The sequence below is a fragment of the Stegostoma tigrinum genome, chromosome 7 (assembly GCF_030684315.1).
Source record: "Stegostoma tigrinum isolate sSteTig4 chromosome 7, sSteTig4.hap1, whole genome shotgun sequence".
NCBI lineage: Eukaryota > Metazoa > Chordata > Chondrichthyes > Orectolobiformes > Stegostomatidae > Stegostoma > Stegostoma tigrinum.
In genome coordinates, this window is record NC_081360.1 from 32,582,776 (window position 1) to 33,159,491 (window position 576,716).

The 576,716-nt window shown below is 41.4% G+C and overlaps 3 protein-coding genes across 7 annotated transcripts; 2 read left to right on the plus strand and 1 right to left on the minus strand.

Moving 5' to 3' along the window:
- Nucleotides 1–548: 548 nt before the first annotated feature.
- On the plus strand, nucleotides 549–31,382 carry LOC125454427 (serine/threonine-protein kinase 17B-like). Its single transcript, XM_048535163.2, has 7 exons — nucleotides 549–916; nucleotides 5,227–5,439; nucleotides 6,751–6,895; nucleotides 11,567–11,693; nucleotides 14,462–14,510; nucleotides 22,637–22,816; nucleotides 29,463–31,382. The coding sequence occupies exons 1-7, from the start codon at nucleotides 786–788 to the stop codon at nucleotides 29,737–29,739; spliced, it is 1,122 nt and encodes a 373-aa protein (XP_048391120.1). The 5' UTR covers nucleotides 549–785; the 3' UTR covers nucleotides 29,740–31,382.
- A 37,858-nt stretch (nucleotides 31,383–69,240) lies between these two features.
- On the plus strand, nucleotides 69,241–374,226 carry dnah7 (dynein, axonemal, heavy chain 7). Its single transcript, XM_059647155.1, has 64 exons — nucleotides 69,241–69,549; nucleotides 76,329–76,388; nucleotides 77,695–77,779; nucleotides 79,163–79,319; nucleotides 80,466–80,559; nucleotides 96,779–96,959; nucleotides 101,545–101,614; nucleotides 110,242–110,367; nucleotides 111,954–112,073; nucleotides 112,321–112,504; nucleotides 116,276–116,455; nucleotides 121,529–121,795; nucleotides 122,094–122,221; nucleotides 125,439–125,517; nucleotides 129,911–130,135; nucleotides 130,603–130,749; nucleotides 135,381–136,066; nucleotides 139,662–139,848; nucleotides 152,720–152,913; nucleotides 153,970–154,168; nucleotides 157,445–157,585; nucleotides 158,527–158,739; nucleotides 165,394–165,503; nucleotides 168,475–168,643; nucleotides 168,739–168,841; nucleotides 169,395–169,522; nucleotides 170,424–170,636; nucleotides 170,755–170,853; nucleotides 174,895–175,143; nucleotides 177,259–177,408; nucleotides 190,031–190,213; nucleotides 191,003–191,179; nucleotides 193,982–194,113; nucleotides 198,453–198,674; nucleotides 207,062–207,259; nucleotides 211,257–211,412; nucleotides 213,940–214,108; nucleotides 218,156–218,282; nucleotides 222,998–223,217; nucleotides 224,597–225,469; nucleotides 233,126–233,355; nucleotides 239,315–239,645; nucleotides 240,339–240,685; nucleotides 240,802–240,982; nucleotides 253,375–253,560; nucleotides 254,799–254,962; nucleotides 261,372–261,526; nucleotides 264,834–265,024; nucleotides 273,473–273,606; nucleotides 277,627–277,962; nucleotides 289,352–289,478; nucleotides 291,105–291,299; nucleotides 304,175–304,267; nucleotides 311,568–311,744; nucleotides 314,267–314,428; nucleotides 321,293–321,493; nucleotides 322,550–322,711; nucleotides 323,290–323,475; nucleotides 324,282–324,419; nucleotides 339,911–340,141; nucleotides 352,119–352,271; nucleotides 359,997–360,174; nucleotides 370,053–370,156; nucleotides 372,719–374,226. The coding sequence occupies exons 1-64, from the start codon at nucleotides 69,487–69,489 to the stop codon at nucleotides 372,923–372,925; spliced, it is 12,033 nt and encodes a 4,010-aa protein (XP_059503138.1). The 5' UTR covers nucleotides 69,241–69,486; the 3' UTR covers nucleotides 372,926–374,226.
- Nucleotides 373,235–441,253, minus strand: slc39a10 (solute carrier family 39 member 10). Of its 5 annotated transcripts, none has more exons than XM_048533931.2 (11): nucleotides 441,051–441,122; nucleotides 430,944–430,990; nucleotides 417,525–418,449; nucleotides 414,319–414,499; nucleotides 410,576–410,760; nucleotides 408,888–409,103; nucleotides 401,057–401,180; nucleotides 394,186–394,512; nucleotides 388,808–388,888; nucleotides 379,071–379,261; nucleotides 373,235–374,343 (listed from the first exon to the last, which is right to left on the minus strand). In XM_048533931.2, the coding sequence occupies exons 3-11, from the start codon at nucleotides 418,431–418,433 to the stop codon at nucleotides 374,197–374,199; spliced, it is 2,361 nt and encodes a 786-aa protein (XP_048389888.1). In that variant the 5' UTR covers nucleotides 418,434–418,449; nucleotides 430,944–430,990; nucleotides 441,051–441,122; the 3' UTR covers nucleotides 373,235–374,196. The 5 variants fall into 5 exon arrangements, with proteins under 5 accessions (XP_048389888.1, XP_059503139.1, XP_048389890.1 ...); XM_059647156.1 differs by having other exon boundaries at nucleotides 410,576–410,745; nucleotides 441,051–441,121; XM_048533933.2 differs by lacking the exons at nucleotides 430,944–430,990; nucleotides 441,051–441,122 and adding an exon at nucleotides 441,178–441,253.
- Between the last annotated feature and the right edge of the window lie 135,463 nt (nucleotides 441,254–576,716).

Genomic DNA, 576,716 nt, shown 5'->3' on the forward strand with positions numbered 1-576,716 from the left:
ACATGTCATCTAAAGAATCCCCCTCTCTGATGAAGGGTCTAGGCCCAAAACGTCAGCTTTTGTGCTCCTGAAATGCTTCTTGGTCTGCTGTGTTCATCCAGCCTCATATTAACTCTTTGCATCTGAATTGTTAAAGGTGGATGGTAGTATACAATCTTCAAAATACTAAAGCCCGACTGAGCATACCCGTAACTATCCCGGCGCTTAATAAGCTGCACAGTAATGCTATATATCTGTATTTTTGAACTTTTACATATTACAAACGATAACAATTCCATTCCCACAGTTCGGCCGTTCACACGGAGTATTTTTAAATCTGGTGACGTTCTCTATCCGTTCATTGGCTGCCTGATGGGTTGGGTCAGTTTTTTAAAAAAGGACGCGCGTCCCCAGGCGGTTAAGCTTGCCCCGGTTTGGGAGCGCGCTCGCACACTCCAACCCGTCTCCACGTGGAAGGCTTCCTCGCTACGCACATCGCTGTGTGGGCGCGCACGCACAGTTCCACCCCGCTGTAGGGGCGCGCACGCAGTATCGTGGCCTTGCTCCAATCAATGGGCGCGATCCGCTGCCGACTAACTGACTTCGGTGGGGGAAAGAAAGGTGTGGAAACCAGTGGAGGGTTCTGCGTTGTGCCTGTTTAGGAAGGGGGTGGATCATTTCCAGGGATTGGACCGGGGTAGCCTGGAAGACGTGATCGGTGCTGCGCGCTCACGTGTCCTTGTTTCCAGCTCGAAGGAGGAGCCGGTGTCCACCCGTTTAGCGGCGAGGTGTGGGACCAAGCAGGAATGTGCGAGAGCCGTTGCAGGAGGATGGCGGACAAGGGCAAGCGGCCCGTCCTGTTCACACACATCCAGACCTCTTTCAAGACGGACTCTTTCTACAACAACTACACGGTGGCACAGAGGGAACTGGGCAGGTAACTGTAGTGTTTTAAAAACTTGCACGCTAACTTAGTCTTGAGTTTGCGAATCTTTTGGTGAAGTTTTCGTCAGCTTTCGAGCGGTAACTGTAAGGTTGAAGTTTGTACGATGTGTCTCATTGAACTTGTGTGACGTCATGTACATTTACTTTGTCTGCATTCAGTTCTTTTCGTTATATTATGTACTTATAGAATACCTTTTTAACGTACTAAAATGCGCCGTACTTTATAACATAGCAGCACAACAACACCAGAGAAGCTTGAACTCTCTTTGACAGTGTAGTGTTATACTAATAATTGTGCTTTGGAATGATACATCTGCCCTGTCAGGTGAGCATCAAGTGTTTGGCACTTCTTCAAAAGAAGATCAGAGGATTATTTCTAGTTTACTGAGTTTAAGTATTAGGCCAGTTTAAGCAAAACTCAACAGAAGTGGGTTGATAGAGATCCCAGTATAGCTGTGTTGTATATTTCTTGGAGTCCACCTGAACCCCATTACTGCATGTAAATGGGAATGTTTTGTAAGTAGAACATGGAGGTTGTTTAGAAGGGCAAGAAAGTTGTGAATATCAAAAGTTGTTGGCCTGTTTCTTGAGCATAGTGTTGATTACAAAAGGAATTAAAGACTATCTGGTTAGGGTTAAAGACCATAGGGTTTGTTTGGGAAAATAGAGTTGAGGTAAAAGATGAGCCATACTTTGTTGAAATGCAGATTTGAATGGTCAAATAATCTATCTCATTACTAATTATTATGTTCTTAAATGCTAAATTTCTTATTGTTTGTTATTGCATTATCTCCAATGATTTTTGATTTTTTTTTAAACTAATGGACATATGTAAGTGGAGAAAATCTAAATTGGCATGCAAATTTGAAATAGTGAACTTATGGGAATGGAACAGTTCAGTATTTTTACCATTTGAGAACATGTATTCTGGGAAGTAGGTATGTGGTTATCATGTTTTTGCATTTCACATTGAATCAGTAGTTTCAGTAACTTCATCTTTTTTGAAATGGCTTTGCTACAATAGTGGAGAAATTTCAAGTAACTGCTGTTACTGGAGTGCAGAGCTTGAACTTGTGGCTGCAGAATCCTGAGGGATGCAGTGCAAGGTTGTGATAATCAACATAGAACATAGAATATTACAGCACAGTACAGGCCCTTCGGCCCTCGATGTTGTGCTGACCTGTCATACCGATCTCAAGCCCATCTAACCTACACTATTCCACGTACATCCATATGCTTATCCAATGACGACTTAAATGTACCTAAAGTTGGCGAAGTTGTGGGTGTGGGAATTCAATCATCTCTGTTCCAGGATATCTCGTCAGGAGTTCCTAAAGGTAGCATCCTCGGCCCAACCATCTTCAGCTGTTTCATCACTGGCCTTCCCTCCATTATAAGATCAGAGGTGGGGATGTGCAATCATTGGTGTACAATGTTCAGACACTGAAGCAGTCCATGTTCACATGCAATAATATCTGAATGATATCCAGTATTGGGCTGACAAGTGGCAAGTGACATTCATGCCACACAAATGCCAGGCTATGACCATCACCAATAAGAGATAATCTAACTACTGCCCATTGACATTCAATGGTGTTGCCATCACTGAATTCCCCACTATCAACTTCCTGGGGGTTACCATTGACCAGAAACTCAACTAGACTCCATGCATTAACACAGTGGCTATAAGAGCAGGCCAGAAGCTGGGGCCTGGCTTCTCAAAGCCTGTCCACCATCTACAAGGCACAAGTCAGGTGTGTGATGGAATACACCCACTTTCCTGGATGAGTGCAGCCCCAACAACACTAGAAGCTTGACACTATCCAGGACAAAGCAGCCGGTTGATTGGCACTACATCCACAAACATTCACTCCCTCTCCACTGACGCTCAGTAGCAGCAGTGTGTATTATCTACAAGATCCACTGCAGAAATTCACCAAAGATCCTCAGACAGCACCTTCCAAAACCCCAACCACTTCCATCTAGAAAGACATGGGGAGCAGATATATGGGAACACCACCAACTCCAAGATCCCCTCCAAGCCACTCACCATCCGGACTTGTAAATATATCCTGGATACGCGCGCCCCCCCCCCCCCCCCCCCCCCCACCCCCCACCCCTCATTGCATAGTGGGCCAACCCACAGCAGCAGGAATGCAATGGTTCAAGAAGGCAGCTCACCACCACCTTCTCAAGGGCAACTAGGGCTGGGCAAGAAATGCTGGCCCATGTTTAAGAAGTGTTTTTTTAAACTATATGGTCAAGGGCAGGTTTATAAAATTTTGAAAGTGAGTAGAATTATTACTTTATTGCCAGTTGAGATGCAGTGCAGAGAGGGTCAATTTTTGGAATAGTTTGAAATTGGGATGTAGATGTTGACACCCATTGGTGGGTTGAGAGAGGAGTGGCTTTGTGGCAAAAAGCTTTGTCTGTGTGAGAAGGTTCTGCACAATTAAATTTTCAAGTATATTTTTAGTAAGCTGCTTTTTCATTCTGCTGGTATATCTTGTTTTACAATGATTTGGGCTAAATTTCCCTCAACACTAGGAAAAGTTTGGCTTCAAGTTGAAATTTAAATTAAAAGCTAATGCTGTTATCCACTCACTATGCCAATGCGCTACAGTATGCAGCAAAAGTTTAACTTCTGACATTTGTTTTTACAATAACACTTCACACGTCACCTTTATCCTAGGCCCCATTGAAATGATTACTATCTTTCTCTGATACCCCACCCCTTATTTTTGACCCTGAGGTCCAAGGATGTAGATTTGAACACATGAACACCACCGCATCAAAATGTCTGTGTTTAAAGTGGCCTGTTTTGCAATTGGATGATAAGACTGATTTGTTTGATTTTGGTTCCCCATATTATCGCAATGTTATTTCTAATTTTTGTTCTTTCCTCACATAAACAGTGGAAGATCAAAATCTTGGTATCCTTTGCTCCTAAGAATAATTTTGAAATTAAATAGTTTCGCCTGGTTGAGATCCAAAAGACAATTGATAGTTCTTTCTGCTACTTTTTATGAAATAATTTGTTGATTTACCAGTACAAGTTTGCAATCTTTCATAGTTTTCTATAGGCATAGAACCTGTGCTGTGATTCATAATGGAACAGTTCAGATTTTCAAACAGTTGATGGTATAAATTTGAGTGTTACTGGAAAAGAATACATTTTTGAAGCTTTTTGTCTTGCACACCAGGATGCTTCAAGGAGTAAACCAAAATTTGTACTGCCTGAGAGAAGGCGGCTGACTAAAAAGTGAACTTTGGTAGAGGTGTTGCCATGAGAATGTAAATTAATGATTGACACTTAATCGGCAGGTTTTGTTTACATTTTAAATCCAACAGCTTGATTCTGGTTAGGGCATGCCACTAAGAAATGAGTTAGCCAGTGGCTGTCGTTTATTTTGAAGAGTTGAAATAGATGCAGGGCATGTACGTTTTCTTTCTTCCAAGAACAGGGCTCTGTGCATTAAAGTATGCAGCTTCCTGTACGTGCACACTGTGATACTGACCAAAAATCCTAAATTGATTGGTGTAATTTTTCACACACTCAGGATTACATTGCAGATGTTGCCCAGTTGCTGAATTCCATCTAATGGTGTACATTGTTGAAAGTTCCCAGGCATGAGTTCATGTTGTATGGCCTGTACCTTGTTGCAAACAGACAAAGGGATATGTAGTTTGATACAGTCCACCAGTCTATGCAATACATAGCCTACATACCTGGCAGTACGCTGGCGCTGAACTTCATTTACCATATCATCATTTTGGGTGATGTGTAAGCCTGATGTCGGCATCCTGTTTGTGATGAGCACTTTTTTGTGATATTATTTGGAGTATCATCTTGAAACATTTAGCTTCACCTGTTGTTCAAACGTGGGGATAACTTGTCCTTCCAGGGTAATTTCTTGTAGACTGAATACTTTTTTGGTCTAAGCCCTTGGGTTTTTCATGAGTTTGTGCAGTGTAAAGCACAAAATGATCTGATCAGATGTTTTTGAAACTGAGCATAAACCCAAATTTGTCGAGTGACCAAGTGGCTTGAACCATATTTGAGGGTGCCAGTGAGATTGATCTTGTGTGTCAAGCTGTAACAATCACAATATGCTGACCACCAAAGATAGGTTTTTTAACAGCAGTCCTTGTATAGTTTTGTTCCAAGCATGACACACCAAAGCAAGTTTAATAATTACTGGAGGTATCTGTTTCAAAAATGGGAAGTTTAAAGCTCAATGTCAAAGATTAAATTGCAGGATTATTCTTGATTCTTTTGTTAATCTTTCTATCACATTGCAGAGGCAAGTTTGCTGTTGTTAGAAAATGCATAGAAATGGCTACTGGGAAAGAATATGCAGCTAAGTTTATGAAGAAGAGACGGCGGGGACTGGAATGTAAAGCTGATATCATACATGAAATTGCTGTACTTGAAATGGCAAAATCAAATCCACGTGTGGTAGACCTGTATGAGGTGTATGAAACTACACACGAAATTATTCTCATCTTAGAATAGTAAGTACTCTCTTCCTCTTGCTGAAATGCATACCAACGTACTTTTCCTAGTATATTTTCCACAATTTTATCCTTTCATCTCAATGTTGGACAGCTTTGAGAGCATAGTTGAAGCCAGTTGCATGTTGATTCTTGAAACATGATTGATAGTGACACTTGACGTTAGCAAAATTTTGAAGCCTGTGGGAGTAAAGCAGCAGTGCCAATCTGGATATGAATTTGACCGTTCTTCAGACCAGATGGCAGTGGTTAGCTGGGGCTTGGTATTAAGGCCATTGCTCTTTTTGATTTATATATGTTTATGTCCTGCATTTTAATGGAGGGGACCTATTTTTAAACTTCAGGGATGACAAAGTTTGAAAAAATATTGTTGTCCTCACTACACTATCAGATATCTGAAATGAACAGGCATATATTACAGATTAAACTTAATGAAAAGAAGAGTGAAGTGTTGCATTTTGTAAAGAATAATGAGGGTGAGGCAAAATGGATGAAATTATGCAATATTAATAATATAATGAGGAACATACTTGGGAGTTTACTTCAAGCACGTAACTTGAGGTGGCAGGGCTGATTAACTAAAACTATGCATGGAGTCTTTGTTTTTGTTAATATAGGCATATAATACAAAAGCAAGGAATTTATGCTGAAACTTCTCAGAATTTGGGGCAGCATGGTGGCTTAGTGCTCAACACTGCTGTCTCTCAGCGCCAGGGGCCCAGATTTGATTCCATCCTTGGACTGTGTGGACTTTGCACATTCTCCATGTCTTCGTGGGTTTCTGCTGGGTGCTGAGGTTTCCTCCCAAAGTCCAAAGATGTGCAGGCTAGGTGGATTGCCCACAGTGTTCAGAGATGTGTAGATTGGGTGTGTTAGCTGTGGGGAAATGCAGGGTTACAAGGAAAGGGTAGGGTCTCTTGGGAGAGTCGGTATGGACATGTTGGGCCGATTTTAGCCTTTTTCCACGCTGTAAAGATTCTATGATTCTGTGAATTGCTGGTTAGATCTTGGCTAGAACATTCTGGATGAGGGCTTCTGGGAAGATGCATGAGAGATCTATTAGAATAGTACCAAGGATCTAGAACTCAAATTATGCGCACAGTCTTAAGAACCTGGGAATCTCCTTTACTATGATTTCGTCTCCGTCTAAGTCTCTGGTTTAAACAAAGTTGAGTGTTTTAGTAGAATAAAGAGAAACTGTTACTATTAACAGGATAATCACCAGAGGATGTAAATAATTAGTATAAAAAGTCAGGAGGAGATAAGATTTAGAACAAATTTTGTTTTTAATAATTTAACATTTCTTTCCAGTGCTGCTGGAGGAGAAGTCTTTAATCTGTGTGTGGCTGATCGTGATGAAGCCCTCTCAGAAAGGGATGTAATCAGACTTCTTCGACAGACACTTGAAGGAGTAGTTTTTCTACACCAAAACAATATTGTACACCTAGATTTAAAGGTAAAATTTCTTTTGAAGTAAGACCTTATTTTGAGAAAGTACTTCGAGTGAGTCATTGACAAGTCAATTTGAAAGTAAGATCTTAGTTTGAAACATTTTTGAATACTCTTGAAGACTGTTAAGTAACTGTTTGTTTTTGTTTAAAAAAAAATTAAAGAACTCTTAAATTCCTGTCCTGATCTGGAAAGGATCACAGAAAACACAATTTCTCTACATCCACAAGATACCACCCCATGCCACCACCAGACACACTTCCCAGACTCATGCAGGACTTGTTCCTTCTAGGGCACCTTTATCCATTCCTCCTCCATTCCCAGCACCCCTCACTCCTTGGCACCATCTCAACAAATTATAGTTGGAACACTTGCCTGTTGACCACCTTTCTCCTTGCCATCCAAGATTCCTGTCTCAATTTTTAGATGAAGCAGCAACTAACCTGTACTTTGTTGCTATATTCACTGCACACTGCAGCCTCTTTTACACGAGTGAGACAAAACGCGCGCTGGCTGACTGCTTTGCTAAGCCCCTATGCTCTGTCTGTAAAAATGACTCTGAGCTTCCAGTTGCCTGCACTTCAACACCCCCACCTTGTTCCTATGCCAACACTTCTATCTCAGGCCTGCTGTACTACTCAGCAAGATTCAATGCAAGCTGGAGGGATAGTGCCTCATCTTCAACAACAAAAGTGGAAATTGCTGGCAAAACTCATCAGGTCTGGTAGCATCTGTGGGGAGAAAGCAGAGTTCACGTTTTGAGCCCAGTCACACTACTTCAGAACTGATAGCAAAACTGGTATTTACACTGAAGACAAGGTTTTGAAGGGTGACAGTGAGCTGATAGATGGAGCTTAGAGAGAGTGAGCAAGAAATAGAAGGATATAAAAGTGATAGGCAGGCATGGAAATTATTGATAGTTGATCGAATGGAAGAGAAGTTGAATAAATGGTGAGAGCTGGGAGTTAGAATGGTTAGGCTGTGCTGAAAGCAACCCATGTCATGATTAGACAGTGTAAGGGTGGTGAAAAAACATGCAAGGATAAAACCAGGCTCTTAAAGGAATTGAATGTGTTGGTGAGTCTTAGAGATGCTTTAAGCTTGTGCTGCAACAGGAATGTTGGCATAGGAGCAAGGTGGTACAGCGAAGTGACAGGCAACTAAAAGCTTAGGGTCATTTTTACTGATAATGTGGGTGACTACTTTGCAGAGCACCTAGTGTGTTTTGTCTCCCCAAGGTAAAGGAGATTGCATTGTGAACAAACACAGAAGACTAGATTGAATGAAGTACAGGGAAATCGCTACTTCACCGTGAAGCTATACCTGGGGCCTATGATAGGAGGGAGGTAAACGGATTGGTGTTAGACCTGTCACAGCATGGGAAGGTGCTATGGGGATGTGAGGTGGTGTTAGTTCAGCTCTCCATTTCCAACATATCCTGTGGAATGCTGACGAAAGAGATGTCTGGTCGTGACATCCTACTGGAGGTGATAAATGGCAGGTTTAGGCTCTTTGCATTGGGAGGATCTTGGGGTGGTAAGTGAGGACCAGGGAACCATATTGTGGAAGGGGTGGGGGCAGAAGTACAGGAGATGGGTCAGATATGGCTCAGGAGCCTGTCAACAACAGTAGTGGGGAATCCTTGTAAGGAAAAAGGGGTGGGCATTTGGGGTGTCCCTATTGACAATGGCATTCCCCAGAAATAGCAACAGATGTCAAGAAAGGGAGGAGTCAGGAATGAAGTTGGAAGCAAGATTGATAAATTTTTCCAATACCACGTGAGAAAGGGACAGCATCAAAGATGCCATCAAAACACTGAAGAATTTCGGTTGGGGGCCTGAGTAGAACTGGAACAAGGCATGTTCCACGTACCCCACAAAGAGACAGGCATAACAGGAGGCATATGGATACCAAGATAGTTGGAACTGCTAATGCGAGAGAATCTGAAACAAGGTGTAGAGCTGGATGAACACAGCAGGCCAAACGGCATCAGAGGAGCAGGAAAGCTGATGTTTCAGGTCTCGACCCTTCAGAAATGGGGGAGGGGGAAAGAGGGTTCTGAAATTAACGGAGAAAGGGGGAGGTGGATAGAAGGTGGATAAAGGAGAAGATAGGTGGAGAGGATTCAGACAGGTCAAGGAGGCAGGGTTGGAGCCAGTAAAGGTGAGTGTAGGTGGGGGATAGGTCAGTCCAGGGAGGACGGATCGGTCAAGGGGGTGAGATGAGGCCCATCTCCTGACTACTAGCCTTATCCTACCCCCTTGACCGATCTGTCCTCCCTGGACCGACCTATCCCCCACCTACACTCACCTTTGCTGGCTTCAACCCCACCTCCTTGACCTGTCTGAATCCTCTCCACCTATCTTCTCCTTTATCCACCTTCTATCCCCAACTTTGTCCCTATTTATTTCAGAATCCATTTCCCCCTCCCCCATTTCTGAAGAAGGGTCGAGACCTGAAACGTCACCTTTCCAGCTCCTCTGCTGTTTAGCTGACATATGGGTACCCATGCGTACATCTGTCCTCCAAAGAAAGTGAGGAAGTTTAACCAGAGTGAGGGGGGTAGTAGTGGATGGGGATTGCTCGGGCAGTCTTTTCATGAGGAAGCAGAGAGACCTAAAACCATTTGGTGTGGCGGGCATGTAAGGTGATTTGTGCATCTTTGGTGAATAGAGGGTGGCTCATACCAGCGAAATAAACTTTGAAACTGATGTAAAGCATCACTAGATTCGTGGATGTAAGTGAGGAGCCACTGGACGAGGGGAGAAAAGATTGTCAGTAGGAAGTAGTAAGTTCCTTGGGACAGGAGCAGGCAGAAACAATGAGTCAGCCTGGGCAGTCCAGTTTCTGGATTTTTGGGAAGAAGTGGACTGTACAAGGTTGCGGGATTCTGAGCTGTGAGGTTGTCGGGGAGATGGGATGAGGTTGCTGACAGTAATGGACACAGTGGCCTGAAGTTCGATGGTAGAATCATGGTCCAGGTGGAGAAAGGTATCAGAGCTCGCACTCTGCCACTGCATTGTCAGGATCAGTATGCTGGACAAGAACAGCAACACCTGTCTACCTATGATGTAACTTTGAAATAACTATACACCTGAACCCCTAGGTGTCTCTGTTCAACAAAACTACCCAGGGCCCTGTCAGTAATTGTATAAATCCTGCCCTTGCTCATTTTACCAAAATGCAATACCTCGCACTTATCCAAATAAAACTCCATTTGCACTCATCAGCCAATTAGCCCAATTAATCAAGGTCATGTTGAGCTTTTAGATAACCTTTTCACTGACTACTATACCACCAATTTTGGTGTCATCTACAAACTTACTAACCATGCCTCTTAAATTCTCCTCCAAATTCATTATATAAATGACAAACAACAATGGACCCAGGACTGATCCCTGTGGAACGCCACTGGTTATAGGCCTACAGTCTGAAAAACACCCTCTTCCACCACTCTGTCTTGTACCGTTGAGGTAATTTTGTTTCCAGTTGCGAAGCGCTTCCTGAATCCCATGTGATTAACTTTACTAACCAATCTATCACGTGAAACCTTGTCGAGGCTTTTATAAAGTCTGTATAGGTAACGTCTACTGCTCTTTTTCATCACATCCTCAAAAAAAAACTCAAGTTTGTGAGACATGCTAACTATCCCTAATCAGTCCTTTCCCCTCAAAATGCATGTAAATCCTATCTCTCCGAATCCCCTCCAACATGACAGTGGAATTGGAGGGTTGGAGCAGGGAGGAAGAATATGGGTGTCCGAGTTGTCGTATCTTGTACTCCTTAGTGCCTGAATGGAAAAGAGTATTTTCTTGTTAGATCGAATGAGGTAGAACTTCTGGGCAGGGCAGCTCTAAGATAGTATGAGGTGTTGCTGATGAGAGCAAAGTCATCTTTCGTCCAGGTACCATGAGTCCTGTAAATGTTGAGTTTAACTATTTTGGAGCACGAACACCTCCCACCACATCTCTCTCGCCCCCAAAAAAGCCCATCTTGTCCTGTCCTGTATGGAACAAAAAGTAACTTTCTGGAGAAACATAGCAGGTCTGGTAGCCTCTGTGGAGAGACAACATAGTTTAATATTTTGTGTCCAGTGATTTGTCTTAAAGTTTTTTATTGTGGAAGTTTAACACAATATTGCTGTAACAGATAAATAACATGAATTCAAACACTATTTTTTTGAAGACCAGTCTAAATGCTGTATTCTGGAAAAGGTAGAAAATTTAAAAGCTAGAAAAACCAAGCATAAAATATTTTAAATTTATGCCAATTTCATCTAAAGCAAATTAACATTTTTTTTTTTGATTCTTTTTAAAATGGAAAACAACCTGCCATATTCTTTTCACTACTTTTTTCCCTCGGGCACAGGTTCTTTTACTTTTCTGTTTTAGGCGTAACCAATTGCTACAGATTGTGCAAATGACTTTCCAAGCCATGGGCTATATAACTCTTTTATTATTGACACCATTTGAATGTGGCCTAGTGATACTATATGACTCATGTAAATTTATTCTTGGGGAGTTTACCCAACATTCCACAAATATTGTTTAAAAACTTGCATAGTGTGGTTACATATTTTTAAATTAGGTTGGTGATATCATAAAACTTGCTCACGTTTTGTTTGCTAATTTTTTTTCTTATTAACTATTATTGTGATTTTTTTTTTCCCCCTTTTAAGCCGCAGAATATTTTACTAACCAGCTCATCACCATTGGGTGATATAAAGATTGTTGATTTTGGCTTGTCCAGGAGAGTTGACAATGTTGGTGAATTAAGAGAAATCACTGGAACACCTGAGTACATTGGTAAGATCATTTTCCTTTTTAAAAGAACACTTAAAGAATTGGTTTAGAATATACTGATTGTGTGCTAAGAGTGAAGTACACATCTAGACAGTGCAAGCAACCAATTTTGTACTGTTAAATAGTCCAATCCAACCCAAACTTGCAGGATAGTTCTTGTTTTTGGAATATTTTTGTCTGCATGGATGTTTATTTGTTGAATGACTTCCTCCTTTTGATATTGAATGAAATAGATGTAGTTTTATGGTGGTTGAACTTGTGATGGTCAGAGTATTGAACATTTGTGTTGCTTTCCTCAAATCATTAGTTTTCTGGACGCCTCATTCCCCTGCTGTGTGACCATCCTTTAACAGGCATCTCTGCTCAGCTTTTGAACCCAACTGCTCCTTTATTTAAAAAGTTTTGCTTCTATTCCCTTTAGTGAGTGATAAATTAATGACAAGAATGGCTTACTCCTGATTTGTGTATATGTTTAAGAGGACATTGACAGGCTGATGGAATAGGTGTCTGTGGCAGATAAATTTTAAGTTTGAAGTACACATTTTGGAAGGAAGATTTGAGGCAAAAAAACATAAAGCAGTGTCATTTGAAATAGGACATGAAAGTAGAGACACTTGGGAGTATATGTGCACAGATGGTTGGTAATGCACATTGAGAAAGTTGCATGGTATTACAGGTAATGTATTGGCATGGCTAGAGGGTTGGTTGACCACCATTAGAAAGCAAAGAATAGGGGTAAATGGGTGTTTTTCTGGTTGGCGGTCAGTGGCTAGTGGTGTGCCTCAGGGATCCGGATCAGTGTTGGGACTGCAATTGTTTATAATTTACACAGATGGTTTGGAGTTGGGGACTAGGTGTGGTGTGTCAAAGTTTGCAGACAACACTAAGGGGAGTGGTAGAGCAAAGTGTGTGGAAGATAAAGTCTGCTGAGGGATATAAATAGTCTGCGTGGGCAAAGGTCTGGCAGATGGAGTACAATGTTGATAAGTGTGAGGTCATCCATTTTGGTAGTAATAACAAAATGGACTATGTTTTAAATGGTAAAACTTTGCAGCACACTACTGTGCAAAGGGATTTGGATGTCCTTGTGCATGAATCGTTAAAGTAGGATTGTAGGTGCAGCAGGTAATTAAAAAGGCAAATGGTATTTTGTCTGTCAATGCTTGAGGGATGGAGTTTCAAAACAGGGAGGCTATGCTGCAGCTGTATAGGGTCCTGGTGAGGCCACACCTGGAGTACTGTGTGCCGTTTTGGCCTCTTGAAAAGAGATATACTAACACTGGAGGGGGTATAGAGAAGATTCACTCAGTTGATTCCAGTGTTGAGAGGGTTGGATTATGAGGAGGCACTCTATATACTGGGATTATACTCACTGGAATTCAGAAGAATGAGGAGAGATCTTATAGAAATATATAAGATTATGAAGGGATTATAAGATTGAGGTGGAGGTAGGGAAGTTGTTTCCGCTAGCAGATGAAACTAGGACTAGCGGACACTGCAAAGCAGATGTAGGACTGAGATCACCCAAAGGGTTGTGAATCTGTGGAATTCCTTGCTTAGTGAAGCAGTTGAAGCTACATTGCTGAATGGGATTTTTTTTAAGGCAAGGTGAGAAATTTTTGAACAGTAAAGGAATTAAGGGTTATGGTGAATGGGCGAGTAAGTGGAGCTGAGTCTTAAAAGATCAGCCATGATCTTATTAAATGGTGGGGCAGACTCGAAGGGCCAGATGGCCTATTCCTGCTCCTAGTTCTTATGTAGGTAAATAGGCATACCAGATCTTTCATTTTGTGGCTGTTTATAAAACACAAAAACAAGGAAACTATGAACACGTTTTAAAGAACACTGTTTTTCCCTACACTGGCGCCATGTCCAGTCCTTGCAGCAAACTCAGAATATGAAAGCTTCGGACAGGATGCAGGGGCCGAAAATAAAGTAGAAGAATCACTCCAGAGATGACATTCAGTTTTGAAGATTCAATAAGCTAGAGTTTCTCTCATTAGAGAACAAATTTGTTAGTTGTCATACTTGAAATCATGAGGCGTCTAGAAAGATTAGATCAAGATAAATTGTTCCTGTTTTTAGAAGGGTAACAAACCAGAGTACTATTTTTAATACTCCACCTCCTTTCATAATAAAGACAATCAACCATACTATTTGCCTTCCTAGTTGCTTACTGTAGCTATTGTCATTTTATTGTATCAAGGCATGATAATCTCTCTGAATTCATTTAATTGTCATTTAATTAATATTCTGTTCTCTAATTAACAATGGGAACTCTCTCCATTTTTCTATATTATGCTCCATCTACCTCTTTGCGCACTTATTTATCTATTGTGTATGCTTCCACATCTGTCCTTTGTGTGCTGTCCAATTTACCTTGTTATCACTAAACTTGGTCTAAATTTGTTCATCTCTAAATTAGTTTTGATTGTAAATAGCTGAGGCCCTCACTAATCCTTGTGAAGCCCCACTGTTCATAACCTACCAACTTTAAAGCGTCCAGTTTATTCCTACTCTCTGCTTTCCATCCGCTAACAATTCTGTCCATGTGAATGTATAACCCCAACCATGACCCTTCATAGAATCTTTCTATATAGCACCTTACTGAATGCTTTTTGGAAAACCAAATGTTCTGCAGCCACATTCTTCTTTTTTACCTACTTTTTTTCTCATTGAAGCATTTTTAAGATGTAAATTAAAGACGATTTGCACTTAGAAGTTTTATTCTTAAGAATATTTCAACTTGTGTCTTTATTTTCCTTTTGCAGCTCCTGAAATCTTGAACTATGATCCAATTTCCCCAGAAACAGACATGTGGTACGTTAAAATTGCATGGCAATAGTAGTGTGTCATTCATACCTCCAGAGTGCTTTCAACAAAGTGAGCAAAATTTTGCGGTGGGTGTATCTTCAGGCCAGTACATGGCAAGAAAGTATACTGCAGGCTCCACATAGTCACCCTATGGTGCAGATTCACCTGATATTGGTTATCTTTGTCAATAGTAGCAGTGTGTACCATCTACAAGGGTGCACTGCAGCACTTTACCAAGTCTCCTTAGACAAGAACATCACCAATTGCAAGCTCCCCTCCAAGCCACACTTAATTTTAACTTGGAAATATGTTGTCATTACTTCAGTGTCATTTGTTTGAGGTCCTGGAATCACCCCTCTAACAGCACTATGGATCTACCTAGAGCACGTGGACAGTTCAAAAAAGCAGCTCACCGTCACCGTCCAGTCCATTGGAACTATTTGTGATCTTCTGCACTGCTAGCTAACTTAATTCTTTGTTTTTATTTACTTGTTCATTCGTGGGCTATGGGTGCCTTCAGCTGGACTATCAACTAAATCCTGGAGAAAGTTAAGTTTAACTGCTTTGAATTGTTGCTGTCTATTGTATAGTTAGACTCTTAAAACTATTTGGAAGGAGTTCCAGAATTTTGGGGCAGTGTCCATTAGGGAACAACAGTCTAGTCAGATGATAGGGGGCTTGCAGGATATCTTGAAAGTGGTGGTGTATCTGCTGTCCTTCGTTTTCTAGGTTGTGGGTTGGAAGGTGCTGTCTAAGGACACTTGGAAAGTTGTTGCAGTGTAGAAAGTATGTACTGCTACACTGGAGGAAGAGAATGGTGAAGGAGGTAGGTGAACTGTCAATCAAATGGCCTGTTTTGCCTTGGATAGTGTTGGGTATCTTGAGTATAATTAGATCTGCACTCATTCAGGCAAGTATATAGCATGCCATTACACTCCTCACTTGTGTCTTAAATGGTTGACAGACTGAAGACTCGGGATGCAAGTTGCTACAGAATTCCCAGTCTCTGACTTGCTCTTGTTGCCATAGTATTTATGCAGCTAATCCAGTTCAGTTTCTGTTCACTGGTAACGTTATTGAATGTCAAGCAGCTATGGTTGGATTGACCGTTGAAGAAGATAGTCATTGCTCACCATGTGGTGCAAATCTTGCTTGCCATGTGAGTCCAGGGAGTGTAGCCCAAATCTTGCTGCAGTCTGATCCTCAATGGCCTCTGAGGAGGTGCAGCAGATTTTTGAAAGCTGTCAACATAATCAATGCTAGTTAACCGTTAGCAGGCAGTAATGATCATAATATGACTCTAAGACATAGCAGAAGTAGGCTCTTCATTCCAGTCAGTCTGCTGTACAATTCAGTGAGCTCATGGCAGCTCTAATCATCTTCTAATCCACTTTCCAATTTTTTTCTCTATAAACCCTTGATTCCCTTACTGATTTTAAAAATGAGTTTATCTCTGCCTTGAATATACTTAATAGCCTTGTCAGCCCTCTGCAGTAAAGAATGTCAGATATATTACCCTCAGTAGAAATTCCTCGTTATCTCTGTCTTAAATGTGCGACCTTTTATTCTGAGACTTGTTCCCATTAGAGAGTCTAGGATCAACCTTTCTGCACTGTTGAGTCCTGTAAGAAACTCGTATGTTTCAATAAGAGAATGAAATGTGAGGCTGGATGAACACAGCAGGCCCAGCAGCATCTCAGGAGCACAAAAGCTGACATTTCGGGCCTAGGCCCTTCATCAGAGAGGGGGATGGGGTGAGGGTTCTGGAATAAACAGGGAGAGAGGGGGAGGCGGACTGAAGATGGAGAGAAAAGAAGATTGGTGGAGAGGAGAGTATAGGTGGGGAGGTAGGGAGGGGATAGGTCAATCCAGGGAAGATGGACAGGTCAAGGAGGTGGGATGAGGTTAGTAGGCCGGAGATGGAGGTGCGGCTTGGGGTGGGAGGAAGGGATAGGTGAGAGGAAGAACAGGTTGGGGAGGCAGAGACAGGTTGGACTGGTTTTGGGATGCAGTGGGTGGAGGGGAAGAGCTGGGGTGGTTTGTGGTGCAGTGGGGGGAGGTCCCTTTAACATTCCTGGTATCAGCCTTGTGAGCCTTTTTTGAGTTGTGTCCAATGCCAGTACCCCTTTAAATAAGGGCCACAAGTTTGTGCCTTGTATTGTTTTTGCAAATCCTCCCTACTTTTATACTTCAGCCTTTATTTAAAAAGGGAACAATATTCCTTTGGCTTCCAAATCACGTGTTAAACTTTGCTAGCTTTTCCTGATTCGTGGAGGACTTCGAAATCCCTTTGTTCTGAAGCTTCTTGCAATCAGTCTTCATGTTTAAAATGTTCAGTTTCTGTATTCATCCTGCCAAAGTGCATGACCTCATCTTTTCCCACATTATATTCCATCTGCCAAGTTTTTTTGCCCATTTGCTTAATCTGTCTATATATTCCTTTCTGGACTCTGTTTTAACCTCACCACTTGCCGCCTTGCCTATCTGTCACCATCAAAGTTGGCTATAATACATTAACTTTCATTATCAAGTCATTTTATATTGGAAATAATTCATTTTAGCCCTAGCACTGATCCCTGTGGCCTTTTCACTAGTTACAGATTGCTATTCCTGAAGATGTCTTTTTTTTTTCTTGATTTGTATTATGTCAATTAGTTAGCCAAATCTTTCTCCATGCTAATATACTACCTAAAAATTACAGCCCATGTTATTTCAATAGCCTAATGGTGTCATATCTTCTGAAAATCCAAATGCATTATGTCTCCTGCTTGTCACCTTAGAATTTCGGTAATTTTGTGAGGCATGATTTCTCCAAGAACTGATGCCGAATTTGCTTGATCATCATGTATTTCTAAATGCTCCGCTGTTATATCCTTTATAATGGACACTATCATTTTCCAAATGAAATACGTTAAGCTATCTGGCCAATAATTGCCTTTTGGACTCCTTTCTTAAACAATTGTCACAGTGGCAGTTTTTCAAACCTTTTGGGATTCTTCCAAAACCTAACAATTTTAAATATTCTTTTGCTTTAACAATCTCCTTAGTGTTGATTAGTTACTAAACATATCTATCTAGACCATCAGTATATTTTTGAATAAAAGAGCATTTGTTTGTTACGTGTAGAAAATGAATCAAAGCCATATAAGAAAGATAGTTTGGAAAGATCTCATTATGAAAAGCAAAGAGCGATTTTTAGCCCGTTTTCCCCAGCAATTTTTTTCCCCAGACATTCAAACTCAGTGAATCCACTCCCCTATCTCCACTTTAATTTATTTAATTGATATTGCAAGCATTTCCTTTCGGGAACTTGTGCATTTATCAGATGTGATTCTGTCTTCAATCTCTCCTAAGACAAGACACATCATCCAGGATAACTCAGAGATAATGGGAACTGTAGATGCTGGAGATTCCAAGATAATAAAATGTGAGGCTGGATGAACACAGAAGGCCAAGCAGCATCTCAGGAGCACAAAAGCTGACGTTTCGGGCCTAGACCCTTCATCAGAGAGCTCTCTGATGAAGGGTCTAGGCCCGAAACGTCAGCTTTTGTGCTCCTGAGATGCTGCTTGGCCTTCTGTGTTCATCCAGCCTCACATTTTATTATCCAGGATAACTCAGCTTTTTTCACTGAAGCCTATGAATAAAATATAAGGGCTGCCAAAACAGCTTAAGACTTTGTTCCAGCTCTAATTATGGAGACTGCCGCAACTTAAACTCTTTTTGTTGCTATGGATGAACTCGCTTTCAGAACAGCAACCTGCTTCTGGCCCCTAAGCTACCATTTTGTAGGTCATAAAACATTCAACCTGGTAAACATTTTAAGTAATTATCTTATCAGGTAGCTTGAATCATTTTAGAATTGTTAAAGAGTTCTCCAATTATACAGCATTGCAGCAGATCTTGGTTCGACTTGTCCAAGTCAGCCAGATATGCAGCATTTGGCCCATATGCCTCTCAACCCTTCCTACTCGTGTACTCACCCAGATGCCTTTTAAGTGATATAATTGTGCCCACCTCCATCACTTCCTCTGGCAGCTCATTCCATATGCGTGTCATCCGGTGTGAAAACATTGCCCCCTCAGGTCAGTTTAAATCTTTTCCCCTCTCTCCATAAACCATGCTGTCTAGCTGTGGACTCCCCAACTCTTTTGGGGGGGGGTGAGGGAGGAGGAGGAGGAGGAGAAGAGAGAAGAAAGACCTTGGCTATTCACCCTATCCATGTCCCTCATGATTTTAAACCTCCAAATGGTCACTCCTCAGCCTCTGATGCCCCTGGGAAAATAGCCCATGCCTATTCAGCCGGACCCTATAACTCAAATTCTCCAATCCTGGCAACATCCTTGTAAATCTTTTCTGAACCTTTTCAAGTTTAACAACATGCTTTCAATAGCAAGGATGCTGGAATTGAATGTCGTATTCTAAAAGTGGCTTCACCGTGCTGTACAACTGCAACATGACATTCCAACTCCTGTACTCGATTGATAAAGGACAGTGTGTCAAATGCCGCCTTCACCGCCCAGTCTACCTGCAACTCCACTTTTAAGGAATTGTGCGCCTGCACCCTGAGATCTCTTTTTGCCAACAGTTCCCAGGACATCGACATTACATGTATAAGTCCTTCCCTGATTTGCCTTGAGACTATTTAACACTTCAGATTTATCGAAGTTTATCTGATCGAGGTACTGCTGTGCTTGGAGTAATTTGGTTCATCATACCACCAATTTTGGTGTCATCTGCAAACTTCCTTATCATACCTCCTGTATTTGCATCCAAATCACTTAGGTAAATGACGAAAAACAGTGGACCAACATGACTAGCCACGGTCTTCAGTTCAAAAAGCACCCCTCCACCACCCGATTCTGTCTCCGACCTTCAAGCCAATTGAGGCCATACCCAACTAAGCTTGAAACCTAGACTAACCACATGGATACCTGTTGTGTATAGCGAGGCTTACGTGACATTATGGGTTACAAAGTGAAGTTGAACAGAATCCCAGGCAGTAGTGCATCCCTACCCGATGAGCTCAATGCATTCTACACTCGCTTTGAATAGAGCAACAGGGAAATGATATCACTTGTCCCATCAGTCTCAGATGCACCTGTACCATTGGTCACTGCCACAGATCTTAGATCAGTGTTCTTAAGAATGAGCCCATGGAAAGTGACCAACCCAGATAGAGTACCCAGCCATGCATTTAGATCCTGTGCAGACCAGCTGGCACGAGTATTTACAGGCATCTTCAACCTCTCTCTTCTACAATCTGAAGTCCCCACCTGCTTTTGAGAACACCACTGTCATCCCAGTGTTAAGGAAGAATCAGGTAGCATGCTCAATGATTGCCATCGGTTGTTCTGACCTCCATAATTGTGAAGTGCTTTGAGCCATGTAGTCACAGCTCACGTCAGCTCCAAACTCCCAGGTCGCTTTGCAATTCCACCTACTGGTTTAACAAGTCAATGGCAGAAACATTCTCCTTGACCCAACACTCATCCCTGGAAGATCTGGACAACAAGGGTACCCACGTCAGGCTCTGCCTATTGACTACAATTTTGTCTTAACACCATAATTCCAAACAAACTCCTCTTCAAGCTCCAGGACCTAGGTATGTGTTGACATTGTAATTGGATTCTGAACTTCCTGACCAGGAGGCTGCAGTCTTAACGATGAACGACAACACTTGCTCCACGATAATCCTCAACACTGGCGCCCTGCAAGGCTATGTACTCACTCACTCACTATACTCCTGAGATGCACACAATTGTGGCCAGCAGCAAGTTCCTGGGAGTGACTATCACCAACAAGTCTGTCTTGGTTCACCCATCTTGATTCTGCAGTCAAGAAAGCACAGCAATACCTCTACTTCTTCAGGAAGATAAGAAAATTTGACATGTCCATAAAGTCTCTTAGGTTTTTTAATTTTATAGGATGCTTTCTGCAATATATCTGGATGCGCTACAGCAGCATAAGGGAACTGTTGTTCCCAAAACTTAAAGAAACTGGAGTTGTGAACAAGGCTCGGTCATCATGCAAACCAGCACTCATCCGTTCACTTCATTCATATTTCCCACCGCATCAGGAAAGCAATCAACATAACATAATTAAAGACCCCTCCCACCCTCTTCTGGTCAGGAATTCAGTTGGAACAGTGAATTAATGGTATAAAAGTTCATATACATGTACAAACGGATTCAAGAACAGCTTCTCCGCTGTTATCAGGTGTTTGAATGGACCTCTTTAATATTAATGTTGCTCTCTCACGTGTTGTAACATTGTATCCTGCACTTTGCCCTGCTACCCTAATGCACACGTGTACGATTTGCCTCTACAGCATGTAAGACAATATTTTTCACTATACCTTGGTACACGTGACAGCAAATCAAATCAAATTAAAGATAGTAGACTGCAGATGCTGGAGAATCCAAGATAACAAGGTGTAGAGCTGGATGAACACAGCAGGCTAGACAGCAGCAGGAAAGCTGATGTTTTGGGCCTAGACCCTTCAGAAATGGGGGAGGGGAAGGGGGTTCTGAAACAAACAAGGAGTGGCAGATAGAAGATGGAGAAAGGAAAAGATAGGTGGAAAGGGGAGAGGTCAGTCCAAGAGGCAGGGATGGAGTCAGTAAAGGTGAGTGTAGGTGGGGAGGAGATGGGTCAGTCCAGGGAGGATGAACAGCTCAAGGGGGTGGGATGAGATTAGTAGGTTGGAGATGGGTGTGGGGTTTGAGGTGGGAGGAGGGGATAGGTGGGAGGAAGGACAGGTTAGGGAGGCAGGGACAAGCTGGGCTGGTTTTGGGATTCAGTAGGGGTGGGGCCAAAACCAGCCCAGCCCATTCCCGCTTCCCTAATCTGTCCTTTCTCCTACCTACTAACCTCATTCCGTCCCCTTGACCTGTCTGTCCTCCCTACACTCACCTTTACTGGCTCCATCCCAGGCTCTTTGATCAGTCTGTCTCCCCTCCACCTATCTTCTCCTCTACCCATCTTCTATCTGTCTCTCCCTATCTATTTCAGAAACCCCTTTCCTTGCCCCATTTCTGAAGAAGGGTCTTGGCCTGAAACGTCAGCTTTCCTGCTCCTCTGCTGCTGTTCATCCAGCTCTACACCTTGTTATCAAAGAAAATTATAACCTTGTCAGAATCCTTGCAGAAGTCCACGTAGACAATGTCAATCATCTTTGTCACTTCAAAAAAACTCATCAAGTTAGTTTGTTATATGATTTATTGGAAATACTGTATTTAGTTCACTGTTCTAACTGAATTTCTGACCCTTTTGAAATAAAATCTTCACAGCACTGAAAGGTAAAAGGTGTTTACTTCTATTTTAGAATCTAAGTTCCCAAATTATAATATCCCGTAAACTTTTGTCGCGAGAAGCTGTTTGAGTCATGAACCGTCTGGATCTTCTGTGGACGAAGGGCACCTCAACTCTGTTCTGTTCTGCTTCAGTTTTGTGGCACCTTAATAGCTCACCAGTCCTGAATATGCTTGGAAATTCATGTTTCTTCTTTCAGTAATACAGACCAGCATTTCCTTTTATTGATTCTTGTAAATAATTGCAACCTTTCCAAAATGAGTGTTCTCACTAGTTTCAATTTTGTCAGTGATGATCTCCCAAGGTTTCTGAGAAGATGTTAATTTGTTACTCAAATCTTCGGATTAATAGTAAATCTGCATTTACTAGGCGAAGCTGCAAATCTATTCATCTCAGCTGACTGCCCCACTTTAGAATATGTTAAAAAGCATGTGTTGCAGAGCATACAAATGTATTTGTGTAACTGGTTTGGGATGACCTTTTGAAGCTCTCAACACTGATCAACTTTACAATTTCTACCTTAAGATCTGTTCTTGTGACATCTGGCATAACAACATGAGATTGATATTAAAGTAGGGGCTGGCACATTGTTGTTTTAAACTGTTTCTACCTGGGGCAATTTGAACAGAAAATAGTATTGTTATCTTCACATTTTCATAATTGCACATCTCTCAAATTTTAGAGCCATCCTTATCAAGCACTATTCACTATGCTGTCTCAAATGTTGTCATTATATAATGCGTGTAATGGGGATACTTTGTATAAAATTGGCAAACATTTATAGATTCTGCTTTACAGTTTTTTCATCTTATTCACAGGAGCATTGGCGTATTGGTGTACATGCTGCTGACAGGAAAGTCTCCATTTCAGGGTGAAGATAAGCAAGAGACTTTTCTCAATATCTCGCAAGTTAATGTTGATTATTCAGAGGAAACATTTGAAGGTGTCTCTCAGACTGCTGTTGAACTTATTCAGCAACTTCTAGTTAAAAAGCCTGAGTGAGTACACATTTGGGAAAATGTTATGTACCCATAAAACACTTTAAACTGGTGCACAGGTCCTGCAGTAAATTCAATGTTTTCAAGTTTGTAGCATATTTTGATAGCTTCTGTGTTTTGTAACTTATCACCAAACCACAACTGCAGTTTGGCTTGCCCTAATTTAAAAATTAACCTTAATGAAATGAAGCTTAAAGAAAAATGAGGTGGATTATGGAGTCCTAGTCATATGGCTTGGAAACAGACCCTTTTGGTCTATCTGATGCTCACAGACCCAATCCCATTTGGCTCATCTTACAACCCTTCCTGTTCATACACCCATCCAGATGCCTCTTAAATGTTGCCATTGTACCTGCTTCCATCAATTCCCCTGGCAGCTCATTCCAAACACGCATCACCCTCTGCATGAAGTTGTTGTCCCTTCAGTCCCTTTTAAATCTTGACCCTCTCACCTTAAACCTATGCCCTCTTATTTTGGACTCCACCATCCTAAGAAAATCATCTTGGCTATTCACCATATCCACGTTCCTCATGATTGTGTAAACCTCTGTGGCACCCCTTAGCTTCTGACACTCTAGGGAGAAAAGTTCCACCTGTTCAGCCTCTCCCTTTGCCTGGTCTGAAGGGTTTGAGTTAATGTCCTTTGTCAATCTTCTCTGCACCCTCTTCAATTAGGTGACGACTGTCTTATAGAAGGGCAACCAGAATTTGTATACGGTATTAGAAAAGTGGCTTAGCAGTGTCCTGAGACAGTAGGAACTGCAGATGCTGGAGAATCTGAGATAAGGTGGTGTAGAACTGGATGAACACAGCAGGCCAAGCAGCATCAGAGGAGCAGGAAGGCTGATGTCTCGGGCCTAGACCCTTATTCAGAAATGGGGGAGGGGAAGGGCATTCTGAAATAAATAGGGAGAGAAGGGGAAGCGGATAGAAGATGGATAGAGGAGAAAATAGGTGGAGAGGAGATAGACCAGTCAAAGAGGCAGAGTTGGAGCCAGTAAAGGTGAGTGTAGGTAGGGAAGACAGGTCAAGGGAGCGGGATGAGGTTAGTAGGTAGGAGATGGGAGTGGGGCTTGAGGTGGGAGGAAGGACAGGTTAGGGAGGCGGGGGTGAGCTAGGCTGGTTTTGGGGTGCGGTAGGGGGTGTGGGCTTCAAAATCTCCCCTCCCCCTACCGCATCCCAAAACCAGCCCAGCTCGTCCCCGTCTCCCTAACCTGTCCTTCCTACCTGCTAACCTCATCCTGACCCCTTGACCTGTCTGTCCTCCCTGGACTGTCTTATCCCCTCCCTAACTCCCCACCTACACTCTCCTTTTATTGGGTCCATCCCCACCTCTTTGACCTGTCTGTCTCCTCTCCACCTATCTTCTCCTCTATCCATCTTCTATCCGTCGCTGCCTCCTCCTCTCCCTATTTATTTCAGAATCCCCTTCCCCTCCCCCATTTCTAAAGAAGGGTCTAGGCCCAAAACATCAGCCTTCTTGCTCCTCTGCTGCTCGACCTGCTGTGTTCATCCAGCTCCACATCTTATTACCTTAGCAGTGTCCTGTACAGCTTCAATGTGACATCCCAGCTTCTACATTCAATGTTTTGACCAATGAAGGCAAGAGTACCAAACACTGTCTTCACAACCCTGTCCACCTGCAACTCCGCGTTCTATGAATTATGCACCAGCAACCCTACATCTTTGTTCAGCAACACTTCCCAGGGCCTTACTATTAAGTGTGTAAGTCCTGCCCTGGTTTGATTTACCAAAATATATCAGCTCACATTTGTTTAAATTAACATCCAGCTATCACTCCTTGGCCAATTGGCCCATCTGATCAAGATTTTGTTGTACTCTGAGGTAATCTTCACTGCCCACAACATCACCTATTTTGGTGTTGTCCACATATTTATAAACCATGCGTCCTGTATTCGCATCCAAATAACTTGTACAAATGACCAAAGCAGTGGTCCCAGCACCAATTCTTGTGGCACACTGCTGGTCACAGGCCTCCAGTCTGAAAGGTAAACTTTGACCACCACCCCCTCTGTCTCCTACCTTTGAGCCAACTTTGTATCCAATTGACTAGCTCCTCTTCCGATCCCACATGATCTAACCAGTCTACCCTCAGAACTTTAACAAACGCTTTGCTGAAGTCCACGTGGACAATATCTTCTGCTATGCCTTCATCATTCTTCTTTGTTACCTCTTCAAAAAAAAATTCAGTCCAGTTGGTGAGATGCAATTTCCCATGCACTAATTCATGCTGGCTATCCTTAATCAGTCCTTGCCTGTTCAAATACATGTAAGTCGTGTCCCTCCAAATCCCCTCCATCAACTTGCCCAACACTGATGTGAAGCTCACCAGTCTGTAGTTCCTTGGCTTTTCCTTACAGCCTATTTATTATGAAATTTGATAAACGGCTGTTTGTATTTGGAAGGAACTCCAACTTCTCTGGAGACTTAACAGCCATGATATTCCATCAATGCATGGTCCTTTTGCTTTTCCTAATGTTTTGCCAGTTGTTATGAATGGCATTTTCAGTCAACATGGTAGTTTTCAAGATTGCAGTTCAGTAAATTGATTTTGAAATGAATTATTCATGTAAAATATCTGTTGCAGAAGCAGTGGTGCAAAATGACAAATAAGTGGGACAGTGATTCAAATGAGACCTGTTGATTATAGAAACACTAAATAGGAACAGTAGGCCAGTCAGGCCTTTGCTTGCTTTGCAATTCAATATGATCATTACTGATCATCAAACTCTATACCTAGTGTTTTCTCCTCATACCCTTTGATCCCATCCTAAGAACTGTATTGAACTCTTTCTTGCAAACTTTCAATGTGTTTTGTCCTCAACTGCCATCTCTAATGTAAATTTCACAGGCTTTAATCTCAGTCCTATGTGATATCCCCCATATACTTTAAACTGTTACCCCAGTTGTGGACTCACCAGTCATTGGGAACATCTTTCCTGCATTTACCGTCTAGTCCTGTTAGACCTTCATAGGTTTCTACAAGATCCCCTTGGTCTTCTAAACTCCAGTGACTATTGTCCTAACATTGAGGGTGTCTCCATACTTCTGACAACTTCAACTTCTATTTTTACAAGTACTTTATATTCGCCAAAAGAATCCTGACTGTCTGTCTTTTGTGGATCGTAAGTATGTTTTATGCTGAATCATAGATCCGACTAGATTGAGAACCTCATGATATAGTAGATTGCTACTCTTCAGCAAAAGTGAAAATGTTCTGAGTGTAACTGAGTCAAGACCTTGTTTTTAAATGCAGAGTCTGGACAATCAAATTTAGTCTACTTGCAATCAGGACACCATAACTAAGACAATGAAATGGGTCAGGATTCAATATTGTTAACTTAGAGTTTGAGTGAATCCCGGGTCCTTCAATTGTTCAGCTTTCACAGGAAGTTAAGCATGGTGGACATCATGATTCATAAATGTTTGTTGAAAGTGATAAGATGAATCACTTCACAAATACCTTACCGGTGTCCTAAGGAGAACATTAGTTAAAATTGAGGTGAAAGTGCACATTCCAGAACACAGCATGTACTGGGTCATAACTGTGACACTGATCCTAATCTAAATAGCCATACTATGTTTATTGCATGGCTACGATTTGATGTTAATGAAATAGAAATGGTCAATTCGTAAGTTTTTTTTTAAACTCACCAACTTATTTTGGTGTGTGGGAGGAAAGATTGGCAATCAAATAATTGTGTTCAATAGTGCTTTGATCAGTGACTACCATTGGAAACGTACTCAATTTGTGAGTGATTAATTGTATTATTCACACTGCAGACCACTTAATATTACAACTTTCTTGTCCATGTCACTTAGCAGAATTCATTTTTGGGTCTTAGGTTGGAGTAGGGCATAACATCTTGTAAGATTTGGAATATAATAGGGAAAATATTTAGTTTTGTGTTGGCTACTTCTGAACTCTGAAACTTTAATGTAAGCTGGTGCAAGCATTTTAGAATACAAAAGTAATATCTTGCAGTAACCAAGGCAAAACTCAAGAATTTAGTCTTATAGCACTTTAGTGTTTACACGATAAATATTTAGTGTTCTAAGAAAAGAAAGAAATAAGGTTCATGAAAGGAATTTTCTTTTATACTGTAATGGACAAGAATTAAACCCTGGGAGTACCGGAAACTTGTGTGAAAATTTTAATTGAATTTAGCTTCCTGGGACATGGCAACACAAAGCAAGGCCCCAGGATCTTGAAGGGCTGCAATTATTTCTGACGACATTTACATTATGCCCTTGGAAATGAATAGATTTGGAATGATCCTATGTTACTCCGAACTGCAGTGGATGTGCTGAACAGTGGTATCACTGAAAGAGTGGGAATTTGTCAAGGTGAAAGAAGTGTGGATTAAGGAGTACATGAGTGTGAGCACTGTAGGTTAAGCATTCCTCATGCCTGCCACATAGAACATAAAACATAGAATATTACAGCACAGTACAGGCCCTTCGGCCCTTGATGTTGTGCCGACCTGTCATACCGATCTTAAGCCCATCTAACCTACGCTATTCCATGTACGTCCATATGCTTGTCCAATGACGACTTAAATGTACCTAAAGTTGGCGAATCTACTACCGTTGCAGGCAAAGCGTTCCATTCCCTTATTACTCTGAGTAAAGAAACTACCTCTGACGTCTGTCCTATATCTTTCACCCCTCAATTTAAAGCTATGCCCCCTCGTGCTCGCCGTCACCATCCTAGGAAAAAGGCTCTCCTTATCCACCCTATCTAACCCTCTGATTATTTTATATGTTTCAATTAAGTCACCTCTCAACCACCTTCCCTCTAATGAAAACAGCCTCAAGTCCCTCAGCCTTTCCTCGTAAGACCTTCCCTCCATACCAGGCAACATCCTGGTAAATCTCCTCTGCACCCTTTCCAAAGCTTCCACATCCTTCTTATAATGCGGTGACCAGAACTGTACACAATACTCCCAAGTGCGGCCGCACCAGAGTTTTGTACAGCTTCACCATAACCTCTTGGTTCCGGAACTTGATCCCTCTATTAATAAAAGCTAAAACACGTCTTGTGAAGTGTCAAAGAACTTCTGGGTATGAGCATTGGTAAGAGGTTACAGGGCCCATCAGTTGGAGAATGGAAATCTTGAAATATAATAGCACTGTAGCATCTTGTAATGAGGACTGCTGGAAGAGTGTCCATTGCTGAGAGGAAAGGGTCCCAATGGCAACAAAAGGTTAATGGGATCAGGAAGACTGGGAAGAAGGGAATAGGACTTTAGATTTGTTGAGGTCTTCTAGTGTGCATGTATTGTGAAGATGGGAGGTTGCAGAGTGTAGTGCTTGGGCCTTTAAGAATTGGAATGAGGAGTTCTAGGATGTAGTAGGAGTTATCGGATCTTTAATATTTAGTGGTTTCACGATTCTATTCATAAGTAATTTCTGCTCACTTTGCCTGATTCCTGCATGAATTAAAGTGAGAATGTAGATTATAATTATTAGATGGTTGTGCAGCTTTTCCCTTCCTGCAGAAAAGGTCAGGATATAACCTATTCATCAAAATTTATATATCTGTTGATGGAACATTTCTAAACAGATGAATTCTGTTGCCATTTTGCCATTTTTAAAAATTTGCTTTGCTTGAGGATTTGTAAATGAGTCAACTTTGTCTCCTTGAGCTGATCTTCAGAAGATTCGCTGTACAATTTGCATTGTAATTTCCCCAAAAGAATTGACACATTATTCCTAAGTGTTAATTTGGAGTTGCCACTTAAGTTGATACTTCCAAACTGCCAAATCTACCTTATTTTATTTGTGCGAGATGTTTGTGTCACTGACAATAATAGGATTTGCTACCCATCCCTAAAATGCTCATCAGAGCAGTTATGGATCAAGCACATTGATGCGGATCTGGACTTGCGAGTAGTTCACACCAGAGGGATGGCACAATTCCTTCCCAAACTGAGATCAGTGAACACTGTTTTTACAGCAGTTGATAGTATCATGATCACCATTACTGAGACTAGCTTCGTACAAAATAGAGGCTCCAAATGGAAACTGGATTTCTCCTTTCTAAGGTATCATCCACTTTTTTCCCTACTAGCCAATCCATGTAGGCTTAGAATGTTTTTGTTTCTTTTGACTGACTCTTCAGTATTAATCCATGAAGAAAAAATCAATGGTTCTGACTCAATTTCACTTGTATAACGGCGTGAAAATTATCGGAATGTGTCCCAGTTTTCACCAATGTAAAAATGTTCTATGTTCTAAAACAAAATCTTCTGCACTGTTTTCAATTGACCCTAATTCTGCTATCTTTTGCTGATGTTTCAATTTGAAAAAGGAAAAAAAAATGCTCTTCTGTACCCTTGTGCGTATCAGTCTTGAATTTGATTATTACGTTTAAAAAGTAATAAAGGTTTAATTGAAATGCTATATAATTTACTCATGAATCTTTGCATGATTGAACCAATTAAGAGGGTTCTTAGACTACCATAACAGGTCTTAAACTTTTTAAATCACTGGCAGATTTCATTTTATTTTGTTATCAATTAATTTTGTTTTAATGTAACTAAGCAACTATTTTCACTTCTAATTTGTCTAACCTTTGTCTTAAGTTATTTGACAAGTTATAACTATTCTCTTTACTCTGAAGGGACCGATTAAATGCAGAAGCATGTCTTTTTCATCCATGGCTGCAAACAGAAAAACTGACGGGTAACCCTGTACCTGAAATCATGTTGTGTTCTCCACAGTCGGAAGAGTACATTAAGCCCTTAGAGGAAAATTCCACACGAGCTCTCACATTTGGCCTCTGCAGACATTTGGATGAAGAAAATGGCCCTGAAGAATCGGCTATTGAACCCAAACGATTTCGATATGATGATTCGTACAGAAGTTGTCATGAGGTCACAGGGGAATGGGTGTTTTAAAATTGGAGTATGTTGGTTGCAAGAGAACAGCACTTTGGGAAATCTTCCCCTTCTATTGGGCTCAATCACTTTTTAAAAATTGTTTTCTTGGTAAACGTAAGCCGTGACTCAGTGGAGCGCTGATGTGTTAGCACTTTCAAACTTTTAAAAAAGTTGCGTGAAAGCACATCAACCTTTTTTGCACTTATCTCAATAAGAAATACTCTTAAATGTTTAGAATTATGGTTTGTTTTAAGATAATGAGCAAAATGAAATATCAACTTTGTACCCAGGAATCAATCTCCTTTTTAGGCAGCTAGCATCTACTGGAGACTCGTAACTAGGATCAGTAATTATACTCCACAATTTTTTATGTAAGTTATTCATGTTGCAACAGCTCCAAAGGTTAATTTTGATTGTAACTATCTGAACACCTGGATGGTTTGTTATATGCAGGTTGTTCAAACTTGCTTGAATGCAATGTTGCAATTTAATTACAGGTTGATAAATTTTCTTCCAAGCAATCAAATTTGCATACAATACAAAGATTCCCTGTAATGAAACTTGCTTTCTGTTGCATGCTTTTTTAAAAAAAGCTTGCATCCTTTTTAACTATTGTACCAGCATTTATTGGTTATTAGTTTGGCAAAGATGTAGGTTTTTTTCAGTTTTTAGCATAGATGTATTCAAATCTCAAAACAAATAAACTGAACAAACCACTACAAATTCATAACTGCTTCCATGTATCATGCTAGGGTTTTTTCCTACTGTGACCGTCTTTATGGCTTGTATTATAATAGCCAATAGCAAAAAGATTTATGGGCTGCCAAAACCAAGATGGAAAACCCTAGCTTGTAATTATTGAAATTTTAAATTTGATGCAAATGAGCTAATTATCAGATTTCAAAAGGAAATCCTGAAATTCATTGGAGATTTAACTGTGTTCCTGATTATTTGCGTATTATATTTGAAGAACTGGTGGAACTTTTGAATTTGGAGCATTTATTATGCACTTTTTCTATTGCATACATATCAGTTGCCTTATTTTAGACAAGTTAAGGCAATCGTTTTTAGTCTTTGACATGGAAGTGGGAATATGTTGTCTGCATCTAAAATATTTTAACTTCACGGAGATTAAATTATTTTATGCTTTTAGATATCTAGTCAACCATAATTATGCAGGGAGCCTGAATCTTAAGCTTTACATGTAGCAGGCCCTAGATCATAGCTATTATTGAAGCCATGTTAATTTTAGCTCAATGAAGATGATATTTGTGAAAATTTTAAACTAAGGTAACTTATCTAATTTCGAAACATTCACATTAATGTTTTGTAATTTCAAAATTAAATCTGAAATATAGCTTTCCATATTTGGAAATATTTATTTTTGACATTGTGTAAATTATAACTTTGAAGTTCTCAGGAAACATTCAGTTTGTTTCATTCAAGCTCAAACTGAGGTCTTCGTAATTTTGAAGCAAATGTTTATATGCGAATAAACTTTAATTATTGGACAAACTTTCATTTTAAAACTATTTCCAAAGTTAAGTGCTGTCTGCCTTTTGACTCTTTGCTTAAGCCTTTTTAAAACACACAACATTGCATTTAAGGTAAAATATATTGTTTTGTCCTTGTATAAGTCTGGTCAAGCTTCACTTAGAATCCTGGTGTTTTGATCAGCACACAGTAAACACAACTGAGATCTGCAAATTAGATTGATTTCACAGTTTGGAGTACCTTGGTTAACAAGACAGGATAAAAGATTGTGCACTTCAGTGAATAACTTTTGAGATAACTTTATCAATAAGATAAAGGGAATATGTTGCATTATTCTAACTAAATTGGTTAAGGGAGACCAGGAAGTCAAATTTAAAACTTGTGCCACGTCATATCTGCCAGGGTGGAGGGAAGTGGTTTGTGGGGGAGGGCTAGTATTGACAGGCTGTCAACTTATGGTATGCACAGATTTTTCTGGATTTTTTTCACCATTCAGTAACACCACCTCCACAGCCTTCTGTAGTAGAGAATTCCACAGGTTTGTCTCCGGGAGTGGAGAAATCCTTTCTTCTGTCCAAAATGGCCGCCTGTGTACCCTGAGATTGTGATCCTTGTTTGGCACCCAGATGTCTGAGAAACATAACTTTTTTCTCAAAATTCTAAATGTTACAAGGAGACTTGCGCTCATTCTTTTTAATCTCCAGTGAATACATGCCCAGTTGACACAATCTCTTCATACAATAAACCTGCCATCCCAGGAATCAGCCAGGTAAACTTACTCTGCAGTCTCTCTAGCAATTATATCCTTTGTTGGATAAGGAGACCAATACTGCACCTATTATTCTAGAGGTTGGTCTCACCAAAGCAGGACCTGGGTTTCCTTGTGTACCAGTCGCTGAAGGTATGCATGCAGGTACAGCAGGTGGTAAAGAAGGCAAAGGGTTATGGTGAGAAGTTTCAAGTACAGGAGCAGGGATGTGGTGTTGCAGTTTCCAGGGCCTTGGTGAGTAATAGTGTGTGCGGTTTTGGTCTCCTTTTTTCTGAGAAAGGATGCTGTTGCTGTTGAGGGAGTACAGGGAAGGTTAACCAGGCTGATTCCGGGGATGACTGGACTGATGTATGAGGAGAGATGATTGACTGGGATAGGATTGTTTTTGCTGGAGTGCAGATGAAAAAGGTGGGGGGGTCTTAGAGGCTTATAAAATTCTAACAGGGCTGCACAGGGTAGATGCAATGAGAATGTTCCTGATGGTATTTCCAAAACCAGGGATCACAGTATGAGGATTCGGGGTAGACCATTTAGACTGAAGAAGATATTTCTTCACTTGTGAGCTTGTGGAATTCATTAGCACAGTAGTACTTGAATCCACTTAATATTTTTGCTTCAGGAGGCGACTTGGGGTGAATGGGATCGAATATTAGAGGGAGAAGGCAGGATTAGGTTATTGAGTTGCCCAATCAGCCATTCTCTCAATGAATCGTGGAGCAGACTTGAGGGGCTGAATAGCTGCCTCCTGTTCCTATCATCTGTTTCTATGTTGTGTAATACAGTTGATGATTTTTCTGTCCTGTTACAGAATCAATTATGATACTGTTAGGGAAGCTGCTAGAATCTGATATCATGCTGATCACCCTGCAATTCCCAGTTTTCTCCCTTTTTTTTAAACTAGTGCCGTTAAGTTTGTCCTCCAGTCTCCCATTCCAGAGCTTATGGAGTGTTGAAGAATAGCATTCAACATTCACAGTTTGTGGCTACCACCTTTAGTAACATTGGGATGTAGATTACCAGACTCTGGATGTATCAGCTTTCAGCCTCATTTACTCCAGTTTTTTTTAAACTAATTTGTTTCCTTTTTGTGTTGAGTTGTGAATCATCAGAACTATTGAGATCATCACTGCAGCGTGATTGGACTTCGGAGGGCCGTTGGTTGACCTAACCAGTTATTGGTAGATCTTTATGCTGGCTTTGGTCTAACACCAATCTTGGGGTGTGGGGGAAGCCAACCTACAGCTATGGCCTTAGCAAGCACTTGCACCCCAGGTCAGGGTGTTCAGAACGCAGTCAGGGTGACTGAAGAAGGTGCACCGGTTCAGAACTTTATTTTTGTGAAGAGGATTCGGCTGGACTGTTGTGAGGTCCAAGCAGCAGACATCTACTGCCTGCATGGTTTCCCGAGCTGTGGCTATTTTGATTCCACCTTCAGGAGCGTGAAACAATGTGAGCACCTCCCTGAAAGTTTTTGAGGATAAAGGTGGTGAGTGTCCCCTGTCTTTCTTGAATGCAGTGCTACTGTTCGTGTTACCTGTACAGAGGAGTCAGAAGGTTACCATTTGTGTGTATAACCCCACATATCAGCTGCAGATGTCCTGACCTCCCTGGAAATGTATATGAAAATGGAGAGTGGCAGCAGTGATGTGATGGACCCAAAAAAGACAGGTCAAGGAATCTCTTAAGGCAAATGCAGATAGGAACTTCCATCCACTGTTCAGCTTTGTGATTGGTGAGAGCTGAGGCTACCTGATGTATGCAAGGCAACACCAAGGTATGCTGTACCTGCAGGATGACAGGGCACATAGTGGCAGAGTGCAAGATGACTGGTCTGTATGGAGGAGGGAGCACCTTTACAAAGGGCTGCCTAAAGACACAGAACTATAAACTTGTTGTAGAGAAGTGGGCCACCTCTATAAGACATGCCCAAGATGGACGTGGGGGGACATTTTTGTTCAAATGCTGAGCAGTGGCAATGTGAGCCAACCCCCCCCCCCCCCAAAACCAAGGACAGTAAGATGCCACCCTCCAGCAAGGAAAAGGAAGAGAGGGGCACAGGAGGAACAAGCTGAAGAGAGAGTCATAAGCCATGTGCAGACACAGACACAACAGACAGATCCTCCCGAGAATCCAGAATCAATGAAGGAGCCGGAGAATGGAAAATGGTTGAGCAAAAACCAGAAAAGAGAACCTTGCCACATCAACAGAATGGGAAGAGGCAGCTACAGGAGGGTCACAGAAGCTCATCTTTATCAGATGACCTACATTGGGAGGGCCATCAACAAAACAGGAGGATCAAGATTGCCAGGGAGAAGGAGAGGAGCACTGCCCTACCCAAAAATGGCATATCAGAAGACCTCTGGCAAAACCTAGCTCTTCACTGTTGAGCAGGGGATGACAATCTCCCCGTCAGACTTTGAAACTGATGTTCTTGGCTTTGTCCTTGCCTCTGACAGCAGACCAGAGAAATGGCCCGAGAGGCAAACTGGACAGGTCCCTCAGTCCTGTGAGGGTCCAACTGTTCACCCACACAATGGGGATGCAGGGACTGCCTCAGTGATAAGACCTTGGGTAAACTGACTGAGTTCTAACCATAGTATCAGTCTAAAAAGGCTTTAAAAGCTGTAAGTATTAATGTGCATAGCATTTAAATCTACCATGCAATATGTTTCTACATTGGCTTACCTAGCCAACGTTAGAGCAGACCTCCTGTTTCCGCATGAGTGTGGGGTATCACACCTCCAGCAGCTACAGGAAATGGTTGAACTGGTGGGCCCATGGACCTTTGATTTGGTTAGCAGGGCAATGATTGTCGCTCCTCTGGCCTGGGTACTCGACTGCGAGTAGGCACCTTCACGTTATGTTATTTCTAAGAATGATTCCCTGGGAGTGATTAACATAGTTGCCCTGAATAGTTGGCTGTCCAGCAGCTTTTGCTGGTGGTGGCTGTGTCCAGGCTGAAGACTTCAACTGCATCAGTGATGCCGTTGGGTGATCTGGCGGTGTGGGGGGGACGGCAGGCGACAGTAAACTGGTCGCTACTACCACCTCTGTTAAAGGCACCAAGCTGCACAACAACTTTAGCACCCTTGCAGCTGGAGCACAGTGCAGATAGCCCTGCCTGGCTGCAACCAGGTCTATCTGCTTAAGCATAGATTTCCTGTTTGTGTCCCAGTTGTACTCTCAGATGCACTGACGCCAAGACGGTGTTCTTCTCTGACCACTGCCTCCTGCTGGCTGCTTGCCACTGCCAGATTGACCAGCAGGTTGGCAAGGGGACTTGGAAGCTAAATGTGAAACTATTGACCCCAGAAGACGCAGAGATTACATGGGTTGGAGAGCCATGAAACTCCTCTGAGTTGCTGGGCACCCGGTGGATAACAGTCAAGGGAATGTCAAGTGTCTCTTCAACCTTTAAAGGTGTTCAGAACGTGAGGGAGGCAGCAAAACTGTAAAACTCCAGAAAAGTGTGCAGAAGCTGCTCCTACTGGAGACAATGTCACTGAGGATCTCAATGAGGTGACGAGCCAGCAAGGCCTGCACTTTGCCTTGGAGGCCTCCAAGATAATCTTCTGGCCCAGGATCCATACTGCATATCTTTTTATGCCAAACTGTATAACATGAAGCCCCCAGAGACAATGGCCTCCTAGTTGTTCCTGTTCTCTCTCTGAGGTCTTAGTCTACAGCACGCAGGACAGGCTGGACCAATCGTTATCTTTGGATGAGCTAACCAAGGCCGTCGAGTCCTTTGAAAAGTATAAAACTTCTGGACGTGATGCTTACCGGCTGACTTGTATTCAGCTCTGTGGCGTTTTGATAGGCCAGGACCGGATGATGGTGTACGACAGTATGCTTCTGGCAGGTACCATGAGTGAATCCATGAGGAACGGCATCATCACCCTCATCTACAAGTAGAAGGGGATGGGGGAAGAAATTAGAAATGGCTGACCAATTTTGCTGTTGAAAATAGATTACGCAAACCTGTCTCAGGTCATTGCCAACTGAGTCAGGTCTGCGCTGGAATTGGTCATTCACCCGGACAAAGCCTGTAACATACCGGGCAGCAAGGTCGCTGAGAGCCTCGTGCTCCTCAGGGATACAATCACCTACATGCAGGACAAGGGAGATAGATGCCCGCCTTACCAGCCTAGACCTAGAGAAGGCCTTCAACAGAATATCACACACGTACATGAGAGAGATTCTCTCCAAAATGGACTTTGGGTATGGAATCTGCAATTGCATCCGACTGCTCTCCACCAACATCGTTAGTGCTGTCACAATCAATGGGTGGGAATCAGAAAGCTTCCCGATCAAACCAGAGTCAGCCAGGGCTGCCCACTCTTTCCTGCCTTGTTTGTGTGTTGTATTGAGCTCCATGCTGAGTTCATCAGGCAGGATATGAGCCTGAGAGCGGTGACTATTCCAGGCAGCAGAGGCCTGCAGGTTAATGTCTCCCTATATGTGGATGATGTCACCATTTTCTGTTCAGACCCACTGTCAGTGAGCAGACTCGTAAGCATCTGTGACCAGTTTGAATGTGCCTCGGGGGTGCCAAGGTTAATAGGGGCAAGAGCGAGGCTATGTTCTTTGGGAACTGGGCTGACTGATCCCTCATTCCCTTCACTCAGGACCGATTACCTGAACGTGCTGGGTACTTGGCTTGGAGCAGCTGGGGCATGTACCAAACCTTGGGAAGAGTGTGTCACTGAAGTGAGACAGAAACTAGGCAGATGGGAGTACTGCTCCCCCTCCATTGTGGTTAAAAACCTGGTCGTCGGGTTTAGGGTACTCTGTCATTGTGCTTGTCGCAGGTCTGGCCTGTTCCCTGAGCCTGCACCACTGCATTTACCCAGGCCATCTCCCACTTCATTTGGAGGTCGAAGCTGGACCGAATTTGAAGGGATGTTATGCATAAAGGTCTGGACTAAGGTGGGATAAATGTACCCAATGGTACTCTCACCCTGATGGCCACGTTTATGTGTGGTTGCAGCGAGCTGTGTGTAGATCCTCAGTACACAAACACCAAATGTCACTATGTACTGAGGTGCTACCTGTCCCCAGTGTTGTGAAGGATAGGCCAGCCCTCATTGCTGCGGAATGCTCCATGTAGTTGGACCATCCTGCATCACTTATCCTTCATGGAGAAATTTGTGAAGAACAACATCTTTGACCACAAGTCCATCGGGAAATCGTCAGCACATAGTGCCCTTGAGACCCTGTGGGAAAAGGTCGAGTGGTTCCCTGTGCAGACTGCCAAAGTCATTTGACAATGTCTCATCACCGGAACTTTCCGACTAGCACCAGGGCATTGCTTGGTTGGTGGTAAGAAGAGCTCTGCCTGTGAGGTCCTTTATGCATGCCCGGACTCTCTGCAGCGCCGAATGCTGCCCCGAAGCAGCTGCAGAAGGCGCAGGACTGCCTCTCACCACCTCCTGGAATGTATCCCTGCAAAGGAAGTCTGGAGAGAAATAGTTTTTGTTGGGGTTTGTCCCAAGCAGCTCTGCGACATGGAACTCTGTGCTCAACAGTGTGTTCTCTGGGACACACACTGAGACAAACATCAGCTGTGCCTGGAAGACCATCAACGCAGTGAAAGATGGTCTTTAGTCTGTGCAACATTTGCTGGTCTTCCAGTTGGAAGAGTTGACCCCGCCTGAGTGTTGCAGACTGACACGTTCCAAGGTCCAGGACCACATTCTGGGGACACAATAAAGCTTGGGGTAGTGGGGAAAGGCCACCATTTAAGGTCTTTCTGCTTTGTGCAACGGGCTGGGGTTGGGGGTATCCATTAAGGAAATGGACCCTGCTGATGCCTCAGCAAACTGCCAAGAGGATAATTGTAAATATGGAGAAAGGTGAATGATTAGATTAGATTCCCTACAGTGTGGAAACAGGCCCTTCAGCCCAACAAGTCCACATTGCCCCTTGAAGCATCCCACCCAGACCTATCCCTCAATAACCCACAAACACTACGGGTAATTTAGCATAGCTGATCCACCTAGCCTGCACATCTTTGGACTGTGGGAGGAAACACACGCAGACACGGGGAGAATGTGCAAACTCCACACAGACAGTCGCCTGAGGCTGGAATCGAACCCGGGTCCCTGGCACTGTGAGGCTGCAGTGCTAACCACTGAGCCATCATGCTGCCCTTGATTGAATGCCAATGTTGATTTTATTCCGTGTAAGTAATGACAGAATAGATTGGAATGGCTTCATTAACTGTGTATGTACATAGAAGGAAATCTTTATGAATAAAGTATATTTTTGAAATAAAAAAATTCTGGGATTTTTGTTGTTGTCTTCTATGATGATAGTTTGTGAGCAGTTGTTTAATTGTTTTGCCTTTACTTCCCGCTATCATGCAAGGTTTCATTGTGCATGTTTGTATTGATTCAACAGAATTTAAGTAATTATGTGTAATTAATCATGGGAGTTTTCAAAAAGCAAGCTGAAAAATCCCCAAAGCAACTTGCTGTTCAACTTTGGTCTGGAAGAAAACCTGATTGGTGGTGGGCAGGTTGTTGGAGGGAATCCCGAGGGACTGGATTTACATGTATTTGGAGAAGCAAGGACTGGTTAGGGTTAGTCAGCATAGCTTTGTGTGTGGGAAATCATATCTCACTAACTTGACTGAGTTTTTTGAAGAAACAACGAAGAGCATTGATGAGAGCAGAGCAGTGGACGTGATCTGTATGGACTTCAGTAAGACATTCAACAAGGTTCTTCGTGGTAGACTGGTTATCAAAGTTAGATCACACAGAATACAGAGAGAACTAGCCATTTGAATACAGAACACACTCGAAGGTAGGAGATAGAGGGTGGTGGTGGAGGATTGCTTTTCAGATTGGAGGCCTGTGACTGGTGGTGTGCTGGTGGACATGGATCAGTACTGGGTTCACAGCTTTTTTTGTCATTTATCTAAATGATTTGGATGTGAACATAGGAGATATGAATAGTAAGTTTGCAGGTGACACCAACATTAGAGATGTAGTGGGCAGTGAAGAATTTTGTCTCAGAATACAACGGGATCTTGATCAGATGGGTCAATTGGCTGAGGAGTGGCTGATGGAGGTTAATTTAGACAAATGCGATGTGCTGCATTTTGGAAAGGCATATCAGGACAGAGACTATACACTTAATGGTAAGGTCCTGGGGATGTTCCTGAAGAAAGAGACCCGGGAGTGCAGATTCATAGTTCCTTGAAAGTGGAGTCACAGGTAGATAGGATAGTGAAGAAGGTGTTTGGCACACTTACCTTTATTGTTCAGTACATTGAGTATAGGAGTGGGAGGTAATGTTGCAGGTGTATGGAACATTGGTTTGGCAACTTTTGGAGTGCAATTTTGGCCTCCCTGCTACAGGAAGGATGTTGCGAAACTCGAAAGGTTTCAGAAAAGATTTTGCCAGAGAAGGATGTTGCCAGGTTTGGGGTTTTAAGGTACAGAGAGTGGCTTAATAGCCTTGGGGGGTGGGGGGGAGCTGGGAGGTGACCTTATAGAAGTTTATTAAGTAATGAGGGACCTGGATAAGGTAAATAGGCAAGATCTTTTCCCCATGGTGGGGGAGTTCAAAGCTAGAGGCATAGGTTTAAGGTGAGAGGGGAAAGACATAAAAGGCACCTAAGGGGCAACTTTTTCATGCAGAGCGTGGTGCGTGTATGGAATGAATTGCCAGACAAAGTGGTGGAGGCTGGGTACATGATAAGGCATCTGGATGGGTAAATAATAAGAAAGGGTTTGAGGGATATGGGCCAAATGCTGTCAAACGGGACTAGATTTATACAGGATAGCTGATCAACATGGACATGTTGGACTAAAGGGTTTATTTCCACTCTGTATATCCAAATGACTCTCAAACCTCATTAACTTGTCTAAATGCGCTACATGACTTGTTTCGATCTGCTTTTGCTGAAAATCCTGACTTGTTTTTCTCTCTCTGAAACAATGTTGCAACCCAATTACAATGACCCTACTACCACTTCAAGGAGTGTGCCTGTGATGCACTGGTAGTGTCCCTGCTTCGGCCTGAAGGCCTAGGTTCATGTCCTATCTACTCCAGAAGTGCCATAGCATGTTTAAACAGGTTGATTACAAACATCCACTACCACAAACTGAGAGCAGTAAGCAAGAATTCAATTTGGGAGTATGATGACTGCATACTGCATTTAATTGCTTTTTCTAGTTCAAATCACATTGGCCCACTTCATTCTGAGATTCTAGTCTGATGTGAATTTTTGGCTGAGCTGTTGAGCTGTGCCCCTTTATACCTACCTCGATGGATATGAAAGATCCCATGTGTACTGTTTGCCCTGACTAATTTTCTTACCTCAACCAGCCCTTTCGAATCCTGATTAATTGAGTTAATTACCAAGTACTACTGGTGGAAATTGTCTGCCTTGCTAGCCCTTTCTAATGGGCAATGTAAACGCATGTTCTCCCTTTGGCTGTTCCAAGTACCTAAGTGCAGACTTGTTACAAGCATTCACAGACAAAGCTTCAGTATTTGGCAGCTCTGGAAATTCCCATTGCCAATATCATAAATGACTCACGAGAACGCTGCACTATTGCCAGCTGCTGACTTTTCCAAAGTTAAAATAGTTGGGGAATGACAGCTTGTGATCTAAATACACCTCAGTTGATTTAAATCCTTGTGTGGTGTTCTGAACACTTGCTTTCGCAATAATAGTTGTTTACTCAGTAATATGCAAATTCCTTTCCCATGCATTAGTTACTTGACGCATTTCCTCATTTCAGATTGGAATGACTCATGAAACGAAGGATTTATAATAGATGGATTTCTATGGAGCCTCTTAAAAGGATTTCCTTTTGTTTGTTTTCAAGCATTTTATTGTGGTATGGGCAAGCAGACTCCAAAAGAAAGGCATTAGGTGGAATTTCTGGCTCATCCAAGAAGGACTGATGACTCAACATTTTCTCAATCCACTTTGTCCTCCAGCCATTTCAAAGGCTCAATAAACTGGATTGAAGAATGGAAGCATCCACCAACATTATCAGTAGACTGCTGATTTTGGCATTTGTGCATCTAGTTGTCTCTGTGGGCAGGTTGATGACCGTTGTCGATATGCACAGTGACTCCCATTGCTTCAGCTATAAATGCTCAGCATCGGGGGCATGGTGAGATGGATGAGGGACATGATCTCACTGCAGATACCCCTTCTTCATTAAGACAATTGGGACCACCTAGACATTTCTAAACAGAAGGAGTCACATCACTCGCAGAAGCATTCCTTCAGGATAATTTATTAATGTACTCCATGCTCACCCCTATCTGTGATCACAAAGCCTAGAGAGTCTCCAGCAAAGAAAGGTGAACCTGAATCTGGGCATGATTCTCTAAATGAGCCTACTCTATGCCAAATATACACAGGGGCAACAGCCCCAGATGTGCGTGTCAACAGGGCCAACTGCATTGCAGGCTTCCATCACCACAGCTGCAGATATTGGGACTGTACATAGAAATAGTGGGAGAGGAGAAAAAATCTTACACAATAGGTGGCATGGGTGATAGTTCACTGCATTTACATGTATTTTTATAAATCTATATATAATGCACTTGCACTGTTAAAATGCCTACTCTGGTGTCAATATCATACTCATTGAAGTGAAGAACAGCTTCTTCAGACATTCCAAGGATGAAAGAAATTGTAATGGCCAAGCATTGCTCATGTCTAACAAGCAACCAATTCCTTGACTGCAGATAGCCTCGGACTTCAGGGATCCTTGAACCATAACATTGACAACTGCAGCCCGACTATTGCACTTCATTGACAACACTGAAACTAAAATCTATGCACAAGGCTTGTGCTAGGGACTGACACACATTATTCCATATTTACTCCCATGTTGTGAGTGAGAGCACAGCATCATTGATTTGCCACATCTCTGGAAGGAAATGCCCATTCAAAGTGGCACCTTCTCAAGGAATTTCCCTGTTATTCAAGGCTGAAAGATGACAGAATTGTTAAGCGTAATGATGGAAGTAATTTAGCCCCTCGTGTCTGCACTGGCTGAGCATTTTAACTTTGTGCCAATCTCCTGCCTTATCACCATAACTCTAAACCTTGTTTCTATGCAAATAATCAACTAATGCCTCTTGAAAGCCTCAATTGAACTTGTCTCCACCCCATTTCCAAACAGTGCACTCCAGACCCTAACTCCGCACTTTGAGAAAAGTTTCTTTTTCATCTTACATTAAGCAAATGACCCTAGAAATAATACAGGCATTGGTGGTCATCTTTCATGATTCTACAGGCTCTGGAACAGTTTTTATGGATTGGAGCATAGCTAATGTAACCCTACTGTTTTAAAAAATGAGGTAGAGAGAAAACAAGAAATTATAGACTGATTAGCCTGACATTGGTGGTATGGAAAATGCTAGAGTCCATGATAAAAGATTTGATAGCTAAGTATTTGGAAAACAGTGACAGGATTGGACATGGCATGGATTTATGAAAGGGAAATCATGTTTTTACAAATCTGTTTGGATTTTTAAGGATGTTACTAGTAGAGTTGATAAGGGATGCCAGTAGATATGGTTTACTCAGGCTTTCAGAAGATATTTAATAAAATCTGACATACAAGAATAGAATTTAAGATGAAAATACATCAGAATGGAGATAGTGTACTGACATGGTAGAGAATTGGCTGGCAGCTAGGAAGCAAAGAATATGAATAACTAGACCATTCTCTGAGTGAGAGCCAGTGACTACTGGGTACCACAGGGATCAGTGCTTTGATCGCAGAAATTCACAATATATAGTAACAATTTAGACGAGGGAACCAAATATAATGTACAGTCAGTCTACTATAACGTGGTAGTTGTGTTCCTGCACAACATTGTGTTATTAAAAGAATTGTGCTTTAGAAATAACAGACCCAATGGGAAAAGTAGATTTAGGGGCAGACTACCAAAATTTAACACCTTATCTTGAAAAAATGTCAAGAATACTTGATGGGGAGTAAGTTTTGATGTTGCTGTGTCATTTATGCGGGGACTGAGGGTCGTCCTCCTCCTCCTCCTCATCATGATCACCATCATCGTCACCACCACCTTCTGGTGTAACTGCAAAGTTAGGGTGAAAAATAATTAATCCAGAAGTGGATGGCTGTGGTTCATTGTCTTCTGACTGTTCAGAGCCCTCTCCCCATGCCCCTCTTTGATGAAGGGTCTAGGCCCGAAACATCAGCTTTTGTGCTCCTGAGATGCTGTTTGGCCTGCTGTGTTCATCCAGCTTCACACTTTGTTATCTTGGCTTAAAAAAGACGCTCAGTTTTTACTGCTTTGCCCTTTCTCTTCTTTCATGAAGAAGCTGTTCATAGGGCACCAATAAGATCTTATTCCACAAACTGCTACCTTGCTGTGCTCTGCATTGTAGTCGTTGTCCTCTAACAGCTGCAACCACTTTTCAATTTCCCTCAGGATAGATGAAAAAACAGAAATAGAAATGTCTTGTGGTGCTGCATCCTGGGCTTCATCTCCAGCTTCTAAAGGAGATAGCTGAAGAGATAGTGGAAGCATTTGTGGAGATCTTTCAGGAATCACTAGAGTCAGGCAGGATTCCAGAGGAATGTAAATTTGCTAATGTGACACCTGTGTTTAAAAAGGGAGTGAGGCAAAAGGCTGAAAATTACAGGCCAATTAGCCTAACCTCGATGGTGAGCAAGATTTTGGAGTCCATTATGAAGGCTGAGATTTCTGAATACTTGGAAGTACATGGTAAATCAGGACAAAGTCAGCATGGTTTCATCAAGGGGAGGTCATACCTGACAAATCTGTTAGAATTCTTTGAGGAAGTAACGAACAAGTTAGACAAGGGGGGGCCAATGGAAGTTATTCTGTCCTTGAACTCTCTGAAACCTCCCCTTCCTCTCGCATTGCAATGCCCTCCTTAGCCAATATTGCTACCCTTGTCTTTCTTTCCCTCGCTTTTCTCTTTTCCAAACACACTGTACCCAGGAATATTTAATGCTTAGTTCTGACCTTCCTTAAATCAGGTCTCAGTTAATCATCACATTATCATAATCCCACAAGATAATCTGTGCCTGTAACTCCCCAATTTTATAAACTATACTCTGCACATTCATGTACATTCAATGTAACCCTGATTTAGACTAAATTACTCAACCCCTCACTCTGACTCTACCTATTAGCTTACTACTCCCTATTCTTCCAGCATTTCATTTACTGTGATATTACTTTCTAATATTCTCTGCTGGTTTGAACACCTCTATTTAATTTAAACCCTTCCTAAAGCCACTTACAACACCCTGCAAGGAAATTATTGACTGCCTACAGTGCAGATCAAGGCCATTCAGCCCATTGAGTTTGCAATGAACTACAGAACAGCATTCCACCCAGATCCAATCCCCATGTCCCTGCATTTACCATGGCTAATCTACCTAGCCTGCACATTCTTGGACACCATTGGGCAATTGAGCTCGGCCAGTACACCTAACCTTTGGACTGTGTGAGGAAACCAGGGCATTCGGCAGAAACCCACACAGATACTGGGATTATGTGCAAACTCCAGACAGTTACCCAAGGCTGGAATTGAACCTTAGCCCCACTGCTGTGAGATAGCAATGTTAACCACTAAGTCACTGTACCACCCTAATTGTCTGGAATGGTCAAACAAAGTCCTGACCCTGAGGTAACCCATTTCCTAACAGCTCCAAAGTATCTCTTTTCTTCAGAGAGAAACTCTAACAAGAATCTCTGTAAATGAAAAATACAAATTTTCTGAGCTATGGGTTTTTTCCATAAGCAAGAAATCACAAAAAATTCCTGATCCTTCCAAACAGAAAGCAAGTAAATACTTCTCAAAGTTTACTCTTGTCCATTCTTAAAACTTCTATAATGCAAACAAGTTTGCATTATCAACCCAGGGACTCCCTTTGTCAAACTGCTTTAAAAACAAATCATGGCTCCAGAAATACTGACAAGTGAATAATTAAACCCCCTCTTTCACGTAGACCAAAATTCACATGCCACTCGGTCAAAATCCAAATTCTAAGATAAGTGGTATCAATATAAACACAAGCTCTATGCTACAGTGGACATCATGTTTTTATGTAGTAAGTGAGTAGGGTCCAGAAAGTACTATAGGTGGGTCTGCTGTAATGCTGTTCCATCAAAGTGAATTGGCTATAATGTGATTGATGGATTAGGAAATGCTATTTCTGAAATTTGAACCAGTGTGGCTGTAATGCGATTCCACTGGCGCATGGAGTAGTATGCGTTGACATCATATGATTGTCTCACAGGCTTAGTTGTGAATATATACAATGTTAGCGCCAAAATAGTCTCTGTGCCCATATAACATGATCATTTTGTGAGTTTTGTTGTGAAGTGCTTTCTGTGAGAGGTACAGTACAGCCTCACCCGCATCAAGTCATCTTGACATTTTTTTCAAGGTAAACTGTTAAATTTACCTTTATTTCGTTACTAGATATGAATTAAACATTTATTCAAATTGTGCTTTCCTTTGTGTTAGGTTTTTCAGTGATTTTATTTTGATGGTCTGCCCCAACCCCATTTTTCCCATAGGCCCTGTTGTTTCTATAGTGCAATTTTCTACAATGCAATGTTGCACAGGAACACAACTATTGCATTTTAGCAGAACTGACTGTATGTAAGAGCCATGTAGAAGTAGATTCAATCAAGGCTTTGAAAAGAAAATTAAATAATAAGCTGCAGAGAAAAATATTGCAGGTATACAGGGAAACATTTAGGGCATGGAATTAAGTGTTTCAGAGAACCAGCATAATACAACAGCTGAATGGTCACTGCAAGTGTTAACATAATTGGCCAACATAACAGAATCATACGTGATTATCTTATGTACAGTGCCCCCTCTTACACACAGATGAAAATTCACATGCTAATACTTAAAAGATCAACAGGACAGGTCAACAAGTAATTCCAGGGATTAAGAGAGTGGTAGGGGCATGGAATGCACTGCCGGAGAGGGTAGAGGAGTTCGGTCTCATTGGGGTGATTTAGGCAGCAATTAGATAGGCTTATGAATGATAGTATAAGGTAGGGGTGGAGCTTAGATAGACCTTATGTTTGGGGTAAAATTTCGGCGCAACATTGTGGGCTGAAGGGCCTGTACTGTGCTATACTGTTCTATGTTCTATGTTTTAAGAGTGTCAACAGACTCTGCAGAGATGCAAGAAAACAGAGAAGTTACTGGAAGGACTATAGATCATGAACCTACTCAAGTCGACCTACAATACAGACTATGCTGAGAGACTCTGCCATCAAACCTCTTGTGCATTCTTCAATCATCTCATACACCATCTCTACAGCTACTGTGACTGCATATCTGACACTAGCCTGTCTAATACAGCAATTTTCTGAAGAAGCGTCTAGGCCCAAAATGTCAGCCTTCCTGCTCCTCTGATGCTGCTTGGCCTGCTGTGTTCATCCAGCTCTACACCTTGTTATCTCAATACAGCACACAATTTTGTTGAAGCAGTTTTGACGATCCCATCAAACCCTGAGCTCAAACACCATAATTTAATCACACCCAATGGATGGAATGGCCAATCTAGTTTATTTAGAAAGGTAATTTAGAAAGGAAGATCCACACACCCTGACCTTCCTTGCCAGTAAGCTCATTTCTGTTTTTTTGGAGACCAGTACTCTGTATCAAACTGGATAAGTTGGAATTCAAATTTAAAGTCACTACAAGGGTTCAATCTTCTTGAAATGATTGGCTTTGTAAAGGGTGCCCTGCAAATCCAATTACGAAATCCTGAACTGGCAGAGATCTGACGTAGCCAGGTCTCTGTCTTTTCCGATGCATGCTATCAACAATGTAACAGACTTTCAGTAAAATACTTGAGGAAATCTCTGGAAGGATCTGCTGCAATTTGTGGACTTGTTCCAGACTGAAAGTTACAGCAAAGAGTAAACTTCCTCTTGAGCAATGGTATGATGCATATTTGCCTTTTGATATAGTATTCCTGATATAGTGCTGCCTCTAGTAACAGGTACAAGATTTAATTGTTCAATATTATTGACCTTTTATTATTAATACAAGTAAACTATATTCAGCATGCAAACTTCAAATGACTTTCTTCAGATACTGGTTCTGAAGCACACCCAAATAATTGCAAAGATTACGTAGGAATTTAATTTAATTGTTTTGCATGATCTGAGCCTCACTGGCACGGCCAGAATTCATTGTCCATCCTAAATGCGCCTCAGAAGGTGGTGGAGTCACCTTCTTGAACAACTGCAGACGTTTTTCAAATTTTCTGTAGCAGATTGTTTTAACTAACTGACCTGGGGGGCATCATTTCAGAGCACTATTAAGAGTTGACCATATTGTCAAAGGGTCTGCATTCTCAGTACATACGAAAATTAAAATACCTCATTAAAATCACATTGCATTTGCTGTGATTGCACTCGACTATCAAGGGAAAGGTCCATTAGCATACATACTCTGGAGCGCCATAGATACAGACATATTGAGAGCATAGATTTTAAAGTCACCGCTGAAACAAGACATAATCTTTAGATGGTGATGCAATGGTTTAGATTTGGCTCATTGAATTTAAGTTTAAGAACAATGCAACTTTACATACTGTTGCACACCAATACCAGACATTCACATCCAATTGCATAGCATGATTGCACAACTTCAAACCGTCACCTTGATATTGATTTTTAAATTTACCTCCATGCATGCCATAAAAATTGGTATGGAAAACATTTTATGTAATTATTTTCCAAAATAATTTTAGAACAAACAGAACCATACATTTTAGGAATTAAGCTGTCTATTTTCAACCGGTACTTTTAACTTTAAATAGAAACAAGTAGTTGATAGAGAAGTGAGTGGGAGAATGACGGACATGAATCCTCATGTTTCACTTTATCCCTACTCAGAGGTACATATTCTATGAAGTTGCTTTACCTCATTGAAATTGAGTAAATATTTCCTGAACTTAAAACATAGTCATCAATTTATTTCGATCTCAAATAATTTGAAAGAATATCGAAGATAGTTTTTTGGAAGACTTTTCTGTCGAAGCACGGCAATTTTCAAATGCTTAGCTTTTTTACTTTCAAAAGAGAAACTAACTAATCAAATCTTCTAATGTTCTACCTTCACTGAAGAATTATTGTACATCAAACGAGATAAAAATAAACAGTTGTGTCTCCTTAATGTCAATCTTTTCTCATTCCAATTCTTTTCATTGATTATCTTACAATACTTGATTAGCCACATAACACTCAATGTGTGGATTATCTTCAGTATATCCATTGTACAGAATCTCAATTAAGTGGTCAAACCTTCATCTCATAAAATGGACAGGAATGAGATCATGAACCATGCCATATACATTTTAACTCCCGTCCTGACACTGTGCATTTGTCATGTAGCCTTTTCGCAATTTGGATTACAAATCCACGCGCACCACTTTTGAAGGCAGAGTTATCATTCTGAGCTCTTTTGAATATTTGAATTTGCTCCCACCCCCACTGCCACACACGGTACTTTCATGGGCTGGCTTGGCATTTGGAAGCCTTAAAAAAACTGCTTGGGTGGAGATAATAAGAACTGCCTCTGCTGGAGTCAGGGAAACATTGTGTGGAGCTGGAGGAACACAGCAGGTCAGGCAGCATCAAAGGAGCAGGAAAGTTGAGTAAGAAGGGTCCCGATCCGAAACATCAACTTTCCTGCTCCTCTGATGCTGTCAGGTCTGCTATGTTCCTCCAGAGCCACGCTGTGTTATCTCTGCTTTGTTGGAGAGTTTGTGAGTGACCACTGTCCAGCAATGGGAATATTCCATTAGGCATATATCAAATGTTTTAGCAGCTTTAAATGTCACAAGTGAATACTGTATTGTGGTCTAAATATGCTTTACCAGCAGCGAATCATCATAGGCTTTGGTTCCGAAAAGGTAAGTTGACCATTATATTGTTGGAATTTGTTAGATTACATAATGCATTGCATCATTAGTGTGATAATCAGAAGTAAGTTGTGTCCAGAGTCCTTTTAAATTGACAACGTCCTTCAGTTCATACAAGTTTAAGAAATAAAATCTGCTATCCATTCTGGGACAGCTTTGATTGACAGTGTATGTGGAAAAAGAACATAGAAGATAGAAGATAGAACATTACAGCACAGTATAGGCCCTTCAGCCCTCAATGTTGTGCCAATCTGTGAAATCAATCTGAAGGCCATCTAACCTACACTGTTCCATTATCATCCATATGTTTATCCAATGGATCAAAAAAAGGATGACTCACTTTGCACAGACTGAATGCTAATTCTAATACTTTCGACAATCTCTCCGTGAATCATCACTCTACTGCCAATCATCAGTCCACTGTTTCCAGAACAATATCCTTTGGTGTTCTTCCCTCCATGGCTTCCCACTCTACTGTTTCTCATTCTCACACAACTCACTTATACCTCTTCATTAATAGGAATAATCTGGTTGATATCATTTTCAGCCTACTCCTGACCCACTGAACTAATTTTTTCCTTCCTTGATTATTTTTTCTCTCCCCTTTTTGCAATCTCTTCTGACCTATGTCTGTGACTCTTCCATTACTTTTTGTGATTTTAAAAGTTTCCAATTTCCTGGCTCGAACCACCTCATTACCAAAGACATTCTCTCTGCATCACCTAGCATCACCAGATGGTCTGGAGGCTTTTTGTTGGCTCAAACAGAAGCCCAAGCATTTGCATTCAACATCACCTTCTTCTGCCTGGCCGAGCCTATTCTCACTCTGATCAACTTAGAGTCATAGAGATGACTCATAGACAACAGAAACTGACACTTCAGTCCAAATTGTCCATGCTAACCAGGTATCCCAAACTGATTGAGCCACATTTGCCAGTATTTGACCCATATCCCTCCAAACCCCTCCTATTCATGTACCCATCCAGATGACATTTAAATGTTTGTATTATTCCAGCCTCTGCCACTTCCACTAGCAGCACGTTCCATACATGAAACATTGCCCCTAAGGTCCCTCTTAAATCTTTCCCCTCTGACCTTGAAACTATGCCCTCTAGTTTTGGTTCCCCTACCCTGAGGAAAAGAACTCAGTTACTCACCCTATCCATGCCCCTCATGATTTTGTAAACCTCTATAAGGTCACCCCCTCAGCCTTTGATACTCCAGGGAAAATAGTCCCAGCCTCATACAATATGGATTTTTTTTCGTTAAATTACAGCCACTAAAATATAGATGTTATTAAACCTATGGAGCAGATGGGACTTGTGCATTCTGGTCCAGAGGTAGGAATGCCATCATTATGCTACAAAAGTTGTTAAACTTGGATTGTATTCAACTCTTTATAGTCTGGGGAGTGCAGGCTTATGATTTAGTAAGGGTGATTTAGACAGCTAAGGGATTCAGCATGGTAAACAACAATAATTTATATTCACTGGTGGAGGATCTGAAACAAGAAGGTGGTTGTCATTGCTTTCGCGTATGAATTTAATGCTTCTTCCAGGAATGGACAGAAAGAGGGGTGTGGGTATCTTATAATACAAAGCAGGAAGGCTCAGGTTGTAAAGCCCAATACCTTCCTTATTTCCCCCTAGATATGCCTGGAGCAGGAATTATTGAGAACTGCCTTCCTTACCTGAGGTCAACTGAGGCCACTTATGGGCCTTATCCAAACAGTGCTAGCATTCAACCAGGAATAGGCAAGGACAATGCTATGGGAGCAAACCATCAGTTAAGTCCTGGCAGCCTTGCTTGTGACATGCTGTGGCTAGGCTTCCTGTCATTTGGACAACCTGCCCCCAATAGAAAAACTGACCAGTTTCCAGGGAGTGGCCTGCAGAATGATACTCTACTGCCTTTGACACCAATCCCCCTTCCTGTGTCACTTGGGCCTGTCTAATCGGTCCCATTTACCTCTCTTACTGACATCCTCCTTTAGCCCAATTGCAGTACCGGCAGTGACCATTGCCTCCCGATGGCACTAACTGTACTGGAGTGCTGCTGGCCGTTTGCTGGGAATACTGAGACATCCAGCAGATTGCCTGATAGGAATTGTGTTGGCTGAAATTGGCTGCACTTAGTTTACACTGGTGCCACAGCCATGGTGAGCATTAAATGCTGCCCAAGATAATAAAATGTGAGGCTGGATGAACACTCGCTGTGTTCAGCATCTGCAGTTCCCATTATCTCAAATGCTGCCCAATTTGTTTGCTATAACGTTTGCAGTTTCATCTAATAATATCGGTGAGGAGAATGTGGTGGACACTTCATTGGCCACAGTTACATGTTAATCGTTCAACTTGGATACATTATCTAATTCACACTGGCAGAGGTGGAAACAGGTTTTGATCCAGGGTCACTATCTGCATATGGAAACTGCAGTCATCCTGTGAGTGTGAGAAGTGGTATTGAGTAGTAACAAGCTTACAGCTGTTAATGCTGTGGAGATTAATTTCCACTCGGGTGTTGTCACTCAACCATTTTAACTTAAGTAAAGCAATAGCAGAAACAAATGAAAAATAAATTTACTCAATTTTTCCAGAGTTTTTAGGGTCTCTCCTGCAGAAATGGCAGGGAAGGCACAGAGTCACCTCAAAGAAATTCCCTTCCTTTTGTCACCTGGTTAATCTTCTCAGAATTGTCCCACCAATTGATGTTCATCATCTACAACACTGCACATAATAAGTTAAATTTTAAATCAAATGAGTAGTAATATAAGCAGGTGATAAAAAGATTTGAATTTTATAATTTAGCAATTGCTAAAGGAGTATGCTTGGAGCTTTCACATAATCCCATCAAGTATCGATATAAGCTGGGTGGTATCAAATAAAATAGTGCCAAAGGTCTAAGCACATTAAACAAAAGTACCTACGGCACAAGGTTCGCAATAATTAAAGAAGTGACTCATTGACAGCTTTTCAAGAAGAAATAGCTGTGGTCTGACAAGTTCCGAATCCTTACTGATTTCATCCTAACTTCACAGAATAAATGGCTAGTGAGATAATTAATGCAGTGGTTTGAATTTTCAAAAATTTGCTAGATTTGGGGAAGTCTCATTGAACTAAAAGATCGTAGAATCATCGAATCGTACATTACAGAAGAGGCCTTCAGCCCATTGAGTCTGTACCACCAAAAATATACTACCACTTGTACTAGTTCCACTTTCCCACACTAGGCCCATATCTTTGAATGACATGGCACTTCCAGAACTCATCCAAATATCTTATAAAGGCTGGGAGTTTTCCCTATCAGGCACTGCATTCCAAACTCCCACTACCCTCTGGGTGAAAATGTTTTTCTTCAAATTCCCTCTAAATCTCCTGTGTTTCACTCTAAAATTGTACCCACTTGACCCTTCAACTAAAAGGAACAGCTGCTTTCTATTTGCCCTGACCATGGCCCTCACAATTTTTTACACCTCAATCAGGTCCCCTTTCAACTCTCAATGTCTCAAAAATCATGTCTCAAAAGAACACATGCCTCCAAAAATCCAACCTCTCTTCATAGCTGAAATACTCTATCCCAGGCAACATCCATTTGTGGTCCATCTCCATTGCATCCCTTCCAGCGCAATCGCATCTGTAAGATAGTAAATGTAACTCTTTTATTCAAAAAGGAGGGGTGGCAAAAAGCAAGAAACTGTGGAAGGAATCTTATAGGGGCCTGAATGATGTGATCCTAGGTGATAACTGCAGCAGAACTGCATGGGAATTCCTGCGAGTTCTATTTCGATGTCAGGAGCAACTCACTGTATCTTTTAACTAAGTTTTGTACTCCGAGGTGAGTTTCTCACCTGCCAGTAGTGAACTACCTGTTAAGGGGGATAATTGCTTGTTAACAGCCTTATGAACAACAGATCTTCCCTTATTAATATGTAACTTTCCATATTACCAACTGCTGTGAGCAAGCTAGATGTGGAGAGTTTTCATCATAGAATTCAGAGCACATAACTGGAAACTTCTGTTCACTGTGTGGGACTCCCATGTTGGACGTCTAAATCTCAGAACACTCCATGGGCAATGGCCACACAGACCCCATACACATATTGAGACATTGACATTCAACATATGTTGGTGTCTTAGAACCCTCCTGGCATATTTCTGATCCACTTGCAGGACACTTTTGCACTTCAATGCTGCACCTCAAGCCTCAGCGGCAACTATTGTTGCAATGCTGCAGTAAGAACTCTCTGCGCTCAGGGACATGCACCCAGCTCCTGGACTAGACCAGGAAGCATCGCCAGGGTATTCAGTTGCTTTCTTAGTTCTTGCTTACTAAGCTTTTGCATAAAATATCTCATTATGAAACCCTGTGTGAAATTTTACTTTATAGTGCTCTTGTGGATGGCTTTTGGAGCTGTATTCCATTTAAGGTGCTATTTAATGCAAATCTTCGTGGTGGGTGATTTGTGGCTGAAGTAATCACCAACTTGATAAAGAGGAGTTGGAATCCAAGAAATTAAACATTCTTCAATTGACTGATATAGTGTTTTATTTGACTTCAATAGTTATCAAGATTACTTTGGATGTTTGGCAGCTTGTGACAGACTCTTCCTCTGTTCTGAGGAAAAGGGTCACCGGACCAAAAACTTTCACTCTGATTTTTTTCTTCACAGATGCTGCCAGGCCTGCTGAGTTTACCCAGCAACTTCTGTTTTTGTTTGTGACAGTGAGCACTGAGGGCCCAACCTAATGAGTCAGACAGTGGGCGGACACGTAACTGTAAGGCACCAGATGCAGCATGTGCCAGCAGCTCAGGCCGCTAACACCCTGCACGGGCTGCAAGCAAGTGCCAATATGTAAAATTCAAAGAGGAAGCATCCTCGGTGGAGTGCAGGGGGACCACAATGAGTCAGAGGATACCATCACACTCAGTCAAGGAAGTTATTCAATTGCACAACAGGGTGAGCTAAACCAGTGCTGTAAGTCTCGTACAAGCAGGCTGAGAATTACTGACTTCCCAGTTGGTTTGCTGTTGAGACATCTATTTGGGCTATGGGATGAGCTATGTTTTTCCTGCAACAAGACAAAAAGCATGATTAAGTATTATAGAGCTTGGTGTAAGTGTAGTCATAAGTGAGCAAGAGAGTCGATGAGGTATCCCCAGTTCAGGGGTGGTAAATGCAGAGGGCAGGAAGGATTAGAATCCTGTGAGGTCCCAACGAGTACTTCCGCTTGCAGTGAGTGGGAGAATACAATGAGCATTGTATTGGCATGTGGTGCATAGAGAATGAGGTAACTTTATTACAATGAGAATTGGAATTAGAATTAGTTTTTCTCTCACGTGCACTCACACGAATACAGTGAAAAGTCTCTAAGTCACTATTAATGGCACCATTTAAGGTACAGTTGTACCTAGGTACAGATTCTTAAGTACAAATTCTCAGGAAAAAATTAGAAAAATAAAGAAATAAGAAGTTCTGAATAACGGACCTTCGGCTAGTGTTTAGCTTCCAGACCGCGGCAGGCCTTGCCTTCAGTCCGCGACACACCTTGCCTTCAGTCCGCAACAGGCCTTGCCTTTAGTCTGCACCAGGTTGCCTTCAGTCCGCGCCACACCTTGCCTTCAATCCGCACCGGGCCTTGCCTCCAGACCACGCCGGGCCTTGCCTTTAGTCTGCGCCGAGCCTTGCGTCCAGACCAACTAGGCCTTGCCTTCAGTCTGCACTGAAAGATTGTACGGAAAATCTCGCTGGCTCTCAAGGAGAGAAGCCCTCCATAAAGCCATTGGGATAATTCAGCCAAGTTATTGATCATGGCAAAAAAAAGGGGTGGGAACAACATGGATACAAAATTGGCTGAATGGCTAAAAGTTAGTGGTTAATTGTTGCTTATTTGTCCTGTGAGGGTTGGTGTGGACTTGTTGGGCCAAAGGGCCTGTTTCCACACTGTAGGGATTCTATGAACAGTGTAAGAGGATTATAATGTTTAATTATGTTAATTCATGACAGATTTTACATTTATGATTGTGCTGCTGAGTTTCCCAGAAACTTGACGGTATAACTTCAATTGAATAAAATCAACTCAGTATCTAATTCATTATGGATATAATTTGATAATTATGTTCCAGCAAAAACTTCTTTCGTGATGCTTATTTTGTGGAATGAATCTTTTTCCACTACAAACAGATTAAATATAATGGAGGGATTTCTGTGTTTAAACGGTGTACCAACTGTTAATGGTGTGTTAACTGTAGTCTAGAATTTGATTAGTGCAAAGGAGTATATGCAATTATTACTTAAATATATGCAAATTGAAAGTGGCTGTTAAATATTGCTTTTGTTCCATATGTTTAATTTATAAATGCAGCTGCAGCATTAATGTAGTTTTCCCTTCTCTTCTGAGACCAGAAGGTATCAGAGAAGAATTAGGCCATTCAGCCCATCAATTGTTCTCTGTCATTCAATGAGATCATAGCAGATCTGACAGGCCTCAATTCCATTTTCCTGCCTTTCCCCATAATCCTTAATTCTCTTGATGATTAAAAATCTGTCTATCTCAGCCTTGAATATGCCAATCAGTTCAGTGTTCTAAGCCCTGTGGTGAAAAAATTTCCACAGATTCACGACCCTCTGAGAGAAGAAATTCCTCCTCAACTCCATCTTATATCTGTTATCCTTATTCTGAGATTATACTCTCTGGCCTTGAAATCTCGCACAAAGGGAAACAACATTTCCACTTCTACCCCGCCAAGGCCTTTAAAAAATCTTACACATTTCAATAAGTTTGCCTCTCATTCTTCTAATTTACAAAAGGGTACAGGCCCAATCTACTAAACCACACCTCACTTTTTCATATCCATTCTCAGCCTAGTGAAATTTCTATGGATTACTTTTGAAGCCAGTATATCTTTTGAGTGGATTTCTGAAACAAAATGTGATAGATTTCGTACCTATTTGTTTGCTGACGTATTTTAAGGCATGAATGCAATGCTGTTGTGTTAAGAGGATAATATAAAAAGCAAACTATAGAGTAAAGAAATAATTTGGTTGGTGAGGAAAGTGTAAAGCTCTCACCAAAAGAACTGCAGATGCTGGAAGTCTGAAACAAAAACAGAAAGTCCTGGAGAAACTCGGCAAGCCTGGCAGCATTTGTAGAGAGGGAAATAGAGTTAATAGAGAACAGGTCTGATGAAGGGTTACAGAAATGTTGTTATTTCTCTCTCTGAAGACGCTGCCAGACCTGTAGAGTTTCTTCAGCACTTTCTGTTTTTGCTAAAGATCTCGCTCCTGGACTAATTCTGAGTAATCTATTGAAATATATCAATTAAACTGCACTTTTTGAACAAAATTAAAACAGCTAGTTTGATCTGCCTTTTAGATGGTGTATCACAATCTTTGAAATTATTTTAATGTACTTTATTCAATTGTATATAACTGACATTTTCAAAATTCCGGAGTGATAAAGAATTGAATTTACAGGCTTAGTTTATAATAATGTTGTTTTCAAAGTTTTGGAATTTGAAAAATTATTTTACCTCTGTGACACAATGTAAAAAGAACAAATTAGTTTTAGACTCTGAAGTTTGGCTGCCCTGCTGACTGGTATAATTTAGTTTTGCAGAACCGATGTTCAAAGACACGTAACATTTTTTTTGAGTGAGGTGGCAATCTGATTCCAACTTTGGAAATAGAGGGCAAACTCTCATCAAAAAGAAATAAGCTGTTCCTCCTCAATGATTCACTAAATAAATTTATTGCGTGGTATATTAATTAGCTGTTTGTGTCCCAAAGGTCTCATATCTCATTTTAAGCTGAGATGATTAATTCCATCCAGGACAGCAGGTCTCCGTGTGCCAACTATAGTTGGAATAAATAGCTATAGCTCTGAGAATAGAGATCAGCCTCTGATTGTGATGCCCTGCTCAGTTAAATAGTCAATGTAATCCATGAAATCTGCTCACTTGAATTAAGGTATTAGAGATTAACAGGTCCCTGGAAAATTTTATTTTAGCATAAGCTCTCTCTTAAGAGGGAAGGTGAAAATAGAAGGAAAACATTTCTCAAGTTGGGTAGTAAAAATAGCTTTCATGAACAAAATTATTGCAGCCTTCAGCCAACCTGATGGTGCTCCAGTGGGAACTGAAGCTACCCTTCGCATTAGTAGAAAATGAATCTGTGCCAGTGGCAAAAGCAAAGCCGCATATAACACAAACACTGTAAGATGGTTGGGGGTTGAACTTTTTAGGTAACTGCAAATAATTGGCTGTTATAGTCAACAATGAGTAGTTGTAGCTTTCAGAATTAAATGATGATTCTTGCAACAGCTTTTAAAATGAGAAATTAATCCCAAATAATCAAAATGAAGGCAAAATCCACAACCATCAGTACTATGTTCAAAAAAATAAAACATTAGTTGTGATTGGACTGTGTTTTTGCATTTGTGGTATCATTGTGAATAGACATAATTATTGTGAATTGAACTGCGATGGCACTTTGTTCCAGGACAGGCACTGAACAGGATTTGTGGATCAATTAGGGAGTGAAAGCGAAAAGATGACTGTTAAATGCTGAGGATGGAGAGAGAGAGAAGTGTTTGCAATGACCAGAGCAAATCAATTACAAGTGCTGTACTTTGGTGAAACAGAGGGGGACCTCTACTGGTAATACAAGGTTTGAAGACACCAGCTAAAATGTGATTGAGTTCGACTGTACAGTACTCAGAATTCCTGTGATTTTCGAAGGCTTAAAAGAATTTGACTAGAGGTATAGAGATATTGTGCCCACTAAGAAACACAAAGTTTAACATGTGCAAAACATTTCTTGCTGAAACTATTCTTACCTAGTTACAGAGCAGTTTGTATGCTCTAACTGCACTGCATTGTGCTTGAATTGCCTGGCAAGTAGCCAGACTGTTTTTATCGTGGTGTTTTCACTCAGTGTTCCAGCTGAGCAGATTAATACATCAAAGACTGTCTTGTTGGCAAGAAATAAAAAGATAGGGATAGGGAGAATTCTTTGTTCCAGTCTTGCTGCTGGTACTATAAGACCAGAAAAATAGGTTTAAGGAAAGGAACAAGAAGTCCGAGCTCTGTGATTGGGTGGAGGGCAGGGTGACAAAAGTCAAAAGTGATGATGAGCAAGCCAAAATGATGTGCTAATGAGGCAAATATAGGAACAAAAGATTTATCTCGAAGAGATAGTAAGAACTGCCGATGCTGGAATCAGAGATAATACAGTATGGAACTGGAGGAACATGGCAGGCCAAGCAGCATCAGAGGAACAGGAAAGCTGACGTTTCAGGTCAGGACCCTTCTTCAGAAGGGATGTACCGAAGCAAAATGGATCATTAATTTTTTGCGGCAGCTTTTTGCTGATGGCAGGGAAACCTCTCACTGCTTGTGGAAGCTGCCAGCTAAATGGAGGTTAGCCTCCAGGTAGCAGTGTAACAGGAAAACTCTCAAGGGCTAAAGAAGGGGCTATGCACAGATAAGATGGTGTCCCAGTGATATCCCCATTGACTTTGACCCTGTGATTTGAAAATAAATCCTCTTCTCTGCCGCAGGCCTCAAAGTTTCTTCCAGTCCACAGCAATGACAACCTCACTCCTATGTTGCTGAAGGTTCTGAGATAACAGCCCTATGATTGAGGAGGCAGCACAAGGAGCTTGCATGCCATTCTTCATTAGACAGAGGACCTACTGGAGACCAATTGAAAGGCTGCCTGCAGTAAAATTGCCAAGTAAGTGTGTCCTAGGAACTTGCTTTGACCCTGTCATTGGCATCCTGATGTCCCTCATTGAATTCAGCCCAGGGAAAGAGGGGAGGGGAGCTACTGGGACCAAAATATGACATTTCAAGAGGTCTTCTTAAGATTTTCTCAGGGGCAACCTTTTGATTTTCAATGGCTTCTTTTTCATTCACATTAACACACTTATTATTCGATGTATTAGCATAGCTATAATACCTTCTGTAGTTGTATTGCCTCAGAGGTATTTGGACTCACAAAGAAACAGAATTTGAAGAATTCATCAATGTCCTCAATCTTTGCCATTGCATTAAATGTAGAACAAAGTATGTGTGATAAAACATGAACATACCAGGTACAAAATTTGAATCGGCACAAGAAAACAACTGACATAAGCTGGTGTCAAAAGTTGGGTTAAGGGAACTTGTTTTCTGTTTTAAAGAGCTGGATGCTTCTTCATTGAGTGGTGAAGGCTCATTGATGGTGTGGTTAAAGTTCTCAGCTCATCGTTCTGGTATTTAGGCCTTTCCTGTGAGCATCTTTGATCAGTTAGTACCAAGGATTCGTGATGCAACTTTTGACTAGATCCTCTGGACACATTTCAGAATATCTAGTCTTCATGGTCTGCTCTGACTGAAGTTCATTTGTTTTCTAAGCCAGCCAAGCGTCTTCTTTTAGCATGCTTTGGGCCATCCTCCAGATGTTTTGGTAGGCATTATGGCTAGATAATGATGACTAGTAATTGAGGTAAATCCTTTTGTCCTCAAGTCAGTTCTGGATTATCTCATTGCTTATTACATTATTGTTTTCATTGAATTGATCTTGATGATTACAAGAAGCAGGGCCATGTATTTTTGGAGCAGTGGAGTTTGCTATATCTCTGATGTGACCCGACCATCCTCAATGCAATGATTGTCCACTTCTGCTATACAGGTCGGATGGTCCCTTGAGCCACTGAGACACTTAAAGCCCTGAAATGATACGCTGGTGGTCAGCTCTGCAGCTATCGCCACACATGGCTTTTGGTACATACACATCCTGCCTGTGCCTGTGCCAGGCAGTGACATACAGTAATTGATTAGATACCAATGCATACAGTGGGATGGAGGTAGGGTTGTGTGCATCCATGACAATTTGTTGTGATTCGTGAGGATGTATAAAGTCTTGGCAATGAAGAGCTTATGCTCAACACATCTCTGCAGCAAGTCAGAAGGTGGAAGTGCAATAGTATTGTCACTGGGCTATAAAACTAGAGGCTCAGGTTAGAACTCTGGGGCCTTGGGTTTAAATTCCATCATGGCAGCTGGTGGGATTTCAATTCATTTAAAATTCAGTATAAAACTTAGATCTCCTTAATGGCAACAAACATTGATTGTTGTAAGAAAACATCTGATTCAATCATGTCCTGAAGGAAAACTGATAGCTTTACCTGGTCCGGCCTACGTGTGACCCAGAGTAACATGTTGACCCTGAGCTGTCCAATGAGCAACAATTTCTGGCTTTGCCATAAACACCCACATCCCATTAAATAAAAAAGGATAAGAGAAAAGAAAGACCAAATCTGTTACAACTGCCAATCCAAGGTAATAAAGTGTGAAGCTGGATGAACACAGCAGGCCAAGCAGCATCTCAGGAGCACAAAAGCTGACGTTTCGGGCATAGACCCTTCATCAGAGAGGGGGATGGGGAGAGGGTTCTGGAATAAATAGGGAGAGAGGGGGAGGCGGACCGAAGATGGAGAGAAAAGAAGATAGGTAGAGAGGAGAGTATAGGTGAGGAGGTAGGGAGAAGATAGGTCAGTCCAGGGAAGACGGACAGGTCAAGGAGGCGGGATGAGGTGGTAGGTAGGAAATGGAGGTGATGCTTGAGGTGGGAGGAAGGGATGGGTGAGAGGAAGAACAGGTTAGGGAAGCAGAGACGGGCTGGGCTAGTTTTGTGATGCAGTGGGGGGAGGGGAGATTTTGAAGCTAGTGAAGACCACATTGATACCATTCGGCTGCAGGGTTCCCAAGCGGAATATGAGTTGCTGTTCCTGCAACCTTCGGGTGGCATCATTGTGGCACTGCAGGAGGCCCATGATGGACATGTCGTCTGAGGAATGGGAGGGGGAGTGGAAATGGTTTGCGACTGGGAGGTGCAGTTGTTTGTTGCAAACCAAGTGGAGGTGTTCTGCAAAGCTGTCACCAAGCCTCCGCTAGGTTTCCCTAATGTAGAGGAAGCCGCACCCGGTACAATGGATACAGTATACCACATTGGCAGATGTGCAGGTGAACATCTGCTTGATATGGAAGGTCATCTTGAGGCCTGGGATGGGGGTGAGGGAAGGAGGTGTGAGGGCAAGTGTAGCACTTCCTGCGGTTGCAGGGGAAGGTGCCGGGTGTGGTGGGGTTGGAGGGGAGTGTGGAGCGGACAAGGGAGTCATGGAGAGAGTGGTCTCTCCAGAAAGCAGACAAGGGTGGGGATGGAAAAATAGCTTGGGTGGTGGGGTCGGATTGTAGATGGCGGAAGTGTCGGAGGATGATACGTTGCATCCGAAGGTTGGAGGGATGGTATGTGAGAACGAGGGGGATGCTCTGGGGGTGGTCATGGCGGAGGCGCAGGGTGTGAGGGATGTGTTGCGGGAAATGCGGGAGACGCGGTCAAGGGCGTTCTCGACCACTGCGGGCGGAAAGTTGTGGTCCTTAAAGAACGTGTACATCTGGGATGTGCAGGAGTGGAATGCCTCATCCTGGGAACAGATGCGGCAGACGCAGAGGAATTGGGAATAGGGGATGGAATTTTTGCAGGACGGTGGGTGGGAGGATGTGTACTCTAGGTAGCTGTGGGAGTCATTGTGCTTGAAATGGACATCAGTTTTTAGCTGGTTACCTGAGATGGAGACTGAGAACCCGCTTGTGAACCCTGCAGCTCAATGGTATCAATGTGGATTTCATAAGCTTCAAAATCTCCCCTTCCCCCACTGCGTCCCAAAACCAGCCCAGTTCTTTCCCTCCCCCCACTGCATCCCAAAACCAGCCCAGCCTGTCTCCGCTTCCCTAACCTGTTCTTCCTCTCACTCATCCCTTCCTCCCACCTCAATTTCCTACCTACCACCTCATCCCACCTCCTTGACCTGTCCATCTTCCCTGGAATGACCTATCCCCTCCCTACCTCCTCACCTACACTCTCCTCTCTACCTATCTTCTTTTCTCTCCATCTTCGGTCCACCTCCCCCTCTCTCCCTATTTATTCCACAACCCTCACCCCGTCCCCCTCTCTGATGAAGGGTGTAGGCCCGAAATGTCAGCTTTTGTGCTCCTGAGATGCTGCTTGGCCTGCTGTGTTCATCCAGCTCCACACTTTGTTATCTTGGATTCTCCAGCATCTGCAGTTCCCATTATCACTGATACAACTACCAATCCCATTTTTTTCCTGATTACCCCTTCCCAAGGTTGGTCTTTGCACTAACTTCTATGTTAAAGTCACCAAGATTTATAAGCTTGTCTGACATTAGTATCAAAGTATCAAGGAGTGAAGATCGTCGTGGAATTATCATCAGGATTGGTCATGGGAGGGGTGTATCTGCTTTCTTGTTGCTGTGCGGGGAGGGTTTAAGTCCCATCTGAAGATCATTGGAGTAGGCATGTCAGCTTACTGATGAAATGGTTCATGAGAGTAAAATCTAAATCAAATTGCTGTCACTTCTCTTTTCCCCAATCATCCTAAAAGAATGTAAATGCTGCACTGATTGCCTTGTGTTGACTGTCCTCAGTAAATGGGTATCACTGAGTGCTATGATCTTGGCTGGTTGGAGGTTGTACCTGGCCAATGAGTAGTTCCGCTTTCATGTCTGTTTCCTGTGGCATTTTCCATGACAGTGCACACATTGCATACACAGATGGTGACTGTTCCTTTTTTTGAGACTGACTTCATAACCACTTTGATAGGATCCCTGCCAGCTCTACCCAACAGAGCATTGGTGTGAGTCAGACAATGTTTAGGGCAGTTTTTGTAGCTTTTCCCTCAAACTAGGAAGGTGAATAGTGTGGTCTCATAAAAATCTAGTGAGTTGTCCAAAGGGCTGCTGATCTCCATGTCTACTTTCTTCAAGTAATAAGCACCCTTACAACCTGTGCAGTTTCACATCCCAGACTGACAACTAACCCCACCTTCATTGGTCCAATTGTCAAAGCAGTTTACTAGACTATAGTTACTGTCAAATGTTAACAAGTACTTGGAACCACAGGGAGATCTAGATGAGGATGAAGATCAACATAAGATGAGCCACTCCAAAGAGTATCGTAAGCCCATCTGAGAGAGTTGCTAGCTCTTCCTTATTGCGGTACTCCTCAGAAGTGTGTCCAGAGATGGGGAGGACAAGACTGTGGACTAATTTGAAAGTAAGGAGGAGAATATTAAAATTGTGGCAGGAGTCAATCTAGCACAAGGGTCACGAGCAAATGGGATGCTGCAAGTTTGGAATTTGGACCGCAGCGCTTTGGGAGAGCTCAGCTTTGTAGAGAGTTCATAATGAAAGGCTGGCCAGCTGAACTTTGGAATTGTTGAGTCTTAAAGTACCTGGAGGTAACGATATATATTTTATCAGCAGTTGCCTGAAGAAAGGGTCAAGTTGGGCAATGTTGTACAGCTGGAAGTATGTGGCCCTGGAGATGATGTGGATATGTGGTGGCAAGCTTACCTCAGTGTTACATAGGATTTCAAGGCTATGAATTGTCTGTGCCTATTCAGACAGTGCTCAGTGAGAGGATTGGAGTAATGGCTAGCAAGGGAATTTTTTAGTGGGACCAAAGACAAGAGCTTTGGTTCTCCCAGAAGAGATTAGTGCAGCACTCAGTGTTATGAGCAGTAACAATTCAGAGAAAGTAGAGGGATCGTTGGGGGGTGGAGGGGGCTGGTGGTGATGGTGATGTCTCTGTACATACAGAGTCCATCATGTTAACCCACAATATTCAATTTTTTCTGTAATGGTAGATAAAAAATAATGTAATTTCTTGCCTGTATAACTCGCTATTCAACAACATGTCAGAAGCTGGATAATTGAGGGCTGGCATTTCATTCATGATTTGGACAGAGGGGCACCCTCCAAAAAAAGCTGATTTAACAATAATGGGTACAAATATCAAAGGATATAATTTTTTTGTGTTATTTAATCTTGTTGGAGGCCAGGAAGAAGCTGCCTTGAAGAAAGTCGCCAAAGTAAGACTGCATGCAATATTTTCTAAATCCTCGTGTGCTCTATATATTCAGTACTGCAAAGAAAATCTTAATCACCTGCAATTAATTTTCTGTTGACTCACCCTCAGACTTCTTAGAAGCTTAAACAATACATGCGTACGACACAAACAATTTCATTGTGTTGTTGCTAGCCAGGAGTTACCAAACAGACTTTGATGAGTACAACTCCCCCGAGACAGAGACATGGCTGTCTGCTTGCTGCATATGCAATGTGGTTGCTGTGTAAGCTGTTGGCACGTGGTGCAATTGTGAGATCATGTAGCAGACTGCCAAACAACCCTCGTCTGAAGACTGCTGACCAGCAAAGCAACTTAATTGGCACAGCATAGTAACGCATGGCATGGATGGTGTGAACACAGAACTAAGTGCTAAGACCCAGGATGGACATGCCACCCAGGGAGTGGGAGGGGGAGTTAAAATGGTTCGTGACTAGAAGATGTTGTTGTTTATCCAACTTATCATTCTCCGCCACTTCTGCCACTGACAATCCGACCTCACAACCAAAGATATATTTCCCTCCCCACTCCTATCTGCCTTCCGTCGGGACCGCATTCTCTACAGCTCCCTTGTCCACTCCACTCTCCCTACTAACCCCACTGCCCCCAGCATCTTTCCCTGAAACCGCAGGAAGTGCTGCACCTGCCTCTACACCTTCCCCCTCACCTCCATTCAAGGCACCAAACAAACCTTCCACATCGGACAGATGTTCACCTGTACATCTGTCAACATGGTCGACTGCATCTGCTGCTCCCGATGTGGTCTCCTCTACATCGATGAGACCAAGTGGAGACTCGGAGACTGTTTTGTAGAGCACCTGCACTCTGTACGTGACAAACGACAACACCTTCTTGTCGCCAACCATTTTACCAACCCCTCCCACTCCTTGGGTGACATGTCCATCCTCCTCCAGCGCCTCTTCCAGTGTCACAATGTTGCTGCCTGCAAACTGGAGGAGCAGCACCTCATATTCTACCTTGGGAGCCTACAGCTCGATGGCCTAAACATAGAAATCACCAGTTTTAAAATCCCCCCACACCCCAACCTCATCCCATATCCAACCCTCCCTTTCAACCCCGGCTCCTTGACTTGACATAACTTGCCCATCTTCGCTCCCACCTATCTGTCCCTCCCACCTCACTGATCAATCCCCACCACTCCCTACATGCACTCACCTATCACCATTCCACCTGCCTTCTCCAGCCCCACCCTTCCTTCCTCCCTCTATTTATTTCTGAGCTCCCTTCTCCCTGCTCATTCCTGAAGAAGAGTCCTTACCTGAAACGTCAACATTCCTGCTCCTCTGATGCTACCTGATCTGCTGTGTTCCTCCAGTTCCATATTGTGTTATCTCTGATTCCAGCATCTGCAGGTCTTGCTATCTCTAAATGCTAAGACAGCAAGCAAGCAGCTCGGAGATGCAGAGATAATGGGAACTGCAGATGCTGGAGAATCTGACATAACAAAGTGTGAAGCTGGATGAACACAGCAGGCCAAGCAGTATCTTAGAAGCACAAAAGCTGACATTTCAGGCCTAGACTAGGCCCGAAACGTCAGCTTTTGTGCTCCTGAGATGCTGCTTGGCCTGCTGTGTTCATCCAGCTTCACACTTTGTTAGCTCTGAGATGCAGCCTGGTCCAATCTATGAACAGCCTCTGTTTTGCTGCAGCAAGTGTCCCTGCAGCAATCTTTCCAATTTTACTTGCCAGTGCACCCTGCAATGGAAGTCCAAGCTTCATGCAAGTGGATTACAGAGGTTCCATGATAATCATGAGTGCTTGGCAAATGCCAATGTCCATGCACGAAGGGTGTGTGTAGTTGGGTTTGTGGATCTTTCCATGATATGCTACTTGGTCCTAAGCAGCTTGGAGGTCCTTCAGAGCAAGCAGTGAGTTGAAGTTTCCAGGTACCCCACCAATTTCTATGTCAAGATATCTTCACATCTAGCTTGTTTGCAGTTTTGGGAGGATAGGAATTTAATAAGGTGAGTTAACCCAGTAATAAGGCACTTAACAAAGTAGAAACCCTCTCAATTTGCAACTGACCACTGTCTGTTGAGAACCTCAAATTGCCACTTAACAAAATCATAAGAGCTGTGCGAGATACTCCTAATGCTGAGATAGGCCTCGCTGGATTCCTTGTCCAATTCTGTCACAGATGTCACCGGAGCCCATGTCATTCAGGACCCTATAAAATTTCACTACTTGAAGAGATTTGATAGGTCAAATATAGAGAAGATGTTTCCACTCATAGGGAGGTCTAAGCTAGAAGCCATCAATATAAGATAATTACTAATGAATCCTGTAAGGAATTCAGGATAAATTGATTTATTTATAAAGTGGTTGGAACGCAGTATTTGCTGTCACAGGGAGGAGAATAGCATAGATTCAATGAAAGCAAAGTTAGATAGATATATGAAGGAGACAATAGTAGAGATTATATTATTCGAGTTGGAAGAAGCAAGCAGGGAGGAAAGTTGTATGAAGCATAAGCATCACTGTTGTACATTTTGGCAAATGGTTTTGCTATGTTATACGTTTCACGTGTAAAACACCTGGTGCAACCTTTCCATTTCTATGTGCAAGGTGTAATGAATTTACAGAAAAAAATCATCTTCTACATTATTTAATGATCAATACAAACTTAGAACATTGTCTTAGTTGGGGGCGGGGAGTCCTCCTTCAAGCTAGTGCTTGTGAAAATAAACTCAGGTTTGAAAAATTAACTTCAAATAACTCAGTCTCTGAAACTAAAGAATAATAACTCCAGCACGGACTCAATATAATGCTTTTTGTTCATTTTCAAAGTGCTCTGCTTCTTTGGTAGAGGATTACCATTTCAAATAGTGAATTCCTCTTAGAAGATCACTATTCGGTGGTATTAATATATTTCCTTCAAAAGGCTGCTGAACAAAAGCATTTTAAATAGGGTGTAAATATGCATCAGTAATTATAAAAGGAATAGAATTGCCTGGTTTAAAAAACAGTCTTCAGTAAGATTTAACACAGTGTGGAACTGGAGGCGCACAGCAGACCAGGCAGCATCAGAGGAGTAGGAAAGTTGGCGTTTTGGGTCAGGAACCTTCTGCAGAATTGCAGTGGGGTTATAACTCATTCAGAGATGGTAAGAACTGTTAATGCTGGCATCAGAGATAACACAGTGGAGGAACACAGCAGGCCAGGCAGTATCAGAGGAGCAGGAATTTTTGAAGAAGGGTCCTGATCTGAAACGACAACTTTCCTACTTCTCTGATGTGTTCATCCAGCTCCACGGTGTGTTACCTCTGACTCCAGCATCTGCAGTTCTTACTACTTCAGTAAGAATATTATCAAGCAAATCATCCTGCTTTTTCTATAATTTATGGTGCTGTTACAATTTTAGCTGCTAAAATTCCAAGCCTTCCCACTGGGGGAAATGTTAATATAGATTTATGATCAAAGGAATGAGGCAGATTTAGTGAAACATCACAGACGTGATTCCACAATATATTAAAAATCAACAGGCAGATTTTAATCATCCCAGGATCCTAGTGGAAATGGGGAAACTTGCCACCACAGTGAGAGTGGCTGCACTGCCATAGTTACATGGTGAATAACCAGTAAATGTGATACTGGTGCAGGGCACTGTCAATTATGCAACAGGAAAGGGCATGAAGTAGCTGAATGAAGTTGCAGAGGTATGGGCCCCATTTTTAAGTGGCTTGTAGACATACTTCCAGGGTCTACATACCCACAGCATCTGTTTTGTAGCTTCTGCAACAGAATCACTACCATTGCCTCCACACTCCGAGGAAAGACAATTCATAGCCCTTGGTTCAATGGTACCTCCCCACCAGGCTACCCAGGAATGTTGGGAGGCACGTTTCCTTAACGATGTTCTAGACACCATTCATCTTGACCAAAGAGGCCCGGATGGAGGTTACAGTGGAGGTTAGCAGCCATGGGGTCCATAGACGCACCTTGGTCCCATGCTGAAGGAAAGAAAGCATTGATTTCTGTACCACCAGGTAGTACTGTGGTGTTAGATCAATGTGGATCTTGTGAGAGCAGTAAACAGTGAGGGGCTGGTACAAGCTGGTGGGAGAATAAAGTTTAAGACATAGCAACAGGTGTGTCCATGTGCTGTACACAGTGATTCCCAGGTGAAAGAGGGATGAGGCACCTGCAACGTCTTCCTGGTGTTCCTCCTCATCAAGTAGTTCAGCAGATTCCATTGTGCACCACATGGGGGAGAAGCACGAAGCTCCCTTTCCTAAGGCTTTTTGCTGTATCCATTGTGTCATTTGTTTTCGTGGTATTACTCCAGGTTGCAAGACGGCACTTACAATTTTGTACCAGTCCTCAAAAGTTAGTGAGAAGAAATTTTCTGGTTGTGCCTTTGTCATTTCTGGTGCCTTGATCAATGCCAAATGTTTGGTTCTCTTATTTGATTTTTTGGAGTGGTTTGATACAACTGGTGATTTACTTGGCTATTTCAGAGGACAATCAAGTGCTAAGCACATTTCTGTGGGTCTGGAGCAAAAAGGTTACATTTGGATGACAGGTTTCCTACCCTACAACTCTGCAATGATTAAAAAAAGAACTTGAAACTGACAGAATTCGTCCAAACTTGTCTTGGATACCTGAAAATGGAAATCCAGTTTGGACCATATCCATCAGGATATGGAACCAGAAGGGTTCTAATTATAATCTGATGGTTACCTTGGCAATGCTAAATTAATTATTTGTGTAATGTTTAATTCTACCTACCACCGCCCTCCTCACTACCATGGTGGAATTGGACTCCTACCTCTGTAGCATTAGATGTTATCTGGAGAACTAGTTCAGTAATATTACCAGTGTGCTATCATTCCTGTATAAATAAAACCTACTGATGTGCAGAGACAAAAATAGAAATTGCTGGAAAAGTTCAGGGATAACATGTCGGGTCGCCAGACTCTTCCTCAGAACTGATTGCTGCATTGAGTCACTCGACCCAAAATGTTAACTCTGATTCCTCTCCACAGATGCTGCCAGACCTGCTGAGCTTTTCCAGCAACTTTGTTTTTATTTCTATTTTTTGTCTTTGATTCACAGCATCCGGGCAGTTCTTTCCGTTAAAAACCAATGGTGTGCTTTCGGCATTTTAACAATAGGTTATGGATAACCTTGAAACTGAAACAAAAAAGCCTCACGAAAAGGGCAATCAACAGTTTCTGGAGCTCTTTGAAGGGAACGATGAACTTCCACCTGGTGCCTTTTGAGGCAGCGAAGAGCAGCAGCACCCTTAGAGGGGCGGGACACCCAGCTGGTTTACTCTTGTTTCTCCGGGACGTTCCGGACAATCGTTACCTTGGAAACGGCGCTGCCATTTTCAAACAGGAGCGGACAGACCGGCAAGTGGCTTTGGGTCCGTTTCCAACGGCGGAGGGACATTACCCCTGGGTTATGTCAGCGCCGGATCTGTTCCTTTCCTTGTAAACCTCGAGGTGCGGGGCGGCAGTTTGTCGTGCCAAGCACAGAGTAGTGGGCGTTTTGTGTTGCTAAGCAACGCCCCTCTTGCCAACGCACAACATTGGAGGCGTTTGTCTCGGCGGATGAAGGATGGAGGAATCCCCGCTCTGTCAGTGCCTCAAAGAGGGAGCAGACCTAGAGGCAGAGAGACAGGTAACATGACAGCACAGGAAGCCTTGTGGTGCACTCATCAGATCCCCGCCGGGGATTGGGCGACTCGGGATCTCTTTACCCGCATTCTCCAAGTAGTAGTGACAATGTCCCCGGTTTCAAGAGACCTTTTGCAGTCATAGATCTGTACAGCACGGAAACGGACCCTTCGGTCCAACTCGTCCATGCCGGCCAGATATCCTAAATAAATCTAATCCCACTTGCCAGCATTTGGCCCGTATCCCTCTAAAAAGTATATGTAGCCATCCAGATGTTGCAATCATACCAGCCTTCACCACCTCACCTGGAAGCTCATTGCATACATGTACCACCCTCTGCGTGAAAAAATGTTGTCCTGAGGTCCCTTTTAAATCTTTCCCCTCTCACCTTAAACCTATGCTGTCTAATTTTGGACTCCTCCACCCTGGCGAAAAGACCTTGTGTATTTACCCAATCCACAACCCTCATGATTTTTATAAACCTCCTAAAGGTCACCCCTCAGCCACTGATGCTCCAGGGAAAATAGCCCCAGCCTAATCAGCCTCTCCCTGGAGCTCAAACCTTCCGATCCTGCCAACATCCTTGTGAATCTTTTCTGAACACTTTCAGAAATGTTATCACCAACCTCTGGATCAGGTGAGATTTGAACTTTGGTCTCCTGGCTCGGAGGGTAGCTACAAGAGCCCTATAGACTCGAACTGAAATTGCTGGAGAAACTCAGCAGTTTTGGGTATAGTGAGTTTTGCCCTATAGACATCACTTATTTGGAGACAGTGAATGTATTCTACCTGAAATATAAATGTGCCCATTAAAAAAAGTCAGTGTGAAAACATGTTTTCTGTTATCATTTGTAGTACAATTAGGAAGATTTTCCCTCAATTTAACTGGAGTTTCAATGTTGATATGACATTGTATTTGTTACCAAATGTGTTTATAGAATGAAACTAATAACCTGGTTTTGAAGAGCAGTCTTGGCGGACTCGAAACATTAACTCTGTCTTTCTTTCCACAGATGCTGTCAGAATTTCTCCAGCAATTTCTGTGTTTGTTTCAGATTTCCAGCATCTGTGTACTTTAATTTTAATCAAGTGTATTTTTATAATAAATGTTACATATTATTTACATGTATTATTTGCATGAGATGACAGCTAGGTGTGAGCAATGGCTTTATTTGTGTACAGCCAACTTGTTAACAGATACTGACTTGATTTATTTGCTATATTGTTATGAACAACTTTATTGCGGGCTGCCTCACTATCAATTCGTTGAAGGATGCTGTGGCCTGAGGAGTGCCGATGCCTGAACTGTTTGAGAATAGGCTCGACACAGTCAGTATTTATCTGGTGAAGATTATTTGTCAAATACTCATACGAGCATAATGCTGCAAGATACGCTGCAATTAAGGCTTTTTTAAAAAAAGAACTGCCATTGCAATTTATTTGGAAATATCCCAGAATGTTTTTGGAGTTGCTGTTGTGGGTTCTGGATTCGCCAGAGTGTTGCTCATTGAGTAGGTGGCCTGCCATCACTAAACTGCAACAGGTATATAAACAACAATGACAGTCCCTCTGGATTGGCAGTATTACCAGGGATTGTGTGAGATCATGGCACGGGAAAGCTCTGCACAGTGCTTTCTGACCACTTAGAGTCATGGACTGTTAAGCATGGAAAGGCCCTTTGGACGATTACATCCTGCCATTCGTCAAGCATCTATCTACTTGAATCTCTTTTCCCCAGACTTCGCCCATAGCCTTGTGTACTGTAGCATTTCAAGTGTTTATTTAAATATTTCCTAAATGTTGCAACGATTTCACCCTTTTTCAGGTAATGAATTTGAAATAGCCACCACTCTAGGTGAGAACAGTTCTCCTTAAATCTCCTTAAAATTCATTTTATTTTAATTTTTACCCCTTCTCACAATACCATTTTCTTTGATTTAAATGGATGGATGATGTGTCAGTGCCATATCATTTAGGCTTTAGCCAGACCACAATAAAATTCTGTCATGTAGGTTTACATGTCTGAGATCCATTCTCCAATGTCTCTACACCATGCGCTTCCTCATGTTAGTTACTTTGGATCTAACAAATACTTCTCCACACTTACACCAGTGTCCCAAAATCTTGCCATGCATTCTTGATTAGATGATTTCTTTTCATAAGATCCAAAGTTGGGGTGGGACGCATGTGCCTCCTCCCTACTTGGACCGAAAGTCACAGGTGGTGGTCAAATCATCCCAATTTTGTTATGTTAAAAAGAAGCTCAAAGGCAAGGTAAATCTTCAAGAAAAAGCTGTCAATTATTTAATTTCATCTCTATTTGCCTTTGTCTTTATGTAGTAAATTTAACTACACCTAAAATGAGTCAGTTCCATTCCTGTTTAATGCTTTGTCATTTTTTCTCTGTCACTATTCTTTTATTCTAAATAGGGCCATCCTATTAATTACCATTCTGTCTGATCCAGGAGCTCTGAGAAAATTTACTGTCTGCTTTTTTTAAAAAAAAGTTTGCATAATACATTTAAGGAAAACAAACATTTACTATGTGATTTCAGGCATTACCAAATTCTGCTTCCTTTTGTGCTCAAAATACAAACAATTTTTTCAAAAGTTACTTCTAGCTTATACTTAACTTTTCTTTCTTTTATAATTATCTCAAATTAAAACATGGCAACAACACACTTTTATGTACAGCCTCAGCAGTGTCAAGGAGTAACATATTTCTTTAGTGGTCATGTAATTTCTTCCCAAATTATCTTTAGCATGTTTTTGAAACAAAATTAAAGCACCTAGGCTGCTTCTATTGACTCTTATTTTAAAATTAAATTTTAAAATTTACATTTATTAGTCCCCTTATACTTCAATTAAATTTCATTTGCTTGCTTGAACTAATGACTTGTATCGAGTTATTTTGTCAATCCCAATTTCAGAAACAATTATTTCTGGGTTTGGTGGTTTTAAACTGTGCTTTTATAATGAAGAAGTAAGTGAATGCAGTCAGTTCAAGGTTTTCCTGTTTGCAATGACTTTGAGTAAGACATCCAGAACTTTTGCTGTGTTCTTGAAACCTATTTTAAAACAATATCCACTGTGGCTGCGGAAGAGACTCAGAAGGTTAATATTGTCCAAACATCTGTAAATTTAGAAATTCAACATGTAGTCATGTTCAAAATCACACCTCACCACACAGAAAGCATGTGATAAGATTTGAGAACCTTCAGCAGAAGTAAACTCTCTTCTTTCTGAAAATGGGCAGGGCGCAAGTCCGCTGGTAACATAATGTTGCACTTTCATGTATTCTGTTTAAAAAAACAGTTGAAATCTTTTGGTAATTTCAAACTGGCTTTTTAAGGATTGTCTTATGAAAATATTTAAGACTTTTTTAAGACCATAATTATAAAACACAAGACCAGAAATTGCTGGTGAAATTTAGTAGGCCTGGTAGCATCTGCAGGAAGAAAGCAGGGTTAACATTTTGAGTCCAGTGAGGTCCTCCAGTTCGCAACACTACCTATGAGCTAGAAGAACTGGTTTGAAGTCCCACCTGCTCCAGAAGTTTATCAAACCATTTCTGAACAGGTTGATTTAGAAAAGGAGACATGCAGCGATATTCTTCATTTCGATGATTGATCTCAAATAGCTACAACATCTTCCTTTGTACCAACAAGAGAGAGTTTTACCCCTGATTCCCAATGACTTCAATTTTCCTAGGACTTCTTAATGTCAAAGACAGTATCTCTCACTGACCTGACCTCTGAGTGTAAGCTCTTAATATGGTTTAGAGTCAACTAGCTCTGTCAAACTGAATATTGGTGATCAGTTTATGGCACATAAATGCTGCTTGATAGATTTTTATCAACACCTCTTTCACTTTGCTGATGATTAAGAGTAGACTGTTCAGATGGTAACTGGATGGATTTGATTTATTGAAGATTGGAATCATCTGTTGCCTGCTCTGTTCCTCTGCCTTGCAGAAAACCAATTTTGCAGCAAGGTTTTCAAACTATATTAGGCTGTTAAGTTGCATATTCAACTTGTTAGCCATAAATGTTGTTTTCTTGTCTAAACCAATATAGCAATCACTTCCAATTTGTAATGAGTGAATGCTTCCTGTTTGTTATATAGCAAGCATAGGCAATTATTTGTGATTTTAAAAATGGACATGGTGCCAGTCAATTTTTAAGTAATTGAACTGGATTTATGGTGGGAATAGTGATAATTTCTCTCAGGCCAGCCTTCTGTCCCCCCTACCTGGGAGAGCTGCCAGCAAGTGCAGTGCTACAGTAGCCAATGCCAATAGCACCTTTCAGGACTTCAGGCACTCCTACTATCCAGAGGAGCCCAGGTAAGAACAGAGTTCGGTATCTCTGCACAAATAGGAGTTGGGATTCAAGATTCTAAGGGTAATGTTAGAGGGCGGATAGCATTCAGCAGACATGCCTCTGATTGGTCTGGGTGGTCTGAAAAAGACATTTCTCCCCTGTCTGACACCAGCGTACACACTTAAATCTGCTGGACTTTCACACGACCCACTATGGATAAAATACCAGCTACGGAGGGATGCCCTTAATCAGCGCATTAATTGGCTGCCTGACGGCTGCAATAGACACAAGGGCAGCCAGGCAGTCTGGTGACTGTCCTAGCTCCCACAAAATTTCAGATAGGCTAGGGCAGACAGTCAAGCAGTGGAATTACGCTTTGCTCGATTTTTTACGCCCCTTTAAGGTCTTCACAATCACTGGCAGAAATTGTAAATCCCAGCCCATTATTTCAAGTCAAACATTAAATGGAGACTCCTTATATTTGAGATAATGGGAACTGCAGATGCTAGAGAATGCAAGACAACAAAATGTGAGGCTGGATGAACACAGCAGGCCAAGCAGCATCAGGAGCACAAAAGCTGACGTTTCGGGCCTAGACCCTTCATCAGAGAGGGGGAGGGGGTGAGGGTTCTGGAATAAATAGGGAGAGAGGGGGAGGCGGACCGAAGATGGAGAGAAAAGAAGATAGGTGGAGAGAGTATAGGTGGGGAGGTAGGGAGGGGATAGGTCAGTCCAGGGAAGACGGACAGGTCAAGGAGGTGGGATGAGGTTAGTAGGTAGATGGGGGTGCGGCTTGGGGTGGGAGGAAGGGATGGGTGAGAGGAAGAACAGGTTAGGGAGGCGGAGACAGGTTGGACTGGTTTTAGGATGCAGTGGGTGGAGGGGAAGAGCTGGGGTGGTTGTGTGGTGCAGTGGGGGGAGGGGACAAACTGGGCTGGTTTAGGGATGCAGTAGGGGAAGGGGAGATTTTGAAACTGGGGAAGTCCACATTGATACCATTAGGCTGCAGGGTTCCCAGGCGGAATATGAGTTGCTGTTCCTGCAACCTTCGGGTGGCATCATTGTGGCACTGCAGGAGGTCCATGATGGACATGTCATCTAGAGAATGGGAGGGGGAGTGGAAATGGTTTGCGACTGGGAGGTGCAGTAGTTTGTTGCGAACTGAGCGGAGGTGTTCTGCAAAGCGGTCCCCAAGCCTCCGCTTGGTTTCCCCAATGTAGAGGAAGCCACACCAGGTACAGTGGATGCAGTATACCACATTGGCAGATGTGCAGGTGAACCTCTGCTTAATGTGGAAAGTCATCTTGGGGCCTGGGATAGGGGTGAGGGAGGAGGTGTGGGGCAAGTGTAGCATTTCCTGCGGTTGCAGGGGAAGGTGCCGGGTGTGGTGGGGTTGGAGGGCAGTGATGACATGTCCATCATGGGCCTCCTGCAGTGCCACAATTATGCCACCCGAAGGTTGCAGGAACAGCAACTCATATTCCGCCTGGGAACCCTGCAGCCTAATGGTATCAATGTGGACTTTCCCAGTTTCAAAATCTCCCCTTCCCCAACTGCATCCCTAAACCAGCCCAGTTCGTCCCCTCCCCCCACTGCATCCCAAAACCAGTCCAACCTGTCTCCGCCTCCCTAACCTGTTCTTCCTCTCACCCATCCCTTCCTCCCACCCCAAGCCGCACCCCCATCTACCTACTAACCTCATCCCCTGCTTGACCTGTCCGTCTTCCCTGGACTGACCTATCCCCTCCCTATCTCCCCACCTATACTCTCTCCACCTATCTTCTTTTCTCTCCATCTTTGGTCCGCCTCCCCCTCTCTCCCTACTTATTCCAGAACCCTCACCCCATCCCCCTCTCTGATGAAGGGTCTAGGCCCGAAACGTCAGCTTTTGTGCTCCTGAGATGCTGCTTGGCCTGCTGTGTTCATCCAGCCTCACATTTTGTTGTCTTGGACTCCTTATATTTGCCTGTTTACTGGATGTGTCAAATGCAGAGGCACTTTTTGAAGAAGTGTGAGATTAACTTTTGCCTCATTTGACTTTTTGAGGTCTTGCTGTGTCGAGGTTTTTGATGCACTTCCTACAACAGGAATCATGCTTGAAAATAATGATTAGCTATGAAGCATGTCAGGATATTCTTGGGATGCAAAAGGTTCAAGTGAAGCTTGTTCTCTCTCTCATTTGTTTCTTTATTCTTTGTGTCATTAGTATTGAATTTTCATAAACTGAGATAGCCCGTTGAAAACTGAACATGACCTCCCTGTAAATCAGTAGAATCAGTTCTCAGGTTTCCAGATATTGAGGTGGTTTTATGGTCTTGTCTCTTTCATTTTTTTCTCATACCTCAAAATTTCTTGTATATCAAACGTACATGAAAACAAATTCGCTGATTTTTAGTTGGTATGGCACATAAAATTCAACCATTTCATCTTTGTAATTTGAAATTTTTGTTGCATTTTACAGACACAGAATAAAGGAAAGCTGCCGAGGAGTGCAGTCTCATTTTTACCTCAGTTACCTGCGGTAATATATTTTTGTCTTTATTGTGTCTATAGACGTCTAGGACAATGTTCTATATTCTGTTCTGCATTATGGCAAATTATTTGAATAAACTGGAATCACAGGGTCACATTTCTAATCCTTCAATCGAGTGTTGTGCTTCAATATCCAGTGACAATCAAACAATATAACCATATAGTTGGCTATTGGCAGCAGAGCATATAACAAACCAGAATAAATTTATCACCCAAATAAGAAAAGATATTATATATGGAGTCATTTCAAGGAAGCTGTTTAAATTTGGGCTTCTGATGATCATGATGACATATTGTAGGAGTTTATCACACTATTGCTTAATCTTTTGCAATGATTGCAGTTCAAAAGCAACTATAAACCTAATTGAAGTCTAGTATTTATAGTGAGGGAACTTTTTTGATGAAAGTCTTAGCCCTTAGAAACTTAGCCCTGTTTCCCACTACATTGATACCACCTGATATTTCTATGGTATTCTCAGTGTCTGTATCCCTTTGTGCCTGCTATTTCTGTGCTGATTCTCAGTACCCCATTGCATCTGTGATACATGTTCTGTTCTGATATCAAAGATGGAGGGTCACCTCTATCCCAGTAAGGCATATTAATCTTTTTCTCGCAGAAATTGAAAGATGTAAATTCAACATATATTTTGAAACCGTAATGGTAGTTCAATGCTAAATTTGCTAAAATATTTCAATGTTGAAATCTGTGTGTATCTAGTTTATTCACAGAAGGCATGAACATATATTCTTATTTTACAGTGGTAGACACATGATTCAATTTATCCGGCTATTTCATACTGTTATAGATCACTAATGTGCATAATAGCTGCTAAATGTAGAAATGGAAGATAGTGCTAACTTTCTAAGTAATACTTATAAACATTGTATATTTGTTAAATGTAACACAGCTTTTGAAGGTTGGTTAGCTGAGCTGGTTGGATGGATGTTTGGTTTACAATGTAGAGTGACATCAACAGTAGAGGTTCAATTCCCATGCCAGCTGAAGTTACCATGATCTTCCTTTTCAAACTCTACTTGCTGGAGGTTTGGTTAAATGTCAGCCCATGTCTGTCTGATGAGAGACTAGCCTATGGTCGGGAGGACTATGGTGACTTTACCTTTGATTAAGATATTACTAAAATGAAATTATTGTGGAAGCAATCTTTGGAGAATTTTAGCAGCTTTGTGTTTAGCAGAGATCTAATAACAACTTCCCACACACAACACATAATGAAAAGTCATCTCTGAAAGAAAGCAAGCACTGTTTTTATCAATATGTTTGTACAACATTTTAGAGTCGGTCGAAGCCATTGTGGCAATCAGCCTCGCCTTCTTTCTTCCTTCAAGCAGAAGATGAGAATGAGCAAAATGATTTAACAAGTAAGTTTGAAGTCTTGGAAGTGTTGCAATAATATTTTATTATAATTTATTGAGAATCATGCTTATAAGACATTCTTGAGTATTAGATTTTAATGTTGTTCTTTCTATCAATTCTTTTGTGAATGACTTTTAGCTAGATAATTTTCCAAATTTTCATGAAATTGATAAATATTTGACACCTTCACGCTAAGAGGCACTAACATTAATACTGGGCCATGAAGGAATTGTACCATTAGATTGGATGCATCTAAACCACAATGTATCCATGGGTCTTCTGGAATTGGGTTTAAACTCATCAGTCTTGCGGTGGGAGGCAGCCACAAGAAACAAGACACAATTAAATATAATGGATTGGAAATTTTATACTCATTAGTAAACTTTCCCATTTCTGACTTTATACTGAAATGAGAGTTAATGATGAGGCAACTGAAGATGATGAGCCACTGCCTTCTCTTATGTAATTTGAATTTGGCCATTTTTGCTTGGAATCTCCGAACACACAAATATTGTTTCTAGTGGGAGAATTTTAATAATGTTGATGAATGATTGCCCCCTGCCTATAAAACTAGTGGCACCTCTTTTCCTTGACTATTTCTGGGAAGCCCAATGGGATTAAATCTCAATCAGACACCTAACTGGATAATGCCAGACTCCCAGTTGAAGGGTGTTGGAATCTCCCCCCAGAAATCCTGCTGGAGGTTGGGTGTCCAACCTGCTTGATGGCCTCTATCCCCTGAGTACCTGCAGCATCATTGTGTGCAATATCCACAGCTGATCTTGCAGTGTGGTTTATACCATAAATCATCACTAAAGTTGAAGCACAAAGGTGAGTTGGGCAGGTTTGTTGGTACCAGACAGAATGATTTGGGGGAAGGGCTAAGTGGGGTCTTGATCCTAGTTTCTCTGTTCCTACCAGCCGTGCTTCCACGGGCCATAGACTCCCACTCTAGGCCCACCTTCTAGAGGTTTTCTGGCAGAAAGCCTGTGTAACATGGCCCCCATGTGCTGCTGGTTAATTGATCTGTAAACAGGAAGACTGTTCTTGACTTTTCCTGTTCTGGTCTAAATTGGAGGGAAGTTTGAAGGCAGTAACATCATCACGCATTCCTTTGCTCTCGGTCACACTTTTACACGAATGCCTGCCACCAAATCCTCCTACAACAGAGGCATTCAATTTTACCCTGTGCCCTTCATTTGTAACAGTTCTAACATATGATACACAGTTGGGTTGCTGAAGAGTAATTTGAAAAAAAAATGAAATAAGGCAAATTGATGTACTACATTTCATTGTAATTTTAATCTCTTAATGGGAATGATCAAATACAAAATGTTTATCTCTGCTTGAAAATAAAAACAATATTCTCAACAATTTCTTGATTGCAGAAGGTTCACCTCCCCAAAAACGCAAACGAAAGAAAGCTTGGGAGCCTGGGGTTTCTGGTGTCAGCTCACATGGAGGAACTCGGCCAAGCTCTGATGGATTTGCCAATTCAAAGAAGGAACGTGAGCAGTTTAGAAGTACTCTTGTTAATATTATAATGTAAGTACATGTTCTGTTCATAACATGTTTATTCTTTTTGTAAAATGAGTTTTTAATGTTGCATAGCATGATAGTGTGCAGTAGGTTAATATTTGAGCAGACTATATAATTTTCGGACACAATTCAAACAAACTATTACAAAAATTCAGTAATACCTGGAACTGAATATATTGGTCAAACTGAAGCTGTCATTCCCACATTTTACTGGTTTTTCCTTCTGTTGCCTGGACTTCTCCTCCTTGGAGGTTTCTTGACTTGCAGACATTCAGTCCAAAAAGAAAATTCTCAATAGGCAATGTGCTTTCCTAGCAAAAGAGAAATGTGTTAGAAATATATTTTATTTCAGGACACTGTTCCGAAGTTCTCTCAGATTTCACAACTTCAGGACACAAAAATTGGAATGAAATGTCTCCTGCTGTAATGTTTTTCCCCACCTTGAAAATAACAAGGTGGCACTGTGGCTTAATGGTTAGCACTGCTGCCTCACAGCACCAGGGACCTGCGTTCAATTCCACCCTTGGGGCAATTGTCTGTTCTCCCCGTGTCTGCATGGGTTTCCCCCGGATGCTCTGGTTTCTCCCCACAGTCCAAAGTTGTGCAGAATAGGTGGTTTGGCCCAGCTAAATTGCCCGTAGTGTCCAAGGATATTTAGGTTAGGTGGTTTAGACATCGGAAATGCAGGGGTAGGGGAATGGGTCTGGGTGGGATGCTCTTCAGAGGGGCAGTGTGGTCTTGTTGGGCGGAATGAACTGTTCCTACACTGTAAGGATTCTAAGATGAACAACATGTGAAATCTAATATAATTGGGAGTGTAAATTAAGGGATATGGTTAACCTTTTCAGTAAAACAAGTTAGAGGGAATTCTGAGAGATGAAGCACATTACTCTCAAGCCGAAATTTGTAAGAACTGCAAAATTAGCGCTGAGATTGATCCTTCTTGTAATTTTACTTGTGAGGCAGGTAGGCCTATGTCTCCTCAGGACTTATGAGTTTCTTTTTAGTGCACATCTTTTTACTAAATATTTAAATGTATGCATTTTTTAAATATAATTCCACTGATATGTATATTTTAAAGATGTAAATGTCTCCCATATTTATTTGCAATATCTTAATTTACCTATGTTTTGACGATCTGAAATAACACAGGCAACAAGATTGTGCAGCTAGACAGCCCCCTTCTTTGGAAGATACTGAACTTTCAACATCTGGAGGCCCTTCAGCAGTGGAGAAGGATATTCTTGTGAGAAAAAACAATTTCTACTTAAAATACTTGTCAGTTTTCATGCTGACTTGATATTTTTGTACTCCTGTTTAACAAACATTATTGAAAAGAAGGCAGAAGTGTCAATTCATTAAATTCATAGTAGTGGACACAAAAATTATAGGTTTAAAATCACATCATACTTTAACATTATTTTAAATTACCTTTCAAAAATATTTCATGTAGTATTTTTCCAGCCTAATAGAGGCAGTTTGAGAGGAAGAGGGGTGGGAAAATACCAGAAATGAATGTTGTCTTGGAATCCTGAAACTGTGCTGCCCATTTTCCCCTTCCCCTGAGATGACTCGAGTCCCTCTTTGTCTGGCAGAAGGCCACTTGAGGTATTTTAAAAGGCAGTAAAGGTTCTTTTAAGCATGGAATCCCTGTTTCGCAAAACACGCTGGTCTTGTGTAGCATCAGCAATTTGCCATGGTTAGGGAAGGCGAATGCACTTTTGGAAGTAATTGTTGTGTGAAACTGATCTGATATTAGCAATATAAAGGATGAATCTGCAAAAGTGAAAAGCATGTTCTGCCAGGAGCAGTTCCTCTAACTGGTTTTATTGGGTCAGCAATGTTGAGCAATTAAAATCCACACGCCTTTGATATCTTTTGGTGTAATTTGACCTTATTGTCTGAAAGATGTCTTTTAACCTGGAGCCAACATATACAAGAGTTGATTGGACTTTAGGTGAGGAGTGGCAGCTGCCACCTAGAATGAATGGAGCAGGTATTCTAGAGATAATGGGAACTGCAGATGCTGGAGATTCCAAGATAATAAAATGTGAGGCTGGATGAACACAGCAGGCCAAGCAGCATCTCAGGAGCACAAAAGCTGACGTTTCGGGCCTAGACCCTTCATCAGAGAGGGGGATGGGGGGAGGGAACTGGAATAAATAGGGAGAGAGGGGGAGGCGGACCGAAGATGGAGAGTAAAGAAGAGAGGTGGAGAGAGTGTAGGTGGGGAGGTAGGGAGGGGATAGGTCAGTCCAGGGAAGACGGACAGGTCAAGGAGGTGGGATGAGGTTAGTAGGTAGCGGGGGGTGCGGCTTGGGGTGGGAGGAAGGGATGGGTGAGAGGAAGAACCGGTTAGGGAGGCAGAGACAGGTTGGACTGGTTTTGGGATGCAGTGGGTGGGGGGGAAGAGCTGGGCTGGTTGTGTGGTGCAGTGGGGGGAGGGGACGAACTGGGCTGGTTGAGGGATGCAGTAGGGGAAGGGGAGATTTTGAAACTGGTGAAGTCCACATTGATACCATATGGCTGCAGGGTTCCCAGGCGGAATATGAGTTGCTGTTCCTGCAACCTTCGGGTGGCATCATTGTGGCAGTGCAGGAGGCCCATGATGGACATGTCATCAAGAGAATGGGACGGGGAGTGGAAATGGTTTGCGACTGGGAGGTGCAGTTGTTTTTTGCGTGCAGGGGAATTCCCAATTCCTCCGCCTCCACCCTATTCCCAATTCCTCCGCCTCCGCCCCTATTCCCAATTCCTCCGCCTCCGCCGCATCTGCTCCCACGACAAGACATTCCACTCCCGCACATCCCAGATGTCCAAGTTCTTTAAGGACCGCAACTTTCCCCCCACGGTGATCGAGACCGCCCTTGACCGCGTCTCCCGCATCTCCCGCGACACATCCCTCACACCCCGCCCCCGCCACAACCGCCCCAAGAGGATCCCCCTCGTTCTCACACACCACCCTACCAACCTCCGGATACAACGCATTATCCTCCGACACTTCCGCCATTTACAATCCGACCCCACCACCCAAGACATTTTTCCATCCCCTCCCCTGTCTGCTTTCCGGAGAGACCACTCTCTCCGTGACTCCCTTGTTCGCTCCACACTGCCCTCCAACCCCACCACACCCGGCACCTTCCCCTGCAACCGCAGGAAATGCTACACTTGTCCCCACACCTCCTCCCTCACCCCCATCCCAGGCCCCAAGATGACATTCCACATCAAGCAGAGGTTCACCTGCACATCTGCCAATGTGGTATACTGCATCCACTGTACCCGGTGCGGCTTCCTCTACATTGGGGAAACCAAGCGGAGGCTTGGGGACCGCTTTGCAGAACACCTCCGCTCAGTTCGCAAAAAACAACTGCACCTCCCAGTCGCAAACCATTTCCACTCCCCCTCCCATTCTCTTGATGACATGTCCATCATGGGCCTCCTGCACTGCCACAATGATGCCACCCGAAGGTTGCAGGAACAGCAACTCATATTCCGCCTGGGAACCCTGCAGCCATATGGTATCAATGTGGACTTCACCAGTTTCAAAATCTCCCCTTCCCCTACTGCATCCCTCAACCAGCCCAGTTCGTCCCCTCCCCCCACTGCACCACACAACCAGCCCAGCTCTTCCCCCCCACCCACTGCATCCCAAAACCAGTCCAACCTGTCTCTGCCTCCCTAACCGGTTCTTCCTCTCACCCATCCCTTCCTCCCACCCCAAGCCGCACCCCCAGCTACCTACTAACCTCATCCCACCTCCTTGACCTGTCCGTCTTCCCTGGATTGGCCTATCCCCTCCCTACCTCCCCACCTACACTCTCTCCACCTATCTTCTTTACTCTCCATCTTCGGTCCGCCTCCCCCTCGCTCCCTATTTATTCCAGAACCCTCCCCCCATCCCCCTCTCTGATGAAGGGTCTCGGCCCGAAACGTCAGCTTTTGTGCTCCTGAGATGCTGCTTGGCCTGCTGTGTTCATCCAGCCTCACATTTTATTACCCAGGTATTCTAACAGTGCAACTGCCATTTCCAATGTAATATGAACTAAACACAGGGCTGTACCTTAAAGATAGCACTTTCTGTGTGGATGGATTTCTTCATTTCTGAACAGCGCTAGAAAAATGGTTCAGGGCCTTGCCACAGGTGCTAATAGACCTCTGCAATATCTTGGAATAGCGATTCCCAAGAAGAGTAGATAGCCACTGTTTCCAAGACTGCCAAAATTACTGTAGCCCTCAATTTCTTTCTGTATGTGTTGTCATGGGGCTCAGATACTGACACACGTAATCTTGCAAATTGCAGCCCACGTCTGTGTCATCCAGGTCACCGATGCCTTATGTGCAAAGTCTTGCAATGATATCAATAATGAGATAGATTGGCCAGTCACACTTAGCAGGTAACAAAGTATGGAGCTGGATGAACACAGCAGGCCAAGCAGCATCTCAGGAGCACAAAAGCTGACGTTTCAGGCCTAGACCCTTCATCAGAGAGGGGGATGGGGAGAGGGAACTGGAATAAATAGGGAGAGAGGGGGAGGCGGACCGATGATGGAGAGAAAAGAAGATAGGTAGAGAGGAGAGTTTAGGTGAGGAGGTAGGGAGGGGATAGGTCAGTCGAAGGAAGATGGACAGATCAAGGAGGGGAGATGAGGTGGTAGGTAGGAAATGAAGGTGCGGTTTGAGGTGGGAGGAAGGGATGAGTGAGAGGAAGAACAGGTTAGGGAAGTGGAGACAGGCTGGGCTGGTTTTGTGATGCAGTGGGGGGAGGGGACGAGCTGGGCTGGTTTTGTGATGCAGTGGGGGGAGGGGAGATTTTGAAGCTTGTGAAGTCCACATTGATACCATTGGGCTGCAGGGTTCCCAAGCTGTTCTTGCAACCTTTGGGTGGCATCATTGTGGCACTGCAGGAGGCCCATGATGGACATGTTGCCTGAAGAATGGGAGGGGGAGTTAAAATGGTTTGTGACTGGGAGGTGCAGTTGTTTGTTGCGAACCGAGTGGAGGTGTTCTGCAAAGCGGTCCCCAAGCCTCCGCTTGGTTTCCCCAATGTAGAGGAAGCCACACTGGGTACGATGGATACAATATACCACATTGGCAAATGTGCAGGTGAACATCTGCTTGATATGGAAGGTCATCTTGGGGTCTGGGATAGAGGTGAGGGAGGAGGTGTGGAGGCAAGTGTAGCACTTCCTGCGGTTGCAGGGGAAGGTGGTGGGGTTGGAGGGGAGTGTGGAGCGGACAAGGGAGTCGCACAGAGAGTGGTCTCTCCGGAAGGCAGACAAGGGTGGGGATGGAAAAATAGCTTGGGTGGTGGGGTCGGATTGTAGATAGCGGAAGTGTCGGAGGATGATACGTTGTATCCGGAGGTTAGTGGGGTGGTATGTGAGAACGAGGGGGATTCTCTGGGGGTGGTTGTGGCGGGGCGGAGTGTGAGGGATGTGTTGCGGGAAATGCGAGAGACGCGGTCAAGGGCGTTCTTGACCACTGCGGGAGGAAAGTTGCGATCCTTGAAGAACATGGACATCTGGGATGTGCGGGAGTGGAATGCCTCATCCTGGGAGCAGATGCGGCGGAGGCGAAGGAATTGGGAATAGGGGATGGAATTTTTGCAGGAGGGTGGGTGGGAGGAGGTGTATTCTAGGTAGCCGTGGGAGTCAGTGGGCTTGAAATGGACATCAGTTTCCCAGGCCCCAAGATGACTTTCCATATCAAGCAGATGTTCACCTGCACATCTGCCAATGTGGTATATTGTATCCATTGTACCCGGTGTGGCTTTCTCTACATTGGGGAAACCAAGCGGAGGCTTGGGGACCGCTTTGCAGAACACCTCCGCTCGGTTTGCAACAAACAACTGCACCTCCCAGTCGCGAACCATTTTAACTCCCTCTCCCGTTCCTCAGACGACATATCCATCATGGGCCTCCTGCAGTGCCACAATGATGCCACCCGAAGGTTGCAAGAACAGCAACTCATATTCCGCTTGGGAACCCTGCAGCCCAATGATATCAATGTGGACTTCACAAGCTTCAAAATCTCCCCTTCCCCAACTGCATCCCAAAACCAGCCCAATTCTTCCCCTCCCCCCACTGCATCCCAAAACCAGCCCAGTTCTTCCCCTCCCCCCACTGCATCACAAAACCAGCCCAGCTCGTCCCCTCCCCCCACTGCATCCCAAAACCAGCCCAGCCTGTCTCCGCTTCCCTAACCTGTTCTTCCTCTCACCCATCCCTTCCTCCCACCCCAAGCCACACCTCCATTTCCTACCTACCACCTCATCCTGCCTCCTTGACCTGTCCATCTTCCCTGGACTGACCTATCCCCTCCCTACCTCCTCACCTATACTCTCGTCTCTACCTATCTTCTTTTTTCTCCATCTTTGGTCCGCTTCCCCCTCTCTCCCTATTTATTCCAGTTCCCTCTCCCCATCCCCCTCTCTGATGAAGGGTCTCGTCCCGAAACGTCAGCTTTTGTGCTCCCGAGATGCTGCTTGGCCTGCTGTGTTCATCCAGCTCCACACTTTGTTATCTTGGATTCTCCAGCACCTGCAGTTCCCATTATCACTCACACTTAGCAGGTAATTGTGTTTGCTTCATTCATGGAGTTACTACAGGGCCAGAGTATAGTAGATTGTGCTTGTATCTATAAAGGCAACATTAGAATTTTGAGCTTATTTCTCAGTTGGAATATTTTCCACTCTTGACTTGCAGCTGGCTTGTGATCTTTACAGAGGATAAGGCAAGTAAGTACACAGTATTGTTATGATTTCTGTACACCCAGTAACGTTTGAAAAGAGACAAATTACCGAACAACAAGCAGGAAAAATTTGAAGGACAAGATTTCATGTTTTATGACTTTGCTGTATTGAGCAAACTAAAATCAATGCAGATCAAATGTTAAGCTAACAAATAGAGAAAAAGTCCTTTTGTATTTACTACTTATTGCAATAGAGAAAACCTGACAAAATCCTTTTACTATACATCATCCTTTTGACAAAAATGTAACATTCAGATCCCAAATCTACTCTCAGATCTCTAGAGGAGGCTAACTTTCCTCTGCAATACTGAGTTGAATCTTCTAGGGTCCTCTGACTGAGTTTCCCTGATACAGTTTATCACCAACAAGGCACACCTCAAAGAGTCCCCAATCCTCTGTTCAGTTCCCTTTCTTCTAAACTGATCTGAAAAGACTGTTGAAAATAGAGATGTCGTTGAAGCAATTCCTGCAGTCATCAAAACAGATTTGCAAGTATACCAAATCTCAAAGAGAACAACAAATTTTACTGCATGAGAATAGGATGCTGATTCATTGGCAAGTTAATTCTGTTAGAAGTGTTACCATGGAGAAAGCATTGGGGAATAGTGAACAGGCAAGCTTTTGTTTGTTTAAGTTCAAACCAGGCAAACTGACTGCTCAAAGGATTGCAGATGAATGCACCAGAGAACTGGTATCCCCCAAGTTTTTGTTTAGTTGACATAAGATTGTGCATGGCCATATTACTTCTGTTTGCGTAGGACTGAGCCAAACGTGCAAAAAGACACAGCTTCAAGTCCATGTGAGTGAGCCACCCTAAGCCTAACTAATTTTAAATTGGTTGAGGTTCAATTGCATAGCACAATCCAGATTATAGAATCACAGAATCCCTACAGTGAAAGCAGGCCATTCAGCCCATCGTGTTCACAGTCTCTCCAAAGAGCATCCCACTCAGACCCCACCTCCCCCGCCCTGCCCTATCACTGCACTTCACATTGATTAATCCACTTAGCCTACACATCCCTGGACACTGAGCAATATAGCATGGCCAATCTAGTTAACCTGAGAGGAAACCAAAGTGCTCGGAAGACACCCATGCAAACATGGGGAGAATGTGTAAACTCCACACAGACAATCGCCTGAGGTGGAATTAAACCCAGGTCCCTGGCACTGTGAGGCAGCAGTGCTAACCACTGAGCCACCATGCTGCCCTAATTGTGTTGCGAGTGCTGATAAGGTGTGGAAACAGATCCATTGTTGGACATTTTGTTCTGATGTTTTCAAGCATGGGCTGTTTGAATATGGTCAGAACTCTGCCTGTTATAAATTATACCCTCTTCCTGGACCAATGATAGAATTTGAAGGTGGGCTGACAAATTCCAGCCCAGTGTTTTTGTGGACATAGGGTGAGAGACTGTAAATATTCAATTGGCATAAATTTTAAATCCAATTTATTTTCTTATTTGGGCCTGATGCTCTGTTTGTGTCCTATATTTCTAGTCCTTTACTTCTGCATGGTATTCATAACTTTGCTTTGCTCTAGGTATAGCTTCAGTTCAATCATCCAAAGCTCTGAAATTCCTTCTGCAAACCTCTTCACTAATTCGTCTTTTAGATGCTCCTTTTAACCTAATGCTCCACCCGATCTTTTAACCAACATCTTGAATATTTCTGAATCTTAATGAATACTGAACTTCAGACTAAATATGCAGCTTTGAATTGCCATCATTAACAATAACAGCAAGGGCATATAATTATAGAACACCTTTAAAGTCATAAAATGCAGCTTCCAGCAAATGTAAATGAGCCATATTGCAAACCCATCTTATATTTTTAAATTGATTGTAAGTGTAGTTCTCCTCAGAATTGTAATTGTTCTGTAAGTCCTTCCAATTTCAGAATCACAGCTAATATTGGATACGATGTCTGATTTTTGCAAGCACTGGCTGTTTGAGCACAGTAATAGGAATGATAAAGGCTGTCTTGAATAGAGCATTGCTAACTGTATCACATTCAAACTCAGGAACAGGCTGGGATCATAACTTTGAGTGCTGAAAAGTGCCCAGTCTATTTCAAATTACCCTGGAAAGTCAAAGTTTATTAATAATTTGAGCAAGAGATAAAGCTAGCCATTTCATGCTGAACATTGCAGTAGCAACACGAGTGGTATTCTTCACCAGGCTGCTTATCAAGCCAAGAAGACATTCTGCCTATCACAAAATGAGTAATATCCTGTATGAAATTCAGTACTGTTGTGAGAATGGGTAGAAGGCCATAGGTCCCAATGATTGGTGGATAGTATCAAAAGTTCATCAGTCACCATGCAATTTGATTCACTCAATGTGATATCAAGAAATAGTTGGAGGCATTCGATACTACAAAGGCTATGGGTCCCAACAGCTTTCTGACAGTAGTATTGAAGATTTGTACTCCAGAACTTTCCACTCACTTAGCCAAGCTGTTCCAGTACAATTAAAACACTGGCATCTACCCAATGATGTGGAAAATTGCCCAGGTATGTCCTGTACACAAAAGTGGGACAACTCCAACCTACCCATTACTGCCCCATCAGATCATCAGTAAAGTGATGGAAGGAGTCATCAGGGGTGCTACCAAGCAGAACCTGCTGAGTGATGCCCAGTTTGGGTTCCAACAGGGTGACTCAGCTCCTGACCTCATTACAGCCTTGATTGAAACATGAACAAAAGTCCGAAATCAAGAGGTGAGGTGAGAGTGAAACTCTAGACATCAAGATCATATTTGACTGGGTGTGGCGTCAGGACCCCTAGCAAAACTGGAATAAATGAGAATTAAGGAGCCAGTTCTTTGTTGGTTGGCATCATACCTGGCACATCGCAAGATAGTTGTGACTGTTGGAGGGCATTCATCTCAGCTCCAGGATATCTCTGCAGCTAACAGGCTACTTTGTGTGCAGACATAGGTACCCACCTTTTTCGTTGGAGCAAGGTACGTCTTGGAGCTCTTTGCTTGCTGTCTTATTGCTCACTGTCTTTGTGTGTTGGATTCTCACAGGATCTCTGCCTTGTCTTGCCTTTTGTACATTATTGCATTATTCAGAACTTACAGGCTCACAGGAACTATGATTTATCTTGCTTTTTAGCACAGATACAAATTCAGGCAGCCTGCCATTTTGCCAGGATCAATTAAGCATGTGGTATGTTGCTGTACCACACCATGCTATATCAATGTTATATGCGGCAGCAGCTTGCATGGCGAACAAACTGCTGTGATGCAACAAAGTCTCAGGGAAGTAGCCTTCCATCAAGGATTGCTGTGAATTGAGGGTACCAGCACAATAAACCAAGGGCATAATCTGATCTTGGTCTCAGGGTTTTGATACTGTCAGTTGGCCAGACACCTGACACCTATTGGTAGGGGTCAGGTCAGTCATCAGCTGAGGCTGTCTTTTCAAGTCATTTGGAGAGTGAGCCATGGTCAATTCTTGGGGGTCCACAGAAATGAAGGGTGTGATCAGGGGCCACTGCTGTGGTTGGCAAATTGCAGCAGTTGTAATTGGATTGGAGGCAGTAACTTAGTGCAGAGGGACAACAGTTGAGAAGGGGGGTACAGTAGAGTAATGAAGGGCACATATTACTGCAGGATGGGGAGTTATCAACAGCCACTATTAGGTAGGCCAAAGTGCATCGTGATGTTTGGTATAACTAAGCTGTAGGCCTGAGGCTTAGGATTACATAGGGAGACAAAGGCTTGAAAGAAGAAATAGGCCGGGAACTGGTGGAAACCCAGAACTGATGGGATTGACGTGGTGTGCAAGGAAGATAGTAGTGTTAAGGTTTATTGGGTGAAGAGGTTGATTGATAGCCTGATCCTGCAACATATTTTGCAAACTGCAACTTGTTGCTAACCTGCAATGGAACTTAAAAAATGGCTGCTATCACACTTGGAATGGGTGGAGTGCTCTCTTTCTACCTGTTAGAATGGGCTATACTTGAGAGATGTGAGGCCGTTCAAGTGGCAATTGCATTAATCAGACACTTACACAGTTCAGATTAAAGACATCCATAATCAGGAAATTCTTGATGTGAACAGTATGCAGTGTCCAACTGAAATGTGTAAGTCAAACCCTGGCCACAATCAGTCTTCACCATGTCATTGCAATTTGCTTATGTTCATCTCTGTGCAGTGGAGGTAATCATAGGCGACATTTAAACTGTCATCTGTGGGCCACAATTCATAAGAAAATTTGAAACTCTCCAAAGGCATGAAGCTGACTTCCTCTTACCTTGAACTATAAGTACATTCCAGCAAGCTGTTATATGCAATCATACCTTTTTTTGGTGATGTGGAGTAGAGGGGTGGGTATTTAGTTTCAATAACCCTACCATATGTACAATTTCTTGCCGTATTTTTATGACATGCTGCATGCATCTGAATAAAGTCCATATAAGGGATCCCATGGTCCTCCTTGTTGGAGTCCTTTTTTTGCTGTTTGGGAAACTGTCATTTTGTGTTGTGCAAATGCTGACTGTGCATTTTGCTATGGCTCTATTTCTGGTATTCCTCACATAGACTCAATAGAACCATTCCCAATGGATCCAGCCACAGCAAGGGTTATCATTGCTGTGGCTGCTGGACAAAGAAGATGCAGAGAAAATGAGGAGGCAGAAATACTTAAATAGGCTAAATATCATCAACGATCTCCAGTGGCTACCAAAAAGCCTCTATATGAAGAAGAATTTTCAAAAATGACAACCAATGCATCCACTATTTCTAGACCACTTCCTTAAGTACTTTAGGTATAGATTATCAAGTCCTGGGGATTCGTTAGCCTTCAATCCCATCAGTTTCTCCAACATTATTTCTCTACCAATACAGATTTGCTTCAGCTTCCACCTCTCATTAAAACCTGTAATCCCCTTCATTTCTGTTACATTGTTCATGTCCTACTTTGTGAAGATAGAAGTGAAGTATAAATTTAGTTTACCAGCCATTCCTTTGCCCCCTATTATAAATTCACCCATTTCTGATTATAACAGACCTACATCAGTTCTTGCCAGTCTTTTTTTCTTTACATACCTATAGAAGCTTTTACAGTCAGCTCTTGTGTTCCTTGCAGCTTACACTTAAACATGATTTTCCCCTTCTTAATCAAATGCTTGGTCCTCTTTTGCTGACTTCTAAAATTCCCAATCATCAGGTCTATTGTTTTCTTCTTTCTAATTTGTATGCCTCGATTTTGCATATCATACTATCTCTAATTTTCCTCTTAACCCATTGTTTGGCCACAGTTCCCTTTGCAGTCTTATGTCTGACAGGAATAAACAATTTTTCTAGTTCACCCATTCCCTATTTGAATGTTTCCATTGCCTGTCCATTGTTATTCCTTTCAGTGACATGTCCCAATCCATATAGCCAATCATCTCGCAGACCATCATAATTTCCCTATTTAAGATTTAGGACCCCAGTCTGTGAATCAGTGACCTCACTCTTCATCTTGATCAAGAATTCTATCATATGGTTGCCCATGACCAAGGGATCTCTGACAACGACATTATTAATTATTCGTTTCTCATTGCATAATACTCCGTCTAAGATAGCTTGTTCTCTAGCTGGTTCCTTAATATGTCATTGTTACCACTCTGTCTACATTTCAGGAGTTCCTCCTTTATAGTATTGTGACTAATTTGATTTGCCCAATCTATAGCAAATAAAGTCACCCATATTTACCAATGTCCTTTACTGCACGCATTTCTGATTTCCTGTTCAATGTCACTCTCAACATTAAGCTTTATGTTCTATTAAACACCCCCACTAACATTTCTTGATCCTTGATATTTCTCAATTCTACCCATGTAAATGCTAAATTGTCTGGGCTAATATCTTTTCTCAATACTGTGTTTATAGAGTCATACAGCAAGGAAACATACCCTTTGGTTCAACTTGTCCATGCCGACCAGGTTTCTCAAGCTAAAGGATTCCATTTGCCTGTGTTTTTGCCATATCCTTCTAAATATTTCCTATTCGTGTACTTGTCCAAATATTTTATATCCACTTTAACCAGTAACGCAACTCCACTTACTTTACTTTTTTGTTTGTCCTTCCTAAATACTGAATTTCCTATCCTAGGTCATCCTGTAACTATGTCTCTGTACTCCCAAATATATCATTACATCGATTTGCATGCCGAATTCATTCACTTTAGTTTCAATGCTCTGTGCATTCTGGCTTGACTTTTTAAAAATCTAGATCATTCTCACTATTTTTTACTGTGGCCTCGTTTGATTCTGGGCTTTGATTTCTCTTCCAATCACTTCTCTTATTTGCCTTCTGTCATTTGTTCATGCCCTTGATTCCCTCTCCTCTGACCTCCTGGAAAGGTTCCCATCTATATTAGTGAAGAAATGGTATTGGAGAAATCGATGGGATTGAAGGCTGATAAATCCCCAGAGCCCAATAATCTACATCCCAGAACATTTAAGGAAGTGGCCTTAGAAATGGTGGATGCATTGATAGTCATCTTCTGAAATTCTTTAGACGCTGGAACAGTTCCTACGGATTAGAGGGTAACTAATGCAACCCCATTATTTAAAAAGGAAGGTAGACAGAAATTAAGGGCGGCATGGTGGCTCAGTGGTTAGCACTGCAGCCTCACAGCGCCAGGGATCCAGGTTCGATTCCAGCCTTGGGTAACTGTCTGTGTGGAGTTTGCACATTCTCCCCGTGTCTGTGTGGGTTTCCTCCGGGTGTTCCGGTTTCTTCCCACAGTCCAAAGATGTGCAGGCTAGGTGGATCGGCCATGCTAAATTTCCCGTAGTTTTCAGGAGTGTGCGGGTTGTAGGCGGATGGGTCTGGGTGGGATGCTCTAAGGGGCGGTGTGGACTTGTTGGGCTGAAGGGCCTGTTTCCACACTGTAGGGAATCTAATCTAATTGACCAGTGAGTCTAATATCATTTGGTCGGGAAGTTTCTAGAGTCCATTATGAAGAAGTTTATAATAGAGCACTTTAGGAAAAAAATGATAGAATCAGATACAGTCAATATGGATTTTAAAAAAGGAAATCATGTTGACAAATCTATTGGAATTCTTTGAGGGTATGACTAGTAGAATTGATGTGTTTTACTTGGACTTTTCAGAAGGCTTTTGACATAGTCTCACGTCCGAGATTAATATGTAAAATTAAAGTGCATGGGATTGGGCATAGTGTATTTCGATAGATAGAAAACTGAATAGCAGAAAGGAAATAAAGAGATCTTTGTTTGCCATTCAGGGAAAAACATAAACAATGAGAGATGACTATGATGGATTGGGAAGTGTTACTGAAAGGAATTGCAGACATTCAAAAAGCAAATGATGATGAACTACAAAATGTTTAATTGCTGTTTGGTGCAAGAGTACAAAGGGAACAGTGGCTAAACCAATGCTGAGAGCTCTATATCATAACATCGCTGACTTCTTCAACAGAAAAGTTCTATCAATGTACAAGTCATCTGTGATCATTGGTACCACATCTGCACCTGGTTCCCTGGAAGGTGCCATAAATGCCTATATCCTTGAGAATGTTCCTGCTGCACTTCAGGAGCTGAATGCTTTCCAAAGATATCTACCGGCAGACAAAGGCTACCCTGTGCAGTCATGCTGACAACTGTCTCACAATTCCTCAACTGGTGCCATGTGTAGAAACTATGCAGCCCAATCTTCTAACAGTGTCATCATGGAGCAGAAATTCGGCCTCCAAATGATGAGGTTTTGACTCTTGGATTAGTCTTAGGGAGGCTTTGTAGTCCACTCTAGACTGTGTTCAGCATGACTGAAGCAGATAGAGAGGAGATGTGGTGGCTGCTGAAGAGCTGGGAGAACAGTAGCAGTCTTCCAAAAAGGAAGATGAGGATATTGAACAGGGGGAGTATCGCCTTCTGCACGATGTAGTATTGGTGCAATGAGCCATACAGACCTAATTACCAACCAATTCCAATAGATGTGAATTGGATAAGTGATCATTCTTTGACTGCGCCCCTATTTAGACCTAGAAACAAATTGTTTTGTTTGTTTGTTTTATCTTCATTCAGGGTTGTTAATTAATAGTTAACATTCTCAAATATTAGAAGGCTTTGCAACATGTGGTGTACCCCTCATTGAACAATCGCAAAACTTTATGTTATGCTGGACATTAGGAAAATGGTAGTCTTTCAGACAATTTTCTAACATGGTATGACATGAGGGACTGATTGCCTCTGTAGCTTAATTTTAGGTGGCTGTTGAGCATATGACATTGTGAACATGGTACCATAGAGGCATGCTGCATACATAATGAATCAAGCAGCAAAGAATTATATAAGATAACTCACTAGAACTTATGGAGAGTAGTGCTGCGTGAAAACTACCTGAATTTGACACAGATGATCTTGGTAAAAGACAACTGTAGGCCTAAGGCTGCAAAATTAATTGTCACAATGTTAAACATTCTGCCCATATGTTGCAGCAACAACATTATTCCTGGACAGTCTGGGACTGACATGTACCCCATATACAGGGGCCTCCAAATTTGTTCACATTTTTAAATGGTTGGCATCATTTATAGAAGGTGTTTGTGCTCATGCAATTCAGATCATTTACCAAGTTAATTCCTAGACTGGGAGTGTTGTCTTATGAGGAAATGTTGGGCAGACTGGAATTTAGAAGACAAAGAGATGAGTTGATTGAAACATCTCAGATCCTGAAGCATCTGGGCAGGGTAGGTGTGGAAAGAATGCTTCCTCATGTGGGAATAACCAGAACTTGGAGATACTGTTTAAAAGTCATTGTTTGCCCATTTAAAACAGAGTGGAAAGGTATTTCTTTCTGAAGGTTGTGCAACTTTGAAACCACCACTTTTTCAGGAAGAGACGTAGAATATTTGAAGACTGCTGTAGATAGGTTCTTAATAAGGAAGGGAATGAAAGGTTTTGAGGATAGGTGGAAATGACAGATTTGAAATTACTATCGGATCAGCCATGATTTTATGGAATGGTGGAATAAGCTCAAGGGACTGAATGGCCTACTCCTGCTCCTAATTCATATGGTTTTGTCATCTATATGTGATTAATGGTGAGGCCTGCTGTGATGTACTTTGTGCAGTTCTAGTTGCCCTGTTATAGAAAGTATATTATAAAACTGGGGAGCGCTCAGAAAAGGTTTATCAGGATGTTGCTAGGGATGGAGGGTTTCAGATATAAAAATAGACTGGAAAAGCTTGACTTTTTTCACTGGAGCATAAGAGGTTGAGGGGTGACCTGATTGAGGTTTACAAAATCACAAGGGGCATAGATACGCTGGATGACAGGGTCTTTTCCTTAGGGTGGTGGAGTTCAAAACTGGGAAGGTTTAAAAAGGACAACGAGGGACAACTTTTGTACACAGAGAATTGTTGATGTTTGGAATGAACTTCCAGAGGAAGTGGTGGATACAGGCACAGTGGCAGCATTTAAAAGCTATTTGGGTAAGCTCATGAATAGGAAAGATTTGGAGGGATTTGGCCAAATGCAGGCAGGTTGGACTAGTTTAGTTTGGAAGCATGGTCAGCATGGACTGTTTCCATGACCCAATGATGGTTTGTGGTGGAGGGAAAAAGAGAGATGGTAAATGACAGAATTTGATGGGAGTGGTGGTGCAACGAGTAAAGAGACTAAATGATACATGAATGAACAGGTACCCTCTGAAAGCAAAGATAAGAAAAGCTGGTTAAGGTCTAAAATTGGCAAAGAAAATAAAACACAATTGATAGTTGGAGAGGATAGAAGGGAATTGGTGAGGATGGTAGATTTGTTCAAAAGAGCCCAGAGTTTCAGTATCTTCCTTTCGTAGTGGTATATGACAGTTGTTGGGACATGAATCAACTATGCCATGTAAAATAATGTTTACGTAATAGTTTCACTGCATTTACTTATTCCTTAAATGGTTCAGACCTCTGTAACATCAGCAACAGTTCAAGAACTCTGAAATTGATGAACTCCCATAGTATAAGCAGCGATTGCAGCATTGGCAGCTTCAACATTGTCTTGGAAATTTCATATGATAAGGACCCCTGTTCTTAGAGTAGATTATTCCTTTCAACCAATAATTTTTACCATCAGAACCATGAAATGGCAAGCGCAGTTGAGCAAATAATTCTGGTAATTGTATTTTATGAGGTGTGAAGAGTTTATGAATGCCCAATCTAATGCACTGCAGTTGATTTCTATTGTAACTTCTCAGTATAGTTAGTTGCCTGCTGTAACCGTGAGATGTGTGCATAGTGAACATCATGGCAAATAAATGCAAAATATAGGTTATCTTACATTGTAGTGTTTTTAAAGACTTTACACGTAGGAGGTAACCTATCATTGTTTACTCAACTGAATGAATAAAAGGGATTAAGTGGAACAAGTTGAATAAAACTCAAGTGCTGAATTTTTTTAAAACAAAATTATTTGGCCTTGATTTTGTGATTCTTGCCTATTATTTTATCACTCCAGATTTTAAAGGACAAACCAAATATTGGTGTATTAATCTGCATTTTCCATATTTTAATAGATTAGTTCACAAGTCAGGTATTGATACACTTGAAAGATTGTTTAAGCTTGTTTTGCAGTTATCCAATTGTTAAGGAAGTATGATGTGCATCGTTTCAGTTACGGTAACACAGTTAATTTATAACCAGTGTCATTTTATTCTAATGTTGCCAGCTGTTAATTCTATGTTCCTGGTTTCTAAATTTGCAGCGGTATTACTATTATATTAACCACGGAATAGACACAGAACACGTGGCTCCGATGGAAGACAGCTGGTTAGAAGATGTATTGTCCTTGGTGCCACACCATCTCAAAACACATGCTGTTACTATTGAATCACTTTCAGATGAAATGAAAGAAGATTATCTCCTTAGTGTGAAGAAAGCAATAGGTACGGCATTATTTTTACTAATCTTGGAAATGCCTAATCAAAGTTTAGTGATTCCCTTGTTCCTTAGAAAGTTTGATTTGATCAAGATTTTAGATCCATTGCTGTATAGAGTAGATTTCAATGGTGTGGAGTTAAGGGTTAAATTTCTGGCATGTATTATCTGAATTTAACTCCACTGAGATTTCATGATGTTTGCACACCACTGGTATGTTTAATTTTCGCATGAAAAGTGGCATGAAAAATAAAGAGGACATATGCTGCTTAGATAATGATAAGACATGAAAAATAGTAACACTGGTTAATAAGGCCATTTAAAAAAAAGTAAACCAAACACCAGAACAATAAAGCTTAAATGCAGGAATGTTAAGTTTTTGCAGAAACTTAGTTGTTTCACATAGGGAGTACATAGGAACACACAAACAGAAGTAGGCCATTCAGCTCCTCCAGCCTATTTCACCATTCATTGAGATCATCGTTGTTCTGTGGCCTAACTTCATTAACCTGCCTTTAATGCTTGTTGCTTAGCAAAAAATTATCCATTTCAAATTTAAAATTAACAAGAGATTCTGCATCCATTGCCATTTGTGGAAGAGAGTTCCAAACTTTGTGTGTAGGAGTGTTTCCTAGCATCTCTCCTGAATGGTTTGATCCTAATTCTGAGCCTATGCCCCCTATTCTGGAATTCCCAAGCAGAGGAAATAGTTTGTCTTTATCTACCCTGTCTTTTCCTGTTAATATCTTGAAGACTTCGATCAGATCACCCCTTAAACTTTGAAATTGTAGAGAAGATAAGCCTAATGTTTATTCTGTCCCCTCATAATTTAACTTCTGGAGTCCTCATTGTATATTCTTCCTCAGATGTGGTGTCCATATCTGCTCATAGTACTCAAAATAGGGTCGAACCACTGCATACTCATAACTGCAACATAAATTCTGCATCTTTATACTCCTGTCCTTTGGATATAAAGGCCAGCATTCCATTAGCTTACTTGATTAATTTCTGCACACGCCTGTGACATTTTAAGGATCTATGCATCTGAACTCCCAAGTCTCTTTGGACATTCACTGTACTTAACATCAAAACATCAAGAAGGTACCCTGATCGAACCTTTTTTGGTTCAAGTTTGATAACCTAACGGTTGTTTACATTGAATCCCATCTGCCACAGTTTTGCCCATTACTTAGTCTATCAATATCCCTTTGTAATTTTATAATATCATCTATATTGTCTACAGTGCCACCTAACTTTGCATCATCAGTAATTTTGGATATATGACTTTCTGTGCTATTATCCAAGTTATTAATAAATAATGGGAATAACTTGAGATGCTGACACATTATTATAGGACACCACTGGTGACATCCTGCCAGTTTGAGTACCTATATATCATCTCTACTTTTTAATCATCTGCCACTCAAACAATCTCTCAGTCATATCAGTAATTTCCCCTCAATTCTCTGGGCTTCTACCTAAGTTGACAGTCTTGTTTGTACAACTTTGTCAAATGCCATCTGGAGGTCTATACAAACAGCATTCATAGACATTCCCCTATCCACTACCTTAGTTACCTCCTCAAAAAATAAATGAGGTTTGCCAGGCTTGACCTGCCAGTCATGGATCCATGTTGGTTCTCCCTGATTAGCTGAAAATTTTCAATATGGTCAATTACTCCTCTCCTTGATTATAACCACATCAAAGTTCCCTACCACAGATGTTAGCCTATCTATCAATTCCCTGATTTTCCTATTTCACCCTTCTTAAAAAATAGAGTGACATGCACTTTTCCAATCCAGAGGGATGACCCCTGTATCTAGAGAACTCTGAAAAGTTATAGCTAGGGCATCTACAATATCCTCCCCTACTTTCTTTAACACCCTTGGATAGAAACTGTCAGGTCCCAATGATTTTTTACTCTTTAATTCCATTCATTTCCACATTACTGACGTTTTACTTATGTTCATTTTATTCAGTCCCTGTTTCTGACCACTGTTAATTTGCTTGGTACTTCCGGCAATGATCCTCCTTTTTGACTGTAAATACTGAGGCGACATAATTGTTTAACACATCAGCCATTCCCCTATGTGTAGTGTGCACCTTAGTTCTGCAGTTTATATATAAAATTAGAAGCTTTGACAAAGGTGCAAAAAAGGATCCACAACAAATGCTAGAATTGAGCACATACATAGGTATCAGAAAGTAGCTAAATGTGTTCTGGCTTGTTAATATAGAAGAAAGAAAGGTGAGGGGTGACCTGACTGAAGTTTGGTCATGGAGATATAGTTAAGTTGTTTCCATTACAGTGAAGCCCAAAAAGTTATAAACATTAGATCACTGTTATCAGTGTCACTGTCTTAATAACAAATGTTTGACTAGCTCAGTGGTTAGCACTCTTGCTCCTGAGTCAGAAATTTGTGTTCTGAATTTGACTCCAGGACTGGAGCAAAAAAAATCTAAACTAATATTCCAGTGCAGAATGCATCACTGTCAGAGATTGTATCTTTTGGATCCCCTCTTGCGTGCATATAAAAATTCTGATGGCATTTTTTCAGTCAGGAGCAGGGAAATTATTCCTGTCTCTTGGCTGGTATTTATCTCTCAACCAGCATAACAAAAACAGACTCTTTGGTCATTAAAACATTGCTATTTGTGGGAGCTTGCAGTTGGACAAACTGACTGGTGCACTTACTTACATTTACACTAATTTTCCACACTTTTTCTGTCTAGTGCTATTTTACAGTGTGGCCAGAATGTTATAAACTTGTTGGGAGATTAGAATAGGAACTGTATAAGTAAAGGTTTGTGTTTTGTAAAACAAATAAATCCAAAAGAGAATTCAGGCGAAAATTCTTTAGCCGAAGGGTGGTAAGACTTTGGGACATTCCACAAAAACAGTAATTGTGGCAGGTAGCACAACTGCATTTAAAAGAATGTAAAGTTGCCATGGTCCCAGAGCAGTATATGCTGCTCTCTCTTTAGGAAGATGTGACAAGTAAGTTTTTAATCTGAGGATCATCACACTTCGCGCAAGAGGCGAGGTTGAGAAGGTGGGACCTTTATGGTATCCTTTTCCAGTACAGGAATGAATCCACCTTGTTGCTGTGACTCTGCGTTACAAACCAGCCGTCCAGCCATCTGAGCTAGCCAACTCAAGATATGCCTGTGACTTTATTGAAAGTTTGTCGCATGACCAAGTGTAAAAAAAGCTATGAAGGATAATGGTAATAATTTGTTTAAAAAGGAGGGACATTGATGATGTGAAAATACCCATAAATTTGTGTTAAATGTGACTACATGTCTGGAAGGTCTCAGCATAAAGCTATCAAGCCTTAAGTAGCTGTTAATTTAAGTATACATTGTTTTCTGAACATCACATACCAACTGTAGGAATAGATGCTTAAAAAATGTGAGGCTGGGAGATATGAGGATTTGTAAGAAGGCATTTCTTGTGGACCCTGATATCTCGCTGTTGCTATGGCGAACTAGCAAAGGTGGGAGCCAAAGTGGCATGGCTGCGATCAGTTGCCTAATTGTCAATGAAGAGCAACCTGGCCTCCCTACTCGCCATTATTTTGCTTGCGTCGGGATGGGTTTCAGTTATGTGGGTTTCCAGGGTGTGGCTGCTCCAGGACTCATGCAGCATTATGACTTAGGCACCATTGTTTGGACAGGCAACTCTGGGAGGTGGGTGACATTTCTCAATTGGAAAGCAGTTGAGTCTTTGGCTTCTTAATTGATTGCCTCTGGTAAGATGCTGTCCAGGTCTTGCTGCCTGCCAGTGTGAAGGCAAGTCCCACTTTTGGTTCCAGTGATATGATACTTTACCTTCTAGAAAAACTCAGCATGTGGTTTCTTTAAAAAAGTAGGTGATAATTATCTAGTTCTGAAATGAAATTTATGAAGATAACTATTGACATCTATGTCAAAAACGTGTGATTTCTGCCAAGAATCCATGGGAAATTTTGGAATATCATCTGTGGAATGGATGCTGTTTTGATGAATGAAATAGAATGCAATGTCAAATGAATATCCTGAAGTTGTTGATCTGTTATCTTTTTTTGCAACTAGGAAAAACCTACTCTTTGCATTTTTTCCACATCTATTCAATAGTTGTTTGGTACTATAGGACCTGAATATTGTTGAATAAAGCGACAAAATCTTCAACGAAGTGTCTTTCTTGGCAATATTCATGTCAGTGCACCTTGATTAAGAAATTAGCTAAATGTAGAGTCTGAGACCATAAATCTCTATATCAGCAGATGCTGCAAATCTGAAATTAAAGAAATATTGAAAAGATACAGTATTTATGCTGAGATTCATGTCCAAAATATTTCATTTCATATTGTATGCTATACTTTTGAAGAAGTCGATCCTTTCCCTCTTTAAATTTTCTTGCAAATGATGTACTTTATTAGTACTGCTTAGAATGATTTCTGACTTCTAGCAACAATATTTTGGCTAACTCAGGAATAACACAGAAATATTTCATTGTATACCATGCAGTAGTTGGCCTGTATTTGTGAGCGCATTGATATGGAAATAAGAATTTGGATACTTGCATATAACTTATATATTTCTCATTTTCAGTTGACTTTGTTTTAAGAGATCCTAGAGAGAAAGAAGAAGTCAAGAAAGATATTCCTGTTCATCGTGCAGAGTAAGAAGAATTATACAAAGTGAAATTATTAAAGAGTTATTTTGTTTACATAAGGCTATAGGAAAGATTAGTTGAACTTTAGTAGGAATATGTGATTTTACATTTCTAAGTACGCATTATGGCATCTCAACTTGCAAATCTGTGTGCAAAATAACATATAGCAAAGGTTATTATTTGAATGTTTCTGCATTTATAATGAAAATAAATTAATATAAAAATTAAGTTCCTTTTCTCATGTATTTCTTTTACTCCTCAGTTCACCCTATATTTTTCAGCTTATTTCCCACACTTTTTCTCTCTCTAGCATTTTTAGAAGCTATGGCTAGAATATTATAATCTTAGTAAGGACCCAGATAATGAAAATGGGGCAACTCTGACTTGGCATTTTGTTGGATAGATGGCCAGTTTATGGGAATTGGGAAACTGACTGCATCAGGAGTACTATCCCTTTCAAGGAGGCCACCTGCCTCAAGGAACTGCCAGCCATCAGAGGATTGGCAGCTCAGTAGTGCCACTGGAAGTGATGGCCACTGCTTGATCTGCGCCCAGAAAAAGAGGAAGGCATAGAAAGATGTCCCCATGCTGTCAAGCAGGTGAGTGGAGACACCAGGCCAATCAGGCAAGCCCCGTTGAGGTATGACGGTCGTTCGGTGGAAGTAATGTGACTTGCCTTTGGTGAATTTGTGGTGAGCTACTGCATAGATTCAGGAAAACCAGACAATCTAGAGTCCTGCCCGAAGTACAGAGGCTTTGATTGCTAGAATTTATTCTATCATGAGATTTGGGTGGGTCTGCATTTGTTGCCCATCCCAAATTGATCAGTGGTTAACAGCCAACCTTTACTGTGGATCTGGAGTCATATGTGGGACAGATCAAGTAAGGATGGCAAATGGGTTGTTACAATAATTGATAGTTTATTGACACCATTACTGACATTAGAAGAAACCGGACTGGTCAATGGTAACTCCCATGATGTTGATAGTGGGCGTTACAGTGATGACCATGCCATTGATTTCTGAGGCAACATGGTTAGATTCTCTTTTGTTGACAGTAGCCTTTGCCTAATTCTTGTCTGGGGTGAATGTTACTTGCCACACATGAGCCCAAGCCTTGATGTCGCAAATGGGTTGACCATCAGTGAACAAATTAACTAAACAATTAACAAATCGAATAAACCCCTTCTGACTACCATTTCCGAATGAAGTAAGATTCTAATGGTATGCTGTTCCAAAAAATACAAGTGCCGTTTATATAAGATAAAATAGAATTTAGTCTGTCGAAATTACAGCCAGGTTTATTTGTCTTCCAGAATGCTCTGGGCCTTCTCCTTCGAATCTTTTTTCAGGAATGTTAACTAGTTGCGCTGTGGCTGCCATTGTTATTTATGTTGTGCTTTCTCTAAGTCTTAGAGGAGCCTGTGTGAGTGAGCAATTCTCTCTTGCAAGCCGAAACCTGTTAGCTGTGGTGGATGGCAGTTAGTTCTAGGGTTTTGTCCAACTGTCCCTTTCTTTTACACCCTTGATAACATACAATTTTTTTACAGTAGGATTTGTCCTATGTTGTCAAAACCATCAGTTTATATTTAATTGGCTTTTGGTATTTAAGCTCCTGGTTCAAATTGATTGGATAAATTCAGAAGCTTGTTACCTTGCTTACAAAAACTGCTGCTTGGCCTGCTAACTGGTCTTTTGATAACAAGTGTTTCAATTCGGGCACTCTGTGCACTTGAAAACTTTCAAGCTGCTGATCACAAACATCCATTTTCAATCTCTAAGTGCAGAAAAAGCGCTTGATCTTTTAAAGGGATCTCATAATGCTTTCCCCCTTAGCACTTTACAAACTCCAAATTCTAACTTCGGCTTCCCAATCCACAACTCAACTTCGCAACACCTCCCCCCTTAAAAAAAACCCATCATTGTGAAAAGATGGCTTTTTTTTCTTTTAAAACCTAACTCCATTACATTTCTAGATCGAAAGGTAGTGTTAATGTAGTGTTACACATTTTATATTAATTCTATATAAATATATACAATATTGAACACTACTGTTTCCGTCTCATATAAAAAAAATTCTTTTAAACTTGCAATAAAGCATCCGCAATAATATTTTCAAAACATGTACGCTACATGTACAATGTGTAAATTAAATGCTTGTAACATGAGACTCCATTGAAATGGTGTTCTTGTCCCTAAATCTTTACAGAAATGTCAAAGGATTGTGATCGGCATACACAATCGTCTCTGATGCATTGTTTGCAACGTAAACATTAAAGTGTTTTAAGGCCAGTGCCAGACTCCTTTTTGATGGTTGAAGATCTTTTCTGGTGGGTGTTGATTCTTTTTGAAAAGTAACCGATTGTCCTTTCAAGGCCACAATTATCCTCCTGTAACAACACAGTTTAAGGACATTGTTCAATTTATTGTGAGGGACATCAAAATCCAAATCATCTGGATTTGATTTCTCACTCTGAATGGCAGTTACTAATACCTGTTTCTCCAGTTCCTTTTCCCGTCATAGTACGGTTTCAGCATGTTCACATGACATACCCGATAATTTTTTCTCTATCTGGCATCTTTATCAGATAATTCACTTGATTTAACTTCTCAATCTGCTAGGGACCAATAATCTTGCTTTGAAGGGATCTCCTACCACTGTTAACAGCACCAATACTTCATCCCCATGGGCAAACGCACAAATTTTAGATTTCTTATCTGCTTTTTACTTCATCATCAGCTGTGACACCTGCAAATGTTGTCTAGCTAATTGACCTACTCTGTTTAATCTTTCTCTCACCTTAGATACATAGTCCAACTGTGCAATCTCTGACTTCAGATCTGTCCACTTTTCCTTAACTAATTTTAAAGGTACTTTTACTTCATTTCAATTCAAATGGAGTAAACTGAGTCGATTCATTTGGAGCATCTCTAACAGCAAATAACATAAATGGGATGCCTTTATTCCAATCATTTGGGTAATCCTGGCAATAAGCCCTCAACATGGTCTTTAGCATCTGACGCCACCTTTCCAATGTTCCCTGGGATTCAGGATGGTATGCACTTGATTTGAAGTGTTTGATGCCTAAAGTATTCATGACCTCCTTAAATAATTTGGTGGTAAATTTGGACCCTTGGCCTGAGTGCATCTCCCAGACCAGAACAGGCAAAGAAAGCAAGAAACTCCTCTACAACCTTTTTGCCGTGACATTCTGTAATGGAATTGCCTCCAGAAACTTGGAGACACATCTATTATGATTAGCAAATGCTGGTTCCCACTTTTGGTTTTACGGAGGGGACCTACACAATCAGTTATAACCCGCGTAAAAGGTTCTTCAAATGCAGGAATTGGCATCAAAGGCGTTGGTTTCATCACAGCCTGTGGCTTTCCTACCATCTGACATGTACGACAGGTAATTTGTGTGCTACCCACAATACTTCCTGTTTGTACTCTACCAGCAACACAGTATGGTGAACTTCTGTCCATTTCTCATCTGCACTAAACTGTCAAGGTCTCCGTTTCCTCCTTAAAGTAATAACATTCTGGAATATATCCTGAATCCTTTTCAAGCAGGCTTTATGATATATATCCTTTATCATCTCATCTTTTTGTTATAGCTCCATTAATCTTTCAGAACTAACATCTCTGCCTGATCCGCTACCTGCTTAATTTTTCTGTGAATCATCTCATCAAACAGAGTGTCAGCTAACTGGGCCTGAACTCCTTCATCTTTTTATTTTGTTTTCCCTTCTGGTTTTAACTTATGGCTGTGGGATCTTGTCACTGCGCAGTCTGGAAACATTCCAGGATATTTTTCTTTTAACCCCTCAGTTCCTTGGTTTTCTTTTGCTTTTTCCACTACAATGGGCATCACTCCCACCTGTGATCCAGTTATATTGTTTCCAAGAATAAACTGTGTTCCTGGAATAGACAATTTTTCCATCACTCCCACTATCATGACCCCAGTCTTGACTGGACTTTCGAGCCTTATCTTGCATGGGAACACTACACCTCTCTCCATTTATTCCACAGATTACCACTCTCACAGGCAATATTTCAGAAGGAGTGCAAATATTTTCATCTCTTACTATCAGAGACTTACCAGCTCCTGTATCTGTTAATATTTTAACTTCTTTACCTACTCTCCCTGCTCTATCTGAGTAAATCTTACCCACAGAGATGAAGTCTTTGAAAAGATTGGGCGCTATCTTACTATCCAAACCACGACTAGGCTGTGCATTCTCCTGCAGCTCCTTGACTTCTCTTGGGATTTCTTTCATTACCTTAAATTGATCTCACTGGTTTAGCCTCTTTTGCCACATCCTTTTTCCTAGGGCTTTTCTTAAATCACCAGCACTATGACTTTGTGTGTCCCATCTTATTGTAGTGAAAACACCTGAGGTCTTTCACCTCTTTTCCACCCTCTTGGGTTTCTTTTTTCACACGTGGTAAACTGTTCCCAGTGTGATCTACTTGTTGTTTTTTATTGAAGGATCTCTCTCTTTCCCAATGTCTATCTCTTACAGAATGAAATTGCTGTCGGAAGTTGGATTTCGATCTCTGCACTAATGCCATCTCTGCAGCTCTTACTGTTTTAACTTTGTGTTCCTCAACACGAGTGCTTATCATTTCTGATAGTGAGTCTTTAAACTCCTGCAGCAGAATAATATCTCTAAAATCTTCATATGTCTTTTCTATCTTTAATGTTGTCACCTATCTAACGAAGTTGCTCTATTTAATTCTTTCAAATTCGATATAAGTTTGATCCATTTCCTTTCTTATATTTCTGAATCATTGTCCATGTGCTTCTGATACCAATTCATAGGCATTCAAAATAGCCTGTTTTACTTCTTCATATTTTCCTGACCCCATAGCACTGCAAACATTTCACTCACCCTGCCTACCAACCTGGTCTGAATTAACATTACCCACAAAGTCTCTGGCCAGTTCATCTGTTTAGTTGATTTCTCAAAGGAAATGAAAAAGGCTTCTTCATTTTTTTCATCAAATTTTGGTAATGTTGGGACATATTTGTATATATCCCTACCAGGCCTTTGTCTACAATGGATTTGCTCATCATCAATTCCCCCTCACTAAGCCTACCTTCTATCTTCATCTCCATCATTTTAAATTGACGTTCCTGTCTAATTGCCAGGTTCTGAAATTTGAACTTGGTCTCTCTTTCTCCTTCTGCCAGTGCAAATCTTTCCTTTGCTCTTTGACCTTCCAGGGCAGTTCTTTCCTTTTCTCGTTCCTCTGCTCATTATTCTAATTCAAACTGTTTCAATTCCCTTTCCCTTTCCCTTTCCTTGTCCTGTAACTCCAGTTGTCTCATTTGCAGTTTAATTTTTTTCTAACTCCTCTGCACTTGACTGTTCCCCTGATGTACCTAAATGCTGACTAACTTCATTACAGTTTCAATTTTCCTATTATCTGTGGTTAAACCCAATTTTAGCTTTTGTGATAATTCTAAAACTGTCATCTTTTTCAGTCTTACTAAACGTTTTTGGCAAATTTGGGAAATACCTTAGACTCCCAGAAACTCTTTGGCAATGTTAAGAGTCATTTCTCCACTTTTCATTTAACCTACAAAAAGCAACTGAAATTAAACAGATGTTCAATTCTCACTTAAATTTTAGTTAAAAATCTAGGACACTAGTCCCCAAATCTGTTTAAATTTTCCGGGACCTTTTGTATCCAAAATCTATTCAAATCTGTCCAAATCTGTACAGATCCATTCAAATTCATCCAAAAAGCCCCCAGTCTGGTATAAAGTCCCTGGTTGAAACCCCTCTGAGAACTAAAACTAACATACTCAAAGAGGAACACCTTGCCCTATAATCTATAAAAGGAGTGCGAAAAGTGGTGTAACCTGCCTTTCAGCAACTTCTGGTGGTTAAATAAAAATAAATTCCTGACACTCATTTTAAAATCAACAAGTAACTATTTATCTTACTGTAATAGTGAACAAATTAACTAAACAATTAATAAATCGAATAAACTGTGTCTAATACTAACTATTCCTGAACAAAGCAAGATTCTAATGTTATGCCATTCCAATAAATAAAAGCCCACTTACATAAAATAAAAGTGGAATTTAGTCTCTCAAAATTACACCCCAGTTACGTGTCTTCCAGAATGCTGTGTGCCTTTTCTGTCAATTCTTCTGTCAGGAATGCTAACTAGTTGTGCCGTGGGTGTCATTGTTATTTAGATGGTGCTTTCCCTAAGACTTACAGGAGGTTGTGAAAGCCAGTGATTCTCTCTTGCGAGCTGAGGGCTGTTAGCTCTGGCGAATGACAGTTAGCTCTAGGGTTTTATTCAACTGCTCCCTTCTTTTATACTCTTGATGACATATAATTTTTTATACAAAAGGACTTGTCCTATGTCGTCAAAACCATCAGATTTAAATTTAATTGTTTTTTTTATATTTAAGTGCCTGGTTCAAATTGATTGGTTAAATTCAAAAGCTTGTTGCCTTGGTTAAAATAATTGCTGCTTGGCCTGCTAACTGCATGGTGTTTTGATACAAGTGTTTCAATTTGGGCACTCTCTATATACTTGTAAACATTCAAGCTGCTGCTCAGAGACATCTATTTTAAATTTCTAAGCACTGAAAAAGCACCTGATCTTTTAAAGGGACCATGCAACGCTTTCTCTCCTAGCATTTTGCAAATATCAAATTCTAATTTCCTGCCTCCCAATCCACAAGTATTCCACCCAACTTTGCGACACTCTTTCCTGAATGATATATTCTGTTTGATGTGTGGATGATGTTCAAAAAAAGAAGTGAGAATTAATTTCTGTTGTAGCGTTTTCATTGAGAGAATATGCATTCTTCATGTACTGTAATCACACCAATCCAACTTTTCTACCCCTTAGTTGATGCAGTTTTTTTTTGAGGCGGGCTGTTAGTATGTAGTCAGTTCCAGTTCACCGTCTGGACAAAATAGATTAATGTACTTCCTAAAAATTTATACTCTCTTAGAACAAAAGATCACATAGACATTGAATCATATGTACTGCTGTGACAAATTGTCAAGTCCTTGTAAAATGCAGGAATTAGCTCTCCAGGAAACATTGTTTTCTCAGAGGCAATCAATGTAGTCTTATTCTCACTAAATGTAGAAGCACTATATTGTTTAAAGAATGAAGAGTCTATACAAGATAGGTGATTTGTCCTTTAATCCCTTTAAGTGCAGTAATCAGTTGTATAGATAATCAGGTTCAGGATATTTTGGTCTCACATGTAGATGTGATATTTTCATTAAATTTTTCTACCTTTGTTTTTCTTAGAAAACTCTTGAAAGCCCATCTGTTCTTTTGGTCCTTGCTGAATTTTTACTCTGTTATTGTTAAGCATCTGTTTCTGTTTGTTTGAATCATTTTGGGATTTTACTGAATCAAAGCTGCTCAATGAATACTAGTTCCTTTGAAATTCCATTCCACACATGCAGTTTTGTTGAAACATAAGGACGGCACGGTGGCACAGTGATTGGCAGTGCTGCCTCACAGCGCTGGGGACCTGGGTTCAATTCCAGCCTTGGACAACTGTCTGAGTGGAGTTTGCACATTCTCCCTGTGTCTGTGTGGGTTTCCTCTAAGTGCTCCGGTTTCCTCCCACTGAGTTCAAAGATGTGCAGGCTAGGTAGATTGGTCATACTAAATTGCCCGTTGTGTTCAGGGATTTGTACATTAGGTGGGTGCTGTGAGGGTCAGTGTGGATTTGTTGGGTCAAAGGGCCTGTTTCCACACTGTAGAGATTCTATGATCTAAACATGCATCTTTGCAACAGAATGTCTTTGTCAGTTTTATGATGGTTGGTACCTATATGAAAATCTCTGTCAAATCTGTTTGATAAAATAATGATGCTTATGAATGTGTTGATGCTAAGAAGTCTTACTCATGAAATTCAACATTTTTCACATTCCTGAGCTTATTTTCATGTTGATTTTCATATTTTCGTCTTACTGCATCTGTACAAGATGCTGGTGAGACCACATCTGGAGCACTGTGAACAGTTTAGGCATCTTATTTAAGGAAAAATACCATTTCATTGGAGGTAGTTCAGAGAATGTTCATTGGAAATGATCCCTTGTATGGATGGATTGTCATATGAGCAAAGGCTAAATAAGTTGGGACTCCACTCACTAGAGTTTAAAAGAATGAGAGGTGATCTCATTGAAGCATATAACATTCTTAAGGGGTGTGACTAGGTAAATACTGAGAGGATGTTTCCCCTCATGGGAAAGCTTTGGACCAGATGGCATAGTCGCAGAATAAAGATAAATTTAAGGCTGAGATGAGGAGGAATTTCTTCTCTCATAGTATTACGAGTCTTTTGAATTCCTTGTCACAGAGAGATGGGTGGGCAATATTCTTGCATATATTTGAAGCTGCAATAGATGAGTTCTTGATTGGTAGGGGAATCAAGAGTTACAAGGAATTGGCAGGAATGTGAATGTGAAGAGTGTTGAACTAGCCATCATCCTGTTGAATGATAGAACAGACTTGAGTGGCTGAATGGTCTATTCCTATTCCTATTTCTTATGGTCTTATGGTTTGCATTTATGAAATTGTATCTTATAACATAACACAAAATGTTATATGACTTATTTCTTCACATTTTGAAGGTTGGAAGTTGTACCAAAACCATGGAACAAGTCATTTTTGGTAGCACGCAACTTAATAAAGGCGAACCTTAATTCAGTGAATCCCACTATGTTGGCTGTCCTAGATCTCTGGCAAAATTCTTTTCAGTAAGTTCTTATACTAAGATTAAGCAGTGTAACTAAAATTGAAGTCAAAAATCTCCCATCCTGGAGGTTGTTTTTCTTTAGTGGGTAGGAGAAACAATCAGCAATAGATTATTGAGTGTTTAATTATGGAAATAAAAGTATGTGGAGATTTTAAATATGAAAAACCAAGTTATAACTGTATCTGCTGGTGAACCTTTGTGGTGGTCACGTAATTTCACTCTGTATCGTTTGCAGCATCCTAATTAGCAATCAAGTGTTGATGAACAGATCCTGGCATTTGTCTCCACTTTCTTTACAATAACAAAGAATGGCACTGATCACTGGATGACGTTGCTCAGAGTTATTTCCAACTCTGGACAATTGAATAACAAGTGTTGATACACTGTTCAGTTTTGATTTCATTTCATTCTTAGGAAAAGAAAATAATAAAAATAGGTAAAAGTAGGTAAATAGGTACAATGAGAAAAAAAGATTAGCTGGGCATGAAGAGAGTGTTTGTGTATTTAACCTGACCTTTAATTATGTTGTGGAATGGGCAAAGATTAAGGCATTCATAGCATAACTACGAGAAATAATGGCCCCAGTGAAATATCAAATGTTGATTCTGCAATGTAAAACAGATCAGTATTTCTTTGTGAATTATCTCATATTTAGTGACGTTAATACTTTTACTCACTATTGATGTGATAATGCCATGTAATTAAAAAATATTTATTCATTAACTAGATGGTAGGTTGGACCTCTGTCTTTCAAAAATATTAGTTGACCTCTGATACAACTGGGTGATGTGACATTTAACAATGGTGCAATGAATTTAACTGCTAAGGCAAAATCCACACAGCATCAGATTCTTCATCTGCTTTTGGTCTTCAGCTGCTCCCTTCTGCCTCCCCACGAGTCATTCACTGCTGACTGCTGTCCCATTTTAGTGGGTTAGTTTTATTAACATTCTTCCTTTTCGTTTCACTCATTTGCTCAGAAGAATTAGTTTAAGCTCTATGAACTTTCATCTCCAATTGTGTGGTTAAGAACTTCAAAATAATTTTCCCAGAGGCATTAATTTCCATTTTATGTGTGCATATATATCTAGTTTACCATATTAGGTTTGTATTTGTTTTTGGCACATCTGGTTTATGTATTTAAGGAATGGGATCAATTAATCATTTTTATTTTAGCATTGAATACATCCAAATAGAGTGGGCAAAACGTGTTTGGTCTTTAGCAGCAGTCTGTCTCTGTCTCTGTAAATTTCTTTCTGCCTAATGCATTGCACTACCTATTGCACTGGTATTGCTACATGTTGTTATCTGCACTACCATCTACATTCCATAAGTTATGCCTGTTTAAAACATTCTTTAAAAACCTTAAGATCCTAAAGGAATCCATATATTAACAAAGATACGTTTATGTACGTAACAAAAGGATTTTTTTCTCTTGCCTTCTGTGACAATTTGAAATTAGACAGTACAATGCTTTTCAGTTTAGTTGCAATAAATTATAAATTTGTTATGAGTTTTTGTGATGTTTTCTTTATCTTTGGAAATGGAATAAAATGGTGCATGAAAATAATCATTTTCGTTTTGCAGGCAACTGCGGTTTATTGATGTTGATGAATTTCGTAATCGTAAAGATTCAATGGAGCTAACTACATTCCAGGTTTTGTTTATGAGGCAAATTGAATCTGTGAAAGATAAACTCCTTAAAAAGTATGATCATTCAAAAAAAAGTCAGAATTAATAGTTAATTGTACCCTCTTTCTGTTTGGATTGAGCCTTTATGATTTAATTATGATGCATATTTATCTAGTAAATAGAAGTTCTCACAAGTGTTATATATATAAGAACATATGTCATCAATGAAGTAAATATTCAAATTTTTGTAACTTTTATTTCTAGTGAAAAATAAGCTTTCGTTATTATTTTATAACGGATGTTTTTATGTAATGTGTTTTAGATGGTTTCCTGAAGTCCAAAATATTTATTACTTAGGAAATAAAAGGAAGCAGGTTCCCAGTATTGCAAATCGTGCCAAACTAATGTCTTTCTTTAATTGTGCTGCTACTCTGATGACTTCACAACTTCAAAGCTTAACCCTAAAATCAATTCAGGACTATACGGATCTGATTGTACAGCGACCGGTATGTACGTCGACAATGTGCAAAGTCATGCTAAATATATTTCTTCATTAATTAACATTGTGCAGATATGTACCCTAGTTGATATATCCAAGATGTTGCTTTGTCGATGATCTAGGAAAAGTAGATTTAAGTTTTGGCTATGAAACTATTCCCTTGAAAATCTAACGTGTAAGCCACACCTGCACATGACTCACTTGCTGAACATTTTGGATGCAGTTCTAGTTGAAACAACAAAAAGTGGCACAATTCACATTCAGCAATTTCAGAAATGGTTTCACCATTTTCTAGTATATGTTGTTGGAAAGCATGATAGTCCCAATTTTGCTATATTGAATATGATGTGTGCCCATGACTGTTGTGTGAGTGCACTGCCATCCAAAACATGGCAATGCTTGCATCAAAACTTGTAATACAAAGCACTGATCCCCATTTTTTGTATATATTACAGGGTCCACAAATGTTTAGCCAGGAAGATTGCTTAGTACTACACACAGCGGGGGTTTGCAAAATTCAACAAGGATTCAACCTGTTTTTCTGCTCCAGCTAATTAGATTATTTTACCAATATTCTCTAAAAAATACACGCTGGCTTTTGCTCCATTCAGTTTATTTTGTCTTGTTTTTTACATTGGAAAAAAAGTGTGGTAACTCTGTGAGAAAACAAGGTAGTTATCATCAATAAAGAAAATAATGTCGCTTTTTGATAGCACCCATTGGCTCATTGATAAAAATTAGGGAATACTGTGAACAAGAATTTAAATATGCAAAAAAAATCATATAACTGTTTTAAGATTCTTCTACAAAATTCATGAGATGAGAAATGTGTGCACATTATTTTAGAAAAATTCGTACCTACTTTGTTCCCTTGTCCTTACAGACCATCGAAATTTGCATGGAACAATGCAGCAATATGCGATATAATGAGATTCATATAAATCATGATAAGCACATGACTTTGACATCAGTAAAAAAGAGATGAGGCAATAGTGAGCATGTGGGATAGAGGTCTTGGATATTACACTAAAGAGCTGTATTTGATAATCTGATATGTAAAGATGTAAATAAAGGAGTGTTACAAAGCAGAAGGAGTTGGAGAGCCGTATGTTCGAGATAAAGAACAAGTAGCCTCAGGGACAGTGGATATGTGAAGATATCTGCAGCTGGAGATATTCCAGGGTAGTATCTCAATGTACAGATAGTAGTATTGGCTTAAAACATGAAATAAAGCATGGTTCCAAATAGTGGGAGAAACCTTCAAAGCTAGGATCTGAAGTTAAAACAGAGTCCAAAGGTGACAGCTGCAAAAGGGTGTTCTCTGAAGGTAGTAGACAACTTTGAAGAGTTAGAAGATGCAGCTGAGTAAAAAAGTGGGAGAATACTCTGAAAGCAGACCAAGGCCTCAGAAGATTTTGAGCACTCCGGCAGGGAAGAGATGGTGGAAAATTACAGGGCTAGACAGCTGAAGACTAAAGGCCAAGACAAAAAAACCTCTGAAGTCTTTGAAGCCTAGCCACAAAGTGGCAATATTCTGGAAAGAAAAAGTACAGAATCAGAACATTTTGACAGTAAGATAGAAAAATCCAAGTACTCACCGAGGTCTTTCAGGTGCACTTGTCTGTAGGGTGGCAGACCCAATTGAGATCTTGCTATTAACTTATCCATTTGATAGTGTGGAAGGCCCACAAGGCCAGAAGTGAGAGACTGGCTTCAGGCTTACATGTAACGAAGCAGTGAATCAAGTTAGCACTTTTTGAAATAGTGTAGGTGTAATATTTGATGTTGTGGTAAAAGGTGTGGGAAGAATTGCCACGGAGAATGATACAATGCCTTCAATGTATAATTTATGCCCAAAAGATAGAATGGGTGAGATTTAATCACCGATACCAGTTGTGATTGGTTCACTTTTTGTATATTACATTAGTTCTGTCTAAAAAAAACAAAATTCCTTGCAAGGACTGCAACAAACATTACATTGGAGAGACAGGAAGAAAATTAGCCACACAGTACATGTACACCAACTAGCACAAAAAGACATGACCAGTACTCACTCATTTCCATTCACATGGATAAGGAGAACCACCAGTTTGATTAGGACAACACCAGGATCCCAGGACAGATCAAACAGGGACATGCACGGGAATTCTTAGAGGCCTGGTTCTCCACCAAGAAGGCCATCAACAAACACATAGAACTAGACCCTATGTATACACCACTGTGAAGGAAAACCAGAAATGAGGTAATCAAATCCAACGGACCCCAGAGTTTAAAAATTAGGTGGGAAAACACAACAGCGCTTCATTGGAGGCTGCACTGATGATGTTACCCAGCAGGGTATTGAACCGTCTGTGAACTAACAGACCAGCTTGGCAAGCAAACCAACCACAGCATCCACAACCCGAGCTACAAAGCTACTCAAGAACTTACTGATACTAGTGTGTGGGACATTTATTGAAAGCCTTTGTAATGTATTTAAACCATCCATTGGGATGTTGTGGGTACGGAGCTTTGATAGATAATTAATTAGAGACCATATAAAAGCCAGTATAGGGACAGAAACGATGGTTATCAGCAAGAAAGAATAAGCTCTTACATTTTTAGAATCCATGAGGGATAGTCAGGAGGAGTAAGAAAGCATTGATTTGCACTAGAGCCAAGAAGTGAGACTCAGAATGGTAATCATAGAATAAGGGACAGCTATCCCTCACCTACTGACAGGTACAACTATTTCAGACACAGTATGACACCATCACCCTTGTATTGAACTCAATGTCAGGGCCACCCACTTGTTCCAAATTGTCTTGATCAGTGAGATTTGGACTTTGAATGGGAGGATACAAAGGTCATAGTAATGGCGATAAACATTGATAATGGTAATAATGATGCTAATGATTATAAAGGTTGTATAGGTAATTAAAAATAAATTAGTGGAATGCTGCAGGCTAGGTAAAGAGAAATGTGGGGGTTTGAGGGGTGGTGGTGGATATGTGGAATAATGAGGTTCATTTAAATCATGATATAGAATATAGAACATAGAACAATACAGCGCAGAACAGGCCCTTAGGCTCTCGCTGTTGCGCCGACCTGTGAACTAATCTAAGCCCATCCCCCTACACTATTCCATCATTGTCCATATGCTTATCCAAGGACTGTCCCTAATGTTGTGTTGGGGCAGCTTTGAGTTTCTTGGCAAACATCAGAAATGCCATGTACCACAAGGGAAATAAAACTGATCACGTGACTCTGACATTGCTAAAAATGTAGAAATCAGCTTTAAACACTACACTAGAGAGATGTATTTAAGAACCAACAATGTGTTGTAATGTAAATAAAGAAGCATTACAGCACGTAAGGAGTTGAATAACCTTTCTTAGTGATACAGAGCAAACAGCTTCAGAGAGCGTACATACAGACATCCACAACCAGAGATATTCCAGACCTCAGTGTGCAGATAGCTGCATTGACTTAAAGCACAAGATGAAACATAATGCACAAAATGTCAAATTACATCACTTAATAGTCTGCATATAGTCTGATTAATTCCTCAGTCTCATATTCTGCCACATTATTGTGTGTAATGGACTGCATAGATTCAGCAAATTTCTCATTGGAAAATTTTTTTTGGATGTAATTATTGAGTGCTTAAAGAAAATCTGCATTTTACACATGCACTTCATTCAAATTTTATTAACACAGGAGACACTGATGAAATAGAATTGAAACCTATTGAAATTTGTTTTCATTTCATTGTATATTTCTGGAATTTTATATCTAGGATTCAATACGTGTTTATGAACATCCAGGATTCATTTTGCGCCTGATTTTGAAAAACAACAATGTTCAATTTGAACCAGAATTTAAAGATTTTGAACTAATATTCTTGAGTGTTTATGATGTCATGCTGGCAACTGCAAATAAGGTGCCAAGAGTTGAGACAAAACTGTACACTGAGTGGGTGAGTGAAGTTCATAGTTTGATCTTTATGAAAAGTTAATACCCTTGCAGTTATACTTTCATCTTGGTTATTAAGTCCCTTTTACTGGTAATGTACACTTCATAATAATTTTGAATGTCAGAAAATCAGTTTTTTTCCAGAGGTTGAAAAAGACAAAATACTAGAAATCTGAAGCAATAAATGCTGGAGGAACTGAGCATCTGTGGGCAGAGAACAGAGTTAAAGTTCAGTATGCCTTCATCAGTTCTGAGAAAGAGTCTTACCTGACTTGAAACATTTGTTTTGTTTCAGGATGTTAATAATGGGGGATTCAGCAATGACACCACTGTCATGTCAAGGGGTGGTGATTAGATTGCTTCATATTGGACATGGTCATTGCCTGGCATTTGTGTGGCGTGAATATTACTTGCCACTTGTCAGCCCAAGCCTGGATATAGGGCTTGTAGCATTTGAACATTGCCTGTGTCATTTTTTGTGGAGTCGTGAATGGTGCTGAACGTTATGCAATCATCAGTGAACATCTCACATTTTACTTTATGATGGGGGGAAGGTCATTGATGAAGCAGCTAAATATGGTTAGCCCTAGGACACTCCCCTGAAAAACTCCTGCTGAGATGTCCTGGAGCTGAGACAACTGACCCCCTAGAACCACAATCATCTTTCTATGTACCAGATATGACTCCAACCAGCGGAGCATTTGCTCCCTGATTTCCATTGATTCCAATTTTGCCAGGGCTCCTTGATGCCATCCTTGCTTACATATGGCCTTGATCACAAAGGCGGTCACTCTTGCCTCCCCTCTGGAACTCAACTCTTTTGTCCATGTTTGAACCAAAGCTATGTTGAGCTCAGGCGCTGAGTGGCCCTGGCAGAAACCAAACTAGGCAGCAGTGAGCAGGTTATTGATAGCATTGTTAATGACACCTTCCATCACTTTACTGATGATCGAGAGTAGATTGATTAGATTAGATTAGACTAGATTCCCTGCAGTGTGGAAACAGGGCCCTTCGGCCCATCAAGTCCACACCGCCCCTTAGATCATCCCACCCAGACCCAACCCCCTACAACCCACACACTCCTGAACACTACGGGCAATTTAGCATGGCCGATCCACCTAGTCTGCACATCTTTGGACTGTGGGAAGAAACTGGAGCACCCGGAGGAAACCCGTACAGACACGGGGAGAATGTGCAAACTCCACACAGACAGTTACCCAAGGCTGGAATAAAACGTGGGTTGATTGATTGATGGGGCAGTAATTGGCCAGGTTGGACATTGATAAGCCTCATCTATTCAAGTGAGGCCTTGAAAAGAAACTGATGCCAGTGCCTCATTTATTGCTGCAATACAATCTAGAATTGGTTCTTATAGTCATCAGCAAGTTTCACACTTAAACCCACATAATACCACAAACAAGTAACAATGCCCTATAATTCTTAATTTAGGATTCTGTGTGCTAACATTGGTTAAATTAGACAATTTGATTCTGATATAATGTATTATAGGTATCTTCTATCCTGATCTTCTGCCAGTTTGAAAACTCCTAATGGGGAAGGATACCAGTCTACAGCTAGTAAAGATGGCTAAGTTCTTTTAATAATTTAAATTTCTCTTATTTGAGGTGTTAGGCTGACAGTGGATAAGTTATGTGTATAGTTCTGGAGAAAATGGGTAATGGGATTTATTGGACAACTCTTTCAAAGAACTGGCATAAGTATGATGAGGTAAACAGATCAATCCTGTGTTTTATAATTCTGTGTGCAGAAATTGTATTTAAAGCAGCAGGGTAGGGTAGCAACAGTTACGAGTAGGAGTGTTCAGCATGAATGAAAGAATAGTATACACATGATACATTTCATTGGTCAAATGATAGTTAAAGTAATTCTGATTGTTGCACATTTGAAAAGTTTCAGAGGAGAGCCACAAAAATGATACCTAACTTAAAAATAAGACTTCAGCATACTTATTTTAGAGTGAAAAAGGTTTAATGACCCAATAGTATTCAAAACAAGTAAAGGGTTAGATCGCACTCAGTTGATAAATTATTACAGTTTAAGACATTAGAAAGAACCAGAGATAAAGGATTCCAACTAAACCAGGGTCTGAATGGACGGGTCATTGTGTATATCTTATTTCCCTAGAGAACTGTAAGGCTCTGAACTATATCACCAGTTAGTCTGGTAGGTTTTCACTTTCTGATTGCTTTCAAAAGAAAACTGATCTAATTTCTGACTGGTGTAGTGAACACATGACATGGAAGGTGAGTGGTTTTATAAGTGCTACTTGGTTCAAATAGTCTCCTGATGTGGCGTTTGCTCACCTGAGAGGTTCAGATAATGTAGCTACAGAGATGGGTGAGAATGGTGGTGAGGTGGCTTTTAGAAGAAGTGTTTAGCCATGATGGTGTAGTCAGCATTACACGGGACGGGCTTGAAGGGCTCGTTGGTCATTTACATACTATTAGTTTGGAAATATGAAGACTGGTAAGTGAGTGACTTTGTTGTTTGATTAAAGTGCAACAACACAGGTAACCAATCACTTGGCAATTAGGAAAATTTAATCTTGATAAAAGCATTGGAGACAGAGCAAACCTGTCTGAAATGATAATGTCTGACACTATGTAAAAATTGATGCTTCTAGGTTGACTAAATATGAAGCCACTGTCTGCTCACTGAGGATTTTTAGGCCCATCCAGGTTCAGACACCTGCTCTGAAATTTTTACTCACATTTTGGCTGCTGTGACAAATTCCACTGGAGCGTCTGAGACAATCCACAACATTCTCCATGAAAGAGCCCACCGACTCTTTTAAAACAGGGCAAAATTGCGCTATCCTATTGATGCTGATCCAGATCTGTAATCTTACTGAAATCTAACCAGTTCTTTCTTGGGCCATACTCCAGGTTGCAGCAAATTTTATTGAAATCTGTCCATTAGTTTTTGACTTGCAATGTTTATAAACAGATAAGTAGACTAACAAACCAGGTTTGAAACCATTACATTTGCCTAATTTCAATGATGGAGGTAACTAATGGCTGTTTAAACTTTAAGGAACCTGCTACTTGGTAAAATTGCAGAATTTAGATGTATTGATGAGGGTGTTGATGAAACGGTTCCAAAGCAGAGAAGGCACCTGTAACATGCTTGGTCCATCTGTGTACATTTAATTAATGCTCTAGATGTAACTCAAGAACCCCGGAACGACTGATTGGGTAGACATTCACTGTTGACCTTTGCATCCATTGGCAAAGTAGTGCCTGCCATAAAGATAAGCTATAGGTTAGATTGCAGCATGTAGTAAACCTTATTGACAACTACCTTTTTCCAATACATGACTTCAATCAGCACTGATGCTGTTCGATTTTGGAATACTTTGCTTTATATATTCTGTAGTTAGGATACTTGTGGGTAAGAATCACAGGCCTCACTGACTTGGCCTGTTCCTTGTATCTTTTCTTTTTGCAACGTACAGAACCATTATAATAACCATAAAATGATATTAACCTTTTTAGGATGGTCAAATTCTTAACGTTGGAAGATTTGCAGGCTGTAGACTATATAGGAAAGCACCAAACAGAATATTGGGTAAAAAAAAACTAACAAAGACTTTATGGAATTTTTTTAATACTTCTGTTATAGCCTTTAAACTAGCTTCACTTAGTGCAGTAATGCTGGATGTTTGATTTGTACAAGTCAGAGTTTATGTCATTTGCAGACAATAATGATGGAAAATGGTATGTGGATATCATTGACTTGGAAATTCATGGAACAGATCCTAATCTACTAGAGTAACATTGTTGGAAGTGTAGCAGAAAACCCATTTGTACACGTAAATCTGAAATTCCATCAAAACCTAAGGAGTGGGACTAGTTCAAAGGAACTTCCTGACCTTAATTTTTCCTCATTTAGCTATGCTCATATTTATATAATAAGTGGATTGGAACATCCAGTATCTTGCTAAGGTGATGACTGCGTCAGTAGAAATCTTGTGTACCTGCTCAAATTTCTTTCCAATTCATCTGAAATCAGACAGTATAACAGGGCAAAATTAAGGCTGAAAGGACCCAAACCATTCAACTTATTATGAATTTCTATTAAGTCTCATTTGATGGGAGGACAGATTAGCCAGTTTTCTTTGATGGTTGGCTGGGTGGCAGGGTGAGCATGTAATTAATAAATATGATGATGTACCTGATCCCTGATGACTTGCTGCCTTAAATTCTGGGCAGAAATTCCATTCTGAGAAAAAAAATTATTAAAATTCCATTCATACTTGGAAATGAACATACTGGTCAAACCCGACCTCATTTTGATGTATGCAAGAGGAGTCAGATAACGGTCTGATCACAAACTTAAACTTTTAAGTCGCCACTTATCGACTGTTTCTGAATCTCATAATGCTACTGCTGTTAACCCAACTGCGTTCAGGTCTGTGGCTGTTGTGAGCTGTCTCTCTGCTTGTGTTACTGAGCCCACTGAACATCTCTCTCTCCCCACTTGACTCACCTGTGGTCTGCAACCCTCTGTGATCCCTTTGTAACAGGACTCAGTCTGTATCTTTTCAGCAGCAACCATAGCCTCTCCAATGAAACTTGAACATGAGAGCTACTGTACGCTAGAATTGCTTAACGTAAGAAGTGCAGGCTTCTGATTGACAAGCCTTGGAACGTGAGTCCATCCCTGGAATTGTAATTCCAGAGAGAAGGCTCCCAAGTGGTTTTGGCACTGAACTGACTTGTGGATTGAGAGGTCATCTTGAGAAGAGAGCTCAGGAATTTATTGGCTCTCCCTTTGGCAGGCGAAGCTCTCAAAGCTCCAATAACGTATTGTCCATTGTATCACTGGGAAAAGATTTAGACTCACTGCTTTGTGATTCCCAGCTTGTCATTTATTAAAATTATCATCCAGAAAATGGGAATCTGGTTTGGTGACCTCTGCCCCTCATTTGATCAACGTTCTGCTATGCTACTGACTAAGATTTCCTCTAGGGGCATGTATCTCACAAAATATAGTTCACTTTTGGAGTTGTTTGTTGTGCATTGTAAAAACACTTCTTCCTTTTTCTTTCTTATAGTCTGGTGTTAAGACTGTTCTGAAACCAATAATTTTGGAAGAAATCCTTGAGGAAAACAAAATGAAAGTAAAAGATATTATTGCCAAAGAAAGTTTGGGACCACAAGAGCATACCAAACTGTATGATAAATATACCATGCTCATTAATAGACAAGCTGACTTGGATGTGGAGCAATTCCTGAATGAAGAACATACATTTGACGAGAATGTACAGGAAATTATGAAGTATCTGAACCTGAAAGTGGAAATTAAGTATCAGTCTCAAAAGGTACCTATTAGCTCAAGTTTAAATCATAAATTGTAAATTATGTAGTTTATATAAGAATGATTTATTATAAATAAATTTGAATTGTTACAGCTACACTTATTAATTACTCCATTTATGAAGCATTTTAATCTACATTTGATAACTAATTATTGGAGGGTAGTGTTAATGCTACTGTATTAACTAGCTAGCTAGCAGATCATATAATGAAAGAATCTCTTTCTTGCACTCATCTATTTTTCACATGGCTATACTAATGTACACTTTTTATTTTGTGTAATTGCCTTTAACATTGCTGTAGGTTGTTCGTCTGGGGATGTTTGAGGTGCACTGTGATGAACTCATAAGAGCTCTTGTGAAACGTGCGGAAACTCTATATGAGAAACTTCTGAACAAGTTAAACAAATATCATCAGGATGCAAATAAAGCGTTAGTACTATTCCAAATTCTGCTTCTGAAAAAGTATCTTTTTTTTACAAATCCTTGTCTAATTTCACAACCTTTTAAACACAACAAAATTGGAGATGTTTTCTAATTAGCTTTTCCACACCTTCCCTATGCTGTCAAACTGCACGGCACTTCTTCCCATCTCTGCTAGACCCTACCTACTAAATTCAAGCATAGTAAATGGGATGCAGTCTACCTGCTGCCAGAGTGAGGGTTGTTTCAAACTCTCTTGAACAGGTGAATGTCTTTGTGATTAGGGCTCACATATCTGTGACCATCTCCCTGGAGAGTTGCAGTCTCCTGCAGCACTGGCTGTTGGTCATTTCAAGTTTTTTTTTGATGGAACATCTTGTACCAAGGATACAGTTTCGATTAAATTTCTGCCTCTCATTCTTCTTCTCTCCCCTCCTAATACCCAGCGCTCTGCACTTACTGCAAAAGGTTTTGCTCTTCATTGCCATTGTACCCAAATTGGAGAGGTGTGTCTCCATTGCAAGTCGCTGCTGTCATTATATTTAAGATGTCTCCAAGTTTGGCCACCTTGTCCTCATTTCTCATACCCACCCATAATGCCAGGAAATTGATGATCTCTAGTATTTACCTGGACAGTATCCAGTGCCTTCAGTTGTTTCTCAGTGGTATGTGAGGTGAATCAATTTGTCTGAAGACTGGCATTTTTAATGCTAAGGATCTCAGTAGGAGATGGCAATAGGCCATTCATGCAGCCATTGCAAATGTTTCATGAATGTTTTGGGTTCTCCCACTATTGAAGAAAGGAGTATTTGTCTCCTCTTTCTACTGTGTAATGTTTAATTGTCCACAGCTGACTGTGGCTGTATATACTACATAGCTTAGCTCTGATATATTGGTTGTGCATCACTTAGCTCTGCCTGTTGCAGACTGCTTCTGCTGTTTGGCATATAAGTTGTCCTGTGTTGTAGCTTCATAAGCTTGACACTTCATTTTTAGGTGTCCCTGGTGCTCCTTCTGACATACACTCTTGCAGTCTGCATTAGACAAAGGTTGGTTCCCTGACCTGATGGTAATGGTACATTTGGAAGGTATGCCAAGCCAAGAGGTTGCAGATTATGATTTACTGCAATTCTGCTCCTGCGGCATATGGCTCATAGATCCTCATGAATGCCCAATTTTGTATGGCTGGATCTCTTTGAAATCTATTCCATTTAACACGGTAGTAGCTTTATACAGCACAGTGAAGGGTAGACAGATAACTTCAACATCATCAAACTATGTCAGGTTTGTTGATTCTCTCACAATCTACAGCAGACCAAGCAACTATGTCTGAGCTCAGTCAGTACTGGTGCTACTTAGCAACTCTTGGTGAAGGACACTGAAATGTCCCACCCACAGTAAATTCTGCGTGCTTGACGTGGAACATTGCTAACTGATTTGTAAGCTGAGGTGGTGTTTGTGGTGACGTGGCAGTGATAACCAGGAGGAGGTTTCTCTGCTTCTGTTTGATCTGATCACATGACACATCTTGGGGACAGGTTTCAATGGTTGAGGACTCCCAACATAACTCCCAGTCAACCTTACACCACTGTGTTGATACCTCTCATGGGTTTATCCAATTGGTAGGCCGGGAATACCCAGTGTGAGAGATTTTGGTGTCAGACATTGTCTGCCTGAGAGACAATTCTGTAAGATTGACTAACTATTGCTTGTCTAATCTGCAGACAGCTTCCCCAGGCATCCAGTTGTTGGGAAGAAGGACTTCAGAGCTGGGCTTGCCAGTATTGTTTCTGTTGTGTATGTTCAATCCTTACTTTTGACATTGTAGCTGTTTGATACAGCTAAACGGTTTGCAAAGCCATTTCAGAGAGCTAGCGAGTTTTGAGAAGATTTGTAGCTCCGGTTAAGGTTCTGGATGTGAGTTTGCTCGCTCAGCTGGAAGGTTCGTTTTCAGACGTTTCGTCACCATACTAGGTAACATCATCAGTGAGCCTCCGACGAAGTGCTGGTGTTATGTCCCGCTTTCTATTTATCTGGTTAGGTTTCCTTGGGTTGGTGATGTCATTTCCTGTGTCAGTGATGTCATTTCCTGTTCTTTTTCTCAGGGGATGGTAGATTGGCTCCAAATCAAAGTGTTTGTTGATGGAGTTCCAGTTGGAGTGCCATGCTTCTAGGAATTCTCATGCGTGTCTCTGCTTGGCATGTCCTAGGATGGATATGTTGTCCCAATCAACTTAAAAGACCCTATACAGACAACAAATAAAATGAACGTCATCTACAAAATACCTTGCAAGAACTGCGAAAAACACTACATTGGACAAACTGGTAGAAAGCTAGCCACCAGGATACATGAACATCAACTAGCCACAAAACGACATGACCCACTATCACTCGTATCCTTACATACAGATGAGGAAGGACACCACTTTGATTGGGACAACACATCCATCCTAGGACAAGCCAAACAGAGACATGCACAAGAATTCCTAGAAGCATGGCATTCTAACCGGAACTCCATCAACAAACACATTGATTTGGAGCCAATCTACCATCCCCTGAGAAAAAGAACAGGAAATGACATCACCAACACAGGAAATGACATCACCAACCCAAGGAAACCTAACCAGATAAATAGAAAGCGGGACATAACACCAGCACTTCGTCGGAGGCTCACTGATGATGTTACCTAGTATGGTGACGAAACGTCTGAAAACGAACCTTCCAGCTGAGCGAGCAAACTCACATCCAGAATTTCAGAGAGCATTTAAGGGTTGTCCATATTGTGTATGCCTGCAGTCACATGTAACAAAGTCCAGGTGAGGATAACAGATTGTCCACCCTTATTGTCAGGTCACACATCCACCTGTCGTAAGTGCAATCAGCTCTCTTTTCTGATACGAATGACACACCAACCCGCTCATTGGTTCATTTATCTGAGTGGATTTTGTTGAACATGACCACTTCATAGCAGTCTCACAACTTACCTGTTATTGTCACAGAGATTTTTACAACCTGTACAACTAACTCCATATCCCGTGATGTGCTCTATGGAATCTCATGATCAACATCTCTATATTAGCTGTCCAGTTGTCTTTCTGAACTATCTCCCACTGCTGCATAACATCTTACAGCTGATAATTTTTCACACAGAACATTTTCTCCGTTATATTTCTCTGAGCTCTATGGTTTAACTTTTCGTTAATTAGTACTGTTTTATTGATGACAGGTTATGTCTTGAATTTGAGAAAATAGCAGAGAAAGCCCTGATGACACCTCCAAATACACAAGCACTAATGGAGTTGAAGGTAATTTTTTGCAATACAGATAAGATGGTGTAAGAAATAGATACAAATGAAAGTGGTTACTGTTAGGAGCATGCAAAACAAATTATAGTGGGCTAACATTATAGGATTATAAGACTTTTCCAAATTTTCTTTGTTCACTGGATGTCAATGTCGCTGGCCAGACGAGCACTTATTATCTATTCTTAATTGCTGTTAAAGAAGCGGTGGGGAATTGTCTTTGTGAACTGCCGTAATTCACATTAACCCAGGAGTTTGGGGAATTAGGTGGTCACATGGTATGGTCGATGGAACAAAAGAAAGCTTGACCATTGACATGTACTTAGCTGTGGAAGTGGGTTCAAGGCTGTTAAACATAACTGAAGAGGATTTGAACACTGGAGAGGTGACAGCTTACAATAGTGTCCGATTTTATGATTTTTGGTCCAGTGATGAAGAGGGGAATATTGCAAGCAAGGCAGAGTTTAGGCTGCGAAGATAGAGGAGATCCATAAAAGGCAGAAGTGAAATGGAAACTGTGCCCTCAGTTCAGGATCTACCATTGAAAAAAAAAGAGCTACGTTTGGAATATTGAGAACTAGTGTTGGAGGAGACTGTGATTCTACATGGAAATTATCACAGGCATCTGAACCCTCGTCTCTGAAGAGGTCACTCTTTGCAGCTCGATATTCAATACCCAGAAACACTATAAGTCTTTTTGTTGTTGAGCCTGTTCTGTTCTGATTCCGTCCAAAAATCAGCTGCAGACCATTGTGTCATCTCACAAACAGCTGAACACTGCATTTTTCAGATTGCTAATGTTTTATTGCAAGATCTGTTCAGTGCATTTAACCCCATAAAGATATGGCCTCCAAGGTATCTAGGCCAGTGGGTTTTGTTTCCAATGCAAGATTTTCTCAGCTACAGGGAATCCGCAATTGCATACACATGGCCATCAAGCCACCATGGAATGATGGACAGTCCTCAACATTCAGCTTGTCTGTGACTTCAAGATGATCTTCCTCCATGCATGCTGCTGTTTTCCTGGCAGCCACAATTGTTCCTTTATCCTCTGGCAGTTCAGGCAACTTCATCCCTTCACTCTACCTCAAAAACTTCATGGATGGATTTCTGAGGTAAGGAATATCCTTTGAAGTGAGGGTTACTTACCTTACTATAAGAGCCAGAGACTGCCACAGTTCAGTACTCTGTCCAGCAAGGTTGCCTCCATGTTTGCCCACTTCTACACAGTGAGTCAGATAGGAGCTCACAATCTTAATGTAATAGCATGGGATTGAGGATTGGTTAACATTCAGAAAAGACAGTCAGGTCTTTTTCAGGTTGGATAGATGTAACTAGTGGAGCACCCTGAGGATCAGTCCTAGGGTTTAAATTCATTACTTTATGTTAGAGACAATAAAAACTGCAGATTCTGGAATCCAAGGTAAATAAACAGGAGGCTGAAAGAACGCAACAGGGTAGTGCCCGAAATGTTGATTTCTCCTTTCATCCAGATGCTGCCTGGCCTGCTGTGTTCTTCCAGCCCCCTCTTCATCTATCTTTACATTCTACTCCCTTTCCAATTTTATTAATACAATGTATCCAAATTTAGTGACAATACAAAAGAAAGGTGGGAGGCAGGTTGTCATGTTTTCTTAAGGAATCAGGAAGGGGATGTAAGATAATGAAATGTGAGGCTGGATGAACACAGCAGGCCCAGCAGCATCTCAGGAGCACAAAAGCTGACGTTTCGGGCCTAGACCCTTCATCAGAGAGGGGGATGGGGTGAGGGTTCTGGAATAAATAGGGAGAGAGGAGGAGGCGGACCGAAGATGGAGAGAAAAGAAGATAGGTGGAGAGGAGAGTATAGGTGGGGAGGTAGGGAGGGGATAGGTCAGTCCAGGGAAGACGGACAGGTCAAGGAGGTGGGATGAGGTTAGTAGGTAGGAGATGGAGGTGCGGCTTGGGGTGGGAGGAAGGGATGGGTGAGAGGAAGAACAGGTTAGGGAGGCAGAGACAGGTTGGACTGGTTTTGGGATGCAGTGGGTGGAGGGGAAGAGCTGGGGTGGTTGTGTGGTGCAGTGGGGGGAGGGGATGAACTGGGCTGGTTTTGGGATGCGGTGGGGGAAGGGGAGATTTTGAAGCTGGTGAAGTCCACATTGATACCATTGGGCTGCAGGGTTCCCAAGCGGAATATGAGTTGCTGTTCCTGCAACCTTCGGGTGGCATCATTGTGGCACTGCAGGAGACCCATGATGGACATGTCATCTAAAGAATGGGAGGGGGAGTGGAAATGGTTTGCGACTGGGAGGTGCAGTTGTTTATTGCGAACCAAGCGGACGTGTTCTGCAAAGCGGCCCCCAAGCCTCCACTTAGTTTCCCCAATGCAGAGGAAGCCACACCGGGTACAGTGGATGCAGTATACCACATTGGCAGATGTGCAGGTGAACCTCTGCTTAATGTGGAAAGTCATCTTGGGGCCTGGGATAGGGGTGAGGGAGGAGGTGTGGGGGTAAGTGTAGCATTTCCTGCGGTTGCAGGGGAAGGTGCAGGGTGTGGTGGGGTTGGAGGGCAGTGTGGAGCGAACAAGGGAGTCACGGAGAGAGTGGTCTCTCCGGAAAGCAGACAAGGGTGGGGATGGAAAAATGTCTTGGGTGGTGGGGTCGGATTGTAGATGGTGGAAGTGTCGGAGGATGTAGTTGGGCCGAATGACTAGGCCAAGCTAAATAGATGGATTTAGTGTAGGAAAGTGAGAGGCCATGCACCTTGGTAGAAAGAATCAAAAGTCAGAATATTATTTAAATAGAGAGAAATTCCAATAAAGTGCATTGTAGAGGAATCTAGAGACTCTTGTGCATGAAACACAAAAGTTAGCATCCAAATGCAGCAAGTAATTAAGACAAGTGGAATGTTGGCATATATTAATTAGAATTTGGAGTTTAAAAATAAATTGAAGCCTGAGAGGCATAGATAGAGTTGATAGCCAGAGACTATTTCCCAGGGCAGAAATGGCTAACACGAGGGGTCATAGTTTTAAGCTGGTTGGAGGAAAGTATAGAGGGGATGTCAGAGGCGGGTTCTTTACACAGAGAGTTGTGAGAGCATGGAATGCGTTGCCAGCAGCAGTTGTGGAAGCAAGGCCATTGGGGTCATTTAAGAGACTGCTGGACATGCATATGGTCACAGAAATTTGAGGGTGCATACATGAGGATCAATGGTCAGCACAACATCGTAGGCTGAAGGGCCTGTTCTGTGCTGTACTGTTCTATGTTCTATGTTAATACAACTGTACAGGATGTTGGTGAGGCTACATCTAGAGCACTGTGTACAGTTTTGATTCTATATGTAAAAAAGGTATACTGGTATTGGAGGTTGTTCAAAAGAGATTCATGAGGCTGATTCCAGGGATGAAAGGTTTGACTTATCAAGAATGGCTAAATAAGTTAGACTTATAGTGATTAGAATTTGGTAAATAGAGGGTGATCTTATTGTAGCTTACAAGATTCTAAAGGAGCCTGACAGGGTTGATGTTGAGAAGATGTTTCCAATAGTAGGAGAAGCTCACATGAAATTTGAAGCCTAGGTCAGATCAAAGTCAGTGATGATGAGAGTGCCATATTGAGTTCTCACTAACTAACAACTTTGAGTGAAAAATCTACAAATCCTCACCCCTTCCAAATCCAGAATGGCAAAATGGACATAGAAAATTTTATGTCTGATAATTTTATGAATTTTATGTGACTTCGTAAAACTTGTGCACCATGAGTTTATAGAAGAGGAGTGATGTAAATGCATAAGTGCATGATGATGATGACTCCAAAAATGGATATCTTAAAAAGTGCCATGTTACAATATTGGTGTAGTGTTGTATTGTATGACATCCAACATAGTCTATAATGTGAACTGACTAACATCGATGATTGTAGGATTATTTAATGATTATTTTGATTACAATTAGCACATAGTTCATTAAAAATATATGTAATCCATATTATAATAGCTATTGCAGAATTAGTAGAGAGATAACAAGAACTACAGATGCTGGAGTCAGAGATAACGAAGTATGGAGCTGTAAAAAGACTTTCTGAAGAAGGGTCCCCACCCACAATGTCAGCTTTCCTGTTCCTCTGATGCTGTCTGGCCTGCTTTTTCCCTCCAGCTGCACACTTTGTTGTTATCGTAGAATTAATAGACTTGCTATTGGTCGTCTTATTGTTGAAATGCTGCCTATTGGAGGTAGCCACAGATTTGGAAGGGTTGAAATTACTGCTGATAATGAATTATATGACTCTGTATCAAGAAAAGGGAATTTGAGATTTTCGGCAATTTGTGAGTTTAAATTTGGATGTGCAAGTATTATCATACACTTTGTAGATTTAAGTGCAGAGTTATTTTTAAATCAATGTTTTCTTTGCAGGCCTACATAAAACAAGTTGAAGTGAAGGATATGGCTGAACTTGAGCTGAAGCTGGTTGAAGCCAAAAACCGTTTGACTTTTCTTGTGGATTATGTCACACTTTCCCCAAGTGACATGCGACTGAACAACAATACATTTCACTGGAGTGGGCGAATGGCAGAGATTTTTGAGGAACATAAGAGGATGATTGCAGAGAAAGAAGAGCAGTACCAACAAGGTCTCAGGGTGAGAGAGTTACAAGCTTTAACACTGATGCAGTTTTGCTTTGCTTTGCACAGACTTGTCATCTGCATTGTCAGTATGGGCACATTGGTACTTTAAAAGTTGTCTGAGATTAGCATCTGCATTGACATGCCACAGACAATGAGTAAGGTTGGATATTTTCCTGCAACAATTACTTTGATGCCCTGTATGATCCCCCTTCCCATGGCAGATTCTCTACTTCCTTTAGATAATCTACTTTGCTACTTATCGTGTTTCCATCAGAAAATTTATTTAATGCCCCTTGGTTCCTATATACAGGTCTGTTCAGAATATACCTTCCTGCCCTTTAGACTTCATTGGAATTTTGTCTCAATGTTTTTATGACAGTTGGTAAAAAATGAGATTGAACCTATTATACATATTACCAAAAGATGTATATTATCTGAGCACATTTATTATGCATCTTTTTCATGATTTTTCAATTTCAGCTCCGTACTGAAAGGTTTGTGGAGGAACTGGAAAGTTACGCTAAGCAAGTGGAGGAATTCCACAGTTTTGGAGAACTGTCAGAAGTCAGTCGGTATTTACGAAAGGCTCAAGCGTTAAATACAAAGCTGAATCAAGCAATGGAGAAGGTACGTTACAACTTGGATAAAATACAAATGCGTATAAATTAATATAAATTTTTTCATGTGTATGGGTTGTATAAACTTGTTCGTGGGAATTGTGAAGCTAGTTATGTCTCTTCCATGGAAGATAGCTAATATTTTGTTACAAGAATTATACCATACATGTCACGGCTGTTTAAAAGCCTTAGATAATTTTATGACTGTGACATTGACATCAAGTGAAGTGAAGTATGTGGCTGTGATATTCCACTATCGAAAAGCTCACAGTTATTCGCTGTCAAGGCTCGCACTTTATAATTGCCAATGGAGTAGCATGCTAATATAACATGTTTGGGTACCATCCCCTCCCAGGGGGGAAAAAATTACAAATAAGTGAATGATGAAATTCTCAGCTTTTAAGCAGAAAGTGCCAAATGAAACAAGTGCCTTAGTGAACAAATAAAAATAACTATCATGTGAAATAATAGACTTGTGAGAATCTGGATACTAGTGCAAAATGTTCCCCTGGCAAAAATTTGAGATCAACATTATTTGTCAGCCCATGTGCTTGAAGCAGAAGCTGGGACAGAAATAAATGGCCATGGTGTTACTGTTCCTGGCCTAAGACCCCTGACCAGAGCACAGTGGCCTTTCCCCTGACTTTAATACAGCTAGTCCCCTAAAACCCGAGGCCCTAGTTGGGTCCTGATCTTTCTCCTGTCCTGACCCTTGGCTAGAAGTAGGAAGGTAGCAGTAGTTAGACTTGTGAAAAACAAATTAGGAGGCCTTCTGTCATGAATGCGTGTGTGCAGAAGAGGGTTCCCAGAGACCCTGAGGTGGTTCTCGGGAGAAGAGGTGAGAAATGGTTAGTAGATAAATTTCTATATTGCAAATCTGCTCCTGATGGGACCCTGAAAGCAATCATAATTTTGGCCTAGGTGAGAGCCTAAACGTTGGGAAGACAGGCCCATTGGCTAAGGGCAGGGAAATAGAGGTGACTTGTCCCTGGAGAAGACAAAATTTAATCGAGCTTCATCAGCTATTATAGCTGTTGTTTGAAAGTGAGGAAGGAGTGTTGACATGTGGCAGAAAGGAATGTGAGAATTAATGTGAGTTGCTACTCATTTTCCAGAGAACTAATTTCATAGACCCTCATTTCTTACTGAGAAACCAAATATAAGAAAAGAGTCCTGTGTTGCTTATATTCTATTTTACATTTACTTGGTCAATGCTATCCATAAATATTTTTTTCATAATGATTTGGAAAAATGTTGGATTGCTGTCCATTGTCTTTGTTCTTTGTTTGTGTGAAGAACAAAGTTATTACAAGTGAAGGCTAAGTAGGGAAAAAAGAAGTCACGAATATTGGAACTTTACAAAATATGTTTTATATGCATCTTTTAACTGTAGGTAATCAGGTAAATATCTCCTGTAATTTAAGGAGAAACCAAATATCCTGGATAGAAGGATAGCAGTTGTTCTTAACCCTTGCCCTGAAGCAAGCTTATATGAGTTGATTGTTTCGAAAAAGAAACCCTATTGAAAACCAAGTGACAGTTTTCAGCAGTGACACACAGAAAAGGCAGCTGGTAGATGGTGACAAGGCTATGGCAGTCAGGAGATGAGTTACACGCCTCAGGGCTCCCTGCATCTGACCAGCTTTTATAGCCAGGTTCAAGTTCTGTTCAGCTTCTGGATAATAAAAGTGGGAGATACACTGATGATAGTACCGTTGAATGTTGAGGGGGGATGGTTAGATTTTCTCTTGTTGGAGATGGTCTTAGCCTGATACTTGTTTGACAACAAGGTTACTTGTGATTTCTCAGCCCAAAACTGAACGTTGTTCAGGTCTTACTGCACATAGACATGGACTGCTTTGTTATCTGTAGCATCATACATAGTGCTAAATGCTTTGTGATCATTAATGAACATCCTCACTTCTGATTTTATGATGGAGGGAATGTTATTCATGTAGCAGTTGAGGATGATTGGACCTAGGACATTACCTTGAGTGGCTCCTGCCGCAATTCCTTGGAATAAGATGAATGTCTCCAACAACCTTAGTCATCTGCCACAGTATTAGATATAACTCCAGCCAAGGAAGAGATTTGCCTGGATTCCCACTGTCTTCTGTTTTGCTTGGACTCTTTGATGCCACATTCAGTTAAATGCTATCTTGATGTTAAAGACAGTCACCCTTGCTTATCCTTAAATTCAGCTCTTTTATCCATGTTTGGACTAGACTGCATGAGGTCAGGAGCTGACTGGTCCTAGTGGAAATCCAAACTGGGTATCAGCACAGCAGTTCAGTGCTGAGAAATTAACAATTTACAGGGCTGTCAGCAATTTCTTCCATCACTTTGATAAAAGACTGGGGTGGTAATTGGCTGGGCCAGATTTTCCCTTTTTTTATGTATAGGACATATAAGGGCAATTTTCCATAATGACTGATAATTGCTAGTATTGCCAGATTCCTTCTCCCAGAAAACACAGTCCAAAGCCCAATGCAAACTCTGATCACTGCCTGACAGACTGACCATCTTGTCCAGGAGGTACCAGTTACCTTTCAACATCTGTTGTCTGCTTGAGTATTAGGTCTCTTCCAGACTTGCTGGAACTGGGTACTGACCTCCTTAATAGCCAATGTTTGCCATCTATTTAAATATAATGCTCTTCCCTTGTGATGAAGCTTCTGCAGAACCAACCTGCAATTAACTTCCAAGCCTGGCTTCATGAATAAACAAAAACTTGTTTGATCCACTTTTATTTTACCACAAGGTATTACCCAAAGTTCAAAAATCATTTTTAACTCGCAGTTCCCAGTTCAGGTTACAAACCAAAACTGATAAAAGTATAAGACAAAAATAATGAAATAAGAGCAAGGGTTCCAAGAAGACTGAGAGATGTGATGCCACCTCAGGAAGAGGCTGAGATGAATCAGCCACTCAGCACTTCTGGTCTAAGCTGGTTGAAATGCTTGTCTTTTTGCAGTGGTATTGTGGGTTTCCCATCACCGAGGATGCAATATTGTAGAATTTCTTTCTCCAGTTGGGTGTTTAATTGTCTACCACTATTCACTATTGAATGTGGCAGCCTTGCAGAACCTAGATTTGATCCACTGGTTGTGGGATCACTTAGCACGATCACTTGCTGCTTCTGCTATTTGTCATGCAACTGTTGCTGTGTTGTAGCTTCACGAGGTTGACCTCATTTTATATATATCCAGTGGTGCTACTGGCATGCCCTTCTGCACTTTTTATTAAATTAGGGTTGATTCTCTAGCTGGGTGGTAGGAGTAGAGTGGTGAATGTGGCATTTCATGAGGTTGCAGATTGTGATTGAATACGATTTTGCTGTTGCCTGGAGTTGCTGGCTCCTTCAGTTCTCAGTCATATTCACGTAGCTTCACCCCTGTCAGTAGATCCAGTGTCGGATATCTTCTAAGTAGTAGTATGTGTAGTGTGTCCTCTATACAAAGACGTTGGACTGAAATGAGAAGTTTTTTTCTGCATATTGTGAATCTTTGCTGTGTTCAACCTTAGGGGACTATGCATAATTGTTGTTTAAGTGTGTTGATATTGAGTTTTGGACTGCTAAAGATTTTTCAACACCTATTCCAAACAAAATGGTGGGATGTCATGGCTAATGATTGCCTTTTCTTATGGCAAAGCAGGCTATGACAGCCATTTCACTTATATCTGCTTCTATTTCTCGTGTTCCTAAGTTTGCCATCAATTAGTTGCTCGTCGTTCTTCCTTGAGCTGATTTATCATACATTCTGGATCATTTTTGAGACAAACTTTTTGAATTTGGTGCCCGCAATTCCATGCTGAACAACGATGTGTGAAAGTTCTGTGGTAATACTCAATCATTATTTATACCATTAAATAGCAGTTTATTTGTTAAAAAAGTATCAAAAATGTGATATAATTGACTTTGCTTTTTGTTTCTACTCACCAAATTGAATCCCTAGAACATGTTTGAAAGTTGAATGTTCTCCCAGTTTTGTCAGGTATCATAAATTGTAATTAAAAAATTCTTGTTTTTTTTGCAAACAGAATATTAAGATCTAAAATTGTTCAGTAAGAAATTATGTTTGAAAGGTGTTATCTTTTTCTTTACTTTTTATAAAACTCGCATCTTTTGAAACTAATTTTATATTATGCTCTATGAATGGTTGTTTCTCTGTCTTTTGGGATACAATCAACTATATATTGATCATTTTATTTTAGAGCAGAGAAATTGTTGATTTCAGAAGTAACTCATGATAGCTAGCTCATTGTAAATTATCGCTTTTGGATCAGTGTTTTGTTAAACCATGCATGGAGCATGAAAGGACGGAATATTGGGCTAACGTGTTATTTTGAAAGTCATGCATATTCACAAGCAAAAGTTGAAATTGAAAAGCTGATTGCGTAAAACTTAACCTAATAGTTTTACTAATGTGGAAATAATATAATAACAAGAATGTTCAGTTTTCAAACAAACATATTCTGAGAATTTGATTCAATTATTGGAATCAAAAGGTAAAGTCAACAATATCACAACTTTGATACTTTTAAAACAAATAAACGGCTATTTAAATGGTAGAAATAATAATTCATAATTGTCAATAATAATTCAGTTACTTAATAGTATTCACTTTCTAATTGTGCTAGATTGATCAGATTAATGAGGAGGAACAAGCATTTGGATGGAGTGAATCTCAGTATCCTCAGCGTAAACAGACCAGCGATATCCTGCAACCATATCTGCGACTGTATGACTTGACAGTAGAGTTCAATGGCAAGTATAAAGGTTGGATGGAAGGACCATTTACTGAGGCTAACCCAGATCAAGTTGAGGCAGATGTAGGAAACTACTGGCGAGCTTTGTACAAATTGGAAAAGACATTAACAGACTCGCCAAATGCATACAAGATTGCCAATACTGTTAGGAAAAAAGTTGAAGAATTTAAAGAGCACATTCCTCTTATTCAGGTTGTGTGCAATCCTGGTTTACGCGATCGACATTGGGATGCCTTATCTGATATTGTGGGATACCCACTCGAGCCTACTGAAGACACAACCATCACCAAGTTTCTTGCTATGAATCTTGAGCCTTACTTAGGACAGTTTGAGAGTATTAGTGAGGCTGCTAGCAAAGAGTACTCACTGGAGAAAGCCCTGGAAAAAATGATCAAGGAGTGGGAAGGAATGGAATTTGTTCTCCATCCATATCGAGAAACAGGAACTTACATACTTGCAGCTGTTGATGATATCCAAATGTTACTTGATGATCACATTGTAAAGACCCAAACAATGCGTGGATCTCCTTTTATACAACCATTTGAGAAAGAAATCAGGTAGTTCTTTTTTACACTATCTTTATGAAATTTTAATAGAGAAATTCAAGAATTGTTGAGAAAAATAAGCTCTTTGCGAAATGTTAACAATTTGAGCAAACACATATAACATTACACAAAAATGAAAAAAAAAACTGGAAATACACAGCAGGTCAGGCAGTACCTGTAAATAAATTTAATAGTTCAGCCTGTTAGTCTTTCATCAGTTTGGGGGTTGTGTGAATTGTAGCATAAATGTTTAGTGCTGCGGTGTGACTCCGTGCATGTTGCTACTTTTGGTGAAGTGTATGAGGAAGTTACCTTGAGGAATTCCTGCAATATTGATCTGGGGCTTAGAAGATTGACTTCCAACAACCACAGTTTACTAGGTATGACTTCATCCAGTGGAGACATTTTTTTCAGATTCCCACTGAGTGCAGTTTTGAGAGGGCTACTTGAAGCAATGCTCAGTCAGGTGCTGACTTGATATCAGGGGGTGTCACTCCCATTTCACATCCACAGTTTAACTCCCTGGTCTATGTTTGGACCAGGGATCTAATGAGGTGAAGTGGCCCTGAGCATCAGTGAGCAGGTTATTCCTTTGTAAGTGCACTTCATAGTACAGCTAGCGATGTCTTCCATCAATTTGATGATAATTGGTAGCAGACTGAAAGGGTGATAATTGGCTGGTGGATTTGGCCCACTTTTTCCACACAAATTACTCAAGTGGGTTGAAGACTTAAATATTTGATGGCGGAGACCTTAGGAGGAGGTTGTGATGGATCATCCACTCCGTACTTCTGGCCAATAATAGATGCAGATACTTTAGCCTCGTCTTTTGCACAGCTATGCTGGGCTCTGCAGTCAATAAAGTTGGAGTTTTTGAGGAGGCTGCATCACCGCTTAGGTGTTTAATTATCCACTACCATTCATAACTGGATGTGACAGGACTGCATTACTTATATCGTATCAGCTAGTTGTAGGATCACTTAGCCTCATGTATTGCATGTTATTTATACTTTTTGAGATGTAGGTAGTCCTGTAATGTAGGTTCACTGGACTGACACCTTGTTTTTAGATATATCAGGTACTGCTCTTGGCATACCCTCCTGCATTCTTCTTTGAACCCAGGATGGATCTTGTTATTTGGTATCAGTGGTAGAGTGAGTGGTATGCCAAGCTATGAAGTTGCAGATTGTTGTCAAATGCGGTTCTTTTGCTGTTGGTCACATTTCCATGTTGATGCAGTTTTAAGCTGCTTGATCTGTTTGGTCTGTTCCATTTAACATGCTGGTAGTGCCACATGGTTGCCACAGTCCAAGTCTAACAACCATGTCCTTTAGGACTCTGCCAGCTCAGTCAATAGTGGTGCTACTGAGCTGTTCTTCATGGTGGACACTGAAGTTCCCCACCCAGAACCATGCTACCTCTGTGCTTTCGCCAAGTCGTGATCGTGTCTGTGTGCGTGTTTCTGAGTGTGTACACATAGTTATACATCACTCAACTCTCCTTACAATACAGGTCAATACTCTGTTTGCTTTCTTAATTATTTGCATGCCAACAGTCTGTGATTCAGTATCTGTAGTGTCTTTTTACTTAAGTAATATATTTATATTTTTCCTAGTTTGTATTTTGCCATTTTTTTACTCCATTTACCAATTTTTTTGCAAGCACTTTACCTATCTACATCCCTTGTGCAGATTACTTTGTCCTAACTCATAACTTCCTTTCTCACCAATGCTTATATCAGAGCAAACATCATGCAATGTGCTTGGTTCCTTCATCCAAGTCATCAGTTGAGGCTCTACCACTGATCCCTGTGCATCTCATAAGTTAACTTGTCAGCATGCAAATAAACCAGTTATCCTGATGCCTGTTTTCTGGCAATTTTCTATCTGTGTTCGTATGTCATCCCCAAAATCTTAAGCTCTTACCTTATGCAGTTATCTCTTGTGACACAATTTATTGAACACCTTTTGGAATTCCTCCTGTACTACATTTCCTCGTTCCTTTATCTACGCTTGATGTATCTTCAATGAATTCTACTGAATTTGTCAACCATGATTTCCATTTCCTAAAACCATGTTGAAAAAGAGTCTAATGGTGTTCTAAATGCCCTTGATAATGGATTCCAAAATTTCCTCAACATCGATGCTGGCAAACATATCAGATTCTTGCTACAAAAATGGAAAATGCTACAGAACCCTGACGTGTTAACTTTATTTCTCTGCCAACAGGTGCTGCATGTCCTGCTGAGCTTCTCTAGAATTTTCTGATTTTGTTTCAAATTTCCATCATTTGTAGTATTTTGCTTTTGTTACAGATTCCTGCTGTTTGTTTCCCTCCTTTCTTAATGTGCATGTTATTTTTGTGATTTTATAATCACAAAATCTGCAGAGTTTTGGAAGAAGAGAACCAATTTATTCATTATCCATGTTGACACTTCTTTTAACACCTTAGGGTGCAGCTCATCTAGTCAAGGGCACTTGTGAATGTTCAGTCCCATTAATTTTCTGAATATGTTTTCTCCAGTAATTGTGATTGTTACCCCCTCCTTTTTTGCCCTGATTTTCTGGTATTTTGGAACACTTATGTTGTCTTTTATCAGAGGTCAGGCGGAGACTTGTCTCAAATACAAGGCATATTTACTCTGCGAAATTTTATAGTTTGATACCAGGTCTGACTTGATATTAGCCAGTGTAAATGAATTGAGCGTCACAACTGACAACTCCCACTATTCACTAGTTCCAAGTACCTGTTGACTGCCTCCTGTTCTGACCTGACTCCTTATCCTCCAACCTTCATCATTAGTCTATTGTCTGGCACTTCTTTGAAGGTCTTTTGGAAATCCAGATATATTGCATCTCCTGCATTATCCTCTCATTGCCTTTGTTACAACAGCAAAGGATTCAATGATATTGCTCAAACAAGTCTTCCCTTTTGAAATCCAAACTGATTATTCAATGTTATGGCTTTGGTATCTAAATGTTCTATTTTCTTCTTTAGCAATGGTTTGATCACTTTCCCTGCCACTGATGTTAAGCTGACTCCTCTGTTATTCTCTGGACATGCTCTATTGTCCGCTGTATATACATTAATAATCTTAATATTCTATTAGAGGCCTGGCACACCCACCAAGTTATTAAATATGTACAATGTTACTTCTGCTATTGCTTTCCTAGATTCTTTCAATATGTTCAGATGTAGCCCATTTGGATCAAAAAATTTATCTTCTTTGAATTTGGTTTGCTTATTTAATATTTCTCCATGTTTTATATTGAACATGTTTATATCATTTCTAATATCATCTTCTTGAGTAATATCTACTCTGTTTTGTTCCCTTATAAAGTTTAAACCAATGTAATGATTTAATTTAATGATCTGCTATTTCATTGTCATTTGATAGGATTTTATTCTCTGAAGCCATTCGAGCCCTTTTCACAACTTGGCGTTTTTAAAATATGTGTGCCTGTAGAATTTTTTTTACTGATTTTTGTCTTTTCGTTTGTGCTGGAAATACTACTCAAAAAAATCACAGAAGAAAAGTAAGACTGCAGTTTGAAAACAATAAAGTCAAAATAAATGTAAGTTCAAATCTCTGTTTTGTATAATACAGAGTATGGGAAGGCAAACTGTTGCTGCTTCAGGAGATCATGGATGAATGTTTAAAAGTTCAAGCAACCTGGTTATACCTAGAACCTATTTTTAGCTCCCCTGATATCATGGCACAGATGCCTGAAGAGGGAAGACGGTTTACAGCTGTGGATAAAACTTGGAAAGAACTTATGAAGTTAGTTATAATGGTAAGTTACAATTGGTTATAATAATACCCAGGTAACTTGTAACTAATTGCTGTCAAAGCCTACATTTATTGACCTGCATTATATGATAATTTTAAGTTACATATAAACACATTGGTCTGTTACAAATGTTCCTTCACCAATGCAAACAATCTAATTGAACTATTCAAAACTGCAAGAGTTCTGACTTTGAGATTTGTTACAATTATTTAATGTCAAATAACTGAATATTTCCAATATGTTCTTGGCTTTCTCTCACATATAGTCTTACACCTCTAATTGTCTAATTAGGAAACCCCTTCATGGACATAGGTTACTTTGACCTCTTGCCTAAGCAGCCATAATTAACATTTAAACCTCTTATTAACTGTTCCTGAATTTCATGATTTTTACAATTGACTTTATTGTACGTTTATCTGACATCCACATACAGTGGGTTGATGGATAACAACCAAAAGTTGAAATGTTGCTTATTTTCCTTATCTGCGCACAGAGCTGCTGAAGCCTGTAGTAGCATTCCTATTATGGCCTTAACTGAGACAACTAATGCAACAAAGATTGTATATCGTGTACAGACTCAATTTATCACTAAAAATTCCTTGAAAAGTTAGGTGAACAATTACATTTTTATTGTTTTTTTTGTTGTCAGTGAATGCCAGCTATCATGGTTGCAACCACAGTGGCCACAAATTCTGATGATCCCACCAACTTTGTGTCACAGAGAAGACGCAAAGAATGGCTGTTTTGAGACAAAGGTCACCCCAACTACACTTGATTTAGAGACTTACCTCTACTACTTGACTGTGCTGCTACCAGTAACACAGTGAGGCAGGCATTCTCTCTACTGAAGCAGCAGTTTCACAAGCTTAGACCATTGTGGGGAGCTCTGCTGTACTTTTTGGAGTGCACATCAAGTTTGCAGTGGTCCTCCAAGTATTCCATGGCATTGTTATAATGTGACTCTAGTGATATGTAGGCTGTTTCTAGAGGAGAAGAAATTATGGAGGATCCATTCGGAGCTTCCTTCTCTTTGAATTGGCTCTTCAGGAGTGCCTTCCTCTAGATATCATCCCTTCACCACCCTGGTTTCCACCCTGGTCTCTAGTTTCTAGTCTCCAAATTCCCATACATCTGCAAAACCTCATCACAATGTCCTCTGTGCAGATCCTGCAATGGAAGACATTTACAAAAACCATTTCATGTGGCCTTCTTCCAGCATCTCCTATAATTAACAAAATGAACTGTTTATCCTTGTGCATCCCTTTGTGAACTAGTAGCCTATGCTACTTTAGAGTTCCCAAGCAAGACTAATCATGATGGAAAGCTGCTGACTTTCAGTAGGGGAGACTGGGGTGATCTGGAAAAACACGTGCAAGCATTCCTGTGCATTGAGGCTTCAGATTGCTCCAATTTAGCATGTCTGGCAGCAGCATTAGCTGACTGGTAGAGAAGAAACAGCAAAGACACTAGTGGAGTTGCTGTGTTGGAAGCACTAATACAAGTCATTTAACTTTGCTGCTGCCACTCCTCTGTGAACGTGCCTCAACAATCCTTGTGTTTTGTAGGCAGCAGAAATGAAAAAAATGGTTCTTATAACCTATGTCTGAGCTTGCACAACAACATTGATCGGATACCATCAGATGCTGCACTCTCCTGAGTCCACAATTGTATTGATGGAGTTTTTCATGTGTTCACTTGTGAGATGTGAGTCGCTGCCTGGCCAGCTTTCATTGCCCAAACCTAGGTGACAGTTCTTTGGTGTACGAAAGAAAGAAATCAGAAGTAGAATGGTGAGTAGGGTGGAAAGCAACATGTTTTTGGGCCATCAATAATAGATTATACTTCATTCCAAATAACAAGATAAGGTTGAGGTAGAATATGAGGAAGGCCATAAGGAAGTGACATAAAATCACCCTCAGTCTTTTTGATGCCAGATGCAATGGTTTTTTCGTAGTTGAATCCAGCAATCACTCCCACCATAAAGCTATAGAATACAGGTAGGCCTGTGTTTGATCTGTTCTGCCATGTTCTTTTCTATGACGTGAGATGTCCTGCTAATGAGAGGAATGAATGTCAGTGATTCTATAACTATGTGTTTGGGTGATATGCTGGAGGTATGTAGAGGTAGTGAGAATTGGACATGATGATTGGTATTGTTACATGATGTTTGAGGATGAGGATCTGAATTTTAGACTCAAGTCCTGACTGTTCTAGACTACATTTGGATGGATAACAATGCATTGGGAAGGATGAGAGATTGTTGGGTGTTGGGTGTTGGATATGAGAGATTGTGAAGATACATAAATTTTAATCATTTGCCAGAAATCATTGATTTTATTCTGACTGTATCCATAACTTCGGGGCCAAACTCTTTCTGTAATGCTTTCTGGCCAACTGCTCCATTTCCTGCAGAGCACATTATTTAAGGCCTCTTTAAGCCTCAGGAAACATGACTTTCTCTTCCTCTTGAGCAACGTTTCAAGGCCTCTAGCACTTATTTTATGAACCTGAACCGAATCTCCTCCTTGTGCTTCATTTGTTTATTCTTGTAGCTGGTTGCAGTACCGGCAGTCGGCAGCAGCTTCCTTTTTGTCATTGCTGTTCTTTTAAGAGATGCAAATTGGAGACTAGATATTTGCTAGTTTCGACATTGTTAATCTCTTGTTGAGCAACCAAAAGAGAAGGCCATGCTTTGGTGCAGGGTTGCAATTAGGCAAATCACGAGGCAGCATAAAGACACATCCTCGATCATGAATTGTATCAGTGATAATGGGAACTGAGGGGTCTAGGCCCGAAACATCAGCTTTTGTGCTCCTGAGATGCTTGGCCTGCTGTGTTCATCCAGCTTCACACTTTATTATCCTCGATCATGAGCCCTGTACTGGAAACAGTGCCGACAATTTTTTAGCACCTTAGCTTCTTTGTTATGAATCACCCAATCTGATAACAATATTGTACTTGTGATGTACAGTAAATGACTGAGATCACAATTTTTTTTAATCACAGCATAACTTTTACTTCAGTTTAGTTGGTTATAAAAGTGGAGAAAAGCAAATTCTTAAGTAAAGTCCAGTAGAAATTTGAAAAGCTTTGGTAAACTCCTTTCCCAGTCCATTCAAGCCAGTGCTGGCCTCATTCGCAAGTAATAACCATTATTTAAGTTTAGCATAGTTAATTTTTTCTTTATTCATTCAGGGGATGAGGGCATCACTGGCTAGGCAGGATTTCTTGCCCATCCCTAATTACTCAGAGGACAGTCAAAAGTCAACCACATTACTGTGGGTCTGCAGTTACATGTCAGCCAGACCAGGTAAGAATGGCCAATTTCCGTCCCTAAAGGACGGTAGTGGAACAGATGGGATTTTCCTCACAATCATCAATGGCTTCGTGGTCATCATTAAACTCTTAATTCCAGATTATTATTTGATTCAAATTCCACAATCTGCCATGGTGGGATTCAAACCCAGGTCCCCAGAACATCTGGGGTCTGGTTCTCAGGATTAACAGTCCAGCGATAATACCACTAGGCCCATTGCCTTCCGACCCAAGTCTCTCACTCTCAGATTCTAATTTCTGCCACGTAATTGTCACTATTCCCTGGGGATCTTTTATGCTAGGATTCTTTATTAAAGCTGCCTGATTGCACATTATCAGAAATAAAATAACCTGATCTGTAGTTGGATCCATGACGTTTTGTTCAAGGAAACTTTTCCAAATATACAGAATGAAATATTCCTCACGGCTATCTCTGCCAATTTGATTTTCCCAATCTATATGAAAATTAACGTCACCCATGATTAACATACTGCCTTTTCTCATGCCCTCATTACTTTCTGATTTATTCTCAGTCCTAAAGAATAGCTACTGTTAGGGTACTTATACCATTCCTCCACCAATGTCTTTTGCCTCTTGTTATTTCTCAGCTCTATCCATATAGATTTTACATCATAAAATGCAAAATAATTTCTTACTAATATATTGATTCCATTGCTTACTAACAAATCTACACCACCATCCCTCTTTTCATTACTGATCTTTTTAAGATTGTTTTAGGTCAGTGGCTTTAGATGGAGTGGGAAAATGGAAAATGGGGGCATTTCTAATTCTGGTGATACAAGTCACTGGTGCAACTTAAGTAAATCTTACATCACTTGTTAGTATGGGCATCCTTAGCATGCTATTCAATAATATGAACATCTTCCTTCTTTTCTTCCACTTCTCACTTCAAACCTTCTGAGTGAGGACCGAATTTTGCATCTTATTCCTCTGTAAAGTGAAAGCATTGTTGCTGTACAAAATCGTGCAGAGCAAATGACATCCATTCTGTGAAGTCCTGAAGGTCGCCACCAGACCTGTCTGGGAACCTGAAATGCATATTCAAATTGGTGATGCCCTGTCCAAACACCCAGGCAGTTCCACCAGCTCAGTCACATGTGTTCTGATGATGCAACTTTCCATACAAACGTTTCTGAGAGGCTTCCTTTTTATTTCAACTGACAGCATTTCCTCTTTGCCAGTAAACCAAGGTTTACAGGGTCCTCTAACATACCTGCCACATTTCCTACTTCTTCCTAGAACAACAATAGGGTTTCCATTCTTCTCACCTTCCGCCTCATGAGCATTTGTATTCAATGGTAATTTTGTGGCACTTCTATCACCTTCCGGGTGATGCTATTACCAAATATATATTTCATGCCTCAATTTCAGCTTTCTGAAAGGACACTTCCCTCTGTGGTAGGTCCATTTCTCAATCACCCCAACATATTGACCCTAACCCACAAGCATCTTACCATGCAAATGTAGCAGATGTTGCACCTGCTCCTTTACCTCGCTCTTGTCACTGTTAGAGGCCCCAAACACTCCTTCCAGGTGAAGCAGCAATTTTCTTTCAGTATACTATATTCACTGCTTATCACTTGCTTTCCTCAGCAAGAGTGAAACCAAACACAGATTAGGTCAGGGCTTCACGGAACACCATTATTTCAATATGTAATCATGATGGCCGAATCTTTGATGGCCTGTCATTTTAATTTTCCAACTCGTTGTCCTGCTGACATCTGTTTTTGGCATACTGCACTCTTCCACTGCAGTTCAATGTAAACTTGAGGAACAGCACCTCATTTTTTGATTAAACAGTTTACAACCTTCTGAAGTCAACATTAAGTTCAACAATTCCAGACTTTAAACTCTGTCTCCCCATTTACAACAGGATTGCAACATTAATTCCAGCCTTTCTCCAGTTGTCTGCTATTCATTTCCCATTTCCTTTAAGAGTTTTATGTATCCTAAGTGTTGCTTTGTAACTTGAGTATTTGTTTTATTTTTCAATATGTGCGTTTAGATCCCCTATCAAATAGTGCCTGTAACTACTTTTTCCACTTTTTAATCTTTTTTTAAGCTTTACTTTTGGTTCTTTCCGAGACCACTCTTTTAAATCATAATTCTTGTTTTACTTATCTGGTTTTGGCTACCCTGATTTCACTCCCAAATCCTTACCTCAACTCTTACCTTTCCAGGTTCGTCTCCCTCAGTGCCCCTTGAGGCATTCTCTGCAAGGCTTGATGAACACTTTGCATTATTACAAGCAGAAATCATAATTATCCCATCCTACTCTCTTGCTGATTTTCCTGTTCCATGCACTTGTGAGGATAATCCTGCCCATCTCCACCCAATCCAAGAAAACCTTCCTACTGGAGATTAGATAAAATAAAGGTTAGCTAATGGACAACAGAAGGATATTTCAGTGATTAGTGGCATAAACTTCAATGCTTGAACTCTGTCAAATAAGGCCGATGAGCTGAGTGTATAGATAAACACTTGGAAGAATGCTGTCATAGCTGTTTTGGAAACAATGCTTAAGAGACAGAAGTAGCAAAGAAAAGAAAAAGAAAAGAAAAGAACAAAGAAAATTACAGCACAGGAACAGGCCCTTCGGCCCTCCAAGCCTGCGCCGATTGAGATCCTCTGTTTAACCTGTCGTCTATTTTCTAAGGGTCTGTGTCCATTTGCTCCCTGCCCATCCATGTACCTGTCCAAATATATCTTAAAAGACGCTAACGTGTCTGCGTCTACCACCTCCGCTGGCAACGCGTTCCAGGCACCCACCACCCTCTGTATAAAGAACTTTCCACGCATATCTCCCTTAAACTTTCCTCCTCTCACTTTGAACTCATGACCCCTAGTAATTGGGTCCACCACTCTGGGGGAAAAGCTTCTTGCTATCCACCCTGTCTATACCCCTCATGATTTTGTAGACCTCAATCGGGTCCCCCCTCAATCTCCGTCTTTCTAATGAAAATAATCCTAATGTACTCAATCTCTCTTCATAGCTAGCACCCTCCATACCAGGCAAAATCCTGGTGAACCTCCTCTGCACCCTCTCCAAAGCATCCACATGCTTTTGGTGATGTGGCGACCAGAACTGTACACAGTACTCCAAATGTGGCCAAACCAAAGTCCTATACAACTGCAACATGACCTGCCAACTCTTGTACTCAATGTCCCGTCCAATGAAGGAAAGCATGCTGTATGCCTTCTTGACCACCCTATTGACCTGCATTGTCACCTTCAGAGAACAATGGACCTGAACACGCAGATCTCTCTGTTCATCAATTTTCCCTAGGACTTTTCCATTTACTGTATAGTTCACCCTTGAATTTGATCTTCCAAAATGCATCACCTCGCATTTGCCCGGATTGAACTCCATCTGCCATTTATCTGCCCAACTCTCCAATCTATCTACATTCTGCTGTAATCTCTGACAGCCCCCTTCACTATCTGCTACTCCACCAATCTTAGTGTCATCTGCAAACTTGCTGATCAGACCACCTACACCTTCCTCCAGATCATTTACATATATCACAAACAACAGTGATCCCAGCACAGATCCCTGTGGAACACCACTGGTCACAGGTCTCTAATTTGAGAAATTTCCTTCTACTACTACTCTCTGTCTCCTGTTGTCTAGCCAGTTTTTTATCCATTTAGCCAGCACATCCTGGACCCCATGTGACTTCACTTTCTCCATCAGCCTGCCATGGGGAACCTTATCAAACGCCTTACTGAAGTCCATGTATATGACATCGACAGCCTTTCCCTCATCAATCAACTTTGTCACGTCCTCAAAGAATTCTATCAAGTTGGTAAGACATGACCTTCCCTGCACAAAACCATGTTGCCTATCGCTGATAAGCCCATTTTCTTCCAAATGGGAATAGATCCTGCCCCTCAGTATCTTCTCCAGTAGCTTCCCTACCACTGACGTCAGGCTCACTGGTCGATAATTACCTGGATTATCCTTGCCACCCTTCTTAAACAAGAGGACAACATTAGCAAGTCTCCAGTACTCCGGGACCTCACCTGTGCCTAAGGATGCTGCAAAGATATCTGTTAAGGCCCCGGCTATTTCCTCTCTCGCTTCCCTCAGTAACCTGGGATAGATCCCATCCGGACCTGGGGACTTGTCCACCTTAATGTCTTTTAGGATACCCAACACTTCCCCCTTCCTTATGTCAACTTGACCGAGAGTAAGCAAACATCTATCCCTAACCTCAAAATCTGTCATGTCCCTCCCCTTGGTGAATACCAATGCAAAGTACTCGTTAAGAATGTCACCCGTTTTCTCTGACTCAGTGCATAACTTTCCTTCTTTGTCCTTAAGTGGGCCAATCCTTTCTCTAGTTACCCTCTTGCTCTTTATATAAGAATAAAAGACCTTGGGATTTTCCTTAACCATGTTTGCCAGCAATATCTCATGCCCTCTCTTAACCCTCTTAATGCCTCGTTTCAGATTTGCTCTACATTCCCGATATTCTTGCGAAGCTTCTTCTGTCTTCAGTCGCCTAGACCTCGTGTACGCTTCCTTTTTTCTCTTGGCTAGTCTCACAATTTCACCTGTCATCCATGGTTCCTTAATCTTGCCATTTCTATTCCTCATTTTCACAGGAACATGTCTCTCGTGCATGCTAATCAACCTCTCCTTAAAAGCCTCCCACATATCAAATGTGGATTTACCTTCAAACAGTTTCTCCCAATCTACATTCCTCAGATCCTGCTGAATGTTGGTATAGTCGGCCTTCCCCCAGTTTAGAACTCTTCCTTTAGGACCACTCCCATCCTTGTTGGTATAGTCGGCCTTCCCCCAGTTTAGAACTCTTCCTTTAGGACCACTCCCATCCTTGTTGGTATAGTCGGCCTTCCCCCAGTTTAGAACTCTTCCTTTAGGACCACTCCCGTCCTTGTCCATGAGTATTGTAAAACTTAGGGAATTGTGGTCACTATTTCCAAAGTAGTTCCCTACTGTAATATCAACCACCTGGCCAGGTTCATTCCCCAACACCAGGTCCAGTATGACCCCTTCCCGAGTTGGATTACATACATACTGCTCTAGAAAACCCTCCTGGACACACCTTACAAATTCTGCTCCGTCTTGACCCCTAACACTGAGTGAATCCCAGTCAATGTTGGGAAAATTAAAATCTCCCATCACCACCACCCTGTTTCTCCTAAACCTTTCCATTGTCTGTTTACATATTTGTACCTCTATCTCACGCTCGCTGTTGGGAGGCCTGTAGTACAGCCCCAACATTGTTACTGCATCCTTCCTATTTCTGAGTTCTACCCATATTGCCTCACTGCTTGAGTCCTCCATGGGGCCTTCCTTCAGTATGGCTGTGATATCGTCTTTGACCATTATTGCAACTCCTCCACCCCTTTTACCTCCCTCTCTATCCCGCCTGAAGCATCGATATTCTGGGACAACTAGTTGCCAATCATGTCCTTCCCTCAACCAAGTCTCAGTAATAGCAATAACATCATACTTCCAGGTATCGCTCCGAGCCCTAAGCTCATCTGCCTTATCTACTACACTTCTTGCATTAAAACAAATGCACTTCAGACCACCTGTTCCTTTGCGTTCATCATCTGCTCCCCGACTACTATTCCCTTTATTCACACTGACCATTATCTAGTTCCCTACAGGCTTTCGTTTCTACCTCTTTTCTGTCCAATATTTGGTTCCCATCCCCCTGCCACATTAGTTTAAACCCTCCCCCACAGCATTAACAAAAGCACCCCCAAGGACATTGGTTCCAGTCCGGCTCAGGTGTAGACCATCCAATTTGTAACAGTCCCACCTTCCCCAGAACCAGTTCCAATGTCCCAAAAATCTGAACCCCTCCCTCCTACACCATCTCTCAAGCCACGCATTCATCCTGGCTATTCTTTCATCTCTGCACTGACTAGCACGTGGCACTGGTAGCAATCCTGAGATTACTACCTTTGAGGTCCTACTTTTTAACTTGGCTCCTAACTCCCTAAATTCTACTTGTAGGACCTCATCCTGTTTTCTGCCTATATCGTTGGTGCCTATATGCACCATGACAACTGGCTGTTCGCCTTCCCCTTTCAGAATGTTCTGCAGCCGATCGGAGACATCCCTGACCGTGCACCTGGGAGGCAACATACCATTCGGGAGTCTCGTTTTCAACCGCAGAACCACCTATTTACTCCCCTTACAATTGAATCCCCAATGACTATCACCCTTCCACTCTTTTTCCCGCCCTTCTGTACAGCAGAGCCAGCCACGGTGCCATGAACCTGGCTACTGCTGCCTTCCCCTGGGAAGCCATCTCCCCCAACAGTATCCAAAACGGAATACCTGTTTTGGAGGGAGATGACCGCAGGCGACACCTGCACTGCCTTCCTGCTCTTCCTCTGCCTTTTGGTCACCCATTCGCTTTCTCCCTCAGCAATCCTCATCTGTGGTGTGGCCAACTTGCTAAACGTGCTATCCACGACCCCCTCAGCATCGCGTATGCTCCAAAGTGAGTCCAACCGCAGTTCTATATTTTGACTTGTCGTTGTTTGATATCTGTCCTACTCTGGTGGTGTCATCAGTAACCTTGTAGATGGCATTCATTTGGAATTTGGCAACACAGTCATGGGTGTACAGGGAGTACAGTAGGGTGCTAAGGATGTATCCTTGGGGGGGCTGCAGTATTGAGTGTTATTGTGGAGGAGGTGCGGTTACCTACCTTCACTGATTGCAGTCTGTGGTTCAGAAAGCTGAGGATCCAGTTGCAGTGGGCAGAGCTGAGACCAAGGTCTCACGATAATAAAGTGTGAAGCTAGATGAACACAACAGGCCAGGCAGCATCTCAAGAGCACAAAAGCTGACGTTTCGGGCCTAGACCCTTCATCAGAGAGGGGGATGGGGTGAGGGTTCTGGAATAAATAGGGAGAGAGGGGGAGGCGGACCGAAGATGGAGAGGAAAGAAGATAGGTGGAGAGGAGAGTATCGGTGGGGAGGTAGGGAGGGGATAGGTCAGTCCAGGGAAGACGGACAGGTCAAGGAGGTGGGATGAGGTTAGTAGGTAGGAAATGGAGGTGCGGCTTGGGGTGGGAGGAAGGGATGGGTGAGAGGAAGAACAGATTAGGGAAGCGGAGACAGGCTGGGCTGGTTTTGGGATGCAGTGGGGGGAGGGGACGAACTGGGCTGGTTTTGGGATGCGATGGGGGAAGGGGAGATTTTGAAGCTGGCGAAGTCCACATTCATACCATTGGGCTGCAGGGTTCCCAAGCGGAATATGAATTGTTGTTCCTGCAACCTTCGGGTGGCATCATTGTGGCACCTCTGCTCAATGTGGAAAGTCATCTTGGGGCCTGGGATGGGGGTGAGGGAGGCGGTGTGGGGGCAAGTGTAGCACTTCCTGCGGTTGCAGGGGAAGGTGCCGGGTGTGGTGGGGTTGGAGGGCAGTGTGGAGCGAACAAGGGAGTCACGGAGAGAGTGGTCTCTCCGGAAGGCAGACAAGGGTGGGGATGGAAAAATGTCTTGGGCAGTGGGGTCGGATTATAGATGGCGGAAGTGTCGGAGGATGATGCGTTGTATCCGGAGGTTGGTGGGGTGGTATGTGAGAATGAGAGGAATCCTCTTGGGGCGGTTGTGGCGGGGACGGGGTGTGAGGAATATGTCGTGGGAAATGTGGGAGACGTGGTCAAGGGCGTTCTCGACCACTGTGGGGGGAAAGTTGCGGTCCTTGAAGAACTTGGACATCTGGGATGTGCGGGAGTGGAATGCCTCATCGTGGGAGCAGATGCGGTGGAGGCAGAGGAATTGGGAATAGGGGATGGAATTTTTGCAGGAGGGTGGGTGGGAGGTAGTGTATTCTAGGTAGCTGTGGGAGTTGGTGTATTCTAGGTAGCTGTGAGAGTCCCCTGCAACTGCAGGAAGTGCTACACTTGCCCCCACACCTCCTCCCTCACCCCTATCCCAGGCCCCAAGATGACTTTCCATATTTAGCAGAGGTTCACCTACACATCTGCCAATGTGGTATACTGCATCCACTGTACCCGGTGTGGCTTCCTCTACATTGGGGAAACCAAGCGGAGGCTTGGGGACCGCTTTGCAGAACACCTCTGCTTTGTTCGCCTCCCAGTCGCGAACCATTTCAACTCCCCCTCCTATTCTTTAGATGGCATGTCCATCATGGGCCTCCTGCAGTGCCACAATGATGCCACCCGAAGGTTGCAGGAACAGCAACTCATATTCCGCTTGGGAACCCTGCAGCCCAATGGTATGAATGTGGACTTCACCAGCTTCAAAATCTCCCCTTCCCCCACCGCATCCCAAAACCAGCCCAGTTCTTCCCCTCCCCCTACTGCATCCCAAAACCAGCCCAGCCTGTCTCTGCCTCCCTGACCTGTTCTTCCTCTCACCCATCCCTTCCTCCCACCCCAAGCCGTACCTCCATTTCCTACCTACTAACCTCATCCCACCTCCTTGACCTGTCCGTCTTCCCTGGACTGACCTATCCCCTCCCTACCTCCCCACCTATACTCTCCTCTCCACCTATCTTCTTTTCTCTCTATCTTCGGTCCGCCTCCCCCTCTCTCCCTATTTATTCCAGAACCCTCACCCCATCCCCCTCTCTGATGAAGGGTCTAGGCCCGAAACGTCAGCTTTTGTGCTCCTGAGATGCTGCTTGGCCTGTTGTGTTCATCCAGCTTCACACTTTATTATCTTGGATTCTCCAGCGTCTGCAGTTCCCATTATCTCTGATACCAAGGTCACACGGTTTGGATCAGTCTGGAGGAGGTGTTCAAAGCAGAACTGCATTCAATGAGCAGGAGTCTGATGTATATGTTCTTGTTGACTGCATGTTCCAGGATGAGTGCAGGGCTAGGGATATGGCATCGGCTGTGAACCTATTATGTTGGCAGGCAAATAGTAGGGGATTGAGGCAAGCTGGGAGACTGGAATTGATGTGGGCATGACCAGCCTTGTGAACCAAATCATGATTATTGAGGTCAGAGCGATTAGCTGCTAGCCATGAAGGCACTTTGCAGGTGCTTCTTGGATATGGGGATGATGGTGGTCTTCTTGAAGTAGGTGGGAACTTTGGCATGTAGTATGGAGAGGCTGAAGATGTTGGTGAATACCTCTGCCAGTTGGCCTGCACAGGATCAGAGGGCTTGACAGGGGATGCCATCTGGGACCGTTGCTGTCCTTGGGTTGAGTTGGGTTAATTGGGCTGTTGCTCTGCTTGATATCGTACAGTCTCCTGTTGTCTATCAGTTGCTAACACTTTTGACCATTACCTTACAACATAAGTGGATGTTGTTATCATACAAGAGGCACAACCAAAGGTCCAGGTTTCTGCTAGTAAGGCAAATGAAATGTTGTAGATTTGGGAACAAACTGAACCAACTGGCATTTTCATTTGTTACTTTTTAACTAAGAAATGGTAGATTGCCACTTCAATTTCTACAAGCAGAATATTTTGCCCCATTTTATTTACTTTCATGTATGTCTTGACTTTTTAATGACTGATTCCCTCTTGGACCAGCTTTATTAAATAATATGTTACCTCTCCAGGATACGCATGTTCTAGCAGTGGTATCCATAGACAAAATGATTGAAAAACTAAAGAAATCAAATGCTTTGCTGGATTTGATCTTGAAAGGACTTAATAATTATTTGGAAAAGAAGCGTTTGTTCTTCCCTAGATTTTTCTTCCTGTCTAATGATGAGTTACTGGAGATCCTATCGGAGACCAAAGATCCTACTAGGTATGATATTTTGATGCATAGTCAACTTCAAATTGTTTGGTACTGTTATGAGATTTTCGGTAGCTACTTCTGTATAAATTCTTAAAAGATTGCATTCTACTTCTAAGACTTTTTGACTGGATCCTGTTCATTAGATGACCGTTTCTGAAATTAAGAACATTGTTGATGAGCTAACGTAAGCAAATTGTGTGATACGTTCCAACAGATTGCATATAATTTAAATAACTAGGGTTTAGATATTGGGCCTCTGACCTAATTTTGGGGGGTTTGGGGTTTGGGGATTGCTGACCAGGTATTGTGCGATATGCTGGTATTAAAATGGCTCTTAGCGAATGGATCTGTGGTTTGGCCCTGGCCTCCGGTTTGGGTTTGACTTATTAGTTGTTTACTAGGTTAGCCCGGGGTCTGACATTGGGCTGAGTAGGGGTACAGGTTGAAGTCTGGAAACAAGAAATTGGGAAAAGAGACTGTGTGGGGATAGTGGCTACTGTGAGGATGGGCAATAGCAGAAATCGTGTCTCTAGGCCAAGAATTAGAGGGGAGTCACAGAGATTGTGAGGGATTGATCATTTGTTGGATACTGGTTTAATCAGATTTGGGTGTTAATTGCTTTTCTTGTATGGCGGGTGATTTCCTACTTTGTGACTGCCTGGGCAATGAATCTTGGTGAGCTGGCCTTAAACAGCATTTAGCCCCTTTATTTGCCTATGCAAAGAACCCAACATCTAACTCACGGTTTTTACAATGCAGCACTCCGTCCATTGGGTTGTATGTGCATCCTGTTGCTGTTGAATTAGTAAATCAGGTAATCCCCAGAAAACCAGATACTGCGTGTTCACTTATGTGGACTGCCTAGGAGCCAAGTTTTAGAATGGTGCCGGAAATGGAAACCTATCCATAAACAGTTTCTACATGGTATTGGATTAACTATTTCATAGAATTTTCAGAAAATATGAAGAAAATAAGCTGAGTTATAAAGTAATATATTCTAATAGAAATCATGGAAGTTGTCAAGCTATGCATTTTAAATTCTTAAGATTTTGATCCTTTCTACAGGGTACAGCCTCACTTAAAGAAGTGCTTTGAGGGAATTGCAAAAGTTCAATTCACTGATATCTTGGAAATAACCCATATGAAAAGTAGTGAAGATGAAATAGTGGAACTTATTGATATCATTTCCACTGCAAAGGCTAGAGGTCAGGTGGAAAAGTGGTTGCTGGAACTTGAGTCAGCTATGGTGAAATCCATTCACAAGGTAGCGTGTTTTTTTTCAACTATGGCTATATGCATTAATCAATTTTGGGGAAAACACAGCTATTTCTTTACTTTGGTCAGAATTGTTTTTATTTTATGGATGTTATGTATAACTTCACCAAATCAGGAGACAAAAATATGACACATACAAGTTTTAAAACCCATCCAATCCAGGGTGTGATATTAAAATTGCAATGGAATATAGTCTTACCCACTGACCATCTTCTTAATCATGCAGTTTTTAGACAAACACCAAAAAGTGTTGGGTACATAATTATGGGATGCAACTGGGAGACCTTTAAGGTTATTTGGACCCCAGTTTTAATAATGTGAAATTGTGCAAGCCCTGACCAAAACTTAATTTCCTGGTTATACCTAGTTGGATTAGACTCTTAGGGAAACATAGATATTTTCTAATCAACCTGTTCAGAAATGTTATTACATACCTCTGGAGCAGGTCTAATTGAACTCAGGCCTTCTGACCCAGAGATAGAGGCACGATCACTGCACCACAGGATTTAGGATAACATAGATGTCATTAATCAACCTATTCAGATGTGCTATTACACATCTCTGGAACAGGTAGGCTTTGAACCTTGATCTTCTGGCTCAGAGGTGGAGATAGTATCACTGTACCATAAGCATCTCCTTAGGTCAACATGAATATTTTCTAATCAACCTGTTAAGAGATGATATTACACATTGCTGGAGCAAGTGGGGCTTGAACTTGGAATTCCTGGCTTAGAAGTAGGGACGGTACCTTCAGAAAGCATAAAACACTACTTAAAGCTCTACACATCTGCTTCTGGTTGGGTCGTGGTGACCAGTCTGCTGTTGTATTATTATATTACTTGGAAAAGATCAATTGTCCATCGAAACATGGGAGTAGAAGTGGGCTATTCAGCTCCTGTAGTTTGCTGCAGCATTCTGGATCACGGCTGATCATCTATCTCAATGTCTTCTTCTACAGTATCCCCATAACATTTGATTTCATTAGTATTTAGAAAGCTGTTGATATTGACCTTGAACACAGTATAGGAATGAATTTCCATAGCCTCCTAGGATAGAGAGTTCCAAAGATTCACCACTGACTGAGTGAAGAAATTCTTGTTCATCTCAGTCTAAGTGGCCAACCCCTTATTCTGAGACTGTGTCCCTGGTTCTAGAACTTAACTGGGGAATCATCCTATATGCATCTACCCTGTTGAGCTTTTATGAGTATTGTAAGTTTCAGTGTGATTTTCCCTCATTCCTCGAAGTATTGAAAATAAGAGCAGGTATAGGTCATTTAGCCTTTTGAGCCTGCTCTGCCAATCAATTTGATCATGGCTGATCCTCTGATTCAATGCCATATTCCTTCTTTCTCCCCTTGCCACTTTATGCCTTTAAAATCTGAAACTTTATCTTTTTCTTTCTTGAATATGTTTAGTGACTTGGTCTCCGGAGCCTTTTGTGGCAGAGAATTTCACAGGTTCGCTATCCTTTGAGTAACAAAATGTTTTATCCTGTCAGTTTTAAGTGGGTTACCCCATGTCCTCAGACTGTGACCTGGTTCTAGATACACCATCAGGAAAAACATTCTCCCTGCATCTAGCCTTTCCAGCCCTGTTAAAATATTTCACCTTTTCAATCAGATCCTCTCTCATCCTTCTAAACTCTAGTGAATTTAAGTCCAGTTGAAGAAATCTCTCCTCATAGGATAGTACTGCCATCCCGATGTCTGCCTAGTGAACCTTGGCTGCACTCCCTCTATGGCAAGTATGTCTTTTCTTGGGTAGGAGACCAAAACTGCATGCAAAACTCCAGGTAAGGTCTCACCAAGGCCTCGTTTAACTATAGAAAGACATATCTACTTAGGATCTGAAATCGCCTTGCAAGGAAGACCAATACACAATATGCCTTCCTATTTGCTTGCTGCATCTGCTTGCCTACTTTTAATGCCTTTCAGGAAATCTTCATCCAACCTAACATTTGATCTGTCCAATCCAAGTGTGAATCAAAGTCATTCCTGATTACAGTTGTACCATTATTACATGCATTTCTGATTTCTTGCTTTATGCCTTCCCCTGCATCTCCATTACGATTTGGGGCCTTTTAGACGTTTTCTGCTTCACCCATCATATCCTTCCACACTATTATATTGATTTGATCTTTACTGACAATGCTACCCCACTTCTTCCTTTCCTTTGTTGTTTCAAAGTAATGAATACCTTGGATGTTCACTTCCTGTCCTTGGTCATCCTAAAGCCTTGTTTGTCTATTTGCAACTGTATCATAAAAATGTATATCTATTCATGTTGCTAATCCATCTACCTTATTGTGACTACTCTATGCACTAAGGCACAAAGCCATTAAACTTGTCTTTTTAATCTTGTTGGTCATTTTAGGTTTATGTTGCACTATAGCTCCACTTATTTTTCTCCCGTGTTATTTCTACCTTCTACTTTTGCTTCTCGCCTTTCTGATTTTTTTGTTTCAGTCCTAATTTCTATCTCCTCTGTTTTCCTGCTCAGGTTGCCATCTCCCAGCCATTCATTTTAAACCTACCCTTACAGCACGAGCTAAACATAAGAGAATACAGGTTCAGTCTCCTCAATTTACCTTTATAAGACAATCCTACCTTCCCAGGAATTAGTGTGGTGAAGCTTTGCTGCCCTCTGTGGAAAGTATATTTTTCCTTATGCAAGAGGGTGAAAACTACAATCACATATCTCATTATTTAATAGTTGATTATGTTACTTTTCTGTAATGAGCCTCTTTATTGTTCATTAAGATTGTGCTTATCTTTTGCCCAAGAGTTCATGTGAGCATCTTTCCTCATATAGTATCAGTAGATAATTCTGTTGCCAGAAAGATGGATTCATAGCAGTGAATCTACCCAAAGCTTTTCGGCACACTGTTGCAGAATGGTGATTAGTAGTGAGGATTGTCCTTTGTAACAATTTCTGTCCAAAATAGTTTATCACAATGGAAGTGAGACTAATTTCTTGAACTTCCTGGTTTATTCCCTTCTCCTTTCTGAAATAGATCATCCAACTCATGATAAAATATGATTATGTCAGAATGTTGCACTGTTAATGTAAGTTGATTACTAGTTATTATTACCTTTTTGATTAATGGATTAAGTCAACAGTTGTATTGATTTTAGTTTCATTTTACCTGGACCAACAGAATAACTAAACCTGCAATTAAAATTACAGTAATAAAAAAGACTTAAAATCAACACGAACTGCACAAAACCTGTTTTACAAATTTTACTTTGTGACTTAATGCAAAGGTTATTGGCCAAGCGATCGAAGCCTATCCAAAGACTCCACGTATAGATTGGGTGAGGAACTGGCCTGGTCAAACAGTGTTATGTGTCTCACAGATGTTTTGGACACAGAAGGTTCAAGATTCGATTAAAGCTGGTCAAGAGGTAAGCAAAATTAGGAGAATAGGTAGAAAAGAGTCAACTTACAAAACTCAAATAGTTTACTGTAAGTTCTTGTGTTTTGAAACTGCTATATGTTAGTTGAAATAAATAGTTAAATTGTTGTAATCTTGAAGTGATGTGTTTTACATTTCATTGATCCAAATATTTTTTAACAAAGTCAAGTAAGGCTGCAGAACATTGTGTTTGATCTACTCTGTTCAATTAATGCAATGCTACACTGAGCAAAGAAACCTCAATTATGATGAAGAATGCAACGCTGTTTTTCAATATTACAATTTTGGCATGTGATGCATTATAAGCAGGTGATTTAAATTGACAAAGTTATGTTAAATGATTTAAATTATCAAGATAAAGTGTTCTCTGTCAGCGGTAGTGTAAATCTAAATTATAATGGACTTAAGCTTGCAAATAGCATCTCTTCCTTCAAATGCATTTGTAACCTTCTGCTTGCAATGTTTAGTTTAATAATTTCAGGTAATAACTCCTGCCCCTATTTTTAGTTAGCAGATATTGGTGATGATTCTGCTTTTCTAAATTACACCTGCTTTGAACACAATTTTGTTTCTTATTTACTTAGCATTACCATCATGTTTGGCCTTGCACCAACATTCTTTTTGACCATTTTTACCTTGCACCTAAAGACAGGCCTTGCTCTTTCCTCCACTTCCCTTTTCTGTGACTAGCTTAAATATAGGTATGTCTGTGAGCACTTGCGCTTCTGACAATGGGTCCACAATTGCTGTCAGATCCGCTGAATATTTTCAGCATTATTTTACTTTCAGATCTTCAAAGTCCATGGAAGTTTGATCTTACAATGAATTTGTTTTCTCTCTGATATATTGATAATGTCTGTTGTGTATGTAGTAAATTGAGCTTAATTCTGATAATTTGAAGTTGAATTGTCTGCTTAATTTCCTTCTTAGGTCCTTGAGCAGTTCCTGGACACAAATAACAAGCAAATTGATGACATTGTTACTTTAGTACGTGGAAAACTGTCCAAGCAAAATCGTGTGACTCTTGGGGCATTGGTTGTGCTGGATGTTCATGCCAGAGATGTTTTGGCAGTTCTCGTAAAGAAAAAAATCAGTGATGAGAATGATTTTGAATGGTTGAGCCAGCTGAGATACTACTGGGAGGTGAGTGGAAGCTTATAATGTTCTGAGGCCTCTAAGAATATTTAAATCAAAGTAATTCATAATAAGAACCATTGAACAAATTTTTGGTTGTCAGCTCAAATAACAAGTCAAACCAGAACTCATTCTTATATTTGCTTATGATAATTAATGATAATGCTTTAAAACCACACACTTTGCTTTCACAGTGAAATCACACTTGGCAAATGATTTAAAAAAAAATCACTAATCCCAATTTACTCCTATTTTTAATCTAAGCCCCAGAAATGGTCTTGGAGACATTTCACATGTAATATTAGCTAGCATGACACTTAAGGGCTGTTGCCACTGGATGGAGAGAGGCAGGGGCACACCATGCGGTAAGGAATCCTGACAAGCTGTGGGGCCTGTGTGGTCCCACCAGTTTTGGCACGCTGTGCTCAATGGACCCTTCTCCTGACCCTAATCACTGCAGTTTTCCCTGTTCTTATTTGCTCCCCACACTTTGTATCCCAATCCCAGCCTTTCCCTGCACACCTCTCCTCTTTCTCAGAATGAATTTCTGAGCGAAGTGCATGGAATTGTGTTTGTGAAACCAGGAAGTCTTGGTTTCTTTTCTCTTTATCCAAACAAATTCCCCACTCAGGTTAACTGCCTATCAGGTGAGGGTTGCTTCAAAAGAGGTCTCAAGCCAGGAGCATTCAGTTTTCTGCTGGGAGAGTGCTAATGTGGCCGGGATTTGCATTAAAAGGCATGGATGGAAATTGACCAAATCCCAAAGGTCAATTTGAATTTTGGGCATGGTTGATCCTGTTGCAGGGAGAGGGAATACTATTCTTTGGATGGGTGCTTTCTGAGCTTGGAGATGTCTTAGATCCTAGATTTGAAGCCCATGATGCTGTTCTAGTGTTGACAAGGGAGGCAACAGGAGTAAACAGCAAGGGAAGAAGCAGCAAACCTGGCTCACAAACATTCCTGGAAAGATATTTACCTCATTAATACATCAGTCCTTAACTATTTGGGATTACCGAAACCTGGGAAATTCAAAAAGAGAAAGAAACAAAAGATAGAACACATGTGCAAGTGATTACTATGTTTGGTTGATGATGCTGATAGGCAACATACGGATGAGAAATGGGTGGGGATCAAAGATTGATCCTTGGGGGTTAAAAGAAGTAGAAATTTTGGGAGGAGAAGAGCAGCCATTACAATTGGTATCTGAATGCAATTCGTTTTGTCTTCCTGTGCCTAGTGCTTAAAAACATGTGCTTAAATCTGTATCCATAGCTGTCTTTTGCCAGAACAGATCGCTGACCCAACATTGTCAGAGGCTGTAACACGAAAACAATCTTGTAGTTTCAAATGTTGTGATTATTTGAAATTTGGCATTCTTATGTTTTTCCTGTTACAGAAAGATTGTGACTTTTAAAACGAATCCCTCTCCATACTCTCACCATCTGTAGGCTGGTAGTGACTTCAATTTTCCCACATTTTGAAATAGCGGTAATGTATTTCTCTGTTTGCTCAGTTTTGTGGACTCTGGCATTGAAAGGATCGCAACAACATTGAAGTAGGATTTACTTCACTCGCTGTTTGATCCGGTGGGTCGGAGGTGGGGTTGATTTGCAACATAGACATGTTTGCAAACATACAAGGAGAATAATGAGTAGCAATAGATAAGTAGATAATACAATTAGCAACAATTTAAGTACAAAACAACTAAGGAATACCAGTTTATGAACGTCTTTGCTTTTGGAATGGAGTAAGAAGGCATTGTAAGGAGGTTTTCTTTGAAGCAGCTTTGACTGTTTAATTGACTGCTGTTTCAAAAGTGGACAGTTAAAAGCAATTGAGGTCAGCACTGTAAGAGTCATGTGACCAATCCTCCTTGTGGTGTAGGTAAACAGTTACCATCGAAACAAAAACTTGCATTGCATTATATTAAAAAAACGCCTTTGGCCGAACTCAGAAAGCCATTAACACATCTTAGAGGATATGGGTAACTTGCATTTCTTTGTGTTTCCTTGGGGACCATCCAATATTTAAAAAGGGAGGTTGAGAGAAAACAGGGAATTATAGGCCAGTAAGCCTAACGTTGGTAGTAGGGAAAATTGTCAAATCCATTATCAACGACTTTATAGTGAAGCATTTAGAAAACAGTGGCAGGATCAGACAGAGTCAGTATGGATTTATGAAGGGGAAATCATGCTTGACAAATTTGTTGGCCTTCTATGAAGGTGTAACTAGTAGAGTTGACAAAGGGGAATCAGTTGATTTGGTATATTTGGACTTTCCAAAAGTGTTGGATGAAGTCCCATATAAGAGATTATTGTGTAAGATTAAAGCATATGAGATTGGGGGAAGTGTATTGAGATGGATAGAAAACTGGGGCAGAGAGGAAACAAAGAATAGGAATTGGCAGGCAGTAACTAGTGGGGTGCCACAGGGGTATTGATGCTGAGACCCCAGCTATTTGCAATATATATTAATGATCTGGATGAGGGAACAAAATGTAACCTCTCAAAGTTTGCAAGTTGGGTGGGAGGATAGACAAGGATGCAGAGATTCTTCAGCATGCTTTGGATAGTTGAGGTTGGTTGGCTCACTGAGCTGGTTTGTTGTTTTGCAGACATTTTGTTACCATGCTGGGTAACATCATCAGTGCAGCCTCCGATGAAGTGTCAGTGTGTTTTCCCGCCTGGTTTTTAAACTCTGGAGTCCATTGAGCTGGATTGCTTCACTTCTGGTTTTCCTTCATAGTGGAGTGTATATGGGGTCGAGGTCTATGTGTTTATTAATGGCTTTCTTTATGGAGCGCCAGGCTTCTAGGAATTCCTGTGCCTGTCTCTGCTTAGCTTGTCCCAGGATTTTGGTGTTGTCCCAATTGTAACACTATATCAGACAAAAAGGAAGGAAACTAACAACAACAGTACATGAACATCAACTGGCTACAAAAAGACACGACCAATACTCACTCATCTCAATCCACATGGATAATGAGAACCACCAATTTGACTGGGACAACACTAAAATCCTGGGACAAGCTAAGCAGAGGCAGGCACAGGAATTCCTAGAAGCTTGGCACTCCACGAAGAAAGCCATTAGTAAATACATAGAAGTCGAGCCCATGTACACTCCACTATGAAGGAAAACCAGAAGTGAAGCAATCCAGCTCAATGGACCCCAGAGTTTAAAAACCAGGCGGGAAAACACACTGATGCTTCATCGGAGGCTGCACTGATGATGTTACCCAGCATGGTAAAGAAACGTCTGCAGAGCAACAAACCAGTTCAGTGAGCCAACCAACCTCAACACCCACAACCCGAGCTGGAAATCTACTCCAAAACCTTAATGCTCTGGACAGGTTGGGCAAATCAATGACAGACGCAGTACAGTTTGAATAAATATTATTCATTTTGGAAGCATGAGCAAGAAGGCAGATTGCTATCTGAATGGTTGCAAATTGGGAAAGGGGAGTGTGCATGGGACCTTCAGTGACCTTTACCAGAAGCTGAAGATAATTTTGCAGGTGCAGCAGGCGGTAAAGAAGGCAAATGGTACATTGGCCTTCGTTGTGAGAGGTTTCGAGTACACAAACAGGGATGCGTTGTTGCATTTGTACTGGGTCTTGATGAGGCCGCACCTCGAGTATTGTGTGCAGTTTTGGTCGTTTTTTTTTGAAGAAGGATGCTCTTGTTCTCGTGGGAGTACAGCAAAAGTTTATCAGGCTGATTCTGGGGATGGAGGGACTAACATATAAGGAGAAATTGACTAGGCTAGGAACATTTTTGCTGGAGTTCAGATGAATGGGGGGCTGGGGGTGGGGGGTGGGGTCTCATAGAGACTTTTAAAATTTCAGCAGAACTACACAGGGTAGATGCAGGGAGGATGTTCCCGATGGTGGATGTGTCCAGAGTCAGAGGTTACAGTCTGAGGATTTGGGGTAGACCATTTTGATTGGAGATGAAGAGACATTTCTTCACCCAAAGAGTGGTGAGCCTTTGGAATTCATTACCACAAGAAATAATTGATGCCAAAGCATCAAATGTATTTAAGAGGCAGCTAGATACAGCACTTGGGGTGAATGGGATCAAAGATTATGGGGAGAAAGCAGGATTAAGCTATTGCGTTAGATGATCAGCCATGATCATTATGAATGTTGGAGCATGCTCGAAGAGTCGAATGGCTTCCTCCTGATCCTGTCTTCAATTCTACATCTATGTTACGTCATCTGTCACTGTGACACCTTAGAACAGTTGGTATAGTTGGTACCCCAGTCCCATCACAAGTTGTGAAGGGTTGATTGCCTGGATGACGTGACTTCAAAAGAAGCTCCTGGAAGTCTGCTGTTAAGTCCAGTCATATGATTATAACAGCCAACTTTGTTGAGCTGTTTAATGTATTTTTATACCAATCACTGAATTTATGTAGGAATATGTTACATTTGTTTTCTTTAAACCATTTGTGACTGTCCTGATGATTCCAAAATGAACATGCGCTTCCCTTCAGTTATATTCATGTTCTCTACTACTAAGCAACTGATTAATATATACCCACCTGCTGCAGTGAGTTCCTGTTTCTCAGTGACAATTCATCCTCGACTCATTTGGCTTCCCTTCCAGAATCGCTGTCAAAGTCCATCTGAGCTGCTACTCCAGGGTTGCATTCTAAAATCCCCAGAGCTAACATGAGATTGGGATCTGACCTTACATGTCCAGTCTATATCACTGCTGCAATGAGAAGAATCTGTGAATTTCTGGTGTGTACAATGCCAGAGCAAATATTTGGACTAAAGCCCTATGCTAGTTTTCTTCTGGCTGTGTAACCATAACAACAAATTTCTAGTCACAGCATCTGTGGATTCTTGGTGAAAGATGATAATCTGTAGCTATTTTATTGTTCATTAAAAAGGAAACAATGCCTTTGATTTGAACAAAAATTATAACAATTTGACTATATAATAAAAAGGGATGGTAGTTGATATTGCCTATCCCTAACTGAGCTGTCTAATTGAATCACTACTTGAAGAAGTAACAAAGAGCATTGATGAGGGTACAGTGATAGACCTGATCTATATGGACTTCAGTAAGGCATTCAACAAGGTTCCACATGATAGACTGGTTAGCAAGGTTAGATCACATAGGATACAGGGTGAACTAGCCATTTGGATACAGAACAGGCTTGAAGGCAAGAGACAGTGTGGTTGTGGAGGGTTGCTTTTCAGACTGGAGGCCTTTGACCGGCTACAAGGATCGGTGCTGGGTCCACGGCTTTTCATCATTTACATAAATGATTTGGTTGTGAACATAGGAGGTATGGTTAGCAAGTTTGTACATGACACCAAAATTGGAGGTGTAGTAAACAGCAAAGAAAGTTAACTCAAGTACAGTGGGACCTTGATCAAATGGGCCAATAGGCTGAGGAGTGACAGAAAGAGTTTAACTTCGATAAACTTGAGGTGCTGCATTTTGGAAAGGCAAATCAGGGCAGGACTTATACACATAATGTAAGGTCTGAGGGAGTGATGCTTAACAAAGAGACCTTGGAGTGCAGGTTCATAATTCCTTGAAAATGGATAGTAAAGAAGGCATTTGATATGCTTGCCTTTATTGGTCAGTGCATTAACTATAGGAGTTGGGAGGTAATGTTGCAGCTGTACAGGACATTGGTTAGGCCAGTTTTGGAATGCTGCATTCAGTTCTGTTCTCTCTGCTACAGGAAGGATGTTGTTAAACTTGAAAGAGTTCAGATAAGATTTACGAGGATGTTGCCAGAATTAGTGGGTTTGAGCTGTAGGAAGAGGCTGAATAGGCTGGGGCTATTTTCCCTGGAGTGTTGGAGACTGAGGGGTGACCTTATAGAGGGTTATAAAATCATGAGGGGCGTGGATAGTGTAAATAGCCAAGATTTTTCCCCTGGACTGGGTGAGTTCAGAACTAGAGGGTATTGATTTAAGGTGAGAGGAAAAAGGTTTAAAAGGAACCTAAGGGGCAACTTTTTCACGCAGAGGGTGGTATGTATATGGAATGAGCTGCCAGAGGAAGTGGTGGAAGCTGATACTATTACAACTTTAAAAGGCGTCTGGATGGGCATACGAATGGGAAGGTTTAGAGGGATATGGGTCAAATGCTGGCAAATATGGGACAAGATTAATTTAGGATATCTGGTCGGCATGGACAAGTTGAACAAGTTGGAAGGGTCTGTTTCAAAATTGTATCGTGCTATTAAACAGGGACAAAGAGCAATGATGAGGGCAGAGCGACGGATGTGATCTGTATCGACTTCAATAAGGCATTCAACAAGGTTCCACACGGTAGATCACAAGGTTAGATCACATGGGTGAACTAGCCATTTGGATATAGAACAGACTTGAAGGCAGAGGACAGTGTGGTTGTGGAAGGTTGCTTTAAAGACTGGAGGGCTTTGACCAGCCACATGGATCAGTGGCATGACAGAATTCCCAGCATCTAACATAATATTGTAGTTACTGTATTTCTCTGGCTGGATCAGTCAAGCTTTTTGTCAATGGTAAAGTCCAAATTATTGATAGTGGGGCATTCAGTGATGAAAACATTCTTAAATGTTGAAGCCAGTTAGTTAAACTCCCTCCTGTTGGAGATGAACCTTTTGTTGAGTGAATGTCACTTCTTGCAGCTCCTTGTACTCTTCATTTCACAGGAAAATGAACTTCAGACAAAAATGATCAATGCAGGTTTACCCTACGGTTATGAATACCTTGGAAACACTGACCGACTTGTTATTACTCCTCTTACAGACAGGTGTTACAGGTGAGGATTTTGACATTTAACTGTTGAATAAACAAAATAGGAATCAGTGCAATGATATATTACTCAGTTGTCAATAAGTAAGAACACAAAATGCATTATGATAAACCTGTATTAATCAATGAACTAACAAGCAAAGTCAAAAAATAGAAAATGCTGTCTAAGTACAGCAATTCCTCAGATATGTATTGGGCTGAGAAGTGGCAGATGGAATTTAATTTGGATAAATGTGAAGTGTTGCATTTTGGTAAGATGAACAGAAGGGCAGGAAATACACAGTGAATGGTAGGGCCCTGGGGAGTGTTGTCGAACAGAGACACCTATGGGTTCAGGTACATAGTTCTTTGTAAATTGAGTCACAGGTAAACAGAGTGGTAAAGAAGGCTGTTTGACATGCTTGCCTTCATTGCTCAGACATTGGGCATAGGAGTTGGGACGTCATGTTGAGGCTGTAGAGGATATCATGAGGCCATTTGTACTGTGTACAATCCTGGTTCCCCTGCTGTAGGGAGGATTTTATTAAATTGGAGATGGTGCAGAAAAGATTTACGAGAATGTTACTGAGATTAGAAGGTTTGAGTTATAAGGAGAGGTTGGATAGGCTGGGACCTTTTTTGCTAGAGTGTATGATGTTGAGGGGTGACCTTATAGAGGTTTATAAAATCCTGATGGGCATAGATAAGGTGAATAGCAAAGGTCTTTTCCCTAGGATAGGGGAGTTCAAAAACTACAGGACATAACTTTAGGGTGAGTGGAGAAAGATTTAAAAGGAACCAGAGGGGCAATTTTTACACACAGAGAATAGTTCATATATTGAATGAACTCCCAGAGGAGGTGGTAGATGCAGGTACAGTTACAATGTTTCATTTTTAAAAGACATTTGGACAGGTACATCAATAGGAAAAGTTTAGAGGGATATAGGCCACACGCAGGCAAATAGGACTAGTTTTAGTTCGGAAAAAGTGGTTGGCATGGACGAGTTATTTATTGATTGATTGATTTGATTTGTTTATTGTCACATGCATTTTGTTACAAAATAAAATGAAAAGTGTTGTATAGTGTTGTCATTCTCTGCCGCCATGTTAAACGAGAAAAATAAACCAATATGTAGAATATAAAGGTAGAAAACAAAGAAAAAGAAAATGTGTTTAACTTTACAGCCCTTAAGAGTTGGACCAAAGGATCTGTTTATGATGTATGACTCTATGACTCTGGCATAGAGATCATAGTATCTTCTCTTCCTCCCCCTACACTTTCCGACATGACCATTTGGTTGAAGCGCATGCAATGTGTTTGCTGCAAAAGCTGCTGGCTCATGCTGCAGGTGTGACATTGATACGGCATGGTGCTATACAGAAATATATTTCCCGCTTTTAGGTTCTGTGCCAGCAGACATATCAGTTGCCTGGCTTTGTGTCTGTGCTAAAAGGCAAGGCAAGACAGTAGTAATGTGAAGCTGCAAGTTCTGAAGTACATGGTATTGCATTAAAGGGCAAGATAGAGATGCCTTAAACACTATAATAAATGCAAAGTGAGTGAACAGTAAGAAAATAAACTAAGATAAACTAAATAATCTGTTCTGATGCTTATGATGGGTCCCTGTCACTGCATGTGGAGTGCCTTGGCTGCAGAATTGCAATACAAGGTGTTTATGAACTCCAAGGTGCAATATCAAAGTGCTGAACGGTTTTATAACTGAATCCGAGATGTCCATGATGTTGTGGTGAAGCTTGTTCTTTACATCGACATGGACAGAAACTATGACAGATGGTGCAGGCAGATGGTGCTCATAGAATGTGCCCTAAGATGTTAAGAATGATGACCAGGCTGGTTTCCCAGACAAGATGGTGCAAGGTGCAGCTTCCAGTTAACTGCTCTGACTTTTTTGTCAGGAATTGGCACCATCTAGTTTCCCACTGATACCTTGGAAAATAGAAACCTTGGTATTAATGAAGAAAGATTAGGTAATAGTGAAGTGTTGATGCATGCAAATAGGAGCCTCAACACTTAATGAGATTCTCATCTAGCTGTTAAAACTCAAGGAGAAACTTGAATCTTTTTGATGGCGAGAATCTCGTTTTTTTCTTCCTTGCTGTATTTTGCTTCCTTTTTCATCATTGCCCATGCTCGGAGGCTGGGAAAATTCCATGCCATATGTTTCTCGGACTTGCCTTTGTGTTGTCAGTAAATTTAGCACCCATACTTTCGGTCCCTTCATTCAAATAACTGATTGAGATTGTCAATAGTTGAGGGTCTGACACTGCTGCATGTCACACTCCACTAGTTTCAGTTTACCAATCTGAAACTGACCAATTAACTCTTCTCTGTTTCCTGTTAACTAAACAATCCTAACATCAGTTTTCTAAACACTGACTCCTTAAATAATTCTGTAAGGCTTAGCAAGCACAATTATTCATATTGAAATCTGTATTTCCTTTTTATCTGCATATGTGATATGACTAGTCTTAAAGGTAGGGTATAAGTTTCCCTCCTACAGATTTTTCAGGAACTTGCCTATTACTATTTATATTAGCTTTTATTTAATAAAGAGTTTGACATTGGCTTCTGGCAAAATTTTGTGTGAGGTGGGATTGGAATGATAGTTCCAACAGAACATTTCAACTACTCCAGTTTGCCCATAAATTGTCTTTATAGCAAGTGCTCTGGGTGTATGTGCATAGAGTTAGAATTAACAAAGCATTATAGTAGCTGCAGAGAAGTAAACTGAGACCGGGAGAAAACAAAATCTCTATCATCTGTCATGTTGGCAACAATAAGATGCTACTCTGTCACAACATTTCTACTTGCATGGTACTTTTATGCCTCAGAAAAGTTTAAAGTTATAAAAATGTACACAAATACAGGAAGTTTGCTTTTGAATATAACTAAATTGAAACTGTAGTTATTGGCATTTCTATTTACAAGTTTTGATAAGCTATGATATATGTCCTTTTGGCCTTGAATGAATATCTAGAACCTTATTTGGTGCTTTAAATCTCCACCTTGGAGGAGCACCTGAAGGACCTGCTGGCACTGGCAAGACTGAAACGACTAAAGACTTGGCAAAGGCTGTAGCCAAACAATGTGTGGTATTTAACTGCTCTGATGGACTGGACTACATTGCTTTGGGAAAATTTTTTAAGGTGTGTATGATAGCAGAGTATAAATTTCTTGTAACTTAATTTTCATGTAGTAAATATCAGTGAATGTTTAATTGCAAATTTGCTTCCACTTTCAGGGATTGCTCTCCTGTGGTGCTTGGGCATGCTTTGATGAATTCAACAGAATTGATCTGGAAGTACTTTCTGTTGTTGCCCAGCAAATTCTAACTATCCAAAGAGGTTTGATAATTTAAGATTTTTAATGTATGGAATATCAATAAACTTAGTCCATTCTTTCACATAGTAAAAATGATGCAATATAAGTTAGGTTGCTGTTGGTGTTTGTCAATGGACAGCTGTTTTGTTACTTCAATATTTTGAACACTATTTTGTTGAATCCACTTCAACTTTCTATTTAATAGGCAAGTTATTAATGTGGCCCAAAAAATTCTGATCTTCAATTTGCTTGCATCTTTTCCAATAATTTATTTTCCAATTGCTAAATAAGAAATGGGTCTGTTACATTTATTCTCAGCATGAAGAATGAAACAATGCATCTCTGATAGCAAGCTTAAAACTGCTATGCCCAATCCATAATTAACCTCAACTAAACTTGCAGTGACATTTAAACATGAATAACTGCAAATACTATTAACCTCTGTTGTTTTGACAGTAGTGATTGTGAAGTAAATTAATATGAATTTTTTTATAAAGCTTATTTCAGGCAGCCTTATGTTCATCAGTGACATTTTTTTGTATTGTAGTAGCTTTCTATTCTCTTTCTGTGCTACAGGTATTGCAGCTGGATCAGTTACCTTGATCTTTGAAGGAACTGAACTGAAACTTAACCCGACCTGTGCTGTTTTTATTACTATGAATCCAGGTTATGCTGGTCGATCTGAGTTACCAGACAATTTAAAGGTATTTTTTATGTATTCCCTATTGTGATTTGAGTCAGTTAACAATGAGTTGAGTATATGTTATATATGTTGAATTGCTATCCCTTCCATGGTCATCCATGATGCTCAAAAATGCTCTAGATTTAACTTGGATGTATAATTTAAATATTGATATAGCTGCCAAAAAATTTTCAGAAGTTTGATGATGCTTCCTAAATACATTTGAGGTATGAACAAAATATTTCTGATTTTTGAAGAAGAGACAAAATTTGGTTGATAAATTTGCAATAAAGTTTTTAAACTCAGTTGTAACCCTCTCTGCCTGCTGAATTGACATTGTCACTTACATGTTGATGTGCCTCCCTGAAATTAATCTGTTGTTCTAAGAAGGTAGCAAATGCTGCCTCTTCAAGAAATTGGGGCAATTGTTTACAAAGAAAGAAGGAATTCTGATGATGCTCAATAGACCTGTGATTTTAGCTTTAATCTGAGAGGGAACCATTTGTGGATTTTCTAGATCAGAGTCAAATGAGAAGAACTTTACCGCCAAGCTTCTTTTTAACTTTCCTTTGTGGAGGAGCAAGAGTGCTCCTTCATATCTCAGAAAAACTCTTTCTCAGACTTAGACCTCAGACTTTCCTCCCTCTCCTCTCAGCTTTCTATACCACAAGTTCCTCAGCTCCCTCTCAGAAGTTGGTTTCCACTCACTTCCCACCAGTTCTGCATGTGTGGTTGTCTGGATACACGTGAATGCCAGACTCAGCTGGGAATCCAACTGGAGTTTAAGGATTCCTTCTGAAAAGGCTGCTGGCAGTTAAATTAACTTCAATCTCTCTGTAAATTTGAAATTCTTGCATCATATTTGCCAGAAATGAAATGCCCTACTTTAACATTTCAATTATCTCATTATGATTATACTGTAGGCACTGTTCAGAACAGTAGCTATGATGGTACCAGACTATGCAATGATTGCAGAGATCGTACTTTATTCTTGTGGCTTTGTCAGTGCTCGACCTCTATCGGTTAAGATTGTAGCTACCTACCGGCTTTGTTCAGAACAACTGTCTTCACAGCCCCATTATGATTATGGAATGCGTGCAGTGAAATCTGTCTTAACTGCTGCAGGGAATATAAAGGTAATGCATTATTGTAGTTTTCCTAATGTCGGAGATTTGATGATAACCTATTATGCCACATACATGATAACATCTTTATGGCAAATGAATTACATTATAAATTCTTTGTTGTATTTAGCTGAAATATCCAACGGAAAATGAAGAGGTTTTACTTCTGAGATCGATTATTGATGTTAATCTGCCCAAGTTCTTGTCTCATGATTTGCCACTTTTTGAGGTAAAACCTTTTTCCTTTTTATTTATTTTAATGTGGCTTAAATATTTATAACAAATCAGATCATTTTTAGTGCTTTAAGTTATGGCAACAATAAATAAGGTAACTAGATGATAGAGTGTTTCAACATTAAGATAAAACATAAGTCCTAGAGCAATAGTGAGACTTAGGGGACTGGTTTGCCTGTAGCTGAAGAACTTGCATAATTTTTGTCACTGTACTATAGTGGGGCCAGTTTGATTGCATAAATAAAGGTTAAGTATATACAGATGGATGGTGCCATCTTAAGAAATTTACATTCTTGTTAACACTAAAACTAAACATTTGCTACTACCCATAGATGCATGTGGCTGGTGGCCTGCGTAATCTGAAAAATGGAGGATTTTAAAGCTAGCAGGCTCAGGCTTAGTTAATACTTGAATGGGAGACTGTCTGGCACTACCAAGTACCCCTGTAGCGTACATTCTTTAAAGTACTGTTTAATGGTTATTTAGTTGTTTTGGTTCATTAGCAACTCAAAAAATATAAAGAACATGCACATGCAATTTGTAAGGGGCTTTTGTGAAGTTGTAGGCTTGAGTCTCACTTGCCGCAAAGGTATGTCATAATATTTCTGAACAGATTGATTAAAAAATTGCTTTACCCCCAGTTTTTCCTGAAAATTAATATGGGAATATGGGAATATGGACAGACTAAGCTAGCTAAGAATATCTACTTCGGGGAAAAGTAGATTTAAAGAGAATATTTTGAATTGTTTGAGATGCTGCTATGTGTCTGGATAAATGGTAATGTGGTTAAAGTGTTTGACATGGCTTTCTTAAAAAAAAAAATCCTTTTATACAATAAAATCCTTTTATTTGTCATATAATTATCAGAAGCACAATAGTAAGTTACTTTTGCAGCATTTATTTATGACTGTTCTTAAGAACCCACCACCATTTAATCCTTTGTATTCTGCTGGAGTTCCAATATTTTCAGCTCAGGTTTTCTCCATGTCTGTTTATTGGACTGTATTTCTTACATGCAGTATCATACAGTTCACTTTTTGTGACTTATCCTTCTTCAACAGGGCATTCACTCTTTAAAGAACAGTGACCACATGTTCTATATTTTTGATGAGTTTTTTTCGCTATGGCCAGTTTAACATCACCTTACTGAGTTTACAGACAAACAATTGAGTCTGCCTGATTTGCAGATGTATTTTTACAATTCTTCTAATATTCCTTTGGATTCTTTAAAATAATAATGGTTTAGTTTTTGAAATGTTTAAATAATTCTGGAAGAATTGCCTCAAATAAATTACATGATACTGAGGAGGCTGTCAACCCCCCTATCATGATATATATAATCTAACCTTTCACCTCAAAGGATTTTGGAAGGACTGTTTCGGCACAAGTCTGTTCTCATTGCTCTCACATGTTCTCTTCAAATGTTTCTTGCCCAATTTTCAAACAGTAGGTGAGGGAAGGTGGTGGGTTGGTGCTGTTGTTAGTCATTTATGTAAAAGTTTGCAGATGACACAAAATTGGTGGTATAGTGGATGGTGAAGAAGGTTATCTAAGAGTACAATGGGATTTTGATCAACTGGACCAGTGGACAGGGGAATAAGAGCTGGAATTTAATTCAGATAAATGCAAGGTAGGACAAACCTGGGGCAGGATTTATACAGGATAATAAAATGTGAGGCTGGATGAACACAGCAGGCCAAGCAGCATCTCAGGAGCACAAAAGCTGACGTTTCGGGCCTAGACCCTTCATCCGGAGGATGAAGGGTCTAGGCCCGAAACGTCAGCTTTTGTGCTCCTGAGATGCTGCTTGGCCTGCTGTGTTCATCCAGCCTCACATTTTATTATCTTGGAATCTCCAGCATCTGCAGTTCCCATTATCTCTCGCAGGATTTATACAGTTGAGAATAGGGCTTTGGGAAGTGTTATCAAACAGGGAGAGGTGTAGGTACATAGTTTCTTGAAAGTAGTGTGTCACAGGTACTTAGGGCGAAACAGAAAATGTTTAGCATGTTTGCCTTCATTGGTCAGAGGATTAAGCACAGGCGTTTGGGACATCATGTTACGACTATATAAGACAATGCAAAGGCCACATTTGTACTGTGTACAATTCTGGTTGCACTACTTTAGGACAAATGTTATTCAACTGGAAATGGTGCAGAAAAGGTTTACTGAGACTGAAAGGTTTATGTTAAGGAGAGGCTGGTTAGGCTGGACTTTTATCCCCATGCATAACAGGCTGGGGGATGATCTTATAGAAGTTTCATAAATCGTGAGTGGCATAGATAAGGTGAATAACCAAGATCTTTAGCCCAGGGTAGGGGAGTCCAAAACTAGAGGACATAGATTTAGTTGAGAGAGGAAGATTTAAAAGGGATGTGAAGGATATCTTTTCCACACAGAAGATAGTGCATTCCATACATGCACCATCAGATGAATTGCTAGAGGCAGGTACAGTTGCAGCACTTAAAATACATTTGGACAGGTACATGGATGGGAAAGGTTTAGAGGGCTATGGGCCAAATGCGGGCAAATGGGACTTGTTCAGTTTAGGAAACCTGGTCAGTATGAAAGATTTGGACTGAAGGCTCTGTTTCTGTGCTGAATGTCACTATGACTTTGTGATAAGGTCATCACTTGTCACTCTGGTTTCACCAATCAAATTATTTTTTTAGTGTCTGCTGCATATTCTACTCATTGGTTTCTTTAACCTCATCACAATTTTTAAATGTTCCATTTTCACACATGTATCCTTTTCCTTAGTTTACGCTTGTTCACCGTAATTCATTGACCCGGATCTTCTAATGATAACAATAATGAATATTAAGATGTTCACTGCTATTGCACATCAGGACTTTGAAGTCCCAACAGATGCACAAGTGTAGTATTTACCCAGAAGGTATTAAGAACCAATGTGCAGAATTATGCTGCCTGGCCCGTTATAAAATGTTTCTAAAACTAATTTTAGTGTCAGAGACTTTTGACTATAAAAGCTATGCAAGATCAATCCTTCTGTTAATTACAAAGATTGGACCTAGATGATTAAGTAAGAACTGTTTTGGAAGGTCCAAAGAAATTAAAGCTAAACAATTGGAACTGCCCTCCTTGATCCCCCAAAGAACATTTCCTCTAATGCTTTCCTCAACAATCGATCCTTCACAAACTTTGGGTGATCATCAACACTGTTCTGAATCTTCTGGTCTTTCAGTTTCTGCCTCACATATCCATTGGACATCCTCACTAGGTTACACATGTTCTCTGGACCACAGTAAATTTATTTTAGAATCCTCTTCTTCCATCTTTAATGCACCCATAGTCACACCCTGCGCTTTCTTCCTTCTCCAGCTTTTTTGCTAAGCACATGCCTTAGACTTTTCTGACTCTTAATAACTACTTTTTTGCTTATTAAGCTCTTCTGTCCCATCATTAAAGTCTTGGACTTTCATGATTCCCCTGCTATAAACCATTCCACCATGTTACCTTTTCTTCAACTTTTTAAACATTTCTGTGAAGTTATCTTATTTTATCTTCAGTCCCTCCAGCTAAAGGTCTTCATTTACTCCTAATTGTTACGTAGATGGCACTGTATAAATATTAATTACAGCTACAGAATCATGTGCCTATGTATTTGCACCTTTTAGGGCCCTTCCAAGAATGGCATTTTACTGTGTGGTTTCCTTTTTGAATAAGCCTACCAATATAATATTTCCTAGATGCAGATTCCAAAAAAATGCACTATCGTCTAATGATCTTCTGCAGATGTTGATAAAATCACATTTGAACTAAATCACAGATAAGTCATTTATTGTCAAAAATTCAAATTAAAGTTAGCTTTGAACTTGTGCAGATAAATGTTCTGTCTCACATAGCACAGTCACTCTGAAAGAAAGTTAATAGACTTACTATAGCACATAATACACTGATAGTTTACTGGTTCTTTGAGCAACAGAACAGCATAGATCTGTTGAAAAAGAAGTAATCAGGCAGAAATTTAACACCTATTATGCTAGAATAAATCATTTTTGTTTTATATTGCTAGGGAATCACATCAGATTTGTTTCCTGGAATAAAACTACCCAAACCCGACTACCGTGTCTTGCTGGAAGCAATCAGAGAGAATTGTGAGCACATGAATTTGCAAATGACAGACTTCTTCTCGCAGAAGATACTACAAATTTATGAAATGATGATTGTACGTCATGGATTTATGATTGTTGGAGAACCGTTTGGTGGAAAAACGTCTGCTTATAGAGTACTGGCTGGTGCTTTACATGATGTTTGTGAAAAGGTAGAAATGAAAATTGGCCTATTGACTAGTATGTCTTTTATTTTATTCACATCTGTCAGTTGCATTTTATAATTAATATTGTTTTGAGGAATCATGTAAACAAAATGAACATTTTAATAACAAGTATTATTAATGAATGAGACTGAAAACAACCAGTGCGGTGATCACAGCGGGTTTCCATGTGATCTCCAGCATTGGTTGTTTTCAGTACAAATCCTACCTGCATTAATAAACGTGCATTGACATAGACAGAGAACCAGTTGACAGATGGGAATCAGACAGTTGGAATAAATGGATCCTTTTCAGAGTGGCGGACAGCGATGAGTAGGGTACCACAGGGCTCAGTGCTGGCGACCCCAGCTGGTCGCAATATACATTCATGATTTAGTAAAAGGAATTAAATGCAATCTCTCCAAATTTGCAGATGACATTAAGCTGGGTGGCAGTGTGTGCCGTGAGGAGGATGCTAAGAGGCTAGCTGAGTGAGCAAATACTTGGCAAATGCAATGTAATGTGGATAAATGTCAAGTTATCCACTTTGGTTGCAAAAAGAAAAAGGCAGATTATTATCGGAATGGTGTGGAGCTTGAGGAACACAGCAGGCCAGGCAGCACCAGACGAGCAGGAAAGTTGAGAAGGGTCCTAACCCAAAATGTCAACTTTCATGCTCCTCTGATGCTCCCTGGCCGGCTGTGTTGCTCACGCTCCACACTGTGTTATGCCTCTGATTCCAGCATTTGCAGTTCCTACTATCTCCAATTATCTGAATGGTACCAACTTTGGAAGGGGTAAGATACAATGAGACCTGGGTATCATGGTGGAACAGTTGCTGAAGGTTGGCATACAGGTGTAGCAGGTGGTGACAAAAGCTAATGGCATACTGGCTTTCATAGTGAGAGGATTTAAGCATAGGAGTAGGGACATCTTGCTGAAGTTATACAGAGCCTTGGTGAGGCCACACCTTGAGAATTGTGTGCAGCTTTGGTTTCCTAGTCTCAGGTAGGACATTCTAGCTATTGAGGGAGTGCAGCGAAGGTTCATTAGACTGATTCCTGGAATGACAGGACTGACGTATGAAGAAAAGACTGGTTTGGCTAGGTTTGTACTCATTGAAATTTAGAAGAATGACGGGCATCTCATAGAAATATATAAAATACCAATAGGACTGGACAGGCTAGATGAGGGAAGGATATTCTTGATCATGGGGAAGTCCAGAACACGGGGTCACAGTCTAAGAATAAGGGGTAAGCCATTCTGGACTGAGATCAGGAAGAATTTCTTCACTGATAGAGTTGTGAACTTGTGGAATTCTCTCCCACAGAAAGCTGTTGGAGACAGTTTGTTAGATATGTTCGAGAGGGAGCTGGATGTGGTCCTCGCGGCTAAAAGGATCAATGAGGTTGGAGGGAAGGCGGGAGTGGGATCCTGAGATTGCATGATCAGCCATGATCACTTTGAATAGTGGTGGAGATTTGAAGGGCTGAATGGTCTACTCCTGCAACCATTTTCTATGTTTCTCTGTCAACTTCAAAATAGACCAATAGAATTGTTTACCTTAATTTTATCTTACCAAATGTATTTACAATATAATACAATATGATGGAAACTAAATCGAATGGCCAGTATGCATCTTTTAATTCTTTTTTCATTTGTTCTTGTAATACGGACTTCGCTGGAAAGGCGGTATTTAGTGCCCGAACTTAATGACCAGTGAGAAGGTGATGGTGAGCCACCTTCTTGAATGGCTGCAGTTTGTGTGGTGTGGGCCTGTAAAAGTCCTGTTAGGCAGTTAATGCCAGGATATTAAAAGTAGCAGTGAAGGAATGATGACATAGTTGCATGTTAAGATGGTCTGTGACTCGTAGGTGATGTTCATTCCGCTGCCCTAATGAGAAAATGAACTTTTCTAATTTCATTGTCTGTTATTGTGCATCAGGTGCTGCTGTCTTGACTTAAAATAAATATGTATTTTATCAAATACTGGTAGACAATGCTGTGGGGTTGAGATTTTTCTATTTTGTACCATAAGAACACCACACATGCCAATAATTGTCAAACACCGTGGCTTTTAGCTACTCTTATTGCAAAATGCTGTACTTTTTTTCTTTTGTCTAGGGGCTTTTGGAGGAAAACAAAGTTCAGTTTACAGTTATTAATCCCAAGGCTATCACTATGGGTCAGTTATATGGACAGTTTGATAAGGTGTCACATGAATGGTCCGATGGCATTCTGGCAGTTAGCTACCGAGCATTTGCTGTTTCTTCTGTAAGTATTTGTGAATTGTGTTAATATTTGGTGGCTCAAACCAATGTTAAAGTACAGCAATATGTGACATTATGAAATTCTTGTACAAACAAAATTTGAAGTGTTTAAGGATCTGCATTTTCAGAATACAGTAGTGCTTATGAATGGAGATAAAAGTATTAAAAATGAGGCTGGCATTTTTCTACAGCAACTTTAATGACCTTAAGATATCAGAGGGCATGTTTGCTGTCCAATTCACGTTGGCAGATAGGCTGTTGTTGCACTGAAGAAGCAACAGGCTACCTTTTCACACGTGAAAGAGAGAGAGTGCCTCAAGTTGGGGGTTTGTGGAATTATGTACCCAATTTTATGCTCTTAACTGTCATTGTGGTGAGTGACCCCTGCACAGAGAAGCCTGCCACTCTAGGTAAAGCCAGGAAATCTGGGAAGTACTCAAAGCCTTCCTGAAGCAGTGGCCTGATAGTATGCCCATGCAAAACTGCTTCTGCATAGTTGGGGTAGCCCTGTTGCATCGTGGGATCTGAAGCCAATTGAAGACTCAGAAAAATGGCTCAGGGGCTGGATGACGCCAACATGCTGACCTATGGGATGAATTTTGTGCTTACCTCAGTATTCTCCCCATTCCCTGTATTTCATCCATTGTATATTTTGGTTATTTCTTAAATGCTTCCAGGGCTTTTAAATTTGTGCTGTTGTTGGGGGCGAAGGAGTGATGTTGTGGGATTGTTGGGGGAGGTGCTTAAAGCAAGTTTAGACCTGTGCAGGGATTTAATTTTCCTGAAAGTAATGTTATGTCAGGATTATGATATCGGCTAGCACGCTTCCACATTTCACCAGGCAGGTTTGAAGGCAAATGATGAACTGCTGGGAATGCCATTTATATATTCCAATAGGCATCGCTATATACTGTTTAAAGAAAGCATCAACAGCCCAAATATCTATTTCTGGATGTGAGCAACGCATCAGCGTTGAGCAAGTGACAAGAAAGGTTTTGATCTGTAAAACTGAAAAGCTCTAACCCTTGCCAGATGATGGTGCGGTGCTGAAAGCACTCCTTCTCAGATTGTGCATCTCTGCTCAATAGATGGTTGTTTATGTCTTGGAATTCAGTTCACCTGTCTCGCAGTTCACTCACTTCCAATTGATTTTCCTTCTGCTATTCTTTACAATGGCATGGGAGTAACATGCGACTCTATCTTGCATTTCCGGTGAACATCAACGCCAACGTCAGGAGTTGCTGCTTCCTTCATGTCAATCAAATATTGAGTATCCACAGGGCACATTAAAAAGATCAGAGAGATAGAGTTAAAAGGAAGTGAGAATCCAAACAGGGGATCTATAGGCAGAATATTAGCTTTCTTGGATATATCTGATTCACAGAAAACTTAGCCTTTCATGATAATTTATTGATATCAGCTTTCTGGAAAAAGATTATCTTTCTAGTGTCTGTGTGTGCATGGTTAACTGCTTGAGCCCTTTACTGGAGCACTACCCCTCTCTCCCTGCCTCCCAATACCACTACTTCAGGTCTTTGCTGAAATAACACCACAGAGGTTGGTATTCATCACAAAGTCACCCAGTATTTACAGATGGGAAGCCCTTCACACTGATTGAGCTCCCTCAGAGCCAGCTCTGAGAAGGAACAGAACCTCTGACACTTATGTTTTTATCTGTCAGCCGGGGCTCCCTGATTGCACCAGTTTAGTAGACTCAATCAGGGAACTCATTCTATGAGATCCACCTGGCTGAGCTCATTACCAACACTACATCCCTTGAGTCTGATGATATAGGCTTCTTTCTTTTGTAACTCCTCCTGGGACTTATTGGTACCAGGTCAAGTTCCTTCAACTCTGCATCTGATATGGACATCATGTAACAGCATCTGCAGTTCTTACTGTCTCTGGCTTGATTCCTTTATTTTCCAGCCTTCTGATTTCTGTTTCTACTTTTGCATGTAAGGCAAATGGCACTGGATGGACATTGCAGAACCTTGGTATTGCTTCTTGGTCAACATGTAAAGTGGCCTTGACACCTTTGACAGTTCCTAGACCTTCCTGAAAATGTCTGGGTATTTAATTAGCGCTTTATTCAGACAGCCAATTTCTAATCGAAAAATGTTGAGCCAATCTAGGTGAATCTTTCTCAACCAATTTTGCCCCACGAAGCATGGGCCTGAACCCTTTACTACAATTAGCACTAATTGAAACAATTGCTTCTTGTAGTAGACTGGAACCAAAATTAGCCTTAGTTGGTAAAAGTTCCTTGGTATAAGTTCTCAATCAATTCCAAATCTGGCGCAAACTTATGGGTTGTAGACAAGAATGAGTTTTGTCAAAGATTGATTCTGCGATCACTGAAACAGCTGCTCCAGTATCAACCTCCATTAGAGTCAGAGTCCTAGAGTTTTATAACACAGAAACAGACCCTTCAGTCCAACTGGTCCGTGCTGAGCAGATATCCTAAATTAATCTAGTCGCATTTACCAACATTTGCCCCACATCCTTCTAAACCCTTCCTATTCATATACCCAACCAGATGACTTTTAAATGTTGTAATTGAACCAGCCTCCACCACTTCTTCTGGTAGCTCACACCATACACGCACGACCTCTGAGTGAAAATGTTGTCCTGTGGGTCCTTTTTAAATTTTCCCCCCCTCACCTTAAACCGATGCTGTCTAGTTTTGGACTCCCCTACCCAGGGAAAAGAGCTTGTCTTTTCACCCTATCCATGCCCCTCATGATTTTATAAACTTCTAAGGCTACCCCTCCACCTCTACCTCAAGGGAAAATAGTTCCAGCCTATTCAGCCTCTCCTTGTAGCTCAAAGCGTCCAACCCTGGTAATATCCTTGTAAATCTGTTCTGAATTCTTTTCAAGTTTCACAACATCCTTCCTACAGCAGGGACAACAGAATGGAGCACAGTATTCCAAAAGTGACCTGATCAATGTCCTGTCTAGCCGCAACATGATGTCCAACTCCCATAGTCAATGTACTGACCAATAAAGGCAAGCATACCAAATGCCTTCTTCACTATCCACTTTCAAGGAACTATGAATCACAATTTAACCAGATGTTTATTTTGATTGGATCTGATTTGGGTATTGCCAAGAAATTTACCTGTCCCAAGCAGACGTAGATTGACTTTCCAGGCTAGTAACAGTCTGTGAGTTCTCTTTCTCAGTTTAGATCTAGTGGGATTCTTTTGCTGCCTCAAGTCCACATGATGGCAGCAACTGCAATGATTTGCCGGCCTGGATACTGAAGAAAATTTTGCCCGTCTGGCTGAGGCTTGGCTTTGTTTTGCAGTTTTGTTGTGGGCTGACCTAGAGTCCCTTTGTTCAGTATAAGTCCTGAGTACAGATATGCGATTGTCTTCACCCAAGTGCTGTTCCTCAAGCTCAGTTGGGCTGGCAAGCGTGTCCACTTTGAATGGAATACCTTGCAACTCATTGCTCCACTTGCTATATTTTCCAATGACAAAGCTAGTTGTAGTGCCTGTTTGAGGTCCAGGTGGACTTTGGTTAGTGGGATCTTTTGCATGCATACCACATACCTAATGGACTCTCAGCGTCTCATTCAGGGTTAACCCAAGGTTAAATGCCTCTGCCAGTCATCTAAACCTGGTCAAAAATCCTGATACAAATTCTCCTGGTTTTTGAATTGAGTAAAACAGACAGCATCTCAGAATTAGAGGATGCTTGAGGCCATAATATGCCATAACCAAATTCGTCAACTCTTGAAAGGTTTAGTATCTGGTGGCTCGGGGAAGTTAGGCTCCTAATAACTGAAAAAGCTGCAGGTCCTCAAGCTTCAGGAGAACTACTCATTGTTTTTCATCTGCCCCAATGTCATTTTCCTGGAAAAGTAGCAATTCTTTCCAGATCCTTCGCCCAGTCTTGATGGTAGGATTGAAGGAATCAAGGTTCCCAAATAACGGCATAATGCCAGAACTGCTTACCCCAAAACAGTCTGTGGATAGTCCAACTGGAGGAGGAGGCATTATTGGACTTGTGCTGGCTAATGAGCCTGGCCAGGTGACTGACCTTTCGTTGGGAGTGCATTTTGGAAATAGTGATCACAACTCCTTAAGATAGCTATGAATAGGGTAAGTCAGGGCCTTATGACAAGCCACTAAATTGGGGGAGGGGAAATAATATCTATATTAGGCACGAACCAGGGCGTGTTAATTGGGAGGAGCTGTCATCAGGCAAGTCCACATTTGACATGTGGAAGTTGTTTAAAGACCTGCTGTGAGTTCAGGACCGGCATGTTCCAGAAGGAGGAAGGACAAGCTTGGCAAAGTAAGGGACACATGGATAATGATGGAGGTGATGAATTTAGTCAAAAGGCCGAAAATAAAACCATATGTAAGGTTTAGGAAGCTAAAATTGGACAGGGCCTGTGAGGAATATAAAGAAAGTAGGAAGAACACAAGTAGGCAATTGGGAGAGCAGAAAGGGGCCATGAAATAACCTTGGAAAGTCGAGTTAAGGAGAATCTCAAGGCATGCTATACATTAAAAACAAGCGGATAACATGGGAGAAGGTAGGACCGCCCAAGAATGAAGGAGGGAACGTGCTTGGAGGCAGAGGATATAGGTGAGATTCTAAATGAGTACTTTGCGTCAGTATTCACCAGGAGGAGGATAAGGAGGTTAGTGAGGTTTGAGTGAAACATGCTAATATGCTAACACAATTTGAGATCAAGAAAAAAGTGGTGTTGGTCTCTTGAAGAGCATTACGGTGGATAAGTGCCCAGGGCTTGATGGTGTATGCACCAGGTAATTGAGGAAGACAAAAGAGGCAATTGCTTGGGTCTTGACCAAGATCTTTGTATCCTCAATAGCCCTTGGACAGGTCCCAGAGAACTGGCGAGTAACTAATGTTATTCCTCTATTCAAGAAGGGAAATAGGGATAATTCAGGAAACTATAGACCGATGAGTCTCACATAAGTTGTTGAGAAGCTATTGGAGAGAATTCTTAGGGATAGGATTTACATGCATTTGGAAAAGCAGGGCCTAATTATGGACAGTCAGCATGGCTCTGTGTGGGGCAAGTCACATCATAATAACTTGATTGAATTTTTTGAGGAGGTGAGAAAAGGTGATCAATGAAGGTAGAGCAGTGGATTTCGTCTACATGGATTTTAATAAGGCTTTTGACAAGGTTCCTCGTGGTAGGCTCATCCAGAAGATTAAGATGTGTAGGATCCATGGAGACTTGGCCGTGTGGATTCAGAATGAGCTTGCCTGCAGAAGGCAGAGGTTAGTTGTGGAGGATTGCTTCTCAGGCTGGAGGTCTGTGACTAATGGTGTTCCGCAGGGATCCTTACTGGGGATCCTTACTTCTCCTGTTTATGGTATGTATAAATGACCTGGATGATAATGTAGATGGTTGGGTTAGTCAGTTTGCAGATGATACAAAGATCGGTGGAGTTGTGGATAATCTAGAAGGTTGTCAGAAGATTCAGTGGGATATAGATCAGTTGCAGATATGGGTGGAGAAATGTTAGGTGGAGTTTAATCTGAGTAAATGTGAGGTGTTGCACTTTGGGAGATCAAATGTTAAGGAAAAGTATGCAGTTAATGGCAGGTCCCTGAACAGCATTGATGTGCACAGGGTTCTTGGGGTTCCAGTTCATAGCTCCCTGAAAGTAGCCACACAAATAGATGGTAAAGAAGGTGTATGACATACTTGCCTTTAATGGTCAGGGAATTGAGTACAAGTATCAGGATGTCATGTTACAGCTGTATAAGACTTTGGTTAGGCCACACTTGAGTACGGCGTTCAATTCTGGTCGCCTCTTTGCAGGAAAGATATGTCGGCTTTGGAAAGAGTGTAGAAGAGGTTTACCAGGATGCTGCTGGATTAGAGGGTCAAGTACAAGGAGAGGCTAGAAAAACTTGAGTTATTTTCTCTGGAACAGCAGAGGCTAAAGGGAGACTTGACAGAAGTCCATAAAATTATGAGATGCTTAGATAAGGTTGACAGTCAGAATCTTTTACCCTGAGTTGAAATGTCTAATACTAGGTGGCATGCTTTTAAGGTGAGGGGGGAAAGTTCAAGGAGATGAGAGGGGCAATTTTTTTTATGCAGAGAGTGATATGAGTGTCAAACGCGCTGCTAGGGGTGGTGATAGATCCAGATGTGATAGGAGCATTTAAGAAACCTTTAGACAAGTACATAAATATGCAGGGATATGGACCAAGGGCAGGCAGAAGGGATTGGTTCAATTTGGCATCATGTTTGGCTCAACACTGTGGGCTTAAGGACCCTTTCCTGTGCCATACATTTCCATGTTCTATGTTCTATGCGGTAACTCAAAGATAATCGTTGTGAGTGAATTTCTTCAGCAGTATGCTTTTCTATCATTGCCACTGAAATAACTCCTCAGCCGTTGTTACCCTGTCACCAGGTCACCCTTTATTTAGATGTGGACAGTCCTTGGCACTGAGCCATCGCCCTCAGAGCCAGGTCTCTGAGTGAACAGAATGTGAGACACTCCTGTTTATGTCTGTCAGCCAGGGTTCCCTAATTGGATCAGACCAACAGTCCCAATCAGGGAACTCATATTCTCTGAGGTCCACCTGGCTGACCTTGTTACAGTCAATACATTTGCTTTGTGTCAAAACTGTGCTTCTTCTGCAAGGAGGGAAAGGGGTGTGAGAAGGTAATAGAATGATGGAGAGGGTGAATGGATGTTCAAGGTATCTTGTTCCAAACAGGGTTATGCAGGAAAGTCAGAATGTAGAGTTTGGTCCCTGAAAATATTTTGCCTTTGAACTGCCATGGACTCTTGATGTCCTTGGTCCTTTTCAGTATCCTTTCTCCAGTCTGAAGGGATCTTACAGCTGCTGACTTCCTTGGCCATTTCAATCCAGCCTGGTTGGTTGTAAAACCTGTCCTCTTCCTCCAATTCTAAGCAAACATCATCTCACTGCAGTTCCCTCATTTTTTAGCAAGACCTCCACGAAACAGTGAGAACCCTGGAAACAGCCCTCATAATTTGTTTGCACATTCCTGTTACTGCTGTAGCCTCAAAAATTGCATTTGCAATTGAGTTTTTGTGACTCAGGACTCCTTTTAATTATAACTCTTTCAATTTGACAGAGCTTATATGTGGTCACCACCACCTTCTCTGATTGATCATGAAACAAGGAAACAAAATAATGTGGCTTAATTAAGAGTCACGGTAAAGTCTGCTGAAGGTTTCCGTTAAGACTATTCAAAATATTCCAGCTCGACCATGCTGTTTCTTCCTTCCTTTTCTAACTTAACCTCAAACATATTTTCCCCCAAGGTTACTTAGCCCATTCTCACCTGACCTCATTTGCAGCTTGCCTAATTCACACTTGCATATTAAATTCACATTTTGGGAGATACAAGAGTGCCTGCAGAATATTCAGCTTGGAAAGGCATTAGAACAAACTCATGAATTTACAACTGTGCTAGTTCAACAGCTGCTTTGAGCAGCAGAGTTAAAGCAATGGATAAACTGATACCTGAAAGAGGTTTGGATTCTCCATTTGGGATCTCTCTCAATCTCTCAGTCAGTGTCCAATGTATGACAACTGTTCACTGAAAATTCAAAATCTACAAACTTCGCCACTGGGGCACAAAATGTCAATGATTAAATAGCTGGCCTCAGATTAAAAATCTAATACCTCGAGGACTCTAAGAACTTCAAAATGCAATTGCTTTTACCTTTCTGCCTGTACTGGACATATTCCCTCCCCTTTTTAAACTTATTACCTTGGTTTAAGTGCTTGTTTGATGTCATATCTTTATTATGTTTTTGGTATTAGTAGGGAATAAAACTCTTCTTTCGTATGCTTAAGAAGACTTGTAATTTATAATAATAAGAAGAATTATAATTTGTCCCCTTCATTTTGACATGGTTAATTACAGTTTCATTGTAACGTGATAGCTGCATTCCAAAAAAATGTTGCACCAACCAAGATGCGGTTAAGAACGAGCTGATTTTTCCTCCTTGTCTAGTCGTAACACTTGCTTTGATCTTTTGAATTTTGAGTGTAAGCGTCATCTTCATATTCCTCAGTAACTATGTTGACAGTTCTCTGTATATTTTACTGCAGCATCATCAGCCTGTTGGTGCTCAATGATTGAAGTCTAGACAGGCATAGGTTTTGATCGATGTTGTCTGAGATAAAATAGCTTACTGCCTATTTGATGAATAAGCTGCATTGTAGCAGGGAGTTTGTCTCTAGTTAGGTGTAGCATGGCATCAAGGAAGATCAAAAGAGAAATTGTGGAGCCTCACTTTGTTTGACACCTGCCCTAACCCTCAAGTATCAATAATAGATCTTTTGCTAAGGATCACCACTTCCACATCACCATGAAGTAGGCAAAAAATCGTGACACATTTCACACTTCTACATAATCTTCCAGAGTCCCTCATGATGTAAGAGTTGAAAGCATTTTTTCAAGGAACAATGCTATGTAAGAAATCTAATGTTGTTCACAACTTTTGTTTTTAGTTGTCAAGCATTGAAAATCATGTCAGCAATCCTGCTAGATGGCTAAATCCACATTGAAATTCAAGGAGTGTGTGTTCAGCCTTACTAATGTATTGTTTCAAATGTGATCTTGGAAAGATCTTCCCTGAGGTTGACAGCAGGAGCATGCCTCATTTCTATTGTTGGACTTGTTCCCTTTTTGGAAAATGTCACAACACTTGATTTTGAAGTCCTTCATCATTTTGGGTTTCCTCTTCATTCGAGATCTACAGGTTGAGTACATGAAGCTATAATATTAATTCCTCTCTTCTGTGCTTAAAAATTTTAGTGAGAATTTTGTCATCTCCTGCTACTATGTTGCTTTTCATATGTTTGATGGCTTTCACCACCTCCACAAGCATTAGCACAGTTCAAAGTTCATCAACATTAGAATTGTGGGATAGAGTTAAAAACACTTATCAACATTGGGTTTTTGATTGAAAAGTTCTTCTAAATGTTTACTCCATTGAATGTTGACAGCTTTTCTTTGCAAGGGCTGCATTTCAGACTGTACATAAACATTCTGATATTGGGTACCTCAGTTGGTCACTGTTTGTGACAGTAGGCTGCTCACAAACCAGACAGGGTTGAGACTTGAGTTCCATTAAACATTTCAGCCATCATTAAATCCCAGTAGGCTTAGCAATAATTAATTTGAAGTGGCTCTTTAATGAGTCTAATTAGGTACATTTCACAGCAATTTTCCTGTTGTTGAGAATTAGGCATATGCCAACCTCCATAATTCTTCAGGCCTGTCTGCTGTAGCTTTATAATTGTCTTTATTTGAATTGAATAGACTTATATCAAAACTAAGTTTTTCACTCTCAAACTGAATGTCAATTCCCAACATGTTATGATTATTCTTCCCTAGCGTATCCTTTAGAATGAGGACCATTAATCTTGCCAGACCTAAAATAGTCAATTTCATATTGGTTCTAGGTGTTTGTTCGAATAAACTGTTCCAGTCATTCTATGAGTTCAACCTCAAGTCTACGTTTGCCAATTTATGTGAAGATTGAAATCACCAGAATGATTGCAAAATTGTTTTTACAAGCTCCCTGCTCACCATTATTTCTTGTTTTATTTCTCTTTGTTCTACTTTGTGGCTAAAATTTGATGATCTATATATTACTTCTACCAATAACTGCTTTCTCTCACTATTTCTTATCACCGCCCCGAACTGTTTGTCCATCTTAACCATCTGCACCAAGATCATTTTGCACATTGTATCCATCTCATCTTTTATTAACAGAGCTAACTGGTCTCCTTTCAATTTCTGCCTATCCTTCTGAAATGTTGCTACACCCCTGAATTTTCATTCCCCGGTCTTGGTCAACTTGCAATCATATCTTTGGTAATAGTTGGTAGGCCATACCCTTTTATTGCTGTCTGAGCAATCTGTTGCTCTCTTTTTCTATTGTCTGTACATTCAGATAAAGAACCTTTAAATTTGCTGTTTTATGATTTTTCACAGCTTAATCCTATTGACTGATGTATATTATTTTTGTATGATATGGCCCTTCCTATCTGATTGCATATTAATCCCTGGACTAATGTATGAGGAGGGACTAAATCATTTAGGACTATATTAACTGGTTTTTAAAAGAATGGGAGATATCTCATAGACTAGACAAGGTAAACATAAGATGGATGTTCCCTATGACCAGGGAGTCCAGAATCGGTGGTCACAATCTACGGATATGGAGTGGGGCATTAGGATTGAGATGAGAAGAATGTTTATCACCCAGACAGTGGTGAGCCTGAGGAATGCTCTCCTATAGAAAGCGGCTGAGGCCAAAACATTGTTTTCAAAAAGGAGATAGCTATAGTTCTTAGGTGCTAGTGAGTTTTGAGAAGATTTGTAGCTCAAGTTGAGGTTCTGGATGTAAGTTTGCTCGCTGAGCTGGAAGGTTCATTTTCACCGGTGGCTCACTGATGATGTTACCTAGAATGGTGACAAAACGTCTGAAAACGAACCTTCCAGCTCACTGAGCAAACTTACATCCATAGTTCTTAGGGTTAAAGATATGGGGCAAAAGCAGGAAAGAGGATTTCAATTGAGGGATCAGCTACGATCATATTGAATAGCAGAGGGGGCCTGAAGGGCCAAATGGTTTACTTCTGTTTCTATTTTCTATGTTTCAATTACAGTTTTATCATGATTATCTATATGATCACTCTGAACAATTGCCTTGTGCTTTCTCTATAATTTTCTAAATGTCCCCTCACTTGAACGTTCACCTCAATTTGCATACAATATCCTCAAGTTTATTTTTAGGGGCATAGAGTACAAGAGCAATGAGGTAATATTGATCTGATATGCGACACTTATTAGACCGCAGCTGGAGTATTGTGTACGGTTCTGGGTAAAATGCAAAAGTGATTTACAAGAATTGATCCAGTGATGAGGAACGTATGCTAGATTTAAGAAGCTGGGACTGTTCTCCTTGGGGGAAAAAAAAGCCTAAGTGAAGAGTTGATACAGTTTTCAGAATCATGAACAGGCTGATTAGAGTGGATGGGGAGAAAGTGTTCCCACTCATGAAATGAATAAGAGCAAGAGGGTATATATTTCAAGTGATCTGCAAAAGAAACAAGGACGAAGTGAGGAAAACTTTTTTCATTCAGCTAGTAATTGCAGGTTTAATTGAAGCACTCTAAAGGGCATTGTGTGATTATTTGGATAAAATAATATGCAAGTTATGGGAAAATGCAGGAATTTGGTGTCAGGGAAAGATGCTCATTTAATGACCCAGTACAGACACGTTGGTTCAAAAGGCTGCCTTCTGCACCATAGCAGTCTTGTGATTATTTGTTATTTGATTTGCCAGCTCGCTATCCCATCATTGTTCAAATGAAGCTTATTCCAAAGGAACAACTGTCTCTTTGCCCACTATCAGTTTTAGTGTTCTTATTTGAAACCATTTCTTACACACCAAACTTTTAAACATATGTTCAACCAATATTATTGACACCACCAATTAGCTGATGGCTCAGAAACCACTATTTCATTTCATGATGCCACCGGATTTACAAAATTGTCGTTTCACACAACAAAATATTCAGAACATCTCCATTTGACTTCTCTATAGTATATAGAGAACATAAGTTAGAGTAACTGAGAATTATGGATAAATATGCGGACAGCTTCTTCATAAAGCTTTTTTCTTTTAGATTTTCTTGCCCTTATAATAGATCTTGATCTTCTTGAGTGTTGATCTCTTTCTTGTTGCCCAGAATGCATTCACAGGGAGGTGCAGTGGCACTGTGGCAATGTCGCTGGACTAGTAATCCTGAACTCCCAGGCTAACATTCTGGGGATATGGGCTCGCATCCCACCATAGTGGATGCTGAAATTTGAACTCAGTAAAACTGAGATAAAATATGAACTTAATGGTGGCCATGTAACCACTCTTAATCATCTTAAAAGCATACTAATGTCCCTGAGGGAAGGAGGTCCAGTATTCTTTCCTGGCCTACATGTGACTCCAGAACCATAGAATATGGTTGACTCTAAACCACCCTCTGAGCAATTAAGGAGAAGCAATAAAAGTTGGCCTATTCAGAGTTATCTGCATCCCATGAATGAATAAAAAGATTCAAGAAACTCCTCCATGTACACTTTTACTATTGGATTCAACAAACTAATTTCTTGACAAAGTAAACCACAGAGGCAATTTTTTGAATTAGAATCTGAAATTTCTTTCCTAGAACAATTAAATTGTAATATTCAAATCTTTATTTAACATTGCTGAAGTTTTTTATATACATGGTTTTTCAAAGTCTGCATTTATATCCTTATCAATTTTAAACTTCGTCTCAATGAGATGTTTATCTCCTTCCTTTATAGATAACAGACATAGTTAACCTAATATTAACACTTGCACAATTTCCAAATCTTTATTGTGCAGCTTTTCATTTTTTTTGTGTTTCTAGATTGACTTGAAAATTGGATTATATACTTTAGCACTCCAATAGTTGCAGGAAAAGATTTATTCTAAGTCTATCTGATTTAAAGTATAGTGGAATGTGATTTGCTATCTAGATGGAATCTAAAGATTTAGAGCTTTGTTTAAATGTAATGGAGATCTTTTTTAAAAACAGACGCCAGACAGGAAATGGTTAATTTTTGATGGACCAGTTGATGCCGTCTGGATTGAGAACATGAACACAGTCCTCGATGATAACAAGAAATTGTGTCTGATGAGTGGAGAGATCATTCAGATGTCTCCTCAAATGAGTCTTATATTTGAACCAATGGATCTGGAAGTTGCTTCTCCTGCTACTGTAAGTGGTCATGTAATAGTTTTGATCAAAACAAAAGACTGATTCTATGACATTGATTCCAGTGAGGAATAAAGTTCACAGCAAATGCAGTCAGGCTACAGGCTGTGACTGTCTATTCATTGAAATAACTTGAAGGAAAATCATTTTTATGTGGCAAGAATTTCTCCACACTTGGCCTCTGCGGGTTTTCCACCTTGCTGGACCTGTCCGTCCTCCCCGGACTAAACTATCCTCTCCTTACCTCCCCACCCATACTCTCCTCTCCACCTATCTTCTCCTCTATCCATCTTCAGTCCACCTCCCCGCCTCTTCCTATTTATTTCAGAATCCTCTCCCCATCCCCCTTTTCTGATGAAGGGTCTAGGCCCGAAATCTCAGCTTTTGTGCTCCTAAGATGCTGCTTGGCCTGCTGTGTTCATCCAGCCCCACTCTTTGTTATCATAGAATCATCTACAGTTGTAATGACATTTATAAAAATGAAACTTAACACTTGTTTTTACTATGAAGGGAAGGTAACAGAGGAAGGTTTGACGATATTTTGTATTTTGCATTGTTTTACAGCTTTAAAAAATGTTTTCTATATGAACAACTTGTTGATAAGCTGACAGCAGGAGTTTCCTCAGAGCTGTCCACTGTGATAGGTTTGCTGTATACGTAGTTTAAACCTTGTACAGATAAGGTTGTAGCAAGAGTGAGAGCCATTTCTGGCCAATGTATTTTTAAAAACTGGAATTGTTGTTAGATTGTACGATATATTTCTAGTGAGAATATCTATTCGTTACATTTTAGGTTTCAAGGTGTGGAATGGTTTATATGGAACCTCTTATGATGGGATGGAAGCCTGTGATGGTGTCTTGGATGAATAAGATGCCTCCTGGTGTTCGTCCAATGCACAAGGAATTAATTGAAGGGTTATTTGACAGAATGGTGCCAGTGTGTCTTCAATTTGTTCGAAAATCAGCTAAGGTAACAAACTGATCACTAGTTTCTTATGTTTGAATGGAATGCGCTTCCTGAACATTAATGATTTTTTTAGGATACATACTACATTATATTGACTTTATCAGCCTATCATAATCTAACACATTTCTTACAGGAATTCGGGGAACCTAAACTGAAAATATCATTCTAACCCTAATAAAATTCCATGGTCTAGTTCAGGGGTCAGCATTCTTAATGAAAAGCTGTTTTTTCAAAACAAGTCAAAGATATAATATCTTAAGAGCGGTGATGTTGTTGTTCAAGTGCCAATAATAATGAAAAACAAGACAAATAAGTTAGTATGTTTCTATGAAATGCCATTCTATTGATGTTTGTAAACATACATGAATATAAATATTTCAATAAAATATTACAAATTGAATGCTCCTACAATCTTAATAAAAGCCTAAAATGACAAAAAACAAACTATTTAATAACAACAATAATAAAATAAATTAACAGCAATAATTAATTAGATAAATAAAATTTAATGTGATTGCTACTGAATTTCTTTAAAGGGATATTCAATATCCAGACAGCTGTTATTTCTATTTTCAAGCAGGACTGTAAATTTTCATTTTTTTTGGTTGCTTTCTCAACTTGCTTTATGTGACATCCTTACTTGAAGGCATTTGGCTACACTGGAGGTGAATCTTTACACTTAACTACTGGTTGGTGGTGCCATTTTTATTATCTGGCCCTCATGGTCTTCACAGATACAGGCATGTCTCAGTTTTCTTGAACAATTTCGTTTTCATTTTTAACATCACTGAGGTTTTAATAAAGCACAGTTTCAAACTTTCACCAACTGTAAATAGTTATGTCCACAGTCTCTTGAGCCATCACAGTGCTATTTGAGCGACCTGATGTTTCCATCTACATGGCTAACGCATTCCTGAATTTTTCTACCTTGTTCTTCAACTCCACTTTGCTTTGCACTTTGCCAGTAGAATAATTTTTGGCTATTGAAATGCCTTTCAAGATTTTACTTCTTACTATTGATGAGTTTTCATTTCAAATGAGATATAGGCAAACCAGGAGAATTTGGCTAACAAGTCAGCCTCTGGTGAACAGGATTAGGGGCCTCACCTGTCTCTAGATTTTTTTTTAATCAAAATGGCAAAAATTGGTTTTACTAGTTAGTTTAGTTGCTTGGCACTTTTAATGGTTTTTGAAAATAATCCATTTATTTAAATTATTGAATTATCGCTTTGGAGTTTAATATTGTGACAAACCTTATCTTCATGAAATAATCTTACAGCTAACCCCAACAAATGGGAAGAAAATTCAAATATGCCACCCCACTCCATGCTTGTACCACCCTGCTGTAGTCCATCCCATTGGATTCTTTATTTGAATTTCTTACAAGCAGAATTCATTTTTGACCATTTTCTGTGAGAGGTTTTCACATTTTCCCTGATCTTGCTGCCATTCACTCATTCCTTGTGTCTCAATATATGCTGATCCTGACTTGCCCTTTTGTTGTTTGTATCTCAGTTGATGCCAGAAGTTGTAAAGTTAAATCATGATGCTCACCCCCACCACTTTATTCTCTTCGTGTTGTTCTTCTTCCTTCTTGGATTCTTTGGAGGCTAAAGAGATCTTGAATATCTGAAAGCACAAACGGATAAGAGTCGAGCAAGGATGAGCAAAGGTGCCAGGGGAGTGAAGCAGAATTTCCAGTCACGATATATTTATGAGCATCTTTCGGGAAAGATGCATGCCATCATAGTTGATGCTTTGATAGCATTAGATATAATGGCTCAGATGACCCTGATAATTCTACACACCGTCTTCTCAAAATACTGATGGTGTGCAGATATACTTTTCCTCAGTTTGTCTTGGTGCCTTTGTGTCTATTTTACGTTACCTACTACAAGAGAGAAGACGGAATGCCAGTTATTGTGTGTCAGTGTTTATGGCTGATACATCTGCCAAACCTGTATAGCTGTTCATTGCAGATACATGAGAAATGGACTTGTTTTGTTCTCCTGCTCGTTTTTGAGGGTACCTAAGAGAGTCCCTGCTGCACTCTCTGTTTTCCCACTTTGTTCATTATCTTATTTCACACCTCTAGCTGACATAATTGGAGGCTATCAATGGGTGATGTATCATTTAAGAAGATTAGCAATGGGTTAGGGATGGGGTATGAAGCATTATTCGGTGTAAAAAAAATGGCACTTAGCCAAAAAAAGCTCAAGATTCAGCTTAGTGTTTCAAGACCACTTGAGACTCTTTTTTGGATCCCTGAAGTTCTGACAAAGAATCATTTTGGACTGACAGCATTAATTCTGTTTCTTTCTCCACAGATGCTGCCAGATCTGCTGAGTTTCTTCAGCGTTTTCTGAATGTTTTTTCAAATCTCCTGCATTCATGACACTTTGATTTTATCTGTATGAAATTTCTACAAGCCAGTCATGTATCTCAAACCTATTCTAAAAATGTGGGACTGTCCAAATTATCTGTCTTTGATGCATTGGTATACACATCTATATTTTCTACACAATTTTAACTGAAATGTTGCACTGTTACTTTTTTCTATGGCTACATAATTATGATCTTGAGATAAAAAATAAGGCAGAAATAATAATTTTACATAATGATGTAAGTACTTTTGGATGACTTTTTTATGGTAGATCTTCCACTTCAGTCATAGCTTCAGCATGTATGACATTTTTACAGGCTTTCTACATCTTGCTTTTTAATAAAGTCGGTCTATTTATTTCTGTTTTTTGCTAAATCCTAACCATGAATAACAAGGTTATCAAATTTATTTTCAACCTGCAGGAGTTAGCCCCTACAAGTGACACAGGCTTGGTTCAGTCACTCATGAACCTTATGGACTGTCTAATGGAGGAATTTATGGATGCTGCCAAAATTAAGCAAATGAATGAGCGTGACATCTGTTCTTGGTTTGAGGTAGCTATTGCTTTTCCTGTGGTTAAGTTTCAAAATTTTCAATTTTCTGAGGCAGCATGAAAATGTTTTTGTTTTTTAAAAAATCTGTGATATTTTATACATTGGAAAAGCACCCAGTATAAAAAGTGAAATTTCCAATGTAAACTACCACTCTATTATAGTTCAAATGCAGGCCTACCTAATTGTACTTTGATGCCTCCCAAATTCTGTTAGTTACCCGACAATTTGATCACCTCACCTTCTGAACTCATTTATTGCCTTGGCTTTTCTGGTCTCATTTGAGACTCCCTGCTGCATTCCTGTCTGTTTCGGTCTTTTGTCATACCTCGCTCTTGCTATAAATGAAAAAAAAGGCTCAGTTTTGAAGGATTGGGTGACATCTGGCATCGTAAATGCCTGGACATTTCTGACCCAGACCTAATTCTTCTCATTCTCCCAAAGGCTGTTTTTCCGAAAGTGCCATGCATGTCTGTTGGAGCCAAAGATCAATGCTACATGAGGGCCACTTGGATTTGTAATGTTCTTCATAACTGAAGAATTCTGATCATTTCTGCTTTAGCAATCATCTCATCATACGCACCTTCACCTGTGCATTGTCCTGGTTTTAAAACTTTGTGTCCCATGTCAAGAGGAAATGAATAAAAAGCTTAGTACATTTCATGTACAAGTTTTGTTTTCCACAGAGGGAAGCAAACAGGTTTTCAGGGATTGTTTGTGAAGTTTGTTACATTTTTCTTGATGAGAAACAGTGGTAACGCTCCATTTTATTTGCCTTACAAAAACAATAGTGCTGAAGTTTCACCTGTTATTTATGTGTTAATTTGATAAGAAGTATTGTAGGTGATGTCTTAAAAGTAATATGCTTTACATGGATAAGTTTTTTGTTCATTTGCATATTGACTTTATGAACAATAAGGAGAACTTGGTAAATTAGAAGATGAACTGTGTCCTGGCAATAGGAGTGGACACATTAACAGAAACTAGATCCTAATGTAGAGCTACTTCTTCAGCTTGGCACTTGGATGGTGTTTTGACATCAGCTGCCAGTAACAGTTTGTATGTTTTTAATTAAAAGTACATAAAAATATAAGACCAACATGTAAAGGAGTAGGTCATTGGCCCTTGAGCCTGCTCCACAATTCAAGGTCATGGCAAATATTTGGCTTCAATTCTACCTTCTCATGTTACTACCATGGTAAGAGGTAGAAGTTGTTGGCCAAATGTTGCTTCCAATTGTGACTGGAAACCTGTATACAATGGTTTAGTGCTGGGTCCCTTGCTGTTTGTTGTGCATGTTAATGTTACAGGTATAATCTATAAGTTCACAGATGACACGAAAATTGCTGGTGTGATAAATAATGAGGGGGAAAACCTTAGACTACAGGATGAGAGAGACAGGCTGGTCAGATGGACAGAACAATGACAAATGGAATTTACTACTGAAAAGTGTTAGATGATGCATTTTGCGAGGTCTAACAAAGCAAAGGAATACATAAAGATCCTACAAAGTAGACAGGATCAAAGAGACTATTACAATATTTAAGAAGTATTTAGATTATCACCTAAAGTGTCATTGCATACAAGGCTACAGGCCAAGTGCTGGAAAATGGGACAAAAGTAGATAGGTGTTTGATAACCAATGCAGACACAATAGGCCAAAGGGCTTTCTGTGCTGTAAAACCAGACTCTATCCAATATTTCTTAATTCCCTTCATATTCTAAAGTCTACTGATTTCGGCGTACTCAACAGTACTCAATAGTTGAGTATTTGCTTCTCTCTGGTGCAAATAATTCCTAGGATTTTTGACAGTTTGAATGAAGAAATTTCTCTTCCACTCTATCCTGAATATCTGAGCCTTTGTTGTAAGATTGTGACCCAACATTCAAGTTTCTGCAGCCAGGTGAAACATTTTCTCAGCAGATACCCTGTTAAGCTGCTTAATAATTTCATATTGCAAACACAAGAATTAGGAGCAAGAGAGAACCATTCAGCCCCTCAAGTTTGCTCTGCCATTCAATAAGATCATGGCTGATCTGTTTGCATTCTGAATTTCACGTTTCCTTTGATTCCCTTGCCTAACAAAAAATCTATCTGCCTCAGTCTTTAAAAATAGTCTGTGATATTGCCTCGTCCAACTGTTGAAACAGGGAGTTACAAAGCTGCTCAACCCTTTTAGAGAGAAAAACAAATCCCTTAATCTCCTTCGCAAAAGGCAACCTAATTTTTTTGACTGTGCCCCCTAGTTCTAGGCTCATCATACAAGTGGAAGCGTTTTTCGGACACTAATTGGCTGGCAGAACCCATTGCTGTCCAATTAACCACATTTCTGCAAACCAGAGATCTGGTTACCCTTGAGATCAGATTTGAACACAAATTCAAAACTACCTCCTCTGCCAAAATCTAGTCTATGAATTATAAATAACTGAGGGTCAAGCATTTATTCAAATAGTATCTTGCTAGTTACTGCAAACCTACCCAAAAATATTTTATTTATTTAATACTCAAGCCCCACCTGTATATAGTACCCCCAAGCCCAATAAGTCTTGTGCAATAATTGCTTGTTTGGCACCAAATCAAAAACATTTTGAAACTTCAAATATACTAGTCACTGGTTCACCCTTCTCCATTTCACGATAACCTCAAAAACACTCTAGCAGATCTGTCATACCAGACTTGCCCTTCATAAACAAACACACAGACGATGCTGGAAAGTCTGAGTAGGTGTGACAGTATCTGTTGAGAGAGAAAATCGCAACACTTTGAGTCCAATGTCACTCTTCTTTGCAATTATAATTGGTGTCAGATATGCTGACTACTTTTTCAGGGGCCTGGTCAAGTTGTTGCAGCATATCTTTTAGTTGAAAGTGGTGGATGAGGTTACAATCAAGAGGGCTACCATGTCCTGGATGGTGTTGAGCATCTTAAATTTTGTTGGAGTTGCCTTCATCCAAGCAGCTGGTGTGTATTTGACTACACTCCTGACCTCTGCCTTGTTGACTGGGGACAGACATTGGGGAGATAGAAGATGCATTTCTCACTTGGAATTCTGAGTCTCTTAACTGTTATTATAGCTGTAGTATTTATATAGATGGTTTGGTTCCGTTTCTGCATAATAGTAATCTCTAAGATGCTGATGGTAGAAGTTACAGAGATGGTAATGCCTTTGAATGTCAAGGGGAGATGTTTACATTCTTATTTGAGATGGTCAGTGCCTGGCACTTGTGTGGTGGAAATGGACTTGCCACTTGTTGGCCAAAGACTGAATGTTGTCTGGATCTTGCTTCATATGCGCACAAACTGCTTCAGCATCTAAGAAATACAGAACGCCGCTGAACATTGTGCAATTGTCAAACAACATCCCACTCTTGACCTTATGTTGATGGGAAGGTCATTGATGAAAGAGCGAGTGGTAGTTAGGTTTTGAATATTACCATGAGGAATACTTGTCCAGATGTCCTGCAATTGAGGTGATTGATCTCCAACAATCACAGCCATCTTCATTTGTGTTAGACATGGCTCCATCCACTGGGTGGTTTTCACCCTAATTCCCATTGACTCTACTTTTGTTAGGCGTCTACAATGCCACACTTGGCCACACACTAACTTGATGTTACATTCACTTCACTCCGGAGTTTACCTCCTTTGTTCACGTTTTGATCAAGGCTGTAATGAGGTCAAGAGCTGAGTGGTCCTGGCAGAACCCAAAAACTGACCTCTAGTCAGTTCAGTGTTTCTTGATAAACACTATTATAACACCTTGCATCAATTTGCTGATGATTGACCATAACCATCCTGATTCTCCACCTCAACATCACAGCCCATTCACCCACCATTTCATCCACCTGCCCATCCTATGCATTTGCCCACCTCATGCAGTTCATCCATTTACTAACTCTACCCACTTACCCACCTATTAATTCATCCACCTGTTCATCTCACTCATATCCTCCCTCTCAATCATTCATTCATTCACTAATGTTCATCTACTTATCCATTCATTAATATTTAAAGACGGAACCTTTAAGTTTCCCATACTGCAGCTCACACAATGAAAAGGAGGCATGTCCTGTCTTTCCCAATTCTATTCTGCTGTGATGGAGTTCCACGAGAAACCGCACACTGAACATTTCTCTGAATGGTAGAATGATAGAATGTGTAACTGTATTGAATCAGGGCAGTTTTTGATAACAATTACAATACACATTTTATAGTCACTGATCAGAAGGTTCAAGGCAATATACGTTGTCTGACTGTGATTCGTTTAGTGCATAGCCTGTGGTCTTTATGAAATGATTTCATGTGGATTCTTCTGCTCAATATTGCTTTTATTCTTCATAGGGAATTTTTATATTTTCCCTAATTTGGTCAGTTGGCGCCACCTCCAGAGAGGATGATCGACTGAAGTTTAATAAGCTTGTGCGAGAGATAACCAATGGACCTCTTACTGAGGAGACAAGAACACTCTTCAATTTATTTCTGCAAGTTGATCCTCCAGCAAAACTCCCTACTGTCCCAATTCCCGAGGAGGGCCTTATCTATGATTATGTGTTCATTAAAGATGTATGTATTAAAATACATTGATTCCTTTGACTCTTCTTGTATGAGGGAAATGTCAAGCATTTATCTATTACAGTCAGATTAAGAATTCAGATGTTTGAAAGATCAAATCTAAATTCATCATTCTGAAGCTTTACGTTGGTGAACCGGTACATTGTACTGCCCACATGCAAATACTGAGATCAAAATTCTATTTTATTAATTCAGGTTTACTATTTATAAAATTAATTGAGTTAGAAACTAAAAATATAGAAGTTTGAGGAATGAGTTTAGATCAAGATCTTGAACATTATGTTTAATATAAAAAGTTCTGTTATATTTAGAAGTACTCTCAGTATTCTCAATTAGGAAGAAAGTTAGAACTCGACAGAATATAATTAGTGATGATGTTCAAGTAGAAGATGAATTAGCTTGAATAGATGAATAGTCTATAAATCATTAGAAATGGTATGACTAACTTGATATTGAATTGCTGGAATATGCATAATTCTAGATAATTTTGCAATTAGACTTACACAATAAACATGGGGTAGAGGAGGAACATGTTATAGGTTCGCAAATTCTCTGTTGAGTTTTGCTGCTTGTAATATATATGATGGTTCTAAAGGACATAAGCAAGACATTTTGACATGAGCTGACATTAGTAGTGGAAGACCTGGTAAGTGATTTCAAGGCTCTACATGACTGACCTAAAACAAAACTTAAAGTGGTTGAGAGAACTGACACAGCGAGCTATTAGGCTATTACTGATAAATCAAAAAATAGAGGATACTTTCAAATTACAGTAAATTTATTTTGATAAAAGAAATTTAAAGTTGAAATTGTGAAAATTTCTTCATTCAAAAAGCATTACACACTTGAGAAAAACGTTGATAAGCACTGTAGTGAAAGCAAATGAAATGTTAATGACATTCAAATTGCAACTAATTATTAACAAGGGAGGGTTCTGAAGAACAGTCATGCTTTCCTGAATTGGCATTTTTTTATTCATTCACAGGATGTGGGTGTGACTGGCTAGGCCAGCGTTAATTGGCTATCCCTAATTACTCAGAGTGCCTGTGAGTTAACCACATTCCTGTGGGTCTGGAGCCAATGTAGACCAGACCAGACTAGGATAGATTTCCTTTCCTGAAGAATATTAGTGAGCCAGATGGATTTTTATGTCAGTCAACAATAGTTTCATGGTCGTCAGCAGATTCTTAATTCCACATATTTTTTATTGAATTGAAATTCCACCATCTTCCATGATGAGATTTGAGCCTGGGTTCCCAGAATGTTAGCTGAGTTTTTGGATTAATAGTCTATAGTTAATAGTCTGATAATACCACTGGGCAAATGCCTCTCCTAAAACTGTTTTCTAATCAGTCTGTTCAGAGATATTATTATATACCTTTGGAACAGATGGGACTTGAACCCAGGTCTCCTGGTTCAGAGGTAAGAATGCTGCCACTGAGCCACAAATTCCCTATTTTGCCACTGCCTCACAAGAATCTTGTCATGCCATTTATGAGAAGCAGAAAAGATGGAGCGAGCTGATCATGGTATGAGATAGGCCTCTGCACTTGATGTCTGATTCTGGCACACACTTCATCATAAGCCATGTTGCTCTGACCCCTAAAAAATTCCAACTTTTGGTTTATATGGTGAAAGTTCTGCCTTGTAAACCTACTTGACTTTTTCGGGGATATTAGTGGTGAGGTGGATAATGGCACTTCATGTGAGTTTATTCAGACTTCCAACTAGAATTTGAAAATTTAATTAATAAATTATTATTTGAACTAAAAGACACAGAAGTCTTGGAAAGAAAACTTGTGAAAACTGACAAAAAAATAGGAATGTTAAAAAAAATCAAGACCTGGGGTAGTACTGATTTGCTTGCCATCGTTTTGGGGAATAGGTTTATATTGTTTATAATGTACAAAAATTACCTGATTACCAGAAATCATTGAAAAGTTGGTCAGACGAACTCCTATGTAACTGCTTGGAGTCAATGGACAGGTCCATCTTCAAGAATTCAGTGGCTAAACTAAACGAGTATGCCATCACTGTCACAAACTTCATCAGTATGTGTGAAGAGGACTGTGTGCTGAAGAAGTTAATCTGAGTGTTCCCAAGAGATCCACTCCCTACTGAAGTCTAGGCCTGAGGCATTCAAATCGGGTGACCCTGACTGGTGCAAGAAATCTAGGTATGATCTTTGCAAAACCATCAGGGATGCCAAGAGACAATACCAGACTAAACTACACTCCCAGACTAAAGACATGAACACACATTGACTATGGTAAGGCTTACGCGATAAAATGGGCTACAAAGTGAAGGTGAGTGGAATCGCTGACAACAATGCATCCCTCCCAGATGAGTTCAATGCATTCTATGCTTATTTTGAACAGAAGGCCAGTGAAATGGTATCACCTGTCCCAACAGCATTGGATCCATCTGTACCCACGGTCAGCATCACAGACATTAGATTGGCTTTCTTAAGAATGAACCCATGGAAAACAATTGGCCTGGATGGAGGCCCCGGCTGTGGACTCAGATCCTGTGCAGACCAGCTGGCGGGAGTGTTTGCAGATATCTTTAACTTCTTCTTACTATGATGTGAGGTTTATACCTATCATCTCGGTGACAAAGAAAAATCAGGCAATGTGCCTTAATGACTACCATTAGCTCTGACATCCATTATCCAGTGCTTTGAGATGTTAGTAATAGCACCCATCAACTCCTGCCTCCCAAATTGCCTTGATCCACTATAATTCGCCTAATGTCACAATAGGTCCACAGCAGATGCCATCTCTGTCTGACCCTACAGTCACCCCTGGAATATCTGGATTACAAGGACACCTACATCAGACTCCAATTTATTGACTTTAGCTCCACCTTCAACACCATAATTCCAACCAAGCATATTTCCAAACTCCAAGGCCTAAGGCTCAGCTTCCTGTTCTGCAGTTGGATCTTTGACTTCCTCACCCATAGACTATATTCAGTAAGAATAGGCAACAACACCTCCTCCACAATAATCCTCAACACTGGTGCCCTGCAAGACTACATACTCAGCCCCTTACTATACTGCTTATACACTCATGACCGTGTGGCCAAATTCAGCTCTAACTCCATTTACAAATTTGCTGATGACACTGCTGCAGTGGGTCAGAATTCAAGCAATGACAAGATAGAGTCTAGGATAGAGATAGAAGGTTTAATGGCATGGTGTAAAGACAGCAATCTCTCCCAAAATGTCAGCCAAACGAAGGAATTGATCATAGACTTCACCAGGAAACATGCCCCTCTCTGTACCAATTGTGCTGAGGTGGAGTGGTCAAGAGCTTCAAGTTCCTATGAGTAAATATCACCAACAATCTGTTCTGGTCCATCCATGTTGGTGCATCTTTCAGGAAAACGCACCAATGCCTCGACTTCCTCAGAAGGCTAAGGAAAGTCAACATGTTCGCAATGACACCACAGAAAGCACCTTATCTGGATACATCACAGCTTGGTATAGCAACTGCCCTGCCCAAAATTGCAAGAAAAATTACAGAGAGTTGTGGATGCTGTCCAGTCTATCATGAAAACCAGCCTTCCTTCTATTGACTCTGTCTGTACTTCCTGCTGCCTTGGGAAAGCAGCCAGCATAATTAAAGTCACCTCCCAGCCTGGTTACACCCGCTTTCACCCTCTTCCAATGGACAGAGGATACAAAGGTTTGAAAACACATACCAACAGATTTAAGAAAGCTTCTTCCCTGCTGTTATCAGGCTTATAAATGGACCTCTAATATATTAGAGTTGATCTTTCTCTGCACCGTTTCTGTAGCTGTAACACAATATTCTGTCAATATATTCTATATTCTGTTCTATTATCTTGATTATTTATGTAGAGTATTATTTATCTAGTTAACATGCAGAACAATATTTTTCACTGTATCTTGGTTGTGATCATAATAAATCAAATCAGATATGCCATGACACTAAAATTTGGGCTGCTGCAGAAGTATAGACGGCTAACAATTAACAGTTCTATCATAGACAGATAAGTGCAAACTGAGATCCAACACTGATAATTGTAAATAGTCAAAAATGCAACAGTAAAATGTACACAGAAGTAATTTAAATTGCATTAGTCTAATGTTCTCCACCTTCGGGAGTGGGCATTTATAGCAAAAGTGTGCAGTCTCTGATTTTCCATCAATAATTTTCAATGTGCTTTGAACTATGCATCCTCAGTTGATCAATAAGCATTGTTGAGCAGGGCTGTTTGCTAGAGGCATGCAAATTTAAATTTTTATTGGAGATTTACAAAAGAACAAGTGGAAGCAGTAGACTTACCACTTCTAATGGATAGACAATATGCTCAGAAGTTTAAACAAAATATTGGAAACAGGTGGATTTTTCCCCGCAACACCAGAGAGAACTTGAATGCAACAGTTTACTTGTAATCTTGGCCAAATTGTTTGTGAATTTACTTTTATTAACAAGCAATGGATTGGAATCGATGATTGAATTAGAGATTTTTTTGATATTTAAGACAGGCATGTGGTTGGAAGAAAGGTATCTGGGAACTATTGTGCTATGAAATTAGGGCCTGTGCTCCTGTTGAGTTTAACAACCAACATGAACTGTTTGGATTAAATGGCCTATTTATGTGTTTTATACTGTACCAAAAGCTATTCCTTTTGCAGAAAACTAAGGCTGCAGGGTTTTGAGATGGTTCTATTAATTAAAAGGTCAACCTTATATTAAATAAATGTAACTTTTTTTTAACATGTCTTGACACTGGAAATAGATTAAACTTAAAAAATGTTTATTTCATTTGTAATAATCACCGAAGGGCTATTTCTTTTTAAAAATTGTTCTTCTATCTTGTTTTGTTATTATTCTTTTCAATTTTCCTTTCAGTAAATAAAACACATTGGACAGAAATTTCCCCTCCTTAATGTGGCATAAATGATAGTGTGAAAAGTGGAAAAATACAGTGTGAATGAAAAAAAGTCTAATTCATGTTAGTAAGAAAAGAAATCCTTTCTGATTTTACCCTCAGACTGTAAATGGTGACTTCACAATTTTACAGATGAAGGAGAATTAGCTTAATTGCATGTATCTGCAACTACTAAAGCCCCAACTTGCCTTATTTGTAAGCCATTTCTAATTCTCTCCTTCACCAAGAAACTAGTTGGTGCAAACTCCAGAGTGTGAGTCAGAGCTGGTACCTGTTGGCTGTAGTTTGCTGAATGATTGTCCTTGGTATCATGCAACTGCTTCTTCACAATAATAGCCCTGCGTATTCCGTGACCACCATTTGTCTCGACCCTTTGTCTATGGAATTCAGTATTGGCAAACTACGTGCCTCACCATATCATCATGCCTGCTAACTTACTGACTCAGAGACTATCAATGTTTTGCTTTCGAGCTCAGAGATGACTATGACTTGCATGCATCTGTCAGGTTGCTTTGCTTGTTGTACTTTTTATGCATTTGCATAGGGTGCATCTTTACTTGCTTTCCTAGTGCTCACACTGCCTAGCCTGCTGTGTTCTCCAGCCCCACACTCTGTTATCTCTGACTTCAGCAGTGACTTGCATTACTGTTTTAACATACACGATTTTGGTGCTCAGTTACGGCTGCAAGCCTCTGTGGCTTGCACTGTTTAATAGTGGGGAGCACTGAACAGTCAATCTGTCATTCAGATAGTGGATGTCACTGCATGGCACTGTGCTACATCAGCATCAGACCTGCAGCATGTGCCAACAGTTTATGTAGCAAACACACTCACGTGTGTCCAGCAAATGAGCATGTATGAAAGTCAGAGGGGAGCAATCCTTAGTGAGATAAAGAGAGACTGTAATCAGTCAGGGGAAAACATCACTGTTATCGAGGGTCTCATCTGTTTACAGTGTAAAGTGTTGGCCAAGCAGGTTCTTGGTCCTGGCCGAGGCCGGGAATCAGGCTTTAGGATCTCCAGGTCAACCGCAAACGGTCTGAACATTACAGAGAGATCAGTCAGATTCTGTTGAGTCAGTCTGTGGGTGGGCCTCATTTTCCTGCAGTGAGGCAAAGGAAAGGAATGAATATGATGGTACTGCATGGAAGATCACTGAGTGGTGACATATGAACAGAAGAGGCAGTGGGATGTCAAAGGAGTGAGCAGGAATTGCAGAGGGCAAGAAGCCTTAGTAGCTTGGTGAGTGTAATGTGTGAGAGCCGTTAAATAGGCATGGTGCGTACTGAAGAGTTATGATCTGTGGGCCTTTTGAGATAGACGTGCAGTGACAGAGTTACTGTGAGTTTGAGGTAGCAGAGAGAATATTGTGGCATTTACCCTTGTACTGTGCAGAAGGTCATTTACCTTCTTTACTCACCACTGGGCATTCCTTTTCACCCAAGATATAGCACTGACCCAGGCTGCATATGTGTCCTGGCTGGCTGTGCGTGCTGACCCCGCCTTTTGTAATGGTCTGCCAGAAAGAGGACTTTCCTCCTTTTTGTCACCACACCTCCAGGTGTCTCTCTGCAAGGCAGGGAGAGAGTTTTCTTCCTCTCTGAGCCATGTGTTCAGTAATAATAGTTGAGCAGTGTGCAGGCCTGTTCCTAGGTTGCAGTGTCTGAGCTAGTGTGAAACTGGACTTTAAATATGGCCTCATAGGTGTAAAAGCCAGAAGATGACAAGCGATTCTGTTTCTCCTGCCAGATGATTCCCGGAGAACCAATGGCTTGGTTGAAGAAATAACAAAATTAGCAGTGAAAGACTGTGGGAGAAAAATGGCTCCAAGCCATGTCAGTCCATGAATCTCACTAAACAAAACATTTTAACTGCAAATGAGAAAATTCTACCAATAACCAGGTTGTGCCAACATAGAGTTGAAGAATGTACTTTTTATCATTTCTTGACTATGTTACAGAACATTTTTAAAGGTCACTAAGAAGTAATGTAAACCTGCTTTTATACTATGTGAGGTCTCTTCCAGCGTTGGTACTGTATAGTTGTTTACAAATAAAAGATAAATACGTAAGATCTGGTGTTTAGGAAGATTTGTTCTTCCTTAGTCTTTCTGGTGGCCAGCCTTGATAAATTTAGCAGGTTTCAGGCAGTAGACAGATACGTCAGGCCTATATACTAGGACCATAACACAAGCTTTGACATGTGGAAAAGCCATTTTATTTAATTGCTCTAACAGCAGAATTCAGTAATCATCAGCCTAGGATCAGAATGTAGTGCAGAGGTTACAATTTTTGTGGTATTGTTAGATTAATGTAAAGTACTAATGATTCTGTAGAGGCACAAGAAGCAGGAACTTTACTGGAAGGTATCTTACTTGCCTGGCAACATCTTCCACAAGGATTTATGAGAAACCAAATCATGTGATGCTGCATCTGTTTTTGTGATGATCTACACACTGTAAGAGTAGCATATTAAATGTTTAGAATTAACTTATGGAAAATCCAATATCCAATATAACACAATACACTACACCAGTAACAGACCTAGGGTGTGCATTTTAAGTGCAACTTTTAAATGAAATATCATTTTGTATTTTTTTGATCAATAAGGGCAAATGAGTATGGAGCCCTCACTTAAGTCAGTGAGAAGCCAATTAACAAATAACTATGATAACAAGATGCAGAGGTGGATGAACACAGTAGGCCAAGCAGCATCAGAGGAGCAGGAAAGCTGACGTTTTGGGTCCAGACCCTTCTTCAGAAATGACTATATTATTTCTACATAATAGCTGCTCAGGTTCTCTGAAATTCACCATATTGATGAGTGCAGAGAATGAATGTATGGTAGAAACTGAAGAGAGAGCAGTGAATCTCAATTTTGGGTGCAGCCTGTTTCTGCCATTGTTTCTTCATTACTTGTCTTCTCCCTTAATTTTCTGCAGAAACCTGTGCTCTCCTTGGGAATTCATTTGTTTAATCCCTTGGTAGTCACAATGGAAATATTATCAAGTGATGGATTGTAAGAATCCAGGATAGCTGAAAATCAGACTAGATGGATTAAGTTGAAATTAACACTGTATTTTTGTAGGACCATTTTTATAATGTAAAAGATCTTCCTCATCTACCCTTCTCAGACCTCAGTTCCATATTTAGAATAGTAAGTTTCAATTTTATTGACTGCTATTTGACTAATTCCTCTGCTGCTTGGACAGATGATGATGCTTGTGGCAGTGCCTGTCTCCATAATTTTATGTCCAAAGGCAGGTAGCCATATTTCCATCAGCAAATCAGGATTCCTGGATTTTGGCCCCACTTTTAATAACCATAACACTGAATTACTGAGAAATCCAAAAGAAATTTTTGATTCATATTTGCCTTCATATTGCTGACGTTTTGTAAATTGATATAAGTTTCTTTTGCCTAATTTTAAAAAATCTTCTCATCTTTCATTCTTAGGGATCAGGAAGGTGGGAATTATGGACTGAAAGATTGAACTCTGTTCCCCCCATTCCAAAGGATGCAGAGTTCAATCAAATTATTGTACCAACTAAAGATACCATTCGTTATATGGAACTTATGAAACTTATGACAACAAATCAAAAACCTTCTATGTTTGTGGGTCCAACTGGAACAGGGAAAAGTGTTTACATTATTGTAAGTGTTCTCTCAGGATTGAAACATTGGCTTAATAAAATAAAGTTAATCAATTACATCATTTGACACAACATCTGTAACACTTAGTAGTGTTTTAAAAATTAAAATATTAATTAGTTAGTAATACTAGATTACAATAATATTGAATTATTTTTGAAACACATGAAATTTCTGTCACTCTATTAAAGAAGAAGGGTGGATTGTTTGGGGCAACAGTGTTAATAGTTATATCATTATTGGAGAAACAGGCCTGAAACTGATTGGTGATACGTACTACATAATATGTCTGTGAACAAAAACTTCTAAGGGTACAAAGACTAGTGTCTAGCTATCTAAGTTCTGGTGTAGAAATCTAAATTACCAAATTACATTACATTGGTTGAGTATATCCAAGTTGGAAATGTCGTTCATAGTTACTTTTAAACTGAAGGAAAAGATAGTCCAAAGGGCGCAGTAGAAACTTTGCAGTTTGCAGTTGGGGCAGGCAATGATCAGCATCTGATGTGAGAAAAACTGGCTAGGATTAAATCATTGCAGTTTGAAAACTAGCTGTGTAAGCATATTTTGCAGAGTATAATTAACATTTTATCCCTATATGTGAATAGTAAGGCCATAAAATACCACCTATGTGCAGTTTTGTAGATGGTTTCTAAATCTAGCATTATAAACTGATCCATAGTGTTAAAATCCACCCCTGCCCTCCGCCGCAGGATTCTTATTTTGCAATAGGAACTCTTGTATTCATAGAATGATGGAATTTTAATGCTTGGAGGGAGACCATTCAGTCTATTGTACACATTGTGGCTCTTCAAAAGAACTATCCAAATCCCCTCCCCAGCTTTGTTTCCCACAATTCTGCTAACTTGCTTTCTCCTCAATTTATCGAAACCCTTTCGTAGTTACTAGTTAGTCTGCTCCCACCAGCCTTTCATGCAGCGTGTTTCAGATTATAACAGCATGCTGGATATTTTATTTTCCTTTTGTCACTTTTGGTTTAATTGTCAAAAAATTCCAAACATGTCTATGCCTTTTATTTACCAATCCTATCATAGGAAACAATTTATTCTCAGTTATTCCATCAAAAACCTAAATAATTTTAATAGGTCCATCCAATCTCTGATTAACCTTCTCTGCTGTAAGCACTATCTCATTTTTTTTCCAGTCCATCCACCTCACTTAGGTTTCTCATTCCTGCAGGGAACCATTCGACAAAATCTCTTCCTCACCCTGTGTAGTGATATCTTTGATGTCCTTTTTAAATTGTGGCCCCCAAAATTGATCATAGTTCACCAGTTGGAACCTTATCATTGTTTTATAAAGATTTAGAATAACTTTTTAGTAACCAGAAGCTTGCTGTATAAAGACAAAGCCAAGTCTCCCCCTTGCCTTTTCAACAGCTTGCTCAGATTGTATCACTGCCTTTAAATACTTATGCACATGCCCAGGTTGCTGAACTCCCCACTTTAACACTGAACTGCAGCAAACCTTTTATTAATCAGCACCAAATTTAGATTATGTTGGTTCTCTTTATTCTCTCTTCCAAAACGAATCACATCATACTTCTCTGTGCTAAATTTCATCTGCAACATTTTTGCCCATTTCATCAGTGTGTGACCTTCTGAAGCTTAAACTATTTCAAACCAGTAAATTTTCAATCTAATGTTATCGGCAAACTTTGAAATTATTCTCCATATATCCACATTTAGGCTATTAATATGGTATGCATTATATAAAAAGATACAGTGAACCTTAGGGAACACCATCCTGTTCTGGTGGCTGCCAGCATTTGTAGTGTGGAAACAAAGTTATTAGTTGTGTACATGTTCAGTTTTTTATGAAACAAATGCCTGACACCGATCACTGTAGAACAACTGGCCACAGGCCTTTTCACTGGATTTTTGAGACATTGCTGTCTCTCCACTGGCATGGGATTGGCATGCTCCTTTTCTGCCAGGTCAGCTGTCTGCTTCTCAGTAGGGTTGAGGATTAAAACAGCTACAGTCGCGGCCCAGTCCCTTGTGTTTTGAGTGATCTTGTTGTGCAAACAGAGACAGAGGGTGATTGAATTTAATTGTAATGGTTATTTGAATATTTTATGAGCATACACAATCATGATAGGTCTTGGGACTCTCTTAGAAGTGAATATGAAGTGCATTGCCCAGGAACTGTCAGGAATTGACAGCTTTAAGTGGTGATAAGCTCTTCAGAACATATTATCCATGTGGTGCAGCTGACTGTTCTCTATTGTCATGCCTGTGTGGTGGCAGTGTTAGACTGAGCGATGCTACAATGGGTAACATTTTGCAGTGACAAGATCATACCACTTAACCTTGCCATTGAGCTGGAGATAGTTTATCCTTTCCTGCCTTGGATTTGGGTTATTTCGTGTGGTTCACTGGTACAGACCTGCATTGTCATCTTTCTTCATGCCACTTGTGTCTGACGGGGGAGCTTTGCACTGCCATTCTTTTTTCTGTAGTTAGGACTAGAACCACTTTGAGGCATTAATGGCAGTTTCAGTACATTCCAAGCCATCTCACAGACAGGTGGGCGAAGCAAAAAAAACTTCCAGTGATGCTAGGGGCTTGCTGTGAATGATGGTCTGTCTAGGTAGACTTTAATGATGATGCCAAGGCTTCCAGCCCTGTAAGGTTACAGTGGGGCAAGACCTTCCGACCTATTTGTCCCATAAGATTCACCGAAAACATGCAAAATTACTCACATGATTCCATGGCGTTCAGCTCAGTACTTAAGCAATAAAACTTGTCTCAAGTCTGAGCTGTGGTGATGTCCTTTAACGTACTTGATGCCAAACTAGAATTCATAATGGAGATTTCTGCCCTCTGGATTCTTAGTCAAACCACATGTCAATTTGCATAAGGGCATGCAGATTAAAGACACATTGCCGATGTATCACAGGCACTAGTACTTGCGAAAGAGCTGTTTTATTGGGGTGGGCTGCATTGAAACCCAAGCTGTTATCCTGGCAGTAGGTTGGATTTTAAAGAAATAAAATGTTGCAGGAGTGGAAATTGTCTTTGGCTGATGGTAGGAAAGTTCAAAAAGTAGCAATAGACATATCAAGTCTTTGAAACTGAACAGCATTTTTGATAAAATTAAACACAGTGGGTCAGGAAAGAACAGTACATGGTGGAAATAAATGAATAGTTGATCCATTTATTATACAGACAAAGGGTGAAATCTTATTCACTTTCCAGGACCGAGAAGCCAGATGGCTGGGGGATCTTGCATGAGCTGGAAGTAATGACTTAGATTTCCAATGATATGTTTGATAAAAGGGTATCATGCCAGAATTCAGTTCTCCTTCCCAATTAAGTTATATGCTAGTGAGTGATACTTATCTTTAGATTTAGGACTGCCTAGCAGTTGAATGCAGCAGGTGAGGTAGCCAGTTTACTGTAGTTGGAGTGAGTAACCACGGTTATTTCCTTTTTGTGGAGTGATCTTTACTGATGCAGCAATTAAGGTTGGCTGGAGGACTTTTTTTTAACCTAGAGTTAGGCCAAAAACTCCCTTCCTTCTTTTGTTCAGCTTAGACATGATGATATTTTGCCAGTAGTACTGCTAGCCCAATGAAGTAGACACGAGCAAATGAAGGACCTATTGTCCTTAGGAGTCAAATTCATAAAGATGGCTGGCAGTTTTTAAACGCCTTCAGTGAATGACCATAAACATTGTAATAGCTAATCACATTGAAGGGTTACTCCCGGCATGAAAAGAACGGAATGTATAATTGAAATTTTGCAGGCATTATATTTTGCTATCAATCTCGTTAATACTCTACTTTAGGATTATGGTAAAAAATATATTGAATTCAGTGGAATATAAAATTTCATATTTTTGATGTTATTAGAAAAAATAATTACATGTCACCAACATAATAGACCATTAATTTTAGCTGTGTAGTTTTAGCTGTGTTTTGAGAATTGAAATGTATGTTCTGTACATTAATAAACTTTTTAATGTTTTCTTTTAGGACTTCCTATTAAATCATCTGAACAAAGACATTTATAAGCCATTGCTGATTAACTTTTCAGCCCAAACTACTGCTGCTCAGACTCAAAATATCATCATGTCGAAACTGGACAAAAGAAGGAAGGGTGTTTTTGGCCCACCTTTAGGCAAAAAAATGGTAGGAAATTAAGACTTGAAAATAATAACCAAATAACTTGTAACATTAGAAAAATAGTGAATGTGTATTACAGCTGAGAATCATTTGAAGCTTTTTGACAACCTGTATTCTGCTTAGACTTGAGGGCTTCCCCTTTCCATGACCATGGTTCTTGAAATGAGTTTGTGAATACCTGCTGACAAAAGATGGCTGAGTGAGTGATAGATATAGTAATTTCAGATGAAGACTGTAGGTTTCCTATGCCAGTAAGTCAAAAATGCATAAGGCCATAAGATTATAAAACTGAAGCTGAAATAGCGTGTTCGGTCCCCTGGGTCCACTCTGCCATTCAGTGAGATCACGGTTGTTCTGATAATCCTCCATTCTACCTTCCTGCCTTATCCTAATAATCCTTACTTATTAAAAATCTGTCTATCCAGCCTTGAATATGCTTAATGACCCACCCTCAACAGCCCTATGTGATGAAGAAGTCCACAGATTTACCACCTTCTAGGAGAAAAATAATCCTCCTCATCTCTGTCTTAAGTGGGTGACTCCTTACTCTAAGAATATGCCTTCTGGGCCTATACTCTTCAACAAAAGGGGACAACTTCTTCTACTCTACTCTGTCAAGCCCCTAAAAATCTAATGTTTTGATTATATCTCTTCTTATTTTCTAAACTCCAATTGATACAAGCCCTACACACTCAACTTCCCCTCATAAGAGCATCCCTCCATACCCAGAATCAATTTCATGACCCTTGTCTGGACTGCCTCCATTATCTTTCATTAGATGAATGGACCAAAACTATTCGAGCTGTGATCTGACCAATGCCTAGTTTTAACAAGTTCTCCCTATTTATAGACTACATTTCTTTTGAGTCTGTAAGAAAGGATGCAATAACAAAATGTTTAGAAACCTGAAATATAACCAAGCAGAGTCGTCATGGCTTCATAAAAGGAAAATCATGTCTGGCAAATAAAGCCAATACTTCATTTGCCTTCCCTGTTTCCACTGAGTTTTTTTTTGTAATTCATGCACTAGGAACCCCAGATTCCTCTGTGCCATAGCTTCCCATTGTCTTTCCACATTTAAGTAATATCCTACTCTTCCATTCTTCCTGCCAAGTGTTTAAGCTATTATTTTCTCACATTATACTCCATCTGCTATTTTTTGCCTATTCAGTGCACCTTCCTATATCTCTCTATAGACTCATTGTGTCATCCTCATTACTATCCTCCCACATATTTTTGTCATTCACAAATGGATAATGTATTGCTAACAATACATTGATCTGTCACCCAGGTTATTAATATATGTTGCAATTAATCATAGCCACAGCGCTGGTCTGTGTGGTACTCCACTAGTTACAGATTGCCATCCTGAAAATGCCTTCTTTATCTCAACTCTATTTTTTATTGGTTGCCTACTCCTGTATTCATGTTAATCTACTACCCTCAACATCCCAGGATTCTTATCTTATTAAGTAGCCTAATGAATGTTTCCTTATCAAATATCTTTTAGAAATCCAAACATAATACATCTACTGCCTCCTCTTTACCTGCCTCAAAGAACTGTAATAAATTTGCCAGGTAAAATTTTCCTTTCATTCAGCCATGATAACTCTGCTTGGTTATACTTAGAGTTTCTAAAAGCTCTGATTTTACATCCGTAATTATGGATACTAACATTTTGCCAACAACTGATGTTAAGCTAACTTGCCCAAGATTAACTATTCTTTTGTTTCTCTCTCTTTTTCAATAAGGGTCCTACATTGATGGTTTTCTGATCTTTTGGAGTTTTTTTACAATCTAAGGATTCTTGGATGATTAATATCAATGATCCCTGTTGCAACTTCCTTTAAAATCCTAGGATGCATTAGTCTTCCAGATATATTTTCTCTAGTAATTGTTGTTGCTGTTCATCTCCTCCGCCACAGCCCCCCCCCCGCCCCGACTCCACCTCCACCCTAGCTCCTTCATTATTTTGTATTTTTAGAATATCATTAGTGGCCTCTACGGTGAAGAGTGATGCAAAGTATTTATTGAACTCCTCTGTCATTTCCTAGCTCCCCATTATTATTTCCCCAGCTCCATTCTCCAATGGCTCAGTGTTCACTGTTGTCTTGTTCTTCCTTTCTGTATATTTGAACAAGCTCTTATTGTTAATTTTTATGTTATTTGCTAGTTACCCTCATAGCTGCTTTCTTCCTTTTTTGATGATCTTTTATTGGCTTTTAAAACTTTTCACATCCTTTGCCACGTTATATGTTTTCTTTTCAATTTGATACTGTCCTTAATTTCTGTGGTTAACCAGGTTAGATTCTGTTCAGAGTGCCAGATCAGAATATTTACCCTTAGGCATTTTTATTTTGTTTGTATCATTATAAGCTACAATTCCAAATTATGTTGGCATCACATGCATAATGCCTGATTTAAAATTTTGCAGATTTTCTAAATGCCAAACATGATTAGAAATAATTAGTAAAAATCTGGTTCTGAAATGCAACATTTTTCAGTGTTAACTCTGTGTTATTACTTTTTCCAGGTTGTGTTTGTGGATGATGTGAACATGCCACAAAGAGAAGTCTATGGTGCTCAGCCACCCGTTGAGCTTCTACGTCAGTGGTTAGACCATTGGAATTGGTATGACCTAAAGGACTGCAGTACAATTAAATTAGTGGACATACAAATCATGTGTGCAATGGGACCACCAGGTGAGTTCTTAAGGGACATGTGTGTTTCAGTGCTATTATAAAACAAATTATAAATATTTATGAAGATGGCAAAAATAATAATAGAAACAAACAGTCTTAAAAGTATTGAAACAACTGTGGTGTTTATGATACTTGTTTCATCCAAAGAATAACAGCAATAACTATTTACATGTATAGTGGTTTTAACATAATGCCATGTTCCAAGTTGCTTCACAGTGGTATTATAAAGCAAACTAGGACGTAGGACACTGGACTACATAAGCAAATAATGGTTCAGATAACCAAAACGTGGTCAAAGATTTAGGTTAATGGAGTGATTTAAAGGAAGAAAGCAAAGTAGGGAGGCAGAGAGGTGCAAGGCAAGTCCAGAATTTGAAGCCAAGGTGGTGGCGTATTGTTAATCTCATTGGATTAATAATCCAGATCCACAGGCTAATGTTAGGACAGGGGTGCGAATCCCACAGTGGCAGATGATGGAGTTTAAATTTAGTAAAGCCTGGAATTAAAAGCTCATTTCACAGTAGCCATTGTCAGTTGTTATAAAGTTCCACCTGGTTCACTAAAGTCCCCACCTGGTCTGGCCAACATGTCATTTGAGGTCACAATAATATGTTGACTCTTAATTGCCCTCTGAAATGGCCTAGCAAGCCACTCAGTTCTAACAAACTGCTATGAAGTCTAAACAAAGTAATGAAACCTCATGATCATCTGACTTCAAACTGGGCACCAGAAGTGACAACACCATAAACAGCCCTGTTATGTCACTCATAGCACGTTCCATCGCTTGTGGCTTCAGAAACCTACATTGGCTCCAATTCACAAGCAACATCTTGACATTAGATTTCTCATGCGTGTTTTCTGATCTATCACTGAACTTGCCTGATCCTTAACTCCATCATCATATTGAGTACCATAGCCCTCTAAGTTACCTGTGCTTCTCTAATTATGGTCTCTTGTAAATTCCCAATCCAATGTAATTACTCCATCATAATTTTCCGTGCTTTTTTTAATTGTTTGTTGGATGTGGGTGTCTGGCTGTACAGGACAACAGTGAGGCCACTTTTAGAGGTTAGAGGGATATGGGTCAAATCCTGGAAAATGGGATTAGATCAGTTTGGTATAGCTCAAACTGTCCAATCCCAGAAACAAAGTGTGGAGCTGGATGAACACAGCAGGCCAAGCAGCATCTCAGGAGCACAAAAGCTGACATTTCGGGCCTAGACACTTCATCAGAGAGGGGGATGGGGAGGGGGAACTGGAATAAATAGGGAGAGAGGGGGAGGCAGACCGAAGATGGAGAGAAAAGAAGATAGGTAGAGAGGAGAATATAGGTGAGGAGGTAGGGAGGGGATAGGTCAGTCCAGGGAAGACGGACAGGTCAAGGAGGCAGGATGAGGTGGTAGGGAGGAAATGGAGGTGCGGTTTGAGGTGGGAGGAAGGGATGAGTGAGAGGAAGAACAGGTTAGGGAAACGGAGACAGGCTGGGCTGGTTTTGGGATGCAGTGGGGGGAGGGGATGAGTTGGGCTGGTTTTGTGATGCAGTGGGGGGAGGGGAAGAACTGGGCTGGTTTTGGGATGCAAAAGGGTCTAGGCCCGAAACGTCAGCTTTTGTGCTCCTGAGATGCTGCTAGGCCTGCTGTGTTCATCCAGGTCCACACTTTGTTATCTTGGATTCTCCAGCATCTGCAGTTCCCATTATCACCAATCCCAGAAACATCCTTGTTAATATTTTCTGAACCCTTTCAATTTCAACAACATCTTTCCTATAGCAGGCAGGTGACAATTGAATGCAGTATTCCATAAGTGGCCCCTCCAATTTCCTCTGCAGCCATAACATGATGTCCTAACTCCTATACTATTCAGAACGGTGAGCATGGTGGCTCATTGGTTAGCACTGCTGCCTCACAGTGCCAGGGACATGAGTTTGATTCCAGCCTTGAGTGACTGTTGGTGTAGAGTATGCCAATTTTCCCTGTGTCTGTGTGGGTTTCCTCCGTGTGCTCCGGTTTCCTCACTTAGTCGAAAGATGTGCATGTTAGGTGGTTTGGCTATGCTAAATTGCCCAGAGTGTTCAGGGATGTGCAGGCTTAGGTGGGTTAGCCTGATCCTTAACTCCGTCATCTTGGAAAATACAGTGTTACAGGGATAGAGAGAATGGTGGGTCTGGGTGGGATGCTTTTTGGAGAGTTGGTGTGGACTTGATTGGCTGAATGGCATGCTTTCATACAGAAGGGATTCTATAAATATCTACTCAATGCTCTGATGAATGAAAGCAAGCGTAACAAGTGACTTATTCACCACTCTGTCTAACTGCAGCTCCACTTTCAAGAAACTATGTACCTGTATCCCTAGGTCTCTTTGCTCGGCAACACTTCCCAGGGCCCTACTATAAACTCTGTAAGCCCTGCCCCAGTCTGCCTTACCAAAATGAGACATCTCATATTTATCGAAATTAAACTCCATCTGCCACCCCTTAGCCCATTGGGCCTTCTGATAAAGGGTCTCATTGTACTGTGAGATAACCTTCTTCACTGTCCGCTACATCACCAATTTTGATGTCATCTGTAAACTTACTAACCACACCTCTTATATTCACATCCAATTCATTTATATAAATGATGAAAAGCAGTGGACCCAGCAGTGATTCTTGCTGTACATTGCTGGTCACAGGTCTCCAGTCCAAACCAAACTCTTCCTTCTCTCTCCCAATTTGCTTCTCTTATTTTTTTCCGCTTCATATTTAATTTGATTCTCAATTATGTTATTACCTGATATCTGTCATATGCAATCTTTCTTTTAGCTTCATCGCACTCTGTATCTCTTCCTTCATCTAGGGATTGCTAAAATGTTTTGCCTTCCTTCCCCCCTTAGGGCAATGTTTTGTTCTCACTTTTCTGCAACTATGAACACTAAGCCAAATCCAGAAGAGAAAGCCAAATTTTTCCAACATCTTGATTCTACTTATGTACATCAGTTAACAGAAATAATTGACGTTGACTGATAAGAAAATCCCTAGTGTCTGTCTTTTTAAAAATTTGTTGTAGGGACGTGGGACATCTCTGGCTAGACCAGCATCCAGTGCCATTCACTAATCCATTGCCTTTGAGAAAATTGTGGTGAGCTACCTTTTTGGAGCACTGCGATCCAGGAGGATGTTAGTTCTTTTATTTAGTATTTTCAAGTGTTCCCATAAAGTGTTTCTTCTATGCTTCAAAACTGCAGAGCTACCAGAAAATATATTTCGGATGACGTTGAATTCTCTTTTGTGAGTGTGACTGAGAATAGTTTGAAGAACGGGAAGGTCCTGTCAGCAGTCAATTGCACTGCGAGAATGTCAGGTTTCTGGGCACAGAACTCTCAGCAGAGCCCCTGTCACCTTTGTTGTATTCTTAGAGCTGACCACTTGGTCCATGTTCGATAAATTTGCTTTGTGTTCTCTGTTCAGAGCCCTGACACAAATTCAAGCTGGGTTCCATCTGAACTCCTGCATAGAAGCTCAATGGTGCACTCTGCAATATTCCTGGTATTTATCGTAAGCCTTCTTTGTTAAACCATGCACAACATCAGGAAAATTCTCATTTTTTCTGATTTATAAATGCATTGATTGTAGTTTTCAGCAGAAATAAGTAGATTAACTATTTAGTGTATGTGATGAGCTGACCAGTTCTAATGAATGGCCACTGGAATCGAAACGTTAAACCAGTTTTTCTGTCCACAGATGCTGCCAGACCTTCTCCAGCACACTTTTTTGGAGTTTTGCTTTGGTGAGCTCCAGACACCTGGTAATTGGTCACCCAAAGTGTAAATTTCACAGGCAATTAACCTGCTGTTATTGCACCGGGACTTCCAAGGGATCTGGTTGCACATCTTTCAGTGTATATCCTGTCTCTGACTATCTGGAGGCCAAACATTCTGTGCCTATATATCCATAATAATTAATGTAAATTTTGTGGCGATTTGGCTTCCATTCTGTTTGTGAATAATGCGTCTGATTTTTCTGAATGGCAATGATGTCCTCTGTTAATAACAAAATTATGTTGGTCTTAGGTGGTGGTCGAAACCCAGTTACACCTCGATTTATGAGGCACTTTAATATTGTGACTATTAACGAGTTTCAAGACCAAACTATGCACATCATTTTTTCTCGAATACTTACCTGGCAGTTTACTCTAAGGTATATTACTCTACTTAAAGAATTAAATGTTCGAATGAACTGGCAGAAGCTTCAGTTAAATTTCAAAAACTTAGTGTTCTTTAAAAATGTCTGCATAGACAAAAGCTTAGAGTGTTCTGTTAAGATGTTCCTAAAAATTATGTTCTCACTTTTTTGTTTTTAGTTTCTTGGTTTTATACTTTAGTCTGGAATTTTCTTGAAATGACCATTTGTTGTTCAGCATTTTGAACAGGTAGCATCCACTTAATGTTTCTTGAGGAAACTACACATGCTTCCTGAATGTTTTCAGCTGCACAGCCCATTGCACAGGTCTTTTTGAAAAGTGATTTAAAAAGATCTGTGTATTAGCTAGCCAGAAAGAAACTTCTGTGCAGCAGTCTGCATACTTTATCATCATGTTTGTGGACAAATATGCAGATGAGGAACTATTGTTGGCTGTTCTTTTTGTCTCTGTGAAATTGCTTCACAGACATTTTTATTATGCTTGGATAGAATTATGAATATAGTGTAAAAGTGCCACCTGTGACTATTGGCCATCAGAACAAACCACCAACCTAAAAGCGATATTAGCACGACTTCAGCATTTGAAGCCAGAATATTGAAAGCAGGATGTGTAATCTTCAAAGTGGGTGTCGCCAAGTCTCATATGAAGTTCCCTCATGCCACATAGAGGGAGGTGGTACTGGCACTGCCTACCAGCACACTTTCACTGCATAGGACTGTGGAACAATAGAACAAAGAACTGTATAGCATAGTACAAGCCCTTCAGCCCAAGATGCTGTGCTGAACGTTTACCCTAAACCTAAGGTCTATCCAACTTCCACCCTACCTTATATTATCATCCATATGCCTATCTAATAGCCGCTTAAATGCCCCTAATGAGGCCAACTCCATTACCCACTCCGGCAATGCATTCCATGCTCCTACCATTCTCTGAGTAAAGAACCTACCCCAGACATCTCCCCTATATCTACCTCCACTCACTTTAAAACTATGCTCTCTCGTAATAGCTACCACCACCCTAAGAAAAAGTCTCTGGCTATCCACTATATCTATATCTCTGATCATTTTGTACACCTCTATCAAGGCACTTCTCATCCTTTGTCGTTGTAGAGGGAATAGCCCTAGCTCTCTCAACCTTTCCTCGTAAGACCTTCCCTCCATTCCAGGCAACATCCTGGTAAATCTCCTCTACCTTTTCCAACGCTTCCACATCTTTTCTTTAATGAGGTGACCAGAACTGGACACACAATAATAAACAGATTTTCTCTGAATAATAAACAGATTTTCTCTGAATGGCAGACAGTGACTAATGACATAACACAGTGATCCGCACTTGCATCAATATATAGTAATGATTTGAATGAGGGAACGAAATATAACATTTCAAAATTTGAACATGACTAGGTGGGAGGCTGAGCTGTGATGAGTATGCAGAGATGCTTCAGTATGATTTAGCTTCCTTGGATAAGCATATGGATGACGAAGGGATAGTGTAGGGGGATGGGCTTAGATTAGTTCACAGGCCGGCGCAACATCGAGGGCCGAAGGGCCTGTTCTGCGCTGTATTGTTCTATGTTCTATGTTCTATGTTCAATACTCCAGATGTGGCCGAACCAGGGTTTCGTATAGCTGCAGCATAACTTCACGGCTCTTGAACTCAATCCCTCTATTAATGAAAGCTAACACACCATACGCCTCTTAACTACGCTATCCACCTGAGTGGCAGCTTTCAGGGAACTGTGGACATGAACCCCAAGATCCCTCTGCTCTTCCACACTGCCAAGAATCTTTCTGTTAATCCTGTATTCTGCTTTCAAATTTGTCCTTCCAAAATGAATCACTTCACACTTTTCAAGGTTAAATTCCATCTGCCACTTCTCAGCCCAGCTCTGTTTCTTATCAATGTCCCTTTTTAACCTAGAATAGCTCTCTGCACTATCCACAACTCAACCCACCTTCATATCGCCCACAAACTTACTAATCCACCCTTCCACTCCTACATCCAAATCAATGTTATAAGAAACAATGTTATATGAAATTGCACATGTTCAAAAGTCCAGGCAATATAAAAACGATGACCTTATCTGTTTTTTTTCCCTGCACAGTTGCGTCAACAGCACCACTTTCACTCTCTTAAAGCAGCATGTTAAAATCTGCTCCTTCTCAACATGTTTTGGCTGAGGAAGTGTTACAGTTACGCATCTTATGCTATGCTACGCAGCTTAGCAATTACTACCACATTTGACTTTCAACCACTTTCTCTACTTTAGCAATTTCCTCCACACATACTTACTTCATCTCTCCTATAATGCTAATTGACTGTCATTCCAAAATTGGCTAGATTCCCATTTTAATTCCACGATCTTGCAATGCCTAACATCGTGGGACTTTAACTGAGGGTCCAGAAAAGCAAGGGGTAAGACATGGACGTGCTTTTAACAGAGTCTCACTTCCTTGTGATCTTTTTAATCTTCCCTCAGATAGCCCCCTAACATTTCTCTTTGAGCCATGAGCTGAAGAGCACTTTGCTGTAATTAAGTGAAATTTGGACAAGCATATGGACGTACATGGAATAGTGTAGGTTAGATGGGCTTCAGATTGGTATGACAGGTCGGCACAACATCGAGGGCCGAAGGGCATGTACTGTGCTGTAATGTTCTATGTTCTATGTTCTATGAAATACTGAATGGGGAAGCCTCCATCCTATCTATAATGACAAACTGCAGCTGTACAGGACATTGGTGAAAATCTTGTTGCATCAGATGTTCCATGCAGACAGCCATTTTTTCATGGATTTATGGCATCTGAACAAATGTTTGAGATATCATGACACACGTGTTGGAAACTAACACCTCCAGTCTCTAACTGTATGCAGTGCCTCTGGAAATGAACCTCATATTTCTCTGCTGCTACTCAAGAACAATGCTTCAAATGGATGACTTGTTCCCTGCTCAATTGACACTTAACAGTTGTGCTTAGCTAAACAATGCTAGGAGGATCTTGTGACCTCAGGTGGGGAACTCTGCTGTTCTTATTACTGAAACCTCCTTCTGCTCACATGATTTATGGGATTCACCAAGCGAGATCCTGACGATATCCCATTGACCTTCCATCATGATATATGTGTTGGGCTGGTGGAAGTCTTGCCTGAGTAGAATGATTGTGCTTTTTAAGATTGTTCAACCTTTTCTATGGGCTTATCACCTTCCTCTAGCAAAATTTCCTCTCCCATGTTTCAAAGAACTTTGGGAATATGTAAAGACAGGACCTAAGAACAGGAGTAAGCCATTTGACTATTTGATCATACTCTGTCATTCGATAAGATTATGGCTATCCAACTTTGTCTCAACCTCACTTTTCTATCTGTTCCCATAACCTTTGGCTCCCTTGTCTACAAAATGTTTTCCATTGAGAGACACAAATTGGAACTCACTAGTGGAAACTGTTCAAAGTCATCATTGTGCTAATGGGCACATTAATGTCAGTAATTTCAATTCAACTTGAGAGTACTCTGTGCCATAACCTTTGTGAAATCCAATTCCTTCTCCTGCTGTCTGGAAGATCTCATTCTGCAACCCTGTTGTTTGTTGTAGCCTCTTCCTCCTTAGTGGCCAAGATGGCAATGAGTGGGTGACTACAATGGAAGCTCTGTCCTCTCTCCTAGCTGCAAGGAGAATTAAGTGTGTGAGAAATTGAATACTTAGAGAAGATGGAAGTTCATTTGTAGATGGTTAATGTTAGTGATGGATGTGAGAATGATGATAAGTGCCAGTGTCAGTTCTTCAGATGGTATTTGATTAAGTTTCTTGAGGGAGAGATGATTGGGTGGAACCATAAAATTTCTTGGTCTCAGAAGTATTGTTTAGCAGAATGTTATGGCAGTAATCACCTGCAGTTGAATCTTGAATATGGGATACCATTCAACTTTTATAGCTGTGATGGGGCCACTGTATTTCTTTAGGCACTTAATCTAATTTTGAGGCATTACTCTTCTGCTGCTGGCATCCTGAGCTGATTATGGTATGCTTGTTTTGCTTCTGAAGCTGATTTCTTATTCCTGTCTGCTGGGAACAGCTGAGATAACAAGGTGTGAAGCTGGATGAACACAGTAGGCCAAACAGCATTAGAGGAGCAGAAAAGCTGATGTTTCAGGCCTAGGCCCTTGTTCAGAAACGCTGGAACAGCTGTTTGCTTTCGGACCTTTCAACCTTTTGATTTCTGAACTAATTCTAGAAATGAAGAAGGAGTGGGGACATTATTGAGACTTCATCATTGAAGTTTCTGTTTCATCTTGTTCTGCTAGTTGTAGCATCCTTTCTTCTGCCCCTACATCCTTCTAAGTAAAGAGTGTTAATTAGTCAGGATTGGGCCATGATCCTGCCTGCCTGCCCTGATTGTTTGAGAAATCCAGAAATGAGATGCTAATGTGGCTGAGTTAAAAAGCCAAGTCCATTCCACAGACTTGCAGGTTCCTGATCTACTGTCAATCTTCCTTGCTGTTTGGTGTTACAATTCTGCCATGCGTTATCGCTTGTTTATAATCTAATAGCATAGTTGAAAATATCTGCAATAACATTGAGACTGAGAGTCATAGTAATGATTTGATGGATCTTCTGGTCAATTAATCGTGTAATTTGTCTTTTTATGAATAATAAAATCTACATTTTTACTATTACTAAAATCTTGATTGCATTTATCATATTCTCATTTAGATTCACTTTCCCACCAGAATTTGGACCTCTGACTTCACAGATTGTTAATGCCACTTTGGTTGTTTACAAGGAAGCAATGAAAAATCTCCTCCCGACACCAGCTAAGTCTCACTATCTGTTCAACCTGCGGGACTTTTCCCGAGTTATTCAAGGGGTGTGTCTTTCCAGTCCAGAGACATCAGAATCTCCAGCTGTAATCAAGCGTCTCTGGGTTCATGAGGTGAAATCTCTGCATACATACCTTACTGGGGCTGGGCCAGTTTTAATACTGATCTAATCTTCAACAAAAGTAAGAAATGCTTGTTGGTAGGTTACTAGTATTTAAAGAAAACAATCCCATAATTCCCATGAGGAATCATGTTTTTTTCTTAAATCAAGACACCAACAGGAGTAGGCCATTCAGCCTCTTGTGCCCACTCACTTATTTAACTAGATCATGACTGTGTTACAATCTACACTGAGACCTATAATCTTTAAGAGATTTTTTACTTCCAGTTGATAGCTGAAATATATGAAAAGGGTTCACGCTTTATAAATTTTACAGTAAATGACTAAAAGAACAGTTGATACAACATTAGTTTCTTTTTATAGGCCAGCTGCATTATAACTTACAAAAATGGTGGCTCCGATTTTATACTTATACATTGCAGTCACCATAGAATTACAATCCTCAGGCCCAAACTGTGTCTCCTTCTCACCTACACCAGATTTGAGTTATGGGCAGAGAGGCCAGGCTAGAATTTGCAAGACATAATCCCATTCAATGGTATTTAGTATTTGCAACAAATACTTGCAAAAGCCAATTATAGACCTCATAAGGAGCCCAACGCACTGTTGCAGGGATTAAAAAAAGTTGCATGTAGGCTTTCACCATGCAGCATATCTAACCAGTTAACCTAAGCAGATGGCTTACTATGTCTGTGATTGGGGCGGGGCTGTGATGGGTGTGGACCCGTAAATCAAATGTGGTCAGTGCATGATCGAGGAATGACAGAATGCCCAGTGGGAGCCACCCCATTTCCTCACTTCCAACCCCTCCTTATCCCCCAACTCTAGAAACACTAGCCCCAACTGTCTATGCCACATCATGTTGTCTTGGCTCCTCCATAATTTTCGAACTACAGGAGTGCTGTTCTGCCACCATGGCTACATCGTGGTGCTGCACTCAGCAACAGCTGCTGGCCACTAACTGACCAGAACCGGGTGGGACTTACACCCCCAACATCTTGATTGCAGACAAACGTCCACCAGTTGCTGTGTTGTTCCCTTGCTGATCGTCTAGCTGGCGGATGGGACCTTCCAGTACGTCAATAAGATTCTGATTTTAGCGTCTTCCCAGTGCAAACACAGATACTGCTGCTATTGTATCCAAGCGTATTTATTTCATATTTTCTTCCCAGTAAAACCGTCCAAACCTGTCTTTACTCATTTCTTTAAGGCAGACCTGAGAGCAGATCACATGATGCTCTTCATTTTACCATGAAAATGAATGAAACAGTCTCAGAATATTTATAATCTTATGAACATCGTAATTTTGACAACTGATGTGTTTTTTAAAAATTATTTTCTGTGATATCAACATCGCTGGCTGAACTGCAGGTTTTACGAGTCTATTATGATCGTTTGGTGGATGATGGAGATCGAGCATGGCTTGTTGACTGTCTCCGAGAAGTGACGGATAATCAACTGGAAGATAACTTCGATGAGCTCTTCATCCACCTTGATGCTGATGGTGATGGCACAGTGAAGGAAAATGATCTCCGTAGCCTAATGTTCTGTGATTTCAGTGATCCCAAAGGTGAAGACAAAGGCTACAGAGAAATCTTTGATAGTAGAAAGCTACGAAAAGTAGTTGAGGGTCATTTGGATGAGTTTAATAATCTCAGTAAGAAGCCAATGAATCTGGTTGTATTCAGATTTGCAATTGAGCATGTCTGTCGAATTTCCCGTATTTTAAAGCAGCCCCATAGCCATGCACTTTTGGTAGGGGTTGGAGGAAGTGGTCGTCAGTCACTAACTCGGCTTGCATCGCATATGGCTGACTACATTCTATTTCAAGTGGAAATTTCCAAGAGTTATGGTTCTACTGAATGGCGAGAAGATTTAAAACTAATATTTCGAAAAGCTACCGAAGGTGAGATGCAAGGCGTTTTTTTATTTACTGACACTCAGATTAAACAAGAGTCATTTCTAGAGGATATCAACAATTTATTGAATGCGGGAGAAGTGCCAAATCTCTTTGCAGTGGATGAGAAACAAGAGGTTTGTGAACGTATGCGTCTAATTGATCGTCAAAGAGACAAATCAAAACAGACTGATGGAAGTCCACTGGCACTTTTCAACATGTTTATTGAACGTTGTCGTAATCAGTTACATGTTGTTTTAGCAATGAGTCCAATTGGAGATGCTTTCCGTAACAGGCTGAGGAAGTTCCCAGCACTTGTCAACTGTTGCACCATAAATTGGTTTCAGGTAGGTGGATAACTTACTTGTTTTTTAGGAATGAAAATGTAATTACACTTGATTACCTCTGTGTTCATAAGTTTTCGAATCAGACAGAAAAAGGAGTAGGGGGTTTAAATTTCTCAAACTCGTTCCACCTGTTTTTCAATAAAATCATGGCTGATCTGTGACGTAGTGTCATATATCACAGAAGGATCAAACTTACATTGCGATAACAAGGTGTAGAGCTGGACGAACACAGCTGTTCGCCCAGCTCTGCTCCTTGTTATCTCGGATTCTCTAGCATCTGCAGTTCCTATTCTCTCTGACACAAACTTACATTGAAATTTCTGCAGTCACTTTTGATGAACTTGGTTTTTCAATTTTCTTCAAGATGGAGCTGTCAAGGGTTTCGGACCTGCAATTAGTCATCGGGCAAAAATTAAAGACATTTTAAATAAGCAATTGCGCCCAGAAGTGGCTTACACACAAAAGGAACATTGAAATATTAAGGCTGAAATCCATAAGACCATACGATTTGGGGCAGAATTGGGCCATTTGGCCTATTGAGTCTGCTCTGCCATTCCATTCTGGCTGTGATGTTTCTCAAGCCCACTTGCCAGCCTTCTTCTGGAACCCTTGATCCTCTTACTAATCAAGGACCCATCTATCTCTATCTTAAATAGACCTAATGACTTGGCCTCTATGGCCTCCTGCAGTATTTTCTACAAATTAGCCACGCTCTGACGGAAGAAATTCTTGTCTTAGTTCTAAAGGTTGGTCTCTTTGCTCAACGACTGTGCCTGCATGTCCTAATCTCTCCAATGTGTGAAACATCTTCTCCATTCCATGTGCAATCTTTCCAGGCCTCTGTGTTCTGTGAGTTTCAGTGAGATTCCCTCCCATCCTGTACAGAACCAAAATCCTCAACCAATCCTCATATGACAAGCCCTTCACAAGTTTTCAAGTCCTTATCAGCTGGATTTGTTAAACAGGTATTATTTCTGATGTATGTAACAACAAGAGATTATGATTTCTCTTTCGCTCCAAGCTTTAACAGGTGGTTTGCAAGTGATAGCAGTTGAGTCTGGCAGAGGGTCTGGGGGACCTGCAAGGAAGAAGTAATTTCAACTTTCACAGAAGTTTGCAGGACGCCATGGTCTGTATGTTTTTTGGGCGATGAGTGGAGATAGGGCATGTAGTAATATTGGAAAGCAAAGAGTTAGTCAATTTCTGAGGGTGGGGGGAGCTATTACGAGGGGGCATAGTTTTAAAGTAAGTGGAGGTAGATATAGGGGAGATGTCAGAGGTAATTTCTTTACTCAGAGTGGTCAGGGCATGGAATGCATTGCCGGAGTCAGCCTCATTAGGGGCATTTAAGCAGCTATTAGATAGTCATATGAATGATATAGTATAAGGTAGGGGTGGAGGTTAGATAGAATTTAGGATTAGGGTAAAAGTTCAGCACAACAGAGTGGGCCAAAGGGCCTGTACTGTGCTGTCCTGTTCTATATTCGATATCTGCCTTTGTGTTATGTCTCTTGGTATCTTTTTAGTTAGCATGGATCTATTCAATGTAATAGTTTTAAAATAGCTTTAAAATTAACAGTTGATCTAGTATCAATTACTGATTGTGGAAGATTGTTCCAAATTTTTATCACCATTTCTGTGTATGCATTTTCCTAATTACTCATGTAAATAGGCCAGCCTCCTCTTTTTTGGATTTTGCCCCTAGTCCCACAATCCCTAAACAGAATAATTTTCTCTCAATCTAATCAATCATTTTTCTTTATATCTTAAAATTTAATCAAAGCCCCCTTTAATCTTCTAAATTCCAGGAAATATAATCATAGCTTGTGTAATTTCTCCTCATGTATTATAACTTCTGGAGTTTGGATACCATTCTGGTAAATCTATGCAGCACTCCCTTTGGATAGGGTTACCCTTTTCCTCACATTTCACCCCAGCAGTCTTCACATTTCAAAGGATCATCCTTTGTAATTTTTGCCACATTCAATATGATGACACCATCAAATACATCTTTCCTTCTTTTCCATTGTGATCATTCCAAAGGAAACCTGTCCCTCTGTGACACTCTGGTTCACTCCTCTTTGTCTCCTACAGCATTTCCCCATTGAATTGCAGGAGGTATAATACTTGTTCTTTTATCCCCTTGCTCTTTACAGTTGAAAGCTCCAAGCACACCTTCCAGGTGAATCAGTAATTTAATTGTATTTCTCTCAATCTTGTATATTCACTGCTCATAATTTCTTCTCTGGAAGACCAAACATAGACTTGATGAACACTATGTGAACACTCTGTTCATTCTGCAAGCATGACCCTAACCTTCTGGTCACTTGCCATTTTAATACTTCACCTTCCTTTCATACTTAGATTGCTTGTCACTCAGGTTAACCTCATAGAATATGAGTTCTCTGATTTGGGGTTTCCAATCGGGGAGCCCTGGCTGACAGATATAAACAGGAGTGTCAGACATCCTATTCGGTCTGAGGGAGCTGCATTAGTGTCAAAGATTTTCCATGTATAAATAATGGCTGATGGAATACTGGCCTCAGTGGAGTTACTTCAGTTGCGCATGAGAGAAAACCACACTACTGAAGAAATTCATTTGTAACAGTCGTCTTTGGGTTGGGGTAAGCATTTCTGGCATCATTCTATTATTTGAAAAGCTTGACTTGTTTGATCCTGTCATCGAGGACTGAGCCCATTCAGGCTGCTGCTATTGTTCCAACTTTTTAAAAGAAGAAACACCCAAACTTCACAAGTTGTTTATCTTCTCATAGACTGGTTGACACCTGTTCCCCCAATCTCTCTCAAAGAAACCAGGACAAAACAACCCCTTAAAGCCACAGTATTGTCACATGAGGCAAATGGAGCATATGAGTTCGAGTTTTCAGATGAAAGTGGACACCCTCACCAGTCTGACTGAGCTTGATGGAACACCGCTTGAGAACAGGCAATGTGTAGCCTTCCACAGGACATATCCTAAATGGAGGGACTCTAGGTCAGCCCATAGTAAAACCCTAAAACAAAGCCAAGCCTTGGCCAAATGGTTAAAATTTTCTTCAGGATCCGGGCCGACAAGCCATTGTAGTTGCTGCCAGTATGCGGACTCAATGGAGGTAAAGAGTCCCACGAGGCTTAAACTTAGAAAGAGAACTCATAGACCGGTACCCAGGAGTCCACGCCCTGGAAAGGTAGCAACATCCAAATCAAAATAAATGTCAGGTTAAATGGTCACCCATTTTTAATGGAGGGCGACACTAGTGCAGCTGTTTCAGTGATTGCTTAACCAGTCTTTACCAAAATTCACGCTGGACTCCAACCCTTAAGTCTACACAAGACCTTGGCTAGACTGAGAACTTATACTGGGGAACCTTTGCAGATTAAGAGTACAACTTTGGCTTTGGTTTCTTATGAGAAGCAGCTGGTTCATTTACCACTGATTGTAGTAAAAGGCTCGAGCCCAAGCTTCATGGAGCAAAATTGGTTGAGAAAGATTCACCTAGATTGGCTCCACTTTCTTCGATTAGAAAAGAGCTGTCTGAGTGAAGTCTGAATTAAATACCAAGTGGTTTTTCAGGAAGGTCTAGAGACTATTAAAGGAGCCAAGACCACCCTGCATGTTGATCAGGAAGCAATTCTGTGATGCTGCAAAGAATGTCCAGGGCCGTTTGCCTCAAGGGCAAAAGTAGAGGCAGAAACCAGAAGGTTCGAAAGCGAAGGAATCATCAAACCAGTCCAATTTGCAGAATGGGCAGCACTGGTTGTACTGATTTTGAAGCCTGTAGGATCAGCTTGGCTTTGTGGGGATTTTAAATGATGTGGACTATAACCTGGTGTTATGTGACATGACTTTATGGATTTTACACAAATAGTAAACAGTTTTTTGCAGTTGGATAAATACCCAATCCCTTGCATAGAAACATTTATATGCGAAGTTAGCATTGGGGCTGTCTTTCATGAAGTTGGACAGGAGCCATGCATGCTTGCAATTATGGTTAGATGAGGATTCCCAGAAGTATATTGATGTCCATAAGGGTTTGTATCAATATTCAAGACTGCCATTTGGGGTCTTGTCAGCCTGTGTAATTTTTCAGCGGACAATGAGGAACATTTTACAAGGTCTACCTCAAGTTGCCTATTCTTTAAATGATGTGCCAATAACAAGACCTATAATGAGCACTTAGAGAACTTGGACAAATCCTTAAACATTTTTGCTAGGTAGGCATATGTTAAACGGGAAAACCTTGTGTTCCAAGTGGCCTACTTTGGCTACCAAGTCGATATAACTGGGCTACACCTGCAGGAAGAAAAAGTCGGGGGGATCAAAGGTCTTTGACTCTGATGTCCACAGAGCTTAGAGCCTTCTTTGGGCTGGTGAATTATTGTGGAAAGTGCATACATAAAATGGCCTCTATCCTGGCACCTTTACATCAACTCTTAAAAAAGGGACAACCTTAGAAAAAGTCGTACAGCCAAGCCATAGCTTTCAGGCAAGTGAAGGAACAGCTACCATGCTCTAAGATGTTGACACACTTTGATCCTTAGCGAAATCTGGTATGGACATGCAATGCCTTCCCATACGTTTTTTTCAGTATTAGCTCATAGGTGACCCAATAGAGAGGAACGGCTAATAGTGTGCGCATCAGGACTTCAGCTAATGCTGAGCATAAATGCCTAGCTGGAGAAGGAAGGATTGGTCATCATACTTGGAGTCAAGAATACCTTTATAGACATTGATTTTTTTTTAACAATACTGGACCACAAACTCCTGCTAGGTCTACTTAAAGAGGATAAGGCAGAACTGCCCATAGCTTCAGGCTGAATTCATCAATGGGTTCTAATACTAAGTGTATACATTTACAAGTTGGAACACCAATATCTGGGAAGCCAAGTAGCAAATGTAGATGCATTGAGTTGCCTCCCGCTGGAAGATGCACCACTGGTGATACCACCACTTGAAGAGTCCGTAATGGTTCAAAATTTTGTTGACACACTTCCAGGCACAGCTGACAATATCTGACTTTGGATGCCCGAAGACCTGGTCCAGGCAAAACTGAAACAGCTGGTGGTGATGAGAAAATCAAAGCACCTTCTCAAACAGTTTTAAAATCTTTTTGGAACTGGAGAGAACAGATCACAGTAGAGGATAGCATATTATTATGGTGAACAAGAGTGATTGTCCCAAGCAAAGGTGACCACAAGATACTGGCTGACCTCCTCCAGGTCATTCAGGGATTTCCAAAATGAAGATAGAAGTTATATCTGGTAGCTAGGATTGGATGAAGGCATTGCTGCATTGGTGGAGTTGTGCCCAGAGTGCCAACAAGGACAAAAATTAATGCCAGCAATCCTTCCACATTTATGGGAATGGCCAGGTAAAGCCTGGACTCAGTTGCACATCGACTATGTAGGTCCTTTCACGGGCTCAATGTTCTTTAATCATTCTGGGCATCCACTTAAAGCGGCTGCACATACGTAGAATTCATTCTAAAAACATGGGAATCATGATAGAAAAACTGCATGCATCTTTTGCAATACATGAGCTCCCAGATGTTTTGGTCGCAGACAACAGGCCATTGTTTACCAGCAGGGCATTTGACTATTTCTGAAGGTTGATTGGTATTTAATATGTAAGGACAGTTCCATGCCATCCATCATCCAGTGGTCTGGCAGAAAGAGGAATCGAAACTTTGAAGGCAGGCTTAAAGAAATACCCTTCAGGTTTACTTGATGCCAAATTGTACCAGTTCTATTTGATTCTGGGACCATGCCTCATGCAACAACAGAGACAGCTCCAGCAGAGTTGCCAATGGGGGGAAGACTCTGCACCAGGTTAAATCTGAGCTTTCTGCAACGGGAGGTTGATCAATGGCATCAGGAATGTCAATGCTGGACAGAAGCAGGAGATAAATTTGTCTCCTGACGTAATCTTTGGTGTAGGAGCCACAGAATTGCCCTGCATAGGTAAGACGCATTGTCAGGTGCAGTAACTCGGGCAGTAACATGAAGTCAGGTCCAGAAACATATGGTGTTCAGTTAGGTGCGACAGTCCTGAACAGCCACATGCACCGTATGAAAGCTGCAAACTCCCAAATGGTGTGGGAGCAAAATGCACCCGACTACTTGACAGGCTGTCCTTCTCTTTCAGAACCTTTTTGTGTTCTTCCTCTCTCTCATGGATGTTGCCGTCTCGACATCTTTGCCACCAGAAGAAAATTAATTTTTTTCCAAGATGATCTGGGTGCAAGATGCGATCTACCATACATTACAAGCTGCCTGTATCAGAGGCAGAGTTGGAGAAACCTGACACGGTGCTAAAACAACCCAGGGGAAGCTGCCAAAAAAAAATGAACTAGCCTATGTCCTTTTCAGAGGGACATAATTGTATCCAGTTCAGTTAGGTGGACCTCTAGGATATGAGTTCCCTGATTGGGACTGTTAGTCCAGTCCAATTAGAGACACTGGCTGACAAATAAAAATGTGAGTGTCAGAGGTTCTTTTCACTGAGAGGTTGCTCTGAGGGAGTTGGATCGGTGTCAAGGACTTTCCACATGTAAATAAAGGGTGACTTGGTGACGCACCATCAGCCTCTGTGGAGTTATTTCATTGTTCAAGTGTTTTGATTACGCTCACAATGCAAGCTGAAGGAATAACAGCTAATTTTTCACTAATGTGCTTTACAGTTTTCTGGATTCAACATTCATTTCTTCAACTACAGACAATGAATACATTCTCCACTTTGATTACCGTCTCATTTCACTCCAGTGTTATTTTTGCCTGGATTTGCTTTCAGAAGGGGTAACATCATCTTCTGCTTTTAACAACTGCTCTGTTCCATTTCCCACCTTTTTTCCTCCAGCCTGAAGTCCATCATTTTTTCATACCCTTCAGTTTCAAAGAAGTTTCATATTGGACTGAAAGCTTTGTTTGTCTCACAACTGATGCTGCCACACCTGGTGAGTTTCTCCAGCACTTTGTTTTACGTTTCAATTTAATGGGAACGGTGGATCTCCAGTATGGGCCAGAACCCTGCAATATTTGACAAGTAGTTGCCTTTTCTGTACTCTGCACAATCTGTTTTTTTTTTCTGGAATTTAACCAGCTGTTCCACAGCAGTAAATATGTTAGATCAACAAAATTTTAGTAATGTAGTGACTCCAATGCACAGTACCAAAATCTTGAGGAAAATCAACTTTGAGAAGGAATTAAGTTTTCACTTCATTGTGCATCCACTTTGTCTTATTTGGTAACGTTCTCCCATTTGGATCTCTGGATTCACTAAGATTTGAACATACATTAAGGCTGACATACCAATGCTGTAGTGAGAGATTGCTGCAGTGTCAGAGGTGATGTCTTTCATGTGAGGTTTTAAATCAGATGAATTATCTCACAGCACCACTCTGAAGAAGATGAATGAGGTTATCCTTGGTGATCTGACCAATAGTTACCCTGCAAGCAATTTTGCCAGAAAAAAGCACATTATCTTGTTGTTATCGCTGCTGCCAGAAGTATTTTATTAGCTTTAGAGCACTTTAAGATGTCTGGAGATTATGGTAAGCTTGCTATAAGTAAAAGTTTTTTTTTTACCCTTTTTTGTCTCAGCATGATTTTAATCTTATTTTGCATTTGCTACTTTTGTTACTGTTTCATTTAATTTAGTCTTGGCCTGAAGACGCTTTGCAAGCTGTAGCAACACGCGCTTTGGGAGACATTGAAATGGCACATGATATACGTCTGGGCTGCATCGATATGTGCAAGAGTTTTCATACCTCCACTATTGAATTGTCTGAAACATTCCATACAGAGCTTCAGAGACACAACTACGTGACTCCTACATCTTACTTGGAACTGATTTCCACATTCCAAACATTACTTGAAATAAAAAGAACGTAAGCACAAATTAAGTGGAGCATTTTTTAGTTTCAGGATTTCCTTGTCTGACATTTGATAATGCAGCCAAGGCCTTAACTGTTCAAACAGCTTGAAAATGTGTTATTTTGCCACAAATTCAGTAATGAGTGTTGATGATATTTTCAAATATAAATGCCTGCTAATTCTTGTGTCTGCTTAAAATTAAACTTGACACCTACAAAGGAACATAAGATACATTATTCCCCCCAATGATCTTATTGAAAGTGAGGCGATAAATTTTGAAAGTTCAATTGATTGTGAATGAAATACATGTTCAATATTCAACAAAAAGGAATATAGCGTAATTAGTTGGTCTTCATGATATTATTCTGTAGCAAGAGTTTTCAACAAGCTTTTGAGCAAAATTCTCCCCCGTTGACCGAACATATATTGAGGTTTTCAATAACACCTTGTACAGAATTATGTGCTGAGGATTGGCTTCCACAGCCCAATGTAAATGCCAAGAGTCAGACTGGCTCCATTATTATGTTTCACTAGACAAGCATCATCAACTTGATGGTTATAAAGTGAGACTTCCAAACCATTCTGGGAGGAAGGCTTGCCACATCCATTTGGTCACAGCTCAGTAGTCTTGGCAGCATCGCCAGGAATGCTGGCCACTGCTGGAATTGCAGCTAGGCCAAAGAGAAGGCATTCAATAATGGATATAGACCTGCAGATACTTCTGGGATCCAGCTCAGTAGGGTATATGCTCATTTAGGTACAAGTTTAGGGTAATTACTCATTTATAGGGCTTCGACTGGGACACAGGCAGGAGGCTAGAACTAGTGTCTTTTCTAAATCACGCGCCAGTACCAATGACATTGCAACTAACTATGCAGGTCCAGCTGTCTGCTTCCTCCCATGTTGATGGCCATAATATCCAGCCCTTTTTTTGGCAGTGTGCAGTAGTGACTAGACTTCAATAGTATTTAATTGGCTTTCAGGTTCAGAGGCATAAGTTTGGGAACATTTGGAAATAGACCATTTGGCACCTCAAGCCTGCTCCGTCATTCAAGTAGGTCATGACTGATTTTCTACCTCAGTGCTATTTTCTTGCATTATTTCCCCATTCATTGATATCTTAATAATATCTAGAAGTCTATCAATCTCTGTCTTGAATGTATTCCATGACCAAGACTCCCAATTCTGTAGGATAGAGAATTCTAAAGATTCACCAACCTCTGAAAGGAGACACTCATTCACATTTAACTCTAAATTGGCCTACTTCTTATTTTGAGACTGCATCCCTTGGGTCTAGCCCCCCAAAACTAGGGTACTAGTCTTCCTGCATCTACTTGTCGAGCCCTGTAAAAAATGTTGTGTAGTTAATTGTGACCACTATTCATTCTTCTAAGCCCTAGAGAATGCAGACTTAAGTTTTCTTAATTTGTTTTCATGGAACAATCTGACATTCCTAGACTTCAGTCTGATGAGCCTTAATTGCCTCCCTCTTTGGCAGGAACATCCTTTCTGAAGTAAGATTATTAAAACTACACAGATACTCCAAGCAAAACTCCTACAGAAACTCAGCAGGTCAGACAGCATCTGTGGGCAGAGAAATCAGAGTTAATGTTTGAGTTCAGGGATCTTTGTCAGAACTACAAGCAGTTAGGAAATGGTGATTATATATGCTAATAGCAGAAGCAGGGATTGCAGGGGACGGAGTGATGAGGTGATACAGATGGATGGAGATAGTGCCCGGGATGGGTGGGAAGAAGAGCTGACATTAGGAATTGAGAGTACTTTAAAATAGTTTGCCTGTGCTGAGATCAGCCTATCCAGGACAGAACCGGGGGTTTTGGGAAGAGTAATGGACATGGAAGGAGGTGTTCATGTTCTGAAATTTTAAACTCAATGTTGTGTCATAGAGACATACAGATGTACAGCACAGAAGCAGACCCTACGGTCCAACTCGTCCATCTTCACCAGATATATTAATCTAGTCCCATTTTCCAGAATTTGGCCCATATCCCTCTAAACCCTTCCCATCCACGTATCTATTCAGATGCCTTTTAAATGTTATAATTGTACCAGCCTCCACCACTTCCTCTGGCAATTCATTCCACACATGCACGCACCACCTGTGTGAAAATGTTGTCCCTTAGGTCCCTTTTAAATCTTTCCCCTCCCACCTTAAATCTATGTCCTCTAGGTTTGGACTCCCCTACCCTGGGCAAAAATCCTTGGCTATTAACCCTATTAAGGCCCCTCATGATTTTATAGACCACCATGAGGTGACTCCTCAGCCTGTGACAGTCCAGGGAAAATAGCCCCAATCTAATCAGCCTCTCCGTACAGCTCATAGCCTCCAACACTGGCAGCATCCTTACAAATCTTTTCTGCACTCTTTCAAGTTTAACAACATTTTTCCTGTAGCAGGGAGACCAGAATTGAGCACAGTATTCCAATGGTGGCCGAACCAATGCCCTGTTCTGCTGCAACATGTCATCCTAATTCCTTTACTCAGTGCACGAATCAATAAAGGCAAGTGCAGCGAACATCTTCTTCACTACTCTCTCAACCTGCAACTTCACTTTCAAGGAATTATGAACCTCAAGGTCTCTTTATTTGGCCAAGCTGTACAGGACCCTGCTTTGATTTGTCTCACCAAAATGCAACATCTCATATTTATCTAAATTAAATTCCATCTGTCACTCACAGCCCACCAGCCCTTCTGATCAAGGTCCCATTGTACACTGAGGTAACCTTCTTCAGTGTTCACTACACCATGAATTTTGGTGTCATCTGCAAACTTACTAACCATTCCTCCTATATGCACATCGAAATCATTTTTATAAGTAACGCAAAGCTTTGGGCCCAGCACCAATCCCTGATGCACAGCACTAGTCACAGGCCTCTAGTCTGAAAAGTAACCCTTCACTACTACCCTCTGTCTCCTATCTTCCAGCCAGTTTTGTACCCAAATGTCTAGCTCTCCCTGGATTCCATGTGATCTAGCTTTGCTAACTAGTCCACCATGCAGAACCTTGTCGATCGCCTTGCTGAACTGGATATAAACAATGCCCACTGCTCTGCCTTCATCAATCTTTTTGTCACCTCTTCAAAAAATTCAATCAAGTTAGTGAGACATGATTTACCACAACACAGACCTATTGACTATCCCTAATCCATCTTGAATGTAAATGCTGTCTGTCAGAATCCCTTTCAACAACGTACCCACCTCTGACCTCAGGCTCACTGATCTATAGTTCTCTGGCTCTTCCTTACCATCTTTCTTTCAATAATGACACCATGTTAGCTACTCACCAGTCTTCTGGCACCTTGCCTGTGGCCATTGATGAGATGAATACCTCAACAAGGGGCCCAGTAATCGCTTCCCTGGCTTCTCACAAAGATTGGTGATACACCTGATCAGGTCCCAGTGATTTATCCACTTTTGTATGTTTTATGATATCCAGCATCACCTCCTCTGTAATATGGACACTTTTCAAGATATCACTATTTATTTTTCCAAGTTCCCTAGCTTTAATATCGTTCTCTACAGTAGCACTGATTTGCAGTACTCATTTAGTATCTCACCTATCTCCTGCGGTTCCACAATAGATAGCTTTGTTGATCTTTTGAGGAGCCTTATTCTCTCGCTAGTTACTCTTTTGCCCTTAATGTATTCGTAGAATTTCTTTGGATCTCCTTAACCTTATTTGCCAAAACCATTTCATGCCCCTTTTTGCCCTTCTGATTTCCTCTTAAGTATACTCCTTCTGCCATTATACACCTTGAGGGATTCATCTGACCCCAGCTGCCAATCCTTGCCGTTTGCCTCCATTTTCTTTTTCTCTTGCTCTGAAGGCTGTAATATGCCTATGTGGAAGATGAAATATTGCTCTTCCAGGTTGCGTTGAGCTTTGATGGAATACTACAACAGGCCTGAGACAAAAATATTGGCATGGAAACACAATGATGTGCTGAAATAGCAGTCATTGTTATGGGCAGTCAGGCAGTCTACATATTTTTTCTCCCCAGTCCAGAGAACACTCTTTGTCTCTTTCTTCTCTGTCTATCTCTCTCTGGGCACTGTGTCCATCTATCTGGTTCATTTTCCTCTCCACCCAACTGTCCTGTCATTAGTATAGATATCACCATTTCTTTTCCTTCTGAAAAAGGATCACTGGACTTGAAATGTTAACTCTGTCCTTTCTCTCCAAACATGTTGCCAGACCTGCTAAGTTTCGTCAGCACTTTCTGAATTTGTTTATTTCAGATCTCTGGCTTCCTTTTGCTTTATTTTATTGCAGATACTGCAGATACTGTCTTACCAACAGTTTACAATTGCAGCAAGATTGCTTTATTGCTGTGCTCAAATCCCCTTACACCAAAGGCCATCATACCATTTGGTTTTAGGTGAACTAATGACTAATGCATGGAAAACAATTTTCTTGTACCTCCTTTTGTGGTGTGTTAGTTTCTGATCCGTTTGAATATGAAGAATGAGAAAATATGTTGAAATATACACAAAACTCTAATTTCTCCTTCAATCTACTGCCAGAAATTTACATATTTCCCATCTTCATGATCCAAAATGAAGTGGAAAATCTTATGGATCCAGGTGGTCAGTGGTTGTTCACAGCATCTACTTGTAATAAGCACAGAAATAATTTCAATATTATAGTTAAATCTTCTTGTGGGGTATACCTTGAGATGTACCTTGTTTGAGTTTTTCTAGCACCCTGCAACTTGAATAAATCACGTTAAAATTTGTGAACTATAGCAGCACAATAAGTGCAGGAGGCCAGCTGCAACCTGAGTGAATGATAAGTTCCAATGATATACTTCATTTAATTTAACTAAGTGGTGAGAAAAAAGTTCGGGAGCAATGGAAGAGGGTAAGTTGAAATGAAACCAAATACAAATAAATAAAGGGAGGGAGCTGTCAAATTGAGAGACCGTGAAAACGCAGAGATAATGAAACAGTTAAGAAATAATTTAAAAATTAAAATGTGACTTTTCGAAACCCTCCCAGTCACAGTTTTTGTACATGCAGGCATGAGACTGAACAGTTTTGCTCCTTTTCTGGCACAAAGATAGGTGGTACAGAATGGTCAATTAACAAATTGTTAGGAGTTTCCTGACTCTTGTTGAATATCACCTGTCGCTTCCTGTGGCAAGTAATTTCAGTTTAATGTGTGAGCTCAGCAAGTTCTTAAAATAATGAGGTCGCGAAGAAATGGATCCCATCTGTGTGAAAATAACAGCATAAAACAGCCAGCAATTTCTGGGATTTTACAATCTTTTCCCTTGAAGATAATTACCAGTTTATGCATTCATGACAGTGTGTATCATAAACTTTTCACATTTATCCAGGAAGGTTTGGCAGTTTTAACGAGTACAGATTTTCTTTAAGTCCTCTATCTGGATCAGGGACTCCTTGTTCAAATAATTTCTTTGCCCACCTGAAATGGTGTGTCATTAAGTTGAGGAAACCATGGGGGAAACAGTGGCTAAAGAGATTTTAGATGCCGTATTTGAAGAGATCCTCATCTAGATCAAGTTAACTCAGATTTGTCATTTATGCAGTTGCGTCAGTGCCTGATATCTGGCACTTTGACAGGTGTTTCTCTATACTACTTTTGAACATGGATTACTTGGAGTTGAAAACTATTTTTCAAATTTTCTTTGGTGTGAAATGCTGTATATTGGAATGATTGCTGAGTTTTGAAATATCTCAAATCCAGTGGAAAGCGCCAAAAAGAGAATGAAGGAGGCATGGGCCCAGCAGCCATGACATTATGCAGGCATTCGGGAGCAGGGCATGATAGGTCAACCTCCCAGGGGAGCAGTGAATGAGATGGATGTGTCTTAGAGGGAGCTGATCGCGTGTGCTGTTTCTTGGAACCTATCACTGTGGCTTTAACTTTCATTCTGCACAATAACAATTCTCTAAGATGTTGGTAATGTTTTATGTTTTGTCTTTAGTGAAGTAGTGAAGATGAAAAGAAGATATGAAGTTGGCCTAGAAAAACTGGAATCTGCTGCATCTCAGGTAGCAACCATGCAGGCAGAGCTGGAAGCCCTGCAGCCTGAACTGATAGTCGCTAGTTCAGCAGTAGACGAAATGATGATAATCATTGAAAAAGAGTCTATTGAGGTCTCACGAACAGAGGAGATTGTAAAAGCTGATGAAATCATAGCAAATGATCAAGCCATGGCTGCAAAAGCAATTAAGGATGAATGTGATGCTGATCTGGCACAGGCCTTACCAGTTCTGGAATCTGCACTTGCTGCCCTTGATACGCTCACCACACAAGTAAGGACCAAGCTGTTGATTTTACTGCTCTGTCTGTGTAAAAGACAAGTAATTAAGAGTTTTCACCTTGTTAGATTGTAATATTCTTTTTCAGTGTAGCAGGGTCGACATATTTCACAATTTTGCAACTATCTGTCCTAGAAGTGATTTTTGGGTGTAATGCATAACAAATTAAACATATCCCGTGTGGATTAATCCCAACTAGAATCCTATTTCTTTTCTTAGGATACCAGTCTTCTTTTGAGACAAGAGAATTGAATAATGCTTTCTAAAGATGTGATGAATGAAATGTCAAAACGTTTTCAGCCATTAGCCTTCAAATTCACCTGTTTAGCCAGAGACTATGTAGGTCCTATCAGGGTGGAATGATTCTTCCAGAAAGAGCATAATAGGGTTGGTTAGCTCAGTTACCTGGATGGCTAGTTTGTGATGCAAAGTGATTCTGACAGTATGGGTTCAATTCCTCCACTGGCTGAGGTTACTATGAATGTACCTACCACCTTTTCAACTCCATCCTTCACCTGAAGCTTGTTGACCCTCAGGTCAAACTCACTATCAGTCGGCTGTCATTACTGAGACAGTAGATCTATGGTTGCCTCTGGCAACTTTACTCATATGTCTGTGGCAAACCTGAATTCTATAATAATTACATGTACGTTAAGATACAATGCTAAATAGTCACTTTTCTTTTAGGATATTACTGTGATGAAGTCTATGAAGAGCCCCCCAGCTGGAGTAAAGCTAGTTATGGAGGCAATTTGTATTTTGAAAGGAATAAAACCAGATAGAATTCCAGATCCTACTGGATCAGGTAAAAAGATTGAAGATTTCTGGGGCCCTGCCAAAAAAGTACTGGGTGACATGAAACTTTTACAGTCTCTCCATGAATATGACAAGGACAATATTCCTTCAGCATACATAAATGTCATTAGAAATAAATACATAACAAACCCAGAATTTGTTCCAGAAAAGATTCGTAATGCTTCCACGGCAGCTGAGGGTCTCTGCAAATGGGTTATTGCAATCGACTCCTATGATAAGTAAGTTGTTATATTTGGTTCATAGAATATTTTAAATCTCTTTCTGTTCACCAGTTTGAATTTTGTATTACACGAGATACAATAAGTCTTTTTGTTTCTCGCCTGCCTTTTAATAGAGTAGCTAAAGTTGTAGCTCCCAAGAAAGAGAAACTAGCACTGGCTGAAGGTGAATTGAAGATAGCAATGGATGGTCTAAGAAAGAAGCAAGCTGCGCTTAAAGAAGTGCAAGATAAACTGGAAAAACTGCAGGAGCAATTGGAAACTAATAAGCAAAAGAAAGCAGACCTCGAAAACCAGGTAATTTAAATACCATTTATTGTACAACTGATATTTGAGTTTTAAGAAAATGCAGTCTATAATTTTAGCTTTAGCACATGTTAGTCAAACTCTAGACATTAGCCACTAAGTATGGTGCTATATTATAGATGTAAAACAGCCTTAAGGAAAGTAAAAGCCATTCATTTTAGAGTCATATAGTTGGACAGCATGGAAACAGACCATTCAGTCCAACTGGTCCATGCTGACCAAGTTTCCCAAACTAGACTAGACACACTGGCATGTGTTTGGTCCAGATCCCTCTAAATCTTTCCTATTCATGTACCTGTCCAATTGTCTTTTAAACTGTACTTGCATCTGTCACCTCCTCTGACAGCTCATTCCACGTATGAACCACCCTCTGTGTGAAAATCTTGCTGCTGAGGTCTGTTTTAAATCTTTTCCCTCCCATCTGAAAAATTGCCCTCTAGTTTTGAACTCTGTCACCCTAGGGAAAAGATCTTTGTTATTAACCTTATTTTGCCCCTCATGATTTTATAAATCGTTATAAGGTCACCCCTTGACCTCCTACGCTCCAGTGATTAAAAATCCCAGCCCAACCAACTTCTTCATGCAACTCAAGCCCTTCAGTCCCAGCAACATCCTGGTAAATGTCTTCTGAACCATCTCTAATTTAATAATATCCTTCCTATAGTAGGGTGACCAAAACTGTGCGTAGTGTTCCAAAGTGATCTTGCTAATGTCCCATATAACCTCAACACAATGTCCCAACTCCTATATTCGATGGTTTGAGTAATGAAGGAAAGTGTGCTAAATTCTCTACCTGTGACACAACTTCCAAAGAACTAGGTACCTGAACCCCAGGCCTCTCTGTTTGACAACAGTACCCAGGCCCCTATCATTGACTGGAAATGTCTCGCTCTTGTTTGTCTTACCAAAATGCAATCCTTCAGGTTTATCTGGATTGACGTTCATCTGCTACTCCTCAACCCACTGGGTCAATAGATCAAGATCCATTTGTAATCCTGGATAATCTTTTTCACCGTCCACTATACCATCAATTTTGGTGTCATCTGCAAACTTATGAACAATATATCGTAAGTTCTCCTCCAAATTGTTTGTATAAATAACAAACAACAGCGGACCCAGCACTGATCCCTGCGGTGCATCACTGGTCTCAGGTCTCCAGTCCAAAAAAAACCAGACACCATGCTCTGTCCCCTACCATCAAGCCAATTTTATATCCTACCCTATTCCGTATCAAGTTCTGCACCATTCATTCAAACAGCTAGTTAAACTTTTCTTAAATGCTAACATGGCATGGAGCCATACTGTGGGAATGGGATTTTTGACTGCCTGCTGGAGAGCTGATGGGAGTTTCATGTTGCCACAGCATCTTGTGCTTCTTGGACATTTGACAGGCCAATGGTCCTCTTGAATCAAAGACACTGAGGAAGGATGTCCTGCAATCCAATGTTGTCCTGCCAATTCTTGGCCTGCCCTCTATTGAATTGCAGCACTACCAGGATGGTGGTGACCACTATTGGGTAGATAATCATCAAAAGTCCAGGATAATACCTGGATTCCAAGCCTTGATGTCAGGACCAGAGTTCCCTGGTGGGGTCATGGGCAGAGTGTTCAGCAGCAAGGACAGGAAAGGACTTTCAATTGGGCCCCTGAACCAGGTGGCAGTGCTTTTGAAAAAGGGAGCCTCCTGGGAAAATGCAAGTAACCATGCACACAGGTGTACTTGTTATACAGCCAAACTGATGAGTGCCCTCCCACCAAAATGAAAAGCAGGTTAAACTAGTGCGAGTGGACTGAGGTCCCTCTGTGGACATTAACTGCCTATTTAAAAGTCTCATATTGGTTACAGGGTGGGAAGGTTGTTCAGATACCTTCCCAGTATGGACTTTTTTGGGATAGAATCAGATGTCTCATGCATTAATCTTCCACTTGATTGAATACTATTCACCACCAAACCCATGATAGCCCAAGATTCCATCCATGCTTCATTTAACAACTTTGAAAGTGCATTCCACAGCTTCAACCACTCTTGCAAGTGTCTTAATCCATTTCATCTTTATTATCTTAGCTTTAGCCCTATTTATGTTCTCTCTTTCTAGATTATTCAATTATTGGAAACAGTCTCTTTTGATCTACTTTGACTAGTCACTTTGTAGTTACTAATACACTAAGGAAGGCAGAACATTTTTTTTTGCAGTAGTTTATGGAGGTTCCCGGATTCCACTGTGATTCAGGACAAGGATATCTGCAGTAGGTGTTTGCAGTTTGAACACCTTTAGCTCAGATTTTATGAGCTGGAAGCTGAACATCATACATGGTTACAAGTGATAATGGGGTCTGCAGATGCTGGAGAATCCAAGATAACAAAGTGTGGAGCTGGATGAACACAGCAGGCCAAGCAGAGCATAAAAGCTGATGTTTTGGCCCTAGACCCTTCATCAGAGACCCTCTCTGATGAAGGGTCTAGGCCCAAAACATCAGCTTTTGTGCACCTGAGTTGCTGTTTGGCCTGCTGTGTTCATCCAGCTCCACACTTGGTTATCATACATAGTGACAAATTAGGGCATGAGAAAGTTACTGGAAACTTTATCCCAGGAGATAATCACATTCCTTAGAATAGGGACTTCTGATTTAGGGGCTGGTCAGGGTTTGACTCTGAGTGAGGCAGGCTAAGTACCCAGTAGGAAAAGTGCCTTTGCAATAGCCCAACATATTTGAAATGCTTTCAACTTGTTTGGATGAAAGTGAGAGCTCCAGGGTGGATGAGCTAACTGAGACTGTGGCAGTGGAGACCATTCAGGTGGCGGGAGAGAACTGAAACAAATGTAATGGGTGGCGGGGGGGCGTCATTTTAGTGAGTAGATTGACTCTATTCCCTACAGAAAACAGCTGGCATTAAGAAGACTGTGTTGCCTGCCTGGTTATCAGAGTTCAAACCATCTGATCAGGGCTGCAGAGGAAATTACAGTGGGAGAGAGAGGATCCAGTCATAGTGGTCCATGTGGATACCAATGACATTGGGAGGACAAGGAAAGAAGTTCTTCATAGTCAGAATGAGGAGCTAGGTACTGAACTGAAAAGTAGAAGGTCAAAGGGCATTATCTCTGGATTATTACTGGAGTCACATATAAATTGACACAGGAGAAGTAAAATTAGAGAAATGAATGTGTGGGTCAAAGAATGTTGCAGTAGGAGTGTGTTCAGATTTGTTTGGCACTGGCACTGAGGATTTGAAGGCGGTACCTGTGGGATGGTCTGCACCCGAATCTTGCTGAGGGTGATGATGTAACTAGGGAAGTAGAGAAGATTTTAAACTAAATAGTTGGGGCAAGGAATCAAATTTGGGAATGACTGGAATCGATAGAGAGTAAATGAACAGATAGGGCTAGAAGTCACAAAAATAGTAAAAGGACACAAAGACTCTATCTTGTTATGAGTAAGAAGGGTGGACTTATGTTAGGATGAGATGTGAAGGCTCAGTTAGGGCGCTTTAGGGCTACGAGGTAGCCAGGAAAGACTTAAAGAGAGAGCTCAGAAGAGCCAGGAGGAGACATGAGAAGTTGTTGGCGGATAGGATCAGGGTAAACCCTAAGGCTTTCTATAGGTATTTAAGGAATAAAAGAACGATGAAAGTAAGATTAGGTCCAATCAAGGATAGTCGTGGTAAGTTGTGTGTGGAGTCAGATGAGATAGCGGAAGCGCTAAATGAATATTTTTCAACAGTATTCATTCTAGAAAACGACAATGTTGTCGAGGAGAATACTGAGATACAGGCTACTAGACTAGGTGGGATTGAAGTTCGCAAGGAAGAGGTATTAGAAATCCTACAGAGGGTGAAGATAGATAAGTCCCCTGGGCTGGATGGGATTTATCCTAGGATCCTCTGGCAAGCCAGGGAGGAGATTGCTGAGCCTTTGGCATTGATCTTTAACTCATCATTGTCTACAGGAATAGTGCCAGACGACTGGAGGATAGCAAATGTGGTTTCCCTGTTCAAGAAGGGGAGTAGAGACAATCCTGGTAATTATAGACCAGTGAGCCTTACCTCAGTTGTTGGTAAAGTGTTGGAGAAGGTTATAAGGGATAGGATTTATAATCATCTAGAAAAGAATAAATTGATTAGGGATAGTCAGCACGGTTTTGTGAAGGGAAGATCGTGCCTCTCAAACCTTATTGAGTTCTTTAAGAAGCTGACCAAACACAGGTAGATGAGAGTAAACCGGTTGATGTGGTGTATATGGATTTCAGCAAGGCGTTCGATAAGGTTCCCCACAATACAACATGCGGAGGAATGGAATTGTGGGAGGCATAGCAGTTTGGATCGGAAATTGGCTTGCTGAAAGAAGACAGAGGGTGGTAGTTGGTGGGAAATGTTCATCCTGGAGACCAGTTACTAGTGGTGTACCGCCAGGGTCGATGTTGGGTCCACTGCTGTTTGTCATTTTTATAAAAGACCTGGATGAGGGCGTAGAAGGATGGGTTAGTAAATTTGCAGACGACACTAAGGTGGAGTTGTGGATAGTGACGAAGAATGCTGTAGGTTGCAGAGAGACATAGATAAGCTGCAGAGCTGGGCTGAGAGGTGGCAAATGGAGTTTAATGCAGACATGTGTGAGATGATGCACTTTGGTAGGAGTAACTGGAAGGTAAAGTACTGGGCTAATGGTAAGATTCTTAGTAGTGTAGATGAGCAGAGAGATCTCAGTGTCCATGTACACAGATCCTTGAAAGTTGCCACCCAGGTTGACAGGGCTGTTGAGAAGGCATACAGTTTTTTAGCTTTTATTAATAGAGGGATCGAGTTCCGGAACCAAGAGGTTATGGTGAAGCTGTACAAAACTCTGGTGCGGCCGCACTTGGAGTATTGCATACAGTTCTGGTCACCGCATTATAAGAAGAATGTGGAAGCTTTGGAAAGGGTGCAGAGGAGATTTACTAGGATGTTGCCTGGTATGGAGGGAAGGTCTTACGAAGAAAGGCTGAGGGGCTTGAGGCTGTTTTCATTAGAGAGAAGAAGTTTGAGAGGTGACTTAATTGAAACATATAAAGTAATGAGAGGGTTAGATAGGGTGGATAGTTAGAGCCTTTTTCATAGGATGGTGACGGCGAGCACGAGGGGGCATAGCTTTAAATTGAGGGGTGAAAGATATAGGACAGATGTCAGAGGTAGTTTCTTTACTCAGAGTAGTAAGGGAATGGAATGCTTTGCCTGCAACGGTAGTAGATTTGCCACCTTTAGATACATTTAAGTCGTCATTGGATAAGCATATGGACGTACATGGAATAGTGTAGGTTAGATGGGCTTGAGATCGGTATGACAGGTCGGCACAACATCAAGGGCCGTAGGGCCTGTACTGTGCTGTAATGTTCTATCTTGTATGTTCTATGACTGCACTGGTCTGTCTGTCTGTCTGTCTGTCTGTGTCTCTCTCTCTCTCTCTTTCTCTCTCTCCCTCTCTCCAGTCTAACAACTTGTTGGTAACGACAATTTATTTAAATGTTTAATCCAGTTACTGACATAGCAATTTAAGCACCCTTTCAAACAGAATTAAATGATCCAGCACCAGGTTTCTTTCATAAACAAGAAAGCTATTGATTATTTTATGGAAACAAGACTTGTTCAGCAAAATATAGAGCTGGTTTACACAGTTTGCAATCTGAAAATATAAATATCAACCCTTCTGAATAACCCAATTCACACACATGCAAGCCAGATAACAAAAAATACTCTGCAGAGATTAACTTTGGAGGAGAAATCACTTTGGTCAATATGCTTTAGTTTTTGGAGGGTGAAAAGGATAAGACATAAATATTCAACACAGCTTTCATTTGACATCCTGACACATTAGGTGCGCATCACTAAACATACGCAGAGATAACAAGGTGTAGAGCTGAATGAACACACCAGGCCAAGCAGCATCAGAGGAGCAGGAAGGCCTGCTGTGTTCAACCAGCTCTATACCTTGTTATCTTAGATTCTCCAGCATCTGCAGTTCCTGCTATCACTAAACATAGGGAGTTGTGACTGGAATGTTTGCAGATGCAGCTTTTTCAGGAAACATCAAAAGAACTCTTAAAAGTTTTTCAAGAGTATAGCTAGATCAGTGTTTTGCTTTTCACATTGCCATTCTGAGAAATACTTCTGAAGGTGCAGAGGGTATGTTGGGTGGATTCACACAGCAGAAATAATGCCGTTTGATGTTCTACTTTTCAGTTTGGCACCTAGTTCCGCATTCTGACTAAAAAAAAGCAAAGAAAATTACAGCACAGGAACAGGCCCTTCGGCCCTCCAAGCCTATGCCGATCCAGATCCTCTGTCTAAACCTGTCGCCTATTTTCCAAGCATCTGTATCCTTCTGCTCCCTGCCCATTCATGTATTTGTCTAGATATATCATTAATGATGCTATCGTGCCTGCCTCTACCACCTCCGCTGGCAACGCGTTCCAGGCATCCGCCACCCTCTGCGTAAAGAACTTTCCATGCATATTTCCCTTAAATTTTTCCCCTCTCACCTTGAAATCATGACCCCTAGTAATTGAGTCCCCCTCTCTGAGAAAAAGCTTCTTGCTATCCACCCTGTCTATACCTCTCATGATTTTGTAGACCTCAATCAGGTCCCACCTCAACCTCCGTTTTTCTAATTTAAATAATCCTAATCTACTCAACCTCTGTTCATAGCTAACACCCTCCATACCAGGCAACAGCTGGGCGAACCTCCTCTCCACCCTCTCCGAAGCATCCACATCCTTTTGGTAATGTGGCATCCAGAACTGTAAGCCATCTTCCAAATGTGGTCGAACCAAAGTCCTATACAACTGTAACATGACCTGCCAAATCTTGTACTCAATATGCCGTTGACCATTGTCATCCAAACACTGGGATATGGAGACCTTCAAAAAGGGGAGCATTGGAATGTCGTTTCATACATTAGAGCTGATTCAGATGTATGCTGCACAAGTCATAAGGACACATGCAGTAGGAGATTCTAAGTGTCATAGAAAAAAATGAGAATCTTTTCCTCATTGTCCCAAACCCACATATTATGCATGCAGGCAAAATTGCACATAAGATAATAATATAGACATTTTATTCAAATTGAGATAGATAGATAGATCTTAGACATTATTGCTGGTTGTGAAAACTTGGAATATCTTTGTAAATTGTGGAACATAGCTGAACATTTACATTACTGACATTACTTCTGCTTCTCAGCCATTACAACAATTAATTTGTAATGATCAATGACGTGGTCAAGATTACGTACAGCTAGAATTTTCAGTTGACATAGTTGATCATTGCCACAAATCTTTGCTTACAGATACTTTTACCTGTGCAGTGTAAATGACAGTGCATTTTCCCTTGACCAGTCCCCCATATTTCTCTCAAAAAAACCTGGCTCCCTCAAAAAATGTTTTACTCTGCACACTTCATATGATGGCAGCCATTTTTAATTTCCAGTGTGCATTTGTGCTTCGGATGAGGATGGAATACAACATGGATCATGCTTCACAGGGTGAATTGCAGGTTCAGCCTATCAAAGTAGTTGACCCTAAACCACCTACCCTTTGTGCCCACCAAAAGTCTTCATGTTCCTCTCTACCTTGCACTCCCTATCAAATTTAAGTCTTCATTACAACATTTTACTCCCAGCCCTTAGCCTACAGCTTAGTTATGTTACATAGAGGCTGGAACCCGGAAGTCAAATACAAAGTTGTGGACATAGCCCTGCCCATCATGAAAACTAGCCTTTCTTCCACTGATTCTGTCTACACTTTCTGCCGCCTTGGGAAAGCAGCCATCATAATCAAAATTGCCTCCCACCCTGGTTATACTCTATTTTACCCTCTTTCAGTAGGCAGAAGATACAAAAGTCTGAAAACATGTGCCAGCAGATTCAAGAACAGCAGTTACCAGATTAACAAACAGGCCTCTCGCATAATAGATAATAAAATGTGAGGCTGGATGAACACAGCAGGCCAAGCAGCATCTCAGGAGCACAAAAGCTGACGTTTCGGGCCTAGACCCTTCATCAGAGAGGGGGATGGGGGGAGGGAACTGGAATAAATAGGGAGAGAGGGGGAGGCGGACCGAAGATGGAGAGTAAAGAAGATAGGTGGAGAAGGTGTGGGTGGGGAGGTAGGGAGGGGATAGGTCAGTCCAGGGAAGACGGACAGGTCAAGGAGGTGGGATGAGGTTAGTAGGTAGCTGGGGGTGCGGCTTGGGGTGGGAGGAAGGGATGGGTGAGAGGAAGAACCGGTTAGGGAGGCAGAGACAGGTTGGACTGGTTTTGGGATGCAGTGGGTGGGGGCGAAGAGCTGGGCTGGTTGTGTGGTGCAGTGGGGGGAGGGGATGAACTGGGCTGGTTTAGGGATGCAGTGGGGGAAGGGGAGATTTTGAAACTGGTGAAGTCCACATTGATACCATATGGCTGCAGGGTTCCCAGGCGGAATATGAGTTGCTGTTCCTGCAACCTTCGGGTGGCATCATTGTGGCAGTGCAGCTCTCTTGTAGGGAACTCTTGTAGGGAACATTGCAACTCTCTTGTAGGGAATCTCTCTCGCATAATAGAGTTGATCTTTCTCTGCACTTTCTCTATATCTGTGACATTATGTTCTGCATTCTGTTCTGTCAGCCTCATGTACTTATGTAAGGTATGATTTGCCTGGACAGCAAAACAGTATTTTTCACTATCTTCGTACATGTAACAATAATAAATAAGATCAAATGCTGAAGTCAGTGAGTATGCACAAAGAAAGTAATGTGAAGTATACAGAGACTAAGAATTTACAAGATAATGCAGTGAGTGAGTGATAACTGCCATGAGGGTCATGCTGTGCAGATACATGAGATGCCTGTGTGCAAAGCAATCTAACAGAAACATGAGAGTCATAGGTGTCCCTGAACTTCAACATGAAGTGTTGAAACGATTTGTGAGTTGGACAGTGAGCAGGTATAATGATCTGGTAAGAGTAGTCGTTTGCTCATGCTGACTTGAATGAATGAAAAGTCAAGGAGGAAAGGTTACCATGGAGCATGCAGGGATTTTGTTATGATGAAGCAGTGTAATATCGGCTTAGGTTAGCTGCATCAACCACGAATCTATTTTAATTCACATGTCAGAATATTGCACTGTCCGGTTTCTTGGAAGAAGAGGAGAACTGGATATAACATTGAAAACACAGTGAGTTGAGGCTTTAATGGCTGCAAACGCATGGAAATGAAAGTAGTCATGTTTCAATGGCAAGCTTTTGAAGGCAGTATTTAAGGCATGAGTGGGAAAGTTTTTCTTAAAGCTGAAATTCATTTTTGTTCATTCTCCTTATCTTTTCCCCTTTTATTTTTGCCGTTGCTCATGTCAAGCCAGGAGAGAAAGATTCCTCTCCATTGTTTGTGATCCAGAACCAGGACTGATCACTTTAATGTAGAAGAGCTTCTACAGGTACCCAACTCCTTTCCAGAGGTATTGGAGAGCCAAGATAATGGCAGAACCAATTTATCACTTTTCTTTATGACCAAATATCGAACTAGTATATTTGTTCACTCTAAAGAAAATTCCTCATTTTTGCAGATGGTGTAGCAAGAAATTGAATTGATACTACATAAAGGAATTATCTGACCTGTGTCTGACCTGTAACAAAACCTACAAGTTGTTATTCTGATTTGGTTCCAGTATTGAAGCCAAATGTAATCTATATAGATCTCTCACAGTTGAACAAAGCTGTTGGAAGGGAGTACGTACAGAGGAAAAACAGACTGCAAAAGACTCATTATCATGTACTCCTGCAGCAAATTGTGAACAAGAAGACATAAATTTTGAGATGACCTATGCTTCACTGACTCCTAATTATCTGCCAGCAAAACCACTTGAAAGTGTAAATTCACAAAACACAAAAATGGATGCAGAATGTCCACAAATCTGTGAGTACTGCATCAAAGGATAGCCAAAGCATGTTCTGTGTCACTCAATTCAAAGGAAAGATTTCAATCAAATAAGACATCTCAGTGTCATGGATAACTTGCTGATTCATGATAAGACTCAGACTTGACATAATGTGATCCCAGACAGAGTTTTACCTGGGTCCCTTTGGTATCACTGAACTGAGAACCACTTGGTTTTCCCTCCTGGTCTGTGATCTCGTGTTCAGGCTTTGTCCCTTTGTTGCTCCATTCTCCTTTTAAATATGTCTTTATAAACCTTCTCTTCGAATTAAAAATTAACCTCATCATTTTTGTAAGGCACTGCTTCAAATCCATCCTTTTCCCTCCTAAGTTCTTGAAAAGATTTTTGCCTCACATCCAAGCCCATCTTTTTGGAATTCCAAGGCTGAATTAATCCAATCAGGGTTTCACTTTCATGTCAATTTGGAAAATGTCTCTCATTTAGGTCACAGGGACATCCTTTGTGATTTTGATAAACTATCCCTCCTTGACCTCTTGACATGTCTGCAATATTTGATATGGTTGGCAAAACTGTTTTCCTCCAATGCATATCCATGGTTTATCAACTTAGTCCTGTTCTTACTTTTCATAGCAAGTGTATCATTTGTAATATTGTCTTCTGTCTTCTGTCATGCCTGCACTGTTACCTTTGGTGTACCCTAAGGGTATATTCTGGGTACCTCCTATTTCTCATCCACATTCCAGTCCTTGACAACATCCATTCAAAAGCACAGTTAGTTTTTTTTTCAATCTTCAATTATGACAGCCATCTCTACCTTACTAAAACTTTTCTCATTTACTCCACCCGTCAATTATTTGTCTACTTATCCAGTATCCAGAATTGGATGAGTAGAAACTTCCTCCAGTTGAATTTAGCGGAAAGATTTTCAGTCGTTTTCAGCTTCTGCTTCAATCTCCCATTTCTTAACTGCCAACTCTGTTCCTGCTTTTGGCATCTGTCTGAGAATAAACTGGAAAGTTTGCAACTAGATGGTGTATTTGACTAAGAGATAAGTTTTATACATCCTTACCATCACTTAAACCGCTTATTTCCATTGCTGCTCCTGTTTAATGGCTGCTGAAACTTTCATCCATGCCTTTGTTATCTCTGGAGTTGATTATTCCCACGCAACCTAATTGGTTTCCCACACTCTATCCAGGATATTGGTATTATCCAAAACTTTTCGATATTGTCTCCTTGCGTGTGATAAGTCCCAATCTTCTATCACTCTTGGGCTCCCTCAGCCAGGTTCTTGGTCAGCCAATATTGTTATTTTAAAATTCTCACCTTGATGTCAAATCCCTTCATAACTTTAAAATCTCCTTTAATCCAGCATTCAGCTAATTCTCACAATTTGAGCATTTGCAATTTTAAATGCTCCGTCATTGGTAGCCTGGCTTTCAATTGCAAAGACCCTAAATTCTGGAGTTCCCTACCAACTCCTCACTCCCTTGTTTTCCTGCAGTTAAGTAGTAATTATTTTGTAATGATATCCCCTTAAATTTATGTCAACAAAAACTTGATGAAACCACAAAGACCCATTTGGAGACATAGGTGGTTGTATTTTTTTAAAACATTTAAAGGGCAGGGATGTATATAACATGCTAGCTTTATAGTTCCATTGACCTCATCCACTGGTTACATGCATGCTAGTCCACTCTGAAAAATCGTAAGTCACATACCATTGTAAACAGACCACTCCAACCTAAATGGTACCTATTCAAATGGCCTTGCTGGTATCTGGTTTCTTATGTATGAAAGACATCATTCTCCCCTATCCATAAGGGCAAAAATAGGATATCTCAGAAATTGCAGTTGGATCTCTGGATCTCCGGTTTGATGCTATTTTGATAAGGTGTGAGGTCTCCATGATTTCATGAAAATCTGGACATCAGTTGTAAAATTGCATTTTGAAAATTCAATGTCTGTCTTAGCTGTGAGTTAACTTAAATCTCACCCTCAGCACCTTTACTTATTTCTGTATCTATGATTGTTTCATTAACAATCTTTAGTGTTTTTCCCTCATGCGCTTAGTGATTTTATTGACGCCATTGCGCATTCTAGTCGAAATTTCGTTCTCTTGGTTTAAATCTTATTTTAGGAGGTCTTATGGCTCAATAGGTAATACCTTTGTCTCTGAGCCAGAAGCTTCAGGTTCAAGTTCCACTCCATGAATTGTTGATAATGGAGAGTGCTCATGATGTGGTTCCCTGGGTTGATAATCAGTCTGCTAATCCTTCCATCACATCCCCGTATTCTTCAAAGAGTTTAATTATGTATGATGATATGAAGTAAACATTGTTTCAATTTAAGATTGTTTTTGAGTCATTTTGTCACCTCATTAAGTTGAAGAGATTAATAAGTATTGCCTTTTTAACAAATCAGAAAAAAAACAAGTTCACAACATTTCTTTGATTGTGACAGTGGAAGTTGCTTATCTTCTAGGTTGATTTGTGCAGTAAAAAGCTGGATCGAGCAGAACAACTCATAGGTGGACTTGGTGGTGAGAAGACTCGCTGGAATGAGACTGCCATAAATTTAGGCATTCAATATACTAACCTGACAGGTGACATCCTGATCTCTTCTGGAATAGTGGCATATCTTGGGGCCTTCACATCAACCTACAGACAGGTAAGCTAAAAATAAAGTCAAGAAAATGGAACAGATGATTTTTTTTCACCAGGCTTGCTATGTACTTTTTAAAACCTTTTCTTCTAATATAACATAACAAAATAAACATAGATAATGAGTTCATCCCCTCATAAGAGATTTCAACTTTTTCTGATGACCAATGTTATATTTATTCAACCCCTAAATGGGTTGCCTGATTTCAAGAATCATTATTTGAAATAAAAATGGAAAAAGGTTAGAGAGCGGATTCCTCCAAAGTAAACAGTTTGGCTCTTTCCTTCCTTTATAACCTGCTGTTTCTCTTAAGGTGGAAGATCTCTGATTGGCCCTCTGACATTGAGAAGCTATCCACAACCCTTATTAGATTGAGAACTTGTTTCTTTGCCAATTATATGGTGCTCCAGTGAAAAATCAAATAAGTACCCCTACCCCATGAGCAAGTTTGGCAACCAGAAATAGTCTCACAGTCAAGACATTAGATTTTAAGTCTGGCACCATACACACAAGTAATCTACAAATCTTCAAGTCATGGCTGCAGAGAACAGCTTTTTTCTTATTGATTATATAGTTTCCTATAATTACCACGTTCTTTTTCACTCCTCTTCTTGAATGCTTTCTGCATTATGACTATGATGCAGTCACCCAGCCCCCTCTGCAGTCCTTATTCTCGTGCATACAACTATCAGATACCTGACTCACAGTTATACCCTCCTATTTTTGATTGTTGACCAAATCGAAAAGCCTCCTTAATCTAAGGTTATGACTGCTTTTGGGACCAGAGTATGTGGAGAACACTTACATATAGATATGACCTCCAAGATTGCAATGATATCTACAGCATCTCCCATATATTAAGTTCATGGCACACCACATGCCTCGCCATGCCAATCCAACCAGAATTATTGATATGATGAGTGAGTCACCAATTTATTAAGTCTAATTTCAAGATGAAAGTCAACATTCACCAACCAGTGGAGGTAATAAGCCCATGCTTCCCACCCCCTGAATCAGCTTATATTAATTGTGAAGTTGTGTTCCCATCATATGATTGTTTCAATTTTCTTCCAATTAAAGATTTAAGAACATTGACAGTTTAAATCATCTAGAGTTCCTTGCAGCAAAGCAATAATTTTTATTATCCAAATGTTCTTTATTTATTGCACCAACAGCATGCTTCGTGCTTGCCATTTTCCTGTAGATGATCTTTAATTTTAATCATGATTTCTCTCAAATTGTAGCACCAAACAAAAAAATGGGTGGAGCAGTGCAAAGAGATGCGCATCCCATGCTCTGATGATTTCTCTCTGACAGTTACTTTGGGCGATGCTGTAAAAATTCGATCTTGGAATATTGCTGGATTACCTACAGACAGTTTTTCTATAGACAATGGTATCATCATTTCGTAAGTATCAAGCAGATTATGCATGGCAAATATATAAAGCAAATGGAGTCATGTGATTCTTCATTTTGATGGATAGTTGTTTCTTGAATTTAGAAATAGCATTATCCCAAGAAAAATCAAGAAATATGAGGATTACAATTTAACTTCGCAGAGTTAAACTTCTGCTTTAAACAAATTAACCTGGTGTTCCCAACTGACATGTACACCAAGTCACTGTTTCTGGTATATTAGAGGTTCAGCCTGCTTCCGTGCTACTGCTGAGGCTCTGTTCACACTGTGTGATGAGCTCACAAGCCTGTTTCTGGGTTCAAAAGTGACCCATGCACTTGTGCCCGTGTCCTACGGAGGGCTTCCGTCCTCCTTGAGGGCAGCTAGAGATGGTCAATAACTGCTTCAGCTACACTCCATGAATGAATTTTAAAAATTGGGGTGCTGCCCCTACTTATGATCAAACCTCATTTTGTATTTTTGGTTGAGGGCCCAGTTGCCCAATATTGCCATTGGTCTTGCTTAATTGACAGAGCTGGCCCTGATTTCTGATAAGAGCCTGAAACTTTAAAAGATCTAGAAAATTGACATTTTTACATTTAACGTTTAGATCTTGAGATAATTACATATAGTACTTCAATGTACACAACCTGTAGTTGGAAGTGATTTTTAAAAAAATCATAGCTGAAGGTTTTCAATTGTTAAACGTTTTTTAAACACAGTATTGTTACTGAAGTTATTTGCTTCTTTATTTAAACTGTTCTTATTTGTTCATGACATGTGGCAATCAATGACCAGATCATCATTTATTGCTCACTCCTAATTGGCCTTGGGGAGATGGTGGTGAGCTGTCTTCTTGAACTCCTGCTGTCCTCAGTGTGAATTCCCCCTGTGTGTCTTTGGAAGAGAGTTCCAGGAGTTCAACCTAGTAACAGTGAAGGAACATTAATAAAGTTCTTTGTCAGGATGGCATGTGGCTTGGAAAGCAACGTGTAGATGGTGTTCCCATGCATTGTTTGCCATGTTTGTCTAGGTGACAGAGGTTGTGGATTTGGAAGCTACAGTCAAAGGAGCCTGTGTGTGTTGCTCAAGCATCTCTAGCAGATTGTGTAAACTACTGTCATTGTCTGTCAGTGGCGAAGGGAGCAAATGCTGACAAAGTGGACAGGGTGCCAATCAAGTGTGCTGCTTTATTCTGGATTGTTGGAGCTGCTCCAGGTACTTGGAGAGTATTTCATCAGGCTCCTGACTTTCACTTTCATGACAGGCACTGGGAATCAGGATTTGAATTACTCACTTCAGAATTCCTAACTCTGACCTGTTCTTGTGGCCTGATATCAATGATATTTGTGAAGTTCAGTTTATGGTCAATGGTATCCCCACAGAATGTTGACAGTGGAAGATTGATTGATTGATGATAATTCTGTTGAAGTTGAAGGAGAATGGTTAGATTCTGTTCTGTTGGATATGGAAAAAGTCTTATGACTTTAGAATGACAGAACTCTGTCTTATCATTTATCAACCCAAGTCTGAACATTTTCCATGAATGGGCATGGAGTTTAAGGGGCAATGAGGTTTGTTTGGAGGTATACCTTGGCATAAGGAGTAATAGGGTTCTTTTGATGGGGACTTACCTTGGTGTATGAGTATTGAGGAAATATAGATGGAGTGTGTAGACAGAATGGGTGAGGGTAAGAGGTTTTTTCTATTGTTATTTCAGGTAGGACTTCAGCATCTGGCAGACCCTGTCTGTCTCCAAATTTTTTCCGAGATCAGCTGGCCTGACTACTGCCTGTACTTGCAACCCAGAATGAAAATCCCATCGTTTTAAGACGAAAAGATAAGGGTGCAGTATTAGGCCATTGGACCCATCAGGTCTGCTTCATTATTTGATCATGACTATTGTGTTTCTCAACCCTATTCTCCTGCTTTCTCCCATAACCCTTGATCCCATTACAAATCAAGAACCAATTTATCTTTGTCTTAAATATACTCAATGACTAGGTCTCCGCATCCTCTGTGACAATGAGTTCCATAGATTCACCACCATCTGGCTGAAAAAAATTCCTCAGTCTCAGTTCTAACGGGTTGATCTTTCTGCGTGGCTTTTCCCTCGGGTCCTAATGTTTCCTAATGGAAACACCTCCACATGCACTAAACCAGGCCTCTCAATATCCTATAAGGTTCAATCAGATCCCCCCTCATCCTTCTAAACTCCATTGAGTATATACCCAGGGTCTTCAACTCCTCCCCATATGACAAGCTCTTTATCGCAGGTGATCATTTTTCTTCCAACAGAACCCATGTTAACCTTAAGGGAATCCTGAACTTGTGCTCCTAAGTGCCTTTGTGCTTTAGATTTCAAAAGCCTTTCCCCATTTAGAAAACAGTCTCTGCTTCTATTCTTCACTACCGAAGTGTATAATCTAACACTTTCCCACGTTGCAACCCATCTGCCACTTTTTTTGCCCACTCTCCTAGACTGCCCAAGTCCTTCTGCGGCTTTCCTACTTCCTCAACACTACCACTGTCCCTGTACCTATCTTTGTGTCATCTGGAAACTTAACAACAATGCCCTTAGGTCCTTCATCTGGATTGTTAATGTATAACATGAATAATTGTGGTCCCAACAGGACCCCTGCAGAATTCCAATAGTCATTGGTTACCATTGTGGAAAAGAGCCCTTTAACCCCACTCTCTGCCAGTCAGCCAGTCCTCTATCCAAGCCAGTACATTGTCCTAACACCATGGCTTCTTATTTTGTTTAGCAGCTTCATGGAAATCCAAATAGATCACATCCACTGGCTCTCATTTGTATAAATTAATTTTTACCTCCTCAATGAATTTGAACAGATTCTAATAGGCATGACCTTCTCTTGATGAAACTGTGCTGACTGTGCTCTAATCTACTGTGGTCTTCCAAGTAACTCATGATCTCATCCTTAATAAAGTTCTCTGAAATCTTACCAACGTCCGAGGTCAGGCTAAGCAGCCTGTAGTTTCCTTTCTTCAGCTTCTCTCCCTTCTTCAATAAGGTTGTAACATCAGTCATTTTTTAGAACTCAGGGATCCTCCCTGACTCCAGTGATTTCTGAATGGTCACTGCCAATGACTTCAGTTTCCTCAGCTATCTCTTTCAACGCTCTGGATTGTAGATCCTTAGGCCTGGGAGATTCATCCACCTTCAGAACTTTCATCCTCTTCAGCAACAACTTCTTAGTGATGGTCATGACAATCAACTCTTCCTCTGAAGTTCTGGCATGCTGCTATCTTCTATTGTGAAAACTGACCTAAAATACCTATTCAGTTTCTTTGTCATTTCTTCCCTGTTACTAATTCTCCAGCCTCAGTTCAGGTGATCCCAGGTCCACTCTTGTCTTGACAATATCTTTAGACAGCTTCTCGGATGGCATGATGGTTCAGTGGTTTGCATTGTTTCTTCACAGTGCCAGGGGACCTGGGTTTGATTCCCAACTCTAGTAACTGTCTAGGTGGAGTTTCCATGTTCCCCCGTGTATGTGTGGGTTTGCTTCAGTTTCCTCCCACCTTCCAAAGATGTGCAGATTAGGTGGATTAGTTATGTAAATGCAGCGCTACAGGCATAGCAAAGGGTTTAGGTATGGATCGGATGCTCTTCGGAGGGTCAGTGTGGACTCGATAGGCCAAATGGCCTGCTTCCACACTGTAGGGATTCTATGATTCTTAAAACCTTGTTTTGTATCACTAGCTAGCTTGCTGTCATATAACATTCATTTCCCCTCCTGTTGCTTTTTTAATTGTCCTCTGCTGGTTTTTAAAGGCTTTCCAATGCTCTGGTTTCCCACTAATCTTCACGACAGTGTTTACTGTTAGGCTCCCCTTCCTGTCACTTTGATCAGTTCCTCCCTCATGTCTTTGTAATTTATTTCACTCAATTGTAATACCATTTCATATGATTTCAGCTTCTTCCTTTCAAACTGAAGGGTGATTTTTCTCATATCATGGTCACTGACCCCAGGTGTTCCTTCGTCTTAAGCTCCCTGATCAAGTCCACCTCATTATAAGTCACCAAACCAGAATTGTCTGCTCCCAAGTGGGTTATACCAGAAACTGCTCCAAAAAAATATCTTGTAGACATTCCACAAATTCTTTATCTTGATCCATTATCAACCTGATTTTCCCAGTCCCCTGCACATTGAATCTCCCATGATTATTGTAATAGTGCCTTTCTTACATGCTTTCTCTATCTCCTGATTTCTGTTAGGAGGCCTGTACAGGACTCCCTTCAATGTCTTTTTCTTCTTTGCAGTTCTGCAACTCTATCCGCACAGATTCTGCACTTCCTGGCTCTGTCTGTTCTTGATATCAATTTAGTTTAATTCCTTATTAACAAGGCAACCCTGCCTATCTGCCTGTTGTTTTAATAGTGCATTTATCTTTGGATATTTAGTTCCCAGCTGTGCTCCATTTACAACATCATCATTGTGATACCCTGCCAATTTCCATCTGTGTTCCAAGCTCATTTACCTTGTTTCGTATACCGCATGTGTTTAAGTATAACACCCTCAGTCCTGCATTGACTGTACCCCTTTTCATAGTTGTCTCCTTATCTGCTGTGCCTGAAGTTAGGTTCCTCACCTCTGTTGAGCCATCCCTCCATTGCTTTACATCTTCCATAATTTCCAAGGAACTGACATCTCACCCACATCCCAACCCTGTCACTATTTAGTATAAAGCCCTATCCACAGCCCTTGTTATACAATTCACCAGCACTCTGGCCCCAGCATTACACAGATAGGTCCCATCCCATGGGAATAGCCCCCTCCTTCCCCAGTCCTGGTGCTACTGTGCCATGAATTCAAACCCATTTCTCCCATACCAATGTTTGAGCCACACATTTACCTTGTTAATCTTGTTGAACCTTTGCCAATTTACTCGTGGATCTGGTAGTAATCCAGGGATTATTACCGTTTTGTTCTCCTTTTCAATTTAGTCCCTAGTTGTTGATATTCCTTCAGCAGAACCTTTTTCCTCTTCCTACCAAATCGTTGTTACTCACATGGATCATGACAACTGGATCTTCCCCCTCCCACTCCAAGTGCTGCTGCACCCGGGTGTGATATACTGAATCTGAGCACCAGGCACTCAACACAGTTTTTGAGACTCTCGATCCTGGCCATAGAGAATGGTGCCTATTCCCCTGGCTATACTATCCTCAATTACAACTGCATTTCTTTCTTCCCTTCACCCCTGCTTGAATGGGCTTTCAGTATCATGGTGCTATGGCTACATTGCTCATCCTCCCTGCAGCTCCCTGCTCTCATCCACGCAGGGAACAAGAATCTCAAACTTATTAGATGTTCAATGGCTGAGGATCTTTAAGCACTACCTCTGGATCCTTTGACCTACCTCACTGTTAGTTATACCCTCCTGTCCCTGATCAAATTTGAGGTAGTTAATCTAAGAGGTGTGACTGCCTCCTGAAGCACAGCAACTGGGTAAACACTCCCCCTTCCTTGATGTGTCACAGTGCTCAGAGATCAGACTCTAGTTCATCAACTTTGAGCCTCAAAAAACAAATATTCTGGATGGGATCTATCATTCTGGCTTTTCCATGAGGCTGGCAGACTAAATCAGGAATTTGCTCAATTCCATGTATATGACTTGAGCATGAAAATCCAGTCCAGGTTTGTGAACTGACATCATCCTGAAGGAGTCGAAAGGGATTTTGATGATGTAGTAGTTTGCGCAGTCACAGTGGGGGGTGCCTGATGGCATATTTAAAGAACAGGGGTTGGTGGGGGGCACCACTTAAGGAATCTCAATTGTTAATGATATCAGCTAACAGGCAGTTAGGTGAAGAGCAGTTTGGTGGGATGAAGCTCAATGGAGCAGGATGTAGATACGTTAGCACAGGGAAAATCCTTTAGGAGTTAATTTTGGCTTGTGGGAAAAGGGACGGAGGTAGCAGAGATGGGTGAATAACTGAACTTCATGATGAACAGATTCATGGACTGCTAAAACTTATTAGAGATGTGGATTGAGGAATAATGTGCTTACAGAAAACAGCATGTAGTTTGCCTGTGCTATATAAAGTATACTTTCATTCGAATAATGATCACTATTTAATCGTGACTGTGTAATCTGTCTTTAGTTATCTAAATCCTGGAACTTATATTATTGTTTACATTTTATTATGCTGTCTTATATCCAGTTTTGGCTTGCTAATTGTACTACTTAAAGTATAATGGCTTTTTATTTTACCTCATGAAGCACAATAAAGATTGGATTCTTCCCTACTTTAAAGTATGCTAAGTACTCAAAATTAATATATTGTGACACTATGGGACTTTTTTTATCGGCTGTATTCATATTGCTTCAATTTACATTTGAATGTAAAAATTAGAACTTTAATGTTATATAAAACTTTTGCATTTTGCAGGAATGCTCGAAGATGGCCACTAATGGTAGATCCTCAAGGTCAGGCAAATAAGTGGGTAAAAAATATGGAAAAGGCTAACAGTCTTCATGTAATTAAGCTCAGTGACTCGGACTTTGTCAGAACTTTAGAAAATTGCATTCAATTTGGCACACCTGGTAAGTCACAGATATGCAGTTTGTAAACACAGCCTAAAGAAGATGCAATTTACTGAAAACTTACCTTTTAAACCAAAAATTTGCATTGACTAAGAAAGTAACTGGATCCTAATCTTTCATTATTTATACAAAATGATGCCAACAAAATTAATGCATATATTTGACAAGTACTATGGTGAGAAATAGTGATGTTAATATATTAGAATATATTGTTATTTTGAAGAAAGTAATTCTCATTTTCAGTTTGCACAAATAATAAACAAAATTAAGAAGATCAACAATTTAAAGGAAGTGTTGCTCCATGTTTCATAACTTAGGCACTATTCAGCAGTGATACATCTGGCAGGAGCAAGGCCAAAAATGTTTGGGCATTAAGTGCCAGAATTTCCATCTTACACTCTCTATCAAGCAAAGGATCCAAATAAGTTATACCTAAATACATCAGACCTATTGGCTTGAATTTTCTGACGGCCAGATAATTGTTTCTGAAGCGTAGATGGGAGTTGTGCTTTTGGGGAAACATAGAAACTCCGGTGTGGCAGAATATGAATGAATTACCCTGAAATTGAAGATTCCACTGGGCAATTCTCTTATGTTTGGAATTTTCTGAAAATATTGTCTTTTTTCAGAGGTTTACATGACTGTTAAGTAAATAACTACTGAAGAAAAAGTTGACCGTTTAAAAATCAAGCCTAACTCCTGAGTAACTATGAAGCGGACATCCCAACTTTTGCATATTTTCCCCCACCCAAACAAGTCCTGTCCCCAGCACAGTAACCTTACACATACATCATGTAGTTACACCTTAGAAGCTGTCAAAGTGACTGTGATGCTGGACCTATAAACTAGAATAAAGCAACGGGGCTATGTTTTGCCTTCCTTTGATTCTTCTGCATTTTGATGTACCCATCAGAGCAAAAGTATGGTTTGGCATAAAAACATGGAGCTCTCTTTTGTTATGTAAATGAGAATGAGTGGACGGGGTACTCCATCCGATTGCATGGAAAATCCAGGCCATTGATTGTAACGCCAATGTGCTAGCACCAATTTATATTAAAGATGGGCAAATTACCTTTTCAGAAGGACACTCTTCCAGTATCTTCCCATATTGTTAATATTTTGGTAATACAGATAACATTTCCACTTCAGCACCTTGGTGTAAGAGTTCTCATGGGGTGCAGCCGGTACTTGAAATTGTGACGATTGAATCTGTTCATTAATCACTCTACCTCATGCTGAAGAGATAAACCAGACTCTTCTTTGAGCTGATGCAAGCTCTTCATATGTACAAATGCCAAATTAGAAATGCATTTTTCTGTTCATTATTTAAAAATCCTGTAGTTCTTTGACAGTCAATTATTTTTGCATTTTTCAAACAATACTGCAGAATTTAAAAATTTAATGAATGTATAAAATAAATTCCTACAGTAGTTAAATTTCTGAGAGACTACAATTGAACTTCAGCATAAACCTTTCAGGATGAAAAGATTTAGTTATGGTGTCCACTCAGACAATACGTGTGTAGATCAGTATATACCTTTATGCAACAGACAAATGTGAAGATTTATTCATGCGCCGCTGTAAGTATTACATCTAATAGACGATCATAAATTAACTAAATAATTGAGCAACATACTAATCAAATTCATATTTACTGTGCTTTTGATCATGTGAATATGAAAGAGTACTGTTTACTGTCTAGCCCATGAGGCTCAATTTTAATGTACCAACTGGATTAAACTTTTGATTTAAGAGCCACTAAGGAACCAAAAGGGAATAGTTGTTCCTGTTTCTTGCATGGTTGGTGTTGAGATGTATTAGTAGTTAAAGTTGGATCATTGGTATTTAAATGTTCAGATTTTGAAAATTTTAAATAACAGTAAATCATGAGCTCTGATGTACACGTATATAGGAGGATTTGGCAATGCTAGATAAAAATGAAGATAACAGTGACAATTGCAAGATTAGTTCAAGTAAATGGAAAATGAAATTGGTCAAATTATCCGTGCAGGAGTGATCTCTGAATGCTACTGAACAATTCAATAGCACTAGCAGCCTGGCAATTTTAGGTGGTAATATGACCAAAATGTCGAGCCACCTAGCAAATGAGATAAGATATATATATAAAAAAGTGATTTTAAAATGTTGTGTAGCCTTTTCAGACCTCACTAAGAGCTCCATCTTAAGTTTGTTCCTTTTGGCTTGAAAAGGCTGTGCTATGCTGTTGGAGTTGACTGAGCTACAAATTCTAATTTTTTATATACCATGGGATGTTACACTAATGAAAGCAAATAATAGGGCCATGAGCTTCTGAATAGTTTAAAGTCATAAAATAGTATGATGTAGATCTGGGAAGCATTGATTCTAATTATGAAAATCTGAAATATGAAAACAGATGAAATCATTTTGGTTAAAGGCTAGTTATCTTGTGGAATAGAATGGAAATGTAGCTGTTGAACTTAAGAGGTTTCAAAAATGAAATCGGTAACCTGCTGGTGTTCAGTGTTGGAAGTCTAATCGTTTCTGGATTCTTGGTATAAGAAAATTAGATTGGAAAACCAGATGGATCAATAGCTTTGACTGCCTGTGAAATATGTTATCATGAGGTTGAAGATGATAGAATTACAAAAAATGACAATTTAATTGTTTCTTTGTAAAATTATTCCTGCCTTTTACAAGGCAAATGGCCTCAATCAAGACCCAGATTATTAGGAGAGATTGGTACGTCTAATAAGGTGAGGCATATAGTTCTCTACTTCAACAAATATGTCCTGCTCTATTTATATTTATAGGACACATTGTCCTAGCTCACAGGTCTGAGCTAGGTAAGGTTGACAGAAGGATGAACACTACCCATCAGACGGCCACGTGCAGCAGTTTACAGCAGCCAGTGACACCTAGCATCAGATATGCCCCTACAGTGATTTTGCCAGGGAGATTGGAATCTGCTGTGTCATGTTGCTAATTATTTGTAATTGCTTCTGTAACAGTGCAAATACATAGCTGCTTATTTGGCTATGTTTAGAGTTCACTATGTTTACAGTTCTTCTGTATGGCTCACTAATTTTAATTCATAACATTTCTAACAGGGATTGTACAGCAAATTGATTTTCTTTCTGCATGTTACCTGAAAGAAATAATTAAACTTTTAACTAGTCCCTCTGTATCCAAAGGGTAAGCATGGATGTGGGAGCTAAAATGAACTTACTATAATAAAAGTATAATCATCTTAGAAAGTGTATCTGTTATGAATCACTGTAGAGCTAAATTCAGATCAAATTCAGATGTTAATTAATTAATTTTTCAGTTTTGCTCGAAAATGTTGGTGAGGAGCTAGATCCCATCCTGGAACCTTTGCTGCTTAAGCAAACATTCAAGCAAGGTGGCAGCACGTGCATTCGACTGGGAGATTCCACAATTGAATATGCCCCAGATTTCCGCTTTTACATCACAACGAAGCTGAGAAATCCCCATTACCTGCCAGAAACATCAGTCAAGGTCTGAAATTTGTATACTTCTTAAGCTTTTGACTGTTTAATTACTGTTCATTGTTAAATTTCTGAGCAGTTTTAACACCCAATTTCACGGTTTTATTGAATATCACACACAATTACAATTACACATGTTAATACACACACAATGTTATGATCAACACTGAGACCTTTACCCTTTAAAGAAAAATTTGAAATTCCAAGCCCTCTGAGTTTTGAATACCAGCAAGTATAAATTTTAGACCCAGAAACAATTTTTTTCCTCTCCATACCTTTTACCTTTTGGATTCAGTATTTCCCGTTGTTCTTAACATTAGACTTCAAGGTGTATTCTAACCCTTACCCTATCACAGATTGTTGACTTTCTAACTCAGTCTTTGGATAGTCATGTTCAGATTTTACTTTCTCACCTCTATTCATTTTCACAGTTGTGGATTCTTTAACATCTAAGTTCTGTCAAACAAACATCCATGCTGTATTTTCCACATTTAAACAGAGGATAATGATTTAACTCTGCTGCTGTAAGAAATTAATTAGAGCCATACAGTACAGAAACAGCCCCTTCAGCTCAACTTGTCTATACTGACCACTTTTCCTAAACTGAACTTGTCCCATTTACCTGCGTTTGGTCCCTATTTCTCTAAATCTTTCCTATCCATGTACCTGTCCAAATGTCTTTTAAAGGTTACTCGTGTTTAGTTAAGATGATTAGTTAAAAAATCTTGGCAACCTTTTTAGCGAGTTCATAGTTTCGAAATAACAGCATTTGCCAGTTTTGAATGATTTTGGTTTATTGCTGTGTATCTTTTTGTTTGGCCATCTGCCTGGTATTTTCTGCTGTTGTATTCTAATCTAACACCTATGAATTTGCAATTGCAGGCTAGCTTAAAGCATCTAGTTTGTTTTTATTTAGCTTTAACTCTTTTTATGTTGAACCTGAAGTATTATTGTTTATTTCATATTACAAGCTTGATCTTTTCACTCTCTTGATAACACCTACAATCAAAAGAGCAGGACTTTCTGCAGCAGGATTAGAAGTAGTCCCTGATTCTTTTGAGTCCATGGTCAATTCCAGCAGGCTTTCCACCCATCCCCAGAAATGACAACACTTTTTACTGGAAGATGTTTCCTGGTATGAAATCAATGTTATCAATTGGCAATACAGGCACTATTGCAATAACAAAGACTTTATTGACTAATGCATAGTTTAGATTCATTTTGCAGAAAGTGACAGGCACAAAACTTCTACCAATGCCTTTTACCAATTCTCTTATTCAGTGAATTCACTGGAGAGAAATTCATGCCTCGAGCATCAAGCTTTAAGCAGACCCTGTAACCCTAAGGATAATATAGGTGGACCCTGATTTTTAAACATTCAACTTATAAATGCTTATACTTTTGAACCATTCATGGTTATTATTTTAAATACCTGACAATGAACATTTCCTGTACTTGTGAATGGCTGCTTTGCACTGTGTTCTGACTTGGGTACAAATTGACTTGCAAACAGATTCCAGAACAACAGAATCCGGTTTTGAACCTGGGAACTGCCTGTACTTTTTGGTTCTTTCTCAGACTGTAATGTAATTATCTATCCTCACATATAGATCCCTTATAATCTTTTATGCTCAGATTTTTCACCTATGATACATATATTAGATAGAATTGGTTGGTTACCAATTCCTCCTGGTACATATTTCCTGGAGAAACACAAATCGTACTCTCACAGGAGCTACTGTTTTTGGTCTTAACTTTCAGCACTTGATCTTTAAACATCCTATCTTATGGCAGTAAGAAACAAATTGTTTTCTTTGAATGATTCCAAGCTTCTGCATATCTTTTTTACTATTTTGAAAATCATATATCTTTCCATTACTATTAGCCACCTCATTGTAATTAGTTCAAGAGATAGTAGGAGCTGCAGATACTGGAGAATCTGAGATAACAACGTGTAGAACTGGATGAACACAGCAGGACAAGCAGCATCAGAGGAGGAGGAAGGCTGACATTTCGGGCTTAGACCCTTCTTTCCGACGCTACCACCAAAGACATTTTTCTCTCCCCCACCCTTATCTGCTTTCCGGAGGGACCACTCACTCTGTAACTCCCTCGTCCACTCCACACACCCCTCCAGCCCCACCTCACCCGGCACATTTCCCTGCAACCGCAGGAAGTGCGACACCTGTCCCTACACCTCCCCCTTCAACCCCGTCCCAGGCCCCAAGACGACTTTCCACATCAAGCAGATGTTCACCTGCACATCTGCCAGTGTGGTATACTGCATCCACTGTACCCGTTGTGGCCTCCTCTACATTGGGGAAACCAAGAGGAGGCTTGGGGACCATTTTGTGGAACACCTACGCTCAGTTTGCACTAAACAACTGCACCTCCCAGTCGAGAACCAGTTCAACTCCCCCTCCCATTCCTCAGACGACATGTCCATCATGGGCCTCCTGCAGTGCCACAATGATGCCACCCGAAGGTTGCAAGAACAGCAACTCATATTCCGCTTGGGAACCTTGCAGCCCAATGGTTTCAAAGTGGACTTCACAAGCTTCAAAATCTCCCCTCCCCCTACCGCAACCCAAAACCAGCCCAGCTTGTCCCCGCCTCCCTAACATGCCCTTCCTCCCACTTATCCCTTCCTCCCACCTAAAACACCAACTTCCACCTACTAACCTCATCCCACCCCCTTAACCTGTCTGTCCTCCCTGGACTGACCTATCTCCTCCCTCCCCACCTGCACTCACCTTTACTGGCTCCATCTTTAACTGATCTGTCTCCTCTCCACCTACCTTCTCCTCTATCCATCTTCTATCCGTCTCCCCCTCTCTCCCTATTTATTTCAGAACCCCCTTCCCCTCCCCCGTTTCTGAAGAAGAGTCTAGGCACAAAACGTCAACTTTCCTGCTCCTATGATGCTGCTTGGCCTGCTGTGTTCATCCAGCTCTACACCTTGTTATCTCAGATTCTCCAGCATCTGCAGTTCCTACTACCCCAGGACATTCTTACACTTTAGAAGGCTAAGGAGTGAAGACTAAACTGCAGTCAAAACAAGCCCAGTTTTTCCAACCTTTCCCTGGGACAAACTGCTCATTCCAGGTATTAGTGATAATGGGAACTGCAGATGCTGGGGAATCCAAGATAACAAAGTGTGGAGCTGGATGAACACAGCAAGCCAAGCAGCATCTCAGGTGCACAAAAGCTGACGTTTCGGGCCTAGACCCTTCATCAGAGAGGGGGATAGGGAGAGGGTTCTGGAATAAATAGGGAGAGAGGGGGAGGCGGACCGAAGATGGAGAGAAAAGAAGATAGGTAGAGAGGAGAGTATAGGTGAGGAGGTAGGAAGGGGATAGGTCAGTCCAGGGAAGACGGACAGGTCAAGGAGGCGGGATGAGCTGGTAGGTAGGAAATGGAGGTGATGCTTGAGGTGGGAGGAAGGGATGGGTGAGAGGAAGAACAGGTTAGGGAAGCAGAGACAGGCTGGACTGGTTTTGGGATGCAGTGGGGGGAGGGGGCGAGCTGGGCTGGTTTTGTGATGCAGTGGGGGGAGGGGAGATTTTGAAGCTTGTGAAGCCCATATTGATACTATTGGGCTGCAGGGTTCCCAAGTGGAATATGAGTTGCTGTTCTTGCAACCTTCGGGTGGCATCATTGTGGCACTGCAGGAGGCCCATGATGGACATGTTGTCTGAGGAATGGGAGGGGGAGTTGAAATGGTTCGCGACTGGGAGGTGCAGTTGTTTGTTGCGAACCAAGCGGAGGTGTTCTGCAGAGCGGTCCCCAAGCCTCCGCTTGGCTTCCCCAATGTAGTGGAAGCCACACCGGGTACAATGGATACAATATACCACATTGGCAGATGTGCAGGTGAACATCTGCTTGATATGGAAGGTCATCTTGGGGCCTGGGATAGGGGTGAGGGAGGAGGTGTGGGGGCAAGTGTAGCACTTCCTGCGGTTGCAGGGGAAGGTGCCAGGTGTGGTGGGGTTGGAGGGGAGTGTGGAGCGGATATGGGAGTCGCGGAGAGAGTGGTCTCCATTCCAGGTATTAATCTAGTGTCTGTAATTCCTTTTTCTTTTTCACTTCGAGATGCTTCATTTGCAATTTAATCCTAGCCAATTTAACCTACATATCACCTGGATTACATTTTTCTCCCTGTAGGTTTGAATATTGAGCCAATACCTCAATTATTTTTTGATGTAACACCCAATTTTGTTACTGTTTCCATGGTTTCTGTCACCACTCTTAAATTGACATTCCTTAACTATTATAAGGCATGCAACACAAATCATATTTTTTGAGTTTCAGAAAGAGATAAAATAATTTTTAACTTTAAACAAGGGGAAGTCGTGGCAAGGTAGTAATGCCACTGGACTAGTAATTCAGAATCCTGGGCTAATATTTTGATGATATACACTATGGAATGAAAAGCTAAGCAAATGGCAACAATGTAACTATTGCTATAAATACCCAACTAATTCACAAACATCCTTTTAAGGAAGGAAATCATCTGCCATCTTTACCTTGTCTGGATAAAGTAATGTGGTTGACACTTAAATGCCCTCTGAAATGCCTCAGCAAGCTGCTTAATTCCTAAGCTATGACTGGCATTAAATGCTAACCCAGCCAGTGACCTCTACATCCCAAGAATGAAGCGAGATATACAGCAAATAATAGATGTGTTCTCTTTATTTTAGTTAAACTGAAGCAAATCCAGCATTTGGAATTTGAAATTTGTTGGGCTTGAATTCCTGCAAAGAATCCCTGGGTTTGTTACGCACAGGGACTGATACGCTTTAAGACTTCAATTTCCAATGAATGTCATATTTTAGAATATTAAGACTTCATATTTTAAAATTCATGACAAAACACATGACTAACAATAACTATTGATAAGCACATTTTATTTTGTAGGTAATTTAAATAAATAAATGGTTACTTATCATTCATTGCATGCTCCACAGAATTACAAGTTCTTATCTGTGTAAAACGTTCACAGGTACACTCAGTATCTAATGAGTTGCTTTGTTTTTCCTTATCCAAATGAATAACCTTTCAACTCAAAACTTTGTTTCACTGTAAGGATCACTCTGTAAAGTTCTTCTCGTATCTTCAAGTTTAACAAATCTTCTCACCACCTCCAATTCATAACAAATGCAGTCTTTAATGTTGAGAGCATGCTCCCGCTTGTATTCAGTGTGATACCCAGTAGGGTCGGCATTTTCTGTGGTTAAGGTGCAGCCCAGATTTGTTCTGCCTCTTGCCCTCAATTTCTCTGGCTATACAAAACTGCAATTTTTGTCTGCCTTTGATATCCCAGGGTTTAAAGCAAAAGCTGCAACCAGATCTAAAAATAGCTACTTTCATTCTCTTTCCTCTAGGGCAATGGGAAACACATTAGTCTTTTACCCAGGTGAAAATGTGAATTTGATATCTTCAATTCCAACCTCCTTTTCTGCTAGAAACAAAGGAATGGCTTACACAGCAGTTGTTTACAGCTTAATATCTGTTACACCTTTCTGAGATGTTGAGCGATCAAGGTCTACTCAATGTAGAGCTGGAAACTGAAAGTGAAAGTCATTAAAGTTCCAGAGGACCATGGGTTGCTTTCATTTGAAACCAATGACGAATTTAACCTGAGAGTTAAGTTGAGTAGAAGCTGCCTTTGTGGAGACCTGAGACAGTATGGGAATTGAATCTATGTTGTTGGCATCACTGCTCAACGCAAGTAAACATCCAGCGAATTGACCCCCAACTTTGAAGCAGCTGTCATTGTTCCAAGCATAAATACTTTGCACCTCCCTATCAATAAAACAATGAGAGTGCTCCTCAGATCTTTAACAATTAAACTATCAGACTAACTGTCAGGCAGGCCCCAAAACACATCACATGGCTTTTATCTATCCTACATTTAAAGTTACAACCCAAAATATGATAAACTAATAAACAAAAACAGATTGTCCTAAAATATAATAATCTTACCAAGTTTACAGGCAGATAGGTTAGATTCACTAACTTGTGGAAACAGGCCCTTTGGCCCAACAAGTCCACACTGCCCCTTGGAGCATCCCACCCAGACCCATCCCCCTATAACCCTCACACCCCTGAACACTATGGGCAAATTTAGCATGGCCAATCCACCTCGCCTGCACATCTTTGGACTGTGGGATGAAACCGGAGCACTTGGAGAAAACCCACGCAGACACAGGGAGAATGTGCAAACTCTGCACAGACAGTTATCCGAGGCTGGAATCGAACCCAGGTCCCTGGTGCTGTGAGGCTGCAGTGCTAACCATTGAGCCACCGTGCCACCCCTAGGATTAGTTTGGATTGGAATCATAGTCAGCTCAGACATGGTGGGCTGAAGGGCTAATTGTTGTTCCTCTCTGTGTTCTCACATTTTTACCTAAAATGAAAATCTTATGACATTGAATTAAATCCTGATTTTGTTAATAAGGTCTACAGGGAGATTTTTTTTAAGTGCATCCACATAAGCACTGCTCTTAAAAATGGTTAAACAGTGGAAAAATTCAAACATAGATTCAAGTGCTTGTATCCTGTTGTTTTGACAATATAGCGAGTATTGTGTGTTTCTTGTGAACTTTTGTTTAATTCATATGTCTGCAGTTCTAATAGCAATTACATCAATTATGGCTTTCCACCATTTGTTGTTCTGTAGCACTTTGTTCTTTGACTGAGGACCACACTTGTATTGCTATGGCACTTTTATTGTCATAAAGCATCCACGGTCCCTCATAGTAGGCTGTTCCAAAAGATTAAGATGCATGGGATCCATGGTGACTTGCCCACGTGAATTCATAATTGGCTTGCCCATAGGAGATAGAAAGTAGTAGTGGAAAGATGTTTTTCTGGCTCGAGGCTCATAACTAGTGGTGTTTCGCAGGGATCTGGTTTGGGACTTCTGCTGCTTGTGATATATAAATTACTTGGATAGAAATGTAGATTGGTGGGTTAATAAGTTTGAAGTTGATACAAAGATTGGTGGAGTTGTGGACTGCAGAAGGTTGTCAAAGGATACAGCAGGATATGGATCAGTTGCAGATATGGGTGGAGAAAAAGCAGATGGAATTTAATCCGGGTAAGTGTGATGTGTTGCACTTTGGGAGATCAAATATTAAGGAAAAGTATACAGATAATGGCAGGACCCTGAACAACATTGATGTACAAGGGGATCTTGAAGTTTCAGTCCATAGCTCCCTGAAAGTGGCCACACAGGTAGGTAGGGTGTTGATGAAGGTGTATGACATGCTTGTCTTCTTTGATCGGGGAATTGAGTACAAGAGTCAGGATGTCATGTTGCAGCTTTATAAGTCTTTGCCTAGGCCACTCTTAGAGCATTACAGTCAATTCTGGTCACAACATTATAGGAAGGGTGAGGAGGCTTTGGAAGGGGTGCAGAAGAGGTTTACCAGGAAACTGCTTGGATTAGAGGGTAGAGCTATGAGAAGAGGCTAGAAAAACTTGGTGGTTTTCTTTGGAGTGGCAGAGGCTGAGGTGAGATTTGATACAAGTCGATAAAATTATGAAGTATATAGATGATGTTGACTGTCTGAATCCTCTTCCCCGAGATGTAATGTCTAGTACTAGGGGGCGTGCATATAAGGTCAGAGGGAGAAAATTCAAAGGAGACATGAGGGGCAAGTTTTTTTACACAAACAGAGTGGTAGAAGTGTGGAACGCATACTTGGTGCACATGGTGAAGGTAGAGGCAGATACAATAGGGGCATTTAAGGGACTTTTAGATAAACACATGGATAAGCAAGGAATGGAGGGATTTGGACCAAGGGCAGGCAGAAGGGATTAGTTTAATTTGGTGTCATGTTCAGCACATCATTGTTGGCTGAAGGGCCTGTTCCTGTGTTGTACAGTTCTGTATTCTATATTCTATGACCTATGACACTATAATTAGACAGTCACCAGCAAAAAAAATGCTCAAAAGTTCATTTAGTTTCCTATATGAATATTGGTAATAAGCAATCCTGATCCGAAGGAGATGAAAATTAAGTAAATAAATCTTCATATAAGCTGCAGTGATGCTATACATGTTTTATCATAGTCAACTTACACACATTCCCTTGTACCCCCCCCCCCCAAAAAAGGTAGGAATTTAGTACGTCACATAACTATTTTGTGATTACAAATGACTGAAATGTACTTAACACATTAGGACAGGATATTTCACATTTTGTGTACTCTTAAATTAGTGGGGTGGATAAATTGAGTTATAGCCTAATCAACGTGATCTGTGGTTATCCACTGTTAACAATTGGACGACCTGTAAAAGTGAAGTCATGTTGAGAAATACTGATTAATTTCATAGTATGATCACTATGTATTTGATGACAAGAAAAGAAATCAAAGTATTACATTTGTGTTCTAATCATTAAGAATTGCTGATGATATTAGCATTTTTTAATTTATCCCTGATCTACAGGTGACCCTGTTAAACTTCATGATTACCACAGAGGGAATGCAAGACCAGCTTCTTGGTATTGTAGTTGCCAGAGAAAGGCCAGACTTGGAGGAAGAGAAACAAGCTCTAATTTTGCAAAGTGCAGAAAACAAAAGGTAAACAGGAAGCTTTTATAATAAATTAAATGGTTTCCTATCTCTCTCTCTCTTTTTCACTTGGGGCGATTAAAGCAATAATGTTGAATTAAAGATAACAAAGTGTGGAGCTGGATGAACACAGCAGGCCAACCAGTATATTAGGAGCACAAAAGTTGACGTTTTGGGCCTAGACCCTTCATCAGAAAAGGGGTTGGGCAGAGGGTTCTGAAATAAATAGGGAGAGAGGGGGAGGCAGATCGAAGATGGATAGAGAAGATAGGTGGAGAGGAGACAGACAAGTTAAAGGGGCGGGGATGGATCCTGCAGAGGTGAGCATAGGTAGGGAGGGGATAGGTCAGTTCGGGGAGGGGGCAGGATGAGGTTAGAAGGTAGGAAATGGAGGTGCGGCTTGAAGTGGGAGGAGGGGATAGGTGAGAGGAAGAACAGGCTAGGGAGGCGGGGATGAGCTGGGCTGGTTTTGGGATGCGGTGGGAGAAGGGGAGATTTTGAAACTTGTAAAATCCACATTGATACCATTGGGCTGCAGGGTTCCCAAGTGGAATATGAGTTGCTGTTCCTGCAACCTTCAGGTGGCATCATTGTGGCACTGCAGGAGGCCCATGTTGTCTGAGAAATGGGAGGGGGAGTTGAAATGGTTCATGACTGGGAGGGGCAGTTGTTTATTGTGAACTGAGCATAGATGGTTCTGCAAAGCGGTCCCCCCAACCCTCCGCTTGGTTTCCCCGATGTAGAGGAAGCCACAACAGGTAGAGCAGATGCAGTATACCACATTAGCAGATGTGCAGATGAACATCTGCTTGATGTGGAAAGACTTCTTGGGGCCTGGGATGGGGGTGAGGGAGGAGGTGTGGGGGCAAGTGTAGCACTTCCTGCGGTTGCAGGGGTAAGTGCCGGATGTGGTGGGGTTGGAGGGGAGTGTGGAGCGGACATGGGAGTCGCGGAGTGAGTGGTCCCTCCGGAAAGCAGACAAGGGTGGGGATGGAAAATGTCTTTGTGAGTTGCTGTGCCTGCAGTAAACAACTGCACCTCGCAGTCGTGAACCATTTCAACTCCCCCTTCCATTCCTTAGACGACATATCCATCCTGGGCCTCCTGCAGTGCCACAATGATGCCACCTGAAAGTTTCAGGAACAGCAACTCATATTGCGCTTAGGAACCCTGCAGCCCAATGGTGTCAATGTGGATTTCACAACCTTCAAAATTTCCCCTTCCCCCACTGCATCCCAAAACCATATCAGCTCATCCCCGCCTCCCTAACCTGTTCTTCCTCTCACCTATCCCCTCCTCCCACCTCAAACCGCACCTTCATTTCCTACCTTCTAACCTCATCCTGCCCCCTTAACCTGTCCGTCCTCCCCGGACTGACCTATCCCCTCCCTACCTCCCCACCTACACTCACCTCTACAGGCTCCATCCTGCCCCTTTAACTTGTCTGTCTCCTCTCCATGTATCTTCTCCTCTGACCATCTTCGATCCGCCTCCCCCTCTCTCCCTATTTATTTCAGAACCCTGTCCCCATCCCCCTTTTCTGATGAAGGGTCTAGGCCCAAATGTCAGCTTTTGTGCTCCTCAGATGCTGCTTGGCCTGCTGTGTTCATCCAGCTCCACATTTTGTTATCTTGGATTCTCCGGCATCTGCAGTTCCCATTATTTCTGATTTTGAATTAAATCCTGATTTTGTTAATAAGGTCTACAGGGAGATTTTTTTTAATTGCATCCACATAAGCACTGCTCTTAAAAATGGTTAAACAGTGGAAAAATTCAAACATAGATTCAAGTGCTTGTATCTTGTTGTTTTGACAATATAGCGAGTTTGTTATCATAATAAATGGAACAGTCTTAGACATAGGGAAGCATGTTCTTTATCAGGCAATATCAAGTCCAGCAATATCACTTCTTTCCACTTGTTTGGAGCACTGGAAGAAGGTCAGTGACCCTCCTCATCACAACCAAGGTAAGTTGATACATTTATCTTGCCACAGTGCACAATAATAAATAAGCTTTCATCACTCTTTTTTTCCTAATGTGTTTGAACACTGTCTAGAACCTGATAACAATTTTCAAGAAGTGCAACAATACTTTTGCATCCTCCTCTTGGTGTTACATGCCCTTTCACTTATAGGTAAAGGTAGAGTTGCTGTAGTCCTACTGGACCATTGGGCTGCCCTCCCTTTGGAGACAACTGGTAGTGATTTAACAAGGGGGTCACTATGCCTTAGGCAAGGAGAGAAGTTGAGAAGGAGAACCTTCATTGTAACCTCAGCTGGTGCAGGAGTTGAACTCACACTGTTGGAATCACTATATGGCAAACTATCTTCCAAATGAGCTAACCAACTCTATCTTTGACTTATGCCCTGAGATGAAAAGAAGCTCGAGTCTCTAACGATCTCTGTTGAACTTCATTTCATTTTAGGCTATAAGTAAAAGATAGAGTTAGTTCAATTAGAAGACAGTTTGCGACGTAGTGATTCCAATAATGTGGGTTCAATTCCCACACCAGCTGAGGCTACCATGGAGATTCTCCTTCTCAACCTCAGTCTTTGTCTGGGGCATAGTGAACCCCAGGTTAAATCACCAGCAGTCCTCTCTAAGGGGAGAGCAGCTCAATGGTCCAGTAGGACTTTGGCAACTTGTCCTTGCACTTATTGATAAATTAGCACCAAGAAGGGGATGCAAACAGTATTGTTGCAGACAAAAAAAAGTGCACATATTGCAACTATTACAACTCAACAAAATAGTTGGCAGCCATTTGTCAGTTTATTTCTCAAAGCAATGCCCTGACCAATCAGAGTGTGTATATATATTCCAGTGCATGCAGCTGCATTACACTTCTTGAGCCCGACTGATAGTCCTAAAATTGTTGTCAGTGTTGCTCTTTTCACATTCAAGATTATCCAGCAGATGTTTTCCAGCTGCAGAAAATGTTGGACACCTGTGAGTTTTATTAAGTTCAAAGTGTGATGCATTTGTTTACATTGAAAACCACATGCTGAGGGCTCTGTTCTCTTCCGGCATCAGGGAAAAAAAAGAATGTATCTGCATATATGCCTGTTTCAACTCAAGTAAGTAAAACATAAAATAAGTGACAGTCATTCAGAAGTTCATTTTCTCAGGGGAATGCTCTGATGAATCTGAATCGATCTGCCTGATTTAAAATGTAAACAAAGCCTGACAGGTAACTTTCAACCATCATTAACTGCTACATTCTCCATAGCAACATCTTTATATATCAGTTTACTTGCAAACAATTCAGCACTCTACCTTTATTGAGTATTAATGTTGATTTTCCCTTTTTATTTGTGTTATTGTGAATTATTCTGATAGGCGCAAGGTGTTACAGTTGTATGAGTCTTTGGTGAGCCCACACTTGAAGTATTATGTACAGTTTTGGTCACCTTGTTATAGGAAAGACATAGTTGAACTGGAAGGTGTGCAAAGAAGATTTGAAGATGTTGCCAGAACTAGTAGGCCTGAGTTATAGGGAGATTTTGGCCAGGATAGGACTTTATTCCTTTGGAATGTAGGAGAATTAGTGGTGACCTTATTGAAGTGTATAAAATCATGAGGGGCATAGATCGATGAATGCATACAGTCTTTTTTCCCAGGGATGGGGAATTGAAAACTATAGGGGATAGGTTTTAGGTGAAAGGAGGTAGATTTAAGAAGGACCTGAGGGACAACTTCTTCATATAGAGAGTGGTGTGTATGTGGAATGGGCTGCCAGAGAAAGTGGTTGAGGCAAGTACAATAGCAACATCGAAACAACATTTGGATAGGTATACAGATGAGAAGGGTTTAGAGGGATATGGACCAAATGCAGGCAATTGGAACTAGCTGAGTGGGCACCATAGCCAGTGTGGACCAGTTTGGGCTGAAGGGCCTGTTTCCATGCTGTATTACTTTGTGCCTCAATGAAAAACACTGACGAAATCTCTTTTTTCAGTAATACTCAACTTATGTACTTTGAAGTAACTATTAAATGCACCTGTACTAATTTGAAGCTGTTTCATTCTTCAGGCTGCTGAAAGAAATTGAAGATAAAATTCTGGAAATCCTTTCATCCTCAGAAGGAAACATCTTAGAAGATGAGACTGCCATAAAGGTTTTATCTTCATCAAAGGTTCTTGCCAATGAAATAACACAAAAGCAAGCTGTAGCTGACGAAACAGAGAAGAAAATTGATACCACTCGAATGGGCTATCGACCAATCGCCGTACATTCTTCCATCTTATTTTTCTCAATTGCTGATCTTGGCAACATAGAACCTATGTACCAGTATTCCTTGAATTGGTTTATCAACCTTTTTGTCATGTCTATAGAAAATTCAGAAAAGTCTGATGACCTCTTACAAAGGTACGATAAACTTGTTTTAATTTTCAATTATTGAACAAAATAATTGGAGAATTTTCATCTTCTTCAGCAACAGAAAACTGACAGCATTTGATTAGGTACCTATTATTTGTCATGTCCAATACTGTTCCTTTACATTGTTGGAAAGGAAACTAGGGCAAAATGTTCAGTAAATAGCTGATTTGATATCATCCATACCACCAAATAAATTATCTCTATTCATTTTCATGTTTAACATGTGAATAGGTAAGGTTAAAATGCTAATATCACTCAACTAGTAGTCCAGAACCCTTGATGAATGCTCTCGGAAATTGAGTTCAAATTCTACCGTAGTAGATGGTGAACTTCAAATTTGGTAAAAATCTGAAATTTTCAGTAAAAAGTCTGGCAACCATGTAACCACTGTTGATTGTTGTTAAAATCCATTTTGTTCATTGATGTTCTTTCGAGGGGGATATCTGTTCTCCTTATCAGGACTAGCCTCTGTGACTCTAGATCCATGGCGATGCTAGATGACTATTTCCAACTCCTCAAATACTAAAGCAGTTTGTGCCCACAAGCGGCAAGACCTGGACAACATTTAGATTTGAGCTGATAAGTGCAGGGCAATAATCATCTCCCACAAGAAAAACTTGAAATTGAATGGCATTATCATTAATTAATACCTTATTATTATCACCCTGGGGTTACCAATAGCCAGAAAATTAACTGGTACTGTTGTATAAATACATTGGCTACAAAAACATAACATAATTCTATGGCAAGCTCTTTGCGAAGTGGGCAGCTTCATGTTATACTTTGCCTAGTTTTTGCCCAGTCATTTAACTAAGCTATATACATTTACAGATCATTTTGGTGGAATTTTATCAAGGTATGCTTTTCCTGACTCTTGCTTCTTCCAATTTCCTGTGCATTTACCATTAAAATTTAAAGTGTTGGCAGCATGCATATGAAACATGCAATTCCACGACAGGGGACGTTTTTCAGTGGTGAAAGCCCATCATCATCTGACAATGTTGTAGTTATGGTGGGCGATAAAAGAACCTCTTGGTCAAAAAGAGAGGGTTTGCATCATGGTAAATATTTCTTCTAAGCTGCTCGGCCATTCAACTGCTAGGAGGTTTTGTGAATGCCAATTGATCAGTTTCTGCTTCTGGAAGCCACTTCCACAAATGGACTTTGGAGATTCAGACAGCGGGTGAGAAAAAAATTAAAAAGAATGTTGATCAAGACCAAAATTTTCCTGTTCAACCTCTTTGCCATTAATACAGGACATGAAAGCATGAACGTGGTGGGAAAGTAGAGTTGAGTGTTATTAGATCAGCCATGATCCCACTGAACAGTCAAGCAGATTCAAAGGGCTGAATGGCCTACCTCTGCTCCAGAGTCTTGTGTCTTCTATCTACTGTGAAAAAAGGCATAAAATGCTTCAAGGTCTCTGCCATTTCTTCGTTTTCTATTCCCAGTGCCTCAGTCTCAGCCAGTAAGGGCCAGCGGGCACTGTCACTCTTATTATTCTTTATATTTACTACTGGAAATATTTACTGTCTGTTTTTGTTTTCCTTGCTGGCTTTTTCCTCTTACTCCACTTTCTCATTTTTTTGGCCTTGCTTTGGTCTCTAAAATGTTTGCAATCTTATTTGCTCCCACTAATCTTTACACCCTTTCTACATTTGGATAGTGTCCTTACCGTCATCAGCCAGTACATCTTTCTCATATCTTTCTTGTATTTTGTTGACAGTAATGAAATATCTCCTTGAATGTACATCACTGTTTCTCCATCTTACAACTTAACTTATTTTATTTCTAACTTTTTTGCCCACCACTGAGTTCCATGCCATATCCAACTCCTAACTGAGTTTCAGTGGGTCAGATGTGGGCAGGCCCTGTCAACAGATAAAGGACAACAACAGCAAATGGCTGGGCACAGATGTAGGGCCTTGGGAATCACAAGAAAGAAAGCTCTACTTAGACAAGGAGTATAGCAACGCTCTCGCATGTGGGATTTCCCTGAGGCAGTTCAAGCTTGTGGGCTGAGAATGGAGGAGTCCATTCAAGTCCTGTGCACTTTTGCATTGAAAGAGTGCGGCTAACCTCAAGGGAACTATGTGGGGCTTTCTAAAATGAATGCTGTATTCACAGTAAATCACACTCCGCAGCATGGCCAGTGATACTGGTGATGCAGAAATCAATTGAATGGATGCCAGTCTTGATCTAATTGGTGACCTGCCCAGCCATCCAGAGTGCCAGCCAGGGGCTGAGGCAGTCACAGAAGAGGATAATGGTGCCACCTCTCATGGGGCACTGTCATCATCATCGGCCTGTTTGGACCACCTTGTTGAAGGACATTCCTGTGCAGTAATGCTGAGTGATGGACTCTTGTGTCCCTGGAATGGCAACTGGGTGGCAGCCTCTGGAGGCCAATAGTGAGAATGACTGCTTGGTCTATCTCAGCTGTAACAGGTGCAAGCAAACTGGTTGCATCAGTCTCATCTGAGATCATGGAGGGAGAACCGAAGAGCAATAGCAGAGAGTTGCAGCCACCCTATTAAGCCATGCAATGAATGGCTGAGCTTACCTCATCTGTATGTCATAATGCGAGATCGACACTCATCTGAGTGAACATTAATGGATATTATTGATGTGGAAGGACTTGTTTTTTGGAGTTCTGCAGACTTGAGGATGAGTTCCATGTGATCTGACATCATTTATGGTAGGTGCTTTCATGCATGCTAACAGCTGTACGTAGAGTAAAAGTATAATTCAACTTATTCTGCATTTACTCCCCCAAATTCTTTTATTGCACCACTTTTTGTCATTGTTATTTAACCATGAATATGTAACTCCTTTTGCTCCATCTTGGTCCATGGTGGCGTGTACTACTTGTACTGCTGGAGATTGAAGTGGTCTAACTTTATATTTTCAAATTGTGGATTGAAATATTTTATTGCTGCTTTGGAAACTACTTGAAAAGGCCTAAATTATGGCCTGCATGACATTCTGCCTTGTAAAGCTATCACCGATGTGTACTTTTCCGAGCACAATGTAATCAAGAAGAAATGGTGGGATCAGTGTCATTTTCTCACTGGAGTTGCTGTCTCACTGATCTGTTGATCGGCATTTGATTAACAAACTGGACTGAATTTGAGTTAGCAGTCTGACTCCATGAACATTGTCTTCATGGATTTAAAAAACCTGCTTTGGTTGTAAAGTTCAGCCTGTCTGTGTACTGCACTGCTCTTTTGTAAAAACCTTGACAGGGCTTCATCTTGTACTGCTATTACACTGGAGTCCCAATTTATCTCTTCTTTGAGGTTTCCATATTGGAAGTTATTTGTGAAATTATATAAATTGTTCATGAAGGAGTCAGTAGTTTCCTCAACCCTTGCTTGCATAGAGTAAACTTTCCTGGTCTATAATGGGGTTTCTTCTTAAAATTAATAAATAAGTTGAAGGCTTTAATTACATGACCGTATGTTACAGCTTCTTATGCAATATTTTGTCTGGCAAGAATGACGTTGGCACACTACGAATTGCATAAAATGATGCACTGACTCGGTCTTTGTGTGCCTGCTTAAGACCAGCAATATAGTAAAAGGGTCTGGTAAAGACAAGGCTTTTTCCTTCAGGTTATTTGCGATGTGGCATTTGGTGACCAAACTATTCCTATTTTCCCTGATTTTTCTGTTGCATGAATTGAATTGTCATCTTCTGTATTGGTAAGGGCAGGTTTAATAGAAGCGTTCAAGAAGGCAGTGTGGGGTTACTGTAAAAGCGTGGAAGAATTGAAGTCAGTCATAGAGTTCATTTGGAGAATTGGTACTGAAATAATGAGCCGAATGGTTGCTTTCTGCACCATAACAATTTTGTGATTTGTACAACCCTTTTCTTCTTTATAGACTTCTGATTTGTGAAAGCATGAGCCCCCAGTGGCTGATTACTTTCTGTCTGTTACTAGCAATGTACTTTGCTATGGTTCTTTTCACACACTATTTCAGTGTTGTGCAGACTTTCCCTTTTGGAAGCTTACTGCAGAGAGATGTCTCAAAGTCATTAGGGAACAGGCACTTCTGGTTTTGTGACATGTAATAATGAGGCAGACATGATAAAGGAGCTGGATGTGGAGGAACCCCAAAGCGGGAGAGACTACATTATGACAGAATTCACTGTGCAGCTTGAGAGGGAGAAGCTGGAATCAGATGTAATGGAATTATAATTGAGTGGAGGTATCTACAAAGACATGGAGGAGGATCTGGCCAGAGTTGATTGGAAGGTGAGCCTATCAGGGAAGACAGTGGAGCAGTAATGGTAGAAAAAAAACATGCTAAGGGGAGGATGAGGCAACCATGGCTGACCAGTGAAGTCAGACACAGCATAAAAGCAAAAGGAAAAGCATGCAACGTGGTAAAGATTAGTGGGAAGCCAGAGAATTGGGAAGCTTTTAAAAACCAGTTCGGATAGCTTAAAAAAAAAGTAAGGGGAGAGAAGATGAAATATGAGGGTAAGCTAACTAGTAATATAAAAGAAGATTGGCAGAGACGTTTTAGATATGAACAAGGTAAGAGTGAACATGGGATCACTGGAACATTAGGCCAGAGAAGTAGTAATGGGGAACAAAGAAATGGCAGAAGAACTGAATTAGTATCAGTCTTCACAGTGGAAGACACTAGCAGCATGCCAGAACTTAAGAGAGTCGGGGCAGAGGTGAGCATAGTGGCTGTCACTAAGGAGAAGGTACTGGGGAAACTGAAAAACCTGAAGGTAGATAAGTGACCTAGACTTGATGGACTATACCCAGAGTTCTAAAGGAGACAGTTGAGGAGATTGTGGATCATTTGTGGTGATCATTTAGCAATCACTGGAGGACTAGAAAATGCCTAATGTAACACTCCTGTTTAAGAATGTAGGAAGGTGGCAAATTATAGGCTAGTTAGCCTGACCTCAGTTGTTGGTAAGATTTAGAGTCCATTAGCCAGGCTCACAGGTTCCCAGGCTTTTCCTTACAATCCTTTCTTAAACAAAGGCACTCTCCAGTCTTTGGGCACCTCACCTGTAGATATAAATGACATAAATATTTCTGCAAGGGGGCCTGTAATTTCCTCCCTAACTTCCCATAATATTCTGGGAGATCAGGTCCCAGAGATTTATGTTTTCTGTTATGTCTAGCACTTACTCTTCTATAATATAAACTGTTTTCAAAACATCAGTGTTTATTTCCCTGAATTCTCCAGCCTCCATTTCTTTCTCCACAGTAAAAACTGACGTGAATATTCAATTAATATCTCCCCATCTCATGAGATTCAACGCAAACATGACCACTTTGATTTTTCAGGGGCCCAATTCTCTCTCTTTGCTCTCTTGCTCTTAACGTATTATAGAATCTCTTTGGATTATCCTTAGCCTTATCTGCCAAGGCTGTCTTATATCTACTGTTTGTACCATTGTGCCTTCCTGATGTCCCTTTTAAGAATGCCCCCATGTTGTTGATACTTAATATGCAACTTTTTTAATTCTTGATTTGAGCCTCAATATCTTCATTCATCTGTTGTTCCTTAATCCTACCAGCTTCACCTTTCACTCTAACATTAACACAATGACTCTGAACTCTTGTTATCACATTTTTGAAAACCCCCCATATATCAGATTTCCCTTTACCTGCGAACAGTCTACTTCAATCAATTTTTGAAAGTTCTTGTCTCATACCATTAAAATTTGCCTTACTCCAATTAGGCTTATCCTTTTACATAAGTATTTTAAAACTGATAGAATGGAAATGACAAGACCCAAAGTGTTCCCTTGCTATTTGACACAATAACATTGCTTCTTTTGCATTTGATTGATTTAACTTATTCATTGTTGTCATATGTACTGAGATACAATGAAAAGTGTTGTTTTGCGGGCTACGCAAGAAGATCGTACCATACAAAGTACATTAGGGTAGCAGAACAGAGTACAGCCAAAGAGAAAGTGTAGAGAGAGAGAGATCTACATTAAGATTTCAGAGTAGTTATTCATGGCATAAAGTTATAATTCCCTTAGTGCATATTGTAAATGTGAACTTTTCCTATTTTTCAACACTCTGTAAATATTGATACATGACACCAGATGTAAATTTCCCTTCAAAGTTGAGACAGGAAGAGAGTGATGAAGTAGTGAAGGGGATAAAATTACTTTTAATGGTACAGTAAAACATCCGAACAGATGTGCATCCTCAACAGGTGGTAAGGAGTGGATCTATTTAATGCTGAATCTTCTTGGTAGTAAACTCATACAGCTCAAAATGAATTCTATACCATATGCTTCTGGATTAGAAACATTCAACTGAAAGGTGCCTGGATCAGATGACTCTTCACCTTGTCAGCATCCTCCTGAGGACATTGAGTTCTGCACCAGCCTAGCTATCTCGCTGTAGCCAGGGAAAATCTGAAATCTGTATCTACTCCTCCTCCTTTTCCATGTTCTGCTGCTCCTCTTACCCCAATAAGCTATGTTGTCCTTGGGCTGTGGCCTTCTTCACTGAATGGTTACAGGGACGCATGAGAACATTGCAGGAATGGACTGCAGAGTGCTTCCTGGTGTCAGAACTGCATCCTTCGAAGTTTGATGGCCTCCTCGATGAGAGTTCTTTTGCATAGATGTCTTCCGATTATAATGCCATTGTGCCTCAGTTTTGGAGCTACATTAGAAAGTTAAGTAGCCATCTCTGCAAGAGGTTACTGTTGTGCCCCAGAATCAACCCACATAGTTTGGGATATGAAATGAAGAGGTGAACTATAAGCTATCACTACCAAAAAAAACTACATTTGCTATTTCTGAATTTTAAGGCAATCCTCAAAACGATATACATTTATAACCCTTTACTCCTTTTTCTCAAGTTTATACTCTGGTTGTCTATTGATTGTAGACCAGTATTAAATCTCTTCAGTGTCTTTCTAATCTTTTCCTAATATGCACTGCCTTATCTTGAGTTTGACAATGTAACATTACTTCTGCTCTTGCCAGATGACACCTGATTCTTCCCTTTTCTTCCCATGTTCCCTCTTTTCTTTTTGTTTAAAGTTGAGGGTTGGCCTGTCATACAATATACAGTATAATCCTCATTGAATAAATGAAGCCTTCCTCAATGCATCCTCTTACGATGAAGTAAAACAAATGGCCTTGTGACTTCATTGCAAAGGTGCCATCCATAATAAACTGAACCAATAGAAAATAAGCCTGAAATTTAGTTTTCATGGTTTCTGCTAAATTAGTAGATCTGAACAGGGGAAGCACTGTGAAAACTGTTGTATTCACTATCCTCAAAATGGACAAAGCTTCAGGATTACCTGTTCATCAAATCCAATGACAAAATTATTATTTTGGAATACAGGCTCAAGCTTCTTTATAACCCGATCATTGTCAAACATCTTGCTGACTCTCCATTAAATTCACAAGAAAGATAACCAATTCAAAATAATCAGTGGCTTCTAGACACCCAAACTGTTTTGCTGTATTGATAACTGACCATGTTCTGAAGAGATATAAAGTTGGAAAATAGTTTCTATTTTGTCTTTTTGCAAAGCTCAATTTTTTTTTGCCAGTTTGATCATAGCCTCACTACTAACATTACTATCCCTTTGAAATTCAAGGACGCAATATTACCACACAATTGGAAGTTTGTCTTCATTGAAATATCAATGTTTTATGTTTTAAAATGCACATCTTCGTATTACTACAATGTTTTGCTTGTGACCAGTTTGCCCAGCATATGATGTGCTTTAATATTACTTATTTTGGAAAAGCATCCTGTATAAAAGTAGAAAGTACAATTTCAGTTTCTCCAAAAATTACTATCTCTTTATTAGATCATTAATAGACTTAAAAGCAACGAATGAACCGCGCCAAAGTAATCAGTCAAAAGCTCTGAATATTTTCAGAAATGCTTGCCACAGACCAATCCCGGTGTGAAAAAGATATAACAATGGAGCAAAACACTTTTGGAATAACTAATACTCCATTAACCATTTTACAAATCCCTCCAATAATTTTTAACTTCTTGCGAACCTCAGCCTTTGGTCTTTTCCTTGACTTAAATGAGCATTACCGCTTTGGTTTTTGATCTTCCCATGCCTTTTTACAAAAGGCAACACCTCAATACATGTTTGTGGAGTTGTGTACATACAGGCTGAGTTAGAGCGGTTTTGAGAAGTGGATTAAGAGATGAGTGTCCAAAACCTAATGAGGCATATTTATCACCTTGCTGCTGCTACGGCATTTTGCCAGCTGTGGGGAAAAATAAAAGTGGCCTGTTCTGTGTTCATTCATGGCTTGTGAGCTGGCTGGGTATGAGTTTATTGCCCATTCCTAGTTACTGTTGAAAAGGTGGTGGTGATCTGCCTTTTTGTACATTGCAGTCCATTTGGTTTAGGTTGATCACAATGCCATTGGGGAAGGAATTGACCCAATGACACGAGGGAACACTGATATATTTCCAAATCAGAATGATGAATGGCTTGGGGTGGAACATGCAGGTTGTGGTGTTCCCATGTATCTGCTGCTTTTGTCCTTCTAGATGGTAATAGTCATAGAATTGGAAAGCGCTGTCAAAGGAGCTGTGGTGAATTCCTGTGGTGCATCTTGGAAATGGTACACATTTCGGCAATTGAGCTTTGATGATGGAGGGACTGTATGTTCCTATCTCTTTATAAAATCGTTAATTCATTTACTAAAAAAAATTCCAAAAAGAAACATTCCGAAAAAAAAATTCCAAAAACAATCATGTAAAAAGAACTTTATAGAAACAGGAGCTGTAATGGTAGTTCATTAGCTGCTCGATGATTAGTAAGGACTTCCTGAAAAGGCTGAGATGGGGTTGCCCAAAGCTTTCCAGCTTCTGAATGGAGCCACTAATGTCCTGATAAAGTTCTGGCAATACCATTCAGTGTTAGAGAATGAATATCAAGTGGAGAACGACTTACGTAGAAATAGTTAGCAATTATGTAGGAGTTAGGGTGATGGTTGTTGTAAGTGAGAGAAATTTTTATATTTGCTTGCTGTGAAGTGCCATCATCAAGCAGCATGCAGTAACATCACAAAAATATAATTAGTTTAATACATTTTTACATGCCCTGCCAATTTTTTGCTGGCCCAAACAAGTTTACAGAATTGTCAGCTCAGCAACTTTTTTAAAAATATAAAGCTATGACATATAAACAGGCAGTAAGTTTAAAACCTATGTTTATCTTTATCTTTATCCTGTGAAATAACCATTAATTAGCAACTTATGTTTTCAATTAAAAATATTTTCTCCAAAATGACATTTGAATTTTGCATGGGAAGCAATATATCTTGTAGTGAAATTAGTCATTGCACACAATGAAAATGAAAAATGTCCTGTTTTGAATATTAACATAAATTTGAAATAAATTGCAGGGGAACTTTACTTGTTAAGTTTATTTTTTTAAAAAGTTTTTAAGTTTGTTTTTAAAAAAACAAGTTATCCAAGTGGAATTTTCTCTATTAGACCATGGAACATTACAGCACAGTACAGGCCCTTCGGCCCTCGATGTTGTGCCAACCTGTCATACTGATCTGAAGCCCATCTAACCTACACTATTCCATGTATGTCCATTTGCTTATCCAATGACGACTTAAATGTACCTAAAGTTGGCAAATCTACTACCGTTGCAGGCAAAGCGTTCCATTCCCTTACTACTCTCTGAGTAAAGAAACTACCTCTGACATCTGTCCTGTATCTTTCACCCCTCAATTTAAAGCTATCCCCCCTCGTGCTCGCCATCACCATCCTAGGAAAAAGGCTCTCCCTATCCACCCTATCTAACCCTCTGATTATTTTATATGTTTCAATTAAGTCACCTCTCAACCTTCTTCTCTCTAATGAAAACAGCCTCAAGCCCCTCAGCCTTTCCTTGTAAGACCTTCCCCCTATACCAGGCAACATCCTAGTAAGTCTCCTCTGCGCCCTTTCCAAAGCTTCCACATCCTTCTTATAATGCGGTGACCAGAACTGTACGCAATACTCCAAGTGCGGCCGCACCAGAGTTTTGTACAGCTTCACCATAACCTCTTGGTTCCAGAACTCGATCCCTCTATTAATAAAAGCTAAAACACTGTATGCCTTCTTAACAGCCCTGTCAACCTGTGTGGTAACTTTCAAGGATCTGTGTACATGGACACCGAGATCTCTCTGCTCATCTACACTACTAAGAATCTTACCATTAGCCCAGTACTTTACCTTCCGGTTACTCCTACCAAAGTGCATCACATCACACTTGTAATTAATTTGCAAAATCTGAATGTCTTTGGAATATTTGCTGTACTTTGTATGAACTGACATGCAGATATATGATGACTTACTGGGGTAAGGTGCTAGAAATTGACCTCTGCTATTACTGAACTTGTCAAAAATGTTAAATCAGGAAATTTGTCTCCTTATTTTATCTAATTTCCAGACCCAGATTGATAGCATTGACCAGATTTTTGTATTTAATAAGATTTACTGTTTATTTCAAGTGATTCTGGCTACTGTACAGATAAACAGTGATAAACCATCAGCATATAACTCTATAAATTAAAACTTTTACCACCTTTATAAACCTTTCCTTTGTAAGTATTCACACAGACAAATAAATAGGAAAAAATGTATCTGGGCACAGGAACACTGGGAGACTTTGAGTGATTCCTATTAATGGGTTGTAGAGATGATCCTTATGCTGGTCAGAATGTTGCTTTTTATTGTTTGTCTTTGAATGTTTCCACTGGTTGACGAGACACAGGTGGCTGGCTCACTTTTAAAAAGTTTCTGACTTAGCAGTTAAGTGTCACAGCTTACAACAACTGCTGAGGTGGAGATGAACTGGTTTTCTTCAGATTTAAAATGGCTTTTAACTCCAGAGAGCAGAACTCCTGTGTTGTTGGGATCAAAACACTTCTCGATCTCATTCCACCTCCAAGTAGTTCAATTACCTGAGAACTAATCACTAGCTCATTGGCAGGCAAAAGGCTTTTGTCATCAATAATGATTAAATTGTCCATTGACGATTCAATGCCACGTTACCATCCAGCTGTACTTGTACACAGAACCCCATGGCTCCAATTTGTCTGCAACCACTTCAGTTACTACTTGTTCAACAGCTGTTTAGACAATGCTTGCCATAAGAGACAGGTCAGTTGCTTTTCAGAACATGCATCAATCTTTAAACAATAGTTTTAAAACAGTTCTTTCTCATTTCAACCCATCATTTTAAAAGATCCCTAAAATACAAAAGACAGTCTTTACACTTGATGGAAACTTTTGACTTTTCAGGCAACATTGAACAGATAACCTAAGTGATTTATAGTTACATTTTTAAATGTATCTTTTAACAATCAATTTATTTCTCAACATTTGCAGGTTGAAAACTCTAGAAAAGTATTTTACTTATTCATTGTACGTGAATGTGTGCCGATCACTTTTTGAAAAGGATAAACTGCTGTTTTCATTTTGCTTGACAATAAACCTTCTAAGGCATGAAGGACAGGTCAGTTTCCGACTTACCCTATCATTTGAGAAAATTATATTTAGGAATGTGGAGGCAAAAATAATAAAGGTGATAATGTGAATGTTTTCTTTTAATCAGTGTTTCTGTAAGGATTATTATAACTTGTTGTGTACAGTTTTCTTTTAAAGTTTATTTTTAACTTTGTTTTCGAGAAATGTTCATTCCTTCTGTAAACCATTTACCTTGTATCAAATTCCAATATGACATTTTTTGGCTTGAGTTGAAAAGTAATAAATGAAACGTCTAAAGGGGGAATCAGCATGAACTTCTCTGACAAGAACTAATATGAGTAAGTGTATCTAAAAACATAAGATCTGAAATTTTCTGGAATTTATCTATATAACTACAGTTCAACAGCATTGCCCAAGATAATTGGGCCTAAATTAGGTAAATGCAAGTTACGATTATACACGAATTTTCTGGAACATTTACTCTGATTCTGCGATTTATCTTGTGAAACTCTCAGCTGTTTGTTCATAGCCGCACCCCCATACACAATCTAGCTCATGTTGGTTTCATTCATTTACGTCAGTATTGATGTAAGCATCTGCTAATTCAAGCAAGTTATGGTCAAAGTTTTAGCTGACTAGATTAAACTACACTACACTTACCATATCAGAAGTTCAGCAATCTCCGTTTTTAAAAATGATGTGCCGTAGACATGACATCTCGTAAATTAAATGTACAGGTCATAATTTTGTTCCTTTTCATTGTGTGTGATCTATCATGTGTATGTTGCACCTTTGCCACTTTTAACACACTGGAACTCTCCTTGTAGCACAGTAACATTGACATTAGTGACCAGGGAAGTCTGCTATGAATCAATCAAAATGCTGACAATTCGTCCACCAAACAGCATCATGCTTTGAGACGCGTGTATAAAAACACAGCTGTCCGAAGATACCTATCATACTTCACTGTGGGTTACAGGTGCCAAGCACCACATAGAAAATGCCAGGTTCATTAAATTTCTGTGTTTTTTTCCTGAAATGGGCAGCCACATTATATTTTTATCACTGGAGTGCCTGAATTGTACATTGAGGCAAATGATTTGTTGCCTCTTAACAATAATATACTCTGTGCCCCATTCTAGACCTTTGCTTTGTTTGATGCCATTTCCCTACACCCATTCCCTCGTCCCTCATTCCTCATCAAGAAAAACACCCAGTGATAGCCAGTAGCCAGTTGATAGTCAACGTTGTTCATGATCAGTTTGGAATGGCTGTGATGCAGTGGCCTTGAACCATTAGAAAATTCTATTCATTTGGATTTCATATGATCAACTTAATTGTCATTGAGCACACACTACACCCCTGTCCTATCATAATAACCCCAGCATGTTATTTTCATTCAACTAAGCACAGTACAAAATGAAAATAGTGCAATGCATTATGTTACTAATAATTTATTGATATTTATTAGTTTACATGTACAAATACACATTTAACATTCCAAAGTAATGGAAATCCAGACTTCTAGTGTTGAGATTGAAACCTTATTAAAAGCACAAACTGAAGCAATATTTTCCCTTGAGGTGTGCTTATTTATGTTTTATTAATTAGACTACATAGACAATCTGTCTATTTATACTGCTTTTCATTTCAGATCGATGATGAGGAATGGACATTTTTGCTGACCGGTGGAATTGGCTTAGACAACCCATACGAGAAGCCATGTGACTGGCTTCCGACAAAAGCTTGGGATGAGTTTTGCCGTCTTGATGAGATTAAAGCTTTCTCAGGCATCCGGAGGGAGTTTAAGCTTCTGTTAGATGGATGGAAGTCTGTATATGACAGCTTGGTAGGTTGGGAATTTGTGGCAAGAAAAGTTAGATTTTTCAAATTTCATGCATTCAAGGTTATTTAATCAGAATATTGATTATTTAGCTCATACTGAGTGATGGAGATACTTAATGCAAGCTGAAAATGTTGGTACTTATCAAATTATAGAGGATATACAAAACAACTGATTGCAATGTGCTTTTTTACAAATGACAACTGCTTAATGTACTGTGCGACATTATTAACCATCAGGCATTTAGTTCAAAACGTGATGCGTACCTTTTGAGTAGCTCAGTTTTTAGTGAAAAATGATAAAGCATTCAAACCATACAATATTAGGCTTAATATTTAACTTGTCAAATAATATGAAATACGTATATGAGCACTGACTGCCACAGCATATAAATCGAGTAACTGTCAAAACTCTCCCAGAAACTGTCCATTAATTGTTCCTAATTCACATATGCTTGAAGTTTTTATTTTGCACCTATTTGAAACAAATGTCTTTCCTTATGATTCTAAAATGCTTATTCATACTTTTCATAAACTTAGTTAGACCTTATAGAAGAGTGGTTGCAACCTTGTTGTATTATTGCTGCTTCCATCGGGTATTTAGCCAAACTTTTATATACGTGAGGGCAATTCTTAGTTAAGCGAGTGTTTTTTTGGATTTTCAGCATGTGCAGTGTTTAGTTATTGGAGACAGATTCTTATCCCTATTTTTGTAAGGGTGGTTTATTTTATGGAGTCTCTGATTGATATGAATATTACAATGCTAAAACTAGGAAATTCAATCTGAGCGAAATACTGAATGCGTTTAGCAGGTCAGGCAACATTTGCCTGAATCTGATCTAAATTTCAGACGGCTGTTTCAATCTGGAATATGATTCCAGTTTTCCTGCATGCCCTAACATTGACTGTTTTAGAAAGGTTCCATAAACTGTATAAAAGCTTAGTTTGATATTGTTGCATCAAAGTTTTCAGTAAATTGTCTCTAATTTACTAGTCTGAATAGCGAGTTTTGAAAAGATTTGTAGCTCAGTTTGAGGTTCTGGATGTAAGTTTGCTCGCTGAGCTGTAAGGTTCATTTTCAGACGTTTCGTCACCATTCTAGGTAACATCATCAGTGAGCCTCCGGTGAAGCGCTGGTGTTGTGTCCCGCTTTCTATTTATCTGGTTAGGCTTCCTTGGGTTGGTGATGTCATTTCCTGTAGTGATGTCATTTCCCATTCTTTTTCTCAGATGGTGGTAGATTGATTTGGAGCCAATGTGTTTGTTGATGGAGTTCCGGTTGGAATGCCATGCTTCTAGGAATTCTCATGCGTGTCTCTGTTTGGCTTGTCCTAGGATGGATTTGTTGTCCCAATCAAAGTGGTGTCCTTCCTCATCTGTATGTAAGGATACGAGTGATAGTGGGTCGTGTCGTTTTGTGGCTAGTTGATGCTCATGTATCCTGGTAGCTAGCTTTCTGCCAGTTTGTCCAATGTAGTGTTTGTCACAGTTCTCGCAACCATCCAACCCAAACTTTGGTTCGCTACGTGGATGACACCTTTGTCAACACTGAACAAACAAATTAGAGGAAACCTTCAAGACCATCAATAATACCCTTTACTGGCATAACATTCACAAAAGAGGAGGAAAACAACAACAAACTGCCATTCCTAGATGTCACTGTAGAGCGAACAGCCAATGGGGAACTTCAAACCAGCGTCTACAGGAAAACAACCCATACGGACCAAATACTGAACTACAGGAGCAGCCATCCCAACACCCACAAACGAAGCTGCATTAGAACATTATTTGAATGAGCCACCACACGCTGCAGCACAGAGAAACTACGAAGAGCAGAAGAAAATCACTTGTACAGCATATTCAAAAAAGAATGGGTACCCAATGAACACAGTCCGCCGAGTTCTCAGCAACAAACCCAAACAAACAGACAAAACGTGCCCAGAAACCGTAATCTCACTCCCCTACATTAAAGACATCTCAGAAATGACTGCCAGACTACTCAGACCTCTTGGCATCATGGTAGCCCACAAACCCACCGACACACTAAAACAGCAGCTAATGAACTTAAAAGACCCTGTACAGACAACAAGCAAAACGAACGTCATCTACAAAATACCTTGCAAGAACTGTGACAAACACTACATTGGACAAACAGGCAGAAAGCTAGCCACCAGGATACATGAACATCAACTAGCCACAAAATGACATGACCCACTATCACTCGTATCCTTACATACAGATAAGGAAGGACACCACTTTGATTGGGACAACACATCCATCCTAGGACAAGCCAAACAGAGACACGCATGAGAATTCCTAGAAGCATGGCATTCCAACCGGAACTCCATCAACAAACACATTGATTTGGAGCCAAACTACCACCATCTGAGAAAAAGAATGGGAAATGACATCACTACAGGAAATGACATCATCAACCCAAGGAAACCTAAACACATAAATAGAAAGCGGGACATAACACCAGAGCTTCACCGGAGGCTCACTGTTGATGTTACCTAGAATGGTGATGAAACATCTGGGCACAAACCTTCCAGCTCAGTGAACCAGCTTACATCTGGAACAAAATAAAGACCCACTCTTTTGTGGACCGAGAGGAGGAGAGCGTGACTGTGTTGGAGGTGGAAGGAAGATGTCGGATTGGCTGTGCACCCTTGCAACTGCTGGATCTTAATGCTGGCTTCGGCCTAACGCTGGTTCAGGGGAGCAGCCAACCTGCAACGATGGCTGCGGCAAGTGCCCGTGCCCCAGGTCAGGGGGTCCAGAACACCATCCGTGTTTCCGTGAAGAAGGTGGATGAAGGTGCACCTTCTTTGTGAAGAGGGTCCTGTTGGACTGTTGTGGGTTTGCTGCTGTGGACATTTACTGCCTGCAGGATTTCCCTGGATGAGGTTTTTACGACGTGACCTTCAGGAGTTCCAAGCTTTGCGAGCGCTTCCGGGAGGTTTTCAAGGAGAAAGGAGGTGAGGGTCCCCTCTCTGTATTGACCGCTGTCCCGCTGTTTGTGATGCCAGTGCAGAGGAGCCGTATGGTGACTGTACATATGTACAACACGCGTGTGCCAGCAGTTGATGTCCTGACCTTCCTTGGAAGGTACGTGAAGGTGGAAGGGGACCTAACCGACATCATGGACCCCTTTGGCATCTGGACCAGTAAGAGGCAGGTCAAGGTGACGCTGAGGATGGGCGCGGACGGGAACGTTGAGCACCCACTGTCCAGCTTCGCGATCGGCGGGAGCAAGAGCTACCTGATGTATGCAGGGCAACCTAAAGTCTGCCATGCTTGTGGTAGGTCAGGTCACGTGGCGGCCGACTGCAAAGCCACCATCTGCAGGAACTGCATGGAGGAGGGACACCTTGCAAAGGATTGCCCACAAGAGAAAAGCTGCAACCTTTGCGGGGAAGCGGGCCACCTCTATAGGACATGCCCACGGCGGGGGACGACCTATGCCCAGGTTGCTGGCAGGGCTAATGCGGGGCCAGCCCCCCCGGAGGAGAGGAAGGCACCAGGGCCCTGCAAGGACCCCACTAATGTGCAGGAGGGTCCAGCCCCGCAGGATGGACCCGAGGCCAGCAAAGCGCCCCTGCAAGCTCCGCTCCCCCCCCACGACAACCCGGAGTCGATGGAGGCGGCGACAGGTGACCCAGGGGAGTGGATGATGGTCCGGAAAGCGAGGAGGAAGGCATGCCAGCGGGCCCAGGCACCGCAACCATCAGGCAGGAAGAGGCAGCTACAGGGGGGCTATAAGAGCTCCTCTGACGAGGGAGATTCTCCCGCCCAAAGCAGAAGTTAAAGATCTCAAGGGAGAAGGAAAGCAGCACCCCGCTTCCAGGTGACGGAAGGCGTCCTGAGGCTCCCTCCGACACCCAGTCTCGTGCCGCTGGGGCCCTGGAGGCCCCCCAGAACTTCCAGGCAGGAAGGAGGAAACAGCGCGTCCCCAGCCTGACCCAGAGCCAGACTCTCCTGCCTCCGTACCCCCGATGGCGGGGATGCCACCCGGAAGGCAGCACGGACGGTTTCCTGAGCCCGGAGAGCGTCCAGCAGTTAGCCCGGGCAATGTGCATGAAGGGACAGATGGAGGGGCTGGACCTTTGGACTCGTGGAGGGTACTGCGGTCACTGCCCACTATGGGGGTATGAGTTGCGAGCATTAATGTGCACAGTGTCAAGTCCACCGCAAGATGTGTGTCCACGTTGGCCTGCCTGACCACCGTCAAGGGGGACCTCCTGTTTCTGCAGGAGTGCAGGATACCGCACCTCGGCAGGTACGGGAAATGGTCCGGCGCCTGGACCTGTGGGCCTTCGATCTGGTTGGAGGGTAATGACTGTCGCTCCTCGGGCCTGGCTATTCTGCATCTCTCAAGTTCAGGAGGTGGTGGGGGGCGGGGGGGGGCACCTCCTAGTGGCTGACGTCACCTACAAGAATGCTCCCCTGAGGCTGATCAACGTGTACGCCCCAGTGGTACGGAGTGAGCGTTTGGCCATCCTGCAGCGGCTTCCACCCCTGCTGGCTACATCCAGGCCGGTCATCCTGGGCGGAGATTTCAACTGCATCATCGATGCAGATGGAAGATCCGGCGTGGGGACAGCGGGTGGGGGGGAGTCAACTGGACGTCACGTCCAGATTCCTGATGGGCACAGTGAAGGACGCCAAGCTGCTCGACGTCTTCAGCACCTGTTCAGACGGAGTGCAGCGGAGATACACCTGGTCGCGGCCAGACGGGTCTATTCGCTCAAGGATAGACTTCCTGTTTGTGTCACGGGCGTTCTCGGTCAGGTCCACCAGCGTCGAGCCAGTGTTCTTCTCTGACCACTGCCTCCTGCTGGCCGACTGTCACTTACAGGACGACCAGCCGGTCGGCAAGGGGACGTGGAAGCTCAACACGACTCTGTTGACCCCAGAGAACGTCGAGGAGCATAAGGGGGAGTACGCCGCTTGGAGAACCGTGAAACCCCTCTTTGAGTCTCTGGGTGACTGGTGGGAGACGGTGAAGGAGAACATCAAGAGGTTCTTTGTTCTCAAGGGTGTTCGGAAGGTGAGAGTGAGGCGGGGAAAGCTGTCGCGACTCCAGAAAAGGGTGCAGAACCTGCTCCTTCTGCAGTTGATGGGGGTCGATGTCACGGAGGATCTCTGCGAGGTGAGGGGCCAGCAAGCCTCGCTCTTTGCCGTGGAGACCTCCAGGATAATCTTGCGGTCCAGGGTCCGCTCCGTGGAGCAGGACGAGACGTGCTCGCATTTATTCTTGCAGAAGGTGCACAAAGAGAGTTCTGTGCTTAGCCGGCTGAAGGAGGACGACGGCTCGGTGACACCGTCTTGGCCCGACATTTTGCAGATCAGCAGATCCTTCTATGCCGGACTGTACTACGCGAAGCCCACGGACAGCAGGCCTCCGAGTTGTTCCTGTCGTTTATCACGGAGGTCTTAGACGACGGCACAAGGGAGTGGCTGGACCGGCTGATTATCCCTGGACAACCTGACCAGAGCCCTCAAGTCCTTGGAGAGGAATAAGACTCCCAGGAGCGATGGCTTGCCGGTCGAGCTGTATTCCGCTCTGTGGGACCTGGTTGGCCAGGACCTGCTGGAGGTGTATGATAGTGCGCTTTGGGCAGGGGAAATGTGCAAGTCCATGAGGAAGGGCATCATCACCCTCATTTACAAGAGGAAGGGGGAGAGGGAAGAAATTAAGAATTGGCGTCCCATTTCACTATTGAACGTGGACTACAAAATCCTGGCCAAGGTCATAGCCAACCGGGTCAGGTCTGTCCTGGAGTCGGTGATTCACCCTGACCAAACCTGTGCTGTGCCAGGCAGGAAGATTGCTGAGAGCCTCGCGCTCATCAGGAATATGATCGCCTATGTGCAGGACAGGCGGGTGGACACGTGCCTCGTCAGCCTGGACCAGGAGAAGGCCTTCGACAGGGTCTGTCATACTTACATGAGGGACGACCTCTCCAAATTGGGGTTCCGGGAGGGCATCCGCAATTGGATCCGGCTGCTCTACACCAACATCAATTGAGGACTTTCAAAACAATTTTTCTCAGTGCTCAGCAGAAGTATATTCCAGTGATAAGGAAGAATTGCAGGAAAAGAGATAGTCAGCCATGGATTCTAAGGAAATAAAGGAAAGTATCAGATTGAAAAAAAAGCACATACAAAACAGCAAAGAGTAGAGGGAAATTTTTAAAGGCCAACAGAAAGTCACAAATAAAGTTATAAAGAAAAGCAAAATAGATTATGAGAGTAAACTAGCTCAGAATATAAAAACAGGCAGCAAAAAATTTCTATAAATATGTAAATCGTAAAAGAGGATGAGAAGGTCAATGTAATAACTGGGAATGAGGAAATAGCCTAGGCATTAAAAGTTATTTTGAGTCGGTCTTCACTGTGGAAGACACAAATAACATGCCAAAAACTGAGGGCAGGGAGGCTACAGCAGGTGAGGACCTAGAAACTATCATTCTCACTAAGGAGGCAATACTGGGCAAGCTAAAGGGGCAAAAGGTAGACCAGTCTCCTGGCCCTGATGAAATGCATCCCAGGGTACTAAAAGAGGTGATGGGGGAAATAGCAAATGCAGTAGCAATTATTTGCCAAAATTCACTGGACTCTGGGGTGATTCCCGCAGATTGAAAAGCAGCCAATGTGACGCCACTGTTTAAAAAAGGAAGTAGACAAAAAGCAGGTAACTATAGGCCAGTTAGCTTAACTTCGGTGTTGGGGAAAATGCACGAATCTATCATTAAGGAAGAAATAGCAAGACATCTGTATATAATTTGTCCCATCGGGAATACCCAGCATGGGTTCAAGAAGGGTAGGTCATGTTTAACTAATTTGGTGGAATTATTTGTGGAAATTATTTGCATGGAGGACAATGGGGAATCTGTGGATGTGGTAGAACATAGAACAATACAGCACTGTACAGGCCCTTCGGCCCACGATGTTGTGGTGAACTTTTACCCGAATCCTAAAGTCTATCTAACCTCCACCCTTACCTTACACTATCATCCATATGCCTATCTAATAGCTGCTTAAATGCCCCTATTGAAGCTGCCTCCACTACCATCTCTGGCAATGCATTCCATGCCCCTACCACTCTCTGAGTAAAGAACCTACCTCTGATGTCTCTCCTGTATCTACCTCCACTCACTTTAAAACTGTGCCCCCTCATAATAGCTACCTCCACCTGAGGAAAAGGTCTCTAGCTGTCTACTCTATCTATACCTCTGATCATTTAGTACACGTCTATCAAGTCACCTCTCATCCTTTGTTGTTCTGAAGAGAAAAGCCCTAGATCTGTCGACCATTCCTTGTAAGACCTTCCCTCCATTCCAGGCAACATCCTGGTAAATCTCCTCTGCACCTTTTCCAATGCCTCCACATCGTTCCTGTAATGAGATGACCAGACCTGAACACAATACTCCAGATGTGGCCGAACCAGGGTTTTGTATAGCTGGAGCATAACTTCATGGCTCTTGAACAAGATCCCTCCATTAATGAAAGCTAACACACCATACGCCCTCTTAACACTCTAACCACCTGGATGGCTGCTTTCAGGAAACAGTGGACATGAACCCCAAGATCCCTCTGTTCCTCTACACTGCCAATAATCTTTCCGTTAACCCTGAATTCTGCTTTCAAGTTTGTCCTTCCAAAATGAATTACCTCACACTTTTCAAGGTTAAACTCCATCTGCCACTTCTCAGCACAGCTCTGCATCCTTTCAATGTCCCCTTGTAACCTAGAACAGCCCTCAGCACTGTCCACAACGTGACCCACCTTTGTATCATCCGCAAACTTGCTAATCCACTCTTCTACTCCTTCATCTAAGTCATTTACAAAAATCACAAATAGAAGAGGACCCAGAACAAAAATTTGTGGTACACCGCCCGTAACTGGGCGCCGTGTTGAATATTTTCTGTCCACAACCACTCTTTGCCTTCTAAGGGTCAGCCAATTCTGAATGCAATCTGCCACATTTCCTCCTATCCCATGCCTCCTTACTTTCTGCATGAGCCTACCATGGGCAACCTTATCAAATCTCTTACTTAAATCCATGTGTACCACATCCACTTCTCTGTCTTCATCCACGTGTTTGGTCACCTGTTCAAAGAATTCAATAAGTTTTGTGAGGCATGATCTACTCCTCACAAATCCATGCTGCTGATCACAAATCAAACTGCGCTTATCCAAGTGATCATAAATCCCATCTCTCAGAGCCCTTTCCAATAACTTGCCCACCACTGATGTATGACTAACTAGCCTGTAATTTCTGGGGTGATCCCTATTCCCTTTTTGGAATAAGGGAATGACGTTTGCCTCTCTCCAATCTTCCGGTGCTATACCCGTGGACAGTGGGGACAAAAAGATCATCTCCAAAGGCCCTGCGATCTCTTCTCTTGCTTCCCATAGAATCCTTGGGTAAATCCCATCAGGTCTGAGGGACTTATCTATCTTCAACTTCCTCAAAACTCCTGGCACATCTTCCTTACTAACATAGACCTCCTCTAGCCTTCCAGCCTGTTTCACACTGTCCTCCTCTACAACCAGGTCCTTCTCAGTTGTGAATACCAAAGAAAAGTGTTCATTCAGGACCTCTCCTATCTCTGTAGGCCCCGTGCACAAATTCCCTTTACAATCCTTGATCGGCCCTACCCTTTCTCTGGTCATTCTCTCATTCCTCACGTATGTATAAAAAGCCTTGGAATTTTCCTTGATTCTATCTGCCAAGGTTTTCTCATGCCCCTTTATAGCTCTCCTAAGCTCTTTCTTCATTTCCTTCCTGGATAACTTGTGTCCCGCTAAAGCCTTTTCTGTTCCTTGTTTCCTAAACCTTACATAAGCATTCTGGATTTCCAGAAGGCAGTTGACAAGATGCCACACCAAAAGCTGCGACATAAGATAAAATTGCACGGTATTACAGGTAATATATTGGTATGGATAGAGGATTGGTTGACTAGTAGAAAACAAAAAGTAGGGGTAAATACGTATTTTTCTGGTTGGTGGTCAGTGGCTAGTGGTGTGCCTCAGGAATCGGTGTTGGGACTGCAACTGTTCATAATTTACATAGATAATTTGGAGTTGGGGACTAAGTTTGGTGCATCAAAATTTGCAGATGACACTAAAATGAGTGGTAGAGTAAAGTGTGCAGAAGACACTGAAAGTCTGCAAGGGGATCTAGATAGTATAGATCCCATCAGGCCTGGGGGACTTATCTATCTTCAACTTCCTCAAAACTCCCAGCACATCTTCCTTACTAACATTGACCTCCTCTAGCCTTCCAGCCTGCTTCACACTGTCCTCCTCTACAACTAGGTCCTTCTCAGTTGCGAATACCGAAGAAAAGTATTCAAAAGTATGGGATCTAGAATAACAGCAAAATGAACTATGTTTTAAATGGTTAAAAAATTGCAGCAAGCTGCTGTGCAGAGGGATTTGGATATCCTTGTGTATGAATCGCTGAAAGTAGGATTGTAGGTGCAGTAAGTAATTAAAAAGGCAAACAGAATTTTGTCTGCCATTGCTACAGGAATGGAGTTTAAAAACAGGGAGGCTGTGCTGCAGCTGTATAGGGTCCTGGTGAGGCCACCTGGAGTACTGTGTGCAGTTTTGGTCTCCTTACTTGAGAAGGGATATACTAGCACTGGAAGGTGTGCAGAGGAGATTCACTCTGTTGATTCCAGAGTTGTCAGGGTTGGATAATGAGGAGAGACTGAGTAGGCTGGGATTATATTCATTGGAATTCAGAAGAATGAGGGGAGATCTTATAGAAACTCATAAGATTATGAAGGGAATAGATAGGGTGGAGGCAGGGAAGTTGCTTCCACTAGTAAGTGAAACTAGGACTAGAGGGCATAGCCTCAAAATAAAGGGAAGCAGATGTAAGACTGATGTCAGGAGGAACTTCTTCACCTAAAGGGTTCCGAACTATGTGGTAAACGGAAAAGCCCTGGGAAAAATTGATGCACAGAGAGATCTGGGTGTTCAGGTCCATTGTACCCTGAAGGTGGCAATATAGGTCAATGGAGTGGTCACGAAGGCATACGGCATGCTTTCATTCATCGGACGGGGTATTGAGTACAAGAGTTGGCAGGTCACATTACAGTTATATACGACTTTGGTTCGACCACATTTGGAGTACTGTGTACAGTTCTGGTCGCCACATTACCAAAAGGATGTGGATACTTTGGAGAGGGTACAGAGGAGGTTCATCAGGATGTTGCCTGGTATGGAGGGTGTTAGCTATGAAGAGAGGTTGAGTAGATTAGGATTATTTACATTAGAAAGACAGAGGTTGAGGGGGAACCTGATTGAGGTCTACAAAATCATGAGGGGTATAGACAAGGTGGATAGCTTTTTCCCAGAGAGGGGGACTCAATTACTAGGGGTCACAATTTCAAGGTGAGAGGGGGAAAGTTTAAGGGAGATATGCATGGAAAGTTTTTTACGCAGAGGGTGGTGGGTGCCTGGAACATGTTGCCAGCGGAGGTGGTAGAAACAGGCACGATAGTGTCATTTAAGATGTATCTAGTCAGATACATGAATGGGCAGGGAGCAGAAGGATACAGATCCTTGGAAAATAGGTGACAGGTTTAGATAGAGGATTTGAATCAGCGCAGGCTTGGAGGGCCGATGGGCCTGTTCCTGTGCTGTAATTTTCTTTGGTGTAGAGCTGGATCAACACAGCAGGCCAAGCAGCATCAGAGGAGCACAAAAGCTGACGTTTCAGGCCTAGACCCTTCTTCAGAAATGACCTTTCTCAAAAAGCCCCCATTTCTGAAGAAGGGTTTAGGCTCGAAATGTCAGCTTTCCTGCTCCTCTGATGTTGCTTGGCCTGCTGTGTTCATCCAGCTCTACACCTTGTTATCTCAGTTTCTCTAGCATCTGCAGTTCCTACTATCTCTGTAGCTTGCTTTGTTCTTTGTTCTTCGTTCTTTGTTGTGGACCTGTGGAATTCCCTGTCCAATGAAGCAGTTAAAGCTACCGTGCTGAATGTTTTCAAGGCAAGGCTAGATAAATTTTTGAACGGTAAAGGAAATAAAGGTAATGGTGAGTGGGCAGGTAAATGGAGCTGAGTCTCAAATAGATCAGCCATGACCTTATTAAATGGCAGGGCAGGGTCGCAACACCAGATGGCCTACTCCTGCTGCTCGTTTTTGTGTTATGATGAAGGAGCTGAAGATGGTTGGACCTATGACACTATGCTGAGGAACTACTGCAGAGATGTCCTGCAAAGATGACTGATCTCCAACAACCACAGTGGACAGTTTGCCCCTGAAACCTATTGATTCCAGTTTTGGTAGCGCTCCTTGATGGCAGACTTGGTCAAATGCAGCCTTGATGTCAAGGGCTTTTTCGTCACCTCTGGATTTCAGCTCTTTTGTCTATGTTTGAACCAAGGCTGTAATGACTTCAGGAGCTGAATTGCCCTGGCAAATCCAAACTGGGTGTCACTGAGCAGCTTATTGCTGAGTGGAGATACTTGGTAACACTGCTGATGCCACCTTCTATCACTTCACTGATTTCCCTTTATTTACTCCTGAAACAACAAGAGCTAAGAAGAAAGATGTGCTCTGTACTAGGCTACTTCAAGCTACTCAGTCTGTTGCATGTGAGGTGTTATTGGCTTGTTTTCTGGTGAAGTTTATGGGCTGTCATGCTGAATTGCTGGAGCAATTTAGATATTTTTGCTGACTGCATAATAGCAGAAAATTATTTTGTGTATGTATGTGGACAGTAATTGCAATTTCAGATAAGCAGCACATTCAGAGTAGGCAGACAGACAAGTCTTTCAGAGGACGATCATGAATGAGGGCAAACCATGGAAACCACTAACTAGAAGTAGTCTTCCAGGATGTGTGATGATCTGGAAGTAGAGGTTCAGGAGGCTTTGCTTCATAGAGTTACTGATATAGTTGGGTTACGATGTCACAATAACATGCTCCCCAAGTCAGGGGAAGGATCGCCTCTCAATGATTGCAAAGATCACTCTCACTCCCTTTTTCTAAGTTTTAGGATCCTCCAGGTTGGAAGCTCATGACATTGAGAATATGCTGCAGTTTCCCATCCACAGAAGTATTGGAGAGGTGACAGGGGCTGACTGCATAGGCGATGAATATCATTTTCCCATTCCTGAGAAGGGCAGACTGGAATTAAATAACTAAGTGCATTCTCTGGGTTTGTGGACTTCTGGGACAACCTGCTGGGGCTGCGCACAAGTAACTCTTTGTCCACCATCACAACAACCAGAAGCGATCACTCTCAATGTACAGCTAATGTGCAAGGGTTTCCAAGTTTGTGATTCCTCCTCAATCTTGCAATTGTCAGAGCCTACCATCACCTTTTAGAATGCAGAGCTCACTTCAGGAGGAGAAAGAAGAAGAAGATGAGGAGGAAAATGCTCAGAATGGACTAAATGAGGGGCATTGAAGGGGAATACTATAATAAACATAGTAATAGTCTTGAGACAAGACAGTTTATTAACTTATTACATGGAATACGTAATTTGTTTGGAGTGGTGGGAAAGATTGGTGTGGATTTGCAAAATAACACTTTCCAAAATTTTTGGGAGGCAGGGAAGTTTGAAGGTTGAGGCAGAAACTTGCAAGGACTAAAGAGTTAACAATGTAACAATGGGTTTGTTTGGGAAGGAATAGTGTCCAGGGCAAAAAAAAACATCCTGAGGAATAACTGAGATGGGGGAACATTGATGTTTTAGTTGAAATAAGGGCATCAAATACGTTAATTGAAATCAATGGTTTCAAAAGTGTTGTGATTTAAAATCAAACCTTTTACAATTCTTTGGATAAAGTATTATCTGTATTATCCTTGTACCTTCCAATATTTTTCAATTTTCATGCTCTTTTTCAGGAGCCACACCATCAGATATTTCCTGGTCAATGGGCTGAGAATCTTAGAAGCTTCCAGAAGATGCTCATAATTCGCTGCCTGAGGCCTGACAAGGTTTGAATGTCAATTTTCTTTGCAGGTTAAACCAAGAAGTCTACAGCTTATTAGTGGAAACTTTTAGTCTTGAAATTACTTAGAAGACATAAAAATGAGAATTAGGATAGACTTTAAATACGATAGACAGAGTTATCAACAAATATTTTTAGGAAAAGGCAAAATAACTTCATTTTTATAAATAGGATCTTTGAATTTATTATTGATGGAAACGTATTAGTAGATGAACATTTGCTAACTTTCATATGTTTTTGAAAAAATAATTCTACAATAAGTTCATTTTGTGTATATGGTGAAGTGACCCTTTCTATCAAGTCCATTTTACCCACTGGCAGAATGTTCCCATTTTTTGTAAAAGTGATAAATGAAATTCATCAGTCCACCATAGCTCTCAGTGATTTTTGTGTCTCAACCTTCTGCTCTTCACCTCATTAATTATGCTACCAGGCTGTTGAATACCTTTCTTTGGGGAGGTGCATGGCTGGAGACCTGGAAATGTTTGCCACTACAACAACATTAACCCGTCTTTGATGCCATATTTAAAGACCTGCTGCATACCTGTTCAGTCACGGCAAGCCAAGAACTGCCAATCATTGCTGGGCTTAAGCCTCAACATTCGACTTATAGCTCAGAGGAAAAGAACGTTCAGTCTCTGATTTGCATAAGTGGACTTGGGCGTTTTGGTGGACTTTTCCTACAGGCTGCCACTGGACCTGGCCAGGACCTGGATGACAGGTGAAATTGTGAGACTAGCCAAGAGAAAAAAGGAAGCATACATGAGGTCTAGGCGACTGAAGACAGAAGAAGCTTTGCAAGAATATCGGGAATGTAGAGCGAATCTGAAACGAGGCATTAAGAGGGCTAAGTGAGGACATGAGATATTGCTGGCAAACATGGTTAAGGAAAATCCCAAAGCCTTTTATTCATATATAAAGATGAAGAGGGTAACTAGAGAAAGGATAGGCCCACTTAAGGACAAAGAAGGAAAGTTATGCGCTGAGTCAGAGAAAATGGGTGACATTCTTAATGAGTACTTTGCATCGGTATTCACCAAGGAGAGGGACATGATGGATGTCGAGGTTAGGGATAGATGTTTGCTTAATCTAGGTCAAGTTGACATAAGGAAGGAGGAAGTGTTAGGTATCCTAAAGGACATTAAGGTGGACAAGTCCCCAGGTCCGGATGGGATCTATCCCAGGTTACTGAGGGAAGCGAGAGAGGAAATAGCCGGGGCCCTAACAGATATCTTTGCAATGTCTTTAGACTTGGGTGAGGTCCCAGAGGACTGGAGACTTGCTAATGTTGTCCCCTTGTTTAAAAAGGGAAGCAAGGATAATCCAGGTAATTATCGACTGGTGAGCCTGATGTCAGTGGTAGGGAAGCTACTGGAGAAGATACTGAGGGATAGGATCTATTCCCATTTGGAAGAAAATGGGCTTATCAGTGATAGGCAACATGGTTTTGTACAGGGAAGGTCATGTCTTACCAACTTAATAGAATTCTTTGAGGACGTGACAAAGTTGATTGATGAAGGAAAGTCTATAGATGTCATATACATGGACTTCAGTAAGGCGTTTGATAAGGTTCCCCATGGCAGGCTGATGGAGAAAGTGAAGTCACATGGGGTCCAGGGTGTGCTAGCTGGATGGATAAAAAACTGGCTGGGCAACAGGAAACAGAGGGCAGTAGTAGAAGGGAGTTTCTCAAATTGGAGACCTGTAACCAGTGGTGTTCCACAGGGATCTGTGCTGGGACCACTATTGTTTGTGATATATGTAAATGATCTGGAGGAAGGTGTAGGTGGTCTGATCAGCAAGTTTACTGATGACACTAAGGTTGTTGGAGTAGCTGATAGTGAAGGAGACTGTCAGAAATTACAGCAGAATATAGATAGACTGGAGAGTTGGGTAGATAAATGGCAGCTGGAGTTCAATCCGTGCAAATGCGAGGTGATGCATTTTGGAAGATCAAATTCAAGGGCGAACTATACAGTAAATGGAAAAGTCCTAGGGAAAATTGATGAACAGAGAGATCTGCGTGTTCAGGTCCATTGTTCTCTGAAGGTGACAACGCAGGTCAATAGGGTGGTCAAGAAGGCATATGGCATGCTTTCCTTCATTGGACGGGGTATTGAGTACAAGAGTTGGCAGGTCATGTTGCAGTTGTACAGGACTTTGGTTTGGCCACATTTGGAGTACTGTGTACAGTTCTGGTCGCCACATTACCAAAAGGATGTGGATGCTTTGGAGAGGGTGCAGAGGAGGTTCACCAGGATGTTGCCTGGTATGGAGGGTGCTAGCTATGAAGAGAGGTTGAATAGATTAGGATTATTTTCATTAGAAAGATGGAGATTGAGGGGGGACCTGATTGAGGTCTACAAAATCATGAGGGGTATGGACAGGGTGGATAGCAAAAAGCTTTTTCCCAGAGTGGGGGACTCAATTATGAGGGGTCATGAGTTCAAAGTGAGAGGAGGAAAGTTTAAGGGAGATATGCGTGGAAAGTTCTTTACACAGAGGGTGGTGGGTGCCTGGAACGCATTGCCAGCGGAGGTGGTAGACGCAGACATGTTAGCGTCTTTTAAGATATATTTGGACAGGTACATGGATGGGCAGGGAGCAAATGGACACAGACCGTTAGAAAATAGATGACAGGTTAGACAGAGGATCTTGATCGGCGCAGGCTTGGAGGGCCGAAGGGCCTGTTCCTGTGCTGTAGGTTTCTTTGTTTCTTTGTTCCAGAAATTTCCCTTTACCCTTTATCATTTCCTTTTCTTTACTGTTCCTGTGACTCTCAGGCCCTTTCCGCAAACACTGCCCCCCTCCCCCCCACCTAACTATTAATGTCTGCACTTAACCCCCAGAGGCCATGACCCTTGTTGGCCAGAGTTTCTGTGACCTATTTGATATACTTGTCATCTCCAACTTCCAGAATTCCCAGTCTCCTCCCATTTCACCCTACCATCTATAATTTCCCCAGACCCATTACTGTTACTTCAGCAATTCTACACAATGATGTCTGTCAGTTGACTTGAGTTGCTGACTTTCTGCAGGGCAACATAGATTACCCTGTAAGACCTCAGCGCCATTATTACCCAAACCCCCAGGACTGACCATGGTCCACCCTAGATTGATTTGGCAGAATATGTCCATTTGTCCTACAGAGGAAGCATTGACAAGGCTGCCTCCACCCTCAATCAGCCAGATAGTGACACCATGGTAGAAACATTGCCAACAGTGCATGTGGGACCACATTCTGCTGAGCACAGTACCATGAGCCGATCAAGGAAGAAATGCTGCAGGCCATTGCCACGTGGAGGATTACTGGAGATCAGGCACCTTCTCAGCACCAGGCCCTTGACCCTGTAGTGGCAAATAACACGCACAGAGAGGAGCAAGCTCAGAGACATGCGTGTGGGATGCATTCTCTATCATTGCCTGGAGCTTCTTCAGTCCAGCAAATCCTGTGACTGTCTGGGTCCTCCTTGGACCGTTTGACTGCCATCGATAGCCAGATCCGGCATCCTGAAGGCCCACTAGAGAAAAGCATAAATCTGTACTCGTTGACCCACAGGGTTGACGGCATGGTAATAGGGGGATGGAGAACCTGGAACAACTCTCAATTACCCTATCCCCTCAAGGAGGTGGGGCAATGCCAAGAGGCATTTAGCTAAAGGAGGAAAGCATGCAGCGCCCTCAGATTTCACTCTGAAAACTTCACAGGTATCCAGGCCATCCACCACCAAGCTGCCTGCCACCCTCCCATCTTTTGGATGTTCAAGCCAAGGAGGATCAATTTGACTCTCACAAGAAGACCCTTGGTGCGTCTGACCAATCCAGACATAAGCAACCCCCAGATCACTAGATAAACTTCTGGGGCCAACAAGTTCCGATCCAAAGCATACTTTTTCCACTTTTGCTCCAGAACCAGTGACTAAACTGTTTTATAAATTTATATGTTTTAACAGTAAATCGGTTGCTAATCTGTGTAGACCCAAAGGCATTGTTGTATTGAGATAACATGGTGTGAAGCTGGATGAACACAGCAGGCCAACTAACATCAGAGGAGCAGGAAAGCTTGACGTTTTGGGTTGGGACCCTTCTTCAGAAATGGGGAAGGGGAAGGGGATTCTGAAATAAATAGGAAGACAGCAGGAGACGGATAGAAGATGGATAGAGGAGAAGATAGGGTGAGAGGAGACAGACAGGTCAAATAGGCAGGGTTAGAGCCAGTGAAGGTGAAAGTAGGTCGGGAGTTGGGGGGGAATAGGGCAGTCCAGGGAGAATGGACACGTTTGGGGTGGGGGGGCGGGGGTGCGGGATGAGGTTAGTGGGTCGGGAATTGGGGTGGGGCTTGAGGTGGGAGGAATGGTTAGGGAGGCAGTGACTAGCTGGGCTGGTTTTGGCTAGTGGTTGGGGAAGGGGAGATTTTGAAGCTTGTGAAGCATTGTTATACTATTGGGCATCATTTTGTGGTGACTGCCAAGGTTCCATGAATGACCATGATGTGAAAGCAAGACAAACAATGGCATTGGGTCACCCTGATACAACTGGCCCCTGTAGTCTCTGTCCAAATGTGTCGCTGTCAGTGAGTAGTCCAACCGTGTCTGTGGCAGGGAGTTGCAACGCTTTAGGGTGGTCATGGTGTGAAGACTCTGCTGCTCTGTGTCCTGTACAGTGCATGGACAATGTTCTTTCCCTTTAGAAGTCCTAACATTGGGTGTTGCAGCACCTCCCTCATAAGTTGAATCACTGAACCCAACCTGGCCGAGTGTGCATGTTGCCATTTTTGTTTCCCCATTGTGCACTTTTCAGTTTCCAGCACAATGAAAAGTGACAGTGATCACTCCTCAGCCAATGGCTTCCAGCTTCCAACTCAATATGACAGTGAGCCCCAAACATCAGCATCCACTTCCTAGTAACCAATTGAGTGAATGCTTCAGCAAGTCCCCTTTCAGCCCATTAATTTGCACCTGTACCTGTCCATCTTTCTAACCCAACCCTTGATATAGGAGTTCATAGGACACAGGATCATTCACTGCACATAACCACCTACCCACCCCATTCCCAAAATGTTCTTGAGTGGGTGACATTGCCCTTCCACATTAGCCATTCTCAGCCACTTGGTAGATATTCTTGCCCCCCCCCCCGCTTCACAATTGTAATTCTCCCTTTCCCAGGACCTGCAGTCCCCAGTCCCAAAGACACACATCATGAGCCCTGGATGATTAGTGCCCAGACCCCTGACTTGTGGCTGCTCATCTCCCTGAATGCATTAGCTGGAGCTACAGGACTGACCATGACCCACTCCTTGGACTGCAGAGGCATGGACACCCTGAGCAGAATCACCCCAATTGGGCAGCTGTCCATGGCCCATCCCCTGGACTGCTAAGGGCGGCTGCCCGTGACTTATTGTATTGGAACCCCTGATTGTTGGGTGCCTCCATGGACTTCAGTAAGGGCTGATTCTCTATGACTTTGAGGCATGGCAGCCTGCTATACATGTAGTATGTTTCCCTTGTAAGCTGCTGGCACACAGAAGCATATAAGAGATTAATGGTCCCCCCCATTTGACTGAAGACTGCTGTGCTGTAAGACTAGCTATCTGGTTATGTGACAATGCTAATTGGCTTGGCAGGGCAAGGCAAGACAGGGATGCTGCAGCTTACTAATAGGCACTAAATAAGTGAGCAGCCCTGAGATGCGGCCTTGTCCGATCAGTGAGTTGGGTCCTTGTCCCTGCATACACAATATCCTTGTGCAGCCTTTGAAAGTTAGTTTCTGGAGCTTCCTGCAATGCAAACCCATGCTTCCAGAGCTACTGCCAGTGTATTGGAGATAGCAAGAAATGTAGATGCTGGCATCAGAGTTAATACAGTGTGGAACTGGAGAACACAGCATGTCAGAAAGCAACAGAGCCTTCATCAGGGTCCAGGCCCAAAATGTCTACTCTCCTGCTCCTCTGCTGCCTGACCTCCTGTGCTCCTCCAGCTCCATAGTGTATTGGAGAGGTGCCCTGATAGTCATCAGGAGCTGGTTATGGCAGTGTCTGGGTTATGGTTGGATGTGGTTGGTGCTTGTAGATTGTGCCCTGAGCTGCTGTTTATTCATATGTGACATGAATGGCAATGGTAGCAAGTGGTGAGCTGAATGTGCCAGCTACCCACACTTGTTTCCATGTTTAGTTTTCTTGACATCAAGCTTGCTTAGTAAGCCAGAAAGCTGACTAATAATGGGGTGAGACCACAAGCAAAATTTTAACGAGCAATAATTTCCCTTAATCAGCAACTCCCTCCTGCCATGCTGCTTGGGAGAAGCACAAAAGGTGGAGTATGATTCTCCTGACTTTAACATGGGCCTTGGTGGACTTCTTATTTAATTCTGCCACATGTTTTGTCATTGCTCACGCAATTCTAACTCCTATAATCTGCCTAATGATTCTAGTATCTATAGAAATGTGATTTCATCTTGATCAGTAGCAAGTTTAACACAATCTGAAACCACGACAGTTATTATAAATCAGTACAACTATGCATCTATCAAAATAGAGATCCAGATTAAATGATAGATTACGTATTAGATTATCACAACATCAGTGTATCACTCACCTCTGTCTGGAACTTGCAACTATCATTCTTCCAAAAGTTTTTTCAGCAGGTATTGTATTTTCCCTGTACACCAAATGTTATAGCCCTGGTGGTTATATTGTTTTGTGTTCCATATACTACAATATGCCAGTAACCATTCTATGATAAATGTGGGGGTGCCTTAAGAATGACTGTATCTGAATTAATTAATACAGCACTTGAATGCATTATCTATTTTTGGATGCTAACTTCTGATTCAAATTGATTAGAATGTATGATGTACAAACTGTTCCCAGAAACATTGCAGAGAATTCCAAGGGTCCAAGATGCACTCTAAATGTTTTAAGAATACCACCAAATTGCATATTAAACATGAAGCATTTCAGAACCACCTTCCTTCTCGACACTGTTCTTCTAATTCTTAAATTCTGGCTTTGTGTATAAAGCCCCAAAAAGAGAGATGACTGATGTTACAACCGCAATTTAGTAAAAATGCTTTTGTTAAAATTTAGACAAGTCTAAGTTTGTTTATTTCTTCATGTTATTCTACTTGTGAATATATAAGCTATCTGAAATTGTCACTGCATCACTAATTAAAGCTAACACTCATGTCTGAGCATAATGGAGTATGATTTATTGCATGATTGATTAGTAGTAACATTTTATTTGACATTATTAGTTCATATCTTAAAAAAATCAACTCCTCCTCTTCAGTTTATTCCAATGACTCAGGAATATGTAACAGCTAAACTTGGCCGACAATTCATTGAACCTCCTCCATTTGATCTGGGCAGTGCTTTTGGTGACAGTCATTGCATTGCGCCACTTATCTTCATTCTTTCGCCTGGTGCTGACCCAATGGCTGCCCTTCTCAAGTTTGCTGAAGATCAGGTATGTCTTAAACTAACCACTATTTTGTTGATTAAAGACCAATTGGAATGTGTTGAATCTACCCATGCTGTTTCAGGAAATGCACCTCCTACTACTCCTGCTGCAAAGCCTTGACACAGTAAATATTAGAGCACTGACATGCCGGTACAATTTTATTGTGGAATAAAGCTCAAAGCTGGTGCTATCAAGCAAGCAAAAGCAAAATGAGCCTGGTCCTTAAAATTGGAAGGATCATCCATCAAATGAACTCTGATCAAATCTTACCAATGTATTTACCTTGACTACCCAAATAGTGAAAACATTGCACATTTTGGATGCACTTCAAGTGTGGTTCAAATACTGTAGGTTATTGTTAAACATCATTTATTGTTCAGTGCATTGAGTATAGGAGTTGGAAGGTCATGTTGTATTGTACAGGACATTGGTTAGGCTGCTTTTGGAATACTGCATTCAGTTCTGGTCTACCTGGTACAGGAAGGATGCTGTGAAACTTGAAATAGTTCATAAAAGATTTACGAGGATATTGCCAGGTTTGGAGGGTTTGAGCTAAAGGGAGAGGCTGAATAGCCTGGAGCTATTTTCCCTGGAGCTTGGGAGGCTGAGGAGTGATCTTATGGAAGTTTATAAAATCGTAAGGGACATGGATAGGGTAAATGGCCAAGGTCTTTTCCCTGGCGTGGGGGAGTCCAAAACTAGAAACCTTAGATTTAAAGTGAGAGGGGAAACATTTAAAAGGGACCCAAGGGGCCACTTTTTGATGCAGAGGGTGGTGTGTGAATGGAATGAGCTGCCAGAGGAAGTGGTGGAGACTGATACAATTACAAAATTTAAAAGATGGGTATACGAATAGGAAGGGTTTAGAAGAATATGGGCCAAATACTGGCAAATGGGAGTAGATTTATTTAGGATATCTGGTCGGCATGGACGAAGTGTGTGTTTCTGTGCTGTACATCTCTATTACTCTATGTAATTGAGACAGCTCACTGATTTTAGCCCTCTACCTTTCTGATGCCAGGTAATGATAAAACTTGTCAGTTGATGGGTGAGGTGAACTAAACAGCCTACAGAAATCAATTTTGATCCATATTTTTGTTCTGTGCTTTATCCTGAGAGTTCACCTTCACCAAATAACACCTATTCTCTCCAGGATTCAGTGTTCGCGCACCCTAAGAACTGCATTTAAAATTCCTATTCTCACTTTCAACTCTTTTCTATGGCAATGATCCACCCTACCTTAGTGGTTTCCTTTAACCTTCAGGCCTCTATATACCACTCTTGTTTCAATATGAGATTTATTCTTATGTCTAACCTCTCATTTTTCATTCATGGTGCTCCTGCCTTTTGATCAAGTACTCTGCCAACTTTCCTTTGCCTTCCCACAGTGCGCTTTCAAAGCCTCCTTAAGGCTCCTGTTGAAAAGGCATGGTGCAATGACTTGCACTTGGACATTCACACCTAAATCATCTGATTTACATTATGGAGTTACTGATGGAGGCTGGTGTTAAGTAAGTGCAGTATTAGATATTGAATGCCAACTAACTTAGATTGAACATTTACTGTGGATAGTTGATACCTGAACTTGCATTTTACCAGTGATTATACCAGCATTACTTGTTGTTACCCTCACAACTTGGGGTGAGGTAAGAAAATCAATGTAACAAAATGTTTGTGGGTAACGTATAAATAACTTTTTCTGAAAAACTTCGCTATCTCTATACTGAATGGTTCACTACAAGACAAAAAAATTTGTTCATTTGGCATTATGCCGCTTCTGTTGTGTTTTAAAATGGAAATAATAGCCAGAATTTTCAGCACTTAGTAATAATGCTCAGTAAATGATAGGATTAGGACATTCCAACCCCACCTGTATCAAAGGTGCATCCTAAAGCGTAATCTTACAGGATTTAACAGGCCATATCCAAAATTGCCCTCCAAATCACGGACAGCAGAAACACAGAGGAGAGCCAATTAGAGCACTTCAAAGTATGCCACCATCGTATGTCAGACAGATGAAGTGAGAGAAAGCCAGTTGCAAGACAATGGTCTGTACCTATCAGTTGAAATAGTTTGCAAACTCTATGGACAGAACTGTCTGGGACATCAATCCATTTTAAGGAGAAGTGCCTTCAGATGAATTCATTGGAAGTGCCTTTTGAAGCTTTCTGTGTCTCCTTGCATGGATATGCAAAATCATATAATGGAGCTCTGATGTTATGCTGAGACTATGTTTCTGAGTCCTAACACATGCCCACATGCCTTCTGTAAATTTTATTGTCGTACATAATTAAACACTAATTGACCTTTTTAAGTGCATTGCTTCATAGCTCATTGCAGATGTCCAGGTAGCAGTACGACTCACAAAGTACCTCCAGGAAAATCTCCTGAAGTTGGCAACGTGGGGAGACAATGTGATGTGCTTCAAACCCCTGTCGTATCTCCAAGCCACCTACATGGTGTGAGATGATTCTGGTCTTTATTTGCAATAATGTGAAATGCTAATTGATATCTTTTTATCTGTACAGGGATTTGGAGGATCCAAGCTGAGCTCTCTGTCCCTTGGGCAGGGTCAAGGGCCAATAGCCATGAATATGATTGAGAAAGCTGTGAAGCAAGGGTCTTGGGTAGTATTACAAAACTGCCACCTGGCAACATCATGGATGCCGACGTTAGAAAGAGTCTGTGCGGTGAGAATTTGTGCTTGGTTTATTATGAAATGCTTAAAAACAGAAGGAGCTTTTCAACTTGACACTCTTCACTCTCTCAACCTAAGCTCTTTTGATGTAGATGGGGGCTTGTTCTTCTCCTTTCCTTCTGAAGTCGACGATGAGTTCCTTAGTTTTGCTGACATTGAGAGACAGATTATTTTCATTGAGTGGGGCACTTCAGTGTCCACCGCCAAGAGTGGCTTGGCAGCAGTACTACTGATCAAGTCCTAGAGGACATGGCTGCTCAACTCGGTCTGTGGCAGGTGGTGACGGACCAACAAGAGGGAAAAACATGCTTGACCTCATCCTCACCAATCTGTAAGCTGCAGATTCACCCGCCCCTGACCGTATTGGCTAGAGCGGCCACAGCATAGACCTCATTGAGAATATCCTCTATCGTGTTATGTGGCACTGTCACCTTGCTAAATGGTACAGACTTCGAACAGATCTAGCAACTCAAGACAGGGCAAGCATTATACACTGTGGGCCGTCAACAGGAGCAGGATTGTACTCCAGCACAATCTGTAACCTCATGGCCCGGCATCTCCCCCACTCAACCATTACCACAAAGCCAGGGGATCAGCCCTGGCTTAATGGAGAGTGCAGGAGGGCATGCCAGGAGCAGCACCAGGCATACCTAAAAATGAGGTGCCCCCCTGGTGGAGCCACCAAACAGGACTACTTGCTTGCCAAACAGCATAAGCAGCAAGCGATAGACTGAACTAAGTGATCCCATAACCAGTGGATCAGATCTAAGCTCTGCAGTCTACTATATCCAGTCACGAATGGTAGTGGACAATTAAACAACTCAATGGAGGAAGAGGATCCACACATATCCCTATCCTCAATGATGGAAGAGCCCAGCATATCAGTACAAAAAGTAAGGCTGAAGCATTCACAGTAACCATCAGCCAGAAATGCTGAGTGGATAATTCATCTCAACATCTTCCAGTTGTCCCCAGTGTTCAGCCAATTCAATTCACTCCACCAGATATCCAAAAATGGTTGGAGACACTAGATACTGTAAACTCTATGGGCCCTGACAACATTCTGGCATTAGTACTGAAGACTTGTGTTCCAAAACTTGCCACTCCCCTAGCCAAGCTGTTACAGTACAGATATACCACTGGCATCTACTTGATACTGTGGAAAATTGCCCAAGTATGCCCTGTACACAAAACGCAGGACACTTCCAATCCATCCAATCACCGCCCCGTCAGACTATTCTTGATCATCAATAAAGTGATGGAAGATGACATCAACAATTCTATCAAGCAGCACCTGCTCAGAAATAAGCTGCTCAGCGACACCCAGTTTGGGTTCCACCATGGCCATTCAACTCCTGATCTCATTGCAGCCTTGGATCAAACATGGACAAAAGAGCTGAATTCTAGAGGTGAATTGAAAGTTACACTCCTTGACGTCAAGGCTATATTCCAACTGAGTGTGGTGTTAAGGAGCCCTAGCAAAACTGGAATCAATGGGTATCAGGGGTCAAACTGTCCACTGGTTGAGTCATACCTGGCACAAAAGAAGATGCTTGTGGTTGTTGGAGATCAGTCATCTCAGGTGCAGGAGTTCATCAGGGCAGTGTCCTTGGCCCAACCGTCTTCAACTGCTTTATCAATGACCTTTCCCACCATCATAAAGTCAGAAGTGGGGATGTTCGCTGATGATTGCACAGTCGGTCAGCACCATTTGTGACTATTCAGACACTGAAGCAGCCCATGTTCAAATGCAACAAGATCTGGCCAATATCCAGGCTCGGGCTGACAAATGTCAGGCTATGACCATCACCAATAAGAAACAATCTAATCACTGCACCTTGACATTCAATGGTGTTACATCACTGAATCCCCCACTATCAACATCCTGGTAGTTATCATTGACCAGAAACACAACTGGACTTGTCACATTAATATCGTGCCAACAAGAGTGGGTCAGAGGCTAGGAATATTGCGATGAATAGCTCACCTCATGACTCCCCAAAGTCTGTCCACCAACTACAAGGCACAAGGCAGAAGTGTGATGGAATACTCCCCATTTGCTTATAAGAATGCAGCCCCAACAATACTCAAGTTTGACACCATCCAGGAAAAGCATCCCGCTTGATTGGCAGTATATCCACAAGCATCCATGCCCTCCGCCACCGATGCTCAGTAGCAGTCATGTGTACCACCTACAAGACATTCTGTAGAAATTCACCAAAGTTCCTTAGACAGCACCTCCCAAATCCACGACCACTTCCAAATAGAAGGACAAAGGCAGAAGATACATGGGAACACCATCACCTTCAAGTTACCCTCCAAGCTGCTCACTACCCTGTTTGAAAATATATCTCTGTTCCTTCACTGTTGCTGGACCAAAATTTTGGAATTCCCTCTTGAATGGCATTGTTGGTCAAGCCACAGCAGGTGGATTGCAGAGGTTCAAGATAACAGCTCACAACCACCTTCTCAAGGACAACTAGGGATGGGCAATAAATGCTGGCCAGCCAGTGATGCTCACATCCCACAAATGAATAAAAAAAACTTTTTGCATGTAAAAGTTGTACCTGGCATCTCTACAAATAACTCTGAATTAATATTAAATGGGTTTGTTAACATCTGAATTTCAGCCCTACTATATTGATGTGAATTCTTGCGTCTCTAATCTTTTCATAGTACCTTTTGAATGAGGTTACCAATTGAGGGAAATTTGGGCAGATCTGAGGTGTGGCTTTTATGAATGAAATTAACTTCATTTCCATTTCTTATAATTATCAAAGTAAGATGCGTTTTAGCCATCAATTTGTTTTGAGCTTGAATTGAAGTCTCATGATGAGTGGGCATTGTTTTCACTTACTGTGGAAAGCGTTTCCAACTGTAACAGTTTTTGATTTTGTCTTGATGAACAGCAATCTATAACTCCAGGACATGTCGCAAAAACTCTATCCCAATACTTGCATAAAATTTACAACAGAGTACTTTTATCTTCTGATAGAGTAATACCTACCAATTGTTTCATATTTTGTTGGTATACAACTAATATTTCCCATGTCTACCTTGTGGATTTATATTTGATAGTCCATACTATATCAATATCTTTGGAACAATGCCAAAGTGAACGTATGTCTTTGAGAATAAGGCTGGGGAAAAAATAGCAAGGAACCTGGGGAGCTGAATAAATCAATCCTATAGTATAACTTAGGGACAGAAGTGGGTCATTCAGCCCCGTGAGCCTGTTCCGCCATTCAGTGAGATCGTGGCTGATCTGTGGCTTAACTCATATACCTGCATTTGGCTCATATCCATTAATACCTTTGCTTAACAAAAATTTATTGATCACACAGTTAAAATTAAAAACTGATTTAGTATCAACTGCTATTTGTGAAAGAGTGAGACAAACATTTGCCATTCTTTGTACATAAAAGTGCTTCCTAACATCGCTCCTGAGTGGTCTGGCCCTAATTTTTAGACTATTCCCCTAATTCTATAATCTCCAACCAGTGGGAATAGTTTATCTATGTCTACCTTCCTGTTAATACCCTGAAGACTTTGATCAGATATCCCCTTAACTTTCCAAATTCTCGAGAAAATGGGCCTAATTAGAGTCATAATTGTTTAGCAGGGCGACAGACCCTTTGGTCCAACTCATTCATGCTGAACATATATCCTAGATTAATCTAGTCCCATTTGCCAGTATTGGCCCATATTCCTCTAAACCCTTCCTATTCATATATCCATCCAGGTGCCTTTTAAATATTGTAATTCTACCAGCCTCCACCACTTCCTCTGGCAGCCCATTCCATACACGCAAATACATCTGCTTGAAAAAGTTGGACTTTAGATTCCTTTTAAATCTTTCTCCTATCACCTTAAACCCTTGCCCTCTAGTTTTGGACTCCCCCACTCCGGGGAAAGGACCTTGGCCATTAACCCTATCCATGTCCCTCGTAATTTTATAATCTCCTTTAAGGTCATTCCTCCGCCTTCCATGCTCCAGGGAAAATAGCTCCAGCCTATTCAGCCTCTCCCTTTAACTCAGACCCTCCAACCTGGCATCATCCTTGTAAATCATTTTTGTACCCTTTCAAGTTTCACAGCATCCATCTTATAGCAGGGAGACCAGGATTGAACGCATTATTCCAAAAGTGGCCTAACCAACAGTTTGCAACGTAGGTCAGGAGGAATGGGATACAGGGGACCTTGGCTGTCTGGATACAGAATTGGCAGGCCAACAGAAGACAGCGAGTGGTAGTAGAAGGAAAATATTCTGCCTGGAAGTCAGTGGTGAGTGGCGTTCCACAGGGCTCTGTCCTTGGGCCTCTACTGTTTGTAATTTTTATTAATGACTTGGATGAGGGGATTGAAGGATGGGTCAGCAAGTTTGCAGACGACACGAAGGTTGGAGGTGTCGTTGACAGTATAGAGGGCTGTTGTAGGCTGCAGCAGGACATTGACAGGATGCAGAGATGAGCTGAGAGGTGGCAGATGGAGTTCAACCTGGATAAATGCGAGGTGATGCATTTTGGAAGGTCAAATTTGAAAGCTGAGTACAGGATTAAGGATAGGATTCTTGGCAGTGTGGAGGAACAGAGTGATCTTGGTGTGCAGATACATAGATCCCTTAAAATGGCCACCCAAGTGGACAGGGTTGTTACGAAAGCATATGATGTTTTGGCTTTCATTAACAGGGGGATTGAGTTTTAGAGTCGTGAGATCTTGTTGCAGCTCTATAAAACTTTGGTTAGACCGCACTTGGAATACTGCGTCCAGTTCTGGTTGCCCTATTATCGGAAAGATGTGGATGCTTTGGAGAGGGTTCAGAGGAGGTTTACCAGGATGCTGCCTGGACTGGAGGGCTTATCTTATGAAGAGAGGTTGACTGAGCCTGGACTTTTTTCATTGGAGAAAAGGAGGAGAAGAGGGGACCTAATTGAGGTGTACAAGATAATGAGAGGTATAGATAGAGTTGATAGCCAGAGACTATTTCCCAGGGCAGAAAAAGCTAACACAAGGGGTCATAGTTTTAAACTGGTTGGAGGAAAGTATAGAGGGGATGTCAGAGGCGGGTTCTTTACACAGAGAGTTGTGAGAGCATGGAATGCGTTGCCAGCAGTAGTTGTGGAAGCAAGGTCATTGGGGACACTTAAGAGACTGCTGGACATGCATATGGTCACAGAAATTTGAGGGTGCATACATGAGGATCAATGGTCGGCACAACATCATGGGCTGAAGGGCCTGTTCTGTGCTGTACTGTTCTATGTTCTATGACGTCCCAACTCCTATACTCGCTGCACTAACTAATAAAGGCAAGCACACCAAACGCCTTCTTCACTATTCTGACTACCTGCAACTCCACTTTCAAGAAACGGTGAATCTGTACAGTGAGGTCTCTTTATAAAGTAACACTCCCCAGGACCTTACCATTAAGAGTATACATCCTGCCTTGATTGGCCTTTCCAAAATGCAGCACCTCACATCTATCTAAATTAAACTCCATCTGCCCATTGGCCCATCTGATCACGGCCCCATTGTGCCTTTATTGCGATACCACTAAGTCAGCTGCAAACTTACTAACCATACCTCCTACTTTCACATAAAAATCATTTGTATAAATGACAAAAAGCAGTGGTCCCAGCACCAATCCTTGCAGCACATTGTTGGTCACAGGTCTCCAGTCCAAAAAGTAATTAATATGAAAAATTCTCATAACTTAATCCCTGAGGTCCAGGTATCTTTCATCTAAACCGATGTTGCCGTCCTTTATGATGAGAGGTTGAGTAGGTTGGGCCTGTACTTGTTGGCATTTGGAAGAATGAAAAGGAACCTTATTGAAACATACATGATTCTTTGGAGACTTGACAGGGTTGATGCGAAAAGGTTGTTTCCTCTTGTGGGAGAGTCTAGGACCATAGGGTAGTGTCTGAACAGGTGATCACATATTTTACAAGAGATTAGATTACCTACAGTGTAGAAACAGGCCCTTTGGCCCAACAAGTCCACACTGCCCCTTGCAGCATCCCACCCAGACCTATCCCCCTATGACCCACACATCCCCGAAGACTATGGGCAATTTAGCATGGCCAATCCTCCTAGCCTGCACATCTTTGGACTGTGGGAGGAAACCAGGAGCACCCGGAGGAAACCCACGCAGACACGGGGAGAATGTGCAAACTCCACACAGACAGTTACCCGAGGCTGGAATTGAACCCAGGTCCCTGGTGCTGTGAGGCTGCAGTGCTAACCACTGAGCCACCGTGCCGCCTGGACTTCTTTTTCTGAGGGCAATGAATCTGTTGAATTCTTTACACCAAGGGCTGAAGCAGCTAGATTGTGAAGTATGTTCAAGACTGAGATAGACAGACTTTTAATCAGTAATGGAATCCTGGGCTACAGGGAAAGACAGGAAAGTGGAGTAGAGGGTTATAGATCAGCAATAATTTCATTGAATAGTAGAACGAAATGGCCTACTTCTGTTCATAATGTCTAATGGTCCTATGGGTCTAAACTTAAAAAGTACAAACTTATATCAATGTGCAGGAAATGAAAATCTTGAAAAATGTGCAATAGAAACACACAAACTATATCTATTATACTTTTGCTCAAGTATATAGGTTGCTTTCACTCTTTTTACTACAAATTTAGACAACAGAAAGGTATCAAATATTAACCTCAAGAACGTTAGTGTTAACATTGTACATTTCATTTTTGTTACTTATGGCTCACTTATCTGGGAGTCACTGATAAAAATTAGGGAACACTGTTATGTTTTATTTGAAACAGTAAAGTTTATTTTTAGTACGGTTCCTTTCTTTCACTTTAGATTTAATATTGTTTCATCTGTGGTATTATATTTCAGGAATTGAATCCAGAGACTACGCATCCTGACTTCAGACTGTGGCTTACAAGTTATCCATCTCCAAATTTCCCAGTTTCTGTCCTACAAAATGGTGTGAAAATGACAAATGAAGCTCCAAAGGGTCTTCGATCTAACATTATCCGATCCTACCTCATGGATCCCATTTCTGATCCGGAGTTCTTTGGTAGCTGCAAGCGACAAGTTAGTGGTAGTTCATTCGCAAATCATTTGCGATTAACATATTATTGTACGACTCGGTGCAAGGGTAGACACATTATTGGTCCCTGTGACCCTAATTAAAAGGTCCTGGCTGCATTATGGGGTAGCTCAAAATGCAGAAAAGGCTTGCCTTGCTCTTCTGATAACCTTTGCTACGTGCTGCACCCCAAACTGGGAAGAATGCACACTTAGACATGCCTTGGGTAGTGCAGAAACATTCAATGGCAACAGATTGGGATGTTAAACAGACATTTCAACTGATCTGAAACTTGTACTACTTCTACGGCCCTGGAACTCACTCTCTCCTGGTGCTCCAATTTCCTTGTTAAAAATTCCAGCAGTAGTATTGAGCAGCAGCCTCTTTGAATTTGATGCAATTTCCCTTTAAGTTGGATAAATTACTTTTAAGAAAATTAAACTTGTCTTTCCTGTGTGCTGAACATAGACACGGCCAATAGTATGGCAGGTACTTGATTCTATACTACTACAAGCTAAATGATGTGACAGTATCAAGTTTGCATTCAATTACTTCCAGAACCAATGCAGACAGTGTAGTGAAAACCAATATTTAAATCTAATGTTTAATTGAATTTTATTTTGACTGCTGGATGGAGAAAATGTATCTATTCCATATGCGTACTAAAAGGGAACAAAACCTGAAATAGACAAATTGTTTGTAAAATATGTTGATATTGTGTTAGAGGTGCAATAAGCACTAACTGTATTTCCATTTAAACAAAAGCACCGGCATACATTGAATGATCGAAAGACTGGCATTTATATAGCGCTTTTCCTGACCACTGGGTGTCTTGAAGTGCTTTACAGTCAATGAGCTATCTTTTGAAATGCAGTTACTGTACTATAATGAGAGATGATATTTGTATGTGTACTCACAATAAATATTTCTTGAATTTACATTTTAAAATTAGGGTCAAAATAAGTGTAACATTTGATTTCTATTGGGTTGCCTTAAGTCCAAGCTATCTTTAATGAATGTATGTGTGACAGAATTGATATTTTATTATTTTTTTCTAACAGGCTGAATTTAAAAAGCTTCTGTATGGTCTATGCTTCTTCCATGCATTAGTTCAGGAAAGACGAAAATTTGGCCCTTTAGGATGGAATATCCCTTATGAATTTAATGAAACTGATCTGCGAATAAGTGTACAACAGCTGCACATGTTCCTTAACCAGTATGAGGTAAGCCATTTCCAACCATTTACTGATGCCAGCAGCAGAGCCACCAGCTCTCAGATTTGCCTCAGCTGCTTTCTAAACTCCCAGGACATATAAAGATATTCTGAAGTTTTCAACCTCTAATTCTACCTCTTCCCAATGAGGAGTCATTTAGTTGTATTCAAAACCTCCTCACAGTCTAACCTCAACTTAGCAAAGTGACAGAATGCTGTTGCAAGTCTGGGATTAGTGCCTGCGTAGTGCTTGAGCTTTTTGCTCAAATTTTCTGCACTGTAGATACAATTCAGATAAAGTATGGAGTTATTACGTATATTTTTTCCAGTGAATTAAACTCCAATCCATTGGCTTATGCTTCTATGCCTTCATTTGAAGCCTTTATTGAAATGCCAGTGTGAAATCACTCTACCTGAAGTTGAGTACTTGACCAAACCATGCAATGTACAACTTACATAGCAGAGGAACTTAATTTTTGTTTTCCATTTTTATTGAAAAGAAATTAAGTTTTAAATCCCTCTAATGTTGCCTTTATTGTAATCAATTTTTATTCAATTAATATCAACTACATATGTATATTTATTTAGGAAGTGCCCCTTGATGCCATTCGATATATGACTGGTGAATGCAACTATGGTGGTAGAGTGACAGATGACTGGGATCGGCGCACCCTTCGGTCAATTCTTAATAAATTCTATAACAAAGAAATTACAACAAATGACGCCTATACATTTGACTTAAGCGGTATCTATTATGCTCCACCAGAAGGCGATGTAAGAAAAATGTTATTATTGATAGATATTCTTGATGCATTTAATGTGCTAAAATACTTGTTATGCAAAAATATTATATTTGTTGGCAACTTGGGCAGGTTTTGGATGAGTTATATTTTGCAATGTTATCACATAAGCATAGTGATGTACAGAACGGAAACATACTCATCCAAGCCGACCGGATATCCTAAATACACCTAGACCTATTTACCAGCATTAGGCCCAGTTACATAAACCCATCCGGATGCCTTTTAAATGTTGTACTTGTACCAGCCTCCACCCTTTCTCTGGCAATTAATTCCAGCCACCACCCTCTGCATGAGAATGTTGCCCTCTCAATTAAATCTATGCCCTTTAGGCTTGGATTGCCAGTCTATTCAGCTTCTCACAAAAGCTCAAGCTCTCCAACTCTGGCAACATCCTTGTAAATCTTTTCTGATTCAAATTTAACATCTTTCCCATAGCAAGGAGACCAGAGTTAAACACAGTATTCCAAAAGGCCTAATCAACATCCTGTACAGCCGCAACATGACCTCCCAATTCCAAAACTCAATGCACTGACCAATAAGAGCAAATGTACCAAATGCCTTCTTTACTATTCTAGATACCTGCAACTCCACTTTCAAGGAATTATGCACCTGCAATCTTTGTTCAGCAACGGTCCCCTGGTCCACACCGTTAGGTGTATAAGTCCCAGTGTGATTTGCCAAATGTTTCCAAGATTATGCACAGTAGAAACAATGTAAGTTGCAGTGAAAATACAAGTAACATGAAATTATCTGATAAACCTATTAATCATCTTACAGTACCTCAGCTACATTAACTATACCAAGAGCCTCCCTTTGAACCCGACTCCAGAAGTCTTTGGAATGCATGCTAATGCAGATATCACTAAGGATCAATCAGAGACCCAGAACTTGTTTGACAGCATCCTACTTACCCAGGTATGTCAAATAATTTCTACAGTTTGAATAAAATAGAACAGAGGTGAGTATAGTGGCCATTTTTAAGGAGAAGGTGCTGTGGAAACAAAATGGTCTGAAGGTGAATAGGTGAAGGTGAATAAACCATCTGGACAGGACGCTGTAGGGTTCTGAAGATCACTGAAGAGCCTGCAGAAGCATTGGTATTGATCTTTCACTGGAGTCAGTGAGGGTCACAGAGGACTGGTTAATGTAACATACCTGTTTAAGAAGGGAAGATGCCAAAAAAACACAGGAAATTATAGGATGGTTAGTCTGACCTTGGTCGTTGGTAAAATTTAAGTGGCCATTGTTAAGGATAACATCGCAGTGAACTTGGAAATGCGTGATAAAGTAGGGTTGAGCCATATCGGCTACATCAAAGGGATGTCATTCCTGTCCAATCTGTTAGAATTCTTTGAGGAGGTAATGAGCAAGTTAGACAAAGGAGCACCAGTGGACATGATCTATTTGGATTTCCAAAAGGCCTTTGACAAAGTGCTGTAGAGAAGGCTACTAAATGAGATAGACCCCATTGTGTCAGGGACATAGAGGTTGAATGACTGGCAGAAGATAGCGAGTGAGGATAAAGAGGTCTTTTTTAGGATGTCAGTTGGTGACTAATGGAGTTCTGAAGGGGTCAGCGTTGGGATTGCAGTGTTTACATTAGACAATAATAGTCTGTGTGAAGGAACTGAATGTAGTGTTTCTACAGCTGCAGATGACACAATGATAGTTGAAGGACAGGTAATGAGGAGGAGGCGGGAGGCCAAAGAAAGACTTGGGCAGTCTAGGACAGTGGGCAAAGAAATAGCAGATGGAACACAATGTGGAAAAGTGTGAAGTTATGTACTTTTTGGTAGGAAGAATAGAGGTGTTGATCATTTCATAAACAGGGAATGACTTTAGAAATCTGAAGTACAAAGAGACTGGGAGTTCCAATTCAGGATTTTATTAAGGGTAACTTGTAGTTACAGTTGGCAGTTAAGAATGAAAATACTATATCGGTATTAATTTCAGTGAGGCTAGAATACAAGAGCAGTGATGTACTATTGAGGCTGTATAAGGCCTTAGTCACACAGCGTTTGGAATATTTTGAGCAGTTTTGGGCCCCATATCTAGGGAAGGACTTATTGGCCTTAGAGAGATTCTGAACGAAGTTCACAAGAATAATCTCAGGGAAGAAGGGCTTGTCTTATGAGGAATGGCTGAGGACTCTGGTCTGTACTTAATGGAGTTTAGAAGGATGAGGAGGGATATCATTAAAACTTACAAAATACTGCGAGACCTGGATAGAATGGAAGTGGAGAAAATTTTCCCACAAGTGCGTGAGACTAAGATCAAGGACACAGCCTTTAAAATTGAGATGAGAAGGAATTTCTTCCACCAGGGGGAGGCTAATCAATGGAATTCATGCTAAAGAAGGCTTGGAACCTAATTCATTGAATCTGTTTCAGACAGATATAGGTAGATAGGTTCTTTATTAGTACGAGGATCAAAGGTTCCAGGAGAAAGCAGGAGAATGGAGCTGATAAAATGGCCATGATCGATTGGCAGAGACAATACCTTGGGCTGATTGGCCGAAATTTGCTCCTGTACCATTTGGTCTAATCGTACAAAAAAAATGTTGGGCAAAGCAGAGGGTGCAAATTGGAATCATTTTTCTTTATTCATCTTGTAAGACACAATCTGGATGAACATGGGTATAAAAACATGATTTTAGACACGGATGAATTAAGCAGACAAGAGCTAATTATCATTTTCAACCTTAGCTGGTATATAACAACAACAAGAGATTGAACTTAAATAATTTAAATTAATGTTAACAGAGTGACAATATCTCTAAAATAATTTGTTAAAGTCAGTGCTCCATTGACAACATTGGTCAGGCACTTCAAGAAGAATCCATGTGTGGGCAGCCAGCGATCTGGCCTTTTTATTTACCCACAGAAGTCCTATGAAGGCATGGCCTTGATTGGCATTTTAGGTTTTAAGTACTATAGTAGTCACAAAAAACAGTGTAGAAATAATGAGCAACCAAGGTTCTAGTTGGAATGAGAATGTGAAATAAATTAACAAACATTAATTAACAAGACTACTGGCAATAAATCCCGTGGACCTTCTACATAAAGTTATAAAGGGGTAGCTGTAGATAAAGTAAATACTACAATTTTCCAGTATTCTTTACATCCTCAATCAGTGCTCAAGGATTGGAAGGTAGCAAGTATTTACTGGTATTTTTAAGAAAAGAGAAGACATGGCACCATGGACACTTGGACCAAGTGTCAATAGTAAGCAAAATCTGAAAATCTTTTGTATGGATGCACGATATGTCACTAAGATAATCATAATACCATTAAGCCTGATTAGCATGTGTTTATGAATAGCAAATTAAGTTTGTCAATTCTGTTTAGGTCTTTTTGCATGAAGACAAAAAATGTTGGAAATGCTCAAAAGGTCTGGCAACATCTATGGAGAAAGAAGGTTAATATTTCATGTAAATAACCTTTCATCAGAGCTTCTTAAGATTGTAACTATAGGAATAAGGTGAAACCAGTTCATTAGTGAATATGCATTTTCAAAAGCATTCAATAAGGTGCCACAAATTTGCTTCTGTACCATTTGGTCTAATCGTACAAAAAAATATGTTGGGCAAAGCAGAGGGTGCAAATTGGAATCATTTTTCTTTATCCATCTTGTAAGACACAATCTAGATGAACGTGGGTATAAAAACATGATTTTAGACACGGATGAATTAAGCAGACAAGAGCTAATTATCATTTTCAACCTTAGCTGGTATATAACAACAACAAGAGATTGAACTTAAATAATTTAAATTAATGTTAATTTCACATTCTCATTCCAACTAGAACCTTGGTTGCTCATTATTTCTACACTTTTTTGTGACTACTATAGTACTTAAAACCTAAAATGCCAATCAAGGCCATACCTTCATAGGACTTCTCTGTGGGTAAATAAAAAGGCCAGATCGCTGGCTGCTCACACATGGATTCTTCTTGAAGTGCCTGACCAATATTGCATTGAATTAGGACTTGGGGAATTGGGGTTAGTGCGATAAGACGGACTGAAGGTTGGTTAATGGGCAGAAAACAGAATTGTCTTGTTGAACCATAACAGCCTGGATACTGCAAACAAAAGTAGTTGGGTGTCAGATATTTACAATCTGTTATTACTTTTGGTCAATGGCCACATAACAACTTAGGTGTGGTCTGACTGACCTCAATGATATGGGTGGTGGTAGGGGAGGGGACAAGTTACTGTTAGAACTTTAGAGTGGGAGGGTTCTTGTCACGAGAGTTTCACTTGTTGCTGCGGAAGCTGTCAATAATGTCTGTTTGGACCTCAACCACCCCACCAGCTTAGAGTGGCTGCCAGGTATACGTGACAGTCTCCTCGTACAATGGATGGTTCCATCACGCTACAGTACTCTGTCCATTCCTTCTGTCATGTGGAGGCAAAAAGGTGGTTACTGTTGGTTTTGTTGCTACTGCAGCTGTTGCTGTGGCTTTTCATGCTGTTGTTGGTGTGGCTGTTGCTGTTGTTTCTTACAAGTAGCGCTAGTTATGATTTTATAAGTTGTACCCATGCTGCAGTTTAGGACAGCAACAAAGCAATATATTTTCTTTTTTTCACAGGATGTGGTTAACGCTTGTCATCTATCACTAGTTCCCCATGGCAAACTGGATGGCTTGTTTGGCCATTACAGAGGGCAATTAAGAGTCAGTTGAGTTGCTGTGGGTCGAAAGCCACATTTAGGCAAGCAGATTTCCTTCCCTAAAGAGCATTAGAGAACCAGATGAATCTTTACAACAATTGATGACAGTTTTGTGGTCTCCATTACCAAGATTAGATGTGAATTCTAGATTTTTTTAATGAATTGAGTGTTAAATTCAAGCAGCTGTCATGCTGGGATTTAAACCCACGTCCACAGAGCATTAGCCTACCAGTATAATAACATTACAACCATGCCACCAAATCCCCTGAAATGATTTGAGATGAAAACAGTTGAAAGAGCTATCAACAACTGAAATTGACCCTCAGAGTAGTGATTTCAGGGTCTCCTGCAAGCACAGCCTTTTACTGTTTGTGTTCACCGACTTTGTGGCCTCTTCCTCCAACTGCAGCAATCACTGTTGGATTGCTTCTCTTGAATCTACATTTTTACCCTGAGGAGAAACAAGGTCCACGACTGAGACGCGAATCAGTATGATTCCTCTTATTCCAAAGAGGAATCAGACTGGACTTGAAACATTAACTTTGTTTCTTTCTTCACAGATGCTGCCAGACCTACTGGCTTTCTCCAGCACTTTCTTCATTTATTTCCGATTTCCAGCATCCATAGTTTTATGCTTTTACTTGTGATCTGACTATGCCCCCCAGATTCCTGGTGTCAGGTCCGGGATGGGACAGCCGGTTCCAGAATGAGAGAGTGAGATTGGGTCCAGGTTGACCCAGAGGGTGGTGGTGAGAGCATTAGGATCAGGATGGAATGGATCAGGTCTAGGGTAAGTGGGTATTAGATGTGGGTGAGATTGGCTGGGTCCAAGTGATGGGCATGGAGTTGGGTCTGGGATTGGATGCATTGTGTCCTGGTTGGGATGTGAGAGCTTGATCTGAGATGAATTGGTGAGAGGAGGTGTTACTCTAGAGTGGTGAGAGTTAAGTCTGTGTGTGGGCAGTAGATGGGGTTAGAGACAGTCTGTAATAGGATGCATTGAGCCCAGAGGTGGGGAATCAAATTAGAGATGAGACAGGCTATCTCAGGTTCAGAGCAGGGAATCACATGAAGCCAGGACGGGTTGTATCGAGCATGTAAGACATTGCAGTCGAAGATGAGGATGGAGTGTGGATGGAGTCAACTCCTGGGGTGAAGGAGTAGGGAGGTGAATAGCTATGGACCCAACCCAAATAAGCTGAGTGTGGGAATGGAATTCGGAGTTGGGTTGTTGATTGCCTATACTACCAGAATAAATACGAAGTGACATTTGCTGAGTTTTAACTAATGTTGTGTTTATGTTTCTTTTTAAAATTGGCTCTTTTCAGAGCTACAGTGGTAAATAGGCAGGCATTGACATTTGCACTCTGTCATTATATCATGGTGTGCTTGTGTTACAATGAAAGAAGGCTTTATTAAATAAAAACAAACTAACCTGATCTATCATCCAGATTTCTGTCTGGGATCTGACATTTCCAGTACCATCAACTGGAATCATAACAGTATTGATTTTATATTCCATGATCAACTATGTCATATGTCAATATATTTTAAGGTTTTGTATTCTTTGTCAGTATTTAGATATAAGCTGGCATGTGACAATGTGTATAAATAAATATATAAATTACGTTGAGATATTCACGACTAGCGACTACAAGATCACGCATTTTCCATTTAAGGTCCTTCATCATCATGTAAGCTCAATGTACTTGTCTCCCGAATGGAAAAATATGTTGTATTATTGCATTAATTTTCACTCATAGCAAGATGTCACCATATCACAATTATATATCAGAAGAATGTGAGCTTAATTAGATGTGATTTCCCAGCGTAGTGCATAAGAAATCCAAAAATCTATCAATATTAAATTACATTATCCATGTTCCCTGACCCATAATCCATCAAAATTCTGCAAATTGCTTATACCCAAATGGATGCAGATTTAATGAATAACCCTGTAATGCAAATTGTTTGATACACATTATATGTCAACGTTCTCATGATTAAGATATTAGGAATGTACATTAACTGTGTCAAACTGTGTCAACTGTCATTCTGCTCCTGGGGTAGATACTTCATGAATACATTGACAACAGAACATCCCGATTGTTGGCTGGAGTATCTCAAAGTCATTGAGTAAACCTTTATGGCTCTCGCCTGGGGAATAAGTATCTAATTAGATTTATTTATTTGCCCATGAGATATGGCCTTCACTGGCTAGGACAGCATTTATTGTCCATTCTTAATTGTCCTGGAGCTGCCTTTTTGAACTGTTGATGTTCTTGGAGTTTAGTTATGCCCACAGAGCTGTTAGGCAGGGAGTTCTGTGATTTTGACCCCATGACAATGAAGGAATAACAATATAGTTCCATTTCAGAATGGCTTGGAAGGGAATTTGAAGGTGCTGGCCTTCCAAGGGATCTATTGACAGGTCAAGGTGGTGTGGATTTGGAAGGTACTGTTGAAAAGCATTTGTCACTTGTTACAGTGCATTTTATAAACATTATCTACCGCTGCCACTGTGCATTGGAGGTGAAGGGAGTGAATATTGAAGGTAGTGGATGGAGTGCTAATCAAGTATGTTGCCTTGTTCGGGATGGTGTTGAATGCCTAGAGTGTTGTTGCAGCTGCACAACCTAGCCAGGTGGAGAGTATTCAATCAGACTCCTAAGCTATGCCTTCTACATTGTGGACAGTGTTTGGTTATTCGCTGGTTGTTCCCTGCGGAATTTCTAACCTATTCTTGTGGCACATTATTTATATTTGCTCATCCACTTTAGCTTCTTGTCAATATAACCAGTAGGATGTTGATACAGTGGGATTCAGCAACAGTAATGCCATTGATCATCAAGAGGAGATGTTTAAATTCTCTCTTGTTGAAGTGGTCATTGTCTGGCTCTTTTGTGGCATGAATGTCACCTGTTACTTATCAGCCCAATCCTGGATATTGTCCAGGTCTTGTTGCATCTGAACATTGGCTGCTATGGCACCTTTATCACATTGGTACTGGACATCATGAAATGATCAGGTAACATTCTTGCTTCTGATATTACAATGAAAATTTTCAAATTTATTCGTGGGTTCTGGGCATTGCTAGCTGGACCACCATTTATTGCCCATCTTTAATTCACCAGGGGGGCTGTTAAGAGTTGGGGGCTGTTACAGTAATCACATTACTGTAGATATGGACCAGGGTAGGACAATACATTTTCTTCCCGAAAGGGCATTGATGAAGGTGGTGGACCTAGGACACAATCCAGAGGAACTCCTGAACTGATACCTTGGCACTGAGTTGATTATTTTCCACAAGTGCAATCATCATCCTATTTTTATAGGTATGGGTCTAACCAGCAGAGTTTTCCCCTGATTCCCGTTTACATCAAGTTTTCTACAGTTCCTTGATATCATATCTAAATATGTGCTGCCTTGATGTTAATGGCAGTCATTCTGATCTCATCTCTGGAGTTAGGCCAATGTGTGGACTAGGCTTTAATGAGTTCAGGAACTGAATAGCTCTGGCAGCTCCCAAACCAAGTGTCAAAGAATAGGTTTTTGCTCAATAAATGCCACTAGATAGAACAGTTGACAAATCATTCCATCACCTTGCTAATGATCTTAAATATGCTCTTCTCTGCCTTTCTTTTATTGAACATACCTGGACATTTTTTGACAGAACCAGGTAAATGCCAATATTTTAGCTTGGTTCAGGGTGCAGCAACTTCTGGAGTACAAATCTTCAGTAATGATGCCTGAATGTTTAAAGGGCCTATAGCCAATGCAGCACTAGTGCCTTCATCCATTTCTTGATATCAAGCTGAGTGAATTGAATTGAGTGAAGACTGGTATCTGTGATGCTATGTGTAGTGATTGTGACAAGGTCAGCCAGGTGGACCTCATTGAGTATAAGTTCCTGGATTGGGATGCTTAATCTGGTCCATTCAGGGAGCCATGGCTGACAGATCAAACAGGAGTGTCAGAGGTTCTGTCCACTCTGAGTGCTTGTACTGAGGAAGCTGGATCAGTATTAAAAACTTTCACTGTTTAAGGAAAGAGTGACTTGGGGACAGGATACTGACCTCTCTGAAGTTATTTCACTGAAGACCTCAGAGGTGGCTGGAATGGATCAACCACTCAGCACTTCTGGCTGTCAACACATGTTAGTGCTTCAGCCAACTCTTTTGTGTGCTGGGTTGCTCGAACATTAAGGACAGGGATACTTGTGGAGGCTCCTACTCCTGAAGGTTGTTTAATTGTCTACCATTGTTCTACTGCAGAATTTAAATCTAATCTATAGTTGTTGGATTGCTTTGCCCTGTTTACTGAATGCTGCTTTTACAGTTTAGCATGCAAATTATCCCATGTTGTACTTCACCAGGTTGACACCTTGTGTTTTTGAAAGCCTTGTGATGCCGTGCCCTCCTACACTCTTTTTGAACCTGACTTGGTCCCCTGGCTTGATGATGGCAAACTAGGTGATATGCCGTGGCATGAGCTTACAGATTGTGATTGAATATACTTCTGCTGATGGCCCACAGCACCTTATATGGATGCCAAGTTTTAGGTTGGTGGATCTGTTCAAGTCCATCCCATTTCGCATGATGTTAGCACTACACAATACAATGGCTAGAATCCACAATATGAAATTGGAACTTTTTCTCCACAAGGATTGTGCAATTATTACTCCTCCTGAAGCATGCGTCCTTGACAGTATCAGCAGCAGGTAGATTGGTGAGGACAAGTTCAAATAGGATGTTACTTCTTACTAGATTCTTCATTGCCCTCTGCAAACCCAGTTTAACAGCCGAGGCCCTTTAGGCTTTGACCATCTCGGTCATTAGTGGTGTTACTGAAGGTTGGTGATGGACATAGGAGTTTTGATTTAGCAGCCTAGGTGGGCATTTGGCTCCACTATCTGGTGGGGTCAGATTCTATCCCATGTCCCCAGAGCATTATCTTGCATCTTTGGATTACTAGTAAAACTAGCATTATGCTACCACTTTTCCTTGCATATTGCAATCTTTCAACTTCATTATTAGTAGCTTGTTGAAAAGTCATCAAAAGTTAGAAATTGCTGCTAGTTATGGCCCGATGCCTATTCATAATAAATCGTTTCAAAGTGTGACTTTAAAATCTTAGAACATTACAGCACAGTACAGGGCCTTCGGCCCTCGATGTTGTGCCGACCTGTCATACCAATCTGAAGCCCATCTAACCTACACTATTCCATGTACGTCCATATGCTTGTTCAATGACAACTTAAATGTACTTAAAGTTGGTGAATCTACTACCGTTGCAGGCAAAGCGTTCCATTCCCTTACTACTCTCTGAGTAAAGAAACTACCTCTGACATCTGCCCTATAGCTTTCACCCCTCAATTTAAAACTATGCCCCCTCGTGCTCGCTGTCACCATCCTAGGAAAAAGGCTCTCCCTATCCACCCTATCTAACCTTCTGATTATCTTATATGTCTCAATTCATGACTGAATTACAAAGCTGAATTAAACAGATTAGAATTACTTTGGATTGAAATTAGATTGAGAAATTTACTTCCAAATCAGGGAACAGAAACTTAGTGCTGTTGGCTAATTTAGATAATTGCATGTGGCATGTTGTTGACCAGCTGCAGCATGAACAGGGGACACAGAGAAGATGAGCTGAATTAAAAGGAATAAACAAAGCTAGTTTGCACTACTTAAAGACCTTGCAAGGAGGGGATGCAGTGACATCACATAAGTGATCAAGGTCAGTGAAAGTATCTTAGAATACCAGTCCCACAAATTGCACCTCTAACCTATGTGTTGCTCAATGCATGACAGTTGGTATCCTTTCATCTACAAACAGAAAAACAATCCATTTCAGATGGGGTGTGTTGAGATCACACATTTTTGCAGAAGAGGCCAACTTTGAGAAACAGGCTCTTCGACATGTCTGTACCTGTAATTACCATGAGTTGTTTTGGATTGTTATTTTCAATGTTGGCATCTATTGCCAAGCTGTTTTGGCAGTTAGTCATTGGTGTGGTGCTTCCCATTAGTTACTTATCAACAATCTGTATCAATTCAATTCATGCTTAGCATTCACTGCTTCACCTCACCTTTGCACACTTAGTGCAACTGTAAAGTCTCGCACTCACATCTCATATCTTACACATGTGGCCAACGATTCAACCATGATAAGCACAGCATTAAAGCACATTACACTGACTACCACATTTCCTTCTCTCTGGTAAAGTAAGTGAGTGCCTACTCAGAAGCCGAAACACCTGATAAACATTGATCATATCTGGTGACATGCCTTCTACCTGATGGACAAAACAGTGCTCTCCATCATTCGACAGAAGCAGTGATTGGCGATAAAGCTGAAAACTTTGGTTTACAGTATCTTCATAGCTAATTCTTCTCCTTGTACCTCACACCTCTCTCATCCTGTCATCCCACAAACTCTCCTGATTTTTAAGTCACATTTTGCGTCTTTAACGTACTATGAGTGAATCAGCTATCTTATTCAATATCATATTTGTGGCAGGATTTCTCTTAGTTAATTTTATTTGTCCATTTCACATTTTAAAGGAGTTCCAGTTTCATACTGGCCTACAGAGACTGGGAAATGGGGGATACATGAGTACCCATTAATCGGGGACCCAATATGCCTGGGAAAAGGATAGGGCGAAAGGCCCAGACCCAAGCAGCACCAAAGAACATGATTTCAATCTCTGCCCCTGCCCCGCTGACATTTATTTCAAATGTGTCAATGATGGGAAAGCAGATCAGAGTGTTGCAGATGGAAGAGTTGTTTTGGATCCCTGAAAAAACAGGGAGAGGAAGGGGAAATGTGGTGTAACTTCACTGTAGGTGGCAGAAATGATGGTGGATGATCTGTTGAATACAGAGGTACAAAGTGAGATTAAGGGGAGATGTATCTTGAACCTGGAGGGATAGTTGGAGTACTCCAGCATGGAAAGAGCTAAAGCCTGCCTTTTCAAGTAAGAGGGAGAGATTTTGAGATGGCATCCTAAACAAATTTAACACATTTAGTATAAACTATCTACAGGTTGTTCTGCAGTCACAACTGTGGCCAAGTAGGCAGGACAGTTCTCCAAGACATTCTAGTATGCTTATTCCAGCCCTGACATAGTGAAGGCCCACAGGCAAACTGAAATATTCTAGTAGTTGTTCCATCCTTTCCCTATAGCTTTCACCCCTCAATTTAAAGCTATGCCCCCTCGTGCTCGCCGTCACCATCCTAGGAAAAAGGCTCTCCCGATCCACCCTATCTAACCCTCTGATTATCTTATATGTCTCAATTAAGTCACCTCTCAACCTTCTTCTCTAACGAAAACAGCCTCAAGTCCCTCAGCCTTTCCTTGTAAGACTTTCCCTCCATACCTGGCAACATCCTAGTAAATCTCCTCTGCATCCTTTCCAAAGCTTCCACATCCTTCTTATAATGCGGTGACCAGAACTGTACGCAATACTCAAATGGAAGGTCTGCAAAAAACAGTTTTAGATTGGGGGAAGGAAGTTTTATTAAAATAAATTAGGATCTGACCTGAACAAACTGGGAACAGCTACTTGCGGGAAACTCTACATCAGAACAGTGGTGGACATTCAAAATGGAAATGTAGAAATTACTAGTCCAATGTGTTCCTGTAGAGTGAAATGTAGGAACAACAAGCTGCAGAATTCTGGATATCACGGAGTATTCAGGACTGGATAAGAAGGGAAGGAGAAATTTTTAGGGGCAAAGGGAGCAAATCAATTGAGTGGAATGTAGAAAATGCGGGAGGAGCTTAAAGAATGAGGAGAGCAAAGAGGAAACATGAAAAATGTGTAGAATTTTAGGAGATTTTTAAGTTATTTTATTAATATATTAAGGGGCAGAAAATAACTAAAGAAAGACTAGGGTCCATTAGGGACCATAGGGCACTCTGTCTGTGGAGCCAGAGGACATTGGTAGTGTGTTAAATGAGTATTTTACATCTCTCATCATTTGAGAGGAAGATGTTGGCGAGATGGACTGATAGATTCTTGAGCAGATTGATGTGGGGAGTGATGACATAGTGGAGGTTTTGGTAGGCTTAAAAGCGGACAAATGACCAAATCCATATGAGTCGTGTCCCAGGCTGCTGTGGCATGCAAAGGAGGAAATGACGTGGCTCTGACCCAGATTTTGAATTCATCTTTGACCATGGGGGAGGACCCAGAGGACTGAAGGACAGCTAATGTGATTCCACTTTTTAAAAAAGGCCTCAGGGATATACAAAGGAATTAGAGACCACGTCAGTGGTGGGGTAAGAATTGGAATTGTGAAGAGTTGTCACTGGACTTGAAAAGGTAACTCTGTTTTCTGGCAGCATGTGTGCACAGACCTTCTGAGTTTCTGCAGCAATTTCTGTTTTTCTGTGTTTCAAATCTCCAGCATCCGCATTTTCTGTTTTATTCTAGTATTTTCTCCACTACCAATGTCAGGCTAACTGGTCTATGATTCTCTGTTTTTCCTCTAGATTTTATAAATAGTGAGGTTATAAAAGCTGCCATCAAATCCAATGAAACTGTTCCAGAGTCCATAGAATGTTGAAAGATGACCACCAAATATGTCCACTATTTCTCAGGTCACTTCATTAAGCATCTTGGGTTGTAAATTACTGAGCCCTAGGAATTTATTGGCCTTCATTCCCATCAATTTTCTCAACACTATTTCCCTACTAATACTGATTTCTTTCAGTCTCTCTCAGGCTCACTCAACCCTGCGTTCCTCAACATTTTTGGCATATTGTTCATGTCCTCCTTTGTGAAGAAAGAAACAAAATATGTATTTAATTTGTCTTCCACTTTTTGTTCCCCATTATAACTTACTCTGTTCAGACCAACATTTGTCCTTGCAAATCTTCTTTTCTTCATATAGGAGCTTTTGCAATCATAATTAACATGCCATATTATTTTGCACTATGGTCCTGTTCAATTTTTGTCCTTGAATTCTTTGCCTATCGCATCTTATTGCCCATTCTGTCTTTTGTCTTGCCTTCTTTTCTGTCTTCCATGCTGCAGAATCCACTATAGTGCAGCAAATTTGGTTGTTGCTACTTTCCTCTGAGAGGCAATCCCCCCAAGGCAGTATATCTGTTTTGTGGGCAATGGCTACAGGGGACTGCTGTATTTCCTGCTTAGCCCTCTTTTTCTGCCTGATGGTTATCCATTTCCTTATTGCCTGTGGAGTGACCACCTCTCTGTACAAGCTATCCACAATACTCTCAGCCTTGCAGATCCTGCACTGTCCGCAGTCACCACTCAAAATGTGTAGCAATTGCATGTTGGGCAGTTAAGCATTTTTAACTTTTATTTTGCCAATTAATTTTCGTTGAAATTATTTTACACTGTCCAGTGTAGCTGCAGAGCCAGAGATGATTTATCAAATATATAAGCCCAGATATTCTGATAGCCAGGAAGTTGTTTCTGCAGAGTGGCTGGGAGTTGAGCAGTGGACCCTGTGGAATCCTTGATGTAGCAGACTCAGAAGGAGAGAAGCAATTAACATTTAGGTCAACTGAGACTTTAAGGAAAACCTGACAGTTTCTGAACCAGTTCTCTTTTATAACCTAACTCTTGCCTGAACACCCTCCAGGCATTCAAAATGAGGCCAGTAAGGGCACAGAACAAGCTGTGCAATGCAGCAACAAGCTAAAGCATTTTCTGATCAAATCAAACTGATACCACCATTTGGTGGGAACACCTGAGGAATGGTGGATCAAACACACAGATACGTCGATGGATTAGAAACATCACCAATATTTTGATCACCACCTGGTTGGTATTGGTCTTACATTTCACTTACCTGTTTCACCACACTGCAGAAGGACACAAAGGGATAGTAAAGAGTAAAGGATTCAGAAAAACAGGGCCAAAGCCTGCAAAGCACAAGACCATATCAGGATGGTACAAATAAGTATCTTTTCTACCCTAAGCTCAATACCAGCTGATATCTTTAATAACTCAAAGCCTTTTTTCATAATTCAATATCTATGAACGTTGCAAAGGCAGCTATTTTGTTTTGAAGCTGGAATCTCCCTAAAATTTCCTCAATTAATTTATGAATCTATTATTATAAAATTCAGCAGTACTTTTCGAGATTACCATAGTAATAGGATGTATTAACTGTGTTCTGCAGCAAAATTGAAACAATAACTTTCTTTAAATTGGGTTAGAAGAATGAATCATGTACAAAATTCTCCCTCTGCAGAAAAAGATAAAATCACAAGTCTAATTTTTTAAAATCTAGCAATCAGGGAACAAGAAGTAATAGACCTGGCTGTGACTTATTTTGTTAAAATAGGTCAAATGTCAAATGTTTCATTATTATTCCAGTGAAGATATGGTAAAGGAAACAGATGGCTGAATATCAGGCTGCAACACTGACTGTAGTTGTCTTCCTTTTGACAGTCAATGAAAGTGCTTTTTTTTGGATAGTTCTGCTTACATTTGAAGCATTTGCAAGGAGAGTCAGCCCTAGAAGCATAAAAAAGACATTGGAATGCTTTGCACTTATTCAGTTTTTGTACAAAAGTCACATACTGAATGGCTAATGTGGCCAATTCCTAAAGTATGTTGACTAGGTGTCCAAATATAATTTGCACTTTTCTACAGTATGTAATCAACATTATCTGTACCCAAAGTTTCCTTTATCTTTGCTGATTGTGGCCTATACTTTCTGTATTCTTAGCCTTGCGCATCTGTGGTTCTTATTTGCTTCTACTGTTTTAATATTTCTGACTGAAGATTTAACTCGTAACTAACTAAAACTAATTCACCCCTTCAATTTCCCCTTTTTGGTACTTGGCCTTGGCCTCAGGTAGCCAATTTAGTGGTAACACCTTTCCCCATATGCTCCATTGCCCACAGATATCAGCTGGTATTGAGCTTAGGGTAGAAAAGATACTTATTTGTACCATCCTGATATGGTCTTGTGCTTTGCAGGCTTTGGCCCTGTTTTTCTGAATCCTTTACTCTTTACTATCCCTTTGTGTCCTTCTGTAGTGTGGTGAAACAGGTAAGTGAAATGTAAGACCAATACCAACCAGGTGGTGATCAAAATATTGGTGATGTTTCTAATCCATCGACGTATCTGTGTGTTTGATCCACCATTCCTCAGGTGTTCCCACCAAATGTTGGTATCAGTTTGATTTGATCAGAAAATGCTTTAGCTTGTTGCTGCATTGCACAGCTTGTTCTGTGCCCTTACTGGCCTCATTTTGAATGCCTGGAGGGTGTTCAGGCAAGAGTTAGGTTATAAAAGAGAACTGGTTCAGAAACTGTCAGGTTTTCCTTAAAGTCTCAGTTGACCTAAATGTTAATTGCTTCTCTCCTTCTGAGTCTGCTACATCAAGGATTCCACAGGGTCCACTGCTCAACTCCCAGCCACTCTGCAGAAACAACTTCCTGGCTATCAGAATATCTGGGTTTATATATTTGATAAATCATCTCTGGCTCTGCAGCTACACTGGACAGTGTAAAATAATCTTGCTGAAGTTACTCCTTAAGTAAGTAAGCTGAAGTTAAGTTTTTATATCATTGGCAGCTCAGGCAAAAGGTGCACCATGCAGTTCAGAGAAAATTAAACTGCCTAAGCTTTAGTTAAAAAGAAATAGGATGTTGTAATATTTTCCAGGATTATCTATTACTCTGTATTTTATCATTGTTTACAAGGCAAGCAATACTTGATGGCCCATGATTTTTTTTTACAGTCTCGAGCCACTGGTGGGGCAGGAAAATCAACAGATGATATTGTTTTTGAGGTGTCAACTGATATCCTGAGCAGAATCCCTGCAGACTTTGATATTGAGGCTGCTATGAGAAAATACCCAACTACATACAATCAAAGCATGAACACTGTACTTGTACAAGAGATGGGTCGTTTTAATATCCTGCTTAGAACAATTAGGGAGTCCTGCATCAACATACAGAAAGCTATCAAGGTTAGTGTTCATAGTCCATCATAAACAAGGTTCTATAACCTCTGAAAATTATGATTGCCTTCTCTATATATAGTATAAATCTGTCTGGTACCAAGCCCGAGATTTTCTCAGATAATTTCCATGTACTTGTCTTATTGAAGTTTACTAGATGAAATGATTGAATGGGTAGTGTTTTTTTAAATCACAGTTGCCATATGTTTTCATTTTGCTTCTGCCCTCAAGCAGTTAGATTTGTGTGAATGAGGAGAGTGGAGAAGCTGACACAGCCAACATTTTTGAAGGGAACCAGCTTCAACTTATTCCACCAAAGATCGAATTGACCTGTTTCAGATTTACTTACAACTGAAATCTTAAGAGTTACTCTATTATTCCAACATATCCTCAGTACTGAAATTTAACCAGAGCCATGAGATTACCAGGATGATCTTTGAGTATAATATTGATGTCCTAAAACAATGTCTTCATGCATTTGGCTTCAAATCCATGATTCCAAACATTTCAGCTTCTGCCCCACCGAACTCATCTCCACCTATCTGGACTCCATTTTCTCCCCTTTGGTCCAGGAACTCCCCACCTATGTCCGTGACACCACCCACGCCCTCCACCTCCTCCAGGACTTCCAATTCCCTGGCCCCCAACACCTCATATTCACCATGGACGTCCAGTCCCTGTACACCTGCATTCCGCATGGAGATGGCCTCAAGGCCCTCCGCTTCTTCCTGTCCCGCAGGCCCGACCAGGCCCCCTCCACCGACACTCTCATCCGCCTAGCGGAACTCGTCCTCACACTCAACAACTTCTCTTTTGACTCCTCCCACTTCCTACAGACCAAGGGGGTGGCCATGGGCACCCGCATGGGCCCCAGCTATGCCTGCCTCTTTGTAGGTTACGTGGAACAGTCCATCTTCCGCACCTACACAGGCCCCAAACCCCACCTCTTCCTCCGGTACATTGATGACTGTATCGGTGCCGCCTCTTGCTCCCCAGAGGAGCTCGAACAGTTCATCCACTTCACCAACACCTTCCACCCCAACCTTCAGTTCACCTGGGCCATCTCCAGCACATCCCTCACCTTCCTGGACCTCTCAGTCTCCATCTCAGGCAACCAGCTTGTTACTGATGTCCATTTCAAGCCCACCGACTCCCACAGCTACCTAGAATACACCTCCTCCCACCCACCCTCCTGCAAAAATTCCATCCCCTATTCCCAATTCCTCCGCCTCCGCCGCATCTGCTCCCACGATAAGACATTCCACTCCCGCACATCCCAGATGTCCAAGTTCTTTAAGGACCGCAACTTTCCCCCCACGGTGATTGAGAACGCCCTTGACCGCGTCTCCCGCATCTCCCGCGACACATCCCTCACACCCCGCCCCCGCCACAACCGCCCCAAGAGGATCCCCCTCGTTCTCACACACCACCCTACCAACCTCCGGATACAACGCATTATCCTCCGACACTTCCGCCATTTACAATCCGACCCCACCACCCAAGACATTTTTCCATCCCCTCCCCTGTCTGCTTTCCGGAGAGACCACTCTCTCCATGACTCCCTTGTTCGCTCCACACTGCCCTCCAACCCCACCACACCCGGCACCTTCCCCTGCAACCGCAGGAAATGCTACACTTGTCCCCACACCTCCTCCCTCACCCCCATCCCAGGCCCCAAGATGACATTCCACATTAAGCAGAGGTTCACCTGCACATCTGCCAATGTGGTATACTGCATCCACTGTACCCGGTGCGGCTTCCTCTACATTGGGGAAACCAAGCGGAGGCTTGGGGACCGCTTTGCAGAACACCTCCGCTCAGTTCGCAACAAACAACTGCACCTCCCAGTCGCAAACCATTTCCACTCCCCCTCCCATTCTCTTGATGACATGTCCATCATGGGCCTCCTGCACTGCCACAATGATGCCACCCGAAGGTTGCAGGAACAGCAACTCATATTCCGCCTGGGAACCCTGCAGCCATATGGTATCAATGTGGACTTCACCAGTTTCAAAATCTCCCCTTCCCCCACTGCATCCCTAAACCAGCCCAGTTCATCCCCTCCCCCCACTGCACCACACAACCAGCCCAGCTCTTCCCCCCCACCCACTGCATCCCAAAACCAGTCCAACCTGTCTCTGCCTCCCTAACCGGTTCTTCCTCTCACCCATCCCTTCCTCCCACCCCAAGCCGCACCCCCAGCTACCTACTAACCTCATCCCACCTCCTTGACCTGTCCGTCTTCCCTGGACTGACCTATCCCCTCCCTACCTCCCCACCTACACCCTCTCCACCTATCTTCTTTACTCTCCATCTTCGGTCCGCCTCCCCCTCTCTCCCTATTTATTCCAGTTCCCTCCCCCCATCCCCCTCTCTGATGAAGGGTCTAGGCCCGAAACGTCAGCTTTTGTGCTCCTGAGATGCTGCTTGGCCTGCTGTGTTCATCCAGCCTCACATTTTATTATCGTGCATTTATATACTTGCTTTTCAGACAGACGCACAAGTAGCTGGAAGACAGATGGTCCGGAGAAGAAAAAAGTTTCAATGTTTAACTGTGGATCTTTGTTTTTAAAGTTAGATCAACCTGACATTTATATTGGCCAAGACAACAAAATGTGAGGCTGGATGAACACAGCAGGCCAAGCAGCATCCCAGGAGCACAAAAGCCGACGTTTCGGGCCTAGACCCTTCATCAGAGAGGGGGATGGGATGAGGGTTCTGGAATAAATAGGGAGAGAGGGGGAGGCGGACTGAAGATGGAGAGAAAAGAAGATAGGTGGAGAGAGTATAAGTGGGGAGGTAGGGAGGGGATAGGTCAGTCCAGGGAAGACGGACAGGTCAAGGAGGTGGGATGAGGTTAGTAAGTAGATGGGGGTGCGGCTTGAGGTGGGAGGAAGGGATGGGTGAGAGGAAGAACAGGTTAGGGAGGCAGAGACAGGTTGGACTGGTTTTGGGATGCAGTGGGTGGAGGGGAAGAGCTGGGCTGGTTGTGTGGTGCAGTGGGGGGAGGGGACGAACTGGGCTGGTTTAGGGATGTGGTGGGGGAAGGGGAGATTTTGAAACTGATGAAGTCCCCATTGATACCTTATATTGGCATCGTGTGATGATGTGGAACTCTTAATTTTTAGTGAATGCTAGAAAATAAATTTTCCAAAATTATTTTGTACTGGAGAAATATCAAAGCTAAAATCATTTTAAACCAAATTCTGACATGATGCAATTAATACTTTTGACCATGATACATATAATCCAGCAACACTGCTAATCTGATCAGCTGTCTCAAGAATCAGATCACTTACATTTTTATTTTTGTAAACATGCTGATGCTTGTGCTTTGCAAAACCTGCATTCACGGGTCCATGCTGTATGAAATACTTCTCCTGTTTTAAAATTCATTCATGGGCATGTGGCTGGGCCAAAATTCATTGCCCAACTCTTGTTGCCCTTGGTTATGGTGGTGAACTGTTTTCTTGAAAAGCTGCAGTCCATTTTGTGTAAGTAACCCCACAATGCTGTTACAGAAGATTTCCCGGATTTTAACCCAATGACACTGAAGAAGTCGTGATATATTTCTGGATAGGGAGCACCCTCTCTGCCTTGATACTGACTGACAAGTAGAACTATAGTTTCCTATGATGTGTGGGGGGGATTAGGGGCAGCAACATGTGTGTTTGTGTGTCTGTGGAGCCTAGTCTCCAATCATCTTGGCTATTGCTGCCATTACAAAGAATGTTGCTCTGCCAGTACTGTCTGGTGGTCCAACTACAATTGTATGTTAAAAGATTCTATACAGAGCCATTTTACTCCCCCTCAAAATGAAGTTTTGAAGTTGAGCTCATGACAGACCAGAATATCATATTGTTAACACAGTCTAGAAAATCTGGCACTAAGACATTGACAATGCTGCAATAAGTGAGACACTGCTGTAGGAGAAGGTCAGCTGAAAGGACAAGGCAGCAGTTCCACTCATAATTATCATGAAATCCCTACAGTGTGGAAATAGGCCCTTCAGCCCAACTGACCATCCGAGCATCCGACCCAGAGAAACCCCCTATCACCCACCTAGTCGACACATACCTGAACACTATGGACTATTTAGCATGGCGAACCCACCTAGCTTGCACATCTTTGGACTGTTGAAGGAATCAGAACACCCGGAGGAAACCCACGCAGACACGGGGAGAACGTGTAAAATCCACACAGATAGTGTGGACCCTCGCCCGAGGGTAGAATCGAACCTAGGTTCCTGGCGCTGTAAGGCAACAGTGCTAACCACTGAGCCGCTGTTACACCAGAAGGGTAAATCTGAGGAAGAATACCAGCTCTGGGGTGTTGCTGTCACCATGAAGAACAAATTAGTTGACCATCTCATCAAGCCCTCTTTGGTAAAAGCCAATGCTTCCTGACCCTTTTTATTCACACTGACCCTGAAGCAGTGTTCCACATTTATCACTGCATGCATCCCAATCCTAGAATCAATGAATGAGACTAAAGGGAATGTCCACTTCATCTTTGATAAGTCATTGTCCCGTGTCCCAGAGGGAGACCATGTTGGCTGGTGTGATAGGCGCAAGGAAGGCATAGGGTAGGTAAACACTAATAGTCTCCTCCCCCTGACAAAATGTCTGGCATATGACCTGGTTCCAGCAGGCGTCCTCTTTCTGCAGACAGATAAATCACGTCAATAATCTAGCTCTGGACATTGGAATCTGTTTGACTGCACCATTGTCTGAACTAGGAATTGCAAGAATTTTCGCTTTACCTCTCCATGACAGGTGCTGATAATTGTAGGAATGTCCGTCACCTAATCCAATTGACTGCCTCCTCCTGGCTGAAAAATAGCATCACAGACAAGCAGAACAGAACAGAATCCGTAGAGTGTGGAAACCGGCCATTCGGCCAAACAAGTCCACCCAGACCCATCTCCCTACCCTATCCCGTTACTCTGCATTTCCCATGGCTAAAACAGCTTACCCTACACAGCCCATAACACAACAGACAATTTAACATGGCCAATCCATCTAACATGCACATCTCTGCACTGTGGGAGGAAACTAGAGCACCTGGCAGAAACCCATGCAGACATGGGGAAAACATGAAAACTCCATTCAGACAGTTGCCTGAAGGTGTAATCGAACCAAGACCCCTGATGCTGTGGGACATCAGTGCCAGGCACAGAGCCATGTTGACACACTGCAAGAAATTCAGTATTGATGGACTCAGAGACCCACACAGGCAGCATGCCAAAGCCACCTGACCATGCCCACTGAATAGGAGCTACAGAATATCTACATTGTTTGGTCTGTTCATCACGAGCAGCATGTGCAAGGGGACTTCAGGTTGTTGTGCGCACATCAAGACTCATTTGATGAGAACGACCAAGAGAACCAGGAGTTATTCAATCATAGGTGAAAGGATTTCTAAACTGTTAGTACTACCATACTGGAGGAAAAGAAAGGAGGAGGACAAATTAAGTCTGAGATCCACTTTTAAAAAGAGACATGACCTGAGAACGGATGGTTTGTGGAAGGAGCACAGGCAACAACAACTCACCTACAGCCATGACTTCCATGGATTCTTCAGTGGAACTAAGACAATCTGTGACCCAGCATCCCAGGACCTAACCCGGTGAAAGCTAAGAATGGAGTGGTACACTTCAAGGATCCTGAACCTGAGTGTTCTCAACCACATTCCACAGCATACTACCCATTGCCATCTCACCACAACCTCAGCCCATGAAATTGTAAACTCCATCTACAACTGAGAACCAACCAGTCTTGAACTACTGGTGTGGTTTAATTCGTGGGTCACCACGCCTCAGGAGATGGATGAGATGTAATCCCTGCTGAAATACTTAAAACGGCACAAATGCACTCTCCGCTTGGTTACACAACATCATCCCCATTATCTGGAGAAAAGCATGCAAGGGATCTTCAAGATGTCACAGTTGTAATCATCTTCAAGACAGGTGATGAGACTAATTGCAGTAACTACAGAGAGCTCTGCCTGTCATCGGCCAGAAGGAAGACACTCGAGTGCAACCTGCCTCTACTTACTGTGAGCTTGGACAGCACCGTGCAAGACTAGCCACATGTGGATGATATTCCATCCGTAGTTTAATGTTGTGATATACTTGGGTGTCATTTGTAATGTTTCTGTTTACTGAACAAGCACATTGATGAGCCCAATGCAAATAGTGGGTCGTCAGGAAACTGTGAGACTTCTGGTGCCATATCTTTCAGACATAATGGGGAAATAGGACATGGTTTTGCAGGCCTGTCATTTTGGATGTGGCCACTTGTTGTAAGAAAGTTTTGGTCTCAGCCAGCTACTATCCAGGATGTGCTGTCGTCATCAGAATTATGCCTTGAATAGTGTGACCTGAACTTTCTTGCCATTCTGATCAATGGTTGATCTCTCAGCTGGATCTCTGGAAGGCCTTTCAGCTCAGTATGACCATACACCACCATGTATGAAAGCACCTGCACTTCTCTGTACCTTCTTGAAGGACCACCCCTCCCCTCCAACCTCTCTGGAGGACCATGTTGTGCAGAGCGCAGGAGACCACTGTCATGTAAGAAAACCTTCAGCAAGTGTATTGAAAGGTACCCAGACTGATCAAAGCACTAAAGTCTGATGGCCTGCCCTGTGACGGAGCATTCCAAGATAATAAAATGTGAGGCTGGATGAACACAGCAGGCCAAGCAGCATCTCAGGAGCACAAAAGCAAATTTCCCGCAGCACATCCCTCACACCCCGCCCCCGCCACAACCGCCCCAAGAGGATCCCCCTCGTTCTCACACACCACCCTACCAACCTCCGGATACAACGCATTATCCTCCGACACTTCCGCCATTTACAATCCGACCCCACCACCCAAGACATTTTTCCATCCCCTCCCCTGTCAGCTTTCCGGAGAGACCACTCTCTCCGTGACTCCCTTGTTCGCTCCACACTGCCCTCCAACCCCACCACACCCGGCACCTTCCCCTGCAACCGCAGGAAATGCTACACCTGTCCCCACACCTCCTCCCTCACCCCCATCCCAGGCCCCAAGATGACATTCCACATTAAGTAGAGGTTCACCTGCACATCTGCCAATGTGGTATACTGCATCCACTGTACCCGGTGCGGCTTCCTCTACATTGGGGAAACCAAGCGGAGGCTTGGGGACCGCTTTGCAGAACACCTCCGCTCAGTTCGCAACAAACAACTGCACCTCCCAGTCGCAAACCATTTCCACTCCCCCTCATATTCTCTAGATGACATGTCCATCATGGGCCTCCTGCAGTGCCACAATGATTCCACCCGAAGGTTGCAGGAACAGCAACTCATATTCCGCCTGGGAACCCTGCAGCCATATGGTATCAATGTGGACTTCACCAGTTTCAAAATCTCCCCTTCCCCTACTGCATCCCTAAACCAGCCCAGTTCGTCCCCTCCCCCCACTGCACCACACAACCAGCCCAGCTCTTCCCCCCCACCCACTGCATCCCAAAACCAGTCCAACCTGTCTCTGCCTCCCTAACCGGTTCTTCCTCTCACCCATCCCTTCCTCCCACCCCAAGCCGCACCCCCATCTACCTACTAACCTTATCCCACCTCCTTGACCTGTCCGTCTTCCCTGGACTGACCTATCCCCTCCCTACCTCCCCACCTATACTCTCTCCACCTATCTTCTTTACTCTCCATCTTCGGTCCGCCTCCCCCTCTCTCCCTATTTATTCCAGTTCCCTCTCCCCATCCCCCTCTCTGATGAAGGGTCTAGGCCCGAAACGTCAGCTTTTGTGCTCCTGAGATGCTGCTTGGCCTGCTGTGTTCATCCATCTTCACATTTTATTATCTTGGAATTCTCCAGCATCTGCAGTTCCCATTATCTCTGTGATGGAGCATGTTCTGAGAGAACAGTGGCTGTGACATCTCTGTGTCTTCATTGAAAGGGTTATATGTAGCTATCAGCAGCCTGTGTGTTCTAGTCACAATCATATACTCTCTGCAGAACCTCCTACACCTCAGGGTAAAGCCTCACAGCAGCTACAAGGATGTCTTACACTGATCTGTTGAATTGAAAATGCTTGTGGTTACTCACTAGCTATGCATTGAAGAATAAATTCACGTCCTAATTATAATAGTACTTGGTTGTAATACTGGATGCAGTTGATAACATCCTGCACTTTCAGGAAATGTGCCATGGAGACAGATTCCTCTGTATCTGTGTGTCCCAATGAATTTGGAACTCAGTGTACCCCAATGTCTTTACACCTGTCTGATTCTGTGTTGGGTAGTTCCTTGAGTTTATGTTACAATCCTGCTGCTCCCTGTTGAAATGAACAAAAGGCAGAGTTCACAATTACTGTAACTTTCACAATTACTGGCAGGGTTTCCCTACATGAGCAAGGTGCCTGGGACCAGAGGATCATAGGATTATTCTCCGTAGAGAGAGATGACTGGTGTGGTTTAATTCGTGGGTCACCACGCCTCAGGAGATGGATGAGATTGTGAAGGTGGGATCTTTATGGTGATTTACTGAATGTTGGAGTTGAACCCTTGCTATTGGCATCAATCACCATCACAAAACCAGTCAACTGAGCTAATCATTCATCACGCTGTGTGCTGATATAATTGCAGTAACTGGAATAGATTCAGTTAAGTCCAGTAGTTCAAGACTGGGCATCCTTGAGATGCTATGCACCATTAAAGCCAGCAAAATTGCATACCAATGCAATTTGTAACATTGTGGCCATGGAAATCACCCATTCAACCAGTAACATCAACCAAAATTTCTACCCTGGTTCAATGGAGGGTGCAGGAGGGCATGCCAGGAAGATGAAGTGTCAATCAGGACAAATTCAAGCCCATCAATTATGGTTCCATTAGTCATACTTGATCATCAGTAAAGTGATGAAAGGTATTATCAATAGTGCTATTAAATAGCACTTGCTCAGTTCCGGTTCTACGAGGGCCACTCTGATCATGACCTCTTGACAGCTTTGGTTCAAATGTAAAAAATAAAATTAATACCCAGAGTTAAAGTGAGGTATGAATGATTTACCTTTGACATCAAGGCTGCATTTGACCAATTGTAGAGCAAACCTTGAGTCAATGTGAATCAGGGCAACTCTCCAGTTGACATCATACCTGACACAAAGCAAAATGGTTATGATTGCTGGAGGCCAGTACTATCAGCTCCAGGTCAACTTTGCAGGAATTCCTCGGGCTAATGACCTCAGCTCAACCATCCTCAGCCAACTTCAAAATAACTTTTCCTCCAACATGAGATTGGAAAGGGTTGTTTCTGTATGACTACTGAATGTTCAGCACCATTCATGACTCCTCATTGCTGAAGCAGTCCATGTTCAAGTGCAGAAAGACCTGGACCGTACCTTTGGGCAGACAAGTGTCAAGTACATTCATGCTACATGTGCTAGGCAATGACAGTTTTCAATGACAGAATCTAACCATCACCCCCTGACATTCAGTGGCATTACGATCATTCAATTTTTCACTGTCAATCTCCTGTGGGTTCCCCTTAACCAGATTAAAGGCACAGTAACTTCCATTTCTGTTCAATGGTAACCTCCATCAACATCTTGGGGTTACCACTGAGTGGAAATTGGACTGGACTAGCCATATAAGAACTGTGTTTCTAAGAGCAAGTCAGAGGCTTAGACTATAGCAATGATTAAATCCCCTCCTGACTCCCCAAAGCCTGTCCACCATCTATAAGGCACAAGTGAGTGTGACAGAATACTCTCCACTTGCATGGATGAGTGCAGCTCCAGCAACAGTAAAAAAATTGACATCATTCAGAACAAAGCAGTCCACTTGATCAACACCACATCCACAAGCACCCACTCCCTCCACCTATGCTCTGAAGCAGTGCATACTGTCTACAAGTTACACTGCATAAATTCATGAAGACTCCTTACACTGCACTTTCCAAACCCATGCCACTATTACTGAGAAGGACAATGCCAGTAGATATGTGAGAACATGTCATGACCTGCAAAATCCTCTCAACAGCACTCTTTATCCTGACCTAGAATTATATTGCTGTGCTTCAGTGTTGCTGGGTCAAATCCTGGAACTTCCCTTCCTAACAGTATTGTGATTATATCTACACTGAGAAGGCAGCTACCACCACAGTCTTTTCAAGGACAACTAGAGATGGGCAATAAATGCTGGCCCAACTAGCAATGAGCACATCCCACAACAAATTTAAAAAAATAGACTGCAATATTTTGTCATCACTACAAGTATAACATAAACTCACTTTCTTTTTCTTTCCGCTGGATGGAAATCTGCATTACATAATCAAATCTACATTTAACTGTTGCCTCCTGAATAACAGTTCAATGCAACATGAGATCATACAACATGAAAGTGGCTATTTGACTGATCCATTGAGTACAATCCTATTCTCAGTCCCTTTGTTGCTTCCTAAATTAATCTAAACTTTCATATCACTCTGACATGAAGTCTTTCTAAATATTGATCATTCTACATGAAAAATCTACATCAATCCTACATCTGTAATTTACTTTGAACCTTTATCTACTTAATCTACATATATTGTTTGAGGTATTATTCCAGAATAACATTTTCCATTCCATTTATTTTCTTGCACACATCTAGAAGATCACTTTTCGGATATATCCTTTTCAGACTTATAAACAGTGGCCTCTCAAGTCTCTTCCCACAGTCAGACTTTCTGAATCAGCCTCATTGGTCTTCATTGTATTGCCCCAGTGTTTGAAGATCTCTCCTTTTCCTCACATTATTACTTTAAATAGTATTCTCAGCATTAGTTGTAATTTGTGTTGAAATTGTTTATTAAGCAATATCCCAACAAATATCATACGTGGTTTTCCTGCCTGTCACAGCAAGTACTAATTGAAATTAGTAGACTGGAGATTACTCCATTGCAATGATTTCAGCTTTTTCTCTGGCAGCAATCCGATGAATGAAACAATGGTTTTCACCTTGCTAGACGGTTTGATATTAAATTAAACTAGAGCGATCTCTTAAGTTCAAGTCTGGGCAAATTTATAGAGACCCTTTTTTGCTCAGGGTCTGCCTTTTCATCTCTTCAATTGGGTCTCAAGCATCAACCTGGTTCCCAGTTATTTGATATGAAAGTAATTTACTTTTGGATGCTGCCTTTCTTCATCTTTGATGTGTGGAATCAGTGAAACTTCAGTTTGACATTTTTTTGTTTGGCAAAATTACAAAGGGTAGCAGAACCAAGTTGGTTGATGGAGTTAAGGTAACTGATCTAACTGAATGGTTGGACAAGCTTGAGGGATTGGTTGACCTCCTCCTTTTCAAATGATCTTGGAATGTGATAGTAATGTGCTAGTTATGATACCAATCAGCGAGAGTTGCACCGATGCTCATTGATGCTATGATTGGCCAAATGTGGCATTGATCTCAAGGGCAGTCATTCTCTACTCACTTCACCTCTGGAAGTTCAGCATTTTTGGTTACATTTAAACTAAAGCTGTAAAGATCCCAGTAGCTGAGTGGCCTTAATGGAACCCAAATTGAGTGTGGACAGGTTTTAACTAAGGAATTGTCACTAATAGAGCACTACTTACTATGAATGCAATCTACACTCACTGTTCTACAGAATAAAAATTAAGAAAAAGAGTAGAACATGTGGCTGCTTAAATTAGTGCTTCCTTCAGTAAATTCATGGTTGATTTATTGCTTTCACTGTATGTTTTCATTTGCTCTGAATATCCTTTCAGCCCATGAGAAATACAAAATATATCTGTCTCAATACTTAATATTGGAGCATCTACAATTCTTTGAGGTGGAAGATTCCAAAGATTCACAGTCAGAGTGAAGAACTGTTTCGTCATCTCAGTGCTAAGAGATCAATTCTAATCCGATCACCTTTCATTTCTTAATTCCAGAAAGTAAGTGATGCCTTTTTTGTTCAATATTGATGCAACATCTCATTAGTTTGACATTTTTTTTAAAGGGACTGGTGGTGATGTCTGCTGAATTGGAAGAGGTGGTGAAGAGTATGCTGACAGGAAAGATTCCAGGAATGTGGATGAATAAATCATACCCTAGTCTCAAGCCACTTGGCAGCTATATGCATGATTTCTTAGACAGACTGAAATTCTTACAGGTGAGCGCTATTACTTTAATGACATGCATTTTAGTAACCTGCTGTTCATCACCCAATCCCTTGTGATTGTAATCATTTGAAAATTATCATCACAATAAAAAATGATTAGCTTTTATTGGCTGAGTCTGAGATAATAGATGTAAGGGCATATTCAGTTCATTTCTGCATCTGTTATGCATAATAATTGCTCAGTAATGCATACAATATACAATTGCGATAGTGTTCTCAACACATCCAAGTGAGTCATCTTGGCACATTTCAATTTAATTTTCATGAGACAGATGGCACATCATGAATATAAACGTTCATCCTGCTGAGGTTTGCAGGATGAAAGACTTTTTGGGCAAATACAATCTGCAAAACAAAGCTAATCTGGAAGGATTCAAATTTATGCAAATGAAGGCAATGGTTCTAAAATCCATAAATAATCACAAAATATCATTCCTTTTCAAAGAAATTTGTGAAGAGTTACAACTGTCCTCCTTGTACATCAGAATTAAGTTATGACTACATTTCAAGCATTGTTTCAAATACTGGGATACCTGGGACAATGAGACTTGTTCTGGGGGAGGTGGGACCAATTCAATCTGGATGGATCACACCTGGGCAGGACCAGGACTGATACCCTAGGGCAACTATTGCTTGTGTGGTTGGACGAGGGTAAAACAAAAACAGCAAGAAGGTGGGAATCTAAGCAGGGTGATGAGGGAAAGATAAACAAGGTCAGTAAAAAGAGAAAGAACAGCAAAATACAAAAGATAGACAGGATAATCAAGGACAAGAAGCAAATAGAGCAGGGTACAAAGGGGGAAAAAAGGATAATTAAAAATGTATGAAGGATTCAAATAAGGTAGACAAATTGATGGCACAAGTTGAGCTAAATAGATATGATCTTGTAGCCATTTTGAATATGATCTTATAGCTTCTTTAGTCATAGTTACAAGGAGATCAGATCTGCAGACATCTCATTCAGAGATAATTGGCCTTCTGGAAAGATAGAAGGGAGGGAAAAGGTGATGGGGAAGCACTATTAATAAGAGATGAATTAAGGACATTTGTGAGAGATGATCTCGGCCCAGACGATGTAGAGTCCATTTGGATGGAGGTAATAAAACAGCCAAGGGAAAGAAGATATTGGCAGGAGTTGTGTATCGACCCCCAAACCAACAACAGTAAGAACATGTAAAAAGAATACAGCAGTAATTATGGGTGATGTTAATCCTGTTGATTGGGTTAATCAAGTTGGAAAGGGTAGCTATGACAACAAATTCATAAAGTGCATTAGGGATAGTTTCCTAAAGCAATATGCCATGAAATTAAGAACAGAAGTTGCTGGAGAAGCTCATCAAGTCTGGCAAAATCTGTGGAGAAGGAGCAGACTTAACATTTTGAGTCCAGGACTCTAAATGTTTACGTGGCTTTCTGTCCACCAATGCTGCCAGAACTGCTGCGTTTCTCCTGCAATTTCTGTTTTTGTTTCCGATATCCAGCATCTGCAGTTCTCTACTTTATTTTTGTGTCACAACCAGGCAACAAGCTATCCTGAATTTGGTAATGGATAATGAAATAGGTTTAATAAATGACCTCAGAGTAAAAGATCCCCTAGGAAGCAGTGATTGTAATGTGAAAGAATTTAATATTCTGTTTGAGAATAAGAAACATGGCTTGCAAACAACTGAGTTTAACCTAAGTAAGGGGAATTAAGATGAAATGAGGATAGAGTTAGCTAAAGTAGACTAAGCAGATAGATTAGCAGGAATGGCAGTAAACAAGCAATAGCAGACATTAAAAGATGTAGTTCGTCACTCTCAGCAAAAATATAAGCCGATAAGTAGGTACAATTTTAAGAGAGGGATAAACCAACTACAGTTAACCAGGATAACAAAGTGTGTGGCTGGATGAACACAGCAGGCCAAGCAGGGAAGCTGAGAAAAGTGTAAAGTTGGAAGAAAAAGTATGTATGGAGGCAGGAGTCAGTGATAGCCCGAAGATTGGGATATAAAGTTCAGAATCCAGTAAAAGAGCACTAAAAAGGTAATAAAGAGAAAGAAACTACAAGGGCAAACTAGTGAGGAATATATATAAAAAAGGAACTTATTTAAATATACAAAAAGGAAGAGAAGTCAAAGTGAATGTAGGCCCTTGAGAAAATCAATCTGGGCCGATGGTTATGGGGAAATAAGGGAATTGCAGAGCAGTTAAGCAGATATTTTGCATTGTTCTTTACTTTGAAAATCACACTAATACTACAGAATATGGCAGAGGAGTGGCACCGTCATTAGAGAAATAGTATTAGACAAACCAACGAGCAGAGGTGGAGGTGGGGTGCTAAAGGCAGATAAGCCACTGGTCTTGATGGCTTGCATCCCAGGATCCCAAAAGAAGCAGCTATAGAGATGGTGGATGTGTTGGTTGTAATTTTCCAAAGATCCTTGGGGTGCTGGAGAATTACCAGAGGATTGGAAAACTGCAATGCTCGAATCTTATTCAAAAGAGACGGAGACCAAAGGTAAGCAACTGTAGGCCCATTAGCCTAACGTTTATTGTTGGCAAAATGCTGGAATCAATTATTAAGGAAGTAATAGCAGCACATTTTTAAAACCATAATTTAATCAAGCTTCATGTGAAGGAAGGCCAAAAGAACTGCGGATGCTGTAAATCAGGAACAAAAACAAAGTTGCTGGAAAAGTTCAGGTCTGGCAGCATCTGTGGAGGAGAAAACAGAGTTAACGTTTTGGGTCTGGTGACCCTTCCTCAGAACTGATGGTGGCTGGGAAAACATCAGTTTATATGCAGAAAATAGGGAGGTGGGTGGGGTAGGGAGTAAACGACAGGATAGAGCCCAAAGAGAAAGAGAAAGACAGTTGGACAGACAAAGGAGTTGCTAACGATCAGGCTGGGAAGGTGAATAGTTATTAATGCGGAGTGTTAGTGACTAACAACGGTGGGTGTGTAGTGGAAGGCTATGTGGTAACAACCTCATCCCCACCCTGTTGTTAGTCACTAACAGTCCACATTAACAACTATTCACCTTCCCAGCCTGATTGTTAACAACTCCTTTGTCTGTCCAACTGTCTTTCTCTCTCTCTTTGGGCTCTATCCTGTCGTTTACTCCCTACACCACCCACCTCCCTATTTTCTGCATATAAACTGATGTCTTCCCAGCCACCAGTTCTGACGAAGGGTCACCGGACCCGAAGTGTTAATTCTGTTTTCTCTTCCACAGATGCTGCCAAACCTGCTGAGCTTTTCCAGCAAGTTTGTTTTTGTTCATGACAAGGAAATCAAAGATTTTGAGGCAGTCTCAACCAGTGTGTATAGAGGAGAAACAGTAGATGTGTTGTATTTGACCTTCAAGAGTGGGAAGGACAAAGTACCTCATAAAAGGTTAAGCCTTGAGATAAAAGCTCATGGTATTGGAAATACCATGTTGGCATGAATAGAGATTTGGCTCATGGATAGGAAACAGTGAGTGGGGATAAGTGTTCTTTTTCAGCTAGGCAACCTGTAATCAGTGGGGTTCCACTGTGATCAGTGCTGGGCTACAACTGTTCAAGAACAAAGAAAATTACAGCACAGGAATGGGCCCTTCGGCCCTGCAAGCCTGTGCCAATTCAGATCCTCTATCTAAACCTGCCGCCTATTTTCCAAGGATCTGTACCCCTCTGCTCCCTGCCCATTCATGTATCTGTCCAGATACATCTTAAATGATGCTATCATGCCCGCCTCTACCACCTCCACTGGCAACACGTTCCAGGCACCCACCACCCTCTGCGTAAAGAATTTACCAGTCATAGCTCCCTCTCACCTTGAAATCGTGACCCCTAGTAACTGAGTCCCTTACTCTGGGGAAAAAGCTTCTTGCTATCCACCCTGTCTATGCCTCTCATGATTTTGTAGACCTCAATCAGGTTCCCCTCAATCTCTGTCTTTCTAATGTAATAATCCTAATCTACTCAGCCTCTCTTCATAGCTAACTTCCTGGTGAACCTCCTCTGCACCCTCTCCAAAGCATCCACATCCTTTTGGTAATGTGGCGACCAGAACTGTATGCTGTATTCCAAATGTGGTCGAACCAAAGTCCTATACAACTGTAACATGACCTGCCAACTCTTGTGCTCAATACCCCGTCCAATGAATGAAAGCATGCCGTATGCCTTCTTGACCACTCTATCGACCTGCATTGCCACCTTCGGGGTACAGTGGACCTGAATTCCCAGATCTCTCTGTGTATCAGTTTTCCCCACAGTTTTTTCATTTACCGTACAGTTTGCTCTTGAATTGGATCTTCCAAAATGCATCACCTCGCATTTGCCTGGATTGAACTCCATCTGCCATTTCTCTGCCCAACTCTCCAATCTATCTATATCCTGCTACATTCTCCAACAGTCCCCTTCACTATCTGCTGCTCCATCAATCTTAGTGTCGTCTGCAAACTTGGAGGAAGGGAGTGAATGTACTGTAGCTAACTTTACAAACAACACAAAAATAGGTGGTAAAACAAGTTGTGAGAGATATTTGATAGGTTAAGTATGTAAAATGTTGGCAAGTGGAATATATTGTGGGAAAATGTGAAATTGTTCATTTTGAAAGGGAGAACAAAAGGACAGAATATTATTTAGATGGTGAAAAACTGTAGAAAGCTGCAACACAAGGGAACTTTGGGTTAAATGTACGTGAAACACAAAAAAATTGTCTGTAGCACACAGGTGCAGCAGGTAGTCAGTAAGGCTAATAGAATAACAAGGTGTAGAGCTGGATAAAATTTCTGAAGAAGGGTCTTGACCTGAAATGTCAGCCTTCCTGCTCCTCTGATGCTGTTTGGCTTGCTGTGTTCATCCAGCTCTACACCTTGGTATCTCAGATTCTCCAGCATCAGCAGTTCTTACTATCTGTTAATAGAATGTTGGTCCTTATTTCATAGGAGGTGAAGTAAAGGAGTTGAGAGTTTAGTGCAGTTGTTTGAGCTAGACAAACCCATAACAAGTGTAGAGGGTGCTGGCTGTGAATGTTGCTTGGAAGTAAGACCTGCCTCTGTACACTGGTGTTGTGCGGTAGCTTAATAAGAAAAAAACCAAAAACTCGCAAACCTTACTCTCCCCCCTCCACTTTATATGCTGATATAATATAAATGACATTATGCGATTCATATAACTTCAATTATTAAAATATGCTCGTTCATTAAAAGCAACGCAATGCATTGAAATTCCTTCTCTTAATCTCTTACGGAAAAGGAATGGTTTTATTTTAAGTTGTTTGACATCCTGACAATTTTGGCAGTTCTTTAACAGATAGCTTTGACAGCTCTTTGGCTGTTAATTTACACTTTAATGGCTTCCACAGTTTGACGGCTTTGATAGTTCTGAGGTTGAGGGGGTGGGTATGTACTTCTGAGGCACTTTATTGTTTACTTTTCATAATCCAAAGAGTACCTCACTTGTCCCCACAAGAGTAGCTCTGACCTGGCCAGCACTATGCACTATATCAGACTTCTAGACAATGGGAATACTAAAATGGGATTTATGCCTTCCTCAACCACATTTCCAGCATTCTCACCATTCAGCCTGTGGGCAAGAAAACTGGTAATTTTAAACCAGTATTAATATTCCAAATGATCTTTCATCAGTGTTCTGATGAATGGTAATCAACCTGAAATGTTGGTGTGAATTTTTAGTCCCTAGATCAGCCCATGTAGAGATGACCCCAGGCTTGGTGCATGATGCTAAAGGCAGCACCAACTGCTCTTGGGTCACCTTGCCGGAAATGCAAATGAGAGGAGAACAAGGTTACTGGCCCATAAATTGTTAATTAAGTTGTTAATTAAGTATGCTTAAGCCCTATTCTCAGAGGCTGACGTGTGGGTTTAGGAAATTGGGTGGAGAACAAACTATGGACTAACACTCCAGAGGGTTGCCACTGACATCCTGCCCACTTACCTAGCTGGCCTTTGGAGACGGTCCCCTGTTGCTACTGGCTCTCCAGCTTTGAAAGTCCTCCCATTGTCCTTAATCGGATGTTAAGTCCCTATGCTAATCATTCATCAGTCGTTTTGAAGAAAATCACAGCTGGGTGCCCAGAAGGAAAAACAGTAAAACCAGCAAAAGATGTCAACTAGTCCAACTCATCTTGTACACCTCAAAATAGAGCTTCTGACTGACTTGTACATTAATTCCAAGCATTAATGTTTTTATAAAATGGCTTTTTATCTCTGGGTGACTGTTACCCGCAGGGACGGGCTTCTGGTCCTCATTTGCCCCTGAGATTGAGGTTCTGATGTTGGCTTGGAAAATCCTGCTGGTTAACTCTGTTTGTACCTTTTATAAATCAAGGTTCAATATGTTTCTTCAAACATAGAAGCCCAGATATATGATAATCTATAGCAGACAGTCATGCAATGTATTTGGCTTTGCCTACGGTTTGAAATAATGGCTGGCTTAGACGTTGCTCCAGATTTTCACCAAATGGGAGACAATTTGTGAACTTTTAAAAATGATGGGTGGAACCAAATTCTAAGATTTCTAACCCACTCCTGTTTCTAACTATTTTAGGAGACATGAGAAAAAGCTGTGGATAGTCAGCCCACATGCAGCCCTCTTGTCATTTGGGGTGTAGTAATCTAATGTAATGATCTGAAGTGATTTAAATACCAGAGCCCTTTGAAAGTTAAGAAAAATGTTTCAGCAGCTATCGGTTAGAGACAGAAAAAACACACAGCATATGCCAGTGATCCGGGATATGTTGATCTGGCTTCAATCTGGTTGGACCAGAATGGCAGTTTAAAAAAAATTCTAATATGGTCCTACCACTAAATTTGGCAGGTTCATTGCCCCCTCAGCAATTTTTGCCCACTGTCAGTCAACACCCCACTCCTTACTGTTCTGTTAGTTGTATTTATCCCTTAGTTGTAATGATGTTTAAATTCTCAGCTTAATTACATTGTGAAATTCACAGTGACTTCTGACCTTCACAACTTGCATCCAGTTAACTGTGAAAATACAGGCGTTACTATCAATGATTTCCCAATCCTCCTTAGGGTGCACTGTTAAAATTCACACAGTTGGAAATGCTTAGAAATCATTGGGATTGATGTAGACTTCCACTCTTTGCAATATATTTATTTTTGCTAAAAATCTCCTTTAAAATTTTAAGTCTTAGCGAATGAAGTATTCCTGGAAATTTAATATCATACTGAGTTATAATTATTGCCTAACAGCCCTTCTTACCATGAAAAACGAATTTCATACTTTTAGAATGTCAGATTTCTCCATCCCATTAATTAAAATTCATAGAATTCTAAAATAATCACAAAATTCAAAACATAATAATGTTTATGATTTCAGCTTCTATCTATTTCCCATGTATACTGCCAATTCTTCTTTCACTTTGTGTAAAATTATAAAAAATAAAAGATAAAATTTGCTTGTTACTTCCTGGCTTTTGGTCTGTGTGAATTCTTCAGTGTAATTAGCGGCTTAGACTGCTTGATAATCATACTGTTGGGTGCCAGAGGACCCGTTTAGTGGGCATCAGAATGAAATTAATATCAGGAAAGTTGAAATCCATGCCTCAGAACTCAATAGCTCTTTGTGGCCAACTTTCTTCAAGGCCAGTGCCAAGTGCCATCACTGCAAAATCCAAGCCTATGTTGTAGAATTCTAAAGATAGATGAGTGTTTGAGATGAGTATACTAAAAGTGACGGTGATGTCTTTTCTTCAATATGCTAGGACTGGTGTGATGATGGAGCTCCTCCCGTCTTTTGGCTCTCTGGGTTTTTCTTCACTCAGGCTTTTCTGACAGGGGCCCAGCAAAATTATGCCAGAAAATACACCATTCCCATTGACCTGCTCACATTTGACTATGAAGTACTGGAGGACAAGAATTACATATTTCCCCCAGAAGATGGTAAGAGAACACATCTTTAACACTTAACAATACTGTAACATGATTTCATAGTGGTTGATACTGAGTAAAATATCATGCCACCAAGCAGTGTTAAACATGAGCTCCATTCAAAAGTGAGACATTTAAAGTTATGATTTTCTCTCAAATTGTATGATTGCACAAAAATATCATAATCTGTAAGCATATACAAAATATTAAGGGGTGTGTTAAATCAGCTTTATTGGTGTTCACGAAGTTTGTTAATTCACTTTTACTCCTTTTTGAGGCATTTGTGCACTGCTCCAATTGGAAGAGAGCCTCCTTAGTGAGTCAGCTTCTGCCAAAAACCCAAACATGAGTCACGTTTGGAGCATTTTAGGCCACTTGATATCCTCACTTCACTGCTGGGCCCAAAACGCTTTGCACTGTAGTGAATTGGAATAGTGTGAGACTCTGTACAGTAGTTTTGATATACTGAGACTCCAAAGAGCAGTTAGATTCGTCCCAGCAGAAGAGAACAGATGGGAAGTGGGATTTGAATCCTCCCCAGACAGTTCACCTGACTGTTGTTCGAGAGTAGGATGCCTGCCTCACCATCTCAACCTCAGAAATATATTGTTCGCAGGGACTACTAATAGGAGAGAACTGAAAGGAAGCAAAATACCCTTCAATATTTTATGTAAGTTTAAACATTAAAGCTGCCCTTAGAAAATTCTAAATACAGCACAGTGTTGCCACAGTGTACCAGCATAGAATGGCTGAACAAATCATGATGGCAAGGAATGTTGTGAGTACATTAATTTAGAATTTGCTTAACTGGTATGGCATCTTTGTGGTGCAACTTCATCTGGATTTAACATTCCATAGAAATTGTTCAAAAATTAGAACATATTCTCACTAAAGATTTAAGAATAAAATATAGATATAATTTAGTCTGAGAGCAACCGCGTTATACCCAAACTGAATCACTTTGAAATCACAGTTATTCTTTCAAACTCAGTATAGACTACCCATGAGTTCAGACAAGTTGCACTTTGCAGAATATTGTTATACTATGATATTAAAATATTACATTTTTATAAGGTATTAAAAGGACTGTTTATAGTTTTTCCTGTGTTCTTTTGATCAATTAGCAAGAACATAAATGTTTGTGTGCTGTGGTGGGTCATTGCATTTTACATTAGCATGTCACATTTGTTGAAAGTTCCATTTTGAAGAGGCTTGTTGAAGATGCCTTAGATGGTAGCCCTTCAACAAACTATGCCGCATCTGGAATACAACTATTAGTTACATGCCAACAAAAAATTAAAATCTACTTATACTTAGAATATCTTCAGTTGCAAAATCCCAATGGTGTCTCATGCCTTTCAAAACTGAGCAGCAAGTGAGCTTGTTTAATTTTCTTACTCCAAATCATTAAGCTGGCTCTGAAGCAACAATTTAACTGCTGGCAGCTTGCCATCAACAAGCATTAAAAACTCCAGAAAAGAATCAATGGTGGACTGAAAATGACCAGCCTTTCCTGTGCTTGTATAGTCTTAGCTTCTCCAAGAAATTGTTTAATTTCAGTCAGCTTCTTACTGCTCTCATATGCTTTGGTTTGAGATCATTGCCTGTGATCTCAGTAAATTGGCCTTTGAGTCCAAAAGTTACATCTGCTGCCCCATGAGCAAGACATTTTTGATCAACACTTTGAAGCAAAGCAGCAACTGACAGCAGCACACGGTGATTGGTGGCACCTTAGTGCTGCATCAGAATTAATTGGGACAGGTAGATTAAAAAATATGTAAGCATTCTAGTACATATCATAAAGCAGGTTTGACATTACGTAGGATTTACATACCATGTGCTGACCTTTAAATTGTGTGAGTTAATGCTGTTAAAGAAATCGGCTTTATCCTGTGGTCTCTCACTCCTGGTTTGTATGCCCTTGTGAAGTGACTTCTCCTTTGCAAATAGGCTAAACTTGCTTTGTGCACCCAATACTTTTCAGGAAGAGCAACAAAGCATTAGCGAAGGACCTATTGATATTTTAAACCATTTCATATATATTTAATTTGTAGTTATGCAAATACATTCAACAGCCGCTTTACATCCTGTGAATAGCAACAGGGTGAATAGCCACCTAAACTGTTTTCTTAGTAATGAAGAGACTTCAGGAGGACTCCCTTCTATAATAACTATTTATCCTCAGTCTGATAGGACCATAGAGCAACATCTTAATTAAAGGAAACACAACTAACAGTGCTGTATCATCCTAGACTCATAATTACTTATTCTGGAAAGGAGTTTGCATTTTTGGTGATATTGCTATTTATGAACCCAAATGGAATTATTTTTACAATGTTAACAATCTAATTTCTAATTAATATGATCAACTTATGATAATTAATGAGGAATGTGGATAGGATGACAAATGGGTGAGGTGGTAGGTGGCACGTATGTGGGGTGGAGATGGGTAGAGTGACTAATGGTGGTGTGGTGACAGTTGGCTGTAAGAGTAGCTGGCTACTTGAGGAAGTGACCACTTGGCCGACAAGTCAGGAGAATCAACTGAGTGTTAGGGAGACAGTCAGAGGGGGATAGGTTGGTCAGGTAGGTAAAGGTGGGCTTGGTTAGAGGGCAGTGAAGGGTTGGTGGTGTCACTGAACACTGTAACAATAAATTGGCAAAACATCACAGAAGTAACAATATGTTTGACTAACTCAGTTCATTGTCAAATTTCTTTAGCTGAATGTCTTGTGAGTGTAATTGTGTCAGATTTTAAAGAATATTTGTTAACTAGTGCAAACAAAGAAACAGCAAGAATGTGATAATTTAGGCATGGGGCCAAAAGGAAATAAATGTCTTGTAGTTATGTAGTGTCTTTCATGACTTCAAGATATTCCAAAATACTTTTCCACTCCTTCTCCTGAAAATTCACCTGCAAACCACATACCTTGGAACTCTACTGTGACAGTATTGAATGAACTTGAGATAACAAGGTGCAGAGCTGGATGAACGCAGTAGGCCAAGCAGCATCTTAGGAGCTGAAAAGCTGATGTTTTGGGTCTAAACCCTTCTTCACAAAATGATGATTTCTGATGAAGGGTCTAGGCCCGAAACGTCAGCTTTTCTGCTCCTAAGATGCTGCTTGGCCTGCTGTGTTCATCCAGCTGTACATTTTGTTATCTCAGATTCTCCAGCATCTGCAGTTCCTATTACCTAGGAACTATAGCACTGTTGTTTAAATGCCACTGCATCAAAATCCTGGAACTCACTTCCGAACAGCACCATTAATTGCATTGTTTCAACAAAACAGTTCATCACCACGTTCTCCAGGGCAACTACAAGTAGGCAATAAGTATTGCCTTAGCCAGGAATGGCCATGTCCCATGAACACATGAATAAAAGCTTTTCCAGTCGATAATGTGCTTTTGAAATGTAATTGATGTGTTAGGGAATGCAGAAACCAGTTAATGTACAGCAAGTTACCACAACCTTTCATGTTATCTTTAACGTTCTCCTGAAAGAGTAATTGATTTGTTGATTTAAAGTATTATCCCAAAAAAATAGTCTGTCTGTTACTCCAGCACACACACACTGCTGCATTGGAGTGTCACCCTCATCTTTGGAGTAGAACCATAAACTCTCAACCTTCTAAGTGAGGTAAGAATTCTGATACTGAGCATAGCTGACACCCAGGTTACATTGTTTACTTGCTTGAAATGTAGATTGTGTGAAGAATGTCACATATCATCACTGAGGTCAATCTTTTGCATATGTTGCCTGTATATAAAATAACCTAACACTGCTTTTAACATCACTGTCCATGAGCTGAGCATTCATGTGTACTTTAAGAATTTTAATTTCACTTATGTGAATTAGCACCATGAGCTATACATCAGTTGTGAATTCTTTACTTTTTGGCCCGGAATTAGATTTGCACTGCCGGAAGAGGCACGTCCAGTTTGAATCTTGAGCCTTATTTATATGAGAGGTTTACAGGCAAATTGAATTTGCATTTTGCAGCTGTGTCATCTGTCATATGAGCTGAAACTGTTGGGAGGGTTCAGGTATGTGCTGGCAATGGTCCTCAGCACTGTTGCAAGTTTGGCTTGGGTTCCACACACTGGTATGTATTTTTAAACAGCTTAAAGTTTTGGTTGTGACCTTTTGCAGCCCTTTTAAGAATATCTGCTTAGACTCATACGGCAGTCTTCTTTGCTTAAACGCAACTCATTCAATGGAATTTTAGGTGGACCTGTACAGGAAGCTCATTGTTTGCTTATTTAAACAATCTAATGTCCATTTCAAATATGGACCCTGGATGTTTTTTTGCCTGTTTCAACAAAATAGTGAGCAACACAGTTCCAGCGTAGAATGTGGTGATGCATGCTTCCCATCTTATTGGATGTTCAGATTCCACTCTTACCTTGGTAAAATTGTCAGTGTCAATAAATTTCCAGGCTTTTATGTCTCTTTCCAGTAGTTTGTGATCTATTTGGCTGATGTATATAATGCAAAATCCTGAGAACTGCAGCAGAATTTATTTTCGGCATGGTCATCTCAAACTGAGAACAAGCACAGTATAAATAGAATGGACAATGAGACATTTCTCCAGTATAAAGCATCAGGTGACGCACACAGCCTGATGTCATTCTTTCTTTAATTCATACATCTAGGGTGTAGATAGTTAACAACATTAGCATCAGCAAACACCCACCTCTCTCTACAGACACAACATAAGCTTTCAACAATTGATAGACTTAGAACAATAAAAAAATGAAAGACGCTAGACTCTTAAGTCCAGATTCTTATTGAATTCAAATTCCAAAGCCTGCTGTAGTGCAATTCAGACCCAAGTCTCGAGAACATTACTTGGGTCTCTGGATTAATTATATCATGATAATAACACTAGGCCATCACCTCCCTTCCCCACCAACTGCCCTCCGAAATAACCTAGCAAGCCAGCCTCTCAGTTCCACCAATCACTAGAAAGTCTCAACAAAGCAACTAAATATTGTTTGTCATGTTTGATTCAGTGAGTATAACTTTGTCGAAGATGCCAGCATTACCGTTAAATCCTGTCCCACTGACAGGACACACCCAGCAGAGGTGGCAGCACAGTAGTATACAGTTGAAAGAGCACTGCCCTGGGACTCCTCAAAATTGATTCTGGAACCATGAAGTCTTATGGCACAATGTCATGCGTAGTCAAGCAATCCTCTTGCTAGTTACCATGTGCCATCCTCCCTTGGCTGTTGAATCAATGCTCGTCCATATTGAACAACACTTGCAGGAGGTGGTGAGGGTGGCAAACACACTTTGCACGGTAGCTTTGGTAGCCACAACCATGAGCCCTCAGCAGCAGTACTACTTATCAAGCTGTTCGAGTCTGAAAGGATTCAGCAGGCCTACCTAAAAATGATGTGTCAACCTAGTGAAGCTACCGAATATGAGTACTTGCATGTTTTAACAAAATAGTGAGTAACATAAGCAGCAAACGATAGAGCTAAGCGATTCCACAATCAATGGATCAGATCTAGTTCTGCAGTGCTACTACATCTAATGGTGATGGCAGTGGACAATTAAACTGGAGGAGGAGGCTGCACAAATGTTTCCATTCTCCATGATGGAAGCTGAAGCATGCATTACAATCTTCAGCCAGAAGTGCTGAGTAAATAAGATAACAAGGTGTAGAGCTGGATGAACACAGCAGGCCAAGCAGCATCAGAGGAGCAGGAAGGCTGACGTTTCAGGCCTAGACTCCTCTTTAGAAATGGCCAAAGAGATTACAAGGCAGTTGCAGTGGGAGAGAGATCCACTGAGGTTTTTCCGGACGGAGGAGGGTAACTTCTTCAGGGTGGGCATCCTTAGAAGAGGCTTCGCAGTGGGGTTAAAATTGTTTCAGAGATAGTAGGACTGCAGATGCTAGAGAATCTGACATAACAAGGTGTAGAGCTGGTTGAACACAGTAGGCCAAGCAGCATCAGAGGAGCAGGAAGGCTGATGTTTCAGGCCTAGACCCTTCTTCAGAAATGGCTAGTGATGAGTAAATCTATCTTGACCACCTCCAGAGGTCTTCACTGTCACAGATTCCAGTCTTTATCCAGTTCATTTCACTCCATGTGAAATCAAGAAATAGTTGAAGGCACTGGATACTATACAGGCAGTGGGCCCTAACAACAGTATTCCACCAATTGTGCTGAAGACATGCTCTTGAACTGGCTGTTTACTTAATCAAGCTCTTAAAGAGCATTTACAACACTGGCAGAACTCAGCAAAGTGGAAAATTGTCCAGCCATGTAGTGTATACAAAAAGCAGGACAAATCCAACCTGGCCAATTACCACTCTCAGTTATCAGTTCTCAAACATCAGTAAAGTGATGGAAAGTGTTGTCAACAGAGCTACCTACTCAGCAATAACCTGCTCACTGACACTGCCATTTGGGTTTTGCCAAGCCTACTCATCTCCTGACCTCATTACAGCCTGAGTTCAATCATGTACAAAAGAGCTGAAGTCAAGAGGTGAGGTCGCATCAAGGAATCCTTGCAAAACTGAAGTCAGTTGGAATAAGGGCAAAAATTTTCCACTGGTTGGAGTCACAACCTGGCACATAGGAAGTTGGTTGTGGTTGTTGGAGGTCAGTCATCTCAGCTCATGGACATCTCTGCAGAAGTTCCTCAGGGTACTGTCTTAGGCCCAAACATCTTCAGCTGCTTCATCAATGACCTTCCCTCCACCTTAAGGTCAGAAGTGGGGATGTTTATCGATGATTGATTGCACACTGTTCAGCATAATTTCTGACTCCTCAGACACAGAATCAGATAATGTCTGCTGAGGCAAAATATGGACAATATCTAAGTTTGGACTAAAATGTGACCAGTAACTTCTGTGCCACACGACGTCCAGACAATGACCTTCTCCAGTAAGAGTCAATCTAACCATTGCCCCATGACATTCAATAGTATTACCATCACTGAATTCCCCATTATCAATATCCTGAAAGTTACCATTGACCAGCAACTGGACTAGCCATATGACTACAGTGGCTACAAGACCAGGTCAGAGGCTAGGTATCCTGCAGCAAGTAACTCCCCTCCTAACTCCCTAAACCTATCCGCTGTCAACAAGGCACAAGTCAGGAGTGTGATGGAATACTCCCGACTTGCCTAGATGAGTGCAGCTCCAACAATGTCCATAAAGCTTGATACCACCCAGGACAAAGCAGCTTGCTTGACTGGCACAACATCCACAAGCATCCGCTGTCTCCACCACTGATGCTGAGTCGCAGCAGTATTTACCACCTACAGGGTGCGCTGTGGAAATTCACCAAAGCTTCTTGGAGAGCATCTTTCAAACCCAGATTTCTACCGTCTAGATAGACAAATGGAGCAGGCATATGGGAATGCATGTTACCCTCCAATCCACTCACTATCCTGACTTGGAAATATTTTGCTGTTCTTTCAATGTCGTTCAAATCTTGGAATTCCCTCCCTAGTGGTGTAGTGGGTCTACTTACTGCATACGAACTGCAACAGTTCAAGGAAGCAGCTTATCAAAACCGCCTCAAGGACAGCTAGGGATAGGCAATAAATGCTGATTCAGCAAGTGACACCTACATCTCATGAGTGAATTTAAAACAAAATTCTCCTAACATTTAATTACTAACATTTCTCGTACTGTCACTTCCTCAAATTCCCTCCCTATCACCACAAGTTTCTTTCTGAATTTTACCTTGATCTGTTTTGGGAAAGAATGAGATGGTGGTGGTGGTTCCCTGGAGTGTAAAATCTTAAGCAGCTGAGCATGTCATTTGACACATCCTCTGACACTTGGGGTGTACCTGTCATAATGACCTGAAGGTAAAACATGTGAAGTGTGCTTATTGAAAGGTGGACTTAAAAGGCAAACTGTCAGAACCTAGAGAGAAAGAAAGCATAAATGGGGAAAGGAAGTGGCAGTAATTTGAGCCAATCATAGTCTTCTGTGCACCCAGGGAAGAAACAAGGTGTACAAGATGATGAGAAGCGTAGATAGAGTGGATAGTCAGAGACTTTTTCCCAGAGACTATTATGACGGGACAGAATTTTAAGATGATTGGAGGAAGGTACAGGGGATGTGTCAGAGGTAAGTTCTTTACACAGGTTCATGGAATGCGCTGCCAGCAGTGGTAGTGGAGTCAGATACATTAGGGACATTTAGCGATTCTCGGATAGGCACATGGATGAGAGTAAAATGTAGGGTATGCAGGATAGTTTGATCTTAGAGTAGGATAATAGGTTGGCACAACATCGAGGACCGAAGGGCCAGTACTATGCTGTACTGTTCTATGTACTGTATGTTCTAAACTTCAGCACCTGCTCTAGGAATTGGAGTATTTGCATTTCTTGTACTCTGTCTTGTAGGAACAACCATTGAGCAATAACTGAACTCCACCTCTCAGAACAAGGAATGATGCTGACCTGAATAGAGAAAACTGTCTTGTTGATCCAGTCTATGGAACTCTTATTATGGACATGTCAGCTGCTATATGTAGTTGTCTGCACTTTTTACCTAGGCAATGACAAGACTTAGGCTTGAGTACTCTGGATTGCACATGTACAAGGCTGGGTTCTTAGGAAGGTTTGGCTGGTCACTAGGCAGTGTGAAGACTGCAGCACAGAGATGTTCCTCAATCTCCTGTGAAGAAAATGGAAGACACAGAACAACCATTTGTTCCAGAGGCCATCGTCTCCAATGAAGGTGATAGTTTAGCAATAAGAGTCACCACAGCAGCATACTTTATCGTCCAGAAGTTTAATTATTTTTCCAGAAACTACCTCAGATTCAGAGGTACATAGCAATGTGGCGTTAAAAGAATTGCATGCACTATAATTTGCATGTTACCCAATTTACATGATCATCAAAGAGAATTATCAATCGTGAACAATGACTATTTGTTCTTTCCAGTCTCTCCTACTTTCTTCTATCTCTGCTCATGCATTTCATGCATAATTGAGAAAGAACTGTAATGGCGTGCATGTGAGTTATTGTGGGCTGTTTTGCCTGATATCTGCTCATTACTGGGATAAATCTCTTTCTTTGGGAATGTTACTGCTGTGCTGACTCTTACTACTGATCCCATTGCCCTTGTTGGAGAACTGTGTCAGATGTTTGAGATAACATAGTGTGGAGCAGGAGGAGCACAGAGGGCCAGGCAGCATCAGAGGAGCAGGAAAGTTGACGTCTCGTGTCGGGACCCTTCTTTAGAAATGGGGGAGGGGGAAAGGAGCTCTGAAATAAATAGAGAAAGGGGGGTCGGGGCTGGGCAAGGTAGGTGGAATGGTGCAGTTAGGCAGTGGATAGGCAGGACAGAAGATGGACAGGCTGTGTCAGGTCAAGGAGGTGGGGATGAGAGGAAGGGTTGTTCACGGGATGAAACCAAGGGTGGGGAGATTTTGAAACTGGAGAAGTCCATACTTAGGCCATTGGGCTGCAGGTTCCCAAGGTGGAATATGAGGTACCGCTCTTCCAGTTTCTGGGTGGCATCATTGTAACACTGGAGGAGGCCCAGGATGGATATGTCACCCAAAAAGTGGGAGAGGGTGTTGAAACGGTTTGCAGCTGGAAGGTGTTGTCGTTTGTCGTTTGTTGCGAACAGAGCACAGATGCTCTACAAACTGGTCTCCGAGCCTCCGCTTGGTCTCACCATCGGAAGGCCACATTGGGAGCAGCGGATCCAGTAGACCGCATTGGTGGACGTACACGGGGATCCAGTAGACCGCATTGGCGGACGTACATGTGAACCTCTGTCTGATGTTGAAGGGACAGAGATCATTTTCTGAAGTTATGGAACTCAGTAATGAGTCCTGGAGAGTTTAAAGCGCCTACGAGGAAAATGTTACTCAGTTTCATTAATATGTTTTCTACACAGGTGTCTTTGTACGAGGCCTCTTTATAGATGGAGCACGCTGGGATAGAAATCTTAAAATACTGGCAGAGTCGTATCCCAAAATTCTCTATGATACAATGCCTGTTGTAAGTAGCATCTGTTTTATTAATGCAAGGAGTTATTTGTAGTTTTGTTTAAAAATTATTCGGATTTTGTGGCACAAAGCACTCAGAATATTGAAAACCAGTGCCATTTATTTTAATTCTCCAAACTTATACCCTAGTTGGTTCCTTTGAAAGTCTACCCATCCTTTTACCTTCTACGTATGTTGGATCCAAAAACAGGTTTATCTTAGTATCCTGCCTTTCTATTGTTCTCGTGCCTTTCAGGATTTAATTGCTTGTGGAAGAATTCAAATATTCTGTTGTTTCACCTTAATTTATTTTTTTCTTCCTTATACAGCTAATTTTTAATAAGTGATTAACATCTTTCAGGATAAGAGGCTGTTTGGTTCACATGTACATCATGCATGTTTCAATTCTAGCAATTATTTCCACTTCCCTTCTGTATTCCTCTTGGTAACTTCCTTTTTCAAGTCTATATCAAACTCCGTTTTAAAAAAGACTTCTATTTGCTATCATTTTTTTCAGATAATGGTTTACATTCAACAAATCACTGTATTTTTAAAAACAGGTTATCTGTCAGCTATTTTAAATTTGTGTCCCCTGGTTATCCTCTATCCATGGAAACAGTTTCTCCTGATCTTTGTTCAAAAATTGAGAGATTTTGTCAGAGGTTTCTAAATCTGCCCTTATTTGGTTTCTGCTCCAGGAGTATAATCACAGCTCCTATGGTTATCATAACTGAAGTTTCTCACCATGGTACAAGTCTGGCCAATAATCTTTTATTGATAACAAGGTGTGGAGCTGGATGAACACAGCAGGCCAAGCAGCATCAGAGGAGCAGGAAAGCTGACGTTTCAGGGATCTAGGCCCAAAACGTCAGCTTCCCTGCTCCTAAAATGCTGCTTGGTCTGCTGTGTTCATCCAGCTCTACGTCTTGTTATCTTGGATTCTCCAGCATCTGCAGTTCCTATTATCTCTGAGCCAATATTCTTCATACCCTCTTTATGGCCTTGCTGTGCTTCCTCTACTGCTTTGAATTGAAACACCAAATTCTAGTTTAGATTTAACCAGTGCCTTAAAGCAAGGATCTTTTCCTTAAAATAAAATCTGGTTTATCAACTTGTGCTACCTTCAGAATATATTTAAATCCCAAGATTTTTTTAACGTTCCTGCATTATCTTTAAAACTGCACTGTTTAAATTGCCTATCACATTCTTTCATTCAAAAGGACTTCCCAAAGCAGGATTTGTGATCTTGTGTCCCCCCAAGTGTAGATACCTAACTCCTGAACCAAAGACATTAATGAATGCGATGAGGGTTAAAAGAAACTATTATAATCTCACATTTAAAATAACAAATCTAAAATCAATTGCAATTTGCACAGCTTTGGCATGTATGTGAATTTCCTAGCTGTACTGGGTCAAAATCCTGGAATTCTCTCCCTAATGGCATTGTGGGTCAACCCACAACAGGTGGACTGTAGCAGTTCAAGAAGGCCCTCACCACCACTTTCTCAAGGGCAACTAGATGGGCAAAAAATGCAGGCCAGTCAGTGATGCCCATATCCCACAAATTAATTTTAAAAATCTTGCTGCATTTTTTAGACACTTAGAATTCTTAGATTCTCTGACCATTGCAAGTAGATTTTCTATTTATGTAATCATTCCTTATTGTTCCTGACAATCCTCTTTCAAACAAATATGAACAAATTCTGCTGATAGTAATATTCCCAGCAAGTTTTTTTTTCTCCAATTGTTTTTGTAGCCCTCCCTATTTGGTATCTTTACCTGTTGTCTGCATTTTCATCGTTGCCAGAATCTGTCCTTTTTTATATTTTTTTCAGACAATTTTCTTTTGTTGTACCTCACCATTTTGTTGCCAAGGGCTGTTTGTTTCAGAGGTGGAATTCTTGAATGTTAGGGAAATAAACTGGTGGTACGTCGCATGATTTTTTAAAAAAACACCTCCACTAATACAAAAAAAATTTACCTATTTACAAATCTGTGGAGTTTAACTGGGGTCAGTTTTTGCTTCCTATCATGTAAATCAGCTGTCCAGAATGTTTGTTGTTTTATATTTCAAATACAAGGTTGAACTCAGTCAAATGACTGAGCCAAAATGAGCCAAATTTATTTAAATTTAACATAAGGGAAGATGATGGTGTAGTGGTAATGTCACTGGATTAGTGATCCACAATTCAAGAGTTTGAATCGCACCATGTCAGATGGTAAATTTGAATTCATTAAGGATCTGGAATTAAAAATTAATCCAATGGCAGCCACATAATCACTGTTGACTAGTGATCTAGATAGGATTTTACAATAGTTTCCTTTAACAAAGGAAATCTACAATCCTGGCCTGTTTAGCCTATGTGACTCCAGACCCACAGAAATGTGCTTCACTCTTACCTGCCCACTGGGCAATTAGGGATGGGCATAAAATGCCAGCTGAGCCAGTGACAACCACATCTCATGAAATTTTTTTTTAAATGGCCATTTTCCTTTTTGGCTCTAGGACACTTACTGAGAACTGTTTTGTCCAGAATAACACTTGTATCCAATTCTTTTTGCTTTCCTTTGACAGCTGTGGCTGAAACCTTGTAAGAAGTCAGAAATCTCTCCACATCCTGTTTACATTGCTCCAGTTTACAAAACCAGTGAGAGAAGGGGAACATTGTCCACAACTGGACATTCTACTAACTTTGTGATTGCAATGCGTATCCCTTCTGACCAGTCTCCTGAACACTGGATTGGACGTGGTGTAGCTCTGCTTTGTCAGCTTAATTCGTAATGATTTTGGTGCACTTTATTACAGCTTATGTTTACTAATAAGTACAAAGCTTAAACCTCATTTTGTATTTGGCACAAGTCTTGCTGTTGAAAGGTTTCATACAAAATCTGCCTCAAATGTGTAATAATCAGGATTTTAAGAATTACTTACTTCTGTTCCTCAACCCCATACTTCTGATTAATCAATTTTGTTGGTATGATTGCTACAGAAATTTTAAATGTATTTTTTTATGTGGCTGTATATCCATCTGTTATTGTAGACACATTGAAATGCAAAGACTGTTGCAGAATCAATACAATACAACCATAGTTTTGCATTGTCAGGAATTTATTATGTAAGTAAAACTTGAAAGAGCCACTTATTTCATACATTAACATTATATAGACTTAAAACATCAAAACTTTTTATTATGTGATAAACAAAATGATCTTTAATTTCACTTGTGACAAACACCAAGTCAATGGTACCTTAACACTGAAACTCTTCACCTAAATGTCAAAATTAACTGGTTAGGATCCATAATCTTTGGTTTTATTAATGACTGATTATTCTGATTAACATGCGCAAGAATCACAGGCTCCACTAACTCACATTTATCATATTTTGGCCAGTTGCACTTGATCACATATGATCTATTACATTGATTTATACAGTGACAAAAACTGAAATGTCACACAGTGACAGGCTAATAGGGGCTTACAAAAATCAACTCCAAACTAATACATAGAACAAGCAATCTAGCTGCTCAACGAGAACAGCAAACATGGTTCTGAGGTATTATAATGGAAGGAGGAATGTTAAAGGTGAAAATGAATTCAATGAACAATATCTACAATCATGAAATAACACCATTTTCAAAAGTAAATTGAAATCTGCTCATTTGTGTATGTGTGACACTGAAGATATGATCTCACAGAAACAGCACCATGAATCCAGATGGCATTACAGTTGGCAACTGCCATCCATAAACAAACACCTGTCACAATGCATGCGAAAAGTATTCTAAACAGTTGTTACAACTACATCACTTATCCTGATCTAATTGTGCTAAATACTTAGTTCAAGCATTGATTTTGTTGTCTTCACAGACATAAAAAAGTAATTATTTAAGTTTCCATACTGAACCACGGAGTTAACCGTGCATCAAACCCACAAACAAACAGCAGTTGCTGTGAAAAGTAATCTACTGTCCTAACAAATGTCACAATCTGCTTTACCAAGTTAAGTACCATTGAATAAGGTGAACAAGACCGTACATGTCATCAAAACTGTTAGAATTGGATTTTGATTTGATCCTCAAAAATGGCAATTAGCAGCATAATGGCAAAGCCACACAGCATCCCAGCATTCTGTAGAGCAAAGTGCCCAAACTTAGCTTGAATATGGTTATCTGTAGGACGGTGGAGCATTTCCGGTAACTAGAAAAGCGAAAGAAAACATAATTAGACCACAGTCTACAAATACAAAAACAAAGTTGCTGGAGCAGCTCAGCAGGTCTGGCAGCATCTGTGGAGGAGAAAACAGAGTTAACGTTTCGGGTCCGGTGACCCTTCCTCACAACTGATGGTGGCTGGGAAAGTCAGTTTACATGCAGAAAATAGGGGGGTGGGTGGAGCAGGGAGTAAACGATAGGATAGAGCCCAAAGAGAGAGAAAGACAGTTGGACAGACAAAGGAATTGCTAACAATCTGGCTGGGAGGGCGAATAGTTGTTAATGGGGACTGTTAGTGACTAACAACAGGGGGTGTGTAATGGCAGGCTATGTGGTAACAAGGCCTGGTGATTGGAGTTGGGGACTGGGACATGGGAGAGTTTAGGCCCTAAAATTATTGAACTCAATATTGAGTCCGGAGGGCTGTAAGCTCCCCAAGCGGAAAATGAGATGTTGCTCCTCCAGCTTGCGTGGGGCTTCACTGGAACACTGCAGCAAGCCAGAGACAGAGATGTTGGCCAGGGAGCAGGGTGGTGCATTGAAGTGAAGCAAAGTTTCTGCATACAAACTAATGTTTTACCAGCCACCATCAGTTCTGAGGAAGGGTCACCAGACCCGAAACGTTAACTTTGTTTTCTCCTTCACAGATGCTGCCAGATGTGCTGAGCTTTTCCAGTAACTTTGTTTTTGTTCTTGATTTACAGCGTCTGCAGTTCTTTTGGTTTTTACACAGTCTACAAATAACTGTTTAAGACATCCGCCCTTATATTGTAAATCAATTTAAAGTTTTCCATAGATTGTGATATATAACTAACTAGACCTAAAAGATGACCCGAGATAACAAGGTGTAGAGCTGGATGAGCACATCAGGCCAAGCAGCATCATAGGAGCAGGAAGGCTGATGTTTCAGGCCTAGACCCTTCATCAGAAATACTTTTTTTTTAAAGTACCTGCCTACGGAGAAATATCAGCTTTCCTGCTCCTCTGATGCTGCTTGGCCTGTTGTGTTCATCCAGTGGTTAGCAGTGCTGCCTCACAGTACCAGGAACCGGGTTCAATTCCAGCCTCAGGTGAGCGTGTGGAATTTGCACATTCTTCCCGTGTCTGCAAGGGTTTTCTCCGGGTGCTCTGGTTTCCTCACACAGTCCAAAGATATGCAGACTAGGAGGTTAGCCATGGGAACTGCAGGGTCACAGGGATACGATAGGGGTGGTGGGTCCGGGTGGGATGCTGTTTGGAGGGTAGTGTGGACTCGATGGGGCGGATGGCCTGCTTCCACACACATTAGGGGATTCTATGGTTTCTGAACAGGACCCAAAAGCTTTTTAAAAAAAAACAAATTCTTTAACAGCCCACTTATTTAGTTGTCATTACTGAGTTGTGTACCTCAGGCATAACAGTCATCGTCTTCACTTGAAAAGCAAAGTTTTTGGAAGAGAAATGAAGATGCCCTGCAGAATTATTTTTCCAACGGATACCTTGACTGCGAAAAAAGTTTCTAGCTCTTTTAATAATAGATTTGTGGGAGGAGAATTCCTTCTGCCTACTTGAAGCAGTTGGGGCTGTGGAGTAGAAATATCATCCTCCACCCCAACCACAGTCCTATTTTATAGTTGGAGTTTATTTGTTCAAGTAGGATCCCTGCCCATAAGAGAAATGTGAATGATGGTGCTACTTCTGCGGTACACAAAATGGAAGTCAAAATTAAAAGGAGAGCACCTTCAAGATCTGAGATAACAAGATGCAGAGCTGGATGAACACAGCAGGCCAAGCAGCATCAGAGGAGCAGGAAGGCTGATGTTTTGGGCCTACACCCTTCTTCAGAAAGGGTCTAGGCCATTTCAAAGAACAAAGAAAATTACAGCACAGGAACAGGCCCTTCGGCCCTCCATGCCTGCGCCGACCAAGATCCTCTGTCTAAACCTGTCATCTATTTTCTAAGGGTCTGTATCCCTTTGCTCCCTCCCCATCCATGTACCTGTCCAGATACATCTTAAAAGACACTATCGTGTCTGCGTCTACCACGTCCCGCTGGCAACGCATTCCAGGCACCCACCACCCTCTGCGCAAAGAACTTTCCACGCATATCTTCCATAAACTTTCCTCCTCTCACTTTGAACTCATGACCCCTCATAATTGAGTCCCCCACTCTGGAAAAAAGCTTCTTGCTATCCACCCTGTCTACACCCATCATGATTTTGTAGACCTCAATCAGGTTTCCCCCTCAATCTCTGTCTTTCTAATGAAAATAATTCTAATCTACTCAACCTTTCTTCATAACTAGCGCCCTCCATACCAGGCTACATCCTGGTGAACCTCCTCTGCACCCTCTCCAAAGCATCCACATACTTTTGGTAATGTGGCGACCAGAACTGTATGCAGTATTCCAAATGTGGCCAAACCAAAGTCTTATACAACTGTAACATGACCTGCCAACTGTTGTACTCAATACCCCGTCCAATGAAGGAAAGCATGCCGTATGCCTTCTTGACCACCCTATTGACCTGCGTTGTCACCTTCAGGGAACAATGGACCTGAACACCCAGATCTCTCTGTTCATCAATTTTCCCCAGGACTTTTCCATTTACTGTATAGTTTGCTCTTGAAAGAAGAGGAGCCTAGGCCCAAAACGTCAGCATTCTTCCTCCTCTGATGCTGTTTGGCCTGCTGTATTCATCCAGCTCTGCACCTTGTTATCTCAGATTCTCCAGCATCTACAGTTCCTGCTATCTCTCACCTTCAAGATCTGACTGCAGCCTTAACTTTAAAACATCAGTGCTTGCAGTTTTAGAAGGTGCAGTTTTGCTTATTGTCTTGTCCTCTATCTCTTCCTTTAGAGGGAGATAATGTTCTGCTTCTGCCCCAGAAATTATAGAACATAGAACATTACAGCACAGTACAGGCCCTTCGGCCCTCAATGTTGTGCCGACCTGTCATACCAATCTGAAGCCCATCTAACCTATACTAACTATTCCATGTAAATCCATATGCTTGTCCAATGACGACTTAAATGTACTTAAAGTTGGTGAATCTTACTACCGTTGCAGGCAAAGCGTTCCATTCCCTTACTACTCTCTGGAGTAAAGAAACTACCTCTGACATCTGTCCTGTATCTTTCACCCCTCAATTTAAAGCTATGCCCCCTCGTGCTCGCCGTCACCATCCTTGAAAAAAGGCTCTCCCTATCCACCCTATCTAACCCTCTGATTATCTTATGTCTCAATTAAGTCACCTCTCAACCTTCTCTCTAACGAAAACAGCCTCAAGTCCCTCAGCCTTTCCTCGTAAGACCTTCCTCCCCATACCAGGCAACATCCCAGTAAATCTCCTCTGCACCCTTTCCAAAGCTTCCACATCCTTCTTATAATGCGGCGACCAGAACTGTACGCAATACTCCAAGTGCAGCTGCACCAGAGTTTTGTACACCTGCAGCATAAATTATTGCAATTTTTCTTTCTTGGGGGCTCCTGGTGTCAGCAGTGGAAGCCATTGAAAATCAGCGGCAGTTCAAGGATATTCCTCTCATATGCTGCACCCCTATGTCATTTACATGTGGTAGGATTGTGAATTGGTAACCATTGCCCTTCTCAATTCAGAAAATTAATATACAAATACATGAAGTGAACTTTTTGCTTCGGAGAACTTTCATCTAAGCTTGCTAACAATCAACTTACATTACTGCACTCATTTGCAATAATAAGACCATAAGACATAGGAGTGGAAGCAAGGCCATTCGGCCCATCGCGTCCACTCTGCCATTTAATCATGGCTGATGGGCATTTCAACTCCACTTCCCTGCACTCTCCCCATAGCCCTTGATTCCTTGTGAGATCAAGAATTTATCAATCTCTGCCTTGAAGACATTTAACATCCCGGCCTCCACTGCGCTCCGTGGCAATGAATTCCACAGGCCCACCACTCTCTGGCCGAAGAAATGTCTCCTCATTTACGTTTTAAATTTACCCCCTCTAATTCTAAGGCTGTGCCTACGGGTTCTAGTCTCCCCGTCTGAAGGTAACAACTCCTCAGCGTCCACCCTTTCTAAGCCATACATTATCTTCTAAGTTTCTATTAGATCTCCACTCAACCTTCTAAACTCTAATGAATACAATCCCAGGATCCTCAGCCGTTCATCGTACGTTAAACCTACCATTCCAGGGATCATCAGTGTGAATCTCCGCTGGACACGCTCCAGCGCCAGTATGTCCTTCCTGAGATGTGGGACCCAAAATATGTATATACGTATATATGTAATACATGTAGATTTTCAAGCCCATTTCTCTGCAGTGTTTATTTTAGTGCAACTCAATTTGCACATAATGAAAGAATTTGGTGAGTAGTGGTAAATTTGCAAAAAAAAAAGGAACTTTTAATAATAAGGTTGATCATTTCAGGCAGATAAAATATAAAACAAGTACACTGATGAAGGAGGGGTGAGATTTAGAACAAAAACCATTACCTGCTTCATCATTACACACAACCAGCTCTTCAAGTTTAAAGACGTGCACCAGAAAAAAATTACTAACAGCAAACTAATGCTTAAAATATTTCCATGGATGCTTTTAAGTACACTAGTATGTAAAAAGGTTTACTTTTTGAAACATCTTAGCAAAGAAATTTTGCAAGCTCATTTAAAATTAGCTTTAATTTAATTAAGATCAGACTTTTAAAAAGCAAATTTGTTTGATGAATAATGTCCAAACTATTACTCACCATATCCACTAATGCCACGTAGAGGAACATGCCCGCAGTGATAGCAAAGATCCACTGGGTTAAGTTATGAGTATACTGTCCCACGGCTATACCTATTACTACACCAACATATGCAAGCAGAGCTGACAAGAGGTTGTAAACAATGGCCTGTTTCACAGACATTCCAGCATTAATCAGAACAGCAAAATCACCTAGAGAGGGGAAAGAAAATTACTAAATCACAAAGTTATATGATCCCTTTTGGAATATTAATGCTTTTACGTTCAATGTTATTTAAATCAAACATTTTATGTCAGTTACTCAACCAATTCTGAAACAGTCATACAATTTAAGTGTCTATAATTTCTGATCCAAAATGCTTTTAATTCCTCATTGTTAATGGAATTGTTTTGTACGGGCTGAACAAAGTGTTTCTTGATGTATAATTTTTGCTTTGGGAGTTAGATCAAAGACCAGAAGTGGCAACGGAGCTGGGCTGGTTTGTATGCTTCACTCTGGAGGTTTTGGTCCAGTTTTATGAAGGCTTATTAGGCCCACTTTACACTCACCCCCTTGACGCCATTGTGCCACCTCATACCCTACAACAGCTCAAATACAGTAGGGGCACTTGTGTGCACACCAGCATATCAAATAGATAGCCAGACATCTCTTTTTCCAGATGGCCTTTTAATAATGCTTCATGAACTCCAAGAATGGCTAATGCACTTGACGCCACAACACTGACATAGCTTGTAGGGGGAGCAATAGCTTCATTTGAATGACATGCTCATTACCCTGCATGAACCTGATCTTTATTTGATGTAGTTTTCAAAAGCCAGTATATTTATTTACACAAGATTAAGAGGATACTATGAGACAAAAGCTTTTTATCACTGATAAACTGAATATCAATGATTAATTGACATTTTGAAAGGTTGGAAGAAGAAAGAGAACAAAGATTTTCAAAGTCTTTTTTGCTTACTGTGTCACTTTCACTTGTCAATGGTTTGGCAGTTCTGTAGATAGTGAATACCGGGAGAGTGAATATGAGGATGTACGGGGGCATGGGAAATGATGGGTTATGAGATCCTAGGTGACAAGGGATTAAGGACATAAAATTGACAATTACAACGGAGCCAATTTTGTTCCCAGTAAACAGAAGCAGGTCTTTTAGTCTGCCAACTCATCATACAGTCAGCTATGTGACAGCCTAAGGCCTGGCCTCAGAGACAGAAGGCCAACTCCATCCCTCTCATTCCTCCTGAATGAAAACGTGATAGGTATCGGCCTCCTTAACTGAGTTAAGTTATGGATAGGTTCCTCCCTCCACAAACTCACCTCTTTGACTAAAGTCCAGCACATTTACACTGGTTAAATAGATAGAAAACTCTTTTTGCTGCCATTATTGTTTCTTCCATATATCAAGTACAAAATTAGAAAACCAATGGGTAAACAAAAAATTTTAACTATGACACGAATCTCAACAGACAGATTCTGTACAGCACAGTGAGATTTTCTTCATGCAAACCCAACACTTTACGCTCTCAAACTGTCCTGAAGGTTGATGGTGACATGACTAATTCATTTATACCAGCATACTTGAAACAAGCTAAACATTCATATAATCTAAACAGCAGTGCACAAAACAAACAGCAAGTACATTTGAGATAACAAGATGTACAGCTGGATGAACAGAGCAGGCCAAGCAGCATCATAGGAGCAGGAACGCTGACGTTTCAGGCCTAGACCCTTCCAGCAGCTATTAAGTCTCCAAGATAACAAAGTGTGAAGCTGGATGAACACAGCAGGCCAAGCAGCATCTTAGGAGCACAAAAGCTGATGTTTCGGGCCCAGACCCTCCATATAGCCCAGATTATTCAAAACCAAAAGAACTGCAGGTGCTGTAAATCAGGAACAAAAACAAAGTTACTGGAAAAGCTCAGCATGTCTGGCAGCGTCTGTGAAGGAAAATAACAGATGTTTCGGGTCCAGTGACCCTTCCTGAAAACCAGATTAGTATATTGTTATGAAAATATTTATTTTGGGGTAAAGAAAATATTCCCTCAAACAATGAAAAAATACACAATAAAGGCAACATTAGCGCCACCTCTGCACAATGATTCAGTTAACAGAGCATCCATATTACAAACTGTCATTGTAACAGCTACGATTAAAGGATACAAATCCTCTCATCTAATTTTCAGAAATTCCTAATAGTATTAGAATTTTTGTTTAGAGGCAGACCTCTCTGTTTAGATTAACAATGCCCTTTTAATGGTGTAAATGGCCTAATTATAAAGATTAACATTGCATTTAGAGTAACCACTGTGTTTGAACACAATCCTTCTGTTATTCTTCATTAGTATGTGAAAAGAGAAGGATAAAAACTCCAGCAAACGGAGCACAGAATTACACCAGGCCTCTTCCTGTATAATTCATGTATTTGGGACTGTTTGAAGCACAACATGATCTGACAATTTGTTTATTACTGAATGCAAACCAGGCTGTGACAATCACCTCCATGTCTAAATTGACGCATGAAGAAACTATGCAAGCATACTGCAGACTAGAGATGTTGCAGACAGCTCCACACTTTAGCGATACCTTCCTAGAAAACATATACTTTTCTGGTGGATGAATACATGAAGCCATCTGATCCTGAGTAGCCTGGACAGCCTGTGGGTGCATCAAGGAAGATTTCATTCAATGACACAGGAGGATGAATCTGCTCTGCATTGGGAGGGCATTGTCTACTTAATGCTTCATGCAACCACGAATGAAAGCAGCTACCAACAATGAGCAGCTCATGCATCACTAGGTCTTTAACCTTTCAACTGAACCTGTACACTTGATAGCTTTTTGCAAAAGGCTTGAATGGGGCAAGTTCGCAGCCACTAACGGCATCTTTGGAATGAATACCTCGCAGGAATCAGGCAGAGTGGTGGTTTACATATCTCAGCCACCTTCCCACCTTTACCAGAATTAAATTCAGGATGAGAAATCTGGGCAGAAATACATATGGTCAACTTTGTCATCATGTCAATGATGACCTTCAGTGACCAATTAAGAATAATTTAAGGGCCCCAGGCACTGATGTTGGGATTAACCCAGCAGCAGGCAGACTGGTTAGCATGAAATGTTTGTGAAAACTGATACCATGTAGGCAGCTTGTCACCTCAGTGAGTGGTGGCACCCCTTAATCAAAGGCAATGCCTGACCAAGTAACTGGAGATTGCTGGGGGACTGGGCATAAGGTTGCTGGCTAGAAGCCGCCCCAGATTTCACTTGAAAATTTCCTTGCACAAAAACTTAAATATTAGTATAGCAAATAGATAGGAAGGTAAACAGAATATAGTCTTTATTGAAAAAGGGATGTGTATAAAACAAAGTCTTTTTACAATGGTATACATCTTTAGTAAAACTGCACCTGTTGTAGCGTACTGTTTGGTCTCCTTACTTAAGGAGGAATATGCTTGCACTGGAGGCAGTTTATAATGTTCACTAAAGGTTGATGTATGAACAAAGTTCGAGCAAGTTTGGCCTTATACTCATCAGGGTTTGGAACAGTGACAGGTGATCCAATTGAAACATGATTCCAAGGGGGCTTGATAGATGCTCATGGGAGAATCTAGAACTAGGGGTTGCAGTTTTATTTTCCTCTCAATGGGTCATCAGTCTTTGGAATTCTCATTCAGACAGAACGCCATGCAAGATTGTTGAACATAAGGTTGAGTTTGACAGCTTTTTGATCAACAAGGGCTATGGAGGTAGGCAATGAAGTGGCATTAAGGTGATAAGTTGGAGAGTGTGGTATCGTCAATTTTGGCCCCAAAAGACAGCACATTCTAGCTTGTGAGAAGCTAGGAAACGTGGATGAGCAGGGAGATTTAGGAAGTCATTGAAAACAAGCAAACAGATACAAAGTACCTCTCTGATGAAGGGTCTAGGCCCGAAACGTCAGCTTTTGTGCTCCTGAGATGCTGCTTGGCCTGCTGTGTTCATCCAGCCTCACATTTTGTTGTCTTGGATTCTCCAGCATCTGCAGTTCCCATTATCTCAGATACAAAGTACTATCAAGCTGCACCTGCTCCACAATAAACTGCTCAGTGATGCCCAGTTTGGGTTTCACCAGGGCCACTCAGCTCCTGACCTCATTACAGCCTTGATTCAAACATGAAGAAAACAGCTTGAATCCAGGGATGAGATGAGAGGGACAGCCCTTGACGTCAAAGTGTATGTGACCGAGTGTGGCATCAAAGGGCCCTAGCAAAACCAGAATCGATGAAACAAAAGCAGAAATTGCTGGAAAAGCTCAGCAGGTCTGGCAGCATCTGTGGAGAGATATCAGAGATAACATTTCAGGTTGAGTGACCCTTCCTCAGAACTGACGGTAGCGAGGAAAATGTCAGTTTATATGCAGAAGATAGGGTGGGGAAAGGGTAATGAGTTAAGGATAGATGTAGATAGAGCCCAAAGAGAGAGAAGAGCAGTTGGACAGACAAAGGAGTGGATAACGATTTGACTAGGAGGGTAACAGCTATTAATGGACACTATTAGTGGCTAACAATGGGTTGTGTATAATTGCAGCCAATGTGATAACACAAGGCCTGGAGTGTGGGGGTTGGGGTAAGGACATGAGAGAACTCAAGCCCTAAAGTAATTGAACTTGATGTTGAGTCCAAAAGGCTGCAGGATCCCCCAGCAGAAAATTAGGTGCTGTTCTTCCAACTTGTGCGGAGCTTCAGTGGAGCACTGCAGCAAACCTGAGTCAGAAATGTTAGCCACGGAACAAGGTGTGTGTTAAAGTGGTAGGCGAATGGAAGCTCTACGAAGTGGTCACCCAGTCAATGGATATCAAGGGGCAAACTCTTCACTGGTTGGAGTTATACCTGGCATGTTGGAAGACGCTTGTGGTTGTTGGACGTCAGCCATCGCAGGTCCAGGGCATCTCTGCAGGAACTCCTCAGAGTATCCTACGCCCAACCATCTTCAGCTTTATTCAGCAAATGACCTTCCTTCCATCACAAGATCAGAAGTGGGATGTTTGCCAATGATTGCACAATGTTAGGCACCACTCATGACTCCTCAGACACTGAAGGAGTTCATGTTCAACTGCAACAATATCTGGACAATATCCAGATTTGGGCTGACAAGTAGCAAATAACATTTTTGCACCACACAAATGCCAGGCAATGACTAGCTCCAATGAGGGACAATCTAAATAATGCCCCTTGATATTCAAGAGTGTTACCATATAAATATCTTGGGCATTATCACTGACCAGAAACTCAACTGACTCACCACATACATATAATGACTATCAGAGCAGGTCAGAGGCTAGGAATATTGCAGCAAGTAGTTCATGTCTTGACTCCCCAAAAGTCTGTCCATCACGTACAAGGCACAAGTCAGGAATGTGATCGAACCCTGTCCATATGTCTGAATGGGTACAGTTCCAACAAGACTCAAGAAGCTTGACACCAGCCAGGACAAAGCAGCCCACGCAATTGGCACCACATCCTCAAAAATCCATTCACTCCACCGTCACCGCTGATTTTCCACAAGATGCGCTGCAGAAACTCACCAAATATCCTTAGACAGAGCTTCCAAAACCATGACCATTTCCATCTAGGAAGACAAGGGCAGCAGACACATGGGAACAGAACCACCTGTAAGTTCCCCTCCAAGCCATTCACCGTCCTGACTTGAAAATATATCACTGTTCCTTCACTGTTACTGGGTCAACATACAGGCAGCTCAGAAGGAGGAGCTGCAGTTGGCAATCAGCCTTTTGAGCCAGCTCTGCCATTCAGCATCATCATGGTTTATCATCCAACTCAATAGCCTGTTTCCACTTTCCCCCAATATCCTTTGATCCCTTCAGCTCCAAGTTCTACATCCAACTCCTTCTTAAAATTATACAATACTTTGGCCTTAACTGCGTTCTACCGTAGCAAATTCCACAAGCTCACTGTTTGGGTGAAGGAATTTCTCCTTGTCTCTATGCTAAATGATTTATGCCATATCCTTAGACCGTGACGGTTCTGGACTTCCCTGCCATCTGAAAAACCATTCTCGCAGCCAGCCTATCATCCTGTTTATTGGTTTCTGTGAGATCCCCCTTCATTCTTCTGAACTCCAGCAAATATAACCTTAACAGATTCAAAAGCTCCTCATATTTCACATCATAACATTTGCCCTTTTCATTTTTAGATGGCAGCTGTTGGTTGTAATTCAGCTTTCCCATTTACCACTCCCCTAGAGATTTCTTCTTTCACTACTCTCATCTCCTTACTCATCCCTTTTGCCTTTCATTACCAACTTTTTGTCATTTTATCTCTCTTTTATGATATCACAAACATTGCCATATGTCCTTAGTTCACTCATTCACCTTCCTTGCCTAAAACTGTTACTTCTCTAAAAATCTCATTTCAAATGAAGGGTCACAAGCCTGAAACTTTAGACTGGATCCAGTGCTGTCTGCCTAAGTGTGCCTGTGTCTGTCTTCAGGGGTGCCATGCCATTAGCAAGAAAGCTTACCAGGTCAAACTCCAATCACCCACTGAAGGGCTGTCCAGCAGGCTTGCTCAGCCTGTCAAGTGCATTGACAGTGAAGTCCTGTCTCTCCCAGGGCAGACAGACAATCAAAAGCTGGCAGGATTTGACAACTGGATGGTGTTGCTAGCAGCTCAGGTGTGTGGCCAGGACAGCTGAATTGGCAGGATGGTAAGCAGGTTTTTTTTGGGGGAGGGGCATGGTTATGGGAGATGGGAGTCACAGGGAGAAGGGAGTTAGTGGTAGAGGCATGGGGTGGCCTTCAGTGCCCAGTGATTTTGGCAATAGAGGAAACCCCACCCCCATCCCATCTTTACAGGAAGGCAGACCACAACAGTTTCTCCTGTCAGGCAGCCACTTTTCATGCCTGCCAAGAAAACAGGGCCAGCGAATCTATTGAGTGCCTTACGTGACAGTTAATTAACCATTTAAGGATCTTAGTTGGCTGGTAAACCCATGGACTACTGAGAACCTAAAAAGGAAGAGAGGTGTAACTTGGCAGCACCAATCCACCTGATAGCTTGACGTTCTCACCACCTGCCTTGTCACATCTGGGGAGAGAAAACTCACACCCATTTCTCTCTCAACAGATGTTGCCAGGCCTGCTGGGTATTTTCAGTATTATTTTATGTTTAATTCGGCAAGGGTAATTAAGGGACATGGAACCAAGGTAGTTGGTTGAAAGCTTGAGATGTAGATCATGTTCTATTTGAAACAGAGAATAGGCTTTAGGAGCTTTCTCATCCATGCCTGTGCCTGGGAAGAGTGGAAATGAGCTAAGGTGGAATTCATGAACAATCTCTGTTCGGTTTATCTAGAAGTCCATGGATGGTGAAAGAACAAATAATTAGTAAAAACTCTTCTTTGCGGTGTTCCAGACTATACATTGGAAAGAAAATTAAGTTCCAAATGGTGAGAGAATAGATAAAATTTTGTGACATTTTCTTTTTCCGTGTAATTTGGGATCATGGAAATTTAACATGGAAAGCAATAAGCAATTAAATAACTAAAAACAGCAAAATAAAGATTCATAACTTGAGTAGTTAATTCTCTTGATTATGTTCACCAGTTCTAGTCTCCCCGCTATACGACGGATGTTGTGAAGTTTGAAAGAGTTCAGAAAAGACTTACAAGGATATTATCAGGGTTGGAGGGCTTGAGCTACAGGAAGAGGCTGAATAGGCTGGGGCTATTTTCCCTGGAGCATCAGAGACTGAGGGGTGACCTAACAGAAGTTTATAAAATCATGAGGGGTATGGATAGGGTAAATGGCCAAGGTTTTTCCCCAGGGTAGAGGAGTCCAAATCTAGAGGGCATAAGTTTAAGGTAAGAGAGGAAAGATTTAAACGGGCCTAAGGGGCAACGTTTTCACACAGAGGGTGGTGTGTGTGTGTGGAATGAGCTGCGAGAGGAATTGGATAAGGCTGGTATAATTACAACAATTAAAACACATCTGGATGGGTATATGAATAGGAAGGGTATAGAAGGATATGGACCAAATGCTGGCAAATGGGACTAGATTAATTTAGGATGTCTGGTTGGCATGGACAAATTGGACCAAATGGTCTGTTTATGTGCTGTATAGCTTTATGACTTTAAGAGGTCATAAGAATATTATTAAACAAATTAAAATGACTTTGCTACAATCCATGGAACAGCACATTGCTCATAATCCATGAAAGAAATTAGCTTTACACCTCAGATTTATAATCTTATCATTCTAAATCAAAACATATGGAAGAAGTGGCACATGGAAAGGCATATCTAGAAGAGACCAATGGGTCTGAAAGTACATCTTATGTTTAAACTTCAGAAGTAGCAGAAGCCTAAAGGTAACGCTTTTGTAGGCTTAGACTTATGTAAGAAATACTTTCTTTAACCTGTTGTGAATGATAAAACCTAAAGAGTGAGACAGGAAAACTCTAAGAGCCTAAACAAAAAGTAGCGACAAAAACAGCTGTCACCTATTATGAAACAAGGTGGCAGGAGTCTGAAATTGGTCTGTTGACGATCACTACAATAAGACACTACAGAAATTGGCATTAGTTTAAGAGAAAGTGGGAGAACCTTCTAAATACCACATTTGAATCTCAAAAGGAAATTCAACAATTATTATGTATTATATGTTTACAACATAAGGAGGCTGATTACTCTTTACTGGAGCCAAAAAAACTAAATTCACTTCCCCACCCATCTCATAAGCACCTCCGTCATCTGTTCCAAATATATATCCAATTCTCTCATTTCATTATAAGGGGTCTTGTAATTTTATAAACCTCAATTAGACTTCACATTAAACTTATTTTTGCTGGTGAAAATATTCCTACTTTCTTGCCATGATATAGTCTCTACCCATGACATCTTTGTTGGGAATCTATACTGCATGATGGCTATGGCTTTAATGTCCTTCCCTCAACAAGGACCTAAAATTTCCTCTTAAGTTTCTAGGGATGTCAAATTTTGTTAGTCAGACTGTCCTCCTTTTAATTGGTATGTAAATTTTGGCCAACTGTTCGTGTATTCAAGATGTGAAAATTGCACTTTGGTAGGAAGAATAGAGGCTTTGATTATTTTCTAACCAGGGAAAGGCTTCGGAAATCTGAAGCTCAAAGGGACTTAGGGAGTCCTGGTTCAGGATTCTCCTAAGTTTCTCATGTTCATTTAGTCATTAGGAAGGCATATGCAATATTAGCATTCATTTCAAGAGGGCTAGAATCCAGAAACAGACTTGTCCTACTCAGACTGTACAAGGCCCTGATCAGACCGCATTTGGAATATTGTGAGCAGTTTTGGGCCTTGTGTCTAAGGAAGGCTATGCTGGTCTTGGAGGGGATCCGTAGGAGGTTCACAAGAATGATCCAGGGATGAAGGGCTTGTCATACAAGGAATGGGTAAGAACTCTGGGTTTGTACTCAATGGAGTTTCAATGGATGAGATCACTAAATGGTCAATGAACCCTAAGTGTGAACTCTGATTTCTCTCCATAGATGCTGCCAGACTGCTGAATTTTTCCAGTAATTTCTGTTTTTGTTTGAGAAACATGTTAGCCATGATCAAATGGCAGAGCAGACTCTACGGGCCGAATAGCCTAATTCTGCTATTATATCATATGGTTCTCTGTTTCCTCCACCTTAAAAAGTAAATGAAGTGCCTAATTCCATGCTTTTACAATTACGCTAACGGAAGTCACAAAAAGTACTTACCTAGCTCATGAGGAAGCTCATGACAAAACACAGCGATAGAAGTGCTCAGCCCCCCTGTGATGGAAGCACTGAAAGAAGCTCCTAGAAGTTAAAACAAAAAGTATTTTAAATAATTTAAGCATCCTGCAACTACATCCCAGTAAGAAAGAGAGATATCAAAGTTAAGGAACACAAAATACATTAATATTGAATATTTCAACTTTAAAAGCATTTGTTTATTTGCTTTATTGGCTCGAAAGTGCTTTGGAATCTGTGGATTTTGTGAAAAGTGCTATTTAAAATGGAAGTGTTGTTTAGTTTTAATTTCAACTTTACAGCAAGGTCAGAAATATTGTTGCAAATACTAGCCTCATTTTTAAAGATTTTTAGTCATAACCTGGAAGACATACCATTTGTCCAATGCAAAGGGATTTGTCAGAAGATAATGTTGCTCAAAAACATTTACCTTTGTACATACTTCATTATACCATCCCAATTTACAGATGCAACCTTTTGCTCAAACATTCTCAAATCTGTTAAATTGGCGAAGAATGACTACAGCTGTCCTTTAGAAAGTATTTGTCAAAAATTATTTAATGGTTTATTTAGATAATGCACACACAACATGCTTTAAAAAGTTTCATATGTCCACGAGTCATTTATTTGAAAACTAGAGAAAACGTGTATTTTCTAGAAACTTCAGGTACAGAATACTTTACTATTAAAACAGATTCATCCTAAATTTAAATATTCAAACTTCCCTACTCTTATTAGATGTTCAGCAGGTCATATGAATTGTGACTCCCAAATTAAAACTTATTACACAAGTACAGTGACATCGATAACAGTTAATCTCAGTCCAGAATGTTCCACCTTCCTGATTGATCTTGCTTGCAATCAAAAGCAGCAGATTCTCAAAATATTAAAAACATTGAGCTGAATTTTCCAAACTCCTCAACGATTTGGGCAATGATGAGTCAATTGGGGAAACATGGCAAGGCTAGAAAAATGAGACTCTCTATGTTGAGAATAAAAGTCTGATCTTCCATCCAAGGTTTGATGGTGAGACAAGAAATTTGCTAGTGAGCGACAAGAAGCCCACACGTTACTGAACCATTTTAAATGCAGCTTGTCGTTCTTCCATGCAGTGGGCAGAAGTCTGATGGTGACAATTCGAGGTGACAAGTCAGTGTAGGTACATGGCAGCTCCGTGGCTAGTAAATGCCTGCATCTATGGAGGTTGGCATTTGATATGCATCAGCCTCACCAAATTATCATGGCACATCTGTTTCACTGAGAATACTGTTCACTATTTCAATACTGAATTTTGGAGGCACCTTGCACTGAAATGCTGCTGTCAGGCTACTTTGCGAGCAGGGACAATCATCGTCTCATAACTCTGAGCAGTCACTCACTTTGTGCTTACTTGTTGATCACAGAATCTAGGCTGTGCTTCACCTTGCATTTTTGTGTATTACTGCTTCATTCAGAACTTAAAGGCTTACAGTCCTTCTGTGCAGCCTTGCCTTTTAGTATAGACACTGAGCCTGGCAGCATGTCACAGTTGTCAGTGATAAGTCAAGGGGTCTGGACATGTTGCTGAATTGCACCATGCTGTGTTTGTGATAAAAACACTGATTGTGCTCAGTTAAATGGCCATGTCTCTAAGTCCTAGGAGAGTAGTCCTCAAGTCTACATCGACTGTCTTTAGTCAGGAAGTATGACCACAGTAAGTCAAAGATATCAGTCGCAGTCTGAGACATCGGACATTGTCAGCTGGCCGCTTGGGACATTCAGCCTGAATAACTACATTATTGAGAGTGGGCTGTTGTCAGTCTTTCAGGCCTAGTGAAACCAGTCTGGAGTTTAGCAGCATGTCAGGAAGGGAACTGAAGACAGAGTAATCAGGGATCTAGTCAGTAATCAGTTGGGGCTGTCTTTCTAAATCAGTCAGGGGTTGGGCCATGGTCAGTCAGGAGGATTGTTTGCTGAAAGTCTATGAAGTCATTTGGGGCCACTGCTATGGTGGGCAAATTGTGGGGACTGGAAGTACGATGCTGGGATGCAGAAGGGGCAATACATACAGTTAAGATAACTTTCTTTCACACTGCTGAAGTAGTACAAAGATATATTTATAAACATCTTAATTTATTTGCAAAAAAGTCTCACCTACGCCTTCGACATACACACTAAGATTTTCACTTTCCTTCTATTCCATTACATCCAGTCCAGTGTGTGGTAAACCTGCCCAACAACGGGGTCTCTTAGATTTGGTGTTTTAAGCAGGTGATCCCAGAGATTTTTGTGGCTATAGGACCCAGATATCCAGAAGTGTGTTCTGCCCAGAAGCAGGCTCATCTTCCTCAGCTCAAAAGCCCATTGAGTTGGGGATTGCAGACTGGGTGGATGGGAAAAGCCAGGCACCTCTGTAATTACCCCGAATGGGCACTTCTTGGGAGCCTGTATGTGGTTCATTCTTGAACTTGCTGCCTATTGACACCACCCTGCCTCTTTGAAAGGAAGGGGCACTGGAATGAGGTCAAAGTCGCTCATTCCACAGTTGCCTTTGATGAGCACAACGGCTGTAGCAATGGAGTGTATATTTGTGTGAATGTCTGGTGAAACAGCAAGGAACCTGGCTCTCAGTCACCAAACTGTCCGCAGAAGACAACAGATGCTTGGGCAGCACCATCAGAGATGGTAAAATACAGATAGCTCTGGTGACTCCTAAATTAGTTTTGCAAATGCTTCCAAAAAACATACCTACTGCTCCTGTGTCTTGGTTGATGTTTAAAGGAAGTTATTAATGACGGACACCATGGGGTCCTTTCTTGCCTGGGCCTGAGCTTGGACGTGGTCTCCAGCAGTCCTTTGAGTGCCAGTGACCTGGGGCCTGTCTTCTTTTGGCAGCGTGGGAGGCATGACAGTGGTACGCTCACTAGCATGTGCTCTCGGCTGCATTTTACCTGAAGTACCCAGTGAGGTACATAGAACATAACAGCACAGTACAGGCCCTTTGGCCCTCGATGTTGTGCTGACCTGTCATACCGATCTGAAGCCCATCTAACCTACACTATTCCATGTACGTCCATATGCTTGTCCAATGATGACTTAAATGTACTTAAAGTTGGCAAATCTACTACCGTTGCAGGCAAATCGTTCCATTCCCTTACTACTCTCTGAGTAAAGAAACTACCTCTGACATCTGTCCTATATCTTTCACCCCTCAATTTATAGCTATGCGCCCACATGCTCACCGTCACCATCCTAGGAAAAAGGCTCTCCCTATCCACCCTATCTAACACTCTGATTATTTTATATGTTTCAATTAAGTCACCTCTCAACCTTCTTCTCTCTAACGAAAACAGCCTCAAGTCCCTCAGCCTTTCCTCGTAAGACCTTCCCTCCATACCAGGCAACATCCTAGTAAATCTCCTCTGCACCCTTTCCAAAGCTTCCACATCCTTCTTATAATGCGGTGACCAGACCTGTACACAATACTCCAAGTGCGGCCGCACCAGAGTTTTGTACAGCTTCACCATAACCTCTTGGTTCCGGAACTCGATCCCTCTATTAATAAAAGCTAAAACACTGTATGCCTTCTTAACAGCCCTGTCAACCTGGGTGGCAACTCGCAAGGATCTGTGTACATGGACACCGAGATCTCTCTGCTCATCTACACTGCTAAGAATCTTACCATTAGCCCAGTACTTTTCCTTCCGGTTACTCCTAACAAAGTGCATCACCTCACACTTGTCCGCATTAAACTCCATTTGCCACCTCTCAGCCCAGGTCTGCAGCTTATCTATGTCTCTCTGCAACTTACAACATCCTTCGTCACTATCCACAACTCCACCGACCTTAGTGTCGTCTGCAGATTTACTAATTAAAATGACAAACAGCAGCGTACCTAACACCGACCGAGATGTCAGTATCTGAGCTGGAGGAGGATGCGGGGAACAGACATGTGTGCTTCCTCTGAAGGATCTGTGGCTTCCTCAGAGGTGGAGCAGAAGGTGACATCCTTAAGGGCTGGTCTCTTCATGTGGTTACTATGCAGGTACTAATCGTGTCTGCAGCAGACAAGAAGGCACTGATTGCAAGTTTTCACCATGTTAAGAATGTAATCATAACGGTAGCAATGGGAGAACCTTGCACCCAGTTAATCTTACTTGGTTGCTGGACCATGGATGTCTTGGCATCACTTCGTGAGCAGCAAGAGTCCTCTCCCACTAAGGCAAGTATTCCCTTCTCATAGGCAGTGTGGAGATGAAGGTCGGGCACCCCACTTGCCTTGTTACTGTTTGCCCTATTGTGGGATGTTTTCTCCCTGAATAAGACACAGGTAAGGATTAAATGAGGTGAAATTGGCTGGAGTAGCTGTTAGTGTTGGTGCAGGTAGACAAAAGTTTGTGAGATGTCCTGGGTTAATGAGAGGGCATGAGAGCTTAGTAGCCCCAGGGTGGAGTGGTTGAAAGCAAGTGAGGGAAGATCTTGCATGCAGTAATGACCCAAGTGGCAGATCATAAGCCTTGGTGGGAGGTAGATACAACGGCAGAGTTAGCGAACAGCAGAACGAAGAGGTGGGCCTTACCCTTGCAGAGTGCAGGTATGTCATTACCCTTTCAACTGCACTGCTGGACATTTCTCTGTACCGTGTATATCACAATGATTCAGGTGGCAATTTCACACGAGGCTGGCAGAGTCTAGTAGCGAGATCTCCTCCAGCAGTCCTGACAAAAAAAATGGCCGTCTTCACCATACCATTGACCAGGACCCTCCAGGTTCCTGTAACCAAATCCAGGTGCCAACTTATCTTTATCAGCCTCTCTGGGCAATTCTTGTGATACTGCACCTGTTACGGGCAATTCCTGGTTGGCAACAAATTGGCCTCGTGCATGGCTGGAATTTAGGTATGGAATCTTGCAAAGTCCAGGCAGTGGTGATTATCTCCACTGCTAGTGAGCACATCAGAACAATGTCATAGAGGCTTGGTATATACTCAATGAGGTGAGGAGCATAAAATCATGTGAGGTAACTTGTCAGCACTCACACAGAAACCCTCCTTGAAACTCTGATATTGACAATTAGTTGATTTTTGGTAAAATTCAGCCCATGGTTTTTGAAGTGAAATACATCTACAAAGCACAAATTAATTCAGCATACAAAATCTGGTTACCAGTGTTACAAATTGGAATTTAGATATGGTGGTACAAAATAATCAATACTGTACAGAACTGTATTGAAGAAATTCAAGTTTTAGTGGGATATAATTCAAATATTTAATCTGTGCCTTTAATGATTAAGGATATGAACAAATTTTGTTACTTGTATTACTTCTAGACACAGCTAAAGCAATTATGTGTTTTTGGGTAGTGCAATTAGCTTCATTTTCTTACCTATTGCCAAGCCATCACTGAAGTTATGCATACCATCTCCCATGATAACCATCCAAGCAATATTTGCTATTCCAGCATCTTGCATCTCTTTATTAGAATGGCAGTGGCCGTGTGAATGATGCAAATGGTTTGAATGATGTTTTTTAGGTTTCACATTAACTTCATAGTTTGCAGCACAATAGTCAATTTCACTATGTGAGTCATGAATGTAAACAGACTTTAAATCAGGTGCAACAGATATCTTTGATGGGGATCCTAAGGTACCATCGAGGTCAGTAACCTGGGTTACATCATGTTGCTCACCAAAGCCATCCAGTTGGTCTGCTCCTGAAACAGGAAATAATTGATTATTATATACTGTACTTCAACATTTTGTTACCTAGACTATATCATTATGATATTCAAAGATAGTTCCATACGAAACCTCCCTCACAAAGCTTTTCAATATCAGGTTTTGAATCTATAAGCCCAACCATCTCCTTTTCACCATGGATATACAATCTCTCCACATTTTTAGTCCTCACTAATTCATTTTGAGAGTATTTGTGTCTCCACTGAACAGAAAATCAATCAGTTCCCATTCAAAACAATTCCATCACTCTCCTCTGCCTGTATTAATTTGTTCTCACATTGCACAATTTTCCATCATTTGGAGAAATTGAGTGTACATTAGAACAAAAGAACCAGGAGCTGGAGTAGGCCGTGTGGCTCCTCGAGCCTGCCCTTCCTTTTAATAAGATCATGGCTGATCTTTCTGAGACTCAGCTCCACTTACCTGCCGGCTCACCATAACTATTAATTCCTTTACTGTCCAAAAATTTACCTCGCCTTGCCTTAAAAACATTCAGTGAGGTAGCTTCAACTGCTTCACTGGGCAGGGAATTCCACAGATTCACAAACCTGTGGGTGAAGAAGTTCCTCCTGACCTCAGTCTACATCTTCTTTCCTTTATTTTGAGGCTATGTCCCCTAGTCCTAGTTTCACCTGCTAGTGGAAACAACCTCCCTGCCTCCACCTTATCTCTTCCCTTCATAATCTTATGTGTTTCTATAAGATTTCCCCTCATTCTTCTGAATTCCAATGAGTGTAATCCCAGTCTACTCAGTCTCTCCTCATAATCTAACCCTCTCAACTCTGAAATCAACTGAGTGAATCTCCTCTGTACCCCCTCCAGTGCTAGTATATCCCTTCTCAAGCAAGGAGGCCAAAACTGCACACAGTGCTCCAGGTGTGGCCTCACCAGAACCCTATACAGCTGCAGCATAGCATCCCTGTTTTTAAACTCGATCCCTCGAGCAATGACAGACATAATTCCATTTGCCTTTTTCATTACCTGCTGCACCTGCAATCCTACTTTTAGTGATTCAAGCACAAGGATACTCAAATCCATCTGCACAGCAGCATGCTGCAATTTTTTACCATTTAAAACATAGTCCATTTTGCTGTTATTACTACCAAAATGGATGACCTCACACTTATCAACATTGTACTCCATCTGCCAGACCTATGCCCACTCATTTAGACTATCTATATCCCTCTGCAGACTTTCAGTGTCTTCTGCACACTATGCTCTACCACTCACCTTAGTGTCATCTGCAAATTTTGACACACACTTAGTCCCCAACTCCAAATCATCTACGTAAATTGTAAACAATTGCAGTCCCAACACTGATCCCTGGGGCACACCACTAGCCACTGACTGCCAACCAGAAAAACACTCATTTACCCCAGCTCTTTGTTTCCTACTAGTCAACCAATCCTCTATCCATGCCAATACATTACCTGTAATACTGTGCAACTTTATCTTATGTAGCAGTCTTTGGTGTGGCACTTTGTCAAATGGCTTCTGGAAATCCAGATACACCACATCCACAGGTTCCCCATTGTACACCATGCAAGTAATGTCCTCAAAAGAATTCCACCAAATTAATTAAAGATGACCTACCCTTCATGAACCCATGATGGGTATTCCCGATGGGACAAATTATATACAGATGTCTTGCTATTTCTTCCTTAATGATAGATTCAAGCATTTTCCCCAACACCGAAGTTAAACAAACTTGCCCAAAGTTACTTGCTTTTTGTCTACTTCCTTTTTTAAACAGTGGCGTCACATTGGCTGCTTTTCAATCTGCGGGAATCACCCCAGAGTCCAGTGAATTTTGGCAAATAATTGCTACTGCATTTGCTATTTCCCCCATCACCTCTTTTAGTACCCTGGGATGCATTTCATCAGGGCCAGGAGACTGGTCTATCCCCATTAGCTTGCCCAGCATTGCCTCCTTAGTGATAATGATAGTTTCTAGGTCCTCACCTGCGATAACAGTCTTACCATCAGTTTTCGGCATGTTATTCGTGTCTTTCACTGTGAAGACCGACACAAAGTAACTGTTTAATACCTCGGCTATTTCTTCATTCCCAGTTATTAAATTGGCGTCCCCATCCTCTAAAGGACCAGTGTTTACCTTCGCCATTCTTTTACGATTTACATATTTATAGAAACTTCTGCTGCCTGTTTTTACATTCTAGGCTAGTTTACTCTCATAATCTATTTTACTTTTCTTTATAACTTTTTTGTGGCTTTCTGTTGGCCTTTAAAGATTTCCCTGTTTACTAGTTTCCCACTGCTCTTTGCTTTTTTGTATGTGTTTTTTTTTCAGTCTGATACTTCCCTTTATTTCCTTAGATATCCATGCCTGACTATCTCTTTTCCTACAGTTCTTCCTTATCACTGTAAGCACTATGAAAACTCATTTTGAAAGTCCTCCACCATAAAATTTTTGCTCCCATTCTACCCTAGCTAACTCCTCCCCCATAAAATTTTTGCTCCCATTCTACCCTAGCTAACTCCTCCCTCATCCCATTATAGTCTGCTTTGTTTAAGCACAGGACATTGGTACTGGATTTAACCTTCTCATGCTCTACCTGTATTTTAAATTTGACCGTACTGTGATAATTCCTTCTGAGGGGATCTCTAACTATGAGATTAACAACTGTTCCTGCCTCACTACACAGGACTAGATCTAGGATAGCTTGCTCCCTTGTAGGTTCCATTACATATTGTTCAAGGAAATTACCACGGATGCATTCTACGAACCTCTCCTCAAGGCTGCCATGGCCGACCTGGTTTGACCAATCAATATGTAGATTAAAATCCCCCTTGATAATTGCTGTACCATTTTTACATGCATTGCTATTTCTATGTTTAGTGCCCGCCCCAGCACAATGTCATTATTTGGTGGCCTATAGACCACACCTATCAGTGACTTTTTCTCCCGCCTATTCCTAATTTCCACCCAAGTGGATTCAGCTAATTGTTCAGTTCAACCAATATCATCTCTCACTACCGCCCTGATATTATTAACACCACCTCCCTTACCTTCCTGTCTGTCCTTCCGAACAGTTTGATACACCTGGATATTTAAGGAACCAACAAAAGTCAAATGGTAAAAGAAACAGATCTGTGTATTTTAGTACATTATTGTCCAATGGCCAATACTGTGAAGCTGCAGCTAAAGCAACCAGAATTCTAGTATAAAATCAATGTATCACAGATGCTGGCAAGTGGATATAAAAACAGAAGGGGCTGGAACAACGCTACAATTTAGTCAGCAGCTGTGCAGTCACAGTTAATGCTGAGTAGGAAAGGACTCAAAAAAACAGATCACCACAATTTCCCTTTGGTAGATGTGTACCCCTTGAGAGAGTTTTGGTAAGGGTGTGACTGTTTTTAAACAAGGATGGAGATGGAAGTGGGAAAGAACAAAAGGAAAGGTCTCTTTTGTCTCAGAAGGCAAGAGGGATTAAATCACAAAATGACTCAAAACATTAACAATGTTTCTCCCTCCAAACATTCTGCCAGGCCTACTTGGTTCCACCAGCACTTTCTCTTTTAAACGAGGATTCCAAGTTGTAATCCTAAAACAGTTCACTAAAACAAAACACGGCATTTAATCTTTGTACAAACCTTGTTAATCCTTGGTTAGGATACTTTGTCAGTTGGGCCATTTGATATTCAACTGAATAGATTATGAGGATCAGGGAAAATGTTTTCCTTATGCAACAGCAGAACTAGACTGCTGACAGGCAGATATTTTCCCAGGGAATACTGGACCTTTGGAACACATTGCCTATTTGTTCAATAAACATTGGTTTACTATATTTCTTCAAGAAGACTCCATCTACTACTAATCTGAAGATCACCTCAGGGAATAATCAAAATTTCAATGATGAAATATATGATTTCATCGCTAGTGAAGATTTGTGATGACTAATTGGACAATTTGTGTGGAATCTCAGTCCTTCACCAGTAATTATTTTAAGTTTCCATCTCCATTTTCTCCTTACATCCACTCTTTGCCACTCTAAAATTACTTTCCACATATGGTTTGCAGTGAAATGGCAAATTCTAGGATGCATTTCCTGGTTCAGCATGCAGAGGTTAGATTAGATTCCCTAGTGTGGAAACAGGCCCTTCGGCTCAACAAGTACACACCGCCCTTTGGAACATCCCACCCAAACCCATCCCCCTATAACCCATAGTTCAATAAATCAGGTAGGTAAAAATATTGTTGCTTTTCCTATTCACAAAACCCCCAGATACAGAGTGCTGCAATGTTTTGGATATCTAATCATTGTCAGTTCCAGAGAAAGTCCGAGCACACTTCCCAAGGAGCATAATTGGACCCAAAATGTTAACCCTGCTTTGTTTCCATCAATGCAGTCAGACCCTGAATTTCCTCAGTGATTTCTGCTTTTGTTGCTGGTACTGTTTATTTATCACTGACTCCAGAACTTGGACTAAGACATGATTCCAAAAATCCAAAGTTCAAGAGTGATTAACATAGTAGTCACTAAATCCTTGACAACAACTTTGGGTACCGTACTGAGCTACAGACAATAGTAGAAACTCAAAGCAGCCAAAAGAGAAACAATGGATTACTGAAGCCAGAACTGCAGATGCTGGAGTCACAGATAACACAGTGCGAAACTGGGAGAAAACAGCAGGCCAGGCGGCATCAGGCAAGCAGGAAAATTTTCGCTTCCGAAATGCCAACATTCCTGCTCCTCGCCTGGTCTACTGTACTCCTCCAGTTTCACACTTAACACTAGATTAGTGTCACATTTGAATAATTTCTAACAAAAAGCCCCACCCTTCCCGATAGTTTGTAGTTTCAACATCCTGCGAAATCGAACCGAAATTGATGTGGATTCGCACCGCCAGGAATGAAAAGCACATTTTGTAAGTGCTGCCCCATTCCGATGGGGAGACTTTGCCAAAACCCAGTGCCAACAGGGGCCCAGGCAGAGGGTCACAGGCACAGGGTCACACACACTTCCAAGGAGAAGAGCCAAATGACTCCATGCCCAGAGCCAGGACCGAGGGAAGTGCCCAGCACCCTCACCACTGTTCCCCCTTCCTCCCGGATCTCAACAGTCCTTTCCCACCGAAAGCCTGAGAAAAGGTGCTTTCTCCTAGGGGGCAACCTAAATGCCTTCTCATTGATTAACTGACTGGCCCCATGGCCGGAGTGACTGGAGCGGCCAGTGATGACCCCCTTCCTTGCACAGCCGCAGCTGGGCCACCAACTTCTGATTGATTTTTGATGGCCTAGGGGGATCAGAGAGGAATTTCTCACATTTTTTTTCAAAATGACCTAGGTTTTCATCTTTTTGCAAGCGATTACATAGCTCATGAGCATATAGGGACTGTCTTTATTTTGATGCATTTGACACAATATACAAGATAGGTTAGATAGACCAGGCTGCCAATCTTGACTGTCATTTTTGTAGATTTCTTCATGTGATTGATCGCCTGAGCTCAGATTGTTTATGACTTTACTGCAATTTGAAATGAGTTTTCTCCATTGGCAAACCAATGCTGACATTAATAGAACAAGAGAAAAAGTACATCTCTAATATGACAACAATTAACCAGCCTAAGCCATCAAAGGTTGCTGAGCCTCTGTTGTAACACAATGGAAAGTGGGGGCCTTGAAAAGTTATAATAGTGTTCAACCTTGAGCCAGATCTTAGTAGAAATCTGTGGGCAGAATTTTATGGCTGCCTGCTATTGACAAGGAATACCTAATTATGCCTGTCTTGCAACCATTTGAAGCATCAAGGATATAGGATTTTCACCCCGCATTCAGGACAAAATCCCACCTTAGACTCTGCCACTGATAGCTTTGTAGCAACAGCAGCACTACCAAATGTAGTGGGCATTGCCGGGGCTAAAAGCAGTCCTGCAGCCCAGGTGTGTGAGGTTCTCGTAGTAATTTTGGGAAGTGGGAACAATCAGGATGGACACATTAGGCTGTATGGGAGCATCTGATAGGGAGTGCCAGTGTCAAAAGGGGAACAGGTAATGGGGCTTCACCTTTCATTCCCATGGTCACTGTTGAATGATCTATCAGGCTTCACCTCTGTCCCTGGATTCCTCCTGTTAGTTGAGAAAACTGCTTTCAAGGGGCCAATAATTTGCTACTTAAGGGCCTCAATTAACATGGCAAGCGTGGTGAATTTCTCTAGGCCTTGCCCACCTCGTAAAATCATGGACATGTCCGGCTGGATAAGGAGGCCACCTAGGGAATTTTACGTGGCCTGTCATCGGGGCAGGGCGGGACTGGGGGAAGCCTCATGCAATTGAGAAGTGTGAACGCGCAAAGCCATCATGCTAAATTTGTATCTTCATTAATAAAGTTAATTGATCAGATCCTGACCATCAACTTTACTTCCTATTACAAATAAATATCACAATTCCAAACCTTACATTTCATTACGTAACGCACTCCTGAATTTGTTGAAGGCACATTACGCTCTTAAAAGCTTCAGCTGATGATATATTGAACACTTTAACAAATACACTTACCAGACATAGTCTTAAGGTCAAGCCATTCGCCTTCTGATCTACGGTTCAATTGATGGTCCGACAATTTGCGTCCCACTGCTGCCTCTCCGCTCAGAACTTTCTGCTTGCGCCATTTCTTTTTGTTCTGGTAATTAAATATTCAAATGTAAAAAGACATTATGAATGGATTTCAAAACATTAACATCTTGTCTTCTTTCCAACAGTAGCTGAATAGACTTGGACTACTGCATTATAAAGAATTGAATTAGCTATCGAGCCAAATTTTATGACTGAATTAAGGGGAGTTGGCTATACATAGATACTTTGGACAATACATTAAATCAGTTTAGGACAGCTGTCATACATAAGCACCACATTAAACAAAAACTGAAGCTTTACAAGAAAAGTACAAACTAATTCCTTATGTTCTATAATGTTTTCATTTATGAAAAGTGATAACAATAACCCTGGTGAAAGTATACCTTGTTAGGTATGAATGAGGAGGAGCATAATAACAAGATTTGGCTATAGATGTAATGATAAGGTTTGCAGCAATCATTATGATTAAGGTGCAATTGGATTGCAATATCGCCCAACTGCATATACATATTTAAACATGGAAATCAGGAAACTGATATCCAATTTGCCCGTCTCCAGAACCATCATTACACTAATTTATAACTGAGAGATTTAGCTTTGAAATATGAAATAGTATGAATGAGCAGTACTTAATTATGGAAAGCCAGTATGCCTATTTTGAAGGCAAATTGTATTGAATAAGCTTGAGATAACAGGGTGTAGAGCTGGATGATCACAGCAGCCAAGCAGCAACAGAACAGGAAATCTGACGTTTTGGGCCTAGACCCTTCTTCAGAAATGGAGGAGAGGAAGGGGGAGTCTTAAATAAATAGGGAGAGAGGGGGAGGCGGGTAGTAAATGGATAGAGGAGAAGATAGGTGGAGAGGAGACAAACGGGTCAAAGAGGCGGGGATGGAGCCAGTAAAGGTAAGTGTAGGTGGGGAGTTAGGGAGGGGATAGGTCAGTCCAGGGAGGACGGACAAGTCAAGGGGACGGGATGAGGTTAGTAGGTAGGAGATGGGGGTGTGGTTTGAGGTGGGAGGAGGGGATAGGTGGGAGCAAGGACAGGTTAGGGAGGCGGAGACAAGCTGGGGTGGTTTTGGGATGTGGTAGGCGAAGTGGAGATTTTGAAGCTTGCGAAGTCCACATTGATACCATTGGGCTGCAGAATTCCCAAGCGGAATGAACTTGATTTGAGTTTTGTTTTAAATGTGTGTAATGTGGTAAATCTAGAGCTTTCAGACTTCTCAAAAGCATTTGATTGCAAGCTAAATTTTGACATTGAACAAGGAGGGAGCAGCTGGCCAATAGCTTAATTAAGAAGGTTTCAGAGATAGTAGGAACTGCAGATGCTGGAGAATCTGAGATAGCAAGGTGTAGAGCTGGATGAACACAGCAGACCAAGCAGCATCAGAGGAGCAGGAAGGCTGACGTTTCGGACCTAGACCCTTCTGAAGCCCGAAAGCCCGTCAGTGCCCGAAACATCGGCCTTCCTGCTCCTCTGATGCTGCTTGGCCTGCTGTGTTCATCCAGCTCTACACCTTGTTATCTCAGCTTAATTAAGAAAGTGGTTTTAAGGAGTACTTTAGTGGTTACTGAGCAGTTTTGGATGGAAACACCACAGTTTGGAACGTAGACAACTGAATACATGTAATTGTCCACAGTGATGAACGTTGCTAACCATGTTAAAGCCCATGGAATGAAGAGACAGTGACAGTATGGTACAAAATTGGCTGAATGACAAGAAACAAAAGGGCTGGATTTTTCATTACCCTTCTCGTCAGTTTGAAGGTTGGGGGAGGCCTTATAAAATGCAACGGGTGAGCGTCCTACCACCTCTTTGCACACCTTCAATCTATCTGAAGAGCGATGGTCTACTTGCCTAACCATTCGGATCCTTAAGATAGTTAATTAACTGCCTCATCCTATTCAGGCTGGTGTCAGAAGTGGGGTAACCAATCCAGCTTTGAGAGGGCCCTCCATAACTTTTTTCCTGGGCCTCTTGATGCCAGTTGCCATTATCCTTGCCAAGACCACCAACTTACCTGCACTGTTCAGCATTAGGGACTGACTGAAGTGACTAGAATTCTTACTGGGTCTGCTGGGACTATAGAGCTGCTAGTTAGTTTGACTCGGTAGCTCTCCAACGTTTCCACCCATTAAAAAGGCACAAAGTCTTTCAGCATTAGTTAGATTGACATCCAATATACTGTCAGCAATTTTGATCCCCTTATCTAAGGAAAGGGATACTGGCACTGGAGGCAGTCCAAAGAAGGTTCACTTATGTTGATTTCGAGTATGGACGGTCTGTCTTAGGAGTAAAAGTTGAGTAGGTTGCGTGTGTACTCATTGGAGTTTAGGAGAATGAGAAGAGACTTGATTGAAATATACAACTTTTTAGGGGGCTTGACATAAATGCTTCCCTTCTCAAAGCTCATATTTCCCCACAGGGAACTTAACTATTTTTTTTCTCCCTGTCTGTTAATAAGTCCTCTGTCCATAGTGGCATATTACACTGTACTCCATGACCCCTTATCTTGCCTACTTAATATTTTGTATAGCACCTTACTGAGTATATTTTGGAAATCCAGTTACCACTTATATCGGTTTCACTTTCTAGTTACCTGCTAGTTACATCCTCAAAAACAACAAGGCATTTGTCAAACACAACTGCCTTTTCGTAAATAGTATCAGAGATAATGGGAACTGCAGATGCTGGAGAATTCCAAGATAATAAAATGTGAGGCTGGATGAACACAGCAGGCCAAGCAGCATCTCAGGAGCACAAAAGCTGACGTTTCGGGCCTAGACCCTTCATCAGAGAGGGGGATGGGGAGAGGGAACTGGAATAAATAGGGAGAGAGGGGGAGGCGGACCGAAGATGGAGAGTAAAGAAGATAGGTGGAGAGAGTATAGGTGGGGAGGTAGGGAGGGGATAGGTCAGTCCAGGGAAGACGGACAGGTCAAGGAGGTGGGATGAGGTTAGTAGGTAGCTGGGGTGCGACTTGGGGTGGGAGGAAGGGATGGGTGAGAGGAAGAACCGGTTAGGGAGGCAGAGACAGGTTGGACTGGTTTTGGGATGCAGTGGGTGGGGGGGAAGAGCTGGGCTGGTTGTGTGGTGCAGTGGGGGGAGGGGACGAACTGGGCTGGTTTAGGGATGCAGTAGGGGAAAGGGAGATTTTGAAACTGGTGAAGTCCACATTGATACCATATGGCTGCAGGGTTCCCAGGCGGAATATGAGTTGCTGTTCCTGCAACCTTCGGGTGGCATCATTGTGGCAGTGCAGGAGGCCCATGATGGACATGTCATCTAGAGAATGGGAGGGGGAGTGGAAATGGTTTGCGACTGGGAGGTGCAGTTGTTTGTTGCAAACTGAGCGGAGGTGTTCTGCAAAGCGGTCCCCAAGCCTCCGCTTGGTTTCCCCAATGTGGAGGTAGCCGCACCGGGTACAGTGGATGCAGTATACCACATTGGCAGATGTGCAGGTGAACCTCTGCTTAATGTGGAATGTCATCTTGGGGCCTGGGATAGGGGTGAGGGAGGAGGTGTGGAGACAAGTGTAGCATTTCCTGCGGTTGCAGGTGAAGGTGCCGGGTGTGGTGGGGTTGGAGGGCAGTGTGGAGCGGACAAGGGAGTCACGGAGAGAGTGGTTTCTCCGGAAAGCAGACAGGGGAGGGGATGGAAAAATGTCTTGGGTGGTGGGGTCGGATTGTAAATGGCGCAAGTGTCGGAGGATGATGCGTTGTATCCGGAGGTTGGTAGGGTGGTGTGTGAGAACGAGGGGGATCCTCTTAGGGCGATTGTGGCGGGGGCGGGGTGTGAGGGATGTGTTGCGGTAAATACAGGAGACGCGGTCAAGGGCATTCTCGATCACTGTGGGGGGAAAGTTGCGGTCCTTAAAGAACTTGGACATCTGGGATGTGCGGGAGTGGAATGTCTTATCGTGGGAGCAGATGCGGCGGAGGCAGAGGAATTGGGAATAGGGGATGGAATTTTTGCAGGAGGGTGGGTGGGAGGAGGTGTATTCTGGGTAGCTGTGGGAGTCGGTGGGCTTGAAATGGACATCAGTTACAAGCTGGTTGCCTGAGATGGAGACTGAGAGGTTCAGGAAGGTGAGGGATGTGCTGGAGATGGCCCAGGTGAACTGAAGGTTGGGGTGGAAGGTGTTGGTGAAGTGGATGAACTGTTCGAGCTCCTCTGGGGAGCAAGAGGCGGCGCCGATACAGTCATCAATGTACCGGAGGAAGAGGTGGGGTTTGGGGCCTGTGTAGGTGCGGAAGAGGGACTGTTCCACGTAACCTACAAAGAGGCAGGCATAGCTGGGGCCCATGCGGGTGCCCATTGCCACCCCCTTAGTCTGTAGGAAGTGGGAGGAGTCAAAAGAGAAGTTGTTGAGTGTGAGGATGAGTTCAGCTAGGCGGATGAGAGTGTCGGTGGAGGGGGACTGGTCGGGCCTGCGGGACAGGAAGAAGCAGAGGGCCTTGAGGCCATCTCCATGCGGAATGCAGGTGTACAGGGACTGGACGTCCATGGTGAATATGAGGTGTTGGGGGCCAGGGAATTGCCTCCAACCTCATTGTTCCCCAACCCTGCACGGCCCGTTTCTATCTCCTTCCCAAAATCCACAAACCTGCCTGCCCTGGTCGACCCATCGTCTCAGCCTGCTCCTGCCCCACCGAACTCATCTCCACCTATCTGGACTCCATTTTCTCCCCTTTGGTCCAGGAACTCCCCACCTACGTCCGTGACACCACCCACGCCCTCCACCTCCTCCAGGACTTCCAATTCCCTGGCCCCCAACACCTCATATTCACTGCCCTCCAACCCCACCACACCCGGCACCTTCCCCTGCAACCGCAGGAAATGCTACACTTGTCCCCACACCTCCTCCCTCACCCCTATCCCAGGCCCCAAGATGACATTCCACATTAAGCAGAGGTTCACCTGCACATCTGCCAATGTGGTATACTGCATCCACTGTACCCGGTGCAGCTTCCTCTACATTGGGGAAACCAAGCGGAGGCTTGGGGACTGCTTTGCAGAACACCTCCGCTCAGTTCGCAACAAACAATTGCACCTCCCAGTCGCAAACCATTTCTACTCCCCCTCCCATTCTCTAGATGACATGTCCATCATGGGCCTCCTGCACTGCCACAATGATGCCACCCGAAGGTTGCAGGAACAGCAACTCATATTCCGCCTGGGAACCCTGCAGCCATATGGTATCAATGTGGACTTCACCAGTTTCAAAATCTCCCCTTCCCCTACTGCATCCCTAAACCAGCCCAGTTCGTCCCCTCCCCCCACTGCACCACACAACCAGCCCAGCTCTTCCCCTCCACCCACTGCATCCCAAAACCAGTCCAACCTGTCTCTGCCTCCCTAACCGGTTCTTCCTCTCACCCATCCCTTCCTCCCACCCCAAGCCGCACCCCCAGCTACCTACTAACCTCATCCCACCTCCTTGACCTGTCCGTCTTCCCTGGACTGACCTATCCCCTCCCTACCTCCCCATCTATACTCTCTCCACCTATCTTCTTCACTCTCCATCTTCGGTCCGCCTCCCCCTCTCTCCCTATTTATTCCAGTTCCCTCTCCCCATCCCCCTCTCTGATGAAGGGTCTAGGCCCGAAACGTCAGCTTTTGTGCTCCTGAGATGCTGCTTGGCCTGCTGTGTTCATCCAGCCTCACATTTTATTGCCTTTTCGTAAAACCACGTTGACTTTGTCTGACTACAGTACGATTTTCTAAGTGAATTGCTAAGACTTCCTTAAAAATATATTCTAACTTTTGTGATGACTGATGTCAGGGTAAATGTCCTGCAATTACAGTTTTTTTCCCCCTCGCTTCCTCTTTTCTCTCATGACAGTGTTATATTTGCTAACTTCCAACTTGCTAATACTGGTCCAGAATCTAGGGAATCTTGGAAAATTATAATTAGTGCATCCACCACCTGCACAGCTAGCCCTTTTCCAACCCTATGGTAGACCATCAGTTATTAAGGATTTGTCGGAATTTACTTACATGACTTCCTGCAGTATATATTCTCTGCTGCTAATTTCATTTTACCACTTGTTTACCTTTAATTTGAAGTATGTAAATTGTATCTTCTACAATAAAGGCAGAAACAACATATTTACTCAATGCTTCCCATAATAATTTTTTCAGCCTGCTTTGCTCTCATGTTCTATTTCTTTCCACTTTTTAAACAGCATCTTAGTGTCTTGTTGCCAGTTTCCAAAACACTCCCCAATCTCAGATTCTTTGCAACCTTAAGTGCCTTCTTTAAATTTAACTCTATCTTGAGCTTCTAGAGTAAGCCAAGAATGGATCTTTCTTGCTTGGCTTTGATTTTTATGGAACACATTTTTACTGACCATTTAATTATTATTTTAAATATTTCACACTGTTCATTTATAAATTTTTTTTTGTTTATTCAACAACTGTCAGTTCCTCCCTCGCAGCTACAGGAAGATAGGAATTAGGAGCAGAAGTGGGCCACTCAGCCCTCAAAGTGCACTGGCTGATCATGCCTGATCTTATCCTGGCCTGAACTCTGCTTTCTTGCCTGCTGCCCACAGCCCTTTATCACGAACAGTGCTTTTCATCAGAAATATGTCTATTTCTTTCTTGAATCTATTGATTGATTCTGCCTCCACGGCACTCTGGGGCAGTGAGTTCCATAGATTTACAATCCTTTGAGAAAAACAGTTTCTCCTCATCTCAGTTTTGAACCTACATTCTCTCACTCTATGTTTATGACCTCTTAGACATGAGGGTGGAACAATAGCTTGGTGGAGTTTGCACATTTTCCCTCATGTTTCCAGGTGCTCCAGTTTTCTCTCTCAGTCCAAAGATGGGTAAACAAGGTGCAATAGCCGTGTGAAATGCATCATGGGTTGAATGCTCTTCAAAAGGTCAGTGTGGACTCATGGGGTCAAATGGCCTGCTTCCACACTGCAGGGATTCTATGATACTTGTTCTAGACAGTTCCAAATGTGGAACGTCTGTTCAACATCACCTTATCAATCCCTGTTAACATAAGACCATAGGACATAGGAGTGGAAGTAAGACCATTTGGACCATTGAGTCCACTCTGCCATTTAAAGATGGCTGATGGGCATTTCAACCCCACTTCCCTACACTCTCCCGGTAACCTTTGATTCTTTGTGAGATCAACATATACTAGACCTCAATCAGACACCTCCTTGTTCTTCTGAGCGCCAGTGATTACAAGCCCAAGCAATTCAACTGCTCCTCATACGACAGCCCTTTCATTCCTGGAACCAATCGGATGAACTTCCTCTGAACTGCCTCCAGTGCTACTACATCCTTACTCAAGGAAGGAGGCCAAAATTAGACACAATACTCTCACCGACGCCTTATATAATTGTAACAACACTTCTTTACTTTTATAATCCAGTCCTTTTGCTCTAAGTATCAAGATTCTATTTGCCCTTATTAATTGTTGCACTTACATACCCACTGCTTTATAGTTGGCTTTAACTTTTAAGATTTTTGTTTGTGACTGGAGTATGTTACTCTCAGATTTAAAATGGAATGTCATATTGTCCATGAGATATAAACTATAATGTACATTATTTATTTGTTCCTGAATAGGTGGAATTATAGTTTGGGTCATTCCCAACTAGAATTAATGTACTGGCATAAATAGTTGCACACAGCTTTGGTGGAATTTGAGACAATTTACCATTTAAGCATAGGAAAGAGAACACTGAATTACCAGAAATAATGCACACATTTTGATCTTACCTTGCTGGCTCTGCGATCACGGAATATGCCGATGCAGTGTTCGATGATGAAAAGGAGGTAGATACCACCCAGAGCTGTAAGTCCTTTCCACAATCCATTATGTAGTGTGAGGAGATCTTCAGAGATTTCATGATTTCCATGAGTATGAGTATGATTATGATCATGATCATGGTCATGGTTATGGTCATGATGACTACGATCATGGTTACCTTGTGACTATTTTTACAGAAAAAAAGATTAATCGTGATGTAGCACAAATCTCAGACTATACTCACAATGAATTTGGAACAACTTAGACACATGACTATAAGCATTAAAATCTGGAATATTAAGCGAGTCTCATTGATGGTGACCATGAAAGTACTATCAATTATTATAAAAACCTATCAGATACATTCAGCTCTTTAAGGAAGGGATCTGCCAATCTTACCTGGTCTACATTTGACTCCAGAATCACAACAACATGGTTGATTCTTAACTACCTTCTGAAATGACCAACGTAAGTCACTTAGTTCAAGGGTGATTTGGCATGGACAAATGCCTTGCCAGTGATGCCATACACCATGAATGAGTGTAGGAAACAAAGTATGGAAACAAAGTAAAATAAAACAGATCAGTGTCTCAAATCTTCAAATCAATGATACTTATAATTAAATCACAAAATATTTCAGATTTTGACAATGCTTGTAAAGGAATTGAGGATGTCAGATTACTTACTAATTACCAATCAAAATAAAAAGTTGACGATCTGCATTCCTCAGCATACGAAACACAAGACATAGGAGTAGACAATAGCATGGCAATTTCTCAAAGAAGTAAAACTCAGGTTTAGTTTTTTGTAAATAATGAATGGAGGAAACAAGACGGGACTATTTGTCTGGTAAAAAGATAGGCTTTCTTCCAATAATCAATATGTTTCATTAATTAAAATAATCTGCAACAATTTTTTTTAAAGTTTAGAAGAACTGAAAGGTATCAGAGTAAACAGGTCAGCAGTAAATTCAAAGTAAAAAAAAACCAATGTTTTATTTTCTTGAATCCTTCATCTTCTTGAAAACTTCTGGTGTTCCTGCACAGGTGGGATGATAGGCAGAAGAAATAATGTGGTTGTACAGCAACCTCAAAGTATCTCCGATTCAGTATCATTCTGTGATAGAGCATGATATCTCAGTATGTTGAAATTATGACCTGGCACCAATGAATGAAGAGCTTCCACTTGGTGCTGTCAACCTTCAAAGAGCTGATGTTTTTGGGTGTTGTTAATAATAGTGATTAGGTCTGAGGGGGCTAGTTAAGTTTAATCAATGAATAACAAAGCCAAACAAACAGCCAAAGCCAGAAAACCCCAAATCCAATTTCAATTTATTTAGGAGCAAGGACACAAATATGTGACCACGGTGATTCCAACAAGTAAAGAAAAATCTGCACTGAGAAAATGTCAAAATGTAGAAGTGAGGTGAAAATAAAGCGCATTACAAACAATCACCGATGGCCAGTTGGTAAATTGAATTCTATGATCACTGCAATAAAATTAATGCCTCAATACCAGAGCAGAGAAAGGCCCATTTGTCTGCCTTCCTGAAACCTTTTCAATGTCTCTTTGAGCAACTCAGTTCAAAGTGCTCTCTCCCACCCAAGATTGGAGCCACATGACAAACTACATTCTCATTAAATGAAATTGTACTTACATGCGGCATAAGATGCAGTAATGCATCACCACTAAGTGTTCCCACTGCCAGAGCCACTAGGAATGTCAGAAGATACTTGAAGCACACTTGATTGATGATCGGTACAAGGACGACACCCAGAACTGACAACAAGCTTATAATGGTGATTGACAACAATCCCCAAATCCAAACTGTGTAAGAAACAACTGATTCAGAAGAATATATTTGGTTACCACAAAAACATCAAAATAAGATTAAGAAAATAGTTAACAACGGTATGCTTAAAAATCTTTAATGAAATGAGAATTTTAATTCAATCTTGCAGTTTCATTCACTAGGGAAGTAGTAATAAATTTATTACAAATTACTTGATTTTGTACTGCACATCAATTTTCCAAAATTCCATTCATGCAAAGTAGAATAACAGCCTTGATAATACCAAGATTTTCTGTTTCTTATACCTGGAGGTATTAAATTCAAGTAATATTAGAAATTATTTTCACGTCAATTTTATTTTAATATACTAAAATGTATCATAACAATGTATAAAATAACCATGGATATGGGCAACAAAACTGCAGATGCTGGAATCTAAGGTAGACAAATAGAAAGCTGGAAAAACAGAGCAGGCCAGGCAGCATTTGGAAGAACGGAGCATTCAATGTTTTGGGAAGTACCCTTCTTTGGGACTGGATGTGGGGATAGGGGGAAGCTGTAGATGAAGGTGGGGGAGGGGAGGGAAGGGAAGGATGGAGGCAGAATGGTGGCATTAGGTACGACCTAGTCAGTCGATGGGAGGGCTGAATCCAGTAGGGGGCTGGAGGGGAGGGTCAGAAGGTGGAATGGAAGGGATGAGGTGGGGCTGGAAGGGAAGCTGGGGGATGGGTGGGAAAGTTATTTGAAATTAGAGAACTCAGTGTTGAGTCCTCTGGGTTGCAGGATGCTCAAGCGGAAGATAAGGTGGTATTTTTCGAACCTGCGTTCTGAGTCACTGCAACACTGGAGGAGGCCGAGGTTGGATGTCTTGGAGAGGAACTGGGGCGGGTGGTTGAAATGGGCGGTGACCGGATGGTTAGATTAGCTGTTATGGGCAAGGTGGAGATGCTCAGTGAAACGGTTACCTAGTCTATGCTCGGTCTCACCATTGCACAGAGGACCACATCGGGAGCACTGGATGCAATAGACTAGGTCGAAGGAGATTCAGGTGAAGGTCTGCCCTACTTGGAAGGGCTGTTTAGGGCCCTGAATGGAGATGAGGGAGGTGGTGTGTGGGCAGGTGTTGCGTCTTTTACAGTTACAGGGTAAGGTACCGTGTGGGTTGAGTGGTTGGTGGGGAGTGTGACACGAACTAAGGAGTGGGAAAAGGAATGGTCCTCGCAGAAGGCAGAGTGTGGTGGGGAATGGAACAGGTTCCAGGTGGTGGGGTGTAATTGGAGTTGGCAGAAGTGTTTGACTGTGATAGGTTAGATGCGGAGACTGGTGGGGTGGAAAGTGAGAACAAGGGGGACCCAATTTTATTATGTTTGGCGGGGGGGTGTTGGTTAAGAGTTGTGGAGTGGGGAGTGGATGAGGTGCAGTGGAGGACTGTCTGGATGATAAAAGGGGCAAAATGAGCATTGTTTGAAAAAGACGGACTCTAGGATGCTTGGGAATGGAACACCGACTCGTCAGAACAGATGTGATGGAGATGGAGGAATTGGGAAAACAGGATGGAGTTTTTGGAGGATACGGCATGGGAGGTGTAGTCTAGGTATCTACAGGAGTCTGCGGGTTTACAGTAAATGTCAGTGCTTAAACTGTCATTAGAAATGGAAAAGGGGAGGTCAAGAAAGGGGAAGGAGGTGTCTGAGACAGACCAAGCAAGGATGGGGTGGAAATTGGTGAAGTCGATGAACTTCTCCAGCTCTGCCTGGGTGCTGGAGGCAGCACTGATTCAGTCATCAACATAATGGCGGAAGAGTTTGGCAAAAGTAACAGTGTATATACTGGAGGGGGACTGCTCGACATAGCTGACAAACAGGCTGGCATAGTTGGGGCCCATGCGAGGGCCCATGGCAACCCACTGGATCTGGAGACTCCCCCCAACCTTATCTGCAGCTCCCCCTACTCCCACATCCAGTCCTGAATAAGAGTAACACCTGAAGTGTTGACTGCTCCTTTCCTCCAGATGCTGCAAGGTTTGATGTTTTCTTTCAGCCTCCTGTTTGTCAACCATGAATATGATCAATTTTCCACTGCTACTACTGATCACAATTCATTGAGAGATTTCAATGCCATGGACACAAAGGAAAGGCATCTCATGTGAGTGGCAAGACTGTACTTAGGAGAGGCAAGGCAAGCAATGGGGGTCACGTGCTGTTTGCACTTGTTAAAAGTCAAAATGTTTCTGTGTAAAACAGAAGAACTGTCAGAGCTGTTAAAAGAGATCTATCGAAGATATTAAATCTTGGAAGGAGATCTGACAATGGTTGCTTTCTATTTCGATCTGTCTGCTGTTCTAACACTGAAGATTTCCATTATTGATTTAGATTTCATAATGATTCTTTAGCATAGTGGGTAACTTCCATGTTACAATTTAACGGCAAGTAATTTTGGACTATTTGCAGGGGGGTGATAATTCCCAATGCAGATACAGTTGAATAAGATGCTTGTTCTTATAATTATTCTTATGGAGGTGAAGAAATTTGAATGCATTAAATATAATTTATGAATGAGATCATTTTTTTCAATTGTAAGCCTGAAACACACTTATTCTATTCAACAAAAATGCATTTTTCTCAAAGGCGCACATGTTCTCATGGTAAATATTGGGTGAATCGACAGGGCAAAGGGTGGCTATGTGACAGACACGGAGCGCCGTGGAAATATAAAGGGATTGGAGTCTGTCCAGGGGCCTAGGTTATTGTAGAGGGTGTGTGAAGTAGTGGCCTTTGGGATGGGTGTAGGGAATTAGGAGTCATGGGTTGGGATGGATGGAACACAAGGATATTTTGCACTTTAATCTTTATCTTTAAACTTCAAACAGTGCCAGAGACCTCAGGCAGGCTTTCCTCCACTTGGCTCTGGGAATCTTCTTCAAGTTTTTCTCGGCTGTCCTTAATGAAAACCTTAAGTTCTACACATTCCAGGACAAACAAGACTGCGCCTATCCATCAACTTAAACATCATTCCCTCCACTACCAATTACTTTACCACTTACAAATTACATGAGTACTGTCAACAAGATAAATAGCAGCAACTCCTCAAATCTCCTTGAACAGCACACAGCTAAACCCCCAATCTCTACTACCTACAAGAACAAAGGGAGTGGAAGCATAAAAACAAAACCAGCTGTAAGGTTCTCTCCCAGTCAAACACCAACCTGATTTGGAGCTATCCTTTGTTGCTGGGTCAAATTCTTAGAACTCCCTCCATAACACTGTAGATGCAGCTACACCATATGGATTTCAGTGATTCAAGGTAGTGGGTCACTGCTGTCTTTTCAAGGACAATTAGGATTTGCAGTAAATGCTGGCCTCAAATCCCAAGAACAAATAATTCTAAAAAGCACAAAATTCTGCAGTAGGCCAACTCAGGGCAAAAAGAGTAAACTGAACTTCTGACAGATTAAAGCAAATGTTGTAGTCGTGAATGAGTCTCCTGATATAAATACATATTTGTAAGAAAATATGGATGTGAAAATGCCTGGAAGCTTGAAGTTGTGGCCACTTCATAAGAATAAAAACAAATTCCAGCTTTACTTTAGATCATATATAATGCCTCACCTGGTAACACGGAATCTTGTTTGTCTACAGGCTCCATACTTAATTCATCATGATATTGGATACAAACTCTACTATCAATTTGGAATAGCAAAGCAGGGCACAGGTAGGTAAATTCCATTGTAGAAATCCCAGAATTTGTGCTAAGACCATAGCTCTGAAGCAGTTGAGAGACGTTCAGGCACTAGAAGGAACACATTTGTTTAAATATTTTAAAAACTCACCAAATTAGCACTTCAGATTACAGTTTAATATCACAAAATAATAATATCAATTGCCAAAGTAACTTTTGAACAATTTTTGAATATATTACATGGAAAATACCATTAAAACCTTATTACTGGATATGTAAACAAGGGAATGTACACTTATAACATACGAATGAAAGCTACATCAGTATTTTCAATTTTGTCCAGAAAGATTAGAAAAGGAAATTACAAAAAATTTATGTAAAAATTGATGAAAATTTGTTTGCAGACACTATAATCCACAGTCAAAATGAAACTAAACCATCTTCTTTTAGATGCTGATTGCTCTGCTGCAATGGTAGACAGGACTATTTCCATTTCCACCAAGTTTTGCCGGCGTGGGATAATTGTGTGGTAGTCCTCTTGTGCATAGCACTTCTGACTTACTAGCTCCGATGTGGAGAGTCCAACCTACCACCATGCTCATACACGAGGATCTTTCGTAAAGTCAGTCTTTTCTATAACAATACCTGATTTACAGGGTTGGGGGAACCACTGTCCGAAATGGTGAACTAAGAATTCACCAGATCCTGGATTCTTTCACTGAAAGACTTTGGAATACAAAAGAAAACTTTTTCTTTTAATTGAGTAGACAGATATTGTATTATGGGTTAGATTTGTTTTTACTCAAGTGATTGATTAAAGATCTCTGCCCTGCAAAGCTAATTCAACCTGCACAGTGTAAATGCTGAGACAAATTCCAGTACTTTCCCATGTATCGTCAAGTATTAAACTTTAAGGAAAGTGCATTTGGAGGCTCTTAACTTGATGATCATAAGTAAATTGAAGAAAAACAGCTCTGTTCTTTTTCCTGAGAAAACAGATAGACACCTGTTCCTGTGGTGTAAAGATTGACAGTTCACTTGATGTAACTTAAAAAAGCCATCTGTTTTAACAATTTCAATTGGTTTCACTATTGCAAAGTGGTAATGGTTTGTTATAACAGCTGAATGCATTAGGTTGAGTTTTACAAGCAATAGAAACAGCTTGGGAGCTTACAGACAGTTTGATGGACAGTTTTAAGAGGTTATTAAGTCGGACCCTCAGAGGACATACAGTTTAGTAATCCAGGGTTAGGTGACAGTGATTGAGGGAAGATGCTGCATGCAAATGTGAGAATGGTAGACCGTGAATAATGGTGGGTAGTGGGTACATTGACCAAGTTAAAGGATGTGAGGAAGTAAACAGAGGATAGTGTTACTTAAACTTGTGGAATGCATAAAGTCATTAACCTTCTCATGTATTGTTGGGTGTTCCTCCAGAATGTGGACATGTACTAACCTAGATGATAATTTCAGACAAGATTGGCTCATATGGAGCTATGATCTTCCTTGGCAGTCCTGGTAAAAAGAGGACTGTCCTCTGTTCCACCACCTGACCGGCAAGACATCCAGGGCATGTCAATGTGGTGGGGTGTCAACTCTCTTTCAGCAGTCATGTCCTTTAGAATTGTGTAGCAACATACTATGAAGCAACATACCACGGCTCAGGTTTACATATGGCTCCAGCAGCACAAATTCCAGCAGCCGGTACGCCCAACACTAGTGAGCCCATGATAGTAAAATAGTGGTGACAGAACTCACTAGACCTCACAGAGAAACTATCCATGAAAGACTCTGAAATTTCTGCCATGCTGACTTTTTTGGTAAAATTAAGTCTGGAATGTGAGAAAGTGTTGCAAATTCAAAATATTGCATATCACGGAAATCTGAAATTAAAACTGACAATGCTGGAAAAATATTAAACAGGTGAAACAACACCCGTGAAAAGAAGAGGAGTAAATTTTTTAGGTAGATGGCCTTCAGACTGATGAGAATACCTTAGCAATATTTTACAAGAAAGACTGGAAATCCAGTCTGTCATCTTATTTGGACATAAAAGATCGCAGGCCACTATCTGAAACAAAAATGGCAAGCTCTCCATGACATGGAGACATGGTTTTTTTTGGGAAAGTGATAAACTAATTTGGTTATTTATCAATATTGCAGTTTATAGAGTTTGCCGCATGCAAATTAGCTGCAGGTTTTTACAACAAACTACATGAGAATAAACAACTGAAAAAACTCAAAGTTAATATTACAAAATTTTCTGCTGTCAGTTAATTGTAGCTAATTTATGTTAATTATTTAAACTGAACTCTCTTTTTTCCTCTAAAATTGGTAAGACTTCGGGACACTTGGAAACTTTTAGTGCACCTCTTCATGAGTTCTTTTAGATTTCAACATAATTTAAGATTCACAAAGTACATTTTTAAGAATGAATTTTGCATCTTAAACCTGATAATATTGGGATCATTTACCTTTCAAACATTAAATCAGTTCTAATTTATTTTATTATGCTTTAAAAACTGCCTCAATTTTAAACAAAAATATTATAAAATTAAGTGGTCTAAGCTAATTTACTTCAAATGTCAACTCAAACAGATTGAAGGGATAAGACAATAATTATAGGACAAGGTTGCATGCAGGTCAATTTTAAAGCAAAAGATATTCTTTTTCTCTGCAGATGCTAGTAGGAAGGCATATGCCCGAGTGAGCAGATTGAGACCCTTCTGCAGCTTCCATTCTTAATTTGGCAGCTTGAGCTTTCCCTATTTTTCATTCTGAAGTAGTTAGGTTAGTACAATAAAGGGACCTGGAGCCAGCAAAATAAACAGTAATTGATAAAAAGGTTTGAGAAATCCTATGTAATAACAATGACAGAAGATTGTGAAGGAGGAAGAAACAGTAATTATAAAGCCCTAAAGCTGGTTTTCAAAATGATAAAATATCATCTGAATGTCATATTACTACAGAAAAAAGCTGACAAATTAAATTTAAGCAATTAAGAAAAGGAAGCTTATATTAGAAATTCTATTTTTATCACAGTGGAGAACCATTCTGAATTCACTAGGTCATCATTTACCCAATATATAAACTGTAAAATGTTCAAATATTACTAATCTAGTTCAGTCACTCTCACCTCATCATGTACAAACTCAGATTCCAGTTGATCTTCATGACTCATTTTTGAGGAACTCAAATCTTTCCTTGCTCTGTATTGAGAAGTTGTTTCGTCCTCAGTAGCACGAACATGCTCATCTCCATCATGTTCAGTTTTGGACATAATATTGAAGGGTTCTTCAGGAGATGTAGTTAATGTAATTTCTGGGTGTTTTGCTATACCTTTATGTTTTTTGCGTTTTTTGAACCTTTTTTTGGGTTGCTGCTGTAATGTGTTAACATCTGAAAGGTCAGGAAGTTGCTCTCTCTCTTTATGAATCTGCGAACCTGCAAAATGGGCTGCACCATGATGATGGTTGTGGTGATGATGTCGAGGTTGATGATAAGCAGTGGGGGTGATCAAAATGGTATGTGCATTCTGGTTATCTGAGTTTTTACAATGCCCCACTTTCACCTTGGGAATTGGTACTGTTTGGTCATGTGCTGTGTGATTGGAGTGTGAATGGGAGTGTGCTTGCTTATGTTTGAGTTGGTCTGAGAAGTCTAGATGCGAAACATGGTCATGATCATCATGCTCATGTTCTACCTCTAGAATCTTAACTTCTCCAAGACCTAAATTTGATAAGAGCTTCTCTAAACCATGAAAGGTCAACTTCCCATTCTCACCATAGCGACTGAACAATTTTTGAATGTAATACATTTGCTTATTTTCTGCATGATGTAGAGAGCTCTTGCTGGGATTATTTTGAAGGTAAGATTCCTCGGAGATCTGGTAATCATTGTGCTTATGTATATGGTTTTCTTCAGGAGTATGGTTATGATCATGGTTATGGTCATGGTCATGGTCTTCATGGCAGTGGTTGCAATGGTGAAACAAGAAGGTGAGTAAACAAATTAAACAAAATTTTGTGTGTAGGTGTACCTTCATGGTGGATATACTACACCTGAAAGAAAAAAAACAATTTCAGAAGAACGTATTAAATCATTTTGATTTCCATCTTGTAACAAAACGGTATTATGTTACCAAAATGAATTTTAAAGATGTGCAAAATAAGAAAAATAAAGTTCTCAATCATGTTTCAACATAATTTTTAAAAAAAATTACAGTAAAAATTTCACACAATTCTGCTTTGTCAAACATAATACTTAATAAACATTGACAGACATAACAAGATTGTTCTGAAAAAGCAATATGGTATTAAATGTTAATTTTAGTCATACAATCATGACGGTGTAGAAGGAGCCATTTTACCCACTGTACATGCCAACTTTCTGTGGAACAGTTCCAGTAGCTCCATTTCCCACCACCCTCCATATGTATAGCCTTCAAGTTTATTTGCTTTTGAAATTATTTACTTCCACTCCTATGTCTTATGGTCTTATTTACTGTATCTATTGTTACCACACAGTGGTAGCAAGTTCCAGGTAGTTACCACTTAATGCACTGAAGAGATTTTTCCTTGTAACTCTTTGCATCTCTAGTCCAAAATTTCACATCTATGCCAACTAGTCCATGTATTGTCAACTAATGAAAATAGTTCTGCTTGGTCTACCTGCCATGATCTTATACACCTCCTCTCATCCTGGTTTGCTCTAAGCAGAGGTACCTAACGTCTCCAACTTAATTTTCCTTCACCTCAGAATCATTTTGGTAAATCTTCTTTCAATCCTCCAAGGAATCTTACAGTCTTCCTAAGTATGCTGACAAAAACTGGAAGCAATGCTATGTGGCCTAACTGGAGCTTTGTAACTTCTCTTTTCTTTTTAATTCATTCATTCAATGCAGCATTGCTGGCTAGGCTAGCATTTATTTCTGTTTAATTGCCCTCGAATAAAGTGGCATGTTGGGACATTTCAAAGGGATATTAAGAATCAACCATATTACATGGAAATGGAGTATGACCAAGAAAGGATGGGATTTCCTTCCCGAAATACATAAGTGAACCAGATTTTCTAGTGTACAAGAGTTTTTACAACAATTGATAGTAGTTATATGATTGCCATTTGACTAGATTTTAATTTCCCATTTTTAAAATTGAATTCAATTTTCACCAGGTGTCATGGCAGGATTCAAACTCACATCCCAGAACATTAGCCTAGGGTTCTGGATTACTAGTCCGGTGATATTACCACTCTACTACCACCTCCCCAGTACTAGAATCCATTATTTCTGAAGTACAGAATAAAGCTTGCTAATTACTCTCTCAATATATCTTGCTACCTTCAAAAATCTATGCACAAGAACCCTAAGGTGGTCGTGTATCTTCAGAACCGCACCATCAAATCTATATTGCCTCCCCCATTGTTTCTGCCGAAATGCAACTGCTCATATTTCTTCGTATTAAATTCCATCTAACACGTGCCTGTCAGGTCTGCTAAACTTTCTTTGTCCTGTTGCAACTGATTGGTATCACCTTCACTGTATGCGACAACCTAAAGTTTGATTTCATTGGCAAATTTTGAAATTTTACTTTTGTGTTCTAATATCCAAATACTTACAATAAACAGTGATCTTTGCACTGACCCTGCGGAACAACACTGCCTGCAAACCTCCAGTTTGAGAAGCAAACATTTGCTACGATTCAGTCATCTTTCCCAAACATAAAATTTTTTTATATCTAAACTGAAACTCACCTTCCCATTCCACAAGTCTCAGCATTTTTTAACCAAACTTTTAAGTGGTTCATTGTCAAACAATGTCAAAAGTGTCAAAAAGAGTAAAGTGATTTTTTTTTAAATTGTGAAGGTTTGTAACAAAACACTGAATTACCATTCTCCACATAATTTTAAATACCAAATTTACAATCCAAAGGAAAAGCAGAAACATTTAACTTCAACGGGTGGGAGGAGGTTAGATAGGAAAATATAGTTCAAATAGACCTATTGTTTTCTTTATCATCAAAAACGTCAGAAGCACCAAGTGATTTGTGCATTGCATCTGGACAGTGGACCTTTATGTACATACACAGTGTAATTCTACGCGCTGCTCCTTTGGACCATTCTACTTTGGTCATATTAAAAAATAATTATAACTTTTTACAAAGGCAAGATGATCCACACTGATATCAGGTACAGCAATGTATAACTTCAAAAACAAAGTAGTACAGTGCAAGAAACTAGTAATGTGTGTAAATGGAAAAAAAATTATTCAAGTATTATTGACCGTATGCAATGTAAAGCTTGTAGTTTGGAATGCTTCTTCATACGTTACAAAACAAAACTACAACAAGCTGACCAGGACCCCAAAAACTGACAACACAATAATAATGTGGATATGAAAATATATTTAAACAGACTTTACACCTTTAGCAATAAGTATACAGAACATTTCTTCACATGTGTTGAAGGAAAAACAATTGGCATTTAACCTTTTACCTTGCTAATTCCACTAACTGCATTGTATCTGTTTTCCAAGAGTTGGGGGAAAGGCATGAAAGAAGGGGTATTGTAATGTGACAGTATTATCCCCATCTTTGAGTCAAAAGCTGTATTAATATCACATCGTAGGACATGATGATCATGAAAGTTGTGTCATAATAAATCCAAGCAAGTCGACTATCAATTGTTCAATCCTATCCATGCCCCTAGAGTGGACGGTAAAAGCAGGAGGTTCCTTCATCAGGTACAGCCTTGTGTTAGTTGCTGTATAATGGCCTTCCCACATTAAAACAATCTAGCCATTAGTATCATGCTTATATTATGGACTACCACAAACATGATAGTTCTCTGCACTATAATCTCTGCTTTTCCTCCCCAACCCCAACATTCTTCCAGTTCTCTGTTTCAAGCAAGTTTGTTCCACTGCTAAATCATTGGTCATTGTACCTCATACCTTCAAAATTCCTTTCTAAAGCAATAAACTTTTTTTTGTTAAAACAAATCTCTCACAAAGCTTTCGGACATCTGTCCTTATACTTTACTTTATGTTCAAGTCTCTGTGAAGGTTCTTGTTATAGCTTTACCTTAAAAGAACTGTATAAATGCAGATATTTTTGTGAATACAAGAAAGTCTGCAAATGAGTGGACAAGGAACATAAGCTGAAGGCAAAAAAATGTTCCATTAATTTTGAGGAAAATCTGTACATAAGATTATCCCAAGAAAAGGCAAAGGTACACTGATTCAATACAAGCATCTGCTGCTTTACAGTTGAGATGCTTCATCAAAACAAAAAATGTTTGGAACTTGTCAATTATCAACAAGCTTACAGCTCAAAAACTGCACTCCACATATTATTACAAAAAGTCAGTTGAAGAACTATACACAGATCAGTTTGGGGTTTAGGTCAGTCAGTCGGAGCTATCTCTTGAAATTGGTAACAGGAGATCTAACCCCTGAGAGTCAAGGAACTTTATCAGGAAGACACTACTGTTGTAAGGAAATTGGAGAAATCAATTGTGGGAATTGTTTGCAGAGATGACAATAATTGTGAAGGGGTGTGAACTTAACGTATAAGTGGAAGGAATAACAGTGCACCAGAGGACATAGGTTACAGCCAGGAGGAAGTGGGGTAGTGGCATCACTGGTTACTGCCCTGAGTAGCAGTAGTGGTAGTAGCAAGAGGGAGCAACAGCCAAATCCTGTCAAAAATGGGTTGAGGTTGAGGACAGGTAATCTAAATGGCATGATTCTTAAAGAGCAATACATTTATGAAGGTACACTCGTCTTTCCAATGACATGTCAGCCATGCCACCTATGTGCTGTGAGAAGCATTTGTTTTTAGTTTTCCTCCCACTAAACCACACAGCGGGGGGCAGCATGTGGCCTGGGAGTAATCTACCAAGTGCAGACTGGGCTTTTAAAAAATGGTGTATGGCAAGACGAAAGATAGGATGCATGGTGCATCAGAGTGCGGTGCATAGCTAATGATGGAGAGAACCTCTTCACAAAACACAACAAGGTTCAAAACTCAGCCCTGTTGTCTTCCAAATCCACAATTATGACCATTCAAAAGGACAAGGGCATTAGATACCCAGGAAACCACCATCTACAAGTTCCTCTCCAAGTCACTGATCATCCTGTCTTGAAAATGTATCATCATTTCTTCACTGTCATGGAGTCAAAATCTGGAACTTCCTCCCTAACAGCTTATGGACACCAAATGGATAGCAGTGGTTAAAAGAGGCAGCTCACTACTATCTTTTGAGTGCAAATAGGGTTGGACAATAAATGCTGATCGATACAACTAAACCAACATTTCCTGAAAGAATTAAAAAAATAAACCTCAATAATACAAGTGGTTGCTTTTATCATGTACTCATGTGGAATCTTCAGTGCAAACTCTATACCTATGAACATGAAGAAGATAGGTGTGAAAAACACCGTAACTCGTGACCAATCAGCCCAATTTTTGAATTACAGTCCCTTGCTACTTCACAAGGTCCAGCAGGATCTTTTGTATCACCCCTCTGGGGTCCGTGGAGAGACACTCAACATTCAGGCTTCAGCTTAAGTACAGGTGCCTGATGTGGCATTGACAAGGTGTTCCAACTGCAACAAACATCTGAGCATTTGCTGCTATTGAGACAGGTAAATCCAGGTCAATATATCAGGATGAACTACTTTCTCTCAACAAGGAAAAAAAAAATCAAAGTAAGCCAGGTGGTAGAAGACAAGTTAGAGCTAAAGGTTGCAGTCAGTGTATACAAATACCACGTCAGCTACAGAAATTTGGAATGTTTTATGCTCAGAATGCAAGGTAAACAAACATGATTAAGAATTTGGAAGGGTGACTATTAGGAATTGTGAGGAAATGGAATCTCAAAGCTGATTACAAGTTCAGAGTGCAGACTTGGGTTTTGGTAGTGGTACATACGGTTCCAGTTAGTAGAGAGAGAGAGAGAGAGAGAAAGGAAAAAAAATGAAAATCTCATATTTCTGGGTAATGCAGCTTTGGTGACTTGGAACAACAGTGAGCAAAGCCACAACTGTTGTACCCTCCAATAAAGTGTCCTGTTACATTAATAGAATTTTTAAGTTAAACACATGAAATACTGAAATAGATGGGGTCCTTAAAATAATTACTTTTAGGCAACAACAGATGGCAAAGTTGGCAAGAATATGCTTTCCCAATGAAGCATCTTTTAAAAATCAAAACCTCTTATACTGGAGCGACACTCTGAATCTTTAATATTTCATTGGTTGGGCTGCCAGTCCGAACATCACGTGTTGGCCGTAAATCATGTCATACCCAGGTCATCCATCGCCATTATTTTTCAATCTAATAATCTGTGGTGCATATTACAGCATAAATTCAGAAATTAGTAATCATCATCCACGGCAACGGAAGCTTGAGTAGGGAGAACAGAATTTTAACAGTCTTTGACAAAGTGCCAAAAATGTGCCAGCATACTATGATGAAATTTCTTATTGCATAATTCACCTTTCCCTACCTTAATTGAACCTACACATATTAACAATGGTGCAAGCCGCCAAAACACCATTATTATTATGCTAAAAATAGCAATTCAAGCCCCTCAAGGTTACAAGGGTCCTGTGTGAAAACCTGGATTAAAATAATTCATTTTAAAAAAATTGCAGTTGCACAGAACCCAGAGAGTGCAGTCACACATTTTACTTACTGTGACAATTCCACACATCAGTGACGCAAAAAAGATAACCTCAAGGTCAGGACCAATCTGGGTCGAACAGCATAGTTATGCAAAATCCCCTAATTGAACCGTTTCACAATCCTTACTCTTGACACATGAGATAAAACTTTAATGTGTTGACAATGAAAAGAGACAGTGTAGAAATTTACTTCAGTTCACCATTCACAACATGTTTCATCTATCTAGAGTGGCTTTTCATCCTCAGAATATGTTCACCTTCTCTCAGAAATATCCTGTCAACTATCGCTCAGTTGGCAGCACTCTTGCCTGAGTCACAAGGGCGTGAATTCAAGAGATAACCACAATAATCATGGTTAACATTGTACTGAGGAATAGGATACTTCAATGGGAGCTTACACAGCAAAGGACAGGGATACAAAGAATCTGCCAGCAGGTGTAGCCCAGAGTCAGGCATCTGGCAAGGCAATTTGAAATGAAAATGATGGCACCAGATTGGGAGAGAGGTCCTAGAAACCGGCAGCACAAAGCTACTCAGGATATGCCAGGTATAAATTTAAAGCCATCCCTAGGTTCACAAACCTTTCAGAGTTTATTGTCTTCTTGCAATCTGCCATGGCTAGGACTTGGAGCTCACTTCATCTCCATGCATTTGAGTGCCCAATCCAACTTGTCACTTGTCATATTGCTCACTGGTGTCAGGTGCTCAAAAGTAAGTTGGTAATTGGAAACTAATTTGACAAAAGCAACAAGTTAGAGGGAAAAAAAGGTGGGAAAATGAGATAGGGAGGAATGAAAATTGGCCCAGCCTTAACTCCCCTTTTTTACATCACAATTTTTAAAAGAGGAGTAGCAGGTAAATTCATAGAATCATAGAATCCCTACAGTGTGGAAGCAGGCAATTCATCTCATCAAGTTCACACTGACCCTCTGACGAGCATCTCACCCAGATCCACACCCCTACCCTTTTCCTGTAATCCTCCATTTCCCATGGCTAGTCCACCTAGTCTGCACATCCCCGGACAGTATGATGCAATTTAGCATGGCCAATCCACCTAACCGGCACATCTTTGGATCGCAGATGGAAATTGGAGCACCTAGAGGAAACTAGGGGAGATCGGCAAACTCCACACAGTCAGTCTCCCGAGGGTGGAATCAAACCTGGGTCCCTGATGCTGTGAGCTAGAAATTTGACATACAAATCCCTAAATCATTTGGGAAAATTCAATCATTGTGTGACCAACTAGAAAAACATTGTTATCTTTTTACTTATGGGGGCAAAGTGTGGAGCTGGAGGAACACAGCAGGCCAGGCAGCATCAGAGGAACAGGAAAGCTGACATTTCGGGTCAGGACCCTTCTTCAGATTTTTTTTCCTGAAGAAGGGTCCAGACTCCAAATGTCGGCTTTCCTGCTTCTCTGATGCTGCCTTGCCTGCTGTGTCCCTCCAGCTCCACACTTTGTTATCTCTGATTTTTGCATCTGCAGTTCTTGCTATCTCAGCCCCCGTAAGTAGACTAGATTAGACAGAATATGAAAGGAGCTGCTCCAATCACAGGCAGGCGAGCTGGAAAAGAATCCTGATTACGGGGAAAGGAGCTGTCAAATGCTTGTGCTGGCAGGAACCAATTTCACTCAATTTAAGCCAAACCACCAATATTCTACAATAGGAGACAGAATTTAAAATTGAGATCATGAACTGTTGCTCATTTAGAGGGAAATACAGTTTTGAATTGAATCTTTGAAGCTCACTTAGTATGTAAAATGTTAGATTTTAACCCACATTCTGCTTAATTTTCCTGATGTGGTGCAAAGGTCCTTCTTCGCTTCTCTCAATTGCTTTCACCTCCTCTCTGAACCTTCTACATTCAGCGTGGTTCTCATCTGTATTTTCTACCTTAAATTAGAAAAAAATATGCTTATGACCAATGTATATTAATCTTTTGTCTCTCTAATGACGTTGAATTTGTCTGTCCCAATGGGAAGGATGCACAAGAAAAGAAAATTTGAAACAGCTGCAAAAATTAGAATAGCAGTTAGAAGGAAGAACTTTAATTATCCAAATATAGACTGTGATAGCAGTACTGTGAAAGCTACCAAGGAGCATGAGTTCCCAGAGTGTGATCAACACACAAAATCTGCAGCAACAGCTTTCCAGTCCGATGAGAAAAGAGGTACTGCTAGACACGGATACGGGGGAATCAAGTAGGTCAATTAAGTCAAGTATCAGTAGGAGAACAGTTAGGGGCAGCAATCATTATGATAACTGGAAAATTATAAAATAATAGTAAAATTGACCAGTCATTAGCTGATTTATGAAAGTGAAACCATGCTTGACAAACATGTTGGACAGTCTTCTTTTGAGGGTGCTGCTTGTAGTATAGACCAAACAAAACCAGTGAATGTGGTATATTTGGAGTTGCAGAATGCTTCTGACAGGGTCCTACACAAGGGGCCAAATAAACAAAATTAGAGAACACAGGATTGAGAGTAATACATAACCATAGACTGTCTGTCCACCAATTCAGTGAAAAAAAGGAGAAAACAGATCACTCTCAGGAATACCCACTTGTAACAGTCTGTATCAGTGATTGGGCCAGTTTTTTTGCAATCTATATAAAGAGTTTAATTTGCAAACCAAATGTAATGCTTCCAAATTTGCTTATTTTACAAAATTAAGTGGAACCAAGTTGAAAAAGATGCAAGGAGGCTTCAAGTCGATTGACAGTCTTAGGTAAAATGAGCAAGAATATGACAGATAGAATGTCATGTGAGTAAGTATGAAGTTATCCATAGTGGTAGGGAAAACAACTGCAGAATATTTCTCACATGATGATATGTTATAAAGTGATAATGTCCAAAAGGGACTCGGTGTCCATGTTCATGAGTAAATATGAATTAGCATGCTCTTGCAGCGAGGAATTAGGAAGACAAATGGATTAGGGCTTTTCCTCACACAGGGATTTCAGTACCAGACCTTTGAGCATATGATCTGCTGTGATTGTGTAGTGTTGTGAGGACATGCTGGAGAATTCTCTCCAGCTTTGGTCACCTTATCTAAGTAATGATGACCTTGCCATAAATGGAGTACAATGGAGGATCAATAGACTAATCCTTGGAATGGCAGGATTATTTTACGACAAAACTGGACACTTATTCAAGTTTAGAGATACAGGCTACTAGACTAGGTGGGATTGAAGTTCACAAGGAAGAGGTATTAGAAATCCTTCAAAGGGTGAAGATAGATAAGTCCCCTGGGCCGGATGGGATTTATCCTCGGATCCTCTGGGAAGCCAGGGAGGAGATTGCCAAGCCTTTGGCATTGATCTTTAACTCGTCATTGTCTACAGGAATAGTGCCAGATGACTGGAGGATAGCAAATGTGGTTCCCCTGTTCAAGAAGGGGAGTAGAGATAACCCTGGTAATTATAGACCAGTGAAGGGATAGGATTTATAATCATCAAGAAAAGAATAAATTGATTAGGGATAGTCAGCACGGTTTTGTGAAGGGAAGGTCGTACCTCAGAAACCTTATTGACTTCTTTGAGAAGCTGACCAAACAGGTAGATGAGAGTAAACCGTTTGATGTGGTGTATATGGATTTCAGCAAGGTGTTCGATAAGGTTCCCCACAATAGGCTATTGTACAAAATGCGGAGGAATGGAATTGTGGGAGATATAGCAGTTTGGATCGGAAATTGGCTCGCTGAAAGAAGACAGAGGGTGGTAGTTGATGGGAACTGTTCATCCTGGAGACCAGTTACTAGTGGTGTACCGCAAGGGTCAGTGTTGAGTCCACTGCTGTTTGTCATTTTTATAAATGACCTGGATGAGGGCGTAGAAGGATGGGTTAGTAAAATTTGCAGACAACACTAAGGTCGTTGGAGTTGTGGATAGTGACGAAGGTTGCTGTAGGTTGCAGAGAGACATAGATAAGCTGCAGAGCTGGGCTGAGAGGTGGCAAATGGAGTTTAATGCGGACAAGTGTGAGGTGATGCACTTTGTTAGGAGTAACCGGAAGGAAAAGTACAGGGATAATGGTAAGATTCTTAGCAGTGTAGATGAGCAGAAAGATCTCGGTGTCCATGTACACAGATCCTTGAAAGTTGCCACCCAGGTTGACAGGGCTGTTAAGAAGGCATACAGCGTTTTAGCTTTTATTAATAGTGGGATTGAGTTCTGAAACCAAGAGGTTATGGTGAAGCTGTACAAAACTCTGGTGCGGCCGCACTTGGCGTATGGTGTACAGTTCTGGTCACCGCATTATAAGAAGGATGTGGAGGCTTTGGAAAGGGTGCAGAGGAGATTTACTAGGATGTTGGGCGGGGGGGGGGGGGGGGGGGGGGGGGGTAGGAGAGGTCTTATGAGGAAAGGCTGAGGGACTTGAGGCTGTTTTCATTAGAGAGAAGGTTGAGAGGTGACTTAATTGAAACATATAAAATAATCAGAGGGTTAGATAGGGTGGATAGGGAGAGCCTTTTTCCTAGGATGGTGACGGCGAGCATGAGGGGGCATAGCTTTAAATTGAGGGGTGAAAGATATAGGACAGATGTCAGAGGTAGTTTCTTTACTCAGAGAGTAGTAAGGGAATGGAACGCTTTGTCTGCAACGGTAGTAGATTCACCAACTTTAAGTACATTTAAGTCGTCATTGGATAAGCATCTGGACATACATGGAATAGTGTAGGTTAGATGGGCTTGAGATCAACATGACAGGTCGGCACAACATCGAGGGCCGAAGGGCCTGTACTGTGCTGTTATGCTCTATGTTCTAGAAAAAGAATAATGATCTCATTGAAATCTACAAAATTTTAGAGGGCACAACAGCGCATATGTGAATAGAATGTTTTCATGGCAGGTGAGTCTAGAAGCAGGGACCAATCGTAAGATAACAGCAGGCCATTTAAGAATTTCTTCAATTTTTTGAAGAATTTCATCAGTCCCAGGGCAATGAACTTTGAAATTCTCTATATGAGTGCGCTGTGGAAGCTGAATCATCGAATATATTCCAGACAGAAACTGATAAATTCCCACACAGCAACAACATCAAAGGTCCATAGTAGAACAGACTTAATGGGTTGATTCCTACTTCTAGTTCTGCTCTACAGTGAATGTGCCTTAATCCACCCAAACCCAAATCTGAGAATTTCCTTCCTGAGCTGTTCAGTCCCTGCCTCCAGCTTTAAGTCTTTCTTAAAATCTATATGACCAAGGCTTTTGATTATCTATTGCAATATCACCTTATGTAACAGTGTCAAGCTGTTTCATAATAATCCTGTAAAATACCTTGGTATGTTTTACGATATTTAACAGTACTTATACAAATGCAAGTTGTTGTTATTTGTCATGGCAGAAACTGTTGAGGGTACAATTGCTTAAATTCCTGAAATTTGCTGCAAACAATCCTACTAATCCTACAGCAGCATGTGACTAACGTTTGCAGAAAACCACGCATATCACATTTTCAATGTCTGCCTGCTCTGCCCACATGTGACTTTATACAGTGAAATGAAACGGACTCAACTGACCTTCCTTCTTTTATTTCATTCTTAATGCGCGTGCACAAGATGTGAATTACAACTGTAGAGATAACAACAGCTAAAATGAAATGTCACGATGTAGGACCTCACATGATCCCACATTTCCCAAGGTGCTTAACACTGTGCATAACATGGGCCAAATGCTGGCAAATGGGACTAAATTAATTCAGGACATCTGGTCAGCATGAACGAGTTGGATCGAAGGGTCTGTTTTTATGTTGTATAGCTCTATGGCTCTACAACAGCAATATAGGGAAATGAGACAATCAATTTTCAGTCCCATGACAAACGTGATGACAACTAGACAATCTGTTTTTGGTATTCATACACCATTTTAACATTCAATATGGTCCCTATATTTTCACAAGAAGCAATTAATACAATAGGAACTGGTTAGAAGCATTTTACAAGCATGATACCTAAAGCTTAGTCAAAGGAATGGAATTTTAAGAGACTTTTGATGATGCAGCAATGATGACAGCTAAGTAGTGAAACATTTACAAACACAGAACAGCATTTAGGAATCAAGGCATAGAATTAATAACCAAATGTTTATTGGAGAGAACATGGGTTTTAGGCAAGCATGAATTAGAACAGGATACGATTTCAATCAGAGTTCTAGATGGGTTTTAGTGGCTGATAATATTTCAAAGGTACAACTAATTATCCTAGTGATGATAATGCATTTAAAAGTTGGAACTGCAAAATATTCAGTGTGTATTATGAAAATGCCCATCTTAACCAGTGTTTGGGCCATTCAAATTCCATTAAAGCTGTTCCAGAACCTATGAAACTGCTGCGCAAAATACGAGGAGCATACGTCCCTTTTTGGGTCTTCAGTATAGAAGTTTATGGAAAGGGTTTCTGTTACACATGGCTCATCGTTGCCATCGCACTTCTATCCTGGGACAGGAACTTTGCCAAAGGTGGTGAACCAAAATGTTTGCTGTGTTCTGGAACTTAAATTTAAATAGCTCCTTTTCCTTCTTTCCTCAATGTTAAATATTACCGTTAATCTAAAACTGGAGAAAGCACAGTATGACAAGTATACTTAAAAATGAACGGCAGCAATCAGGCCTATATCACGATATATCTAAACAGTGGAGCTGTAGACATGCTGGCCGAGCCAATGGGTTTGCTTGCAAATGTTTTGTCACCCTGCAAGGTAACACAGTCACTGCGCCTCCAGTGAAGCACTGGTGTTCTGTCCTGCTTGTTTATATATCTGTTTACTGGGGTGATTGTATTTCTTCCGATTTTGCAAAACGTTTGCAACCAAACGCACCGGCTTGGCAAGCATATCTACAACCTTATCTACAATCCAAGATACAGACCTTCTTGAAAACTTTACATATCTGAACAGTGGATGGAATTACATGAACTGAAATGAGAAAGAGAAAATATATTGTGAGGCAGCAACTGACACAAAGTTATCAATTTTACTGGTTTATAGCTTCAAAATGTTCACATCGAAGGGAAGGACTTTGAGGGGTTTAGAAAAATCATACATGTGCAAATGTATTAAACATAATGATGGTATTTCTAGTGTGTAAATGCTAGATTTTTTTCCAATCAGTGGATGTGGGTTTCTCTGGTTGGACCAACATTTATTGCTCGTTCCTAATTGCCCTTCAGAAGCCTTCTTGAACTGCTGCAATTATTTGGTGCAAGTACACTTAATACTGTTTAGGGAGTGAGCTCCTGGATCTTAACACAGCATCACTGAAGGAATGGCAATACATTTCCAAGTCAGAATGAGGAGTGGCTATGAGGGGGACCTGGCAGATGGTGATAAGCCCAAGTATCTGTTGCCCTTGTTCTTCAGGTTGTAAGTAGTCACAAGTTTGAAAGGTGCTGGTGAATTTATACAGTGTATGTTATACATGGTCCCCATTGCTCTATTGTGCATTGATGGTGGAGAGAGTAATTGTTTGTTCACAGTGCCAGTCAAGCAGACCAGTTTGTTCAAATGGTGTCAAGCCTAGGCATCGTCAGAGCTGCACTCATCCAGACAAGTGCAGAGTATTCTATCACACAACTGACTTGAGCCTTGTAGTTGACAGACAGGCTTTGGGAAGTTGGGCGGTGAATGATTTTCTTGAGAATTCTCAGTCTCTGATCTGTTTTTGTAACCAGAGCATTTGCAAGGCTGGTCTAGTTTAGATTCTGATCAATAATAAACCTCAATGTTTCACCTCACTGGTGTGAGTTGAAGATGAAGCCCAATTATTCCCAGAGTTGGCACAGCAGGTTATTTTTAAAAAACTATGCAGAATTCCTTAATTTACCTGTTGTATAAACCCAGATCACCAGAAAGCATGGATCACACTTCTGTACTCAACAATAATCACAATTTTTACAAATAAATAGATCCTCGATACAGGGTAACAATTATGAACCACCAGTATATAATGTTTCTAGTTAAAACTCTAACACACCACTCTGCATACACATACATACTGGGAAAAAGAAAACATGGGTATTACAAGTTGAAGGAAAGACTGGGATGGCATTTCAGTGGTCCCTGATCACAGGGTTTGCTGAGATGATTCTTGTGCTGATCAGCACACCATTTCTCCATCTCCCCTCTCTTGATGCTTGCATTTGTTCCCAAGAAGCACAGGGTGACTGGTTCACAAATCTAAAAGGGCTCTAATTTTTGAACTACTAACCACAATTTGCAGCAAGTGCTGAAAGATAAGAAAAAACTGGTTTCCTTCAGGTTTAAAATTACAGCAGTAAACAGGCAGCTCCCGATCTTTCTCCCTTTTTTGTTCATAGCTCCAACCTGAGAACATAGTTACTGGCCAGCAGAAGGCCTTTGTCATCAACAGCTGGTACACACTCCATGGCTTCAGCTCATCTGTAAATCTTCTCCACTGTTGCTGGAACCTGCAGCTGTATAAACAGCACCTACAATGACTGTTCAGATTACTTGTTTGTCAAAAAAGTGAAACAATTCTTCAACAATTCTGGATTTTTAAAAACAAAAATTCTCCATTTCAAACCACAACCAAAAATACAGAAAAATGAAAGATTGGCATTACACTAGGATGTTAATAACAGGGTTTCCTATCCAGACACTGCTGTATCAGTGAAAGCACACTCAGCGGAGTGGATTTATTTTGGTGTCCGGCCAATTGATAAGGGGAGCTTTGGGAGTAAAATGCAGATCACGGAGTACTTCAAAAAGAGAGATTACTTCCAGATAAGCTGTATTGTCTCATATGTTGGGTTTTATCAGGACTGATTCTCAGATGAGGTCCTCCAGCTAAAACGTTATCTACTTACTTCAATACAGGTGTCCCTCAATTAACACAGTCATTACATTCCTGAAAATCACTGCATTATTTAGAACATATTCCCACAAAAACGCTTTAAAATTGTGTTTCTGGAATTGCAGATATCAATTTGATGGAATACCATTTCAAAAGAGGAGTCTTCAAATAGCCCTTCAAAGCCTTTAGGTTTTTGGAGTGGTGCATCGTCACTGGATTCAATTTGTGGTCACTTGCAATATCCAGCTTTAAAAATTTAGTCTACTTAACGTTGATCTTAGAGATTTTAATTATTTTTATATTAATGATAGTGTTAGAGTGAGAGAAAATACTAGGTCTCTAACTATCTTAATTCCTGATGCAAGCTTTTCCTCTGCAGGTATTAAAGTCTTGAAAGGCATTCATTTCCAAAACAGTCCTGTCTCAAGCATATTAAACAACTCCTTACAGCCTTCACCAACTTTTTTAATCACTTTCTGCGAACTGTGAAATGCTTATGTGGCTACAGCACTAGCTTGGTCTGCTTCACCAGTCACCTTCACACAACGCAGCATGGCTGTCTTCTCAAAAGTGCTCAAACTACCCACAACAGACATGGAAAGCTTTCAAATCAAGATCATTTGAATCACTTTCAAATCTTCATAAATGCTTCCAGCGAGTAACACATTCAAAACAAGCAGTACATTTCACTGATTCTGACATTCAATCCACTATGCCAAAAGTCTCTCCAAATCCCCATTACCTCAGGAAGTGCATGGACAATTTGAGTTTCACTTAACAAAATTACACCTACATTGTTTTCCTTTTTTCTGATCAACATTAAATTGAACTACACACTAACTTGAATCAGTGAGCCCCGAAGTTCTTTGGATATGCACGTTTCACTCAGTATGCTCAAATCTAGAGAAAACATCTAATTTAACATTGAGTGGAATTGATTTCCTGCTTTTCCTAGTCATGATTTCTATGCTTTCATGGTGAAAGCATCTGGGAGCCATGACAGACAGAGGTATCACTCAGGCAGGCAACAGCGAAATCAAGCTGAACATTGGCATACAATTATCCCTAAGCACTGCTGGGAATCAGGCAAATACCTCTATCGTGAATCAGGCACGTATAATTGGCCTGATGGATAGTAAAATAAAATTCATTATGGCAAAACAATTACATCATTAGATTAATGCAACTTATTGTTGAATGAGTGGAAGACTGATCTGTTGTCTTGCAATGTTGAATGGCTCCCCAGCATTCAATGGTTTCATATCTCTATAATCACAATATGCATTTAGTCAATCACTGTGTAGTACAAATTACATGGAATATATAACAAAAACATAGCAAAATGGTCGTTTTAAGTTGACTTTTCGAATACAAATAATCAGTCATTTGCATAAGCACGTTAAATCAAGGAGGTGCTTTAAAATCTATAGATCAGTTCAAAGAATTACTTAATTTATTTTAAATTGAATGTCTGTACAGTATTTATATAGTACTATAGAGTTTTTGGGGGACATGACATAATTTTAACTGCAATGGGGAAACCTGAAAGATGAAGTGCAGAGGTTATCCTTTAAATGTCTGGGCCAAGTTAATCGATCACTCATTTGCATTTGTTCAAAAATGTATTCAGAAATGCATGCCATTTTTAAACTGGGGTGAGGAGAATTGAGAATTTGTGCTTGAATGCTATTCAATATTATTTTTAAAATTTACCAACTTAAGAACGTTACGGTATGTAGCTTTAAACTTAGTCTACTTAACTTCGATCTTAAAGATTTTAATTTTTGTTAAATACAGCATGGTATAGAGGAGGGACAAAAAATACAATAGTAGGGTAGCTTAAGAAAGTGACCAATAAGACTTACAGATCCTGGGCTTTATAGAGGCATAGCATATTAAAGGAAGAAATTCATGACAAATCTTTATAAAACTCAGGCTCAGCTTCAGCTGGAGCACTGTACTTAATTCAGGGCACTGCATTTTTGAAAATTATGAGAACGGTCCCAGCTACAGGAGAATTCAGTTGTACAGTAGTTTGGAGAAACTGAGACTCTTTTCCTGAATGAAGGCTTAGAGGATATTTCAAAAGCAAAATGTTGTAGCTACCAGAAATCTGAAACAAATTAAAAAAAAACAGCTGGAAGGACACAGCAGATCAGTTAGTATCTGCATAGAGAACAGAGTTAACATTTCAGGAGGGTGAGCTTTCATCGACACAGGAACTCAGGAGATTTGATAGGTGTTCAAAATCACAAGAATAAGTCAAATTGTTCCGAATGGCAGAACCAAAGAACACAAATTTACAGTGACTTGGCAAAAGAAAACAAGGGCAACATGAAGAAAAGTGTTGCAGTGAGCAGTTATGATTTTAAATGCACTGTGAATGAATGTGAAGTTGAAACAGATTCAGTTGCAACGTTCAAAAAGAAACTGGATCAGCAACAGAAAGGGGAAAAAATTGTGGTATATAGAAAAAGACATACATCAAGAAGTGAAACAATCTGTACTATTTTTAAAACAGGGTCATATTTTTCTGAGAGAGATTGGCATGAACTCAATGAGCTGAATGGCTTCCATCTATGCTCAGGCAAGATCAAAAAGAATCACATTCATGTTGTCATACTCCAGGTGCAGCATACTAAACTTCATTCTAAAGTCATTGAGTTGTGACAAGCATATATTTTCAATTACATGTAGACGTATAAATTACAATCTTGTTTAATTTTTATTAGGCAGTGTTAGAAGCCAAAGTTATTAAAAATCCAATTCATTTCATAGCAAATTTACATATTACTGTTGCAGATAACTGCTGGAGTTTCACTTAACCCCATCTTTCTTTCAAAGGTTACCACCATTACATACGAACACATTCCTGAGCTGCAAGGGGTTCTTCTTCACCTGTGAATAATGATAATGAATGTTGATCATGGATGACATGATAGTTGAGCCTGATTATGTATCTCATGTAAGCAAGTGTCACTCAGGAACTAAAAGCATACATTCCCCTGGTTTATTTTCCCATCCCTTTACATTAACACATTTTGTAATGGAGCATCACCATACTGCTTTGATCAGTTAGCTCAGTATCAGTTGCTTCAGGAAAGATCCAGTTGAACTATTCAACGGTTGCACTGACAACAGAAGTTGTTTCCGTTAGGTGGGAAGACTAGGACCTGTGGGCACAGCCTTAGAATCGGTGGTGGTGGTGGTGGGGGGGGGGTAAATTTAAAACAGAAATGAGGAGACATTTCTTCAGCCAGAGGGTGGTGGGCCTGTGGAATTCATTGCCACGGAGTGCAGTGGAGGCCGGGACATTAACTGTCTTCAAGGCAGAGATTGATCATTCCTTGTGAAATCAAGAATTCAGGGGCTATGGGGAGAGTGCAGGGAAGTGGAGTTGAAATGCCCATCAGCCATGATGGAATTGCAGAGTGGACTCAATGGGCCAAATGGCCTTACTTCCACTCCTATGTCTTATGGTCTTCTAACACCATCAGGAAGTCGAGACACCTTACATACTGAGAGTTGACTTAGTTAAATTTCAAATCTAGTAAATCCAGTTTTGCAATAATTGAATCCATGGGCAATTTCCACAAAAAAATTACGTTATTCTAATGAGATAGCGTGTTATTAAGACCTGCATGTTTTAGCTATAAATCATTAAACACTATGACCACAATTAAAGTACCTAATGAAGAAGCCCGATTAGTATTTCAAAATTCATTTTGCATGAATTCTTATCAAGATTTTTTCCATACTTTTATTTGGGCTAATGAGGTTAAAAATCTACAAAACTGGCAAATGCCTATCCTCCATAAATATTGTATAAGGAAAAATACAAGAAATTCTCAAACAAAAGCAAAATCTGCTGAAATACTGCAAGAGTCCAGCAGCATCTGGGGAAAGACAGCTCACATTTCAGGTTGCAACAAGCGTTTCATGGGGTAGTGGAGGCTGGGGATAGACATGAGGTACAAATGATAATTGTCTTAGCAGAACAGAATACTACTCGTGTTCTTTTGAGTGAGACAGCTGGTGATGGTTTAACCCGAGAGTCACCACGCCTCAGGCGAGGGGAAGATGTGAAGGACAGTCCTTCATGGTAATGTCAGTTGGTAGGAGAATGGAACTCATGTTGTTGGTGTTATTGTGTATTTTAAACCAGCCTTCCAGCAAACTGAACTGATTCCTTTTGAGATATATAGAATGCTGAACTGAAATTCAAATCATTGCTTCGCCCAGAAAACATGGGTGGAGTCTTACACAGTGGGGAGATGTGATGACACAATGACTAGCATTACATCCTTCCGGTGCTTACATGAAAACATACCATGGGACGGATTGGGTAGTGGCATGTTTAGACGTGTGTGTGTTTAGGTGGCAAGTCAGGGCTCTACCATGGTTCTGGGAAGGAGGAAAAGGGCAAGAACTGAAACAGAAAAAGTGTCAAACAGTTAAGGATCCTGCAAACAAATAATGGTAGTACAAGGTAGACCTCTTAAGAGTTGTTAGCTAGAAGACACACCATTTACAGTATAAAGCATTGATGATTTCAATATCTCTGAAAACAGGGTAGGGATAAAATACTACAAGATGAAGATATTTCCAAAAAAAATGGGGAATAGTGCCCACACAATTAATCTATTTGTGGAGAAATGCAGAATCCAAAGCCAATATTTAAAGGTGAGTCTTATCACTCAGCTGCATTTTTCTAACCCTTCTTGGATCTTGAACCAATTTTGGCAGCAAAACACTTCTGGGACTATATACCACCAAGGTTTGAGATTCATATATTCTATATAAAATAATAATTGATAGAATGTAACAGATTAAAATAACAAATGTTTGGTTTTACCCATCACTAAATAGTAGAATTCTCTTTCACTACTTCTCCACCCCCAAGAACTTCACCAGTTATCTGAATCTCAGTGAATCAATTTGCATGATTCCTATTTTCAAATGTCCTCTGAAAATCTTGCCCGGTTGCCATTACCGAGACTAGCTTTCAATGCCAGACTTTATTAGCTGTATTTAATTCCACCAGATGGGATTTAAACCGTTTCCAGTGCATTACCCTGGGGCTCTAGATTACCAGTTCAATGACATTACCAACATGCTACCATCTTCCTCCAACAACCCTCCCCTTCATCCAAGGACATTGGATATTACTCAACCTACTTACTAAATAAAAAGATAAAATGTTGCATTTCAAATTAGAACTGAAATTAGCATTTACCATTTACGAATCAACTCGTTTCATTTGTTGTAATTTTCATTCTGTCCATTGTTGCAATGGATTAGACTATATGTCACTTTCCTCATCAAGAACCCTATTATTGAAGGGGTATAATTACAGAATGACCGGTACTCAAAAAAATACTTCAATTATAAATCCACATCCTCAATTCAGCATTTCAGTGCTGCACTTAATTAGTCTAATGGATGCAAATTTGGAAGCTAGTGTTATGGCAATCTTAAATTCTTAGAAAACCATTTCAGCGATGGAAGGGCAGAGAGGGCAGTTTATTTTGCAATGGTATCAACAGCAGGTTGATTCATACACCACACACATTAGTTATGATAAAATTCAATTACAGATATGGCTCTGTTCCCCCAATATGACACTAGGATAAATTAAACCCATTTTACTTGGCTCCAAAATAAAAAACGCTTTTCCATAAAAGGTGTGGCCAGAGGGGCCAGATGCAAAGTTCCACCTCATCATCCCAAATAGTCTTACGGTAAGACAAAAATTTTGATCTAGATGTGAAAATACCAAAAGGAAGATTACATACACACAATATACAAGTTGGGAATTAATTTGTATTTTCTGGAACTAATTTTGGAAACCTTCCAAAACTAGTAAACAGCCTATAAGAATTGACAAATTGTAATAAACCTTGCTATGAAATCTCAAATGCAAAATAATTGAAATCATACTTAAAAGTCAGCCTTTAGTGAGGAATTTATCATCTTGCGTATTGATTCTTTACTGCAAATGGACAAAAAGATGTTACTACCTATGCTGTGCTCAAACCTAGGGATCAGGTCAATAACAGGCTGTAATAAATCCCAAAAAAGTAATTTGAAAGAGTGCTCTTTGCCCAAAAGCGTGTAGTATTTACCAAATGCTGGTAAAATACAAACATACTTATCACTTCCGTTAAAGTTGGAGGGGAAAAAACACTAAAGGATTCTGATAGGGTTGAACGAAGCCGAAGTTTGTGACACAAACACTGGACTAAACCAGTTCGGCTGAAATAATCGTTTGTGTTGCCGACTCAAAAATGCTGACAACCAAGTCATGGGACACAGCTATATTACTGATTGGACCTTATACTGAGTAGGCAACAGAATAGTTTGGTTGCCATGCCACCAAGTTGAAATTTTCTATTTAAAAGGTTTATATATTCATTGTAAAAATCCATCAAGTTAATACCACACTTCCAAATTATACGCACTTGTACAAAACGCTCTCGTATTTCAGGTGGGCAAGTGGTCACTACGACTGACTACTAAATGATTAGGATTCTGTCAGTACTAATTTAATGGCACAATTATCACTGTTACTGCTGGAACAACTGACGGTATGTCTTTTTTAAAAGACAGTTTTATTTCCAGTTTGTCCGTTATTCCCCTTTGAGTCCCATTGATTTGCCAATCTCCTCAGCACCCCCCCCAAAAAAAAAGTAAGCTCTGTGCAAGACAAAAGCATCAAAACGTTGGGCATTAATTTTTGAAACCAGTTTTCCACATTGCGTTTGGGGTACGTGCTTATGATCTACTGAAAAATTAATTGCTTCCGATGAGGATTCACGGGTAGATTTTCCATTTTCAAATGTTTAGAGAATTGCTTGTACATCAACATTATTTTAAAATAAAAACACTAGAAAATCACCAGTGTACGATACTCCGCATGAATTGCAATCTGCACTGACCAAAAGGCACTTAAACCAAAGCACAAGATTGAAAAATATACACACACCACCTCGAAAACAAACTGAAATTCAAGCTAGAGTTGATAAACACTGGTCGATTTAATTTCGTCATTATCACACAAAACATCTGACGATTTAAAAAAGTGTTATGGTATTACAATTTTATTACATTGGAATGATCATTACTGGACTGATAGAAGTTGTCATTTCATTCGCAGCTCTCAAAGAAAATAGAAAACGTATTAACTAGGAAAAACAAAATCAACTAAAACATCTGCAAGTGACTGACTGCTCCGCATTAGAAAATGCTAACAATGGCTTTTTTAAAAAAAAACTACAACGTATTTACGTGCCAATCTCCACATAACGGTCAGCGTTTCAGCCGCAGCGAACCTCGAGCTCGCTACTTGGGTTTATTATTTTAACGCTGGAGGTAAACCGGTTAAAAGAAAGTTAAGAAAATCGGGTCGGCGGGAAGTCATGCGTCCGAAAGAAAAAGCGTCCAAAAACCGGGTGCCGAAACTAATACTCTTTTTATAAAGATCCATAAGAGGTGGGGGGCGGGGAGGAGAGAAAAGCATCGACGAGATTTTTAAGAGAAAAGCACCACGAGGGCCGTAGCCGGCGGTAAACGGCGAACAGGGCAGCCAGCGGCTGCTCAGTGCTAAGCACACTGCAGTGCCGCAGCAACAAAATCGAAGACGCGGTGTTTGGCGCCGGGCTCCCGCCGCTCCGCAAGTACAACATTACAACGGCCGCCGGCAGATTAAATAAAACCCCAACCGGCGCCGCCGTCGGCATCCCTCTACTCTCCACCACATACAAACAAAAATAAAAAGACGTGTACTCTTTACAACGCCTAAATCAAACATCTCGTCATTAGGCCTCGAATCAGGCGGTCGCCCCGCCATTGTTATTCTGAAGCACGTTTTACTCTTAAAACACCCAACATCGGAGAGAGAGAGAGAGAAAAAATGGCAACACGTGACGCCGACCCAAGCTCGAGCGCAGCGAGACCCGTCTTTTTCTCTCTGTCTCCCCCTGCCACCCACCCCATTTGCTTTCCTCTCCCCAACGATCCCTTTCTGCACGCGTTCAACACGCGGGATTTCAACCAAACGGAATACATTCGCCTGGCGCAGCTCAGCGCCCAGAGCTGCACACTCGCGTGTAAACGCTCGGCGACTGGGGCGGTGAGAAGGGAAACAAATGGGTGTTTAAATACCTCACTCGAGTGCCGTGTGCATCCTCTCCGCTCGGTACCAACACAGGGAGCGCGGAGGGCGGGCCGGGGCCGCGCGGGGCTGGACCACGGTGCGCGCGCGCGCTACACGACGCTCGCGCCAACTAACCTCCCTTTCAAAACTCCAACGGCCGGCTTGACCGTTTATCGGCCTGAGCGCACACTCACACAGTCAGTGTGATCAAACAGACACACACACAGCATACCAGTCTGATCAGACGCACAGACACATACACAAACAGACTACACACACGTACATGCATAAACACACAACATGCAGTCAGCCTGATCTTACACACACGTGCATGCACAAACACACAGTCTGATCTTAACACACACACACACAACCAGTCTAACCTTCTACACACAGGACCAGAGATAATGGGAACTGCAGATGCTGGAGAATTCCAAGATAATAAAATGTGAGGCTGGATGAACACAGCAGGCCAAGCAGCATCTCAGGAGCACAAAAGCTGATGTTTCGGGCCTAGACCCTTTACACACAGGACCAGTCTGATCTCTCTCTCACACACAAAATTCGATTCCACCCTTGGGTGACTATTGACTACATAGGTTTCCTGCCATAATCCAAAGATGTGCAGGCTAGGTGGATTGGCCATGCTAAATTACCCGCAGTGTTCAGGGATACGTAAATTAGGCAGGTTATAGGGGAATGGGTCATGGTGGGATGCTTCGAGGGCTGGTGTGGATATGTTGGGCTGAAAGGCCTATTTCTACACTGTAGGGATTTTATGAAAACGAGTCTGATCACTCACTCGCGCGCACACACACACACACACACACACAACCAGGCTGATCACTCACACACACACACACACAACCAGCCTGGTCACTCACACGCACACACAGCCAGCCTGATCACACTCACATGCACACACACACACAACCAGGCTGATCACTCACACGCACACAACCAGCCTGATCACTCACACACACACACACACACACAACCAGCCTGATCTTTCACACACACACACACACACACACAACCAGCCTGATCTTTCACACACACACACACACACACAACCAGCCTGATCTTTCACACACACACACACACACAACCAGCCTGATCACTCACACACACACACACACACACACACACACAACCAGCCTGATCTTTCACACACACACACACACACACACACACACACACACAACCAGCCTGATCACTCACACACACACACACACACACACAACCAGCCTGATCACTCACAAACACACACAACCGGCCTGATCACTCACGCACACACAACCAGCCTGATCACTCACACGCACACAACCAGCCTGATCACTCACACGCACACACAACCAGTCTGATCACTCACACGCACTCACACACACACACACACAACCAGCCTGATCACTCACACGCACACACAGCCTGCCTGATCACACTCACACGCACACACACACACACACACACACACACAACCAGGCTGATCACTCACACGCACACACACACACACACACACACACACAACCAGCCTGATCACTCACACACACAACCAGCCTGATCACTCACACGCACCACAACCAGCCTGATCACACTCACACACACACACACACACACACACAACCAGCCTGATCACTCACACGCACACACAGCCTGCCTGATCACACTCACACGCACACACACACACACACACACACACACAACCAGGCTGATCACTCACACGCACACACACACACACACACACACACACAACCAGCCTGATCACTCACACACACAACCAGCCTGATCACTCACACGCACCACAACCAGCCTGATCACTCACACACACACACACACACACACACACAACCAGCCTGATCTTTCACACACACACACACACACACACACACACACACACAACCAGCCTGATCACTCACACACACACACACACACACACAACCAGCCTGATCACTCACAAACACACACAACCGGCCTGATCACTCACGCACACACAACCAGCCTGATCACTCACACGCACAACCAGCCTGATTACTCACATGCACACACACAACCAGCCTGATCACACACAGACAGACACACACACACACAACCAGCCTGATCACACGCAGACACACACACCAGTCTGATCACACACAGGCAACCAGTCTGATCACACACATGTGTGTGCACACCCAGTCTGATCTCATGCACGCATACACACACACACCCAGTCTGATCACACACAAGCACACGCACGCACACACAGCCTGATCAAACACACACACATGCACAGTCTGATCTCACACACACACACACACAGTCTGATCACATAGAACATTACAGCGCAGAACAGGCCCTTCAACCCTTGTTGTTGCACTGACCTGTGAACTAATCCACGCCCATCTCCGTACACTATCCCATCATCATCCATATGCTTATCCAAGGACTGTTTAAATGCCCCTAATGTGGCTGAGTTAACCACATTGGCAGGCAGGGCATTCCACGCCCTTACCACTCCTGAGTAAAGAACCTGCCTCTGACATCTGCCTTAAATCTATCACCCCTCAATTTGCAGCTATGCCCCATCGTACAAGCCAACGTCATCATCCTAGGAAAAACACTCTCACTGTCCACCCTATCTAATCCTCTGATCATCTTGTATGTCTCTATTAAATCCCCTCTTAGCCGCCTTCTCTCCAATGAGAACAGACCCAAGTCCCTCAGCCTTTCCTCATAAGACCTTCGCTCCAGACCAGGCAACATCCTGGTAAAATAGTATCAGAGATAATGGGAACTGCAGATGCTGGAGAATTCCAAGATAATAAAATGTGAGGCTGGATGAACACAGCAGGCCAAGCAGCATCTCAGGAGCACAAAAGCTGACGTTTCGGGCCTAGACTAGGCCCGAAGCGTCAGCTTTTGTGCTCCTGAGATGCTGCTTGGCCTGCTGTGTTCATCCAGCCTCACATTTTATTATCTAACATCCTGGTAAATCTCCTCTGCACCTTTTCCAATGCTTCCATATTCTTCCTGTAGTGGGGTAATCAGAACTGCACGCAATATTCCAAGTGAGGCCGCACTGGCGATTTATATAGTTGAAGCATGACATCACGGCTCCAGAACTCAATCCTTCAACCAATAAAACCTAACACACTGTATGTCTTCTTAACAGCACTATCAACCTGGGTGGCAACTTTCAGGGACCTATGTAAATGGACACCAAGATCCCTCTGCACATCCACAGTACCAAGACTCTTTCCATTGACCCAGTATTCTGCCTTCCTATTATTCTTCCCAAAGTGAATCACCTCATATTTATCTGTATTAAACTCCATTTGCCACCTTTCAGCCCAATTCTGCAGCTTATCCAAGTCTCCCTGCAACGTGCAACATTATTCCACACTGTCCACCACTCCACCGACTTTAGTGTCATTTGCAAACTTACTAACCCGCCCACCCAGGCCTGCGTCCAAGTCATTTATAAAAATGACAGACAGCAGTGGTCCCAAAACAGATCCTTGAGGCACACCACTAGTAACCAGACTCCAGGCTGAATATTTTCCATCAACCACCACTCATTGCCTTCTTAGAGAAAGCCAGTTTCTAATCCAAACTGCTAAACCTCCCTCAATCCCATGCCTCCGCATTTTTTCCAATAGCTTACCATGTGGAACCTTATCAAAGGCTTTACTGAAGCCCATGTACACTACGTCAACTGCCCTTCCCTCATCCTCATGCTTGGTCACCTTCTCAAAAAACTCAATGAGGTTTGTGAGACATGACCTGCCCTTGACAAATCCATGTTGACTATCTCCAATCAATTTGTTGCTTGCTAGATGATTATAAATCCTATCTCTTAGAATCCTTTCCAAAACTTCCTACAACAGACGTAAGGCTCACTGGTCTATAATTACAACTGGGCCATCTCTACTGCCCTTCTTGAACAAGGGCACAACATTTGCAATCCTCCAGTCCTCTGGTACTAAACCTGTAGACAATGACGACTCAAAGATCAAGGCTAAAGGCTCCTCCATCTCCTCCCTAGCATCCCAGAGTATCCTCAGAAAAATCCCATCCGACCCAGGGGATTATCAACCTTTACAACTTCTAGAATTCATAACACCTCCTCCTTACTAACCTCAATCCTTTCAAGTCTAATAGCCCATATCTCAGTCTTCTCCTCTACAATACTCTCGTTTTCTTGAGTGAAAACAGATGAGAAATGTTCGTTTAGCACCTCTCCGATCTCCACCAGGTCCACACACAACTTCCCACTTCTGTCTTTGACTGGCCCTATTCCTACCCTAGTCATCCTTTTATTGCTCACATACCTATAGAAAGCTTTAGGGTTCTCCTTTATTCTACCTGCTAATGACTGCTAATGTTCCCTCCTTGCTCTTCTTAACTTTCTCTTTAAATCCTTCCTAGCTACTCTTCATCGCCTCATCTGAACCATCTCGTCTCAACATCTCATAAGCCTCCCTCTTCCGCTTAACAAGTGATACAATTTCTTCAGTAAACCACGGCTCCCTTAACTTATCACTTCCTCCCTGCCTGACAGGGACATTCCTATCAAGGACACGTAATATCTGTTCCTTAAACCAGCTCCACATTTCGATTGTCACCATCCCCTGCGTTTTGCTCCCCCATTCTATGCCTCCTAAATTTTGCCTAATTGCATTATAATTGCCCTTCCCCCATCTATAACTCTTGCCCTGTGGCATGTTCCTATCCATTTCCATCGCTAAACTAAACGTAACCGATTTATGGTCACTCTCTCCAAAGTGCTCACCTACCACTAAATCAAATACCTGGCCTGCTTCATTACCAAGTACCAGATCCAGGGTGGCCTCCCGTCTTGTCGGCCCGTCGACATACTGTGTCAGGAAACCGTCCAGCACACATTGGACAAAAACTGATCCATCCGACGTACTAGAGTTATAGCATTTCCAGTCAATGTTGTGGAAGTTAAAAGTCTCCCATAATGACCACCCTGTTCCTTTCAGTCCTGCCCAGAATCATTTTGCCAATCCTCTCCTCCACATCCCTGGAACTTTGCGGAGGCCTTTAAAAAACTTACAGGAGTGTGACCTCCCCTCTCCTGTTTCTGACCTTAGCCCAGACCACCTCAGTAGACGAGTCCTCATCAAAAGTTCTTTCAGCCACCGTTATACTGTCCTGACTAACAAAGACACACCTCCCTCCCTTTTACACGCACACACACAGAGTCTGATCTCTCTCTCACACACACACCCAGTTTGATCACACACACACACACCCCAGTCTGATCACACACACACACACCCACTCTGATCTCACGCACACACCTAGTCTGATCACACACACACACACCCAGTCTGATCACACACACACATACCCAGTCTGATCTCTCACACACAACACACCCAGTCTGAACCTAGTCTGATCACACACACACACACACACACACACACAGTCTGATCGCTCTCACACACACACACCCACACCCAGTCTGATCACACACACACATACCCACACCCAGTCTGATCGCGCACACACACACCCAGTCTGATCGCACACACACATACCCACACCCAGTCTGATCGTGTACACACGCCCCCAGTCTGATCTCACACAAACACACACACCCCCAGTCTGATACCCCCCCCACACACACACACACGTACAAACCCAGTCTGATACTACACACACACACACACACACACACACACCCTCCGAGTCTGATACCACACACACACACACACACACACACACACACCCAGCCTGATACAACACACGTACACACCCAGTCTGATACGACACACACACACACCCCCAATCTGATACTACATGCACACACACACCCAGTCTGATACTACAAATGCACACACACACACAAATACACAACTAGTCTGATCACTCACAAACACAACCTGTCTGATCACTCACACGCTCACCGAACTAGTTTGTTCACTCACACACACGCGCGCACACACACAAGTGCAGACTCACACACACGTGCACATTATGTGCTGTTGCTTCAGAAGTCATTCATGACCAATAATATATAATATGAGCACTTCTTGTACTGATCAATTAGTCCTAATGTTAAGTTAATTCTTTGTGCACTGTCTTTGATAAATTAGTAATGTTTTGATTCTAAACTGTTGCTTCTGTTAGGCCCTATTTTATTTACTGGATTGGACATAGTCCAACATTCATACAGTTTAAAAATAAAAAGTAATCTCTTAAACTAATATGTAATACATTCATAGTTTTAAATTATAAGATCATAAAATCTACAGGAGCAAGAGTCAGACAATTGGCCGATGGAGCCATTCAACAATATCACGGCTAATCTGCTCTTAAGTCTATTTTCCTGTCTGCTCAGAGAAAACTTCCTTCACACCTTTGTCTTATATTAGCGACACCTATTTTGAGACACTTCCCCAGTTTTACAGCTTTCCAGGATGGGAAACATTCAGCACCTAGTTTGTTGAGCCACCTTAGAATCATATAGGTTTAAATTAGTTCACCTCTCATTCTGAACTCCAAAGAATATGAGACCAAACTACTCAATATTTCCTAACAGGACATTACCTCCATCTTAGGGATCAACTTTGTGAATCTTACCAAACTGCCTCCAGTACATGTTCTGTTGGTAAGACGTGCAGTTCTCTCGGTGAAGTCTCACTGATGTCCTTTATAGTATAGCAAGATGCTCTGATTTTATACTCCAATCCCTTGCAACAAAGGAATATTTTATTTGCCTTCCTAATAGCTTGGTGCACCTGCATACTAAGCTTTCATGATTCATGAATACACAGATCTTTCTCTACCACAGCATTCTCCAAAATTATTATAAAGGAAGCAATCTTAAGGATTAAAATGGCTCGGTCACTTGTTCTGTTTTGAGATTGCAAAATAAATGCATTGTTAGGAGATCTGTCACCAGAAATGCCCTTTGCATGACCTTTATCAGTAGAGGGTATGTCCATAACATACTCATTTCATTTTAAGTGTAATCTGTACATTAAAGCATGTTTGTAGAATGTTCTTAGGAGCAGCTTTAAACATTGCCAATGTTTTATAGAAGATGGATTTACATTATAAATTAAGTCACCGTAGTCCTACCAGACCATTGAGCCGTTCTGTCATGAGACAGCAGGATGACTGGTGGTGGTTTCACCTCAGGGTCCCCCACCAAGCGGTCGAGGAGGAGAAAGAAGTTACCCTCCTCCCTCTGGACCCACCATCCTCTCTGATGAAGGGTCTAGGCCCGAAATGTCAGCTTTTGTGCTCCTGAGATGCTGCTTGGCCTGCTGTGTTCATCCAGCTCCACACTTTGTTATCTGAGGAGGAGAATCCTTCCTGGTAACCTCAGCAGATATGGGAAAATAATCCACATTGTTAGCATTACGTTGAAATGCAAATCAATTGTCCAGACTGAATCCCAGCAATGGTCGCAACAAACAGACATTGATATGCTAATAGCTTTCCCTTTGCAACATTCAGGATTAAATGACTATTTGCTAGGAAGAACAGTGTGTCACCAATATTATTCTCTAAACTTCTTCAATGTTATTGGAGGCACACTCATCCAGTGGAGAAAATCCCATCATATTCTTTTACCTGTAGTCAGAGAGTGAATTAGTCATGGCAGAATTCCCCATGTTTAACTATGCCTGTAGCCATCATATTTGAATGGCTAGTCCTGTTCAGCTTTGGGTCAATGGTAGCTCACTAGTATGTTTATAGTTTGGGATTAGTGTGTAATAACATCTTTGAATGGGTTGGTTCAAAAATATCTACTCTGAGGAATTCCTCTAGTGATATCATGGAATTGAGATGGTTGACTGCCAACAAATTGCAGCTGTCTTGCTCTGTGTTGTAGATGACTCCAAACAATGGAGAGCTTTCCATCTAATTACCATTACCTCCAATTTTACAAGGCCCCTTGATAACGTACTAGTGAAATTCTGCTGTCAAACCATGCAGTGACTCTGACCAGGTCTCTCAAGTCAGGTTTTTTGTCCAATTTTTGACCAAAGCTATAATGAAGTCAGAGGATAAAATGCTACAGCTGAACCAAGACAAAGTATTAGTGAGCAGCTAGCTGTTGAGAAAGTGTAGCTTGGTAGCACTGCCCGGGATACCGTCCATCATTTTGTGAATGATTCAGAGTGGACTTTTGGGTCAATGATTGGCTGAATTGGATGTGTCCAGCACTTGGCGGACTGGATACACCGAGGGAATTTTCTACATTGCCTGGTAGATGGCAGTGTTGCAGCTGAATAGGACTATCTTTGCAGGGGACACAGCTAGTCCGGGGACACAGCTAGTCCTGGAACACCCATATTCAGAACTATTTCTTGCATGTCATCAAGACCCATGATATTTGCAGTAATGAGCATCTTCATTGTTTATTATTACTGTATGGAGTTTCGGAAATTACTTGAAGTTTGGCATCAGTGATGCTGAGCATCTTAGGAGGTGGCAAAGATGGATTCATCCACTTGACTATTCTAGCTGAAGATAGTTGGAAATTTACTCAGCCTTATCCTTTGTACTGATGTGCTGGGCTCCCCAATCTTTGCAGAGGGTGTTACTATGGTAACTATGGTTGTTGCAGGTTCCGGGATTTAGATGTTTCAGTAAGAGCAGAGAAGGTGGCAGAAGAGGGGGAGGTGTGGCACTGTTGGTCAAGGTCAGTATTACACAGTTGCAGAAAGGATGTTTGGGGACCCATCAACTGAGGTAGTATGGGCTGAGGTTAGAAACAGGAAAGGAGAGGTCACCCTGTTGGGAGTTTTCTATAGGCCTCTGATAGTCCCAAATATGTAGAGGAAAGGATAGCAAAGATGATTCTCGATAGGAGTGAGAGAGACAGGGTAGTTGTCATGGCGGACTTCAACTTTCCAAATATTGACTGGGAACACTATAGTTCGAGTACTATAGATGGGTCAGATTTTGTCCAGTGTGTGCAGGAGGGCTTCCTGACACAGTATGTAGACAGGCCAACAAGGGGCGAAGCCACATTAGATTTGGTACTGGGTAATGAGCCCGGCCAGGTGATAGATTTGGAAGTAGGTGAGCACTTTGGTGATAGTGATCACAATTCTGCTATGTTTACTTTAGTGATGGAAAGGGATAGGTGTATACCACTGGGCAAGAGTTATAGCTGGGGGAAAGACAATTACGATGAGATTAGGCTAGATTTAGGGAGCATAGGGTGGGGAAGGAAACTGCAGGGGATGGGCACATTAGAAATGTGGAGCTTATTCAAGAAAAGCTCCTGTGTGTCCTAGATAAGTATGTACCTGTCAGGCAGGGAGGAAGCTGTAGAGCGCGGGAACTATGGTTTACGAAGGAAGTGGAATCTCTGGTCAAGAGGAAGAAGGAGGCTTAAGTTAGGATGAGATGTGAAGGCTCAGTTAGGGCGCTTGAGGGTTACAAGTAGCCAGGAAAGACCTAAAGAGAGAGCTCAGAAGAGCCAGGAGGAGACATGAGAAGTTCCTGGTGGATAGCATCAGGGTAAACCCTAAGGCTTTCTATAGGTATTTAAGGAATAAAAGAATGACAAGAGTAAGATTAGGGCCAATCAAGGATAGTAGTGGGAAGCTGTGTGTGGAGTCAGAGGAGATAGGGGAAGCGCTAAATGAATATTTTTCGACAGTATTCACTCTAGAAAACGACAATGTTGTCGAGGAGAATACTGAGATACAGGCTACTAGACTAGCTGGGATTGAGGTTCACGAGAAATCCTACAGAGTGTGAAGATTGATAAGTCCCCTGGGCCGGATGGGATTTATCCTAGGATTCTGTGGGAAGCCAGGGAGGAGATTGCCAAGCCTTTAGCATTGATCTGTAACTCGTCATTGTCCACAGGAATAGTGCCAGATGACTGGAGGATAGCAAATGTGGTTCCCCTGTTCAAGAAGGGAAGTAGAGACAACCCTGGTAATTATAGACCAGTGAGCCTTACTTTAGTTGTTGATAAAGTGTTGGAAAAGGTTATAAGAGATAGGATTTATAATCATCTAGAAAAGAATAATTTGATTTGGGATAGTCAGCACGGTTTTGTGAAGGGAAGGTCGTGCCTCACAAACCTTATTGACTTCTTTGAGAAGGTGACCAAACAGGTAGATGACAGTAAACCGGTTGATGTGGTGTATATGGATTTCAGCAAGGCATTCGATAAGGTTCCCCACAGTAGGCTATTGTACAAAATGCGGAGGAATGGAATTGTGGGAGATATAGCAGTTTGGATCAGAAATTGGCTTGCTGAATAAAGACAGAGGGTGGTGGTTGATGGGAAATGTTCATCCTGGAGACCAGTTACTAGTGGTATACCGCAAGGGTCGGTGTTGGGTCCACCTCTGTTTGTCATTTTTATAAATGACCTGGATGAGGGCGTACAAGGATGGGTTAGTAAATTTGCAGATGATGCTAAGGTCGGTGGAGTTGTGGATAGTGAAGAAGGATGTTGTAGGTTACAGAAAGACATAGATAAGCTGCAGAGCTGGGCTGAGAGGTGGCAAATGGAGTTTAATGCGGACAAGTGTGAGGTGATGCACTTTGGTAGGAGTAACTGGAATGCAAAGTACTGGGCTAATGGTAAGATTCTTGGTAGTGTGGACGAGCAGAGAGATCTCGGTGTCCATGTACACAGATCCTTGAAAGTTGCCACCTAGGTTGACAGGGTTGTTAGGAAGGCATATAGCGGTTTATCTTTTATTAATAGAGGGATCGAGTTCCAGAACCATGAGGTTATGCTGCAGCTGTACAAAACTCTGGTGCGGCTGCACTTGGAGTATTGCGTACAGTTCTGGTCACCGCATTATAAGAAGGATGTGGAAGCTTTGGAAAGGGTGCAGAGGAGATTTATTAGGATGTTGCCTGGTATGGAGGGAAGGTCTTACGAGGAAAGGCTGAGGGACTTGAGGCTGTTTTCGTTAGAGAGAAGAAGGTTGAGAAATGACTTAATTGAGACATATAAAATAATCAGAGGGTTAGAAAGGGTGGATAGGGAGAGCCTTTTTCCTCGGATGGTGACGGCGAGCACGCGGGGGCATAGCTTTAAATTGAGGGGTGAAAGATATAGAACAGATGTCAGAGGTAGTTTCTTTACTCAGAGAGTAGTAAGGGAATGGAACGATTTGCCTGCAACGGTAGTAGATTTGCCAACTTTAAGTACATTTAAGTCGTCATTGAAAAAGCATATGGATTTACATGGAATAGTGTAGGTTAGATGGGCTTCAGATTGGTATGACAGGTCGGCACAATATCGAGGGCCGAAGGGCCTGTACTGCGCTGTAATGTTCTATGTTCTATGTTCTATGCAGCGTCCTCCTAATGTCATTGAATATTTCGCCACAACTGGATATGACAGTTTACAGACTTGGATCTGATGGTTGTGGCATTGATTAAGTATGACTGTTGCAAACTGCTTTTTTTAAAAAATTTGACTGCAAATTGTCCTATTTTGCGGATTCATCAGGCGGACCTCACTTTTATAGAAATGTCTAGTGCTGCTCCTGACATGTGGCTCTGAATTCTTCACAGTAGCTTGGTACATTCTTCCATTTGATTGTACTGGTAAAGTGCAGGATATGTCAGTGCATGATGTTACAGATTATGCTGAATACAATTCTGCTGTTGCTAATGGTTTGAAATGCCTCATGGATGCCCAGTTTTGAGTTGGTAGGTCTGTCTTGAAACTATCCTTTTTAGCTCAGTTGTGGTGCCATAGTGATATTCTCAGCGTAACGGTGTGACTTTGCCTTCACATGGGCTGTGCAGTGATCACTCAAACCTATACCATTATGGACAGATACACATATAATAGGTAAATTGGTGAGAAAGGTCCAGTAGATTTTTACCTCACTGCTTGCCTCAGGCTTTTCCTATTCATGTTTAACAAGAAGCTTGACATTAATTAGGACAAAGCAGCCTGCTTAACTGGCACCACATCCACAAACATCCAGTCCATCCACCACTGAAACTCAGTAGCAGCACTGTGTACTATCTACAAGGTGCATTGCTGAAATTCACCAAATATCCTTAAACACCTTCAAAGCCCAAGACCAGTTCAATGTGGAAGCCCAAGGCCAGCAAATATGTGTGCACGCCACCATTTGCAAGTTCCCCTCCAAGCCACTCACCACCCTGACATGGATATGTATTGCTGTTCCTTCAGTGTCACTGGATCAAAATCCTGGAATTCCCTCCATAACAGCATTGTGGGCTAACCCACAGAGCACGGACTGCAGAGGTTCAAGAAGGTAGCTGACCACTATCTTCTCAAGGACGACTAGAGACAATAACTATTGACCCACCTGGTGACACCCATATCCCAATAGTGAATAAGAAGATAACAAAGTGTGGAGCTGGATGAACACAGCAGGCCAAGCAGCATCTCAGGAGCACAAAAGATGAAGGGTCTAGGCCCGAAACGTCAGCTTTTGTGCTCCTGAGATGCTGCTTGGCCTGCTGTGTTCATCCAGCTCCACACTTTGTTATCTTGGATTCTCCAGCATCTGCAGTTCCCATTATCTCTGAGTGAATTAGAAGAATTGAATTTAACAGTTGGATTAGGAGTAGCACATTTTGCCTCTTGAGCTGGCTTTACCATTTGAAAAAGTCATGGCTAATCTAATTGTGACTTTCTAATTGTCTATTTTTCAGTCTGTGATCTACCTCCCTTGTCACTCAAGTACATTGCTAAGGGAAAGACTCAAAGTAATTTTATCTTTAAAAAGCTCTTCTTGAAATTTTCTCAAGGGCTATTTTTTGACTTTCAGTGCCTTCTTTTTGGTTTTCAGGAACCATTTTCATTCTCACCAAGGTGAAGTCATGTAGTAAAAATACCTTTGATATTGTGTTGATGTATGGGGTATTTGGATTCTCAGAAGCAGCATTAGAAGACTTAATTAATCTCATTAAAAAAAACGACTTTAGCAGTTATCAACTTCTGACTAAAAGTAAAGCTATAACCACATGAGGGAAGCATTCATTTCCTCAATAAGCTAAGAGTAAAAGTTTGTTTCAAACTGACACACACTTCTACATGTAAAATGCTAAACACAAAGCTATGGGGCTTCTTCATCACATATAGACAAGGTTGAAAGATTTTAGCCTGTCAGTTACTGTATCTTAAATTTCTATCTCACATCTATACATAACAATGGACACAGAGTGTTCATTACAATAAATCCACTAAATACTCCCCCTCTATCGTAGATCTTGAATGCAGTATTAAACTACAGATTCCATGTACTTGGCAAGGAATTTATTCCTCAGTAACCCAAAGTGTTTCTGGCTCCCAGTTAGCGGAGTGCCTCTTTGTTGACAGGTTTAAAACTATTATCTGTTCTTTCACCTTCCCTTGACCACCCTGCAGCCTCAATTTGTCCCCTCTCTTGTAGCCTCACTTTTCCCACCTAACTCATTACCTCTTATTTCCCAGCCCAATCAAGGCCCCCAACTCCTCCCCACTTCCTTTGCACCCTGCTGATCTCTTCACTCCCTCATCTCCTTTGTATGTCCCCTCTCCTCCCTCCCAAACATCTAACAGCCTCCCCCTCCCACCTCCTTCTAGTTGCCTTCTCTCCCATTCAAACCCCTCTTGCAGCCTTATCCTTACACCTCATCTTTTGAAGCCTCCTTTTCCCTAATCCCCACCCCTTTTGTGGCCTGTTCCTCCCTCTTCCCAGCAGAAGCCCCTTCCCTGCTGTCTTGAATTCCAAGAAAAGACACATCCCACAGAAAAAAGGTATCAGAGATAATGGGAACTGCAGATGCTGGAGATTCCAAGATAATAAAATGTGAGGCTGGATGAACACAGCAGGCCAAGCAGCATCTCAGGAGCACAAAAGCTGACGTTTCGGGCCTAGACCCTTCATCAGAGAGGGGGATGGGGGGAGGGAACTGGAATAAATAGGGAGAGAGGGGGAGGCGGACCGAAGATGGAGAGTAAAGAAGATAGGTGGAGAGGGTGTAGGTGGGGAGGTAGGGAGGGGATAGGTCAGTCCAGGGAAGACGGACAGGTCAAGGAGGTGGGATGAGGTTAGTAGGTAGCTGGGGGTGCGGCTTGGGGTGGGAGGAAGGGATGGGTGAGAGGAAGAACCGGTTAGGGAGGCAGAGACAGGTTGGACTGGTTTTGGGATGCAGTGGGTGGGGGGGAAGAGCTGGGCTGGTTGTGTGGTGCAGTGGGGGGAGGGGATGAACTGGGCTGGTTGAGGGATGCAGTGGGGGAAGGGGAGATTTTGAAACTGGTGAAGTCCACATTGATACCATATGGCTGCAGGGTTCCCAGGCGGAATATGAGTTGCTGTTCCTGCAACCTTCGGGTGGCATCATTGTGGCAGTGCAGGAGGCCCATGATGGACATGTCCCCCCCACGGTGATTGAGAACGCCCTTGACCGCGTCTCCCGCATTTCCCGCGACACATCCCTCACACCCCGCCCCCGCCACAACCGCCCCAAGAGGATCCCCCTCGTTCTCACACACCACCCTACCAACCTCCGGATACAACGCATTATCCTCCGACACTTCCGCCATTTACAATCCGACCCCACCACCCAACACATTTTTCCATCCCCACCCCTGTCTGCTTTCCGGAGAGACCACTCTCTCCGTGACTCCCTTGTTCGCTCCACACTGCCCTCCAACCCCACCACACCCGGCACCTTCCCCTGCAACCGCAGGAAATGCTACACTTGTCCCCACACCTCCTCCCTCACCCCCATCCCAGGCCCCAAGATGACATTCCACATTAAGCAGAGGTTCACCTGCACATCTGCCAATGTGGTATACTGCATCCACTGTACCCGGTGCGGCTTTCTCTACATTGGGGAAACCAAGCGGAGGCTTGGGGACCGCTTTGCAGAACACCTTCGCTCAGTTCGCAACAAACAACTGCACCTCCCAGTCGCAAACCATTTCCACTCCCCCTCCCATTCTCTTGATGACATGTCCATCATGGGCCTCCTGCACTGCCACAATGATGCCACCCGAAGGTTGCAGGAACAGCAACTCATATTCCGCCTGGGAACCCTGCAGCCATATGGTATCAATGTGGACTTCACCAGTTTCAAAATCTCCCCTTCCCCCACTGCATCCCTCAACCAGCCCAGTTCATCCCCTCCCCCCACTGCACCACACAACCAGCCCAGCTCTTCCCCCCCACCCACTGCGTCCCAAAACCAGTCCAACCTGTCTCTGCCTCCCTAACCGGTTCTTCCTCTCACCCATCCCTTCCTCCCACCCCAAGCCGCACCCCCAGCTACCTACTAACCTCATCCCACCTCCTTGACCTGTCCGTCTTCCCTGGACTGACCTATCCCCTCCCTACCTCCCCACCTACACCCTCTCCACCTATCTTCTTTACTCTCCATCTTCGGTCCGCCTCCCCCTCTCTCCCTATTTATTCCAGTTCCCTCCCCCCATCCCCCTCTCTGATGAAGGGTCTAGGCCCGAAACGTCAGCTTTTGTGCTCCTGAGATGCTGCTTGGCCTGCTGTGTTCATCCAGCCTCACATTTTATTATCACAGAAAAAAGGCATGTCCAAACTAAGAAACGAGCAGCTTCAGCTCCCTGGCAACCGCCCCCTACTGCCGCCATTTATTTTCTAACTGGACAGTGCTCCTCCAGTCACAAGCTGATTGATATTGTCTGTATGGATTCCTTCACGTTCAGTATTGTCTAATTTTGCATTCTAAGGTGGTTTGATTTTCCTGAAGTCTAGACATATCATTTGCCTAAAAAACATCTATCTTTAAAAAAAAATTAAATAATGCCGCCTCCACTGCATTCTGAGGCAGCGAGTTCCGACGTCACCCAACTCCCAGTGATTTGGATAAAGCTGATGTTTCATGCGTAGACCCTTCATCAGAGTCGAGGCCCGAAACGTCAGCTTTTGTGCTCCTAAGATGCTGCTTGGCCTGCTGTGTTCATCCAGCTCCACACTTTTGTTATCTTGGATTCTCCAGCATCTGCAGTTCCCATCGTCTCTGATCCCAGTGATCTTGGGTTCATGTCACGCTACATGTGACCCCCCTACACTTCAGTATCTGTAAAGTCTTTCTTACTATCCTGTTTTGACACTGTCACCTTGATAAATTGCAACAATCATTCTACCTTAATTCGTTAATACAGTTTTGAATTACTTAATACTTCGGTTAGACCCTTGGCATGCAACTCATACCTATCATGTTATTCCAGTCATTTGTTTGTCTCCAGAACCACCTTATTTTAAAATTTTTTGTAATTATTCTCTGTGCCTCATTTAATCAGATTATAGGTCAACCCTTTGCCGGTTATTCAGCTGTTGACACTTTACTCACACTGTCTAATACTCTTGGTCACGTGCAGAGACTTACCATCTGATACTCCACTTACATCAGTTGTAAGGTCTTTTGATCTCTCTGTCCTTGACCTCTCTGCCTATAAACTCTGTGTCTATGTGCTGTTCTCTCTCACTGCACCTGACGAAGGGGCTGTGCTCTGAAAGCATGAGATTTCAAATAAACCTATTGGATTATAACCTGGTGTCGTGTGACTTTTGACTTTGTCCACTCCAGTCCAACACAGGCACCTCCACAACATACCTGAATGGTGACAGTTTAGGAGGTGCAGCGAGACCTGGGTGTCACAGTAGAACAGTCATTGAGGGTTGGCATACAGGCAGTGAAGAAAGCTAATGGCATCAGAGATGATGGGAACTGCAGATGCTGGAGAATCCAAGATAATAAAGTGTGAAGCTGAATGAACACAGCAGGCCAAGCAGCATCTCAGGAGCACAAAAACTGACATTTCAGGCCTAGATCCTTCATCAGAGAGGGGGATGGGGTGAGGGTTCTGGAATAAATAGGGAGAGAAGGGGAGGTGGACCAAAGATGGAGAAAAGAAGATAGGTGGAGAGGAGAGTATAGGTGGGGAGGTAGGGAGGGGATAGGTCGGTCCAGGGAAGACGGACAGGTCAAGGAGGTGGGATGAGGTCAGTAGGTAGGAAATAGAGGTGTGGCTTGGAGTGGGAGGAAGGGATGGGTGAGAGGAAGAACAGGTTAGGGAGGCAGAGACAGACTGGGCTGGTTTTGGGATGCACTGGGGGGAGGGGAAGAACTGGGCTGGTTGTGTGATGCAGTGGGGGGAGGGGTCGGAATGGGCTGGTTTTGGGATGCGGTGGGGGAAGGGGAGATTTTGAAGCTGGTGAAGTCCACATTGACACCATTGGGCTGCAGGGTTCCCAAGGGGAATATGAGTTGCTGTTCCTGCAACCTTCGGGTGGCATCATTGTGGCACTGCAGGAGGCCCATGATGGACATGTCATCTAAAGAATGGGAGGGGGAGTTGAAATGGTTCGCGACTGGGAGGTGCAGTTGTTTATTGCGAACCGAGCGGAGGTGTTCTGCAAAGCGGTCTCCAAGCCTCCGCCTGGTTTCCCCAATGTAGAGGAAGCCACACCGGGTACAATGGATACAGTATACCACATTGGCAGATGTGCAGGTGAACCTCTGCTTAATGTGGAATGTCATCTTGGGGCCTGGGACGGGGGTGATGGAGGAGGTGTGGGGGCAAGTGTAGCACTTCCTGCGGTTGCAGGGGAAGGTGCCGGGTGTGGTGAGGTTGGAGGGCAGTGTGGAGCGAAGAAGGGAGTCACGGAGAGAGTGGTCTCTCCGGAAAGCAGATAAGGGTGGGGATGGAAAAATGTCTTTGGTGGTGGGGTCAGATTGTAGATGGCGGAAGTGTCGGAGGATGACCTGTTGTATCTGGAGGTTGGTGGGGTGGTGTGTCAGGACGAGGGGGATCCTCTTTGGCCGGTTGTGGTGGGGGCGGGGTGTGAGGGATGTGTTGCAGGAAATGCGGGAGACGCGATCAAGGGCGTTCTCGACCACTGTGGGGGGAAAGTTGCTGTCCTTGAAGAACTTGGACATCTGGGATGTGCGGGAGTGGAATGCCTCATCCTGGGGGCGGAGGCGGAGGTATTGGGAATGGGGGATGGAATTTTTGCAGGAGGGTGGGTGGGACGAGGTGTATTCTAGGTAGTCGGTGGGCTTGAAATGGACATCAGTTACAAGCTGGTTGCCTTAGATGGAGACTGAGAGGTCCAGGAAGGTGAGGGATGTGTTGGAGATGGCCCAGGTGAACTTGAGGTTGGGGTGGAAGGTGTTGGTGAAGTGGATGGACTGTTCGAGCTCCTCTGGGGAGCAAGAGGCAGTGCCGATACAGTCATCAATGTAACGGAGGAAGAGGTGGGGTTTGGGGTCTGTGTGGGTGCGGAAGAGGGACTGTTCCACGTAACCTACAAAGACGCAGGCATAGCTGGGGCCCATGCGGGTGCCCATGGCCACCCCCTTTATCTAATGGCATGTTGGCTTTCATAGTGAGAGAATTTGAGTATCAGAACAAGCATGTCTTGCTGTAGTTATACAGGGCCTTGGTGAGGCCACACCTTGAGTATTGTGTGCAATTTTAGTTTCCTAAACTGAGGAAGGATGTTCTTGCTATTGAGAGAGTCCAGCGAAGGTTGTCCAGACTGATTCCTGAGATGGCAGGACTGACATGTGAAGAAAGACTGGATCGACTGGGCTTGTACTTACTGGAATTTAGAAGAATGAGGGAAGATCTCATAGAAACATATAAAATCCTGACGGGACTGGACAGACTAGATGTAGGAAGAATGTTCCTGATGTTGGGAAGCCCAGAGCTAACGATCACAGTCTAAGAACAAGGGGTAAGCCATTCAAGACTGAGATGAGCAAGAATTTCTGTGGAATTGTCTCCCACAAGAAGCTGTTGGGGCCAGTTCATTACATATATTCAAGAGGGATCTGGGCACGGCCCTTGTGGCTAAAGGGATCATGGGGAATGGAGAGAAAACCGGAATGGAATATTGAAATTGCATGATCAGCCGTGATCATAGCGAATGGCAGTGCAGGCTTGAAGGGCCGAATGGCCTACTCCTACAACTAGCTTCTAAAAATGGAAGAATTAGAGTTTGAGAGTTTGCATAACATACAGATTGTAAGCTTAATTCCTTGGTTTTACGATGGTTTGACTTTCCTGAAATCTAGATATTTCATTTGGCTGTTCTTGACTTGTAGATGTCTTGGTAACTTAGGTATTTTTAGAGGGCTGATTGAAATAGTAGAAGACCACCAGAAAACATTCTTCAAGCTCATACTTGGATGCATTCTGGGGCAAAGAAATTGCCTGCTGGTGGATACAGTTGTACGGTTTCCATAGTTGGCTTCTGTTTCTCCCTATTTTCGCTCTTAAGTGTTGTGACTGCAGAGGGCCTCAGCTCACTGTAAACTCTGGATATTCTTGCATAGAACCTTTGCTTTACAAATAAACAGTCAAAATGTCTACAATTTATAAACTTATGGTTTAAATGGTAGATAGTTTACTTCATTGGGGTTCATTTGTTTTCAATCGGAAACAAAATGTGGGCAGCACAGTGGCACAGTGGTTAGCGCTGCTGCCTCACATTGCCAGGAACCACCCTCAGGCGACCATCTGTGTGGAGTTTGCATTTTCTCCCCATGCCTGCATGGGTTTCCTCTGGGTGCTCCGGTTTCCTCCCACAGTCCAAAGATGTAGATGCAAAGTAAGTGGATTGGCCAGGCTAAATTGCCCATAGTACCCCGGGATGTTTAGGGTAGACATAGGAAATGCAGGGGTAGGGGAATAGGTCTGGGTGGGATGCTCTTCAAAGGGGCAGTATGGACTTGTTGGGCCAAATGGCCTGTTTCCACACTGTAGGGATTCTATGATTTGTATGTAAACTTGGAAGAGAAGATTCACAGAGTAAATTAATGAATAGGATCTCTTTTATTGTGTGGCTTAATGCCACAGTATGAGTTTGACACAGGCAGCCTGGTTAAGGAGAAGGCAATGTCAAGAACTGTTTTCAGGCTTAGATTTCAAAACAATACTACTTATACATTAATACTAAATACTGCCATACAGAATATTCATATCACATATAGTGACTAGGTTCTGATCTTATACTAACCTTAGGTAAGGTCTTATCTGTAACAAAAACAAAGTTGCTGGAAAAGTTCAGCAGGTCTGGCAGCATCTGTGGAGGAGAAAACAGTTAATGTTTTGGGTCCGGTGATCCTTCCTCAGAACTAAAGTTTTTGTTTGTTATGTATTCATGTTCATATGCCTTTTAGATTAAGGTTCTAATCTAATGTAGTACGGCCTATATAGGTGTAGTTTGCTGCAGTGTGTTCAGATTCACCCACACTGCTGTTTATGGTCAGTGATGTCCAGCTCCATGATATTATCACAAAGTTGCTCCTGGGTCCTGAAGCCTATAGGCAACAGGATCAATTAAGACAAAGTTCTCAAATCTCTTTTCCATTGTTTCTCTATTATGTTTTTTTAAATGTCAAGATTCACTAAAAATACATTATATTTTTGACAATAATACCTTTTATAATTTTGAGTAACCTTATTAATGCTTTTACATGAAGTCCTGCCTCAAAAGTTTAGATTCTGTCAGTTCAGCTTTTCAACTTGAGGGGAATGTCATAGTTTTTATAGAGAGATTTGAGGCAGGACATCATATTGATTTCCCACTGTACAAAGAAAACAATTCTGAAATTTGTCCTGTGACAGAATTTCTCACTTTCTATCTTCCAAACAGCCAAAAATCACAACTATACAACAAATTGACTGCTTTCTTTCCAGGAATTCTCCAAGTTTGAAGTATTAGCCCCTACTGAATTGAACTGCTTAAAGTCTCTTCATACAATGCAAGCTAGCAGTTGTTCCTTTTTAAATACTTAAATTCAAGTAGTGAATGTATTTATTATCTCATTGAAAAGCTTCTTTTAAATTTAATTTCACTAATACTAATAATATTTACCTTTCAGTCAAATAAGCATTACAAAGTGGCAATGCTAGTATAGTTGTAATACTGCTGGAGTTAGCAACTGAACTACTTCGCCAGGGCTACTTCAGTGGGGGCCTGGCATTCTTTGCAGTGGCTTCAGTGTCGGGTTTCCTGGACCTCTGACACCTAGAACCGTGAATTGAATTAAGATGGATTTTGTCTTAAATTTTTTCTTTTGCTTAATATATATGATTTCTGTTATTAAAATGGCAACTTAAACACTTTACGTTGTATTATATTTTTGTAAAAATACAAATGACCATAAATTACTATTCCATTCTATTCTAATCATGATCTCAACAAGGCAACTAAGGGAATTTAAATTCAATTAGTCAATAAACCCAGAATAAAATGCTCGTCTTATTAATAATGATCACTTCACATTATAAAGACACTAAACTGAATGTTATATTATTATCTTTTGTACTGGACACTATTCCTTTTAATTTTGTACATGTCTCTGTGGACCCAAATGATTGTATGTTTAATTCTATATCCTTATTTTCCTCGAGATTAGCAGGTAATAAAACTTTCTCCTACTCAAGAAAACCTTGCTATTGGTTCCTTTTTGCTAAAAGTAAACCGGAAAGTTGACTACATTTTAATTGAAGAGAGTTATAGCCTCATGCTAAAAAGACCTTAAACCTTTATTGTGATCAATCAAAAAGTTCGAAAAGTGGGCCGCCAGTTCAGTCCTTCTGAACTGGTTGGAAATGTACATATTGTAACAATTCCATTAATATTCTGTTGACATATATAGACAATTTTGACTGGGAAGAACCATTTATATAAGGTTAGTTTGACTTTAACTGATAAAGGTTCTGTAGGGTTAGCATTTGTCAGGAACGTGGGCTTATATTCAGATGTATTGGCATATTTACAGTTCTACAGTGCATAAACACAAACTCATTGTGTGATCTACTGACTCTTAACAAGCACATAGGAAAAATCACTGAGTTTCATGTATGCCAGGTTTTCCACATTTTGTTGAATTTTGGAAGGCAAAGTTTGGCTAATTTATGATAATAATCCATCACTGATCGATTTTGTTTTTAAATGTCGCATGTGTCCTTGCTGAAGGAGCGATCAAAATTTTTGCCTGCTGTCTGAATCACCTAGTTGGCTCCTCAGTTTCGAGGGCAGTTAGGGATTGACAATAAATGCTCGCCAATGTATACAACTCAAACCTTTATGCAAATTAAAAATAACAAATCACGCCCTCAACCTGCCAGCCATCATTTTACGGAAGTGGGTAGTTGGAATATGCATAGCCCACATCTTCAAGACAGATCATCAATTCAGATTTGCAAAGTGCAGTTGGAAGCCTGATTTTACCTTTCCAAGGGCTGCAGTACCCAACAGCTTAATAAAGAAGCGAATAGTTGGTTCTCACTGCTTTCACGATCTTTTTGGGCCAGGAGGAGTTGCTGCCCTAGTCCTTCAGTCAAACCTTTGGCCTCCTATTCTTGTTGCTATGATGAGCTAACAGCTGCAAACTCTGATCTTCAGCATGCTCCCATAATTGGACGACATCCCTACCAGAATGTTATGTGTGCTCTACCCAAAGGTTGGGCTTTGGCTGTAGTTGGAGCTGCATTTTGTTAGGTTTTGCAGTAGGTGCATTGCTAATCCTTCTAATCTCAGGGCAAGGACACAAGTTTCAAGTTCATCTCAGCAGGAGTTGGAATCAAACTGTGCAGTTCATGTTATTCTAAACCACAGGAACACATTCAAGCCGACTGAGCTAACCACCCAATTCATGCAACAGTATGACAAGCAGAACAGAAATAACGTTGAAATGTTCAATGTTAAAGAAATCCTGCAAAACTGGTATAACAACACTCATCCTTGATTCATCACATTTCACACAAGCAGAATTTGCAAGCTGATCGGTATTGATCGGAGTAAAGTATTTTTGTCTCCAAAACCTGGACTCTGTCCAATGCAGGCTAGTGGGATCAATGCTTTTTCTCCATGTCAGCAGTAAAGAGACTAAACATGACAGAAACTTAAACAGACTCAAATCCAGTTCCCAGTAATTGTGGCCCTGAGCAGAAGTAAGCACTAAATTATCAGTCTCACTAAGAGCCTGCAAGGATGTGGGAATGGAAAATTTTGCACTTGCCAGTAGAGCTATGTGACCGAGGTTAGGGAGACACAGTAGCAAGAGCTTTACTTTTGCAGCTAGCTGGGCAAAAATATAAATTGGAACGGTTTCATTATTTTTAATTAAACTATTTGGACATTTTACGAGACACCTCCAGGGCAAGTGGAACTCAAACCCAGATTTCAAGCAGGGCCACCTACCACTGAACCACAAAACCCCAGTAACAATATAGTGTTCGCACTGGATTCCAAAGAGGGGGTTCGTGGGGATGAGGAATGTGAAAGCAATAGCGGGTGGTGGTAGAGAGTGTGCAGGTGGTGTGAGATCACAGGAGGCTGAGAATTTGTGGGGGATTGGGAACTCACCATGGGTAGGGTGTGTAGTTTGTAGACCTGGACCCCAACTGTTTCAGTGCTGTGCATTTTCTTTCATGTTCTCTTTGTGGTAAAAAGTCATTGGAATTGTTCTTGGGATTTTTAGTGCAACTTACCAGTAGTATACAGGTCCAGATTGAAATACCTGATCCAGTCCCAAACTTTTGGGAAGGGGACCTAGTGAGATTGGGATGTATGGGAACTGTGGGTGAGAGAAAGGAGTGTCCAGATTCAGGATAAGTTGGGAGCATCAGAAAGAGAGGAAGGAGATTAGGTCTGGAGTTTCACAGGGTGGGAGGGACAGGTCTGACCCTGGGGGGAATGTAGCTCTGAGTCTCGGGTGGGTGTGGGGATAAGTGGAGTGGTGTAGTTTTGAGAATCAGAGGTGTGCGGTTAGGTCAAGCAGTATCTTTCCAGCAAACCCAAAAAGTCTGGCATGAGAACTAGGTGGTCTTGACTCCTGGCAAAGGAAGGGGTTTGTTGGAAAGATGGTGGGAACTGCAAGTTTGGGAAGGTGAGTCTACAAAAATTGTTTATTCGCAACACATTTTTACCTTTGTTTCACCTTGACCCTAGAGGCTGAAAACTGTGCTTTTTGCCTTACGCAGTAGCGCAGAGGTTTCCTTGGGCAAAACCTGAAAATTGAACAGACTGACACCCTGGGCTATGGTGATTTCTGCCAGCAGCCTATTAGGCTCATTGTCGCTGCAGATAGAAAGCTATAGTTAATGAGGTGGGATGCAGGTCTTCTTGTTGTCTTGGGTTATGTTAAGCTCCAGCTCCAGGATTTTGGGAGTCAGGTTCTTGAGAATGGCAGCCAATAAGGCAGGGTTTGTGATCTAGCGACAATGAAGGAATATAGTTCCAAGTTAAACAGGTGCCTTAAGGGGAACTTATAGGTGGCAGTGGTTTTCCATTCACCTACTACCCTTTGACTTGCCAAGTGAAGAAGGTCACGAGTTTGGAAGCTGCTGTTGAAGAAGCCTCAGAAAGTTGGTGAATTTAAAATAAATATCACTGCAGTTTTATTTTTCACAATTTTTCCACATTTGCATTGTTATGTTGACAAAATACTGTCGGCGCTGGAATCGAATATAAAAATATAAAGCAGAAAATGCTGGAGAAACCTTGCAGGTCTGGCAGTATCTATGAAGGAAGATACAGAGTTAATATTTAAGTCTGTATAACTCTTGTTCAGAATTGGAGTGGGGCTGGAAAAGTAATGAATTTTAAGATCACTATGAGGAGGGGGAGCAAATGGAACATAAAGTGCTCCACATATCCCACAAAAATGACAAAAGTAACTGGGGCAGGTTCACATTTCATGCCTTTCACTTGGAGACTTTATTTCCGTTTCCGTGCTGTATGACGCGATGATACACGGCCTCCAATTTATCAATGTGGCCAAATAAGGCCAAAGCAAGCTGTAGTACCTTCATTCGAGTTGAATTATTTCAAGATGGGATTGAATTGTTGGTCAGGCCCACTCCTCAGTGGGAAACATTGTCCAAAGTGATTGAGTTAAAGAGCTTTGTCCACATGCACCTGAATAAATAGTTTATGTCAGAACATCTGTGAGGCACAGGAGAATAAACCATTCACACTCATTTAAGCCCATTGGCCTGATGAGCTCCTTCCGGGCTGCATCGTTCATTAATTTTGATTGTTTTATAATTTGCAAGGTGAAGTTACGTAAATATTCCGCCATTTTGAGAGCCACTGTTTAGGTCAGTTGAAAATACTGTTATAAATCTTTTTTAAAAACTTATCCTGTGATTTGTCCATCTCTGTAAATAATGTCATTTCTAATACAAAAAAATACTCCTGACCTGCACCTTGTAGATGTCAAACAGGACTTGGGAATCAGGAAGAGAGTTACTCATAGCAGAATTCCCAGCCTCTGACATGCTTTCGTTATCACAGTGTATAGCTATCTCATAATAAATGGTAACCCTCTAGGATGTCGATAGGGGAGGGTTCAATGATGGTAATGGTATTGAATATTAAGCGGTTTTGGTAGATTCTCTCCTGTTGGAGATGGTCATTATTTGGCCACTCATCTCCTTTCATTGCAAAGCACAGATGTTGCCCTGCACTGTGTTATCTAAGGAGTTACAAGTAGAACTGAATATTGTGCAAACATCAATGACCATTCCTACTTCTGTCTTTGGGATGTTGGGAAGGCCTTTGCAGGGCATCTGAAGCCTGTCAATTTGTGCTGTCTCTGTTACAGCTTAATGTGTTTTGCTTCCAACTGTTTTGAACATTTGCAATATTCTACATTAATTATCTTTCACATTTTATACCTGTTTAGTTTCAGATTTTACTTTAATTTCCTGTACTGCAGTTAGAACCTAAAGGATTTACCTTGTATGTGGGATAGTTCTGAAATCCTAAGAATTGGATAAAGAGAATAATGTAAAGATACTACTTGAAGGAACATATACATGTGGGACCTTAGGAGCTGATCATCTTTGCTCCTGGAGTGAAAAGTGAAAAGAAAATGGTAATGGAGATCTATTATATATCTCTGATCCTTTATATTTCCAAAAATTTCTGAAACTTCCCCCATGGGTTTGAACTGAGCCTGTACCTGCAAGAAAATGAATAAAGTATCCCCATTCTTCTGCCCTCATCTTGTGCCACTGGAATATATTTGTACATAAAGAAGTTAGAACCTTGGGATTTGATCACTCTCAGATCGGAGGGTCTGACAGCAAATGTGAAGATCTGAAAGACTCATGGGAATTTTGTTTTCCGTAAGTTGTAGATGTTTTTATTATTTTGGGTGTTCTGACTGTTCTACAACAGTCCTGAAATGCTGAGCCTGTAGCTGCAATCCTCTTGCTCTCCCCACTGTCTATTGCAACGCTCTGTTTAGAATGCAACCCAGGACATATTAATAGCCTATGGCAGTAAGTTATGTTTTCGAAGAAGTTGTAAAAAATGCAAATATATCATCAGATACAACTTGTATAAAATTTGAATTGTGCCACAGTTTGACTAAAAGTGTATTTTTAGAAAAAATAACATGCGTTGTCAGGATCATGGGATTTGCATTCAAAGCTCCAGAGCATTAAATTCTTGTGAAGGAATAATATTGGTAAAAAGGTCACTCATTCAGAACGCAAACTAACTTTGGAACTCTTGAGTCCTGACATCCTTTGAGATGTTGCCTGAAATAACTGAATTCTAACACACTCTTTGTAGTTCGAACACTTCAATGCTAATGGATCTCTTTCCAACCCACAACTTTGCAGTTTAACTGCTAAAGTTACATATTTCATAGCCTTATGTTGAGCATTCTCCCTCTGACTGTGGATACAGCTTTCTAACAAAGATTGTAGCTTTTCCTAACTGACTAAGATTGCACTTTATTGATTCTCCCATGCTGGACTCTAACTGACTAAATGATACCTGGGCAGCTAAGTGGTTATACATGTTCTATTTGATTGTCCTTAGGGCAGGTGCTTTAGTCCTGACAATTCTGACTACCCTGGATCCAATGATTTCTAATGCTAACCTCTTATGGCAATCTTCAGCCGTGTGGTAATTACTTTAGTCACTAGCTGAGCCTGATACTTGTCTATTACAGCAGTCCTTGGCCCATGACAAATACCCATCACTGGCAAGGTTCTGCACCAATGCTGACTTCCGAACAAGTGCCCAACTCCAGACAGGTAGCTTTGCAACATTCAGTCCAAGTATGTGCACTGATTCAAAATAACTAATAACCTTTAACTTAATATTTGAACTTCTTGTCCAATGGGAAAAAAATCGTAGCTTCCCTGTGACAATCTAATCATAATCTGTACCTCTTAATTAGAGGCCTTGGAGCATCTAATCCTTAGACCACCTTTCTACTAATTAATGCTGTGGCCTTCCCTTCACTGCTAAGTGGGACTCACTGGAGCCCAAATGTATTCACTCCCAAAGAACCCACTTGTTCATCAATAAAGCTGTTCCGTATTTAAAGGGATGCAAGCTCAAAATTCTGCTAACAGCATACCCCAAAATTCACAAGTCATCCCAATAATACATACACATTAAGATTTCCAATCACTAATCTTACGTAAATACAATTTAATAAATTAATCCTTATTAGTTCCAGAATTGTGCCTGAGGAGAAGCCTAACAAACTGTAATATTGAAGTAACTTTAAATTACAAATGAGTAATATGAAAGTGTTCTGAACATAAAAATTATCAAATTTTAGATTTTGATTACATTTTATCACAATGAATTACGATGTTCTTTGACCAAATGAGAAACTGCCAAACTCATCAGTAAGGATTATAAACATTTGAATTCACCAAAGGGTTGGCAAACATGATGTATTTATGTTGACTCAATTTCCATAGGATTCTCATGAGTACCTGTTGCAACTTCAGCAAGGAATCAGCAAAACCTCATGATATGTGTACATTTTTAACCATCTGTTTTTAAGATGTTCTGCTATAACAAGAGAATCAGCACATAAATTCCACGCATTTGTACGATACACGTCATCATTTGCACAGATGGATTTTAAAGTCCGTGGGACCATAAGAAATAAGAACAGGAGTAGGCCATTTGGCCCCTTGAGCCTGCTCCGCTGTTCAATAGGATCACTCCTCACACCTGTTTTCTGCCCTTTCCTACAACCCTTGATTCTTCAAATGATCAAGAATCTATCTTAGCCTTACCTGTACAGAAGGACTCTACCCTCACAGCTCTCTGTGGTAAAGAGCCCAAAGATTTACAACCCTCTGAGAGAAGCAATTCCTTGTTACCTAGGTATTAAATTGGGACCCTTTTATTCTGCGACCTTGCATAGTCGCAGGACTAGACCAGAGTCTAGTCTGGTCCTAGACTCTCCTGTGAGAGGAAACACTATCTCAGCATTTATCCTGTCAAACCCCTTCAAAATCCTATACGTTTCAATGAGATCACCCCCCATCTTGCTGAACTCCAGTGAGTAGAGTCCCAACCTGTAATGTTATCTCCTTGACACAACTAGCTGTGGGTAGACTATTACAGAAAGAGTCAACAGACATTTATTGCAGCCCTGGACGTATACAAATATTACATTCGACCAGGCACTGAGAGGACTATCAATGTTAGCTATTCGGTTATAAAGTGTAGCATGCTTTCACCAACATGTTATGCTACAAGTGATCCAATTTAAAATGGAGTCTAAAATCTTTAAACTTTAAGATCACATGCTATGATGCAGTGATGATTTCAGGCATATATTTCCTCAAGGTATACCCTGTATGCTAACTATGAGACATAACATGACATCCCCTTTTTAACAAAGGTAGAAAATTACCCCAAACAGATATACAAAGTTATGCTTATGTTATTAATTCAATCATTATCCAAGCAAGTAAACCAAATTTATAAGGCAAACAAAGCAAAATTCAGTGTAATGCTTTGGAGATTTGACAACTCAAAACTGAAGATGGTGTTTGTAAATCTGTTTGGGGAAGTACATATTGTTCCCAGTTCCTCTTGGCTGACAAGCTGTTCATCATGCTGCTGGCTACAGTCACTCAACATCACTGAATTGTCATCATCAGAATTTTCTTCTGCATTCTCATTGCACATGATTGTCATGTCACACATTGGTTTGAGCTGGTTTCTGTTTCTGTCAAAGTACAACACAAGATTGGTTAATGACATTGTACAATCTGCACTGGTGAATAGTAACAAAGCTTTCTCGAATATGTCAAGTATTTGCGTCTGGTTTCATAATTATACTGTCTGTCCAGTGCACAGTCAGAGTTGTTCTCAACTTGTTTGCCTGTAGTACCTGTCTTTCTCAGTGCCTTCCCTGTGACTGTAACACTGGATTCTGCATGTTGTTCTGCTACCCTGGTGCGCTTTATATGGTACAATCTGCCTGTGTAGCAGGCAAAACGACACTTTTCACTCTATGTCAATACATCTGACAACAATAAACCAATCAATCTTTCGTTCTCTTCTGTCTTTAAAGAAGAATACACTGTGTCTTGGGGTGTTTTGTCCGTTGATGACTTGGCAAGATCATACTTCTGAGCAAAAATTACCCAAGAGATGATAATCCCTCCTTCATTGAAGTTGCACAAAAATGCAGCAATGCAATGTGAAAGCATTGTTTTATTGCTCAACACCTGATGATTATGGACTTGAATCCACATACCATGCAATTTACAAGATCCTTAGAGCTAGGATTATTTTTGAGAGTGTTTTATGAGTCATTTTCAATGTTAGTGCATCTTAAAATGGTGTAGAACATAGAACATAAAACAGTACAACATAGTACAAGCCCATAGCCCATGATGTTGTGCTGAACTTTTACCCTGATCCTAAGGTCTATCTAACCTCCACTCCTACCTTATACTATCATCTATATGCCTATCTAATGGCGGCTTAAATGCCCCAAATGAGGCCGATCCCATGACCCTCTCTGGCAATGCATTCTATCCCCCAACAAGTCTCTGAGTAAAGAACCTACCTCTGATGTCTCCCCAGTATCCACCTCCACTCACTTTAAAACTATGCCCCCTCATAATAGTTACCTCCACCCTAGGAAAATGTCTCTGGCTGTCCACTTTATCTATACTTCTGATCATTTTGTACCTGGGTGGCAGCTTTCAGGGAACTGTGGACATGAACCCCAAGATCCCTCTGCTCCTCCACACTGCCAAGAATCTTTCCATTAACCCTGTATTGAAGTTTATCCTTCCAAAATGAATCATGTCACACTTTTCAGGGTTCAATTCCATCTGCCACTTCTAAGCTCAGGTCTGCATCCTATCAATGTCCCCTTCTAACCTTGAACAGCTCTCTGCACTATCCACAACTCGACTTATCTTTATATCGTCTGCAAACTTAGTAATCCACCCTTCCACTCTTTCATCCAAATCATTTACAAAAATCACAAATAGAAGAGGACCCAGAACATACCCTTGTGGTACACCACTCGTAACTGAGCATGATGTTGAATATTTTCCGTCCACTGCCACTCTTTGGATTCAGAATTGGCTGATCCTTAGAAGACAATCTGCCACATTTCCCCCTATCCCATGCCTTCTTACCTTCTGTATGCGCCTACCATGGGGAACTTTATCAAACTTGAGCCTTATTTAAATCCATGTATACCACATCCACTTCTCTACCTTCATCCACATGTTTGGTCACCTCTCCAAAGAATTCAGTAAGGTTTGTGAGACATGATCTACCCCTCACAAATCAATGCTGACTATCATGAATCAAACTGTGCCTTTCCAAGTGATCATAAATCCTATCTCTCAGAGCTCTTTCCAATGATTTGCCCACCACTAACATAAGACTAACCTTACCCTGCTGTAAGTACCTATACTTTTCCATGACTAGTGTACAAGTAAGAGAGTTATTATCGCTACCACCAAAATGCTCTCCTACCAACAGTTCTAATACTTGGCCAGGTTCATTGCTAAGCACCAAATCCAAAGTGGCCTCTTCTCATGTTAGTCTACCTTCAATACTGTGTCAGGAATCCTTCCTCAATGCACTGGACAAATTCTGCTCCATCTAAACTATTAGAACTAAAATGTTTCCAATCAATATTTGGAAAGTTGAAGTCACCCATGACTACGACCCTGGGAACTGCCATCTGTTCGTATATGCATTACCTATTCTGGGATACTGTTTCAACTGAAAATAGTGGTCATCATGTTAGTGATGGTTGCAGTTATTGTGTGGTGAAGAGAAAATAATTCTGTGTTCTAGCGGTTCAAAATATAGATTTCAAATCTCATAAACTGGTGCTGGTAATTGTCCAAGTATTCTGTTCTCTATTTAATATTCAAAAAGGTTTCCAAAATCTGCCACATAGATCCTGAATTCATGAGTAAATGGACACCCACTGCTAACCATGGACTGCCACCATGGTTTGGGATTTGTGTCCAGCAGGGTATTTGTACCTAATGCAATGATACTTACATTAATTCACTTAATGTAAAAACTAGACATTGATAATCTGGTCTTGAAAGACCTAATATTTATTTATTGAAGCTCCTATCACAGGCATTTAAGTGCATGGGATAATATTAAGTCATTCACTTAGAAATATTATTGTCACAGGCATTTCAGTGCCTGGCCTAAGACTAGGGCATTCAGTTACAAAGTGTAGCTTGAGTTTGAAACTGAAACTGGTAGATAAGGTAATTTTAAAAAAAGGCCTATGGCATGCTTGCCTTCATTGGAAGGGGCATTGGGTATAAGGATAGACAAGTTGTGCTGCAGCTTTATAGAACTTCAACACTTGGAATATTGGGTACAGTTCTGGTTACCACACTACCAGGAGGATGCAGATGTTTTGGAGAGGGTACAGAAAAGGTTTACCAGGATGTTACCTGCTACGGGAAATTTTAGTTATGAAGAAAGGTTGGATAGACTAGGTTTGTTTTCACTAGAACACAGGAGGTTGAGGGGCAACCTGGTAGAAGTCTATAAGATTGTGAATGGCATAGATAGTGCAGAAAGTTTGAGACCTTTTCCTCGGGTGGAGAAATTACAAGGCGACACAGGTTCAAGGTGCGGGAGGGGATGTGGTGGGAGTTTAAAAGAGATTTGTGAGGCAATTTTTTCACACAAAGGATTGAGAGTGCATGGAACATGCTCTAGGGGTGGTGGTAGAAGCAGGCACAATAGCAGCATTCAAGGAACACCTGGATGAGTACATGAATAGGGAGGGAATTGAGGAATACAGATCCTGTAAGTGAAGACAGTTTTAGCATGGAAAGGCAAAGTATGTAGCTGCAGGCTTGAAGGGCCGAAGGACCTGTTCCTGAGCTGTATTGTTCTTTGTTCATGCTTGAAGTGGCTTTGAGGGAAGATGTTAGCATAGTGGTAATTTTATTGGACCTGTAATCCAGAACCCTTGACAAATTTCTGGATTATTTCATGTCTGTTTGACGTTGGATGCTCAGTACTTAAGGGGTTATCAATATGAAGTGTGGCCTCTGAGTAAAACCCCATTAGTTTTAATTCAATGTTTTTGAAAGTCTCTTAATACTGACAGTGAAAGTCTTTTGAGATAATGGGAACTGCAGATGCTGGAGAATTCCAAGATAATAAAATGTGAGGCTGGATGAACACAGCAGGCCAAGCAGCATCTCAGGAGCACAAAAGCTGACGTTTCGGGCCTAGACCCTTCATCAGAGAGCGAAAGTCTTTTGTTACCTTCACATGCTGTTATTGAAAGATTCCTGTAGGTAACAACATAACGCATAACTGGGTTTGAAAATCTTGGGGCGGGACAAAAAGTAACAGGCTATATGACCCTTGAAACACAGTATGACTGATGTTTATTCTATTGCAAAATAATTTTAGCTAAAAAGTTGTGAGGTTTCCACAAAGTGTTTTTTTTCATAGAATGAGTCACACCAGTAGAATGGTCTCACAATGTTCCAGCAGCATAATGCTGTGGGTGGTTACACATGGACTCATGCTGCAGGAGCACATGGTTATTTCTCAATATCAGCAATATTGTTGGCAATAGGCACTGAACAGCTGCGCAGGCAGAAAAACAGCAATATGAATCATTTGACCACTTTCCCAAATCTCCTACAAAGAACAGCTTAAACAGCTCCAAATTTGAGACCAACTTGCCTGCTTAGCTCTGAAATGGCACATAACTGAGCTAAACCTAACAATAAAAAGAAATTAAATTAAGAAATGGGTAATTGTTGCAAAGAAAGAATAGGTATTAAGTTGTGCTAAGGCACTCAAATAAGGTAGTTATAATGATTATGATTTTCAATATAATGTTTGATTTGAGACATGCAGACTGACTCATTCTATGTATTACCAGAATCAAAACTCAAATTTAATGACTTCTTCATGAGTGTTTTATATATTTTGAATGGAACAATTAAATGGATGGTTGACTTCATTCACTTTAAAACTAATAGTTTTTTGATTTGATTTTCATTTGATTTTATTGTCACATGTACCGAAATACAGTGAAAGACTTTGTTTATGAGCAGCATAGGCAGATCACAGCAAGCAGAGGATGTACAGATCAGAAAGACTTAGAGGCACAGAGGCTACATTATTTGAGGCTAGAGTCGATTCAACAGTCTGATAATGGTTGGAAAGAAGCTGTTCCTGAACCTGCCTGTGCGTGTGTTCAGGTTTCTGTATCTTCTGCCTGACAGAGGAGGTTGAATGAAATCATTATCAGTGTGCGATGGGTTTTTGATGATGTTGGCTGCCTTTCCATGGAGTCCATGGATAGCAGGTTGGCTTCCGTGATGGTCGGAGCTGTACATACCACCTTCTGTAGTTTCTAATGGTCCTGGGCAGAGCATTTGCCATACCAGGCCGTTATGCACCTGGACAGTATGCTTTCAATGGTACATCTGTAGAAGTTGGTGAGGGACCTTATGGACATGCCAAATTTTCTGAGCTGCCTGAACAAGAAGATGCGTTGTTGTGCATTCTTGACTGTTGCATTTACGTGGGAAGTCCAGGACAGGTTATCAGTTATCATCACTCCGAGGAACATTTTGCTCTTCACTCTCTCAACCTCTGTTCCATTTTTGTAGATGGGGACTTTTTCTCCTCCTTTCTTTCTGAAATCGATGATCAGTTCCTTAGTTTTGCCGACATCGAGAGACTACACCACATCACCAAGCCCTCTATCTCCCTTCTGCAATTTGACTCATTACTGTTAGATATCTGTCCTACTACAGTGGTATCATCAGTGAACTTGAAGATGGCATTCGTTTGGGGTTTGGCAACATAATTGTAGTTGTACAGGGAGTACAGTAGGGGGCTAAGGACACATCCATGGGGGGGCACCAGTGTTGACTGTTATTGTGCAGTTACCTATGCCCACTGATTGCAGCCTGTGGGTCAGAAAGCTGAGGATCCAGTTGCAGAGAGTGGAGCTGAGACAAAGGTCACACAGTCCGTGTTAACATTTTGCAAGAATTTCAGCTAAGGTCGCTTTGAATTTCAGTTCTAAAAGTTTGAGTTGACATACACAAACATATATGGAGTACTTTGCTGAATAAGTATAATCTGTTAATCTGCACCCTTTCATGAAATGTTTTCTCTAGTCTCAGCTGTTGTCAAGATGGTAGTGTAGCTTAGTGCTTACAATGACAAATGAGGCAGTCTGACCTAGGAGTTGTCAGAGGGCTGGCAGCTGTTCAGTCTCAGTGGTGCCACCTTGAGTGTTGGCTGCTGCTGAGATTACAGTCAGTCATTTTCCAGTCACAACCGTGGAGGCCCTAGAACTGCTGTAAATCAGATGCGGCTTGGTGGTTTATTGAGGCAGGCAGGACCTAGTGAAATAGATTGTGGGCTTTGGAGTCTGTTTTGAATGAAAGGGGACATCTTTCAGTGGGGGCGGCCGTCTGTTTACAGACTGCCTGTTTAGGAGGTGTCTGCCCCTTTGACCCCACTCCAAGTGGGGTGACTCAGTGCTTTTAGTCAAATTCAAGTTATGGTAATCAGAAACCGGACTTCCAGGCATGCTTGCCTTATAAGAACACTACCTCTAGTCTCCTTTTTGTAAAGTCCTGGCACCAGAATAACCCAGTGAAGCAACTCAGAAACAGGCCATTTCGTACACTATGTCGGATTGGCAATATTCTGTTGCTGACTTCATTGACTAGCTCCAATCACACTTTTGTGGTCTTTTTCCTCCTATAGTGAGGAGGACTCACCCTAGCTAACCATAGTTCTCTCCTGTCAATGCACTGGAATAGGAGATCGGTGCTGCTGGCATCATGATTGTGTGCCCACTATTGCTACCTTACCCTGATCTCTCCTTTCTCTGCTCTTCTTGTTCTCCTACTTGGCACTCCATTCACTGCCCCACTTGCCATTCCCTAGACTGTACCATCCACCGCATGGCTTGCCAGTTTACTAGGGGATGGGAATGAGTGAAGCAGCAAGGGCTGTTACAGAGTGTTCCTCTAGATCAGTAGTTCTATCATTCATTTCAGGAGTAACAGGCTATTCACTACATCAACTTAAAGTATTAATTGGGATAACATAAGATGACCGTGTTTGGAACTGCATTTCATCTGAAGTTTACACATAAATTTATTATCTTTTTATGTCAGAGATAGCAAGAACTGCAGATGCCGGAGTCAGAGGTAACACAGTGTGGAGCTGGAGGAGCACAGCAGCCAGGCAGCTCAGAGGAACAGGACAGGTGATGTTTTGGGTTGGGACCCTTGTGTTAGCCATTACACAAGTCCTGCAGTATCACTGGGAGTGACATTACAAACATTCTACTTGCAGTTATGGTGATTATGCTCCCCTGCACCCCCCACACCCCACCCACCCACCCAAACTCCCTCAATGATGTTGAGGTGTTGAAAAACAGTTGTTGTTTTATTCATTCATGGGATGTGTGATAGTCAATGATAGCAGTATCCCTGAATGTCAAGGGACAACGGTTAGATTCTTTGTTGTTGGAGATTATCATTGCCCGGCATTTGTGTGGCATGAACGTTACTTGCTGCTTGTCAGCCCAAGCTATTGTCCAGGTCTTGCCACATTTCAGCATAGATTGCTTCAGTATCTGAGGACTTGTGAATGATGCTGACTATTGCACAATCATCATTAAACATCCTCACTCCTGCCCTTATACTGGAGGGAATATCATTGATGAAGCATCTGAAATTGGTTGGGCCCAGAACACTATCTTGAGGAACTCCTGCAGAGATGTCTGGGAGCGAAGATGACTGACCTCCAGCATTCACAATCATCTTCCTATGCGCCAGGTATGTTTCCAATCAGTGGAGAGTTTTCTTGTTGATTCCCATTGCCTTCAGTTTTGCTTGAACTCCCTGATGACACACACATTCAAATGCAGCCTTGATGACAAAGGCTGTCATACTTAACTCTGAAATGCAGCTCTTTTGTCCATGTTTGAACCAAGGCTGTAATGAGGTCAGGAGCTGAGTGGCCCTGGCATAACCCAAACTGGGCATCACTGAGCAGGTTATTCCTGAGCATATTCTGCTTGATAGCACTGTTGATGACACCATCCATCACTTTACTGATGATCGAGAGTAGACTGATGGGGCGGTAATTTGGTCGTTTGGACTTGTCTTGCCTTTTGTGTACAGGGCATATCTGGGTAATTTTCCACATTGTCGGGTAGATACCAGTGTTGGTATCTGTAACTGTACTGGAAAAGCTTGGCTAGGGGAGGCCATGTCAGGGCCATAGCCTTTGCTGTGTCCAGTGTCTCCAACTGTTTCTTGATGTCATACGGTGTGAATCAAAATGGCTGAAGACTGGTCTCTGTCATGCTGGGACCACTGGAGGGAGCTGAAATGGAGCATCTGACTGAAGATCATTGTAAAAACTTCTGTAATAACTTTTGCACTGTTGTGCTGGGCTCCCCCATTATTGAGGACGTGGATGTTTGTGGGAGCTCCTCCTTCAGTGAGTTGTTTAAGTGCCCTTGAGACGTGGTGATAATCAAGTTTCTTGAAATACTGCAGTCCATGAGGTGTAGAACGACTTGCGGTGCTATTAGGGAGGATGTTCAGGATTTTGACCCAGGTAAGAACGAGTGACCTGGGAAGCAGTTTTCCGAGGTCTTCTCGTCATTGTTGCTGCAGCCTCAAGCCTACACACTGGAGCCCATGGGCAGTTTAATTTAAAATTCTTCCTTCAACAGGATGGATAGATCATCTCACGCACCCTCAACGAACAAACAGATTTTACCAGCTTGAACGAAATGGGAAGGCACGACCCTGTCAGCTTTGTTACTCTCTCCACAGCTGCTGCCAAATCTCAGAGTACTTCCAGCATTTGCTGTTTCTATTATGGATCTCCAACATCAGCACAACTTGCTTCTGCATAAAACTTAATATCTGGCTTCAGGACAATGATAATCACCCACACTTGATACATGGTTTTTCTTGTTGTTCCCTCACGTGCATAGAGTGGGCTTTAATATTAATGGGAATAATCTGCTTAGCTGGCAAGATTTTGACCACCCAAGGTCCCCTTGAAATCACATTTGCTTACCTGCTTAATACTGCGCTGTTTTAGTGGAGGATGATAAATATTAGACACAATTAGTTTTAGGTTATGAATTGAATCGTGTCTTTGCAGTGTTTTATAATAGATTAGGAAGGTATTTGCTATTTGAGGATGTGCCAGATTCACTGTAAATCTGCAGTATTAAAAAATGACCCAACTGGCCGTCAGAGATAATGGGAACTGCAGATGCTGGAGAATCCAAGATAATAAAGTGTGGAGCTGGATGAACCCAGCAGGCCAAGCAGCATCTCAGGAGCACAAAAGCTGACGTTTCGGGCCTAGACCCTTCATCAGAGAGGGGGATGGGGAGAGGGAACTGGAATAAATAGGGAGAGAGGGGGAGGTGGACCGAAGATGGAGAGAAAAGAAGATAGGTGGAGAGGAGAGTATATGTGGGGAGGTAGGGAGGGGATAGGTCAGTCCAGGGAAGACGGACAGGTCAAGGAGGTGGGATGAGGTTAGTAGGTAGGAGATGGAGGTGCGGCTTGGGGTGGGAGGAAGGGATGGGTGAGAGGAAGAACAGGTTAGGGAGGCAGAGACAGGCTGGGCTGGTTTTGGGATGCAGTGGGGGGAGGGGATGAGCTGGGCTGGTTGTGTGATGCAGTGGGGGGAGGGGACGAACTGGGCTGGTTTTAGGATGCGGTGGGGGAAGGGGAGATTTTGAAGATGGTGAAGTCCACATTGATACCTTTGGGCTGCAGGGTTCCCAAGCGGAATATGAGTTGCTGTTCCTGCAACCTTCGGGTGGCATCATTGTGGCACTGCAGGAGGCCCATGATGGACATGTCATCTAAAGAATGGGAGGGGGAGTGGAAGTGGTTCGCGACTGGGAGTGCAGTTGCTTATGGCGAACCGAGCGGAGGTGTTCTGTAAAGCGTTCCCCAAGCCTCCGCTTGGCTTCCCCAATGTAGAGGAAGCCACACCGGGTACAATGGATACAGTATACCACATTGGCAGATGTGCAGGTGAACCTAATCTTAATATGGAAAGTCATCTTGGGGCCTGGGTCCCTCCACTTCTTCCTGTCCTGCAGTTCTGCATGCAGATGGCCTCAAGGCCCTCCGCTTCTTCCTGTCCCGCAATTCCACATGCAGATGGCCTCAAGGCCCTCCGCTTCTTCCTGTCCCACAATTCCGCATGCAGATGGCCTTAAGGTCCTCCGCTTCTTCATGTCCCGCAGGCCCGACCAGTCCCCCAACACCGACACTCTCATCTGCCTAGCCGAACTCGTCCTCACCCTCAACAACTTCTCTTTCGATTCCTCAGACAAAGGGGGTGGCCATGGGCACCCGCATGGGCCCCAGCTATGCCTGCCTCTTTGTAGGTTACGTGGAACAGTCCCTCTTCCGCACCTACACAGGCCCCATACCCCACCTCTTCCTCCGTTACATTGATGATAGTATCGGCGCCGCCTCTTGCTCCCCAGAGGAGCTCAAACAGTTCATCCACTTCACCAACACCTTCCACCCCAACCTCAAGTTCACCTGGGCCATCTCCAACACATCCCTCACCTTCCTGGGCCCCTCAGTCTCCACCTCAGGCAACCAGCTTGTAACTGATGTCCATTTCAAGCCCACCGACTCCCACAGCTACCCAGAATACACCTCGTCCCACCCACCCTCCTGCAAAAATTCCATCCCCTATTCCCAATTCCTCTGCCTCCGCCGCATCTGCTTCCTGGATGAGGCATTTCACTCCCGCACATCCCAGATGTCCAAGTTCTTCAAGGACAGCAACTTTCCCCCCCACAGTGGTCGAGAACGCCCTTGACCGCATCTCCTGCATCTCCTGCATTTCCCGCCACACATCCCTCACACTCCGCCCCCGCCACAACCGCCCAAAGAGGATCCCCCTCGTTCTCACACACCACCCAACCAACCTCCGGATACAATGCATCATCCTCTGACACTTCCGCCATCTACAATCCGACCCCCCCACCCAAGACTTTTTTCCATCCCCACCCTTATCTGCTTTCCGGAGAGACCACTCTCTCCGTGACTCCCTTGTTCGCTCCACACTGCCCTCCAACCCCACCACACCCAGCACCTTCCCCTGCAACCGCAGGAAGTGCTACACTTGCCCCCACACCTCCTCCATCACTCCCATTCCAGGCCCCAAGATGACTTTCCATATTAAGCAGAGGTTCACCTGCACATCTGCCAATGTGGTATACTGTATCCATTGTACCCGGTGTGGCTTCCTCTACATTGGGGAAACCAAGCGGAGGCTTGGGGACCACTTTGCAGAACACCTCCGCTCGGTTCGCAATAAACAACTGCACCTCCCAGTCGCGAACCATTTCAACTCCCCCTCCCATTCTTTAGATGACATGTCCATCGTGGGCCTCCTGCAGTGCCACAATGATGTCACCCGAAGGTTGCAGGAACAGCAACTCATATTTCACCTGGGAACCCTGCAGCCCAATGGTATCAATGTGGACTTCACCAGCTTCAAAATCTCCCCTTTCCCCACTGCATCACACAACCAGCCCAGCTCGTCTCCTCCCCCCACTGCATCCCACAACCAGCCCAGCCTGTCTCTGCCTCCCTAACCTGTTCTTCCTCTCACCCATCCCTTCCACCCACCCCAAGCCGCACCTCCATTTCCTACCTCCTAACCTCATCCCACCTCCTTGACCTGTCCGTTTTCCCTGGACTGACCTATCCGCTCCCTACCTCCCCACGTATACTCTCCTCTCCACCTATCTTCTTTTCTCTCCATCTTCGGTCTGCCTCTCCCTCTCTCCCTATTTATTCCTGAACCCTCACCCCATCCCCCTCTCTGATGAAGGGTCTAGGCCCGAAACGTCAGCTTTTGTGCTCCTGAGATGCTGCTTGGCCTGCTCTGTTCATCCAGCCTCACATTTTATTATCCAACTGGCTATCACTGTTTAAATAAACAAATGTTATTTAAATCTTGCAGATTCTAACCTGCTATGGTAAATGCTAATTTTAAAATCAGAAGTCGTCATGTTGTGAGCTGAAATCTGAGTGGAATGGTAATGTTCAATTTTTAGTATCGTCAGTAGGAGTGAAAACAGCCTCAATAAATTATGTTCAGGCAGAGTAATTGAAGAGAGACCAAACTCCAAGCAGGAGACTACTGTTAACAGTCATAACCTGCTGCTTTGTGCATATATGAATATTTTCAGTCAGAAATACTACATGATATCAAATTTCTTAAATAATGTAACATTTCTTAAATGTTACCAAACTTGCTAGTTGAACTGAAACACTAATATCTATATTTGTAACTCCTAAAACACAAATTTTAGTACTTTAGAGGTAAATTATGCAAAACTAACAATCACATATCATGAATTAAAGAACAAAGCAAATATGGTGTTTGCAAAATATTGACTTTTATTGTTCTTCCAAGTGGTTTTACTATCTTGAACATCAACAATTATACAGAACATACAATTTTGGAAATTCATATGAAAATAATCACCAATGATGATAAGTTTCAGTACCATTAAATTACATTTTAGGAATAGTTACCTTTCTATTAAAACATAAGTGTCTTGAAATTCAATATGCCCTAAAGAAGGCCAGAGGGATCATAGTATGCAATTAACCGCGTCTATGCCTTCTGAAGCAAACAGAACGCAAACTTTTGCTGCCTGCTTATTCCTATGTTCACAGCATGCAGTTAATTAGGAATACGGTTTTGATGCAAAATCATGAGAGGCTAGCAGCATTTATAGGTAACCTAAGCTACTTCAAGCCACCCCTGCACCTCAAACTTTGTAACGATAATTGAAAAACCAAAAATGTAGATTTCCATTAGATGAGATTAGCAAGAACATCTTTCTTCCATTGGGCAGAGGATTTGTAGATTCTATTCTCAACACATACATTTGAGGCCATGTCACTTAGCATCTTCAGGAAAATGCTAAATAAATTATTAGCTGGAATGGAGGTTTTGGCTCAGAAGATCAGATCCTATTTAAGACACAGTAGTATTACATTGCCTCTGCAGCAAAGGCACAGATCAAATAATTCCATTGCAAAGAGGAGTAAATATACTTTATTAGCTTTTGGAGATGAGGGAGCCCATTTCCTCACCTATTCAAATGGGTTGGTTGAATCCATTTAATGTTTCGCTGTAACTGTAAAAAAAGCACAGCGGATACTAGAAATCTGGAATGAAAACAGAAAATGCAAGAAATACTGGTCAGCACAGAGGAGTTGGGCTGAAGGGTTTGTTTCCATGCTGTATAACTCTATGACAGTGAGTACTGCTGAAAGACTAACAACCTGAAACATTAACCCTAGTTCTCTCCAAAAATGTTGCCTGACTTAGCAAGTATTTCCAAGATTTTCTGCTTTTATTAATAATGTTACATTGCACTTTTTCTGTGAACAAATAGGTTTATTCTTAAATAGCTGCAGGATCATACTTTAAACTGAGATTTTTAAATTTGTTGAAGCTCCCTCCTATTGAATCAGACTGATCATAGAACTCAATCACACTGTTCCAGATAATATATTTTGCGCAGGACTGGAGCTAATTTTTGCCCTTCCCACCATTTCAATGGATGTCAGATGGTGGAACATCAGCATGTTTCAATCAGGTTCAACACAGTTTACAATTGTTGGGTAAGAATTAAGAAAAATATTGCTTAGTATTGGTTACTTGCACAATAAGAAGCCTAACATATACTTTATAAAGACTCCTGTACTAAGATGACATAATACTGCAATACAATGTCTGCGATGCATTTAACAATAATTTGACAGCAACAGCATACAATACTTCACTGAAGACAAGGCCAACATTTTGCCACAGAGAGAATGGGTCCTATTTCCTGCCATTGAATGAATGAGGGTGTGGTTAGCTACTTAATAGAAGAGGATAGTTGATATTGATACTCTCACATCCTTTATTACAGTATTTGAGGAGGGTTGTGAATACCACATATAGGACCTTGCGTTTTTAGATTTCTGGCTAGCTATCTCTTGTACTCTAATTTTACCCTCCTTATTAAGCTTTTGTTAATTCTTTGCTGTTTTTTGTTTACATTCTGTCCTGCCACCTGTCATTGCATAATCATATTTCTTCCCTAAAGTTTGATACTGTCATTAGCAATTGTAATTAACCACAGATGGTGGGTCCATGTCTTAGAATTTTTTTTGATTGTTGGAATGTATCTATTCTGTACATTCTGAATTATACCCAAAAATGTCTGATACTACATCCTATTGATCTGTCTTTAATCTAATTTGACAGTAACTATAGCTGGCTGGGCTTTCATGTACTCACAATTGCCTTTATTTGATATTTAAAAAGTAGCCTCCAACCCACTCCTCTCTTCCTAACACTGAACGTAATATTCCATTATATTATGGTTGCTACTATGTTGGGGGCATCCTCACTTAGAGATGACTAATTAATCCTACTGCATTGCACAAAACTATGTCTGTATAGCCTGCTGTCTGGTTGGCTCCAGAATGTACTGTTCTAAGGAATTACTCTAGAAACAATTGATGAACTTACCTAGGCTACCTTTGCTCACTGATTTTTCCTGTCAATATGTAAATTAATACTTCCTCATGATTATTGCCATGTCTTTCTTACAAGTTCTTAGCAAACAAAGCTACGTTCCACATTTTTCTACTTTGTCATTCTTAGTTGCCCAGTACCCTCCAAGGTTCAGGTGCCAATCCATATCATCTTGCAGCTATATCTCTGCTATTGCTGTCAGATCATAGATTATTCATTTCTGTTTGCACTTTCAGTTCATTAATTTTGTTATGTGTTTTCAGAAACAGAAACCTTAGTTTTGTCCTTTTATTCTATTTGTTATTTCTCACCTTATCTAGTTCAGATATGTCATCTATTGCTTCAAAGGACTGGACTGTTGTTCATTACAACATCATAGAACTTCGCCTGGACAGAATGATGTAGTATCTATCCATAAACTCATGTATTGGCACGAAAATCTCAAACTGTATGATTTGTTGTGGTTCAAGTCGGAATAGTTATCTGCATGCTCGTCAATCAGACTCTTGCAACATTTTCTCCCTTCTTCCCAACAACATGGTAGTGCAAGTGTGGTTTGTTGGCGCCAGCACAGTAGGGAACAAATGTATGGATCTGTCCCCAAATAGGAGAGCTGCTGATGAGAGTAAACCAGTGCCTAGATGAGCAAGTAAGTTTAACATGACTGTCCAGAAATCTTGGCAATTCCTTTGAATTTAGTGATCAGTATGAACAGTATGTTCTTCCAGACTTGTTCAACTGAGGGGAGTGAGGAATGAAGGTAACAAGTTGAACACACCATTTCCTCCACAACTTCAAAGTGTTCAAACCTATACTTCGGATTATTGTCTGACACAATTTGTTGAGATACACCAAACATACTGACTCCAAGAATTCACAATGCTGCTTCTTTTTGGAAGCTGGTGAATGCTCAATGCAATAATAGCCAAAGTATTTTGATTCTGCCAGTCCTCATCAATCGCAATGTGTAATGTCAATGGTAGCTCTGTGGCACTGATAAATTTCAGGATACTTATACCGGCAGCTAATTTTGAAACGCTGCAAATGCTACTTATTTTCATCCCATTGCCATCTCACATTAAGCATTCCCAGTCTACTCCATTCTACACCAGCATCCCCCCACAATGATGGCATCACTGCAACAGCCTCAGTACTCAGCGCCAACAACTGCCAATTTCCAGATGCTATCTTACACCTCATCAGCTTCATCCTCGCCCACAACATCTTCACCTTGGACACCCAGTTCTTCATCCAGACACACTTGCACCCCAATATGCCAACGTTTTCATGCACAAGTTTGAACAAGGCTTCTTTGCTGTGCAGGACTTCCAACCAATACTAATGATGACATTTTCTTCCTTTGGGCTCATGGCAAGGAATCACTGAAACAACTACATAGCAATATCAACAAGTTTCATCCCACAATCAGACTTACCATGGACTACTCTTCAGAAACAGTCTCATTCTTGGACACATGCATCTCCATCAAAGATGGACACATCAGTACCTCACTCTGCCACAAGCCCACAGATAACCTCATGATGCTGCACTTCTCTAGCTCCCACCCTAAACATATTAAAGAAGCCCTGCATATACACAGGATCTGCTCAGGCGAGGAGGAATGCGACTGACACCTAAAGATTTTGAAGGACACCCTCTTAAAAATAGGATACAATGCTCAACTCATCGATTGCCAGTTCCGACGTGCCACAGTGAAAAACTGCAATGGCCCCTTCAGAAAACAGACACAGGATATGACCGATAGAGTACCCATCATTGTCCAGTACTTCCCCAGAGCGGAGAGACTATGCCATGTTCTTCGCAGCCATCAACATGTCATCGATGACAATGAGCATCTTGCTAAGATCTTCCCTACACCTCCACTTCTAACCTTCAAGCAACCACCAAACCTTAACCACCAGACCATTGTTTACAGCAAACTACCCAGTTCTCAGGACAACATAGACCGCAACATCACACAACTCTGCCACAGCAACCTCTGCGAGACATGTCAGATCACTGACATGGAGATACTACTCTCTCACATGGGAATGCCACCCACCATATACACGGCAGATACTCATGTGATTCAGCCAATGTTGTTCTATCCGATATACTGCAGGCAAGGATGCCCTGAGACATGGTATATTGGTGAGACCATGCTGATGCTATGACAACGGATGAATGAACACTGCAGCAATCACCAGGCAGGAGTGTTCCCTCCCAGTCCAGGAACACTTCAGCAGTCAAGGACATTCAGCTTCCAATCTTCGGGTGAGGATCCTTTAAGGGTCCTTTATTCTGACTCGAGATACACAACCATGCAGGATCGCCGAGCAGGAACTGATAGTCAAGATCTGTACCTATGAAGATGGCCTCAATCATGTTCTCAGGCTCATGTTACACCACATGTGACCCCACCACACTGCTCTGTATCTGTAAAGTCTCCCTTACTGCTCTGTTTTGACACCACCACTTTGATTGTTATGATCTCGCTACCTTAATTAGTTTGTACAGTTTTGGATTACCCTTGGCATATGACTTTTATATCTGTCATGTTATTCCAGTCATTTAGTTTTTCTCTAGCTCCACCTTATTTTTAATTTTTTTGTAATTATCTCTCTGCCTCATTTAATGAGATTACAGATCATCCCTTCACTTGTTATTCAGCTGTTGACTTTTTCCTCACACCTTCTGACACTCTTGATCATGTGCAGAGACCTATTATTCAGCCTGTTGACACTTCACTCACACCAGTTGTATGATCTTTTGATCTCTCTGCCCATAAATTCTGTGTTCTGTGCGCTTCTCTCTCACTTTACCTGCTGAAGGGGCAATACTCCAAAAGCTTGTGATTTCAAAAAAACCTGTTGGACTTTAACCTGGTGTCGTGTAATTTCTGACCTTGTCCACCCCAGTCCAACACCGGCACCTCTACATCATACTTCTGCAAATATTATTCTATCTTCTCCACACAATCAGTTTATCCACACACTTAAAATGGGGTGCTTTCCCTCCTTGTAGAAAGAGATGACAAGGTCAAAATGTGAGAATGAACAAATATTAACTAGGAAATTTGGTGCAGGTGACAAATTTTTTGTGATGAGAGATAATGGGAACTGCAGATGCTGGAGAATCCAAGATAACAAAGTGTGGAGCTGGATGAACACAGCAGGCCAAGCAGCATCTCAGGAGCACAAAAGCTGACGTTTCGGGCCTAGACCCTTCGGTTTAGATTTTTTGTGATGTCTGATTTCTTTTAGGCAATAATTTAGTTAAACAGTCAGACTCTAAGTAAGAAATTTAAAACTCTAAGCTAGTTAAAAATAAAAGCCTAGTTTAACACAAACTACTTGACGGTGAAAGCTCTCTATCAATCAGTTACGGATGTTATGACCCCAGCTGATAATTCTGGTCAAGTCGGATTCCAGAGGGGAACCTGGCTTGAGAGACCATTAGATTTAGTTCTGCAATTTGGCTAACATAGTGTTTAGTCACTGAAAATATTCACTAGAGCTTGCCAAATACACTTGAACAGAAGAATCTAAGCTTTTCACACAAGGTAAAAAGGGGAAAAAATCTATGACAATTTGGAAAGATCTTATAAACAACGAGAAAAACAATTCAGCCCTTTTCCAGAGGAATATGCCACACAGTCATTGAATCCCAGTGAATTATCACACTCCTGTCTTCACTCTTAATTGTTTACTCATCTGACAAGGTCACAAACATTTTCTTTTGATGACTTCCAGATGTTATTCTCTCCGTCATTGTCTCTGTCTGCAAGACATAACAGACATAAGCTAAATCGTTTCCTTTCTCCACTCAACTCCAAAATAGCTCAGGTTTTTTTTTCCAGCCTTGGTTTCTTGGAGTGCTAAAACAGCTCATGAATTTTTCTGACTCTGATGGCCCAGAGACTGTCAAAACTAAACTATCCTTTTGCTGGTACGGATCTTTTCTTCCTGAACTGGTGGATCTTGCTATCCCTCTGCATCTGTTCCTCCCTGGTTGTAAAATATCAACTTAGTAAACACTTCAACAATTATACCACAAGGTAGTTTAAGCAATTTATCTGAAGTCACCTAACTTCTTCGCAAAGCTGTTTTAACTGCCTACTGGGGAGAAGTAAATTCTGACCTTTAAAACAAAATGAATCACCTTCACAAAAATGAAGATTAAAAACACATTAATCTCAGCTTTATAGACCAACTTTCCAAAAGAAATTCACTGAAGAGTACAGGAAGTCATGCCAGGAGTAGCTTCAGGCATTGTAAAAAATGAGATATCAACCTGGTGACGCTACAGCATAGAGTTACTTGTGAGCCAAACAGCAGAAGTGACATGTAATCCGGGGTTATGTGACACTCCAGCCACAAATCTAAGGTCTGCAGTCCTGCTGCACCCAGTCATGAATGGTGGTGAACAATTAAACAACTGACAAGATGTAGGTGATCCACAAATATTCCTATTCTCAACGACGGGGGAGCCCAGCAAATCAGTGCGAAAGACAAGGCTGATATACTTGTATCCATCTTTAGCAATGGGTTTGCATTTGAGGAGCCTTGCCCCCAACAGGTTGGTCCTTGCAAGCTATGTGGACAAGATTGGAAACTGCAAGGAGAATAAGCAAACTGCTCAGAGCACCATGTTACAAGGTGCCCTTCAAGTTGGGTGGAGTGGGATGGGGTGGTACAGTAATGCAGTAATGATAGGGGATAGTATAATAAGGAGCAAAGGAACAAGGGTAGGCCAATCAGCCTATCTAGCCTTCCCTGGCATTCAACATGGTCATGGCTAAACAAAAACTTCAATGCCTTTTCATAACTCCGTCCCCATTAACCTGCACCACTACTGTAATAAAAAAATTATCAAGCTGGAGAGAATTCAGACCCTGTTAGCCTAATGTCTCTGCACAGGTCAATCTTTACTTCTGGAGAATAAATCTGGTGAACCTTGGTAGCAATCCATCTATGGCAATCTATGACCTCTCTGATGAAGGGTCTAGGCCCGAAACGTCAGCTTTTGTGCTCCTGAGATGCTGCTTGGCCTGCTGTGTTCATCCAGCCTCACATTTTGTTGTCTCTCTCATCTATGGCAATAGTTTCTTTTCTGTGATAAGGAGACCAAAACTGCACACGTTATTCCAGGTGTGATTTAACCAAGCTCTTATACAATTGACAATAGGTGTTCGCTACTCCCCTACTCAAATCCTCATATCAAAAAGGCTACTATTCCATTAGCCTTCCTAATAACTTGCTGCACCCTGCATATTAGCCTTCAGTGATGTATCAGCAGTGACGCCTAGGTCCCTTTGTACATCTGTCCTTTCCAAACTCTTTCCATTTAAGAGATATTCTACACATCTGTTTCTGCTACTAAAGTCAATAAATTCACGTTTCCACATAATATTCCTTCTGCCAAGTTCTTGGCCATTCACAAAGCCTGTCCAAATTCTTCTGAAGCCAATTTACATCATTTCCACAATATACATTCACAATTATCTTTGTATCATCTGCAAATATTACATTTGCTCCCTATCTCTAAATCATCAATTTACACTGTGAACAGCTGGGACCCATGTATTGATCATTGCAGTTACTCCACCAGTTACAGATTGCCAATTATTCCTACCTTCTGTCTCCATTTCCTGTTTTTGGTTCTCAAACCAGCATCAGAAGCTTCCTAATCAAAATCATGGCCTTTTGCTCTTTCTTTGTGTCTCACTCACAGCTCTCACTTTCGTCCATCTCCTTTGATAAAGACTATACATGTTTCAGGAAGAAACTGATTTGCTATTCCCCCACCATCGCCACCTAGAGTCAGGGGTCCCATTACACTTGGGTCTTTTGGTTCAGCCAAACACTTTTTTCATATAATCAGAGAAAAAAAAGAGTCCAGACTCATTTTTAATCCCTGAAACAGTAAAGTATCCCACAGTACAAGCAGAGAGGTAGAGAAAATGGCCCACTAAGTGGGATCTATGATAAGTTGTAAGTTGCAAGCAATAGCAAAAAGTAGGATTAATGGCAGATTTTCACTAATGCAAAACAGCCTTTGTATTAGATTCTAGAGAACAGGTTATAACGCGTGAGGTATCTGCCAGGCTAGGGATGAGGGTGGAAGGGCACATACCACACCAATGTAGGAAAAACAGAATGTGGGGCTGAGAAAGTCAACTGGAGAAGATTTAAAGTGGTTTGCCCAAAAACACTAGACTTAAAAATGTATGTATCTGAATTTCTCCTGTTCAGGATTTCTGACCTTGTATTTCTCTGGACAGCGCATTAAGACTACTGAACTCAGGTGCCAGTCTGCTTCATAATGTAGACTATGGTTTGCAAAGGTAGATTTGGTGTCCAGTGACCAAAGTGATGTTTGAAGCAAGTGGGACTGCTTAACAAATAGCTTGGATGAGAATCATTGTATGGACATTGCATATTTGGCACTCATTGATTCTGGCAAAGGTTCTGGTTCCCAGTTCACAGAGGGTGACACTCTGCATGCTCATTCATTTGCTTTAACCTTGACTGATGCTTGTTCTTGTATGATAATTCCCAACCTTTGGATTGTGCTGACTAATTCATCATTGAGGAAAAAGCCACAGGAAATAGAAATAAGCTGACACATAGAATTTACAGCACAGAAACAGGTCATTCAGTCCAACTGATTTATGCATGACATAAATAAAGGAGAAAACAGTTATAACTGGAAAAAGAATCAGAAGTTAAAGGATAACAAATAGAAACAAGGGAATAAAGACAAAGAGTGAACCACAGTCATTGAAAAATGGAAGCGTTAGACAATGGCAAGAAAAAGTAGTTAAAATGCAATGGGAATAGACAATAATTGCCAGATTACAGACACTTATTTATGACTGCTCAGGCTGAAGTCTTGATTTATTAGCACTCAGTGTGACAATTGTTTGTACAATCAAGAAAGCCATTCTACTTTAATATAAGACAGCAGTGCACTTACCAGTAAAACAGCACTGGTATAATATAAATGTAATACAGAAATAACTTAATCTGGCCCCGATTTCATGATGGTCAGAACATACCAGTTTATTGATGAGTACCCTACTGCATTACAGTGGGCTCTCATAACAGTTAAGCTGTACGAGGTAACAGCGACCACTTGTTTGTAAGAAAAAAAGATAGAGAAAATTCAATGCATTATGCCTGGCAGTGAAATATGGTAAACAATATCTATTGGCTTAGTGTTTTTCTGTTTCAATCCTTCAATTTTCCTGACTCCCAATGTACATTGTACAACTGTTATGATGGATATAAATTCATTAATTCTCTTTCTCGTGTGAATTGAATGTTGCATATGATTGCCACTTCAGTCAGGATTAAGTGTGACCACATATTTGTGGGACTGAAGTTGTGAGTGAGTCAGACAGAGTAGGGGTGGGAGATTGCGTCCTCTGATGAACATCAGTGAATCACTTGTTATTTTTTTCCAGACAAGCCAGTTGCTTTGATGTCTATTTTCTTGGAAATTGTCCCCAAATGATCAACTATTATTGAGTATTGTCTCAGATCTGCGTTGTTAGTCTGGTATCATGGCCACTACTGAGGGTATCGTGCCCTTTTTGGAATGCATGATCACTTTGATGAAAAAAAAGAGCCTATGTAATTTATCAAGCCTTATTCATGAACTGTGTTAAATAAGAACTGAAAACGTTAGAAGCTGTCAGCATTTGAGAAGATACAAACAGAATTAACACCCCGGAATTCCACTTGTGGATCAGGTGCACAAAAGGCTGTAGAATTCCTAGTCCCATGAATCCTACCTTTATAAATGGTACCCAGGCATTGGGTTTTTTTGGCAGGTTACCCCAAGGGTGTCTGCTGGATGGTCTCAAGGAGTGGACAGAATTCCTGCCTCAGAGATCGGCACTGTGTCTGAAATTTGAAAGTGAAGAATAAAACGTAAGTTTCCTTGAGGCCCCACTCCTAACTATGCCAAACAAAATCATCTCTCATAGCTCACATGGGCTTTTACACCCTGCAAGCCAAAATATTTCCCTGCACCTAATTCTGAAACTCCACATTCTCTCCATGCCAATCCAAGCTCCTGAGCCATTTATTGCCACTGTGCCAACTTACTGCTAACTGATGCCAATCTATGTCCCTATCCACCTCTGTTTCCCTTATACATAACATGCCAACTCACCCAGTATCCAGCATGTATTCATCTCAGAAACTGGGAAGAAGTAGATAAAATAAAGTCCTCTAAATTGAATTCTGAGTGGCTATTCAAGATTTCACTCTGTTGAAAAATGAACTTTCTTTCTTAAAGACCGGGTTTATTACATTTTCATGCCTTCAACCAAAGCCTTATAACAAGAAACATCTCATTCAAATACACAATCCATTACAACAAAGGCTTTGGAATACACAATTCCACATCAAACAGCTTAGAACAATTTGTAGCCGTCATTCAAACTGTAAAATTGCAAGCCCCCTGTGGTGATAATGGATGGTTGAAATTAGTCATGCAGCATAATCCACTAACGTAAATCTTCAGTTTTATTTCAAAACACAGAATCAGATAGAAACATAAATATGTAACCATTGGGACATTTTCTGCCAAAGATTTAAAGGACAGGTCTTTTAAATACTTTCAGACCTTAACAGGTTATTTTGACAGGTCCTCTTGGCAGGTCCCCCTGACATGTCATCTTGGCAGCTCCCATTATTATGGGCCAGACCAAACCCCTCAAAATACATTAAGAAAATAGTCTAGATCCCAGTATTTTCTTACATTAAAGGTAAGTGCAGGGCATTGTGTTTCAGATGCAATTCGATTGGCCAAACTACTCACTGTTAAGAAAAACACACTTTATTTTTACAGTATGGTTAAAATATAGACAAAATAAAATAATTGGCTTAACTGTAACTCTGTTAAAATGCTTAACAAACTGACATATATACATATCAACAACAACTAATTAACTGCTCCAATATGGTCGCATCCCATAAATGATCCTTGGCAAAGGGAAATTAAAATAGATTGTCTCATATGTAATTTTGGCAGCAGGAAGAGAACTCCAGCTTTTAGGTGTAACAGAGAAAGGAATAAGAGCTTCCACATCCAGCTTCAAGATGCTAGCAAATGCAACAAGCTAAAATTATAAAACCTGGTTCTGTGGGCCCAACCCATTCAGGCTTCTTCTATTGTCCCACTTTAAAAAATAGGCTTCACATGCTGTTTACATAAATGGCTTTGAGCAGCTGCTAGTCACCTCTGTCTCAACCTTCCTTCATTAAAAATACCCAGGACAAACCATACTTTTCAAAGCCATAGTATTGTTACACCATTGACAAGATCCTTATTAAACCTCTGACAGGTCCTGTTGACACTGGCCTCTGGCAGTTTAATACTTTGTTTTGATGTGTCTTTTGATAGTTCCAATTAACTTGACAGCAACAGGTTTATGAACTTTTCCACACACATTTATTCCTACTTCTAACAATTGTAAAATGCACCTTACCTTCCCCAAAGAGAAGCTGATCTATCTATATCAAAGAGCACTGTATTTCATCTCTGCCAAGTCTGTCTCAGAATGAGATCTAAACATGTACTATATGCTCTCAGCTGATGTCATTACTGGACAACTCAGATCCCTGGCTGAGACCTGACTTGACAGTTTTTTTTTGCTTTTACAAATATGATATTTCACTAAGACACAAATACACATGCTGCACATTTGAATTGAGCAATAATACGGAAAGTAAAGTCATATGGGATCCATGATGAGCAGGTAAGATGGATAAGAACTGATGTGGTCATAGAAGACTAAGAGTCGCAGTTTTTCTGACTGGAGATCTGTGACTCATGGTATTCTGCAGGAATCATTGTTGGGACTCCTGTTGTTTGTGATATTTGTGTATGATTTGTAGGGGAGTGATGCATAAATAGAAATTGCTCGAAGAACCAGGTCGGGGAAGTACTTGTGGTGGGAAAACAGAGTTAACCTTTCATGTCCAATGACCCTTCTTCAGCACAGGTTTTTAGCTTTTGTACAGCAAATTAGATGGTTTCATTGACAAAATTGGTTTGGAATATTTTTCTCCTCAGAGATTTCAGGTTAGTTATTGGGCCCAAGGAACTCTGTGATAGTCAGTGACTGAGATACAAAAAGGGCGTGGGACAATTGTTGAATGAAGAATTGGGTCGTTTAATGAGTTGATCATGGGCCTTTCATTCTTCTTCCCGCTCCTCCTCTTCCACTTCCTTCCCCTCATCAGCAGATCACTGTATACCTAACAAAGGCCATGCCCTCAAGATGGCAAAAGGCGCGCAGTAAACCGCCATAAACTGTAACTCATATATTGAAGTGGCAGGTGCTTCTTTAGAGCAGTGCAGTCCGCAAAAAACATTGCTTCAGTTACCCTGGTGATCTGCACAGTAACATTTCATGTGACAGTGTTGCCCTTGTTATGGAACAGTAAATGGGTCAAAATGAACGATCATGCCTGATGCTAGGATAGAGGTCATTGACCTGCAAGATGCATTGAGTATGAGTTTATACATCTTGGACACTTGTGGGGAGTCATCCTTCTAGCATTTCGGCAGGGTAAGATTAAGCAAGAGCACAACTGGAAATCGTAAATGTCAGAGCTGTTTAAATCAGCAATACACGCTGATTGGCCTCAATGTTGACTGTTGTGCATTTTCCTGTTGCATGCTTCCAATATTCATGCAAACAACTTCACCAAATGGTATCCAGCCTGGGTAACACCAGCAGCACAAGCTGCCTTTTGTGTCCAAAATGCAAAAATACAGATGGTACATCCCCAGAGTCAAGGGTAGATGTTCAGAACAATTGCTCTAGTGCAGGAACGTTCTACACTGCAAAAACATATTATAAACATATCAAATTTCATGACATTTAAGGAAATTCTAGAGGTTTGATAATTCAAGATGAAGGTCCTGGTTCGTACAGATAGCATAAGGTAATAGTACGGAATGATAAAATGCAGACAGAGTAACTGAGGAACAGAAAATTCAAATATGCAACATACCACACTGCAGGGAGACAAATAGAGGTCAGAAATGCACACAGAAGAGATGAAAAGCTGAAAGACACCTGAAAAAAATTGAATTGCATATGTATAAAATAGGAAATCTTCAAAGTAGAGTTATAAAAATAGTGATGTGACTAGTGATGTTGTAAACTGCAACAATTATTTCTAAAATGCCTTTTCTCCACAGCGGAAAATGATAAACTCCCCATCTTCTCTGTCTCTGTAACACCAGTGATTTATTGTGGTGGCTGCTGGACATTGCTGAATGTAGGCTGCAAAACTTACTCTATTCAGAAGATTACTGTTGTCGTACTGGCCCTGAATGTTTGAACTGAAGTGGAAACTTCAGGATTAAGACAATGTACACATAACAGTCCTATCACTCACTTTTATCACTTCATCTTCGCAAGATAAATGAGATTAACAGTGAATGCCTCCCACTTACTAAGAGGAATTATTGACTTTTGGGAAGAAACCAGCTGCTGCAGTTTGTGCATCATACTGTTTGCTGTTGGCTGTGAAGATATGAAAAGTATAGTTCATACAATGGAATCACAGGCCGGTTACAGCACAGAAGATCTTTCACAGGCTATTCAATCTGTCAAGTCCACTCTCTGCAAGAATAATTCAGCTCGTCTCATATCTCCATCCTTTTCCTATAGCTCTGGAAGTTTTGTTCTTTTCAAGCGCGTATCTAATTCCCTCTGGGAAACAACAATTGAATTTGGCTCTGCTACATTTATAAAGCAGTATATTCCAGCTCCTAACCACTCACAGTGTAAAAAGAAACATTTTTTCATAGAGTTATAGAGTCATACAGCATGGAAACAGACACTTTGGCTCAACCATTCCATGCCAAACATAATTCCAAACTGAACTAGTCTCACCTGCTTGATGCTGGCCCAAATCCCTCCAAACACTTGCTATTCATGTATTTTCCAAATGCCTTTTAAACGTCGTAGTTGTACCCACATCCCACCACTTCCTCAGGAAGTTTATCCCACATGCAAACCAGCCTCTGTGTATAAAGATGGGCCCCTCATACCTCTATTAAAATCTTGCTCCTCTATCGTGAGTTTCTTTGATTTTGATTCATTTGCTAGTCATCTTCAATCCATGTCCTCTGGTTCTTGACTCCTCTACCAAAGGGAACAGCTTTATTTTACTTACTCTCACCAGGCCCAGCATGATTTTGAAACCTTCTGCCAAATTTCATCTTAACTTTCTCATGACCCCAACGTTTCCAAAGCAACATCTTAACTGAAGTCCCTCAACCTTCAAAATCTTCTCATATATCTTTTTCACAGCTTCTCAAGGTCCTTAAATTCTTTCTAAAAGGAGTGCCTACAAATGAACAAAATTAAACCAAAACCAATGATTTGTAATGTTTTATCATAACTTCCTTAATTTTGTATTCTGTGTCTTTATTTAGAAAATTCAGGATTTTGTTTGCCTTTCAAATGGCTTTCTCCACCCGCCTTAAGGTATTGTGTACATCTACCCTGAGGTCAGTCTATTCCTGAATCCTCTTTTACACTCTATCCTTTATTTTGATATAGCTCTCCACATTCTTCCCATCAATATGTATCCTTCTCACTTTCACCAAGCTTCGCACTGTCAGCAAAGTTTGATATATTACTCTTTTTTCTCTTCATCAAAGTTATAAATGTGCATTTCAAAGAGCTGAGGCTTCAGCACTGATCCTCGAAGGACTCCTTTAGTTGAAGTCTATCAAATTAAAATTAACCTACTTATGCCTACTCTTCTTCCTGTCTGTTAACCAATTCTCTATTCATGCTAATTTGTTACCTCCAACTTCATGAGACTTTACCTTTATTGTTAAGGTTTTTTCTGGCACCATATCTCATGCTAATGTAAATTCAACATGAGATATAAATGGATCTGTTTGCTCCATATCTAATTAAAATTCTCTGTTGGAAGACCATGTTGACCTCATGTGATCATGCTCTGATTTTTGAAGTCTGTTGTAGTCCAAGATTCCAATGCTTTCCTGACCAATTGGCTTGTAGCTCCCTACTTTTTCTCTCACTCTTTTTGTGGATAGTGCTGTTACTTTTGCTGCCTTCCAGTTTTCTGGAACTATTCCAAAATCTAGGAAGTTTTGAAAAATTACATCTATTGTTCATCTTGCTCTATCTTTTAGAACCCTGGGATGTAGGTTGTCAATACCAGGGAATATGTTGGATTTTAGTTCCTTTGATTTCTCCACTATTTTTTCTCATTCCTGACAATAATGATCTTGTCCCTCACTTTTTTTAACACCTAAGTTGCCCTGTATTTTTTGGTATGCAACTTTGCCTTCTGTTGTGAAGACAGATTGAAAATACTTGTTTAATTACTCATTCCCTGTAGTAATTTCCTCTGACTCTGCTTCTAAGGGGCCAGTGCTCAATTCAGCTACTCTCTTCCTTTCTTACATACCCGTGGAAGCTCTTACAATCTATTTTTATACAGCTGGTTAATTTCTATATCCCTGAACTCGTAGTCTATTTATTTCCTTTTTAACAAACTTATTGTCTTTTTAAATAGTCCTAATTTTTAGACTTTTTTGCAACATTATAAACCTCTTCTTTTAATCTAATACTGCCTATAACTTCCCAAGTAAGTGACCGATGGATCTTTCTTGCTGAATTTTTGGTTTTCAATTGACCATTTTGAATTGATTCTTTATTATTTCCAATTTTTAATCATAACTATACCTTTTAATTTATTTAGCCATTCAATCTTAACCAATCCTGCCCTCTTATTTACATAAATGGTTTTGTTTAATTTTAAAATTCTTGTCTGAATTGTAATTATGCAGTCTTCTGACACCACTCCTGTGCCTAATGGGGAGTGAAAGGCTATGCTCAGTGCCTCTGCAATTTCCATCCTTTTTCTGTTCAGCGTCCTGGGATACAACTGTGCAGTCCAAGTGACAGATATTTTGAAGTGTGGCCAGAGATATAATATCTCCTCTTTATCAATTTTTATCCTACCCAGAGTCTCAGTTGCTTCTTCCTTACTATGACTTTAGCAACATCTTCTTCCTTGTAAATACACATGCAGGTCACTCCTTTAATACCTTAGCAATGCTCTCTGCCTCTACACTCAGATCATCTTTGTGTTTCCTGATCTGTATAAACAAATGTTTATCCCTGCCACTTGTAGGAGACATATTATTTCTCTCTCTCACACAGACACACACCCCACACACCCCACACACACACACACACACACACACACACACACAATTCCGACTTTTTTTTACAAACTAGGAGTGTCCAACTTTTTTGAGGGAGGGGCCATATTTTCAATTTTTCTTAGTCATGGGTAATTTTCAGAAATAAACATATAAATTTAGGCATTGGAACACTGATTTGGCCAATCAACACCTCAAGACCATTCTATCATTCCATTAAATCTTACCTGACCTGTACCACAAATGTCTTTTCCTGCCTTTAATTCATATCTGTTGACTCCCTTTGTAGTGATTGGAAAGAGGTCAGCCAGTCGTACATAATAGAATACAAGTTCCCAGATTAGGTCTGTTATTCTAATCTAATCAGGGAGCCCTGGCTGACAGATATAATCAGGAGTGTCAGGGACTCTATTCACTCTAGGAGCCTGTACTGAGTTAGGGGGGTCAGTCTCAAGTACTATGCACATGTAAATAAAGGATGAAATTGGTGACTGGATACCAGCCTTCATGGAGTTATTTCTTCCCAATTAAGGAGAAATAGACAACAGCTTCTTAAAGGCTCTGGCTGTCTCCCAGTGTCTACAGACATTTGGGGAGATCTGATGAAGCCTCATCTGACTTGAAACATTGCTTTCTTCCAGTAGATGTGACCAAACCTGCTGAGTTTTACTAACAATTTCTATTTTTGCAACTAAACTAAATGTTTGACTTGCAGTTAAAGTTGATTATTTAGCTGACAAAACCACAAGTAAGATATACTGTCCTTCATCAATTTTTACATAACCTGATGTGTTACTTCTTACTTTTTCTACAATTTCCTCCAGGTTGGGAAGGGAAATGTTCTGTCTGTAGTACAGCCTCACCCTTAAATTTCTAAGTAACCTGCTCAGGAATCCTTGCTCCTCATGGATATTGACAGACAGCCACTCCCTTGAAGCCTCTGTCACTGCCCACCATTTCGACATTCAGGTCTTATGCATCCGAGTAATGCTATTCACCTTCCTATGCACCAGTGAGCTAATCGGTACTAAATGTGAAAGAAGAATGGCCTGCGATTGGAGGAGCAGCTTCTTACACAATCTGTCACCTCAACCTACATGTGTACGTTACACAATGGATTCATTTAGAAACTTTCAACATGCCATATTCTGGCCCATGTGTTGGCCAACCCTATTACAAAACTTTTTAATGACGAGCCCCACCTCAAAAGAGCTTTGGAGAAACTTCAAATCTAGTTTGACACCGCCCTGCTTTTACATACCATGCTAGCATTATCCTTGCAGAAGAACTAACATTACTTTTTTCACGAGTCAGACAGAACTTGACAATAGATGAATATCACAGCTTTAGTATGAATGAGAAGGAGAAACCACTTTTGGATAATCGTTGTCATTTAGTGTACTTTCTGGTAGGAAACGTGTCATTGCCATGAGTTGAATAGAATCACTGGAGCTTTTTGTTTGAGTCAACAGAGGGAAAATGAGGCAGCACTAAAACTTTGAGTTTGGAAAATTGTTCCCATTACATTGTGGTCATGATGATTGGGCTATGGTAAATGATGAAGCTTAATTTCGCCTTATGATGTGAAATTCTGGGAATTTCGCTGACCCTGGGAGGGTTCTGCCATTCTTTTTCCATTAAATTAATAAACCAATGGGCTTAATTTTCATTTAACTAAGGGCTGTCTGAAACAGTAATTATCCTTCACATGACTCTTCTCAGTTTTTGAAAAATGGAATCTTTCCCATTTCTCTAATTGGATTCAATTGGGTCAACAGAAAAAAGCTTATTTATAGATCCATAAGTGCCCAAGAGTGAACTATAAAAGGTTTTTATTTGCATATGTCTGTCTGAAAAGGTATTGCCACAATAAGATGTAAAGTGGTAATATATTTGGAAAGAAGTCGCAGTAGCAGTTTTTAGACACCATTTGAAGCACTTAACTTGCTTTAAAAACAAGTGCAGCTTCACAGTTTTCTCAGCATATTTATGTTTCAAACAAAGTAGAAATAAAATTCATATGTTCATTCCATTGCTGGTATTTGTGGTAAAGTCTATATAGAGCTAATGTTGTGTAAATTAATCATTAAATAGCAGCACAACTGGATAGCAATGTAAGTGATTGGTGATTAGAATGATAATTATAGGGAATAAAACTATTAGCATATTTTGGCCTTTGGGCATAAATCATTGACTGGGACAGAAAGATCAAAAGTATAGTGTATTTGAGCAGACATCAAGCAATTTATGAGCTCGATTCAAACGCTGGTTGCAAACAGTTGCAGAATTAAGCCATTTCTACATAAGACCCTCAGTTCCACACTTTTCAATTAAATCATGTAAATAAGCAGCACCAACAAAAATGCAAAAAAGAATTCATATAATTTTGTGGGTGAAGAAAGAGACATATTTGGAATGTATAAAACAACGAGGTTTATTTCAACAAACAAGATAGTTTGGGTTGAAAACTGAAATTGGAAAAAGAAAGTTGAGGAGTTTAAAAAAGACTTAGGATTTTTTATAGCCTGTTACAACAGCAAAAGTAAGTCAGTCCCAGTAAAAGAGTAGGAATAGGAAAACATTTATATAATACCAAAGAATTCTATAAAAACTGTTCAACTTCATAAGAAATGTCTTTCAGGCAGGAATACGAGCCACACATGGCTGACATGCTCAGGCTTAGCCCTGATGTAATTTCCAGCGCCTGCATCATCAGAATTTTCTTGCCCCCAGGCTTTAACAAGTTCTATGACAAGGAGCTCTTCATGTAGGAGATGTGAACTCATGCACCACTAGGGAATCTGCAGTACTGTAAACAGTTCAAAGCCAGGGGTGTCATGTTACTTCTAGACCATAAGATATAGGATATAGGAGTGGAAGTAAGGCCATTCGGCCCATCAAGTCCACTCCGCCATTTAATTGACAACAAAGTAATATTAAAGGGGTGATAGGGAATAATACACTCGGAGGACTGAAGGAGAGAAAAGAATTGTCAAGCTTTCTAATGGACTGTAGAAATTTGGCTACAAGTATTTGTCACAATGGGAAATTCTCTTTATAACTGTCAGTGACTGAGGGGAAATGGAGGTGGGACACTGGAAAAGTCAAGAAGATAAAAACCATGCTGAAACAAAATAATGACCTTACTGGACAAGAGAAGCTCCTCAGATCTCTCATCAATTCACTTCATTATATATGACTGCAACTTGTATTTTCTATCTTATACACAAATAAAAATGAATTAAGACTGTCCTTACATGTACTCAATGCTTGTTAATGTCGATATTCAAAGACACTCAGCTTAACAACGTTTTTCTAGTTGCTTTTCACAAAGTTCGGTGCTAGGGTCACAGCCGTTTACATCTATATAAAGATTTGGGTATGGAATCCGGTTATAATATTTCTAAATTTGATGACACAAAACTAGCACACAAAAATACCTGGGAATATAAGCTGTGCAGAAAATACAGTGAGACTTCATAGAATTGGGCAAGCTAAGCAAATGGGCAAAAACATTCCAGATTGGCATATGAAGTGTGAAGTTATCCACTTAGATGGTAAAGAAAATTCCAGAAAGACAGAATGTTTTTTAAATGGCGGCAATTAGGGGAGAGTTAGTGCCCAAAGGGAATTTGGAAGTCATTCTTCACAAGTCACTAAAAACTAGAATGGAAATGCAGTAATTAATATAGAAGGCCAATAGAACTTTGGCCTTTATCGCAAACGAATTTGAGTACAGAAATAATGATTTCTTGCTGGTGAAGCTACACCTGGAGAATTATGTACAGTTTTACCAAGGGAGAATATACTTGCCACAGACGGAGCACGATGGAGCTTCAGCGGATTAATCTGTGTGATGGCAAGATTGTCTGTATTCTGTGGAGTTTAGAAGAAGCAAACAAAATTCTTACAGTGACAGTGTGGAAGTAAATAGCAGGTTTCCCTGGCTGGTGTGTCTAGAACCAAGGCCATAATCTGAAATCTAAGTTGTAGGTCATTTGTCATGAGATGAGGGATAATTTATTCACTGAGCGGCTGGTGAATCATTGTAATTCTTTATTCCAGAGTGTTCTGGAAGCTTAAGCATTGAGCATGTTCAAGGAAAAAAACGGTTAGATTTCTGGAGACTAATGACATCAAGGGTAATGGAGCTAGGGCTGAAAGGAAGATTGAGAGAGATGATCAGCCATGATCTAGCTGAGTGATGGAGCAGGCATAACGAGCTATGGCCTACTCCTGTTCCTATGCTAGACATTACTCCATCTGATTATAACCACACCTAGCACTTTTTTGTTCTTTTTGAAGGTAAGTACGGCACAGAACAACTTACAGGAAGCAACAGACAATTGGTCCAAACACCTACAAACACTTGCCTTAAATGAGAAAGCATCTCTGGAGATCCTGGGGAATTCATAGAAAACACAGAATAATACAAGATTATGCAAGAACAAGAGTTAGCCTCTGGTTTGTAAATTAAAAAAAGGCTTGATTTCTTGATTATCCTATTTTGATCTTCATTCCCTGCCTTTGAAGCTCACCATGAAGCCTGTGTTATGTTAATCCTTCCACTGTAAGTTAGATGGAAAAGTTTACTAGGCCATCAGTGCAACTTAATGTTTCCTTTTCTATTTCTGGATTTGCTTGAAAATCTTAAGCCCCAGTCTAGTGTTCCTGCCAGGAAGTCATGGCCGCAGGCTGTCACACTCAATCCCGGAAAATTTATAATATAAATGAGCAGTAAGCATAATGAATTGGAAGTATTTTATGAGTGAGAACAGGAGGAGAAAGGAGAGGGTTAGTATATTTTGTAGTTCAGCTCAAGGTAAACTTTGAAAAGACTGCTTATGTGCACTGCAACATTGATGTACTGCAGTTGGTGGGGCAAAGGAGCCCAGCACCTGCATATCAAATATCAAAAAGGATACATCTTGGATCTTGGTGTGTACCTGAAAAAAATGGGTGGCAATGCTTAAGGCATCGACAATGTATCCCTCCTGCTGGAGCCCAAACAGTCTTTGAAGTTTCTTGCATGGATACCCAGCCCATCATTCCCAGAGGTACAGAGATTGCAAGCTGACATGGAGGTTTGGGAGATTAGTGGAGGTTGACTCCCTGATTCATTTCACTTCTCCAGCAGATTTCCCAACGGTCAGGCTGGGAAATGGCTTCACAAGGAGAAAAGGTATGTAGATGAATAGTCCAATGAAGATACCAGTTAGTGGGCATTCTGGCCAGGATAAATGCATGACCATGTGAAGCAGCTATCAGCCTCCCTGCCACCTATGGATGCTACCAGCTCCATCTTAGCAGCATATCAGGAGACCATCAGAGCCAGAGACTCCATACCCAATGATGGGCTCATGTGCATGATAGGCATTAACTATGCTTTTGAGTAATTCTGCAGGTGGAATTCTCCCAACTGAACAGCCCTTCTGTCCTACGGCATCATTAATGCAGCATTTCTCTGAAGGCATTTGAGGGTGGCTTCATGTTGAGGTGGAATCCTGACACTGGTAGTTCAAATTGACAGCTCCCGCAGATCCTACTTCTTGGATATTTGGAAATATGTGCCCTTTGTCATTTTTACCGGGAACAAATGGTTGGGTGTGGGTTGTGCTGACACCACCCACGCCCTCCACCTCCTCCAGGACTTCCAATTCCCTGGCCCCCAACACCTCATATTCACCATGGACGTCCAGTCCCTGTGCACCTGCATTCCGCATGGAGATGGCCTCAAGGCCCTCCGCTTCTTCCTGTCCCGCAGGCCCGACCAGTCCCCCTCCACCGACACTCTCATCCGCCTAGCTGAACTCGTCCTCACACTCAACAACTTCTCTTTTGACTCCTCCCACTTCCTACAGACTAAGGGGGTGGCCATGGGCACCCGCATGGGCCCCAGCTATGCCTGCCTCTTTGTAGGTTACGTGGAACAGTCCCTCTTCCGCACCTACACAGGCCCCAAACCCCACCTCTTCCTCCGGTACATTGATGACTGTATCGGCGCCGCCTCTTGCTCCCCAGAGGAGCTCGAACAGTTCATCCACTTCACCAACACCTTCCACCCCAACCTTCAGTTCACCTGGGCCATCTCCAGCACATCCCTCACCTTCCTGGACCTCTCAGTCTCCATCTCAGGCAACCAGCTTGTAACTGATGTCCATTTCAAGCCCACCGACTCCCACAGCTACCTAGAATACACCTCCTCCCACCCACCCTCCTGCAAAAATTCCATCCCCTATTCCCAATTCCTCCGCCTCCGCCGCATCTGCTCCCACGACAAGACATTCCACTCCCGCACATCCCAGATGTCCAAGTTCTTTAAGGACCGCAACTTTCCCCCCACGGTGATCGAGAACGCCCTTGACCGCGTCTCCCGCATTTCCCGCGACACATCCCTCACACCCCGCCCCCGCCACAACCGCCCCAAGAGGATCCCCCTCGTTCTCACACACCACCCTACCAACCTCCGGATACAACGCATTATCCTCCGACACTTCCGCCATTTACAATCCGACCCCACCACCCAAGACATTTTTCCATCCCCTCCCCTGTCTGCTTTCCGGAGAGACCACTCTCTCCATGACTCCCTTGTTCGCTCCACACTGCCCTCCAACCCCACCACACCCGGCACCTTCCCCTGCAACCGCAGGAAATGCTACACTTGTCCCCACACCTCCTCCCTCACCCCCATCCCAGGCCCCAAGATGACATTCCACATCAAGCAGAGGTACACCTGCACATCTGCCAATGTGGTATACTGCATCCACTGTACCCGGTGCGGCTTCCTCTACATTGGGGAAACCAAGCGGAGGCTTGGGGACCGCTTTGCAGAACACCTCCGCTCAGTTCGCAAAAAACAACTGCACCTCCCAGTCGCAAACCATTTCCACTCCCCCTCCCATTCTCTTGATGACATGTCCATCATGGGCCTCCTGCACTGCCACAATGATGCCACCCGAAGGTTGCAGGAACAGCAACTCATATTCCGCCTGGGAACCCTGCAGCCATATGGTATCAATGTGGACTTCACCAGTTTCAAAATCTCCCCTTCCCCTACTGCATCCCTCAACCAGCCCAGTTCGTCCCCTCCCCCCACTGCACCACACAACCAGCCCAGCTCTTCCCCCCCACCCACTGCATCCCAAAACCAGTCCAACCTGTCTCTGCCTCCCTAACCGGTTCTTCCTCTCACCCATCCCTTCCTCCCACCCCAAGCCGCACCCCCCGCTACCTACTAACCTCATCCCACCTCCTTGACCTGTCCGTCTTCCCTGGATTGACCTATCCCCTCCCTACCTCCCCACCTACACTCTCTCCACCTATCTTCTTTACTCTCCATCTTCGGTCCGCCTCCCCCTCTCTCCCTATTTATTCCAGTTCCCTCCCCCCATCCCCCTCTCTGATGAAGGGTCTAGGCCCGAAACGTCAGCTTTTGTGCTCCTGAGATGCTGCTTGGCCTGCTGTGTTCGTCCAGCCTCACATTTTATTATCTTGGAATCTCCAGCATCTGCAGTTCCCATTATCTGTGTGTGCAATACCTGCCTGGAGGGAAAACCAATAGTACTGAAAATGCATGTACCGGTCCTCTATTTTGAAGTTATAAGTTGAGTTGAACCAGTATTACAATTTTCCAGTTTTACTGATTTTTACTCATGGCAGAGGGCTCCTAACATTTTCCATGCTTACCGGAGAGGAGCAGTCATGTTTGGGAGGATCAAGGTTAAGCCTTGATTTTTTTTTGGCGACACCTGGAGTTGTAAGCCGTAAGATTGTGGTCTTAGGAATTGTCAGTACTGATCACGGAGGCACTAGATGTGACAGGTGATAGGGTTACTTACATTGGGAGACAAAAGCAAGTTGGGTTTTGTGATGAATAGAATGTAAGTCCTGAAGTATTTGAGTACTACAAGAATGAATGCAGGTCTAGGGACATGAATTTGGTGAGTGGTTTGGTGAAGGAGGAGCACTTAGGTGTAGCTTGGCAAACTTGCCCTCGCTCAGTTCAACAAATAAACACAGATCAAAAGTTAAATCAGAGACTTCCTTGACTGTTTATCCAGAAACAAAGATACGCTACCCTCTGAGAGATGAAATTCCTCAAGACTCGTGTTGAAGAATTTAGCATATAACTTTAGCTGGCACTTTAGGCCTGTGTCCTCAGCAGTACTTTTATGTGAATGAGCCCCTGACACCCTCTCAGGTGGATGCTAAAATATTGCATTGCATGATTTGAAGAAGAGCAGAGCAGATTTATTTTATATCCTGGACGATACTTATCCTTTAATCAATATTTAAAACAGAAACATACTCTCAGATAAGAGCTGCTGGAGAACTGATCACATCCTACAAGCACTGCTGTAATTTAAGTCAGGTCAAAGTGCTCTCTTGCGTTTCTGCTGATTGCCGATCAGGGGCTGGGGATTAATTTTCTGGATTTTGTTTCAATAATTGGTACACATATTTTTAAAAAACTTTTCACATTTTTGAGGAGATTTCATGGTTCCAGTTTGTGGCGAATATCTGCATTGCAATCTGGTTGCATAGGGCAGGCTTGAAAACTTTATTCCCATGTGTTCTTCTGATTTGGTCACTTGCTACATTGCTGTCTGCGGGCCTTTGCTGTGGACAAATTCATTGTTCTGCATTACATCATTAACAACACTTCATTTACTGTGAAATACTTTGAGCTATCCTACAGCCCAGAATGTAACTTATAATTATGTTATATCTTTCATGCAGTTACCTTTCCCTACTAAACTTTTAAAGTGCCTATTTAATTATCTACCAGTCCTTTTTTACAATGGCTGCTCATTAAAGTGACAAGCAGACCTCATTCATTACAAATTCACATTCAGAATCGGTTCGAGAATCTGAATAATGTGATCTATCTACTATCATATTTGTCAATGCTATTAATTCACTCCTGCTGCATGTACATTAACAGCACCTGCGTGCTTACCTTGTGCTTTCTATGTGGTCACTGATTCAATATGATTATAATGATACCTCCAATATGTTTTAATGCTGGAATGGGCTCTATCATTCATATAAAATGCATTATCTTGTTGATGGTCAATGATATTGGCAATGATAGCCATGCTTGATTTAGGTATGACTGCTTTTAATAGGCATTAATGTAATCCTTTTTTTCCATTCTTTGGAGATATATTTTCCAGCAAAATGGTAGGGATCAATATGCCATTAAGCCAAGTACCCAGAACATGTCACAGAACCACAGGCCGCAAGCTCCGCACTGCACAATTCAGGGCTGAACAAGCACACAAACAAGGAACAAGCATGCACCACTTTGCCCTTCAAACCTGCTCTGATGTTCAATAAAATCATGGCTGATCTGATTTTAATTTCAACTCTATATTCTTGTATACACCCAATAATCCTTCATCTCCACAGTAATCAGTAATCTCCCAATCTCTGCCTTAAAAATGTTCAAAGACTCTACGCCTACTGCCGTTTGAGGGAGGGAACTCCAAAGGCTCTGGGAGAATTAAAAGAAAAATTGTCATCTCTGTCATAACGGGACAACTCTTTATTTAACAGCAGCCCCTTATTGCTGCCCTGGCAGTCATCCTGCCAGCCCAGACACCCATCAGCCCACCACTGCCAGCCCCAACAAACCCCATTTCTGCCAATCCTGACAGCCGTCTTGGTTGCTACTGGCTCCAAAACTCCCAAACCCCACTCAACCTACCTGAGGTGTGCCATCACATGCCTGCTGCCCTATTCACCTGGCACCATGACACCATAGATAACAAGGTGTAGAGCTGGATGAACACAGCAGGCCAAGCAGCATCAGAGGAGCAGGAAGGCTGATGTTTTGGGCCTAGACCCTTCTTCAGAAATCAGTTTTCTAGGCCTGAGACGTCAGCCTTCCTGCTCCTTTGATGCTGCTTGGCCTCCTGTGTTCATCCAGCTCTGCACCTTGTTATCTCAGATTCTCCAGTGTCTGCAGTTCCTACTATCTCTGAAACCATGACACCATACCCTATTTAGCTGGTACTCTACCTGCCTGGCACCCTGCTATCCCAATACCCTGGCTGCCTAACTCCCCTACCAACTGTCACCCTAACACCACACTTACCAATCTTTCCACAGCAGCTGTTAAAATGGCTGGCCATGCTGCTGGCCAATTACATCTCAATACATGGCATACTGACTGCTGCAAAAGGGACAGTGCATTGACTCCCGTGATCATCCCACATGAGGTGGTTAAACTGCTGATTTCACGTACACCCCACATTCTTGAAGGAGCCTGGATTGGAATTCCTGGCTAGAAATGCAGAGCTCAGTATTAATAGAGAAACATGGCAGTAGAGTGGCCACCTGACTGTGATGTCACTCCTCAGAATATCTGGGCCTTTATCTCTGGACACGAATCACATAACCATGATGCCTTGGTTGTGACTCGTCCCGTTTGCTGCAAGCCAGTTTGAGGCAGAAGTGGTGGGGATTGCGTTTGCAATTGAAATAAGACAAGTCTGTTCCTGGCCCAGGTTTCAATATTGATTTGTTGTTTTTTGAGCAGGCCAGAGATAGTGTTGCCAAAACTTATTGTACATTGTCTTGGACATGTTACTCCATGGCCTCCTGCCCCCACCTTTATCCAAACTTGTGGTTCCTCTTCTTCAGACTCTGCATTGTAATACAAAAACAAAACACTGCAGCCCCTGGACATCTGAAATACTCATGGAGATTACACTAATCAATGAGAATTTACAGACTTTGTTGAAGATTTAATGCAAGCAGGTTGACCTGAAGGGTTGAGGCATTGCCCTGAGAAATGATCCAGACAGTGGTTGCCATTTGTTCTGTTGAGTTAAATCTCTGACAGTGCTTGAGCATGCTTTTTCAGTCAGAAAATAACAGGGTCCTGGAAGTTAATATATTTAGCTTTATTTCTTATTTTTTAAATTTATGCTATACATATCTGTAATGTAGTGTAATTATTTTGTCTTTTTTTGTACCTAAGATTTGTGCCTAGGTACTTGGTACCCAAGCTGCTGCCAAGTGTTGGCGACATTACACACTTTTCCCCGTACTCCTGTTCTTTTGTAACTTGAGTATACGTGACAATTAACCAAATTCTAATTCTAAACATCAAGTGCATCATACAGACCAAAATTGAGTTCAGCAAGCATAGACTAGTTGGTTATACTCAGTACCTTGCTTACTGCAGGCAGTTGAAGGGACATGCTGTTAGAATAGAACTGAATAGCCTTTATTGTCCCATATACTCAATGAGTGTAGTGAAAATGTTGCCAATTACACTGCCAATCGAGGTACAAAATTACCTGGGCTCAGCTGCTTTTGTTAGGTGATTTGTTACAGAAATAAAATGCTCAGCATTACAGAGAGAGTTCAGTACGGCAGACCACGCTGGCGCTTAGCTTCAAGTGGACACTGCGCCCTGGCTCCATGCCTTGTCAGCGACAAGCCATGACACCACTGTCAGAGGCCAGAAGATTGCCACACCGCGCTGGGAGGCCCCTACAGGAGGTCGCCACTGCGCTAGGCCATGGGGTTGCCATGACACACCATGTTTGAAATGTCTTTGGCATTTATATCCTGTAAACCTAACATGTACCACAATATTGATTTGTGTGATAGGCAGGACATCAGTTTGGATTGAAGACGGCATCTGTTAGTGATGAACACTACTCATGTTGCCATTGCGTAGAGCTGCATGAAACAGTATCTTTGCCTGTTATTCAATCTTTTGAGATATGTTAAACTAACCTGAGGTAGACTTTTCGATTCCAAAAGTAACAACTTTTGGGCCATTCAAGAGTTTGTGCCATATATTATTTATATATAGTGTAAGAATGATCTGATCAAAGTATCCATGATCCAACAGGAGGTTTTGACATGTGATATTTCAGTATCAAACCTGCACGGACAACAGTTGTCTTGGGTCCTGGTTACAACGTTGCCGCTAAGGTTTATCTCATATAGTTTGGAACTGCAGGAATCCCAGCATTAATACTGAGCAGTGAAGGTGGGTTTGCAACAGATAGTAGTAAAGAACCCCAAGCCATGGCCAACTTCTCACTGGGGCATTGAGGAAAGGGAGTTTATTTGACTGTTCTTTTTCAAACGTGAATTTAACTGCAGGTTGGAGTCTATTAGACATTAAAGAAAATTCCTATAAGCAGCAGCAAATCCAAATATAGCAAAGGTATGATCTACAAATTGGTAATCCGCAAGGGATAGGAGGATAGGTGTCATTCCATTAAATGCATATTTCTCATGGAATCCAATAAGGATGTTTTTGAGAACTAAACCTAGCAGTGTTCCCATAATAATATTATTTACGCATACACCATGTTATTAAAACTGAACTCATCTGAGCAAGTTGCTGAATTCATAAGTTCAGTAAAAACTTGTTCTCACAACGGTAGCACGACCAGGCCATCATAATCTAGTGTTGCAGTGCAAATGTCTTCGTCTTCCTTGAGTGGCACATCAGTAAATAGTCAAACAATGTCAAATAACAGATGGACATTGCTATGCTATCAATGTACATGTCCTGCATTATTTTCATAGTTATGAAGGAGTCTTTTACTTTGTAAGAGGAAAACATACTCACAACTGCATGTAACATTTGCCTCAACCATTTCGCCAGCCCATATTGTCAGAATCAGTCATAAGACATGAAGAGATATGACTTTTGTTTGTTTTGGATGGCACATATGTACGTAGGCACAATGACCTGTGAGCAAAAGCCCGACCATACCAAATAACGTGGTAGCTGGTTCCTCTGACACAGGCCCAGCAAATGCTTCTTTTAGCCATCTTTTGAATAAGGTAATAAAATGTGAGGCTGGATGAACACAGCAGGCCAAGCAGCATCTCAGGAGCACAAAAGCTGACGTTTCAGGCCTAGACCCTTCATCAGAGAGGGGGATGGGGGGAGGGAACTGGAATAAATAGGGAGAGAGGGGGAGGCGGACCGAAGATGGAGAGTAAAGAAGATAGGTGGAGAGGGTGTAGGTGGGGAGGTAGGGAGGGGATAGGTCAGTCCAGGGAAGGCGGACAGGTCAAGGAGGTGGGATGAGGTTAGTAGGTAGCTGGGGGTGCGGCTTGGGGTGGGAGGAAAGGATGGGTGAGAGGAAGAACCGGTTAGGGAGGCAGAGACAGGTTGGACTGGTTTTGGGATGCAGTGGGTGGGGGGGAAGAGCTGGGCTGGTTGTGTGGTGCAGTGGGGGGAGGGGATGCACTGGGCTGGTTTAGGGATGGCTCCCCAGAGGAGCTCGAACAGTTCATCCACTTCACCAACACCTTCCACCCCAACCTTCAGTTCACCTGGGCCATCTCCAGCACATCCCTCACCTTCCTGGACCTCTCAGTCTCCATCTCAGGCAACCAGCTTGTTACTGATGTCCATTTCAAGCCCACCGACTCCCACAGCTACCTAGAATACACCTCCTCCCACCCACCCTCCTGCAAAAATTCCATCCCCTATTCCCAATTCCTCCGCCTCCGCCGCATCTGCTCCCACGATAAGACATTCCACTCCCGCACATCCCAGATGTCCAAGTTCTTTAAGGACCGCAACTTTCCCCCCACGGTGATTGAGAACGCCCTTGACCGCGTCTCCCGCATTTCCCGCGACACATCCCTCACACCCCGCCCCCGCCACAACCGCCCCAAGAGGATCCCCCTCGTTCTCACACACCACCCTACCAACCTCCGGATACAACGCATTATCCTCCAACACTTCCGCCATTTACAATCCGACCCCACCACCCAAGACATTTTTCCATCCCCTCCCCTGTCTGCTTTCCGGAGAGACCACTCTCTCCGTGACTCCCTTGTTCGCTCCACACTGCCCTCCAACCCCACCACACCCGGCACCTTCCCCTGCAACCGCAGGAAATGCTACACTTGTCCCCACACCTCCTCCCTCACCCCCATCCCAGGCCCCAAGATGACATTCCACATTAAGCAGAGGTTCACCTGCACATCTGCCAATGTGGTATACTGCATCCACTGTACCCGGTGTGGCTTCCTCTACATTGGGGAAACCAAGCGGAGGCTTGGGGACCGCTTTGCAGAACACCTCCGCTCAGTTCGCAACAAACAACTGCACCTCCCAGTCGCAAACCATTTCCACTCCCCCTCCCATTCTCTTGATGACATGTCCATCATGGGCCTCCTGCACTGCCACAATGATGCCACCCGAAGGTTGCAGGAACAGCAACTCATATTCCGCCTGGGAACCCTGCAGCCATATGGTATCAATGTGGACTTCACCAGTTTCAAAATCTCCCCTTCCCCTACTGCATCCCAAAACCAGCCCAGTTCATCCCCTCCCCCCACTGCACCACACAACCAGCCCAGCTCTTCCCCCCCACCCACTGCATCCCAAAACCAGTCCAACCTGTCTCTGCCTCCCTAACCGGTTCTTCCTCTCACCCATCCCTTCCTCCCACCCCAAGCCGCACCCCCAGCTACCTACTAACCTCATCCCACCTCCTTGACCTGTCGGTCTTCCCTGGACTGACCTATCCCCTCCCTACCTCCCCACCTACACTCTCTCCACCTATCTTCTTTACTCTCCATCTTCGGTCCGCCTCCCCCTCTCTCCCTATTTATTCCAGTTCCCTCCCCCCATCCCCCTCTCTGATGAAGGGTCTAGGCCTGAAACGTCAGCTTTTGTGCTCCTGAGATGCTGCTTGGCCTGCTGTGTTCATCCAGCCTCACATTTTATTATCTTGGATTCTCCAGCATCTGCAGTTCCCATTATCTCTGATACTTTTGAATAAGGTAGTCTGGTCAGGTTGGCCAGCGGGTTCTATGGATATACATTTGGACCTGTCATGAAGAACAAAATACATTTTGTTGATATAGTCACACTTGTTGAGGATGAATAATTCGGTCCATTAGTTGTGACGGCCATTATTGCACTAACACATGGTTTGCCAAGTTGTTGTGGTGGAGGTGGAAGCCACTTTTTCTGTTCCACCTCCCTTATCCTGCCAAGCCCTATAATATTCAGCTCATACTTTTCAATTTTGGGCTGCTCAGATATGTCTTGGAAACTGAATTGACAAAATGACTATTGCAGATCATGTGCTGTACTGTGTTGCCATAGAACGAGCAATATTTAAGTTTATTGAAGGCCAGCCAGACTGAGGATTCGAGATGAGCAAGAAAATGATCTCTAATCAGCACGATGAACCAAGTGGTATGAGAATGACAAGCATGGGCCTTGAAATTTGTCATTTTCCACTTTTGAGGGCATAGTACAGAGTTCTGTACAGATCATAAATAAAGTCAAAAGTTAATTATTTCACACATAAAAATCACGTAAGTCCTGACTCCACATATAATCCCTATCATTTAAAGTACTTGTCTAAAAATAGTCAGTTATTTATTTAATTCAAAAATGATAACTATTAGCCATTTGGACTACAGGCAGTCTCCTCATTGCTGAGCACATTCATCAAATTGATTTGTATGTAACTCAGAACACAATATAATACAATATAAAGTGACCATTCGTAAGTACGAGTGAACATTTGCATGTCAGATCTTTAAAATTAATATTAGTATGAAATCTTCTTCGTGAGTACAAACATTCATAAGTCAGACAATCGTAAATAGGGGACTGTCTGTGATGCCAATGTGAAAGTTGCCGGTTTTAGCATCTTAGGTTCTTTGTGTATTTTGGACACATACAGTTGTGCTTATTCATTAGTACACATCTCATTAAATCTAACTTCACACACAGTTCTTTCTTATGTGGTATGCTTATAGTGTTACACTCTGACATTCTTGCTAATTCCCATTCTTAGATGTTTTACATGGCCAGCAATTGGCACTGAAACAGACACCTTTATTTTTTGCAAGCAGCTTTCCAGCTTTTGTTGCTGCAGCCTCAGTTTGCTTTGCTGCTTCGTAGAAAGAACTGTGTTATACGAAGGGAGATATCTCATGTAAAAAAATGGACTAAAGATGCTCTGCTTTCTTCCTTTGTCTCCCTTTCATGAAAGTTCCAGCTCCCTGATTTGCAGCCTTGTTAGATCATGGGAAAAGCAATGATGACCATGTCTGAAAAAAGGTGTGGAAATGTCAACTTTACAAAATGAAGTCTCTTTTAATTCACTCATGGGATATGGGTTCTTCTGGCTGGGCCGGCATTTGTTGCCTATCCTGAACTGCCCTTTTCAACAAACATCTTTGGTGTAACCAGTAGAGACTGCACTTACATTTGTTCGCTTGTTTAAACCTCAAAAGGTACAAATGAATGAGCCCAGCTCCCCACGTCAATATTACAAAAGCCAGCCCTCTTTTCCTGATGGGAGAATCATAGAATTCCTATAGTGTGGTGTCCTTCAAGTTCACACTGACCCTGGGCATGTGAGACAGCAGTGCTAACCACTGAGCTGCAATCTGTAGTATAAAGCACCTAAAGATGTGTGTGGTTCATGGCATCAGAAAGAGGGAACAATATAGTATGTAATGTGATTCAATACTTCAAGTGCAAGTTGAAATGCATTGGCAAAAGCACAGCAGTAAGCGAAAAATTACAGCTGACTCAAACTGAAAGTCTATTTGTACATTGCACACTGAAGAAAATGTTTCGCTCCAGAGGCTGCAGACATGAGCTGCAATGAAAATTTTATGAACAAAGTTTAGATTAACATATGCAAACAGCGAGGTGACTATTAATTTGCCTTTACAATGGATCTGATATTTACAGAGGACTACCTTTCTGCCAATTTCTCCACATGTTTCCCACCATGAGAATAAGATCTGAATGACACTTGAATTTTGTTATGAAAGGACGTAAAAATAGAAATCTTGGATTGTACATAGTTTTGTGGTGGAAACTGAAATAAGGTGGTTGGTACACTGCCACCTAGCATGTGTGTCTAGAGCTATCAGGTCAAGACTCACACCAAATAAGATCACAGGCCTAATTTCCATAAAGCTACGCCTCAGTATAGCTCCCTGGTTCAGATCTTCTCAAATTTAGAAGTCCTGGATATCAAATTGTTCTGCTGATAGGAGGAGAAGCCTGGCACTGTAACAGCCCACAGTTATGGGTCCAGGAGGAACACTTGCTGCAGGTTGATCCTGTTAGGAGCCCAATGGGCTATTAATGCCAATTTTCAGACGTATGAATCATGATGCTTCACCTTGTGCTGACCACTTGTGTCAATGATTATGGCATGCAGTCTAATTTTGAATATTCAGCCACTGGTTTCACTTAATAGAATTGCACAAGTTTTAAAGACATTAACTACAATAATCCAAATAAGAGCAACAGAAATGAAGGCAATTAACAAACTGAATTATAGAAAAGATAAAAACCAAAAGAACTGCGGATGCTGTAAATCAGGAACAAAAACCAAGTCGCAGGAAAAGCTCAGCAGGTCTGGCAGCATCTGTGGTGGAGAAAACAGAGTTAACATTTTGGGTCCGGTGACCCTTCCTCAGAACTGTATAGAAATGATAACCCTCATTAACACTTTATCTTGACCAATTATTCCAAGTTTCATAGAGATACCTTACAATTTGCTCTCCCCAGGATAAAGTACAGAGGCTCTTCGATTTCTAGCGAGTTCACATCTCCCTGTTTCATCTGAAGGCATGGAGTTAGTTTTCAAAATACAGGCAGATGTGTCCAAGTTCTGTTTCACCTCCACCTAGGAAGAATGAAACCAATGTTTTCTGTCACTTCTCTAAACTCTGTTCACTAACTACTGACTCCATCCCTTTTTCTGGTATTAATTTTAGGTTAGGTCCCCTCTGTTTGCAATATTGAGGTCAAAGTCATTGTGAAGTGTATTTACAACCTCATATTCTTGCCATCTCTAAGATTGCCTTTTCCACCCCTGTTGCATCATTCAGCTTTACCTCTGACTCATATAATTTGGTATTGAAATCCTCAATCACCCCTTTGTTTCCTCTGGGCTTGATTATTGCATTCCTGGATAGTCTCCTATATTCTACCCTCTGTAAACTAATAGTCATATAAAAATCTGCTGTACGTATTAGAATTACCAGCAGTGCTCACCTATCAACCCCTCTGATTGCTTTATTGGTTCCTCGTTTGGCACCATATTAATTTTAAAATTCTCATTCTTGTTTCCAATTCCCTTCATGGTTTTGTCCCTCCTTCCATCTATAATCTCAACCAAGCCGACATCCTTCCAAGGCATATATCATTTTGGCCTCCTATGCATTTCCTATGCATTCTCCCTCACCAACATCAAAAGGATACACAAGCCCACTAATGACCTTCTCAATGTACCAGCAGTATGCCTTCCCTCATTCCACCCAATAAGGTTATAGCCACCATGCCCAGGAGTAGCAGCTGGCTTTTGCAGGAGGATTTGCAGGAAGAAATATTAACCAGAATTCTGTTTCACATCACAGACCTTACTGCTTGTCCATTTGTCTTAGATCTTTCATGGTGATTCTGGAACCTTTCAACTGTTTCCAAACTGGCCAAGGCCTCTCTACAGGAACCCAACATCAATGAAGTTGTGGGCTTATGGTCTTAAGTTGTCAATCCCATCCAGGCTACAACTGTGATGCAGGCTAAGGAGCACTTTAAAGTGAAGGCGTATTCACTAATTAAACTTGACAGTAAGCTTATGAGGATATTGCTTGATTCTGTGATTGTTTACACTCGAAATAAAAATAAATGAATTCCCATAGAAATGCTTCTACCAATGCATCCTCTAATGTTCTCACCTTCCAATAGCTTCTGGACTTCATGCACTTGTGTTATCCATCTCTGAAGTGAGATAGCAGTTCATCATTGCGCTATGCAATGCCACCCTCCCTACATCGGCTTTATGTTAACACATTAATCCAGGGCTCTTCGTTATTGTTTCCTCTTTATACTCCTTTCATTGTCAGGATATATGCTTCTCAATGATTGAACCAGGGTTATACAACTTGTAATAGAAACAACAAGTGCTGGAGAAACTTGGTAGGTTTCAAGAGAGAGTTAACATTTTGAGTTCAACCTGAAAATGTGTCAGACTGGACTTGAGATATGAATTCTGTTTTTCCCTCCACAGATGCTGCCGGACGTGCAGAGTTTCACCAGCACTTGCACAGTTTTGGTCTCCACATTCTTACTAATGAGAAAGTCCAGCGAAGGTTCGCCAGGCTGAATCCTAGGATGGCAGGACTGACATGTGAAGAAAGACTGGATTGACTGGGCTTGTAGTCACTGGAATTTAGAAGAATGAGGGAGGATATCATAGAAACATATAAAATCCTGATGGGACCGGCCAGGCTAGATGCTGAAAGAATGTTCCCGATGCTGGGGATGTTCAGAGCTTGGGGTCACAGTCTAAGAATAAAGGGATAAGCTATTCAGGATTGAGATGAGGAAGAATTTCTTCACTCAGAGAGTAGTGAACTTGTAGAACTCCTTCCCACAGAAAACTGCTGAGGCTAATTCATTAGGTATATTCAACAAGGAGCTGGATGTGCCCTTGGGGCTAAAGGGACCAAGGGGTATGGAGAGAAAGTTGGATAGGGATATTGAAACTGCATGAGCAGCTGTGATCATATTGAATGATGATACAGCTTGAAGGGCTGAATGGCCTATTCCTGCACCTATTTCTTATGTTTCTATGTTTCATATCTAAAGAAAGATATATTAGCCTTGGAGGCTGTATAGTGAATGTTCACTTGCTGTGATTAGAGGATTACAAAGTAACATAAGAAATAAGAGGAGTAGGCTATTTGGGCCATCATCCCTCCCCTTCCATTTAATAATATCATGCCTGATTCGCCTCAGGCTTTATCTCCTCTTTTGAGCCAGCTCCTCATAGCCCTCAGCTCCCTGATGTTTCAACAAATCTATCTATCTCCTCTTTAAATTCTCTGGAGTCTACGAGAATGAGAGATGATCTTATTCAAACTTACGCAATTCTGAAGGGTATGGAATGAGAATACTTTCCCCGCACTGGAGGATGTGGAACAAGATGGTACAGTCTCAGGAAGAAGGACTGATCGTTTAGGAGTGAATTGAGAGGAAAGGTCTTCGCTTACATTATTAATTTTTGGAATTCTCTACCCCAGTGAATTATGGCTGTTTCATTGCTTAATACACTAATGGCTGGCATAAACCAATAAGTGGTTCCTCATGGAAACGAGGGACATTGGGGGTGAAGGTGTGGGAAAATGCAATGAAGGATAAGGAGCGGTCCTGATCATAGGGCCATAGAGCCATATAGCATGGAAACAGATCCTTTGGTCTTACCACTCCATGCTGACATTGAATTTTGGAGCGGGCTCCTGTTTCTATTCCTTACATTGTTATCCCAACTCTTGGAAATTATCTGAACCAGACAATTTATAATGTTGGTGTGATTTTTGAATCCCAGATGAGTTTCCAATCGCATTTGCACACCATTATTAAGAGTACCTGTTTTCATCTTGTCAGACCGCCACAGTTGCAGTTAGTCTGCTGCTGAAACACTCCTCCATCTATTATCACTAGGTGTTGTGCAGATTTGGTCTCCTTCTTTAGGAAAGGATATAAATGCATTGTGGGTGGCTCAAAAGATATATACTAGCCTGATAGTTGGAGTGAGCAGACTGCTTTCTGAGTACCGATTGGAGACTGTGCTTGTTTCGACTAGAGTTGAGAAGAGTGAGGGCTGACCTGATGGAAGTGCATAAGATCCTGAATGGCCTTGATGAGGTGGACTTGGAAAGGATGTTGTCTCTTCTTAGTCAGTCCAGAACGAGAGGGCATTGTTTTAAAATTAGGGCTCACCCTTTCAGGACAGAGCTGAGGAAATATTTTCTCTCTTAGATGCTTGTTATTTTGGAATTCTCTGTTTCAGAAGGCAGCAGAGCTGGGGATCATTGAATATTTTGAAGACAGAGATGGATAGATTCTGAATAAGTGAGGGAATTAACGATAATAAGGACTGAATGGAAATACACAATGTACCTATAATGCGCTGAAAACAGTAAATCCTGGAGATCACAGAAAGTCAGACAGCATCCATAGAGAGAGAACACGCTAACATTCCAGGTATAGATGACTCTTCATCAGAGCCTATAAGGCAGCTGTTTTGAGGTGCATCATTTCAGATTCTTGCTGGTGACTTTCATTTGGAAGGTATTTATTGGTATTTCAATTTCCTCAAAAAATTCGGAAATGTAGGGTTCTTGTTTCTTACAATTAACTCTAATTTCCTTCTGTTGACACCTCTTTGCTTTGATCACAGCTGCAGCAGTGATACCACTTGGCGTAATCCCCACTGCAGCGCCTGGGTCTGGTGAGTTGCCAGATAGCATGAATATCGCAGCAATGACAAGTCAATTTGGTCTATTGACTTAACAATAGAGTCAGAGTCGAAAGTGTTAATTCTTCTACTACTTGACCTTGAGGACAAAGTCAGGCTAATTATTGTAAATGTCAGACACTTGGCAGCACCATGTGTCATCTTGCAAGGCATGACTATAACTGCAATAATATCAAATGAAGCATTAAATATGAAATATTAATAAACAGAACATACTTACTGGTAATTCTAATCTATTTACCTTTACAGGTGGTGCCCTTATTAAGCATTAGAGCAGCATAAAATTATTTTGCTATAATGACATAATGTATAGATTATACAAGGATTTAATTTAGAACCTTTTTACAATCAGTGATGAGTTTTAATATGAACTCCCTCATAGCATTTGCTAAACAAATAAAAATGGTTCGCCATTTATTTTTGGTTGCAGGTGTTTTGCCAGTTAATAGATCGAATAAATGCTCGATGTAATTAAACAAAACAGCACTACATTTTAGATTTCTCCAAAATACACTTGAAAATAATGCCACTGTAATGTGACTTAATGTAACAGAAATTCTTCATCCTGAAAATAAACCCAGAACCATATTTAAACCACCCTGTTAACACCTCGTAGTGTGATTCAGTAGAAGGCTTGAATAAGTAGATAAGTAGAATGTCACAGCAGGGCTGTCATTGAGTTCTCCCTTGTATGCAGGCCGGAAGCAGCTCAGAGGAAATGATGAGAGATTGCTTTCCATTGAGCCAGCTTTTTTTTTAACTAGAAATTACGTTCAGCCAACAGTTAATGCTTTATCATTGAATTGCTTTCTCACGGTTTCACTATTTTTCTTATTGTTAGTTCAAATTTCCTCATTCTATACTGGCAATGAATAAATTAGATTTGGCTTGCTAATCCACCTTATAATTTATCAGTTCCCGTTATACAGCCTGGCCCCAACACAAATCTCCACTGTGTTTTTCTTGACTATCTAGATATTTGACTATCAGCAATCAATTTGTTTTACATTTTCTGCATGATGCAGTCCTTTTGGTTTTTCTAACAATGTATTTCAATGCACAGCTGTGAATAAATCAATCTATATGATGCATAAGATGTTTGTGATGGTATACAATAATTAGAGAAATATTCAGAATATTCATAACCATTCAACATTTGACGTCCCTATGCAGTAATTCTCAACATTAGCAAGTTTATTACATGAACACTTACCACAAAGACATCAGATTCTCCTCTTTGCATTTTAACAGGAATACTACTTATTTAATATAAAGTATCAATGCTTCAGTTTGCTCAACAAGCAGTCAGTTATTCCTTTATGTGTATTGTTTTGATGATTTTAATGCTAATATCAACATATGGCAGATTGGGTCACAAGTTTGGAAGGTGTGGAATGATAGTTGAAGGAATTCTCTGGAATTGACTTGGTGCGAGCAGAGGGAAAATAGGTTTTTTTTGAGACTGTGTTAACTGTACAGGGACACTTAACATGCATGGTAAGGAAGTGAAAGGTGTACCTCCAAAATCAGGACTTGGAACAGTTTTGTTAAATTTAAATTAAATGGAATGAGGATAGAAATAACAATTTGTTTTTTTTGACGTTGTTGCCGGGGAAAAAGGTGGGATGAAATTAATCAGCATAAAGTTTCTGCTTTTTAGAATATTTGACAAACTTGTTAGAGCTTTTAAATAAGTAACCCAAATAGTTGGAACTGGCAAATATGATGCATTTAGAGGATACATTTCAGGAGGCTTTCAGTCCTGCAGAAAAAACTGGGAATCAAAACTAGACCGCAGGGGTAGGGTGGTGGGGGTGGGGGGGGGGGGATGGTGGTGGGAGTGATATCAGTATGGATTAAAAACTGGTTAGTGCACTGAAAATAGTGAAATAAGTGGGTCATTTTCAAGTTGACTGGCTGTGACTGGTGGGGCCCAGGATCAGTGCTTGGGCCCCAGCAATTCAAAATATATATCAATGATTGGATGTGGAGATTAAAAATAATATTGAGAAGTCTGTAGGTAACACTAAACTAAGTTGGAGTGTGAAATTAACATTGAAAATGCTGAGAAACATAGCAAGTTTGGTAGTATCAGTACAAAGAGAAACAAAGTTAACATTTTGAATCTAATATCTCTTCTTAGGAACAGTAAGTGAGAGCTGTGAGGAAGATTCAAAGGCTCTTCAAGGGGATTTGGAGAGGCTGACGAGTAAGTCAAAACTTGGCAATCAGAATACAATGTAGAGAAAGGTAAGGTTTGGAGGAAAACCAGAAATAGAGTAATTCAGAGGTAGTGATAGGTTTGGAAGTGTTGTACTTCAAAGGGACTTGGATGTCCTTGTTCATGAGTCACTGAACATTACCAAAATGTACAACAAATAATTAATATGGGAAATGGTTTGCTGGAACAAAAAAAAATTGCTGGAGAAACTCTGCAGGTCTGGCAGCATCTGTGGAGAGATAGCAGAGTTATTTTGATCTTAGCTTTTTTAGGAAGAACAAAAGAAGAAAATCAGAGAATTACAGACCAGCTAAACTAGCATCTCTGGTGGGAAATTGTTGGAGAACACTTTGAAAATATTCTGTTAATCAGGAAAATCTGTCATGGATTTAAGATAGGTAGGTCGTGCCTTTCAAATCTCAACGAATTTTTTGAAGAGGTGTCTAAGGTAATGGACAGGGAATGCCTATGAAAGTTGTTTATGTGGACTTCCAGAAGAGATTTGATAAAATATCATATAAGACCTTGTCAACTAAGGTAGAAGCCCATGGAAATGAGGCCAAATTACTGACGTGGCTGGGAAATTGGCTGAGTGGCAGGATAATGGGTAGGGACTCAAATTGACAGTGAGCAGTGGTTATACACATTATTCACATTATTCTTTAACAACTTGGATAGTGGTGTAGAAACTCACATATCCAAATTTGCTGTTGAGAAAATGTTAGGGGGCATTGCAGATATTGCAGATGATAGCATAAAATTACATAGGGATATTATCAGACAAAGTGAATGACCAAATTTGTAGCAGATGCAGTTCAATAGAAGCAAATGTTAAACTATCCATTTTTGACCGGAAAGGGATGGATCGGGTACTTGCTAGATGGTATGAAATTAAATACAATGGATGTCCAACGAGACTTAGGGGTTCAGGTGCATAGATTTTTACAAAGTCACAAATTAGTGCAGAAAATAATCATTAATGGAATGCTGGCCTTTTTATCAAGAGAACAGAAGTACAAGGATGCAGACACTATACTACAGTTATATAAAACCCTGATTAGACCACACTTAGAGAACGGTGAATAGATATGGATGCCACATCTTAGAATGGGTATATTGGCCTTAGAGGGAGTGTAATGTAGGTTTACAAGAATAATATACAGACTTCAGGCGTAAAGTTATGAGGAGACAGTATAAAAATGTGGCCTGTTTTAGAATTTAGATGGTTAAGGAGTGATTTGATTGAAATCTTCAAGATGTTAACAGGAAAACGCAGGGTAGGTAAAGATAAAAACTAAAAGAAACTGTGGATGCTGTAAATCAGGAAGAAAAACAAAGCTGCTGGAAAAGCTCAGCAGGTCTGGCAGCTTCTGAGAAGGAAAAAGCAGAATTAATGTTTTGAGTCTGGTGACTCTTCCTCAGAACTCTCGATAAAGGTAAACTGTTTCCACTGGTTGGGGAATCTAGAATTAGGAGCATCATCTGATAACTAGCACCGGACGATTCAAGAGAAATATTAGAAAGAACTACTGCACAGAAACTGTGATAGGTGGAGATAGAGCCCTGAGCTGTTAGGCTGATGAAGTAGTGGATAATGGCGAGCCCAGGGAAAAGAAAAGCTAAAAATAAGGAACACTTGTAGGTGAAAATGGCTAAGCTGTGATGAAAGCAGACCATGTGATGGGAGTTGGGGGTGTAAAAGATGTGGAAGAAAGTGTTCAAGCCTTAAACTGATTAAACTCGATATTGAGTCCTGAAGGCTGCAGGATCCCCAAGTGCAAAATGAGGTGCTGTTCTTCCGGCTTGCACCGAGCTTCAGTGGAGCACTGCAGTAAGCCTGAGACAGAGATTTTGACCAGGGAACACAGTGTTGTGTTGAAGTGGCAAGCAACCAGAAGCTTAGAGTGCATTTTGTGGGAAGAATGTAGATGTTCCATGAAGCAGCCACCCAAGTCTGCGCTTCATCTCCCTGATGTAGAGGACACTACATTGTGAGCAGTGAAAACAATAGACAAGATTGAGTGAATTTCAGGTATATTACTATTTCACCTGGAAGGTGTGCATGGAGCATTGGGTACCGAGAAGGGAGGAGGTAAATGGGCAGTTTTTACACCTTCTGGTTTTTATTAGGAAGGTGTCTTGGCGGTGTGGGGAGAAATTGGGAGTGGAGGAGAAGTGGACAAGGGGGTCCCAGAGGGAATGCTCCCAGCAGAATGCTGAGAAGGGTGGGGAAGGAAATTTGTGTCTAGTGACAGTATCCTGCTGAAGATTGTGGAAATGACGGCTATAGATCTTTTGGATGCGGATGTTGACGGGATGGTAGGTGAGGATAAGGTAGGCCCTTTCGCTGTGTGGGACAGAAGAGAGGGGTTGAGGCTGAAGTAAGGGAGGTTAATCTAACCTGGTTGACTGTCCTGTTAACTATGATGCTGGGGAGGCCTCGCTTGAGGAAAGAAGTGGACATTTCTGAGGGTCCCCTGTGGAAAGTGGCATCATCAAAATAGATGTGACAGAGATGGGCAGAATGGGCGAATGAAATGCTGTCTTTTCAGAAAGAAGGATGTCAGAACATAACTATGGAAGTCAGTGGGTTGTGGTGGATATTGGTAGCCAGTATCCCCAGAAATGGAAACAGAGATGTCATGGAATAGGCTGGGCCAGTTACAGATGGGAGCAGGATGGAAATTGCAAGTGAAATTGATAAATTTTCCCAGTTCCAAATGAGAAATGGAAAAGGCACTGATGATGTCATAAACGCACTGGAGAAGGCGTTGTGTGTGGAGATCAGAGTAAAATTGGAACAGGAGATGCTCCACATACCCTGCAAAGAGACAAGCATAACTGGGGCCTATGTGGGTACTCATGGCCACACCTTTTATCTGAAGAAAGTGGGAAGAGTTAAAAGAGAAATTGTTCAAAATAAGGTTGAACTCAGCCAATCAGAGGAATGTGGTGACAGATGGGGATGGTTCAAGCCTTTTTCCAAGAAAGAAGTGGAGAGCCCTAAGACCATCCTGATAGGGAATGGATGTATAATTGTATGCTGTTATTTATGTAAGAGGGTTTGAAAATTGGAGGCAAATGTATCTTTATTAAAGCAATGATGTACTTACCAAAGAGGGAGTAAAAAGGTTTAACAAGGTTTAACAAATTAATTCCTGGAATGTAGCGGTAAGATTAAATTAACTGGGCTTTCATACTCTGGTGTTTTGAAGAATGAGAAGTGAAATCATTTAAGTATACAAAATACTTCTAGGGATCTACAGGGTTGATACAAGAAAGATATTTCTCCTGGCTTGAGGAGTGTGAGTTCTATAACTAGAGACATCATCTCAGAATATGGGGCAGGCCATTTAGGACCACCATGAGGAGAAACCCCTTCACTCCTAATTGCACAATCTCTCCCATTAGCGTAGCAAGTGCACGGGAAAACCATTTTCTCAAATTTCAATGTGAATTGGGCATATATGTACTGCCACTTATTCCTTATCCCTCGTCATAATATTTAGATCTCACCTTATAAGATGTTTGTGTCATTAATAAACTTTGTGGTATTAAATTGTATTGTATGTAAGTTTAGAGTTGGAAAGGCTTAATATTAGTGTGTTGTTGTGATGCTGTTAAGTAGTATTTAAGTTGCAATTCCTTCATAAGAAAAAAGAAACAATGGGGCAAATTGAGGTTTTAGTTGGAACACGTTTTGCATTTGGATTCTAGACTGTATATTAGCAGTAACCAGAAGGCAAAATGGGAATACTGTTTAGTTAGAAGAATAGCCTAAAGATAAAATAAGATTTACAAGGGAATATCATTTATAAGTTAAGACTGTTAAGGGAATTCATGAACACTATTTCCATTGGTCAAGAATTATATGGTTCAACGTAATTAGTTGTACTAACACAAGCATTCATTCTGGGCTGAAAGTTGCAAAAGGTGCCTGCAAAAATAGAACATTCACCAGGGATTTCCCTCAGATCACTTGATAAGGGGCTCTTGCCAGAGGAGTATGTTAGGATTTAGTAACATGGAAGTTTCTACAAAATTAACACTTGTTGACAACATTGTCTGTTAATGGGTAATGGTCATATGTTTGGGGGTTTGCCATTAGAAAACTAAAGGTGTCAGTTGTATGTGTCATGGTTTTTATGGTGGGCATTGCCAAGAGGTGACAAAGGTTTTGATTTTGGGGAATTTCTGTAAGACGCCCAGTGGTGACTAATTGAGTTGTCATAAGTTTGTTGTTCGCTGTAAGAAATCCACGTCAGTACTAGAATCCAATATTGGAAGTAAAGTTATTGCTTTAAGAAATATGAGCAGTCTTTGTTAGAAAGCTGCTTTTAGCGTCGGTTGTGGTGTGTATAGCTTGAGAGAGAGGGAAAAGCACAAAACAAGTAACTCTGAAACATGAAGCTATGGCATAAGGTAGACTGGGAAAGTAGAGGTGACATCTTGGAATAAATCTTGAAGCTACCAAGGAATTTTGGATGCATGCTCGATTTATATTGACAAAGTTGAAATATTGACGAAATTTATGATTCAAGAAATCAAGTTCAAGGTAAGAAGAATAGAGGGGCCCACAAGTCTGGGGATCCAGGGGAAGATAAATAAACCTTCATTGAAATTGTGTATTTTGCCATGGCTCAACCAGTGAAACAATAAATTTTAACCTTTTTTGTCCAAAAAATCTTGTTAGTTTCCATTCTAATTTGATGCTTGTGCTTTTTGCCAATAAGCGTATTCTATTTCTGAGTCTGGGGGTTAGAATAGAGTTGAAATCCAAACAAAATTTAGCAACTGCAGCAGGACAGGAAAAAATAGGGAAAACCATTTGGAAAGGGCAAGTTGGCAACAAAAGAAGCTTTTTTGATTTTTCAAACCTTGAGTTGGTTGCTTGAATACCAAAGCTCTTGAAGGGACGAGACAAGGAATATTGGAGTTTACGAAATGTCAGGTGAAAGTAATTCAGAAGATTCAGCATTTGTGTCTTTCTTGAATGAGGTAGATAGGACCTGTTATATGACATTACTTGATAGTCTCCACGAATCAAGATATAAATTCCTGATCCTAGAAGGAATTTAATCAGTGTTCATTGATTATCTAGGTCGTGTACCAGAATGTAAGTAACAGTAGTGTGCATTTATTCATGCGTTGAGCCTGGTGTTTCACAAGAGACCATCATGTATCTCGGATATAATTTAAATAGATAATAAGTAATATATAATATCCTTCACTGTTTCTCAAAATTGAACCTATCTTCTGCCAAATGCTTAATGCATTCATTCTTCACTATTTGATATTGGCAGCATAAACTGATACCTAAAAGAGCTGGAAGCAAATCTACCTTAGGCACCCCAAATGGTTTAGCCACACCATATTGCAGATGATGAGAATAGTGAAGATTTGCTCATTATAATATGCCAGCAGCTCTGGGCATCTGACATTATAATCGAATTTGCTAAGGTGTGTGAGTTCACATGGGAACCAGGAGTGATGGTAGATGTAATGTGAGCAGTGATAATGGATATTTTATGGAATTGAGTTAGCTTATCTGGCAGAACAGATTCAATGGGAGCCCATGATTTTAAATAGCATATTTTAATAAAAGGAGTTGGGAACCCTCAGAGAAAGCATTAAATTTCAGTAAGGAAGACATGGACCAAAGAGATTTCAGAGCATACAAGTCTCCAAGGTTGATTTTTTTGTACGCAGGTATTTATTTGTTCAAAAGAGGTGAAGTGGATAGTTGATGATGAGTAGAAGAGAATTAAATTCTTAAAATGCATATGCAGAATTTAGAAAAGAACACATCACTATTGTCAACAATGCTACATTATCAGAACATGGAGGGAATGCCATATAAGAGTTTGCAGAAGATACAGAAATCATTGAAATAGTGCCAGAAAGAAAGCATGGATCTCCATCTGGAATTGAAGGATGCACATGTGGCACCCTGGGGATCAATTAAGTGGTCTCCCAAGGCGATATATAGCTTACGCAAAGTAGATATTGAACATTTGAAACATAAGTTTGGAAGAGAGCAGGCAGTAGTTTCAGATGTGTCTACCAGATGCCAGGGAGTTGATAAGACAAGAAATTTACAAAGATTTGTAATATGGTTAAGTCTGTCAGCAGATGGAGTTTTCTCCTTCAATAATTTCAGTGCCAGCATGAGAAAAACCCTCAGGGAGGTACATGGTGGCTTTACGTCATTTGACACCTAATGTATTACAAGCTTCATTCTGGAATTAGGGCCTATTGAGTCAGGCACCAGTCGAATGATTTTGTTTACGCCATATTGGTATTTCAGGCAGGGTCACTCAGAGTTGGAGAATTGTATGTAAGTCATTCTTGTGGCTTGTGAATCTGTATTTAAACATCATGCTGTTGAGGCCCTTTTTCCTGTGGTAGCTGAACCAAGAGGGGAAATTTCCCGACTTCCAGCATCTACGTCTAACATGAAAATCCAGCCCAAAGTCTCTCCAATGCTGATTGTAGAATTCTAAATGAAAAAAGTTGTGGAAGTCTAACCCAAGTGTGTGAGACTACAGCACACAATTTAGATAAACACTCTCGGTGCGTGATTTTCTACAACAGTGTAATATGTGAGATAGTAAACAGTGGCCTGCTTTATTGTTTTCATCAAAGTGCAGATGCCCTCAGGAAGTCTTGTCATGGGTACTAAACATTTTTTTCATATTTCAAAAATATATTTTATTCACAAAATATCTAGAAGTAAAAAAGCAAGTATAACATAGATCCATACAGTCTTTGTAGATAATACACAGCAATTTTGGCAATCCTCACTGTAATCCTCGCTTAATTCTGGCAGAAGCAAGGGCATTTTCTAATAATGCAGGCAAACAATTTACATTTCTTACAGGCAAATGAGGGGTCTCGAATCTTCACTAATTCTTGTTACACTTTAGCAGAAAAGTTTTAGACTGTAGTTTTTCCCCCAATGCCAAACATAAATGATCTTTCTATTTCAAAATTTGACTTTATTACTAACATTGGAATTTTGTCATTTCTCAGACCTTCTCTACAGTTGTAAAAATTGAAGACATTTCCTACTTATGCAGGTAACTAATTATGTTCAGCTTGAGACAGTAAAGGGCCTGACAACTGAGATGGACCTTCAATATACTTTGCCAGAAACACTCTCACCGCGATCTTTCCCCACTGCCCCTTGTTGGCAGCTGCCCCAAGCTTTAGTATATCTCTCAGCATGTAGTCTGGGCCTTGGAGTATGCAGTCTGCAACTCTCGGTCAAGGTCAACTGTTTACGTTGGAATATCAACAGGTTTTGGGCAGACCAAAGGGCATCTTTCACCAAGTTGATGGTTTTCCAGCCCATTGACAATGGAATCATGTGACACAGAGTTGCACGGGATGAACGTTGGCAAAAACTATTGCATCGCTCTCCAGAAATTCTTTGCAAAGTCACCTTCCAAAGGAGATCTGTGACAGTCTCACCAGGACAGTCACTTCAAGGGCAGGGTGCAGTGGCACACACAGATTGGGGGTACAGCCAAGGTGTATGTCTTGGTGCTTGTTGGAAAGGGCCGGCAATGAGGCATTCTGCACAGGGAACCACGCGATGGCATCCACCACCTCCTTTTCCCGCAGTCTCAAGGGTGCTATATGCTGACTACTTCCTGATGGACCTGTGGGCAAACAGGCTTTTCTTTGAAAATTTTTCCATTAAGGACAGGTGATACTAGTTGGAATATTCTACCGGTGCTGAGGCTAGACCTATCCTTTGCGACACTAGGGACAGGTAGAACTTCAGTACGTAGTGACATGATGTTTGCGTACTGAGGGTCCACACGCAGCTTGACGTAGCTGCATAAAAAGGTGGACATCAGGAGCTTTGGATATGGTGTTGATTTTTTAAATTGCAAAAATATACCTTATTCATAAAAAAATTAGTGTACATACTCAGTTTATGAGGCAGTCCTGTATAGTCTTTGTACATGAAGAACAAGCAAACACTGGAATTTGGCGTTCCCTGCAGCTGCAAATAAACCAAGGCATTTCTTACTTGTGCAGGACAATATTTAGAAACATTTGAGGCACTCAGCATGTCTGATAAGACCCCCATTGTACTTTAGCAGAAAAACCTTAGAAACTAGTTATTCCCCACTGCTGATAGCAAACATAAAACAGCACAGTAGAGGGTGCTCTTGTGATTGAGTCAAATTGAAGATTTTCTCTGCAGAAAATTAACGACTGTAACAGATGGAGGAACTTCTCATGGTGACAGATATTCAGCTCTCTAGTACAAACATCCCTTTCCTTGATGAGCAGTAAATTTCCTCTCACCCCCAGTCATAAGTGTTGTTGAAAATAAAATGAGGTGTTCTGGCTTTTGGCAAAACTTCAGTTACAATTCTACATTAATTTGAATAATATCTAGATAATACAGAAGCTGATATCAATAAATTGATGCAAACAATTCACATTCTTTCTTAATTATGTACTCCAATATTTAAGTAAAGGTTACAATGTATTCTGAATCACATTATGCCTTGTTGTGTCTTATGAATAGTCATCAATCTTTTTGCAATGAATAAAAATAAAAAAAACTGCAATATGATACTGATACGTGATGGTGAAGAAAATTAAAATACTCAAATCATCAATGCCAATTGAAATACACTGGGAGCAAATTAGTGTATGAAAATTCACACTTGAAAAACTGCCCGATTATGGATTTTGTGGGTTACCACTTTGCATTTACATTATTGAGAAATTACGTACACATTTCTATATTTACCTATGAATTTTACCTAAATGCCACAGTATGCTGTAAAGGCTCAGTGCAACCAAGCTTTCTCATACATTTGCATGATCACAGATGATAAAGGTAATGGCAAATTATTACGAAGCTTTACAGCAGTGGATCAATATAAATTTCCTTCTTAATGACTTCTTTAAATTTCAGAATTTAATATTAATCATTACTTTGGAAAGTCACTTCAATATTTTGTGGTCAAATAACCACAGGCCCAAAATTGGACATTCTAGGTTGACCCACAGTCAGAGAAATTTGGCTTGACAGAAAATTGGCTGAATTAAATTAAAGTGTAATGAGTAGCTATCAGCTACAGGAACAATGGAAACTAAGGCTATAGAGGTCTCAAAGGTTTGGGGGAACCAGTTACAACCAGCTCGAGATTTAGATTCAGATTTTATTGTCACGTGTACTTGAATTTAGGAACGCAGGAGCACAATGAAAAGTGTACAAAGTTGTGATACTCTGGCACCATGTCAGTATACAACAGACAGGATTAAAATCAGAAGCAGAATTTAAAAAAAGCATACAGGAAAGGAAATGTCTGCATTACTCCCAGCCTCCGCCATGAGTCCTCACTACCAGGCTTGGGCATCAGTGAGCTCTCATTCAGATATTCTGGCAACTTGGCTTCCAACTTTCAACTTCCCTGGCATGGAAATAGTGAAGGGTGTTGGCATGACCCCATTGGATAGTTTGAGCCCTGCCCATGACCCTATTGGCAAAGGTCCAAGGATAAGGGGATTAAAAACAGACACTTGGAAGCTATCCCCTCAGTGAAGACTCCCAGCAAGATTTATGGCAGAAGACCATATGGCAACCCAAGAAGACCCAGGAGAGGTCTGCCCTGATTGTGAGATTTACCTTTGTGAAAGAGACCCAACACTACATCGAAGAGGAAGGAGATTCCAAAAGAACAGCTCAGACATTTGAATCATTATGCCTTTTGCAGACAGATAGAGCTAGATACAGTTAGAGAGTGTGGGAATTTGGGAAATGCTGACATGGTGCTTTGAATAAGAAATATTTTGTTAACTAAATTGAGTTGAACTGCGAACCAAATTCTGTGTCCTTTTGTCGGCCTCACCAACAGACTGCTTGGGTAAAGTTACTTTAAAACATAAATTGGTCAAAGTGTCCAAAAACGGGGACAACAATTTCAAATATACAAGTTTGTTTCTAATTTAACATTCCAACATCTTTCCTGATTTTGCTAGAAGGCTTCAGTTCAAAGTAATTCTTAATCTGAATGAGTTATTGTCATTAGAAGGAGCTGTCAACATTATTGCACCAGGAAAATTACAATGGCAATGGAGTAAATTAACAGAAAGGAGGAAAGGGAATTGCTCAACCAAATCACTTTTGGAGAGGTACATTCAATTTCCATCAGTCTTTGAAATATGAACTACAGAATAATTCCTTCGATTTCAACCTTTAATTATTTTTATTAATTTCGAATAGTTACAAGGCATATCACATTTGGCTACAGCTAATCAGTTGAGCAGGTACTGTGTCTGAAGGGGATAGTAGGAACTGCAGATGCTGGAGAATCTGAGATAACAAGGTGTAGAGCTGGATGAACACAGCAGGCCAAGCAGCATCAGAGGAGACTCCCTAGAACTGTCAAATCAACAACATGGAAACATTAAAATGTAATAAATGCAGAACTTTCACTAAAGGGGCCAAATTGACAGATATATTTTATAAATTGATTGGCTTACTAACATGATGAGTACAAAAGACCAGGGATAGGGAACAACAGTTAACATTTTGCTGAAGCCAATGTAAAATAAACTAGTTAAGAGATAAATGCCACCTCACCACTGCATAAATACCTAAAAAAAATTACCTCTTGTTCAGATTATGATACTGTATCTATTTTTTATAAACATTATTGACATAATCTACACTTACAAATGGCTACTGAGTAATAATCAATTGGTTTTCAAACAGTCAATTCATTGACTATCTACTCAATTATTACTAGTTGGAGTGATTTTCTACCTGCATAGCCAAAGGAGGAGATAGGAGTGCTGCCCAGAATGATATTGGCTTTCTGGGCATGGTGATATCTTCAACTGGAATATTGTAGTTAAGATACTATACATGCCAAATAATAACTAATAGATGGCCTGTAGAAATAAATCCTGCATTAAACTAAACATTAAAACAATGACAGAAAAATTCCACAGATGTTGAAGACAAAAATTTGAGGAAATTCTAGACAATGCTCAGCAACACGGGTAGTTGCTGCAGAATATTTCACTTCTGGGTTTCCTGTCCAATTAGTTTGTGATAGTGACATATGAGTGTATTTTAGGACGCTAGGACTTAGAAGCAGAAATAGGTCAATAGGTCCTTCAAGCCTGATCTGTCATTCAATAAGATCGTGGCTGACCTGATTGTAGCCTCATTTTAATTGTCCTATCTGCACCCCATAACCATTGACTCTTTTTCCTATTAAAGATCAATTTAATTCAGCACTGAATACATAGAAAGACTCAAACTCCATTATCTTCTGGCAAAGTGTAATAACTCCCCCCCCCCCCCCCCCCGAGAGGAAAAAGAAAATCTTCTAGTCTCCAATTTAAAAAGGGAAATATCTTATTCTTGTGTTCCGTAATTTTAGTCTTCCTCACAGGCGGAAACATTCTTCAGGTATGCACCATGTCCAGTCCCCTCAAGATCTTATATGTTTCAATAACGTAAATTCTTCTAAACCCCAATGGATATAGACATAACCCGTTCAATCTTTATCTTTCTAAGGTAACTTGCATCTTGGGAATGAGATGAGTTCATCTTCTCTAAACTGTTTCTAAAGTAATAGTATTCTTTTTCCATGTATCTAAATGTGCATAGTGCTCCAGATGTGGCCTCACCAATGGCCTGCACAGCTGCAATAATACCCATCTACTTTCATATTCTATTATCCTTGCAATATATGAGACATTCTATTTGCCTTCCAAATCACTTGCTGTAGCTGCATACAAAATTTATGTAATTCCTGTATTACGAGACTCATTTCCCTTTGTGCCTCAGAGTTACGAATATACACTCTATGTAAAGAGTATAGTGTTTATTGGTCCTGCCTCAATTGGCAAGTTCAAATTTGCATGTTATTCTCCATCAGCAAAATAATTTTGCACCCACTTAACCTGCCTTTATGGACTCTCTTTCCACAACTTACTTTCCTCTCTATCTTGGAGTAATTGACATATTTCAAGATATTAGATCCCCTCATTCAGGTTATTGTTATAGATTGTAAATAGTTAAGTCCTTAGCACTGATCCGTGAAGCACTAATAAATGACAACTTGCCAGCCTGAGAAAGATCCATTTACCACTACTCCCTGAGTTGAAGAATTCTAAGATGAAAGTTAATGTTCAAATCTGCCTGCACAGCAAGAAACCATAACCCTAGGATTACAATGTTGCAAAGTCACACCTCATTTCACTAACACCTCCCCAGAGCTGATGCTATGGGTGGATGGGCCGAAAGAGAGACTCTGCACCCTGCAAAAAGGAAAAAGAAGCCTGCCTAACAGAACAAGAAAGCATACTTGAAAGGAGAGCCACTCAGCTCCTGATCTGATTACAGCCTTGGCTCAAACATGGACAAAAGAGCTCACCTCCAGAGGGGAGGTGAGAGTGACAGCCCTTGACATCAAGGCTGCACTTCACCAAATGTGTCATCAGGAGTCCTAGCAAAACCGGTATCAATGGGAAACAGGAGAAAATCTCTCCATTGTTTGGTGCAAAGGAAAATGGCTGTAGTTGTTGGAGGTCAGGCATCTGAACTCCACGGCATCTTCCAGGAGAAAGATTGAGACTTCTTGGATGGTCTTTCGCTCTGAGGACAGACTTCATGCAGATCATTCAGCAGCTCAGATGCACACCTCAGTGGAACCAACCAAACAGGTCATAGGATTTTCCACTCACATGTTTTTGTTGACCGAGATATATATGGCGCTTGGCCCAATGTATTCCCTATAAGACAGATGTTAGCGGTTGCTACCGGTTTCCCGACATGTCAATTTCAGTCAAATCAGCTACCTGGTATCAAATCCCTCACTTTATCAACTTAAAATTCACCTCAGTATTTCTAATTAATAAGCTATGTCAGACAATAATTTAAAATGCTATCTTCTGTTTTTGCTTTACAGATTGTCTGATCTGCTGAATATTTTGCGCTATGTTGTGTTTTTAGTTATGAAAATGACAAGGCCTCCTCAAGCCAAAATAACAGATACTTGGTGTTGTTTGTGTTTGGCTTCCAAAAAACTGAAGCCTCTTACACCAACTCCAGATGTTTACTCAATTTAATCCAACTTCTTTCTTTCCAATTCCTGATAGCTCTAAACATCTGCTGGTGGGATCTGAGATTGAATTCAGCAATATATTTGCCAAGAACCACAGGCACCTGTCTCCAGGAATTGCAAAGAGACAGAGTGCCAGTGCCTGAAATTAAACAAAAGTCAGAAAATAACAAAAAAGACAATGCAGGAAGTACAGAAATAAATATTATTGAGAAAAATAAGGTCAGAAAACAAAATCAGGTAAAGTTAGTGAATGATGGGACTTTTACAATGGGCTGAATCTTATGTTTTTTTGACCAAGTATCATTTTCTTTGGATTTCGTGAAGGGTTCACCTCAGCAAGGTCTAGCAAATATTGTTGCTGTTTTTTGACCAAACACACCTCACTAATCACTTACTTTATACATATGGCACCCCTCTCATTTGGTTCTAGCTCCATTGTCAAGCCTGGCGATGCAGCCTGGTCCAGTCCATGAGCTGGATATTGTGTCCTTGCTGCAGCATTGCAATGATAGTTGCCGGTGCACATTGAAGTGCAGAATCGTTGTGTAGACAGATCAGAGATGTGCCATGAGGACTCAAAGAGGCTAGCACATGTCAGTTGCTAATGTACATGGATGTGGGTGAATGTGGCTGATGTTAATGGATGGTGCCTTGAAAGGTTGGTTCCTCGTGTCCAACATGGATCAAGCAGTGAGCTAAAGTCATTGAGAATTTTTGCTAACAAGTTTTTTTTGTGACAGGTGGTACAGAAGAAAACCACATGTTAATGAGGTGAAGTATGAAGTTAATAAGGTTATTAACAAGCAGTGATGCCACTTTGTAGGGAACTCGCTGCTCTTTCATGAGAATCTCACTTTAATGTCTGGAATTTTGCTAAAAGATGCAGTGAGCTATTCCCAATGTCAAGATAGACCTCACTGGAATGCTCACCCGATTCTGCCACATTCCTCACCACAGCGCATGTCATTCAAGTCCCTGTAATATTCCATCCTTTGTTTCTTGTTTATCCGGGTTCACTTAAAGACATGATGCTGTATACTTTGTGTGAACCATAATAACACAAATACATTCATTTCAGTTGCAAGGATATCCTATGGTGAGCAAGGATCTAGACCCCTTTGAATACTTTTGTTGAATTATCGCCCTATTTGAAAGAACTAAGTAAATCCCAGTATGCTGTAGTTGTCTACTGACAAAAGGAGATTTGCTTTTTATTCATTTATGAGATGTAATCATTTCTCGGGAACAAACAGCATTTATTGCCCATCTTTTCTTACCCTTGAGAATGTGGTGGTGAGTCACTTTCTTGCTCTGCTGCATGTAGTATGATAGGTCTACAGTGCTGCTGTTGATAAGTGTATAGAATTGGCGACATACATTCAAGTCAGGAGCTGCAACATGGAGGGATCTTTCTGGTGGTGATATTCCCATGTGACAACTGCTGTTATCCTTTACATGGTGGTGAAATTGGGTCTGAAATGTGCTGTCGTAGGAGCATTGGCAATTTGTTGAAGTACATGTTGTAAATGTACACACTGCTGCCACTGTGTTAGTGATGGGGAGGGTGAATGTTTATAGTGATTAATTGGGATGCTGATCAAGTGGACTGCTTTGTCCTGGATACTGTTGAGCTACACTCATCCAGGCAAGTGGGAGTGTTCTACTACCTTCCTGACTTGGGCCTTGTAGATGATGGGCAAACTTTGAGGAGTCTGGAAGTGATTTATTTGCCACTGAACTCCTAACTTCTGACCTGGTTTTGTAGCCAGAGTATTTATACCCATGACTAAGTTAAGTTTCTGGTCAATGGTGGCTCCCAGTGTATTGATGATAGGTGATTCAGTGTTGGAAACATCATTGAATGTCAAGGGCAAATAGATTTTCCTTTGTTGGAAATGGTAATTTCTCAGCATTTGTGTGGCATCAATGTTACTTGTCACATCAACACAAGCTAAATGTTGTCCTGGTCTTGTGGCATATAGAAGTGGATTGCTTCAGTATGTGAGGAGTTGAGAACATTATTGAGCACTTAGCAATCATTGGTGAACATCACTGACACTGACTTTATAATTCATGAAGTGGTTGAAGACAATTGCGCACAGCACATTAACCTGATTATTTTAGTAGCAAGTCCTAGGTCTGAGATAAATGGACCCCAACAACTAAAGCGTTATTCTTTTGTGCTCAGCATGACTTCAATCAATGGAGAGCTATTATCTGATTATGATTGATGTAAATTTTGACAGGTTCCTTAATCCCACATTCAGACTTGTTGGCACTGAATCACCTCTGGAATTTAGTTCTTTTGTCCACATTAGTCTCAGGGCTATAATGAGATGTGGAGCTGTTGTGTCTGCAAAAGAGCTCAAAGGGAGCATCAGTCAGAAGAGAATATCTGAATGACTTCAAAACTGTTATGCCTTGTTACCTTGGGAGTCTTCTTTCCACCACAGTCCTGAGCGTGGAATCCAAATTTATTGGGGAAAACTTACAGAAAATATTAAACGATTGCAGGAAAACAGAAGTCAGCTTACTTTTTATGTCACAGGTTAAGGATGAGCTTCAAAGTAAAGTAGAATTTAAAAAAAATTTAATAAATGATTTAATAAGTGATTTGTAGTTAAATTTGATCGGGCAACATTAACAAAATGCTCCTGTTTAAATAAATAGAAAAGTTCGGTATTCCAAGTTAGTTTCTAAGTGTGTGTGCTCAGCCCAAAGGCAGGTCCCTACTGCATGGTTTACTGATGCTTCGTCCTGAGATCCTCCTTGACAGTAAAAGTTTGTGATAGTCTTCCAGCTTTAGAGACAAGAAGGCAGGTCCCAATTCTACCTGAGTGAGAGAAGGAACTAAACCCATGTTGCAGGCAGTATTAACGCTAATCATTTAGCTTACTAGCTCCTTTACAGAATCACAGAAGCCTTATAGAGTAGGAGGCCTCCTGGCTCTTCATGCTTGCACTGGCTTTTCAATTGAGCATCATTACCTAGTACCACGTTGCTGCCATCCCTCTATATCCTTGCGCATTATTTTTATCCGAATAAGCATCAATGCCCTCTCAAATGCCACAATTAAACATGTGTCCATCACACTTACATGCGGGAGATTCCACACCCTAATTGTTCCCTGAATGTGTTTATTATCATTTTTTAAAAAATTGCTTTATTGATGATTTAAGTTAAACAGGCTCTTTTTACCAATTGCTGACGCAACATTTGCAAAGGGTGTTGAGATAATGATGACATTCAACTTTTCTTTCGTTTAAGTATTCTGATTCTCGGGGAACGTAATGTGGGCATCTGCTTCTTGTATTCAAATCGACAAAGAAAAGCATCTAAAGCAAGATGTGGCATCCCTAGTCGCCGCAGAAAATTTAAAGATCAAGAGATAGCAAGACTTTATTGAGCTCATGAAGCTAGAACAGAGAAACAAAACAGGGTGACAGCAGGAAGCTTGGAAAAGCAGCAGAGGATAAAGGAGCGATCTGCTGAAACAAGAGATACCTGGGAAGTAAGGGCAGGAGCAGAACACGGCATATGCAGAGACCAAAGTGTGAACAGTGAGACAGAGAAAGAAATGAAAGGAAGACTTTGAATATCAGAACATTGGGAAGAGGTTTGAATGGAAAGAAGATGAACACTTAGAAAAATGAAAATACATCTCAGGAAAGCCAAGTAAACAGATTTTTGAAAGAAATCAACATCTGTGTAGCCTGTGAAACTCACGTTTGGAAAAGAAGGAAGTCAAAGGCTTAAGAACATTTAAAGAAAGTATCTAATTCATAATGTCAAAACAGAAAGTGAGTTAAGAAGGAAACAATAAGGTAAACAGCATAATTGTAAAGTACAGAAGTACATCTGTGAGAAAGAGACAGACTTAATGAGTGATAGAAATAACAATTCAGTCGGAAAAACGAGCAGAACTAGCTAATGAGACATACTAGTCTGATCTGTCATCTACACCTCAAACTGGTGGCCCAGTACAAGCAGTACATTCATTTTTGAAGTAATGTTGGATTTCTTTAATATTTTGTACACTTTGGAAAGCAAGTATACTGCCAATACAGCTTAACAAAATTAGTAGAAGAGAACATGGCAACAACTTGAGATGGCAAAAATAATGTAGCAAGAGAAAATGGCTCCATGTTAAGTGTAAATGAAAACAAATAAAAGCAAGTGTACAAAGTTGACAAATAGTAAGAAAGCATTTCTTAAGGCAACTTATTTTGTATTAAATTTAACCTGGAAATTCCTGCAGAATCTTTATAGTGCACAGTGTGTTAACTATTGAGTCATAAAAATACTTTCATGCAGAGACACTGTAGGTGACATTCTATCTTTTCTCTCCCAAAGCACAAATATGGTTCACATTCACAGGCCAGTACCATTTGATTTTGCATCACTTACCTACATTTCAGATTTTATTACCTCCTGTGGGGCATACAGCGCAGGGAACATATATTGACCAGAGGTGTTAATAAAATTGTAATGAATGTATCATTAATGCAAATGACACACAGTGCGTACAATAAATGCTCAGTCTTTTCTATTGGCTCTCGTAATCCAACAATGAAAGTTCAATTCCTGTCATCACGTATCAAGAAAGGGCACTTACTGAGGATAACTCGAGTAGACTAAAAAACAATTCTACTTCGCTCAGTGCAGGGAAAACTATCTGTTGCTCAGATGTGACTGGAGCTTAGGGAAATATTGTTTAAGGCACATTACATGTGAAAAGATTGATAGCAAAGCAATCTTCCCCACATCCTTATAAAAAGGTAAATGACCACAAGTTAAGGTGCAAAAACATCTTCTCAGAAATTGGCAGAAAAACAGATAGCACTGCAACTTGCCGAGCAATTGTTTGACATATTCATTTCAAGCCCCTTGGATTTCCATCAATCTTCCATACATCTATTCCTTTCCTTGTATTCCACCAAACTCAGTCCTATTAACAGAAACTGGTTTAAATTGATTTTATTTACTCCACCCCCTAGAAATATTTCCTATTTTCTTGCCAGTGTTTTTCATCTGTTTTCCACTTAATTTGGCTCCATCCATTTTAGTGTATCAATAATTCCAAACAAGCTCATGTTTGTACTCTGGAACAGAGGTGTCTGCTCCCTGTTTTGTAGCTGGATTTTTGACTTCCTGACCAAAAGACCACATTTAGTATGAATATGCGACAACACCCCGTCCAACGATAATTCTTAACACTGGTGCCCGGTAAGACTACGTACTCAGCCCCCTACTAGGCTGTTTATACGCACACAGCTGTGAGGCCAAATTCTGCACCAATTCCATTTACAATTTGCTGACAACACCATTGTTGTGGGTTGAATCCCAAACCACAATGAGACAAAGTACAGGAGGGGGATAGAGTGCTTAGTGGCTTGGTGTAATGACAAAAATCTCTCCAACAACATCAGCAAAAAGAAAGTGCTGGTCATTGACTTCAGGAAGTGAAGTGGTAGGCATGTCCCTGTCTGCATCAAGGATGCTGAGGTGGAGATGGTCGAGAGCATCAATTCCTGGGAGTGATGTTCACCAACAATCTCTCCTGGTTCACCCACATTAACATTACAGTTAAGAAAGCAGAGCAGTGCCTCTACTTCCCCATGAAGCTAAGGAAATTTGGCACGTCCGCTGTGACTCACCAATTTTTATAGACAAAAAACACCCTGTTTGGATGCATCACAGTGCGTTGTGGCAACTGCTCTTCCCAAGACCAAAATAAACTGCACAGAGTGGTGAATGCAGTCCAGTCCATCACACATACCAGCCTCCCGTCCATTGACTCCACCTATACTTCCCGCTGCATTGGAAAAACAGCCAACATAATCAAAGACCCTCTCCCACTCCAGTTATACTCTCTCCCACCCTCATCCGTCAGGTAGAAGATATAAAAGTTTGTATACATATACGAACAAATTCATAAACCACTTCTTTCCCACTGTTATCAGACTTTTGAGGCTCTTTAATGTTACTGCAGATGTTTCTCTGCACATTCCTGGCAGTTGTATCCTGCACTCTGTTCTGTTATCCTGATGCACTTGCATTGTACGATCTGCCTGTAAAGCATGTAAGACAATGCTTTTCACTGTACATGTGACAACAATAATGAATCAAATCAAATCAAGCATGATTGCTCCCATGGACCTTCACTGCCCTCTTTAGGTCCTTCTCTGCTCTTCTGTTCCAATTGACTAGATTCTACTGGCAATAAAGTATGTGCAAATGATGAGACGGTGATATTTTTGTATACAACACCTTGCAGCAAAGAAGGAACACACTTTAAATTGCAAATCGCCACAAGTGGCATCATGGAAATGACATCTCACACTTAACCACCCTTGTAATTTTCATGAAGTTCTTGTATTTGCGCCTTAATTTGCCATTAAACTCATGAGATGGAGAGAAGTCTAACAATTAACCTAATGAGGTACTGATTGTTCATAACTGCCAATCAACCTCTCACTGAGAAAGTGAACAATTATAAGTGTAGAGCCTCACTTCTTCAGGCTGTAAATTGTTTTAGGAGATTTAAAGATATCAAATTTTACATTTTAACATTTTTCTTACTATTCTTTAGCATCTCTTTTTCCATCCACTCAATCCAGTCTTTCATGTTTTAAGATTTCTCTTTCTAGTTTGGTATTGAATATATCCACTCTGATTCGTCCTTCATATTAGTCCTTCCTCAGGGATGAACTAAATACCTTGCAAGTGTCTTTACCTAGGAAGCAGATACTTCCCAGGCTCTGGTGACAGAGGAAAAAATTCAGTGACTAAAAGTGTTCAAAATTGATAAGGAGTCTGGAAGGCCATACATTTCCCAAATGAGGTGCTATTTTTATAGCTTACACTGAGCTTTGCTGGAACACTGCAGCCCGCTTGGGTCTGAGATGTTCTCCAGGTAACAAGGTGGTGTGTTGAAGTGGTAGGCAGCTGGAAGCTCAGGATATTTTTTAATGGACAGGGCGTAGGTGTTCTGCGAAGCGGTCACTCAGCCCTGGCTTTGATTCCCCAATGTAGAGGAGACCTCATTGTGAGTAGCGAATGCAGGAGACTAGGTTGAGTGAAGTGCGGGTAAAGCGTTAATTCACCTGAGAGGTATGTCTGGGTCTTTGGATACTGAAGAGGGAGGAAGTAAACGGGGAGGTGTTGCATCTTTTGCAGTTACAGGGGCAGGTGCCATGGGGCTGTGGGTGAGGCGTGTTGGGAATGAAGGAGGAGTTGACCAGCGAGCCCCCAGAGGGAATGGTCCTTGTGGATGGCTGACAAGTGATGGGAGGGGAATATGTGTCTGGCGGTGGCATCCCGTTGGAGGTGGCACAAATAGTGGCCAATGATCCTCTTGATGTGGATGCTGGTGGGATGTTTGGTCAGGACAAGTGGGACCTTATCGCTGATTTGGGGAAGGAAGAGAGGGGCTGAGGGCCGAAGTGTGGGTGATAGATTAGACCTGACTAAGAGCCCTGTCAATTATGATTCTGGGAAATCCTTGGTTGAGGAAGAAAGTGGAGGGTCCCTTGTCAAAATTGGCATGGTTGGAACAGATATGACGGAGACGGAGGAACTGGGAGAATGGAATAGAGTCTTCACAGGAAGCGGGATGAGAGGATGTGTAGTCAATGTAACTGTGGGAGCCAGTGGGTTTGTAGTGGATACTGGTGGCCAGCCTGTTCCCAGGAAACTGAAACAGAAATGTTGAAGAAGGGAAGGGAGGAGTCAGGGATGGACCATTTGAAATGACAATGGGGTGGAAATTGGAATCAGGCTTGAATTTCCAATTCCAAATGAGAGAGGGAAGCAGTACTGATGTCATTGATATACCGGAGGAAGAGTTATGGTTGGGGTTCGGAATAGGACTGGGACAAGCAATGTTCCATGTACCCCACAAACAGATAGGTGTAACGGGAGCCCATGTGGGTACCCCTGGCCACACTTTTAACATGAAGAAAATGAGAAGATGACTCAAAAGAGTGCACAGGAGCAGGTGGACTCGGATGAATATGTATATAAGTCATTAATGGTGACAGGAAAGGTGGAGACAACAGTCAGTGAAGAATATAGTATCTCATGATTTATTAATAAGGGCATAGAGTACATAGCAAGGACGTTATGCTGAACCTGTATAAGATTTTAGATAGAACTCAGCTGGAATACTGTGTATAGTTCTGGGCACTATGCTTCATTAAGGTGAAAACTTTGGTGACAGTGCAGGAAAGGTTCACAAGGATGGTTTGTGGGATGAGAACCTTTTCATTGTGAAGATTCATGGGAGAGGTTAAAACTATTTTTCCCTGAAATAAGTAGACTAATAGAAGATTTGATAGATGTTTGCAAAATCATGAAGATTCTGCACAGTGGAGAAGCTGTTCATAATAGGATTGAGATTGGGGGTACAGCCTTAAAATGATTTCTAAAGGAAGTAAATGTGATGTGAGAAAAGAACAGTTTCACACAATGAGAAATAATGATCCAGAAAATACTGCCTGAAAATATGATGGAAGCAAGCTCAGTTGAGCCATTCGAGAGGGCATTAGATTGTTTATAGTTAAATAGAATGCATTGCTACAATAAAATGACAAGAAAGGCACAATAGAGTACTCATTTAAAGAACTAATGCAGACATAATGAGCGGAGTGAGGTCCTTTTACATTAACAAATCTATGATTCCTCTCTTTGTTTCCCAGTCATTTATGTTAAGGGTTAAAAAAAAGTACATAGCTGGCCTTTGAATATGCACAGAACATGGATCATGATGCAGAAAAATTTGGCTCAAATGCCTCTTCGTTATCTTACTAATTTTACACTTCTATATTGGACCAGATTTAACTGTGGCAGGAAATCAATTGGCATCTGCCACTGTTTAGACTCAACCCCTAACTGGTCAAAGTTTTTTTTTCCCTGAAGTTGTTGGACAGTTGAAGCAGATAATGGTCCAACAAGTGAATCCAAATCTTTGAGGCCTTCGTGAACAAGACAACCAATAGGGTACTTTCCTATCCAATCAAATTAAAGATTGAGTAATAAAACAGCCTAAGTACTGAGGAAGGTGAATTAGAAGGGGTGAATCAGTTACAGAAATGGCAATAATAATATTTTTAATTGTCACAAAATGTTGGGGCTAGTTTGGGTGGTATTTCAGGTATGGGTGTGTTGCTAAATGCTGGAAAACTGTTGGCATATTGAAACTTTGACACGATTCTGTCCACTTCTAGGTTTTACTGAGATGCAGTCAGAGGTGAGTGGGAGCTATTACATCAGTCATTGAAATAATCAATTCAAGTCCCATAATCACAATGTTATTTCTACATTCTGACTTTAGCACTCAGTGCACAGTTTCTCAGGCTGCGTGGAACTTGGCAGGGTCAGCAGTGAGGAGCCACTGATCCGTAAATCTGACAGGCTGAAAATCTTTTAACATGTGAACATGTCCAACCATTGGTCTACCAATGGGAATGGCCAATGCTCACAGCGCTCAGTCAGAAAGCTTCATTTCTCTGCTTGACAGATTTTTTTCTACTTTTTGGAAGCTATTTAATCCACATTGGACTTCAGTCATTTTAAACAGCACTTCCCGGCTATAAGCCTTCACTGCGGCTATGTCATGATTCTCCGATGGGGATCAATGGGAGCAGCAACAGCGCCAACAGCAGCTTTTTTCTGCATCCATATGCACTCCATATGACAGAATGGATGGACGCAGAAGTCCAACTCAAAAGACAGCAACACACCCAGATCAGCGCATACAGAGAGAATATTAGCTGTCTCAAAATGACGTTTCTTCCTGCATTTCTTCCCACAATCTGTTGTCCAGCGTATCTACCAGGTCACTGATCCCATGTTTTCTGAGCTTCCCACCTGGGTCCACTTTGACACTCATGAAGCTGGTGAGACACAGACTGCTGTTGCATTTGTTGCTGTGATTATTCTCGTAGGAATATGGAATGTAGGAGCAGCAATATCAAGGGGGCATAATTTTAAGGTGATTGGAGAAAGGTATAGGGGAGATGTCAGAGGTAGGTTCTTTATACAGAGAGTGGTGTGTGCATAGAATGCACTGCCAGCGGAGGTAGTAGAGTCAGACACATTAGGAACATTTAAGCAACTCTTGGATAGGAACATGGGTGAAAGTGAAATGAAGGGTATGCAGGTCAGTTTGATCTTAGAGTAGGATGATAGGTCGGCACAACATCATGGGGTAAAGGGCCTGTACTGAGCTGTACTGTCCCATGTTCTATGATCTGTGTTCTATTATATCAGCCTGGAGCAGTTATTGATTGGAAGGAATTCTACTTTTTCAATTCTCAGCTCATTTCTGCCTGTGCAAGACTTTGTGGACTCACTTCCCACAGATATTCACACATCAAAAGGACTGGGATGACATCTGTGAGGAGACGTATGACAAATGTAGAGAAGACGTTCACCATTAGCCACATAACAATGAGGGTGATCAATGAACAAGCTCCATTTCCTACGTTCTTGTGTTTGACATCTTCATGTTCTTTGCTGCTGTCCTTAAAATGATGATTGAAGTTGCTTTCTGTTGATGGAAAAGCTTGGCCTCTGGTCTTACTTCCTTGTTCAACAGTATTTGTATTCTCGTCACTAATTTAACCAACAGCAATATCATATTAGATGTTAATAAGTGCATTTACTGCAAAGTTGTTTGAAATTGCACATTAAATTCTTTACATCTGTGCAAGAGAAATAGGCAAGGAGTTTTATGCTTTGCTGTAATGAAAACTGAATATTAACGGTTCAGTGATAATAATTTATATCTCTTAAACACAGCTTTTTTTTAAAATTTAAGATTCACCACAAGAGAGAGTTTTAGCACAATTTTCAGAACCACTCTTCCAACACTGATTCCTCTTGATGAGCAGGCTCAGCAAAGGGCATTAGTTGATTGCAGTGACTTAACAGCAAAACTAAGAGAAAAGAGGCAGTACTGTTTAAAAGTCAAGATGAAGGTATGTGTCACACTGAGAGTACAGAAAGGATACATTTCACAAATAGTGGAGCTTAATCCCACACTTTATAGTTCAATCCCTAACATGTCTTAATTATCTCTGATTTTTAAAACCATTCACACTTTTTGTTTTGTATTCTGCATCATCCATGCTGTGTCTAATCTTTGAGAAAAATCAATGCAGCAAATGGAAATTGGTACGATGATAGCTGTTATGATCGAACAAGGTATTTTGCCAATATGGATTAATGAATGTCTTGCAAATGAGGAATTGAAGGACGAGAAAATATCCCAAGGAAGATTTGTTCATAGGTTGAGTATTTCCAGTAGCCCGGGGATTAAATTCCAATTTAAAACAAATGCTACGAAAACAGAAGTCGCTGGAAAAGCTCAGCAGGTCTGGCAGCATCTGTGAAGAAAAAAAAAATCACAGTTAACGTTTCAGACCTGAAACGTTAACTCTGATATTTTTCTTCACAGATGCTGCCAGACCTACTGTGCTTTTCCAGCGACTTCTGTTTTTGTTCCTGATTTACAGCATCTGCAGTTCTTTTCGTTTTTAAAACAAAATGCTGTTATTTTGATTATAGCTCCTTCTGGCCTTTGGAAGAACAGCACCTCATTTTCCATTTGAGAACACTACAGCCTTCTGGACTTAATATCGAGTTCAACAATTTTAGGTCTTGATCATTTTCTCCTATATTTTTACCTCAACCCCCCATCCACCAGGCCTTGCCATCACAAGGACAGCTACCATTTACATCCCATGGGAACCATTAGCAGCTACTGATTCTCCCTGGCAGATCTTTACCCATTCCTTTGCCTGCCCAGTGATAATGGGAACTGCAGATGCTGGAGAATCCAAGATAACAAAGTGTGAAGCTGGATGAACACAGCAGGCCAAGCAGCATCTCAGGAGCACAAAAGCTGACGTTTCGGGCCTAGGCCTAAACCCTTCATCTAGGCCCGAAACATCAGCTTTTGTGCTCCTGGGATGCTGCTTGGCCTGCTGTGTTCAGCCAGCTTCACACTTTGTTATCTTTGCCTGCCCAACTGTGTTTTTGTCTGTCTGGTCTCCATTCCACCCATTGTTCACACTTCGCACATCCCCTGCTCTTTCTTTAGCATATATACCAATCATTTCCTAGCTACAATCAATCGTGAGGAAGGGTCACTGGGCTGGAAACATTAACTCTGCTTTCTCCCCACAGATTGTTGCCAGCCCTGCTGAGATTTTCCAGCTATTTCTGTCTGTGTTTCTTACTTCCAGCAAACAGTTCTTTTCTTAATTTAGGGATGAATCTTAATGTCTTTTTTGGCTTTGAGTTGTGTGAAGGTTTTTTGGAAAGCTTTTCGCTGCAAGGTCTAAAACGTTCTCTCATGATATCTTACAAAGCTGCTCATGGCACATTATTAACATGACTAACTTTCCCTCATACATAAAACCCCATTCTCAAAAGAACCCTAGTTGTCTGTTAACCACCAGGTCACACAGTTTACCTGTCCTTAGCTATATCTCACCTAAACATGCTCACTAAGTTACCACTATTCAGTTACCTATGCCTATTGTAGACCCTCAGTTGTCATTGTCCAGTAGGGGAACATCACAGATGGACAAAAAAATTGGACAATTCTGAACACAAGGTTTTATTTGCAATCAGCAACATGGAACTCAAACAAAAATCAATTGAGGTTGAAGTTCACCCCAGCAATGCAAACCGAACAGTGGAATTGTATCCAACAGAGTTGAGTCATATTGTTAAAGAGGAGAGTGAGAAGCCTGAAGTTGTTGTACACATTGGCAGGAATGACATAGTTAGGGAAAGGGTTAAGGCTTTGCAGATTGAATCTAAGATGTGAGTTAGAAGGTTAAAAAGCAGAATCTCAAAGGGAGTAACTTCTGGTTAGCATCCAGTGTCACATGTTAGTGAGAGCAAGAGTAAAAAGATAAGGCAGATAAATCAATGGCTGAAGAGATGGTGCACTGTGCAAGGATTCAGATCTTTGGATTATTGGATCTCTTCTGGGGCAGAAAAGGCAGGTTTCAAAGGATAGGTTTCACCTGAACTGGAAATGGACTAATATCCTGGTGGGGAGATTTTCTAGTTTTATTTCAGAAGCCTTTAAGCTAGTTGGGGGGTGTGGGGGTTGGGGGTGCGGGGTAGTGGTGAGTGGAAGCGGTGGTGTGTTCCTAAGCAGCAGCAAAAACAGGAAGACAGAAGAAGATGGTAAAAGGGTAAAGTATTAGTCGGGGAGCAAGTTGGGTCTAGCGATCATAATTCTATTAGTTTTAAAATAGTTTTGGAAAAGGACAAGCCTTCCATAACAGCTAAAGTTCTTAATCAGAAGAAGGCACATTTTAATGAGACAAGAAGTTTCAAAATTTTATTCCAGTAGTCTGTTTGCAGGTAAAGGGATGACTGACAAGTTGGAGGCTTTCAACAGTTTGATAAGGAGAGTTTAGAGGCATTATGTTCCTCTTAGAGTGATGGGTAAAGCTGGTAAGAGTAGGGAACAATGGATGGATAAAAATATTGTAGTTCTAGTCATGAATTAGAATGAACCATATGTTAGCTATAGACAATTGAATCTGGAAGTATATGAAGAGTGTAGGGGCATGCTTACAAGGAAATCAGACGGCAAAAAGAGGATATAAGATAGCCTTGGCAGATGAGTTAAGGAGAATCCAAAGAGATTCTACAAGTACTTTAAGAGCAAAAGATCAGCTAGAGAGAGAATAGGGTTCTTTAAAGATCAACAGGATCATCTAAGTATTGAACCTCAGGTGACGGGGCAGCTACTAACTGAATATTTCACGATAATATTTACTGTGGCTAGATGACTCAGGGAAATTGATGTTTTGAAAGCAATTCAAATTACAGAAGATTAAGTGCTGAAGATCTTAGAAAATATAAACGTGGATAGATCTCTGAGATGAATCGAGTGCGTCCCAGGATATTATGGGAAATTTGGGAAGAAATTGTGGGGCCCTAAACAAAGATACTTTTATCATCTATAACTGTGGGTGAGGTGCCAGAGGACTGGAGAGTGCCTAATGTCGTGTCTTTATTTAAGAAAGGCTGCAAGTGTGGGAACTATAGACCCACGAGCTTGACATTAGTGGTGGATAAGTCATTGGAAGTGATTCTGAAAGGTAGGATTTATGTGTATTTGGATATTAGGGATAGTCAGCATGGCTTTGTGTGAGGAAAGCTGTATTTCACAAACTTGATTGAGTTTTTCGAGGAAGTAACCAAAAAGGTTGATAAGGGCAGAGTGGTACATATTATTTACATGGGCTTTAGTGAAGCCTATGACAAGGTTCCACATGGTAGACTAATTAGTAAAGTTAGATCATGTGGGACTCAGGGTGAGCTGCCAACTGGATATAAAATTGCCTGGACGATAGGAGGCAGAGTGGTAGTGGAGGATTATTTTTTGGACTCGAGATCTGTGACTAGTGGTGTTCCACAGTGATTGGTACTAGGGCCATTTTTGTTTGTCATTTACATAAATGAGTTGGATGAGAATATAAGAAGCATGGTTATTAAGTTTGTGGATAACACCAAATTTGTTGGTGTAGTGTACAGTGAAGAAGGCTATCTAAGATTAAAAAGCGATCTTGGTCAATTGGGTCAATGGGCTGAGGATAGCACATGGAGTTGAATTTGGATAAATATGAGGCATTGCATTTTCGTAAAGTAAACAAGGGCAGGACAGGGCCCTGGATAGTATTGCAGAACACAGAGACTTAGGTGTTCAGGTACATAATTCATTGAAATATGCATCACAGGTTGAAAGGGCAATTAAGAAGGCATTTAGCACACTTGCCTCCACTGCTCAGATCTTTGAATATTGGAGTTGGGAAGACATATTGAGACTGCACATGACATTGGTGAGGCCTCTTCTTGAGTACTGTGCGGACTTGTAGTTACTCTGCTATACACAGGATATTATTAAATTGTAGAGGGTTCAGAAAAGATTGACCAATGATTGCCTGGAATCGAAGGCTTGAGTTATAAAGACACACTGGATAGGCAGGGACATTTTTGGGACATTCTTCACTGAAATGTAGGATGTTGAGGAGTGACCTTCCTATAGGCCTATAGAGGTTTATAAAACCATGAGGGCATAGATAAGGTGAATAGAGAGAGGTCTTTTCCCTACGGGTGGGTGAGTTCCAAACAAAGGGGCGTATTTTTAAGTTGAGAGGAGAAAGAGGAAAAAAGGACATGAAGGTCAACTATATTACACAGAGAATGGTTCTTGTGTGGAATGGACAGCCAGAGGAAGTGGTGGATGCAAGTACCGTTACAACATCTAAAAGACATTTGGATAAGCTCATGAATAGAAAAGGATAGGAGGGATATGGGCCAAATATAAACAAATGAGACTAGTTTATCTTGGGAACGTGTTGGCATGGGCTAGTTGGACCAAAGGACTGTAGGACTCTATAACTCTATTTTACAGTATGTGATTGCCTGCAGTTTCCATCTCTCATCGACTGGAAGCAGGTGTAAATCAGGTCCCAACTGTCTTGTGACATTCAGTGCAGCTAAGCCCTGTCATGGACACAGATAGCTACCTCCTCCTCAATGCCTTCACCTTCCTGGAAAGAAGACTGGTCCAATTATCCCTGTTCCTCACCACCCACTACATTGCTTCACTGACTGCTCCAGTTGAGATCATGCATAATGCAGCCCATTCCATGTCCACAGCAGCAATCCAAACAGTGGGACCATATTTTCAGCAGCCTGAAGATATCTTCCATGTTGAGATTTGTACCCAAGTGCCAAGAGCATCAGCCTGTGATTTTGAATTACTAGGCTAGTGACGATAGAGCTATGACATTATCTCCCCTACAATAATGTGTGGTAACTGTAACTCAGACCATTTCTCAAACAAGATCCCCTAACAACATCTCTGATGGAGATTCTCAATTTGAGAGGCTTGGGGCAGTTGCATGTTGGGCTCGTGACCAGTGAGGGTCTGCTTAAACTCACATATCTTAATGGCTTTAAAATTTTATAGCCTTAAAGTCTGATAATAAATCTTAAATTATACTACTTTAATTGAATGCTCAATCCAGAGGTGAGAAAACAACACAGGAGGTTGCTGATTTACAAACGTCCGATTTGCAATGCTTGTACTTAAGAATGTAATCCCATTCAGGGGCTTAATTTTAAAGATCCGGCACACTAACATTTCATGTACTTATGAATGGCTACTTTACATTGTCCTGCAATGTGCTTTGACTGGCGTAGAAATCAATTTGCAAATGGACTTGATAGAAGAACCCGTTTATAACCCGGGGACTGTCTGTATGCTAATCCACCATGTCACTCAGTCACTATCTTCTGATAAATTAAAAAGTGACTTACATTTGACTGTGGCTAACATGTTTCCACATTAATTGTGAACGTACAATAAATTCAAGCAGTTGTTTGAAATATAATTTATGCAAGGTTATATTATTCACATTCAAAAAGTAAAGGAAAAATGCCCAGCAAGTCAACCAACTTCTGAAGCAACCTTAAAGTCAAACTCTGGTTGGGGCCCATTACCATTTGAACCTTGAGGGTGTTTTTGGCTTCAAATGCTTCTTTCATTTGCAAAACCTAGATGAAAGGGCATAGCATTGCAAGGTGCAAGATACCGCGAAGACAAGAATAATCATTCAATCACTTAAGATGGGATGATTTGGTGACAACTAATTCAAAATTTTAAAACTTGCAGAATGTAGAAAGAATGGAAGATGGGAATATGGGAAATGAGACAGTACCTTGTGACTTCACTTTGACATAATTAAGATCGTTGGAGAAAGTGAGCTTGAATTTTATGTTGGACTTTGACAATGGCGAGGAAAGCAAGTCTTTAGTCCACACTTGCTGTCGTAGGCCTGGCTTGATAATTTTACCACAGGAGGTCTCTTAATTGTTTGCCTTGTGACAGGCTCTTCAATGGAAGATGGTGGACAAGCTCTGTGTGTGAATGAGCAGACAGGCAGCTCTGAAATGTCAGCAGTACCATTAGGACATGTGCTGAGGCAGGCAGGAGGCTGTAAGAGCTATAAAAAAAAAGTCAGGAGGTGTAGAGTGAGAGAGGAAACCCCTGGCACTGAAAGGAGCTCAACTGGGCTGATGCCCAAGCTTGCCATTAACCATTGATCCTGGCTTCACTGGTAGGTGTAGGAATGCCACCTCCTTATAAATTGATGGCAAAATACTGACGACATCATAACAAGACCTCCACTTTGGGTCAATAATTATGATAATCTGCTGGGGTCCCTTGGACTGTCAGTCTCTTCACATCCAGATAATGGTAAATTGTGGCAAAGTCAGGGAGCTGACCCGATACATAATCACCACTCTCCAGCCCCATTCTCCTGTCTCCCAGCCTGCCTCTGGGCATCAGCAAGGGCTGCCTGTCAGGTGGAGTCCAGCCTTTTGCGTGTCTTTTTACAGTGCTGTGCGTGGGGTGGGTGGCAAGTAACGCACAGGCCTTCCTTCTGATATAACTCACTGGGCCACCTGCCAGTCAGCTCACTAGGAGCAGTGAGGTGAGTGAGCACTGTTATCTCATCCAAACACAGGCCTCTGCAAGGGTTTATCTCAGCAGAGAAACTGTTTTTTCCTCTCTGGAAGAATACATAAAAGCATCAAATTGAAATGTTGTGGTTGCTTGGTTCAGGATTCCACGTTGATGTTTCCAAATCACTCCAATGGCACTTTCTGTATCCTGTTATTTATAGGAACATTTAGCAAAGTCTAACAACTGAACCTTGGCGTAAAATTGACTAAAAAGCCAACCCCAAGCTAACTAATGGACCCAGGTGGGTGGGGGATGTGGAGGTGACCATTTTGGTGATATGTCCTGTACACATTAGTGATTATAGGGTCAGTTACTAGCACCTAGCATTAATGTGTATTAATGAGTGTTTGGTAATCAGGAAGTCTTCATTATCTGGTCGTTCGGGTCAAGATGCTGCCTCCTACAGAAAAGATGGACCTGGGATGATGGAGAGAGACTCGGGAAGAGTTCCATATCCATTCAGCTCGATAGAATAATGTTGCCATTGTACACTACTGAGATTAACAGATGTGTGCCAACTGCTTGTTGTTGCTCAGGCAACAGTACACCCATGCTGTCTATTTAGCTGATGCATCATAGCTGAATTGTTGCCTTGCGATAAACCAAAAAATGACTTAATAGTTAAAATCACTTGTGGGTATGGAACTGCCTATTTTGGTCATCTGTTGCTGCAGAACCTGAAATCTTCCACGATGAAGAACGAGTAAAGGATCAGAATGTGATAGGACATGGGGCAGCCCTCTCCTTGTAGTTTACTGCGTGAAGGTCATGAAAGAGGGGAGTAGGTGAGAAATGTTGAAGGACTGCCCCTCACCCACCTCACTTCACAAGCCTGCCCTGAAAGGCATGTTGGAAGAAGGCAGGCAACACAGATAGACCATAGTGAGAGGATGCCAGCTATTCTCACCAAATGAGCTTATATGGATGTTCCAGAGGAAGTGTGTTGAATGCTGACTGTGGATTTGGTGCAGGAAATGTTTCACTGGCCTCCTAAGGACCAACAAGCCTAGTGTCATTCAATTCCCAGCTTGCAGCCACCACTGTCACCTCCTCAGTTGTCTCTAACACTCGTGTCCCTGAGGAGCACAGTTTGACACAAAGGCCTGTCCTAAGCTCTACCTTAACGCTCAATCTCCAGTTACTAGACTGATGTTTAGCCTCATTGCACTGGTCTAGCACTTCCACAGCTTGCAGTGACCCAACAAAATGGTTATACCTTCTTCCCAAGCAAAAAACCAAATCCTAACCTTCCTAATCTCTGCCTTTGCTCAAGTAGGAGCAGAGGGCCTCCAACTCTAAGAGAAGCAGGGTGAAGTTCCATGTTTTGGCTTTCTAATGGCAATGGGGCAAATCATGGTAGCATGGTACAAGAAGCCATTCAAGTTGGATAAAGCAAAAGGGAACATAGTTATATTCGGGGTCAGTGTGAGAGATTGATGCTGTTCTCTACAGCAAACAGCATGAGTTCAGACATAACACAGCATCGAGCTGGAAGAACACAGTAGGCCTGGCAGCATCAGAGGAGCAGAAAAGCTGGCATTTCAGGTCAGGACCCATTTCTGAAGAACTGTCTGAGTCCGAAACGTCAGCTTTCCTGCTCCTCTGATGCTGCCTGGCCTACTCCAGCTCCACACTGTGTTGTCTCAGACTCCAGCATTGGCAGTTCTAACTATCTCTGAATGAGTTCAGATGTGTTGCTGGTCTAATATCCAGGCTTCAGGATGTTTGCTATGAGCTGGAGAGAAATTTGCAGTAGGAAGTGGGGTGTCAGTTGACATGGCTCATGTAGGTATGTATGTCGGCAAGATAAAGAGGGAGATCTTGCGTAGTCAGAACAAAGAACAAGGCACAAAAGAAAGATGCAGAACCTCAAAAGTAATAACCTCTAGATTATGATCTGAACCTCAAGCAAATTAACATAGGATAGATCAGATTAGGGAAATGAATGTGTGTCTGGAAGACTGGTTTTGGCAAAAATGGTTCCAGTTCACTGAGCACTGGAACAAGCCTGGAGACAATGGGATCTCTAACTTCACCTGAACATGGCTGGGACTGGTGTCCTTATGAGCTGCATAACTGGAATTAGAGAGATTTTCAAACTAAATAAAACTTTTCAACTTTCCCATGTTTTCACCTAACCTACTTATTTAACTGTTTAACTGTTCTTCTTCTTGAGTCTCAAGCAATCCATGTAGTCGTGCCAGATGTAGTAGTGAACTGTCAATTCATTGTGGCCAGAGTGGTTATCTTCGATGTCTGTCCTCCCTCAATGGCCCTAACTCTCCATGGTCTGTCATCTTCCCTTTTTAATGTTGAGTTTTCCCTCATTAACACTTATTATCCCTGTATGCTGCCTCCAATGTGCACAATTGAGTTTCCAGCTTACCTATCGCAGCAGTGGTCCCTGATGAACCCCTTTGACATTCCCTGGACATCCCCCAGGACTAACTATAGTCCATTGCCTCCCTCTCCAACTGACTTTGAATGACAGCCCCAGCTGATGAATGAACAGACCCCTGGTTGTAAAGCCCCCTAACATACTTACTGTGACTCCTCAGGTTGTCTGAACTGAAATTACAGAACCGACTGTGGCACACTCCCTGGATGGCAGACCCTGGACTCCCTGAGTGGCCAACAGTGTCCGAGCCCTGGACTCGTATTCGATGGTGTGCTTGACCTACTGTGCCAGTACCCTCTCGCTTGGCCTGAATGAGGACCACTGCCCTTAGAATTTCAGACAATGCCATTTGCTTGAAGCACATGTTTGCCATGTACACAGCTGGCAAATGCTGGAGATGGTAACATTGAGATGGCACAATGCCACGCTGCAACATTTCCATCTCCTTGACTGATTGAAAACCATGACAAACCTGCCTGGTTTTCTAAAATGGAAGGTAATTTGGGAACACCATCAGCCTTTAAGCTCTGAATGAGGCAGCAAAGCATAAACGGGCATAGCAAGAAAAGGTAAGGCAGAGATACTGTGAACATCCAAGTAGGTGCAAAGTGAGCGATCACTGAGAAAGTATGCAAGGAGCACTACTCTGCAGCCTGGACTAAACCGCGATTTGGACGCTAGATAAAGTGCCTGGCAGCAGCATTACAGTGTAAGGTGCTTTAAAGTGGAGAACTGAAGTGGAGAATTGTATTGTAATATGTTGGAGATGTGCCATGAGGATGCAGAAAGGCTGGTACAGTTCGATGCCAACCCTCATGGGAGTTGTGGGTAGTTGCTGCTCATGGACTATGCCTTACATGTTGGTGACTGCTGTCTGAGATGGAGGCCCAGAAGAGCAAGCAATGAGCTGTAGCCGTCCCGAATCTCATATCGGGAATTGTCTCCAACCAATTTCTATCCGGTGGGTGAGAGAATAGGAAAATGCACACCAGTGACGTGAGGTTAGGTAGTAATTGGAAATAGATCTCTCAGCACACACGAGTGAGATTCCCATCTCACTGTTCAGAAGTTAGCTGTAGAATTGTACTGTCCTCTCTTTCTCTCTTGCATATAGAAATATAGAAAATAGGAGTAGGAGGAGGCCATTCGGCACTTTGAACCTGGTCCAATATTCGTTATGACCACGCTGCACATCCAAATCAGTCTCTGCTCCAGTTTTCTCCTCAGAACCTTCCCTCCCTCTAGCCCTAAAATTATATTCAACATTTTCTTGAAAACATTCAATGTTTTGGCCTCAACCACTTTTTGTGGTAGAGAATTTGTGCTGCCTCACAGCACCAGGGAACCAGGTTCGATTCCAGCCTTGGGAAACTGTCTGTGTGGAGTTTGCACATTCTCCCCGTGTCTGTGTGGGTTTCCTCTGGGTGCTCCGGTTTCCTCCCACAATCCAAAGATGTGCAGATTAGGTGGATTGGCCATGCTAAATTGCCCATAGTGTTCAGGGATGTGTAGGCTAGGTGGATGAGTAATGCAGGGTTACAGGAACAGGGTAAGGGGTAAGTCTGGATGGGATGCTGTTCAGAGGGTTAGACTTGATGTGCTGAAAGGCCTGCTTCCACACTGTGGGGATGCTATGATTCTATTCTATGAATTCTGCAGGCTTGCCACTGCCTGGGTGAATTAATTGTTCCTTGGGTCAGTCCTGAGAGGCCTACCCCATAACCTTGAACAATGACCTAGTTTTAGATTGCCCAGTCCAGACCTGCTAAATTTCTACAGCATTTTCAGGAAGTTTGCAGCTAAGGTTTATTGGATTAGGGGCTTTATTATAGGTGATAATATTTGGAAAGAACTGTATATTTTATCTAGCTATGTAATATTTTATTGCAAAGGCTTCGTATCATTATACAAATAAGTTGTTCATTCTATTCTACTGTTGTCCCATCTCAGTTTGAAAAGCACAACACAAAAGCCAAAAGCTGATTTGTGAAGCTCATTTAATTAGTTATGAAAACTGTGCTTTTAACTGACAGGCACGTTTTTAATCACAATTTCAGTACAAATTTACTTTCTTCTCTCACTCTCCTAGTCACTGTTCTTTAGCTGTCTAAGCTGTATCACTTGAACAGTGTACGTTTAACAGCTCCCTGACTTTGCTGTTCCCTCATGCATTTTTTGGAATAGAACATTAGCAGGAGCATCACGATTTTCCAGCTGAAATTTCATGAAGTCAGTGGGTGGCTTGTTAGGCTTTCCAGCAGTATTTTTAGTTATGTCTTTTTCTGAGAATAGAGACAGCCTTGCACCGATTAATTAAACAGCGCAGACTCCAGCAATAAATCTGTTTAATGCCCCATTTTCCAATTGCCATTATTGTCACTAACTTGTTAAATTATACGAAATGATAAACTTTATTTTACAATTGAGCTCCACCAATAACATTCACTTTCAAGAAAGTGCACTCTGGGTATCTGTGCAAAATACAATCACTTTCAGTTCCTCTTCAACTGATATTCCCAAACAATTCAAAACCAAGCCAATTATTTTGCTTTGGCTACAATCCCCAACAAGTGGTTGTTATTGTCTCGGCTTGCATATTTACTGGTGCATCTATTAGCTCTACCAGGTTGTAATGCAAAAATCTTATGACAGATGTCTGTCAGCCTCCAAAATATTGTGTGAAATTGAGGATAAAGTTTGAATGTTACAGACACTCCAAGGTCCAGCCTCAAAAAGGAGTGGAAGCATGTGGGCAGGAAGGTTGACTTCCAGCACTGGGGCTTGAGGACCTGGCAGCAATGTTAAAAGAGATGTAATGACCTCATATGGGTGGTCAATTTGAGTGAAAACATTTTTACAGGACATTGCCTAATCACTGCACCACCAAGCTCCCAGTCTGCTCAATCCATTGCTCATTGAGCAGTGTAACCTGGCACACAGCAGTAAACTACTCAGTATGGACAATTACAGATCAGCAACAGTGCTGTCCTAGCCCACAGCATGCATATCTCATGGTTGAATACGAAGAAAGTTTTCCACTAATGGAGAGGATGCAATTGATCAATGGATCTCTGAGAAAATACAGCAGCTATATCTGAGATAAATGAACAGGTGAACTCGATGAAATGGAGAAGAACAACATTATCCACTTCAAACCCCTTCTAAAGTCATGCACCATCCTGACTCAGAAATGTATCACCAGTCCTTTAAATATTGCTGGGGCTAAATCCTGGAACTCCTTAACAGCTCCATGGATGTACTTACGTCAAATGGACTGCAGTGGTTCAAGAAGGTGGTTCGTCACCACTTCTGCAGAAATCATCAAGGATGAATAAATTCTAACCTTGCTAACAATGCTTACATCCAAAGAGATATGAAAGAAAATCCAATTTTGGTTTTGTAGGCTGTAAAAATGATGATTGTTCAAATGTTATGTAAATGATCTGTTTTGTTTTTACTATTAAATATCTGACAGTGTAAGAAAATTGTTGCATTGCCGTTGAATTTATATTTAAAGAAGCCATACTGTGAGCAATTAATCATCACCTTGAGGGATTCATAACAATTTCCTTTGTTTCTGTAACTCACTCGTTAGAAGCTCATGTAGATGCATTATTAGAATATATGATGTGTAATAAATCAAAACCGTTCTACATATTTGTCTACTGACTGACAAGGTTTTTAAAAAAGAATATAAAGTTAACAATTTCGGTACGTGTTTAATAAAACCTGCAAGTTTGAAAATTAGGACATGCCTGAGGCTCTTCTGAGAAATAGATTAACTGTGCTTACTGTGAATTATACAGAGAAAAATATAACAGACTGATTGTACTGAATGCTGATTGCGTTTTCCAGTCAATGATGTGGGAATCCAAAAGATTTTTCTCATGTGGGATCCTAGGGTGAGAGAGGTCACTGTGAATGTGCTGATGTCTGTTGATTTGAGGAAAAAAGAATCCTGATTGAGCAAAGGAGGAGAGGCTATTGTGGGAAATGATTGCAAGAGGGAGAAAGGTTCAGAAGACTGGGGTGATGAACGTTGTTGAAGCACAGTAAATGGCACTGCACTTTCATCGAAAGCAATTATGAATGAGCATAGGGATTGAAGTTAATTGCAACAAAGACAAATCCTTCCAATATTAAAACCCAAAGAAGAAATGAGATCTCATGATGAAGCAAGCGAGATTGAAAGTAACTGAAGACAAATTAAAAGAATTCATCACAGTGGGGAGTAGCAGCACAAACCCTTCATTGCAAGCTGTAAAATTGAATTATTTTGCCAAGCAATTGGATGATGTTTCTGGCTGGGAGTCTAAATCAGTGATCGGAAGCATACTCAAAGCCACAAGTGGACCCACTTGCCATATTGGTTGGGGATCCTCTTTAAACATTGAGAGTGTACAACCACACTGATATGAGGATCATTGTATATGCACTAAAAGAGCCAAAAGCATTTTCAGCATTTTCTGAATTGGACCATGAATGGCTGCAGTTTGTATTGTGCATGCAGAGGTCAGTGTTTTAATTTTCCTATAAGGGAATATGGATAGCTTCTACCTGAGACTGAATTTAAACATTTTGTACTTACTTTATTGCACAGCTAAGGGGAGCTGTGTCTCTCCCAGCCTAACATTAAATCCAATAACGGCCGCCATTTCACTTTTCAGCACAACACCTAGAGGATCCCCCTCGTTCTCACATACCACCCCACCAACCTCTGGATACAACATATCATCCTCCGACACTTCCGCCATCTACAATCCGACCCTACCACCCAAGCTATTTTTCCATCCCCACCCTTGTCTGCCTTCTGGAGAGACCACTCTCTCCGCGACTCGCTTGTCCGCTCCACACTCCCCTCCAACCCCACCACACCTGGCACCTTCCCCTGCAACCGCAGGAAGTGCTACACCTGCCCCCACACCTCCTCCTTCACCCCCATCCCAGGCCCCAAGATGACCTTCCATTTCAAGCAGATGTTCACCTGCAGATCTGCCAATGTGGTATATTGTATCCATTGCACCCAGTGTGGCTTCCTCTACATTAGGGAAACCAAGCGGAGGCTTGGGGACCGTTTTGCAGAACACCTCCGCTCGGTTCGCAACAAACAACTGCACCTCCCAGTCGCGAACCTTTTCAACTCCCCCTCCCATTCCTCAGACGACATGTCCATCATGAGCCTCCTGCAGTGCCACAATGATTCCACCCGAAGGTTGCAAGAACAGCAACTCATATTTCGCTTGGGAACCCTGCAGCCCAATGGTATCAATGTGGACTTGACCAGCTTCAAAATCTCCCCTTCCACCACCGCATCCCAAAACCAGCCCAGTTTTTCCCCTTCCCCCACTGCATCCCAAAACCAGCCCAGCCTGTCTCTGCTTCCCTAACCTGTTCTTCTTCGCACTCATCCCTTCCTCCCACCTCAAGCCACACCTCCATTTCCTACCTCCTAACCTCACCCCGCCTCCTTGACCTGTCCATCTTCCCTGGACTGACCTATCCCCTCCCTACCTCCTCACCTATACTCTCCTCTCTACCTATCATCTTTTCTCTCTATCTTCGGCCCACCTCCCCCTCTCTCCCTATTTATCCCAGTTCCCTCTCCCCATCCCCATCTCTGAGGAACGGTCTAGGCCCGAAACGTCAGCTTTTGTGCTCCTGAGATGCTGCTTGGCCTGCTGTGTTCATCCAGCTCCACACTTTGTTACCCTACATTAATTTTTTTTTGAATTTGTTCATGGGATGTCGGCATCACTGGTGAGGCCTGTATTTATTGTCCTATCCTTATTGTCCAGAGGGCAGTGAAAAGTCCAACACATTGCTGTGGGTCTAGAGTCACATGTAGGCCCAACCAGGTAAGGATGGCAGATTTCCTTCCCCAAAGAATGTTAGCAGACCAGTGGATTTTTACAACAATTGACAGCGGTTACATGGTCTCCATTAGGCTAGTCTTTTTATTTTCAGATTTTAATTGAGTTCAAATTTCTCTGTCTGCCATGGTGCAGTTTGAACCATATACCCCGAACACTACTTTTAGCTTCCTTATCCAGGAACGTTAAGACTGTTGCATTTCTCCAGAACATTAGCTTGGTGTTCAGGATTACAAGTTCAGTGACATGAATACCATGCCACTGTCTCACTCTCCTTAATGAATGCAATGATCCACCAGAAGACATAGAATGTAAGATTTAACCCTACAGTTGCCCTATGTCCAAGTTTGGGGTGTGGATTTTTTGGAGAGTTAGTCAGAGAGGCCTAGCAAGCTTTCTCATTGTATCTTTGACAAATTTGCCTGATTAATTACCCACCATGCTCTTAAAGCCAAGTTCACATCTGATTGCTGCCCCATTGTACCATGGGTCATTCCTGGAACGTCTTAGCACTCAGTGCGTACCCCTGCATGTCTTGTACCTGCCCATTCTTTGAAACCTACTGTGCCATGAAGCCAGATCATTCCAGTCTACACAGATATTTCCACCTGAGTTAAAACAGTCTCTCCTTGTGAGGGGAGGATCCTAACTCTGACTACCCCAAGCAGGGCCTGGACTGGTGTCAGAGGATCAGGATCCTCAGAGTTAAGGCTATTCCCCTTGCCCTGCTGATGAGGATGACAAGTTTCCTGGCTTTGTGTGTACACTAAATGGTCAGGCCTGACGGAATTCATGTGAGTCTATATCTCTGGCTGAGGGGTCAAAGCTCAAAAATGTATCATAGAACCTCTGTTTTTTTTTGGTTTTAATAAGGCTCTTATAGCAGTTTTGAAACAGGCCATTCAGCCCAACAAGTCCACATCACTCTTATGAAGAGCATCCCAGACCCATCCCCCTACCGTTTCCCTGTAACTGCACATTTTCTATAGCTAATCCACTTAATTTACACACCCCTGGTCATTACAGGTAACTCAGCATGGCCAATCAACATAATCTGCATATCTTTAGACTGTGAGAGCATCTGGTGGAAACTCACGCAGACACAAGAGAATATGCAAAGTCTACATAGACAGTTGCCAGAGGGTGGAATCAAACCCAGGTCCCTGGTGCTATGAGGCAGCAGTGTTAACCACAGAGCCACTATGCTGCCATATAAGGCAAGGCAATGCAAGCAGGATAACAAAGTGTGGAGCTGGATGAACATAGCAGGCCAAGCAGCATCTCAGGTGCACAGATGAAGGGTCTAGGCCCGAAACGTCAGCTTTTGTGCTCCTGAGATGCTGCTTGGCCTGCTGTGTTCATCCAGCTCCACACTTTGTTATCTTGGATTCTCCAGCATCTGCAGTTCCCATTATCACATCAGCAATGCAAACAGGGATACTTTGATCATCCAGGTAGGCTCAAAGTGAGTGAGCACCATGGGAGTAGGCTGAAAGCTTTCACATGAGCGGGAGTAACTATGACTCTCTTAACTATGACTCTCTTATGAGATCGCATAGTTGCCCACTATGACGTTTTGACGTATTTTTGGCGCATAGTGCGTGTCGTGCCTCCCCGTTGGCTCCGCCGGTAAGCCCAGCAGTCCTGGCTGCTGGGTGACCAAACGACCAGAAAAAGTACGAGACAGCCGTGGTCTATACAGACCAATCCTCAAAAAACCAGTATGATTTTTCCAGTGTCACTGGAGCAGTCCGGCTGGGGAGCGTCCCGGATAAACAACCCCCCCGCAGCCTCGTCGACAACCGCGAGCTGTGATAAGCCATTAGGTTGTACATGTTTAAAACCCGCAACAAGGTCCATCTTGGTCCAGACCGAGACAGCGACCTTGAGACGTTACCTCCTGCCTTACATGGAGCTGAGACCGGCTCACCCTGTAACGGATGACATAGATAAAGTTGTAGAAGGCACCATAAGGGCAGCCCACCCTACGGTTGAGATAAGCATAACCACCCAAACTTTCTACAACAAAAGTTATCGAGACACGAAACAGGGCACAGATGAAAAAAACGATAAATGAGACTGGCGATGAAACAGCTGATGCAACTGCCTTCATGGAAGGAGTTGTTATCGAGCCAGTATGTGACAGAACGTCCGTCTCGGAGGTAATCATCCACTATCCCGTCGATGGGCTGTTCTGCAAGGACTGCGACACGTTCTTCCCCATGGTGAGCCTGTTCAAGATCCATATGACTAAAGCGCACGGAATAAAGAACATCCGAACAAAGTGTTCACGCTGCGATAAGGCAGGAGAATACCATTCAATAGCCTGCCATTATCCCAAATGCAAAGGAACGAAACAACCCCCAACTGGGGACTTTGCATGCAGCGCGTGTGATCAACGGTTTTCAACACAGTCAGGCCTTGGTTAACACGAGAGGCACAGGCACCCGGTTCTATGGAACGAGAAACGCCTCAAACCGGCACCCAAAGTCAAGGGCAAACCTGGGAGAAGCGACCGTCTATGGTCACAGGAGGAGGTGGCATTCCTGAGGGAACTGGAGGCGAAATTTGCAGGATGCAAATTTATAAACAAATCCATCGCAAGCATCTTGAAAACCAAAACACCAAAGCAAATCTCAGACAAGCGCAGGCTCCTGGCAAACACCCCGACGGAGGTCCAAACCATCTGCGAGCCAACAATAGACTCGCACGATTCTGAGGCAGAGTGTGTCCAGGAGAATTCTGATGATCAAGCTCAACGCCAAAGAGCCAGCCGAAAAACACCGGCTTCGATCCCTAAACATCGGGACGTAGATGACCAGCTTACACAAGCTGAGGAGCTCTTGGGTGCAAGGAAGGACCCGGACACGCTTGCCCTTGGAATCGGACTAGTGGAAAGCATTACTGACCTACTAATGAATAGTAGGAAAAGACAGGACAAAAACAAGAGGCCTCAAAAAGATCGGGCCAAGAAAGACAAAAAGCCCGGTAGCAATACCGGAGCCAAAAAACGGTGGGTAGCAGGCAAGGCGCTGTTTAGAGCAACACAGCGGCTTTACAAATCCAACCGGCGTCAACTAGCTCGCGAGATCATGGGGGCGCCAACCTCATCCGCTTGTCCTCTCTCAAAAGAGGAATTGGAGACATGTTTCCGTGAGAAACTGTCTGCACCAAACAAGAATTCGAACATCAATAAGTTTGCCCCATACACTGGCAAAGTCGATGACGGGTCCTTGATGAAACCCATAGAGGTAGAGGAGGTTGAAGCAGCCATCAAGGGGATAGATGAGAACAGTGCCGCTGGACCAGACGGCCTGAAACTGCAGGACATAAGAACACTCTATGAGCAGGAGGAAACTCGTCTACCCCGCCTCTTCTCCTTATGGCTAAAGTCAAGCACGATCCCCGATTCACTTAAAAAGAGTCGAACGGTCCTGATTCCGAAATGCGAGGATAAGGAACGCTTGAAAAGCATTGATAACTGGCGACCAATAACCATTGGTCCAATGCTGCTCCGGCTGTTCACGAAAATAAAGGCAAAACGCCTGAGTGAAACAGTCGAAATAAACCCCAGGCAAAAAGGGTTTCTAGCAGCCACTCCCGGATGCAATGAAAACATTGTTGTCCTCGAAAATATCATCAAGGGAGCAAAATACAATCGTAAGGACCTCGCAGTTGTCTTTGTCGATCTAGCGAAAGCGTTCAACTCGGTTGGGCACGAACTATTGATCAAATCTCTGCAAAGAATGCAACTACCCAAAGCCTTTGTAAGTCTCATTGAAGACCCATACACTGGCAACACAACAGTGGTGGAAGGGAACGGTAACTCTACCACCCCAATAACCATTGAGAGGGGCGTAAAGCAGGGCGACCCAGTCTCACCAATACTATTTAACATTGCTTTGGATCCATTGGCGTGCTCTCTGGAGAGGGCCAACTCAGAGGTCTCCATGCCCCTGGGCGGCAGAAGAGTCAACTGCTCGACTTTGGTCTTTGCGGATGACATCGCCTTTCTAAGCGACTCACACACTGGAATGGCTAGGAACCTGAAGCTACTCCAGGCATACTGTGACCATACAGGCCTCAGTATAAAGACAGCGAAGACGAAGGGATTCCACTTCACTTTTAAAAGGAAAACCTTCTTGTACAATCACTTCGCAAACTGGAAGCTGAAGGACGAATCCATAGCCTACATACCCCCAGGTGATACAGAGAAATACCTGGGTGCCCGCATCGATCCATGGGCAGGTGTGGCAGAAGGGGAGTGGGAGGAGAAGCTTAAGTCCTGGGTTAAAGGAATTCAGGCAGCACCTCTCTGACCACGACAATGGCTGGAAATCCTAAAAGTACATGTCATCCCCAGATTGTACTTCCATCTGATCCTGACAGAGCATCACAGACTACTCTCATAAAGCTGGACCAAATAATCCGCAACGCCACCAAAGAATTCCTACACCTACCACCTCATACCACAGACAGAATGCTATATGCTAGCAACTAGAACGGCGGTCTAGGCGTCCCAAAACTGGAGGTGCAAATCCCATCCACGATTGTTCGCAAACGCGAGGCACTAAACATGTCCAGTGATGTGGTCATTTGGGCCTCCTTTCAATATAAAGGAGAGAGCAACACAGAGACCGTTGCGGGACTATGCGAGCTCAAGGTCCTCAAGGAAATTGAAAATTTCCAACCCAGTAGCCGCAGCAGCGGTGAAGGGAAAATCGACCTGATGACCACCATCCAAGACATGATGCCGGCACTCCAGAAGGCAAACGCGGGACGACCAAAACCACCCAATAGGTATGCAGGCTGGAGGGAGTGGGAATTCGAAAAATGGCAAAAATTGGAATGTCAAGGGGCAGGCATCCAGTACTTTAGAGACGACAAGATCTCTAATTCTTGGACGAAGGCCGGAGTACAACAAAAATCCTCTAGATTTATTAACAGCGTGCTCTTGCGGTGTAATCTATACCCGACAAGAAGCACATTATCTAGAGGTAGGCCTAACCGAAACAAACTATGCCGAAGGTGTGAGATGGCAAACGAAACCATATCACACATCTCAGGATGCTGCCCATTCGTAAAAATGCTCGGATAAAATGCCATAACAAGATCGCTGACCAGTTGCAGAAACATGTCAGTAAGTACGGCTGGACATCGTACGTGGAGCCCAGACTGTTTGACAAAAACGGCTCCCTATGGAAGCCCGATCTCATATTTAGAAAAGACCAGAAGATCACGGTTGTAGATGTCACAGTGCGGTACGAGAATGACAGTAAAGCACTGGAAACAGCATGGCGAGAGAAACAGGAAAAGTATAAACACCTGAATGCCGAGGTCACGGAATTGACGGGAGGCGTGGTGCCCAGATACTTTGGCTTTGTGATGGGCGCACGAGGCAAGCGGCTGGATATGAATAACTGCCTCATGAAATTCCTTGGCATCGAGAGATACGACACGTTCGCCTAAAAGACATCAAGACTCACTCTGTCACTGACACTCGAACTCTTACAACTCTTCAGTGACAAGTGAGCAAAAACCGCAAACGGTGAGGTAAGATCCTCCACCAAGACATAATCCTTACAAATTTGCCAGGAACATCAGTAGGGCCCTGCTGATAATGATGAAAACAACCAGCCTCATATAACACCAGTATCACCTAGTCCTTGGTCTGTGGTGATGCTAGAGAGTACACAAACATCGATGAGCGATGTAAAGACTCGGAAAAGGCACTTCCCGGAGTGTTCCAAAATAGCCTGTCCCAGTCTATGAGCTGGGTGAGTGCCCCTGCCTGCTTAGTGTTACTGCTGCAGCATTGCAATAGCAGTTGCTAATGGAGATTGAAAAGCGGCACTGAAATGCGGTAGTGCCCTGTAAGTGGATGAGGTACGCCCCAACGGTACTTAAAGGCTGCCGTATGTCAGATACCAACGTCTGAGCACATGGGGTGCATGTGGCCAGTGCCTGAGGTGCATGCCCTGAGATATGGGTGCCTGGTTTCTAATATGGAGGTTATTCAGAGTAAGCAGTGAACTGGATCCACCAGTTACCCCGCTGTGGTTTTCTTGTCAGGTTTTCCTGATTTTGAGCTTGTTTGCCAAGTTTGATAAGGTGGAGGTTGAATCTTCATGAGATAAATTGGGCTGTTAGCAAAGTGTTCAATAAGCAATAGCCTTCGTCAATAGGCAACTTGGCCTTGCGCCGTGGGAGTCTTGTTATGCTACTCACAAAAAGCATGAAAGTTGGTACAGGTTTGCTCCAGATGTTGTGGTGGATTTTGCAATTCTGCCACACATCTTGCCATGGATTGGTGAAATGTTCTGCTCACAGTAGCTCAGTCTGATTCTGAGAACAGCTTATGTTTAATCACTACTGATGCAAAAATTGATAAATAGATGGGGAATGTTACTGTTGCTCTGCCTTTCATCAGTCAGCAGTATTTATTTTCAGATTGGCCCACGAGCTGATCACAGTAGCAATAGGGAGAAGGAAACATTGAGGTTTATACAAACGCAAAATCAAGCTGCAAAATACGTAACATGAAATTGGACATACCCATGTGGGAATGGCTTCCAACCACCAGAGGGCAATAACACATAGCAGTGTGACCTTTTCTTTCTCTCTTCCCTGTACTTCAAATTCCCATTTTATAGTAACTACCAGGCAAAAAAAAACTCCAGGATGAATAACATCAAAACAAACTCTCAAGTGAACATTGCTTCTTGAAAAATGCAACATTATAAAAATGATTTTGGGAATGCATCTAAATGCACTTCAAAGAGGCTGACTAGTCTTTATCCACTGAGAAATATTCTGCCCTAAATGCAAGCATTAATCCTAAATTATAAATTCTGCTGGACGTCTTAAAGCAGGCACTGAGGTTACGTTAGAGGTATGCACAGATGTGTGAAACACCAGTACTACAGGATCAGGAGTCCGGGCTGGGCCTGGAAATTAAAATAGAGGTTGTCTCGCTACAGGAACCCTCACTGCAAACAAAGACTGGAGTAGGCAACGAAGACCGTTGCTCTGGATGTCTCCACGTCAGGAGGGTAGCTCAAGGATCTGTCGTGAGGCTTGTCATTGAGACAGGGTGATGGTCCTATTAACTGTGATGTTTGTACAGTTGACCCCATAGTTCAGAGAATTAGAGCTGTGGGAAGTGCTGACAGCTCAGTTGCTATTTTAGATTTTGCAGAAATAGGCTAGATGCATGGGCAGTGCTCATCACAGATTGTAGAACCATAGTTTGAAGTGCAGCAAATTGCAGAGCTCCTGCAGGAAGAAGGGATATTGCGGCATTTATACTTAAAAAGCTGGACTGTGAACTGACAAACTTACAAACATTGTAGCAGGTGCCAAGTTTACAATGAACCTGTGACTTGTCACAATTGGTATGAAGATAGACTAGACCACTAGTATCAGTTGAGGGGAATATGGGCTGCACTGCTACTGGGACATTACATTTCTGACTGTGCAGGTTATTAACCTGGTGGAGGTTGTAATGCTATGGTAGTCTTACAGCAGGTGACAGTTTTAGGGGCAGATAGGTACTGTCAGATCATGACAGAGATCATTGTTAGAGTTGAAGAAATTCTTCAGGACTGTCGCTGCCATAGTTCATCTACCAGCTTTACAACTATGCAGTCCTCTTTAAGATCACACAGGACACAACATGTCAATTCCTTAAGGGCATTATCAGATTCCTGCTGGCCCATAGGAGTTCGGCTGTACACACAAGCTGCTTCTTGGGATGTGACAATTCCATAGTGCATCATGGGCACGAGCACCAGTAAAATCGGTAATAGGCATGGGCCACACTGCCACAACTTGCCATCTCCATGGAACAAACCTGGCCAGCTATGAAGTCGTATGGCAAGGCATGGTCTGGTGGGTTGAGGAAATAATGTACCGTTTTGCTTAGTTGCTTGGTTTAATTTCAACAACTCAATGGAATGTGAGGAATATAATCTGGAACCATAAGACCAGTTTTGTTCTCAGTAATTATGATTACTGGTTTCTGAATTATCAGCCTGAATTTACCCTAGTCTACATGATCTCTGATGTGAAGATCTCTATCAGGATCAGCAAGCTACTCATGGGATGAAAGCTATTTCCAGGAGTCTTTTACCTTTTTTCCCAGAAGGAGAAGGAAGTGTTGACTAATAAAAGTGATGGAGTCTCATGGGGTAGATGTAGTGTTTTGTTAGCAGGCCAATTGCTTTCATTCACTTTTGAAAATGCAAATACATCAGCAACAAACAGATTGTATGGAGTGTTAAAATATTAATCAAGTTTCCAGTTTGAAACACCATGATGAATGGAGCATAGTATCTATAGAAAGATTTATGAGCTGAATTGGTAAATGTAATTAGTTTTAAAGTAGTGGAAGAAATAATGGGAACTGCAGATGCTGGAGAATCCAAGATAACAAAGTGTGAAGCTGGATGAACACAGCAGGCCAAGCAGCATCTCAGGAGCACAAAAGCTGACGTTTCGGGCCTAGACCCTTCATCAGAGAAATTGAGTTTCAAAAGAAAAATTAAACTTTTGTTTTCCTATCAGAGGGCTGGAGTTAACAAAGGCAATGGAGGGTTTTGCCTGCTGACAAGGGACCCAGTAAGAACACTTACACCTCTTGTAAGGGTATCCTGCTGAACAACATGATACCAGGCACTTACCTGGACAGTAATGAGTCTTCTGAGTGTGGTTGAATAACAGAACCATTCTGCGGGAGCCCATGACAATCCCAGACATGCTCCTTGCATAGTGAGCCCACAGCTACCAGTGTACTGGGAAGAACAGAGACTTTACATAACTCCTTTAAACTGCAGTCTCAACATAGAGCGAGATCTGAGGAAGTGAACAGCATAAATCCTAAAAGGAAATATGATGATTTTTAATAACCAAAGGAAAATTATTGTCCGCTTGAATGGTTTTCTTAAAAGCGATCTTCTCAATCAAGTCTGGATTAACAAACAGTTAAACTTGAAACTGGAGTTAGAAGCTGCCTCAGGCTTCTAATTATGATCCCTCAACTTGCAAATTTCCTGACAAATCTTTTCCCAGAAATGCCTAAGGGCCCAAACATGTTGCATTTTACATAAATCTCTGGAAATAAAACTATTGGAGCAAAAACATTCCATTTACTCACTGAAAGGGAGAAATACAGCTCTGAAGAGATACCTGTCTCTGGTTTGGGAAAGCCTACACCAAGCACTGAGAAAGAGTGGAAGTTGAAAGCTAGGGTTGGAACTGAAAGATACACACTCCACCATTTTTTCCTGGCTGCCAAGCTGTCAGACTGCCATCTATTATTTATTACTCCAAATCTTTGGTCAGGCTCTCAAAGTTCTACCCTCCTTAAGGGACAGGATGGAATACATGTCAGGCAAATGCATTTTATCACCACAAAGAAAACAACTGTGGTTCTATTTAATTTATAACTAGTTAATTAATAAAATGGATTATGGAATGAGCCAAAGTGTGATTTGATAAAATTTAAGTGAGTTTAAATTCCCAAATTGAAGGAAGAACTCAAGACATAATTAGTTTAAAACCCAGCAAACAGATGTTCTTCTGTCTCTCTCAAATTAATACTGTCTTGCTGTTGCTGAAGATCAACATCATGTGAATTCATTAGTGACTTTATATAACATTTAGCAGGATTGAATATTCTATCACAGCCATACAGCTATGCATTTGTGTTATTGCAATAGCTATATGTGTGCCTGGTTTTTAATTAATTTTAGTATGGCGTGCACTTAGGTAATTATGAAATTGTTTATAAAGCAATCAATGCTGCACAATATGAACTTTCAAGCCCAGACTATCTGAATGTCATTGGGAATTATTTACCATATCTTTCTGCCCATGCCAACCATCTTTCTTCGGTCAAATGCTTAGGCAATACACTGCCAGTTCGTAGTGTGTAGAAGTTTATACAAGTTGCCACACTGACTTATGCAAACCCTAAACTTCAGCCTTGAGATATCTATGGATTTCTTGCTCAAATTTGATCACTGGATATACGTCTCATGGTCAATTCCTGGGGTAGCCAGGAGAAATAGACACAAGCAGCCATGTCTTGGTCATGTTACTATTCCTTCAGTTACTTTCTCTGAGTAACTATTTTATATTTTCATCCTTCCCACCTCCCTGCCAAAGTGGTACAGAACTTTACATGATTATATGGATTAAGATGGCAGGCAGGCAAGCTGTTACCTCTCAAGCCGCCGGAACTACATTATTGTCTGTGACTGCCAGGTAAAGGTTTAGTGAGATTTTGCTCTTTGGGGAAACACTGTGATTCCACACACTGCTGCTCTTTCCTTGCCTGTACCATGAAGATAGGTAGGTACATAACTAAATATGTTGTTAGTACAAATAAACACAATGGATACTAAATGAGAGTATTTGATGTATGGATTAGTAGTTTATTTTCCTACGAAGTGTTGCTAAGGAAATAACATTACATTGCAGGGCTGTATGATTGTGTGATGGTTTTATTTCTGCATCTGATCAAATTCCAATTTTAAATGAACAAATCCTACACCATATGGACGCAAGTACAGGGATCACTTAAATAATCCTACCATATGAATGCTTTAAAAAGAAAACCTGGGGTGCAGTGATAAACAAAAGTATGATAGGAGCAGAGAGGAGAATTAATGAGGTGGAAACTAATGGGGAACCATGAAAGAGAAAAATTTGGAAAATCATTGCCTGAATTTTATGTATTTTTGGCTTAGTCCAAGTTGCATCGTGTGCTTTGGGGGAATTTCTGCCATGAAGAGAAGCAGATTTTCTTACCATATTAAGTGCAGGTTCATAGTTCCTTAAAGTGGAGTCACAGATAGACAGAATAATGAAGAAGGTATTTACTATGCTTGCCTTTACAGTGCATTATGTTTTACTTCATATTATGTCCTTCCTTTTATAAGACACCATATTCTTAATTTATCAACAACAATATCACACAATATTATGTCTCCAACACTCCGACCCAATTTCAGTATGACTTACACTGAGGGTCATGCTGTTTAGTGTTACATCAGGCGCCTAACACCGATTTGATATTTGACCTTCTATTTTCAACCTTACTGCTTCGGCCTTTCTTAAACATACACAGCTGGCCAATGCTCAACAGCTGGACCTCTCCAGCAGCGCTATTTAAAGGGATCACCATTTCACTTGCAACTTACTTGCCTTTTACTATCTATTAAGTATCGAAAATGCTGTTCGGAAAGTTCTGTTTGATGAAGTTAAGATCTATCTGGTGTGAACACCTTGCTTCTGGCTGTCTCCAGAACATCTTGTAGCTTGGTTTGTTCTGAAAGAAGGTGTTAGTTACTCAAAGCTTGTGTCAGTAGCAAAGCCCAAGCAGTTTCTGTCTGATATTATTTGTCTTTTCCAGGCCATATTTGAAGCAGGAGGACCATGCAATTGAGTTCCCACTATCCCATCACTAATAGAATAGTCTGCATTTTCAATAATACTTCAGCCATCGGACTGCTCAGTGATAAAGAACATCTGTTCAGCACTTAGCTGATGGCTCATCTTGAAAGCCATGTGGCTAATACTTCAAATGAGAGTCATGTAGCCACCAGGAATAACATCAGCTACTGCAATGGCTCCATTGTCTGCACCTTTGTGGAGTAAAATCTCCCAGCACTTGCTAAAATGTGTTTCCCTATGTTCGCCTCATTTTCTTTCTATTCAATGGAAGGTCATAGACCATTAAAACAATAAGATATTGGAGCAGATTTATGTTGTTTGGCCCATCGAGCCCGCTCCACCAATTGATCATGGCTGATATATTTCTCAACCCCATTCTCCTGCCTTCTTCCTTTAATCTCCTTGCTCATCAAAATTACTCGGGAATCAAGGTGTGCATGTGCCCCAAGAAACAGTGCATTCCACTTCTCCAGGGGTTCTACAATTCTTCTGCAAAGGCTCGGTAGAATTATGAGGATCTCTTTGTTTGCTTACTTTCTTCAAACACCACAGCTGTATTTTTCATTTTTGTGATTTATTGTGCCAGTTTCCCCATCTCATTTTTTGCATTTGATTGCTAATTAATTTTCTGTGAAATGTCTACCTATTTATGGCTTATTTTTGCCTCTAGTCTATTCTTCCCTTTGTTCTGTTATGTTGCTAGGTTGAACATCAGGAACAGTGAAATAATAGAACATATGAAGAAAGTTACATTAAACAGATTACATTGCAAACAATGCAGACATGTGTTCCTACTTTCCAGAATGCGCTCCAAATAATTGTGTTTGTGATTTATAATTGGAGCATTGATGCCTATGCATGGTTTTCCACCAAGCGGAAGAGGACAGTGGCTTGTATTGTCTGCAGAGAGAGAAAGAAATAATAAGTTTGTATTCATATAATGCCTTTTACAATCGCATGACATCCCAAAGTGATTTCCACAAAAATAAAGTACTTTTGAAGTGGGGTCACTGTTGAACTGTAGGAAATATATACAGCAAGGTGCCCCAAACATTACTGAGAAGGGCCAGGTCATTGGATTATCATGGCTGTTGACCAACTTACAAGAGTGGCACTGTGGCTTGGTGGTTAGCTCTGCTATTTCGCAGCACCAGGGACTTGGATTTGATTCCAACCTTGGGTGACCATCTGTGTGGAGTTTGCACATCTTTCCTGCGTCTGCATGGGTTTCTAGTGCTCTGGTTTCCTCCCACTGTCCATAGATGTGCAGGTTATGTGGATTGGCCATGCTAAATTTCCCAGTAGAGTGCAAAGATGTGAAGGTTAGGGTGGAGCAACCATGGGAAATGCAGTGTTGCAGAGATAGGGTGGTGGGCTGGTCCTGGGTGGGAGGCCCCTTGGAGGAGCAGTGCAGACTTGGTAGCTCATATGACCGCCTTCTGCATTGTAGGGATTCCATGACACATTGCCCACGACTCTGGGAGAACCTTTCGCTGTTCGTTAAGAATGATGTGGAATCCTTTAATCCATCTGTGAGGACAAACGGGCCTTGGTTTAATGTCTCATCTGAAAGTTGGAATCTCGCACAGTACAGCATTCCCTCTGTACAGCATTGGAGTGTCAGCCTGAATTTTGAGAAGCATGAGGCTGTAGCCTACACCCACTTATTTCTCTACGCTGTGCAGTTGTTGGGAAACTATGCACTCACCAATCCGCATGCTCTGTTTAGCTGGAACTTTGACAAGCTGTTGTCAAGCTCACATCATGGAGGTCCAAAGGAAGCAGGGAAAATTAGAGGGAAGATTGCCTGCATCCCCTTTTACTGAAGCACAAAAAGCTATTGCAGATCACCTTCCCCATGAGGAAAGTCCATAGTATGGGCATGGTGCCTGTCCAGTTTGCAGTCTTCTTGGAGTCAAGCTTTGTATCAGCTGTCAGTCAGTTGATAGCATTTTGTCTCTGCATCAACAAGCCATGAGTTCAAGTGACACTTCAACAGAAATCATAAAGCCAACACTCCAGTGCAGGAGTGAAGGAAGTTGTGCACCGTGAAAATTATTGCCCTTTACGAGAGATTTTAAACAAAAGTCTTATAAGTCCTCACAGGTGGTTGGAAAACATCCTATGGTGTTAGTTCAACAGAGAGCAGTGGTGTCAAATACAGTGCCATGACCGAAATCTATCCTTTAACCGACATGTTGGAAACAGATTAACTGATTGTTATCATAGCACTGTTTGTGGGAGTTTGCTGAGTACATATTAGCTGCTCTGTTTTACATTTCAACCATGATTTCACTTCAAGCTCAAATGTATTACAATGTATTCGTAAAATACATTGGGTCATCCTGCCTCTGTGAAAGGTGTTGTACAACTTTCAATCTTTCTAGAGCTGTGATTTAATCAGTACTATTTTAAGAAATGAATATCCCACTAGGTCAACAAGTATTAACAAAAGCTCTAGTTAGGCCCCATTTATAATACTGTGTCCAATTTTGGGCCCCACACTCAGGAAGGACATACTAGCTCTAGATTGTGTCCAGCGGAGATTCACACGGATGATTCCTGGAATGGCAGGCCTAACATACGATGAACAGCTGAGGATCCTGGGATTGTACTCATTAGAGTTTAGAAGGTTGAGGGGAGATCTAATAGAAACTTACAAGATAACGTATGGCTTATAAGGGGTGGATGCTGGGAAGTTGTTTCCGTTAGGCTGGGAGTCTAAGACCCGTGGGCACAGCCTTAGAATTAGAGGGGGTAAATTTAAAATGGAAATGAGGAGACATTTCTTCAGCCAGAGAGTGGTGGGCCTGTGGAATTCATTGCCATGGAGTGCAGTGGAGGCCGGGACGTTAAATGTCTTCAAGGCAGAGATTGATAAATTCTTGATCTCACAAGGAATTAAGGGCTACGGGGAGAGTGCAGGAAAGTGGAGTTGAAATGCCAATCAGCCATGATTAAATGGCGGAGTGGACTCGACCGGCCGAATAGCCTTACTTCCACTCCTATGTCTTATGGTCTTATGGTCTTATTAAAGATTCTTGACAGGTACAACCCAAGACTGGCATTGGGATGTTGTCCCCTTGAATTTTTTGAGGTTTGTATATATATTTGAAAGTTTCAGATTGTTGGCAGCTGGAACATTAATGATCATATCCCAGAGCATCAAATGATGGAATCATGCCCCTATTTTACATTGTATACTTGATTTGCCAAACAAAAGTTGATAAAAGTGATGTCCATGAAAGTCAACCATGCACATATATTAGTCAGAATTTGATGCTAAAGCTCACTGTCTCTAATTAGGAGCAATTTTTAAAATTAGTTTGTTAAAATCCTTGAATACTCTGGTACAGTATGAGAAAATCGCAGATTGCATTTACACATTTTAGTGCATAAAACATTATTCTACTACCGACACACCAGTTTTTGGAACAGCGATTTTCATTAGCTTTTTATTACAACATCCTACATGGTGTGAAACTATAGTCAAATGTTTGTTACAGTGCTGATTTAACTGAAACATTCCAGTTTAACTGAAATAGCCAAATTGTTTTTTACAGTTGAACTCTACTGCATTACATAACCGCATTCTGCAAAATGAGAAACAAATACTGTATGTGAAAATATAGAATGCCATTATTTTGTTGTATAACATTCACACAAGTGAAACCATAGTTTTATGCCTGTAGCATTCGTTGGATAGTTATGGAGGTTCCTATTCCTTTACACAATGGGGTGATGATCACCTGTAACAAGGCGATTTGTCATTAAACATTTTAAGCAAAACAAAAAGCTGTGCAGGCGAGATTGCAAGAGTGGGTCAAGGAGAATGCCTGGCAAGAAAAGATTGATTAGCATTGGGTGTTTATTACTGGACAAAACAGGACCAAAGAATGAATGATGTAAGTAATGGGTTTGAAAGACATTTTGCTCAGCTTGTGCCAACCTTGGCACGGTTGAATTTTTAAAAAATGACAATACACAGCAAAGTATGAGATTACTTTTAGTGTCACAAAAGTATTTGAAAATTCATTGAAGAGGCATTACTTAATTGTCAATCACATTACGTGCACCAGGTTGACAAGTGGAAATTTGTCCCTGATATATCGACAGTTATTGGTTTGGCTTTTAAAACATTCCCTGTTTGCAGAAGTATGGGTAACTTCACCATATTAGATATAAATCAAGCCATCAAAAATGCAATATTGTGGGGAAAGAGCATAAGAGTTGGACTAATGATGGTGGGGCATATTTCTGACCTCTGGCACTGGCCAGTCTGTGTGTGGTGCGATAGTGTGCATTTTCCTCAGGCTACAGGAGGAAATGAGTGGAATTGACACACGTCAAGATGAGCCGCTGGAAGAGGGAGGAGGCAGAGGGACAGACATTCTCACAGTAGGAGGCTATGTCCGTAAAAAGGGAGAAATTGTGATCCTTGAGACTCAGCAAGACACAACGAGTGAGACATCACTGTTTCAGTAGCTCTGTGCTCACTGAGGTTCGCCACACACTGCAGTGACAACTACAACCTCAAATTGAAGCAATGCCTAATTTATCAATGGCTGTGGAGGTGGCATGTAGCAGTAACATTTCACACATCTGGTTCTT

Excerpts from the sequence above, each read along its gene's own strand:
- LOC125454427 (XM_048535163.2), top strand. The coding sequence starts at position 786 with ATGTGCGAGAGCCGTTGCAGGAGGATGGCGGACAAGGGCAAGCGGCCC. Across the intron at positions 5,440-6,750 it reads ATTATTCTCATCTTAGAATA|TGCTGCTGGAGGAGAAGTCT; the intron begins GTAAGTACTCTC and ends ATTTCTTTCCAG. Across the intron at positions 11,694-14,461 it reads TGGAACACCTGAGTACATTG|CTCCTGAAATCTTGAACTAT; the intron begins GTAAGATCATTT and ends TTCCTTTTGCAG.
- dnah7 (XM_059647155.1), top strand. The coding sequence starts at position 69,487 with ATGGAGGAATCCCCGCTCTGTCAGTGCCTCAAAGAGGGAGCAGACCTA. Across the intron at positions 177,409-190,030 it reads GAGCATTTGCTGTTTCTTCT|ACGCCAGACAGGAAATGGTT; the intron begins GTAAGTATTTGT and ends TTTTAAAAACAG. Across the intron at positions 265,025-273,472 it reads TGCCAGAAACATCAGTCAAG|GTGACCCTGTTAAACTTCAT; the intron begins GTCTGAAATTTG and ends CCTGATCTACAG.
- slc39a10 (XM_048533933.2), bottom strand. The coding sequence starts at position 418,433 with ATGAAGGTACACCTACACACAAAATTTTGTTTAATTTGTTTACTCACC. Across the intron at positions 414,500-417,524 it reads CTGAGTTTGTACATGATGAG|TGCCTGAACGTCTCTCAACT; the intron begins GTGAGAGTGACT and ends TGTTCCTTCTAG. Across the intron at positions 410,761-414,318 it reads ACAAGATTCCGTGTTACCAG|TTGTTTCTTACACAGTTTGG; the intron begins GTGAGGCATTAT and ends CTTCTGAATCAG.